Source organism: Manacus candei, unplaced genomic scaffold (genome assembly GCF_025592945.1).
Source record: "Manacus candei isolate 608988 ecotype Guabito, Panama unplaced genomic scaffold, ASM2559294v1 h1tg000031l, whole genome shotgun sequence".
Taxonomy (NCBI): Eukaryota; Metazoa; Chordata; class Aves; order Passeriformes; family Pipridae; genus Manacus; species Manacus candei.
Genome location: NW_026138079.1, coordinates 684,929 through 1,243,341, shown reverse-complemented (window position 1 = coordinate 1,243,341; position 558,413 = coordinate 684,929). Strand labels below are relative to the sequence as shown.

The window sequence follows — 558,413 nt, the reverse complement described above, 5'->3', positions numbered from 1 at the left end:
TTAATGAGGTGCTTAGAGACATGAAAGCATCTGCCAAACACTGATTAAAAATTTAAGGTGGCTGTTTATGGAGAACAGAAGTGCTGGTTTGTGCTCCGTGGGGAAATGTCACCCTGTCACCGCCGGAGCTCCTTCACCGGGGCCTCGTGGAGCAATGAGCTGTGGTAAGTCACAACTCCTGGCTTTAAATGAGGAAAACCTGTTTCCTCTTTCATTCTAAAGCCTATTTATCATGGGTTTTATACCCTGATGACGGGGAGGAGCTAAGTAACCCTGCACAGGCCCATTCCTGCACAGCTGCTCAGCTTCACGTGAGCAGATAAGCTGTGAAGATGACACAGGAGCATCCCCATGACTCAGGCTCCTAATTCCAGAAAGCCACTGCTGTTTCGAGGACTGAAACCAAGATGAGTGTGAAAATTCTTGCCTGGTAAAACCATTTTGCATGTTATGTGTGCTAACCTTTTAGGCAACATTTAGAAATTACTCAGAAATTACTCAGAAATAAGCTAAGCTTAGGATAAAAACTGACTGTATCAGATCAGGATTATCTACAGTTTATGAGGACTTTACAGCCCCCAGCCAAAGCTCAGGACTCCAGGATTTACACACACACATAAACAGAGTTCCTCCACATCTGCTGCATTTAATCCAACTTCCAAAGCTCTCAAGTGCTCCTTGAACATCCCCACAGCATTAAACAAATCCTCTCCTCAGTCTCAGACCACGTGGGCCATCAGTCTTTGCAGCTCCTTGGAAGAGTATTTGATTAAAACCATGCAGAGCTGATCAAAATTATCACTGTCAATGTCTCTCCTCCCTGTGGGTTCTGGGCTGTCACGGCATCCACCCCAATTCCCTGAGATCCTCCTCTCCTGGGCACAGCTGAGGGGCTGCAAGGGGAGGAACAAAGGTGGCTCAAAGCCACTTTGGTGTCTCAAAACCCACCCCAGTCCTGCTTCTGCTGAGCTGACTTGAAGGCAGCCCCCTGGGGCAGATAAAAGTCCTGTTTCCAGGACATAAAACATCACCATCCCTGAACAACAGTTCACAGCATTGCAAAATGGTCTCCAGGGCTAATAAAGTGGAGGAATCACCAGGGTGAGATAAGAGAAGCCCTGTTAGTCCCCATGTCTCAGCCCCTCAGTGGGTCCAGCATCACCTTCAAGGTGCCCAGACAGGTTGTGGACTCCCCATCCTGGAAGGTGTTCAAAAACAGGTTGGATGGGGCTTGGAAAAACCTGGTCTAGTGGAAGGGGGGTGGAATTGGGTGAGCTTTAAGGTCCCTTCCAACCCAGACCATTCTAAGATTTTATGATTCTATAGCTTGGATTAAACTCAGAGCCTTGAACTTGAAACATCAAAAAATGTTGAAACCCAGTTTCATCTCCCTGCCCTTTTCCTACCTGGGTTTATTTGCTTGGTAATTATTATTTGGCCACTTGTGTTGCAAAAAGTCACCTATTTTGCCTTTAAAAAATACATAAAAATCATTGTTTTGTACGAAATCATGGGATCCACCCTCCCTGCTCCATCCTGGGGCTTTGGAGATGTTCCGTTCCCTTTTCTGCCACATCCCCTTGTCCACATCACGTGTGGCCACAGAAGGGAGGTGGTTGAATTTCCTTGGAGCAAATTGAATGTAAACTGATAAAGTGAATCCACCAAAGAACTCCCAATATTCCAGCACCTCAGAGAGACAGAAACACGTGCAGATGCAATGCCAGCATTAATTTTCCAGTGCCTGGATTAGCACTGGGAGCAGGCAGTGATAACGTTGGCACAGCACCCCATTACCTGGGTGAGCAGCACAGCAGGATTACACTAATCCTGAGACCATGATTAGCAAAACTCCTGATTTCTGGAAGCTTTTAAATGTCACTGATAGCCCCAAAGCCCTTCTGGGGTCTGTGGTGACAGTGGGGAGAGGAGGAGCCAGGGAAGGGTTGGGAAGGGAGTGGGGAGGGGGCAAAGCCCGGGTGAGTCTCAGGTTTTGTTGGTCCTCAGCCCGAGCAGAGTTCATTGGAATAAATGGAAAGGCTCCCACTGATTTCAGTGGACTTTGGACACGGCCCCAGAAGCTTCAAAATGTAAACAGGCAGGACTGGGTATGTGCCTGCCAGGGTCATTTCCCCTAAATGAAACCACTCCGGCTTCAGAAGAGCCTCTCAGACACGTCCGTGGGAGGGGAGCCCAGGGAAGGGGAGCACAAAACCTGCCATGGGTTGGTGACAGGGATCAACCAGAGCCTGGGCCCCCCCAGCTCTGAACAGGGACATCAGGGATCATGGAATCGTGGGATCATAGAATGGACTGGGTTTGAAAGGACCTCAAAGCTCAGCTCATCCCACCCCCTGCCATGGGCAGGGACACCTTCCACCAGCCCAGGGTGCTCCAAGTTTATCCAGCCTGGCCTTGGACACTTCCAGGGATCCAGGGGCAGCCACAGCTTCTCTGGGAATTCTATCTCAGGGCCTCCCCACCCTCCCAGCCAGGAATTCCTTCCCAATATCCCATCTCTCCCTGCCCTCTGGCAGTGGGAAGCCATTCCCTGTGTCCTGTCCCTCCATCCCTTGTCCCCAGTCCCTCTCCAGCTCTCCTGGAGCCCCTTCAGGCCCTGGAAGGGTCTCTCAGTTCTCCCTGGAGCCTTCTCTTCTCCAGGCTGAACATTCCCATCTCTCCCAGCCTGGCTCCAGAGGGAGACTGTGCCCATTCTCCCTGTGTCCTTCACAGCCAGAGCAGGGATGACTCAGAGTTTAATTCCATGCCTTGACTACAAAAGCTGTTGTGAAATCAGTGCCAGCACAGCCCATGTTCCATTTGTTGCTCCTCCAACCATTTTGCATCCCTGCCTTTTGAAAAGTGAGGAGCAACAGAGACCCCACAAACACTTTGAGACTTTCCAAGCAACTCTAACTTCCACTGCACGACTTCTTTAGGAATTTTACACGTGTCTCAGTCAGTCAATTAACTCTAAATATTATAATAATGAGCAGAATATTCGCAGCATGAAAATAGTCCTGACCTGGAATCAAAGACATAATGATTAATGGCTGCATTTAGCTGTTCATAGTAAACATTTTTCTCCTACTTTCAGAACAGGGAAGTATTTCAGCACATGCCAGAATTCATTGTAACATCATTAAACATGATGAATTACCCCAGTTTTCATGTGGATGCAAAATGTAATTCCTTGGGAATTTTGCTGTAGCTTAATGTTAAGTTCTATTTATTCTGTTACAAACTCCCATTCCCTTTCAATCCTTATTTTTGCAGTTCCCCCAGGTTCTCTTGTGCAGTCACGAACTGGAACATTTCACTTATTTAAAATTGCTTTCCTTACGTTTGTGTTTGTTTGTTGTTCTTTCACCCTCAGCCATTCATTCATCCCTGTTAGAGATTAACAGGCAAAGGCAGCTTGTCCTCAGTGAGAGCCATAAATGCCCCTTCACTGGGGACACAGGACAACAACACAACACCACAGTCTCCTCCCTCTTTCCCAGCTCCTCTGCTTGGATTTTCAACCCTCAGTCCTGTGAATCTCCCCTGAATTCAGCACCTGAATTCTCAGTCTTGAGCTGGCTCTCAGGGATTCTGCACTTCTGAAATTCCAGCACTGTGAGTTGTTGATCCTGACAAATTATGGATCTTAAAGCGAGGGAACTCCATGATCTGGGACCAAACAACATCTCATCTTCGCTGGGAACAGTCACAACAGCAAAGTCGCTCTTCTGCTTCAGTTTTATGGGGAATCATGGAATGGTTTGGGTCGGGAAGGACCTCAAAGCCTATCCAGTGCCACCCCTGCCATGGGCAGGGACACCTTCCACCAGCCCAGGTTGCTCCAAGCCCCGTCCAGCCTGGCCTTGGACACTTCCAGGGATCCAGGGGCAGCCACAGCTTCTCTGGCCAACCTGGGCCAGGGCCTCCCCACCCTCACAGCCAGGAATTCCTTCCCAATATCCCATCTAACCCTACTCTCTCTCAGTTTGAAGCCATTCCCTGTGTCCTGTCCCTCCAGCCCTTGGAAATAGTCTCTCTCCATCTTTCCTGGAGTCCCTTCAGGCCCTGCAAGGCCACAATCAGGTCATCCCAAAGCTTCTCCTCTCCAGGCTGAACAATCCCAGCTCTCCCAGCCTTTCCTCCCAGCAGAGCTGCTCCAGCCCTGGGATCCTCTTGGTTCCTGCTCTGGCCTCTCTCCAGCAGCTCCATGTCCTTGCTGGGCTGTTCCCCAGGGCTGGAGCAGCTCTGCAGGGGGGTCTCACCCGAGGGGGCAGAGGGGCAGAATTATCTCCTCGACCTTCTGGAAACCAGAAAAAGCCCTTGGAATTAGCAAAACCCATGGAGCCCTACATGAGTTCATGCTTAAACAAGCTTCCTGAGGGCAACTACTGAAGCAATCTGGCCGGAAAAGAGCAAAGTGCAGATTTGTTTGAATTTTCTACGAGGAAAAAGAAGAAGAAAATTTCCACTCCCTGCGAAAAACAAATTTTCCACAGCCCCAGCGATTCGTCCTCCGATGATAATGATTATGTTTAACATGACAAAAAAAACCCCAACAACCCTCTTTATTCATAGCAGACTTAGATAATATCCCCCAAAATACTTCCTTGGTGCATTTTGAGCATCTGCTTGAGGCATCCTGAGCCAGGGGCACTGAGAGTCCCTACGTCACCCTCCTGACGCAGTTGTGCTGCGTAGGACACGTCGGAGGCACGGAATATTTATTTATCTGGGATATTTCTGTGAGGAGATGCTGGCAGAGGCACTGGCTCTGCCATAACAGATGAGGCAGCTTGTCCATCAAGCCCCAACACCCAGCCTGAAAGGAAAACCTTCCCTGTTGGAACTGTGCGAAAATGGGAAAAAATGAGCGTTCCCAGCGAGGTCGGAACCAGAATTCTGGGTCTGAGAACACTCAGATTTTGTAAGAAATTGGAGTCATCTCCAAAGCACACCATTCTCAAAAGGCTCCAGATTCTAGTTACAAGTCCCTCAACTGTACTCCCTTAAATATCAGGAAAGATTGACCATGGATTCAGGGAACAAACGTTAAGTTCAGCTTCTTGAAGGCCTTAATGAAATCACTGTATTAGAAAAATTAAACACAGAGAAGGAAAACATCACAGAGGAAAACTCCCCACTTTATTGTACAACTGTTGTGGGAATAAAGCCAGGTTTTCTGGAAATGTTCAAGGCCAGGTTGGACAACCTGGTCTAGAGGAAGGTGTCCCTGCCCATGGCAGGGGGTGGATTTTCATAGAATCATGGAATGGTTTGGTTGGAAGCCCATCCAGTGCCACCCCCTGCCATGGGCAGGGACACCTTCCACCAGCCCAGGGTGCTCCAAGCCCCGTCCAACCTGGCCTTGGACACTTCCAGGGATCCAGGGGCAGCCACAGCTTTTCTGGCCAACCTTTTCCAGGGCCTCCCCACCCTCCCAGCCAGGAATTCCTTCCCAATATCCCATCTAACCTTATCCTCTGTCACTTTGAAGCCATTCCCCTTGTTCTGTCATTCCAACCCTTGGAAATAGTCTCTCTCCATCTTTCCTGGAGCTCCTTCAGGCCCTGGAAGGCCACAACCAGGTCACCCCAAAGCTTCTCTTCTCCAGGCGAGAAGCTGAGTTGACCTTCACTCACCTGAGGTTCTGATTTTCATGGCATTGGTAGGAATTGAACACGTTTGACAACCCATCCCCTCTGCCTCCCGCAGCTGAAACGAGCCAAAGGGTCCCAAGTGGCTGGAAGGGGAGAGGAGATTGGGAATCACACCACACTCAGCACCTCGGGAAATGATGGTACAGGTGCTGAGGACCAGTGTCACTTCTGACCACACAGGGCTTGGCTTCACCAGGGTGGGACTGGGGGGCTTCACCCTCACCTTCCTCCTCCCAGCACAGTCCTTTGTGTCTCTTGGCCTGTGGCACTTCCATGTGTCTGCACCTTGGGAAGAGCTTCCCTTAGAATCCCAGAATCAGCTGGGTTGGAAGGGACCTCCGAGATCATCCAGTCCAACCCTTGATCCAACCCCGCTGTGGTTCCCAGCCCATGGCACTGATGCCACATCCAGTCTGTCCTTAAACACCTCCAGGGATGGAGAATCCACCCCCTCCCTGGGCAGCCCATTCCAATGGCTGAACACCCTCTCTGCAAAGAAATTCTTCCTAATATCCAACCTAACCCTCCCCTGGCACAGCTGCAGACCCAGCCCTCTTGTCTTGCTGATGGTTGCCTGGGAAAAGAGACCAACCCCCCCCTGGCTCCCCCCTCCTGTCAGGGAGTTGCAGAGAGTGAGGAGGTCTCCCCTGAGCCTCCTCTTCTCCAGGCTGAGCCCCCCCAGCTCCCTCAGCCTCTCCTCACAGCACTTGTGCTCCAGTCCCTTCCCCAGCCTCGTTGCTCTCTTCTGGCCCTGCTCCAGCCCCTCCATGTCCTTCCTGAGCTGAGGGCCCAGAACTGGACACAGCACTCCAGGGGTGGCCTCACCAGCGCTGAGTCCAGGGCAGGAATCACTTCCCTGGACCTGTTGGCCACCCTGTTCCTGAGCCAGGCCAGGATCCATTGGCCCTCTTGTCCCCCTGGGCACACTCTGGCTCCTGTTCCCCAGCTCTGGCACCTGCTGGCGTTGGGTTGCTCCCTGCTGCCCAACAGCAGGTCTTCAGTTATCCATAAATCTTCAGTTGCCACTTTTATGACACCAAACAGTGAGCAACTGCTTCAGTTTACCTTGTGACTCACCCTTCCTCGAGCACCGGCAGGGATGAATTCCCCCACGTTCCACTGTGCCTGCACCCAGCTCCTGCTGCACACGTGTGCTAATATTGATCCATGTGAGATAACCCGTGGCATTTGTCTGCAGGCAATCTGGGAAGGATCAGGTTGTTGTGGGGAACCCTTGTGTGGCTCTGGAATTCACTGGTTACTGGCAAGGGCTGCAACAGTTATTGAAATACAGGCTGGGAAAGAAATCCTGTTTGTCACAGTGTGGCAGAGGGGCTGAGCTGGGGAGGCCCCTCTGTGGAGCACCTTGTCCATCCCCCTGCTCAAACAGGGCCACCCAGAGCTGGTTGCCCAGGTCCAGATGGCTTTGGAATAGCTCCAGGGATAGAGACTCCAACAGCCTCTCTGGGCAAGTTGTGCCAGTGCTCAGGCACCTGGCAGTGGGAAGCCATTCCCCCTCATCCTGTCACTCCAGGCCCTTGGAAATAGTCTCTCCCCATCTTTCCTGAAGCCCCATCAGGCCCTGCAAGGCCACAGTCAGGTCACCCCAAAGCTTCTCCTGTCCAGGCTGAACAATCCCAGCTCTCCCAGCCTTTCCTCCCAGCAGAGCTGCTCCAGCCCTGGGATCCTCTTGGTTCCTGCTCTGGCCTCTCTCCAGCAGCTCCATGTCCTTGCTGGGCTGTTCCCCAGGGCTGGAGCAGCTCTACAGGGGGGTCTCCCCTGAGGGGCAGAGGGGCACAATCCCCCCCTGCCCTGCTGCCCACGCTGGGGGATCAGCCCAGGGCACGGGGGGGCTGGGCTGGGCCATGTCCAGCCTCTCATCCTTAAGGGGACTTAAGCCAAGTTTTAATTGATATCCTGGGACGTGAAGTGGAAACAAGTGAACAGTGCTTTATTCCCTTGACAATTTGTTCTCCCCTCAGTCAGTTGATTAAGGTGAGATTTAAAAGAGGTCCAGCCTCTGAATTCCACCGAAGACTTTGCAAGAAACAGAGCTCAAACTGTTGACTTCCCTTTCCTCGAAGCCAGCAGGGCCAGGGCCCATCTCTGCTGTCACCAGACCCCTGAAAGCCAAGATAAAGGCACATTCCATGTCCCTCTGCTACACTTGGAGCTTCCACATCTCCAAAGCAAGAACAGCCCGAGGTCCCAAGCAGATTCACAATATTGACAGGAGTGGAACCTTCTCACAGGAACAGCTGCCAAAGGGCAAAGCCTTTCTCCTCAGAGATAATATCACCAAAACCTTTTTTAAAGACCTTTTTTAAATTTAAATAGACTAATGAGCCACTGTCTGGGTGGATCACAGGACTATTGTATGAGTCAGATGTGGAGATTTCTGCAATTATTACTCCATTAAGGCAAACTGTCAATGAAGGCAGTGGGAGTTTAATCTGAAAGGGGAAGTGGGGAGTGGAGAAAGGGAAACATTTACCCTCTGGCCACACAGATCTTACTTCAGGCTTATTTTATGCCTCAGAAGCGCTTCAGGTGGGCCATAGGGCTGAAATGTGCTCTTCTTAACAGCAAATTAAAGTTCCCAATTTCTGGGAATACAGAAGATTCCGCCAGATTCTGCACGTGTTTAATTTTACTCAGGAATTGAGTCCAGAATAATCAGAGCTGAGTTTAAGAGACGTACAACGGCCTGGCCAAATGGCAGCATTTTATATCTGGGGCTATTTAGGCACAGCTTGTTTGGCTCCAAACCAGAGTTTAAATCCACCTCACCTTTAGTCTTTGACTTTTTTAAGTCATCTTCTCTTGCAGTTGTTAATTCCATCCTTTAAATGTCCAGCTCTGCTTGCACAAGAGGCTGGCTCTGCTTTGCTCTGAGAGGTAGGACTGACCTTAATGCTCCCCTTGATCCAAAGTGATTGTGTGTTAAAGTGAGTTTTAAAGGTCAGATGAACTAAGGAGCTTCAAATAATGGCACGGGCAGCTGGCATAAGAAATTGTGAGCTCACTATATGTTTTCCCTGTTAAAACTGGCAGGATGCTCCCAAGCTACACCTCTGCAACAACAGTGTCCAAAACAAGCAAACCCTGCTTGCTTTGGTTTGTTTTCTTGTTTAATCTGGAGCAATCTTGTTTAAAAAAAAAAAAAAAAAAAGAATTGGCCAGTGCCTGGCACAATTCTGTGATTAAAACAAAAAAAAAAAAAAAAAAAAATCAAAACATGTTGGGTCAACTTTCCTCCAGGTGTTGTTTTACTCATTTCAACAAAATGATTCTGGGAATGCCTGTGGGTTGTGGTACATAATCAACAACAAGCTCTGATCAGTGGATTAGTAAGATAATACAAATAATAACAAAAAAGCTGAGAGTGAAACTGGCCTCTTTCCTGCTCCCAGTGAAGGCAAAGACCTGTCATTGTCTTGGAACAGCCAACATGAATAATAGGAATATGATTATTAAACCAACCAATTGTTTCCTCTTTCACTTTTGCAGCTCAACGATAAAAATGCCCACTTTGATCTTTGGTGCTTCTCAACAAAACACAAAAAAAACCATTTAAACCCCCCGTTTTTCCACTTGAAAAGCAGAGTGGGCTGGATTGTGCCTTCTCTCACCAGTTTTATGGTGGTTGCAGTGAAATGAGCCTGTGTTTACCCTGGCAGAAATGTCAGGCAGCAGCAAATCCCAGCCTGTAAAGACACACACTGAGTAGTGGATGTGGAAAAGCCACTCAGAGCTGCTCCAGGGCACACACCAGGGTCAGAAACTCCACTTTCAGCCTCCTTGGAAACCCTTCCCTGCATCCCTGCCACCCCTCCCAGTGCAAGGCAGGGGGGAGCAAGGACTGGGACATCACAGGGCTGTTCCTGAGCTCTGCTGCAGACTTGGGGCAAGACCTTCAGCTCAGTTCTCACCTTCTGCAAAACATAAAACCACGGAATGGTTTGGATTGGGAGGGACCTCAAAGCCCACCCAGTGCCACCCCCTGCCATGGGCAGGGACACCTTCCACCAGCCCAGGGTGCTCCAAGCCCCATCCAACCTGGCCTTGGACACTTCCAGGGATCCAGGGGCAGCCACAGCTTCTCTGGCCAACCTTTTCCAGGGCCTTTCCACCCTCACAGCCAGGAATTCCTTCCCAATATCCCATCCCACCCTGCCCTCTGGCACTGGGAAGCCATTCCCTGTGTCCTGTCCCTCCATCCCTTGTCCCCAGTCCCTCTCCAGCTCTCCTGGAGCCCCTTCAGGCCTGGAAGGGACTCTCAGCTCTCCCTGGAGCCTTCTCTTCCCCAGGTGAACCCCCCCAGCTCTCCCAGCCTGTCCCAGAGCAGAGGGGCTCCAGCCCTGGAGCATCTCCGTGGCCTCCTCTGGACTCTCTCCAGCAGCTCCTCTAACAAGTAACTCGAGAGCCACAAAAGCAGGCCTGGGTGTCAGAACTGTGCCGTGGAAGCAGCAACGGGAATAATTCCAACCCTGCTGCTCTCAGGGAGGAGCAGAACCAGACCCTCTGGAGTCACCTGTGACTGGCTGACCTCGGAGGAGGAACTAAAAGCCGTCCTGTTTCTCTTGGCATTTAGAAAAGACAGGTTACAATAGCGGGGAGAGGGAGGGAGGGAGGGAGGCAGAAGTCGTGTCGTGATTAAAGGGTTGACGAGGCTGAAATCGGGGGGTGGATCTCGGTGTGACTCAAAAGGGCTCATCCATTTGGAACCACCAAAGGTCTGTGCCCCGTCGGCTTCCAGGAAAGCAGGGAACAGGGGAGGTGCAAGGCTTTTGAGGGATTAGGGACCAGCTGGGAGGAGCCGATGCCCTGAGGAACAGTGGAAACCCATTAACCCTAATTAGGTTACAGAGCACTCCCTACACAGGGGCTGCCTTGCTGGGATGGGCTGAGAGTGAGGAGAATAAAGAAATAAATAGGTAAGAAGAAGGGCTGGGGGTGGTGTTTCCTGCAACCACTTGATCCCCCTGATTTCTCACCGTTCTCTCTGTGTTTCACACACGGAGTTTGTGGGCAAAAAAACCCAAACACATAAAATATAAATATATAAAATAGTAATTATCATTTGTATAGGATATAAAATAGATGTATAAATAATTGCTTTTATAAAACGTAAATTATTAAGAAATATAATTTTATTCTATAAAAATACTGCCTGTAAATAATTAAGGATATATGTGTATATATGTGTGCATAAATACATGTATTTATATGTATATACAAATAAATATATATTTATACATATATGTGTGTATATATATATGCATATGCAGGTATCAGTGACATATATATATATATATATGTATGTATGTATATGTATGTAATTCTCTTCAAAATCTACAGAAAGCCACATCAAACAACATCAAACTGTGCCAAAATCCAAATTCTAGGAAGAGCCACTGCCAACTCTGCCACCTTGGGTCACTCCAGCACTTTACACTCCAAACAACCTGTATTTCCAAGGTTTTCCAGCTTGTACCCCTTGAAAACCTGCCATGGAGCTGCAAATGCCTCCGTGGTGATTCAGTTCCCATCCCAGCAGACTCACCTTCCTTAAACACCTTCCAGGGGTGGATTTTAACTGTTACGGTTCTGTTGAACAAACAGACTCTCTTAAAATATCTCTGGTTAAATCTTAAGAAATCCAACCTGTATTTCCACATTTTGGCCATTATTTTGACAGCCATTTTTTTCCTGCTTTGTCCCTCTATCAACTTACATCTAATTAGCACCTGAACCATTATCTACACATCTAATTAGCACTTGAACCGTTCCAGTTGTTAACCATCATCCCTCTCCCAGCAGTTTCCACAGTTCTGCAGCTGTAGGATTTGCCCACACAAAGTTCAGAAGGAAACCCAGGGAATATTTTCTCCCTCCCAACAGTTAATTATAACTACAAACCCGAGATTTCTTTCCTCTGTCCAGCCCATCCAACACCAGCACCACAAAATATTTAACGAGATTTGGATCCCGAAGAGGTTTATTTCTAGACTTAACTTTCAGTAAATAATTACTCGTGTTCTTAAACCCGGGCTTAGTTTTGTGTGGAAAGAGGAGTCCCAATGCCAATACATATGGCCAGGGACATTTGAGCTGATTGAGAAATACATGCCCTATTTTTTTTTTTTTTTTTTTTACCCTGGAAACCAGACATGTCCATTCTAGAACGTTCTGTTTCTAAATTAACCCCGTTTAAATTTAAATACTGGAAAGGTTTTCTCCCACAGACGGGGTCTTTATCGTTCTCCTTCGCATTCCAAGCCTCTGGCCAGCAGTTTTACGTGCTCTGTCTTGCTTTTCCTTTGCTGGCACCTTCTCAGGAGGCAGCAAAGGCTCGCTGAGCTCAAGGGGATTCTCAGCATTTATTGCAATATCCACCCCCCCCAACGGGAACCCACATGGGAATGTTTAATCCGGCCAGTTAAACATCAGCTGGAAAAAGCATTTGACAATATCCTGTGGAGAAGCAGCTCAGCACTGACAGGGGCTGAGGAGCAAACAGATTTTCCCAACCCTGTTTCCCGTGACTTGCTCCCCAGAACTGTTCAGTGAATTACGAGACGCAGCTCATAAATATTAATTATTATTATTTTTGTTCCCACCAACCCCGTGGTTTGAAAGATGTTTGAAAGATAAATTAAGTGAGAATCCCCTGAGGAGGTCACTGTTCATCAGGTACAAAGGGAAGCTGTGGGAGAAGGTGAAAACACCTGAGGGGAAGAAACTCTGGAGGAATTTGTTGCTGGAAAGGGTGGTCAGGCCTTGGCAGGGGCTGCCCAGGGAGGTTTGGAGTGCCCAGCCCTGGACGTGTCCCAGGAAGGCCTGGCCGTGGCACTCAGTGCTCTGGGCTGGGGGACAAGGTGGGGATGGGGCACAGGGGGGATCCATGGGCTGGGGGGGCTTTTCCAGCCTCGGTGATTCCAGGATTCTGGGATTCTGTGACCGAATGTCTACGTGGCAATCAGGTGCAATGAACAACTCCCAAAACCTGCAGAGGAACAGGAGTCCTCCAACCTGCAGGCAGGAATTTTAGTGGACTGTCAAGGCAACAAACAGGACCACGAAGGTCCTCAAGGGGGGTCACAGTGACAAGAATTCACCAACAAGTTTTAGGGGTTTTGTGCAACATGGAGTGTGGGCAAGGGGCTGGAAACTCCTGTCCTGCTGTCTGTCCCCCTCATGTCCTCCTAACACCAGCAGTGACTAGAGTTCCAAGAGAGTGACTCCTGTATGAATTAAGCCATGGATTAATTCTCCAAGGTGAGATCAGCACAGATCTGACAGGTCTAAACCACCCGAGATGCTCATGGGGCATCCCACCCCTGTGGGATTGGGATCCAACTCCACCTTCTCCCTGACTAGACCAGGAGGCAAAGCCTTGGCTGTGGAACATCCTGGGGGATGTGGGGTTTGTGGAAGTCACAGTGACACGCTGGCATCGCTCCCCTTTGGGCTCTGTCAGCGCCGGGCTCACGTTACACCTGAGCACAACCCCGGGAGGCAGCAAGGGCTGGCTCGGGTTACTCACCCAGCCTGGAACAACAGATTTATTGAGGGCAAGGAAGCTGCTGGGGCAGCTCTGCCCTGCCCCTGGTCATAGAACAGGAGGGTTTCTGTGCCTGCTTTTGGATAACGGGGGTTCCCAGTGCTCGCAGCGACAACCCGGGTTTGTCCTGTGACACCAACCTGGGTTTGTCCTGTGACACCAGCCCAGGTCTGTCCTGTGTGTCCCTTGCAGGGAACAAACAGAACTGGCCCCAAGGTCTCTAAACCAGCCATCAGGGCTGGAAAAACACCCAGGAGCATGTTACTGTCGCCGATCCAGGGCTTAGATATTTCTGTCATGCATGTTCGATCTTCCAAACCAGATTTTAGGGCTCTGGTATTAAAAAAAAGGGACTGAAGAGAGGAAGGAGTTCTTACTATTTTTGTTTTAATTTTCCCCTCATTTAATAAAAAAAAAAAAAAAAAAAAGGAATGTCTACATCTACCCAAAAAACATCCCAATTTCTTTTTCTCCTTTGCTTAGGAGTGTCTCTTCAGACAAACAAAGCCACAAAGAAAAAAAAAAAAGGAGCCATAATTTTTTGTTCATTTTTCAGTTCACTGCAAATATAGACATAAAAAACAGAATTAGAAGTAAATATAATAATAGTAATTAGGGCCCTGAGCAACCTGATCTAGTGAATGCCCTGCCCATAGGAAGGGGGTTTGGAACAAGGTGATCTTTAAGGTCCCTTCCAACCCAAACCATTCTGTGATTCTAAATATGTTAAATTATTCTAAAAAAATAAATTATTCTAAATAAATTAAATTATTCTAAATATATTAAATTATTCTAAATAAATTAAATTATTCTAAGTATATTAAATAAATATATTAAATATATTAAAGAACCCATTATAAATGTGAGACTGCTTCTAGCAATATTTAAAATACAGCTTTTTGTTGTCCCTTGTCCACCCAGACTGGACAGACACAAAGGGAAGGGAAACATGCAAATAGTTTTTTGGGGGAGAAGAGCCGTGGATTCAGTTCCTGTGGATTTATCTGTGACAAGTTTGTTCTGTTTGAGTCGGTTTTTTTTCAGATTGCATTGACCCTGAGTCACCTGGAGCGAGAGCAGAGGGTGACATCCCCTGTAGCCTGAAGCAAACAAACCTTATTTCTTGCAGATAAACAAATGGGGAAAACGAAGCTGTGATGATCAGCGTAAGGAAGTAGAAACGTTGCCTCTTCTTTTAACAAATAATTAGTTTTCCTGTCACTACAGGAGAGTTTGAGATTTCTCACAGGAGATGCCTACAAAACCGGATTAATGGATCCTCTCCTCAGACCAGGTGGTAATGAAATAATGACACAGTACTTCCAGCTCCGAGCACGAGCTCCAGCTGGGAAAATGCTGGAAAACAGAGCCCAAAGTAGGTGGGGCTACTGCTTGAGAGGAGTCGTAATAATCAGATATTAATGGTGCTGAGAACTCAGTGGTGTTTACCATGAAACTCAGAGAGGAAAAGGCCTCGGGGTATTTTCTTTTCCAGCCTAACATTAATTTCCTTTCTGTTCTGTATCTGGCACGGTTTGGGGAAGGGAAGGTGTGATTTATCCTTTAAACTTCGTTGGGATGAGTCTCAGCCCTCAGGAAAGGCTGAGGTGGGTCGTTGTATTAATCAAAGAATCAGACTGGTTTGGGGTGGGAGGGACCTCAAAGCCCATCCAGTTCCACCCCTGCCATGGGCAGGGACACCTTCCACCAGCCCAGGTTGCTCCAACCTGGCCTTGGACACTTCCAGGGATCCAGGGGCAGCCACAGCTTCTCTGGGCAACCTTTGCCAGGGCCTCCCCACCCTCACAGCTCCATCCATTGTGAAGGGATGGGTGCTGAGAGAAGTTACAGAAAGGTTTGATGAAATTCTGCACCTTTTCCATGCCCCTCCCATCTCACCGTCGCCGCCGTCAACATTCGTCGAAGCCTTTTGTGGGAGAAATATCTTGCTAAAAATCCAACAACAAAGCTGGGCAATCATTCCAAGTAAAATCCTTCGTGGTAAAAAGGAAAAATAACAGATTATACTATTTTATTCTTTTTTTATCTCAGCTGACCAAAATGGCTGCAAAACCAGGGCTCGGGGTGACACTCACGCCCGAAGGACAGGTACAACAAGGAGGATATTTTATGTGTCTTTTATGTGCAGATTTCTCTCCAAAGTGTTTGGCACATACACTGCACTCAGTGCAAATTCTGAACATCTTCTCCCAGGGTTAAACTGGCCCCATGTACAGCCGAAACTGGAGGAGCCTGATGGAGGGGCTGAGCCTCGAGCACCGACCTCGCCTCGAGCTGCCGCAGGTTGGTGACAAATGGGAGTTCTGTCGCTGCCTTTGTTCTGCTCTTGGCCAAGTGCCACCCAAACGCCACGAGAACTGCTCCTGTCTCGAGCTGCAGTGGCTGAGCTCCTCCAGAGCCTGTGGTGTGAAGGCTCTGTTGTGGAAAAGCCTGATCTACCTGGTTCCACCACACGCCCCTGGACACCAATAACAGGGTGGGCTCAGCTACAATTAAATTCCTGCTCCCCAGTGATCAGACAAACCCATTTTGCTGACTCCATCTGCAAGTGCGAGCGAGGGGCAGCACTGTTGATGGCCCAGACCGTTGTGGGTGTTGACAGTGTGGTTTTCCTCTCCTGCTTCCCCCTTTGCTTGGCTCAAACGACGACTCTGTCCACGACGCGCAGCGGAAAAACACAGCGTTCAGATGCCAGAAACTGTCTGCTGCCTTTTGTCAGCTCTTCTGCATCCCCCCTTCTTGCCACCTGCTGACAGCATCAGCAACGATCTGTCCAAAAATCGAACATTTGAGGAGCAGAGATTTCAGAATTATCCAAGCCCTGGTCTGTGCAGAGCCTTTGCAGAGGCCTCTTTTGCCATGGGACAAGACACGTGGAGTGAGGTGCAGGTTCCACCTCCTCTGTTGGCTCTGGGGACCAGGCTCTCTGTTCTCCTTCTATAACAACCCCTCAGCTTCTGCAATAACACTGGTTTTCTCTGTTTTTGCTGTGTGTAACAGCTAGTTATTGAATCATTTTGAGGAGGGGGCTTGGCAGGCGGAATCCACTGAAATCACACTCAGTCCAAAAAGCCACCAGTGGTTTGTGAGAAGAGCTCTCATCCAGCAATCCCCTGGTGTTGAGGGCCCTCAAAGGTATCCCAGAATGTTGAGTGAATGTCCTTTTCTTTGTGTTCCCCTCAGGAGGAATTTCTTGCTGGAAAGGGTGGTCAGGCCTTGTCAGGGGCTGCCCAGGGAGGTTTGGAGTGCCCAGCCCTGGAGGTGTCCCAGGAAGGCCTGGCCGTGGCACTCAGTGCTCTGGGCTGGGGGACAAGGTGGGGATGGGGCACAGGGGGGATCCATGGGCTGGGAGGGCTTTTCCAACCTCTGAGATTCTGGGATAGAGCCAATTGTAGTGGGTCTGTTCTGTTTGTCACATCCCAGCACTGCCTCATTGGTTATTTATGTGCAAGCCAACCTTTATCCCACCTCGGGCACGGCAGGTGTTTGTATCTCGGGAATCACGCCCACACTCTGCATGCCCGGGGCTCGGGCTGCACGTGATTCCCAGCCCAGCCCACGGGAGCTGCACATGCCCACCCGGGAGGCAGCTCCCTCACCCTCCTGGGTGAGCAGGAAAATGAATATTTTCTAGCAGGGAAAAATCCCTGGAAGCGGCGCCGCTGCCCCACCATAGCCGGGCTGTGCCTGATGCAGAGATGCTGCCTGGCGATGTTGCTTAGCAACACAGCACCATCCAAGAAAATCCTGCCTTGTAGTGGCTGGTGGGGTGGGACAGACGTGACTCTGGGCACACAGAGGTGTCTCTGCTCCAGACTATTCCACCCTCTCCCGCCGCCCATACGCGATTCCCCGTCGTTCTCCCCGCACCGACATCGCGATGCTCCGATAATTTTCCACTGGGGAAAAAAAAAAATACCTCCCCCCACCCCCCCCACGCTTCCTGTTTCTTAATGCTCTTCAAACCTGATTTAGAGAGTAGCGAGTAGTGGAATTTTACAGCTCCATCCCATGATGCTCCTGCTCTCGCTCGCAGCCCCATGGCCTGGCTCATACCTCAAACTAACCGTAAAGTCAGATCACAATGGTGTGACTCACGTCACAACTAAAGATAGATCCTGTCAGGGGCAGGCAGGAGCCCTGCACGCAGGAGCTTCTTTGTTCAGGGGTGTTTTGGGGTGGGTTTCCCCCCCACACACTCTCTCCTGACTCCCTAACTTTTGATGTTCAGAGAGGTCTGTCCCGTGTCAGTGGGAATTGGGGTGAGCGGGTGTGGGACACGCTCGGGGGGATCTGTAGGAAACCACGGGTGAGATGCACAGAAGTCTGGCTGCTGTGGGAGTTTGGCCTCACGCAGGTCTCACTCAGCTCAGAACTTCACAGGGGACTCCCAAAAAAACAAAAACACATAGTAGGCAGGACAGCCACAGAAAGGAGGGAGGAACATTTTTCAGAGGGGTTTCTTCTAACCTTACAACCGTTTCTTTAGTGTTTGCCTCACAGCTGTTTTGTACCCACACAAAACAAGGTAGAGCTGGTGCAGGAGGCAAAGAGAACAACCAAGACCCCATCCAAGACAAGAGGGGCTCTCACCCCCAGACCAGCAGCCCCTGATGAGGCCAAAGAGTGTCCCAGCATTTTAGAGGAGCAGGGGAGTGGCAGGACAGGCAAGAGCTGCCCTGTTTGCCACCCTGAGGCAAGAGGGGCACGGGGAACTGGTGAAGCTCCATGGACACAGGAGCTCTGCACACCTGAGGCCTGGGGAGATCCTGAAGGACACAAAGCAATTCCCCAGGGAAAGGAGGATTGACTTTGATCCCACCATAAACACAGACATGGAAAGTGGCAGGTGAGGGGCTTGGAGAGAGCCCTTCCAACGGGTTGGATCCCTTTCAGCCCTGTACAATTCCACTGGTGTCAAAGGCATTACATCAGGGCCCAAACCAAGGCATTATTTTTAACCTGGCCGTTTCCTTTGGTGCCCTTCACGCAGGAAATCCCCGTGCAAGTGCCTGGGTTTGGTCATGTGAACATTCCCACTGGAATATTCAGTGTGACTGCTCATGTCCCCGGAGCTAAACACATGCACACACACGCTGGGGCCTGAAGTGGCATTTGGGGAAAAGGAGAGAGGAAAGGAGAGTGGGAACACCTGAACAACAACGTGCTGAGAGGGCTCTGAAAGGTGCCCTGGGGGACAAAGGCTTCCAGCTCTGTTTCCCCACTTTCAGCTTGGCAATTCCTCTAAAAGCAGCAGCACCTTTAGGACAGCAGTTTAAGGTCTGCCTCCTGCAAAGGGGAGGAGAACAAGATACCCAAAACGTTGCTAAAGTATTTGGAAAAAAATTGGAACGAATCAGCTTGTTACACAAATGTCCTTTGGGGACTGCAATCCACAGCTGTGGCTTTCCCAACCTTGCCCTGATTCCTTGTCTGCACTTCCAGGGAACACCCTCGGGGTCTTCATAGGAAACCTCTGCATAAGTGGGGGTTCTGCATTGCTCCTCACTTCCCATTTCTGCCATTCCTCAAAAATCCCTTCCAAACACCAAGAATTATGACCCCCAACCAGTGTCCTATGTCAGCAATCACAGGGTCAAGGTTGGAAGGGAAATTCAAGTTCATCCAGTGCCACCCTCACCCAGCACCACCACAGTCACCCCCAATCCATGTCCCCAAGGGCCACATCCAGACACCTCTGGAACACTCCCAGACACAGGGACTCCACCACCTCCCTGGGACACTTATTCCAAGGCCTGACCACTCCGGCAGGGGGAAAAAAAAACCCTAATACTCTACAGAAACCTGAATAGTGACTTTCATATCTTTGTGTCTTGCAGCAATCTAGAAAACAGAGCAGGAAAAAGCCCACCAGAGAAACCTGGTGGATGAATCCCATTCAGTTTCTCTGTTACAACCAGATCATTTTAAAAATCACTTCTTTCACCACTTTATCCTGACATTTCTCAAAAGCCCCAGCACATATAATTATAATGTCTGGCTGCAAAATGAAAACATAAGAAATCTCGACCCACCAGGTTTGTGCCTTCAACACATGATGTGAGCAAGGGTGACTTTTCCCAGGTACCTTCCTGCAAGAGAAATGACTCAGAGAAGTTCCCAAACTCGGTGGTTTGCAGCAGAGTGACTGAGATCAGGTTTGCCCTGATCAATAAATCCATAGAGAAAGGACTTCACACACACTGTAAACCAGGCTAAGAGTCAGAAGATCTGCTGAATTAATTTGTCATTACTGTGGGGTAAGAGCCACTAAAAACAGTTGTATCTGTGAGTCCTAGAAAAGTCTTTAATTTCTGCCCCAAAGGAGGGAAAACACCATCTCTGTTTTTTCAAGCACCATGTCCACCAAACTTCCCCTTTCCCTGGACTGTTCAAATCCACTGAGAAAACAACCAGCTTGGTTCTGTCCCGACTTTCTGTTTCAGGTTTATGGATTTGCCATTCAAAGAGGCAAATCCATGGAATTCATTTCACAGGGCATTGAGCAAAGGGAATGTGGAGGAATGTCCTTCAGTCTCTGACACAGGAGCAAATGCCAGTTTGCTGCAGGGAAAGAGAAGAAGACAAACACCCCTGAAATGGATAAACCCTCCACAATAACCATAGTTCATGCACAAATAAAGGTTTTTTATTAGTATTGGCTTCCCTCTTGTGGCAGTGGAGCCCTAATATGTAACCAGACGTGATGCTCCTCCTCTGCTTTATTTCCCCCACAGCCACTTGCTCATTTGACTGACACTTGTGAATTTACAATTATTTTTTTAATGGCAGAAGTGAGAAGGTACCATTGCTATTAATAAACTGTGCTTCATCAACAGAACTTACAGCTATTTATAAAGGATAAATTGCCTTTTTTTTTTTTTTTTTACAGATAGGGGAACTGAGGTGCAGAATAATTAGAAGCCAATCAGCAGGTCCAATGTGGAGCTGAAAATAGATCCCAAATCTCCTGAGTCTCAGTGCCACGTTCTCGCTGCTCCTCTGCCAAGGTGGGAAATGGTAAAACTCAGCTGTTGGTGCCTTCTCCCCATGTCTGTTATTCATGTGTTTTCCCAAACCAGTTCTTTTTACCTCTGATATTTCATGGACAACCTCTTAAGACAGTCAAATAAGTGAAATAAGTTTAATAGGTCAAATAATTCAAAAAACCTCTGAGACAGCCCAGGTGGGCCCAGACCACCTTTTCTAGTATAAACCTTTGCAGGTCTGTGGTTATTTCACCAAACTATAAAAATCATATCAAAGCTCACTCTTAAATTAAAATTATATCATAGCTCACCCTTAAATTAAAATTATATCATACCTCACCCTTAAATTAAAATTATATCATACCTCACCCTTAAATTAATTTTTTCAGGCTTTCTAGGGTATCTTAAAAAGAATTTATATTATTTCTTTTACATTTACAAGCACCTAGCCACGGGTTTGCTCCCCTTTTACAACAGATTTTTGTGGTTGCATGGAAAATTCCCCATTGCATGGAAAATCCACCCAAGCACCACGAGCACCCCACAGGTATCACATGCACAGCCACATCACAACGATTCATCATTTCCCTACGCAACAACACTAGATTGAAACCTCCCCTGAAGGGCAGGAAAATGTAGGCAGAGGTGCTTGATTTGGGAAATAATTCCTACAACGAGCTTCCAGTGGAACTTTGTGGTGCTGAGGGCAGTGAGTTCAGTCGCCCAACTCGATTAAAATCTCTCCAATTCGGAATTCCCCTCCCCGTTTTTGTGGGTTTACAATCATTTTTTCCAGTTTGGAGTAAAAAAAAAAAAAACCCAACACTTGTTTTCTGTCCCCTGCCAGTGAGTGAAAACCCCTTTTCTAGTGGGAAAATGAGTCAGGTGGTGCCTGGGCAGGGAGGTTTCAGTGGGTGGCACAGGCTCAGTCCCCGGGGAGCGCTTGAACCTGCCTGCCCAAGCGGAACCTGTGGAGCACAGGAGTGGAAAACAACCACCTGGATCAGAGTCAGCCAGGGCATCAGCTGTTCCAGTGGGAGATAAAGGGCAACCCCCGGGAGAGAGGGGGAAAAAACCCCACAACAAACAAACAAACCCCTTCCTCGAGCAGCTGCAGGAAGGAAACCCGGGCGCGACGGGGAGGTGGGTTGGGCAGTTGGGGGGCAGCTTTTTGGGGGTTCTCTGGGGTGAACTCGAGCACCAGGAGAGGAAAACTCCTCCACTCGTTGTAAACAACGGACTTCTCGCAGAGGAACTCGTCAGGAACTTGTTTCCAGCTACACCCTGGCTCCTCTGGGACTGCCTCGGGCCGAATTCCGGGCTCGGCCGAAGGGAAAACAGATGGGTGCAATTATGGAATAACAGGTGAGGAGCAACAGCCACAACAGGGCCAAAAGCTCGTGTTTCAGGTGAGTTGCAAGGTGAGGGAGAAAAGCAGTCCCTTCTTAAAAGTCTGGGCTCATTGCTATGATCATTAAAGGGGTTTGAGTGGGGTTTTTGTTTTTCTGTTAAAGGACCTGTTGGAGGGTAAGCCTGGCACGTTCTGTGGCACTGACCTGCCACACTCTCATCGCTGTGGGGGCCCTGAAAAACCTCATCTCCTTTTTGCCTCTCTGCTCTGCAAGTTATCTGTGGAATGGTCTAACCTTGCTGCAAGTTTTAGGACCTCTCACACAGCTGGGCCCCGGCGGAAACACAACCCCAGCAGCACCACGGCTGGAGAATCACCACCTTCTTTCTAGAGACTTCTCAATGAAAGGAAAATAAGATCTACTTTGCCCGCTTTCAGTTGTGGTCTTGTTGCAAAGCAGTTTAAATTTAGTAGTAGAATGGCTAAGGCTTAAGTAAAAGGGTAAGGCCTAGAAAGCAACACATTACAGTAGTGAGTTAAGCAGCAGCCTTGTTCGTGGGAATAGAATGTACTGAAGAAGTAGAAACAATAATCAAAAGATTTAGTCAAGCATGTACGTAACGATTTGTACCTTAGATGTGGTAAGGGTCTGTGAAACAGTTTCTAGGGGGGTAAGGCAACTTAAGCAGATTTATGATTAGAGTAGATGATTGTTAATTGTTATAAACTACTGCACCTGGGTTGCTATAGAAACTGTAATTGTTTTAGCCGTGAGAATACATGTAAACTTGTTTGTGTATAAAAGCTGAACTGAGAACGAGGGTCGTCGGAATCCTGACTTGGGGCGTTAGCCCGCAGGTTCCCGGGGCCCCGAATAAAGCACCCATAAACCGGCACTCTGTTGGTTTGTGTCTTTGTTTACGGGCAACAGTTTTGGCGACACCAGATGGAACTCCGGGGGTAGCTGGGCGGCTCACGAGCTGATCTACTCCATGCCGGCAACCAGGTGATTTCTGGGGAGACATCGACCCGTGCCCGACCCGCGCCCGCCGGACAACCCTCTAGGTAAGCCCGAAGGTGCTTTATTCTTTTAGGTTTGTTGGTTGGGAGCCTGCCTATAAGACGGGATAGTGAGTGTCCCGCTGGGTTGGGCTAAAGGTACCTTGGTTGGGAAGCCTAGGCGCTGGTCGTAAGACGCGGCGAAAGCTGCGCAGTACCAGCACTCGCCTCTCAGAGGGAGAATCGGCGAGTTGGTTTTGGTTTTGGTTTTGTTCTGGTTTATATTGTTGTGTTATCGTGTTGGTCGTTAAAAGTATTGTTTTGTGTTGTTGTGTTATTGTGAATTTGATGAATTTAGATTGTGGTGTGTGTGTGAGCAAGTAGCAAGCATGATGTCATTTAAAACCTTTAGAGCACTATCCTGCACAGAAAAAGATATCCCTAGCAATTCTCCGCTTGGTTGCTTGTTAAAACATTGGAAGGAAGGAAATTTTGGACAAGAGTTAAGCAAGAAACAGTTGATTGATTATTGTAATAATGTATGGCCTCAATATGAAACAGGAGGAATGCTGTGGCCCAGAAATGGATCACTGACTCTGGAAATTATAACCCCTTTGATGCGATATTTACGAGAGAATGAGAAGTGGGATGAAATACCATATCTGGATTTGTTTTATTATTTAGAACAAAACACTGAATGGCAAAAGGAATGTGGTATCTTAGTGTTGAAAGAACTGGAACTGGAGGATGATAAATGTAAGAAATGTCAAGAGCGGAGTATAAAGATATTGAAAGGATTGGATGATAAGCATGGGCGGAAAATACGGTTTTCAGAACCAGAGGAGGATGTGTCTTTGTTAGTCTCCCCCGGAGTAACTCCAAGTGCGCCCCCGAGAAATAGTCTCCCTTCACGTGCAAGGGCACAATCACACACCATGCCCCCGTTAGAATCATCCTCAGATGAGGAAGAAACAGGGGGGTGGGAATGTGACAGAACTCCTCTAGCAGAACGGACTCGGAGAGGGCGAAGGGAGAGGGAAAGAAGACGGGGAGGGGGGAGGGAGACAGACGTTTCGCTCTCACCCCCTAGATTGATGGCTCCCTTGCGAGAAGCGGTTGGAGCAGGCAGGGGAAAAATCATGATAAAAGTTCCTTTTTCGCCTAATGATTTACTAATTTGGAAACAGTCAGCTGGGACATATAGAGAAAATCCTGAGCGGGTGGCTCGTGTTATAAAAATGGTTATAAAAACACAAGACCCGGACTGGAATGATTTACAGGTATTAATAGATACAATTTTAGATTCAACAGAAAAAGAAATGGTATTAAAGGTGATGGTGGAGAGAGCAAAGGAAAGGATTCGTACCCTGCCTCGGGCAGCGCGGGGGACGGTAAATGATTTTGTACCGCGGGAGGATCCCGATTGGGACGCTAATAACCCCGCAGAGTATAAAAAGTTAAAAATTTACCAGGAATTATTGGTAGAGGGAATACGATGTGGCATTCCAAAAACGTTGAATTGGTCTAAGTTATATTCAGTAATGCAAGATAAGACTGAGTCCCCTTCTGCCTTTTTAGAAAGGCTAAAGGAAACAGCTAGGAGGTATACAGACTTAGATGTGGAAGACGAGTCTGGAAAATTACAATTAGCATTGATCTTTATGGGACAATCACAAGAATATATTAGAAAGAAATTTCAAAAACTGGAAGGGAGAGAAACAAGAGATTTAGAGAAATTGTTAGAAGTGGCTTGGAAAGCATATAACAATCGGGAAAAGGAAAGTACTAAGAAACAACAAGCGAGCTTGTTGGCGCTTTTACAAGCTTCAGGAGAGAACAATGGGGCCGGTGGCCATAGAGGAAGAAGTCGTGGTAATAGGGGAAGGGGAGGAATGGGTAGAGGATTTAACAATCAGTCGGGATTTGGAAATCAATATGGGGGAGGACGTGGTAGAGTAGGACCAAATCAGTGTGCTCTTTGTAAAGGACAAGGACATTGGAAAAACGAATGCCCATTAAATGCTGGAAATGGAATGAATCCTTGGAATCCTCAAAGCTTTGTGAAACCACAAAACCCTGTTGGTATGGGCACGCCACAGGGTGTCGCCCAAGCATTTATGTTAGGGAGTTGTGGAAGACAGAGTCGGCTAGATTCAGACTTAAAGGTTGTTTTGGAAGTAGAGGGGGAGCCGACGGAATTTAGAATAGATACTGGAGCTAGTTTTTCGGCAATGAATAAATTGATGGGGCCATTAAGTGATTCAACCGTACAAGTAGTGGGAGTTTCAGGACAGATAGAGGAAAGAACATTTCTGCGACCTCTAGATATCAAATTTAAGGGAAGAGAATTAGATCATCAATTTCTGTACATGCCTAACAGTCCTGAATGTTTATTAGGAAGGGATTTGCTTTCAGCCTTGCAAGCTAAAATTATATTTGAAAAAGGGAGAGTCAAGATAGAAATTCCAGAAGAAAATTTAGCAAAAATTTTTGTTGTGAAAGAAGTGGAAAAGGAAGAAATACCCCAAGAGATTGAACAGGCTGTTGTACCCTGGGTGTGGGAGACCGGGGTTCCTGGGAAATCTAAAGCAGCCACCCCAGTTAGAATAGAATTAAAAGAAGGAGCACAACCTGTCAGAGTTAGGCAATACCCAATTAGTTTAGAAGCAAGAAAGGGAATAGCCCCTATGATTTCACAGTTCCTAACTCTAGGAATATTACAAGAATGTGAATCAGAATTTAACACCCCCATATTTCCGATAAAAAAAAACCAAATGGAAAATATAGATTAGTACAAGATTTGAGAGCAGTAAATCTTATTACAAAAGATATTCACCCGGTTGTAGCAAATCCTTATACCTTGCTAACATCTGTGTCTGAGAAGTTTCAGTGGTTTACTGTGGTTGATTTGAAAGATGCTTTCTTCTGCATACCACTGGCACGAGAAAGTTGGAAAATCTTTGCCTTTGAATGGGAAAGTCCGGAGACAGGACGAAAGAGACAGCTCGCTTGGACTCGATTACCACAAGGATTCAAATGCTCACCCACGATATTTGGTAATCAGTTAGCAAAGGAACTAGAGGAATGGAAGACTACTCAGGTAAAAGAATCTCCTTTTTCATATATAATACTGCAATATGTAGATGACATTTTCTTAGGAGCTACAGAACAGGGACTTTGTCGTCAGTTAACTATTGAACTGTTAAACATGCTGGGCCAAGCAGGCTACCGAGTCTCAAAAGAAAAAGCACAATTAGTAAAACGGAAAGTTATCTATCTGGGATGTGAAATTTCCCAAGGAGTCCGGCGCCTGGGAACAAATAGAATCCAAGCAATATGTGCTATACCTGTGCCTAGAAATAATCAAGAACTGAGATCTTTTCTAGGAATGGTCGGATGGTGCAGGCTGTGGATTCCTAACTTCGGACTGACTGCTCGACCACTGTATGAAGCAGCAAAGGAGTCCAAGCTAACCTGGGGGACAGAGCAAGAAAAAGCATTCCAGGAACTGAAGAAAGCCCTCCAGGAAGCACCTGCCCTGGGACTACCGGACCCAACCAAGGAATTTCAGCTCTATGTTTGTGAGAGACAGCGAATGGCCTTAGGAGTCCTCACTCAGCGTCTAGGATCCTGGAAGAGACCGGTTGGGTACTTCTCCAAACGGCTAGACGCAGTAAGTGGGGGATGGCCAGGGTGTCTCAGAGCTGTGGCAGCGACGGTCATTTTAATACAGGAAGCACGCAAATTGACTCTGGGAAAACACATGATAGTGTACGTGCCCCACATGGTCATAGCAGTTCTAGAGCAAAAAGGGGGGCATTGGCTCTCCTCCAGCCGCATGTTGCAATACCAGGCTTTGTTGAGAGAACAAGATGATGTTGAACTGAAAATTACTAACCATCTCAACCCAGCAGAATTCCTTAGGTCTACACAGGAAGAAGGCACCCTGGAGCATGACTGTGTAGAGACCATTGAACAAGTCTACGCGAGCAGAAGAGACTTGAAGGACGAACCACTGACAGATCCTGACTGGGAGCTGTACACCGACGGATCTAGTTTTGTGGAAAACGGCACCAGGTACGCTGGGTATGCAGTAGTCACTTTACAACAAGTGATAGAAGCGACTGCACTACCCCAGGTACGTCTGCACAAAAAGCCGAAATATGGGCATTGGTGAGAGCTTTAATATTAAGCCAAGGAAGGAGAGTTAACATATGGACTGACTCCAAATATGCTTTTGGGGTAGTTCATGTTCACGGAGCACTCTGGAAGGAGAGAGGACTTCTTACTTCTCAGGGGACAACGATTAAACATCGGGAAGAAATTTTACAATTGCTAGAGGCAATACATAAGCCCTCAGCAGTGGCAATAATGCATGTCAGAGGACACCAGGCTGATCCAGGACGAGAGTTTCAGAGAAATCGATACGCTGACCAAGCAGCCAGGAGGGCTGCGAGAGAGGTATGGACTCAAATGGTTCTTTTACCAACCCGGAATAATCCAGCAATAGCATTCATGGAAGAGAAACCGCATTATTCACCTGAAGATGAGAAATTAGCTGTGATGATGGAAGCGAAGAAAATATCAGGGGGTGGTATATCACTCCTACGAGACAGGTAATTTTACCAGTCAGAATAATGAAAGCAGTGCTTGAAATAGAACACAACAAGTGCCACTGGGGTGCAGAAGCATTAGTGAAATTCTTGAAAAACGAAATTTTCTCAAACCAGATGTTAACACTAGCTAAAAGGGTGAATGCAATGTGTCCTATGTGTATAAAGAATAATCCAGTAGTCAGGAAGCAAGTACAAATGGGAAAACTACAAGTAGGACAGTTACCAGGAGACTATTGGCAAGTAGATTTTTCTGAGTTGCCTAAGGCCCAAACTTTTAAATATCTGCTAGTGTATGTTTGTACCTTCTCAGGGTGGCCAGAAGCTTTTCCATGCAGGACCAATCAGGCAAAAGAAGTAGTGAAAACCCTTCTGAAGGAAATCATCCCAAGATTTGGAGTTCCCCTAGGGTTGTCCTCTGATCGAGGACCGCACTTTACAGCAGGGATAGTCCAAGATGTGTCAGCTGTATTAGGGATAACATGGAATCTCCATACACCATGGAGACCGCAGTCTAGTGGACAAGTAGAAAGAATGAATCAGACATTAAAAGGTCAATTGAAGAAGATCTGTCAGGAAGCCAAAATCCAGTGGCCCCAAGCAGTACCCCTCGCTCTGCTGAGAGTTAGGATTAAACCAAGGGAAAGAATAGGAGTAAGTCCATACGAAATATTGTATGGCAAGCCCTATCATGCGGCTACTTACCAAGGGGATCCTCATGTAGTGGGTGATCAGGCAGTATTTAACTATGTGTTATCTTTGAATAAGACCCTCACAGCCCTCAGAGGAGCGCTGCAGTGGAATCGGCCTCTGCCCCTGGAGAATCCGGTTCATGACATTTCTCCAGGAGACCAAGTCTACGTGAAAAACTGGTCAGTGGAACCATTAAAGGGAACATGGGACGGTCCTCGCCAGGTGATAATGACCACTTATACGGCGGTGAAAGTCGAGGGAATCGACAATTGGATCCATTACACCCGAGTCAAGAAGGTTCCAGTCTCATGGTCGGTAGAACCTCTCTCACCTACAAAGATGGTATTTCGAGCCAACAATTGAAGATTGTGGTATTCCTGGGGTTGATAAGTCTAGCAGAGACCACCGTGAGAATTGAAACCCCAGATCCTTATTTGTTTGTACCAGAACACACTGATGTAAACTTAACTTGTCTGTTTTCAGATGACCAGGGAGCTGAATTAAGAGATGTCCACGTCAAGTGGAGACGGAGGGATCAAGATCGAATCATAACAGAAGGAGTGACAACAGTTTGGGATGCGACACAACAAAAGGGTTATACCGTCCTGCAGGTACCTGAGGTGTCTAAAACCGTAGAAGGGACATACATGTGTGTAGTTTGGATTCAAAGGAGTTTTGATTATGGGTATGTAGAAATACACATGATAAACACAACTCGGGAAATAATGACTAAGGTACAAGTTATACCCCCTAGGAAAACTCGACATGTGAGAGATCTGCAGATTCCGAATAGAGAAATAGAACAGGAAAATTTAATTGTGGGCCTAATTCGAGATTTTGGGAAAGTACAAAACGTTACTAAAATTACTGCATGTCTCCCTATGCCTCATGCAGCAGGAGACCCAATTCCATGGGGAATAATTCCAGTGCCAGAAATACCCAAAATGTTTAAGAATATTACAAGGAATTGCAAATTTGTAACCATCACATGGAGCGAAACGGTAGATGTATGTTTATTAAGTGACAAAATGATGAAGAAGCAATGTGAACAGATGCCGGGATATTTCCGATGGGTAGTAATTGGGACATGGGTAACAAGTGAAACAATTAATGAATTAAAAGGATACTGTTTAGTTACAAATTCAACACACCCATGCTCTAAAGTTCCGGCTTCAGTAAAACGAGAAAAACAAGAAGAGGTCTGTCAAAATATTACCAGTTCTACAACCATGGAAGAATGGCAAACAATTTGGGGACCCAGCCTGCTAGAGACATACAGTTATATTGGAAAGGTACAGTGGTGCATTCACTGGAAGGGGAAAAAGAATCAAACTTATTCTACAGGAAATAGAGGGAATCATAATTGGAGGACAGAAACACATACAAAAGAGGATTGGAATTGTACCCGAATATATACATGTGATACCCCAGACGATGAAATAGGCTTAATGCCAGTCAAAGCCCTCCTGCAGTTAGGATGTGAGTGTCGAGGATATAACCATACTATTAAAGGATATGTGAAAAACATTGATTGTCACACTACCACAGTTAGAAGTCCCGGAAACCTAGTATGGGTCATGGGACATGGTCAATGGACCACCCACATGCCACTAGACGGTCCGGTTGTACCTGTCACACTAGGGATACCTACTCTTTGTCCACTCTGGAGAAAAGAGAAGTTAACACCAGCAGAGATGCGATCACGGGAGAAAAGAGAAGTTAGTAATGACATTAATGATCTGGAACTAACAGATTGGCATGAGCCATCAGCAGGAGTTAAATTCGGATGGGCACTAGAATCTTTGTTTGCCCCAATTTCAACATATCGAAATAGAGAAATATTGTTCAAACTGATGAGCCAGACCGAAAGGTTAGCAGCAGTCACTAAGAAAGGATTTAAAGATCTAAATTTACAATTACAAGCCACCTCTAGAATGACCATACAAAACCGCATGGCATTAGACCTGATATTACTCAAAGAACATGGAGTTTGCGGTTACCTGCATGCAAAGGATGAGCATTGTTGTGTACACATCCCAAATGTCACTCAAGAAGTAGAGAAAGATATTAATCAATTAGAACAAATTGACGAGAATGTTCATAAACTGCAGAGAGAAGCGGAACACAATTGGATAGGACAATTATTCAGCTCCCTAGGTCTCCATGTGTCAGGATGGATATCTTCTGTTATCCAGTACGGAATATTGATTGTAATAATTGTTGTCATAGCCATAACTGTTTACAAGTGTCTTTTAGGAATGATTGTAAAAGAAGGTCAACATACGAGACGCATCATGAAAGCTATAACAAGAAAAGAAGTAATCTCACCGCAAAATGGATCACCTCCTATCCATCAAGAAACTGCAACCTGAAGATTGCTGTATTTGAGCATCCTTGCAAGCAAAGCCTGAAGAATGCTCAAAAGGGGGGACTGTTGCAAAGCAGTTTAAATTTAGTAGTAGAATGGCTAAGGCTTAAGTAAAAGGGTAAGGCCTAGAAAGCAACACATTACAGTAGTGAGTTAAGCAGCAGCCTTGTTCGTGGGAATAGAATGTACTGAAGAAGTAGAAACAATAATCAAAAGATTTAGTCAAGCATGTACGTAACGATTTGTACCTTAGATGTGGTAAGGGTCTGTGAAACAGTTTCTAGGGGGGTAAGGCAACTTAAGCAGATTTATGATTAGAGTAGATGATTGTTAATTGTTATAAACTACTGCACCTGGGTTGCTATAGAAACTGTAATTGTTTTAGCCGTGAGAATACATGTAAACTTGTTTGTGTATAAAAGCTGAACTGAGAACGAGGGTCGTCGGAATCCTGACTTGGGGCGTTAGCCCGCAGGTTCCCGGGGCCCCGAATAAAGCACCCATAAACCGGCACTCTGTTGGTTTGTGTCTTTGTTTACGGGCAACAGTCTGACTCAACAGGAGAAAAAAAGGGATGTTTTTTACATCCTCATGTGACTAAGAATGAGCATTTTAAGGTCACGACCCTCCAAGGGCAGACCCACAAATAAAAGTTCTTCAGGATGTTCCTCCCGGGCTTGTGAATGTTCAGGTGCTCATTCAGTGACCAAACTGAAAGCAGGGACACAGGTAAACGTCTGATGGTGAGTGATGGGCAGTGTGGGGAATTTAATTGCTTTGCAGGGGAAGAAAACCCTCCTAAAAATCCCCATATATAATGGGGGACTCCATTATTGTGACAGGTACTCAAACATGAGGACAGGCTTTATCAGAGTTTACATTTTCCTTCCAGTGTAAGGCATAAAGGTACAAACTCTTTATCACCTGTGGGATTTTACTTGTCTAGAATTGACCTGTGAGAGGTGCTCTGATTGTAATTCTTCAAAAGTTCATCAGGCTTTCACCCAGTCTTCAGTTCATTAAAGTGCCCTCAGGACTCAGCGACTTCGGTGGCATCAAAAAGCCAGATTTTCTGTGTGTTAAAATACGACAAGATCACAGATTGTCCCAGAATTACACTGAAAAAAACCCTGGGATATGGAATCCCACTTCAAATAAATCCATCCCAAAATTTCTGTCCAGGCACATTATCACAAAAAAAATAATAATAAAAAAGTTATTTTTGCTAAAAGTAAACATTTTTTTCTACATGTTAGACGTGCTTTTCTCAGCAGTGTAGTTATTAAAATTAATTAGAAGCACAGTGTTAGAATCATGGAATGGGTTGGGTTGGAAGGGACCTCAAAGCCTGTCCAGTGCCACCCCTGCCATGGGCAGGGACACCTTCCACCAGCCCAGGTTGCTTCAAGCCCCGTCCAACCTGGCCTTGGACACTCCCAGGGATCCAGGGGCAGCCACAGCTTCTCTGGGCAACCTGGGCCAGGGCCTCCCCACCCTCCCAGCCAGGAATTCCTTCCCAATATCCCATCTATCCCTGCCCTCTGGCAGTTTGAAGCCATTCCCTGTGTCCTGTCCCTCCATCCCTTGTCCCCAGTCCCTCTCCAGCTCTCCTGGAGCCCCTTCAGGCCCTGGAAGGGGCTCTAAGTGCTCCCCTTCTCCAGGCTGAACTGATCCCCACCCTCTCAGTCATGTCAGGCTTAAACCTGCCCCGGGCTGTATTTGTGCCTCCGAGTGTCACCCCGGCAAACGCAGACCAGGAGAGAGGAGGGAGGTAAATCCCAATAAAGAGCCCCAATAAAGCCCGTGGGTGACACTGCGGCACTCCTGGTGGGACGGCTAAGCGGGTTCCCTAAAGAGCCTTATTCTAGTCCTGTTTTCACATCATCGCTTCGCTTTCAGTCTGGAGCAAGAGCAGCATCTAGTGCTCGAATCCTGCCCTGCACGCTTCCCGCTGCTTCCCATCCACGCCAGGCTTCCTATTTCCATGGCAACGACCACCTGTTTTCCATGCGGGAAACAACGACCCGAACCGGTACCGGCTCCGCGAAGCCCTTACAAAAAAAAAAGGTGGAAGAATTAAAGAGAGGAGGAGCTGAACCATTCCCGAGAGCTGAGAGAGACAGAGAGAGTGACAGGCGGAGCTGCCCACCTGGGGTTTCACCTGGAATGTCCTTTGCCTCGGGAAGGGTTTGGATCTGGTTTATCCGAGGGACAGAAGTAGCTCGGTGCGTCCCGGGGGTTCCTCCGGGTCAGAGCAGAGCAAAGCCCGGGAGGGGAGAGCAGCTGAGGTTGAGTCCCTTAACTCGTGGGATGCTCCAGTCACTCTCCTGAAGGATGGGATGGGTGTGGGTGAGGCAGGGGCAGCCCCTGGAGATCCACAGGGGTAAAGAGATCCATCTGCAGCCCCTAGAGAGCAGAGATCCACCTGCAGCCCCTGGAGGAGCCCCCTGGATCAGGGGGATGTCCAAAGGAGGCTGTGACTCCGTGGGAAGCCCATCCTGGAGCTGGGCCATGGCAGGACCTGTCGATCCATGGAGAGAATAGCCCAGGCTGGAGCAGGAAGGACTTGTGATCCGATGGAAGGGACTCACACTGGAGCTGTTCATGAAGGACACTGGGTGCACAGAGGCACTGTGGGGACAGGAACACCAAGGGGAGAGGGACACCAGGGGCACAGGGACACTGTGGGCACAGGGACACCGGGCAAAGGGACATTGGGCAATGAGGGATACTGTGGGCACAGGGACACTGACAGGGACACCAAGGAGCATGGGGACACCACAGGGAAAGTGGGCACAGGGACACTGTGGTCACAGTGACAATGAGGGGACAGGAACACTGGGGACACAGGGACACCACAGAGACACTGTGGGCACAGGGACACTGACAGTGTCACCAAGGGGCACAGGGACACCTCAGGAACATCAGGCACAGAGACACTGGTGGCACAGTGACACTGGTGGTGACACTGCAGTGACACCGAGGGCAGTGACATGGGTGGTACAGTGACATTGGTGGTGATACCGCGGTGACACTGAGGGCAGGTGACACTGAGGGCACAGGGACACTGGTGGTGACACTGAGGGCAGGTGACACTGAGGGCACAGGGACACTGGTGGTGACACCGTGATGACACCGAGGGCAGTGACACGGGTGGCACAGTGACACTGGTGGTGACACCGCGGTGACACTAAGGGCAGTGACACGGGTGTCACAGTGACACTGGTGGTGACACTGCAGTGACACCGAGGGCAGTGACACTGAGGGCACAGGGACACTGGTGATGACACCGTGGTGACACCGAGGGCAGTGACACGGGTGGCACAGTGACACTGGTGGTGGCACCGAGGGCAGGTGACACTGAGGGCACAGTGACACTGGTGGTGACACTGCAGTGACACCGAGGGCAGGTGACACTGAGGGCACAGGGACACTGGTGGTGACACTGCAGTGACACCGAGGGCAGGTGACACCGAGGGCACAGGGACACTGGTGGTGACACCGAGGGCAGTGACACACCCAGGCCCCGCCCCGAGGAACTACAGCTCCCAGCGTGCCCCGCGGCAGCAGCGCCATCACGGGGCGGGCCCTCCCCGCGCCTGCGCCGTGCGCGGTGACCCTGAGCGGCGGCGGGGCAACATGGCGGCGGCGGCGGCCCTGAAGGTGAAACGGGGGGGCCCGGGGGCAACAGAGGCATCCCCGCCCCTCGCCCCCGCACGGGGGTCTCCAGCCTCGCCCCAGGCCCCGAGCGCCGCGCTGACCCCGCCGCTGTCCCCCTTTCCCCCTCCAGGTGCGGCAGCTAAGCACGACGGCGGCGAGGCCGGTGTCCAAACTGGTGAAGGTGAGGGGGCGGCGGGGGCGTGAGGGGGCAGTGGAGGTCCGAGCTGGGCAAGGTGAGGGGGCAGGAGGGGTCGTGAGGGGGTAGGGGGAGTCCTCACGCTGATCAAGGTGAGGGACTAGAGGGGAGGTCGTGAGCGGGTCTAGGGGGATGTCCAGGATGGTGAAGATGAAGGGGGGCAAGTGGAGGGTGGGGCGGTTCTCCAGCCTGGTCAGAGCGAGGAGTCGGGGGGGGGTTCCAGGCTGGTCACAGTAACAGGTGACGGGGGAGTCTCCAACGTGGTCAAGGTGAGGAGCCTGGGAGGGTCTCCACGCTGGTCAAGGTGAGGAGTTGGGGGCGTTTCCAGGCTCGTTAGTATGAGAGGGTGGGGGGGTCTCCAAGCTAGTCGACGGGAGGAGTTGGGGAGGTTTCCAGGATGGTCTGTGTGAAGAGGTGGGGGGGTCTCCAGGCTGGACAAGGTGAGGAGTTGGGGGAGTTTCCGGGCTGGTTTGTATGAGAAGGTGAGGGGTCTCCAAGCTGATCCAGCTGAGGAGTTGGGGAGGTTTCCAGGCTGGACAAGGTGAGGAGTAGAGGGGGTCTCCAGGCTGGTCAAAGCGGTGGCTGACAAGGGGTCTCCAAGCTATGTGGTCTATGTGAAGAGTCGGGGGGTCTCCAGGCTGGTCAAAGTGGCAGGTTTGGGGGGTCTCCAGGCTGGTGAAGCCGAGGGGCAGGGGGGTCTGTGCCCCCCAGGTGCCCCCTCTCAGCACCCCCCGCTCTCCCCGCAGCCGCCCATCCAGGTGTACGGGCTGGAGGGACGCTATGCCACCGCCCTGTACTCTGCAGCCAGCAAGCAGAAGAAGCTGGAGCAGGTGGAGAAGGAGCTGACCCGGGTGTGGGTAAGGTGTTCCACAGCCGGAGCTCCCTGGGTGTGGGAGCAGGGGGGGTTTCCTGCTCCTCAGGAGGGGGGTGGGCTTGGCCCCTGCAGCCTCTGAGACTCCCAGTCCCCTGGCACATGTGCTGCCTGCCTTGTGCCCCAGTGTTTCAATGGGATATTGGGAAGGAATTCCTGGCTGGGAGGGTGGGGAGGCCCTGGCCCAGGTTGCCCAGAGAAGCTGTGGCTGCCCCTGGATCCCTGGAAGTGTCCAAGGTCAGGTTGGACGGGGCTTGGAGCAACCTGGGCTGGTGAAAGGTGTCCCTGCCCTTGGCAGGGGGTGGAACTAGGTCCATTTAATCTTTAAGGTCCCTTCCAACCCAAACCATTCCATGATTCTGTAGCAGCAGCTGCCCTTCCACTTCCCCTCAGCTCCAGAGCTCTTTGTTCTCACTCCAGGACTACCCGTGTTTCCTGCTCTGGCCGGTCCAGGTGGGCCTTGGAATGCCTGGAAAACTCCTGGCCTTTGTCCCATAGCTGTGTCTCCCCTCAGACCCTGCTGAAGGACCCCAAACTGTCCAGTGTGGTGATGAACCCTCACACCAAGGGCACAGTGAAACAAAAAGCTGTGAGCGACGCCTTGGCGAGAGAGAAGATGTCCCCCATCACCGTCAACCTGATGAGTGAGTGACCCCTGGGCTCCAGGAGAGCATCCAAGCCGTGCCACCCGTTGCTGTGGCTCTTGGCTGCCCGGATGTGCCCGGGGGGTGCTCTGAGCCCTCGGTGCTTTGGTGTTTTCCAGACCTGCTGGCTGAGAACGGCCGCCTGCGCCACACCCCGGGCATCGTGTCCGCCTTCGCCAAGATCATGAGCGCGGTGCGAGGAGAGGTGGTGTGCACGGTCACCACGGCACAGGTGGGCTGGGAGCAGGCCCTGGGAGAGCAGGCAAACCTCTGCAGGCTCCCCCTGCTCCCTGCAATTGAAGGGCTTGCTGTGTGAGCAGCGAGGAAACGTCTCAGCCCTGCCAAGCTGGACGTCTTTCTGCAGGGAGGGTTTGGATCCCCAGCAGAGACTTGTCAAAAATTAAAGCTGTTCCTCCCATTTCAGCTTCTCAGGTCCCGCTTTTTATTGCTGTGTGTGAAGCCAGGGGGTGATAAAACTCAGCCTGGTGTGCACATAGAGCTGCCCCTGTTCTTGGTTCATGAAATAAGGAGGGCACCAAGGTGGTTGTTGTTCCTCTGCTGCCCTTTGGTTGTCCCCGTTCCAGAACACTGCTTAATCTGCCTTCCCGGTACTCGGGTCTGTCTTCCAAAGGATCTGAGTAGGATATTGGGGTCCTTGTTCTATCATTTGAATATTTTCAAGTCCTTAATTTTCCTTCTCTTCTGTTCCTGTTTTTCAGCCCTTGGATGAGGCCAACCTGACTGAACTGAAAAGTGCTCTGAATGGGTTCCTGGCTAAGGGAGAGGTCTTGAAGCTGGAGACCAAGGTCTGGAGTTTGGGCTTTATAAATCAATTTCATCAAGTTCATGTTAAGGGTTTGAAAAACCCTTTAAAAAATGATCTTAAAGATTTCACTGAATCCTGTTGCTGTTACACAGTTCTTTGCTTTCTCGTAGACATGATGATGCTTTAATTCCTAAAATCCTAACTTTGGAATGCAGTGACCACAAAGTTCTCTCAAAAAAGGCTCTTTGAAGAGCTTTATTCTTTCCTTTGCTAGTGTCAGAGTTGTATCCTAGGCTAAGAAACTTGTGTTCACAGCCTTCCTGTTCAATGTTCCTTGTTTAGACTGACCCCTCGATCCTCGGCGGGATGATTGTCAACATTGGGGAGAAGTACGTGGACATGTCAACAAGGTCCAAGATCCAGAAACTCACCAAGATCATGAGAGAGTCTGTCTAGAGAGCTGTCCTGGTCATTCCCAAGGAAACCTGGCTGATGAAAACAATAAAATTCCTCCTTCTCGAGAGGATGGTGCCACGTGTTTTGATTTGGGAAGCAGCCCTGAGGGGGGAGGATGCTGACGCAGCAGCGGAATTTCGTGTAGATCTCGCTGAACACTCCCCTGACAGGGCTTGAAAAGGTGGCTCACCCTGAGGGCAGGTGAACTTGGCTGGGAAGGACATGGAAAGAACAAAGTGGGAGCTGATAAAGGGGGTCAGTGCTGCAGAGGGTCTGCCAGGCTCCAGAGGAGCCTCAGGGGGTCGGTCTGTTCTGCCATGTCCCAAGGGAAAGGATGACAGGAAATGGCCTGAAGTTCAACCAGGGGATGTTCACCTCATATATTAAAACCAATTTTTCCCTGCAGAGTGGCCAGGCCTTGCAATAAGTGCCCCAGGGAGGTGGTGGAGTCACTGTCTCTGCAAGTGTTCCAGAGGTGTCTGGATGAGGCCCTTGGGGACAGGGATTAGGGGTGAGCGTGGTGGTGCTGGGGGAGGGTGGGACTGGAGGATCCTGGAGGGCTCTTCCCTGATGCCTGTGTGAGTGTTGGGACTGCCCCGAGCCAGGGGCAGCAGCTGGCCCCTGGCCTTGTGGAAGCTGCTGAGGTTGTGGTGGTGCCACTTGTGCAGCCTGTGCAGGGGGCTGTGGATGGCCCCGTCCTTGCGGGGTGTGCCCTGCCCCGCTCAGCTGCCTGTGCCCTGCCCCGTGCTGAGGGTGCGCTGGTGCCACTGCGTGTCCCTGCCCAAGGCCCTGAGGAGCCGCGGGGCCGAGGCAGAGCCCTGAGGGACACCCCTCGTGCCCGGCCCAGCCCGGGCCATGGAGACACTGCCCACGAGTGCCTGGCACGGCCACGGGGCCGATTCCTGCTGTGCTGCCCAGCCCGGCCTGCAAAGCTGTGCCCTGTGGAGAGCGGGGGTCCTGTGGGACCGAGGGCAAAACCCCCCAGGGCTCCGGGCACAGCGGGGGCTGCAAGGCCACAAGTGCCGGGGCTGCCCCGGGCCGGGTCCGGGCGGTGCCGCTGTCCAGGGGTGGCCCTTTGTGACACGGGCACCTTCCAGGGCCCTTTGTGACACGGGACATGGGGGTGCCCGGAGACCCTTGTGACATCACAGAGCCCTGCCCTGCCCGCGGGGGTTTGAGGGGCACAGAGCCCGGGGGTGCCCACTCCCAGGAGAGCCCCTCTCGCAGGAGGAAGCAACTCCAGGGATCTCTCTGCCACAGCGGTCGAGAGAAGTTTTAGAAGATGAAGAAGGCGGAGATGGACAAGCGCAGCTCCCAGCCCAGCCAGGGGCAAACTCCGAGCCTGCCCAGGGTGAGGGACAGGGAGCCAACGCTGCCATCTCAGCCAAGGCAGCGACTGCTGCCACTGCGACCACAAATGTCACCACCGGCACGACAGCCAGGGCAGCCAAGGCAGCCAACAATGTCACTGCTGCCACTGCTGCCACCACTGGAACGACAGCCAAGGCAGCCAACACTGCCATCGCTGCCACCACTGCCAAGACAGGCATCGCTGCCACAGCTGCCACCACTGCCAGGGCAGCCAAGGCAGCCACCACTGGCATCGCTGCCACCACTGGCAGCACTGCCACGGCAGCCAACGCTGCCACCACTGACACCGCTGCCACGGCAGCCACAGGAGACAAGGAAGATGAAGATTTCTGAAGAGGAGAGGAAGATGGAGAGGGACGACAACAGGAAGATGGAGAGGGACGAGAACAGGAAGATGGAGATGGATAAGCCTTGGCTGCCACCACTGCCACGGCAGACAAGGAAGCAACAACTGCCACCACTGCCAGCACTGCCACTAGTTCCACCGCAGCCACAGCCACCACTGCCACCACTGCCCAAGCTGCCACAGCTGCCACCACTGCCACCACTGCCCAAGCTGCCACAGCTGCCAGCACTGGCACAGGTGCCTCAGCTGCCACAGCTGCCACCACTACCCCAGCAGCCACCGCTACCACCAGTGCCACGGCAGCCCCCAGTGCCAGCGCTGCCCTGCCCAGAGAGCCCCAGGGACACCGTGAGCCGGGGCACAGAGCTGGGCAGCGCAGGGCACACGGGGCCACGGGCCCGCAGCCCCTCTCCCCGGCTGCCCCCGCGGCCCGAGAGCCCCGTGCCCAGGCTGCTCTTGCCCCCCAGCACGGGGGCACAGGAGGCCCCAGCCCGGCCCGCGCTCGCTGCCGGCGCCAGCTGGGAGCCTCTTCCTCTGCCGGCAGCTCCCTCGGCCGCTCCTGCCAGCCAGCACAGCCAACCCGGCACGGCACCGCTGCAGCACCAGCCTGGCACAGACCTCAGCCTCGTGTCCGACACGCAGCTGCTGCAGGAGCTGCACAGGAGGGGCCTGCTCCGTGCTGGCACAGACCTCAGCCTCATCTCAGACACGCAGCTGCTGCAGGAGCTGCACAGGAGGCTCCTGCTCCGTGCTGGCACCACAGAGGCCCCACTCCCGGCAGCCGGCCCGCCGCTCCTGGGGGGCATTACAAGCCAAGGACAGTCCCAGCAGGAAGACAACAAAGAGCTGTGCCAAGGGACAGATGGTCTTGGCAAACAAGTGTCCCAAGGGGAAGTGGTCCAGTTGGAAGGGGACTCCGATGTCCAAGAGCTCTCCCCACAGGAAGAGGACATTGGAAAACCACTGTCCCCACAGGAAGAGGACATTTTAAAACCACTGTCCCCACAGGAAGAGGACATTTTAAAACCACTGTCCCCAGCAGAAGAAAACCCTGTCCCGCGCGGCCCCACTGACTCGTCACAGCTGGAGCACCACGGGATTGGGAAGGAGCCGGACATCGAGTCTCAGCTGGAGCACCCACAGAGGCGGCCCAGGAGTGGCGTGTTTGGAGGGATGAAAAGAATAAGGAACTGGTTCCGCGAGCCAAGAGACGAGGCAGCGGAACGGGAACACCAGAGGAGGCAGATGTACGTGGAGAAGTGGCTGGAAGACCATTTGTCCTGCAATTACAACATCAATGAAGAGAGGAGGCAGAAGGGTGAAGAGCTGGCGCGACAGAAAGCCGAGCAAATGGAACGGGAGTACAGGGAGAAGTACGAGGGCAGAGACGACTGGATTGAAGAGTTTTTGCTCCGCAGTCCTTACTGCCCAGTCCCCAGAAAGCCAGAGCAGGAGAGGGACAGGCCCCAAGAGCCGGACCAGGGGGAGGAGTCCAAGAGCCAAGGACTCGCCCAAGAGAAAGCAGACCAAGAGGAACAGCCGTGCCAAGGGCCAGAGGAGAACGACCAGGCCAAGGAGCTTTCTCAAGGGCAAGACAACGGAGTCCAAGGGCTGTCCCAAGGGCACGATGACAAACCCTTGGGCCCGGGCAGCGACGACGACCCCCTGGAGGGGCCCAGCTCTCTCTACATCCCAAGCAAGTCCCAGCGGCCTCTCTCTTCCAAGCAACCAAAGGCAGACACTTCTCCATCCACCAGTGAGGAGCAGACCCCAGCAGGGTCCCGCAGCTCCTCCCAGGGCAGCCAAGTTCTGCAGGACACAGTCCAGCCCCTCATCCACGACATCCTGAGCAAGGCTGTGCTGGAGGTGGACACTTTATCCATCACTGAGTCCTACACCCCAGCAGGGTCCCGGAACCCCTCCCAGGGCAGCCAAGCTCTGTGGGACACAGCTCAGAAATTAATCCAGCACTTCCTGAGCAAGGCTGCGCTGGAGGTGCAGGGGTGCCCCCAGCAGCCAGAGGAGCAGCACAAGCTGGGACAAAGCCCGGCTGCAGACGTGGCACCAGCAGTTGCAGCCCAGGCCGTGTCCCCAGGGGCAGAGGGCAGTGAAGCCCCCAGGGCTGTCCCCGGGAAACGTCCCTCCCTGTTGAGGCGCACGCTCCGCGCTGTGCACAGGCTGTTCCGCTGGCCCCGCAGGCCGGCACAGCCGCACCATTAGGCCCCGCTCCAGCGCCAGGCCCGGCCCAGACAGCGCAGGGCGGGCAGCGCTTTGCCGGGACCGACATCTCCCGCAGACCAGCACAGCACGGAACAGCACAGGCGCCGCAACGAGGCCAAGAAGCGACCACAGACTGGAGGGGGATCGAGAGCCCCAGAGACCACCAGACCTCAGACCTGTTTCCAGAAAGGTCTGAAAGAACAGCCTGTGCATGGGAACTCGTTGGCACAGAAGAGAGAAAGCCGCCTTCTGCAGGGAACCCTGTCCATGCAAAAGTACCCCCAGCAAGCCCAGCAGCCTGGACGTCCCTCCAGCTGCATCCACGCTGGACACCGGACTGACCCCTTGCACAGGATGGCGGCATCACCCATTCTCAGAGGAAGGTAGGAGACTGTGCTGTATGTCACCTCCAGGAGCTGTAGGAACAGTCCCTTGACAAGGTCCCAGTGTGCCTTTCTCTGGCCTCCTGGTGTCTGGCTGGGTGTGCTTGGAGAGCACAAACCCATGCCCTTGTTTGTGGTTTCCTTCAGCTTTGCCCCAGGTTCCCACAGACCGAGGGCACCACTCAGTCACCTCTGGCCCTTCAGTGCACTTGCAGAACTCACAGGTACCTTGGTGGAGCAAGAGCTTGTCATGTTTGCTTCCCTTCCCTTGCCCAGAGAATTCACCCAACCAAAGCCAACAGGAGTTTTCCCTGCAGGGAAGGCCAGAGCTGCCACCAAGGAGGGAAGCAGAGCCCCGTGGCTGTGGGAAGGACTGACCCTTTGCAGGCTGACAACATGGTAAGTGGGTGCAGCTGTTTGAACAGCCCAAACCTTTCCCAACTGTCACCTGGACCTGGAGGCCCTCTTTGGTTGAGGCTGCAATCCCTTGGATGAAGTTGTCCCTGTGGATACAATTGGTACTTCATGTTCCTAGGAAGGACCCTCCCCAGCTGGGCAAGCTTTGTGCAGCCCTGGTTTCTGTTGCACTCGGGGCAGCTCTTTCCCATCCTGTCCAGAGCAAGGGGAGTCTAAAGCACTTTGGAGCTCCCTCGGGGAGAGCCAGCCCGTGGCTGGGAGAAAGTAAATATTGCACCAGCTGCTTTGGGGGCAGCCAAGGAAACCAGAGCCCTGTCTTGGCTGCATTTTCCATTCTCACACCTCAGCCACTCGCCTCCACCTCCAGTGTTTGCCTCTGGGGGGCTGGAAGAACAATCAACCTACAAGAGCTGTGGAACTGGCTGTTGGCTTTGGGGGAGGGTCACCGGGTGGGGATGCAGCTGCTTCATCGTAACATTGGGACTGGACTCAGCGTGGAACACGGACTCTCTGGCAGCTGAAGCACTTCAAACTATGTTCCCACTTCAACTGTTTGGGTTTTGCTTCAAATATCTCAGCCTTTTCCCCTTCTTTTCCTGCAGACAATGCCATGACCCGGATGGGAGTGCAGAGCAGGTCTGGACTGACAGGACAGTCATCCACGACCACATCAGCCTGACATTCCCTGATGATGGCAACGGGATGAACTCGGAGCAGCTGCACAAAATACTAAAGTGGAGAACCCCTCTCTGTAGGAATTCCAGCTCCTCCTTCTGTTAGTGCTCAGCTCATTCCTTTTTGTCTGATGGAATTCCCTCCTTTGGGTCAGGAACTCAACATTTCTGGAGGGCAGGGAGAATTCACGGGAGACTCCAGAGCGTACAAATGCTCTGGAAACTTCCACACAACTTTGTCACGCAACTTTGATCTCCTCATTTCCTTGGATCCTTTCTCTCAGCCTTCCCGTTTAACTTGCCAGGCACTGTGCAACCTCTCTGGAGTGCCCATTAGTGGAGAGACAGACAATTCATATGGTTGTGACTGTCTTTCCTTTCAGTTGGCAACCAAGAGAAGAGACAGACTCGGCTCCAATCCTTTGGAGTATTGATAAGAGAAGGTATTGTGGGAAATGACCCTGTGCCTTTTCTGTTTCTCCTGCCAGAGTCGGTAGGGTTTGGACTGATCTCTCTTTTATTTCTCCAGGTAGCAGAGAGGTTTCTTTCCCCTTTAGTAGAGAAGATAGTGTAGAGACCCCTTATTAGAGAAGATAGTGTAGAGACCCCTTTAGTAGAGAAGATAGTGTACAGAGAAGATAGTAGAGAAGATAGTGTACCCCTTATTAGAGAAGATTGCTCTGCCTGCAGCTGTACCCATGGACAAGCTTGGATTCCAACAGTTCTGTTCACAGCAAGTGAGTCCCCACTTGTGTGTATTTCTCCTGCTGATCTACTCGCCCCCCTGGGATTGTTTCCAGCATCTTCTCGCCTGCACTTGGATGTTGATGCTTTTGCATCTCTTTAAGCAGTGCAGCTGTGGCAGTTCCCTGCTTAGAGAGAAGCTGGAATTCGTTGGCACTGGAGCACGTTGTCCCAGGAAGCGACTACTCCCTGCCAGGACGTAGGAGATGTTTTTCCATTGGCCTTGGGTTTGGGAGCTGGAGGGTTTGTGGGTGTTGTTTTCAAATCAGGTCTGTTTTGTGGGCTTTTGCAGTATTTGGTACCCGAAGCCGAGCACGCAGATCATCCTGGGAGGACAAAGAGCCAAAACACAGCTGGTTTCCAAAGGTCTGGCCTCCACTGAGTGTGACACAGACAGTTGCAAAATCCTGATTTCCAGCACTTGCTGGATCCTGAGCCAGTTGGTGTGACTGGGCAGGTGTGGGTCTGGGTCCTGTCTTTGGGAATGCTAATTGGTCAGGCTTGATGACCCTCTGAGTTTGTCTCCTTCCTTTTTCTTCCCTTCCCAACTGCAAACAGGAACGTTTTTCCCATTCCACAGATCCGTGCCAGTCAGTGGGACTGACCAGGCTGGTTCCTGTCACTTCCTGCCCCAGCAGTCAGCTTTGTCTCTCTGCTCCTTTTGGGGCTGCTTTGACCACGTGCCCGTAGAGGAGGAGACACTCTCTTCCCATGAGCCCTAACACTTGCTTTTCCTGGGGGTTTAGAAATTGAGGATACTGACTTGCAAACTGAAGCTGGAGATAAAATCCTTCAGCACACATGGATTTGGGTTCTTTCCCAATGGGAGAGTGTGATGTGTTGTGTGAGGAATCATCCTGGAATATGTTCCCCGTGTACCGACCACATTCCATGCAGGAAGCAGCAACTGCATTTCCCCCTGTAACTTCAGTTACTGTTCCACCTTCTGTTTCCATGGGAATGTAACTTCCCCCTTTTCTCTGGTTTTCCCCCAGCTGTCTTCCCCCACACTTGTCATGTGGGCACAGGGATACCACACTTGCAAGGGCTTCTGCAAAGGTTTTTCTGCCAGGAGTGCTCCAGGCTTTCAGAAGGTAACTTTCCAGCCCAGAACAGAAACACAGACCCGATGCCGTCGTTTCCTGAGCACTGTAAGGTGTCCTGCACCTCTTGCCTCCCCACAAGAGGGATGGGATCCCATCCCTGCATGGCTGCTCCTTTCTGCCCTTGTGCTGCTTCCTTTGCCCGGCCCAGAAATCCATGGCTTGGCTTCAGAGCTGATCTGGATGCCAGCCCTCTGGGCCAGCCTAGTTCTCTGCACACACTCTGGTGTCAGTGCAGCCCTGGGGGGTGCAGGCGTTGGAAGAAGCCAGGCAGGGAGGGACTGACTCGGTTCCTCAGCCCTTTGTTCCTGGGAGGTGAATTCCACCCCCTGACGAGGGGCAGCCTTGACCTGCCCCTCACCCGTGGGGCTGGTTGTTCTCCCTCCCCTGTCCCTGCTGGCTGTGCCAGCTCTGGTGCTCACTGAGCTGCAGCAGGAGCCCTGAGCAGGAACCAAATGCAGCCCCAAATGGGGTTTTTGCACTGTGGTGCGAGTAGAAATATCGGAGTGTTCCTCCACTTCTTCTGTCCCTGGAGTTTGTAAAGGTGCTTTCTGTGCTAGAACTGTCTTATTTAAGGTGGTCTTTTAAAATCTTGTCCTTTTGGACTCAGCAGAGCAGCCCTGGGAGAGCAGCTGAGTGATGACGGGAAGGAGCTGCAGAGGAAGAAGAAGGAGGAATGTCCCTTGGCTGTGCCAGGTGAGGAGATGCAGGGAGTGGCAAGGCCAGGGAGAGCAAAGGCCTTGCCAGGCTGTGGCTGTGGTTGGTTTCCCCCGAGTGCTGAGCAGGAGCCTTTGATGGGCAAGCTGTGCTGGTTTTCCCTGGCAGAAAGCAGCCAGAGCAGCCGTGGGTGCAGTGCGAGGCGCGTGGGAAGGGTGGGAAGGTGGCGGAGGGAACGGAGCAGTTGTGCAGAAGTGGTTCTGCTCCCCGAGCCCTGAGGCGCAGTCCCGGGAATGCCACATTCCAGGGAACATCTGCAGCCTGCTCTTAGCTCTGAGCTGATCCCCTGCTGATGTTCAGCTCTTTCTATTGTGGCTTTTTCTCTCCCCTTTGCTTAACTCAGAAATTGTAACGTACCTGAGGAAGTGGACAGTGATGATTTGATAAAGGAGAAGGAGAAGAAAAAGGAAAAGAGGAAGTAAAAGAAGAAGGTGGAGGAGGAGCAGGAGTAGGAGAAGAAGAAGAAGGAAGAGAAGATGGATGTGGCACTACCGCAGCGGTAGTGGATCAAGAGTTGGACTTGATGATCTCTCAACCCAGCTGATTCTATGATTCTAAGAAGAAAGAAGAAAGAAGAAGGAAGAGAAGAAGAAAGAAGAAGGAAGAGAAGAAGAAAGAAGAAAGAAGAAAGAAGAAAGAAGAAAGAAGAAAGAAGAAAGAAGAAAGAAGAAAGAAGAAAGAAGAAAGAAGAAAGAAGAAAGAAGAGAAGAAGAAAGAAGAAAGAAGAAAGAAGAAAGAAGAAGAAAGAAGAAAGAAGAAAGAAGAAAGAAGAAAGAAGAAAGAAGAAAGAAGAAGAAAGAAGAAAGAAGAAAGAAGAAAGAAGAAAGAAGAAAGAAGAAAGAAGAAAGAAGAATGAAGAGAAGAAGAAAGAAGAAAGAAGAAAGAAGAAAGAAGAATGAAGAGAAGAAGAAAGAAGAAAGAAGAAAGAAGAAAGAAGAAAGAAGAAAGAAGAAAGAAGAAAGAAGAAAGAAGAAAGAAGAGAAGAAGAAAGAAGAAAGAAGAAAGAAGAAAGAAGAAAGAAAGAAGAAAGAAGAGAAGAAGAAAGAAGAAGAAAGAAGAAAGAAGAAAGAAGAAAGTAGAAAGAAGAAAGAAGAAAGAAGAAAGAAGAAAGAAGAAAGAAGAAAGAAGAAAGAAGAAAGAAGAAAGAAGAAAGAAGAGAAGAAGAAAGAAGAAAGAAGAAAGAAGAAAGAAGAAAGAAGAATGAAGAAGGAAGAGAAGAAGAATCATAGAATCACAGAATCACAGAATCAGTTCCACTGATGCCACATCCAGTTTCTTTTTAAAAACCTCCAGGGACGGAGAATCCACCCCTTCCCTGGGCAGCCCATTCCAATGGCTGAGCACTCTCTCTGCAAAGAAATTCTTTCTAATCTCCAACCTAAACCTCCTCTGGCACAGCTGAAGACCCAGCCCTCTTGTCTTGCTGATGGTTGCCTGGGAAAAGAGACCAACCCCCACCTGGCTACGACCTCCTGTCAGGGAGTTGTAGAGAGTGAGGAGGTCTCCCCTGAGCCTCCTCTTCTCCAGGCTGAGCCCCCCCAGCTCCCTCAGCCTCTCCTCACAGCACTTGTGCTCCACTCCCTCAGCTTTACTTTTTGCTTTAAATAAACTGCCTTCTCCCCACCCACGACTTGTTTTCCACCTTACTCTCTCCCTTGTTGGGCTGGGAAGGGGAGGGATAGAGCGGCTGGGTGGGAACCTGGTGCCCGGATAAGGTCAACCCACCACAGAGAAGGAGAAGGAGAAGAAGGACAAGATGAAGAAGGAGAAATAGGAGAAGAAGAAGAAGGGAAGAAGAAAAGAAGAAGGGAAGGAAGGCATGGCAGAAAGAGAGGGAAGCAGGGAAGAAGAGAGGGAGGCATCTGGACCAAGGGAAGAGGGCCTGGGATAAAGGGCAAACCTCTGCAGGCTCCCCCTGCTCCCTGCAATTGAAGGGCTTGCTGTGTGAGCAGCGAGGAAACGTCTCAGCCCTGCCAAGCTGGACGTCTTTCTGCAGGGAGGGTTTGGATCCCCAGCAGAGACTTGTCAAAAATTAAAGCTGTTCCTCCCATTTCAGCTTCTCAGGTCCCGCTTTTTATTGCTGTGTGTGAAGCCAGGGGGTGATAAAAGTCAGCCTGGTGTGCCCACAGAGATGTGTCCCCTGGGGACAGGGATTAGGGGTGAGCGTGGTGGTGCTGGGGGAGGGTGGGACTGGAGGATCCTGGAGGGCTCTTCCCTGATGACTGTGTGAGTGTTGGGACTGCCCCGAGCCAGGGGCAGCAGCTGGCCCCTGGCCTTGTGGAAGCTGCTGAGGTTGTGGTGGTGCCACTTGTGCAGCCTGTGCAGGGGGCTGTGGATGGCCCCGTCCTTGCGGGGTGTGCCCTGCCCCGCTCAGCTGCCTGTGCCCTGCCCCGTGCTGAGGGTGCGCTGGTGCCACTGCGTGTCCCTGCCCAAGGCCCTGAGGAGCCGCGGGGCCGAGGCAGAGCCCTGAGGGACACCCCTCGTGCCCGGCCCAGCCCGGGCCATGGAGACACTGCCCACGAGTGCCTGGCACGGCCACGGGGCCGATTCCTGCTGTGCTGCCCAGCCCGGCCTGCAAAGCTGTGCCCTGTGGAGAGCGGGGGTCCTGTGGGACCGAGGGCAAAACCCCCCAGGGCTCCGGGCACAGCGGGGGCTGCAAGGCCACAAGTGCCGGGGCTGCCCCGGGCCGGGTCCAAGAAAAGGTGACTTCTGGACACTTTCTGACAAGGGGCTCAACACTATAAACTGCTCAGGACAGCGCTGCAGCAACTTAATAACACTCCATAGGATGTTTTCCCCAAGCTCTGCTGCTTAAGGAATGGGGGTGTGGGGGTGTTCCTGGAAATACTGAGTCTTCTGTTTCAAACCAGTGTGTGAAGGTGGTAACTCAGTGTGGGCATGTCAGGCACTTGTTTTTGCAGGGAAGGGATTTACTGTGGCTGCACATCTTAAAATCCCCGGCAGGGGGACATCCCTTTCTCGTTATGGAGTGGGAGTTTTGAATCGTGCTCAGAGAAACACTAAACGTGGTTTGAAACAAATATTTGTGCAGCGCAACTGCTTTAGAATCCGACAGTGAAGGGCTGAGCAGCACTGAGAGGGACAGACACAAAAGCCAGGTACGTTGTTAAAACAGTTACATCCTTCCAACTAACAGTTCACTTGTTTCTGGGGTTTACTGCCTGTTTGGTAGCAGTTCTAATACACAATGTGTTGTATGGTTTTCACAGCTCTTTTTTATTTCATTGCCAGATTGAACTACGAGAAGTGGAAAACAATCCAATGGCCTGTGTGTGAAGAACTCAAGGCAGAACTCGCCCAGTTAAAGCTTCAATTCCACCAGCAGCTGCACATGCAAATGATTCTACCACCAGTGATTTGCTCACAAGTGAGAAATTTGCACACAAGTGAGAAATCCACCTTCGGGGTGGGGGGAACCCTGGCCATGAAAAGGTCCCCCCAGCAAACCCAGGACCCTGGACAACCCCTCAGCTGGATTGATGCTGGAACAAGGACTGACATCCCATCAGCTGGATCGACACTGGATTCCAGACTGACCTCCCATGAGCTGCACTGACACTGGAACCAGAACGGATGATCTCTTTTTCTCTTTCTCTTTCTCTCTCTCTCTCTCCCTCTTTAACTCATCTCTTCCTTTCTCTCTTCCCTTTCACCCTTCCCCTCTGTCCCAAAGCCACTGACCTGTGCTTTTAGAGTAGGCCCGGAACTAACACAGGAATGTCCACACTTAGTTTGTTTTAAGAATTAAGAAAATATGTCATTATATTAATTATATTAATGATTAAATAACTATAACTATAAATCCCCCCTGTCCCTGAGAACATTTTCCAAACCCTCCTGGAGCTCTGGCAGCCTTGGGGCCGTGCCCACTGCCCTGGGGAGCCTGGTCAGTGCCCACCACCCTCTGGGGGAAGAACCTTGTCCTGAGATCCACCCTGAGCCTGCCCTGTCCCAGCTCCAGCCCTTCCCTGGCTCCTGTCCCTGCTCCCAGCGAGCAGAGATCGGGGCCAGAGGGAAGAGAGACTCATGTCCAGATTTCCTGACCCGTCTCCCTCTTGTCCAGCACCTCTCAGGAATGGGACAGCACGCAGGGAAACGTTAAAACCCCTGGATTCCTTCTTGCCTCATTTCCCTGGCACAACCACGGTCTCCTGTGTGTCCCACACTGCCCAGCCCAAACCCGGCAGGGCCCCCGTGGTGACCGAGGCTGCAACTGCCCAAATCCTTACCCAGGGGACACCTTTGAAGCACTTTGGCCTAACTGGAAAATGTCTGTAAGTAGAATTATTTCACCCGGGGTGACTGAGGAAACAAGACGTTCACAGCAACTGAAATGAGGTGACCTTGTCTTAGGAGAAACAGTGTGGCCTGATGCATAATGATTCATTATTACAAAGGCTTTAAAAACCCCAAAGCAGCCACCTTCCAGTAGGACTATTTTACTGAGGAATAGTTCAAGGTGATGTAAATGGACAGTACATTCATTCTTAAGTCCTTCTCAGCAACTTGAGGACTGGAATAGGGGAATTCTGCACAAGCTGTTCCCAGCGCCAAAGCCTTCCTGGCAAACCTGCCCCAGATTGCGTGGCTGCCCCTGGATCCCTGGCAGTGCCCAAGGCGGGGCTGGCCGGGGCTTGGAGCAAGCTGGGCTGTGGAAGGTGTCCCTGGCCATGGCAGGGGTGGCACCGGCCGAGCTTTGGGGTCCCTCCCGGCCCAGCCCGGCCCTGCTCCCCCAGCCCCAGAACTCTGCCCGGGTCTCTCCCGCTCCCTCCCTGCTGGGGGAGGCGCTGCGGGCACTGGGGAGGACTGGGAGCGACACCTCGGGCTCCGACCCGCGGCCAGCGGCGCTTCTGCCGGAGGGCGACAGGGAAAAGCAGATGCCGATCTGTCAGGATGCAAGTTTGTATTATTGTGACTCCTTGGACGGGAAAGGTTTGCATTTGAAAGAGGGGAGTTTGAGGCCAGGTGGCCCTTTGAGTCGTTTCTGCCTTTAGCCAGGCCAGGCGCAGCAGTGGCCGCGAAATGAAATGCAAGGGATGGTTTTGGGGAGAGGCGAGCGTTGGGCCGGTTGAGTTTTCGGTTTCTTTGTCGTTTTTTGTGGGTCTTTTCCCCTGGGCAGCCCCTGAGGGCGCCTGAGGGGGCGCGCGGGGCGGGGCGGGGCGGGAAACGGCGGGAGCGCGCGGGGGGTGCGGGGGGGGAACCGCCTCGGGGTGTGGGGGTGCTGAGGGTGTGAGGAGAGGGTTTGGGGGTGCTGAGGGTGTGAGGAGAGGGTTTGGGGGTGCTGAGGGTGTGGGGAGAGGGTTTGGGGGTGCTGAGGGTGTGAGGAGAGGGTTTGGGGGTGCTGAGGGTGTGAGGAGAGGGTTTGGGGGTGTTGAGGGTGTGAGGAGAGGGTTTGGGGGTGCTGAGGGTGTGGGGAGCGGGTTTGGGGGTGCTGAGGGTGTGGGGAGAGGGTTTGGGGGTGCTGAGGGTGTGGGGAGCGGGTCTGGGGGTCCCGGGGTGTGAGGAGCGGGTTCTACCAGGGGACGTTCACCTCACATATTAAAACCAATTTTTCCCTGCCGGAGTGGCCAGGCCTTGCAATAAGTGCCCCAGGGAGGTGGTGGAGTCACTGTCTCTGCAAGTGTTCCAGAGGTGTCTGGATGAGGCCCTTGGGGACAGGGATTAGGGGTGAGCGTGGTGGTGCTGGGGGAGGGTGGGACTGGAGGATCCTGGAGGGCTCTTCCCTGATGCCTGTGTGAGTGTTGGGACTGCCCCGAGCCAGGGGCAGCAGCTGGCCCCTGGCCTTGTGGAAGCTGCTGAGGTTGTGGTGGTGCCACTTGTGCAGCCTGTGCAGGGGGCTGTGGATGGCCCCGTCCTTGCGGGGTGTGCCCTGCCCCGCTCAGCTGCCTGTGCCCTGCCCCGTGCTGAGGGTGCGCTGGTGCCACTGCGTGTCCCTGCCCAAGGCCCTGAGGAGCCGCGGGGCCGAGGCAGAGCCCTGAGGGACACCCCTCGTGCCCGGCCCAGCCCGGGCCATGGAGACACTGCCCACGAGTGCCTGGCACGGCCACGGGGCCGATTCCTGCTGTGCTGCCCAGCCCGGCCTGCAAAGCTGTGCCCTGTGGAGAGCGGGGGTCGTGTGGGACCGAGGGCAAAGCCCCCCAGGGCTCCGGGCACAGCGGGGGCTGCAAGGCCACAAGTGCCGGGGCTGCCCCGGGCCGGGTCCGGGCGGTGCCGCTGTCCGGGGGTGGCCCTTTGTGACACGGGCACCTTCCAGGGCCCTTTGTGACACGGGACATGGGGGTGCCCGGAGACCCTTGTGACATCACAGAGCCCTGCCCTGCCCACGGGGGTTTGAGGGGCACAGAGCCCGGGGGTGCCCACTCCCAGGAGAGCCCCTCTCGCAGGAGGAAGCAACTCCAGGGATCTCTCTGCCACAGCGGACGAGAGAAGTTTTAGAAGGAGAAGAAGACGGAGATGGACAAGCGCAGCTCCCAGCCCAGCCAGGGGCAAACTCCGAGCCTGCCCAGGGTGAGGGACAGGGAGCCAACGCTGCCATCTCAGCCAAGGCAGCGACTGCTGCCACTGCGGCCACAAATGTCACCACTGGCACGACAGCCAGGGCAGCCAAGGCAGCCAACAATGTCACTGCTGCCACTGCTGCCACCACTGGAACAACAGCCAAGGCAGCCAACACTGCCATCGCTGCCACCACTGCCAAGACAGGCATCACTGCCACTGCTGCCACCACTGCCAGGGCAGCCAAGGCAGCCACCACTGTCATCGCTGCCACCACTGGCAGCACTGCCACGGCAGCCAACGCTGCCACCACTGACACCGCTGCCACGGCAGCCACAGGAGACCAGGAAGATGAAGATTTCTGAGGAGGAAAGGAAGATGGAGAGGGACGAGAACAGGAATATGGAGAGGGACGAGAACAGGAAGATGAAGATGGATAAGCCTTGGCTGCCACCACTGCCACGGCAGACAAGGAAGCAACAACTGCCACCACTGCCAGCACTGCCACTGGTTCCACCGCAGCCACAGCCACCACTGCCACCACTGCCCAAGCTGCCACAGCTGCCAGCACTGGCACAGGTGCCTCAGCTGCCACGGCTGCCACCACTACCCCAGCAGCCACCGCTACCACCAGTGCCACGGCAGCCCCCAGTGCCAGCGCTGCCCTGCCCAGAGAGCCCCAGGGACACCGTGAGCCGGGGCACAGAGCTGGGCAGCGCAGGGCACACGGGGCCACGGGCCCGCAGCCCCTCTCCCCGGCTGCCCCCACGGCCCGAGAGCCCCGTGCCCAGGCTGCTCTTGCCCCCCAGCACGGGGGCACAGGAGGCCCCAGCCCGGCCCGCGCTCGCTGCCGGCGCCAGCTGGGAGCCTCTTCCTCTGCCGGCAGCTCCCTCGGCCGCTCCTGCCAGCCAGCACAGCCAACCCGGCACGGCACCGCTGCAGCACCAGCCTGCCACAGACCTCAGCCTCGTGTCCGACACGCAGCTGCTGCAGGAGCTGCACAGGAGGGGCCTGCTCCGTGCTGGCACAGACCTCAGCCTCATCTCAGACACGCAGCTGCTGCAGGAGCTGCACAGGAGGCTCCTGCTCCGTGCTGGCACCACAGAGGCCCCACTCCTGGCAGCCGGCCCGCCGCTCCTGGGGGGCATTACAAGCCAAGGACAGTCCCAGCAGGAAGAAGAGAAAGAGCTGTGCCAAGGGACAGATGGTCTTGGCAAACAAGAGTCCCAAGAGGAAGATGTCCAGTTGGAAGAGGACTCCGATGTCCAAGAGCTCTCCCCACAGGAAGAGGACATTGGAAAACCACTGTCCCCACAGGAAGAGGACATTTTAAAACCCCTGTCCCCACAGGAAGAGGACACTGGAAAATCACTGTTCCCAGCAGAAGAAAACCCTGTCCCGCGCGGCCCCACTGACTCGTCACAGTTGGAGCACCACGGGACTGGGAAGGAGCCGGACGTCGAGTCTCAGCTGGAGCACCCACAGAGGCGGCCCAGGAGTGGGGTATTTGGAGGGATGAAAAGAATAAGGAACTGGTTCCGCGAGCCAAGAGACGAGGCAGCGGAACGGGAACACCAGAGGAGGCAGATGTACGTGGACAAGTGGCTGGAAGACCATTTGTCCTGCAATTACAACATCAACGAAGAGAGGAGGCAGAAGGGTGAAGAGCTGGTGCGACAGAAAGCCGAGCAAATGGAACGGGAGTACAGGGAGAAGTACGAGGGCAGAGACGACTGGATTGAAGAGTTTTTGCTCCGCAGTCCTTACTGCCCAGTCCCCAGAAAGCCAGAGCAGGAGAGGGACAGGCCCCAAGAGCCGGACCAGGGGGAGGAGTCCAAGAGCCAAGGACTCGCCCAAGAGAAAGCAGACCAAGAGGAACAGCCGTGCCAAGGGCCAGAGGAGAACGACCAGGCCAAGGAGCTTTCTCAAGGGCAAGACAACGGAGTCCAAGGGCTGTCCCAAGGGCACGATGACAAACCCTTGGGCCCGGGCAGCGACGACGACCCCCTGGAGGGGCCCAGCTCTCTCTACATCCCGAGCAAGTCCCAGCGGCCTCTCTCTTCCAAGCAACCAAAGGCAGACACTTCTCCATCCACCAGTGAGGAGCAGACCCCAGCAGCATCCCGCAGCTCCTCCCAGGGCAGCCAAGTTCTGCAGGACACAGTCCAGCCCCTCATCCACGACATCCTGAGCAAGGCTGTGCTGGAGGTGGACACTTCATCCATCACTGAGTCCTACACCCCAGCAGGGTCCCGGAACCCCTCCCAGGGCAGCCAAGCTCTGTGGGACACAGCTCAGAAATTAATCCAGCACTTCCTGAGCAAGGCTGCGCTGGAGGTGCAGGGGTGCCCCCAGCAGCCAGAGGAGCAGCACAAGCTGGGACAAAGCCCGGCTGCAGACGTGGCACCAGCAGTTGCAGCCCAGGCCGTGTCCCCAGGGGCAGAGGGCAATGAAGCCCCCAGGGCTGTCCCCGGGAAACGTCCCTCCCTGTTGAGGCGCACGCTCCGCGCTGTGCACAGGCTGTTCCGCTGGCCCCGCAGGCCGGCACAGCCGCACCATTAGGCCCCGCTCCAGCGCCAGGCCCGGCCCAGACAGCGCAGGGCGGGCAGCGCTTTGCCGGGACCGACATCTCCCGCAGACCAGCACAGCACGGAACAGCACAGGCGCCGCAACGAGGCCAAGAAGCGACCACAGACTGGAGGGGGATCGAGAGCCCCAGAGACCACCAGACCTCAGACCTGTTTCCAGAAAGGTCTGAAAGAACAGCCTGTGCATGACAACTCATTGGCACAGAAGAGAGAAAGCCGCCTTCTGCAGGGAACCCTGTCCATGCAAAAGTACCCCCAGCAAGCCCAGCAGCCTGGACGTCCCTCCAGCTGCATCCATGCTGGACACCGGACTGACCCCTTGCACAGGATGGCGGCATCACCCATTCTCAGAGGAAGGTAGGAGACTGTGCTGAATGTCACCTCCAGGAGCTGTAGGAACAGTCCCTTGACAAGGTCCCAGTGTGCCTTTCTCTGGCCTCCTGGTGTCTGGCTGGGTGTGCTTGGAGAGCACAAACCCATGCCCTTGTTTGTGGTTTCCTTCAGCTTTGCCCCAGGTTCCCACAGACCGTGGGCACCACTCAGTCACCCCTGGCCCTTCAGTGCAGAACTCACAGGTACCTTGGTGGAGCAAGAGCTTGTCATGTTTGCTTCCCTTCCCTTGCCCAGAGAATTCACCCAACCAAAGCCAACAGGAGTTTTCCCTGCAGGGAAGGCCAGAGCTGCCACCAAGGAGGGAAGCAGAGCCCCGTGGCTGTGGGAAGGACTGACCCTTTGCAGGCTGACAACATGGTAAGTGGGTGCAGCTGTTGGAACAGCCCAAACCTTTCCCAACTGTCACCTGGACCTGGAGGCCCTCTTTGGTTGAGGCTGCAATCCCTTGGATGAAGTTGTCCCTGTGGATACAATTGGTACTTCATTTTCCTAGGAAGGACCCTCCCCAGCTGGGCAAGCTTTGTGCAGCCCTGGTTTCTGTTGCACTCGGGGCAGCTCTTTCCCATCCTGTCCAGAGCAAGGGGAGTCTAAAGCACTTTGGAGCTCCCTCGGGGAGAGCCAGCCCGTGGCTGGGAGAAAGTAAATATTGCACCAGCTGCTTTGGGGGCAGCCAAGGAAACCAGAGCCCTGTCTTGGCTGCATTTTCCATTCTCACGCCTCAGCCACTCGCCTCCACCTCCAGTGTTTGCCTCTGGGGGGCTGGAAGAACAATCAACCTACAAGAGCTGTGGAACTGGCTGTTGGCTTTGGGGGAGGGTCACCGGGTGGGGATGCAGCTGCTTCATCGTAACATTGGGACTGGAGTCAGCGTGGAACACGGACTCTCTGGCAGCTGAAGCACTTCAAACTGTGTTCCCACTTCAACTGTTTGGGTTTTGCTTCAAATATCTCAGCCTTTTCCCCTTCTTTTCCTGCAGACAATGCCATGACCCAGATGGGAGTGCAGAGCAGGTCTGGACTGACAGGACAGTCATCCATGACCACATCAGCCTGACATTCCCTGATGATGGCAACGGGATGAACTCGGAGCAGCTGCACAAAATACTAAGGTGGAGAACCCCTCTCTGTAGGAATTCCAGCTCCTCCTTCTGTTAGTGCTCAGCTCATTCCTTTTTGTCTGATGGAATTCCCTCCTTTGGGTCAGGAACTCAACATTTCTGGAGGGCAGGGAGAATTCACGGGAGACTCCAGAGCGTACAAATGCTCTGGAAACTTCCACACAACTTTGTCACGCAACTTTGATCTCCTCATTTCCTTGGATCCTTTCTCTCAGCCTTCCCGTTTAACTTGCCAGGCACTGTGCAACCTCTCTGGAGTGCCCATTAGTGGAGAGAAAGACAATTCATATGGTTGTGACTGTCTTTCCTTTCAGTTGGCAACCAAGAGAAGAGACAGACTCGGCTCCAATCCTTTGGAGTATTGATAAGAGAAGGTATTGTGGGAAATGACCCTGTGCCTTTTCTGTTTCTCCTGCCAGAGTCGGTAGGGTTTGGACTGATCTCTCTTTTATTTCTCCAGGTAGCAGAGAGGTTTCTTTCCCCTTTAGTAGAGAAGATAGTGTACAGACCCCCTTATTAGAGAAGATAGTGTAGAGACCCCTTTAGTAGAGAAGATAGTGTACAGAGAAGATAGTAGAGAAGATAGTGTACCCCTTATTAGAGAAGATTGCTCTGCCTGCAGCTGTACCCATGGACAAGCTTGGATTCCAACAGTTCTGTTCACAGCAAGTGAGTCCCCACTTGTGTGTATTTCTCCTGCTGATCTACTCGCCCCCCTGGGATTGTTTCCAGCATTTTCTCGCCTGCACTTGGATGTTGATGCTTTTGCATCTCTTTAAGCAGTGCAACTGTGGCAGTTCCCTGCTTAGAGAGAAGCTGGAATTCGTTGGCACTGGAGCACGTTGTCCCAGGAAGCGACTACTCCCTGCCAGGACGTAGGAGATGTTTTTCCATTGGCCTTGGGTTTGGGAGCTGGAGGGTTTGTGGGTGTTGTTTTAAAATCAGGTCTGTTTTGTGGGCTTTTGCAGTATTTGGTACCCGAAGCCAAGCACACAGATCATCCTGGGAGGACAAAGAGCCAAAACACAGCTGGTTTCCAAAGGTCTGGCCTCCACTGAGTGTGACACAGACAGGTGCAAAATCCTGATTTCCAGCACTTGCTGGATCCTGAGCCAGTTGGTGTGACTGGGCAGGTGTGGGTCTGGGTCCTGTCTTTGGGAATGTTAATTGGTCAGGCTTGATGACCCTCTGGGTTTGTCTCCTTCCTTTTTCTTCCCTTCCCAACTGCAAACAGGAACGTTTTTCCCATTCCACAGATCCGTACCAGTCAGTGGGACTGACCAGGCTGGTTCCTGTCACTTCCTGCCCCAGCACTCAGCTTTGTCTCTCTGCTCCTTTTGGGGCTGCTTTGACCAGTGCCCGTAGAGGAGGAGACACTCTCTTCCCATGAGCCCTAACACTTGCTTTTCCTGGGGGTTTAGAAATTGAGGATACTGACTTGCAAACTGAAGCTGGAGATAAAATCCTTCAGCACACATGGATTTGGGTTCTTTCCCAATGGGAGAGTGTGATGTGTTGTGTGAGGAATCATCCTGGAATATGTTCCCTGTGTACCAACCACATTCCATGCAGGAAGCAGCAACTGCATTTCCCCCTGTAACTTCAGTTACTGTTCCACCTTCTGTTTCCATGGGAATGTAACTTCCCCCTTTTCTCTGGTTCCCCCCCAGCTGTCTTCCCCCACACTTGTCATGTGGGCACAGGGATACCACACTTGCAAGGGCTTCTGCAAAGGTTTTTCTGCCAGGAGTGCTCCAGGCTTTCAGAAGGTAACTTTCCAGCCCAGAACAGAAACACAGACCCGATGCCGTCGTTTCCTGAGCACTGTAAGGTGTCCTGCACCTCTTGCCTCCCCACAAGAGGGATGGGATCCCATCCCTGCATGGCTGCTCCTTTCTGCCCTTGTGCTGCTTCCTTTGCCCGGCCCAGAAATCCATGGCTTGGCTTCAGAGCTGATCTGGATGCCAGCCCTCTGGGCCAGCCTAGTTCTCTGCACACACTCTGGTGTCAGTGCAGCCCTGGGTGGTGCAGGCGTTGGAAGAAGCCAGGCAGGGAGGGACTGACTCGGTTCCTCAGCCCTTTGTTCCTGGGAGGTGAATTCCACCCCCTGACGAGGGGCAGCCTTGACCTGCCCCTCACCCGTGGGGCTGGTTGTTCTCCCTCCCCTGTCCCTGCTGGCTGTGCCAGCTCTGGTGCTCACTGAGCTGCAGCAGGAGCCCTGAGCAGGAACCAAATGCAGCCCCAAATGGGGTTTTTGCACTGTGGTGCAAGTAGAAATATCGGAGTGTTCCTCCACTTCTTCTGTCCCTGGAGTTTGTAAAGGTGCTTTCTGTGCTAGAACTGTCTTATTTAAGGTGGTCTTTTAAAATCTTGTCCTTTTGGACTCAGCAGAGCAGCCCTGGGAGAGCAGCTGAGTGATGACGGGAAGGAGCTGCAGAGGAAGAAGAAGGAGGAATGTCCCTTGGCTGTGCCAGGTGAGGAGATGCAGGGAGTGGCAAGGCCAGGGAGAGCAAAGGCCTTGCCAGGCTGTGGCTGTGGTTGGTTTCCCCCGAGTGCTGAGCAGGAGCCTTTGATGGGCAAGCTGTGCTGGTTTTCCCTGGCAGAAAGCAGCCAGAGCAGCCGTGGGTGCAGTGCGAGGCGCGTGGGAAGGGTGGGAAGGTGGCGGAGGGAACGGAGCAGTTGTGCAGAAGTGGTTCTGCTCCCCGAGCCCTGAGGCGCAGTCCCGGGAATGCCACATTCCAGGGAACATCTGCAGCCTGCTCTTAGCTCTGAGCTGATCCCCTGCTGATGTTCAGCTCTTTCTATTGTGGCTTTTTCTCTCCCCTTTGCTTAACTCAGAAATTGTAACGTGCCTGAGGAAGTGGACAGTGATGATTTGATAAAGGAGAAGGAGAAGAAAAAGGAAAAGAGGAAGTAAAAGAAGAAGGTGGAGGAGGAGCAGGAGGAGGAGAAGAAGGAGAAGGAAGAGAAGATGGATGTGGCACTACCGCAGCGGTAGTGGATCAAGAGTTGGACTTGATGATCTCTCAACCCAGCAGATTCTATGATTCTAAGAAGAAAGAAGAGAAGAAGAAGGAAGAGAAGAAGAAAGAGAAGAAGAAGGAAGAAAGAAGAAAGAGGAGAATAAGAAGGAAGAAAGAAGAAAGAAGAAAGAAGAAAGAAGAAAGAAGAAAGAAGAAAGAAGAAAGAAGAAAGAAGAAAGAAGAAAGAAGAAAGAAGAAAGAAGAAAGAAGAAAGAAGAAGAAAGAAGATAGAAGAAAGAAGAAAGAAGAAAAGAAGAAAGAAGAAAGAAGAGAAGAAGAAAAGAAGAAAGAAGAAAGAAGAAAGAAGAAAGAAGAAAGAAGAAAGAAGAAAGAAGAAAGAAGAAAGAAGAAAGAAGAAAAGAAGAAAGAAGAAAGAAGAGAAGAAGAAAAGAAGAAAGAAGAAAGAAGAAAGAAGAAAGAAGAAAGAAGAAAAGAAGAAAGAAGAAAGAAGAGAAGAAGAAAGAAGAAAGAAGAAAGAAGAGAAGAAGAATGAAGAAGAGAAGAAGAATCATAGAATCACAGAATCACAGAATCAGTTCCACTGATGCCACATCCAGTTTCTTTTTAAAAACCTCCAGGGACGGAGAATCCACCCCTTCCCTGGGCAGCCCATTCCAATGGCTGAGCACTCTCTCTGCAAAGGAATTCTTTCTAATCTCCAACCTAAACCTCCCCTGGCACAGCTGAAGACCCAGCCCTCTTGTCTTGCTGATGGTTGCCTGGGAAAAGAGACCAACCCCCGCCTGGCTACGACCTCCTGTCAGGGAGTTGTAGAGAGTGAGGAGGTCTCCCCTGAGCCTCCTCTTCTCCAGGCTGAGCCCCCCCAGCTCCCTCAGCCTCTCCTCACAGCACTTGTGCTCCAGTCCCTCAGCTTTACTTTTTGCTTTAAATAAACTGCCTTCTCCCCACCCACGACTTGTTTTCCACCTTACTCTCTCCCTTGTTGGGCTGGGAAGGGGAGGGATGGACCGGCTGGGTGGGCACCTGGTGCCTGGATAAGGTCAACCCACCACAGAGAAGGAGAAGGAGAAGAAGGACAAGATGAAGAAGGAGAAATAGGAGAAGAAGAAGAAGGGAAGAAGAAAAGAAGAAGGGAAGGAAGGCATGGCAGAAAGAGAGGGAAGCAGGGAAGAAGAGAGGGAGGCATCTGGACCAAGGGAAGCGGGCCTGGGATAAAGGGCAAACCTCTGCAGGCTCCCCCTGCTCCCTGCAATTGAAGGGCTTGCTGTGTGAGCAGCGAGGAAACGTCTCAGCCCTGCCAAGCTGGACGTCTTTCTGCAGGGAGGGTTTGGATCCCCAGCAGAGACTTGTCAAAAATTAAAGCTGTTCCTCCCATTTCAGCTTCTCAGGTCCCGCTTTTTATTGCTGTGTGTGAAGCCAGGGGGTGATAAAAGTCAGCCTGGTGTGCCCACAGAGATGTGTCCCCTGGGGACAGGGATTAGGGGTGAGCGTGGTGGTGCTGGGGGAGGGTGGGACTGGAGGATCCTGGAGGGCTCTTCCCTGATGACTGTGTGAGTGTTGGGACTGCCCCGAGCCAGGGGCAGCAGCTGGCCCCTGGCCTTGTGGAAGCTGCTGAGGGTGTGGTGGTGCCACTTGTGCAGCCTGTGCAGGGGGCTGTGGATGGCCCCGTCCTTGCGGGGTGTGCCCTGCCCCGCTCAGCTGCCTGTGCCCTGCCCCGTGCTGAGGGTGCGCTGGTGCCACTGCGTGTCCCTGCCCAAGGCCCTGAGGAGCCGCGGGGCCGAGGCAGAGCCCTGAGGGACACCCCTCGTGCCCGGCCCAGCCCGGGCCATGGAGACACTGCCCACGAGTGCCTGGCACGGCCACGGGGCCGATTCCTGCTGTGCTGCCCAGCCCGGCCTGCAAAGCTGTGCCCTGTGGAGAGCGGGGGTCGTGTGGGACCGAGGGCAAAGCCCCCCAGGGCTCCGGGCACAGCGGGGGCTGCAAGGCCACAAGTGCCGGGGCTGCCCCGGGCCGGGTCCAAGAAAAGGTGAGTTCTGGACACTTTCTGACAAGAGGCTCAACACTATAAACTGCTCAGGACAGCGCTGCAGCAACTTAATAACACTCCATAGGATGTTTTCCCCAAGCTCTGCTGCTTAAGGAATGGGGGTGTGGGGGTGTTCCTGGAAATACTGAGTCTTCTGTTTCAAACCAGTGTGTGAAGGTGGTAACTCAGTGTGGGCATGTCAGGCACTTGTTTTTGCAGGGAAGGGATTTACTCTGGCTGCACATCTTAAAATCCCCGGCAGGGGGACATCCCTTTCTCGTTATGGAGTGGGAGTTTTGAATCGTGCTCAGAGAAACACTAAACGTGGTTTGAAACAAATATTTGTGCAGCGCAACTGCTTTAGAATCCGACAGTGAACGGCTGAGCAGCACTGAGAGGGACAGACACAAAAGCCAGGTACGTTGTTGAAACAGTTACATCCTTCCAACTAACAGTTCACTTGTTTCTGGGGTTTACTGCCTGTTTTGTTGCAGTTCTAATACACAATGTGTTGTATGGTTTTCACAGCTCTTTTTTATTTCATTGCCAGATTGAACTACGAGAAGTGGAAAACAATCCAATGGCCTGTGTGTGAAGAACTCAAGGCAGAACTCGCCCAGTTAAAGCTTCAATTCCACCAGCAGCTGCACATGCAAATGATTCTACCACCAGTGATTTGCTCACAAGTGAGAAATTTGCACACAAGTGAGAAATCCACCTTCGGGGTGGGGGGAACCCTGGCCATGAAAAGGTCCCCCCAGCAAACCCAGGACCCTGGACAACCCTTCAGCTGGATTGATGCTGGAACAAGGACTGACATCCCATCAGCTGGATTGACACTGGATTCCAGACTGACCTCCCATGAGCTGCACTGACACTGGAACCAGAACGGATGATCTCTTTTTCTCTTTCTCTTTCTCTCTCTCCCTCTTTAACTCATCTCTTCCTTTCTCTCTTCCCTTTCACCCTTCCCCTCTGTCCCAAAGCCACTGACCTGTGCTTTTAGAGTAGGCTCAGAGCTAACACAGGAATGTCCACACTTAGTTTGTTTTAAGAATTAAGAAAATATGTCATTATATTAATTATATTAATGATTAAATAACTATAACTATAAATCCCCCCTGTCCCTGAGAACATTGTCCAAACCCTCCTGGAGCTCTGGCAGCCTTGGGGCCGTGCCCACTGCCCTGGGGAGCCTGGGCAGTGCCCACCACCCTCTGGGGGAAGAACCTTGTCCTGAGATCCACCCTGAGCCTGCCCTGTCCCAGCTCCAGCCCTTCCCTGGCTCCTGTCCCTGCTCCCAGCGAGCAGAGATCGGGGCCAGAGGGAAGAGAGACTCATGTCCAGGTTTCCTGACCCGTCTCCCTCTTGTCCAGCACTTCTCAGGAATGGGACAGCACGCAGGGAAACGTTAAAACCCCTGGATTCCTTCTTGCCTCATTTCCCTGGCACAACCACGGTCTCCTGTGTGTCCCACACTGCCCAGCCCAAACCCGGCAGGGCCCCCGTGGTGACCGAGGCTGCAACTGCCCAAATCCTCACCCAGGGGACACCTTTGAAGCACTTTGGCCTAACTGGAAAATGTCTGTAAGTAGAATTATTTCACCCGGGGTGACTGAGGAAACAAGACGTTCACAGCAACTGAAATAAGGTGACCTTGTCTTAGGAGAAACAGTGTGGCCTGATGCATAATGATTCATTATTACAAAGGCTTTAAAAACCCCAAAGCAGCCACCTTCCAGTAGGAGGGGAAACGGGGCGGGAAACGGCGGGAGCGCGCGGGGGGTGCGGGGGGGGACCCGCCTCGGGGTGTGGGGGTGCTGAGGTTGTGAGGAGAGGGTTTGGGGGTGCTGAGGGTGTGGGGAGAGGGTTTGGGGGTCCTCGGGGTGTGGAGAGTGGATTTTGGGGTCCCGGAGTGTGGGGAGCGGGTTTGGGGCTCCCTGGGGCAGGTTTGGGGGTCCCGGGGTGTGGGGAGCGGATCTAGGGATCCTGAGGGTGTGGGGAGTGGGTCTGGGGGTCCCCGGGGCTCAGAGGAGCAGCCAGCTAAAAAATAAGAAGTAAAAAAACCAGTTTAAAAATGCCTATTCCACAGACATCCTCCTCTCCAACCCAAACCAGTCCGGGAATCTGGGATTCCAGGACGCCCATGTCAGGGGTCCCAGTCTGCAGAGAAGGGTCCCCCCTTCCAGCTCTTTGGGGCTTCTTCCAAGAACCTGCCCAGGGTTTCTGTGTTACAGCCACGGGCTTTTTGTCCCGTTTGTCTAATTAGGTGTTGCTGTCACCGATGCTGGTGAAATGATCCCAGCAAAAAGTGATGCTACTTTTGAAACCCTGAAATAAACGTTTACCACGTTGGCAGCTGAGTAAAATTAGGACAGCGATCAAAGGTTAGACAATGACATTTAATGTTACTCCAGTAATAGATTTTATCACTTTTTTTTTAATCCTACCACAACGATGTGTATTTTCATATACATTATATTTCATAAAATGTCTTGATATGGAATTAGGAAAGCATGGGTTTAGTACTATTTACATATTTTAATTGAAACAATTTTCTTAACAACATTGAAAAATAGAAACTTAAAGTTCTCTAAATCGTGTTTTCAGCCAGTTAGTGGTAAACAAATGCATGCCTAGGAAGTTACACTCCCTCTAAAACGTGGTCAGTTGAAAGTTTCTAACTAAAGTGTGTATCTCTGTTTTGTTTCAAAAAATACATAAGTATGTCTGTCATTTCTGATACAAAATTCTACACTATCTTCAATAAATAAATAATAAAGCGATTCTGAAAAGTATGAAATGTAAACTTTGTTGTCCCTCCAACATACTTTTTTTTTTTTTTCTTCCCATTGCTTGAAACATTACAGTGGTCTTTTAGGAAATTATAATACACAGACACTTCCCAGCACAGTTTACACTTATTACCATACGGATCTACCTACCTGTTATGGATATATCCTAATTTCCTAATGGAAACCAATAAGACTTGTAGTGCTAGAGAACACCACCAACACAGGAGAGGTGGGAACCAGGACTGAAGGACATGCAAGGAACACCAAAACCCAACAACAGGCTCCACGAGAACGTTCACATGCGAATGACACAGGCTGGCACCTCCCATTCGGAATGAAGTCCTTACAAAAATACCAGTGGATGCGTGGCAGGGCATGAACAGAATGAATCCAAGCAGAACAAAGAGGAATTTGACTCTCGGGGCTCTTTTCCCTCTCGAGTCCAGACTCAGCAAAGCCCTTACGCGGGTGCTCCGGGGACGCCAGACGTGAGTGCCCGCCTGGAGCCGGGGCTTTGCCCAACAGGGATGTGGGCCTGGACGTGTGTGTCCATGGAGCCAATGGATAGGGAAGCCCTGGCGCTCCCCAGCGTGACAAGGCTTTGGGGTTCCCCACTCTGCACCGTCCCAAGCTCTGGCTCTGGTCACATCCAGCACAGCCACCAACCTCTGGGAGCTGCTGCCCCGCTCCCATCACACCTTTTCCCACACAGGTGAGCCCAGCACAGGCCAGTACCTGGGCACCACTGATTGCTTTGAAACCACACTCTGCGGGATGGGAATTCCCTTCCTGAGCTGGAGCCGTGATTGTTTTTTCTTCCCCACTGCAGGTGACAGATCACCCACCTGGGCAGCAGCAGTAAAGGAGTATCCAAGTGGTACAGCAGGACACACACAGCAGGGCTCTGTGCTTAACCCTTGGCTTCCTGTGCCAACATTTACAGTCCTGTGGACAACAGCAACTTCCAAAGGTACCGAGGGGGTGCACTCTTCTGGAGTGCAATTCATCTCTGTGCAGGAGGCCTGGACATCATTTATTTTCAGGGGCAATGCAAGTCATGAAGTGGTTTGTTAATAGAATCTTCTCTGTTTATAGATATAGACTATTTATTTTCTAAGTCTTTTCAGTACCATCATGAAGATCTTCAAAGATCTTCTTGCTGCAAAACTGTTCCTTCCATTCACGTCCCATTTACACCCCACTTTGCTGAGCAACAGGCACAGAATTCCTTCATGGGAAAACCCTGCAGAAAGCCTCCCAAACATCCCAGCATTGCCTTCTCCACGGAAATTCAAGAGTAGGGCAACTGGAGCAAGCACAGCCACCTCTGTGGTTTGCCAGCCGTTCCCACTGGAGCTACAAGGAACAACAGGGTTGTTTCATCCACCCAGGAAACCAACTCCAAGTTCCACATTGAGAGATTGAGGGAGATCTCCTCACTAAACCGGGATTCGTGTTTTCACTGAGAATTATCAAGGCACAAAGATGCTCCTGTTTGCTTTGATAACCCTCGGAGGTGTGAAGGGCGAGCAGTGGTTTCCTGCCACACCAGCCAGGACCTTGTGACAGCTCCCGCAGACCCCGGCGGGCCGCGGTGACCTCGACCGAACGCCAACGGCCCCTGCCCTCCTACGGCTCGTCGAAGAGCTGCAGGTCCAGCCGCACCACGATCTCTCCCGTCGGCACTTCGTGCAGGAGGAGACACTTCGTGACCGGCCCCTTTGAACCCTGATCCTTCTTGATGTCTGCCACACGGATCTCTGTTCTGCCCAGGAAGTCTGGAAGGCAAAAAGAGGGAGCGCTCAGGAACGGCACAACCGGGGTTTGCGGAAGGAACTAAACTTCCACCCCCCACGCAACAAAAGGAAGACACGAGTCTTCAGCCTGACTCTGGTTTTGCCCTTGACAAGGGCCAAAGGCTGCCAAGCTGCACAGAGGAGGGTTTAGCCAGACCATGTTACACAGCAGCAGCATTCCAAGTAAATGTGTGGAAACCCCCACTACGGAATTCACAGCTGCCTCACTCCAGTGACTTCTGGATTTTATGATGTGTTAGAAAAAGGCCAAAAGCTGCTGCACAGTTAAACCCGAGTGGGAACCCTCTGGAGATGACAGAGCCAAGAAGTGCCTCACAGCAACAACAAGGTCACCGGGCCAAGTGGTGCTGGCCATGGCAGTGCCAGTCCTATCCAAACACTGCCTGGGAGATTATGGCTCCAAAATACACTTGCTGATGCTCCATGTTTATCCCAGGTTATGAAACTAGAATGAGAGAGGCTGTGGACTCCCCATCCCTGGAAGTGTCCAAGGCCAGCTTGGATGGGGCTTGGAGCAACCTGGTCTAATGGAAGGTGTCCCTGCCCATGGAAGGTGGTGGAACCAGATGATCTTTAAGGTCCCTTCCAACCCAAACCATCCCATGATTCTACTGGGTTTGGAATCCTGGGTTCACCTTTGCCACTGTTCCTGCACATAACAGGAACTTGGAGGCATTTATCTTCCTCCTGCAGGAATCAATCTGTTTGCAAACAGCATCCAGAGTTTTTGGAGACTTAGCAGAGCTACAAATCACACTTTGATTGTTGCCAAGTTGCACAAGAAAAGGAACTCCCAAAAACCAGAGAGAGGTGGATTCTTTTTGCACTGATGCCAGCACAACTCCACCGGGGAGCAAGGGTGAGCCACCTCCCAGTATGCAAAGGGGTTCAAATCTGGGGTATCTTTAAAAACCATCTTTCAACCCAACCCATTCCCTATGACTTCTGTCAGCAGGAATGCACCTCCTCAAAGCAGGAGATTGGAAAATCCCTCTGGCAGCCCCTACGCACCATCCGGGGAGAACTGGTCCCGCTCGAACACCGTGATGCAGAGCACGTCCTGCTCCAGGTCCTTGATGAAGAACTGGCAGTTGGAATTCCACTTGGGGTTCAGGGTGTCCTGTATGGTCTTGGTGATGTGGCACTGGGAGCCCATGGTCACCTCGCAGTAGGGGTTACTCTTTCCTGGGACAAACAGAACAGTGTGATCCTCGTCCTCAATCTCCTTCCACTCCTACAGCCCTTGGGGTGGGAAAGACCTTGGCTTCACTGCCCTTGGGATGAACTCCAGGAACATCACAGTGAACACACTGCTCCGCAGGGGGCTGAGTACCTTCTGCTCCTCCCTGCAGGACTTTGTGCCTTGTGATCCCTTAGGATAGGGCTGATGTGGTGGGAACCAAGTCAGCCTGAAACAAATGCCTGATGCTGGACAACTGCAGGACAACAGCTGAGCTGCACAAAGTCACTGCTGCGTATTTTACCTCTGTTAGACCCACATCATTGAGCAAAGCCGTGTTTGGGACAGAACCTCCTCCAAAGTCAGGCTGACAAGTGGGAATGTCCCTTTGGTGGAGCACATTCTGAAAAAGCCCAGCACTCACCATGGGACCTGCAGGGTTTCAGCTCGATGCCTTCCACCACGTTCACCATCAGCCTCCCGATGCCTGTCGCCCTTTGCGAGCGAACTGCGGTGAAACAGGACAGAGAGAAAAGTCATCAAAGGATTTTCCTGCCCATGGACTCCTCCACAAAAGATGAGACCCCCTCGTCCTATGCTGTACCTAAGTAGGCCTTTTCCCTCTTCTTCTTTTCAGTCTCTATGTAAAGTTCTGAAGCAGCTTTGATCTTCTGAACCCAGGCAGTCCTTCAGAAGGAAAGGAGAAAACAAAGTTGCAAAATGCCATTTCCATTTTTCCCTGCCGGAGCACAGCAGGCAGAACACTAAAGCTGTCCCTCCTTCCCAGCCAAGGCTCTGGCCCCACCCCAGCCTCTGCTGTCCCAGAGCTCTCTGCCTGGAAGAGATCTTCCTGGAATTTGTAGCACCTGCTTAAACGGAACCATCCCAAGCCAGCAGATCCCACCACACAAAGAAAGCTCAAGAGAACCACAAGCAGGAGCTACTTGGTGAGAAACCAAAAGGTAGAAAGAACAGGTTTGCTTTCACCAAGCCCTTTGCTTTATTATAATGAACTTCTGGTAGCCAATATGTACAAGACACCTGGGTTGCAGAGGTGGCCCCTTACCTTGATCCCTGAGGTTTCATCCTAAAATCTTTTGGCCCTTGGGACATTTAAAACATAACTTGGGGGGTACACGGATGGTGAATGAACACAGTGTCTTATGGGCCCTTCTGGGGAATCATTTCATCCTTAAGAATAAGAATTACAGACTATCCTGAGTTGGACAGGACCCACAAGGATCACTGAGTCCAAGCCCTGTTCCCAACAATCACACCATGTGCCCGGAAGAGACTGAGTGGAAAGACTGACAGAGGAAAAGGGTGGCAGAAGAACTCCCAGGGACCCCAAGGATTTAGAGGAATTGCTGTGACACACAAGGGAGCCCGAGACCTGAGCCAAGGAAACGTGGGAAATCTCAAAGCTGTGGATCTGCTTCTGAACCCGGAATGAAGAGTTAAAGCCCATCCAGTCCCACCCCCTGCCATGGGCAGGGACACCTTCCACCAGCTCAGGGTGCTTCAAGCTCTGTCCAACCTGGCCTTGGACACTTCCAGGGATCCAGGGGCAGCCACAGCCTCAAGATGTTTCATACATTTTGTGCCTGAGAATGTTTCAGGACCGGACATTTCCCAGCTGGCACAACCAACACAATGTCTGCACTGTGGGGAGGGCTTTGCTGCACTTCCAGCTTTCAGTTTTTAATAAAAGTTACCTTTCAAGACTTTACATTGGGGAAGAGAAACCTTTTCAGTATAAATCAGTGTAGGCTTCTCTCTGTAAGCTCACCAGAGATAAAACCCATCAGCTCAGGTTTTAAGGTTGCCTTTCCTTTGACTTTTCCAGTCTGAACTGAATGAGATAAACTCACTGGGTTTAGTTTGGTAGGTTTTGCTTCATATTCTAATTCTGACCTGTTCCTTGATCTCCTTCAACAGCCATACAAATGCTGTCACTGCACAGACACACAGCTGGTAACAGCAGAAGGCACAATTGCATCTTTTGGCTTCTTCACATTAACATAAAATGTTGTGAAATACGGCCTAAATATCCACCCTCCCAGATATTTCATTCTTGCTGGAATTCAGGAAACATCACTGTTTCTCCCTGCTTTTCATATACTGACTATCACCATATTCCCAAGAAGAGGGAATTTTCCAGTCTTGTAAAAGAAACTGCTTGGAGACTGCTCTGCAAGTTTCCATCATAACCATTCCCACCATCCACTTGCACCAGACTTCACAAATTCAGCCCCAACACGGCCTTTGGAGACTCTTACCTCTCATTAATGCTTTCAGCCCGCAGGGTGTAGACTCTGTCAATGTGGGAGATGTGGAAGATGGGCTCATCTCCAGAAGGGTCTGTGGGTAATTTTACCAGTACCTCGTTTAGAAAAATGGGCTGTAAAACATCAGGCAAAGCTAGAGTTGTACTGCACAACGTCTGAGCAGGCGCTTTCAACACACAGCAAGTTACAACAGGTTCAGCTGAGGTGCCTCTGCCCTTCTGCCTCCCATCTGTCTTCAGATTAGATAATGGGAGAATTTTAAACATTGGCAAAGACAGAGGTGCCTCCAGAGCCTGGAAACACTTGTCCTGGAGGGAGCCAGCGGGCTCCTGGAGCTCAGCAATCCCTCCTTCCCCACAGAGAGCAGCGAACAGCGCTCTCCCCGTCGCTGCCTGATACAAAAGCGACCCTTTGCTGGAGAGTTCTCTCCAAGTAAAACTTCAAAAGTATGTTTTGTTTTCTCTCTAAAGCACACAAACTTTCTCCCCACCAGTCCCAGGAATGCCCAGCGTATTCCAAAGCTTTCAAAGCTCTTCTCTGGGACGGTCTTGCCCACACCCCCAGCACGGAGCTGCTGCCCTGTGCACACGTGGCCTGTCACCGCCCCCAATCCAGAGAGGTACTTACAGTTTTGTACATTTTGTACTGCAGGTTAGACTTGGGGCTGAACACCTTGTCTGTGCCCGAGGAGCCAAGAGGTTTTATGATCTGAGTGAGGAGGAGGAAGTCGTTGAACAGAAAACCATAGAGCTCCTTGTTACTCTTGGCTTTATAGAGCTTCCCACTGTGCAGGAACTTGCGTGGTCCCAGGCAGTTTGTGACTGAGTTAAATACGAGTTGCTGCGAAAAGTAGAAGAAGAACAACAACGCACTGTATAAAGTGAAACAATCGGGGTCCCCCTGAAAGAGACCAGACACAGTTTTGAGTCCTGGGTTGGTCCTGAGCCGGCTCACAGGATGAGGAGCAGGACGAGCAGTGCAGGTCAGGAAAGGCTGCATGAGAAGTGACTGTAGGGCGGCCCATCATCACACAGGCACGGCCTGGGCACTCGGGGAGAAGCCAAAAGCACCTGTGCCCCCTCCCCACGCACATGCAGCTCTGGGAGTGGAGCTGAGCCCACCAGGACCTGTCCTGGAGGAGCAGCAGCACCTCTGCCAACAGCCTCTCCGGAGCCTGGGCTTCCTTCACAAGGTCTGCACTTCGAATTGTGCTTGAATTTCACCCCCCAAAGCACCCCAAAAGAATTCCAGGTAGCCCCAAACCCCGGGCAGCTGCTGACACTGGAAGGGGCAGAATCACAGCCCCACCCAGGGGTTGTCACCACATGAGCAGGGTGTGGCCCTTCCCTAAAGCGCCGTTTCCAGGTTTATTTTCACCAGGGGATGGCACAGTTCTTACCACCCTCACTGACTGGGCAGCTGGGTCAGGGCTGGCTCCTTTGACAGGTTGGAAACCCCTCAGACAGAAACTGGGGAGGGCTGGATTGCTCCTTCCCCCCAGCTGAGGCTGCTGCTGCTGCAGTTACTGTGGCAGAAGCAGCCAGAGGGTCTTTCAGGTTATAGATTGGGTGCTCTAGGGCCAGACATCACCTACAGAAGAAAAAAGCAGCCACCTTCCTTCAGGCGGTGGTTGTCCCACAGCTGAATGTGTCTTTGACCCTTCTGACCTTGTCACACTCATCTTTCTCCCAAAACAGTCAGATTTCCTGAGGTGAAATACAATTTTTTTCTAGTTTGTAAACCAACCAGTGCTTGTTATTTTTTTACCTTCTAGAACTGACAACTTGGTGCATACTTTGAAAATCAAGTTGTGATCTGTCTGCCTCTGTTATTGTCACCAACACAGGAAGGCCATCAGAACATGCCCCCTCATTTTGCAGGACATACAGGCACAATGTTTTCATTACAGTTTTTAGTGAAACTTAGCATGCTACCTGGAAAAATAACACGAAATGGGAGGCAGGGATTCTCTCTGTAAAGTCTCCAGAGAGACTTGATCAGTATTCTTGGGTTTTCAAACGTACACAAAGCTTTACCACAGAAAATCTGTTCTGTGATCACTTTTAAAGCATTCCAAAATGGTCAGGAACAGCTTTGGGATGGGACACAGCAGTTCCACAATCACTTTGCTATAAAGAACTATGAAAGTGGAAAGTTGTGGTTGAAAACTGCAGCATTGAACCTGGGACTAGTCCAGAGCCAGGCAACAAAGCAGGATCTACCATGGGGAAGGCAAGAACACGAGCAGCAAAAGGGTCACGTGCAGGAGTGAGAGGGAGACAAGGAAGGGGGAAAACAAAGCACTGGGGATGGTGAGACTGGCTCAATCCCACTCTTTGCCCTGGATGCAGTGCCATGAGGGAGCTGTGGGTTATTCCCGGGGTTGCCCACATGTGCAGGTCCCTGGGGAGCCCTGGTTTACCTCGGAGAGGCCCTCACACTGCACGTGGGCCTGGATCCACTCCAGCCTGTCCGAGTTCTCCTTCTCGCGCACGCCCTCGTTGACCTGGGAGCACAGCTCCTCGGCCTTCTCCAGGGCGTGCTTCAGGTGGCTGTGGTCAGGGTGGTTCTCAGGAGTGTTCTCTATTATCTGCAGAGACACAACACACATCACAGGCTCCTCTGTCTCCTGCAGTCCAGCTGTATCTGTGCTGTCAACCCCACGATTCCTTCCTAGGGCTTTATTTCTGTCAGAGCCAGGCAATACCTTCCAAATACTTTCCCTCCTGGACAGATGTGAGAAATAGGAGACAAACACTATTTGGGAAGAGCTGGAATGAATCCCTGCCTGCACAGCCTTTGCATCAGGACACTGCTGACTCCTCTGACACAAGGACACACATTCCAGCCAAACACAGAAATAATGGCCACGACTCTCTAAGGAATCTCTTAAATGCCAACATCCAATTTGTAGCCCTTTCCTTGGAAAGCCCTGGGCCAAGTTCAGTGGCATTATTTGGGATGGTCAGTGTTAGGCAGCAAATAAGAGTTAGGAAAGGGTTGTAAGTTATCCAGCAGTGTCAAAGGATGGGCACCTGCAGGAATTTGGCTTCCAGGCTTCCCCACCGTGGCATTTCCCAGCCTGTGGGGAGGGAATGACACTGTGGGAAAGGGAAATTTGAGCACAAGCTTGACTCCTGTTATCAGAGTCTGAAGTTTTCCTTCAACATTCACTGCCTCGTGGTTCTTTGGGTGCAAGTCTCACCTCTGCTTCAAATGGAAACACCAAGCTGGGCTGAAGGCCAAGGAATTACCCCATTTTCTGCAGCTGGATCAAATATTAAAGGACACCCCCCCATTCCCCAGCACATCAGACGTCCCACAGTGACAAAGCCCGACACCAACAGGGACACTCCCCTGTAATGAAGCCCTAAGCCAAGCAGCAGCCACCCCCCAGGTGTGCACAGGACGTACGTTTTTAATGATTAGTGGGTATCTGGTTACCCGTTGCATAGGCTTTAGCAGAAAACTGGAGAGTGGCATTCCTTTACAGCGAGGATCCATTGCCAACCTCTGAAACACCAGAGAGGTAAAACCTGGTTAGTCACGTGGTTTAAACCCGGGCAGACGAGCTCCTCCAAGAATGGAAAAGGCAAGGAATGAGCACCAATCCTCAGCTGAATCTGGGCTGAGCTTGTAGGACTGCACAGGGGAATTCCTTGTGCTTTTCCAACAGATTGTCACCTGCCTTGTCTGGGTAAGAATCCCAGAATCACCAAGGCTGGCAGAGCCCTTCAGGATCATCCAGTCCCACCCCAGCACCACCAGGATCATCCCTAATCCACGTCCCCAAGGGCCACATCCAGACACCTCAGGAACACTCCCAGAGACAGGGACTCCACCACCTCCCTGGGACTCTTATTCCAAGGCCTGACCACTCCCTGTCAGGGGGTTGCAGAGCCAGAAGGTCCCCCCTGAGCCTCCTTTTCTCCAGGCTGAGCCCCCCCAGCTCCCTCAGCCCCTCCTGCTGCTCCAGCCCCTTCCCCAGCTCTGCTCCCTTCCCTTCACACTCTCCAGCCCCTCCATGTCCCTTCTCAAGCGAGGAGCCCAAAACTGAACCCCCCACTCCAGGCGTGGCCTCGTTCAACCACAGGACAAGCTCCGTGCCCCGAATTCCCGGGGGTCGCCCCCGCTCTTACTTTGACAAACTCCTTGAACTCGGGCACCTCGTCCGTCTTCTGCTGGATGAGGGCGGCCCCGTTGAGCTGGCAGCTGCAGAACCTGATGTAGGGCTGCATGTGGGGCAGCTGGGCCGTCAGGATGTCCCCGATCATCTTCACCGGCATCTTCTCCCCGGACATCTTCTTGCGCACCCGCAGGGCCCTGCAATGCCAGGTCAGACCCCGTATGAAAAGGAGGGTAATTTCCTTTTCTGTCAGTTTAGAAAGAGAGGGACAGACGTGTGGGAGAGGGAGGGATAAAAACCATCGCTCTGAGCTCAAAGCTGCCTCTCCAGGTCTTAGCCTGGTTTCCTGAGGGAAGGAGGTTTATTGTCATTTCTTCTGTCGCTGCCATAACTCTTCAACTCGTGGGCCATTTTCCAAAGGTTTTACGAAAAACAGGAGATATCACAGAAGTATAAAATCCCCACGAGTTCAATGCAGATTAGCAGCTCCGTAGGGAAAAGATGGACTTTATTAATCCTCCCGTTTATCAAGATCCAGGTTTAACTCCACCCTCGCTCAGTGTCTCCAGCAGTGACCAGGTGAGCAGCCTGCAAACCAGCCACAGCATTCCCTGTGTCCTGCTGGAGCAGAGGGATGGCTGAGGGAGGAACTGGATCCATCAGAGGCCACGACGAATGAAGGGAGGGACAAGAGTGGAGTCTCATGGCAGGGAGTTGGGGTTGCAGCAGCTGGAGCCTTTGGGAGGAAGGGTGGAGGGTCCTCTGAACACAAATCCATGGGGAACCAGGCTCTGGTGGTGCTGCTTCTCCCCTGTCAGCACATTCAGGTGCTGTAACCCTACACTCATTAAAGGCCACACTAATTAATGGAATGCATCAGCCAGCTCGGAATAAGAGAGGCAGAGGCTGCTGTGCCTTGGTTTGCATCCATGGATAACAGGACTGGAAGTGGGTGTGGGCTGGGACAGAGGAGGGAAAAGTCTCTGACAGGGCTGGGGGAAGCCTTGGCAAATCCTGCTTTTCAGAGGAGAGCAGGGTCTGCCCTCTGGAGCACGTGGACAAGAAGAAAGTAAGTGCAAATATTTACTCAGCAAAGAACTGCTGTTTTTTTCCCAACGACAAAGTCACAGCAAACACTGTCCATATTTTGCTTTTTCCCACAAGGAGAAACACGTGGCCCTTTTGGTTCTGATCTGTGTGCGTGGCAAATGCTTTCCTGCAGCTGAAAGGAGGAGCAGGGCAGAGGCCCAGGGTCCTGTCATTGCCAAGTATGGGGGGGAAACCCAACTTACTTCAGTAGTTTTATATTGCACATAATCAGCTCCTTCCAATTAACAAAAATCATGGCAACTTCTTTTTCTGTGAGCAGCTCAGATTCCAGGAGTGGCTTCTGGAAGATCTGGAGGGTCAGAAAATGAAGCTGTTTAGAATGTACATGTATGACCCAAGTGACTGAGGCAGATTTAGCCCATTTCCTTAGGAAGAAGGGGAGAAAACTTGCCATCAGGGCAGCACTTGTCCCTCAGTGGGACAGAATTCCACCCTGCTCCATGTCCCAGACATCCACTGTGTTCCCTGAGAACAGCTGGGACTAAGGGGAGACCTCAGAGATGTGAGGGGCACGTGGCTTTAACAGGGAATACTCTGAGTTTGTGCTGCTGGTGGTGTTCATTCAGATCTGGAGAACCTGTTTGAAACTTGGGAATGTTAATTCTGATCTGGATAATCTGTTTAAAACTCGGGAATTTTAGAGAGAGGTCTCCTGCAGAAGATCTCAGGATTTCTTAGATAAAACACCTGAAATATGTTTTCCTTTGGACTCTTTTATGGAAGTTCTCATTTCTCTCAGGGTGTTTCAGGTTTGCATATCTCGACCTCTTCTTCAAAACAGGGCTTTGCTTCTCTGTCAAAAGGATTTTCTGTGCTAATTCCATTTGTTCCTACATCAGGGATGTCCCTTGGAACACGTAAAGCAAACCACAGTAAGTGATAACTCAGGGCCACCGTGGGCGTGGAAAATGGGCTTCCTTTCAGGACATCCATTTCAGTTTAAGGACTTGTACACGACAAATCCACACTGAGAACCAGGAGCTTTGCTAAAATGACACTTCAAACATCAGCACTTTGGTGATGGTCACACCAGGGCTCAACACGAGCTGCACCCGCACACGTGGATCTCTAAATACATAAATACACGTGAATGGCAGTCCAATACAGCTCATCCCAAGGAGGCCAAGCCCAGCAGGGACACACAGTAGTTTGGCACCACGAAATGTTGATTTGGTTCCAAAGGTGAGGGATTCAGGGGCTCTGCCTCACCTCTGTGACCAGCTGCAGGTCGGTGACGTAGTTCTCCTCGGTGACGATGAGCTCGTGGATGTAGCCCTGCCTCTTCCTCTCCGTGGGAGTCAGCATGTCCAGCAGATGCAGGTCTGCACACCCTGGAAAACACAACAGGGTCCTGGGTTTTACTGCTGGTCACTGGCAAACTCCTCAGAGCTGGAGCAGGGGCAGCAGCACTGACCAGGAGCTGTGCCCGTCCCGGTCACTCGTTCCGGGGGAACGGCACAACCTCAGCGGTGCCTCCCCTCCCAGGGACTCACAGCACTGTTTGAACACCTTTCTTTAACAAAGGCCATCTCCAAGTGTCAACTTTTCCCTGGTGGCCAAGCTTTAAAGCCTCCCTCAGTGCCACCTGCCCATTCCCCCTGAGCTGTGTCGTTCCCCCGGAGCCCAAACCAACCCCACAGATGGCTGGGAACAAAAATGGGGGCAAAACCTTCCTGTGGTGGGAAGGAACTGCAGAGACACCCCAAGAGGGGAGAGGATTAGGGAAGAGCTGCAGTGACCACAATGCTCTGAGTCTTTTGGAGTGACACCTGAACCCTCAGCTCATGGACACTCTGAATTCCAGGGTCTCCTTTACCCTTCTAGTCAGGGAAATCCCACTCAAGAAGGTGCTGCAGAGCTTATTTACTTCTTCTCACTTAAAAATTGAATTAAAAAATTAATTAATTAAAAATTGCTTCCAAATATTTGAAGGACTAAATATTTGAAGACCCATGAAGGTCTCTGGAGAGCCCTGAGATTTCCCAAATTTCCAGGCCAAGGCAAAGGGGTCGAGTTTGTTCTCCTTTAGAAGCACAGGAAAAGGTTGTCACTAAGATCTCACTTCCATCAGCTTTGTCCTTTAATTGTTGTAAATCACCTCCTGTCCAGATGGGAGAACTTTTGTACAAATTCCACAGTCTCAAATTTTATTTTCTATTCTGAATTAGACAGAACATTTAATCCTTTTTTTTTCTGGAGGCCGTTACTTTTCAGGTGAGTTTAATGCAATTCTTCTGAGACTGGAACACAGAATGTTGTCTTCCAGTTTTGACTAGTTTTACTACTTTTTGGCATAAAATACAACACATTTCAAAAAAAGCAACGGTGATTTCAAACAGGGGGAAAACATTTTGCTGTATAAATGATTTATTTCAACTATTTTTACACTACCAAAATTCTCCAGTTTAATTCTTTCCCTCACCCCTCATCAAAGTCTGGGAAAATTCAGTATATTCCCCATGGAAACAAACTTTCCTTATGGACACATCAGACCCTGGACAACTCTTCCAGTTCTTTGCATACAAAGTTAATATTTAGGGAGTATTTACTACATTTTTAGCTTCCTGAATTAACTCAGGAGCTCAGACTGTGCCAATAAAAAGGTCCTCATGTATGTCCCTGATTTTCATGGAATGCCATCACCTGCTGCTTTAACTAATCTGTGCCCCTGAAAAGGGAATGAGAGATTTGACTTAAAAATTAACAAAACCACCCCAAAACCAAACCAGACAAACCCAGAAAAGTAGATCCAGACACTCAGGGTTGTTTCCTCCCTGATTCTGAAGCTGGGGAGGGATCACACTGGCAGCAGACACTGATAATGATCCCTTGGGATTCAGGACAATTGAAACTGAATTGAAACTTGGCTTGAAATGAAGAGCAGGTCTGGAACATTTATCATTTTTATGCCAAAAGAAGCAAATTTTGGCCCATTGCAAAAGCCACAAATTTCACTTCTGTTCAGTAAATGCCTGATTTCAGAGCAGTTTCTTTGGCATCAGGTAAATCAGAGGTTTGAGGAGCAGAACCAGTTCTCCCCATGCATGGTTGGCTTCATGAAAAGTGAGCCAAGGGTTTGATTCTTTTTCCCTTCAGAATTTACTGTTCAAAGAATCCCCCGACCTTGGCTTGAAGGGCTGTGTCCAACCAGCAGCACTGCAGAGGAGGCACTGACACCCTGAACAAGGAAATATTTTAGCAGCTCCTTTGACAGCTGGGGTGCAAATGGGCTGCTCTGAACTGCAACAAATGCTCTCCTCTTGAACAACAAACATCTGGGGAAAATGGCCCAAATCTGAGCAGAATGTGCAGGACAGACTTTCCTGATGAAGGACTTTCTTCCTGAGGGGCACAGGTACTGAGATTTTTCTTGTCTTTAAAATAAAAACACTGAGGAAAAACTGGGTTCCTTTCCAAGTGGAAATGTCAGGGCTCATTTTCATGGATGCCAAAGTACTTTCATGAACATCTGGATCCCACTAATCACAGAATCATGGAATACTTTGGGTTGGGAGGGACCTTTAATATCACCCAGTTCCCACCCCTGCCATGGGCAGGGACACCTTCCACCAGCCCAGGTTGCTCCAAGCCCCATCCAACCTGGCCTTGGACACTTCCAGGGATCCAGGGGCAGCCACAGCTTCTCTGGGCAGTTCTTTGCTACAATCAGAGTCAGGAAAGGCTGGGAAATGACAATGGATAACTTGGAATCACCAGTACAACTCCATCTGCACATTCCCCCCAGCCTGGCGGAATCATCCCCTCTGTAAGTGTTCAAAACATGTGGATGTGGCACTTGGGGATGTGGTCTGATGGTGGACATGGTGGGGGGGGGTTGATGGTGGGACTGGATGTTATCCTAAAGGTCTTTTCCAACCTCAGTGATTCCATGATTCAATGTTTCTACTGAGCCCTTTCCAGAGTCTGCTTGGGGAGAATAAAATCCTCCGTGTGAGGGCACAGAAATACAACCCAGCAGAGTTACCCCGGCCCTGGCTTGGTTTCTAACACATCAGGGCACCCCTGAATTATGAGCCCTGAGCACTGATGGACAGAACCAGCAAATGAGCCACGAGCAGAGCCACAGATCCAGGGCCAAGGAACTGCCCAGCCCAGTTCTACGTGGTCTGCCACAACAATCAAGGGGCCATTTTCACTTGGGATGAGGAATGTGGGAGCTAAATCAAGTATTCTACGTGTTCCAACCTTTTATCAAACAATATTTTATTGGTTTTTCCCTTTCCTGGGCAGCCCTCCAGTCATTGCTGGGAGCAGGGACAGGACCCAGGGCAGGGCTGGAGCTGGGACAGGGCAGGCTCAGGGTGGATCTCAGGACAAGGTTCTTCCCCCACAGGGTGGTGGGCACTGACCAGGCTCCCCAGGGCAGTGGGCACGGCCCCAAGGCTGCCAGAGCTCCAGGAGGGTTTGGACAACACTCTCAGGGACAGGGGGGAGTGTTGGGGTGTTCTCAGCACTCCCTGCTCAGCTAAGGAGCAGTTTGTTATTTGCTGTTTGTGTCAATTCATCTGATTCAATAACATTTGAGGAGTATTGTCCCTGAATCTGGTGGAGTTGTCAAAAATAAAGTTTAAAATAAGGCTCTCATTGTCATCAGAGGAGACTGCACAGAAGCTGCTCTTTGCCCAGAAATCAAACAGCCAGAGCCAGCACAGAGCATTGCAGAGGGCTTTGGAACCAGAGACCACAACCAGAATTAGTTATTTTGGGTCTGGTAACACAAAAAGGGTTCAGTGACCTCACGGGGACAGCAAGTGATGCCACTGAAGCTCCAACAGGACCGAGGTTTAAATAAAACTGATCCCAAATATGAAGCAAAATGTTCTTGACAAACCCACGTTTCAGACTCTGAGTTGTTTTGGACACATTTCAAGCATTGAAAGAGATATGAACAAATTCCCTGAAAGAACATCCATGGGAATTTTTTCAGTTGAATACAGAGGGAATACAACAAAAACTGTGAAGAGCAAAATCCCCCAGCACTGGGAGTGGTCTGTAAATCCAGTCTCCTCTTCCCTCCAGGGGCAGCTCCTGTGCCCAGGACATGGCAGTGAATATAAAGAAGGAATTCACAGAATCCCAGGATGGTTTGGGTTGGAAGGGACCTTAAAGATCATCTCTAACCCCCTTCTACTAGCCCAGGTTGCTCCAAGCCCCATCCAACCTGACCTTGGACACTTCCAGGGCTCCAGGGGCAGCCACAGCTTCTCTGGGCAATTACTTTCATACTCCCTTTCTCATAAATATATATATATATATATATATATATAAATGTATATATATATATATATATATATACACAGAGAGAAAGAAAAATCCAGAAAGGGAAAGGAGTCAGTGCAGTCTCTTGTTCCCTAAGGCTCAGGGAATCCCTGACAGTGAGGAGGATGGAACACTCCCCTGCCAAGCTTTAGGAGCACACCTGGAACTGGAATCCTGGAGAAACATTACAGGCATTCCAACAATGTCACTGTAAATCACAGCTGAGGATCTCTGGCTGGGACATGTTCAGTGAGGGGATTTCACACTCCTCTGCCTGAGGGGTCCTGGTACAACACAGCCCAGTGTCTCCTGTGCTTCAGGCTGGACACCAGGAGGAATTTGCTGCTGGAAAGGGTGGTGAGGCCTTGGCAGGGGCTGCCCAGGGAGGTTTGGAGTGCCCAGCCCTGGAGGTGTCCCAGGAAGGCCTGGCCGTGGCACTCAGTGCTCTGGGCTGGGGGACAAGGTGGGGATGGGGCACAGGGGGGATCCATGGGCTGGGAGAAACCTGTTAAAAACATCCTCCTGCAGGAGACTGTAAGAGCTTTATTTTTCTTCTCACTTGAAATAATGAGAAAGAAAAAAGCAGCACCTGAATCCCCCCCAGCTGAAGTATTGCAAATTTTTCCCTACACATTCACTATACATTCACTCCATAGTCAATATATATTCACTAAATTCAATGTACACTCACTGTATATTTCTGGGCTGAAGCCATAAAACCCAAAAAGCCCCTGAGGAGAAATGCTTTTAGTCAAGTGAATTTTTCAACCCCACAGCTCAGTGAGGGAAAACAGAGGCATCCTGTCCTTCCAATGACATTTAATGCACAAAATATTGACAGAGTGGGGTCCAATCTGGCTCCATCCTCCTCAGTGAGCAAAGCAACAGGCCCTGAAAATCCCAGGAATGAGCTGCTGTTCCATTTCTGCAGCATGATGGAGAAGAATTGGGGGTTTTTTATGGTAGAAATGGAAAATTTGTGCCTGTTAAATACTATCCTAAAAAAATTTGTGCCTATTAAACACTATCCTAATGAAAAGTTTGTGTCTATTAAATACTACCCTAAAAAGGAGGAGGATCTGTGCAACTGTGTATGTTTTCAGAGTAAAACACAGAGCCCAAATCCAGGTGAACCCATGGGAAAACAAGGAAGGATATTTCATTTATCTACCTGCATAGTACAAAAAAAAAAATAAAAATCAACGGATTTGTACCACGTAGAGACCCTGGAATAGGGAATCCCAGAATCCCAGGATCTCCTGAGCTGGAAGGACCCCCAGGGATCATCGAGTCCAACCCCTGGCCCTGCCCAGGACACCCCAACAAACCCACCACGAGCAATAATGTTGCAGATAACGACCAGTCTGATTAATTATATTTAACTAATACTCAAAGTGTCCCTGTGAAGTGAAAATGGCTTTCCAGGCTGTTCTGGTGGCAAGTCCATCCACGCTCCAATGCCCCGGGGTGGCCCCGGGGTGAGGCAGCAACGAGACAACAAACACGGGTGGGTCTGTCTTTTATACCAAGGATTTAATTCTCTATACATGGAACTAATTTTAAAGGCTGTATTACAGTTGTTAAAGCTGCAGGTCTTTATATATTTATATAATTTACATTCATAGTGATGAAATACTGAAGTGCAATTGAATGAGGAGCTTCACTTGTCCCTTGCACCGCAGGACGGGTCGGGAGGAGGGAGCTGGGAAGGGCTGGGAATGCTGCCAGCAGGGAGCTCAGGAGTAAATGAAATACATAACCAGGGCATAACTAAATGGGAAATCATTAGTAAAGGGCTACATTGTGCTTGAGGCATTGGGAGGAGAGCACTGACAGCACCAGGAATTCCATCAGGAACTAACACGGCTTAGCTACAGCACATCTACAGCAACTCCACTGTAAGCTCCATTTAATATTAATTTGTATAAATTCCACAGTCTAAGTTTAAAAAAATGTAAACATTGGAAATTAATTGCAGGGAGATAGTTCTATACATTCTTTGTTGTCAGGAAAACGACTCGTTCGAAAGGTGTTGTTCCAGAGCAAAGCAAAACTGGGGAATCCAACGGCAGGGAAACCAAGAGGTTCCTTCTCCACTCCCACATGGACGAGCATCAGATCATTTCTGACACGAAAATGCAACAAACCAAACGGAGACAACACAAACCGGGGTGTTTTCTAACTGTTTGCAGCTACAAGTAATGTGCAAAATAAAATTAACACAACTGGGTAAAACATTTTGCAAGTTCGTCTCTCTTGCACCCGGGGGGAGTTTCCCCCCCTCCACAATGGGTTACACACTCAACAAGGAACACCTGATACAAACAGTACAATAACCACAACAAAATACCTGGCATTGGGCACATTGAACTCATTTTAACTCCTTCTGGTTCTTTTGTCATTAAAAAAAAAAAAAAAAAAGAAAAAAAAAAGAAAGTAACAGGAAAAAAAAAAAGACATATTGACAACACTGGACAAGTGAACAATAAAAAAGAAAGATACATAAAGTCTCCAATTCATGGACATTTGGAACAATTTTAATAGCACATGCAGCATTCCTTGATAGTGGGTCTTTTTGCACAACCAAAATTGCAATGAAGAAATTTAATTTATGCTTTTCCTTCCAAAGGCTAAAATATATCTTTTTAAAAAATAATTGTTTTAAAACTACCCAAAGCACCTGTGCAAAGGTGGAAACATTAGTTTGGTAACTCTGAAAGCCACAAAAGGACCCACTATCCTCTGATTTTTATTATTTTTTTTCTTAAATTTTATTTTTTTTTGTGCGTGTGTGTGGTTTTGTTGGGTTTGTTTGTTTTTTTAATAATTAATTTTGCATCTATCTGCAGGTCATGAACTCAACCATTGCGATTCCATGCAACTAATGGAAAAATGAGGTAAAACTGCTCTGCAGTGTGTTCTTCTACTCAGAAGGCAGTAGATGATCATGCTGGAAGCCACATGATCAAGGCTGCATCTCCCATCATCCCTCTGGGCAGTGTTATGGGATAGTGGGTCTCTTTGAGGACTTTCAAGCCTGAGTGGGGGATGGACAACATATGATTCCTAGAAAAAGGAGGAAAACAACACATAAGCAAAACAAAACAATGAGCAAATTCAAGCAAGGAAAATGAGTCAGGCGTGTCGAGGGCATGGAGCAAAAATGATCGGGGAGGGGAGGGAGGGGAGGGGGGAAAAACATGCCAGGGGTGGGGGGGGGAGGGGATGGGAACTGAAAATAAAACAACACAAAGGTTTGCGCTACTGGAAGGTCTTCAAAGAGACTCGGCCGAGGGCACAGAGGGGCAGTGGGGCCTGCAGACCTGGGAGCCAGCAATGCTGCATGTTTGACCTCAGAGAGCACAGAGACAGGGCACTCACACTGCTGGCTGGGGTCCGTGTCCGTGGTCAGCTTCACGTAGTTGGAGGGGAAGAGCCCCACGTGGCCGTTGACCTCCCCCTTCCACCAGTCGGGGTCGTCCCTGCTGAGCACGGTGATGATCTGCCCCTTGCTGAAGGCCAGCTCGTCGTCGTTCTGCGCCGTGTAGTCGTACATGCCGATCACCTGGCACACTGAACACAGCCCTGTCAGCCACTGCGGCCAGGGGCCACCACCAGGGACACCCCTGACCTGCCCAGGACACCCCAACACTCCCCCCAGTCCCTGAGAACATTTTCCAAACCCTCCTGGAGCTCTGGCAGCCTTGGGGCCGTGCCCACTGCCCTGGGGAGCCTGGGCAGTGCCCACCACCCTCTGGGGGAAGGACCTTTTCCTGACATCCACCCTGAGCCTGCCCAAGGGCACAAAACAGCCACAAACTCTGCTCTTGGCCCAGCACAGCCCCGAGATCCTCCTCTGCCCCAGCCCAGCCTGACCCCTCCTGCCCATCCTGGGGCTCAGCTCAGCCCTCCTCAAACTGGCTCCAGGTCATTTAAAGACCCGAAGTTTCATGGAATGCACAGACTGGTTTGGGTTGGGAGGGACCTTAAAGCTCTGAGCAACCTGGGCCAGGGCCTCCCCACCCTCCCAGCCAGGAATTCCTTCCCAATATCCCATCTAACCCTGCCTTCTGGCAGTGGGAAGCCATTCCCTGTGTCCTGTCCCTCCAGCCCTTGTCCCCAGTCCCTCTCCAGCTCTCCTGGAGCCCCTTTAGGCCCTGCCAGGGGCTCTCAGCTCTCCCTGGAGCCTTCTCTTCTCCAGGGGAACCCCCCCAGCTCTCCCAGCCTGGCTCCAGAGGGGAACTTTGTCTGGAAATGCCCAACAGTGGAAGAAGATTGAAAAAATACGTAGTAAGAAGTCAAACCCTTCAAGGGCATTGGCCTTCTACTGACAGCTCTCCTTTGCTTTATAAATAATAGTTTTTTCCTTCAAAAGCATCCATTTATAAAAAGTGCATTTTGCATCTTCAACAACCTGTTCTGAAAAGCAGAACCCCAGACTGGTTTGGGTTGGGAAGGACCTCAAAGCCCACCCAGTGCCACCCCTGCCATGGGCAGGGACACCTTCCACCAGCCCAGGTTGCTCCAAGCCCTGTCCAACCTGGCCTGGAACATCCCACCAGGAGTGGTGGGTGGACAGGAAAACCTGGGAAACATTTGAAATTCCGGTATCTGAAGCTCCCTAATCCAAGAGAAAGCCAGTGGTGATGTCCCTGCAGTCTCTGGAGGTGTCTGGCACACAAAACTCTTGGAAAAGAGGAGAGGAACAAGGAGCCTCCCAGGCCTTTCCAGCTGCCCTTCAGCTGCTCCTGCTCCATCCTAACTGAGCACCTTCCCTGGCTCTCTGAACACCAGGACTTTTATGGAAATAAACAGTTTCCTCTATTTCTCTCTGTTTTCTCTGGCCAAGCCACAGGACTGCTGGTATTTTCCCACCAGACTTAAGACTTCTATTACTGAGCCCTTCTGGCAGGTTCTCTCCATTAGATTAATCCCAAAATTTGCTTTTATTTTCACTCTTGTACTCAGCCAGGAACTTATTTTAACCTGCCAAAAAGCTTCTCTCTTTTTTATTCAATTATGATTTAATCAAGATTTCGATGCTCTGCAGGCAATGAAAAAAAGGGTTTAAAACTTCACTCTGTAAAATTTACCATGTGGGAAAAGCCCCAGACTGTCAGACCTGAAATAATTTCAAAAATGTATATAAATGTATATAAATTCCCATCGTGTTGCCTTGTAAAAGTTTGTGTCTCAATGCTGACTTACCATTTTAACCCCAAATTTATGACAGTTTTGGGAAGACTGATTTTCTGCATCTTTAGATTTCTATCAGAGGAGCCAGAGAGCACCAGTTAGAGAAACATGGAATCATGGAATATGATCCTTAGGGTCCTTTTCCATTCTGTGATTCCATGAAAAATCTCACAGTCTGTTGCTTTTGTGTCGTTTCCTAAATCTTAAAATACAGAAAAAAGCTCCATCTCCAGGGAGCACTTCCCACTCCCCCTCAGGAAAAAGGGAAGGCTCTGAAGGGGAGGTGCCTCAGTTTAAAAAATCCTCTAAAAACCCTAAAAAACCCTCCTCTAAAGCTCTAAAAACTGCTCTGCTCTACGAGAAATAAACGATGGGTTTTTACAGGTGTATCACAAATTTGTGAGATATCCAAGTTCCAAACTGGACCTGGGTATCAGGGTCTTTTTCAGCCAGATAAGGGAAATATAAAAGTTCCTAAAAATGAAAATCTTTCGGGGCCACGTGGAAATTTTGTACTCAGGGGTTTCTTTTCTCTCTTTGGGCTGAGAACAAGGGAAGGTCCATCGTTTTTGACAGAGGATGCCCAGCAGCCAACTGGAAGGAAGGGAAAGCCCCTTTTTCAGAGGAGAGAAACCTTTTTAGGCAAAAATGAATACATTTAACTTATCTGAAAAGGGGTGGGATTTTGTGAAACTATCAAATGTATGAGATTTAAACCCAAAGGGTCTTTTACCCCAGAAAACTCAGTGAGAGAAAGACCCAGCGTGCTGGATAAATCCTCTGTTTCATGAGTTTATGCTGCCTTCCAAAATTTAAAAGAGGAATTTTAGGCAAAAATGAATATATCAAACTTATCTGAAAAAGGGTGGGATTTTGTGAAACTATAAAATGTATGGAATATAAATCCTAAAGGTCTTTTTCCACGAAAAACTCAGTAAGAGAAAGACCCAGTGCACTGGGTAAATCCTCTGTTTCACGAGGTTATGCCGCCTTCCAAAATTTAAAAGAGGAATTTTAGGCAAAAATGAATATATTAAACTTATCTGAAAAAGGGGTGGGATTTTGTGAAACTATAAAATGCATGGAATTTAAATCCTAAAGGTCTTTTTCCCTGAAAAACTCGGTAAGAGAAAGACCCAGTGCACTGGGTAAATCCTCTGTTTCACGAGGTTATGCTGCCTTCCAAAATTTAAAAGAGGAATTTTTCCCACAGCTCCAATCAGCCCAGAGAAATTGGATCCTTGGAGCACTGGAAGATGTCACCTCAGGAGTGGCTTTGGAGCATCCCACCCTTGGAGCATCCCACCCTTCCCGGGAACACACCGAGCTCTGCCCGCTCTTCTCACTCCAAGGGAAAATCCACCCCCAGGGAGAACTGAGGCCAAGCCTGAGTTCTCTTCGGGATGCACTGCCCAGGGCACACATTCCAGGCGGGAATGCCGCGGGAAGAGGGGGCTCTCACCTGCGGGGGCCGCCTTGGGCAGCTCGGTGGGGGTGGTTTTGCTGGTCCCGGGGCTCAGCAGCTTCACGTAGTTGGCGGGGAACCAACCGATCTGGCGCTTCTTGCCTCGGGCCTGGGGAGAGAACGGGGCTGTCAGGAGGGTTCACACTTCGGGGAGGAGGGTTCAGAGCCTGGGCAAGGGGGGGACCCAACTCTTGAGCTGTTGGCACTCACAGCAGCTTTGTTTTGTAAGGAAAAATCTGCATTTTGTAAGGAAAAACCAGCCGGTTTTGGCAGTAGTTGAACATTACAACACTTCCATTAGCATTTAAATGCTTAAAGAACTGCGTTTAAATCGATACCAGACTGTGACAGTTCAAGCAGAGATTAAGGATCCAAATCACCTCTTTTTCTTTTAAAGAAACGGCCTCTGAGCTTTTCAACACCTTGTGCCACCAGAGCGGGACAGAAACCTCCCCCTGGCACCTCCCCGACTGCCTTGGCCATTGAAACCAAATAAATTAAAAAAATCCTGGCTGCAAGAAAGGTTATTCCACAACTCTGAACCCCATCTCAGCCTCTAAATCTGTGTTAAGAATTTATTTGAACTCTTTATTCCCTGTTTGAGTCGTTAGAACAAAGTTGGCGTTTTGGGCAGGAAGAATTTTGCCTTTAAAAAGGAATTAATGTTAAATTTGAGGGAAAAAAAGGTCATCTAACAGATTTACTATTCTTTAACTAGTTTGTCCCCTCTTTAAATCTTTACTAAAAAAGAAAGCACTTGATCTAAAGAGCATCTAGAGCATTAATTTTAAGCTATTTTTGGATGCTGCATTAAACCAGCTTAAAACATTGGCCTTATTTTCCCTCCACTCTGACCCCCAAGTGTGGAAGAGGAGAATAAATAGAATATTTACAGAATAGTCAGGGGACTGATAATGAAATAAAAAACAATTGTATCCCATTAAAGTATCTAAAGTCACACTGAATATTTACACAACCAAAAATGAATTGCTTTAGAACCTCCCAGCAGCTGCTCAGGGAGAATTGTGGCAGATCTTGCCCCGTGAGGCTTCTTTGCTGCCTTAAAATCCATTTAATGGAGACTTTTCAAAGGTAAAAGTTACCAGCAGCATAAAGGTCAGTGAGAACAAATCCCTAAGGAATCCTGGAAGGTGATTTCTCCACAAGAGATGAAAAAATATCCCCAGAAAAGGCAAAAAGGGCAGGTGGTAACAGGGGAAAATCATTAAATTCCTTTTTGAGCCTCTGCACTGCAGAATAAACCAATGACATTTTTTCCCCTGATATTCCCTGTTAAAAAGCCCAAACCAAACCCCCTCATTTAGTGGGATCAAACTGTCAAGTTCTACTCTTAAAAAAACTCGGGGGGGGGTTCAAAAGCAACCAAAACAACCCCTAAAATCCCCCTTTCTGAGGGAACTCCAGGAAAACACCCCGATGGATCCCCTGCTGTTCTCCCTCCCAGGTTATTCCCAGATCAGGGATGGCCACAGGGGCATATTTCTGTAAATGTATTTTCTCTTTAAATGCTGAATTGCAGAACATTCTCAAAATGGTTTCTCATTGACAACGTTCAGCATTTTGAACAACTAAAAAAAAAAAATCACGATTTTTTTTAACCTGGAATTTTATTACAATTAAAAAAGGCACTAACTTGGAGCTCTCCTTCCCACCAACCACCTGGATTCTTCTTCCTGATGAGGATGAGCTGCCCAGGAGCCAGAGTGAGCTGTTCTGGGCCCGTGGCTGTGTAAGAGGCAATAACTTGGGCAATTTCTGGGGGAGCACAAGGGGAAGAAAAGGTTAATTTGGAAAAACCTGAACACATTCTATCCAACACTGACTGTGCTGCAATCACTGTGGCCTTTCTTTCCAGAAAATCGTGATGTCTTTGTGTATTTCCAGGAGTACACGTGGTAATTATAAAATAAATGAGAAGTTCAGGGCACTGCAGGAGAAAATAAATAATAAACCAAAAGAGATGCAACAGGTCTATGGGTAGGAGATAAAAATATTTGAAATAGAGAATAACAATAACAAAAATAATAACAACCACAGCTATACAGCTCTTAAAATCCAGTTTCCTAATACTGTTTTCCAGCAAATACAACTCCCTGAAATTCCATTTATTCAAGTCCAACCTTTGGACTGAGCTCCCCAAAAAGAGGAGCCACGTTGGTGACAGTCCAATGGAGTTGCACTGAGAGGTGCAAATGAACTGATTTTTCAGCCCCAGACCCCAAATGAACGTTTTCAAAGAGGATTTCTTTGGGAATCTTCATCCCATGGCCGCTGGCACAGAGCAGGTGCTTTGTGGGACCCCCTTGCAGCCCGCAGGGACCCGGAGCCCTGAGCTCACCAACCCCTCTGCAAAGCTCCCCCAGCACAGCCTGGGCTCTGGGCTGGTTCACAGGGGCTGGGGAAAGACAGAGAATTATTGTGGTCCCACAAAGGGAACCCAGTTTTGGAGCCAGTTTGAAGGGACAGGAGGTTTTGGGCAGCTGGGTTTGGATGTCCCACCCACAGCTTGTAACTGAGTTCAGCCCTGGCCCCAAACCATGAGCAGGGTGAGGGAGGACTGTGGTTAATCCACAAAAAGGGGGCTTAATCCACAAAAAGGGAGCTTAATCCACAAAAAGGGGGGCTTAATCCACAAAAAGGGTGCTTAATCCATAAGAAGGGTGCTTAATCCACAAAGAGGGGTGCTTTTCCTGCTGAAAAGCCCATTTCAGGGTGCCAGGGCACAGCAGGTCATCCCTCAGGTGTTCCCTGCAGGGGAAGCAAGAGCAGCAGGGGCAGCACAGCCAGGTCTGGCTGGAGGGAAGGAACAAAGGGAGCTGAGGCCTGACAGGAAAATAAACAACTGCTGAATTGAAATGGAGAAGCAAAGGATGACTGGGAAAATCAGAAGTGGTCAGAGGAACATCTGAGCTGCACAGGGAGGGGGCAGGAGCAGAGGGCTGAGCGATCCCAGCTCACCGGGATGTGGGGCAGGAGACACGACTCTCCTGCTGGAAGTCTGCAGGCTCCTGCATCTGCAGGAATTCCATTTGAATTAATGGAATTCCCACAGAATTCCATTAATCCCTCCATCCTAAAGCCACTCAGGAGGCAGAATGAACACCAGCAAGCAAATCAGTGGTGGGAGTTTCTCAAAATCAGGAAAACCTCTCTTGCTGCCACAGCAGTTCCCATGTTCAGATCACAATGGAAGGGCAAAAATCTGACACTCCTTATCTCTCTCTCAGAACAGGAAATTTCTCGTTTTTACCTACAAAATGTGGTTTACAAGGTATGAGCCACCCCCTGCCACCAACCAGCAGCTTAGAGGGGTTTTACTCGTTCATGTTAAATGAGTTACAATACAAAGCACAGGTGTAACATTCAGCTCTTGCACATCACAGGGAGGCAGAAACTCAGAGAAAAGTGTCCAGAAAAAGAAGTTTAAAAAAACCCCAATGGTTTCTCTTCCATGAAGAACTTTTTCATTTTGTTTGTTTAAGTATTGAATTACCGAGAAGAGACTCCACAGTCCCTTCCAGTGCTTAAAAGGGGTCCAAAAGAGCTGGAAAGGGACTTTGGATAAGGCATGGAGGGACAGGACAAGGGGGAATGGCTTCCACTGTTCTGTTCAGCAACCCATCAGGAAGTTTACATTCATTTTCGAGCAGACTTTTATTCTCTAGCTACCTGCTGTTTATGACTGACATGTCAGAATGATCAGAGATGATGAATTATTTCATTACAGTTACATTATTTATTAACTGCATTTATTACAGTTGTTTTCATCAGTGCAAACTACTACAAAATGACCAAGCCAAACATCCTTTATTTTCATGGGAAAGATTTTGTTGCCATTGAACTTAAACACTTAAGAACAGCCAGAAGGTGCTGTCACAACACAGGACTCACCAGGTTTCTTCCCTAAGCTTCCCGTTTTTCCAGCTGCTCCTGGAGCCTGGAAACAGAAAACAAGATGCAGGTTTAGCACTCAGGTTTATTTCTCTACTTACACATTAAATTTAACACACTAACCAAGCATGGAAGTAAAAAACCCACAGGAAGATTGTGTTTTTACAGAAATCCTAAATATTTCTGATGGCAATAAATACCTGGGAATAAACCCCAGCAGTGTATGGAAGTGGAGGACTCAGTGCAAAAGTGCAGAATTCTCTCTTGAACTTTTACTCCCTTTCATGGACTGCAAATATCAGTGTAAATGCAAATTACATCCCACTGGAATTGTGCATCTGGGAATCCACACAGGGGGAATTCTGTCCAGGTGACTTAAACCAACAATAATTGTTTTCAACTCTACGAACAGTTGGATTGCAAATATTCCTGAGAAACTCACTGCACCCTGACAGGGTAGGATGAGGGATGAACATCATCATCATCATCATCATCCAGGACACAAAAAACCCAGTAAACCCTGAAATTAGTCCAGTTCCTGCTCCGTAAATAATTCCTTCTGTTTCCCCCTGGTCCATTAACCCTCTTATCTCCTGCTATAAGAAGGTCTCAGATGGATAACAGCAACAGAAACCTGAACTGAACTTTGGTCAGAAATGTTGGGTCACCATAAATATCCTCTTGCCTTCAACACTTCCACCCTCCTCAGCTTCACCTTCTTCACCTTCAGGAGCCTCCTCACAAACTCCATCCAAGAGCCTGAAGGTTCTCTCAGAATCTCAATTCCTCTGGGGAAAAGAGCCACTTTCCCCCTCAGGATTCTCCCTATTAACCTGATCCTTTGAGAACTTGGGGATTCTGGCAGAAACTAATACAAGGAGTAACTGAAAAACAGTTCAATGGCTGAGAGAACAGGGCTATTGGGGGAAAAAAGTGTGTTGGGTTTGGATGGCTCTATAAAATAGATTATTAGAGATCCTGAACCCCTGTTGGAGTCTCAGTGCTGCTCTCCTGTCCCTGTCAGACACCGAGTGCAGTCACACTCCACGAGGGCAGCAAACCTGCCCTCCCTCCCTGCAGTCCTCTGATCCTCCTCAGTTCCCCACCCTTCTCTACAACCACAGGGACCTCAGCAAGAAGAGTGAACCAGGAAAGCATCACCCAGAGATCAAAGACTGGGTTTAGGTCTGGGGACAAGGACAAGGTGGGCTTGACACTCCCACGGGGGGAGGATTAAATGGTGAGCAACAACTCAGATTGAAAGGGGAGTGTTGGGCATTAATTCTGCTTTGGAAAGTGTTTCTTGCAGGGAAACACCCTGAGTGAAAACCAAGGATTTGGACTTTCAGAGAACACACTCCTCCAAAACACCCTTGAGTCAACACCCGTGCTGCTGGACTGGAAGCACATCTCTGGGGCTGGGACACTGGGACACTGTCCTGCAGCAGCAGGGACACAGAGGGGTTATTGGTGGGATGGGACACTGTCCTGCAGCAACTGGGACACAGAGGGGTTAGTGGGTGGGATGGGACACTGTCCTGCAGCAACTGGGACACAGAAAGGGGTTGTTGGATGGCAGAAACATCAAAATCACCTGGGCCAGACTGAGTGTGAATTGTGTTTGAGGGCTCTCTGAATCCTTGGTGAAAAAGCAGAATAAACACACAGAGAAGTCCTACAGCACTTCAGTAAATAAATTAACCAACAGTGCACTTGAGATGGACTCAATTTCTGATCCATTCTGGTCCATTCAGGAGATGGAGAAATAGTTTCAATTCCCTCTGCTGAGAGGAAACACAGGGAGAGGACAGACCCTGTTCTGCTTCCCTTCTGCACAGCTGAGACCCTCACTGAGCATTTGAGGGTATTTTGAGAGGTGTGATAAAGTCCCTTGAACCAGAAGAGCAGAACTTGCTCTGTCAGTTCAGTGAGACCCAGCAGCCTTATTAAACTGGGTGGTCCAGCAGGACCCTGCACATTCCCACTGGGATTATCTCCTGAACCTTTAGGCAAAGTTTTGAAAGCAGAGCCATCCCAGTTGCTGGTTTCCAAGCTCCCCTGGGAGCTCCATCCCCTACAGGAATTACCACCCAAGGATAAAACCCTGGTTCAGATCTGCTTCCATCCACCTCAGCCTAATGAAAACTTGGGCATGGACCACGAACTGGTGTCATTGTTCCTCTGGAGAACAAAGACTTTCCCACCCTGTTAATAAGTTGGAACTTGGAGGAGCAGGGAATAGTTTAATTTATCACCTGGGGGTGAATGGGCAGCCTGGGCAGAAGAACAAATTAAAAAATTCTTCTGGTGTAGAAACCACTGAGATTTTGAGGTTTACAGGCATTTCTATAAACTCTGCACTTGCTGCTGAAAGATCACCACTGTTTGTCTTTGGGTCTGAGTCAACAGTGCAGGACACATTAAATTAATTCACTCTTTTAGGACCATTTTCCCCCAGCAGGCAGCTGTCCAAGCACAGCAGAGATCAGAGTTAACACACAGCCAGGACTGTGAAAGCCTCTGTAAAAGCTGGCTCTGTGAACAAGCTGAAGAGCAAAACTCTGCCATGTAATCAAAATTACCCCCCTGGACACAGAACTGTGTCCTGCAGGCACAGGAACCCCTGTAGGGAATATGGACACCAAGGTCTCCACGAGCTCTGAGCTTCTTCCTCCCTCTCTCATTAAGATTTGAGCTGCAGGTGGGATTTTCAGCAGCCAAAAGGGCAGTTGGGGCACTTTGGGATGAGGGGCACTGAGCTGGCTCAGCCCCAGGCAAGCCCAGGGCAGAGAAACATCCCACTGACCCCTCTGAGAAAACCAGTTCCCAGCTCTAAACACCTGAGTTCTCTGCCAAGAGCTGCCAACAACACCCCAACATCCTCTCTCCAAGGACTGCAATAAAAACCAGTTCCCAGCTTTAAACACCTGAGTTCTCTGCCAAGAGCTGCCAACAACACCCCAGCATCCTCTCTCCCAAGGACTGCAATGCTGAGCATCATTAACTCTCAAGGTTTTTTCCCAATCCTGTCCTAGAGGATGTTGCTGGGATTTCTGGACTGCCTCTAAATTTCCCCTACAAAGGTTTCCTACAGCTGCACATTCCACTGCAGGTTTTTATTCCTTGGCTTTTCCACCAGCAGAATGGTTTTAAGGAGTGACTTTGCTCAGGCTCAGAGGTGCAGAGTCTTTCACTGAGTTGTGTCACACACACACACAATATTCCAGAAAACACACTTGTGAAAAAGCCTTTCCATCCAATCCACAAAATCCACTGTTTTTTAATTAATTTACCTTTTAACCCCCCATTATTCCAGAAGTATAAACCAGAGCTCCTTCTCATCAAGTGCATTCAACTCTGACACTAAGCTAATTCCTACTACTAAATAAATTATCCCCTCAAACAATATAAATGAGAAAACACCTTTCTTCAGAATGCCTAAAAAGAAAGAAAAAAACCCATGTGGACATGTTTTATGGCATTATTTCAGGACAAAAATAGGTGGAACAGAACCTCTATTATTCAGTCAAAACCTTTCAAATAAACACAGTAGTTTTGGCTAAAGTTTTGTTGCAATATTTGTTACTCTTGATTGCAAGAAAATGTCAATAGGGAAAAAATACAACAGATTGAAATATTACTCTCTAAATTAGTTTTTTTTTTCAATAATGGCAGCAAGATCCAGCTCAGCCATTAAAAACTTACCTGAGGAACAAAGAAATCGTGGCTGTTCTGCTTTGGCTCTACCCGAGTGCCACGTGAACCATGAACACAGGCAGGGTTTATTTTAACACACCACCCATAAATTATTTGGGATGTTGTGTTTGTAAAACACAGCTGTTACTGTTGTTACTGCTGTTCCTCCTTTCCAAGCTCACACTCAGTAAAACTCCACCATATTTTCCTTTCCCTTCTGACCCACCTCCAGCTACGAGAACCCCAAACGAAACACCCTCAGCTCCAGTTGAGAACATTTCAACGTTTCTCTACCTCAGAATCTTTGAGTCTCACATAATTAGATGGGAAAACTCCTGATTTATCACCCAGCGTGCCCGTCCACCAGTCACCATCTTTCTTTGTCACCAGAATCATGTCACCTTGTTGGAAAGTGAGGTCTCCTTGCTCCGAGCTCTCGTAGGTGTACATGGCAACGTACTCTGGGAGAGGGACACGAGCAGAAAACAGGGAGAAAACACTTCAGAAACTGCTGCATTCCCACGTGCAAAACCCAATTTGTGTAAGTGGTTTATTCACAGGCTCGATGGAAGACCAATTTATAATTTACTTCTCACAGAGACCTCAATATCCCATGCAAAAAATGATACCTAGCACAACTAAATATAGGGGATCAAAAGGCTGCCTCGGGGGGATTTGATATGATTGGCTTGTATAATTAAAATATGCATAGGTCATTTATATCCCTCTGCAAACACGTCTCCCAGTGGTTTCTGGTTTGTGCTGGTGCCTGGAACTCTCAGTGTTTGGGATGGGAAGTCTCAGTATCTGGAATTTTGGATCCAGCTGCTGTTGGCCCAAGGGCACAGGGAATTCTTTCAGTCCCTCTTACCCACAGATGGGTCCGAACCTGCTCTGGGCAAACACACCCAACTCCTCAGTGGTCCAGTGCAAACCCACCAAACTGGGCTGGTGTTGAGATAATTCAACCAGAAGTACAGGCAAAAAATTATTGGAAAGCCCAATTTCTGACAATTCAGCACCATTATCTACAGAACTTGCTGTATCCTATTGACCTGAGCATTCCCACACTTTTCTGGGCACAAAGCAGGCTCCTCAGGCTGATTTTCCCCTGTTCTGGGCCCAAGAGCAGCTCCCAAGATTCCTGAAAGACTTCCCTGCCCATGGAACAGGAATGTTCACGTGTTCCAGTGCAGCTGGAAATTGTTCTTTGTGCTTGAACGCTAAATCTGACCACAAAAACCTCCTCTGGGGGTAGTTCAGCAAGAATTCCAACCAAATTCCTGTTCCCAAGGAAAGCCTGCAGCTGAAGAACTCCCACTTCTGTTTGCACCCACACACACCAAACATCACCATCCACACAGGAGCCTTTCCTAAATCCCCCCAAGGGAACAGAAGATGCTAGATCCATCTTTTTTATGTCTTCAAAAAAGCTCTATTATTTAAAAAGCTCATTACTTAAAAAGCTTTATTATCTCTTAAAAATACAGCTCCTTGCAAATGTTTTCCCAAAAGTTGAGTTCCTTTTTAATACAAACATATAACCTGATATATATCTATAAATATATATAGATATATAACAAGACTTAGCATGTCTGCCATTGCTTTTGCTCAAATATGAGGAAAACCAGAAGGAGAGGATCTTTAAGGTCCTTTCCAGCCCAAAACACTCTATGATTCCAGGAAATGCAGAGTGAGCCAGACCAGCTGTATTTTGAAATAACTGATTATCTCCCCTTCCTCGTAGGTGGATCTTTGCTGTTCCCCCCAGTCAGGAATTCCCCTTTTAAAACCCTCCAGAGGCCTGGAAATGCTCTGATAATTCTCTGTCTGTGCCCCAGGCTCCATCCCTGACCAGAAGGATCCCAACATTCTATAACTCACTGTCACTGCTTTAATTAAGGGTTTAATGAAACATTGGAAATGAGCTTGGGGGGAAGTTGAGACATTTATTCCCAATTCCTGACATCATGGACACGTGTTCCTGACAACATGGACAGATGTGTTTATTTGGCATAACCCCCTCCCAGACCAGAGATTGTTACCAAAATGCTGGCAAAAAAATAAAAACATTGGGAAAAGTTACAAAATACAGAAAATATCTTGTGATCTGTTAAATTATTTCTTCCACATACACAAGACATATAAATTCTTGCCATAATAACTTTAAATCATTCTAGAGGCAAATTGATTTGCACCTCAACTGGAAGCCCCCAATCTGCCCCTGGGGTTGATTTTGGTAACAAGCAGAGTTGTTGTGGTTAATGCCAGAGGAAGATCCTCTCAGTGCCATGGTTTGGAGTCCTTACCTTCCCCTGACATCGTTGCCTTTGCTGCTGGGGATGCTACTCTTTTCAGACTAGCAGGGCTTTCTGAGGATCCAGAATCCATGCTTTAGGAGAAAATAATGGTTATATAAGGAATTCAATCTCTTCAGAAAAATCAGTGTTATATTTCAAACTCAAAAATGCATATGCACCCCCAAGCAATTCCCTGTGTTTTAAAAGAGCCATAAATGTGCAAAATAAAGCTCTGAAGTCCAGTTTCACTGAGGCAGATGCCTTAACAGAGAATTTTTCTGCATCTCCTCTTCTTCCTCAGCAAAAAAAATGATCTAAGATCCTTCTCATTTGTATTGCTGATGTCCATGTTGCCTTCACACTACACAGAATTTAAATTCCTCTGAGAATAATGAGAAGTGATTTAGATTTGAGGAATCTCTTTTAATTTTGGGGAAAGATAAGCTGTGACTTACACTGGTGTAATTCATAAAATCCAACAGACTCATTTTTTTGGTGTAAGTCACCTAAAATTAAGAAGGTCCATTAATGTTTTGTTGGTGAGGCAAGACCCAGGGAGAACTGGGGTCAGTTTAATTGCCCACACGGATTTCCAAGGCTGGAAGTCCAAACTCTCCAGAAGAGTCAGACAAGAAAAGGCACTTTCACAGAGTAGATTCTCAGCTTTAAAATCCGACTGTGCAACTCCTCCTAGTTATTTATCTATTCCAGTATGGGAAAAGCAAACAAAATACCTCGTTGACTTCCTAATGGGGCCTGAAATGAGCTTCACGTAGGATTTGGGGAACCACCCCTTTTGTCCCTGGACCTCTCCAAACCACCACATGTCTTGCTGCTCCAGGACTGTGATGACATCATTCTTGTTGAAATTAAGGTGGTTGTCCTTTTTCGCCCTCCAAGGATACAAAGCCTGTGCTTGAAGCCCCTCCACTTTTTCACCCTTAAAAAAAAGACACAGAAGTCAGTCAGGTCCCCCCCTTTCACCAGGAAAGATGCTGGAGGAATTATATTCTCAGGCTACTTATGGAGCAACAACATACAGCCCCTCCCTCAGCTAAAGCAACACCAGTTAAACTTCCTGAGTAATTCCAGAAATGTTTACAGCCCTCCTACATTTCTGGCTGTTGACACATAATCAATATTAAGTTAAATAGCTTTACAATGAAAAAATACATGTAATAAACCTTCAGGCAGCTGATTTGGCAGAACATAAGTAAATAAGTAAATATGGAAAATGATGCTTTGCTGATATTATTCACTGTACATTCCAGGGTTTTTTTGCTCTCAGACAGTGAGATATTCAGCACTTTCCAGAAGACAGTTCTGTTTGTTGTTCCATTGAGGAAAAGGAAATGCCTGAACAGATGGACAGAGTTCAGCTGCTCTGAAGCTTTGCCATTGCTATCCCACTTAACCACACAATCCATCTGGGAGTGAAGGTGGTCAAGAAAACCCCAAGGAAGTGACCCAAACCTGGACCACCAAAATCCAAACCAGCCAGCCCAGAACAGCAGAACAGCAACTGCTCTGTGTTAAACCTGCCCCAGATGCTGCCAATGGATCACAGAACCATGGAAGGGTTTGGGTTGGGAGGGACCTTAAGGATCATCTTATCCCACCCCCTGCCATGGGCAGGGACACCTTCCACCAGCCCAGGGTGCTCCAAGCCCCGTCCAACCTGGCCTTGGACACTTCCAGGGATCCAGGGGCAGCCACAGCTTCTCTGGGCAACCTGGGCCAGGGCTTCCCCACCCTCCCAGCCAGGAATTCCTTCCCAATATCCCATCTATCCCTGCCCTTTGCCAGTTTGAAGCCATTCCCCCTTGTCCTGTCACTCCAGCCCTTGGAAATAGTCTCTCTCCATCTTTCCTGGAGCTCCTTCAGGCCCTGCAAGGCCACAATCAGGTCACCCCAAAGCTTCTCCTGTCCAGGCTGAACAATCCCAGCTCTCCCAGCCTTTCCTCCCAGCAGAGCTGCTCCAGCCCTGGGATCCTCTTGGTTCCTGCTCTGGCCTCTCTCCAGCAGCTCCATGTCCTTGCTGGGCTGTGCCCCAGGGCTGGAGCAGCTCTGCAGGGGGGGGACACTCCCTGTTCTCCCTCCAGGCTGGAAGAGCTCCCCCACCTCAGGTGACAGGTTCAACACCCGGTCAAGGTTCCCACTTTGCTTTCCAAACCTTTGCCAACAGTTGCAGTGGCCACAGGAGCTCACCTGGCCCAGCACAGGGGAGGGAGAGGAGCCGGTGACGGTGGCGGGGGTGAAGGCCGAGCGCTGCCGCAGCTGCCCCGCGCTGGGCACGGTCAGGGAGGGCTGGGCTGCCCAGGCATCCCAGTTATCACTCTCTGCCTTCTCACTGGGGTTGGTTGGCCACCTGGAAAAAAAGAGAATGATGTAACTCCTGCTGTTTTCAGCTGGAGAAAAACGCTCCTGGGGAACAAAAGTTTCTACGTTCTCTGTTGATTTCTTTGACTTGATTAATCCCTGAGCACCAGGACTGCAGGGCAACCCTGCCATCAAACCTGGGCTAACCAGGAATTTATCTTCAAAGGTAACTCCAAAGTCACTTGCTTGTCCTTGCTACTTAAGGGTGGGTTTTCACTTTCATTTTTTAGCAGTTCCCAACACACCAGGAGTTTGGGCAGTGCAGGCTGTGTTACACACAGTGGGAAGAGAAACTAAAATAATTAAATAATTTAAATTATTCTTTATTCTTTCCAAAACTTTCCCATTAGCCTGGCACTGACCTCTTACACCCCTTTCACTTAGACACAGAATCCCAGAATGGTTTGGGTTGGAAAGGATCTTAAAAGTCATCCCATCCCACCCCCTGCCATGGGCAGGGACACCTCCCACTAGCCCAGGTTGCTCCAACCTGGCCTTGGACACTTCCAGGGATCCAGGGGCAGCCACAGCTTCTCTGGGCAGCCTGGGCCAGGGCCTCATATTTATATTTTAATTTATAAATATGGATACAAGGTCAAAAGGGAAAACAATGACAGTTTGTGATACTGCCCAGAGTGTTGAGTTAAGACATGTAGGGAAGGGCACATGTTCTACTTCCACCAGTCTTGTTAATGCTGTAATCAGGAGTTAATAAATCATCCTTTCATGTTATCAATGTCATTAGTATATTTTGCATAATCCAAGTTGGGAACCTTCAAAAAGGTTTGGTGGCAACTAATTTAGGAGAAGAAGATTTGAGAGGTTCCTTCCAGTGCCTGAAGGGGCCTACAGGGAAGTCAGGGAGGGACTGTTCAACAGGAACTGCAGGGACAGGACAAGGATTAACGGGCTCAAGCTGAAAGAAGAGAAATTTAGGTTGGATATAGGGAAGAAATTGTTCCCTGTGAGGGTGGGGAGGCCCTGGCCCAGGTTGCCCAGAGAAGCTGTGGCTGCCCCTGGATCCCTGGAAGTGTCCAAGGCCAGGTTGGACAGGGTTTGGAGCAACCTGGGCTGGTGGGAGGTGTCCCTGCCCATGGCAGGGGTGGCACTGGATGGGCTTCACAGCCCCTTCCAACCCAACCCAGTGTGTGATTCCAGGATGCTGAGGGAAGTGAACACCTCAGCATTCCCACTGTGCCACATCCTCCCCTGGGACTGTCCCCTGTGTGTGCTGTGCCCTGGGCACTGCTCAGCAGCTCTGGTGGGAGCAGCCTGGAATCCCACAAGGCCGCGACTTTAACAATTTACCACGGAAAAGTTCCTTCCCAGAGGGTATTTTCCCCCTGCAGTCATTGCTCCCCTGCTCAGTGCCAACGCAGCCAAACCCACCCCAAAGGCGGGTCTGGGATGCTCCTCACCCCCCAAACCTACGTGGAGCTGAAGTCTGCCCAGTTGTTGGCGGTGGCAGGAGCCTCGGGGGGGGCAGGAGCTGCCAGGGGGGTGCTGCTCTCGGGCAGGGACACCTTGGGGGCCTCCCCGGCCGGCCTGGCCGAGGCGGGCACTTCGCTGTCGGGGATTCTCTCGGCGTAGTTTGCAGGGAACCAGCCGGTCTTGCCCTTCAGTTCTCCCCCGAGCCACCCCGGCTCTCCAGTCTGGCTCTCGTCCACCTGCAGACACACCAAGGCAGAGAGAGAGTTGAGAAACATCCCCTGCAAACGCAATTTTTGCTTCAAACAACCCGTCTCCTGCCCAGGGACTCACTTCCTCCAGTGCAATACAGATTTACGAGGCTTTTTTTCTTCTATTTTCTTTTCCCCCCAAGCCAAAAGCGCAGAATCCCAGAATGGTTTGGAGGGGAAGGGACCTTAAAGTTAATTCAGTGCCACCCCCTGTCATGGGCACCTTCCACTATCCCATGTTGCTCCAACCTGGCCTTGGACACCTTCAGGTGTTCAAAAGGGTTTCTTGGTGATGAGGCAAAAAAAATTTGTTTCAGTTCTAATGCATAAACCAAGGATGGGTTTTAAACAGTTGCTCAAGGTCTGTCACAGCATAGCAGACTTGGGAGCAGTGAGTTCCAGGGAAATCCCTGAAGTATTGCTATTTCTGACCTAACTAACACAAAATGCAGTTTTCTACAAGTTCTCCTCGATTCCCTTGCAGAAAATAGAACAAAAAAACCCCACAGTATATTGCAATCAACACCCACTGAACAGTTCCAAACAAATCCACAAACGTGGGAATGCATTTATATAGAACAATTCCACAGGAAACCTTCCTGTGGAAATTTTCAGGCCCCTCACTCTGATCCTTTTGCTGTGTCATCAAGGCCTGGATGCAACAAATATGACCATAAAATCATGGAATACCCTGAGCTGGGAGGGACCCCAAGGATCACCCAGTCCAAGCCCTGGCCCTGCCCAGGACACCCCAACACTCCCCCCTGTCCCTCAGAGCGTTGTCCAAACCCTCCTGGAGCTCTGGCAGCCTTGGGGCCGTGCCCACTGCCCTGGGGAGCCTGGGCAGTGCCCACCACCCTCTGGGGGACCAACTCCCCACAGTGGCTGGTTTTTGACCAGAGTTTCTCTCCTCTGTTCAGGTCAGGAGCAACCAGAGTCTCAAAATAGGTAAGAGCTGCAAACCCCAGTGTAACTCCAGGGTTGGCTATGGCAGTAACAGCCCAGTCACAGTATCACCATGGAATCATGGAATTATTTGCGTTGGAAAGGCCCTTACAGATCATCCAGTGCCACCCCCTGTCATGGGCAGGGACACCTTCCACCAGCCCAGGTTGCTCCAAGCCCCGTCCAACCTGGCCTGGGACACTTCCAGGGATCCAGGGGCAGCCACAGCTTCTCTGGCAACCTGGGCCAGGGCCTCCCCACCCTCACAGCCAGGAATTCCTTCCCAATATACCATCTATTCCTGCCCTCTGGCACTGGGAAGCCATTCCCCCTTGTCCTGTCCCTCCATGCCTTGTCCCCAGTCCCTCCCCAGCTCTCTTGAAGCCCCTTTAGGCCCTGGAAGGGGCTCTCAGCTCTCCCTGGAGCCTTCTCTTGTCCAGGTGAACCCCCCCAGCTCTCCCAGCCTTTCCTCCCAGCAGAGCTGCTCCAGCCCTGGCATCCTCTTGGTTCCTGCTCTGGCCTCTCTCCAGCAGCTCCATGTCCTTGCTGGGCTGTTCCCCAGGGCTGGAGCAGCTCTGCAGGGGGGTCTCCCCTGAGGGGCAGAGGGGCCCAATCCCCCCCTGCCCTGCTGCCCACGCTGGGGGATCAGCCCAGCCCATGGATGGATTTCTGTCCCTGGAATACCCCACTGAGCTCCTGACAGATTCCTTTTCCTCAGGTTGGTTGTTGACTTTTTCCCTCCCCCTGTAATATCCCACCCCCTTCTTTTGGTGCAAACCCACCCATTATTTCTCCTTATTTTGGGCCCTCCTTCTGGCTCAGTCCCTGCCAGCTCAAAGCAAACCAGAAATAAAGGCACTTTGTGCTTGACCAGCTCCATGTGCTCTCACTGCAGTGCAGAGCAAAATTTCCACTGCAGCAGCACCTGGGATTGATGGAGCAGCAGGAGGGGGAGGGAAGGTCACACCCTGGGAGAAAGGGACTGTCTGCACCCCAGGCCAGGCTGAATCATCTGCACACTAAGAACAGTCACCCAGGTGGGACTCCCTCAGGGGGACAGGGAGGAACCACAACTACTGACACACAGGAGGAACAGCACCGAAAAGCCACATTCCTGGTGTGGGGATGCTCCAAAAAGAGCATCTTTGACACGAATCACAGTCAGACAGAAACCACTGGGAGTTTTCAGAAATAAGGAGAAAAAACCCAACCAAAAGGTTTTAAACCCAGCTAACTAAATGTCTCTTCTGAGGGGGTTTGAAGCTACAGGAACTCCCAAAGCAGCCTGTGAGGACAGTCAGGTTCCTGCTCATCCAACCCCACTCGGTTCTCCAGGAACACTCAGGAAAAGGCACTCTGAAGGGTAATTTAAACTTCATCATTCATAACAAAACTGGTTTCTTACTCATTCATATAAGATACCAGTCACATCTGGTTTTGCAGCACAGGACTGGAATGTTGAACAAATTCCTCTGAACCTTTTTAAAATTCATTTCTCCCAATTTCCTTATATTTTTACACCCACCATCCCCAAGTCCCTACGACAAACAGTCCCAGAATATTTATTTCCAAAATACAACTAGAGATTAAATGTACACCTGAACAGTGAATTATAGGGGGGGGTTAGTTTTTATTTATTCAACTGTACTTTAGTCACAGTTGAGAACTCTTTGTGTGTCTCAGAGAAGACTCATTCCAACTCCAACAATCAATAAGCAACAAAACTGAGGAGAAACTGCCATTAGGAATTTGTTTTAAATAATATCTGTCCCCACACAGAAGCTTGGCTGAGTCACAGACAGGATTAAAATCAGTCTAAGCTCACAGTGAAAGACATTTAAAGTACATTGAAAGATAAGAAGTAGGGAAAGCCAAAATCCAAGAAAAATACAAAATCCTGTAACTACAAAGTGGGAGGATTAAAAAACAGAGTCCACAAGCCACTGACTCTCCAATCCATGAGGCCAGATCCAGGTCAGTGACACATCCCAGGAGCTGGGAGAGCAGAGCCCTCCTCAGCCTGGCAAACCCTCCTCCTTCCCAACAAACCCTCGTCCTTCTCCCTCATTCCCACCCAGACAGGTCTCAGGGTTCATGCCCAGTGTAAAAGTGCTTTACACTGTTGTCAAGGTGATTTACAAGCTCTACATCCATTAAAGTCCTCCTGCCACAAGGAATTCTGCAGCCCAGCCCGGTCCCAGCCCACGGATCTGGGTCCAGCTCTTTGCTCAGTCCCAGCCTGGGTGGTACCTCCTGTCCAGATGGAAATCAGGACACGGAATTTGTTTAAGATGGGTCGAAATTTGGGTTTCAAATGGGTCCAAACTCAGGTTCCAGTGGTGAAGTGCTCCATTTGCCCGTGCCAGTCCTTGGTTATTCCAAGGAATGGTGATTTTGTGGCACCCAGGACACTCCAGGCTGGAGAGCTGCTCAACTCCAGAGTTGCACTGGTACCACCAGGCAGAGCTACTTTAACATGTGAGCTTGTAAATGGTTGTTTTCCCAGGAAAGTCACCCCCTGGGCCTGGGAGAACCACAGCACACGACAAACACGGAAGGACTGAGGGTCAAGGAGCACAAATGCAGCATCAAAAGTAAGCTCTGGGTTGGTGCAGTTTAATTACTTTTGATAAAGTGAAGGAGTTTGTTAATTGGACCCTTGGGGAGTTCAAGAACTACACGGGGACAAACTGTGTGTCCATGGAAATGGAGCAATTCCAGAGCCTTCCTGGAGTCAGGCAGCACTTACCCATTCCCTTTTAACCTCCAGAGGGAAGCAAAGATTCAAAGCAAGGCACAATTATAACACAGTTCACAATTTGACTTAGATCAGTTTGCCTAAAAGAGCAGCCCAGTTAAGCAATTACTGCAGAGCAGGAGAGAAATCCCCCAAGAATCAGGTTTAACTACTGTCAAAAGTAAGTTAAATAAAGAGAACAGAGAGTAGTTACCCCACTGTGGGAGAGTAAACTAAAATCAAATCCAAAAGGAACATATAAAAAGATCTGCATGACCTCAAAGTCTCTCTTTAAAATGTGTCAAGTGCTCCTTAAAATCACCTATTTTTGGCAAAAATATTATTTTCCCAGCAAATCTCTATTTAAAAATGCGTGCAGTGCTCCTTAGATTCTCACAGTTCTGGGAAAAATGGTATTTCCCTGCAAATCTCTCTTCAAAATGCATGAAAAGCTCCTTAAAATCACATATTCCTGGGAAAAGTGACATTTTCCCTGTAAATCTCTAATTTTAGAGAGACAAAAGCAAATATTGCTTTAGGCTTCGACACAACAGACTGGGAAAAAAATTGGAGGTTGTTCTGTATCAACATCCCTGCCACCAAATTTTTAGGTTTGAAGTTTCCTTTCTTTACACAACTTAAAGTCACACATGGGCAAAACTGGTTTGCTGCAGGAACATCCCAATCCCTCCTTACCATGACGATGTCTCCTGGCTGGATGGTGATCTCGTCGTGGCTTCTGGACTCAAAAGGATACAGAGCTCTATAATACACTATTTTTACATCCTCCTGAGCAGAAATGGTCAGAGGAGCTTTTTCTGAGCAAAGGAAAAAAAAACACACACAAGGAAAAAAAAATAATAATCAAACCCCCTTATTTTTAAACACTTGTAAAATGAGGGGAAAGTGGTGAGAAAAAGGAGCAGAACTGGGAGTGTCTGCAGGAAGTATCTCGTGCCCCATATGTGAAAATGTATGATTTAAAGACAATTTTCTGGCTATTTTCTCCTCTAAACATCAGGGGAAACGTAGAAACACAGAATGGTTTGGGTTAGGAAGGATTTTAAAGCCCATCCAGTGCCACCCCTGCCATGGACAGGGACACCTTCCACCAGCCCAGGTTGCTCCAAGCCCCGTCCAACCTGGCCTTGGACACTCCAGGGATGGGGAATCCACAACCCCTCTGGGCAGGATTTAGTCATAAAAGTGCCCTCTGCTCCCTGCACAAATGGAAACAAAAAGGGACTGTGTGCAGAGCAGAAAGAGGGGGATTAAATCTTAGATTTCGGGTCATTTTATCAGTGAACGACATTCCTGGGGAAGGCAGGAGAGGGACCAGGGGAACCCCGGGACACGGTGGTGCTGCTCTAACAAACCCCACAGCACATTTTGCACAGCAAAATAAGGAAACACAGAAATAATTTCTGACATCTTGCATCAGGATCTTCCAACCCCTTCCAGCTGAGAACCTCTCCTCACTTGGCACTGGGAATCTCATCCTTTACACTTCCAGCTTTACACTCTGCTGAACCCTAGACTTTGAGGGACAATAGTGATGCCTAAAAGGACAATTTTTGGAGTCTAGAGCTCAATCTGCCCATTATTTACTTCACTAAGACTAGCAATCCAGTCTTGAAACATAACATCCTCCTGTATTAAATGGGAAGCCAGAAAAGAGCTGTTCCAGAGGCTCTCCACCAGCATTCCTGGTGTTTGACCCTACCTGCATTGGACCAGGGAGCCTGGCCTGGCTTGGCTGGCTCCTGGTGGGGCTGGAAAAGTTTACTCAGCTTCTCTTGCATTTCCTGCTTCCCCTTCTCCTCACTTTCCTTCTTCTTAGGCATTTCTTCCCTTTTTTGCTTTTCATCTTCCTGAATTTTTTTTTGCCACTGGGGTTCCTCCTCCGGCTGCCCCCGATCCGGCCGCTGTTTGTCCCGTTCCTGGATTCGCCTGTTGGAAAACCAGGGTGGGGTTTTTTTAAGCCACTCAAACCCAAGACCATCCCAGTCAGTTGTCCTTTGGGGTGATCTATGGCACAAAAGGTCCTCTGCAGGGCTTTTCCATTCCCTGGAAGAGCTAATTTGATTTTGATGAGTCACCAACCCCTCCCCAGCATCTCCTTACACAATTATTCGTGGGATCACAGAATCACGGAATGGTTTGGGTTGGAAGGGACCTTAAATATCATCTCACTCCAACCCAAGGCCACAAACATCCCTAAGTAGGACTCAGAATAGCCCAATGAGAAGGGAAAAGCAAGAATCAGAACACGTGACACTCCTCATCTTGCTGTTGAGGGGCAAGGGGGAAACACATTTGGAAGCTTCACACAACACCCCTGCAGAACCATCCAGAGTATTCCACACTCCCAGCTGCCAGAGCTAACAAGTCCTTCCAACAGAGGACAAGTCAACAGAAGGAAAGGGTAAATGTGCTCTGCTAGAAACAATTTGCCCCAGTAAAGGTAACTCTGAAGATATAAAAGATGCCCAGTGTGCTTTGGTTTGTTCCATGACCTTTTTCCACCTCTGGGCTTTCTTCAGACTTATGAAATTAGGGACAAATGCATGAGAAGCTGCTCCTCACAGGAGCTCCTCACAGAATCCCAGGATCCCTGGGGCTGGAAAAGCCCTCCCAGCCCATGGATCCCCCCTGTGCCCCATCCCCACCTTGTCCCCCAGCCCAGAGCACTGAGTGCCACGGCCAGGCCTTCCTGGGACACCTCCAGGGCTGGGCACTCCAAACCTCCCTGGGCAGCCCCTGCCAAGGCCTCACCACCCTTTCCAGCAGGAAATTCCAACCCACTCACCTTCCCAGCATTAGGTTGGTACCAGAGGGCACAAATCTCATCTCAATCCCTGAAGTTTTGAGTTGACAGGAATATTTTCTGAGATGTGTCAAGGTTTAAATTAAGGGCTCAAATTAAAGCCTTTTGTTACCTCTGAGCTTCTTTTTGCTTTTCCAGCTCCACTGTCTTCCTTTCTTGTTCCTTCTGTTTCAACCTCTCAGCTTCCAAGCTCTTCTGCTTCTGGAGCTGCTGTTTGTTATGGATTTCTCTCAGCTCCTGGAGAAAAAGAAGGAAAACGTGAAAATATACACTGTGGGACCCAGAACTAACAGCCCCAAATATTCCCTTGGGAAGGAGCAACACTTGGAAATGTTTGGGGATCTCTGTCCAAACTTATCTGCAGTGGCAGATATTTAAGGTCTACACACCACTTACTGTTTTCCTGTTTTTATCCATCTAACTGAGATATTAAAAGGTTAAGAAACAAGAAGGCCTTTAAATGGGACTCTAAAAAGCTTAATCTGAAAAGTCACTTCTGTTTTATTTTGTTTGCTGGTTTGTTGAATTCACTTAATAATTTCCATATAAAAATCTGCCTTCTGAGCTCTCACAACAGCAACACAGTCAATGGGTTTTATTTTCCAGTGAATGGTGATTTAAATCAGTTTTATTTTCCAGTGAATGGTGAGTTATTAAAGAACCTTCAGGATTGGTTTATACTCAGGAGATTGAGTTCCCTAAGGAATGCCTTTGGGATGAGTTGTGGTACAGAGAGTATTCACTCATATATAAGTCACTTCTTCTTTAATTAACTGGGAGGACATCCCTGAAAAATTTAGAATATAAATAACAATAAAACCATAATATTTTTCTCAAGATTTCTTTTCTCCATTAACACAAATACAAATTTTATCTGGAATAGCCTGGAATTTTGCATTTAAACTCCTCAGCATTCCAAGGAGCAAAAGGATAACTTTACCTGTGACAACTAAGGGTTTTCCCTGAAAATAGTTCACCTTGAAAAACTGATATGTTCTAATGAAAATATAGTACAGGCAGGAATTGAAACAGTTAATCTTGAAAGTATTTGGACAGTTTTTCAGAAATTCCCAATCTACAAACCAGCCACAGGAAGGTTTCCTGTGAAAATCCTCACACACTGACCAAAATGTCAAAAATTGCATAAGAGGAAAAAAAATAAAATCAAATATCAAATGATTCAAACCCACTTGATTAAGGGATGAAAGTTTAAAAAGAAAGTGAAGTTGATCTACAGTACAAACTAAACTAAATATCAAGTGATTCAAACCCACTTGAGAGAGGTTTGAAAGTTTAAACAGTGAAGTTGATCCTCATGTCCCACTCAGACTCATTTCACTAATGATCCTCAATTTTAAATTCAAGGAAAAGGAAATCAACACCATTAAGGAGATAATCAGTTCCAGGTCTGAATTAAAACTCTGCTAAGGACATCACCGCAATCCAGGGATAATGTGGATTTGGGCCATTCCCTATTTTATGCTCATCCAGAGCACGAGGACCTCGGGGGATCTCAGTCCTGCTCTCCTGGTCACCCGAGATCTTATTGCACCAAAGACCTTGTGCAGGTGCAAATCTACCCCCCAGTACATGGGCTGTGGTGCCCAACATCCTCCAGCTGGCAGGATCCCACTGCCTTGGGCTGGCAGGGATGGTCAGGATCACCCAGTGCCACCCCTGCCATGGGCAGGGACACCTTCCACCAGCCCAGGTTGCTCCAGGCCCTGTCCAACCTGGCCCTGGGCACTTCCAGGGATCCAGGGGCAGGCACATAAGTTATCTCACCATTAAATGTAAGATACCCCACTTCCACTGCCCAGTAGAAAACCAGGAATGCTGCAGCTGAGCCGTGCCTGGAGCAGGGAGCTTCCTGTAGGACTACATGGAATGTGATCATTAAGTGCTGCTGCCAACCCTGGCACAGACAATGACACTCCTTGCTTTGCTTGTGCTGGCATTCCATGGCTCTGTTCAGCTAAGGCAGGATCTCCAGGGCCATTTGAGTAATCACTGAAGTTTCCCATAGACATTTGATCCCATTATTCCCTCCCAGCCCAGCCAGGGTGCTGGTTCAGGATTCCTGCTTTCCAGTGACACACCTGGATGGTGAGGAAATCTAACCCAGCTCATAGTCCTTGGGCTGGATGGAGCATTTCTGGAGATTAAAAAATCCAATTTATATCCCTCTTTGGGTCAGCCAGGAGGAAATAAGGCTTTGGTGGGTATCTCCCACAACAGAGGGTTTCCATGGCTTTGCCCAGTACCAGTGGGAGGACAGGGAGGAAGAACCAGCATCTCCCACAGTTCCACAGGAAACCAGCTGAAGAAAATTCTAGGAACACTTCAACAGCCAAGCAATGGAGCTTTTCCAGCTGGATGTTCACAGAGCCCTACACTCATCCTGGACAGACACAGCTTCCAGCTGTACAGGTACAACTGGAACTCCAGAGACACAGCAAGGCTTTGCTGGTTCCTGGGGGGGGCAGGACAAGGAATGTCTTACCTTAAAAACAGAGAGAAACTGTTCTTATTACCTTGGCACTGAACTCACCAACAGACCAACAGGGAGGGTTTGGAGGTGTCACAACAGCCACATTCAGGATATTGGATATGAATTAAAGCAGAGTAATATTCACTATATACAGACAAGGCATTGCTACAAAAACCTCAGTGCAACAAATGTAGTTGTTTGAGCCAAGATTTTGCCTTTTTGACAGAAAGGCAACAGAACTTGGGATACTTCAGGGATTACAATACAAGGATTCCATCAGATCTTCTCCCCTTGAGCCAAGCAGAGCATTTGATCCCAGAGGAAAGGGCCCTGCAGTTGTGTGTTCACTGAAGCTTTTCCACACCAACCCTTTCCTGCCCTTTTCCCAGGACCCAAGGCATCTGCTTTGGCCTTGGCAGACACAATTCCTCCCTTTTCCCCATCCTACAGCTCTGGGGGATTGCAGAAAGGGAAGATGCTGCCACCTCTCTCCTACTGGAATCACCAGTGACAGAGCTGTGCAGGAACACTTCACATCCAGGTGTTTGAACATCGTGACCAAAACAGGCAACAGACTTAAAGTCTTGATGTTCCAGATAAGCAAAAGTACTGAGAGTGTTCTTCCCTCTGCCCATTTATACTGTTTGGGTGATTTATGATCAGATATTGATCAAAATTTTAGCATTAATATCCTTTGGTCATATTGATCTGCAAAACACTTTGGAAGGACTCAGTTAAAAAAACAACACCCAAAAAGCACAACACACTGAGATGTGTCCAAAACCCACATATAAAGGAAAATAAACTGAGGTTTAAACCTCGAGCATTAATTAAGCAAGGTTTAAACCAGTCTATTTTCTTTTGGTATAAATTGAGCCTATTTTGTGTTGTGTCTGACTCTGCAGAACTTCTCCCCTTCCTTACTCCCTCAGATTGTGAATCAGCTTTTAATTTTTTCCACAGTTATTAATAACTTTAATATTAAACAAGCTATTTGTTGCTTAACTTCAAACCCACCTTCCATTCTAAAGCTTCTGATTTAATCCCAAGACAACTCCAGAACCACCAATGTCTCTATTCCAGTGATTTTCCTCCTGAACACTTACGGCACAATTTCTGACACCTTGCAGGAAATTGGGGATTTTTTTGCTCAGCTTTCAGGAGAACCCACCAGGGGAACTGGCAGATCAACTACTTTAACACTGGAATGTTTAATGAAAAAATGAATGTTATTAGAGGTTTGTAACTACAGACTGATTTGTACCTTCCCTCTGAAGAACAGGGACAGTTCTTGTGCAGAAACACCCAAAACCCACACAGGTCTCACAACAGACTGAGCAACAAAGCAGGAAACCACAACCCACAGACATCCACACTCAGGGACAGCAGGGGGGGATGAACAGCAGGTAAAATTCTGGTGGCAGGAGGAAATCAAGTCTTTTTTATTCAGGATTTCAGTTTGAACTCCTGATTCCAGAAGGTTTGACCTACTTGCACTCCTTGGATGCCAAAGTACAGGAAGGGGCAATTTCAGATTTGCAATCAGAACCAGAGCTCAAATTTACCCCTGAAGAGAGTCTGCAGACTGAGGTGATTCAAACCCTGAGTTGGAAAGCTAAGTAGCATTTTGTTAAAAATAAAATAAAATAAAAGTCAAATCAAATCCCCAAAAGACAGACCAGAGAATGTTCCCAAACCCGACCATCTAAATCGACCACTTCAGTTATTTTTTGCCACACTCAAGTTAGAAAATGGTTCACTGAACAGTGAGAAGGAAGGGTCATTAATGAGTCCTGGGTTACCTTCAGCTGATTGTTGAAAATATCAATTTCCTGCAGTTTGGATCGGGTTTCCTTCTCCACCTCATCCAGCTGGTCCCGGAGCTGCTGCCGTGCCAGCTCCTTGGCTTCCAGGGCTCTTTTGATGGTAAGAAGAGAATCTCCTGGTTTTAAACACATTGGCAAATAATTATTTCCTTATATGGAGCCCACTGGGTCACAGAAAGCCCCGTTTTTCAATATGGAGCTTGCAACACACAGAAAGCGATTCCAGGGGACACTGGGAGGAGGGAATGGGTCCCACCCAAAGTGAGACACACCCAAAAATCTACTCACTGTGCAAACTGTTCTGCTGGACTTGCTTGAGCTGATCATTGAGCAGCTGCTTTTCTGGGATCAACCTCCCCAGCATCTGCTGAGACTCCTGGATCCAGGACAGGGAACACAAGCACAGAGAGAGGCACAGGGTGAATGAGGGGTCACTTCAGCCACAACAAACAACTTCGATCGGGAACAGAAAGACAAATATTTACAGTTCATCTGAAGGAGAGAAAATAAAGACTTTCCCTCAAAAGGAATATATTCTGGGCAAAAGCCATGAAACATGAGCTCTGTGAGGTGAGAATCCTCGAGTCCTCAGTCTCTGGACTTGGTGCTTGTGGAAGGGGATTATGATCCTTCTCACACCCAACAGACCGTTGTAAGATTGTGAACTGATATGTTACAGGGGTCCCTGCAGATGAGAAATTCCTCCTTTGGTGGATCATACCTATATATACATTTATATTTATGTTTCATAAAGAATCCTTGCTCTTTCTGGAGGATGAAGAGCCGCTTCACACACCTTTCAGAAGCCTTGACCCCCAACTTCAAGTTGTCAAACACATCACAGCAGCAGGAGGGGAAAGAGCTTCTTTTATCAAAGATCATGAGTATGGACACCCCAACTTCCAGACAAACAGAGCAATTCCTTGGAGCAGCTGTCTGGAATTGCAGGCTTTTGAGGCCTCAGCCAGCTGACAGGTTCAATCTGTCAGGAGGGATTGCAGGTGACATCACCCCACCCTAAGAATAAATGGCACCTGAGTGCTCAATCCCACAGTGAGTCCCACAGAGGTTGTGGAGTCCCCATCCCTGGAAGTGTCCAAGGCCAGGTTGGAGGGGGCTTGGAGCAACCTGGGCTGGTGGAAGGTGTCCCTGCCCATGGCAGGGGGTGGCACTGGATGGGCTTCAAGGTCCCTCTCAACCCAAATCATGAGTTCCACGGAAAGTTGTGGGTTTTGTTCCAAGATCATGGGATTGGCTGCACTGACACAGCTCCAGATTGTCCCACTTTCCTCCTGCCAGGCCTTGACTGGGCTCTGCAGTGCTCAGCTCACATCTGATGATTATGCAACGACTGCAGCCTCCTGTAATCTCCTTATGTTCCAGCAAATATCCCGAGAAGGCACAGCAGAGTCAAGGACTTTATGAATCCCCAAAGTAGCAAAATTCAGCTGGAGCAGAGCTGACTGTCCAGCTGCTCTGCCCAGGGCACCTCTGAGGCCCCTTCCAGCCCAAAGCACCCCGTGGGCCTGGGAGTCTGAGAACCCTGCAGGTCATCAAACAGCAGGATGGGTGTCAAAACAAAACAGGATCTACAGAAAGAGTTCTTCAAGCACAGAAAGTGCCCCAGGACAGCATTTCAGGGTGGAATGAGATCACCACCTCGGCTGTTTTGCTTTCAAAGGCCAGAACACTTCCCAACTCCAGATTACTCAATCCACTGAATAGTTTGGAGAGTGTGTAAGGACAGAGAACGCCAAGGGATCATGAAGGTCAAATTCTGTTTCCTGAAATCACAGACAACCACTGGAATAAGAACCTATCCAAGAACATCCACCAGATGGTTTTCCACATCCTTTCCTTGTACTGGAGAAACAGATGAAAGACATTAATGGCACCACTAACTCTGAAGTTTCATGCAACAAGAAACGTCCAAGAGTTGAGTAACGTCCCACATGGCAGTGAAATCAAATCCCAGTCCCTGCCCCTTGAACAAGGGAAAGTTTTCTTCAAATTCCTTGGGAGCCAAAGGATTCATCAAGGAGAAAAACAGTCCCTGCAGGTAATAAGCAAGTCACAGATCAGGGGTTTGGAAGGGAGGGTCCTTCTGAACATCCCTGGAAATGCCACTCGACCAGACAGATCCAGGTAACCAGCACAAACTCCCATCAGCCAGGATTAAGTGGTGCACAATTTCTGCCACAAGGTTAATGAAGCTCCCTCTTGAAACTAATTAACAGGTTGAAGAATAATTACTCCTTTGAATTGACTCATCTTTCCATAGGGAGTTTCAAGTGTATTAAACTAAACTATTTCCAAGGGAAGGTACATCACCCTTCAGAGATAATGCCAGTGCTGACTTTTTAACCTCTTTGAGAGTTTGGAGGATTAAAATCTCCTTTTTTAAACCTCACTGATTTAGTCTGTCCTCTACAGATGAGACAGAAAAATTGACAGGACATTTGAAAAAATAATGGTTTTTTTTCCAGGAAAAATCTTTTAGGTTCTCCCCAGATAAAATCTGGTTGTTTCTCCTAAGCAGTGACACAGTTTTTGGGACAAAAACACCTCATGTGACACTGCCTGAAATATCAGTGGTGGAGATCAATTAGCACCTGAGGGAAGGTATTACCACAGAGCCACAGCTATTGCTACAAAATCACCCCAAACCCAAAAATCCAACAGGACACCTGCCAGGGAAGGTAAGAGTGGAGCTGGACTGGAGCAGTAGGATTAGGGTTTAAATCAGGTTTTACACCTGAGCCCTCCTAACCTGAGTGTGAGATTCTCTTTGCAGAGGCAGAAACACACTGAGACACCCCCAGGACAAGCCAAGAATTGATTTCAAGCAATATGAAATGTGTAATGAAGAGAAAAGTCCCTAAATTAAATCCTACAACCCCCTGGGAACCTTTACAAACCTCAAAGCACATTCTCTCCCTAAAATCAGGCACCTCCTCAGTTCAACTTCCATTCCACAGAGAACTTCAGGTGGAGCAGCAGGAAAGGACAATGCCAGGGCTAGGCCAGGAACTAACTGGCTTCACTGGGAACTGCAGCTTTGGAAGTTCATTATTTTACACTTAAAAATGGATCATCCACAAGCCATTTCACTGAAGTCGAGTCTTTCTCCCAGCACACAAACTGCAACCACAGCCAGCAAAATCCACGCCATGAAACCCCCTTCTCCTCGCCCTCCCAAACATCTGGGGCCAAACAATTCCTCTGCTGCTCCCCACAGCAGGATTCCAGGAGGATGAAGTGATAAGCACAGACACAGCTTCTAGTGTAGGCACAATTCCTGGATGGGTCTGAAGAACACTAATTTCCAGGAATGACAAATTATCTCCAAGGATTCTTTCGGGGCAAGGAACAGCACACCCCATGCTGGGGCAGCTCTGCTCAGGATATCAATGCCAAAATTCAGGGCTAAGAATAAAACCAGAGAAGGTTTTCTCACCTGTAGCTGCTGCTGCAAATGGGTGATTTCTGCAATTCTGAGCTCTCTGGATTTGTTTGTACTTTCAATTTCTTGTCTTTGGGTCGACAGCCGACACCTGATATCCTGAAGTTTTCCCTCCAGCTGGTTCCTTTTGTCATTCTTGAAAAGGAAGGAAAAAGAGCTCTGGTTTTATTTTCACCAGAACGTTTTGTCAGGCGAGTCAGGATCTAAAAAGTACTTCTACTTCACATTTACACCCGAAATTCCAGCAAATAAACCCGGCCATGGCACAGCCACTGTCACACCGTCGCTGCCACACTGTGCCTGTGTGTTTGACCCAGGATCCATCACTTACCAGAGCTTCCAGCTCGAATTCCAGGGTTTTCTTCTTTGCCTTCAGGACAACAATGTCCTCCTGCTCCTTGTTCCTCTGGTTGAGCAGCTCCTGCCGACGGTTCCGCTCCCACTCCAGCTGCCTCTGCCTCTCCAGCTCCCGCTTGGCAGCCTGGGGCATTCCAGGAGAAGGGGAAAAATAAAGCAGAAAGGGAAATTTATATGATTTATATAATTATATACGATAAAACATATGATATCTAACTTGAAAATACATTTAAATAAATAAATATAATTGCTAAACACAGATAATTGCTATTATAATTCATAATTGCCGTTATAATTAATATTCTAATGAGCAATTAAACCACTAATAAAAACACAGTCCTAGGCTGCTCTGTGCCTCTAAGCACACAAATTGCTCAGTGCTTTAAGTGCTCACTGAGATGGGCCTTCCCTGCACAGCAGAGATGACTAAAGAGAGAATCCCTTCATTTTCACGTTTCCCAAGGTCCAGTTTTCTGATTTACCAACTTGTTTCATATTAAGACTCTGAAAACACTCCAGAAAAGTATCAAATCCCTTTCCAACCCCCACCACTGGACACCCAGCAGCTTTGCAAAGAACAGCCAAGTGCTCTGCACTGGACTCATCATTGTTTGGCAGTGGGAGAAAATGAGAGTTTTTTAAGTTCCCCAGGGTGTGTTTCCTTTGACAAATTAAAGGCCTGGCCCAAATCACAGGCTAGGTTGGATGGAGCAGCCTGGGCTAGTGGAAGGTGTCCCTGCCCACAGCAGGGGTAGGGACTGGATGATATAAAAGGTCCCTTCCAATCCAAACCATTCTGGGAGTCTATAAAATCACCTCATCACTGGAAAATCATGAACGCCATAGGTTTTTCTTCATCCACTCAAGCATCTCTTTATATCAAATAATAATCACTATTATTATTTTTAAGGGAGTCAGAGGTCAGGAGCATGCTGTCCTACACTGAAACGTCTCACCTGTTCACTCCACAGGAAAAATGAAGGGATTGCTGACTCTTCCTTACCCCCAAGCCCCCAGAAGTGTGGGTTCACACTCCCAGTGTTGCTCACTCCCCGTGCCAGCCCAGTCCCGAGTGCCCATCTCCCACCTGGTCCCTCCCCAGCCCCCGCCCCGAGCTCTGCTCCACCGTTACCTCTCTCCTCTCTATCTCCTTCCTCCTCTCCTCCTCCCTCTGCCGCTCCAGCTCCCGCTGCTTCTCCAGCTGCTTCTCCAGCTCCAGCTGCCTCTTGCGCTCCTGCTCCTGCCGCTCGCGCTCCTTCCTCTCCTGCTCGGCCCTCTCCAGCTGTGCCAGCCGCTCCTGCTCCTTGCGCTGCTGCTCCAGGAGCGCCTGGCGCCGCTTCTCCAGCTCCAGGTTCCCCCGCTCGAAGTTCTCCCGCTTCTTGTCCTCGAACGTGACTGGGGGGGGGTGGGACAGGGGCAGAGAGGGGAATGAAGGTGTCACTGACTCACACCAGTCTGTATGATGTGAGTCTGAGTGTTGAATCCAAGTGGAACGAGCTCCCAGCAGGAGCAGGTGCTGCTCCCCCACTGTGGTAATGGAGCTCCATGGGTCATTCTGGGGTTGGGCATTGTGCTGGTCTGAAACCCCCAAAAATCCAATTCCCCCTCCCACAACTCACCCCAGTGTGAGAGGGGTTTTCCAGACACAACACAGGACTCACTATGGGGGGAAGGGAATTACATTACAATAATTACACAAAGAAATATTACAATACATTATATACACAATCCTAACTACTTCTCCTATGATAAAGCAATATATTTACATTGGATCAAATCTCTTTTCCCTCCAATAAAAGTTCGGAAGGGAAGAAGGAAAGATCCCTTCCACTTTCAGGGCAGCAGTCTCTCTCTCCTCCCATGCAGCAGTTGGAGTTGGAGTTGTAGCTGGATCTCTTTCTATTACACACAAGGGGGTCTCCTCTCACCCCTCTCAGCCCTTTGACTCCAAGCAAAGGTCTCTGGACTGCAATAGTTGGGACAAAAGCTCCCCTCACCACGTCATATCACGGGGTGTGAGACATCCCATGAAGGTCCCTTCCTCGAGGGGTCGAGTTCCCTCGAGTCAGAACACTTAGGGCAGCTTTCAGTTCAGTCTCTGCCTTAAGTGTTCTATCAGAGCTCCTGTGCTCTGTCTCAGTCTGCCAGCCTGGCCAGCATTTACACTGTCCAGCCCCTCAAACCCACATCCTCAGGAAACCAAGGGGTGCATTTCCATTCCCATTCCTCAGGCTTCCAGGCCTGGAAGTCCAGCAAGTGGGGGTAATTCAGGCAAAGCATTCTCCAGGTGATCCTGTGTGAGGACACAGGACCACTGGATAACTGCAGCAGTCCCAGAGCCAACACTTCCATCAGAGCAAGGCCAAGGATTCAGCTGGTGACATCATCAAAAAGCCATCATGCCAATGACCAGAATGAACTTACACTTGATATTCTCCCAAGATCACTCCTTACTGCCAGGAAAGAAATGGCTCAAGTTCTGGAGCAGCTGAGCCCAGGGAGTCTGGATTCCTGCACACCCACATCCTCACCACTGGTCTAAAAGTGACCTCAGTTCCAGCAAGGTTCCCTGACATCCCTCTGCAGGATCAGGGATTGTCCTCCCTCCAAATTATTCTTCCCACTCACCTTCTGTTCCTTTTCATACCCTCTGTGTCCCACTCCCACACCCTGCAGTCCAGATTTCTCTCCCTGCATGCCCAACATGGACATTTTTGGGATGCAAGGCAAGAGACAGCACATATTTCCTCCCAAGTGTGCACACACTGCTGGACACATCAGTCCAACAGCTGCTGAACCAGCTGAATTCTTCTCAAGTTTGCCCCCTTCTCCTGTTGCCAATTCCCTTTTCTCTTCCTTTTGTTCTTTTCCCAGAACTGCTGGAAGTTGTATAAAACCCCCCACTGTTACACAGACTGCGAGGAAACGGGGCTCTGTGGGAATACTGGGATCTTTTACAGAGCACCCAGCCCAGAGGAGGAAGGCAGCAGAGAGTTTTCCTTGCAGTCCTGGAACAGGGATGCAAAGTGCTGCCTGTGGGAGTGCAGGAGAGGAGCAGACTGGAGCCTGTTCCCACCTCCAGTGTCACCAACACAAAGGAGCAGGAAGCAGCTGGACCCAGCAGTGTCTTGGTGATGCCTCTGACATGTCCCAAACTGCTCTGCAGAGGCAGCACTTCCCAGTCAGGCTGTGGAACCCCCAGCAGGGGCCTCATGGGAACATCCCTCTGGGAGCACGAAATATCCCTCCTGGAACATGAAATATCCCTCTGGGAGCACGAAATATCCCTCCTGGAACACGAAATATCCCTCCTGGAACACGAAATATCCCTCTGGGAGCACGAAATATCCCTCCTGGCACACGAAATATCCCTCCTGGAACACGAAACATCCCTCTTTTCACCTGCTCACCTGGTAATTTCTTTTCCAGCTGCTGCTGTTCTTCCTCTAATGCTGGTTCTTCTGGTAACCTTTGGTCTACAGACACTGAGCTGGCAGCAGATATCCCACTGCCAGAGCGGACTCTTCTGCCAAGAAAACAGGGATTTCAGGTGCTTAGGACAACCTATGCCTGCCCAAAATTATTCAGGATTAATGAGGAAACCAAATTCAGTGCAATGATGTAACATTTCATGATGTTTAATATTCTTTCAGAGGGTTTTACTCAGGCATTCCCTTAGGATAACATTATTCCCCAGAGTCCCAACAGCTCTCCCTGGGGACCTGAGAAACCCAGTTCCAAGTTCTCCATGAAACTTCCCAATATGTCCAGCCCTGTCCCCAGAATCTCTCACCAGTGCCCAGTCTGGAGCTGGTTTTTAAACTACAGCACAAGCAGCAGAGACAGAGGAAGAGCTCAGTACAGTCAGGCTAAAAGCAAGATCCCAGGTGGAATACACAGAACAATGGGAATCTTCAGGAGGATCCCTGAAGCATGCAGTATGCAAACATTTCTTTCCATTATAATGGACTGTCTTCCCACCCCATTTCTTCACAAAAAAAAAAGTGAAATAGAGAAAGAGAAGTGATGAGTGACCACAGTTTTCACAGATCCAGCTGTACCAAGGGGGTTGAATGTGGTACAGTGTAGATCCATAACGGGTCTGGAATTCCAATACATTCCATTTGCTCCAAGGAAGTGTAAGCTTTAGATTCCTATGGCCAGACTAAGCAAGTTTTGGAAGGTGTGTCAGCATAAAGCACCCACCAAACTGTTCTGACAGGACAAGGACAGGGGTCACTGTGCTTTACACGCCCAGGACAGCTTTCCCAGATGGAATACAAGTTCAGGAGTGAGGTTCCCAAGTGTTACCTAAAGGAAGGTGGGATAAACTCTTGAGGCAGTGCAGGGGGCAGGGGCTGCCCAGCCATAGCTATATCAATGAGGTGCATGGCCAGGATAAACTCCTCAGCTGTCAGCTTCCCATCCTGGTCGATATCAGACAGATTCCTTGGGAAGGGAAGGGGCAAAGTAAGGAAATGAGTAAATATTAAAAATCACCGTTCAAAAGCATCATTTTAACATATTCAGTTCCAAATTAATTCATTTTTTTCCACGCTACTTTTTTCCAAAACAAATGAAAAGCAAAACCCAAATGCTCCCCTTCTTCCCATATTTCTCATGGATGTCTGCCTTGTAGCCATGGTTCTCCTTCTCCTGCCCTGAGTGCTGCCTGCACCACAGGGAGAAGGGACATGAACCAAGGGAGTTCTCCTGAACAGCTTGTGATCATCCACTGCCCAACATCACTCAGAAAAGAACCAGCTCAGGTGTTTGGCAGAACTTTTTGGTTTGGTCTCCCTCTTCCCTGGAGGCTTTCCCCTCACATTCCTGAGCTCCCACTGGCATTGAAATCCAAGCCATTAACCTTCTGGTCCTGACAAGCACAAAACCACTCTGGCATCATGCACATATTAAAAATCATGGAGTAACAACCCAAACCAGAGCTCCAACCCATGCACAGAATGCTTTTGCTCATGTTAGGGTGGTACTGGACAAAATTAACAGCCTAAACTTTGTCCAGGGACAGGAGCCAGGGAAGGGCTGGAGCTGGGACAGGGCAGGCTCAGGGTGGATCTCAGGACAAGGTTCTTCCCCCAGAGGGTGGTGGGCACTGCCCAGGCTCCCCAGGGCAGTGGGCACGGCCCCAAGGCTGCCAGAGCTCCAGGAGGGTTTGAACAACACTCTGAGGGACAGGGGGGAGTGTTGGGGTGTCCTGGGCAGGGCCAGGGCTTGGACTGGATGAGCCTTGGGGGTCCCTTCCAGCTCAGGATTTGTTTCTCTAGCCTGCTGCACTCCAATCAAGCAGGAAAATCTCCCATGGTAATGTGACAATCAAAGGCAAAGAAGGGATATATTATTTTGATGTCCCAAGGCACAGGATTTTGTTGATGGGATTTAAATTTGGAAGACAATTCCAGCCTCATTTGATCCATGGCTTGTGCCACTGAACTCCACAGGCTGGAGACAAGAACGAGCCAGGAGAATGAAAATCTAGGGTGCAAAGAAATAATTGCTCAGCTCCTCCAGCAGCCTGGGTCCACATTTTATCAGGAACTCCCAGGGCAGCTGAGAGGCCACACTTGCCTTTGTGTGTCTGAGTGAGTTCAGTGCCAGCACAGCCTGATAAACCCTCTGCTCTCCCAGAGAACAGCACCTGTGGCTCCACTGCCCAGGAAAGGGACCCACATTTAGGACAACAAGAGCTGTAACATCCATTCCTTATCTCCATGGATAGTTTGGATGTCCAAAAAATGACATTATGGCAGTTTGGATGTCCAAAATTGAATGAGTTCTGTGCAGAACTCCCGGAGTTCACTGGTGGCTGACCCCTGTCCACACAACCCACTTCAAGGCTGGCAACAAGCTGAGTGTTTTTTGGAAAATCATCTGCTGGATGATTGGGCTGATTTATTTTTATCCCTTTGTTATGAAACAGAGAAGGGAAGAGTGGTTTTTAATAATATATAACAAAACCATCAGTGCTTTGCAAAGAGAGCAAGTGCAGTTCAGGTGGGTGAGCTCCAATGGTTTGCAAGCAAAGACTCATAAAGAAGAGAAAGTAATTAGGAACAATTTCCTATATGACAATAAGAATATCATAAAGCTCAGCAAACAACAAGTTGAAAGGAAAAAGAGAGGCTGAGACAAATCCTTTTAAAATCCCTTATTGTAAACATCTGTAACTCCAGTCCCTGGGAAACCAGCCCTTCCAAACTCATGGAAAAGGCAGAGAAAGCCCAAAGGAAGGGTGGCTCGGGTTAAGCTCTCTGTTGTACAACCTGTGCAAAGGTAAAGGTTTCACTGGTGCTGCCTCACACGGGGGCAGGGATGTGGGAGGCACATGGTGCTGGAATCTGCTCTGCCTAAAATCCCCTCCCTGAACCCCAACTGCCTGAACATCACACAGAACATGCTCCTGGTACTTTTGGGAATATTAATAAAGACACGGAAGTGCAGCTTTTGTTTGATAAAGTAACATACGAAAAAGAGAAACATGTGATTTATCAGGGATTGAAAATGGAGAAAACCCCCCAGAACCCAGTGCAGAGGTTTAAGAACAGTTTGTGTTTGGAGGGCAATGAACAGATTTATTTTTACCATATTGTGGCCAGCTGAGCCTGGGGCAAACTGGACTGCATGAGGATTGTTCTGGCTTGGGGACCTGAAAGTGAAACAAATATTAACAAACAAACAAGCAACACTGCAGAGATGTGATCAGCATCTGTTATTTGTTATAACAGGTGTTATTTGGCTCCCCAGATAACAAATACATTGTCTTCCCTTCTGCACAATTACCATGGAATCCCAGACAGCCCATCCAGTGCCACCCCTGCCATGGGCAGGGACACCTTCCACCAGCCCAGGGTGCTCCAAGCCCCATCCAACCTGGCCTTGGACACTTCCAGGGGTAGCCACAGCTTCTCTGGGCAACTAAATAATTTAGATTAAAAACCAAAAAGCTCTGAAACACAAACAGATGCACCAGAACTGGGAAAGCTCAGCCAGGGAACCAGTCTAGGTTCTTGCTGGAACTGGCCAGGTGCTCCCAGCAGAGGGTGAGCTGAACACTGGAAATGGCTGCACAGGTTCTCACAGAACCCACTGTGCCCCTTTCCAGAATGATTTCCCAGGGTCAATTTATTTGGCAGAAAATAAGGGAGAGATGGTGATAAAATGATCCCAGCTATGATGAATATCCACTTCTAAACAAGCCCATTAATCACTTGGGAGAGTGAAACAGGAAAACAGTGATGAGTCCCTTACTATGTGAACAGTGAGACTAAAACTGGCCTTTCCCAGCTGGAAAAAGGGAGACAACAAAAACTGCTGCAGTACCTGTCAGGTGTCCACTCATGGTTTTGTCGTGGCTGTTGAAGAGCTGCCGGTACTTGAGGCGTGAGGACTGAGGGACAGCCCACTCTGCCGCGGGGGGAGCACTGCAACCACAGACAGGGGCTGTCAGGGATCACGGCAACACAGGGGTCAGTCACAGTCTCAGAAGGGTTTGGGTTGGGAGAGGCCTTAAAGATCATCCCATCCCACCCCCTGCCATGGGCAGGGACACCTCCCACCAGCCCAGGGTGCTCCAAGCCCCGTCCAGCCTGGCCTTGGACACTTCCAGGGATCCAGGGGCAGCCACACCTTCTCTGGGCAACCTGGGCCAGGGGCTCAACAGCCTCACGAGGAGGTGAAGTGCTGCACAGAAATCAAGGTTTACACCTGAAAAGGTTCTTTTCCCCAATATTGGGAAGGAATTGCTCCCTGTGAGGGTGGGGAAGCCCTGACCCAGGTTGCCCAGAGAAGCTGTGGCTGCCCCTGGATCCCTGGAAGTGTCCCAGGCCAGGTTGGAGCAACCTGGGCTGGTGGGAGGTGTCCCTGCCCATGGCAGGGGGTGGGATGGGATGAACCCCCACTGCAGGGGGGTCTCCCCTGAGGGGCAGAGGGGCACAATCCCCCCCTGCCCTGCTGCCCACGCTGGGGGATCAGCCCAGGGCACGGGGGGGTCTGGGCTGGGCCATGTCCAGCCTCCCCCTCACCAGCACCCCCAGGGCCTTCTCCCAGGGCTGCTCCATCTGCTCATCCCCAGCCTGGAGTGATCCCAGGGATGCCCCAATCCAGGTGCAGCACTGGCACTTGGCCTTGTTAAACCTCAGGAGATTCCCAAGGGCCACTGCTCCAGCCTGTCCAGGTCCCTCTGGATGGTCCCATCCTTCAGGTGTGTCCCTGCACCCTCAGCTTGGGGTCACCTGAAAGCTGCTGAGGGTGCCCCCGAGCCCTGTGTGTCACTGGGGAAGGGATCAGCTCACACTGGTCCCAGTATGGAGCCCTGGGGACACCACTGATGGCCAGCAGGACTCTGAGCCTTGAAATAATCTAAAAGCCCTAAATATAAAAAAGTGATTTTTCACTCAGAACTTGAAGAATAGAGAAGAAACAAGTGTGTGGAGTGCATTTAAAATACGAGAGCTATTAAACAATTTGCTTTTAAAAACAACCAAGAGTTGTCAATTTGAAATGATACATTACTTGTGTTGTCACACTTCCAGGAGTGTCTGTGCAGTACTGCACAACCCATGTTGTGTTTACAGGAGCAAAGGCTTTTCTAAAAATTAAGTTTTCAAGAGCTTGAGAACAGTGTCAACACTGTTAATAGTTAATTATTGTATTTCCATTGTTTCCTGCTCCTGGAGCATTCCCTGTAAAACCACAGCATCCCATGAAAGGCTGGAGTGGTACCTCAGCAGGGATTGGTTTCTGCAGGAAATATTATTTCAGAAAACAACTTTGTGAAAGAGAAGGGAGTTTTTCCAAGTGTGGGGGACCCAAATGCTCACATTTACCCAGCCCCTGCCCCACGACCCACCTGGGCACATCGAAGGACTGTGCCTTCTGCAGCTTTGCATTGAGCTGAGCTCCTGGCCCGGATCTGCTGAAGGAAGAACTCTTTGGCAATGTGGCTGTGAAGGAGAAAACAGGGATTTATCAGTGCTAACACTTCAAACTGGAGAATGTCCAGGGCATTCAGTCAGCTCCTAACATGGCACAAGCACTCTGGGTCTGATGGGATCTCTTTAACAGTATAAAGGTAAGGGAGTCCAACAAAACAAGGGGAAACACAAGGGCTCTTCCCTCATGTTTTTTTTTTCCTTTTGCAGTTTTCTGCAAACCCTGTTGACATCAAAATACATTGTGGATAAACGATCTGGAGCCCAGTATTTTACAGCCCTCCTAACCAGCAGTACTTAACAGTTATAAAGAGACAGGAGAGGCCCAGTTTCCTGGCACCAGGTGATTTCTCCGAGAGGTATTCCATTTTCTCCCCGTGACAGACTCCTGCAGTGGGACACGTCCACACTCCTCCTTTCACTCTCCTCCCAGTGCCACCCAGTGCCACTGGGCTCGAGCCCAGCCCAGTCCTTACCCAAAGGCATCCTTAGAAAGGCTGCTGCCCTGAGTGCTGCCCTCTGGCTCCGGGGGGAGAGGCAGGGCAGGGTTAATGGCAGAGGAGGGAGCTGAGCGTACCGGGGTGAGCGAAAGCAGGCAGAGGCTGGATGACAGCGGGAGCTCCGTTAGCCAGGGGAGGGACGGCGGGGACGGAGGACACTAGGGGGGGGGACATCCCCACCACCGGCATGGAGGCCATGGGCACCGGGGCCACGGAGCCGAGGGACGGCATGTTGGCAATGCCCCCGAGACCTACGGGCGAGAAAGGAGAGAGTTGTGCTGGGTGAGACACTGGAGACAACGCCTGCAGCCTCCCCACGGTGGGGAGAGGATCCCAGGGGGAACCTGCACCCCCCAGGGCAGAGGGAGCAGCACCCCGCTGAGGTGTGAGCACAGAACACCACGCTGGGTGCTGCACTGCCCCAGGAAGTCCCTGAGGGTTTGCTAAGACAGGAATGGTTTGCCTACACAGAACACCACACTGGGTGCTGCACTGCCCCAGGAAGTCCCTGAGGGTTTGCTAAGAGAGGAATTGTTGGCCTGAGCACAGAACACCACCCTGGGTGCTGCACTGCCCCAGGAAGTCCCTGAGGGTTTGCTAAGAGAGGAATGGTTTGCCTGAGCATAGAACACCACCCTGGGTGCTGCACTGCCCCAGGAAGTCCCTGAGGGTTTGCTAAGACAGGAATGGTTTGCCTACACAGAACACCACCCTGGGTGCTGCACTGCCCCAGGAAGTCCCTGAGGGTTTGCTAAGAGAGGAATGGTTTGCCTGAGCATAGAACACCACCCTGGGTGCTGCACTGCCCCAGGAAGTCCCTGAGGGTTTGCTAAGAGAGGAATGGTTTGCCTGAGCACAGAACACCACACTGGGTGCTGCACTGCCCCAGGAAGTCCCTGAGGGTTTGCTAAGAGAGGAATTGTTTGCCTGGAACTGAAGGAAGAGCAGCACCGTGAGCTCCAGGCAGGAATGAACCCCCAGCCTGCACAAGGAGCTGCAGGATCAGTACTCCCAGCTCCTGCTGGGATGAAACGGGGCAAAGCTAATGGGGACAGCACAGTAATGAGTGTTTTAGGGGTGAGCAGAGTTACAGGGAGAACAGGAAGGTTAAAAAGGGCCAGTCAAGCCAGTGGAAAGAACAAGCAAACGGCTGGGATCAAGTGTACAGGGAATGAGAGAAAGGGAATCCCAGATTTTGCTGATTTTTGTAGGGGGTTAAATTTATTCTGCCTTTTCTCACTTAAACCTGTATTTGCTCTGTCCAGTTTCATTGTTTTCTTAAGGTTTTATTTGTGACTGTAAAACCTGAGTGGCAGCAGATCAAACCCCATTGCTGCAGGCAGCTTATCAGAGGCACTGTTCCCTTTTCTTAGGACATTTAGGTGGGACATTGGGAAGGAATTCCTGGCTGGGAGGATGGGGAGGCCCTGGCCCAGGTTGCCCAGAGAAGCTGTGGCTGCCCCTGGATCCCTGGAAGTGTCCAAGGCCAGGTTGGACGGGGCTTGGAGCACCCTGGGCTGGTGGAAGGTGTCCCTGCCCATGGCAGGGGTGGCACTGGATGGGCTTTATGGTTCCTCCCAACCTAAACCAGTCTGGGATTCTCAAGCATCAATAAACCTGAGTCACAGCAACGACTAACCCAGAAAGGTAAAGACCCTCTCCCTGCAGGACACAGGAGAACATCAGTGTGTCAAGCAGGAGGTTTGCCTTCACTTGGTTATTTTCCTCTCCCCATCCCATTTTCCCTACTCTCCCCTGAAATGATGGTGACTTTGGCAGCACTTAACCCCCAGGACTGAACCAGCAGCTCATGCCAGAGCAGCACCATTCTTAAAACAAAACCAGAAGGTGCTCGTAAAAACTCAAGGAAAACAGAAATAACCTTGCCAAGGCTGGAGATGCCGTAAGGCCAAGCTGGAATCTAAACTCCAGCACTCTGGGATGCACCAGCCCTGCTGCCTGAGCCACCTTTTGTCTGGAGCAGTGTCAGGCCTGAAGCAAACAGGACCTCAGCTCATGGTACTGTGCTCAAAGCCCAGTGCAATTTTTTTGAGGGGGGGCACATGCAGCACCTGGCCTTGAGTTCACATCCCTTTAGAAGCTCTTTTTCCTAAAATTTTCTTTCAGAAACTGCCAAATGTCCCCCCAGTTCAATGCAGTGCAAGCCAGCAAGGAGGACAAGGGAGCTCACCAAATCCTGGGGCGCTGGGCAGGGCGAGGGGCGGCTGCTTCATGACGGGGGGCAGAGCAGAGGGGAGCTGGTACCCCTGGAGCTTCAGCTTGATGAGCTTCATGGCGATGGAGAACTCCAAGGGATCCATCCTGCCATCATTGTTCATGTCAGCTAGAGCCCTGCAGGACACACACAGCCACAGCCTGGGATCAGCAACTGCAACACACCGGGATGGACATTCCAGGCTGAGGAAGGAACAGAGCTGGGAAGGGGCTGGAGCAGCAGGAGGGGCTGAGGGAGCTGGGGGGGCTCAGCCTGGAGAAAAGGAGGCTCAGGGGGGACCTTCTGGCTCTGCAACCCCCTGACAGGAGGGGGGAGCCGGGGGGGGGTCGGGCTCTGCTGCCAGGGAACAAGGGACAGGAGGAGAGGGAACGGCCTCCAGCTGTGCCAGGGGAGGCTCAGGTGGGCCAGGAGGAGGAATTTCCTGCTGGAAAGGGTGGTGAGGCCTTGGCAGGGGCTGCCCAGGGAGGTTTGGAGTGCCCAGCCCTGGAGGTGTCCCAGGAAGGCCTGGCCGTGGCACTCAGTGCTCTGGGCTGGGGACAAGGTGGGGATGGGGCACAGGGGGGATCCATGGGCTGGGAGGGCTTTTCCAGCCCCAATGATTTTGGGATTCTGACTAATTCCCACTCAAAATAATTATGCCAGGCTAAAAATGATCATGAAACAAGACACTATTTAAGCTGAGAGCTCCTTGATTTCTTTCCTGGGGTGAATAAAATTTTTCAAGTGGTTTTTCAACTCCTGAAGGAATTAAAATGAGGCATCGAGAGAAGGACCAGTGGAGTTGTACAAAAACTCTGCAAAATGACACCAGTGAGACCACACAGTCCTCAAACAGCACCACAGAAAGCAAATCCCTGAGTTTGCAAATCTGTACTTGAGCTACACTTAAAATAAAACACTCTTTAAATCCATGAGCTTCACCCCCTGCATCCCATCCACGAGTGTGCAAATGTGTTTTCAATTAAACAATAGCACTCGAGATGAAACATTGAGCCTGGACCTTGAATAGGCTTTCAAGGAAAGGAGTCTGACTTAAACAGTCTGCTTTTTGTTCCTTCCCCTGCTAGTGAAGAAAACCCAGCTCAGCAGGGAGTAGGGGTGGGAGCTTGGGGGGAGAAGCAGGAAGAAGAATGTCAATCCCTGCCATTGCACACCAGAGAAACCCAGAGCAAATGCACATTAAAATGGAATCAGCTGTAAACTCAGTTTTAAACATCATGCTTGTTTCTGTGTTGGAAGAATTAAGCACAGATTTTGGTGTTGGAATAACACAGAATGTAAGTTCATGCACATATTTACATGTCATGGATGGTCTGGTTGGACTGGAGCTTTGTTTCTCATCAAATCCCTCCTAAGAAAGTTTTCATGCAAGTGTGTGAAAAGTTACCCAGAAAGTACCACAGTGACTTGAGAGCTGCTCATCCAAGGACACAGCCAGGGAAATGCAGTGGCAGAATGGAAACCCTCCAACTCCAAAAAAAGTCCAAAAACTTGAAAGAGGCAGATCCCAGCAGGGGTTTGCAAAGGTCAGCCCTGGTTTAGATCACCAGGAGCACGAGAGACACTCCAAAGCTTCCCAGTTCTCCTAAGACAGCATTTTCTGAGCTGTAGCTGTTCTTAATCCACCAGCTCTGATGTCCTGGGACTAAATAACAGCGATGAAAATCTGGGAGCAGCATTTAAAGGAAGTCTGGGGAGGAAACTGTCAACACTGAGGCTCAAATATTTATATCCTTAAAAAGTATGTGCTGCACCAGTGCCTGAAAGATGGTGAATCATGGAATGGGGTTGGAAGGGACCTGAAAGATCATCTTATTCCACCAGCCCAGGTTGCTCCAAGCCCCGTCCAACCTGGCCTTGGACACTCCCAGGGATCCAGGGGCAGCCACAGCTTCTCTGGGCAACCAGGGCCAGGGCCTCCCCACCCTCACAGTCAGGAACTCCTTCCCAATATCCCATCTAACCCTGCCCTCTGGCAGTTTGAAGCCATTCCCTGTGTCCTGTCCCTCCAGCCCTTGTCCCCAGTCCCTCTCCAGCTCTTCTGGAGCCCCTTTAGGCCCTGGAAGGGGCTCTCAGCTCTCCCTGGATCCTTCTCTTCTCCAGGTGAACACTCCCAGCTCTCCCAGCCTGTCACATAATCAGCTTATCTGTTCAACCTCAGTGGCTTCTGCACCTGGCAATTCCTAATTCATCAAATATAAATCTTTCTTGACTGAGCACAGGCAGAGGCCCTCAGTGGGTTCCATCCATGGCCATGACAGTGCAGGAAGAGCAAAGATGCCTCCATGGGAACCCCCATCTCCAGGCCCACTTTCCTGCTGGGACACAGCAAGTCTCTGCATTCTGCACCAGGAACACCAACTGCCCAGGGATCAGACACTTTGATGGGCACCAGGTTCACTGCTTTCACTGAACTCCAATCCACAGAATCACCAGCAGCTTCTCATTCAACATCTGACCTTCTGGGAGCTCATTTACACCAACAGCTTCATTACACAAATTACCAGCACAAATTGCACTGAAAAGGATTCTGTGCAAACCCCAGAATTCACACACAGTCTTACAACATCCCAACAAAAACCACCTTCTGACAAAATCTTCTTGCAAAAGTAGGACCAATTTCCATTTCTAATCACAGAACTCAGTGTGAGACTCAGATTTAGCAGAACAAACATCACAGGGATGCAGCGAGTGGCTGCCAGCAAACAGCCCCTCATTCCACTGCTCTGCTCCCAAGGACATTTGGAATAATGTGGTGCCCTTAAATTGGTTTGGTTTAAGGTCTGGCCGGATCCAGAGCAGGGCAGTAAATGGATTAAACCCTGACTGACTATTCATCAGATCTTAGAGAGGCCAGCCCTGAGTTTATTTCTAATGACAAGGGCTCAGCACCATCCCAGGGCTCAGGGGCTGACAGATCCTTCCCCTACGGATCTTTTCCTGCTCCTTTCTCTCATCTTTCCTGCAGAATGCAAAGACAACTCGATTATTTTTGCATTTCTGAGGCACAGAAACTGAGCACATGCAGTTTTCCCATGAAACATGCTCATAATTACCACACAAACCATCTCTCCACGAAAACAGCCCAGTGTTAGAACAAGGAAATCTCCCTGCAGTTCCAAAATCTGGATTCATTTAGCTTTACATTCCCACATTGGATCACACAATCCCATGTTGGGCCATAAAACTCAGCCCTAAACAGAGAGCAGAAACGAGGCCTTTCCCATCAGCCACGTCATGGATCCGTGTGGAATAAGTTACAGCTCCCAGAATTCCCACCAGTTTTGCCCCCACTTGGACACCAAGCGAGGAAGGGTGGGAGGGAAGCAGGTGTCAGAAGCAGGGAAGTCCCCCAAAGGCTCTGCTCTGTCCTGGACAAGTCAGTAACCCCAAATGCCTGGAAAACACGTGGCATTGTTGCAGTTCTCCTTCCACTCCAGAGGGACGGGACACTCCGAAGGGGCTTTTGGAGGCCCCTGTTCCCAAGGGCTCTAAGGAAAGGCAGATTATTGCTGCTGAGGCCCAGTTACCTCACAGGCCCAGCTCAAAGCCTAATTAGAGGCCTCCTAATTGATCCCCAGCTTGGAGGAGCCCAGAGCTGGTAAAGGGTAGATGAGTGCAGGAGGTGTCACACAGACCATAATTCTGCCACTCCTTTGCTCCACTGAGGGCCCAGAGAGTTATTTTATCTTAAAGGAATGAGCAGAAGGGACACAGGAGTTCTCAGTGCTAAAAACCAGGCACCTTCTGTTTTTAAGGACTGTAAATTCTGGAAAAGCCTTTATTAAGAGCAGAAAGGAGAGATTTATCAGGTATATTCCAGATACATTCCCTGTGTGTCCATCCAGCTCCAACTGATCCTTTAGGAAACAAAGGCCAGGCTTTTATCAGATCATCACAATCAACTATTTAAAATAAATGGAATAACTAAGAACAGGAGAACACTTCCAAAATACAACACACAGACAGACACTTCCATGTGGACTCCCCATCCCTGGAAGTGTCCAAGGCCAGGCTGGACAGAGATTGGAGCAACCTGGGCCGGTGGAAGGTGTCCCTGCCCATGGTAGGGGTGGGACTGGGTGGGCTTTAATGCCCCTTCCACACCCAAACCATCCTGGGATTGGGATTCTGTGATTTCTTGGATCAGAAAATTAATTCAGGAGTTTTACAAGTTGCTCTAACTCAGAATAACAATTTTCTTTCTTTAAAGAAATCCCTCTAACAATCAAATGCCATTTCCAACCCCCAAACCCATCTATTCCAGAAGTAAAGGCTGATGGAAAAGCAGTTTTATGCAGCTCGTATGTCTCAGAGATTTTGGGCTTATTACTCCAGGACTGCCCCTCTGAAGCACTCCTGGATCTGCACACAGATTTTTACTTCAACATTTACTTCTCTTAATTCAGAGTTGATTCAAAAAAATGAGAGAGACAGAGAGAAAGGAATGTTAAAATGCTGCTTTATGATTTACAAAGGCAGCTTGAATAAGTTTTAGTTCAGCTTCATTAACAAAAATGTGCAAGTTCAGGTCTTGTCTCTATGACAACTCCAGAGGGAGTGGAATGATTCCCTTCCTCTCAAGAGCCTGGAAAACTGAATAATTCAGAGAGGAAGAGATCCTCAGTCAGACTATTTACAACTGTTCAGTTCTGTGATCACCTATTTAAAGGCAATGCCTGTGGAAGATTTTTGGAGAAAGGATGTCTTGTTTAAGACAAAACTTCTTTCCTTGTTTAATTCAGAGGCCAGAGAAGCTCCAAAGGGACATTTGAACTTTCACTGAGTCTTCAGCAAATAAGAAAACCAGACCAGCTCTGACATTTGTAAGATGAAGATAATTAGAAAAGAAAATAAGCCTTTGATTTTAAAGCCATGTGAATCTGGGCATGCAGGTTTCCAAAGGGGAAAAATATTTCTCCTTGGACACTTCCAGGGATCCAGGGGCAGCCACAGCTTCTCTGGGCAACCTGGGCCAGGGCCTCCCCACCCTCACAGCCAACAATTCCTTCCAATATCCCATCTATCCCTGCCCTCTGGCAGTGGGAAGCCATTCCCCCTGTCCTGGCACTGCATCAGCAGGTCTGAGTCTGGCAGGTGGAAGGACGTGGAGCAGAAACACCTCCAGTCCTGCAGGAAAAACTGGCACAGTGGAAATCCTTGTGCTGTGCCACACACAGGGATGCACATCCTCATCTGGCTGAGCTCACCAAGGAGCAGGAAAACTTGTGAGCTTTCAGTGACTCCAACTCCAGTGGAGACACTCTCTGCCAGCCTGAGCTGCTGTAACAAATCCCACCCTGCCCAGGCTCTCCCATCACAGCATTTTCAACACTGCTCACTGTGCTCAGCAACTGTGTTAGTCCAGTTCCAACAAAGCTGCAAATATTGTCACTGGAAAGGAGGGTTTGAAACTGCCAAATTTACAAATTTACAAATGCCATTTGCAAAGGCTCCCTGCTGCCAGGGCCTGAGCTGGGCACCACAACACTCAGCCCCAGCACTGCAGCTTTGCCTTTGGAAAGCACGGGGAAGGAGCTCAATGGTACCACAGAACCCCAGAGCCATCAGGGTGGGAAGGGACCTCCAGGATCCTCCAGTCCCACCCCAGCACCACCAGGATCACCCCCAATCCATGTCCCCAGGGGACACATCCAGACACCTCTGGGACACTCCCACACACAGGGACTCCACCACCTCCCTGGGACACTTATTCCAAGGCCTGAACACTCCTGCAGGGAAAAAGTTGTTTCTGATCTCTGATCTGAGCCTGTTCTGGGGCAATTTTAGGCCATTTCCTCTCATCCTTTCCCTTGAACACCGCAGAAGAGCCCAACCCCCCCCGGCTCCCCCCTCCTGTCAGGGGGTTGCAGAGCCAGAAGGTCCCCCCTGAGCCTCCTTTTCTCCAGGCTGAGCCCCCCCAGCTCCCTCAGCCCCTCCTGCTGCTCCAGCCCCTTCCCAGCTCCGTTCCCTTCCCTGCACACGCTCCAGACCCTCCAGGTCTCTCTTCCATGAGGTTCCAGACCTGGACACAGCCCTGGAGGTCCCTCAGCAGTGCCAGCACAGGGGGACAATCCCTGCCCTGGGCTGTGCCCACACTATCCCTGATCCAAACCAGGTTCCATTGGCCTCTTGCCCCCCTGATCACACCCGGGCTCATGTTCATCCCCTGTCACCAGCACCCCCAGGGCCTTCTCCAGCTTCCCTGCCACCCTTTCCCCAGCCTGGACTATTCCAGGGGGTTGGTGTGACCCGAGGGCAGGACCCAGCACTTGGCCTTGTTGTCCATCCCACAGATCCAGCCTGTCCAGATCCCTCTGCAGAGCCTTCCTGCCCTCCAGCACCAACTCTGCCACCCAACTTGTGTCACCCACAAGCTGAGGGTGCCTCTGATCCCCTCATCCAGATCATCAGTAAAGACATTAGACAGGACTGGCCCCAACCCTGAGCCCTGGGGATCCCAGCTGGATTTGGGTCCATTCCCACCCCCCCAGTCCCTGTCCCAGTCTGGCCCAGTAAATGCCACTCAGCTGGAGCTGCCCTTCTCCCACCCCATCCCATACTCACCATATCTGTGCTAACACTGGCTGAGGTAACCCAGATTGAAAAAAAAAGTTCCTGGCTTGATCACCTGGAAAATAAATAGGACATCTATAAATACCTGGCAGAGGGGAGGGGAGATCAGGAGTCAAAAATATCTGTAAGAGAAGCAACAGGAAAACCATAAATAGTTAATGCCACACTTACATAACAGAGTATGAGTCCAAAACATATTTGGGGACTTGTAAACCCACCACATATTTCCAACAGGCACCTGCTGCAACAGGCAGCACCACCCAAAGTCCCCTGGGAATGAACATTTAGGGAAACTCCTGGCTCACAGTCCCCAAGCTGGGTTAAAGGCTCACATGGAATCACATGCCTTGTGAAAACAAGAAAAGTTTTCCTTCCAGGAAAGTCTGTACCAATATAAACTCTACCCTGGATTTTTTGGAAGTGCAGTGCCAGTCAGACAGCACAAACCAAATAAAGTGGTAAGTAAAACTGAATAAAGTGATAGGCCACTATTAAAGTAGAGTAATGCTGTATTTCAAAATCATTTTCCAACTATCAGTGAAAAGTAAGGAAGCAAAACAATGACAGAGGGATTAGGCACTTGGGGATGCTGTGGCCTGTAAATGAAAGTTGTGAACAAATCAGAAACAGGAGTAATTATCAAAGGAGGGCAATCAAAGTGGTAGGATTTTGTACCATATCTGTCATGGACCAGGAACAGAAACCATGGAGCTGGACACTCAGGGGGGTGTGGATGTGAGGAAACTCCACTGAGGAGCTGATCCTGATTTCCCACTCTGGAAATCTTGATGGATCAGAGAGCAGGAAAGCCAAACACTTCTATACCTTTCATTTCAACTGAGCATCACTGGAGAGGGACTGGGGACAAGGGATGGAGGGACAGGACACAGGGAATGGTTCCCAGTGCCAGAGGGCAGGGAGAGATGGGATATTGGGAAGGAATTCCTCCCTGGGAGGGTGGGGAGGCCCTGGCACAGGCACAGAGAAGCTGTGGCTGCCCCTGGATCCCTGGAAGTGTCCAAGGCCAGGTTGGAGCACCCTGGGCTGGTGGAAGGTGTCCCTGCCCTTGGCAGGGGGTGGCACTGGGTGGGCTTTAAGGTCCCTCCCAAGCCCCCCCTCTGTGACTCTGTGATGCTCATTTACACAGCACTGAAGAAAACCAAATGCAGCAAAACAAAGTTCCAAAGAGGAGCCCTCCTGCTGCCTCTGAAACCAAAGTAATTAGTGGTGCCCATGAAAATCCAGCAGGATCAGTGCAATTCCTTGACTTGCTGCAATTCCTTGACTTGCAGCTTTGCTCCCCAGTGCTCCAATCAGTTTTGCATTTTAGATCTTCTGCAGAGCTTGGTTGTGCTCATCTCATTGCTTTACCCAGCAAGCTCCCAAACCAGACTGCAGTTAAATTATCTTTATTTAATCAGACTTTAATCTCTGAGGATGTTGGCCGGGTGGGCTGACCCCAGACAGAGACTAAGAACTCAGTCACTCACTGAATCCCCTCTTCCCAGCAGGACAGGGAAGAGAAAATAGCAGAAAACATCAGAAGGCATATGAAAAGTGGGACATAAAATGAGAAATATCTGTTCAATTTTTTTCATTCTCATGCCCATACATCTCCCAGGAAACTCTGTACATATTTCAGGTCACCAGTTAAGATTTAATTGAATGATACTGGGAGTGAAAACTCCTTATTTACCAGTGATAAATCCAGCTGTGGGTTTCAGACTGTGGAACTGCTGGTCATGCTTGGCTCTCTCCTCCACAGTGATAGCCCAGATATCCAGGTTGCCTGGTGCAAAAGAGAGGGAGAAATGACAGTAAGAAACACCAGCTAAAAAACACCCTAGTTTTATTTCAGTGTAATTATCACTCTGGAGCTCTGAGAACAGCCCAGGGTGAGGATCCTTTGCCTCCCAGAGCACACATGGGTTGAGAACAGGAAAAAGAACAAACTGGAATCAGGGACACCTTCCACCAGCCCAGGTTGCTCCAAGCCCCGTCCAACCTGGCCTTGGACACTTCCAGGGATCCAGGGGCAGCCACAGCTTCTCTGGGCAACCTGGGCCAGGGCCTCCCCACCCTCCCAGCCAGGAATTCCTTCCCAATATCCCATCCAACCCTGCCCAGAGAAAAGCCCCAAAGAGATGCAACCTTGAAGCAGAACCAGACCAGTTACACTGAGATTTACCTTCATAAGCTTTCTGCAGATCAGCTGCAAAACTGAACTAAAAATGTGTCCCCAGTATCCAAGGGGGCCCACAAGGAAGCCAGAGCAGGACTCTGGATTAGGAACTGCAGTGACAGGACAAGGAGTGATGGATCCAAAGTGAAATTTAGGTGAGATATTAGGAAGGAATTCCTGGCTGGGAGGGTGGGGAGGCCCTGGCACAGGTTGCCCAGAGAAGCTGTGGCTGCCCCTGGATCCCTGGAAGTGTCCAAGGCCAGGTTGGACAGGGCTTGGAGCAACCTGGGCTGATGGAAGTTGTCCCTGAGGGGTGGGACTGGGTGGCTTTAAGGTCCCTCCCAACCCAAACTACTCTGTAATTCTTTGGTTTCATGTGAATAGCAAAAATAATGTCCCTATTGCACTGCCAGGGCCCATCCTGGATTTGTCACTGTAATTCCAGATGCTACAACTTCCCTGTTAAAAATGGAAAGCTACAAATGTGTCACTTTTGTTCTCATCTAAGCCTGGGTTATGGGACAACAAGGGCAGAAATGGGAAGGGATCACATCCAAAGGCATCTGCTGGGCTCTTCAGCAGTTAAAAAGTCCAGGAATCCTCACCCAAAGGAAAACCACATGCAGTTTTCAGGCACAACTGGAGCAGAAGGAGGTGCTGCCCTACTGCCAGGGGCTGAGTGGCCTGGCTGGGCCCTGCAGGGACAGACTGATCGATGCAGGGCACAGGGATCCTGCTCTGGGTGTGCTGGGATGGGCCTGAAACCAGCACAGACCACGGGAACCACCAGCTCAGGGAGACAAACTCCCCACAAACACCCCCAGAGAGAAAACACTCACAGAGGGACACATTTGTGCTGAGTTTTTGCACATGGGAATAATTCAAACAGTAGAAACCACTTACCCCCAAAAGGTGTTGGAAACTGAGCCATGGTTCTGTCACTTTTAGCTTGTTAATAGATGCCTGGAAAAGAAAAAAAAAAACACAAACAGATATTCAAACAGTTACAGCATCTTCCATTTTCCATATATTTTTGTATGATTAATTGCTAAGCAAAAAAAAAAAGGCAGTGAAGAAGCAGGATTGTGTCACTCCTGCCCACAGAAACTGTGCCTGGCAGAGCTCAGTGTCTCACTCTTGCACTACCCTGTGCATCCAGGAGGGTATTTCCCTGCATTTCAGTTCTGCTTCAAGAATGTCCTCAAAATCAATCTCTGGAATTTAATTAATTAATTTACTCAATTATTTAATCACCAGTGATGGGGTGAAGGGCAGAGCCCAGTGAGATCCCAGTGACTCTGCTCAGGGCTCCGTGACTTCCCTGATGTTCCAAGCCCTGCTCCTGCTCCAGAGGAGAACTGGCTCCATTTCCAGCTGTTAAACACAACCTCTCCAGTGATCTGCTTTTCATTCCTGCCAGCAAAGGCCCTGCCCTGCTCAGGGTTTGAAACAAAGCACATTCTGCAAACGAAGCTCCATTTCCAGCCTGCTCTGCCCCTGAACTCGGGGAGCCCCGGGAGCCAGAGGTGCCAGGGCAGAGCAACCCCTGGGTGGGAGCTGCTGTGGCTCTGCACACAAAGCAACCTCCACAGCTCCAAATTTAATCTGCACGGGGAGAAGGCAAAACATTTTTCTTGCAGCACACAAAGGCTGACAGGAGCTGCCTGAGCCAGGGGACAATGCCCAGCACCGGGGCCGCTCCACAATGAGGGGCAGCCTCTTGTCCTCCCAGATTCCACTCGTGTTTTCCAGGCAACAGCAGAAAGGCAAAAGGGAACAGGATCAGGAGGAGAATAATTGAGGCTGCTCGAGCAGCAGCACAGATTTATCAATATCACCCAGAAAGGCCATTCACTTGCACCAACAACTTCCTTTTGTCTGAATTCCTGTTTGCTCTCCTCCCCAGCCCCCTCTCACACTTCCCACGTTCTCTTCTGGCTCCCAACTTGGGAACCTCTCCTGGATCCCCTCCCTGTGGCCCTGCAGAAACCTCTGGCCCTCCTGCCAGCCAGGCTCCAGCAGCTGGGATGGGGAGAAGGATGGGCTCAGGACTGACTGTTCTCCCTCCTCATTTGGCCAAACACACGACTCCAAACCTCCTCCCGTGGCCGGGTAACGCAGCTGAGGCTGCTCCAGGCCCAGCAAACGTCCCCTCCAAGGGTTCAAATCCCAGGCACAGGGATCCAGAGTGCTCAGAACGAGCTCCCTGAGCTGGGGGGTTCTTCCAGGAGCTTTTCTGAGGTGCTCAAGGATGAGCACTTTTAGCTTTACCAGTGGTTTTTTATTGCGCTCAGCTGAGGGTAAGAACTGCCCTGCTGCTGCTGGGGTTTGTGACTGCAGGGAAAGCCTGGTGGGAAAAAGGGAGGGAAAAGGAGGAGGAAAAAAGAAGGAGAAAAAATGGAGGAGGAAGAAAGAAAGAGGAGGAAAAAAAGAAGAAGGAAAAAAGAGGAGGAAAAAAGAAGAAGGAAAAAGAGGAGGAAAAAGGGGGAGGAAAAAGGAGAAAAAAAAAGAGGAGGATAAAAGGAGAGGGAGAAGGGGGAAAAGGAGGAAGAAAAAGAAGTAAGAAAAAAAAAGAAAAATAAGAAAAAAAGAAGGAAAGCCAAAAGCAGAACCCTCTGCCCTCCCCCCCTCTCCCAGCTCAGGCAGTTCCCATATAATATTTTCCTGTTCAGGGAAGACACTCCTCCCCAGACTGCCAGTATCCCAAAGGAATGGGCAGTGCATTCCCTTTACCTTGAACACAGGAGACAGAGGAGAGGGGATGGGAGGTCTGAAGCCCAGCCCTGTGCTGGATGCCAAGGAAAGCAGAAACTATTCCAAAGAGCTTCCAGAGGGGGGAAAAAAAAAAGAAGAAAGAGAGAAAAAGCCAAACCCAGATGAAATGAAATGGAGAGAAGGAGCAGAAAAGTGTATTTAAAGCTGAGAGGCTGAAACTAAAATGGACTGTGGGCAGAGACACCACGGGAAGGAAATGGAGAGAGACATAAATCCCTCTGATGGAGTTTTACTGCCCACAGAAAACCCACTTCCACAACCACAGGCTGCATTCCACGTGACTGAGGGGACACCAGCAGCCCTGATTCTTCAGGAATAACTCTGCAGCTGTGGACAACTGATTCCAACAGCTTGGGGGGTGTTACACAGGAAAATGAGGGTGAACAGGGAACAGGAGTTTCACAGCACTCCAACACTGGCTTGGCAGAGGGTTTTTGAGAACCTGCCCAATCCCTACCAGTTCCAGAGCAGCACTAACTCCACTCCTCTGCCTTCCCTGCTCCTCCCAGCACCCCAAAGGAAGTGGGATGAACCAAAAATGAGGGAGAATCCACCGCCCAGAGAACTGAGAGAAATCCAGGGTGGGTAAGCTGAGCTCTGGGCCCTCCCCTCCCTTCAGGAAAGCAGGGATTCCTCCCTAATTACTGACATTGGTATCTGCAGGAACTTGGACATCTCAGCAACGTGTTGGACTCTGACAAACTCAACTGACACGGCCCGAGGAGTTCAGGAATTCAGAAACTGCTCCAACAGGAAGGAGGGCAGACAAGAAGGGGAACCACAACTGCCCCGTGGGCCCCCTGCACGCCCTGTTTCCTTGGGAAGCCAGCCCAGAACTCCTGCCATCAGCAAAACTGGGCCAGGGATGAACTGGGAACAGTCCATCCAATGGGTTCCTTCCCACAGGAACTGGAAGATGCAACAGCTCCTTCCTCCTGCTTTTAGGAAGTACAAGGAGGAGCACTGAGCTCGCCTTTGCTGTCACAGAGGAGTTTAAGCTGCTCCCACCCTGGGATTTGACAAACAGATCCAACATTAAACACAAATCCCTTCATCCCTAAACAAGGGATCCACATCTCATCTGCACACCACAAACCCCTGGACACTGGGGTCAGTCAGGGGGTCTGCACTTCCCAACTCTCCAGGAAAGGAACGGCCCAGCTTTCCCATTCCCAGTGTGGTACCAACACCAGCCACCACACAGGGCCTCTCCCCACCAAGGTTACAGGATCCCTGAGGTTGGAAAAGCCCTCCCAGCCCATGGATCCCCCCTGTGCCCCATCCCCACCTTGTCCCCCAGCCCAGAGCACTGAGTGCCACAGCCAGGCCTTCCTGGGACACCTCCAGGGCTGGGCACTCCAAACCTCCCTGGGCAGCCCCTGCCAAGGCCTCACCACCCTTTCCAGCAGGAAATTCCTCCTCCTGTCCCACCTGAGCCTCCCCTGGCACAGCTGGAGGCCGTTCCCTCTCCTCCTGTCCCTTGTTCCCTGGCAGCAGAGCCCGACCCCCCCTCCTGTCAGGTCCCTGTTGGTGTTCCCAGGTCAGGGAGAGCAGCACAACACACAACTGATGTTCCAGGAGATCCATAGTTTGCCAATGCCCACAGGCCCATCCCCAGCTGCTCTCTGGGATTTCCCCCTGCCTGGGGTCACTGTGCTCTGAGCAGCTGCAGGGACCTGGGGTGTGAGCCCTGTCCCTGTGCCAGCCCCAGACTTGAGTACAGTTTCTATTCCAAGCTGTCTGTGCTCTGCTGAGGCCATGTTTACATACAGCTGCAATAACACCACAGGAGGTATGAATTAAGAATAATTGAGCTATTCCAGTGCCCTGTGTCTTCACACAGACACGTTCCACATGGAAAAGATCATATTTTTGTTCTCCTTGAAATCGTTTCTGTTCCTAAGCAATTCCTCACGAGATAATTCTGCCACTCAAATCAAGAATTCCTGAGGCCACTTATCAGTCACCTTCCTCCTCCTGCAGGAAAAAAAGGAACAAACCCAACCAGATCAAACCCCCACATCCTTCAAGGATCCTAAAGGACACAAACCCCCCCCAGGCAGGATGTCAGGGAGAGTGTCCCTGGCTGAGAGCAGGGTCTGGAGTCTGCACATGTTCCATGGGAAAGCCTTTAGACCAGGATCAACCAAAGGGCTCGGAGAGGTTGAGCAGAGCCTGGTAACTTTAGATCCATGTTGGGAAACAAAAGCAGTCTGAGACATTCCTGGAGGTTTGACTCTTGCTCTTTGGAGATCAGGTCTTTAACACAGTCACCAGTCTGTCAAACTTTCCAGAGCTTCTGCCCTTTGTAGGAACAGCTTGAAACTGCAAAAACCTTCAAAAATGTCAAGTTCTACCATTTCTTGTATTCTTTTGCCAGGCAGCCAATTGAGGTTGACAAAGCAACTCCCACTGCAGAGGCTTCTCAACACCTGTGGCAACAACCAAACTGCTGAGAAGTCACTTCTGGATCACACTTTCATGGAATGGGTTGGGAGGGACTTGGAAAATCATCTCCCAGACAGAAGAGTGGAGGAGTCCCTGCTGCCAGGGAACAAGGGACAGGAGGAGGGGGAACGGCCTCCAGCTGTGCCAGGGGAGGCTCAGGTGGGACAGGAGGAGGAATTTCCTGCTGGAAAGGGTGGTCAGGCCTTGGCAGGGGCTGCCCAGGGAGGTTTGGAGTGCCCAGCCCTGGAGGTGTCCCAGGAAGGCCTGGCCGTGGCACTCAGTGCTCTGGGCTGGGGGACAAGGTGGGGATGGGGCACAGGGGGGATCCATGGGCTGGGAGGGCTTTTCCAGCCTCAGGGATCCTGGGATTCTGTGATATAAACACACATGGATTGGTTTTAATCCTGACAACATTTCACCCCATAATTCCAGTCCCAACTGAACTGTGACTGAATTAGAGCACCTTTTTCAAGACATGACTGACTTTTAAAATAAAAGACGAAAAGCCACAGCACCACTTAACTGCAAAACCCTTAACAAGAAATAAACTGTCTGGTTTATTTTCACTTTAACAGTTGTTGGCTTCATTCTGAACCACCCATAAAGCAGGAATTCCAGGGGTTTCTTAGCATAGCACTCACAGTTTTATTTATTTTTTGAAGTTACTTTTACTCACACAGGTGCAGCAACGAGCCCTTTGCTTTTTTTGTCTCAACTTTAGACCTTTGAAATGGGGACAACATAAAGAAAAAAATAAATCAGACGTTCTTGAGTTGTTTCACTTCACCTTCTCCATCTCTGCCCCTGAGCAACAGCTCTGCTGGGGAAGGGGAAGAGGGAAGGGAAAGCCCGGAGTCAGCACAAGTGGTAAGTCAAGAGAGTTCAGGATGTGCATGTCCAGCCCCTCTCCCCTCCTCCGAGGCCAAACCAGCAGATAAAAAGGTCTGGCAGGGCAGGGAGAGGATGAGGAGGGTGATAAGATGAAGGCACAGATGGCTCTGCCCTTCCATCGTGGTCAGCATGTCCCCCCCTGAACTCACACCCACAGGAACTCGGGGCTTCCGAGGGCACCTTTGGGGAGCTGATTTTCACAGGAATGATTCAAGAGAGGAATTAGTCAGAGTCTCCCAAACCTTATCAGCACCTCAGGGCTGTGTCAGCACACGACTGAACAGCTCCTGCCTCCCACCCAAGGACATCCTGCTCTGGATTTCTCCTGCAGGACACCAGAGGCACTTCAGGCACAAGAACAGGCTTAAACTGGGCCATTCAGACAAGGATTTCTGTTACTGCCCTTCCTTCTGGTCACACTTAACCCTGTTGCTCCAGGACAGGTGGCCAAGAAGACAAGGAAAAGGCAAAACAACACTTAAAACAGCAGTTTTATTGGGATGAAATGGTGGAGGAACAGATGGGGAAACTTCCTGGGTTATTTTTCACAGGGACAGGCCAGGCCCTGGATATTTGTAAAATGAAGGGATTTCCTTGCACCACAAACAGTGCTGAGCAGGCACCAGCTCAGAGGGAGGATCACAGGCTCTCTCACCTGTGAATGCAGAGGTTGCACAAAGCTTAAACAAGGAATTAGACACGTTACAGCTCCACTGCTGAAGCTCCTGCCTCCTATTTCAAACATGCTCCAGCACACACTAAGGAGATGAACCCTGCACGAGGCAGGGTGTATGCCAAAGCCAGGGCTTCCTGCTTCCTGCTGCCAGCCCATCAATTCCTCTCCAAAATGCCTACAAACAGTTTTCACACAAGAGCAAAACCCTTCCAGGTGTGACCACAAAACCAGGCAACTGATACGCACAGTGGGAGAAGGGAAAGGAGAGAATGGTTTGCAAGATAAAATGGTAAATACATAGAGAATATATTTAAAAAGCACAATTCAATTTCTAAATCCTATTTCTGAGTCAAACAGAATTGCTGATTGTCTGCCAGTGCAGTTGATTGGTACAAAACATCCTGGAAGGGCACAGGCCATGTTTCCTTTCCAGATGCCAAGTGTAGTCTCCACCAGTTCCTCAGAAACCCATCTCCTGCATCTCAACCACTGGAAAAGTTCCAATCCTTGGCTGGGGCAAAAAAATCATGGAATGGTTTGAGTGGGAAGGGACCTCAAAGCCCATCCAGTGCCACCCCTGCCATGGGCAGGGACACCTTCCACCAGCCCAGGGTGCTCCAAGCCCCGTCCAACCTGGCCTTGGGCACTTCCAGGGATCCAGGGGCAGCCACAGCTTCTCTGGGCAACCTGGGCCAGGGCCTCCCCACCCTCCCAGCCAGGAATTCCTTCCCAATATCCCATCTAACCCTGCTCTCTCCAACTGTTAAGATACAAGGCCAGGAATAATCCTGCTGGATACACAACCCCTGGTAACAACAGCAAAGAAAGGAGCAAAACAGACACACAAACCCAGGGACAACTTCCCATGTGTTCCACTGGAGTCAAGGTGCCAGGATTTCTGGAACACAGACCCCCCAAGAGCAGAGAGTGAGGGTCAGGTTTGTCTCTACAAAAAGCTCCAGGTCCAATCAGGAGTTTACTGGGAGAGGAGCCAGACTGCAGCTTTAGCCAGGCCAGTTTGGATCCCACAGGAGCACTGCTGAACTGCTGAGGGAGTAACAGGATCGTGGTGCCACCACATTCCAGGTGCATTCCTGCCAAGGGGTGGGAATTATTTCAAGCCCATGCAAGAGACAAGCAGGCCATGCACACAAACCACCCAGCTCCAAGGAGAAGACTGGCTGTGGAAGGCAAGGCTTTAAGATCCATCAAGCAGTGAGGGAAGGGGTTCTCATCCTCAGCATAAAACACCTGGAGCTGCTCTGAAGGACCTTCCAAGGGGAGGCACCACGTGCACAGACATTTTCCAGGCTGGATCTGGAAAACTCTGCTATGGTCCTCCTGTAAACGACCCAGGAAGTCTGTGCAGTCAAAAACACTGCAAAGAGCAGTTCCCCTGCACTGCAATGCTTTAATAGGTCTTTCCAGGATAAAAATTCCTTTCCTGCACGAGGGTGAGAACATTCAGGTTATTGTTAGTGCTAATGGTTTATTTACTGTAAGGCACAAATCTGCAGTGTGGGGAGGTTTGTTTACTGTAGCTGACAAGTGTCTCCCCTGTGGGTACTTCAAAAGCCAACTGGTTTGCAGTTCCCTGTAATCAGGAACATTTGCTACAAGTCCCATCGTGGTTGTGGGGCTGCCTTTGACTGGGAAGAAAATCCAACTGCAAAACTGTAACATAATGCTCTGATTTCCCAACAGAATAGAGCTAAAAAACCTTTCAAGTTTGATTCAAGAAGAGAGCCAAGACAGCTACGAAAACAAACCTACTGAACTCCTTAAAAGCTGCACCCTGGCAAGTCTTGAAGGTGCTGCTGCTCATCAGTGCCCGGGGACACCCACCCACAGCTCTGCTGGGACAGCCCTGGATCTGCACCCACAGCTCAGGGTGGTTACTGTGAGGAGACACCTCAAACCCTGCATCCTCCAGAGGGAAACCCGGGATCCCTGGGGCTGGAAAAGCCCTCCCAGCCCATGGATCCCCCTGTGCCCCATCCCCACCTTGTCCCCCAGCCCAGAGCACTGAGTGCCACGGCCAGGCCTTCCTGGGACACCTCCAGGGCTGGGCACTCCAAACCTCCCTGGGCAGCCCCTGCCAAGGCCTCACCACCCTTTCCAGCAGGAAATTCCTCCTCCTGTCCCACCTGAGCCTCCCCTGGCACAGCTGGAGGCCGTTCCCTCTCCTCCTGTCCCTTGTTCCCTGGCAGCAGAGCCCGACCCCCCCCGGCTCCCCCCTCCTGTCAGGGGGTTGCAGAGCCAGAAGGTCCCCCCTGAGCCTCCTTTTCTCCAGGCTGAGCCCCCCCAGCTCCCTCAGCCCCTCCTGCTGCTCCAGCCCCTTCCCAGCTCCGTTCCCTTCCCTGCACACGCTCCAGCCCCTCCATGTCTCCCTTCCATGAGATTCCAGAACTGGACACAGCCCTGGAGGTCCCTCAGCAGTGCCAGCACAGTGCAAGGTTTTGTAGGACACAGATACCCAGCCATCCTGTTAAACACATGACCTTTAAATTCCTATGGAATCACCAGCTCTACATCTCACCCAGACCATTCTCTCTTGGTCCATTTGTCCCCACAAGCTCTCTCTGGGTCACTGACAGTCAGTGCCTGTCAACACAAAGCCACCATTTGTGGGCAATCACCCAGTCACTGAGGGAAATCCTGGGGCCAAGGCAGGGCACTTACATCATTTTCACCAAAATGAGAATTCTGCACCTCAAAACCTAGTTCTATAAAAAGAGAAAATGACCACAGTGAAGAAAATAACCTGGAGCTGACGACCTCCTCTCCAGTTTTGGTCTCGTATCAGTAACAACGTAAGAGAAATGGCAGGATCTTATTTCCCAGGCTCTGCCAACAGTTCCAGCTCAAACTCCTGAAAAGCTGCTTAAACTTGTGCATCTTCAGCAGAGGATTCTCCCTCATGGCTTCAAGACTGACAGGACCAGAGACACACACTGAGAGTGGCCAGTACTGACACGTGTCCCAAACTAGAACAATTCTGTCTAGTCCTTAAGCTCAACCTCAAGCCAGCTCCTTCTTCTCTCTGCTGATTGTGAGCTCAGGATAAAGCCCAGTGTGAAACAGTCCCCAAATACACGTGCAGGCACATGTAGCAATATTTTAGAACCCATGTGAGCCCATGTAACAGAGGGATGTTGTCTGTGCCACCAAAATGGAGAAGTTTGAGGGAGTTTAGTTCTCCTGGGGCAAAGGGCACTCCTTACAACTGTTTTCATCCTGCTCAAATCCCAAAAAGTGAATTTAAGAAACTCTTCTGCCTTTTTCTAAGGTAGTTTTTCGCACCCTGGTTGACCAGTTCTGAGCTCATCTTAAAACTGGACTTTACCCCCAGGACTCTCACGTTTCCTGCCTGCCCAGGTGACTGTAATCTGCTCAAGAACTGGACTAAGTCCTCCTCCTAAGTCACTGCTTCCCAGCCTGCAGTATCCATGGTACATGTGTCATTCCCAATTCACTCATCCCTTCTGACCAACTGCAAGAGTTCCCTAATCAGATTTCTGCTAAAACACCATATTCACCATCTAACACTAGTTGTTCAAGATTCTCCACTTTTTGGTCACTTAGCACTAATACAGCAGCAAAACAGCATTAATAATAATAAAATAATAATAATAAAACTAATTAATGTTATTGGGTTTTGGATGATGATGAAGGTGACCCCCATTCACCCAGGTGATTTCAGAAGCTGCTGCCACTTTGTAGGTACTTTCACTCCTGAATCAGGTTTCCTTTATTTCTCCATCTGGCTTGTCAAAAATAGGGACAATTTCCCTTGGCAGTGGAGTCTCATGACTCCCCAGGAGATGGCTGGAGGGCCACTTGCTGCAGCACAGTCCCCTGAGCAGAGGCCCAGCTGGGCAGGAAGCAGAGGAGCAGAGGCTCTCCCTCCCCTTGGCAGCAGAGTCAGCAGGAATTTTTCAGCTCCCACTCCTGGCTCCAGCACAGCCCAGCACACCCCAAGAGCTGGCAACTGCCAACAGCTCAGAAATAAACTCTGCCTCCTAAAAATACACTCCTGATTATTTACCTTGGGAGTTCAGAGCTGAAAATGAACCCTGGCATTACGGTGATGCATCCAACCCTCCACCAAACTGCCTTCTGAGGCAGCAGGATTTTATTGCATCACTGGAATGCAGGAGTGGAGCATAAAGGTATTTTACAGGAAAAACTAAGTTGTCAATATTTCAGATATTTAAAACCCCCCATACTGAAGCACTTCCAGTCAAACCTTCAGGAGGGAAAAAAGTCTCTCTCAAACTCAACAGTGTGGTTTTCAATTCTCCTGAAAAACACACAAGGCATTTACTGGCACTTGAAGTGAAAGGCAAAACCCAAAATGAACTCCTTGGGAAGAACAGAGGAAAGAATCTGAACTTTTGCCTCAAAATGAACTTGTGCCACTTTGGGGAAAGGAAGAAGTGGTAAAAAAGCAACCACCACTTGGCACCAGGACAATGAACACATTGAATCATGGAATGGGTTGGAAAGGACCCTAAAGTTTTCATCCAGTGCCACCCCTGCCATGGGCAGGGACACCTTCCACCACACCAGGTTGTTCCAACCTGGCCTTGGACACTTCCAGGGATCCAGGGGCAGCCACAGCTTCTCTGGGCAACCTGGGCCAGGGCCTCCCCACCCTCCCAGCCAGGAATTCCTTCCCAATATCCCATCTATTCCTGCCCTCTGTCAGTTTGAAGCCATTCCCCTTGTCCTGTCCCTCCAGCCCTTGGAAATAGTCTCTCTCCATCTTTCCTGGAGTCCCTTCAGGCCCTGCAAGGCCACAATCAGGTCACCCCAAAGCTTCTCCTCTCCAGGCTGAACAATCCCAGCTCTCCCAGCCTTTCCTCCCAGCAGAGCTGCTCCAGCCCTGGCATCCTCTTGGTTCCTGCTCTGGCCTCTCTCCAGCAGCTCCATGTCCTTGCTGGGCTGTTCCCCAGGGCTGGAGCAGCTCTGCAGGGGGGTCTCCCCTGAGGGGCAGAGGGGCACAATCCCCCCCTGCCCTGCTGCCCACGCTGGGGGATCAGCCCAGGGCACGGGGGGGTCTGGGCTGGGCCATGTCCAGCCTCTCCCCCACCAGCACCCCCAGGGCCTTCTCCCAGGGCTGCTCCATCTGCTCATCCCCAGCCTGGATTGATCCCAGGGATGCCCCAGTCCAGGTGCAGCACCAGCACTTTCCCAGTCCAGAACCAAGAGAGGCACTGGACATGGCCAGGCTGATCCACAGCTCCTCCCATGCCATGTGCTCAGTTCCCAGCTGTGAACAGCCAGGCCAGGCCTGTGGAGCACTGACTATGGAAGTGTGGGACACAGCAGGAGTGGGATTGTTCATTTCCTCTGGAAACCCAGAACTCACCTTCCCAACACTCCAGCAGTGCTTCCCATCACTGTTAAAGCTTCCAGAGCAGCACCAGCTTCAACCTCACCCATCCACACCTCAGATCCACTTCACCTTCTCCCAGGAACGAGCAATAAAGTCCCCACAGAGATAAAATCCCATGGCCATGCCTCAGTTCTCATCTGCTCCAATGCTGCTGCTGCCAGTTGGAGAAGCTGAGCACTGAAATCACTCCTCCAAAAGCTGGGCTGGGCTGGGCTGGTGCAATTTTGAGCAGGAAACCCCAAATTACGCAAGGAAAAAAAAATCCAGTAAAAAAAAAAAAATCCCACTTCATTTTTAAAGGAGAGAAAAAAGCAGCAGCAAATAATCCTCACTGAAGGCCCCCAGCAAACACAGCCACGAGATGCACTGACACTCCACACTGAACAGGTCTTTTACTCAGCACTCCCTCTTTGTTTGTAATTCTCCAGCAAACAACGTCCATGACAACTGTTGGAAGCTACAGGAATTCTACTATATGGCAACAGCTCGTGGCTTCAGGACCTGCTGAAAAATCTCACTAATTATTTTGACTATTGGTTTTTGAATGTGAGGATAAATAACACAAGTATCTGGGATATCCATTTGTCTGTGGCTCTTTTAATCACTGCTTGGACAGCTGGGAATTGGAATGCTTGACAAGTAGGAAGAAAAAAAAAAACAACCAGCACCTCCAGTTCCTTTGGGGTAGGAACAAAGGAGAAGGAATTTTGAATCAGGCCCAGCAGAAAAATCAGCATCTTCCAACCCTGCTGTCACTCCTTGAGGCTTCTGAAAAGTCCCTGTTTGTTTAGGAGCCCCAAAGGAAGGCCTGGGGGGCCTCCCAAATCCTGGCTGGCAGCAGCCAGGACAGTGTCCAAGCACAGAGTTAAAATCCTCCAGGAAGAATCAAGTTGAAACAGAGGCAAAGAAAGTGGGGAGCAGAGCAAGCCCTGCAGGCCCAGGGGAGATACAACACCTCAGGACAACCTGCATGTGACCTGGGAATACTGGGAAGAAACCTACTGCCCAACAGCTGCCAAGGAAGAGGGAGGCAAAGCTTCCTGAGCACGGATGGGCACGGCAGAGCTGCAGCCAGAAACCATGGAATGACAGGTTTGTGCTGGGAGGGACCTCAGAGCCCACCCAGTGCCACCCCTGCCATGGGCAGGGACACCTTCCACCAGCCCAGGTTGCTCCAAGCCCCCTCCAACCTGGCTTTGGGGCAGTCACAACCTCCCTGGACAGCCCATTCCAGCAGCCCACACCAGGCTCCACAGAGGAGGGAGTTTTCTGTCTCACTCACCTGCTCAAAACCTGGAGAGTCTCCCATGGCTCTTCCTGGGCAGTTCATGTCATCCCTGGCAGTTAAGGAAGCTGCCAGGCTGCTTCTGAATGAAACATGTGGAATACTGAGAGAGACCTAAACACATCCATCTGAACAGGCAAACACCACCCGTGGCTCAGCCCAATCCCTGGGGACAACATTCCCAAGAAATCCTGCACGGATCCAAGATGAGGGCAGGAACCACCCTGCCCACAGCCTGTGCTCTGGGCTGATTCCTCTGAGTAACAAAGGAGATCTGATTACATTGGTAAAACCTTTAGATCTGATATTCCAGGGGACTGCCTGTGGGAATCCAGTGGAACTCTGTGTGACAGGAGAACTGATCTGCTCTGGAAAACAGCAGTTGCAGAGGATCAGGCCCCAGTGACACACAGAAATCACGTGGGAATTAAGCACTATGAGGTAAAAACCACCCAGGAAAAAAACCAAAAAGCTTCCTGAGGAATCACAGTTGTTCCAAGTGGGATCTCACAAGAGGGATTTAATTTGGTTTGAGCACAGAGTTTAGTGTTTGGGACCTACGACAAACTCAGACAAGGCTGATTTTTAAATGCTGCTCCCTAGACTGGCATTCCAAGTGCACTGATACACAGAGATGTGAGGGGGGAAAATGAGGCATAACACTGCAGTGGTCAGAATGTGAGGAACCAGAGCCAGGGAGCCAGAGGTCAGAGCACCCCCAGCACTGCTCCCACCACCCTGGGACACCAGAACAAAGGATCCTGCCCAGGGGCACTGAGCCAGGACCGGCTCCAGGGACAGAGACACTCACACTTCTTGTTCAGCCACCTTGCCAAGAGCTTCCCCCCTGGATCCAACACCAACCACCCCAACCTGGAAGGAATACAATGGTTCTGCAGCAACCAGCTGGGGAGGGACTTTTTAAACAGAACAAACTGGATAAACTGCCAAATAGTTTCCCAGCAAATTTAGCCTATTCCTAATGGGAGGAGCAAAGTGTGTTCACTGCTGTGATCCAGAGCACAGTGCAAATCCAAGCTCTTTACAAAACCAGGGATATTTAACCCAGGTGGATAACCAGGAGCAGGTAAATACACACCCAGGTGTGCAACTTGTGTTACCCTGCCAGGACCAACATCACTCCAGCAGCATCTCCAGGAGACTTTTCCACACTGGTTACACTCCCACCACCACCAGGCCAACTTAACTAACATTTCCATGTCCCCTGGAAGAGTTTATCAGGGAATCTTCTGAGGATTTAAAGCAAACAGTCCCATAACATGGCAGCCCCGCAGTGGCAGCTGCACATGGATCACTGCAAGGGACACCTGGAGGGGCTGGAGTGTGTGCAGGGAAGGGAACGGAGCTGGGAAGGGTCTGGAGCAGCAGGAGGGGCTGAGGGAGCTGGGGGGGCTCAGCCTGGAGAAAAGGAGGCTCAGGGGGGACCTTCTGGCTCTGCAACCCCCTGACAGGAGGGGGGAGCCGGGGGGGGTCGGGCTCTGCTGCCAGGGAACAAGGGACAGGAGGAGAGGGAACGGCCTCCAGCTGTGCCAGGGGAGGCTCAGGTGGGACAGGAGGAGGAATTTCCTGCTGGAAAGGGTGGTGAGGCCTTGGCAGGGGCTGCCCAGGGAGGTTTGGAGTGCCCAGCCCTGGAGGTGTCCCAGGAAGGCCTGGCCGTGGCACTCAGTGCTCTGGGCTGGGGGACAAGGTGGGCATGGGGCACAGGGGGGATCCATGGGCTGGGAGGGCTTTTCCAGCCTCAGGGATCCTGGGATTCTGTGTATGTAATTTGGGTCCTGTAAGCTCTCAAAACAAAGCAGTGGTTTGGTTGTCTCCACATTTAGATGAAACCACTCCTGCTCTGAGTCTCCCAACGTGCAGAGCCAGGAGATGTCCAACCTCCCTCCCGTGGGCCAACAACCAGCTCAGCTGCAGCCTTTCCCCAGTAGAACAGGAGTGAGGGGACAGGAGAATTCCAGTGCAGGGTTTCCCTCAGCTCACACACAAATCATTGGAAACCTCCAGGGAACTTGTAAAAATAACCAAGAAAAATCAGCCTAATATTAGGTTTGTATCATCATCCCAAGTGCACATCCTCAGAAGACACATCTCAGAAGTCTACAAATCAAAAGGAAGGTGGAAGCCACCTAAGTAGGTAACACCTCTGCTTCCTTTTATCACAACAAGGCTTTCTTTCTATTTAAATCTTCACAGAATAAAGTCTTTAATCTTTCATGGGAGACAAAGCCAAGTTAATACCAGATGGAATTATTGATAGAATGTATTCATCTGGTTTCATAACACAGTACAGGGATGACAATGAACTCAACAAGTACATGTTCAAAATGATGGAATCCCAGACCCATCCAGGTGGGGAGGGACCTTAAAGCTCTTCCAGTGCCACCCCCTGCCATGGGCAGGGACACCTTCCACCAACCCCATCCCTGGAAGTGTCCAATGCCAGGTTGGACAGGGCTTGGAGCAAGCAGGGATCATGGAAGTGTCCCTGTCCATGGCAGGGGGTGGCACTGGATGAGCTTTAAGGTCCCTTCCCACCCAAATCACCCTGGGATGGCCAGAAAAGCCACAAGCTGCCCCTTGCCCATGGCAGGAGAACCAGCCCCTGCTGCTGCTGCCACACTGGAAATGCTCCGAGCAAACCCAGCCTGGGAAGCTGCATCCCACTGGATCCAGGCTCTCTGCAGCCTCCTGCCCTCTTCTAGTACATATATTTACTGTCTTGCTAAACTTCTCTAGCCAAAATTATCTCAGGTGGAGAGAAACTGCACACATCCCTGTGGAGGATTCAGAAAGTTTTGTTTAACAAATATTTATTTATTTATTTATCCCCTTCCCCCCCTCCTTTTTTTTTTCTTTCTTTCTAAAGCTGGGAAAAGGATGATACAGCACAATGAACCTCCCCACAAAAGGAAATGAAGTGTCACCAGAATTTCAGTGCTCAGGTTTCCTGGGTTTCATTTCAGTGCACCAAGTTGAACTGAGTCAGCATTTTTCATTCAAAAGGCTGGCAGGACTTTGAGGAGGGTGTTTTAAACACAAGGACCGAGTTTCAGTCCCTGGTTTGAGCTCCCCAGGCAGAATGGCTAATTTCAATTTTTAATCTAATTAATGTAATTGAAGAGATTCCACATGATTATATTCCCTGCACACTCTGGAGAGTTATTTTAATGTAGTTGTTGCCCTGCCCTGCCCAGCCTGTGCTCTGCTTTTCCCAACAACCCCCAGGTGGTTTAATCCAGGATTGCATCAAGGTAATCCAGGGAAAGCCAGAACTTGGCACTGCCACAACAAACTGTGGAAACTCTAGGAACTGAGCAACTCCAGCAGGGAATCCTGATTTCCTTGGAGCTACAGAGTAACATTTTCCTGGTTGGAGCCCACAGAGCAGGAAGAAACTGCAACATCATTGCTGAAGCTTCCTGTGATTCCCACTGCAGAGACTCTGTATCCCATCAAACCCCCCACAGGCCGCCCCTCCCTCCCTCTCCCTCACACAAAAGTCCTTAAACTGCCCATGGGGCACAAGGTTTGTTCCTCAGCCACCAGCTGGGCTCCCCAGCGCCCAGAACAGCTCCAGCAGAGCAGAATCCCAGCGAAGGTGCCACCCCTGGAACAGCCCAACCACCAACACGGGCCGAGGCACCCAAAGGTCACAGCTCCAGTCCCCTCATCCCAGCTCCCAGCAAGGGGGGAGCCCAGGGAGGGGAAAACAGTCCTGCAGATCCCTGCCCTTCCCAGTCCTGCAGCTCTGCCACTGCTCCAGCAGCTCTCGTCCGGGGCAATGGGATGATGTGATGCCACAATGGCTCGTCCCACACACACAAGTTCTTTTGTTAATCCCACATTCCCTTAGTTCTTTCTATTCTCCCAGTGTGTCAAACTCCATCACTTGCATCTGGACAACGGGATTCCAAGGCAAATTTAGCTTTTAAACCCCGTTTAACCTCTTGTACCAACCAGTCCACAGTCTCCAGCAGGATCTTCTGCACAACATCACCTGGAAAGTCTCGGGTAACACAGACATTAACATAAAACTCAGCCTGACTCCCTAAAATCGTGGAATCATGAACGTCAGGAATTGGAAGGGACCCCCAAGGATTATCCAGTCCAACTCCTGGCCCTGCACAGGACACCCCAACAATCCCACCCTGTCCCATGACTCTAAAGGAAACATCTTCTTCCCTCCTCCCCAAAAAACCCCACAAAGCAAACTTGTCCTGCTTGCACCACGTACAGATGGAGCCTGAAGCAACGCCCTCAGCCCCAGATGCTGAGCCTGAAGAGCAGCACCAAGCAATCCTTGGCTGCATCTGACACATCCAAGCCAGAACTGCAGCTGGAGAACTTCCCATTCCTGGGCCACCGGAGGTTTCCCGTCATCGCCCCGAGCTCTGGGAGCGACGGGTCACCCACGGCTTCTGCCCTGCACAGGGCATGACTGACCCAGAAAGAGCATGGAACTGCTCAAGTGGGAATGCTGCACGAGCTTCAGCTCCACTGACATTGTTCTGGGATAGGGAATCACCTCCTGAGCACGGATAACCTGAGCAGCCTCCTCTCAGCAGGGTGGGGCAGAGACCAGGGGCTCCAGAGCAGGAGGATCCAGCTGGTCCAGCCCCATGTCAACCAAAGGGCTCTCCTTCACCAGCCCAACATCCCCCTGGAGTCCCACTGCTGCCACCTGAAGGGCTCTTGGCCAACGGGAATTCTCACTGATCCCAAGGGAGCCAGACATTCCAGCTGGACCCGAGCAGTGATGCCAACACTGCCTCCAGTGCCACAGCACCCAAAAAAATAACAGCATTTGCTGCCAGGAAGAGTTGCCAGATTGCGATGACATGGACAGAGGAAGGAGGCAATCTCATCTCTCGGCACACAATACCCACAGAAACCAGATTTAGATCATATCCCTTAAAATTCCCACACTGTTCAAAAGCAGGTTGCTGTTTGTTCTTTGATGAGCAATTACATTCATCAGGGTGGTCTGAAGCAGAGTAAGAAGAGAACAGCAGAACAGGCAGAAGTTTCTAAATTGGATAAGGGTTTTTTCCCAAACTCTGTCATTAAACTTTATCATAAAATTCATTATGACCTCTACTTAAGTATAGATGACCTTATGTGAAAACATGTTTTAACACCTTTATGCTTCGAACTTTTGGTCTGAATTGAAATTTTACAAACCAGAATTAAAAAAAATAAACAAATATTAGACAACTAAAAGGAACAGTTGGAAAAGAACAGGGGAAAATCTTGTTACATGTCTGCTTTCAAATTCAGTACATGCTCCAATACCTACAGCAACTTAATGCCACACTACTTAATTCTAACAACAAAAAAATATCTCTCTTCTGTTTGTTGTTTCGTGTGTTGTTTGCAGTTTGATCCCACAGCAAAGAGCAGAGGTGCTACCATGGAATGCTGCTTTGGGAGAAGATGTTCAAAGCATTTCAGGTCACTCCACAACCCAGCTGCACTCCCAGATCTTTCCTTGCTGGGACTGGCCCTTACAATCATCCCCAGGACAAAACCAAGGAACTCCACAACACAGAGGGAGGGAGGGAACACCTGCCAGCCTGCAGGTAATGCTGCAATTCAGCACACCATGAAAATGAAGAGATACAGACCCAGGAGTGGAAAAAAACAAACAAAAAACCCAGGAAATATGTGGATTGGTGAAGGCAGGGAGCTGGGAAAGCAAACACAGCACAAGCAGCAGCTGCACCGAAGCACCAGGGCAGAGAATTGCCTTCTAAAAATCCAATTACACCAGATGTCCCTGTAAAACCAACCAAGCAAGCAAACCTGAGTGTCACAGGAGTCTGCCTGTCTGCCTGAGAAAGCCAGGGAAGGGAGTTTATCCAGCTGGGACTCACACAGGACTCCGAGGGAAATGTCAGTATTTTGCTCAAGAAATCAAGCAATTACATCATCCCCTTCCTGATCAGATTACTGGCATTTACTCCAGAACACAGCCCGGGGGCTGGCAGCTTTTATGATCCTCTGTGAGAATCAGCCTTCCTGCCCCCAAACACCCTGCAGGTTTATGGAAGTTATCAGACCTGCACTGGGTGCAGAGCTCCTCGGCACAAAGGCAGGAATCCTGTGGGATCTGTCCACACCCAAAGGCCACGTGCAGAGCTGCCTGAAAACCCACTAAATATTGCACCTTGTTCACAGCCCAGCCCATACTCTGGGGCTTGGGAAGCTGAAACTGTGATATAAATTAAAAAATGCGTTTTTACAGTTAGAACAAGAGGTTTTATCACCATAAAGAGATGCTGATTGACACAGGTCTGTGTTTAATTTGAGATTAATTTGTGAAGATCATACCTTCACTTTTCAGATCAATACATTGAAGACCCAAGCAGTGAGTTTCCAAAACACAGCCCCAGGTGTTACATGGTAACACAAGACGAGGATTGCCATCCCCAGAGCCATCCCAGCTCACCTTGACCTTTGGAAGCTGAGTGTGCAGCTGTCTCTGCAGAGCTCCAGCTCCAGGGGCACCCCAGGCTGTCCCAGCCTGCACACACACAGCTGAATTCCCTCCCCAGCAGCCAGGGCTGGATCTCTCCCTGACAGTTCAGCTGGGAGGGCAGCTGACAGAAAGTCCATGTGTGCTTGGCAGGAAAACAAGAGATGCCTTTTTTCCTTCCCCCCACGATGCGTGGTTGCTCTTTTGTAAACAGACAACAGACACCAGTTCAATGTTCTCCTCATGAACTGGTCCTGAGTGCCCAGAGAGACTTGGAAGCACCGTCAGAATCGACTGGAAGTTCTTGTGTCCCCAGTGCAGCTCTGCCAGGGCACCCTTGGGATCTCACAGGGATGAGATCACCCTTGGGATCTCACAGGCACACAGGGATGTTCCAAGGATGTTGGAAAACCTGCACTACACACCCACAGCAGGTGTGATCCAGTGGGAATCATGGAATGACTTGGGTTGGAAGGGATTTTAAGGATCATCCAGTGCCACCCCTGCCATGGGCAGGGACACCTTCCACCAGCCCAGGTTGCTCCAAGCCCCATCCAACCTGGCCTTGGACACTTCCAGGGATCCAGGGGCAGCCACAGCTTCTCTGGGCAACCTGGGCCAGGGGCTCCCCACCCTCCCAGCCAGGAATTCCTTCCCAGTATCCCACCTATCCCTCTGGCAGTCTGGACTGTTTCACAGGTGTACTTAATTGCTGTAATAATATCTCCAGGTCTGTAGGAAGCACAGAAAGTCACGTGCTCCAGAGGAGGTTCATTCTGAGTCCTCCAGAGAGGTTCCAGCCATTCCAGGTGCCTCTCCAGGAACCCTCCTTCAGGAACCACAGCTATTCTGTGTATTTTGAAAGCCTGTTAATAACTATTTCCTACAAATCGTGCATTTACATGGAGCAAGTAAAACTGTACCTTGAGATGATGCAAGGATAAACCCCTGCCCAGTTCTGTAAAGTCACAGAATCCCAGGATCAGTTGGGCTGGAAAAGACCTCTGAGATCATCGAGTCCAACCTTTGACCCAACAGCACCTTGACAGCCAGCCCATGGCAGTCAGTGCTGCCACTAATTCCTGCCATTACCTGAGAAACAACACATGGAAAAGGAAAACATAGCATCCAACACACAGGAGTTTAACACATTTGCTAAGAGAAAGACAGCCCAGGAAGGTCCTGGGTTAGTTAAGTTTTCTGCCCTTTGCCTGATTGCAATGAAGAGAACGTTGGAAAAATGCACCTTTTGCACCAAAAATAGATTTCAGAAAAAACCCCAAACCCTTTCTTCCTGAGGATGACTGAGGAGACCTCTCTTCACTCCTCCCCACACAGAGTTATTTAATTCCTGTTCAATAAAGTTTTCTATTCTGCTCAGGAAGCTGATGCTCTGAAGCAGACAGACCATGCACCGTTTGCACAGGAGGGATTAGTTTCTAATTCCTGCTCTTAAATGCTTTTCTACAACTAAAACTGGAACTCCTCCATCAGGAACCTGCCCACCTCCAGCCCTGCCACACACACAGAGAGATTCATTCCAGGCAGGTGGATTCACTGGACACCTCCAAGTGCCCTCCAAACCCACAGAGTTTGTGTTGGCTGCACGAAGGGCTGGCAAACACTGCTAGAAATACTTCCATCTGCAATTAAAACACCAGGACATGCCTGTAATAACAGTGCCAGCCAAAAATAACCAGGGGAATCTGGTATATTGTTTTTAAACTTTACAAAGTGCTCTTTTAAAAGAGGGTAACTCCTTGTGCCACGGATCAGACAGAGGTTCCAGCACCTCCCAGCGAGGTTTTCTGTGCACGAGCCATTTATCACCAGCTCCCAGCCTGGCCCCCATTTCTGACTGGCCACCACACCCCCCAATTTCATGCTCGGCAAGTAAAAACAAAGCCAAGTTGCTGTGGAGGGGCCATCCCAAGTTCAGCAGCTGTGAAACAACAGCCAGGGGCAGCCAGAGCTCCCAGCACTCAACGGGGGCTCGGGAATCCTGGGCTACTTCTATGGGAAAGAGAAGGTAAAAAAATCCCAGCTCTCTTTGGCTCCAAGCAGGTCAGTGCTGGAACCCCCCAAACCAACCTCCAACAAAGCTGCTGCTGGTTTGTCCTGCTCCCCAAAACCAACCTCCAACAAAGCTGCTGCTGGTTTGTCCTGCCCCACCACTGCACACTTGAGTGTTCTGGTGACTCTCCATCGTCACGGAATCACAGATGGGTTGGGTTGGGTTGGGAGGGACCTCAAAGCCCATCCAGTGCCACCCCTGCCATGGGCAGGGACACCTTCCACCAGCCCAGGTTGCTCCAAGCCCCGTCCAACCTGGCCTGGGACACTTCCAGGGATCCAGGGGCAGCCACAGCTTCTCTGGGCAACCTGGGCCAGGGCCTCCCCACCCTCCCAGGGAAGGATTTCTGACAGAAAACTCCCTTCATGTTGATCTCCTCAACCCATTGCTTGTGTTTTCCTTAACTTTGTTTTTCTTTTTATTCTCCAAACATTTCCATTCCAACTTTCCCTGGTGTTATGCAGTAAAAGCTACAATTACAATCCCTGACTACAGGACAAAGACAGGCCAGAAGAGGCCATTCAACATCATAATTTATGAATTATTTCATTGCTGGATTCACATTCTTTCCTGAATCCAAATCTCTCCTAACTGCATGATTAGAGGGATTAAGGAAAGGGCACCAAACAGCAGCAAGAGCCAGAACAGGCACTGCAGGTCGTGGCTTTGAGACACCAATTCTCACTTCATCTGAGAACCGGGATATAAAGGAAAATTATCAGGCAAGCACAGCTTCTGTGAGAAGGATCTTATCTGGAATGAAAGACAGTGGGATATTATAGAGGGAACACAGGAGCTGAAAGAATTGAGTGTGGTTTGTGGAGCACAAGAGCAGAGGGAGCTGCCCACTCAGCTCCAGGGAATCCTGAGCCTCAGACACTGGGGAAACTGTTCGGAAACAACTCGTCTGCACCGCCCGTGACCCCTGTCAGGCTGCCAGGACCAGGAGCACGAGGGCTGGGATGGCTGGGAATGCCTGGATTCAGACATGGCTGGGTTACAGGGAACAAAACCACGCAGCTCCTCCCTGTCCCTGCGCTCCGGGATGCAACCAGGAACCTGCCCAGACCCACAGGCAGGTCCCACTCCTGCCCCTGGAACAGGAATGCAGGGCCAGGGAATGCTCCTCCTGCCACCCCCAAACCCCAAACAGCGCTCGGGGGGGCACAGGGGGAACTTCAAATGAGAATTTGGTATCAATTCACTGGAATGTTATAAAGCATCACAGAATCATGGAATATCCTGAGCTGGGAGGGACCCCCGAGGATCACTCAGTCCAAGCCCTGCCCTGCCCAGGACACCCCAACACTCCCCCTGTCCCTCAGAGCATTGTCCAAACCCTCCTGGAGCTCTGGCAGCCTTGGGGCCGTGCCCACTGCCCTGGGGAGCCTGGGCAGTGCCCACCACCCTCTGAGGGAAGAACCTTGTCCTGAGATCCACCCTGACCTGGAATGCTGCTGGTTTTACGAGTAGGAACTATTTACAAACAATACTCCCTGATGATCCAGGGAGGTGTTTTCCCTTCACGCCTCAGAGAAAGGCAGAATTCACAGAAAACATTGTTTTCTACACTCAAACCCCACGTTTCTCCCCAGATGGACCAGAACAAAAGATACCCACAGGGAATGTCATCCACAAACCTGTCTGCTCAGCAGAGGGACACAGGGGGGACAGAAACACAACCAGGCACTGGCTCCCTTTTCCCAGCAATGTTCCCTGACAGCATTCCCTCCTTTCCCTGGTGCCCTTTTCCAAGCCACAGCAATCCTCAGGGATGGCATTTCTAAGGAATGGTACTCCTCTGGCATGGCATTCCCAGTGGATGGTACTCCAAGGGGACGGCATTCCCAATGGCACTCCCAAGGGACAGGATTCCCAATGAATGGCACTCCCAATGGATGGCACTCCAAAGGGATGGTATTCCTAAGGAATGGCACTGCTCAGGGGCGGCACTCCCAATGGATGGATGGCACTGCTCAGGGATTGCATTCCCAATGAGTGGCACTCCCAATGGCCAGCAATCCCAATGGATGCCATTGCCAATGGATGGCACTCCAAGGCGATGGCACTCCCAGTGCCCGGCATTCCCAACGGACTGCACTCCCAGTGCCCGGCATTCCCAACGGACTGCACTGCCAGTGCCCGGCATTCCCAACGGACTGCACTGCCAGTGCCCGGCATTCCCAACGGACTGCACTGCCAGTGCCCGGCATTCCCAATGGACTGCACTGCCAGTGCCCGGCATTCCCAACGGACTGCACTCCCAGTGCCCGGCACTGCCGTTCCCAGGCTCGGGGCGCACGGAGCGCAGGGAGCGGCGCCCGGCGGCAGCGGAGTGAAGGTGATCCGGGTCGGCGATCCCACCCCGTGGTGCCGACCCCCGCTGTGACCCCGGGAGCGGCGGCAGGGCCCGGGCCCGGCTCCGCGCGGGGCTGCCCCCCCCCCGGCCCGGGGCGAACCCCGCCGCTCGCGGCCCGTGTCCCGCCGTCCCCCGTCCCGCCGGGCCGTACCTCATGTCTGGACGGCCCCTACTCGCGGGCGCGGCCGCGCCGCGGGGCCCGCGGGGCCGGAGGGGCCGGAGCGGCGGCCGGAGCCGCCCCCGCCGGACGCGCCATCGCCGCCCTCGCCCCGTCTGAGCGGGACGGCCCCGCGCGGCCGCCGTACTGACGCGCGCGCACCGCCCCGCCTGACGGGCAGGGCGCGAGACCAATCACGAGCGGGGCAACGCCGCAGTCCCGCCCCCCGGCCAATCGCGGCGCTCTGTCTCCTGCCCGCCCTCCCGCGTGACGGGCAGGCGCGATGGCCAGTCAGAGAGCCGGAGAGCGGCATGGCCCCGCCCCCTGCGGTCGATCAAGGCTCTGACAGGCGCTCTGCCCGCCCCAAAAGAGTGACGGGCAGGTCGCGCCGCCAATCAGAGCCGGGAAAACCACAGGGCCTCGCCTCCTCCGGCCAATCACGGCTCTGCCAAGCTGAGGGAGCCAGCGCTCGGGGAGCGGAGGGAGCGCCCAGGACCTTCCTCGCCGGCTCCGGACGGCGCCTTTATTTTGCACACGGCAGTAACTCCTGAGGTAATTCCATGTCTCCTCCCTCTCCACGGCGCTGCCCCTCAGGCCGCGCAGGGCGGCACCGCCGGGCGGCTCCCGCCTCCTCCCTTGGGATGAGCGACAGCCGATCTGGCCAATCGCGACAAGGCGTTCTTGCCGAGCGGCGGCCACCGCAGCCAATCGGAATCGCCCGCGGGGCCGCCGGGGGCCGTGATTGGGTGGGGGGCGGTGCCTGGATCGGAGGCGGAAGTGACGGCTTGTCATGGCAACCGCGGGTGCGTTGCGGTTCTCGGGGTCCCGCAGCCCTGAGAGGCTGCCCGGGGACTTTGTCCTTGTGAGCTCGAGTTTGCTGTGGTTTCTTTCCTTTCCAAAAGGTTCCTGTGCGCTGAGCACGCCGTACGCCGGGCTGGCACAGAAGCCCAGGAGCCGGAGCTGTGGTTTGTGGTGCGGTGACACGGAAGGGTCCCCGCGTTCCTGCTCGGGGTGTGTTGGCTTTTGCACCGCCCGCGTCTGATTTGGATGGCAAAGAGACCATCGACTGCCGGGGGGCACCCAGCGGGAATTCTTGTGTGCCACTGACTGCCTTTAGACCTGAAGGAGCCTCCAAGAGAGCTAGAGAGGGGCTGCAGGGACAGCACGAGGAGGAATGGCTTCCCACTGAAAGAGGGGAAATTTAGATGGAGTACTGAGAAAGAATTCTTCCCTGTGAGGGTGGGGAGGCCCTGGCACAGGTTGCCCAGAGAAGCTGTGGCTGCCCCTGGATCCCTGGAAGTGTCCAAGGCCAGGCTGGAGCACCCTGGGCTGGTGGAAGGTGTCCCTGCCCATGGCAGGGGGTGGCACTGGATGGGCTCTAAGGTCCCTTCCAACCCAAATAATTCCATGATTCTGGGATTCTCAGCCCTGAGGATTTGCTGTGTTATTTAACAAAACCTGTTGCAGGTGACAGCACATGTTGCCTCATCTGTTGATATGGTTTAAAACTTCTGAATGGCAAAGACTCAAATTGCCTGCAAACAGTTGCTGTTTTTCTTTTGGAATGATTTGTTTAGTTTAATAAGGCTTTAATGACCTGTTTGCTCTCTGGACATTCAGACATCACAGTTTGGTCTCTGTGTGTTTGTTCAGGTCACTATGAAGGCCTTGTTTGGGCAGCAGAATTCACCTGGAGAGGAAATGACTTTTGTGTTCCAGGAAAGAGTGAGTTCCCATCACAACAGCTCCATTAATCAGGCAGGGGGAGGAGGGAGTTTGGCTGAATGCCACCAGGGAATTGAAGCACTTCAGTCTCCTCTAGGCTTGAAAAAGAACTGGTAGAATCCCTGCACACCCAGACAGGGGACTGAAGGCAGGAGAGGTGTTATTTTATCGTCAGGCAGCACTTGCCAAGTGCTGGATTTCTCTGCAATTTTCTTGTCCAAGCTTTGAAAACAAGCTCTGCAGGCCTGAAAAACTCACCCTGTGTCCACATCTCCTGGTTGGGTTTTCTGGTCACTGGAAAAGTAGAAACAGAGCTTGAGGAAATGATCAGGTTTGGAGTGTTGGCTGCTGGTGTTTCCTGTCCTCCTGGGAGTTCTTGGCTCTCAGTGGAGACTGGGATCACAATTCCAGCACACACCCACCATGGAAGAACAGGACTGTGCTCCAGTGCCTGGGGCAGCTCTTCAGGAGCTCTCTGGAGCCACAGAATTCAACGTGGCTCATTGAAGACTTTAAAGGAGCAGCACTGAACTCCTTCAGATCATTTCTGGTATCAATCCCAAACCCAAAAGGTGAAACAGGAAGGGGAGGCCTCATTAGCTGAACACTTTTGCAAGGGAGGAAGGCACCACTTGTGGGACTGTTTCTTTGGCACCATTTGGACTGTTGGAATATTGACCTCAGTGAGTTTGTCAGGATTTGAGTCTCAGAGAAGGGGGAAAAAACCCAACAGAAAAATAATGTCAGCATCTGCACAGGTTTTGTGAGGTCTGGTGACCAGTTTGCAGTAATAGTAGGAATATAATAGTGGTAATAATGGTAATATCATAGTGAGAATTACAGTAATAGAACAGTAATAATAATAGTGAAACACATGTACTCAAAATGGGGAGGTAAATCCCTTTTCAATGAGGAAACATTCTTGTTCTGCTTGCAGAACAGCCTGAGCAGGGGCTGTGGGAAAGTCTGGAGAGGCTCCTGGGAGCACATTCCTGCTCACTGTGCAATGTAACATCTGTAAATCTGTCCTAGGAAAACCTTCCTCCCCCCGGAGACCACGAGGTGAAGGTGCAAGTGAGGGCCTGTGCCCTGAGCTGGGTGGACACAAAGGTATTTCCCGGGGGTTTGATGAAGGCTGGGGGTGTTTGTGGTCTCCAGAGCCTTGGCTGGGGACTGGCCCAGTCCCATCTCTGCCATCTGAGGCTGTGCAGAGGGACAGCATTGCTGGGGGGCTCCTGCATGGCTTAAATCAAAAGCACCTGTGACTGGGGTGCTCGTTCATGGGGACAGGTCAGCTGTCCTGCAGGAAACCCCTCTTATCTTCCCCTGCACTCCCCAGTCCCACGTTGTCTTGCCTGGTAATAACCCTGTGTTTTTATTTTTTAAATGCTTCTGAATTTAAATACAGAAAATCAGTGCCAAGGTTTAACGTGAATTGAGGAAAGTGTGTCCCTTTTTCCCTGGATAACATTCTGGGAATGGCCCAGCCTCCTTCCTGGGATGATCAAACACTGTAAGATGATGTAAATATGCACATTTAGAGCCTCAGTAAGTGTTGTAACCCCTGTTTTAATTTAGCTTCTGTCAGAAATTAAGCTGAAGAAGGAACTCGTGCCTGTGGGACGAGAGATTTCTGGAGTGGTGCTGGAGGGTGAGTCAGTGGCATTGTCTGGGGAGGGGGAGCAGGAATTAGGAGCAGGAATTGGATCTGGCCATCCAGAACACGTAAATCCTGTTTGTACAGGACACCTTTATGGCAGGAAGTTCTCTCACAGTGCATCTGCTGCCCTGGGGATCCACCTGTGGGTGCAGTCCCAGCCTGGCTCCCTCAGACTCCCCCCTGTGTCCCTGCATGGGACTGTGTGTGGATGAGGTGCCAAAGTTTAGGGAATTCAACGTTTGGGTTGAATTTGGGTGGGGTGTGTGTAATTAATAAATTATTTATTTTCCCTAGCAGCGTGTATTTGTAGTTTTTTGAGCTAGTGAGAAGCAGAGCTTTCAAGTGCACGTTCCATTTCACTATAAACATTTCTCTTCTCTCCTTTCCCCCCTCTCCTGGTGAGTTGGGAGCAAGGTGACCTTTTTCCAGCCGGAGGATGAAGTGGTGGGTAAGTCAATGCCTGTTGGCCTCATCAACTGACACAACCAGAAACCTTCTTACAACGAATGGCTGAGGTGATAAGAATTGTAAAAGCTACATCTGACATGTGTTTTCAAAGATTCAGCTGGTGTCACGTGAACCAACTCTTGCAAATGAGAATTCTGTTCTAGAAGTTTCTCCTAGGGTTTGAAATACGATACTGTGTTAACCACCAAAATGTGAATGGTGCTTCAGGAGAGAGGAGATGTCTCTTAGGGACATTCTTTCAGACCTGTTCATGTTTTGTGTGCTAAATTAAAGGATTAGAGGGTGGCTGAAGTTCTGAAGGTAGGACAGAGTGGACAGCAAGAATGTGTGTTTGGAGATTGTGGCCCTTCCTGCCTCATTCCCTCATTGCACAGGAACTGCTGTTGGCAGCTCCCATAGACTGATAATTCCATGGATAAACCCTGGAGAGAGCTGCAGGTGTGGACAGTTACTGTAAGGTGGCCGTTTTTACTGGGAATTAGGAAAGACTGGAAGTAGCAGCCAAATTTGCTGAGGATTTAAGGTCTCAATGGAGTGTAAGGTTTGGGGAAGAAGAGAATGGTTTTCCTGGGGTGGAGGGAACATTTATTGAGGAGGTTGATTGGATGTCAGAACCTCCTGTTCAGGAACCTCCTGTGGCCAGAGGAGGGAAAAGCTCTGCCATGACCAGGATGGGGATCTTTTTATTTCTGCCTACTCTGGGTGTGCTCTCTCTGCCTTCCCTGAGTGCCTTGTTTGCCCTTCAGTTCTCTGCTCTATTCCAGCTTCTTAACACACTCACACATTCCTGTGTGTTCTTCCTCTGCTTCCTTCTGTCCCTTCTGTGCTGCCTTTGCAGCCCACGAGTGCAGGGATGGGGCTGGGAGGGGAGAGGGGGCTGGGGGGGCTGCTCTGGGCCTGTTTCCTCCTCTGGGAGCCACATCCTGGAGTGGAGCTGGGAACACTCAGTGTGGAATGGGTTCAGACATCACCTGACAATCCCAAAATGCTGTTTGAAGCCCCTCTGGAACTGCCCTGTGCCCATGGACACCGCAGGGTCCAGGTTTTCTTGCCTGTCACAAACGTGCCCAGAGGTGACTGAACCCACCCCAAGGGGGCCCAGGGGTTTCCTCGGGAGCTGGTTTGGTTAGAACTGATGCTGGTGTGAAATTCAAGGTCTGTGTTCCTTTCCTTTCAGGAATTTTACCTCTGGATTCTGAGGAGTCTGGTCTCTGTGAAGTTATCCTGGTTCACGAGCATTATTTGGGTACATAGATCGTATATTTTGCTAATATTTATATTTACTGTCTCTTTAGACTTTGGGTCAGCTTTTCTAACAGGGAGCTCATTCCCCTGGGCCTCTGGGCACCCTCCTTCCATTCCAACATTCCAACATTCCAGCTGCTCCACCTGGTTACAGAGGTTTGAACTCTCAGTGCTCCCAAGGGCTTTCTCTTTGATGTTTAATGGGTTCATGTTGGGCCCAAATCACACAAATTGACTTTGGGTTTTTTTCCTTTTTCTTTTTTTTCTCCTCTCTAACTTCCCTTTTTTATTGCTTCATTATTGTTACACTTTTTCCTCACCTCATCTGTCACAAAATTTGCTGAGGAGAAATTTGCTTTTCCTCACTTTGACTCAGTCCATGAATATCACAGATTAACAGATGAGATGAAGTGAACAGACTAGAGGCTGGAGAAAGGAATTTTTCAGGGAATGAGGATTAGGGAAAGCCTAGTTTGGAAACATTCTCTTTGATTATTGTGAATTTCCAGTTTTCCCTTTCTGGGCATAGTTTGCTTTAATGAGTAGGGTACTAAATTTGAGAGTGTCTGTGCTTCTCCCAACAGTTTGTTACTGAGCAAACTGCTCTTCTGCTCAAATTTTGTTCTGCCCAGAGAAGCTGTGGCTGCCCCTGGATCCCTGCAAGTGTCCCAGGCCAGGTTGGACAGGGCTTGGAGCAACCTGGGCTGGTGGAAGGTGTCCCTGCCCATGGCAGGGGGTGGGATGGATGATCTTTAAGGTCTCTCCCAACCCAAACCACTCTGGGGCTCTGTGACTGTAAATCAGTTTGTATTGTGTTTCTGTGAGTGTCCATGAATTCCAGCTATGTAGTTAGGAGGTGACCCCTTTAAACTTGGTTATACCAAAATTAAATCCCTGCTTTTATTGGGTAAAAGATGGTAAGATATCTTCTCCTTGGTTTTTTTTTTAAATACATGAGAGGGAAACAAGCCTTGTTGACATTGCCCTGTTTGCAGCTGGAGCCCTCCTGAGCAGCTGGGAAAGGGCAGGGGTTTGCTGGGTGGTTTTGCCGTGTTTTGATTGTTTGTTTGTGTGTTTTCCCCCCAGTGCAGAAGCCGGAGAAGGTTTGCTGGGTGGTTTTGCCATGTTTTGATTGTTGGTTTGTGTGTTCTCCCCCCAGTGCAGAAGCCAGAGAAGGTTTGCTGGGCTGCAGCAGCCGGGACGGTGCGGGATGGACTCCGGGCCTACACAGCCCTGCACTACCTGGCCCAGGCCTCTCCTGGGACAACTGTGCTCGTGCTGGATGGAGCCAGTGTAGGTACCAGCTGGGCAGTGACTGCAGGGACACCCATCCCTTTGCTGGGAATAACTGGCTGAGCACCAGAGCCTCGGGATTTCGGACACCTGCACTTCCCAAGGCTTCTGCCTCACTGCTGGCAGTGAATGGATTCATAGGAAAGGCTTTCCCACATCAGATCCTGAGCCAGGAGTTCCATCCTGCCTGCTGTGTGGGGAGGGTTTTCTGCTGTTGTACAGTGACACAGTTTTACCCTGAGCCCTCAGATATAACTTCAGGAAAGTTATACCTGAAGGTATAACTTCAGACTGGAATGAAGTTCCAGTCTGAAGTTATACCTTATTTATTACTCTTTTCCCACCTCTGCTTTTTAACTTTCCTTGGCTATAAATAATTTGATTTGCATCCCTACAGTCCTCGTTGCTAATGGAGACATGGAGCTTCCTCAGCCAAGGTCCTGTAATGGAAACACAGCTGGGGCTTTTCCTTGGAGCATTTCTTCCTCCAGCAGGTCCCAAAGCTCCGAGTTCCGATTGCAGGGAGGGTGGTTGTGGTAATTAAAGTAGGATCTGAGCTATTCTGCTGAAGAGGAGAACCAGTTAATGACTGAAAGTTTGCTCAGAGCTTCCCAGTCACTGAAAAGACCTTTTTTGGCCTCACGTAGGACAGGAGCAGATCTGTGAATGTTCAGTTCTTGGTTCAGCTGTGTTTTGTTGCAGGAGTAAGTTCCTTTCTGGATACTCCCCTGACTTCTCCTGAATGGCCTTTGTGATCTCATTGTTCTTAAAGGGCATCAAATTGTCGCTGTAGGTGAATTAATTAATGAATTAATGAACGAATCTGCTTTTCCCCCCTGCAGCCGTTCGGCACCGTCGCGGTTCAGCTGGCCCAGCACAGAGGGGCCAAAGTCATCTGCACTGCCCACAGCCTGGAGGACAAGCAGTTCCTGGAGAGGCTCAGGCCTCCCGTGGGTAAGTTTGATCCTTGAGTTTATCCTAAAGGATGTCTCAAAATAGTTTTTTTCTGTCTGGCCTAGAGACTTATTTCAGTAGCTGAAAACGGAAACGAAAAGTGGTAAATAGTCTAATTAAATAGTTCTCAAGTTACTTCTGTACTCCATAGGTGTTTAATTTCTGGTTTAGGTGTCTCTTTTGGCATTTTTATTCTCCATTTGAATTGTGTTGACTGTCAGGGCTTTCCAGTAGTGCTCGAGTGCTGTTTTAGGCACAATGCTCAAGAAGGCTTTTCATTTGACACAGTGGTTGCTGTGAGCAGAAGGAAGGGTTCCTAACTCAGCAGGATCCCAGTGTGGGATCCAGGTCCCTGAGCCAGAGGCCAGGTGTGACCACAGGCCTGACATCCAGTGCTCATCAGCCCCACTTTCCTCCCAGGAGTACCTTCCCAGGCTGGGCTGAGCTCAGTCTCAGGTGCTGTCACACCTGGACCTGGACACTCCAGGTTCTACCTTTTCCTCTTTTCTAAACAAGCTTGGCCTTGCACACAATCCTTGTGTTATTCCCTGACTTCTTCTCTTTGATACCTCAGTTTTGGGGTTTTATTCCCTGATAAGTAATGGTACCACTTGGACTATGGGAAAATACTCCATGTAGGAGCTCCTGGAGTCTTTTCTGATCAAACTTGTCCTTATTTCAATGTTGCATTGTGGAGGAAAGTGGAATATCTCTTTGTTCAGGCAGTTTTAAAGGAAAGGATGGCACTGCCAGGTCTGGTGGGATTGCAGGGCAGTGAACAGATGTTAGAACTGGTGCCTGTTTCCTCCCCAAAATCCAGGGTGCTGCAGTTCAGTCACCGTGTTTAGTTGTCAGTGGATGATTTTTGTTGGCATCCAAGGAAGTGTACAGAAAAGCAGCTGTAAAAAGTGCCTTGTGTAGCCAGTTATCAAATGTGCATCAGCCCAAACATGCAGGGGTTGGGGTGAGATGCCATTACCAGGTGGGTTCAGTCCCTGGGCTCTCCCCCCTCTCTATTGCTAATCCTGCCTTCCCAGGAGAGCTGGAGCAGTGTTCCCATCTCCCTGTGGCTCCCAGTGCCTCCCCAGCCCGGGCACTGGTGCTCTGCAGGTGCACAGGGCACTGCCTTGGGGACACTGTGTGAGCACAGGGCTCAAAGGAGCTGGAGCTGCTCCCCAGACACGGAGTTCCTGCCAAATTCCATCCCCTCCCGGCTCCCGGGAGCACAGACAGCCCAGTGTGCCCTCCACACATCTGCAGGGCTGGGGGGAGTTTCCAGGGAGCTCTTCCAGAGGCTCTGGAGGCTCAGAATGCTGCAGGAAGCAGAGCCTGGTGTTACACAAGAGCATTTCTGCTGCCTGACCTGAATGATCCTCCACAGGGAACTGCAAAGCTTTTTTGTTGGGAATGCAGGACCTGGCAGACTCATTTCTCTGGAGTTTTTATTTATATTTTCATTACCTCTATTTTTTTGCAACTTGCCAAAAAAGCCCTATTTTTCCTTGTTCCAGAAGCCTCTTTTACTGTACTCTAGACATGACAGACATCAGAACTGAAGGATTTTTGGGAATGCTGGTGATGTGCAGAGGTTTGGTACACCAGGGTCAAAGACAAAACACCTAAATCTTCCCTTTGCAACATTTTATGGGTATATTTTGCTAATGATATGAAAAATTCATGAGCTAAGGAAGGACTTGGCAATTTTATTCTCCCAGCCCTGCCAGCACATTCCAGTCTGACTCTGGCAGAGCTGCTTTTTGCAGCAGTTTTGAGTTCAGTTGAAGTTCAGCAGTTTTAAGTTTTAATGTTAATATCAAATAAAGGCTCTGAGTAACCCAAGCTCTAAGTGGCTCCTCGTGTCCGTGGGTGGAAATTTTTCAGTTTTGTGCTCGTTCAGTGGGTTTTTTGGGAGTTTTTTAGCAAGAGTCTCTCAGTTTTCAGTGAGCAGCAGTTTGTGTTGGGCATAACAAGCTGCTCCATGGAATGGTTGGGAGGGGGGAATTATAGCTGCAACTTCAAATAAAGAAATAGAACTTGGGTACAGCTTTAAAGAGAGAAACAGTTTGAGTGTGAAAGCAAAAAGCCTCAGGGTTTGTGTTTGGGTTTTTGGGGTTTGTTTTTAATAAATCTGATCCCAGTTCCTGAAGTAGAAGTTCCTGGTAATGTTTAAGGATTTGTATTTAGACCAACAGGATGGGGCTTTTTATGTCTTCAGTAATCTCTGCAGTAAATATAATAATAGGAGGAAGGAGGGGACTGTAACTAATTTTGACATTTTAATGCCCCGTGTTTGAGACTCGAGACAGAATATTCCATTAATAATGTGATGAGTTCCTTTTGGAAACACAAGAAAAAAAAAGAATATATACATACACAGATATTTCTTCTGTTCCCTGGGATACCCCATTCTTTTTTTTTTTTTAGTTTGATTTGTGTGATGATTTTTTTTTTCTGTAACACCAACACTGAGCTTTCAGGGGAGGCCTTTCTGGCTCCCCTGAGCACAGTCAATAAAGCCCCAGCACATCCTTTGGGTGACAGCTTTTAAACTTGGCAGCTGAACTTCCTGGGGGAGAGCAAACCCTGGGAGAAGCCGGGAAATCCTGGGACTTCTGCTTCTCCCAGAGGTGATGGAAGAGAGAAAATGCAGTTTTGCCAGTGAGAATAACGTGACTTTGGAAGTTGTGCAGGTCACAGAAGGAGGAACTGAACTGATTTTCAAATGCTTTGTGAGAAGTGCATGATTTACAGAGGATTAAAAAAAATTATATTAGTTTATTCTCAGCCTTTGCCACAGTGGAGTGAAATTTTTCCAGCATTATTTAGGAAGGAACTTGACCAGGATTCTGATAAGTGGAGTTTGAACCACTGTGCTGAGTTAAGGAACAAAACTAAGCAGAAATCAGAAAACAGTCAAACTGGTGAAGCTCTGGCCTTTCTTTGTCATAGTCAGGCTTTGGGTCCACAAAATCAGAATTGTTCTCACAAAGTGAAAGTATTTGCAGAGGTTTTATACCTTGTCAAATTGCCATGATAAGAACAACCTTTTAAGAAACTGAGAAGGATATTATGGGGTTTTGTTTGCACATGGGGACCGTGACTACCATTAATTAATTAATTAGTATGCCATCTTTATTACACTATGACCACATGTTCTCCTTAATTAATGACCTGGAGAGTCATTTCCAGGTTAAAACCATCAGGCAGCCATGGGATGTAAGGTCACCCCTGCTGTGAGATCAGTTCTGTAGGGTAAGGGAAGCTGTGCTGGGAGAGCTCACCCAAAGCTTTGCTGCTGTGGTTGTTCCAGAGGTAATGGGAAATAAAAAGCCTCCTTATCTTTTGGCCACTCTTTGGCTTCAGTAACACAGCTGGGCACTCCAGGACTTGGTAGTTTTGAAGGGCCAAGAAGAATAGCAAAGAATGAACTTAGAACTTAGAGAAGGATTTCTGATTCCTAGAGCACCACGTGTTGTCCTTTTGGGCCCAACAGATTTGTGAGTCTCACTTCTGCATTCCTGGTTTTGGTGTGGATTTTGCACTGGGTTGTAAAAGGGAAGAGAACGATGGGCAGGGGTTTTGACTTTTTTTCTGACTCAGCTGCAGCCTGGTTTGTGATACTTGGAGAGCCCAGAAGGCTCCTTTTGTACTGGGAATGTAAACTGTGCATTTTCCCTGGAGTTACCCCTGTGTCCTCCTCTTCCAGCCCGGGTGATCGACGTGGCCCACGGCAAGATAGACGTGGCTGAGAGCTGCCTGGAGGAGACAGGAGGGCTGGGAGTGCACATTGTGCTGGATGCTGGAGGTATTGGAATGCACATTGTGCTGGATGCTGGAGGTATTGGAATGCACATTGTGCTGGATGCTGGAGGTATTCCCTGGGGAGGGCTGGGAGTGCACATTGTGCTGGATGCTGGAGGTATTCCCTGTGGGAAGGCTGGGAATGGACATTGTGCTGGATGCTGGAGGTATTGGAGTGGACATTGTGCTGGATGCTGGAGGTATTCCCTGGGGGAGGGCTGGGAGTGCACATTGTGCTGGATGCTGGAGGTATTCCTTGGGGGAAGGCTGAGAATGGACACTGTGCTGGATGCTGGAGGTATTCCCTGGGGGAGGGCTGGGAATGGACACTGTGCTGGATGCTGGAGGTATTCCCTGTGGGAGTTGCTGGGAGTGGACACTGTGCTGGATGCTGGAGGTATTGGAGTGGACACTGTGCTGGATGCTGGAGGTATTCCCAGTGGGAAAGCTGCTCCTCACACCACCACTGCCTTGGGCTTTCCAGCATTATTGGCAAGGAATGTGGCTGGAAGCTGCACCACTTCATAGGCTTTTATTCTTTAGCTAGTTTATTCCATAGCCCTCCTTGTGTCACCCTCTAGTGGAAGCTGCTGAATTCAGCTGAAATCTTCCTCTGTTTGAAAGTGAAAATAAAAACAAATGTGTTCAAAGCATAGGGCTGTGACATCACTGTTTCTGCTGCCTCGTTTTAATACAAAAATTGCCCAAAATTGCCAGCACTGGCAACCTGTTCTCTGAACCAACTCAAATGGTTGGAAACTCTGAAGTTACTATTCAGTCATATAAGATATGATTCTGAATAAAGTATTTAAAATATAAAGTGTATAAAGCATACAAAATATTCAGAGTACAAATAAAAAAGGAAATTCAGAGTTTTCAACTATTTTCAGCTGAAATAACTGAAGAACTTCTTGGAGTTCCACTGAAATGTGTGGAAATAGATTTATACTGGATTTTCTAAATTCTCCTTTGCTGAGCTCAAATGAATTTATTCTTCCTCCCCAGTGAAATTATATAGTGCTGAAGATGAATCAGCTTCAAAATCCCAGCTGCTGCCTCACAAGCACGACATCATCACTCTGCTCGGGGTTGGGGGACACTGGATAACAACAGAAAAAAACCTTCAGGTAAAGATACCTGTGGCAGCAAGTAGCTTGTACACAGAATATGTATATATATATACAGAAAACTATGGCTTAAACCTGTAAATATTACCAGTTTCCTCAGTTTTAAGGATGGGCAAGGGGTGATTTTTTTCTCTGTTTTAACCATCTGTATAAATAACCACTCAACCTTTATTTTTTTAGGGGAAAAAGTAACTAAATAACATTTCTCTTCCGTTTGCTTAAGCTGGATCCTCCAGACAGCCATTCCTTGTTCCTTAAAGGAGCCACGGTGTCCTTCCTGAACGATGAGATCTGGAACTTGTCCAATGTGCAGCAAGGGAAGTATCTCTATATCCTTTTTGGGGGGCACTTGGAATTCTGGCCTTGAAAATGTCTGTACAAGCTCTGCTGCAATAGAAAACACCTTTTCTGGGACAAAAAAAAGGCAATATTTTGGTTCAAATTTGAAGCAGTTAGTTGAAGATTTAATTCTCTACGTTTTTGATATTATGCAAGTGAAACTCTGGAATGATTTGTGTTGTTCTTTTGGGCATTGGATGCATCATCTGTAAACTTCATGCAGTCAAGGTCACTGCAGAAGTGCAAATATTTTGGCTTCTTACCATTCCCTTCTTTGCAATGTACATAAAATGTACTTATTTGTTAATGTTCCCAGAATGCATGGAGGGAAGACATGGGTGTGGGAAAAGGAATGATGGGAAAAGGAATGCCTTCTAAATTTGGGCTGGAGCAGCTGGACTGAGCTCCCTGAGCATCACATTTCCAGTCCTGGAAGGTTTGTGTGGGTTTGGATTTAAGGACCTGTGTACCTTGTGAAATTCTGGAGCACCTGGCATTAGTGTCTGAAGAAATCACAAGCTGATGGCTTTTTAAAGGACTTGAGTTTCAAATAACAACCAGATTGCTCTTAACATGAAGGATGAACCTTATTGTTTGAGTTTCCTGCAAAGCCTAAATACAGCCCCATCTGTTGTGCTGTCCTGGGTGTTACTCATCAACTCACAGATGGCAGCTCTGCTCCAAGAATTCCCAGGCTCTCCTATGTTCCCAGTTGTATTTTGATTTATTTTGGGTGCCTGTATGAATAGTCAGGGCAGTTATCTGGTCCCAAAGTCTGTCCTCTTCATCCTGCACAGAAAATGCCATTGATTAGTTGATTAATAATTGATTAATGTTGTACTAGTGCAGGCTGCACTTGTATTTCATATTGAATATTTTTATATTGAAAGAATTGAAATATTCCATATTTCATTTCTTCATCCTATTGTGGGAAAAGTCTCTCATATAGAAACAAGTGGAAAAATCTGATCTAAAGATTGGAATTGAGATTCATTTTCCTTTTGCCTGGATCCTGCTGGGCTTGTATCAGTCCAGGGCTATGGCCAGCAAACGTGATTATTCAGAGGTTTCTCTCCAGCTCTGTTGTTCCTTGACAGTCCTCTTGGATACCCATCCTAGAAGATATCATGGAGAAATTATCAAGTGGCGTTTTCAGGTGAGAGATCTCAGGGGGTTTGTGGGTTTTTTTACTTCAGCATTAGAAGCAGAAAACTCTTGCCAGCTCTAACACTCCTGAGAAGAGCTTCAGGAGAGAGGAACACTCCCACAATGAGGTGGGATCCCTTCCCTCGAAGCAGGATAACTATTGCTGTTGAGCAAAACCCTCACCACCACCCCTTTTTCCCCCCCTCTAAGGATATACTTTTATTAAATTCTGTTTCCTGTTTGCTTTTAGGGCTTTTCCCTCCTCCTGTGCACTCCAGCAAAGCTATAAAACTTTTATTTTGTTTAAGGAGTGAGGTTTGCCCAGTGAAAGTAAAGTCTGTCCTGTGACATCCCTGTTGATCTGAGTGTGCTCAGCAGACACTTTTACTCTTTCCCTTTAGGCCTCAGCTGGATGAACCAATCCCACTGTACGAGGCCAAAGTTTCTATGGAAATTGTTCAGAAGAATCAAGCCAGAAAAAGACAAGTCATCCAGTTCTGACAGGCAATCTCCTGATTTCTGAGCCTGTGGGAGACAAAGAAACGTAATATATTTGTGGAGTGAATCAGTGTACACTTTCAGACAGTTCTATAACCAGAATTCAAACATCCTTTTATCTCAGCACAAGTGGTCTCGAAGCTCCTGCGACTTCAGGGTTTTTTTTAATCCACATGAGCAGAATGTTCCCATCAGCAACTTCCAAAGAAGCAGCCTTGACTTACAGATCTTGTCTGCCCTGCCCCAGTTACAAACATCAGTCACATCTACAGGCAAACCCAGCTGCTGTTGGGTTTCAACCATAAGAAATTAAAGGGGGAAAAAAAATCATCCAGAACCACAATTTATCTGTCTTCTGTCACTCACTGGATTTGGAGAAGGTTCCTGATAAATGATGCATGGGAAGTGTATGAAAACAGGAGGAAACCTGATTGTACTGCTCATGTGATGGAATGCAGCCCCGAAAAGAAGTGATGCTGTCATGCACGTGTGTACACACGTGTCTAAAGCGTGTGAACACTCCCTTAGTGCCACAGTTATTCTGAAACCTTGTACCCAACTGTTGATTTTTATCTGATGTTGCTCATTTGAGCCTAAGTGTTTGCAAGATAAAGCAGACCACAGGAAACAAGAAATTAAAAAATTAAAAAAAAAAAAAACAAAAAACTGACAAGACTGCCAAAGAAAGATATTTTTTTTTCTTTTATTAAATCTTTTGCCAGTAGATATGTTGATCCTAAGTACCTCTTTATGCCTCTTGAACCACACCTATTTACAATCATTTATTTTTATCATTTATTGTGCATTTTGAACCCCAGGTGCAACAGACTAGTGCAATCAGAACTAGTTTCTATTGCAAATAGACTTAAGAACTAGAGGGTTTTACCCCAAAGAGACTAAACCCCGTGTGTTTAGTGGCATCTCTCACCCAGCTGGTCCCGGTATCCCCACAGGTGATTTTTGCCCTGTGGCAAATTTCATACACCCGACCAGCAACTTAAATTAATCAGCAGTAATTTATTATTTATTTATTTTTATCATGTATTATGCCTTTTGAACCCCATGTACCGCAGACTGCTGTGACCAAAACTAGATCTCGAGCCCAAAGAGACTAGTTTATCTGGGATAAAAACCCCTGGGGTTTTAGTGTATTTGGGATAAAAGACTAAACCCTGTGTGTTTAGTCTCACATATCACACAGCTGGGACCAGGCCGCAGCGTCTCCACAGGTGCTTTTCGCGCTGGTGCAGCCGTGTGGTGACTTTGACACACCGGCCCACAGCACTTGGGGCTGGTTTCCGACCGGAGCTGCACTGCTGTTCCTGAGCAGCAGTTTATTGCCCCTTTCTTAGTCCGTGCCCGGCCGAAGGGCGCTGGCGGGAGCCGCTCTGCCCCGCGAGCCCTGAGGGCGCAGCGATGGCGGCGCCGCTCCCTCAGCGCCGCCCCGGGGCGGAGCGGGCGGCCTTTGGCGCCGGGCCGGGCCCGCGGGTGCTGCGGGCTGCGCTCGGCCATGGCCGCCCCCGCCGAGCCCGGGGACCCGCCCGGCTTCCAGAGGCCGCCGGCGATGCTGCGGCTGAAGCGCAAACGCCGGCAGAGGAGCGAACCCGCCGCTGCCGCCGCCGCCCCGGCCCCGCGGGGCCCCTCCGCGCCCGCCCGCCGCAACCCCTTCTGCAGCCTGAACAACAACAACGCGCCTCAGCGGGCGGCGGCCCCTCAGCCCCCGGCCCCGGCGGGCGGGGATCCATCGGCAGCGCCCTTCTGGCAGGTGGGACCGAGCCCCGGCACCGGGGGCTCTCCGCGTGGCGCCGGAGAGGCGAGGGGAGACGCGGGGAGGGGACTCGGCGCCCTCGCCCTTCAGCGCCGTCGCCATCAGCCCTCGCCCTCAGTCCTCTCTCCCTCAGCACCCTCGGCCTCAGCCCGCGCCCTCAGCCCCGAGCACCCTTTAAAGCCAGCCCGGGACTCGGCCCGGCCTCATACAAGTCAGTGCTGGACTCTTGCTCGGCACCGTGTGGGGATCTCCTGCTCGCCCCAGGGGTGGGTGTTTGCAGCCTGGCCGTGCTTGGGATCAGCCGTGAAATGTCACTGCCGGGGCGTTTTTTAAGATGATCGGCCCGGTGCTTCCTTTGCTCCCTTGGGCCTTACGCTGCTGTTTCGTTCAGTTTTTAGAGCCTGCCTGTGAAGAGAAGCCCCCCGGGAGAGCAGAGCCCGCGGGAGGAGCCGACATCCTCACCCTGACCGAGGTAGGAAACAACACACAGTGCTGGGAAGGTTTTAGCTGTTTTCTCTTTTTTTTTGAATCGTTTGTCCTTTGATCTGTTCCGCTTTATAATTGCTGGAAAGACTCCTGTGGGTGAAAACCATCTTGTGTGGTTTTATAAGCAACAAAATGGGTTATTTCTATTAGAATCTGGTACTGACTGAAATAATCAGCTGAGTCTAAAGTGTGCCTTTGGTTTCACTTGTGAACAGGTTTAATTTTCTGTGACTGAACTGATGCTGTTTCTGTTTGGACAGGACCTTCATTCACCTACTGCTGTACCCAAAGTTCCCTCCTCACCAAGACAGGACTTCCCTGCAGACTGGAGCATTAAAACACGGATTCTATTTATGTCTTCCCAACCTTTCACCTGGACAGAACATCTAAAAGCACAAGAGGAAGCTCAGGGACTTGCTCAGCACTGTAGAGCTACAGAAACCACCTTGCCCCAGAGTGTGCAGGTGAGAGCTGGGAGGGTGGCTGGAGCTCCAGCTTTGTGTCTGGCAGCTTTCCCGTCCTCCTCAAACCCTCTTGGATCTCCAGGAACCCCAGCTGTCCACGGAGCTGCGCTGTGCCTTCCAGCAGAGCCTCGTGTACTGGCTCCACCCTTCGCTGCCGTGGCTGCCGCTGTTCCCTCGGATTGGGGCAGACAGGAAAATAGCTGGAAAGGCTTGTCCTTGGGCACAGGATGAGGCCTTGCAGCAAGTGCTCAGGAGTGACTGGTGAGTGGAACCAAATTATTCGTGTATTTGGTAAGATTAAGACAATGGGATTTTAATTAATCACAGGATGGTTTGGGATGGGAGGAATTTTAAGGATCTTCTCGTTCCACCCCCTGCCATGGGCAGGGACACCTTCCACCAGCCCAGGCTGCTCCAAGGCCTGTCCAGCCTGGCCTTGGACACTTCCAGGGATCCAGGGGCAGCCACAGGGGCAACCCATGCCAGGGCCTCCCCACCCTCCCAGCCAGGAATTCCTTCCCAATATCCCATCTAACCCTGCCCTCTGGCAGTGGGAAGCCATTCCCTGTGTGCTGTCCCTCCATCCCAAGCTCCTGTGCAATGTCGGTAGCCAAGGAATGCCTGCCGTGAGGGCTGTTGCTGCTCGTTCCCAGGTGTGTGAGCTTCTCCTCGCTGTACCGGCTGCTCAAGGCGGGGCTGTGTCCCTATTTCTACGTGTGCTGCCCGCAGTTCACGGTGCTGTTCCGCGCCGCGGGGCTGGGGGGCAGCGCCGTGCCCAGCGCCGCCATCGCCCCCACCACCCGCGGCTTCAGGGAGGCCCTCAGGAGCGAAGGCAAGTGCAGCCGGTCCTGCCGGCACGGGCAGGGCTCACAGAAGGCAGGGGCTGTGCGGCAGAACCGCTCACTGCTCTCTCTCCTCTGCTCCAGGCATAGAGTTCTCCTTACCTTTCGTAGAAGAAAGAGCCAGGAGACAGAAGAACTCCGGGGAGGATTTGGGAACAGAAGTGGCTGACGACCTCAGAGGGGGCAGCAGTGCAGAGGATGCAGAGTAAGTGACAGCCCTGTGCAGTGCTGGAATTCAAGGGCATCTCCAGGCTCCTCCACAAGCTGTTTGGAGAACCCTCCTTGGAGGTGCTGCCCTGCTAACACTGATCCTGTGCTTTCCAGGGAACCAGCTCTGAGCGATGATGATGAGGAAAGTTTCTCTTGGCTAGAGGAGATGGGAGTCCAAGACGAGGTGAAGAAACCAGACACCATTTCTATCCAACTGTATCCTTCCTTTGCACTTCCAGAGGTGCGACACCGGGAAACCCTGCAGCTGTTACAGTGCTGTGGTACAGATTTAAGTTCTCTCAGAGCTTTTGAGAGCTGTTCTCCAAATACAAATCCTCCCGTTCCTGCATGCTGAGAGACTGTGCATGTCTTCTTGAGTTCCTTTACAGGGATTTCTAGGAATCTGAAGCCAGGATTAAGATGCCGCTTAATATTCGAAGAACAAATCAGTGCAGACTTGGTGGGGTTTGGCTTTTGGGCTTGAAGGACTCGATTGGTCAGAGAGGGCAGGGGGGGCTCTGCTGCTCCAGCTCTGCCTTTGCACAGGGGTATTTCCCCCCTGGCCGTGGTTTTCCCGTGACTGCCGTTCCCAGGCGCAAGGAGAAGCAGGAGGTGCAGGTGGACCACAGGCCCGAGTCGCTGGCGCTGGTGAGGGGCTCGGCCACGCTGCCCCTGCTCAACCTGCTCATCAACTGCCGCAGCCTGGTGGCCGTGGCGGGGCCGCAGGCGGGGCTGCCCCCCACGCTGCTGTCCCCCGTGGCCTTCCGGGGGGGCACCATGCACACGCTCAAGGTGAGGGCAGGGGGCAGGGGGGGTTTCCTCACCCCCACCTTGGTGTCCTTTCCCTCAGGCACCACGGAGGGAGTTTGTGGCTGGAGCCCGAGCCAGCCCGGTGTGTGCAGTGCAGCCTGTTCCTAAACCCCCCTGCACCCACACACGGCCCTGTGCTGCACACAGCCCCGGGTGCCCCTCCTGCACCTCAGACAGGCAGGACTGCCCGGGGGGAGAAGGGTGGCTGAAAGGTTCCTCCCGAGCTCTTGTGGGGTCTGAGGCTGTCCCAGCCCTTTGCACCAAGGAGCCCCTGAGCCACAGCTCACCAGCTGTTCCTGTGAGGGGCCATTTGGGCTGGCAGGGACCTTAAGGATCATCCAGTGCCACCCCCTGCCATGGGCAGGGACACCTTCCACCAGCCCAGGGTGCTCCAAGCCCCATCCAGCCTGGCCTTGGACACTTCCAGGGGCAGCCACAGCTTCTCTGGGCAAGCTGTACCAGGGCCTCCCCACTCTCACAGCCAGGAATTTCTGCCCAGTAAGAACGGGATGAGCTGCTTATTCCACCAGAGAAGTTCACCCTGTTCTTTGCACTTCACTTCCTACAATCCCCACTCCAGGTGGTGCATTTTAGGAGTAAAGCCATGGCAGTGCTGGTGCACTGAGCGGGGAGTTGACAATGTTGAGAAGTGTTCCCATTTTCCGTGGCCCCGTGGTGTCGGAGTGGGTGGGAGCTGGCAGGGCCATGCTGAGGGCAGTGCTGATCCCTGCTGTGCCCCCCGATCCCTGCTGTGCCCCCCATCCCTGCTGTGCCCCCCGATCCCTGCTGTGCCCCTGATCCCTGCTGTGCCCTGATCCCTGCTGTGCCCTGATCCCTGCTGTGCCCCTGATCCCTGCTGTGCCCCTGATCCTGCTGTGCCCCTGATCCCTTCTGTGCCCCCAGGCCCGCAGTGCCCGTGCCCGTGTGCCAGGGGGCTCAGAGGACGTGTTCAGCCTGGAGGTGCTGGGGCCCATCCTGCCCCACACCCTGCGGGCGCTCACCCGGCTGCTGGGCCCGGCCCAGCGCGGGGCCTTCCGCGCCCTGCTCAGCACACACCAGCCCAGCGCCGCCTTCAACTGCTGCCCCCAGCCCCAGGTGAGCACAGCCCTGCCTGGAACGGGGCTGGGGGGCAAACGGGGACACCAACACCTTCCCTGGGAACGGGGCTGGGGGGCAAACGGGGACACCAACACCTTCCCTGGGAACAGGGCTGGGGGGCAAACGGGGACACCACCACCTTCCCTGGGAACGGGGCTGGGGGGCAAACGGGGACACCAACACCTTCCCTGGGAACAGGGGCAAACAGGGACACCAACACCTTCCCTGGGAACGGGGCTGGAGTGCAAACCTGGGACACCAACACCCTCCTGGGAACAGGGATGGGGGGCAAACAGGGGACACCAACACCTTCCCTGGGAATGAGGCTGGACAGCAAACCGGGACACCAACACCTTCCCTGGGAACGGGGCTGGAGTGCAAACCTGGGACACCAACACCCTCCTGGGAACAGGGCTGGGGGGCAAACGGGGACACCAACACCTTCCCTGGGAACAGGGCTGGGGGGCAAACCTGGGACACAAACCTCCCCCTGTGCTCACCACTGGCAGCCCCTGTGGCTTGTCATTCCCTCAGAAATGGGATAATGGGAAGAGCAGGAGCTCCCCAGGGGTGTCCAAGGGCACGTTTGGAGGTACAGAAACACCTGTCCCATGTGTGACTCCTTGTTGTGCGTTCCCACAGGAGGCTGTGGGATCCCAGCAGGATCTCCCTGCGTGTGGATTGCCTCCCAAGACCCTGGATGAGCTGAGGCAGTGTCCAACCCTGGGCAAGTCTGCCATCCGCTTCCTGGAGATGAAGGACTATGCCTACACCTGGAAGGCCTAGGAATGCTGGTGCCAGTGCCTGGAGCGGGATGTTCCAGGTGTGCTGTGCTCAGGGGGTGTGGCAGCACCTGGGCAGGTCGGGAGGGACATCCCAGACACCGCCCATGGCATGGAAACACTTGCAAGGACTTTTAACGGAGAGAGAGGCTTTGGGCTTTTCCTTTTGTATTTTAGAAAGTCTTTTTTAAATAAAACTCTTCTTTTTATGGGTGTGGTTTGCAGGCAGGTCTGTGCTCCCCCAGCACAGGCACAGTCTGGTCCAAGTACGGAATTCCTGCTCCAGGCAGGAACTCATAACCAGTTTGGAACTAGAACCCCCCATGGCAGGGGCTTGGAACAAGATGAGGCTTACAGTGCCTTCCAACCCAGACCTTCTGGGATTCTATGGTGGAATTCTTGGCAAAACTCATTCCCAGGCTGCTCCCAGCACCTAGTCAGGAGCTCCACAGAGATGGACGGGGGTCAGGGACCTGCAGCTGGGTCCAGCTAAAAGGTGGATATTCCCCAGAGCTGCTCAGGAGAACTCCCAGTCCCACCCCCTGCCCGGGGTGCCCTTTGTACGAACTACACCTGGATCACAACAAGGGGGAGGAATTAAATGGCTGCAGCACCTGCTCAGGAGGAATTTCCTGCTGGAAAGGGTGGTGAGGCCTTGGCAGGGGCTGCCCAGGGAGGTTTGGAGTGCCCAGCCCTGGAGGTGTCCCAGGAAGGCCTGGCCGTGGCACTCAGTGCTCTAGGCTGGGGGACAAGGTGGGCATGGGGCACAGGGGGGATCCATGGGCTGGGAGGGCTTTTCCAAGAGCAGCCACTGCACCTGAGGCAGGAAAAGCTTCCTCTGCCTCCTGCTGTTCATCCCCAGCACAGGAGGTGTCCTGCCCCAGGAATGCCCAGGGATAGTTACACTGTGGCTTTACAGGGACTGCTGTGACCTGTCATCCTTGGGGTTCACTGACTCCAGCCCAGATCCAGGCCCTCCCTCAGGACACACAGAGGCTCTTGGAGCATTAAATAGAGAGTCTCTCTTCCTGGAGGAGAACAGGGCAGCACAGTCCCCATTTCATTATTTTCTACACTTTTCCATAACAAATCCAGCAATTAATGAACATTGGACAACCCATTGGTGGGGTGTCCTGAGCAGGGCCATGGCTTGGACTGGATGATCCTTCCAGCTCAGGATATTCCATGATTCCATGACTATTCCATCACTATTTTCACCCCTTTGATTGGATTTCTCTGCTGCTGGGAAAGAACTCAGGTCTTTACCTTAACACGGGGAGCAGGGACACCAAAGAAGGAGCAGAACAAGTACAGGAGACTGTACATTCCCAGACTGGATCACATCCCAGTGTGAAGCCGGAGCTGCCACAGGAACAGGACCCTCAGCAGCTCCGAGGCCTCAGCTCTGTCAGAGCCCCAGGTCTGGGCAGGAGCTGCTCCCACCCCGGGATGGATCCTGCACCCAAGGGCTGAGACAGACCCCCCACCCAGCATTCCCAGGCTCCCTCTGGATCTCACACACCTTCCCAGCAGTTCAGCCACAGCCTGGAGAAGCTCCAAACACTCAGGGAGAGACCGAAGGCGAGAAGCCAAAGGGAAAAAAGTTTAATTCAAGACAACAACGTCCATGAAAATGAAGATCAACTGAAGCATTTCCAGAGCGCTTGGACAGACTCGGAGGGGCTCTTTTGTCTGCAAACCAACCCCATTTCTCTGCTGCACACGAGACACCAACCCTTGTCCCCTCAGGGCAAGGACAGACCTTGTTCCTGTCCCCTCAGGGCAAGGACAGACCTTGTTCTGTGACACTGATGGGCTCCAGGCACCAGGAATTCCTCAGGGGAGGCCTGAGTTACTTCCTGCCCCAGACCCAGCTCAGATACAACAGCTCAAAAAAAACTTCTCTGGAATGAGCACCTGAACTGTCCCAGTCCAGAAATCCTGGTACCAGCTGAGAGCTGGCAGGAAGGGTGCAGTGCCCTGTCCAGTTCCAGGGGCACGCAGGCAAAGGACCGATACTTCTTAAATAACAGATAAAGTAACGAGGAGGAAAAGCTTTCTACGTCCTCTCCTGCCCAACTGCCCAAGGCTCTCCCTGGGGGCACAGGATCCTTATGGAAATGTTAAACCCAAAGAGTTATTTTGTAAGAGACCAAAGCAACAAAAATAACCAGACCTGCTCCTCCCACCCCTTGGCGGTTGAGAATCCTTCCAAAGCCACTTCTATACTTCGTGTGGTTCTTCCAGAAGGCATTTTGGCATATTTAAATTCCCGGTTCCTGGCTTGGTATCCACTGGAATTACTGTCTGCTGACCAGGGGTGCAGATTATGAACTTGTGCTGCTTTATTGACCAAGTCGGGTACAACAATTGAAGCGTCATCCTACCCCCTCCCCCCCAGTCCAGTTGTAGATCCGGTAAAGTTCAAAATTCACATGAACCACAAATCCGTACAGTCGGCATCGGGCAGTGAGTTCACTGGTTGGGAACAGCCCCTCTGTCCCGGGGACAGGCAGGAGCCACCTCCGTGTCCCTCTGGAAGCCTCTCGTCGCCTCGTCCGGCTGTCCCGGAGCGCAGGTGGCCACTGGGGCCCCCCGGGGCAGGGCCGGGGGTACAATCCTGTGCTCTCCAGGGACCTCCCAGCGTCAGCGCTCCACAGGGAGAGGAACTGCAGGAGCTTTAGCCGTGGGTTTGGTTACCGATGCCTCCAGAGCCTGTCCTCCGATTTAGTCGTTTAAGAAATAATTACATCACTAATGTAAACAATATAAACATACCAAAAACTAAGTATGATTTAAATACATTTGGATGGTACAAAAGAAAAAAAAACCTGTGGGCGTCTGTACAGTTTTTACAAGGTGGGAACTGCCGACGTATTTACAACCCGAGGGGCGAACACCGAGAGTTGTGCGGCGCAGGAGGCGCGGCCGGCCCGCCCGGCTCAGCGGTGGGAGGCACTCCTGAACATGGTGGTGTTGACCATGCTCTCCTTTGGTACGAGCCCCATCGCCTGCAGCGCCGCCGTGGCCGCCGTGGCCTTCGCGTGCTTCTTGTTAAGGCTGGCAAAGGTGGGCCGGTACTCGTTGCCGTTGACTCTCACCTGGGGACAGCGGAAGGAGGCCTTGGAAAAGCTGCCAGGGCTCCAAGGGAACCCCTCGCCCAGGGCACAGCAATCCAGGGCTGGCAGCACAGCCCCTGCCTGGAATCACAGCCTGGGCTGGGGTGGGAGGGACCTTAAAGCCCATCCACTGCCACCTTCCACCAGCCCAGGTTGCTCCAAGCCCTGGCTTGGACACTTCCAGGGATCCAGGAATAGCCACAGCTTCTCTGGGAATTCTATCTCAGTCCCTGCCCACCCTCACAGGGAGGAATTCCTTCCCAGTATCCCATCTAACCCTGCCCTCTGGCAGTGGGAAGCCATTCCCTGTGTCCTGTCCCTCCATCCCTTGTCCCCAGTCCCTCTCCAGCTCTCCTGGAGCCTCTTTAGGCCCTGCAAGTTCTCAGCTCTCCCTGGAGCCTTCTCTTCTCCAGGGGAACCCCCCCAGCTCTCCCAGCCTGGCTCCAGAGCAGAGGGGCTCCAGCCCTGGGATCAACTCACCATCCTTGGCCACCCCTGAGGTGGCTGAGATGGTTCCATCAAACAGAAACAGGAATTCCCTGCCCTGGGACAGCGACTCAGCAGCAGCTGAGGCAGCTCAGACCCACCTTGAAGATGAAATGCTTGCGGTGATCAGGCCCACTGTCGTCCACCAACACGAACTCGGGGGGTGTCCACCTCCTCTTGTTGCAGATCTCCATCAGCGCAGACACCGGGTGCTTCCCTGGCCACACACACAGCCCAGGCTTCAGTGTCAGAGCAGCCCTTGGCAGCCACAGGGTTTGGGGGAACAAATCTCACCTGAAAGATCCTTCATCACCACGTAATGGCCGGACCTCTTCTGGGCCTTCTCTCCCACAGCAACCAGCCCTGGAAACAACACAGTGCAGTTCACATCCCTGATTCCCACCTGATCCCTGTGTTCTCAGCAGCAAAGCAAGAACAGGATCAGTGGGAACACCTGGAGACTCCACACGAGTCTCAAGCCTCCCTTTCATCCAGCGTTTTTCCCTCTGTTTTTCCCAAAGGCTCCAGGAAGACCCTGAACAAAAAACTCTGAGCAGCCTTGCACAGGCCAGAAACCCCCTGGTTTTCCAGGGAAACACGGTTTTCCATGACCCCTCTGGAGAAACAAGAGAGGAAGTGAAGAACTCTGTTTTGTGCAGCCCAGGAGTCCCTCAGTCTGCCTCCAACACACAGAGCACGGGAAGGATTCCCACGGACTGGGAATGTCCCCGTGTGTCCCCTCATGCCAGGAATGACCCCATGGAGTGGGATCACACACATGTGCCCTGTATTTCCCAGTGTTCAAGTTCCCTCTGTGTGCAGGGTCACAGCCCGGGGACTGTCACCTCCACCCCACTGGGAGATAAGGAAATAGGGGGGCAGAGGAGCAGGAAGAGCCCCAGGTGGGTGCAGGGAGCCCAGGTTCTCATGGAGCCCCTGGAAAACACCAAAGCTCCACATTTTTCTTTGGAAAATCTTCCAAGAGTAAGAAATAAAATGAGGAATTGCCAAAAATGTCTGAAATGCCAGTGACTGGCTGTGAGAGAAACCCAAGTTTCTCCCCATGGATTTTGCCATTCTCAGACTTCATCCCTTCCACATTCCTTTGCTTCTTACCTCCAGTGTTCCTGTTGTTTGGGGACTGAGGACAGGGAGATACTGCAAGTGCTTCCAGTGTCTTCCTGCTCCTTCACTTTTGTTTTTGGGTGGCATCTGGGTTTGCTTTGCTTTACAAGACAGTCCTTCCCTCCTTACCAGACACTCATCCCAACATTCCTGCAGCTCCTGAGCAGGGACTTTCCAAGGGGCACGAACCCATGGGAGACAACAATCCCTGAAGGAAAGGTTGGAGGTTTCCCCCTTACAGAATTTTGCATCCCAACCAGCCAGAGAACTCTCCCCACGTTCAAACTCTCCTGTCACTCCAAGGCACTGACACTCAGCTCCACATCTTGTCTCTGGGACCTCAACAAGGAACTTCCAAGAAGTTGCTGCCTCCTGAGTCACTCCCTGGCACATTCCAGGGACTAGGAATTGTATTTTATTTGAGGAATAAGTTCAAAAATGTGTTAAAAATCCTTACAAAACAAACTTGGCTGGGTTATTTATTAACAGACAGATCTGCTTTCAAAAATTCCTGACTTTTCTTTAAAACTCTGCACAGAAATTTTAAAAAAAGGACTTTTCAGTCATTTAATCATCCAAGAACAGTAATGTCTGAAGAACTGCTTGTCCTAAATGGATAATCCCTATCCTGCTGCCTCCCCACAGTGCAGGAAAGCTGCTGCCTCACCTCCCTGTGTCCCAGAGCTGGTGACTCAAAAGGAGAGAGGATTCTGCATCCAGGCAGAATTTTGTGGGAATGACCAGATAAGGTTGCCCATATGATCACAAACACTCCAAAGGCAGGAAATCCAAAGCAAAGCCCAGCTGGCACTAAGGTTATCCCTCTTTTCACATGACTGTCACAGGCCAGGAAGAGGAATCCTGTCACGAGCCACCTTTTGGTTTTAATTCCTTGGCACAGAAAGATTGTACAGAAGAAAAACATGGGAAGAGTTTGGTCATTCACAGAATCCCAAAATCACTGAGGTTGGTAAAGACCTCCAAGATCACCGAGTCCAACCTGCTTTGTTTTCTTCCAAGTTCTTTCTTTCAGTTCTGAGCAGTGACCAAAGCAAAAACAAGCCCTGAAACCCCAGCCCCCCAGAATGGTTTGGGTGGGAGGGACCTCAAAGCCCACCCAGTGCCACCCCCTGCCATGGGCAGGGACACCTTCCACCAGCCCAGGTGGCTCCAAGCCCCGTCCAACCTGGCCTTGGAATAATTCTCAGTATTTCTGTGCTTTGATATCAGTTGTGACCTATTTCATATATTAAAGGTTTGTGAAGAACAGAACAATTCCAGCAGAAATCCTGACTGCTGCAATTTGGCATCCTGGGTTTAAAATGGTCAGAACTTGGATGGGTGTTTCAGGTGGAAAATTGTCATCCACCTCCAAAGCACCCTGGCCTGGCTGAAGGAGCAGCTCCGTGGCCTGGAATCAGCTGGATGGTTCTGCTGGATCCAGTGGGTTTTCCACCTGTGGCCACGGACAGGAAACCATGGACACAGGGGTGGTTTACACAGAGAGAGAAGAGATGGCTAAAGCTGCCTCTGGAACCAGCCCTGAGCTGAGCAGAGGAGCCTCCAGCAGATCAGAGCAGAGATGGAACAGCAGGGACACGAAGGACAGACCAGGAACCAAATCTCTGTGGAAGCCCCAAGCCCTGACTGAGGGTGACAGGTTGGGGGGGTCTCACCCCAGCCCAGCCTGGGTTCAACTGCTCCCCTGCCATCCTGCCCTGCTCCAGCACTGTCTCCAGACCAGCCACCACAGCTCTTCCACAGCCAGTTCCCTGCCTGTGCCTCCTCTGTGCATCCCCCTGGAGCACATCCCTAACGAAGAATCACTGGGAAGCACTTTGTACCAGGGCAGGGGAAGGGCAGGGAAGGCAAAGGACACCTGGCAGAGCTCACAGGCACAAGGACAAAGCCTAAAACAGAACAGGAGCAGAATCCCAGAACGTGTCCACTCTTGCAGGGCAGGCAGCCAGGCCAGCCTTGCTCCATCAGCAGATCCTGCCCATCCCCAGCCCCGGCAGCTCGGGGAGCCCGGGACACCCCGAGGGCAGGACTCACCTTTGCGGTCTGTCTTGAAGTCCACCATGATGGGCTCCACGCTGCCTTCCTTGTTCTTCCCAAGCCCTTCTCCTTCTCTCCAGCCCATTTTCCTCATCAGCTGAGCTCCCATTCCTCCAGTGACAGGGGCTGCTCTTAAGAACTGATCCTATCCAGAAAAAGAGAAGTAAAACAAGGCCTAAAGTTAGCACTGGGATTTGAAATAGCAAGTGGGAGCTTCCAAAAAATGTTTCTAACAACCTTTCACGGACTGAATTTAAAAAAAAAAATCCACCTGAGCTTTGTGGGTTTTCAGCCCAAACCAGTGTGTGGAACCCGGAATTCACGCGGACACACGAGACACAAATCAATGTTTGGCAAAAAGGAACAACTTAAGGAAACTCTGAGGTGATCCCAAGGTGGCAGTGACCTGTTCCAGACAGATGTGTTTGACCAAGCGACACCCAGCCTGTTCTAAACACTCTCTTTGATCCCAGAGTTCTCCTGGGCTCGGGAAGTGTTCCGTGTGCCCGGCACGGCCGTGCCAGGAGCTCCTCCTCACCCACAGAACACAAGCACATTCAGGCAGGACATTCAGGGCTCTTTAGGTGTATTTAAATCTAAAAAAAAAAACCCTCTCCGAATTGTACTCGTAACACGGCAATTGCACATTCGAGTTCTCCCCTGAAAGTCCACATGGAACAAAGAGCTTCCGCTTTTCCCTCGGGGTTTTTAACGGAAAAAGGCGCTGGGCCCCCCAGTTTAGCAGCAGGGCAGCTGTCCCATTCTTTCAAATGAGCATTAATACAGGTTGTTAAATGGTGAAAGCTTAACAGAAAGTTTAAACATCCGCTTTGATGTAAAGAACTGTAAAAACTCCTTAAAAGTTACGTACCTAGGCCTCGCTGGCACCAGTGTTGGGAATAGTAGGGCTGGCACTGACCGTGGCAAGGAGGCGGCTACAAGGATTTGACCCTGAAACAAGTTTCCATACAGAGGGGTGAAAGTTCACAGGGTATTCTGTGAACCCTCATCTCTCGTGCCCCCCCGCTGGCCCCAGGAAGCAAGTCAAGCATTTCCATCCCACGGAGACTTGCTGCCTCGGACGCAGTTACCCCGGCACGGAGCGGCTCCAGCGCAGCGCGGGCGGGACGCGGGGATGGCGCTGTGGGGATGGCGCTGTGGGGATGGCGCTGTGGGGATGGCGCTGTGGGGATGGCGCTGCGGGCACGGCCAGGGCACGGCCGGGCGGGGCTGCCTCGGGCTGGGCCTGCACGGGAACACGGCCCAGGGCTGGCCCAGGGCTGGCCACGGCGCCGGCAGGGCCCTGCTCTCCCAGGGTCACGGAGCCCTGAGTTCTGAGGAGCACCGGCCCCTGCCTTCCAAACACTCGCCCAGGACTGATGGATCCCTCCTTTCCCAACAACCACAGCTCCTTGGTGTCCTGGCATCGACAGAGCCCTGATTTCTGGAGACTCACAGTGTACTGCTTGTCCAAGACTCACAGATCCCTGGTTTCCCAGGATTGATGGATCCCTGGTTTCCCACCACTCACAGATCCCTGGTTTCCCAGGATTGATGGATCCCTGGTTTCCCAACGCTCACAGATCCCTGGTTTCCCAGGACTGATGGATCCCTGGTTTCCCAACACTCACAGATCCCTGGTTTCCCAGGATTGATGGATTTCTGGTTTCCCAGGACCCACAAGTCTCTGCTTTCCCAGAAGTCACATGTCCCTGCTTTCCCAAAACTCACAGATCCCTGCTTTCCCAAGGCTCACAGATCCCTGCTTTCCCAAGGTTCACAGGTCCCTGCTTTCCCAGGACTCTCAGGTCCCTGGTTCCCATTCGTAGGTAACAAACCCACAAGTGTTCCTGTTGCAGACTCTGTTCTCCAGGGATTCCCAACACACCCCTGTGGGTGGGACAAGGATAACAAGGAGGAGCTGCTGCAGATTGTGGCAGGAATTGCCCAGTCCTTGCCCATCCCCAGGAAACCCTCTGGATCTGCACAGGATCCACATGGGATGGAGGAGCAGAGCTCTGGCTGGGGCACAACAACCAGTCCCTCTGACACAGCACCCAGAGCCCTCCAGAGCCTCTTCCTGACTCCCATTCCCTCCTCCTCTCTTTTCCAGGAATGTCTCATAAGAGAAGGACACCCAGACACAAACCCAGCCCGGGACAGCCCAGCCCCGATCCCGGGTTTGCAGCTCCTTGGCAGTGCCAGAATTTGGGAAATCAGCCCCTGTTCCAGCAGCACCCCTGTGTGTTCAGTTCACAAAGGACATGGAGCAAGTCCTGCTGAGGTCACTGGAATGTCACTGGAATGTCACCAACACACCTGGACAATGCCCTGGGCCAGGGGCTGGGGAAGGAGAGAACACAAGCAAAGTATCCTGTTCCCAGGGAAAAATCCAAGCCCTCAGTTCCTACCAAGGGAAAAGAGCCTGAACAGACTCCAGAAACTGGAAGAAGAGGTTCTGAATTCCAAAGGGCAGTTTATTCCCAACAGCCCTTCACTGGCTGAACTCAGGATCCTGGTGGGAAGTGCAGCAGGAGCTCTGTGCACCCTGCTGACCCCACAGAACAACAGGGAGTCCCACACTGATCACAACCACTATCAGTGATAATTATCAATAATAGTTTCACTCCACAACACACAAATACCTGTGCATCCCACTGACAGGCTAAAGGAAGGAATTCTGATTCCAGTGGGAAAGGAGCCAGGAGAAGCCCACTTGGATTCAGGTCAGTGAGGAAGGAAAGGTTTGCAGCAAGGAAAACTTCCTTCCCTCCTGATTCTGGTTTGGTTTTTTCTTTTAATAATAAAGTGATAATAATTTAATACTAATAAGTGATAATTTAATAACATTGTAATTTTTAATCATTTCATGACAGACCACTTCCCTCAGCCCATGATTTAACTAGTGCTGGGTTTGGAACTCATTTGAAACACAAAAAGGAACAGAAACGGTCACCAAAGCAGGGAAGCAAAATCCACATTTCTTTTCATGTTAAAAACCATCAAAGGCTGAGTGTCCCCAAGCTCCTGAGCTCTGGACCTTTGCAGATTCCAAACTAAGGAGGCTGGGATACAACCAACCCCCAGGTTTCTGAGCACTTGGTGACTGTTGCTAGAATTATCTGATTATTCACAAAGTCAGTTCTCTTTCCCTCACTAAGCTCGATTTGAGGGGGCCTGCAGGACAATTTAATGCCTTTTTCCTCATGTTTTGACCTCTAAATTCCATGAAACCCCACTTCCATTCTGCCAGCACATGGAGACACCAAAGGGTCACATTCCTGTGTCAGCACTTTCTTCAAAGGGAAGGTAAAACCTGATTCCTTCTGAGGGTTTGGAGTGGTTTTAATTCACATTATTCCTGATTTTTCAGGTGATTCTTTGGAGCAAGAATTTAGGAAGCGAAACCAAAGCCCTGAAGGCACAAGGTGGCAGCTCAGGTACAGCCCAGGGACTAAAGGTCACTTGACCTTCAAGACCTTCTTTTGAGTTCCAGGAACAAGCAGCTCTTTGGAAAAACTTGTGCCAAGCTGCTGAATTTTCCGTTAAATCACAGAATATCCTGAGCTGGGAGAGACCCCAAAGGCTCATCCAGTCCAACTCCTGGCCCTGCCCAGGACATCCCAACAATCCCCCCCTGTCCCTGAGAGCGCCGTCCAAATGCTCCCTGAGCTCTGGATCAGGATCTGGAATGTTGCCGGGACCCTGAGGAGGGAATTTGGGGCTGGTCCTGACCTGGAAGATGCTCCAGCCCTTTCAGCACCAGCCACATTCCTTCCCTCACACCAGGGGATGAATCCCTTGCTGGAGAATCCCAGCAAATGCCTCACGAATCCTGTAGTTCCCAAACTCCTGCAGGGTTTGTGCTGCACGACAGCAGGAGAATTCCAGCTGGAATAGCTGGAAAAACCAGCAGTGAGAGGAGTGAGGAGGGAGCCAGTCCAATCCAACTCACAAAGCATGGAATCAGGGAATGGTTTGGATTGGAAGGAGCTTTAAAGCCCCTCCAGTGCCACCCCTTCCATGGGCAGGGACACCTTCCACCAGCCCAGGTTGCTCCAAGCCCCGTCCAACCTGGCCTTGGACACTTCCAGGGATCCAGGGGCAGCCACAGCTTCTCTGGGCAACCTGGGCCAGGGCCTCCCCACCCTCCCAGCCAGGAATTCCTCCAGTATCCAGGATGTGATGAACACAGGGTTGATGTGCTCTGCCCTGTGCCCTCCTTTCCCACGGGAACACCAGGATTCCCTGAGTGTCCTGCCTGGAAGCTCAGCACTCCTGCCAGGGGGAACCACCAGACCAGCTCCACCTCCTCCCTCAGAGGAGTTCTGCTCTGCTGTGACTGGGAAGAATGGAAGGAAGGCTTGGAACTTTCCAGAAGCTGCTGCAGCCCACGGGGGAGCACAAGGGAGTGGCCCAGCAGGTCCCAGGGTCACCCTGTGTGCACAAACTGCCCCTGCGGAGCAAATGCAGGCTCCAGAGGGAAGCTGATGAATCCAGGACCAAGTGTGAGTCTGGGAAAGGGGGAGTGAACAGACCTCAACAGAATTTGCTTGGAAAAAAACAAAAAATATTCCCCCACTTGCTCTGACATTCCTTCAGCAGCTCGGTGTGTTTGGAAGAAAAAAGGGAATAAATAAAGGAAACCTTCAGAGAAACGAGTCATGTTTGTGAACTGATTACACTGATGGTGACCCACAGAAACAGAACCCACTTTTCCAAAGGGAAAGGTGACACTGTTCAGAACTGCTTTAGGATACAGCACATCCAGCAATGTTTTCTCCCTTTATGGATCCTGCTCAGGACCCCCCCCACGAACACCAGGAATTAGGACAGGAGTTAGAAGATGAACCTCACTCCCACTTGGGGTCCCCCACTGGTGCACCACATTAACCACTGCAGGACCCCAGGGCCTCAAACACTGAGATCCAAACTGGAATTCCAGGCAGTCTGAGGACACATCACCTCTCCAGGTAGTTAAATCCACCAAATGCAAACTGAAGTCAGAGTTCAGCAAACAAATTCCCCAAGCCCTTCACTTCCTCCCCCCCCAACACAGCTCTCCTGCTCCACCTCCCTGCTTTGTGGGGATCTCTGTCCCCCCAATGGCTGAGCATCCTCTAATTATGCATTAAATGAGACCCCAATTAACTGGCTGACACGGCTCCACCTCTGCTGAAGGGCCACAGCTCCTCCCCTGGCCACTGGACACAGCAAAGTCCCCAGGAAATGCCTCCAGGAATCAGTTCCAGTCAGAAATGGGCAATAATTTACAGCCACAACTCCACAGCCCTGCCAGTAGATAAAAAAAATTATAGAAACACAGAATATCCTGAGTTGGAAGTGACCCACCAGGATCAGAGTCCAACTCCTGGCCCTAGTGATGAAAACTATCCTTTTTTAATGTTAAAATGCTTTTTCTTAGGACAAAAAGGGAGCCCAAGCCTCAATCCTCAGTGCTACACTGATCAATTAATAACTGTTACACCACTTCAAGTGCCCAAATAACACACAACCTGGACTTTGCATTTCGTGGGTGGTTTGCATTCGTGTCCCTGAGAAAGATAACATGGATTCAGAACCCCTTCCTGTGGAATCATCCTCAACCACAGGATGGGACTCCACCTGAAGGCTCCCACAGGCCCCCCCATTCCTAAGAAACCCTGGGCACAGCCTGAGCACTCCTGGCTCTGCTGGATGTGGAACCTGGAAGAGCAGCAGTGCAGCAGGAGGAGGATTGGATTGGGTCCTGCCTTCTTCACCCACCAGCTCCTCCTGTTCCCAGAGCAGCCTCCTTTGTGCCCAATCCCAGGATGCTGCCTGGGGAGGACCCTGCCCTGCAAACCACAGCAGAGCTGCTGCTGCTCACCCCGAGTTCCAGATCCAACCCCACCTTCCAGCACACTCCTGCTCCTCAGGGAGCCGTGTCCACGAGCACAGAGCACACTCTGCTCCCATCTTCTCCCTAGGAAGTGTTTCACTGGGTTGTTTGGGGGTTTTTGTTGGGTTTTTTTGGGTGGTTGTTTGGGTTTGTTTGGTTGGGTTTTTTTAAAGCAGATCCCAGAGGGAGTTAAAGGCCCAGGAAAACACAGCTGCCCTTTGCATCCTGTCACTGAGGGCACAGAACCCCACAGAACCTCGAGCCAGGGGGAGGTTTGGGAAAGAGCTGATCAGAGCTGCTCCCTTCCCATGGCCCTGGGAGAGCCCCTCCAGGAGATGCAGAGGGAGAACCTCCCTCACACACCTGCTGATCCCTTTCCCAAACCTCTCATTTCCAGCCAGGAAAAGCTCCTTCCTCACCAGCACATCCCTGCTGGGTGTTCACAGTTCCAATTGTCTCCATCAAAGGCAGCGTTTTGTTACAGCCTCAGATCAGCCTTTCTCATGTGCATCCTGCTTTAGCACTGACCAGATCCCCAAAGATTCCCACCTGGCCAGTGACTGGAATCTGAGCTCCCTGGCCCTCTGGACTGCTTGGCCATATGAAGTGGAAAAGCAAGGTAAAAGTGGAAAATCTTGGCAAAAACGCTTCTATTTTTGGATAATTCCAGGTTTTTGTGTTCGGTTTACACCAACTTTTATGGAAAATTCCACTTCAGCCTCCTATGCAAGCTCCCAGCCTGGAAGGTGTCTGCCCACCAGCTGATCCAGCACAGACCCAGCTGCACCACCTGCCAGACTGAGCAGCACAGCTCGTTATTCCTTTGGCCTGAAAGGTGGACACTGCCAGCATTCCTCAGCTCTACTCCTTGTCAGAGCCCCAGCTCAGTGTTCACTGGCAAAGATGAAGCTTGAGGAATTCAATTCCTAAAGCACACGAGTGCAGGATGCACCACACCCCGAGAGCAGCCAGAGAGAACCTGAGCAAGAGGGGACTGTTTCACTGTACACACAAATAGTATCAGGGTGGTATTAACACATAACTGCAACTCCTGGTGTAATCCTCCAAATCTTTGGCTCCCAGAAAACCCTGGTGATCCAGACAGAGGCAGAGGAGCAATCAGAGAGAACCAAGGCAAACACAACGGCAGTTTGGGACTTGGTTCGCTGAAGCTGATGCCAAAACTCACTGACTTCAACGATCAAACCTTGCCTGAGCTGTCCCAATCCCAGTAAAGTAGTGATGGATCTGCCACTGCAGTGCCAGGACTGTGCTGGCAGTGCCAGGACGTGGATCACGGGGTGCCCACTGTCACACCCCTCAGTGACAGCGAAGGCTCTCGGCAGCGCTGAGCTCTGAGCTGACAGACACAGATTGAACCCAACCTGCTGCACTTGGCACATGCACGACCACAGGGCTTTAAGGCACACTTCTGGCACTTTGCAATACTTGCACTGCTTTTCAGACTGTGCAGGTGACACAGGGGTGTCTGGGAACTTCTACCTTTCGGATCCAGGCCTGGGGGCCGCTGTTGGTGAGCTCGTCCGAGGACAGGATCTGTGCCCCAGTGCTGCCCGTGAACTGGCCAGGGATGGAGTTGGACTGGGCCCAGGCATCAATCTGCAAAGGTAAAAGCACAGGAGAGACCAAAATAAATGTCTGCACCTTCTCCTCTGCCACTCTCCATTGTTCCTCAGCACTTTTCATGCTGATTCCTCATTCAGATTCAGTTGTGAGCAGGTGCTCCCAAAAGCTCCCAAAGTCTGAGTGGTCACCCTGAAGCCTGAGCTCCAAGTCTATTGAGTTTATGGTCTCCTTATCCTCAAAATCCAGTGCTAGGAAGTGCATGGTTTCACGAGTTCCTTATCCCAAAATTCAGTGTTGGGAAGCGCAAACCAAGGCAGGACTTTACGAGCCCATCAACTGCTTCCCAAACGTGTTTGCTCAAACAGGCCAGAGCGATGAGCTGGGATGGAAGGCAAGCCCTGATTTCCCCCCAGCTGCTCAGCTGCTGCTGGCAGCCCCTCCATACCTGCTCCTGTGCACGGTTCAACATGCACATGGCCTCCAGGTCGAAGGAGTTCTCGTTGAGCCGTTTCTGGGCCACCGCCCGGTCGTTCATGGCCGTGGTGATGTCCACACACTGGGGAGAAAGAGAGCACTTGTGAAGATACATCAGAGCACAGCAGTGTCCACTGGGGCTGGGAAAAGCTGCTGGAGAATAAGAGCTGCCAATACTGCAAAGTGGTTTTACACAATCAATAGTTTGTCTGATAAAGAAACAGGCAAGGCGGCAAAAATCCTGGGGCTGCTTAAATCCACACAGGGTGGGTTTTCCTAAGCAAATACAGACTCTAAGTGTAACATCACCTGTACACACTAAATATCCAACAAGTTGTTTTCTAAGAACTATTTTGGTCACAAAAAAATCTGCAGAGAAGCATTTTCCTGTTCAGTGGCATCTTCTTCACCAACAGAATCAAACAAGGGACAGGAGGAGAGGGAACGGCCTCCAGCTGTGCCAGGGGAGGCTCAGGTTGGACAGGAGGAGGAATTTCCTGCTGGAAAGGGTGGTGAGGCCTTGGCAGGGGCTGCCCAGGGAGGTTTGGAGTGCCCAGCCCTGGAGGTGTCCCAGGAAGGCCTGGCCGTGGCACTCAGTGCTCTGGGCTGGGGGACAAGGTGGGCATGGGGCACGGGGGGGATCCATGGGCTGGGAGGGCTTTTCCAGCCCCAGGGATCCTGGGATTCTGTAAAACCAGGCTGGGAGCTCATAGAATTCATTGTTCTGGAAAGAGTTCTTTCCATCTGTGCTGCTGAACCACAATAAAATTTAAAGAAAAGTAAATCTGAAACTCTGTTGTGGAGTCCCCTGGGTGAGAACACAAGGTATGAAGGAGCTCACTGGAAACCTCCCCTCTGTGGGGTGAAAACATAACCAATTGTGGCTGGAGTACAGCTCTTGTCTAAAATCCTTGTGCCCTGCTCCTCAGAGGATGTGCATTTTATGGATCTTTCTGTCTGGAAAGGAGAAAGGGAAGGAATGGAATTTCCTTGGAGCTGTGACAGACACTGGTAGGGCTGGGACTGTTTGAGGCACAGGAGAAACCCAACAATCAGAGCAGCAGTTGGCACACACACCTCGAGGGGAAGGGGCATTTTAACTTCATTTTAATTGGCCCTATAAAACCCCTTTCTCTCCTTTGTTAGTCACCATCTCACACACTGTACAAAGCAGGAGGGACTCATTAAGGATTGACTCAGCTGAACCAAACAAACACAGTTAATCCACACCCCCTGGCCCAGGAACCAGGTCAAGAATTAACTAAATACTGAAAAGCAGTCAGAGACAGACATGGGGTTCTACAACTGCATCAAACACAAGGATTGGTTCTGGGCTCTGTTAAATCTGACTGAAGATGTGGGATTTTTTGTTGGAGTTCAGGACAAAGGGGTCTCTGTGGTGAAGGTCATTGCTGGAGCACCTGGCACTGACCAAGACAGGGCTCAAATCCCCCAAGTCCCAATGTCCCTGGACTGACATCAGTGCTTATTTACTGTCACACAGAGCACAACCAAGGCACAAGAGCAATCAAAATATTATCTCAAATCCCCTCACACGTACATTAAAATGCCTGTTTCAAACATACACTGGCTGAGTCAATAAATTTCCCTCACATGCTCAAGTAATTCTTGAATTTTCTGTTTGTGGAATGGGTTCAGGAGATAGATAAGAGTTCTTCTACTCACCAAAAGCTTCAATCCAGCAATACACCCAGGCATGGGAGCAGCCCAGGAAAGCAGCCTGGCACCACTGCCATGCCAAACCTGGGTGTTAGTGCTTTACCAGACTGGGGCTCTCAGCACATCCCCTGGGCACTCAACTCCCAACACTTCCCAAAAGGCCAGGCACCAGCGTGGGGACCAGCAGGGCTTTGTGCTGTGCCAACACACTCCATGGCAGCTTTGGATCTCGAGCAAAAATACAAATCTCTGCTTGAAGTACGAGAAGTTGTTATTATTGAGTCAAGGCAAATGGTGGCAGTGCAGTGTTCCATCGTCCCCCAGAGCTCTGCCTGGCCAAGCCTCATCCTCCTCACCTTCCCCACCAATCACAAACCCTGGAGCAGGAAGGATGTGGCTGGCAGGGGACAGCAGGTTTTTCACCTGCTCTGGAGGTTCCCTGAGTGCATTTCCTGCCTTTTTACATCCCCTGAGCACCTCTGCCCAAGGCACCTGGGATGCTCCACCCTGGAATCCAACACTCAGCTCCACACTTCCCAGCACAGCTCCTTCCTCACAGGTTCCTCTGCCTCCTACAGACATGCTGAGCCTCCACATTACTCCAGACCTTTTCCTCCATCTCCTGCCACCACAAACAACTATGCTAAGAGCCCACAGGGTTATTAACCAAGCTGTGATACACTGGCAGGCTCATTTCAGACTAATGCAGTAACTAAAAGCAGAGCAATGAAACCAGCTGGGTGGTTTGTCACGTCAGTCCAGACTCGTATCACAACTGTCACAATATTTCAGAATTAGGAACAATGAACGGAGGGAAATTACACGTGAAACTTTTTAAGGATCCAAGCACACTCCCCCAGGCAAGGAGCTGATCTGCCTCATGTTGCTCAAAGGGAGCCATTTCCACCTCAGAGTCCCCACAAACATTTTAAAAAATCGGGCAGAGAAGCAACTCTGTTACCTGTCAGACTCCCTGGAGGAACACACAGGAATTCTGCTACTGTTTGCCACTTAAGCCTTGCCAAACCCAAGAGATGGGACACTCTGAGCTAACGCCCCCTGAAATCACCCTTAACACAAACCAAGTTAAGGTAAATGCAAATAAAAATATTTATTTACAAATATAAAAGCAGACAACATAGTTACAGGCATTTATAAACATACACAGGACAGAAAGGAAAGTTGTGGTTCACATATTTACTCCAGTGAAACCGGGAATGACCTTCTGCACAAACATCTCAGGGTTTGCCTCACTAGTGGTGCCTGAGAGCCCAAACTGAGGGAACAAGGAATTGGGTGCCTGACCATCAAATTCCCAGGTATCCCATAAAAATGTTGGGGAAGTTCCACTCTGGGCTTTTGGTGCTGTAAAACACCCAGAAGAAAACTCCTTCCGTGCTTCAATTGTGCAGTACCAGAAAGTTCTTGAAAAACAAAACACACCAAGTGAAGAGATGGTTTTGTCAGAAACGGATGGAAGGGTTTTGGTTTTGGCTTTGGAGGGTGTGAGAACGAGGCTTCAGGTGCATTGAGGTAACAGTAACTTAAAGAAATTAACATCTGTCTTAAATATTTAATTTACTTAATTACAAAACCCCCACAAAATGTTCTCTGGAAGAAATTTCAAGGGGAAAAACATTTGCTCTGTATTTTTTTGTTTATCATCCACACAATTAGATTGTCCTTTGGAAGGTCAAGTGCAAAACAGCCATGTGAGCAAACCTGCCTGGAAAGCTGGAAAATCAATAAACACATCCCGAGGAGATGGTGGTTTTAAAAGCACTTACAATTTTCAATGGATTACATTCCAGTGTGATGTTGTTACTCTAAGATCAGTGGGACAATTTAAGTAGCATTACATACATTACTGTCAAAGTCTCCAGGTGTTAATTAACCTCTGCAGGAAACTCAGCAAGGAACTTTTTTTATCTCTTCCAGCTAAAGTTTCAATTCCCTGGAGCCCAAGGAGTCCCAGCTGACCAAAGCCCAAGGGTGGGACAGGCTGCTCCCAGCTCTGCCCCCGGGAGCATCCCAGATGCAGAGCTCACATCCCCAGCTCACTCAGCTCTTAGGTCCCACCTTTTTAAGTGCCTTTTTCGTTTTCCCAGACTGCAATTTGGTCCCCGAGTGCCCAGGTAATGGTTTTGGCTTTCTGATGTGATAGGCTCTCCTTGCCTTGCTTACCTCAATGGCTGGTTTGGGGAACACATCGTCCTTGCCGTCGTCTTTGCCGCCCTTGTCAACGGGAACCCACTCTCCATAGACACTGTCTGCCTCCTTCTTCCTGTGCTGGGACCCAGAGGACACAGGGAACTCCTTGGACAGGCTGACCTGGTTTTTTGGTTGGGGGGGTGGTGCTGGTTTTATGCTGGGAGTCTGAAAGGCAGAAAATGGCAGAGAGTTCAGACCTGCAAACACGCAGGATTCCCAAAGTGATTCCCTGCAAACACTCGGGGTTCAGCTGCCACAGAACACTCACCCTTCTTATTATGGAACAATGAGCTACAATAATTATAATAAACCAACCCACACGTGAGCAACAAATTGCACTGTAAGAGAAGATGAGAAACGACTAAAACCAACTTCAGTGGTCCCAAACCTCCCAACCCTCCCTCTCCCAGCCGAGCCCAGCACAAAGAGAACAACCCTCATCTTCCACACAGGTATTTGGCAGGGAAAGCTCCAAGGGAAAAGTCCTGGGCAGCCAAAACACTGGCTGTGATCAAAAGCTTTGCAAGACCAGACAGAGCACTTCTCAGCATCTGGCTTTCCCATTTTGGGTTATTTTTCAGAGCAGCAGGAATTTCCAAGCACATTCCATCTACAGCCTTGTTTTCCTCAGACACTGCTGGCAATTCCTGAAGAACCTGCACAGATCTCTGCCAGGTTCCCTCCCAAGAGGCAAACACAGGTGGCAATGTGGGATAATACTGGATAAACTCCTAGGAATATGGATGGGAATAGCTGTCAGACTGGAATGGAGAAAGAACAACACTAAAAGGGTCAAAAATGTGGCCAACAGGCAGAGCAACTCATCACCACCACAGAACATTCCTCTCCAGAGCCCGGAAGAATTCCAAGGTTTCTTGAGTTTCACTGTACCCCTTTCTAACAGTACTATATAAAATCTCTTTCTACCTTACACATGTAAATATGTATTACTGCTTATTTTGTGCACACCACAAAGTACATGTATTTATACACAAGAATGTTATTTCTAATATAATAATAATCTAATGTTATTTCTATTTTCACTGAGCCTACTAAATACTTTTCTAGTGCTTTATACCCTGCAAAACCAGAACAGACTTTCATGGGTACAAAAAAAAAAAAAACAACAACCAAAACTAAAACTGGAAAAAAAACCCCACCACCTAAAAAACCCCAAACATCAACAAACCAAGAGAAGTTAAACAAAGCTAATTGATGCTTCAAAGCATTTCAGTCCCAGATGCACTTCAACAAACACTCCCCATTTCACCAAGATTATCAATTTAACTTTGGTGAATCTGGGAGTGTTTCTTTAAATTGACAGAGAAACACTCCCCATTTCACCAAGATCATCCCCCCCTGCCGTATTTCTGTAAAAGAACTTGCATTATTCAAAAAGAACCATGGTTTAAAGCACTGAAAAGTCAAGCAGTACTCACACTTAAATTGAAGAAGATAGGTTTGGGCTCGCTGAGCTTGAAAGGATGGTTGTAGAAAGGCCGCTCCTCCTCCTCCTCGTCCGACACGTGGGGTTTGTTCACGATCACGTCGTCTGTGCTCTGGGCAATCTTCTTGCATTTCTGAAAAGGGAATGTCAGCTCTGAGCAAACCTGCACTTGGCACCCAAACACACAGAGAACATTTCTAGCAAAAAACATGGTTTTCTTTTCTGAAGACAAGGAAACCTTCCAGCGAGGGCACCAATAGAGGGACTTGGGATGTGCCACACAAATTATCCAACACCAGGCACTCACTGGGTGCTGACTCGGGACCTCGTCAGGAGCCACAGCTTCCACATTCCTTCTGGAATATTGTGGGGTTGGCCAGGGATGCAGGACACCCCCATTTCATTGAATACAGAACACAGAGGTGCTGTGGGGATACCACAGTCAAACTGGGGAAACCTCCATGGGATGAAAAAAAAAAAAAGAGAGGAAAAAAAGGACAAAAGACAAAAAGAGTTTCCAGAAAGGCCATAATTTTGTGATTCTTTCCTGATTTCCCAGCACCTGGACTGTTTCTGTGGCCAGTTTTGACTCAACAGAAGAGAAACATCATCCAGCAGATTCCCAGAGTTGTAAGGTAAAGGAGGGGCAGGTTTGGGGCTTCCAGATCAGCACAAACTACTTTGGATCTTGGTCAGGGGACGTGAAAACCACTCCAGGTGTGAGCACAGGGCACCTGCACCACCCCAGCTTTGGACTGTCCCTCTGCTGCCCCCGGCCCAGGGACAGTCCAAAGTCCAGTTCTCAGCACCTGGACATTGCCTCATCTCAGATGTTATTTCCAGAACTGTCACACTGATGATGCAATTAAAAAAAAAAAACCACATAAAAGCACTTCTGTATTCCAAATTCTCTCCAGTTTCTGGGGGAAGTGTCCAAGGCCAGGTTGGACGGGGCTTGGAGCAACCTGGGCTGGTGGAAGGTGTCCCTGCCCACGGCAGGGGGTGGCACTGGATGGGCTTTAAGGTCCCTTCCAACCCAAATCATCCTACAATTTCAAAACAACACCAGAATCAAAAACTGGAAGTGAAAGCTTTGGGTTTCATGAACAGGAGTGCAGGGACAGACACCAATTTGTACCAAATGAGAACAGAATCAGAACTAAACAAACAAAAAAAAAAAGGCAAAATAATTGGATTTCATGCATTTCCATGGAATTAAAAATGTCAGTTTTAATGACTCAAAACAGACTTGTGTCCAGAATAAGGGCTCAAAAGAGTGGTGAGGCCTTGGCAGGGGCTGCCCAGGGAGGTTTGGAGTGCCCAGCCCTGGAGGTGTCCCAGGAAGGCCTGGCCGTGGCACTCAGTGCTCTGGGCTGGGGGACAAGGTGGGCATGGGGCACAGGGGGATCCATGGGCTGGGAGGGCTTTTCCAGCCTGGACAATTCTGTGATTCCAAACCCAAAGCAGCTCCCACGTGACCCGAGCACACAGTGCCACGGTGCCCACACTCCCCCAAAGCCCAGCTTGGCTACGCTCAGGTTCAGCCAGTGCTGCTGCTCTCCCTCACCTCCGTGAGCTCCTTCAGGGTGTCCCGGGAGGATTTCTGGTTGGCTTTGTCGTCCTTCTTCTGGGACAGCAGAGGCATCAGGCTGGGGGGCAGGGGCACCCCGGACTTCGCACACATGGCGGCCGCGTTGGCTTTGGCGATTTCCAGGAGCTGGGCCTTGTCTGAGGAGAGGCATTTTGGTAAAGGAGAGTGAGTATTTTATACAGGTTCTTCTTTCAATAATAAAGAAGCGTTTCTGGCAAACTGAACGAGATTTTCCCCACACCATGCTTTTATTATGTTCTGTGGAAATCACTGCTTGTGTAGAACACAATTACGTGCAAAACTGTTAATAAAACAGTAATTTGCTCTATTAGGGAGTCCTGTGGCCCTGGCAGGGAAACAGGGCATGGAAATAAATTAAGCCTCCTGCCAGTTTGCAAATAAATGAGTTACCACCTTCTGGTACTGGCAGGCTCCCAAGGCAACTCTGAGTCAGGACTAGGAGGATCAGAAACTCCAGTCTGCAACAGGAGGTTCCTCACACACTGTACAAGAGCTCGGCCCCAAATTCAAACCTTCTTTCTCCTTCTGTAACTCACTATCCAAGGAAACCCCATGGCCTCTCTTCCCCCAAGCACAGAGAAAAGATGCAGCTCATTAGGAATTTTTCTCTGCTGAGTCTGGGATTATTTTCAGAAACAAGTCTCCCTTTCCTAGAAGTTCTTACCATGGGAAAGAGGCAAGACAGAGTCCTGGGAACAGCCAACAACAGAGCTTGGGACTCTCCAGTTGGCACCTAACCGACCCTTCAGGCCCAACCTGTTCTCAGGAAAATGAGAAGTTCCCAAGTTTCTTATGTCCAATTACTTGGCCTTCACCAACTCTTACCCTGCACAGTGCTCCTCAAGGCTGCTGCACACCACCTTTGCACACAAGCTCCAGAGCCCAGGTACAACCTGCTGCAAGGACACTTCCATCCAAATGGAGAGCGGCGATTCCACTCCAACATGGAAGTTCCTACTGGAAGTCACTGCCTAAAACTAACACGCAGAACGACTTCCAAGGAATCCCTTCTGACCACTGCAGGGACATGTTAAAGCCAGGCTGTGCAGACCGACCCACCCTCGCCCGTCCCGGAGCTACCGAAAATGAGCCCTCACTCACCCAGGTCTGTGAGACGTTTCGGGGACCTGCTGGAGAACTCGGAGGACCTGGAGCGGCGGCGATCGGGTGACCTGCTGTACCGCCTTCGCCCTGAAGACCTCGACCGCCGCAGCCGGATCGGGGACCTGCTGGAGCTCCGTCTCCTCCCTCGGGATCTCGATCTCCTCTGCCGAAGAGGCGTCCGACTCCTGCTCCGTAATCGGAGCGATATCCTACGATCTCTGGAATCCGATCTCCTCCTCCTTCTCTCGGTAGATCTGGATCTATTTCTCTGAGACCTCTTGCGCCTGTCCCTGGATAAGGAGCGTCGCCTTCGGGATGCTGACCGCGACCTGCTCCTCCTCCTGTGCCTTGACCGGGACAAGGAGCTGGACCGGGAGCGGCGGTTGGATTTGGATCGCGAGGCTCTTCTCCGTGTCGCTGACCTGGAGCGATTCCGCCTGGAGCGAGAGTCTGTGTCGTATCTCTTGGATCTGCGCTGAGAGGACCTGGAGCGCCTGCTCCTGGACCTCCGAGAAGACTCTTTGTCCGCTGCCTTCTCCACGGATTTGGACTGACTCCTCTGGCGAGCGGTGGACCTGGAGCGCCGGCGCCGGGACCTCCGGGTGGACTCCTTGTCTGCTGTCTTCTCCACGGACGTGGACTGGCTCCTTTGGTGAGCAGTGGACCTGGAGCGTCTCCGTCGGTACCTCCGGGTGGTCTCTTTGTCCGCCGCTTTCTCAACGGACGTGGATCGGCTCTTCTGGAGGGCGGGAGACTGTGAGCGCCTGCTGACAGATCTCTGGGGAGACTCTTTGTCGGATGCTTTATCAACAGATTTGGATCTAGATTTCTCACGTTCAGAAGACTCAGAACGTCTACTTTCAGGGACAAAGGAAGAGTCCTGTTCCTCCGACTGCTCCAGAGGCATGGAATCCTGCTTATCTTCATCTGCCAAAGAGGGCTCCGCATCCTCACCCTCCTCTTCCCCGCTGGAAGACTCCGACTCATGCTCCTCTGATGACGTGGAGTCTCTTTGTTCAGCTGTCAAGGAGGGCTCTGCATCATCTCCTTCTTCTTCCCCAGTGGTAGACCTGGACTCAGCCCCATCGGGGGATGCAGAACGTCTGTGCTCAGCTGTCAAAGAGGGCTCCACATCCTCTGCTTCTTCACCAGCGTCAGACCTTGACTCCTGCTCGTCCGACGACGTGGAATCTCTTCGCTCAGCTGCCGAGGAGGGCTCCACGTCCTCTGCATCCTCTCCAGCAGTAGATCTCGACTCATGATCATCTGAAGATGTGGAGTGCCTACGTTCAGCTGTCAAAGAGAGCTCCTGATCCTCTGCTTCTTCACCTACAGATGACCTCGACTCGCGTCCGTCAGGAGACACAGAACGTCTGTGTTCAGCTGTCAAATCCTCTGTTTCTTCACCAGCTGTGGACTCACGGTCATCAGAAGATGTGGAGTGTCTACGTTCAGCTGTCACAGAGGCCTCCCCATCCTCCCCAGCAGTGGACCTCGACTCGTGCTCGTCAGAGGATATGGAGTCTCTTCGTTCAGCTGTCAAGGAGGGTTCTGCATCCTCTGCCTCTTCCCCAGTGGTTGACCTTGACTCGTGCTCATCAGAAGACACGGAGCATCTACGTTCTGTTGTCAAAGGCTGCTCCAGATCCTCTGCTTCTTCACCCGCGCTTGACTCCTGCTCTTCAGGGGAGGTGGAACGTCTCTCCACATCATCCATTTCTTCATCTATGGCAGATTTCCGGTCGTGGCCCTCGGGGGACACAGACCGCCTGTGTTCAGAAGTCAAAGAGGACTCCAGACCCTCTTCCTCCATGGGAGATTTCAGCTCATGACCCTCCTGATAGGAGGATGTGGAATATCTACGTTCAGATCTCAAAGAGGGCTCCAGATCCCCAGTTTCTTCTCCAGGGCCTGATCTCACACTGTAGCCGTCTGGAGACACAGAGCGCTCACCTTCAGGCAGTAAAGAAGGCATTGCGTGGTCCACTTTCTCAACAGGGATGGATTTCAAATCCCTGTCATCAGGGGACATGGAGGCTCTGTCGTTCAGTGCCAAAGGTTCAAGGTCATCTGCTTTTCCAACACTGGTGAATCTCAACTCTTGCTCATCGGGAGATGCTCCATGTTCATTGTCAGGTGCTGGAGAAAGCTCCTGCCCAGCTGCTTTCTGAAGAGGGGGGAATCTCACCTCCTGGCTCTCGAAAAACAAATGGTCACGTTCAGATGCCAAAGCAGAATCCGCACCCTCTGCTCTCTCAGTGTGAGTTACTCGTGGTTCGTACTCCTCGGAGGACAGAGTGTGTTCGTTTTCAGATGTCACAGAAGGTTCCTTGGCCTCTATTCTTTCAGCTGGGCTGGACTGCAGCTCCTGACCTTCAGGGGACATGGGACACTCACCCTCAGACAAAGACAACTCCTGCACCTCTGTTTTTCCAACAGCTGCAGGCTGCAACTCCCGGCTGTCGGTGGATATTGAACTTTCACTTTCAGATTCCTCCCCTTCTTCTTTCTCAGCGGGACTGGATCTCAAATCTCGCCTTTCAGGGGACACATCGTACTCGTTTTCAGACAGCAGAGAACACTCCTGCACCTCTGGTGTCTCATTGTAAGCGTGGAGCAGCTCCAGTCCCCCGGGAGATGCAGTGTAGCAGCTGTCTGGGATGGGGGAGGGCTCCTGCACTGCCATGTTCCCAGCGAGGCCAGGCTGTAAACCCTGGCCCCGAGGGAAGATGGAATATTCACTGCCAGGTGGCAGAGAAGGCTCCTGCACCTCTTTTTCAGCTGGGCTGGCCATCACCTCCTGGCCCTGAGGAGACACTCCAGGCAGCACAGAGCACTCCTGCCCCTCTGGTTTTGCAGCCAGGGAAGATGGCAACGTGTGATGTTCAGCAGCCACAGCATAGTCACTGTCGGGTACCACGGCAGCCTCCTGCACCTCTGCCCTTTTGGGAGAGCTGGACCTCAACTCCTGGTGCAGCCAGGACACGGTGCATTCGCTGTCAGAGCCCAGGGCAGGCTCTTCCATCTGGGCCTTCTCAGCAGAGGGTGCCTGCAGCTCCTGGCTCTCGGCAGACACCAAACTTCTCTCTTCAGCCATCTGGTAAAGCTTCCGCAGCTCCGTCTTCTCCGCAGGGGTTGATGTCAGCTCTGGGCCATCGAGCCCTATCGTGTGTTCATTGTCGGACACTCCAGAAGGCTCCTCTACCTCAGCTCTTCCAAAAGGGGTGGATGTCACCTCGTGACCATCAGAGGCAACTGAACATCTGCTTTCCTGCACCTGTATTTCATCGTGGGCAGACCCCAGCCTGTAGCTGTCAGGGGAAGCGAGGACTTTCAGTTCAGATGAATTCAGCACCTCCACTTTTTCAGCAGGGACAGGTCTCAGTTCATGGTTATCGGGCAACAGGACAACCCCCTCTTCTGATGGCAGAGCAGTCCCTGGGGGCTGCAGTTTTTCAGGTGTGCTCACTGATTCACCATCAGCAGACACAGAGAACCCACCTTCCAGCGAGAGAGGAGACTTATGGATCTCCACTTTATCAACTGCAGCAGATGCCAGTTTATAGCCTTCGGGGAACACAGAGCACCTGAGCTCAGACGCCACTGACAGTTCTGCACCTTCTGTGCTCTCAAAAGAATTGTACTTTGCTTTGTGGCCATCGTGGCACACGGAAATCCCACTCTTGGAGAGCACCAAAGATCCTGCACCATCTATTTTTCCAGCAGGCAGGTATCTCGACTCGTGCATTTCTGAAGATCTGGAGCAATCAACCTCAAGGACTTGGGGAAGCGTTGGGCCGTCCAAACCTTTGTCAACAGATGATCTGGACTCATGAACTTTAAAAGAGGACACTGAAACAAGGTCATCAGAGATCTCAACAGAACCACACACAGACGTGAGGGAAACATCTGCAGCCTTGACTTTTTCAACAGATAAATATCTTTGTTCATTTCCATCCGGGGACTTGAAGGACTCGCCTACAGACAACGAAGGTTGGTCTACTGGTGTAGCAAAGCAGGATCCTGATCCACGTCCATCAGGAGACATGAAGTATCCACTGTCAGAAGCCAGAGAAGGCTCCTGGCCATCAGGGATTGCAGGGTGGGTCCCTTCAGGTGCCAGGGAAGGCCTCTGAGCTTCCACTGCTCCGGGGCTGGCAGCCAGCTGGGAGGATCCATGTTCAGGTCCTTGCAGAAACTGGGGGAGCTCTGTTTGCTCACCAGGGATATGTCGCGAGTCAGGACCATCAGACGAGTTGGAGAGTGTGCCTTCAGGTGGCACAGAAGAGCCCTGAGCTTCCACACTTCCAGAGGATGAGGAGATAGTCTTGTAGTCACTTAGAAGTGACGGAGGAAGCTCTGGACCTTCTACTTCTCTGAGAGGGGCAGTTCTGGATACATCTCCGTGGGATGTGGAGAGATGGAATTCTGCTGCTGAAGAAGTTTCTGCATCTCTCCTTTTTTCAACAGATGAGGATCTTGACTTGGGTGTGGAATATGGAAGTTCAGGTAGCGGTGAAGACTCCAGAGCCTCTGCTTTTTCAGTTGATCCATTTTCAGATGTCATAGAAAGCTCTGAATCCTGTGTTTTTTCCACAGACATGGATCTCAATTCCTGGTTGTCTGGGGTTTTGGAGGTATCCATTTCAGACATGGCAGAAGACTGCAGATCTGTTTTTTCAACAGATGAGGAACTTTCTTCAAGGTTATCAGACGTTTTGGAAAATCCACTTCCATACGACGGTGGCAGCTCTGGGCCGTTTATTCCTTGCTCGGACAAAGACATTGACATGGGACCATTGGAAGATTTGCCTTCACTTCCAACAGAAGACTCAGGAACATTTTCAAGACTTTTGGTTGACTCCTGCAGTTCAGATGACTCTGCGTGTTTGCTGGACTTTGCTGACAACTTATTCTCTCTTTTTTCTACAGATTTGGACCTTGACTTGACGCTGTCAGAAGACTTGGAACGTTTCCGTTTGGATTTTTTTGAAGACTCTTTGCGCTTTTTTTCAACAGACCTGGACCTGGACTTGTAACGTTCGGAAGATTTTGAGCGGCGACGCTTGGATTTACGTGAGGACTCCTTCTTTTTTTCCACCGATTTGGATCTCGACTTGTACCGGTCCGAGGACTTGGAGCGCTGACGTTTAGACTTCCGCGACGATTGCTTCCGATCTCTCTTTTCTACTGATCTGGATCTAGATTTGTAGCGGTCCGAGGACTTGGAGCGTTGTCGTTTCGACCTCCGCACAGACGCCTTCCGACCTCTTTTCTCTATGGACCGTGACCTGGATTTTGACCGATCAGAGGAACCAGACCGATGCCTGAACCTCCAGGAATATTCTTTGCCGCCTCCCTTTTCTGAAGACCTGGATCTAGATTTTGAACGGTCAGAGGACCTGGAATGTCTGCGGCGGGATCTCCAGGACGACAACCTCTTCTCCACTGACCGGGATTTAGACCTGTAGCGGTCAGAAGACCTGGAGCGTCTGCGCCCAGACCTGCGAGAGGACAGTCTCTTTTCCACTGACCTGGACTTGGATCTGTAGCGGTCGGAGGACCTGGAACGTCTGCGCCCGGACCTTCTGGAAGACAGTCGCTTCTCCACGGACCTGGACTTGGACCTGTAGCGGTCAGAGGACCTGGAACGTCTGCGCCCGGATCTCCGAGAGGACAGTCGCTTCTCCACTGACCTGGACTTGGATCTGTAGCGGTCAGAAGACCTGGAACGTCTGCGCCCGGACCTCCGGGAGGACAATCGCTTCTCCACGGACCTGGACTTGGATCTGTAGCGGTCAGACGACCTGGAACGTCTGCGTCTGGACCTCCGGGAGGACAGTCGCTTCTCCGCGGACCTGGATTTAGACCTATAGTGGTCAGAGGACCTGGAACGCCTCCGCCTGGACCTCCCAGAGGACAATCTCTTTTCTGCTGATCTGGATTTAGACCTGTAACGGTCAGACGACCTGGAACGTCTGCGCCTGGACCTCCGCGACGATACTCTTCTCTCCCTCTTCTCCACAGACCGGGATCTGGATTTGGAATGCTTTTTTCTGGACACCGAGTAGTTTCTGCTCCTGGAACGGGCTCTTTTAGAGGTCAAGCGCCTGGAAGTAGAGCGCGACCTTGACTTCTTCTTCCGCTTCCTAGACCTGGACTGAGACTTGGAGCGGCTCCTTTTCTGCTTCTTTGAATCATGTTTTTTCTCACTGCTTCTATGGCTGCTTTTCTCAACCACGTTCTCCAGTCTCATGAGAGTCTCCTTCATTCGTGCTGCCACATCGGGTTGCACATCAGATGTTTCTGAATCTCTTTTCTCCGAGTCTTCTTCCGGAGTTGCTTCTTTGACATCCTCAGTCTCTGGAATGACTTCTGCCTGGGCTGCCTCTGCTTCAGTCTCAGGTACTGGAGCTGCTTCCAAATCTTTTGTCTCTGCCTCCAACCCCACGGCTGCTGCATCTTTCAGCTCTACATCAGCCTGAGGAGCTGCTTCTGAATCTTGTGTTCCTGCCACAGGAGTCACTGTGGAGTCTTTTTCCTCTGCAGCAGGTGAAGAACTAAGAACTGTTTCTGCAATGGGCTCAGATGGTTGAGTCTGCTCTGCATCTTCCTTCTCAATCAGCATATCCTCCACCTGTTGACCCTGCACTCCTTCTGCATATTGTACCTCTGCTGTCACTGTGTGTTCCTGTGTTGTTTCCAGACCCTTCACATCCCCTGGTTTTGGAACTGCTTCAGAAGACTTCAGTCCAGCAGCACCCAAGATTTCTGGAGCCTCTTCTGAACTCTTCCATTCTGCAGCAGGTTTTACTTCTAGAACTTCCTGCAGCTCTTCTGGCTTTTCCGTGTGCAAAGATTCTGGAACAGCTGCTGAAGCATCATCCACAGCTACCTCAAGCTCTCCACCTGTTCCAGAATCTTTCACCTCTACTGTTGCAGACTCTTTCATGCTCTCCAACCAACCCACTTCTCCAGCTTCTGGTGCTGGCCCCAAATATTTTGCTTTCTCCATTTCTGAGGGCTCATTTCTTTGCATGCTGGTCCTTGTTCCAAGCAGATATTCTACAGCAGGTCCCTGAGTTTGCACATCTGTCAATTCTGTCACATTGTTTTCTTCCACTCTGGGCAAAGACTCCAGTACTGCTGTTGAAAGACCTACTATTTGTTCCTGAACAGGTTTTGAACTGGTTTCTAAAGCTTGCACAGGTTCTAGGGCTGCTTCTCTGCTCCTTGCCTCGGCTTTGCTTGGATCTTCTGGAGCAAGTTCAGAATCCCTTCTCTCCCCATGCACCTCGACTTGTGAGGTTCTGGTGTGTGCCATGACCTGAGTCTGTGAAGTGATGGAACTCTGTGTTTGGTTTGCACTGAGAGGTTCTCTCTCTGCTGTGGTTTGCCAGGGCATCACTCCTGACAATGCCTCTCTAACTGGTTCCACGCTCTCACACGCAACCACAGGTTCAGGAGTCCTTCCTAAGGCAAGTCCTGGACTAGCAACAGCCCCACAATGCACGGTTTGTTCTGAAGCTTTCACACCTTCCCCTTGCAAGGCCAGTGAAGCTGCCGTGAAAGCCACTGGTCTCAGGACTCCTCCCAGACCTTGCACATCTTCCTTCTGCAAAGACGGGGCAGGTGCCAAACCTCTCACGTTGGATTCACCCTCAGGTCTCGGCAATGAAGTACCTTCTGAGCCTCTTGCTTGTGGACTTCTAAGCCCCTCTGCCACGTGGAGCTGTGGAGCTGTTTGCTGGACCAAGGCCTGTCCAAGGGCTGTGGGTTCTGCAGCTGCTCTTCCCCCTTCTGGCTCGGCAGCCACGCTGGCCCCTGTGGGTGCTGCTGGCAGCACGGGCCCCACGGCTCTGTCCACGCCCCTCGCTTCTGGGAAGACTCCACGCTGCAGGAATGCTCCTGCTGCCCCCAGCACTGCTGCAGGAGCTGTGGGACCTTCCACACTTTTGCTTTGCAGACTCTCAGGAGCTGTAACACCCACAGGTTCCAGGGTTGTTTCCGAAGCTTTCACACTTTCCATCGCTGGTTCAATATCCTTCATTTTTGTGGTGGCTCCTGCTCCTAGGGGTGTTTTGGCACTTTGTATATCCACTGGGGCCAAAGGGCTGGCTGCAGATAATTTAAAAGGATGTTGCAAAGGTACATTTGCTCTCAAGACACTTGAACTCCCCATGGGGAGGGTCATGCTCAAATTCCCAGCTATAACGGAGGGCTGCTGGGCTGGCTCCAAAGTTCTGCTCACACCCCCCAGTTCCAAAGATCTCTGCACACTTTGCACATTTCCCATATGCACACATTTTTCCGTTGCTTCTGGAATTTTCTGTACTTGTCCAGCCACAGCCACGTGAGCTACTGTCACAGCACTGGGATCTGCCCAATTTGCAGATGTAGGAATTGCTGTCCCACCACTTGCCAAGGACACAGACTCCGAAGCTGTTCCTAAGTCCTGTGCTCCCCTCTGAGACACTGACTGCAGAGATGCTTCCGAGTAAGGCAACACCTCCATGGCCTCGGGCTCGAGAGCTGCATCCAAAGCTTTTACCTCCCCAGTGCCTGGAGACTTCAGAGTAACTTCTGAACCTCTCAGTGCTTCTACTGAATCTTTCTGAAACTCAGATTTACTGGCAGTTCCAGATGGGATGCTGGACCAAGCATCGTTTCCAGTATCAACAACACTGGCATTAATAGCTACAGGATAAATATTTCCGTGGGACTGCTGAATTTGTTCTTCACTAGTGCAAATCGTGCTGTGAGCTATACTGGTATTTTCTGGGATATTAGACTGGTTGCTTTCTAAATTAAATGGAGGATTTGCTGCACACAAAGTCCCCTCCCCACTTCCAAGGTTTTCTGCAGATTGCTGGGAATCAGTTACTGAATGAGAAACAAGTCCTAAAGCTTGATTATCAAGCCCCTCACTTGCTGTTGGGCACAGCTGTGGCTGCAGGTGCCCAGCCAGGCTGGGCTCTCCCACCCCTCCCTGCTGGACATTCACTTGGGAGCTGGATTTCTCCAGGAGCAGGTGAGGAGCCGGCGGCACGTCCGCGGCTTCTCCGGGACGTGCACCCAGCTTGGCTTCCTTTGGCTGCTTTTTATGCTTTTTCTCTTTCTTCCTTTTCTTCTTCTTTTTCTTCTTCTTCTTGCTTTTGTGCTTCTTGTTCTTCTTTGCTTTTTTCCTAGGAATTTCATCTTCTCCAGTGGAGCTTCTTTTTGTAGACTGAGTACTATTTTTCACAGTATTTTTGTCTACATCTAGAAAAAATGATATTTTCCTTGTAAGCATTTTTAAGACTGCATTTTAAAAATTCCTTTAGACTATCAATGGGCAGAAGGACAAAACAATTACACTTGCAAACCCTGCCTGACCCGCTGAGCCACCACACACCAACAGCACATGCTCTTTTTCTAGGTCTTCTCTCTTCCCCTCAGGAGTCACTTAAACTAAACACAATTAATTCCTCTTTCAAAAGCTACCCAAATCTTCTTGTTCAACAACACAGGTCTAGTGGGAACAGGGCTCTTTCCAAGAAGTATCACAGAATGGTCAGGGTTGGGATGGACCTTAAGGCCCACCCAGTGCCACCCCTGCCACAGGCAGGGACACCTTCCACCAGCCCAGGTTGCTCCAAGCCCCGTCCAACCTGGCCTTGGGCACTTCCAGGGATCCAGGGGCAGCCACAGCTTCTCTGGGCAACCTGGGCCAGGGCCTCCCCACCCTCACAGCAGGAACTCCTTCCCAATATCCCATCTAACCCTGGTCCCCTCTCAGTGGGAGGTCATTCCCTTTAAAAATGGAAGGAAGGACAACCCCGGGAACTACCATCCTGTCAGTCTCCCCTCTGTGACTGGGAAGATCATGGAATAGATCCTCCCAGAAGCTCTGTTGAAGTACATGGAGAACAGGGAGGTGATTTGGGACAGCCACAGTGGTTTCACCCAGAGAAAATCCTGTCTGACCAACCCAGTGGCCTTCTCTGATGGAGAAATTACATCAGAGATAAGGGAAGAGCCACAGCTGTCATTCACCTGGGCTTTTGTAAAGCCTTTGGCACAGTCCCCCAAAACAGCCCTCTCTCCAAAGTGGAGTGATGGATTTGACAGGTGGACTGTTCAATGGATTAGGAATTACGTGGATGGCCCCATCCAGAGGGTCATGGTCAAAGGCTCAGAGCCCTGCTGGCCATCAGTGGTGTCCCCAGGGCTCCATACTGGGACCAGTGTGAGCTGATCCCTTCCCCAGTGACACAGGGGGCTCGGGGGCACCCTCAGCAGCTTTCAGGTGACCCCAAGCTGAGGGTGCAGGGACACACCTGAAGGATGGGACCATCCAGAGGGACCTGGACAGGCTGGAGCAGTGGCCCTTGGGAATCTCTGAGGTTTAACAAGGCCAAGTGCCGGTGCTGCACCTGGATTGGGGCATCCCTGGGATCAATCCAGGCTGGGGATGAGCAGATGGAGCAGCCCTGGGAGAAGGCCCTGGGGGTGCTGGTGGGGGAGAGGCTGGACATGGCCCAGCCCAGACCCCCCCGTGCCCTGGGCTGATCCCCCAGCGTGGGCAGCAGGGCAGGGGGGGATTGTGCCCCTCTGCCTCTCAGGGGAGACCCCCCTGCAGAGCTGCTCCAGCCCTGAGGAACAGCCCAGCAAGGACATGGAGCTGCTGGAGAGAGGCCAGAGCAGGAACCAAGAGGATCCCAGGGCTGGAGCAGCTCTGCTGGGAGGAAAGGCTGGGAGAGCTGGGATTGTTCAGCCTGGAGAGGAGAAGCTTTGGGGGGACCTGATTGTGGCCTTGCAGGGCCTGAAGGGGCTCCAGGAAAGATGGAGAGAGACTATTTCCAAGGGCTGGAGGGACAGGACAAGGGGGAATGGATATAAATTGAAAGAGAATAGGTTTAGATTAGACATTAAGAAGAAATTTTTCCCTGTGAGGGTGGTGGGACACTGGCACAGGTTGCCCAGGGAAGTTGCCCCATCTCTGGAAGTGTTAAAGTCCAGGCTTGATGGGCCTTGGAACAACCTGGGAAAGTGGAAGGTGTCCCTGCCCGTGGCCAGGGGGTTGGAACTGGATGATCTTTAAGGTCCCTTCCAACCCAAACCACTCCATGATTCCCCCTTGTCCTGTCCCTCCAGCCCTTGGAAATAGTCTCTCTCCATCTTTCCTGGAGCCCCTTCAGGTCCTGCAAGGCCACAATCAGGTCACCCCAAAGCTTCTCCTCTCCAGGCTGAACAATCCCAGCTCTCCCAGCCTTTCCTCCCAGCAGAGCTGCTCCAGCCCTGGGATCCTCTTGGTTCCTGCTCTGGCCTCTCTCCAGCAGCTCCATGTCCTTGCTGGGCTGTTCCCCAGGGCTGGAGCAGCTCTGCAGGGGGGTCTCACCTGAGGGGGCAGAGGGTTTGGATGTATCTCCACCTACACTGCAGGGCAGTGCCTTCCTCCAGGAGGCTGCAGATGTGCTTTTAAACTCCCCAAGCTGCACATGGAAGGTAAGCATGAATTCCCATTTTCCAGACAAATGACCTCTGTGGTGCCTCACTGCACAGAACGTGCCTGGCCCACCCTCCCCTGCTGAGCTTTATCCCAGGGCTGAGCCCAGGGCTGCTGCTGGGTTGGGAATTCTGAGTGTGTTCACTGACCAGGCTCCTCGCTCAGGCCTAACAGATTCCAGGAAACAGCATCTGCTTCCCCAATCCCAAAGCTCTAAGGCACAGCAGGCTGGAACAGCTGCTGGCACTGGACTGCAGCTGCCAGAGCTACTGCAAAGCTGCAATCCCTGCTGGAGCATTTGCTTCCAACGGGCAGGAACAAATTCCAGTGCCTGTGGAGACCTGACCATGGCTGCAGCAACCCCTGATGGGGAAGGGACAGAGGCAGACTGAGGTGTCCAGCACCTTTCAGTTCTGTACCTCATTTCCCCCTGGGTTTAAGCTGTGTTGGGTTCTTGCCCCCTCTGGGGACCCAGGGCCTTGTTTTCAGGAGAAAGGCACTTCTTTAAAGGCAACTTGCTGGGATTTCTGTGAAAGATGAGCTGTACATTAGAGCCTGTTTGCATGTTCCCTTCAGTGATTGTATTTATACAGGCCAGGGCAGACACATGGACCCTCCCATTAGAACCTGGGATCCCAAAGCCCGTTATTCCCAGTGAACACTGCAAAATCCTTCAAGAACTGTTGGTAATTGCAATACTGTATATGAAAGTGACTTGTTATTCCAGAAACAGGTACATTTTTATGGAATAAAATGCAGAATAAAGTTCAGCAAACAACAAGTTGAAAGGAAAAAGAGAGGCTGAGACAAATCCTTTTAAAATCCCTTATTGTGAATATCTGTAACTCCAGTCCCTGGGAAACCAGCCCTTCCAAACTCATGGAAAAGGCAGAGAAAGCCCAAAGGAAGGGTGGCTTGGGTTAAGCTCCCTGTTGTACAACCTGTGCAAAGGTAAAGGTTTCACTGGTGCTGCCTCACACGGGGGCAGGGACATGGGAGGCACAGGGTGCTGGAATCTGCTCTGCCTAAAAACCCCTCCCTGAACCCCAACTGCCTGAACATCACACAGAACAGGCTCCTGGTACTTTTGGGAATATTAATAAAGACACAGAAGCGCAGCTTTTGTTTTCACAAAGTGCTGTGAATGCAGTGAGGAAGGACCAGGTGTGCAGCCCACAGCTGGATAACCAGCTCATCCAAGGGGAGAGCAACTGGCTCATGGGTGGGGCACACAGGGTGACACTGACTGGGGTGACACCAGGCTGGCACCATCACTAGTGGGGTCTGCAGGGCTCCATCCTCAGCCCAGTGCTTTTCAACATCTCCATTAACAACCTGGACATGGGACTGGAAGGGTTTGTGGATGACACTGAACTGGGAGGAGCTGGTGACTCCCTGGAAGGCAGGGAGGCCTTGCAGATACACCTGGACAGATCAGAGGGCTGGGAACCACCAACCACGGGAAGTTCAACAAGGGGAAGGGACACTGTGCCCCTGGGATGGGGCAGTGCTGGCTGTGTGTGCGGACTGGGGACTGAGAGCGTGGAGAGGAGCTGTGGGAAGGGCCCTGGGGGTCCTGCTGGGTGCCAGCTGGCCATGAGCCAGCAGTGCCCTGGCAGCCAGGAGGGCCAACCCTGTCCTGGGGGCATCAGGCCCAGCATCACTGGTGGGCCCAGGAGGGGATTGTCCCGCTCTGCTCTGCCCTGGGGCAGCCTCACCTCAACACTGGGGCAGTCTGGGGGGACACAATGGAAGGAAGTTTTAAAGCTCTTAGAGAGTGTCCAAACAAGGGACATGAGGATGGGGAAGGGTCTGGAGGGGCCCTTGAGGAGCAGCTGAGGGCACTTGGCTGGTGCAGCTGGAGCAGAGGAGCCCCAGGGCAGAGCTCAGCGGGGGCTGCAGCTCCTCCCGAGGGGCAGCTCCGACCTCTGGGAGCAGGGACAGGACCCAGGGAAGGGCTGGAGCTGGGACAGGGCAGGCTCAGGGTGGATCTCAGGACAAGGTTCTTCCCCCAGAGGGTGGTGGGCACTGCCCAGGCTCCCCAGGGCAGTGGGCACGGCCCCAAGGCTGCCAGAGCTCCAGGAGGGTTTGGACAACGCTCTGAGGGACAGGGGGGAGTGTTGGGGTGTCCTGGGCAGGGCCAGGGCTTGGACTGGGTGAGCCTTGGGGGTCCTCCCAGCTCAGGATATTCCATGATTCTAAAAATGACCTTTTCTGCAAAGATAATTCATTAGGTTCAGATAATCTCTCTAGATTGAGATAATCTTTCTTGTCCAACTCCCTTTGAGATATGGACATTGGGAACATTTACCACAGAGTGAGTTTATGAACTTCCAAGTTAACAGGTCTCATTTATCACCATGTGACCTCACCTCATTCTTCCACAAAAGAACAAAAAATAAAAAACACTACCAAAACCCCTAATTTCAGCCTAAAGTGCTGCTTGTACAGCAAGAATCAAAACACTAGAAAATGCTCAAGGTGCACAAGTCACTGAGCATAAAAGGAAAATAAAGAGCAATTCCAAACCTCTGCCAACAGAATCTCCGAAATTATCAGTTTTCTGTGCTGCTTCCTAATAAAAAAACCCTCTGGAGCTGTACTCACCCAGCACACTGCACCACCTGGGTGGCAACTCCAAAAAATAGGAAATGCAGTAATTACAGCCTTCAGCACCTCATTGACTCTCCAGAGTAAGAAATTTTACAGCAAGGACCAGTCCCATGAGAGGGGACTCTCAGATGTGACTTTTTGGCTCAATAAATCCACCAATTTATTGAAGTTCTGACACTGAAACATGAAAATTTCTTCAACTTTGAGAGATTGCAGTGTATCCACACTTCAAAAGTTTATTTTAAAACAAGTCGTCTGACAGTTCACCACAGATCTGAATCCTAATAAATGGCTTTTAGAAATAATCCAAAACCAATTCAAACCAGGAACTGCTTCTATCTGCACCAGCTTTGTTACTAAGAACTGCTGAGAGACCCTGAAGTAGGTATAGAGAAAATAAAACAGTTTATGTAAATAAGGATGAAAATCATACTTAAATATAACAACACTTTGTATGTTTCAGCATCGAAAAGAAAAACACCTTTCTCCCACATCGAGTAACGCAACTTTCACGTAACAACCACTTTAATTTTTAAATGATGCATTTCTACGGCTGTAAATCAGAGCAGACACATAAAGCACTTCAGAAACTCGCAACAAACGCCCAACCTGCCAGAGGAGCAGCACCAAGAGGGGCTTTTCCATCTCTATCGCCGGATTCTATCTGAGGCACCACCAGGACGATTTTGCCAGCGGCGGTTCCCTTACCTGGGTTGCTCTGCAGCTCCGTCCCGAGGGCTCCCGAGAGCACTTCCTCGATCTTCTGCACCATCTGATCGCCAGCACAGCTCCCGGCAGCTCCAGAGGCGTCGGAAGGCTGGGCTGGCTCTGCCGGGGCCGTGTCCCCGTTGGGCTGGGCTTCCACATTCCCACTGCCGGGAGAAACGGCAGCTCAGTACGGGCCATTTGGAGCCGCTTTTTGTAACTCACACACGTTTATCACACCCAGCCCCTCAAAGCAGTGCTCCAGCCTCCCGGAGAAGCTCCGCTTTTGGATTAACTCTCCCTGATCCACCCCGGGCACGCTGCGAGTGCACAAGGATGGTGAAAACCACGTCTACAATGTGCCACATCCCCCGAGCTCGTACGACCTTGCAGGGCCTCCCTCCATCACACAAATACCCACATCTCGCTCTCCTCCAGCTTTTCCTCGCTCTTCCCAAGCTTTTCCTTGTTTCACGCGATAAACCCGGCGAGCTCAGCCGCAAGTGGGACAAACCGCACGGGCGGCCGTCCCGCCGTGAGGGTAGCACCGGACCCGTGCGGACCCGGCTGTGCGGGTCCCCTCACAGTCCCTCCTCCTCCCCGGGCCGTGCCTCCCTCACGGCGCCCGCTCGGCCGCGGCCCCCCCGGCCCCGCCATGTTGCCGCCGACACACGGCCCTCAGGCCGCGGCTGGCCCCCCACCGCCCCGCGCCCTTCTCCGGTGCCCCCCGCCGCCCCGTTACCCGCCGTGCTGCTGCTGCTGCTCGCCCTGGATCTCCCGGAATTTGCTGACCACAAAGGACCGAAGGATCTCCTCGATATTGGTCGCCATGACACCCCCCCTTCCTTCCTGCCCGGACGCGAGGCCTCCAGCATCCCACAGTGCACCGGGCCCGCGGGCGCGCGCTGACGTCCCCGCTGTAAGCCGCCTCGCAATTGGCTGCGCTCGCTGTAAGCGCTCTCGCCATTGGGCGATGCGGCGCGGGGCCGCGGGCGGCCGCTCTAGCGCGGCGCGGGGGCCATAGAGCGGCGGCGGGTTGCGGCGGGGGGGGAAGAAGGTCTCGTGTCCCCTCAGCCGCCGCCGCCATGTTGTGGCGCTCCCGCCGCCACCCCCCCCCCGCGCTGCGCGCCCGCCGGCCTCGGCAGAGCCGCGGCAGGGCCGCCCCGAGCGCGTCCTCCCGCCCCGCTTAAACCAGTCTAACGCACTCCCCAGCGCTCCGCGCCCGCCCCGCACAGACCCTTCCCCGCGCACACACACACGGCCCCCCCGCCGCCGCCGCCGCTCGCGGCCCCTCTCGCGCCCCGTACGGCGCGGCCGAGCCCCCGCGGCCCCGCGGCGGGCAACGAAAGGCACCGCGGCGGCCTCCGCTCGCCGGTACCGAGTCCCGCACACCCCCCGCCCGGCCCGGCCCGTCCCCTCGCGGCGGCCGCCACTCACCCGGCCTGTGCCATGGCGGGCTGAGGCGCGGTGGCGGCGGGCGCGGGCGGCAGCGATGCCATCGGTGCCCATGGAGCGGGGCCGAGCCCCGCGTGTGCTCCGGGCGGGCGGCGGCGCTCAGGGGGCCGTGCCCGCACGCGGGCGGTGCTGCCGCCGCTGCTGCTGCATCACCGCGGGGCCCTCAGCCCCGGCTCCATGCGAGAGGCGCCCGCCCGCCCGCTCCCTCCCCCTCGGCCCGGCGGTGACACGCACATGTGCTCCGGGGGCTGGCGCCGGGGCCGCGAAAATTAAAGGAACAAAGGGGGAAAACCGGAGGGAGGGGGGGCGAAGTAAAGTGCGCCTTTTGCCCGCCGGCGAAGACGGGGCTTCTCCAGAGGTGCTGGAACGCGGCGAAATGAGTTTGTCCGGAGAACAACCACCCCGAGGACCCCTCAGTGCTGCCTGGAAATAGTTCTTAGTTATAGCTGTGTATAAAGAGCCTCAGTCCTGTAAAAGTGAATAATCCTACGGGTAGAAGACTCTTCCCACACACGGTTTCTGGAGTAGGAACTTAGGGGGCTTAGTTGACCTGAAATAAATGCAAAATACCACAAAACCTGCTCTGGTGAGTGGCATCCCTGCCCATGGTGATCACTACATGAGCTTTCAGGTCCCTTCTAACTCAAACCATCCTGATATAACTATTTCATTGCTGCTGGGGTCTTTATTTCCAACATCAGCCTCCAATAATTTTTAATAATCACTTTCAAGACCCTTTATTTGCTGCTGGGGTCTCTATTTCCAACGTCAGCCTCCAATATCGTTTGATAATCACTTTCAAGGCCCTTTAAAAGCCGCATAATTCTTCACCGTGTTCTGCTGCTCTGCCTTAATATTGACTTTGGAAAAATAATGGATCAGAGACTTGGATCAATTTGTTTACTTTCATGTCACATGTGGTTTGTTACATTTAAAATAGAAACCAGTTTTGTTAAGAAGTCCTTTTGCCTGTTCATGCCATGCCAACACTGATATACTTTAGATTTACTAGTAGAATATTGTAAGTAATTTTCAGTATTAATGAACTAAAGACTGGATGTGTTTCACTTGAACAATTTCAGACATATTTAGATTCCTCTGATGCAAACGGCCTACACATGCAAATGATCTACACAAGGAAAATCATGAAGATGGCAAAAAAAGGCCAGAGAAGGATCTTAGTGTGTGCTGCATGTTTCCTTCTGACTCCTAAAAATGAACATAAGATGCTAACTCCAAAAAGTTCCTCCTCATGCACATGAGGATCCACAGCCCCACAGGAAAATAACTGTTCTTGCCCTCCTGTATCTGCCTGCTCAATAAACTCCCTTTATTTAAACACTTTTCAGTGTCAGGCGGTTTTCACATTAATTAAATATTTTACTTTCATCTTGTCAGGACCAATTTGTTGCAGTTAATGTTCAATTTGTAGCATTATGGGGCTTCACTAAAAGCAGTCATCAATCCTACTTAGAGCCTTTATTCATGTGACTGTTCCCTTTGAAACAAGAGTCTGAAGTGTGCTTAAATATGCAAAAATATTTATTAAACCTTATTTAATAATATATGAAGGGAGGTTTTCACATTATAGCTCTTGAAGGGAGGAGAACTATGGATCAAATCTGCTTTTATTAACGGTATTGTTGCACAATCGTAACGCTGAATTGGACTAAACATTGCCCAATACTTTTTGGGTTCATTAGGCAGAAAGTTCAGTGTCGGACAGACTAAGGAGTCACTCCTATGCGGTATTTAAAGGGACACAGAGACAAAATCCGAGACAAAATCCGAGACAAAACCCATCTTTGCACAGCCCTCCCAGAGCATCACCCTCTGAGGCGACTCTGCTGATGGGGAAAATAAACCCAGCACCCCGCAGGCCCACGAGTGTCACCGGCCGCGTCCCCGGGCTCGGTGAGCGGTTTTGCGGCACAGGCAGCCGGCTGTCCCGGGGCCGGCCCGCCCTCCCTCGCTCCTCCCCGAGCCGCGGCGCTCGCCGGGTGCTGTAGTTCCCGGCGGGCGGGCCATGGCTCCCCGTTCCTGAGTGCCCTTGGAGCGCAGTAAGTGATGCCGCCGCCGCGCCGGGGCCGCGGCTCCCTCGGGGGCTGTGGGTGCCGCTGCCCTTCGCCCTCCCCGGGCCGCGCTGGGGGCGAGCGGGGCCGGCGGGGCCGGGGGAGCCCGCGCCGGGACAGGGAGGGCGGGACGGCCCGCACGGCGTGGCCATCACGGCATGGCCCTCACGGCATCCCCTCACGGCGTGGCCATCACGGCATCCCCTCACGGCGTGGCCATCACGGCATGGCCCTCACGGCATCCCCTCACAGCATCCCCTCACGGCATCCCCTCACGGCTTGGCCCTCATGGCATCCCCTCACGGCATCCCCTCACGGCATTCCCCTCACGGCATCCCCTCACGGCATCCCCTCACGGCATGGCCATCACGGCATGGCCCTCACGGCATCCCCTCACGGCATGGCCCTCACGGCATCCCCTCACGGCATCCCCTCACGGCATGGCCATCACGGTATCCCCTCACGGCATCCCCTCACAGCATCCCCTCACGGCATCCCCTCACGGCATGGCCCTCACGGCATCCCCTCACGGCATCCCCTCACGGCATCCCCTCACGGCATGGCCCTCACGGCATGGCCCTCACGGCATCCCCTCACGGCATCCCCTCACGGCATCCCCTCACGGCATCCCCTCACGGTATCCCCTCACGGCATCCCCTCACGGCATCCCCTCACGGCATCCCCCTCACGGCATGGCCCTCACGGCATCCCCTCACGGCATCCCCTCACGGCATCCCCTCACGGCATCCCCTCACGGCATTCCCCTCACGGCATGGCCCTCATGGCATCCTCCTCACGGCATCCCCCTCACGGCTTGGCCCTCCCGGCATGGCCCTTATGGCATCCTCGTCATGGCATCCCCTCACGGCATCCCTTCACAGCATCCCCTCATGGCATCCCTGCACCCATGGATCGATCGATCGATCGATCTGTCTGTCTATCTGTCTGTCTATCTATGAATAAGTCATTATATGCAAATATATGCAGTTATATGTGTGTGTACACACATATATATAGCTGTTGTATGTGTGTATACATACGTGGGTCTGCATTAATGGCAGTGGAGGGCTGTGTGGACACGCAGTTCCTTATGCCTTATTAATCCATATATGTGTACATATATACATGAATAAGCCATTGTATGCATATACATGATGTTGTATGTAAATATATATCCATTATATGTATATATGTGTATGTTATATATACACAGAGCATGTGTCTGCACTGATGGCAGTGGAGGGGCATGTTGAGATGTGATCCATAACAGCTTATTCATATATATATATATATATATGTGTGTGTGTGTGTATACACACTTCATACATATGAACGTGTATATATGAATATATATGAATATGTATGTGTCTATATATGTGTATATGTTTATGTGCCATTATATGTGTATATATACACACATATTTAATACACATGCACACACATATATATTTATGTACATAAATTTGTATACATAAATCTATATACACAAACTATGTGTGTCTCCACCCATGATAGTGGAGGGGCATGTGGAGATGTGGTCCCTAGCAGCTTATTCATACAAATGTATATATATATATATGTATATGTATACAAACTCTGTGTCTCCTCAGGATTACTACTGGGAGTTCAACATGCAGCATTTTTAGTTCTACTGCACTTTTAAGTATTTAAAGTGGATGTGGCTTTTTTTTCTCTCTCTGCTCTGTTTGGCTTTGAAAAAGTGGTGAAATATTTGCTTCAAGTAAATACTAAACTTCGAACCCTTCCTTTTGGACTTTGACTCAGTTGGGCTCTTCTTCTGCTGTTTGCAAAGTTGGGGGCTTTACCAACTTGAACATTGGCCCTCTCTTCAGTTAAATTTTTAATTTATGCAGTAGATAATTGGGATTAATGAGCAGAATTAATACTTACTTCACTGTTCTGTGTGTGTAACTGAAACGGTAACTCAGAAAGGGCATTTCAAGGGCATTTCTCCCCCTCACTGTGGTGGAAAACACTGAGCACTTCCAGCATCCTACGTCCTTTGAAGTGTCAAATTTAGTACTTTGGGGGTGGTTGTAAAACTTTATGATCCTATTTATTTTTAGCAGCAAAACTTGAGGGAATGTTTTGCCTCAGAAAATGCCCCATCCAGCTGTTTGGAGGATCACACCTGGAGTGAGATGATCTTTAAGGTCCTTTCCAACCCAAACTGATTCCATGGTTCTGTGTGGCCAGCCGAGGGCCAGGAGTTTGTCCTAAGTAGAACACATGAGCAAAAGGAGCTGATTTAACCCCAAAGCTCTAATTCAGAATCAGAATTGCCACCAGGTTCTGGAGGCCTCTGAGCTACTTCAGCAGCTCCTCATGGCACTGGAGTTCTCAAAGGCCATATTTTCCTTCAGGATGAGCCTAGCCCTGCCTTGGCCTAACCTTGCAGCTCCTTGTGGGATTGTGGCCGTGTTGCAGGTGTGGTTGCCGTGGCTGTTGTTGTCCCCACACACTTGGCACAGGGAATTCCCTCTGGAAACTGAGCCATGAGGGAGAAAACCATGAGAGAGGTGGAGCTCTGACCCTCCCCGGTCCCTGATTCCCAGATTTCTCCCTGTGATCAGGAACAGGCTGGGGTGGGAGTTGGGAATGAGGAGGTAAATCTGCAGCAGTCCTGGCCACAGGATGTGTTGTGCTCCATGAATTCACTCAATCCCAGGGAGCAGGGCATGGCTGGCTTTGCTCTTCTCCCCCTCCCTGGCTGCCCTCTGCTCCTGCTTCCCTTGTCCTGCCTGGGATCCTCCATCCCTCAGGGAGTCAGTTCAGCTCACTAGGGTGGAACAGAAGGATTCCCTTTATATATCCATAGGTATATATTTACTTTGCTGGGTTGGCTGCTGTTGTGGTGTCAGCTTTCCAGCATTACACTGCTGATCCAAGTGACCCCTGGCACACGCAGGAGGGAGAGGGAGGGAGAGCCTGGAGGTGGAGAAGTTGGTGGCACCAATGGGAAGCTGCTCCAGCCAAGGGCAGCACGAGCCACTTGTGAAACCGCAGCGGCTGAACCTTGTGCAGTCCCAAGCCTGAACGGGCTCCAGCCCCTGGCACAGATTCCCTGAGGAGCCTCCCCCATGTGTGCCCAGCTCTGGGGGTGCTGGGAATGTGCAGGGGCTCCAAAGGAGTGACTCAGCCCTTGGATGAATTCAGAGAGCAGGAGATCTGGGAGCAGCCCGTGGGGTTTGGGACCACACGACCCGGCTGTGGGCGAGCTTGGGACCCAAGGAGAGCATGGCAGGATCCTGGGAGGGAGTGGAAGTTGGGAGGAAGAAGTTCTGGTTCTTCTCCAGTCCCTTCTTTTGATTTCTTTTAGCCCATGAGAGGTCTATGAAAAAAAACCACATAAACAGCTCTGGCTTCTTGGGAGTAGAAACACAGCACAGGATGGGGTGGGAATTGCTCAGCCTTCCCAGACTGGGGCTTTTCCTGTCCCCTGTGAGAATTCATTTATTTTCTTTCCCTGCCTGACTCCAAGGGGAGGAGTGAACCTCGTCCTTTAGTCCCAAGCCAGGTGATAAGAGCTCCTCTCCAGGGCTGGGGGTTGTGGGTTTGAACCTTCACGGTGACACTGGGCTTGGGTTCCTGTGTTCAGGTCACTGCTGTCACTGCTGGGCCCTTTTTCACCCTGTGCTCTAAGAAGGGTGGAATTCATAGAATCCCAGACAGGTTTGGGTTGGAAGGGACCTCAAAGCTCATCCCATTCCATGGGCAGGGACACCTTCCACTAGAGCAGTTACCCAGAGCCCTGTCCAGCCTGGCCTTGAATTAAGACACTGGGCAAGAACCGTGTCCTTGGTCTGAAGAAACTTGAATGCTGCATCAGGTTTTCTGATTCCCAGTGTTGGGGAGTGAGGATATCAAGGAGCACAGAGAAAACCAACAGCACTGGAGCTTAATTAAAAAAAATAAATCACTGTCTGAAGCAGCAAGGTGCCACCAGTGGGACCCTTTGCGTTTGTGCTGGAGTGCAGAGATCTAATTGCACCTTTCACTGCTGTAATTAGGGTGAGGTGATAAGGCACTGCCTTATTAAAATACTCCACCCAGTCGAGATAAACTAATTAGGTAACTTGCACCACACTTGTGAAGCTGCCCCTTGGGAATAAGTGCTTCAGGAGTTGGTGTTTCCTTCCAGAGTTCTCTCCATAAATGCAGCCAGGGAGCTGGGTGTAACAGCCTTGGGCACAGGCCACTTTGGGAATGTCAGTGGCTCCTGTCCCTGCTGTTCCCAGGGAAAGGGGCAGCTCCTGAGTGGCCTCATCCCAGTGCTCCCTGTGTTTGAGACCTCTCCGTGGCTCCTGGAGGAGTCAGGCTGGTAAAAAGCCCTCAGGACTGTTGGGATTTCCTTCCTCACTGGGTTTTCTCTGCCCCACAGGCCCTGCTGGAGTGGAAGAGTTACCTGGATTGTCGGTGACTCCGCCTGCCCTGGAGGATAAAGGTCTCTGGGCTGCTGCTCCTCCCTGCAGACTTTCTCCTGGCAACCTCTGGGATAAGCTCTGGGAATCACCTTGTCTTCACTCTGTCCTTGCCTCCTCCCCTCTTGGATCCTTGGAGTGATTAGTTTCTTCTTCCCTGTTCTCCCTTCATAGACGGACCTACTAACAGCCCCTTTCCTGAAATGTCCCTGCTCTTTATTTTGGGACACCTTTTAAACAAACATTCCTTCCTCCTTTACCAAAGCAGACGATGGCTGCCAAAGGTAATTGCACTCCATGGTTTGGAACCTTTAAGGAACTGCTCCCAAAAATCCTGGGGGTGTGATAGTCCTCACGGTAGTAAATATCTACCTTGTCTTTCTACCTGGGCTTTAGGTCTCTTGGTAACAAATTTTTGACTCCTGGATTAGGGACAGAAATAAAAAGAAATGTTGCCTCTTGGAATTTTCACTTTTAAAGCCAGACCCTGCTGGGCAGCAGAGGGGCCTCCACGGAAAAGAAGCTGCCACTGCTAAATCCGAGCCTCCCAAACTGGGATTGCCAGCAGAAGTTCTTCTCAAGCCACACTCCTAAATAAAAGTTGGATACCATAGTGGGATGCACCAATAACATGGAGCCTCAAAACAAACATCTGAAACTTACTTTTCACTCACATTTTATTCTGAAGTGATTAAATATTATTTGGGCATAGGAGGCCTGGCTTGTTCTATCTCCTTGCTCCCATATCAAACTTGGTATGTTATTAATGTGTTTCCAGCTGACAGTGGTATTAGAATATGTCACTTCAGGGCAGGTTGCCCACAGAAGCTGTGGCTGCTCCATTGCCTGAAAGTGTCCAATTCCAGGTTGGAGGGGGCTTGGAGCAACCTGGGCTGGTGGAAGGTGTCCCTGCCCAGGGCAGGGGTGGCACTGGAGGGACTTTAAGGTCCCTCCCCACCCAAACCATTCCGTGATAATTTGCATCATACACCTTATTCTCTCACACTGTTCATGTACACAGGTCATTTTTATTTACAGCAACAATGCAGAGCCTTGTTTTTAGATAAAAAGAGACTGTTCACAAACTGGTTGGTGAATAGTTTTAACTGCAGAAAAATAGCTGGGATGGGACAGAATTTATTTTGTTTCGAGGCAGCAGGATGTGCAGCTCCTGCTCTGCAAAGCTTTTGCTTCTCACTCCTCCACCCCTTGTAGGCAGGTTCCTGTCCCCTGCTCCCAGCTGGAATGGCTGCAGTTCCCTGGCCATTGGCTGCTGGAGTGAGAGCAGTGGGGCGGGAATGTTGGGCCAGGGCAGCACATTTTAACCAGGGGCTGCTGCTCCCTCTTCCCTTTGAGCTCCCGGGTCCTGCTCTGCTCAGCCTGCACGGAGCACACAGTAAGTCTGGGCTGGCCCTACCTTCCAGTCACTCACTTGGAAAGTTTTAAATTTCAATTTTTTTTCGTTTAATTTAAAAGTTTAAGGGTTAAAAGTTCTAATTTTTTTTCCCCACGTAATTATGTTGTGTATAATTCAACTCATTATTGATAAAAATTTGCCATAAATATTACTATTTAATGGCAGCTGTCTCTGGACTCCACTGACTACATGTTTAGTTTAACTTCAGTGGAGGAGACAGCTTATAAATGTTCTTTAATATTCCCATTACTGTCTTTAATTCATCCCTTTGCTGTATCCCTTATTCTTTTATCTTCAATTTTTTCTTGATTTGTAATATAAAAGAGGTTAAGCATAATATCCCAAATATCTACACCATAACTGATCATTTTTAGGCCAGGGTGGTTTTTTTTAATTGCAAGTCATCCTGGAGTTCTGTAGCTAAAACATTTCTCAATGCTGCAACGTGTGTATTTTGTCCAACACTTGATTAGAAACCTGTTGGTCTCCCCCAGCATGAAACTACTGTTGAATTTTATCTCTGGTATGATAGTGATATGTGATACATGATATGATATTATAGTGATATTATATGATAGTGAAGGACTCAGTGTTAATGTTCTGTATCTTACCCTTCTCTTCATGTTTATTTTGGCTTTGTTCTGCCTGGGTATTTTCCCTAATCCAGATATTTTGCCTCATCAGAGCAGCTTTATCCAAGTCAAGCTGTAGCAGCTGACGTGACGTCCCTGTCTTATCTGAAAATCTGCTTTTGATCATTTCTTCTTTTCCCTTAGAAATGTGTTGGGGTTTGTTGGGGTTTTTTTGCCTTTTCTGAGGTGCATTTTGTGTGTCCTGCCCTCCTGTGTCTGAGCTCACCTTGGAGCCCTGGCCAGGAGGGCAGGTCGGTGCCCTGTGTGAGGGGAGGGTCTGGGGTGTGTGACATGCTGGGATTACATCAGGGGCACAACGTGTTCCTGGTGTCCAAACCTCTGCTCTGGGCTCTGCTCCTCCTCCTGGGAATGGCTCCTACAGCCTCTGCTCTGCAGCCAGGCTGGGAGAGCTGGGGGGGTTCACCTGGAGAAGAGAAGGCTCCAGGGAGAGCTGAGAGCCCCTGGCAGGGCCTAAAGGGGCTCCAGGAGAGCTGGAGAGGGACTGGGGACAAGGGAGGGAGGGACAGGACACAGGGAATGGCTTCCACTGCCAGAGGGCAGGGATGGGTGGGATATTGGGAAGGAATTCCTGGCTGGGAGGGTGGGGAGGCCCTGGCCCAGGTTGCCCAGAGAAGCTGTGGCTGCCCCTGGATCCCTGGAAGTGTCCCAGGCCAGGTTGGACGGGGCTTGGAGCACCCTGGGCTGGTGGAAGGTGTCCCTGCCCGTGGCAGGGGTGGCACTGGATGGGCTTTGAGGTCCCTCCCAACCCAAAGCAGTCTGGGATTCTCTAGGCTGCAAATCCCAGCCTGGTCATCCATCAAGGTTTTTCCTTTATCCCAGCCTTCTTTATAACCAGGAGCAGTTTCCACTGTCACTAAACCCCAGGATGGATTTCCTTAGGGGTTCCTGCTGTGCTCTGGGTGGTTCAGTCTCTGATATTCCGTGTGTGTCTCATCTGCTGAAGTTCTCCAGCACTTCCTGGGCTGGGAAGCTCTCCCTTTGCTCCCCTGCCCAGCTAACTCTGGCTCTTTTCCCTGTGTCCTGCTCTCCTGCAGATCCATGGCTGAGCAGGTGCTGGTCATCGGCGGTGGGGGCAGAGAACACGCCCTGGCCTGGAAGTTGGCCCAGTCCCCACATGTCAAACACGTGTTTGTGGCTCCAGGGAATGCAGGAACAGATGACAATGGAAAAATTTCCAGTGCAGGTAAAACCAAGGAAAATACACCATTTTTAAATTCCATAACTCAACCAGTAAGTTCTTGTAGTCCCCGAGCTGATGTCACTGCTGGGAATGTGAAAATGTTGTTATTATTACTATTACTACTATTATTACTACTACTATTTTTGAAGGGTTTGGGCCTGTGAAGTAGATTTTAAATGCAGTTACAAAGACAAAAAATGTCTGAGCCAAGCCTTGTGTAACTTGTGTAATTCATTTTATAAGATCTCAGCTGTGATATGGAATTCTTTAGGTTTGGGGTTGGAGGATTCAGCCAAAGCTGCTCCTCTGGGAATCCAGCCCAGGATAGTTGCTTGGTTCCCACTAAATTCACTCCTGTGTTGTCAGCAGTGTGTTGAAGCCCCGTGATCCCCACAGCCTGTGACAAGAATACTCTGTCACCATGAAAACAAATTAATTCCTGTGTCTTAGGGGCTTTAAGAAATTCAGGTTATTTTCAGGTATTTCTCTCTGTGTACTGACTGCCTGTTTTGAGCCCTTGGCTGAAGACATTAAGCTCTGAGTGGCTGTAATTGAAATCTTTCATAGTTATTAGGTTGGAGAAATCAAGCCTAAGATGTTTCAAATTGAGCATCCGAAATTAGGGGCTGCATTCCAAAAAAAACCTTGGAGGAATTACTCAGATTCCTGTGTCCTTTATATAACAAATCCCGAATCAGAGGCTTTAAACAACCTGAGACTTCAGGTTCCACTTCAGAACATGTGGTGAGGTATGGAATTCAGGTTAAGGCAGGATGCATGGATCACACACATCCACTGCTGCATTCCTGGTTTTATGGGAGCAGCTTTTTGGGCAGTTATCTCCTGTGGAAAATGAGTCCTGTCAGGTTCTTGTCCAGCAGGTGATTGTGGTATGGAATTCCACTGGAATGCTTCATTACAGGCTTTGTAAAGAACTTTGTCCTTAATTTCTCTGACTAATTCCAGTATCACAAGTAGTTCTTTGCTCTGTTTGGCCTTTGAGGGAAGGGCCCAAGGAAGAGCCTGACAGGGCCAGAAAGTCAAACAAAAACCCTTCCCCTGGTGCTAAATGGAGCCAGTGCCAGTCTGCCTGGCCTGGGGAATGGCAATTCCAGCATGTTTTTGCAAGCTGTGTCATTTTAAAAGCTCTGGGCTCTTCTCTCACCTTGTTATTCCATAAAAAACATTGCACCAGCAGTGGAAGATGGTGGAGCTCGAGCCAGGCCCATGTGTAATAAAATCCTTCAATAACTATGGGACCACCTGCACTTTGGAAGAGAAATTCAGCCAGCCAGGAAGAATCTGGAATTTGAGGATTTTAAGGAACCATTTGTCTCACCTGCTCAGGAATTCCAGTGCTGTCACTGGATTTTAGCTCGGGGGAAAATGGATAACAGTTTCCCAGAAGCACATGAGCCCTCTTAGCTGGTGTGGGCAGCAGTGGCTGGGAATCTCCTGCCCTGGGGGACAGGCATTTTTGGGGATAATCAGCACTTTGCTCTGAAAGTTCTTCCTCCCTTTGTGGTTCCTGAAATTGCCTTTAATTAGCATTGCAGCTCTGGGTCTTGGGTGATTAATGAAACATAAAAAAGTGAGCTTAAAATTATAAATAAGTTTAAATCTTTAAAACCCAGCCAGTACCCAAGTCAAAAATAAAAGTTGTTATGGTTAATCTGAGCCTGAAATCATTTCTGACAATAAAGGGATTTAGGCTGACTAAATAGAGGTTTATATTTGATTTTAGATTGAATTATCAGGGCAGTTCTGGTGCCAGAAGCATCTAGAATGGCTTGGTGAATGCAGAGATAGAAATATGTGTCTGAATGGACTTCACCACCCTGACACCTCCTTCTGTCCCATTTTACCTCCCAGTGGCACTTGTGGTCTTATCTCTAAGCTGGAGCTTTGAAAACCTTGGTCCAGGGTCCTTCTGTCTGGTTGTAGAGAAGGTTCAGCTGTTGTTTTAATGCCCCCTTTCACTCAACACCCTGAGGAGAAACACCATGATTTGTCCCTTCCTGGGTGCTGGAAGGACATTCCCACATCGTGGAAATCTTGGGCCACATTCCCTGTTCGTGTCAGGAGTAGATCAGACCTGCAGCAAGATAGTTGGGGGTGAATTCCAGGCTCTTCCTTTCCCTGCTTGGAGAGGGACCTTGGACGAGGGATGGAGGGACAGGAAAATGGGAATGGCTTCCCACTGCCAGAGGGCAGGGTTAGATGGGATATTGGGAAGGAATTCCTGGCTGGGAGGGTGGGGAGGCCCTGGCCCAGGTTGCCCAGAGAAGCTGTGGCTGTCCCTGGATCCCTGGAAGTGTCCAAGGCCAGGTTGGACGGGGCTTGGAGCACCCTGGGGTGGTGGAAGGTGTCCCTGCCCATGGCAGGGGTGGCACTGGATGGGCTTTGGGGTCCTTCCGACCCAGCCCAGTCTGGGATTCCATGTTCTGTGGATTCATCCATCCAGGATGGCAGGAGCACAGTGGGCACTGACTGTCCACTCCTCTCCTTCCTCTCCCATCACCTCCCAGAAACTGGCCAGGGGAACCCATCAGCTCCTGCTGTGTTTGCCAGTCTGCTGCCATGTCCAAGGGAAAGGAGGAGAGGAAATGGCCTCAAACTGCACCAGGGCAGGTTCAGATTGGAGATTACAGACAAACTTTCCCTGCAGGAGTGATCAGGCCTTGGAATAAGTGTCCCAGGGAGGTGGTGGAGTCCCTGTGTGTGGGAGTGTTGAAGAGGCCCTTGGGGCCATGGATTGGGGGTGATGTGGTGGTGCTGGGGTGGGACTGGGTGATCCTGGAGGGCTCTGCCTGGATGACTGTGGGATTCTGTGCCCCCTTTGCCAACGGGGTGCCCTGTTGTGTTGTCTCCTCCCAGCCCAAGCAGCCAATCCACACCAGGCTCACCCTTTGGCTCTGGGGGTCCATCCTCTCAGACCTTGGCTTTATTTATCTGCGATAACTCAGTGGGGCTGCGGGGCCTTTGCGTAACGTTTTTATCAGGAGCCTTGGCGTTGTTGTTGTCTTTGGGGCAGCCTCTCCTTCTGTTTGCACAATCTGGGGCAGTCCAGATGTTGTCACAGGGAATGTTTGTTTGTGGAAGGGTGATGGTTGTAGCCACCTGAGCCCACGTGCCCTTGGCCACAATGGCAGCACTGGTCCTTCTTAATTAACTTCAGCTTAATGTACAGAAAAAATGTTCTGGTTCCCCTTGGTCTCAGTGAGGTGGGTTTAGTGCACCTCTACAAAAAGAAGGAAAAAAAAGAAAATAGATGAGTTGGAATTCCACCACCAGCCACTTGCTTCATTCCCCACACCCTGCTGACACAAATATCCTGAGATCATAGAATCATGGAGTGGTTTGGGATGGAAGGGACCTTAAAGCCCATCCAATGCCACCCCTGCCATGGGCAGGGACACCTTCCACCAGCCCAGGTTGCCCCAAGCCCCATCCAACCTGGTCCTACATCTGTAAAGCTTCATGGTGACTCTACAGAGGGAGGAGACTGGCTGAAAAAAAGATTATATTCTGGTTAAAGTCAGTGCTGACCAACACTCCTGATGGGATCTCACCCCCCTTTGTGTCTCCACCAGCTGTTCCAGTCAGTGACCACGCTGCCCTCGCCCAGTTCTGCAGAGATCAAGACATCAGGCTGGTGGTGGTTGGTCCAGAGGTCCCTCTTGCTGCTGGTAAGAGAAACAAGCTAAAAATCACAGCCTTCAGCTTTTAGGAAGAAAGGGGAATTTTAGTCCTCGTCTGTCATCACTCAGCACTGTCCAAGTGTCTCCAGTGGGAATGGAAACAGATCCTCTGGGACACCTTCCCTGAAACTGGGGGCTGTGCTGAGGTGAAAATGAATTTCTGAAGGATATTGTGTTAGTAATAAAAGCAGTTTTGGTTTTCCTGTGGAGTTTTCATGTTTTGAAATAATTATCGTTTGAGTCTTGGTGAAAAAAGATAAATATAAACATGCTGGTAATTTTTCTGTTTGAACCTTTTACCTGTTCAACCATTGGCACCTTCACAAAAGCCTAACGTTGGCTTTTGAGCTAAAAGGTCCAATAAACCAAAGGGGGATTGTCACCTCTTCCCAAATCCTCGGAGCCTCAGGAGTCCCAGGCTCCTGATTCCAGGGAGGAATGCAGCCAGGGCCCAGCTGGGGAAACAGGCACTGCAGAGATGTGTGTGACTTGTTATTCCTGACATCCTTGTTCCAAGGGGTCAGTGCTCCTGTGTCTTGGCCTGCCTGAGTGCCACAGATCATCTGGAGGTTCCTACCATGTTTGTGTTGGGTTTGCAGGGGTTGTGGATGACCTGACAGCAGCTGGGATCAGGTGTTTTGGCCCCACAGCAAAGGCAGCTCAGCTGGAGTCCAGCAAGAGCTTTTCCAAGGCCTTCTTTGAGCGTCATGGCATCCCAACTGCGAGGTGGAAAGCCTTCACTGAGCCCAAGGCAGCCTGCAGCTTTATTAACAGGTACAGGGCTGGGCATTTGAGGCATGTTTTTATGTGCTGGATATCCAAACCCAGTCAGATGATGGCTGATGTGTCGATGCCTTTGCGATGGAACATCTGGAAAGGTGTTAAAGGATCACCTACCACTGTCAAAGTGCAGCAGGTGATAGAAGTGGTTCTTACCTACTGCTCCAAAGTGAAATTACAGTTCAGTGCTCAGTTTACAGGAGAATGTAGGACAGGTTTTATTTCTTTTCAAACTCCTGCTGTGGAGACCCAGCGAGCAGCCTGAGAACCATCTGTTCTGGTTCTTGGCCTCTTCTCCAGGAGTATATTTGGAGGCTTACTCAGCAACTGATGGTCTGCTCCTCAGGGTACAACCCAGGTGACCCCAGATAATACAGGAGTGAATTATTGCATGGAGAGCAGGAATGAACACTCATGGAATTCAGTGGTGGGGCAAAGAAGCACAAACCCTTCGCAGGCAGAGCAGGAGGAGCCTGGTTTGATCTGTGTGTTACTCAATAAGGTTGCTATGAAAACACAGAAGTGTTCTGACCTTTTGATCTCTCAACTCTTGAAATGCTCAAATTGTCTTTGCAAAGGTTGTTTAGTGTTGAATGTCTGTCCTGTGCCTCTGCAGTGCAAACTTCCCTGCTCTGGTGGTGAAAGCCAGTGGCCTGGCAGCTGGCAAAGGAGTCATCGTGGCCTCAACCAAGGCAGAGGCCTGCAAAGCTGTCACTGAAATGATGCAGGTGAGCAGGGATGTCACACACTCACCTGGGTACACAGGAACCCTCTCAGAGCCTCAGAGATGTTCCTTATTTCTGTGTGACAGGAGCTTGGCTGTAAGACATCAAACCTTCCACCCATTATTTGGACAGCTATGAAGCTCTGTTATATTTATTGCTGGAGGCATATTTCCTGTAGGCTCAAATAAAACCATTCTTCATGGAAACCCACCCTGATTTCACTTGTTTGTACATGCATTTCCTTTTTTTATTATACCATCTGAGACTGCTGCAGCTAAGCAGGAACAGGAGCTCTGGCATTGAGGAGGATCTTTACAAGCACCATTAGCTTTAGGACTCATCACACAGCACTTGAATGTACAGTAAAATTCTAGTGGAATTATTCCAAGTGAAGTGTACAATGAGGTAGGATATTGTACAAACATATTTGGAGCATCAGAATTAGAATTGAGGCAAAATTCAGTGATTTTATCAGACCAGTGAGGAGCACAGAGCTGAGGCTGCCAGGTCAGGCCCTCAGCTGGTGTCAGCAGAGGAGCAGTCTAAAATTCCATGGAGCTCTGCTGATCCCCAGGAGATGGGATCTGACAGACCTGTGTTTCAGTGTGGGTTTCAACAGGGGCTCTGCAGTCCCATTTTGGGGGGTGAATAAGACAATAAATGTCTTAACGTGTGCCCCAATGTTGTGTACAAAAAACTGCGTGTTAGGGAGTCTTATAGACCCCAAAATTACCTTGTCAGCGTGGGCTGGTTGTTCTTAATTTCTTAATTACCCAGAACATGCAGTCAGTATTCACACATTGCCCTGGGATATGAAAATCTCGCTCCCTTCCCATATATTGTATAAAACTGCACTTTCCTGGCAAGCAAAACTTCAGATGGGAGACTCGACAGTCGTTGCTGTTGGTCTCAGTGACATGGGGGCAAAACTCAGCTTGTGGAATTGCTCAGGAATCACAAATAACCCCTGCCATTTGAAAATACTCAGTGAGAAAACCTGCATTTACTTAAGAATAATCAGAAAAGAGGAACAAGGAATTTCCCACTGCTGGCACTGACCCGGGGGGAGAAGGGATTCAGAGTCTCAAACCTGTGCTGTGGGTTTTTTTGCTGTATTAAAAGTATTTATTTCTTGTTCCATTTTCAGTACTTTAAAACCAGTGAAACAGAAGTAAAGAGATTTTGTTTTCCTGTAGGATAAGAGTTTTGGCACAGCTGGGGAAACTGTCGTTGTTGAAGAGCTTCTTGAAGGAGAAGAGATTTCTGTAAGTGCATCTCACTGTAACACCTTGATTCCCCCTGCCCTAAACTACCTGGGACACACTGTAGGACTAACCCCACCTGCAAAGGGGAGAAATTTATTCTTTAGTAAATGAAAAAAAATCATTGTGTCAATTAAAACCAGTTACCTGGTGTAAATAAAGTGGTATTAATTAAAGACAGCTGTGCTAAGAGCCAAACTCCCTGTGGTCTGTTAAAATAAATCACATTAAATAAGAATAACTCAAACAGCTGTTGCCACATGGGAAAAAAAACAATCCTTGTTTTGACAGTGTTGATTTACTCTGCAGAGGTAGAGAGAACTTCTCCTTCATTTTAAGCTGATTCAGCCCCTTCATTTAAAAACTAGAACTTGGAATACCCAGCAGACTTACTTAATACAACACAATAAAACAAAATCCAGTTTATGGTTGGTTTTTTTCTGTGCTGACTGCCAACAGTGAAGAAAATGTACTGCTTTCCTTGCCCAGCAAGATAATTCACCTCCCACAAATCATGTATTTTTTAATATATTAATATTTTAGCTTTTTTTTTCTTTTGATTAGCAGAATCCTTGCTTGGTTTATCAATTTTATAATTAGCATTATAAAATGGGTTTCAGTGCTGTTCACATTAGTCCAGACAGTGAACAACATTACCCAGCTTCAGTGAGCAACATCAGCCAGTTGCAGAAGCTGCCAGCAGGCTTGTAATTATGAAGATACTGAGGATAAAAGCAACTGTTGTATAAATAATTTATAAATAATTCACGAGCAAGCAGCTCTCTCAGCGAGGAAAAGGAAGCCTTGGAAGCGATGGAATGCCTTCCTTCCGGGGCAGGGGGAGGGAGGGGAGGGAAGCAGTCATTTCCACCGGGCTGTGTTTTAATTTTTTAACTTTTTTTTTAAAGTTTTGAGTGTTTCTTTCCAGTGCAGCCACTGGTGGTGTAGTTTTCACCTGTTTTATTCGAGGGGATTTCTGGAGGAAGGTCGTACGAAACGAGGGGAAGGCAGCTCTAAAATCCCCTCGTTTGTTTGGCGAGGGGGGCAGAGTTGTTCCTCCTCAGTGTCCCCGCAGAGCAGCTGCAGTCCCTCTGTTCCCCCTCAGCTGCAGAATCCCACAGGCTGGAATTTTAACTCTTCCCTGTTCCCCAGTGCTTGTGTTTCACCGACGGCGTCACCGTCGCGCCGATGCCGCCCGCCCAGGACCACAAGAGGCTGCTGGATGGGGACGAGGGGCCCAACACGGGAGGGATGGGAGCCTACTGCCCAGCTCCTCAGGTAAAAATGGGGTGGTGGGGAAGGGAAAAAGGGATGGCTGAGGAGATGTTTCACTGCAACTGTGTTGAAAGCATGGGGGAATGTTCAGCTCCACCAGGATGAACGGGAAGGAACGGGCTCCTGTGGATGGGAAGAGCTGCCTAAAAGAGACAAGGCCAAGTCAAATCCATCACTTACTAAATTTCCCTGAAGAGGAGGATATTCCTACTGAGTTCCTTGGAATTTTAAAGGTGGAAGTGGTGTTTCTACAGCCTGGGTTTTGAAGTGTTTTGAAGGGCTGATCGTTAGAACCAAGTGCTCCAAAGCCACATTTTTACCCTGTGCCAGGCAAAGCTGGGGATGAATTTCTGCTGTGCCTTGAGGCAGTTTGGTGTCTGTTTGACAAGGAACTTCTGTCTGCAAAAGTAGAGGGAAAAGAATGATTAGTTTTTCATTGGATGGAATGTCTTGGAGTGAGCAGGGGACCATCCAAGTGTTCTGCTCAGGTCTTAAAAACACAAAATCGTGCCCTCCCTTTTCACCAACCCTGTTTTCTGGTCCTGTTTTATTAGATTTCTAAAGATCTGCTGCAGCAAATCAGAGACACTGTACTTCAGAAGACTGTTGATGGCATGAGGAAAGAAGGTGTCCCCTATTTGGGTAGGTACAGAAGTCTGGGATTTTTAATCATGAGGAGAAAGGCCTTTTATTTCGCTTTTTCCTCTTTGTAGGCCTAACTCAGCCTGGAAGGTAAGGGAGGTAGCTTTGATTTCTTTGGCAGCTGGGTTTGGTGTCACTGGCTTGATTCAGAGTCCCTGGAGATCAATAGATGTCATTTCCTGAGGGGGGGATAATTGTCAAACGAGGAAGAACAGCCAGGAACAGCAAAACTGTGACCACAACTGTTTCTGCCTGATTTATTGTTCCATTTCTCAAGTTCAGTGAGCACAGGGGACATCCTTCTAAACCCTGTTATCAACAGACTCAAAACAAATGAGCTGGGCAGTTGCTGAGGGAGTTTTTCACATCATTTTCTGTCCTAGGTGTGCTTTATGCTGGATTAATGCTCACCAAAGATGGGCCTAAAGTTCTGGAGTTTAACTGCAGATTTGGTGACCCAGAGTGTCAGGTGAGTTATTCTGGGGGTAGATACAGTTTGGCATTAGGGGAGAAAAATCTGTGACCATCTACCACTGTTGTTAACCAGCTTTTGGGTGAATAATTAGCTAATTGCACCGAGACTTAAAATATTTGGGTTATTTATTCAGGACAGAAGATCTCTTTGGAAATCAGTCCATTCCAGAGAAGATTTCAGCAGGCTGGACTCAAATCTGGGCTTCACAGGGGCCAGCTTGACTGGAATTCAGCAATTCCCTATCTTTTCTGGAATGGAGTTGGATTTTTTTTTTTAATTTATTAAAGAAGCCAACACTTCTTTTCCCCACTCCCAGTTCGAAAGTGGAAAAAGCTCTCTTAATTTCTATTCTCCAGGATGAATAGGGTTCTTTGTCCTGTACCTTTTCCCCTCCAGATGTAACAATTCCCTTCTTTTACCCATAGAAATTACCTTCAAGGAAGGGTGTTTTTAAGGGTACCCAGATTACAGGCAGTATGTGTGAAATACTTAATGTTATTTTTACAGCTGCATGAGTGTCTTTTGAAAGGCCAGGGGAGAAAACAGAGCACTGCTTGGTTTGACTGGCTGCTCTTGTGTTTCTGCAGGTAATTCTGCCCCTGCTGCAGAGTGATTTGTACGAGGTCATGCAGGCAGTTGTGGACAAAAGGCTCTCCAGCTCCCTGCCAGTGTGGCTGGAGGGCAGTGCAGCCGTGACCGTGGTCATGGCCAGCCAGGGCTACCCGGGGGCCTATCCCAAGGGCTTGGAAATCACAGGTAAATGCAGCAGGAGAAACCACAGACGGCTCCTTCCTCTCCTGTTCTCTCTCTTGCTGGGTGAAGGTGAATCCCTGGAGCTGAGATCCATGCAGACTGGGGGCGTGGGGCAGCAAGAGCCAGCTGAATTTTCACCCCTCTCAGTTTGTTCTATTTTCACCCCTCTGGGGTTGTTCTGTTGTATTTTCGATTCTCCACGTTCATTTAACGTTGGCACAATGTTACTTAACATTATTTAACATTATTTAACATTGGCACAGTGTTATTTAACATTATTTAACATTGGCACAGCGTTATTTAACATTATTTAACATTGGCACAGCGTTATTTAACATTATTTAACATTGGCACAGCGTTATTTAACATTATTTAACATTGGCACAGTGTTATTTAACATTATTTAACATTGGCACAGCGTTATTTAACATTATTTAACATTGGCACAGCGTTATTTAACATTATTTAACATTGGCACAGTGTTATTTAACACCTGCTGCAGTCCAGGGGTTCTGCTCACTGCTCCCTACCCTGCTGCTGCTGTTTGTGCTCAGTGTGGCACTGGGGCACACAGCCCAGTGGAATCACACGTGGGCTGAGGTGTGTCAGTGAGTTCCCCTGCCCTGACACACGAGCAGACTCGTCCCTCCCAGTGCAGTTTTTCCCAGTGTGTCCCCGTTTCCCAGCGCGCTCACGCGGGCTCTGTGGTTTCTGAGTGTCTGTTCCCTGAGCACGTTCTAACCAACAGCTTTCTCTGCCTTTCTTCTCTCTCTCTCCCCCCCTGGCAGGGCTGGCCCAGGCCCAGCAGCTGGGGCTGGAGGTGTTCCACGCTGGCACGGCCCTGCGGGACGGCCGGGTGGTGACCAGCGGGGGCCGCGTGCTGACCGTCACCGCCCTGGGCCACGACCTGCCCACGGCCCTGCAGCAGGCCAACAGGGGGGTGGCCTCCATCCACTTCCAGGGGGCCATCTACAGGAAGGACATTGGTGCTCGGGCCATAGCCTTCCTCAGGCAATCCAGGTAGATATTCCAATAACAGCCCTGCTTGACATGCAGATAGCACCCCTGGTCCACATTAGTCACTCTTGGCAGGAGTGATTCCCTGTCACTCTTGGCAGGTTTTAACCACTGTCCTTGTACTCAACCTCAGCAAGGCCAGCCAGGGAGGAACAGGCTTTTGGATGACTCTCTTCCATGTTCTTAGTCCCAAATATCGATTAAACCGCAGTGGAATTAAACTAATCAGTTAAACCACCCAGGAATCATTTGTGCTGCTCCTGGCTGTTAGACCTGTTTTGGGGAAGGTGAACTTCTGGTTCTTGGGCCTGAAGTCACAGCTTTTGCTCTGGATTTGTATTGTCCAGAAGTCTGATGTTAATATTAGTATCAGGAAATGTGGTCACAGCCCCAAGAGACAGGGTGGGATTGTTGGGGTGTCCTGTTCAGGGCCAGGGGTTGGACTGGATGATCCTTGTGGGTCCCTTCCCACTCAGGATATTCCAGGATTCTGAATATGAACAAAGTTTGAGCTGATCTATTGGTTCATTTTAGAGTTTTTAGAAAGGGTTAAAGTTATCTTGAAGCCTCCACCTTGTTGGGATACAGATTTTACTGGAATGGCTGGCCAGCAACATGGTAGGATTTATCATTCCTTTTCATCCTTATTCCTTTAATTTTCACAGTGTTCAGTTTGAGCAGTCTGGAGATCACGTGGGTGTGGGGTTTTTGTTTATAGCTGTGAGTCCTGTTGTCCCTCTCATGTCACTGAAAGCTTCTTGCAGGTTTTTAGACTCCTTTTCCCCTGATCTGAAGCAGCTCTGCCTGTCTCCAGTTAGCTCCAAACACTCCTTTTGCTAATGGGTTATTTTGTAGCCTGGGGGCACATCAGTGAGTTCCATTGGTGCTGACAGTGGGTCCTGTTAGGATTCTGTAAAATGGTGATCAATAAACTTCCTGAATGAACCAGGGTGTTGGTATTTAGTCTTCTTTCTCTCCCAAGTGCTCTGCATCCCTTGAGCAATGGAGGTGGCACCGTGGAGTTGGGATCTGTGTTTGTAGGAGTAAATAATGAGGTCAGTGTGTGAGGCAAGAGGCTTTTAATGAGCAGTTCCCTGCAGCACTGGGTTCATGGGCCACAGCCAGCAAGTTTCCTGCCTGGAGTGGCCTGGCTGGGAGGATCCCTGGCCCATCAAGGAGCCTCCTGGGAGCCCTTTGCAGTCCCTGCCTGTCTCAGTGCCCTGGGCTCTGCCCCAGGCTCTGCTCCTGGACTGGCAGAACAGTTGGGAATGTGTCAATCCCACAGTCCCAGACTGGTTTGGCTTGGAAGGGACCTCGGGGACCATCCAGTCCCACCCCCTGCCATGGGCAGGGACTCCCTCCCCCAGCTCAGGTTGCTCCAAGCCCCATCCCCGTTGGATTTGCTGCCCACAGGGAAGGAAGGGGAAAGGTTGGCCTGGAACGTTGGGGACTTACCAGGAGGATTCATCCCAAGGCATTTCCCTTCAGGAAAACAGCCAGAACATTTACTCAGTATTTCAGAAGATCTAAATAATTAGAGATTCATTTAAAGGACCAAAGTAGATTAAAAAAAAAATCTAGAAATTTAAAATACTTTTAAAAACAAGGTGAAAATCTGGTGTTAATCATGAGAGAGCCTGACTTTGCTCTCTAGTTGTTGCAGGCCACTATTTCCTTGAGTCTCACTCACAGCCTGAACAGAATTGTGATAATTGTTTTCCTCTTGCCAGCTCTTGACAGGGATGTGGTGGCAGTGCAGACACCTTGGTATTTTCCTGGTAGCACCACTCTTGGGCCAGTTATTCTGGGATTTTAGTCTGTCCTGGTCAGTGCCAGATATTACAGCAACGATCTTCACAGGAGAAACAGTGTCCTAGACACTAAAAAAAATTCCCACATCTTAAAATTAGATTTAATAGAGTACAAAAACATTTACCCTGTTTTATGCAATTTAAACATTTGTGTCTGTCTCTTACTGGTTTTTAATATTTACTGAATTCTCAGCCTGGTTCCTGTGATGGGTTTTGGGGATTAACTGTATATTTTTTTGTTCAGCTGAGTCGATTTTAAGTGAGTTTCAGTTGTTTGGTTGTATTGTCCTTGTTAATCAAGAGTGTGTTTCACCCTTAGAATTTGAACTTCAGTCTGGATCCCATCAATAAGAGAGAGAAAGTAGGGCTGGACCTAAAATAGGGATGCAGCTGGTTCCTGCCACTGCCAGCATGGGAATAAGAGCTGCTTAACTGGAGTGAGATGTGTTTGGTGGGAGTTAAAGGTCATTAAAATCTCTGGCTCCAGAAATAAAAGGTCCTGCTGGAAATAGGAGGTGGTGCCTCATGTCCCCAGTGAGCTGTGGGGACACAGGGGACACAAACACTTCTTTGTACATAAACCCCACCTGGAGCTTCCTGACATTCCTTTCTAGAGTCCTAAAATCCACCTTAGAACTTGGGTCTTTTTTAACTAAATTTAAAATATATTGTTCAGTAGAAAGTCCTTTTAGGTGAAAAGGGCTGGTTTTGTGGTGGGATCCTCCCAGGTGGGAAGGAGAGGCCACCCTTCAGCTGCAGCTGTAAAACTCTGCAGGTATCGAGGTCACTGATTTATTTCTGCCTCTTTTACCTTCTTGTTGGGGTTTTCTGTCAGTGGTTTTGGCCTGGGGTTTCACTGGATGATCCTGATGCCACTTTGAGCTCTGGAATATTCAAGTCCTGCTTCTGGCAGAGTGTCTGTGGTGCAAACCCCCCGTGCTTTGTTTCTTTGGTGCAGTAACCCCTGTCCCCAGGTCAGGTTCCAAACAGCCTTGAGCTGCTGAGCCTGCCTGAGGTGAGTCCTTGGAGATCAGTTCATGGGAACAGTCACTGGGCAGGGGGGAGAGCAGTGGGGTGGGAGGGCAGGATGGCATTCCAGGCAGGGGATCCCTTAGGGGTGGGAACAAGGGAATCCTGGTGGGAAACAGATGTTTGGGATTCACTGGTCAAATAATGTTTGCAAACAGATGTTTGGGATCCACCAGTCAATTCCATAACCTGTTTTTCCAGAGGCCTGACTTACAAGAACAGTGGGGTGGACATTGCAGCAGGGAACACTCTGGTTCAGAAGATCAAGCCCTTGGCTGCAGCCACATCCAGGTCAGGTAAGACATGGCCCTTCTGCTCCTGTGCCATGGAATGAGGGTTATCTCTGGATCTGGATCTAAACCTCCTGCTGCGTGTTCTGGGTGTTCCCAGGTGACACAACAAATATCAGGGGGAAGCAAATGCCTGTGATTTCCTCCAGGCAGACAGGTTTTCATCCCCAAATGACTCTAAACTACATCTCCTGAATGCCAGGGCTCTTAGAGAGCACAGGACAAATGCAAACAAAAGCCTCACCATTTCCTGCTGGGTTTGATTGCATGGGTTGTTATTTCTTGCAAAGTGAACTATTTAATTTTAGGGGGATGAATGTGTAGAAGGGTTACAGTTCCTGAGACAGATGTGGAAGACACATCTTTTGCTTGGTTAAAACAGCATCAATTTGTGCCTTTTTTTGCTCTAGCAAGTCCTTGTAATTCTTTGGATAGATTTAAATTATAAAAAAGTATATTAAAAAGCCCTTTTACTTCAGATTAGCTGAGAACCTTCTGATAAAATCAGATATACACAGAGAAAAAACCAGAGATACACACACCAGTACAACCAGTAGCAGTCTGTTGCCACAATTCCTCCTCTGCTTTTCAGAAAAACACTCAGTGCAAGGGTGAATTATGTCAGTCACAGTAATTGGTGACTGTTCCATCACCAAGTCTGGGATTTTTAGGCTTAAGTTAATGATGAATTAGAGACAAAGCCAACCCAGGCAGATTAGGAGCTCCTGTGCCTCTGGGAAGAGGCTCTAAATGCCAGAGAAAAGTTTCCTGGTGACAAAGCAAAGTTGTGTTGACAAGTATTGGAGAGAACTTGTGTTGCAGATCCTGGAGAAGCCCCTGGAAGTAAAACTGGGCTCTTTCCTCCCGTTTCCTGACAGGCTGCAATGCAGAACTCGGGGGCTTTGCTGGGCTCTTTGACTTGAAAGCAGCTGGTTACAGAGACCCCATCTTGGTGTCTGGAACTGATGGGGTTGGCACAAAACTCAAGGTAAGGTGGAAATCCACGTAAAGGAAGGAAAAATAGCACAGAAGGGAAAATGCTTTAACGGAAAATATGGGTTGTCTGGTAAAAATACCTATTTGTCTTTCTAAAAAAAAAGGTATGAAAACTGAAATTGCCCTTTTTCAGGCAAAAGAATTGAACACACATCTCACTTCTGGCCTGTAAATAGCCAGAAGTTGATATGATGCCTAAAATAAGTGGGTTTTAAATATTAATTATGAAATCAGGAGCTCTGTTTCACGAAGGCAGAACCTCCACACTCCAAAAAATCACTCGGGGGGGAAAACATTAAATCCCACAGTCGTGTTGTGCTCGGGCCTTTCCAGGAAACCCCTTCCAGCTCTGCCCCCTGCTAAGTGTCTGTGGGACTCGCCAGGGGAGACAGGAATAATTCCTGAGGAGAGCTGGGAGAGCCCCCAGGGATGGTGACAGATGGAGCTGCTCCCCCAGCAGCCCCAGGAGGGTGGGTGGGATCCGGGGCCGGTGGGATCCGGGGCCGTCGGTGCTTTGGGCCTGGCCCAGCCCCCCGCTGGTGTCTGGGGTTCCCAGCCCACCCCAGAGGGTCTGGGTGTGTTTTGCAGATTGCACAGGAGTGTCACAAGCACGACACCATCGGGCAGGACCTGGTGGCCATGTGTGTCAACGACATCCTGGCCCAGGGAGCAGAGCCCCTCTTCTTCCTCGACTACTTCGCCTGCGGCAAACTGGACGTGGACGTGGCTCAGGGGGTCATTGCAGGGGTTGCTGATGCCTGCAAGAAGGCTGGCTGTGCTCTGCTGGGTAGGAACAGCCTCCTTGGGAGGGTGTGGAAAAGCTTCTGCAGGATCTTTATAGTTGATCTTAATGGGGTTGTTTTCCTGCTCTCTTGAAGAATCTTAGAGGGGTAAAAAGAAAGAATCCCAGAAGGTTTGGGTGGGGAGGGACCTTAAAAACCATCCAGTGCCACCCCTGCCATGGGCAGGGACACCTTCCACTATTCCAGGTTGCTCCAAGCTCCGTCCAACCTGGCCTTGGACACTTCCAGGGATGGGGCAGCCACAGCCTTTCTGGGAATTCTATCCCAGCCCCTCCCCACCCTCACAGCCAGGAATTCCTTCCCAATATCCCATCTAACCCTGCCCTCTGGCAGTGAAAGCCATTCCCCCTTGTCCTGTCCCTCCATCCCTTGTCCCCAGTCCCTCTCCAGCTCTCCTGGAGCCCCTTCAGGCCCTGCCAGGGGCTCTCAGCTCTCCCTGGAGCCTTCTCTTGTCCAGGTAACACCCCCAGCCCTCCCAGCCTTTCCTCCCAGCAGAGCTGCTTCATTCCTCTAATCAGCTTCCAACCAAGATGATTTCCCCAAAATGAACATATTCCAAATTGTTAAGACTCAAATTTAGATGTTTTCCTTTTCAGCCCTAGAATACAAGTACATGAAGTATTTTACTGCCAAGTTCTGTGTGTGCTCTGCTGTCCAATGATCTGGTTAGCCACAAACACAAGACAATATTTCCCTTCTGGAATCATTAAAAATACACCCTTACCACTGCTCAACTCAAGGAAAGTATTTCTAGGTCAGCAAAACCCGCATTCTTTTGTATAATTCTTATGAAAGGACTTCAAAACAGGGTTCAGTTTTAAAGCAGTGAAACCCAGGGAGTTCTGTTTCCTCACAAAGTTTTTTGCTTTTCCTTCTTTTTTTGTAAAATCAGACGTGTGGAATGACCATGATGTTTCAAAAAAGACCTTTGAGGCAAAAAAAATGACAGTTCAAATGTCTTTAGGTAATTCTATCTTTTTTTCCAATTCCTTAAGAAGGTTGGGAACAAAGTCCTTTCTCAGTGGGAACGTGTCCTTTTGGGGCCGTTCACCAGCTCTGAACAGGAGGCTCTTTATGCCCTGGTTTATTTTTTTGCTGTGTGAACTCTTGGTCAGCCTTATGTTTGTTTTAAGGTGTTCTCTCCATTTGTCAGACACAACCAGACCATTCATGGGGCAGCACAGGCCCTGCTGTGTGAGCTCCCGGGACGGAGTCGCTGCACTGGCAGGGTTGGATTTCCAGCTGGAGACTTTCAAACTGCAAAGGCGCTTTTGCAGCAGCTGAATATTCAGCTCAACAACCCTGAGCTCATCCCAGCCAGGGGCTGAGGGCTCCTCTCCTGCCTGGATGTGCACAAACTTCATTAAATATGGATTTAAGTGTTGGGCAGGGCTTGGAGCAACCTGTCTAGTGGAAGGTGGGACAAGATGAACCCCAGACCAGGCTGGGATTCTGGGATTCTGCAATTAAAAAAACCAGTCTGTGAACATCTCCTGAGCTTGAAACCTGGGGAAATTGCAATCCTGTGGCTTTTCAACCCCCCCCCCGTGTGTTCTGTGGCTCCCAGGAGGAGAGACGGCCGAGATGCCGGGCATGTACCCGCCCGGGGAGTACGACCTGGCCGGCTTCGCCGTGGGGGCCGTGGAGAGGGGGCAGATGCTGCCCCAGCTGGACAGGATCTCGGATGGGGACGTGCTCATCGGGGTGGCCTCCTCTGGGGTGCACAGCAACGGCTACAGCCTCGTCAGGAAGATCGTGGAAAAGTCCTCCCTGGACTTCTCCTCTCCCGTTGGTGCCTCTGGGGACCAGACTTTAGGTACTGCCTGGAGCCTGAGCTTCCCAACACTTCACACCACTCTTTGGGCTGGGCCTTTGCTTTTGCAGCTTTTCAAAGGCACCAGGAAAAATGTGGTCCATCTTTAAGGTGTTTTCTCTTCCTTTTGTCTCCTGTGGGTCACGTGTGCAGGAAATCAATGGAGGGAGGGGGATAAACAGCTACTTGTGTGCTAAGAAAGGCAGAACACTGGGCTTCTCTCTGTAGCACAGTGGGCACTAATTTCCCCCATTTTATGGTGATTAGCCTTTCCTTCTGTGCTGTAACTGGCCTTTTTTTCCTCCTCTTCCAGGAGAGCTCCTGTTGACCCCAACCAAACTGTACAGCAAGACCCTGCTACCCGTGCTGCGCTCGGGCCACGTGAGGGCCTTTGCCCACATCACTGGGGGGGGACTGCTGGAAAACATTCCCAGGGTGCTCCCTGACTCCTTCGGTGTCGTTTTAGGTGAGGTGACAAGAAAGCTGTGGGCAGGTCCTGCTGTTGCTGTGGGTTGTGTGGGAGCCTGTGCACGTGTAGGGGCTGGACACACCTGTCTGGAAAGGGCTGAGTCTGGCCTTGGACCTGACCCAGGGCCAGGCAGAACACTGCAGTGTAAAGGCTGCTCCCCATTGATGCCCCTTCCCCTGGGGGTGCTTGGGATTGGATTTTTTAGGATACTTGCATAAAGCAAACAACCCTAAAAGCAATCCCAAGTGAGCTGCTGCCATTTGCAATCACCCACGAAGTCATTGCTAATTAAATGATACTCGTGAGGTGTTCAGCTGGCATTCAGGGGTGTTCTGGGCTCAGATACATCTCCTGCTATTCAGCATAATTCACCCTCACCACTACCTGCTCAGGTGTGCTGGAAAGAGGCTTTCCCTGCTGGAGAAGCTGGGGTGTGGAAAGGGAAATGACTCACTGTAGGTTGTGAGAGTTCTGGGGGTTGGAGAGTAAAATAAGGGAGCTGAGATTGAGGTTTGAACTCCAGAACTGCAGGTAAATCATTCTGCCACTTGGAGAGCTGGGGGTGCTCACCTGGAGAACAGAAAGCTTGAGGGAGACCTGAGAGCCCCTTCCAGGGCCTAAAGGGGCTCCAGGAGAGCGGGAGAGGGACCTGGGACAAGGGATGGAGGGACAGGACACAGGGAATGGCTTCAAACTGCCAGAGGGCAGGGTTAGATGGGATAGTGGGAAGGAATTCCTGGCTGGAGGGTGGGGAGGGTGGCAGGTTGGCCAGAGAAGCTGTGGCTGCCCCTGGATCCCTGGAAGTGTCCAAGGCCAGGTTGGACGGGGCTTGGAGCAACCTGGGCTGGTGGAAGGTGTCCCTGCCCATGGCAGGGGTGGCACTGGATGGGCTTTAAGGTCCTTCCAACCCAAACCATTCCATGGTTCTGTAGAAATGAGATAGAACCATTTTCAAGGGAACATGACAAGAAACAAACTTCCTGTCCTTGGAGTTCCTTCCCAGTGCCTCGTGCATTTCTGTGCTGCTGGAGATCACCCTCACCCGGGGGGAACTGAGGGCAGAGGGAGACTCTTGTCACAGATTTTACCTCTTCATACCCCAGTAATTTTACTGTTTGCCCATTGGTAGTGATTTCCACTCTTGGTTTGTATTTCCAATTCCCTGCAGATGCTCTTTCCTGGAAGATCCCTGAAATCTTCAGCTGGCTCCACAAGGAAGGGAACCTGTCTGAGGAGGAGATGGCCCGGACGTTCAACTGCGGGATCGGGGCCGTGCTGGTGGTGCAGAAGGAGATGGCTCAGCAGGTCCTGCAGGATGTCCAGAGACACGAGGCAGCCTGGCTCATTGGGAAGGTTGTCCCCCTGCAAAAAGGTTGTTAAACTTTTTTTCCCTTGGGAAAATAAAAAAAAGAGCAGAGCTGAATTCCCCCTCTGGGAGGGGAGTCTTCTTGGGGATGGGCTGCAAATCTCCTCGTTGGCACCTCCATGACTTTTTTCTTGGGATATTAAATGACATTGCATTCCATTCATCTCTTTCACAGGTACTTTCCTCCTCTTTCTGTTTCTCCCTGTATTTACACATTGTTTTGTTGGGTTTGGGTGTTTCCTTGTCCTTGCTCAGGCTCTGACAGCGTTAAAGTCCACAATCTGCAGCGAGCCTTGCAGGCCAACAGGTCCCTGTCTGTGCAGAGCCACCTCCAGGGCAGGATGCAGGCAGGCAAGGTGAAGGTGGCTGTCCTGATCTCTGGAACAGGTGAGGATCACACTCTTTACCCCCGTGTGAACCAGAATGGTGAGCAGGAATTCAGCTGGGGTTCCAAGCCTGTGGAGCTCTCCCTGGACACTCTGAGAGGCTTCTAACAGGCAGGAGAGGTTTTGCCCTTGGATTAATTTTGGTCACAGACAGGAGGATTTTTAACCTCTGCTGCAAACCATGAGCTGCATGTGTGCTCAGTTCATCCCCAAATCCCTGCCCATGTCCAGACCCAAACACCCCTGGGGTGCCCTGTGGAACAGCACCATCGTTTCACAGATAGAGCAGGATTTCTTCCTGCTTCCTGAGTATTCCCACTTACTCAGACCATCATTCCAGTGCTGTCAATTCCCCTTTCCAAGTGCAGTTGCCAGGAAAGGCCCTGGAGCCTTCAGCTGTCCCAGTCAAGCTCAGTGAGATCAATTAAAGCAGGATTAATGTTACATCAGAGCTGTTTGCTTTGGTCTCCCCCACGTTGCTGCTTATTTAAAACCTCTCCCAGCTGCTCACTGGGTTTGTTCTCTGGGAGAGACTTAACATCCATGAATCCTTTCCCCCCAGGCACAAACCTGGAAGCCCTGATCAACAGCACCAAGAAAAGCACCAGTTTTGCCCAGATTGTCCTGGTGGTGTCCAACAAGCCCGGGGTGGAGGGGCTGAGGAAAGCTGAGAGAGCTGGGATCCCTACAAGGGTGAGCATTTCCCTCTTGGAAAAGCAGCCCCCACTAACTCTGACTCCAGCAGGAAGGTGCTGTGAGTTTTCTGGGATAAGAGGTGGGTTGGACAGAGAGCCTTGGCTTTTCTCCCTTGGTCTGTCAGGAATTTGTGCCCTTGGGCAAGCTAACATGGGGAAACAAAATGCCTCCTTTTCTCCTGCTCTGCCAGCAATCCTGGTGCTTTGGGGAGCACTTTTATATTAAACCAGCACAAAACCTTCACAGCCACAGCTTAAACTTTGCCGTTTATTTAACTTCAGTGCATTGACACTAAAGGAACATCCTGTTTTATCTGAGTTGAGCTTTAAAATGACGTGGTGGTTCAATTGAATAAAATAGAGAGGTCACACTCAGTGGGACCTTCCACTGACTTCAGGCTCCCCAGGATTCATTCCCTTGGTGTCCATGGATCCAGGGCTGCCTTGTCTCTCGAATAACAGATCAGAAATGATCCTGTTCTGACTTAGAAGCATTTTCCAGTCCTTTTCCACTGGGAAATTGGGGCCCAAAGCTTTGCTGTTAACTTTAATAATTTGCTAATAGCTTTAACTTTGCTCTTAACTTTGGGAGCTGGCTCTTGTTTGGGAGGACACAAAAGTCACAAGTGAAATAAGTCCATGGTGTGCAGGGGAGGAGCAAACCTGGAATCAGAGAGTCACAGACTGCTTTGGGTTGGAAGGGAACTTAAAGCTCATCCAGTTCCAACCCTCAGGTTTTTCTGAGGAGCTGATGGTCACCTGAGCAGTTCTGGTGACTCTGGTGGGGGTTCACAGGTACTTTTATTTAAGAGACTGGATGCTTTCAGTTAGTTGGTACTGCCTTCTTCCTGCCTAAATTAGGGGATATATCCTGGATGGAAAACACAGAACTCGGGCTGGGAGAGCTGGGGGTGTTCACCTGGAGAAGGGAAGGCTCCAGGAAGACCTGAGAGTCCTTTGCAGGGCCTAAAGGGGCTCCAGGAGAGCTGGAGAGGGACTGGGGACAAGGGATGGAGGGACAGCACACAGGGAATGGCTTCCCAGTGCCAGAGGGCAGGGATAGATGGGATATTGTGAAGGAATTCCTGGCTGGGAGGGTGGGGAGGCCCTGGCACAGGTTGGCCAGAGAAGTTGTGGCTGCCCCTGGATCCCTGGAAGTGTCCAAGGCCAGGTTGGACGGGGCTTGGAGCACCCTGGGGTGGTGGAAGGTGTCCCTGCCCATGGCAGGGGTGGCACTGGATGGGCTTTGAGGTCCCTCCCAACCCTAACCCAGCTGTACAGTCCCTGCCAGGACTCTGTGATTCCCTGGGTCTGCACTGGGGGCTGCTTTAGGAGTTTGGCATTGGCCTTTTTCTCAAGGTTTTGTGGTACCATTTTTGCCAAGGTTCAAACCCCCAGAGGCCTCGGGTGGGCTGAGCTCTGCGGAGCGCCGGGGCCGCTGCCCTGGGCCTGCCCACGCCCAGCTCCTCTTCCTTCCGAGGGTCCCTCCCGTGGCTGGGAGCAAAGAGGGAACGTTTGTGCCTCCAGGAGCTGCTCCTGCTGCTGGAGCTGCCCGTGCCCAGTTCCTGTGCTTGGTTGCAGGTGATCGAGCACACGGCCTTCCCCAGCCGCGCCGACTTCGACGGCGCCGTCGACGAAGTGCTGCGGGAGTTCTCCGTGCAGCTCGTCTGCCTGGCAGGGTTCATGAGGATCCTGTCGGGGCCCTTCGTCAGGAAGTGGGAAGGTGAGCACAGCTGGGGGCTGGGGGCAGTTAAACAGCAGCACTTTGTCACCAGGGAAAACACAGTGCAAAAAATGTAGAGAAAGGAGCGGGTTAGTTCTGGGTGTGCAGGGAACAGGAGATCTCCGGGGTCCCCTTCCAGCCCAAACCCTGCTGTGATCCCATGAAACGAGACCCTTCCACCCTGTAAGGAAAGGGTGAGAGGAAAGGCAGAGTTTCCCCCCTTCCCTCTCTCATTTGTGCAGGGGTTTAAGGAGGCCAAGGGCGAGGACAGGTCTTGTAGTCCTTGATTTATTAGAAAATATTTAAAAAGAGGCTGTGAAGACTTTAGAGCTCTGCAAACATGAGGTGCAGGGCAGGTGTTGGCTGGGGAGAGGTGATCCTCCAGCCCCTGGGAATTCCTTCCTGACAGAGGAGCTGCTTTGGATCTGTGTAAACCCACCAAATTGGGCAGCACTGCAGTTTGGGATAGCAGAACCTGGCCAGACACCTCAGGAGCTGCCTGAGGCCATGAGTGGTGGCAGATCAACTCTTGTTTAGGTAGAATGTTCACAGTGTCTCCACTCTGCTCCTCTTCTACAGTTTTTCCAGGTCTTTGAGAGGCTGGAGCAGCTCCAGGGGCTGCCCTCCCACCCCTGGTTGTCCCCTTCCTCTCCTCTCTCCCTGTTCCCTCCAGGGAGCCCTGAACACGCAGAGCTGCTGCTCTTTGCTCTGCTTTGGGCTCAGGGTTGGTCAAGCAGCTCCTGCTCAGAGCAGTCCCTGCCTGGGCACCTGGACCTGGCAGCTTTTATTGCTCACATGGTGACTTTTGTGTTCCCCTGGGTGTGTCTGGAACACTTCACACCTGAACTACTTTTCAAACCTCTCTTTGAAAGCAGTGGAGCAAAGCAGGTGTTCCTGAGGCCATCCCTGGGGTTTGGGAGCTGTCAAGGGAACAGGTTTGGTTTGTCCATTCAGAGCCCAGGAGGTGTCAATGCCCATGGGCAGCTGGGATTAGGAGAGAGAACCCCTCACTCAACAGATGTGTCTGGAGTGGAGGGTCTGCATGGGGGATGGAAAAGAACTTCCTCTAGTGCAGAATCTCGTGCAAATAAAGGGTTTAGTCCCTTCTGATTTAGGGACAGAGCTCTGATGGTCGCCCTGCACAGGCAGGGTTTGCTGTACATGTAAAACTGAGAGCAAAAGGAAAGACCTTCTCAGTACAGGGGGGTTAAACTCATTTTTTGAATGTCCAGCACTGAATGGAGCTCTGGTAAAAGCTGCTCCTTTTTTCTTTCTCTCTCAGTCACAAGGACACAGAGCGTGAAGGGAGTTGTGAAACTCTCTCTTAACAGCTTGACAGTGTTACTGATGAATGTTCTCAGACAGGACAAAGTAAAACAAACCCAAACAAACCCAAGCAGATGGGAACATTCCTTTGGAGCAGCTTCTGATGGGAAACTGAGGCAGAAGTGCAGAGTGGGGTTTTCAGCCACTGCCCCTGATGGTTTTTGACTCAAGCAGCAGGTAACCCAGTTTGATTGCTTTTAAGCAGATGGTGCTGCTTCAAAAGGGGTTTGGTCTGGGCTTCACTCTGGGCCAGAACAGGCAGGAGGAGCTGTCACAGACACAGCAGGAGCAGAACAGGGGAAGGCTGCCAGAAGGAAAGGTTTCCTCCCAGTGGTGAGGGCACAGGCTGCCCCTTTCCCTCCCACAATCCCAGAGTCATTAAGGCTGGAAAAGACCTCCAAGATCACCAAGTCCAACCTTGTTCCAGGAAGGCCTGGCCGTGGCACTCAGTGCTCTGGGCTGGGGGACAAGGTGGGCATGGGGCACAGGGGGGATCCATGGACTGGGAGGGCTTTTCCAACCTCAGGGATCCTGGGATCAAAGGAGAACAAGATGCTGAGGGAAGGGACAGCTACATTGATAAATCCATCATTATTAATCCCTGGAGAAATGTCCTTCAGCCCCTGGTATCTGGGAACCAGCGAGACCCCCGAACACTTTGGGTGTTGGATGCCAGTGCCACCAGAACTGGTGAAAAACCCTATTCACGAGTGATTTGATGCCTCTCTTGGTTGTGGGGCCTTGCACACCCTGGGCAGTGCTGAGGGCCAGTAACCTCCCTTGTCCTTTTGCAGGGAAGATCCTGAACATCCACCCGTCCCTGCTGCCGTCCTTCAAGGGGGCCCACGCGCACCGGCTGGTGCTGCAGGCGGGCGTGCGCGTCACCGGCTGCACCGTGCACTTCGTGGCTGTGAGTCCCTCCCTTCCCCTGGGCCCCAGCTCCCTGCAGCCTTCCAGCCCCCACCCAGAGCCTGCTTGGAACACCCCAAACCCTCGAGTCTGACCCCTTCCCTCCTCTGTGCACGCCCAACAGTCTGTCTCTGCATGGCAGGGATTTAGGGCAGTGCTTTAGTTTGCTGTCCCTGCAGAGGGGACTGGAAATGAAGAGTCTGGCCAGGAGTTTAAGCTTTCCCTAAGAGAACTTCTTCCCTGAGCATCCCACTGCTCCCTTCCACCCTTTGGAGTGGGGGGACTAATTCCTGTAAGGCCTTGGCTAAGCCAAAATCTTTATTGAACAGGGCCCCAGCTGCTTGGAGTTTATCCTACAACCTGCCTTGGTTGTTGCTTTCAAAAAAAAAGGAAAAACTACAACAAACAAAACCCTCAAACAAACAAACCCCACAAACAAAAACCAAAACACCACAAAAGAAAACCCCCAAAAATAAAACCCCGAAAAACCCACTGGAAATGTCACGAGAAGCTGGGATTTTTTTTTTTTTTAAGGAGTGATCCCATGTTTGTGGGAACAGGAAAACGTGACACTTTCTGTTGGTCAGAACTTCATCAAACCAACCCCAGAGGGGTCTCAGCTTCAGAGACACGTTTTTATCAGGCCAGGGAGCCTTTGTTCCACTCTGTTCAGCTCAGGGGAACTTGTCTCCCCTCCTCCTGCTCCCCCTTCCACTGCTGCTGGAATCTCTCCTCAGGATTTTTCCTTTCTCTTGGATAAAGAGGCAGAAATTATTTTTCCAGCTAGAAGGGAAAACTGCATCCCTTTCTCTGGGCCCTGCCCTGGGGTTTCTGTGTGTGGCAGTGCCCTGAGGAACAATCCCTGACCCGCAGGGATCTTCCCCAGGGAACGGCTGGATCCGTGTCCCGGCTCTGTGCCAGGGCCTGGCTCATTCCCCCCTCTGGACTGAAATGCCACCATCCTGCCCAGGCCAGCCCCTCGTGTCCCTGGCTAACAGGGCTTTTGGGGTGTTCTGGAGCACAGTGGTTGCTCCCTGGAGTTCTGCTCCCTCCTGCTTTCACTTGAACCCTTCCCGGGCCAAAATCGGCTCCAGCGCCTTCTCCACCCTCCTGCCCCAGCACAGTGACACAGTGACACAGTGACACAGTGACACAGTGACACAGTGACACGGATCCCCGAGGCAGCTGGGCGTGGCCGTGTCCCCCAGCCAGGCCCTTCCCTGCCAATGCCGTGGCTGCTGTTCCCGCAGGAGGAGGTGGATGCCGGAGCCATCATTTTCCAGGAGGCGGTGCCGGTGAAGGTGGGCGACACGGAGCAGACGCTGGCGGAGCGGGTGAAGGAGGCAGAGCACAGGGCCTTCCCTGCTGCCCTGCAGCTCGTGGCCAGCGGTGCTGTGAGCGTGGGGGAGGCTGGGAAGATCTGCTGGAAGTAGGAGCAGCAGCACGTCCATGGATGTCCTTGGAGGGGACAGCTGGGGGGCCCTGGCTGACCCACAGCACGGACAGCGTTCCCTTCACTCCCCTCATGGCCTCACAGGGCTAAAGATTCAAATAAAATCCAGAGAAAGCCACAAACGGGAATGTTGAGGCTGTTCCCAGGAGGTGCAGCAATGGCTCTGGTGCTTCCTAATTTTAATCACTTCCTTGCCAACGTTTTGGGTGTCCGTCGCTTTCCTAACAAAGCAAACCCCCCCCCCGGTGGTTCCAGAGGGGGCTGAGCACCTCTGGGACTGAGTGGGGACAGCAGAGCTGCTCCAGCAGAGCTGCTCCAGCAGAGCCCCAGCCTGGGACAGGGCTGCTCCTGGGCTCTGCTGGGAAGTGGCTGGGGGAAAAGGACAATGGAAGAGAAAGGCAGAAACTTTCACTCATAAAAACCTCGGGCAAACCAAGAGAAAACAGCCTCCCCAAACAGCAGCTGTTGGATTTTTTACCATCTAGTTTCTGGTTTGATGGTGGTAGAACTTGCCTGGCCCAGTTCTTTGATATATCCTGGAATTCCAAGCACTGAACCTGCTGTCAGTCAGATGCCAATGGGATTCAGTGTGTGCTGCCTGTTTTCCCTCAGCATTCCCACATAGCCCAGGAATTCCCCTCAGAGATTTGTCCAGCACCAGAACAGTCAGGTTTCTGGGTTTTTAAAATGAGCAGAAAGACCTGACACAAAACTTGTCCTTGGCTTTTGAGACATTCCTCGGGAATTCTGGAGTGCCTTTATTCTTGGAGCAGTGTTTCCCCCTGGAGTGGCACTGACGGACACCCAGTGACTGTGAACATGGGAAAACAATCCAGGTCTTTGTGCAGCTCAGCACCTGTGGTTTTCTTTTAATATTTTAGTACAGCTGTGGAACCATTTTAATGTACTCACTCAAGGAATCAGACTTCCCTCCCACAGAGGAGAGGGAGCTGAGGATGTGCTTTACAGCTCCCCCTTAATACAGAGAAAGCTGATTTTATTCTGGGCTCTCATGTCCTGATGGTACTTCCATGTTGGCATAATCTCCTTTGGATTTGAAATAAAGTCTAATAAGCTAAAAAAAAAAAAAAATCAATCTAAAACTATTTCCTTGGAATTCCTTTACCAGGAAGCTGGAGGAGTTTGGGAAAGGGGATGTTCTTGGAAGCAGGGCAGGGGAGGTCACACAGCCTCAGTGCTGCTCCAGGCAGGGGAGGCAGGAGAAACAGAGGCTTGGAGGGGTGAAATCACTGCTGTGCAGTGAATAAATACCATGTTAAATAAGCATCACATTATTGATCAGAGCAGTTGGGTCACTGCCAGAAAGGCAGGACACACAGAGGCTCCAAATCCAGCACCCCCCTGCATCACCCCTCAATCTGTCACCCCCAAATCCATCACCCCCAATCCAACACCCCCAAATCCATCACCCCCAGTCCAACACCTGCAAATCCATCACCCCCAAATCCATCACCCCCAAATCCAATACCCCCAATCCAACACCCCACTGCCTCACAGGCACACTGATCCAGACTCAGGTATTTTGCCACCTAAGGCTGCTGGTAAATGGGATTTCATGGAATCCCAGACTGGTTGGGGTTGGGAGGGACCTTAAAAACCATCCAGTGCCACCCCTGCCATGGGCAGGGACACCTTCCACCAGCCCAGGGTGCTCCAAGCCCCGTCCAGCCTGGCCTTGGACACTTCCAGGGATCCAGGGGCAGCCACAGCTTCTCTGGGCAACCTGGGCCAGGGCCTCCCCACCCTCCAGCCAGGAATTCCTTCCTAATATCCCATCTATCCCTGCCCTCTGGCACTGGGAAGCCATTCCCCTTGTCTTGTCACTCCATCCCTTGTCCAAAGCCCCTCTGACCTCTCTGTATTTCTACAAATGCCTAAAAAGGAATTTCCCAGTGAGTTGGACCTTTGTTCACTTTCCCCTCTGGAAAAAGAACAACCTGGTAAGTAAACTCTCCCCAGACCCAACCCCAGAGGGGAGGGAGGAACACAGAGAAATCCGAGCTGTTCCGACCATGGGATCAGCTGGAGACCCAGCAGAGCACACCCAGCACCCTCTTCTCTTTTAACACTTTATTTGTTGCTTGGGAACAGCCATGCAATTCCAATGAAGTACAGCAGGAAGCTACTCCACAGTTACAACAGACCAAACACAAACCAAGCAGTGCTTTGATCACAGAAGTTTTCTATACCAAATATTCCATAACCTTGCCTGGGTGCAGCTCTTCCCCTTTCTCCCAGCTCCTGAAAAATGCACCTTCCTTGCTCCCGTCGTTGCAGTGCAAGGGACAGATCCAGATCTCTGTCCAGGAATGGCAGTTCACAGGAGGGAACTGAACTCCTCCCCTCCCTGAGTATCAAACCCCACGTGCCACAGTAAAGCCCCCACACAGAATAAAAAAAGGGAAAAATTCAGCCTTTGGAACTGGAGCTGATGCTGCTCCCACAGAGCCCAAGAGCACGGACACAGCAGGGCCCTTCCAGGACACACCACAGAACAGGAATAGATTTTTCCCACTGCATCAAATGGCTCTTGTTGATCCCTCCTCTGGAAAATTCATCTCTGGCTACTTCATTTCTGTTTTGGCTTTTCTGGCTTTCTTCCTGATTTGTTGCACGAAGGTCACAATTCTGGCAGACACACCGAGAATCATGGAATGGTTCAGGCTGTGAGCTGAGGGAAAAGGCTGGGAGTGGAAACCTGAGCCACGGGCACATCAGAGAGGAGCAGGGAGGAGGAGGGGGAGGGAAGGTGAGCACAAACGAGCCCCTCGTTACCCGCCTACTCCCCACCGTGTTCCGGAGGCTCCGGAGCCACGAGGGAGGATGTGCAGTCTCCCTTCTCCCCGTGCAGCCCCAGACTTTGGCTCTCCTGCTTCCAGGAGGTTCTTCCATCGGCTCCCAGGCTCACGGCCCCGCTGGCCACGAGCTGCAGGGCCACGGGGAAGGCGCGGCACTCGGCCTCCTTCACCCGCTCCGCCAGCGCCTGCTCCGTGTCCTCCGCCCGCACGGGGATGGGCTCCCGGTGGATCACGGCCCTGGGGCCGGAGTCCTCCTGGAATGGGACAGGTGGGGGCTTAGGGGGGGTGCTGAGCGGGCTCGGGGAGGTTCTGGGTGATGCTGACGGGGCAGAGACCTCGGTGGGCACGCGGGTGGTCGTGGGCAGGAGGCTCCGAGTGCAACTGGAGAGGGACCACCTGCCCAAGGGACACCCCTGTGACCCCGGGGGACATCAGGGAGGGACATCAGGGAGGGATGGAAGGCTGGAGAGGTGCCCCCTGCCCAAGGGGGACATCAGGGATGGCAGGCTCCAGGCCAGTGCTGAGAGTGGGAGAAACTGCAAAAATCACCCCAAAATACAAAGGAAGAAAAGGGGACTTTTAGAACCCCCAAATACAACACAACCCCACGCCTTTTACTGGTAACAACCCCAAGGTTCCCACACCTCCCTGTTCCCTCTGCCTGCCTCTGCCTTCAGAAAGGAAAGAAAAAAGCCAGTTCCTTTTCCTAAAGACACTCACCAGGACAAAATGCACAGTGCAGCCTGTGACCTTGAATCCACTTTGTGGGGGCTCCTGAGGGGCATTTCCATCCTTGATGAGTGGAAAAAGTGAGGGAGAAGCATTCAAAATTTTCCCTGGACATTAGAGAGGAGTTAAAAAAAAAAAAAAAAGAGAAGAAATGATAATTTGAACTGAATTTCCTTAAAAAAATATAAGTGAGATGAGATCAGTGGTTCCAAACAGCTCTGAGCACCTCTGGCCTGGTCTGAGGGAATTCTGCTCTTCCAGGAGAAATCAGTCTCTCTCCCATTTTTTCTAACAGGAAACTGCAGGGAGTGAGTTCAGCAGGACCCCCCAGCAGAGCTCCTTGGCAAAGGGTGGGATCAAAGCCCTTCCCAGGGGAGGCAGCAGAGCCAGTCTGTGCCCTGCCTCTGCCCCCTGTCACTCCTGGTGCAGCACAAGGGGTTTCTGTGCCAATCCACAGCCAGCATCCCACTGGCAGAAGGACTGGAAGCACAGGGCAGCCCCCCTGCTGGAATGCCCTCAGTGCCAGCCAGGCTGAGGATTAACCAAAGGACAGAACTCCAGCAGGGGAGTCCCGGTGAGACCCACCATCCCTGTATGGGTTCCCTTCTACACTTAACATTTCTTACCTTTCCATTTTCGGAGGAAAGGGCTGGACAAAACCCTCATAAACCCTGACAGACAGACCAGCTCCACAGCAAACTCCCCCAGCACTCGGTCGATCGTGCTGTCGAACTCCGAGCGACTCCCGTACAGCTTGTGGTCAATCACCTGGAACATTCCAACAGCAAAACCATTCATGGGAACAGCTGGGGGGGGTTGAGGGCAACCACCTGGGCAGCAAAGAGGAACAAACTGGATTCATTCCAGGGCACTCCATGATTTAAAAGGAGGTTGGAGTGAGGTGGGGGTCAGACTCTTTCATGTCCCAAGGGAAAGGAGGAGAGGAAATGGCCTAAAATTGCCCCAGGGGAGGCTCAGGTTGGAGATTAGAAACAGTTTTTCCCTGCAGGAGTGGTCAGGCCTTGGAATAAGTGTCCCAGGGAGGTGGTGGAGTCCCTGTGTCTGGGAGTGTCCCAGAGGTGTCTGGATGTGGCCCTTGGGGACAGGGATTGGGGGTGATTGTGGTGGTGCTGGGGTGGCACTGGATGATCCTGGAGGGCTCTCCCAGCCTTGATGATTGTGGGATTATTCAGCACAACATGAGACACAGGTTTTCATCCTGGAGAAGGGAAGGCTCCGGGGAGAACGCAGAGCCCCTTCCAGTGTCTGAAGAGACCTGGAGAGGGACTTGGATGGACTTTGAACAAGGGATGGAGGGACAGGACAAGGGGAATGGCTTCAAACTGCCAGAGGGCAGGGTTAGATGGGATATTGGGAAAGAATTCCTGGCTGGGAGGGTGGGGAGGCCCTGGCACAGGTTGGCCAGAGAAGCTGTGGCTGCCCCTGGATCCCTGGAAGTGTCCAAGGCCAGGTTGGATGGGGCTTGGAGCAACCTGGGCTGGTGGAAGGTGTCCCTGCCCATGGCAGGGGTGGCACTGGATGATTTTTAAGGTCCCTCCCAACCCAGACCAGTCTGTGATTTTATGATTCTGAGAAGGGATAAGCCCAGGGGAAACGTGTTCATGTGTTTTGCAGAACCTGAAGTCTCACTGATTTCCGCCAAAGGTTGAAGCTCATGGGCTGCAATCTCAGACCCAAACCAGCAGTTTAAATCCCTTCCTAACTCTGGGCTGTACCCCTCCCTGACGAGCTGGGAAGGACTCCCAGCCCCCTGTGAGGACTCCCAGCCCCCTGTGAGGACTCCCAGGCCCCTGTGAGGACTCCCAGGCCCCTGTGAGGACTCCCAGCCCTGCCTCTCCTTCCAGCTCTGCCAGCTGTGTCTCCATGCTCTGACCCACGGGGAAAGTTCTCCCCAGCAGTGCCCCCTGACTGCTCACAGGCACTCCCTGAACTGCTCCGGGGTCGGGAGTGGGGAGAAAAAGGAAAGGAAACGGGTGTCTTTACCCTGGTGGGAATTCCAGCCCGGGCTGCATTCCGGAGTTCTTCCACACCAGACTTGTTGGAGATGACAAGGACGACCTGGGCACAGCTGCCTGGCTCCCTGGTGTAAGCGATGAGCGCGGGGAGGGTCGTGCCTCAGACACACAGAGCAAACAGGGGGACACACATGAGCCCCCAGGCACTGGGACGAGCTCCCAGCCCTGCTCATCCAACAAAAATCTGGTTTTTCACAACTGTCCAAACAGCACAAAGGAACTGGAGCCCTGACACAGCTCCTTTAAGCAGCACAACACACCTCCTGTGCTCTGGTCAAAGTGCAAGCCTGGCTTCAGAAGGTCTGTAGACTCTCCTGAAGGAAAGTCAAGGTGGATGCACTTGGGTCAGGGCTGAGCCCAAGCTCTCCTGTGCCAGGACATTTCCCTGTGCCAGGACATTTCCCTGTGCCAGGACAGTGGAAGCTCACCTGTTCCAGAGACGAGAACTGCCACCTTCACCTTTCTCCTCCTGGGCTGGTGCCGAGGCTCCATGGTGGGGTCACCCAGCAGGCCCTGGGGGCTGCTCTGCTGCAGGGCCTCCACCAGGTTCTCCACTTGGATGTGGGAACCTCCCCCAAAGACAGGAGGAAAGTGTTAGATGTGACTTTGCCCTCTGAACTGACCCTGTTGAACTTATAAACTTGAATGTGGTTTATTAACAATAAGTTTCAATGACAAGAAGGTGCATCAGCAACGAGTTTCTGCTGGCACTGGTGGGACTACAAAGGCACTCACTGCTTGACCAGCCCAGCTCACAGGGGTTGTGCTGATCCCTTTTGTGTTACTCACTCCCAGAGGTGTTCAAAGGGCCTGGGGATGGCCTGGCCTTCTCAAGGCTTAGCCCCATCTGTTATTCCCATCTTCCTCACTAAAACCCGTGTTGATGGAGCTGAGGTGACATTTTGGTTGCCCAAAGTGTTTGGTTTCCAGAGGGATTTTGGCTGGATGTCAGTCAATGGACACACCTTCAGCCCTACCATCACACAGACCATCCACAGCTCATCAGATGCACAGATCCTCAGCCTTTACATGGACCTGTGTGGGCTGGGAAGGAGGTGAGCTGATTACCAGGATTGTGGTAAAACACCAGCTGATATTTGAGGGATTTACTGGAGCCTCCAGAAGGTACCTGGGTAACAGGTTATCCAGGTACTGTCACTCTGAAGCAACATTCACTCCTCACTGTTTGATAAGGGAATGTGGATGTGGAGGTGTCAAAGAGCCTCCAGGCTGGTGAAACAAGGGGGAAAAGATGTGAACCACACAACTTTTGCAACGGGGAGTCTCAGGGCCTCCAGAGCTGTGGGCACCTGATGGCTCCCAGGACACGCTCAGCACTTCCCAGAATCACCCTCCAAAACAACTCACCCTGTCTCCACTTTAAAACCAAACAACACATCCCTAAGTGCAAACCCCACTGAAGGGAGAGCAAACCACGCTCTGGGTCACTTCTGGGGCTTTGCTTCCCACGAGGAGCCTGCTGACCTGTGTGACACGGGGCAACCACCTTCCCGATGAGCCAGGCTTCCTCCCGCCGCCGGATGGCCCCCAGGACGTGCTGGGCCAGGTCCTGCTGCACCACCAGCACCGCCCCGAGCCCACAGGGAAAGGTCTGGGCCATCTCCTCTGCAGAGAGGTTCCCCTCCTTGTAAAGCCAGCAGAAGATTTCAGGGATCTTCCAGCTGAGAGCGTCTGAAAACGATTGACATTTGTGTGTCATCAGCACAAACATCTGCCAGGAGTTATTATTCATTAGCTGCCAGGACAGTGGGGTGTTGCAAGAGCTGAGAGACTAATTCTTGCTATAACAGAGTCCCAGGATCCCTGAGGCTGGAAAAGCCCTCCCAGCCCATCCTGTGCCCCATCCCCACCTTGTCCCCAGCCCAGGGCACTGAGTGCCACGGCCAGGCCTTCCTGGGACACCTCCAGGGCTGGGCACTCCAAACCTCCCTGGGCAGCCCCTGCCAAGGCCTCACCACCCCTTCCATGGAAAAATTCCTTCTGATGTCCAACCTGAATGGTTTGGGTTGGGAGGGACCTTAAAGCCCATCCATCCCACTCCCTGCCATGGGGAGGGACACCTTCCACTAGCCCAGCTTGCTCCAAGCCCCGTCCAACCTGGCCTTGAAAATTCTCCCTAACTTCATTCTAGAGAAATCCAGTCAGACCCACAGACACCCCCCCTCCCCCTCCCCATCCCCACAGTGGTTTTGGACTCACATGGTTTTCTTTACTATTTTGAACTATTGAATACTTTGCCCAATTTTGGCTTCAACAGAAGAAGTTCTGCCTTACTTAGGGATGTCAGATGCTGCTGTGGGGAAGCTGCTGCCTCCCAAAAAGCTGCACTAAGCGTGTGTGTGCACAGGCACCGTGGAGCAAACAGTGCAAATGACTGCCCCCAACAAGCCTCACTGTTTGGTCACAAGGTTCAGTGTGGAGGTGCCCTGTGGAACACACCATCTTCTCCAACACCCCTTGTCCTAGAGATGTGCTGCCTTCAAACTCCTCTGAAATGTCCCTTCTCCAACAAGGGTGGTGCTCACGAGCTGATGCCACTTGAAACAGGAGTGGATTTGGTGGGACCTTTGGAAAAGCACTGACTTGGGGTCATTCCAGCCCAGCTCTTCAGACAGAGACGTTTCTGAGTGTCTTTACAGCTGAAGCTGAAGAGTCAAGTCCTTGTCCTGCCCAGCAGGCACAGTGAGCTCTGATACTCACCCAGCACGGCGCTGACGTGCTCCGGCAGGACCCTGGAGATGCCCCCCAGCAGCCCCTCCTCAGCGATGGGGGCAAAGGCCTTCACGTGGCCCGAGCGCAGCACGGGCAGCAGGGCTGGGCTGTACAGCCTGCCTGGGCTCAGCAGGGCCTCTCCTGCAGACAACAGGGTCAGCTCAGCCCCCTGGTTTGAAATCTGCAGCTGGTTGGAATCATAAAGTCATAGAATGGTTTGGGTTGGGAGGGACCTCAAAGCCCATCCAGTGCCACCCCCTGCCATGGGCAGGGACACCTTCCACCAGCCCAGGTTGCTCCAAGCCCCGTCCAACCTGGCCTTGGACACTTCCAGGGATCCAGGGGCAGCCACAGCTTCTCTGGGCAACCTGGGCCAGGGCCTCCCCACCCTCCCAGCCAGGAATTCCTTCCCAATGTCCCATCTCACCCTGTCCTCTGGCAGTTTGAAACCATTCCCCCTCATGCTGTCACTCTCTGGCCATACAAATAGTCCCTCTCCCTCCTTTTCATAATCCCCTTTAGGCACTGGAAGGGGCTCTAAGGTCTCCTCAGAGGCTTCTCTTCTCCAGGCTGAACTCAATCAATTTATGCAAAAGGTCACAAGGTTATTTTTGGAAGTGCTCCTCTGAACAGGTTCTCTCCCACTCCTTGAGGCAAAGCTGGGAAGTAGGAGGAAGTGCTGGCCGCTCTTCCAAACCTGGACACAAGCCCCCGTGCCAACCCCAAGCACACATTAGCCCCCCTGCTGTCACCCCCCCTGGCAGCCCCTGGCCATGGCAGTGCCCCAAGCAGTCGTACCCAGCGTGGTGTCCCCGCAGGTGCCAGGGGCGGGGGACGAGCAGCGCAGGGAGGACACGAGCAGAACCTTCCGGACGGCGCCGAAGCCGCGGCCGTGGATGCCGGGGCAGCCCAGTCCCAGGAGCACATCCCCCTCCTCGGCTCTCTGCAGCCCCAGGGGCACCTGCCCTCGCTCCACCGCACCCACCACGAAGCCGGCCAGGTCCGAGTCCCCCGCGGAACACGCGCCCGGGAGCTGGGACAGCGCCTGCCCTGCGGGAGAGAGGGGTCAGCACCGGGAACACGGGGTGTTCGTGTCATGGCCAGAGAACCACGGGAGGGGTTGGGTTGGGAGGGACCTCAAAGTCCACCCAGTGCCACCCCTGCCATGGGCAGGGACACCTTCCACCAGCCCAGGGTGCTCCAAGCCCCGTCCAACCTGGCCTTGGGCACTTCCAGGGATCCAGGGGCAGCCACAGCTTCTCTGGGAATTCCATTCCAGTCCCTTACCACCCTCACAGGAAGAATTCCTTTCTAAAATCCCGTGTAACCCTGCCCTCCTTCAGCTTAAGGCCATTATTTTAAGACCATTTTAAATTCCTGGCATCTCCTAAAGCACCAGGATATCCAGGAGAGCCACAGGACACACAGCCAAAGAAGCACTTTCAGATATATTTTAAAAATCCTTCTTGGTTTCTTACTTCACCTCAAGACTCCAACAAAGCTCCAGGAAGGAAGAAACATTTTTTTTATTATTATTTCGTGTACTTATGTGGCACCTCCTGGTTAGGACTGAGTATCAGAGAGGGAATGAGAACACTAACACTTGAAGAACGTGAAGCCTCCAGTTCTGTTCTGCTTTTTACAAGGATAAAGGAGCAAGAACTGGGGTCCAGATGCACAAATAGTGAAAACCATCCCTCTGTGCTGACCCTTTTACAAATAAGAAAGAATTTAAGCACAAAAGCTCAACTGTTTATGCACCAAACAGAACCCAACAATTCTAGTGCCAGGTGCTACCTCTGCCTCCAGAGTCCGTTTCTCTGGTGATAATTTCAACCTCAGTGTTCAAATCCCAGAGGAGAGGAGTGTTCCTACCCAGGAAAGCACATCCTGCACTCCTGCAGGCTTCAGCCATTCCTTCTTGGATTGTCTCAGTCACTTCAGCATCAAGTTTGCCACAGGCAAAATAACTGAGGAAGAAGAGGGGCTCTGCTCCGTGGGGCAGCAGGGCATTGACACACAGGGCCACCAGGTCCTGCCCGAGGGTGGTGTGTCTCCTGCAGGCTTGTGCCATCTGCAAAACATGGTGGGGAGGAGGAACAGGCAGAACCCACACATCAACCAGGCAAACAGAACCCCTCCTGTCTCTGGCAGGAATCACTGCAGGACACAAGTGCAGGAGAGGCCCTGGTGCATCACCCGGCTCGAACCAAGAGAAAACTGCTCAGCTTCTGGCAGAGAAAAACTGTTTTGGTTTCTTAAACACTGATTCAAATTCTGGCTCCAGCTACCCAGAAATTGCCATTTTGGGTTGGGGTTTTTTTTGTTTGCTTTTTGGAATATTATCATGGAATCATGGAATGGTGTGGGTTGGGAAGGGCCTTAAAGCCCACCCAGTTTCACCCCCTGCCATGGGCAGGGACACCTTCCACCAGCCCAGGTTGCTCCAAGCCCTGTCCAACCTGGCCTTGGACACTTCCAGGGATGGGGCATCCTTTGGGAAATCCATTCTGGGGCCTCCCCACCCTCCCAGCCAACAATTCCTTCCCCATATCCCATCTATCCCTGCCCTCTGGCAGTGGGAAGCCATTCCCCCTTGTCCTGTCCCTGCAGGACAAGGACAAAGTCCCTCTCCAGCCCTCCTGGAGCCCCTTTAGGCCCTGGAAGGTGTTTCCCAAAGCACAAACATTTCCCTCAGGAAAGCTGGTTTTCCCTGTGCAGAAAAGCCCCGGACAGGCAGATGGACAAGGGGCAGACACACAACATCAGTGAGTTCAGAGTGGGGACAGAGCAGAGCCTGAATGAAGGCTGGGCTGGGATTACAGGCCTGGCTGATCTCCCTGGTTGCTGGATTTAGGAGTGCTATGGAAACCACTCACCCTTTGGTGCATTACAGCACCTCCCTCCCACTGCTCCAGGAACAATTCCTAAAGCCATTGGCCAACTTTTTTTTGGCCAAGGAAGAATCTTGGGAACAGCCTGTGGAAACACAGTTGGGAATGTCTCTCTGCCAAGCAGTTGGAACAAAGACTCACAAGAGCCTGTACCAATCCATTTTTCATGCTCAGAGGTGTCCAAGGATGTAAGATTGCAAAAGACCTTCTGGATGATTCTCTGCAGTCTCCTGTTTATCATCCTGTTATTAAAGGTACAAGCACCAGCTTCAAACATGTGATGCTGCTGTGCTTGACCAGTGAAAGGAGCTTCGGGTCTCTCCTTTTCTGGTGGCTGAAAACCTTCTGGTTCAACATATAAAGATATCCCTGGCTCAATTTATCCTGATTCAATATATAAATATATCCCTGGCTCAGTTTATCCTGATCCAATATATAAATATATCCCTGGTTCAACTTATCCTGCGTGTTCTTGGGTAATTAAAACTCTTTATCTCTTGGCTTCTATTCCCCTTTAATGTTTATTTCCTCCATCCTTCCTTTCCCCAGTGCCCTGACAGTTACCAGGGAGAGGTAACTGTGCTCCCTCTGCACACACAGTTTGCTGAGCTGAGTCTGACAGTTCTCATTTCAACCCTCCCCGTCTCTCAAAGCCAAAGGACAGAAATTTTGGTTCTTAGTGCCTCAAGTGCTCACCTAAATTTTTGGTTTATTAGAATTTCATCACAAAATATCCACATTCTCAGTGACAGGCCTTGCTCAAATGATCATCTCCAAAGTTGAGATGCCCACTGCAGTGGGCTCAGGTGTATTTATGGTGCTCAGGAGGGTGCAGATGGTGTGACTGGCAGTGGCACTTAAAAGCCTTGGGAGGTAATACCAGATTTGCCACAGCTCAGTTACAAGTTACCTGCAGTTTAGCTCCAAGGCCTTTAGTTTGACACACCAGGATGGGATCCTCATAACCAGATGTCTTCAAGTCAAAGAAACCAGCAAAGCCTCCCAGTTCTGGGCGACTGCCTGCCAAGTACAAACACACCAAGGGTCATTTCCACGGCAAATAAAAAAACCCAAGACCCTCATCAAGACAAGAACTGCAAAATAGCACAGAATCCCAGAATCACTGGGGCTGAAAAGCCCTCCCAGCCCATGGATCCCCCCTGTGCCTCATCCCCACCTTGTCCCCCAGCCCAGAGCACTGAGTGCCACGGCCAGGCCTTCCTGGGACACCTCCAGGGCTGGGCACTCCAAACCTCCCTGGGCAGCCCCTGCCAAGGCCTCACCACCCTTTCCAGCAGGAAATTCCTCCTCCTGTCCCACCTGAGCCTCCCCTGGCACAGCCTGAGGCCGTTCCCTCTCCTCCTGTCCCTTGTTCCCTGGCAGCAGAGCCCGACCCCCCCCGGCTCCCCCCTCCTGTGAGGGGGTTGCAGAGCCAGAAGGTCCCCCCTGAGCCTCCTTTTCTCCAGGTTTTTTTTTAAACTATTATTTGTTTATTTATTCTGTTATTTCTATTCTATTCTTTTCTGTTCTGCACCTTGACAAAGCACGATCACCTCCAGGGGAAGCCAAGTATTTTTTAATTAATCATCAGAGGAGTGACAAGAAAGAAATGAGAGTTTTGTTTCTTTGTGGTGACCCCAGCCCAGCTTCCCCAGCTCAAGTTCAATGCCACAAATGCACTGCTCACTTCCTGGGGAGAAAAAAAATGCTGTTTCGTCCAATATACTGAGGAAATTCAAATATTCTCCCCAGTCTTACCTGACCTGGTACCACTCACAACTGATGCTTGTGGCAGGTGACACAGAACGTCCCTGGCTGCGGCTTCCACACGTCTCTCTTTGTACATCAGGGCCCTGTGGGGAGGAAGGGACGTGCTGGCAGCAGCAGGGACGTTTTCTGCAAGGGCCATCCCACAGAGGGCCTTTGCTTACATACAGGGGCTGTCGGAGCAGCCGCAGGCCCCGCTGGCCCACGTCCCTCCTGTACGTGGCTCCCTGGAAGTGGATGGTGGCCACGCCCCTGTTGGCTTCTGCCAGGGCTTCCAGCAAGTCCTCCCGGACAGCAGTGATGGAGAGCACTCTGCCACCACTCGTCACCACCCTGCCATCCCTCAGTGCTGTGCCACCATGGAACACCTGCAGCCCCAGGGCCTTGGCCTGCAGCAGCCCTGCAAAAGCAAGAGGAATCCTCTGAGGATTTTAAATCACACACTCTGGTGACAGAATCACAGAATCAAGGCTGGGAGAGCCCTCCAGGATCACCCAGTCCCACCCCAGCACCACCACAATCACCCCCAATCCATGTTCCCAAGGGCCACATCCAGACACCTCTGGGACACTCCCACACACAGGGACTCCACCACCTCCCTGGGACACTTATTCCAAGGCCTGATCACTCCTGCAGGGAGAAAGTGTTTCTGATCTCCAACCTGAACCTGCCCTGGTACAGTTTGAGGCCATTTCCTCTCCTCCTTTCCCTCTGGACATGGCAGCAGAGCCCGACCCCCCTCCCTGCCCCCTCCTGTCAGGGAGTTGGGGAGAGCAATGAGGTCCCCCCTGAGCCTCCTCTTCTCCAGATAAACCCCCCCAGCTCCCTCAGCTGCTCCTCACAGGACATGTTCCTCAGACCCTTCCCCAGCTCTGTTGCCCTTCTTTGGACAAAAGAGTGAAGACTGAAGTCTTTTTTTCAGTCAAGGGAGAACAACAATAACGTTTCCTACCTTTCCTTTCTTTGGAGAAACAGCACTTCCAGTGAAGGGCAGCCATGGGCCCAGGAACCCCTTCTGAGACACCCAATAAGTATCACAATATCCCAGAAGAGTTTGGGTTGGAAGGGACCTCAGAGCCCATCCAGTGCCACCCCTGCCATGGGCAGGGACACCTTCCACCAGCCCAGGTTGCTCCAAGCCCTGTCCAACCTGGCCTTGGACACTTCCAGGGATCCAGAGGCAGCCACAGCTTCTCTGGGCAACCTGGGCCAGGGCCTCCCCACCCTCCCAGCCAGGAATTCCTTCCCAATATCCCACCTAACCCTACTCTCTGTCAGTTTGAAGCCATCCCTTGTGTCCTGTCCCTCCAGCCCTTGGAAATAGTCTCTCTCCATCTTTCCTGGAGCCCCTTCAGGCCCTGCAAGGCCACAATCAGGTCACCCCAAAGCTTCTCCTCTCCAGGTTGAACAATCCCAGCTCTCCCAGCCTTTCCTCCCAGCAGAGCTGCTCCAGCCCTGGGATCCTCCTGGGGTCTGCTCTGGCCTCTCTCCAGCAGCTCCATGTCCTTGCTGGGCTGGGGACTCAAAGTAAGGGAACAGATCTCACAGGAGCAGAAGTGAGGGATCCAGGAGCCACATCAGGACACATCCCTGTCCTGTGCCAGGGAAAGCTGTGCTGTGTGTTGGAATTGTGAGTAATTTGTGCAGGACTTTCCTCGAGGAAATCACAATCCACAGCCATTTATTGCCTGGATTCTCCCCTCTCCCTGGCATTAAACCATCAGTGTCAATGTTACCCACTCCACACAATTCCCTACAACCCCTGGAACCGGTGCTCTACAAACACTCACAGAGCTGAGAGAAAAAAGCAAAACAGGGTTTTTTTTAGATTCCTGTTTTGAGGAGAGGAGAAGGGAAAAGGAGGAACTGCTGCCATCACCTGGAAAAAGCAAAACCAAACACAGTTTTCTCATCACTGCAGCTCGACAGATTCTCCAAGCAATAAAAGGGACCTTAAATACCTGGGGAGGGCACAGTGTGTGACACTGCCACAGCACTGCCCCGGCTGGCCTGGCTGCAATGGAAATCCAACCCCTTCCCTTCGTTTTTTTATGGAATACTCCACAATAAAATGTTTGTCAAGCCACTAAAATCATAGAATCACTGAATATCCTGAGCTGGAAGGGACCCGTAAGGACGATCATCCAGTTCAACTCCCGGCCTTGCACAGGACACCCCAACAATCCCACCCTGTCTAAAAATGTGGGAACCAATGTGAAAAGTAGAAACAAAACCTAATAAACCCCACAAAACTCCAAAGTGGAGTGTAATAAAAGAAGGGATTGGATTTCATTGATTTGAATGTCTTTTTTGTGAGTAACCAGCAGGGGGTCACCATATCCTAAGGGTATGGAAATCAGCTTGGAAACAGTGAAGTTCCTGAGTGTGACCAGCGGGAGGCAGCTCAGGACCAGCAGGATCCACCCGGTCCTGTGCTTTGGGTTTTCCAGTCCCAGAAATGCAGAGTTCCCCAGGATTTCACTGACAAACCAAAGCAAACAGTGAGGGGACTGGGAGGGAAGGAGAGTGAGGGAGGAGAGCATGGCAGCAGGAATCCTGACAGGGAAAAGGGACACAACAACCTTCTCCCAGGCAGATGGAGGGTCACTGCTGTGCTGCCAAAAATCAGATGGCCTTGATAGAAGACCCTTAATCAAGGATTGTGGGACTGGCAAGGCAAGAGCTGAGGGGGAAGGACACAGTTCTGCAACAGTTCCCTCTGTTTTTAAACATTTTAATAATCTTCACGAGATACGGAACTACCAGAATTTTAACAGAGGAAATAAATATTGCATATTAGAGGAATACTGAATAGCTACATTGAATAGCTATATGAATACTGAATATCTACATGAATACTGAATAACTACATGAATATTGAATATCTACACTAACTATTTGTATGGATATTGAATATCTATATGCCCCTGTTTCCAAGACCCGTTGGAGAAGGTGTCCCACAGGAATGATCCTGCCTGGCACAGAGACTGCACTGATGGAGGAGGTTGCACTTCCCCCCCCTCCCCCAGGTGTGGGCCCTCAAATCCAGCACTTTTCACCCCACAACTGCAGCCTTCAACCCCAAATCGGCCTCTGTCACCCCAAATCGGCCTTTTTCACCCAAAATCTCCAATTTTCACCCCCAAAATCTCCCTTCAGACATCAAAATCAACCTTTTCAATCCCAAATCTGACTCCAGACCCAAAAATCTGCCCCTTTCACCCCAAATCTGACTCTTTTTGCCTCAAATTTGCCTATTTCTGTTCCAAGATCTCCCTCCAGGCATCAAAGTCAGCTTTTTTAGTCCCAAATCTTCCGCCAGACCCCCAAATATGCCATTTTCACCCCAAATCTTCCTTTTTTACCACAATATTTGCCTGTTTTGCCTCAAAATCTCCTTCCAGTCACAAAAATATGCCATTTTCACCCCAAGTTTGTCCTTTTTACCTCAAAATTTGCCTCTTTTGTCCCAAATCTCCCTCCAGGCATCAAAACCTGCCCTTCTCACCACAAAATCTCCTCTTTCAACCCAAAACCTCCACCAGACATCAAAACCTGCTATTTTCACCCCCCATCTGCCTTTTCCATCTCAAAATATCCCTCCAGACTCCCCAATCTCCCCCTATTCCACCAAATCTGTCATTTTTACTCCCAAATTCCCCTCCAGACCCCGAAATCTGCCTCTTTCACCCCAATTCTGCCATTTCACCCCAAAATCTGCCTCCAGACCCCAAAAATCCACATTTTTTACTTAAGAATTTCCTCCCTGCCCCCCAAATTTGCCTTTCCTACCTAAAAGCCTGCCCACAGACCCCAAAATTCAATTCTTTTTTAACCTTGGAAATGTTGTCCCACCCCTCAAATTTGCATTTTCACCCCCAAATCTGCATTTTTACCTCAAAATCTGCCCCTTTTACCTCAGAATTTTCTCTCACATGCCAAAATTGGTCTCTTTAACCACAGATACGTTCCCAAAACCCAACTTTTGGCTCTTCACCTCAATAGCTGCCTTTTTTACCTCAGAAGTGTCTCTGACACCCCCAAACTTGCCTTTTATACTCAAAAATCTGCCCCTTTTACCTCCGGATTTCCTCCAACCACAAAAAATCTGCCTCCTTCAGCCCAAAATCGGAATTTTTTACCTCAGAAATGTTTCTGCACACCCTGAAATATGCCCCTTTCAACCCCAAACCCGCCTCAGCACCCCCAAATCTGCCTTTTTTAACCAAAAATCTGCCCCTTTTACCTCAGGATTTCCTCTCAACCCCTGAAATCTGCCTCTTCCACCCCAACATCTGCCACAGACCCCAAAATCTGAAATCTTTACCTCAGAAGTGTCCCCAACATCCCCAAATTTGGTTCTTTCACCCCAAAATCTGCCCCTTTTACCTCAGGATTTCCTCCCACTCTCCAAAATCTTCCTTTTTCCACCCAAAATCTTCTCCAGACCCCAAAATCGGAATTTTTTACCTCGGAAACGTCTCTCCACACAAAACTCTGCCCCTTTCAACCCCAAACCCGCCTCAGTGCCCCAAAATCTGACTTTTTAAACTAAAAATCTGCCCCTTATACATCAGGATTTCCTCTCACCCCCTGAAATCTGCCTCTTCCACCCCAACATCTGCCACAGACCCCAAAATCTGAATTTTTTTACCTCAGAAGTATCCCCCACACCCCCAAATTTGGCTCTTTCACCCCAAAATCTGCCCCTTTTACCTCAGGATTTCCTCCCACCCCACAAAAGCGGCCCTTTCACCACAGAAATGTCCCCACTCCCAATTTTGTCTTTTCACTTAAAAATCTGCCTTTTTTACCTCAGAAGTGTCCCCAACACCCCCAAATTTGCCTTTTTTACCACAAAATCTGCCCCTTTTACCTCCGGATTTCCTCCCACTCTCCAAAAGCTTCCTTTTTCCACCAAAAATCTTCTCCAGACCCCAAAATCGGAATTTTTTACCTCAGAAACGTCTCTCCACACCAAACTCTGCCCCTTTCAACCCCAAACCTGCCTCAGTGCCCCAAAATCTGCCTTTTTTAACCAAAAATCTGCCCCTTTTACCTCAGGATTTTTCCCCACTCCCAAAAATCTGCCTTTTTCCACCCAAAATGTGCCCCAGACCCCAAAATCAGAATTTTTACCTCTGTAATGTCTCTCCACACCCCAAAATCTGCCCCTTTCACCCCCAAACCTGCCTCAGACCCGAAAATCTGCCTTACCTCAGGAATGTGCCCCACACCCTCAAATTTGCCTTTGTTACTTCCAAAATCTGCCCCTTTTACCTCAGAATTTCTTCCCACTCCCCAAAATCTGCCTCTTCTACCCCCAAATCTGCCCCAGACTCCAAAATCTGAATTTTTTACCTCAGGAATGTCACCAAAACCCCCAAATTTGCTTTTTTTTACCCCAAAATCTGCTCCTTTTACCTCAGAATTTCCACTCACCTCCCAAAATCTGCCCTTTCATCACAGAAATGCCCTCATCCCCCAGTTTTGGTCTTTTCACTTAAAAATATTTTTTTACCTCAGAAGTGTCCCCCCACTTCCCCCAAATTTCCCTTTTTTACCCCAAAATCTGCCCCATTTACCTCAGGAATTCCTCCCACTTGCCAGAATCGGCCTCTTCCACCCAAAATCTGCCCCAGACCCCAAAATCGGAATTTTTTACCTCAGAAATGTCTCTCCACACCCCAAAATCTGCCCCTTTCAACCCCAAACCTGCCTCAGCACCCCAAAATCTGTCTTTTTTAACCAAAAATCTGCCCCCTTTACCTCAGGATTTCCTCTCACCCCCTGAAATCTGCCTCTTCCACCCCAACATCTGCCACAGACCCCAAAATCTGAAATCTTTACCTCAGGAATGTCCCCCACACCCCTAAATTTGCCTCTTTTATCCCCAAATCTGTCCCTTTACCTCAGCATTTCCTCCCACTCCACAAAATCTACCTTTTTCCACCCAAAATTTGTCCCAGATCCCAAAATCTGAATTTTTGACCTCAGGAATGTCACCAAAACCCCCAAATTTGCCTTTTTTTACCCCAAAATCTGCTCTTTTTACCTCAGAATTTCCACTGACCTCCCAAAATCTGCAGATTTCACCACAGAAATGCCTTCACTTTTGGTTTTTTCACTTAAAAATTATTTTTTTACCTCAGAAGTGTCCCACACTCCCCCCAAATTTGCCTTTTTTACCCCAAAATAAGCCCTTTTTACCTCAGGATTTCCTCCCACTTCCCAGAATTGGCCTCTTCCACCCAAAATCCGCCGCAGACCCCAAAATCAGAACTTTTTATCTTTGAAATGTCTCTCCACGCCCCATAATCTGCCCCTTTCACCCCCAAATCTGCCTCAGCACCCCAAAATCTGTATTTTTACCTCAGAAATGTCCCCCATGTCCCAAATTTGCCCTTTTTACCCCAAAATCTGCCCCATTTACCTCAGGATTTCCTCACCCTTCAAACCTCCCCTTTTCACCCCCAAATCTGAATTTTTTTACGTCATGAACATCTCTTAACACCCCTAAATCTGCCTCTCTCACCCCCAAATCTACCTCAGACCCCCCAAATAAGCATTTTGCAGTCCAAAATCTGCACCCACGCTCTAAAATCTGCACTGTGTTTTACCTCAGGATTACCCTTCACACCCCAAATCTGCCTTTTTCACCTCCAAATCTGCCTTTTTTACTTCAGGATTTCCCCCCACCCCCAGGTTCTGCCCTTTTCACCCTAAAATCCGCCCCAGACCCCCAAAATCCACACTTCTGACCCCCAAATTCCCCCCCCCCAATCTGCCTTTTCACCCCAAAACCTGCCTCAGCCTCCAAAACCTGCCCTGTCGCCCTCACAACCAGCGCCCACGCCCCCAAATGTGACCTTTTTACCCCAAACAATGACCACCTTCCCACGGTCACCTGTCACCTCCATGCCTCTGTCGCAGTCCCCCGGGTATCCTGCGCTGGCCATGACCATGCACACGGCCGTGCTGCTCTCCGACCAGGCTGGCATGAAGCTGCAGAGTTTGCCATCAATCGTTGCCTGAATCACTTCATAGAAATCATTTTTAAGCAGGGGAAGAATTACCTGCAGAAAATTTTCACAGTAACAGAAGATTTATTTTGCTGACTTGCTGAAGTTCGACTGAGGGGAAATTCAATCAGTAGAATAAAAGTTGTATGTGCTGAGCCAGCAGATTGGGAAACTGTGGGTGAGCATTTAATTTGCAGCGTTTTTTGGCACCATAAGTTTAGACACATGAGATGTGAACTTATGTCGAAGGAACATGCATTTAGGCCCAGCCCATTCTGCTTCTACTCAGAAAAACAAAAATCTGAGGAACAGTTCTTTAACTTAAAGCCTTTAACTAACAATTTGCAGGAGCTGATCAGCCAAAGTTTAAAGTTACCTCATACATTGTCTAAGATGTTTGTATCCAGATCTTTCCCTAGAGATGTTACAGCAGTCAGATATAAAAGTGTGAAGCATCTTTAATTACCCAGTACGTTCCACTTACCTGGCACTGGGGATCCCCAAACTGACACTTAAAGTTTAAAATCTTCACCCCCTCTTTGGTCAGCATTAAACTTGTTTGTAGCACACCTGGACAGAGAGAACACAGCCAAGCAAAGGAATTGAAACATTTATTGTTTTCAAGGACTCCTTTAAATGCAACACATTACTTTGGAGTGTGGGAATAATTTCTGCAAATCATAAGGAATTAGGAGCAAGGCACTGAGTGACATCTGTGGGCATCACCTGCCTTTGCCAAAACAACCTGCACATAAAGATGTGAGGAAAACGTACACTGGAGTGAACACTATGACTGAACTTCAGTATAGGTTATGCCCTGAACTATGAATATGTTTTAATTGCAACTATTCAATAAAATTTAGTGTGTTTCATGGAGAAATGACCAAAGTTCTTCTCTCCAAAGGAAGAGCTATAAACCAAATGAGTGAGGTACGAAAAATGAACAGCTGCTGGTTTGGTTTTTAAACAAATACTATTTGGAATTCAGAAGCAACCTCTGACAATGGAACTTACCTGGATGGGACTGTGCCTTGGTTAGCAGCTGAGTGGTTACTTACCCACATAGGCTGTTCCTTCTTGTCTCATACTGTCAACAACGTGCTGGAGGATTGCACCCCTGATCTGCTCTAGAAGAACTTCTGGAACCTGACAACCAACATCAAACTGGTTGGGATGGTGACGACACTGGCTGGACTTGCTCATAGGACCTGGAAGGACTGGGGTGAGGAAGGGCCTGTTTGCTGCTGTCCCACCCCGACCCGTGAGCCCCTTCCCTTGGGCTGCTGCTGCCTGAAGGATGGACACACCAATCCTCTGCCTCCCAAGGTTTTTTGGTTGGTTTTTAAGGAGGTCTGAGACTGGCAACCTGGGCTGTACACAGGCAGACTTGGAGAAAGCCACACTAATAATGTGTGTGAGCAGTGTATTTACAGCAAGCCTGCAAAGCTTTAAGAACCAACAAGAACCCCAAGGTTATGTTCACAGAGACCCTGGGCACACAAGGGATTTTGCAGGAATTTTTGAAGTGATGCAAATGGGAGCAGAGAAACACCAAGTCTGGGAATACTGGAAGAGGTAGAAGAGAGGCCATTCCACAGAACACTGGTTAAATTAATTAAATCCTAAAGAATGATTATTAATGTTTGAGCCCTGTAATCAATCCCAGAAGAAATCTGGATAGAAACAAGAACTGGAACAGGCTCCCCAGGGCAGTGGGCACGGCCCCAAGGCTGCCAGAGCTCCAGGAGGGTTTGGACAACGCTCTGAGGGACAGGGGGGATTGCTGGGGTGTCCTGGGCAGGGCCAGGGTTTGGACTGGATGAGCCTTGAGGGTCCCCCCCAGCTCAGAACATTCTGTAAGATTGTAAGATTGGACCCTAAAGAAAATCCCTGGAGCACAGGCTGAGCAGGAGCAGGGCCCTACCTGAGGGACTGGACAATAGGCTCCCATCCCTCCAGTGTTGGGGCCCTGGTCCCCATCCAGTAACCGCTTGTGGGCCTGGGCCGGGGGCATGGGAGCGATGGTGACACCGTCCGTGAAACACGAGCACTGTGAGGACAAACACACAACAGGAACGGTGACAACGGCCTGGCCCGAGGGACAGCCACTGCTGGTCACAGCCCGGGGCTCAGTGCTGCTGGGAAATGTGGGAATCACAGCATCCCAGACTGGTTTGGGTTGAGGGGACCTTAGAGGTCATCTTGTTCCACTCCCTGCCATGAGCAGGGACACCTTCCACTAGAGCAGGCTGCTCCACGTTGTTCCAATTACCAAGACAAAGTCCATATAAATATGTTTTAGGTCTCTTTAGGAAAGATCATTTCCCACCAAAAATAATCACCATAATTGCCATTTTATGGCTAATGTAGAAGAAAAACCTAGGACAGCATGCATTGATTACTATGACATCATACTGATATATATAACATGCAATCTAAGCCATGTATGTATACATATATTTCTCAAAGTGCAAATAAAACAAAACACCAACTACTTGAAACAATAAACTCGTGTGTTTATGCAGGAGCAGAGCAATGATGCCAAAGAATAAAAGCACAACATCACCCCATCAATCACATACAGAAAGTTCTTCCCCTTGAAGAAGTTCTTCAATAACAACCATCTCTCCAAACATTCTGTCCTGTAAAAAACAAAACAAGACCAAACAAATCCCCAATTAGCAAACAAGAATCAGCTGGCTAAATTCTCTCTTCAGTTTCTTTTAACAGAAAAAACAATGTATCTTAGAAGTCTCAGCTTTCTTAAATGCTGATGTGTTGGGCACAGCCAATGGCACTTCATTTGGAGACAAGGAAGCCACACTGAAATGCACTTTAGCAGGCCCTGGGAGCCAAGGAAAAATTAAAATTTGGAGGAGCAGGGCAGTGGGACTCAGGACTGGAGCAGGAGTTCAGTCACCAAATCTCCAAGCCCTGTCTGGGGCACACAGGAAGAGTCTGAGGAGGACACCCAGAGAAATTCTCAAATGGGCAAGTTTCTCCCCAAAGTATTCGCCTCCTGTAGCTGGAATGACAAACTCACAGACTACAGAACATCCTGACTTGGATTCCCAGTGGTTAATTAGGGATTTATGCACCTGCATGATCTCCTGGGCAGCTCTGCAGGCCTCCTCCTTGCTGGCTGTGATGGTCACCTCCTTCCTGGCCGCAGGGCCCCTCGCCCGCACCACTCGTGCAGGGAAGTCCGTGCTTCAAGGAGAGCAAAGGGAGGTTCAGGCACCGCTTCTGCATCCAGGGAAATCCTCATTTTTCACCTCAATGCCTCCCATAGTCTTACTTTTTTTCCCCCCGAGTGCTTGAAGAACAACAACGCATCAGAAAAACGTAATTTTTTTTGTCTTTTAAATGGTTTATTAAGCATCCTGTGGGAGCTGATGGAAGGGAAGAAGAGCTGGGATCTGTGAACACAAAACCAACCTACTTCAGTTCACAGAATCATAAAGTCACAGACTCGTTTGGGTTGGGAGAGACCTTAAAGATCATCCAGTGCCACCCCCTGCCATGGGCAGGGACACCTTCCACTAGCCCAGTTTGCTCCAAGCCCATCCAACCTGGACACTTCCAGGGACTTCCACTACCCTGGGTGAAGGCCAGATGCACACAGAACTTGGCAGAGGAGCTTCCAGTGTCCCAATATTCACCTGGTGATAAACCTACAGGCTTCCTGGGCGTTGCTGAAGGCTTTCCATCGTGCTGTTGGGATCCCGTGTCGATCCAGAAAGGCTTTAGTGAGGCTGGTGTTGGATGCCAGCCGGGCTGCCTTGGCAGACGGGCCAAAACACCGAACTCCTGCCGCCCTCAAGTCATCCACAATCCCTGAGCACCAAAAACAGCACAGGAACCAAGGGGACCCCTTGGAAACATGAAGTCATTCGACAAAAGGAAATTCTCATCATTATTCCAGCCCTGGTACACTTTTCCTTGTCTCAAATAATTAATTAATCCTTAAATGAGGTTCTGAACATCCGTGACCTGTTTCATGGGGCAGTTAAGGAGCTCTTTAGCTCTGTACATTACCAAGCACTGTCACAGTTACCCCCCCATTTTAAATCAGAATTTAAGGTGCTGATTTTTTTCTGTCAATTTATTTCAGCCTTACCAGCTACCAACAGAGCTTCCTCTCCAACTAACACAAGTCCAATGTTGTGATCTTTGCAGAACTGGGTAACAATTGTGTGATTGCTCACCAAGACAGCTGAAAAGGAAAACAAAATATAATTAAATGATCACTGTAAAGCCTAAATAAGAGATAGGAGATGAGAATACCTTTGTTCCATCTCCCTATTTCAAATAATGAAACAGCCCATGAAGGGCAAAATAAAACAATGATTTAATAATTAGAGTCCAAAAGGAGCAGTGAACATTACCACTTTGCACTACTGTTTTTAATACACATTGCTAACTTATTACATCTATTTTATTTATTTGTCACATGTAACCAAGATAAACTTTTAAAAGCTGCTTATCATAACAATAACAGCATTGAAAAATAAAACTATAAGTTCAGAAGGAAACTCAATGTCAACATCTGAGCAAAGGTTTACCCAAAGCCAGGGCACGAGCTAAATTTCACTGGGCAGCCTGGGCAAACACTGGGGGAGTTTCTACTCAGAGTTTAGAGCTTTGAGCCCTCTATTCCAGGGTTTTTCAGAAAAAATTACACTGAAAAAAGTAAATATGTGCCTAAAATAAGCTGTGGCACCAGTAAAAGGAAAGAGCAACTGTTACCTCACACCACCTCAGGACTGCTGTGGGTGGCTTTGATTCAGTTCCTGCACCAGCAGCACTGATGGTCTGGCACAAGATTTTATTTTATATCCCCCCTATTACCTGAATTGGAAATTTTTCCATTGTCAGCTGTTCCTGCATTTCCTGGAGCCACAAACACGTGTTTGACATGTGGGGACTGGGCCAACTTCCAGGCCAGGGCGTGTTCTCTGCCCCCACCGCCGATGACCAGCACCCGCTGAGCCATCAACCTGTGGGACACAACCATCAACTGTGGGACACAACCATCAACTGTGGGACACAACCATCAACTGTGGGACACAGCCATCAACTGTGGGACACAACCATCAACTGTGGGACACAACCAGCACCTCCATCACTGTGGGACACAACCATCAACTGTGGGACACAACCATCACCTCCATCACTGTGGGACACAACCAGCACCTCCATCAACTGTGGGACACAACCATCAACTGTGGGACACAACCATCAACTGTGGGACACAACCATCAACTGTGGGACACAACCAGCACCTCCATCACTGTGGGACACAACCAGCACCTCCATCAACTGTGGGACACAACCAGCACCTACATGAACCTGTGGGACACAACCATCACCTACATGAACCTGTGGGACACAACCAGCACCTACATGAACCTGTGGGACACAACCAGCACCTACATCAACTGTGGGACACAACCAGCACCTACATCAACTGTGGGACACAACCAGCACCTACATCAACCTGTGGGACACAACCAGCACCTCCATCACTGTGGGACACAACCAGCACCTCCATCACTGTGGGACTTGAACTGTCACTGACATCACTATTTATTGCACACACTCAGGTAAAAATCCCCAAAATCTCTGGGTTGTGTCCCCCAGTTCTGATTTTTCAGCGATATCAACCCAGTTTGTGTCAGAGAGGCACCTGTTGGCCACCGATCCCAAAAGGGACCGACCAGCAATGCCACTGGGTGGACACATGGGGCACATCTGGTTTAAAAACTGACAACAAAACCACCGGGAATTTTTTCCCTCTTGTTCCAACACAGTCAAGGTTCCATCTCTTAAGTGTCCCCAGGCTGGAAGTTATCTTGCCATGAGTAGGTCTCATCAAGTCCTCTGCACAACTACACAGGACAGGACTAAAAGTGTCCTACAAATGCTCTAACAAATATATTTATTATAAATTTCTATACAAATAAATAATAAATACAGAGAGAATTAATACATATAAGTAAATATATAATAAAGGAATCTAGAATTTTATCATTTTATCATATTAATATTATGATATTAATAAGTCTATTTCAATCTGAACACTAGGATCAGTCTAGGAGCTTTTAAGAGTGCAAACGCTCTCATAAATATATTATTATATATTTTTATACAAATTTATAATAAATAAATATAGAATACATAAATACAGGATCAATAAATATATAATAAATATGTGATAAATATACAATAAAGAAATACACAATAAAGAAATGTACCATTTATAACTCCACTTCATATTTAATAAATCTATTTCAGTCTGACCACCGGGGTCAACCCTGGAGATCTGAAGAGTGCAAATACCCTGGGAATAAATGGCAAAGGGATTTCAGGGCAGATTTTGCACTCTGACAGTTGCTGAGAAGAAATTCCAGCAGAGCAGCAGCTCCATAAAAGCACCACTGTTCATCTCACTGCCACACTGACATTTAAAGCAGCTCCTCAGAATGTTTCTTGGCAAATTAGTTGGGATTTATTTCAGCAATGTTATCACAGGTCACATCTGCAAACTCCATTTTCTGATTGTGGGCAAATGTCAGGGAGAAGCCCCCCCAGAACGTGACCTTTGAGGGAGATGCTGCTGGATACAGCAGTCCTTGCCCAGGACAGGGATCATAAATTAGAGTCCCATAAAGCCCAGCTCTGCAGGCAATGCCAGCTCTGCTCTCCTGAGAAATCAGAGCCACTGGGTAAATTCATTGCACAGCTCCCAAAGGCACACGGAGCTACATGGGGACACTGAGGGATAATATTCCAGCAAAGATGTTCATCCTTGGAGCTCCTGAGACTGTATCACATCATCTTAACCTGACACAAAATCAAATTTCACTCTACATCCTTCATCATTCTTGAATTGCCCAAGTACAATAGCTGGAACTCTCACAGCCTGGCCCTGGGGACTGAAGACTTCTGGGGGTTATTTAATTTCTAATCATTTCCTACTATTTTACTATTATTTTAATTTGGTTTTCTAATATTGTAATATTACCTTAATTTATAATCCTAGTTTTCTAATATATCTAATATACACACTTTGTCTCATGTAACTAGCCACTATTTCAGGCTTTGTCCTTCCTTTTGTCACTGTTTGACAACTAATTGCTGGAAGTTGCTGTGAATTGAAAAGTAAAGGGTTACAACTGCCCTGTCTCTAAGGAAGGCACTGACATTTCTCTGCAAAGCTCCAGTGTGCTACAACTGCTTTTCGTTCGAAGCAAAGTGTTCTAAAAAGCACCTTCCCCCCCTTAATTTCACAAGTCCCTGAAGTTTTCTATAGCAGAACGAATTCAAGTTCCTGACTGGGTAGAGAGTGAAACTCACCTTTCCATCCCACACCAGAGTGAGGACACTGAGGATGCTTTTTGCAAAGCAAAGCAAAAGCTGGAAGAAAAGAAAGCTGGAAAGACAGTTGGTCCAGAGGAAAAGCTGGAGAGAGGGACAGAATGTGCTGGAAGAAAAGAAAGCTGGAGAGACAGTTGGTCCAGAGGAAAGGCTGTGGAGAGGGACGAATCCCTGGATTATTTTCTCTTACCACGTCACACTCTGCTGTTTGTCCACACAAAAGGCTGAGGAGTCCTCCAGAAGGATTAGAGCTTTTCCTTCAGTTCCTGCTTCAGATGCAAGTAATTCCTGATCTCCTAAAGCCAAGGATGAGGGCGAGTGAGTGAAGGAAGCAGCCACACCTGCATCCTGTGCCCCTGGATCCTCCCACCTCCCAGGAGGATGCCCAGCAGGATCCCTCAGTGCCTCCCACCCTTTGAGTCCTCCCCACACCCTCGGCAACGTGGATCCTCCTCCTCTCTCTGCGTTTTCCTTCCTTAACAGCACAAACAGCCCCTCCCAACCACCCCGTAAATAGGATTCAGTGCTAGGGAAAAAAAGGAAAAAGCAGCTCCAGTGTGGTGTCACAAAGCTGAGCTCATCACTCAGATCCCATGGGAGAGCAACTTCATATCCTCTGGCAGGTAGAGGAACTCAGGGATGAAGAGGAATCGCAGCTTTCTGGTGTCCAGCTCAACAGAAACACTCCAGTTAAACCTGCACACACAGACCTGTTCTGCCTCAGAAATCCTCCTGATTTCATGCATTTGTTCTATAACTTGCCCTGGCATTTCCCCCACGACATCAAGGCCATCATTCCCTTGCTGCAGGTCCAGGTCAGGCAGCATCGTGGCCAGAATTTGTGATGTTCACTCACAGAAAACAGAGATTCAGGCCAGTGGATTAGATGGAGATGGAGTTCTGTGTTCCAGTACAGAGCTCTTCATCTGACCAAGCTGGACTGATAGCCCAGACTGCAAAGGCTCCAGATGGGACTCCCATAAACCAACACAACAGTGATGCAGTTCAAACTGCATCAAGATTATTTCAAAACCGACCACTTTTTTCAAAGTTGAGCCTTTCAAGTTTTCACTTTGCAGGTGAACATTCCCTTAGTTTCAAACCAATGCTAAGGGCTAAACTGAATTCAGACCAGAAACATTTCTGAGAGCTTTTATTTCAGGCAGCAAAGAAGCACTGGCACAATCCTTTATCCCACACCACCTCTGGATTTCTCAAACCAGTATTCAGCCTCAGGGCTTTTACAAATTTACCAGCCCAAACTACCACCACCTATGGGAACAAAAGCAGAGAAAAAGAAGAGAGGAGAAGGCAAGAAAGAAGAGTTTGTCCAAAGGCTTGAAAATAGAAAGAGGACTTAAGAGGTCTAGTCCAGGCAAAGTGGTTTGACTCCTCTTTTCCTTTCTTTCCTGGGTGTCCTTGCTCTGTCCCCTCCCTGATCCAATTCCTTTCAAATGAACCATCCCTTCTCTGGAATGTTTCCTTGCACCCCAAACCCGCTCCTCACACCCTCAGCACCCCCAGACCCCTCCTCACACCCTCAGCACCCCCAAACCCGCTCCTCACACCCTCAGCACCCCCAAACCCGCTCCTCACACCCTCAGCACCCCCAAACCCTCTCCCCACACCCTCAGCACCCCCAAACCCTCTCCTCACACCCTCAGCACCCCCAGACCCGCTCCTCACACCCTCAGCACCCCAGACCCGCTCCTCACACCCTCAGCACCCCCAAACCCGCTCCTCACACCCTCAGCACCCCCAAACCCTCTCCTCACACCCTCAGCACCCCAAACCCTCTCCTCACACCCTCAGCACCCCCAAACCCGCTCCTCACACCCTCAGCACCCCCAAACCCTCTCCTCACACCCTCAGCACCCCCAAACCCTCTCCTCACACCCTCAGCACCCCCACACCCCGAGGCAGTTCCCCCCCCCCGCACCCCCCGCGCGCTCCCGCCGTTTCCCGCCCCGCCCCGCCCCGCGCGCCCCCTCAGGCGCCCTCAGGGGCTGCCCAGGGGAAAAGACCCACAAAAACCGACAAAGAAACCGAAAACTCAACCGGCCCAACGCTCGCCTCTCCCCAAAACCATCCCTTGCATTTCATTTCGCGGCCACTGCTGCGCCTGGCCTGGCTAAAGGCAGAAACGACTCAAAGGGCCACCTGGCCTCAAACTCCCCTCTTTCAAATGCAAACCTTTCCCGTCCAAGGAGTCACAATAATACAAACTTGCATCCTGACAGATCGGCATCTGCTTTTCCCTGTCGCCCTCCGGCAGAAGCGCCGCTGGCCGCGGGTCGGAGCCCGAGGGGTCGCTCCCAGTCCTCCCCAGTGCCCGCAGCGCCTCCCCCAGCAGGGAGGGAGCGGGAGAGACCCGGGCAGAGTTCTGGGGCTGGGGGAGCAGGGCCGGGCTGGGCCGGGAGGGACCCCAAAGCTCGGCCGGTGCCACCCCTGCCATGGCCAGGGACACCTTCCACAGCCCAGCTTGCTCCAAGCCCCGGCCAGCCCCGCCTTGGGCACTGCCAGGGATCCAGGGGCAGCCACGCAATCTGGGGCAGGTTTGCCAGGAAGGCTTTGGCGCTGGGAACAGCTTGTGCAGAATTCCCCTATTCCAGTCCTCAAGTTGCTGAGAAGGACTTAAGAATGAATGTACTGTCCATTTACATCACCTTGAACTATTCCTCAGTAAAATAGTCCTACTGGAAGGTGGCTGCTTTGGGGTTTTTAAAGCCTTTGTAATAATGAATCATTATGCATCAGGCCACACTGTTTCTCCTAAGACAAGGTCACCTTATTTCAGTTGCTGTGAACGTCTTGTTTCCTCAGTCACCCCGGGTGAAATAATTCTACTTACAGACATTTTCCAGTTAGGCCAAAGTGCTTCAAAGGTGTCCCCTGGGTGAGGATTTGGGCAGTTGCAGCCTCGGTCACCACGGGGGCCCTGCCGGGTTTGGGCTGGGCAGTGTGGGACACACAGGAGACCGTGGTTGTGCCAGGGAAATGAGGCAAGAAGGAATCCAGGGGTTTTAACGTTTCCCTGCGTGCTGTCCCATTCCTGAGAGGTGCTGGACAAGAGGGAGACGGGTCAGGAAATCTGGACATGAGACTCTCTTCCCTCTGGCCCCGATCTCTGCTCGCTGGGAGCAGGGACAGGACCCAGGGAAGGGCTGGAGCTGGGACAGGGCAGGCTCAGGGTGGATCTCAGGACAAGGTTCTTCCCCCAGAGGGTGGTGGGCACTGCCCAGGCTCCCCAGGGCAGTGGGCACGGCCCCAAGGCTGCCAGAGCTCCAGGAGGGTTTGGAAAATGTTCTCAGGGACGGGGGGGATTTATAGTTATAGTTATTTAATCATTAATATAATTAATATAATGACATATTTTCTTAATTCTTAAAACAAACTAAGTGTGGACATTCCTGTGTTAGTTCTGGGCCTACTCTAAAAGCACAGGTCAGTGGCTTTGGGACAGAGGGGAAGGGTGAAAGGGAAGAGAGAAAGGAAGAGATGAGTTAAAGAGGGAGAGAGAGAGAGAGAAAGAAAAAGAGATCATCCATTCTGGTTCCAGTGTCAGTGCAGCTCACGGGAGGTCAGTCTGGAATCCAGTGTCAATCCAGCTGATGGGATGTCAGTCCTTGTTCCAGCATCAATCCAGCTGAAGGGTTGTCCAGGGTCCTGGATTTGCTGGGGGGACCTTTTCATGGCCAGGGTTCCCCCCACCCCGAAGGTGGATTTCTCACTTGTGTGCAAATTTCTCACTTGTGTGCAAATCACTGGTGGTAGAATCATTTGCATGTGCAGCTGCTGGTGGAATTGAAGCTTTAACTGGGCGAGTTCTGCCCTCCCCCAGCACCACCACGCTCACCCCTAATCCCTGTCCCCAGGGGACACATCTCTGTGGGCACACCAGGCTGACTTTTATCACCCCCTGGCTTCACACACAGCAATAAAAAGCGGGACCTGAGAAGCTGAAATGGGAGGAACAGCTTTAATTTTTGACAAGTCTCTGCTGGGGATCCAAACCCTCCCTGCAGAAAGACGTCCAGCTTGGCAGGGCTGAGACGTTTCCTCGCTGCTCACACAGCAAGCCCTTCAATTGCAGGGAGCAGGGGGAGCCTGCAGAGGTTTGCCCTTTATCCCAGGCCCGCTTCCCTTGGTCCAGATGCCTCCCTCTCTTCTTCCCTGCTTCCCTCTCTTTCTGCCATGCCTTCCTTCCCTTCTTCTTTTCTTCTTCCCTTCTTCTTCTTCTCCTATTTCTCCTTCTTCATCTTGTCCTTCTTCTCCTTCTCCTTCTCTGTGGTGGGTTGACCTTATCCGGGCACCAGGTGCCCACCCAGCCGCTCTATCCCTCCCCTTCCCAGCCCAACAAGGGAGAGAGTAAGGTGGAAAACAAGTCGTGGGTGGGGAGAAGGCAGTTTATTTAAAGCAAAAAGTAAAGCTGAGGGACTGGAGCACAAGTGCTGTGAGGAGAGGCTGAGGGAGCTGGGGGGGCTCAGCCTGGAGAAGAGGAGGCTCAGGGGAGACCTCCTCACTTTCTACAACTCTCTTTTCCCAGGCAACCATCAGCAAGACAAGAGGGCTGGGTCTTCACCTGTGCCAGGGGAGGGTTAGGTTGGAGATTAGAAAGAATTTCTCTGCAGAGAGAGTGCTCAGCCATTGGAATGGGCTGCCCAGGGAAGGGGTGGATTCTCCGTCCCTGGAGGTTTTTAAAAAGAAACTGGATGTGGCATCAGTGGAACTGATTCTGTGATTCTGTGATTCTATGATTCTTCTTCTCTTCCTTCTTCATTCTTCTCTTCATTCTTCTTTCTTCTTTCTTCTTTCTTCTTTCTTCTTTCTTCTTTCTTCTTCTTTCTTCTTTCTTCTTTCTTCTTTCTTCTTTCTTCTTTCTTCTTTCTTCTTTCTTCTTTCTTCTTCTCTTCTTTCTTCTTTCTTCTTCTCTTCTTTCTTCTTTCTTCTTTCTTCTTTCTTCTTTCTTCTTTCTTCTTCTCTTCTTTCTTCTTTCTTCTTTCTTCTTCTCTTCTTTCTTCTTTCTTCTTCTCTTCTTTCTTCTTTCTTCTTCTCTTCTTTCTTCTTTCTTCTTTCTTCTTTCTTCTTTCTTCTTCTCTTCTTTCTTCTTTCTTCTTTCTTCTTTCTTCTTTCTTCTTTCTTCTTTCTTCTTTCTTCTTTCTTCTTCTCTTCTTTCTTCTTTCTTCTTTCTTCTTTATCTTTCTTCTTTCTTCTTTCTTCTTTCTTCTTTCTTCTTTCTTCTTTCTTCTTTCTTCCTTCTTCCTTCTTTTTTCTTCTTTCTTCTTCTCTTCCTTCTTCTTCTCTTCTTTCTTCTTAGAATCATAGAATCAGCTGGGTTGAGAGATCATCAAGTCCAACTCTTGATCCACTACCGCTGCGGTAGTGCCACATCCATCTTCTCTTCCTTCTCCTTCTTCTTCTCCTCCTCCTGCTCCTCCTCCTCCTTCTTCTTTTACTTCCTCTTTTCCTTTTTCTCCTCCTTCTCCTTTATCAAATCATCACTGTCCACTTCCTCAGGCACGTTACAATTTCTGAGTTAAGCAAAGGGGAGAGAAAAAGCCACAATAGAAAGAGCTGAACATCAGCAGGGGATCAGCTCAGAGCTAAGAGCAGGCTGCAGATGTTCCCTGGAATGTGGCATTCCCGGGACTGCGCCTCAGGGCTCGGGGAGCAGAACCACTTCTGCACAACTGCTCCGTTCCCTCCGCCACCTTCCCACCCTTCCCACGCGCCTCGCACTGCACCCACGGCTGCTCTGGCTGCTTTCTGCCAGGGAAAACCAGCACAGCTTGCCCATCAAAGGCTCCTGCTCAGCACTCGGGGGAAACCAACCACAGCCACAGCCTGGCAAGGCCTTTGCTCTCCCTGGCCTTGCCACTCCCTGCATCTCCTCACCTGGCACAGCCAAGGGACATTCCTCCTCCTTCTTCCTCTGCAGCTCCTTCCCGTCATCACTCAGCTGCTCTCCCAGGGCTGCTCTGCTGAGTCAAAAAGGACAAGATTTTAAAAGACCACCTTAAATAAGACAGTTCTAGCACAGAAAGCACCTTTACAAACTCCAGGGACAGAAGAAGTGGAGGAACACTCCGATATTTCTACTCGCACCACAGTGCAAAAACCCCATTTGGGGCTGCATTTGGTTCCTGCTCAGGGCTCCTGCTGCAGCTCAGTGAGCACCAGAGCTGGCACAGCCAGCAGGGACAGGGGAGGGAGAACAACCAGCCCCACGGGTGAGGGGCAGGTCAAGGCTGCCCCTCGTCAGGGGGTGGAATTCACCTCCCAGGAACAAAGGGCTGAGGAACCGAGTCAGTCCCTCCCTGCCTGGCTTCTTCCAACGCCTGCACCCCCCAGGGCTGCACTGACACCAGAGTGTGTGCAGAGAACTAGGCTGGCCCAGAGGGCTGGGATCCAGATCAGCTCTGAAGCCAAGCCATGGATTTCTGGGCCGGGCAAAGGAAGCAGCACAAGGGCAGAAAGGAGCAGCCATGCAGGGATGGGATCCCATCCCTCTTGTGGGGAGGCAAGAGGTGCAGGACACCCTACAGTGCTCAGGAAACGACGGCATCGGGTCTGTGTTTCTGTTCTGGGCTGGAAAGTTACCTTCTGAAAGCCTGGAGCACTCCTGGCAGAAAAACCTTTGGAGAAGCCCTTGCAAGTGTGGTATCCCTGTGCCCACATGACAAGTGTGGGGGAAGACAGCTGGGGGGAAACCAGAGAAAAGGGGGAAGTTACATTCCCATGGAAACAGAAGGTGGAACAGTACTGAAGTTACAGGGGGAAATGCAGTTGCTGCTTCCTGCATGGAATGTGGTCGGTACACGGGGAACATATTCCAGGATGATTCCTCACACAACACATCACACTCTCCCATTGGGAAAGAACCCAAATCCATGTGTGCTGAAGGATTTTATCTCCAGCTTCAGTTTGCAAGTCAGTATCCTCAATTTCTAAACCCCCAGGAAAAGCAAGTGTTAGGGCTCATGGGAAGAGAGTGTCTCCTCCTCTATGGGCACGTGGTCAAAGCAGCCCCAAAAGGAGCAGAGAGACAAAGCTGACTGCTGGGGCAGGAAGTGACAGGAACCAGCCTGGTCAGTCCCACTGACTGGTACGGATCTGTGGAATGGGAAAAACGTTCCTGTTCGCAGTTGGGAAGGGAAGAAAAAGGAAGGAGACAAACCCAGAGGGTCATCAAGCCTGACCAATTAACATTCCCAAAGACAGGACCCAGACCCACACCTGCCCAGTCACACCAACTGGCTCAGGATCCAGCAAGTGCTGGAAATCAGGATTTTGCACCTGTCTGTGTCACACTCAGTGGAGGCCAGACCTTTGGAAACCAGCTGTGTTTTGGCTCTTTGTCCTCCCAGGATGATCTGCGTGCTCGGCTTCGGGTACCAAATACTGCAAAAGTCCACAAAACAGACCTGATTTGAAAACAACACCCACAAACCCTCCAGCTCCCAAACCCAAGGCCAATGGAAAAACATCTCCTACGTCCTGGCAGGGAGTAGTCGCTTCCTGGGACAACGTGCTCCAGTGCCAACGAATTCCAGCTTCTCTCTAAGCAGGGAACTGCCACAGCTGCACTGCTTAAAGAGATGCAAAAGCATCAACATCCAAGTGCAGGCGAGAAGATGCTGGAAACAATCCCAGGGGGGCGAGTAGATCAGCAGGAGAAATACACACAAGTGGGGACTCACTTGCTGTGAACAGAACTGTTGGAATCCAAGCTTGTCCATGGGTACAGCTGCAGGCAGAGCAATCTTCTCTAATAAGGGGTACACTATCTTCTCTACTATCTTCTCTGTACACTATCTTCTCTACTAAAGGGGTCTCTACACTATCTTCTCTAATAAGGGGTCTCTACACTATCTTCTCTACTAAAGGGGAAAGAAACCTCTCTGCTACCTGGAGAAATAAAAGAGAGATCAGTCCAAACCCTACCGACTCTGGCAGGAGAAACAGAAAAGGCACAGGGTCATTTCCCACAATACCTTCTCTTATCAATACTCCAAAGGATTGGAGCCGAGTCTGTCTCTTCTCTTGGTTGCCAACTGAAAGGAAAGACAGTCACAACCATATGAATTGTCTTTCTCTCCACTAATGGGCACTCCAGAGAGGTTGCACAGTGCCTGGCAAGTTAAACGGGAAGGCTGAGAGAAAGGATCCAAGGAAATGAGGAGATCAAAGTTGCGTGACAAAGTTGTGTGGAAGTTTCCAGAGCATTTGTACGCTCTGGAGTCTCCCGTGAATTCTCCCTGCCCTCCAGAAATGTTGAGTTCCTGACCCAGAGGAGGGAATTCCATCAGAGAAAAAGGAATGAGCTGAGCACTAACAGAAGGAGGAGCTGGAATTCCTACAGAGAGGGGTTCTCCACCTTAGTATTTTGTGCAGCTTCTCCGAGTTCATCCCGTTGCCATCATCAGGGAATGTCAGGCTGATGTGGTCGTGGATGACTGTCCTGTCAGTCCAGACCTGCTCTGCACTCCCATCTGGGTCATGGCATTGTCTGCAGGAAAAGAAGGGGAAAAGGCTGAGATATTTGAAGCAAAACCCAAACAGCTGAAGTGGGAACACAGTTTGAAGTGCTTCAGCTGCCAGAGAGTCCGTGTTCCACGCTGACTCCAGTCCCAATGTTACGATGAAGCAGCTGCATCCCCACCCGGTGACCCTCCCCCAAAGCCAACAGCCAGTTCCACAGCTCTTGTAGGTTGACTGTTCTTCCAGCCCCCCAGAGGCAAACACTGGAGGTGGAGGCGAGTGGCTGAGGCGTGAGAATGGAAAATGCAGCCAAGACAGGGCTCTGGTTTCCTTGGCTGCCCCCAAAGCAGCTGGTGCAATATTTACTTTCTCCCAGCCACGGGCTGGCTCTCCCCGAGGGAGCTCCAAAGTGCTTTAGACTCCCCTTGCTCTGGACAGGATGGGAAAGAGCTGCCCCGAGTGCAACAGAAACCAGGGCTGCACAAAGCTTGCCCAGCTGGGGAGGGTCCTTCCTAGGAACATGAAGTACCAGTTGTATCCACAGGGACAACTTCATCCAAGGGATTGCAGCCTCAACCAAAGAGGGCATCCAGGAACCCTAAAGGGAGCTGTTTTTTACAGCACTACAAAAGGCCATAATTTAACTGACTTTTCGATACTGGCACACTGGGACCTTGTCAAGGGACTGTTCCTACAGCTCCTGGAGGTGACATTCAGCACAGTCTCCTACCTTCCTCTGAGAATGGGTGACGCCGCCATCCTGTGCAAGGGGTCAGTCCGGTGTCCAGCGTGGATGCAGCTGGAGGGATGTCCAGGCTGCTGGGCTTGCTGGGGGTACCTTTGCAGGGACAGGGTTCCCCACGGAAGGTGGCTTTCTGTCTTCTGTGCCAATGAGTTCCCATGCACAGGCTGTTCTTTCAGACCTTTCTGGAAACAGGTCTGAGGTCTGGGGGTCTCTGGGGCTCTCGATCCCCCTCCAGTCTGTGGTCGCTTCTTGGCCTCGTTGCGGCGCCTGTGCTGTTCCGTGCTGTGCTGGTCTGCGGGAGATGTCGGTCCCGGCAAAGCGCTGCCCGCCCTGCGCTGTCTGGGCCGGGCCTGGCGCTGGAGCGGGGCCTAATGGTGCGGCTGTGCCGGCCTGCGGGGCCAGCGGAACAGCCTGTGCACAGCGCGGAGCGTGCGCCTCAACAGGGAGGGACGTTTCCCGGGGACAGCCCTGGGGGCTTCACTGCCCTCTGCCCCTGGGGACACGGCCTGGGCTGCAACTGCTGGTGCCACGTCTGCAGCCGGGCTTTGTCCCAGCTTGTGCTGCTCCTCTGGCTGCTGGGGGCACCCCTGCACCTCCAGCGCAGCCTTGCTCAGGAAGTGCTGGATTAATTTCTGAGCTGTGTCCCACAGAGCTTGGCTGCCCTGGGAGGGGTTCCGGGACCCTGCTGGGGTGTAGGACTCAGTGATGGATGAAGTGTCCACCTCCAGCACAGCCTTGCTCAGGATGTCGTGGATGAGGGGCTGGACTGTGTCCTGCAGAACTTGGCTGCCCTGGGAGGAGCTGCGGGATGCTGCTGGGGTCTGCTCCTCACTGGTGGATGGAGAAGTGTCTGCTTTTGGTTGTTTGGAAGAGAGAGGCCGCTGGGACTTGCTCGGGATGTAGAGAGAGCTGGGCCCCTCCAGGGGGTCGTCGTCGCTGCCCGGGCCCAAGGGTTCGTCATCGTGCCCTTGGGACAGCCCTTGGACTCCGTTGTCTTGCCCTTGAGAAAGCTCCTTGGCCTGGTCGTTCTCCTCTGGCCCTTGGCACGGCTGTTCCTCTTGGTCTGCTTTCTCTTGGGCGAGTCCTTGGCTCTTGGACTCCTCCCCCTGGGCCGGCTCTTGGGGCCTGTCCCTCTCCTGCTCTGGCTTTCTGGGGACTGGGCAGTAAGGACTGCGGAGCAAAAACTCTTCAATCCAGTCGTCTCTGCCCTCGTACTTCTCCCTGTACTCCCGTTCCATTTGCTCGGCTTTCTGTCGCGCCAGCTCTTCACCCTTCTGCCTCCTCTCTTCATTGATGTTGTAATTGCAGGACAAATGGTCTTCCAGCCACTTCTCCACGTACATCTGCCTCCTCTGGTGTTCCCGTTCCGCTGCCTCGTCTCTTGGCTCGCGGAACCAGTTCCTTATTCTTTTCATCCCTCCAAACACGCCACTCCTGGGCCGCCTCTGTGGGTGCTCCAGCTGAGACTCGACGTCCGGCTCCTTCCCAGTCCCGTGGTGCTCCAGCTGTGACGAGTCAGTGGGGCCGCACGGGACAGGGTTTTCTTCTGTTGGGGACAGTGGTTTTAAAATGTCCTCTTCCTGTGGGGACAGTGGTTTTAAAATGTCCTCTTCCTGTGGGGACAGTGGTTTGCCATTGTCTTCTTCCTGTGGGGACAAAGGTTTTGCACTGTCCTCTTCCTGTCGGGACACTGGCTCACCAATGTCTTCTTCCAGCTGGGAGAGCTCTTGGACATTGGAGTCCCCTTCCAACTGGACATCTTCCCCTTGGGACACTTGTTTGCCAAGGCCATCTGTCCCTTGGCACAGCTCTTTGTCTTCTTCCTGCTGGGACTGTCCTTGGCTTGTAATGCCCCCCAGGAGCGGCGGGCCGGCTGCCGGGAGTGGGGCCTCTGTGGTGCCAGCACGGAGCAGGAGCCTCCTGTGCAGCTCCTGCAGCAGCTGCGTGTCTGAGATGAGGCTGAGGTCTGTGCCAGCACGGAGCAGGCCCCTCCTGTGCAGCTCCTGCAGCAGCTGCGTGTCGGACACGAGGCTGAGGTCTGTGCCAGGCTGGTGCTGCAGCGGTGCCGTGCCGGGTTGGCTGTGCTGGCTGGCAGGAGCGGCTGAGGGAGCTGCCGGCAGAGGAAGAGGCTCCCAGCTGGCGCCGGCAGCGAGCGCGGGCCGGGCTGGGGCCTCCTGTGCCCCCGTGCTGGGGGGCAAGAGCAGCCTGGGCACGGGGCTCTCGGGCCGTGGGGGCAGCCGGGGAGAGGGGCTGCGGGCCCGTGGCCCCGTGTGCCCTGCGCTGCCCAGCTCTGTGCCCCGGCTCACGGTGTCCCTGGGGCTCTCTGGGCAGGGCAGCGCTGGCACTGGGGGCTGCCGTGGCACTGGTGGTAGCGGTGGCTGCTGGGGTAGTGGTGGCAGCCGTGGCAGCTGAGGCACCTGTGCCAGTGCTGGCAGCTGTGGCAGCTTGGGCAGTGGTGGCAGTGGTGGCTGTGGCTGCGGTGGAACTAGTGGCAGTGCTGGCAGTGGTGGCAGTTGTTGCTTCCTTGTCTGCCGTGGCAGTGGTGGCAGCCAAGGCTTATCCATCTCCATCTTCCTGTTCTCGTCCCTCTCCATCTTCCTGTTCTCGTCCCTCTCCATCTTCCTCTCCTCTTCAGAAATCTGCATCTTCCTTGTCTCCTGTGGCTGCCGTGGCAGCGGTGTCAGTGGTGGCAGCGTTGGCTGCCGTGGCAGTGCTGCCAGTGGTGGCAGCGATGACAGTGGTGGCTGCCTTGGCTGCCCTGGCAGTGGTGGCAGCAGTGGCAGCGATGCCTGTCTTGGCAGTGGTGGCAGCGATGGCAGTGTTGGCTGCCTTGGCTGTTGTTCCAGTGGTGGCAGCAGTGGCAGCAGTGACATTGTTGGCTGCCTTGGCTGCCCTGGCTGTCGTGCCGGTGGTGACATTTGTGGCCGCAGTGGCAGCAGTCGCTGCCTTGGCTGAGATGGCAGTGTTGGCTCCCTGTCCCTCACCCTGGGCAGGCTCGGAGTTTGCCCCTGGCTGGGCTGGGAGCTGCGCTTGTCCATCTCCGTCTTCTTCTCTTCCTAAAACTTCTCTCGTCCGCTGTGGCAGAGAGATCCCTGGAGTTGCTTCCTCCTGCGAGAGGGGCTCTCCTGGGAGTGGGCACCCCCGGGCTCTGTGCCCCTCAAACCCCCGCGGGCAGGGCAGGGCTCTGTGATGTCACAAGGGTCTCCGGGCACCCCCATGTCCCGTGTCACAAAGGGCCCTGGAAGGTGCCCGTGTCACAAAGGGCCACCCCCGGACAGCGGCACCGCCCGGACCCGGCCCGGGGCAGCCCCGGCACTTGTGGCCTTGCAGCCCCCGCTGTGCCCGGAGCCCTGGGGGGCTTTGCCCTCGGTCCCACAGGACCCCCGCTCTCCACAGGGCACAGCTTTGCAGGCCGGGCTGGGCAGCACAGCAGGAATCGGCCCCGTGGCCGTGCCAGGCACTCGTGGGCAGTGTCTCCATGGCCCGGGCTGGGCCGGGCACGAGGGGTGTCCCTCAGGGCTCTGCCTCGGCCCCGCGGCTCCTCAGGGCCTTGGGCAGGGACACGCAGTGGCACCAGCGCACCCTCAGCACGGGGCAGGGCACAGGCAGCTGAGCGGGGCAGGGCACACCCCGCAAGGACGGGGCCATCCACAGCCCCCTGCACAGGCTGCACAAGTGGCACCACCACAACCTCAGCAGCTTCCACAAGGCCAGGGGCCAGCTGCTGCCCCTGGCTCGGGGCAGTCCCAACACTCACACAGTCATCAGGGAAGAGCCCTCCAGGATCCTCCAGTCCCACCCTCCCCCAGCACCACCACGCTCACCCCTAATCCCTGTCCCCAAGGGACACATCTCTGTGGGCACACCAGGCTGACTTTTATCACCCCCCGCCTTCACACACAGCAATAAAAAGCGGGACCGGAGAAGCTGAAATGGGAGGAACAGCTTTAATTTTTGACAAGTCTCTGCTGGGGATCCAAACCCTCCCTGCAGAAAGACGTCCAGCTTGGCAGGGCTGAGACGTTTCCTCGCTGCTCACACAGCAAGCCCTTCAATTGCAGGGAGCAGGGGGAGCCTGCAGAGGTTTGCCCTTTATCCCAGGCCCGCTTCCCTTGGTTCAGAGCTTCCCAGCTTGGTCTTGAACACTTCCAGAGATAGGGCATCCATACCTTCTCCGGGCAACCTCTGCCAGCGGCTCCCCCTCTCACAGGGAAGGATTTCTTCCCAATATTCCATCTAGCCCTGCCTGAGGGACTCTCAGAGCCCCTCGCAGCAGTTGGAAGGCGCCTTATGGGGCAGCGGCGGCAGCGCGAGCCTGCGGGGAACCGTCCCCCGCATTCCGGGGGAAGCTGTTTGACGAGCCCGTGACGAGGCAGCGGATCCTTCCCCCGCTCCGGCGGAACTGCCTCGGGAGGACAACTCCTAAAAAGGGCGCTGGGGTCCGTCTGTGGGAGCGGCCGCGCAGAAATCGCAGCGCAAGGACCCTCAGCCCCTCACGGCCGAGCAGAAATCGCAGCGCAAGGACCCTCAGCCCCTCACGGCCGAGCAGAAATCGCAGCGCAAGGACCCTCAGCCCCTCACGGCCGAGCAGAAATCGCAGCGCAAGGACCCTCAGCCCCTCACGGCCGAGCAGAAATCGCAGCGCAAGGACCCTCAGCCCCTCACGGCCGCCCCAGCCCCTCACAGCGCCCGCCCCTCACGGCCCCGCTTCTCACAGCGCCCGCCCCTCACGGCCCCGCCCCTCACAGCCCCGCCCCTCACGGCCCCGCGCGCGGCTGCCGCGGCTCTCGGGCGGCCCCTGGCGGCGAGCGGGGGCAGGGGGGATCCGCGGCCTGCCCTGCTCTGCCCCGTTCCGTCGCTCTCGGCCCTCCTTCCCTCTCTCGCCCCCTCCTTGTCACTCTCCCCGCCATTCTACCCTCCCTTACTCCCTTCTTCTGCTTCGTCCTTTCCTCCCTCCCTTTTTCCCTCCTTCCACCCCCTTCTTTCCTCCTTCCCTCCTTCTTCCCTCCTTCCCCGTCTCCTCTCCGTCCCCCTCGTTCCCTCCCTCCGTCCCTCCCCGTTCCCGCCCCTCTCTCTGTCTCTCTTTCTCTCCCTCCCTCCCGTCCTTGAGCGCGGGGTCACAGCGGCTGCCCCATCCTCTGCTCTTCCTCCGCGCCCTCCTCTTCCTCCCCGCCGCCGTTACCGGCCTGCTCGGCCCGGGCTCCAGGTGAGCCGGGGGGGCTCGGGGGTCTCAGCTCTGCCCGGGCTCCAGGTGAGCCGGGGGGGCTCGGGGGTCTCAGCTCTGCCCGGGCTCCAGGTGAGCCGGGGGGGCTCGGGGGTCTCAGCTCGGCCCGGGGCTCCAGGTGAGCCGGGGGGGCTCGGGGGTCTCAGCTCTGCCCGGGCTCCAGGTGAGCCGGGGGGGCTCGGGGTCTCAGGTGCGGGGGGCGCTGCGGGGAGACCCCCCCGCGCTGCGGGACAGGGAGGGAGGGAGAGAGGGAGGGAGGGATGGGGGTCCTGGGGATCTCAGCCCGGTTCCCCTTCCCAGTCCCCGCCGGGGATAACCCCCCTTTGGGTGCAGCTGGGGTTCTATTCACTCTTCTTTAAGCACAAATATATTAAATTAATGGCTGCGGAGCTACGAGAAAGTCACTTTCTGAGCAGTGATTGAATTAAAGAGTGTAGTCGTTCTTTCCGTTTAAGTAGTAGTGACGCAGGTTCTTATGGCCATATAAAACTCAATTATTATCTTTGTCTGACACCTAGAACGAAAGAAATCACTACTCTGATAAACAAAGTCTCGAGTTTCTATAAGTTTTTGAATAATAGTTTATTATATGGTAAAAGCAAGCAGCTGGCTGGGTGACAGAAATGGGGACCAATTTCCCATTCCCAAATTTAGTATTTATCTTTGCTACTTCATGCATATTAATTATATCATATACATATACATTCTCATATATCATATACATATACATTCTACATTCTACAGGTTTTTGCTAAGTATTTAATATATGGGTTTTCTTATAGCTAAAGCTAAAAGGGGTTATCTCTACAACCAGTCATAATTCATGCATTCTTGGACGAACAGGTGCCTAAAAAAACCATATTTTATTTTTAGGATAGTAGGGAGGTTTAGGGCCTCTTGACCCTGTAAGGGTCTGTTTTATTTCTTTATGGGGTGTAATTAAGTTTTACAATCTGTTTGTTTTATTTTGATGTAATCACCCATTTGTTTCACGAATCACAGTTATTTATATATCACACTACTCTGTATCATAAATTAAAAAAACCACGTGTTGATGAAGTCCATTATCACAAGCTGAGGACTCAACAAGTGACATAGATCAAAATCAGCTGAAAGCATTTGGGATTGATCCATTCCCAAGAACATCCCCTTTTCCTTTTCTGGGTTGGGGCAGAAGGGCAGTTTTTTGTGTACAGGACAGATAAGTACTATTTAGTCCTTAATTAACCTTTGTTTGACCTAGTTTTTTGTTTGGAAATTGAGTCAGCCAAGGGGATGTTGCCCTCCCTGAGCCTTTAGCACCAGTGATCCAGCATTTCCCTTAGGATTTATTTCCACGAGTAAAGGAGGAGTTAGCTATGTTTATGTGGTGGGTGCAGGTTGTGTTATGTTCTTCTACTTTGAATTTACATAAAGACCTGATTTATAAGCTGTTCCTTTTGCTCTTTTCCCAAATAATCCCGAAGCGCTGGAATTGCTGACGGAGGGAAATACTGACCACTATTGATCTGTTCTCAGTTCCAGGTTTCCAGCCTTACCTGGCACCAGCGAAGGAGTTTGGCCCCTGCTGGGGTACAAGAGCTGGTCTAAATGAATGTATAACCTGAACACTGCTACAGATGTTGCTGGGAAGTACCAAAAACGTGCTGTGATGACATCCTTTGGGAATGTTCCAGGTTGTACATGTTGAGGCACTGGGATCCATGGGAGTGGGAAATTCAGAGAGTGCTGAATGTAGGTACAGAGGGGGAAAGGGAAGGATTCGTTTCAGCAGTTACCCCTCAGCATAAAGGGTATTTCCCGTTTACCCTGCTCTGAGTTTGCTGATGGGCAATAAGGGCAATAAAATAATTAATCAAAAAAATAAAAGAAAGGCAGTAAAAATGCTTTGTGGGAATTCTGCACTGCAAAACAAACCCGTGCTGCCGTTGTAGGAGAAAACTATAGTATGAATTAATTTTCTTTTATATTGTAATATGACTTCAATATTAATTAATTAGAAGTGCAGATTAATGGTGTTAAGCTGAAGGAGGGTAGGATTAGGTGGGATATTGGGAAGGAATTCCTGGCTGGGAGGGTGGGGAGGCCCTGGCAGGGGTTGCCCAGAGCAACTGTGGCTGCCCCTGGATCCCTGGAAGTGTCCAAGGCCAGGTTGGACGGGGCTTGGAGCAACCTGGGCTGGTGGAAGGTGTCCCTGCCCATGGCAGGGGGATGGAATGAGATAATTTTTAAGGTCCTTTCCAACCCAAGTCCTCCTGTGATTCCATGATTCTATGATACCATAAAGATAAGACATAAATCCTGCTTTAAGAAAGCATATTTAACACAGTTCAAACACAAATGTGTTTGTAGGCTGTTTGTAATGTAGCTGCACCTGAAGAAATCCCCAGTGTCTCTGTGCCATGCTGACCAACACCATGGGGCACCGTTTCCTGGGACAGGGAGCCGTGATCCCAAGGAAGCTGAAGCCGTTTCTCTGCAGGATGTTGTCGGGTTACAAACCCAAAGGCGACGTCAAGGACTCTTACAAAATCCTGGAGCTTGAGGAAGGATGTTCCCTCGATGAGGTGAGGAACTCCTACCGAACCCTCGCCAAAAAGTACCACCCCGACAGCAGCTCCAGCGCGGCCGACCCCGCCGCCTTCATCAGGGTGGAGGAGGCCTACAGGGTTGTGCTCAACGACGTGGCAGCCAAGCAGAAACCCGGCGAGGACAGCGAAGAGGAGGAAGACCAGTTCAAATCCAAGTCCCTCCAGCACAGGCACTACTTGAGTTTTGAAGGCGTCGGCATCGGAACGCCGAGCCAGCGGGAGAAGCAGTACATGCAGTTCCGAGTGGACCGCGCCACGGAGCAGGTGCTGGAGTACCGGCAGCACAGGCTCGGGAGCAGCTACCCCGAGACTGACCTGATGAGAGCCAAGGATGTGAGGGAGAGCAAGAAGGTGAAAATAACTCAAGCGGTGGAACGGCTGGTGGAGGACCTCATCCAGGAATCCATGGCCAAAGGAGACTTCGACAACCTCCGGGGCAAAGGAAAACCTCTGCAGAAATTCTCAGACTGTCCCCACATCGACCCCATGACCCACAACCTCAACAGGATCCTGATTGACAACGGGTACCAGCCCGAGTGGATCCTGCTGCAGAAGGAGATCCGGGAGACCATCGAGGGGCTGAGGAAGAGCGTGGTGGCCTCGAGGAGGAAGCTGGGAGAGCCCATGACGCCGCTGGAGCAGAAGCAGTGGAGTCGGATCTGCGAGCAGTTCGTGGAAGACATCAGGAAACTAAACAAGAGAGTTGACAACTTCAACCTGGTCGTGCCCATTCTGAGCAGGCAGATGGTGCATTTCAGCCCAGAGAAGGAAATTGTTCGAGCACAAAAGACTTACGAGGCTCTGGTGGAAAAGGCTTCTCATCCAGACACGAAGGAGAGCCAAGGGGAAGATGGTAAAAGGTTTGGGTGGAAGTATTCTCTGTTTAAGTGGTTAAACTTTACAGTGAAATAATTTAATACTAATTCCTGTCTCTTGTGAAGATTTTGAATGCACTTTATTAATGAAATGTTGCACTCTAGAAATTTTGGGTACACTGAAAATGTCAAATCCACACTGTTACAGCAGTTAAAAGAAATTTGGTTGTCGGATGGGCATTTGCATTACAAATAATGAATTTATTTTTAAATATTATTAAATGAAATGTGCCAGTTTGGGCTGTGGTAGAGTTAATTTTTGTCACTGAGCAGCGGCCTTTTTCTGCCCCTCATACCTCCCCTGTGCTCGGGGTTAAAGCCATTACTCTCTTTCAGGTCATTTTACTTCTGCTTAAATCCAAATTAATGCTTCGCTTTAGCACAGAGTGTAATCACTTTTACAGTCTGTTGTCTCTTGAAAAGGGAAAATTGAAGCATAGGAAAAACACATTAAAAGATAAAGTGGCAGCAGAAGTCTTGCTGTGCTGTGTTAGTTTGACCTTTGTATTTAAATACTTACACCTCATGAATTGTTGGCAGGTTCAATGCACATGTTTTAAAAGTCCATTCATCTGTTTAAGGTTAAATTAAATGGCCCTGAAGGGAGGGTTCTGGGTGTCTTCTGAGGGGCTTGGACTGTACATGTGCAGAAGTCCATTTTTGGATCTTTAACACGGAAACAGGTCTTGGAAATTTATTTGTTGGTGAACACTCTGGGTCTTTCAAGCCTCCCTGTTACAGCAAATTAGTCATGACAAGATTTAGGAAGGAATTCCTGGCTGGGAGGGTGGGGAGGCCCTGGCCCAGGTTGCCCAGAGAAGCTGTGGCTGCCCCTGGATCCCTGGAAGTGTCCAAGGCCAGGTTGGACGGGGCTTGGAGCACCCTGGGCTGGTGGAAGGTGTCCCTGCCCATGGCAGGGGTGGCACTGGATGCCCCGTCCAACCTGGCCTTGGACACTTCCAGGGATCCAGGGGCAGCCACAGCTTCTCTGGGCAACCTGGGCCAGGGCCTCCCCACCCTCACAGGGAAGAATTCTTTCCCAATATCCTGTGGCAGTGGGCAGCCATTCCTGCTTTTCCTGTCCCTCCATCCCTTGTCCCCAGTCCCTCTCCAGCTCTCCTGGAGCCCCTTTAGGCCCTGGAAGGGACTCTGAGGTCTCCCTGGAGCCTTCTCTTTTCCAGGCTGAGCCCCCTCAGCTCTCCCAGCCTGGCTCCAACAGTTGTGTGATTGAATGTCTGTTTATTTGAATACTTTATTTTTGTTTAGAATGAAAACTGTAAATTAAACATACTTTTCTGGAAGTCCTTTGACATAATATTCTTTAAAAGATTGCATTTAGCTTTTCATTATGATCTGCAGGAATTGGATCTGAATTACTGTTTAAACCACTCCAGTGGGAGATTTAAAGAGCAAATCGAATTCATAGCACAAGATAAAACAGAAATGAGTTTGCAGTAAATGCAGCCCTGCTGGAAAACAGTTTGGCTCTTGATGAAGTGAAGCATCAGCAGTTTCAATATTGAAGCTGCTGTAATGGATGAATCAGCAGAGTGTGGGATTTTTATGTTCTTATTCAGACTCCTCAGGTTTAAATGGAGTAGGTGTGACCTGACTCCAGCACTTTAAATCAGCCTGACACTGCTGTCATCAAAACTGCCAGGCACCAAAATCCACTTCTTCGACATTTATGATGATGATGGAAAAATAATTTACATTTCTGTTTTCCCCAGGTGTGTGGAGGAGTACATTTTTGCAGGGCTGGTCTATAATTTTGTTGCTCTGAGCTCACAAAATCTTCAGAGCAGTGTTTAGCAAATCCTGCTAGAACAAGTATTTAGTAAATCCTTCTAGAACAAGGAATACCAACTGCTGTGGAAGAAAAAGCTAGGAGAGAACAGCCTTCAGAAGGAATTTTTCGAGCTTCCACAGACTGAGAATTTGAATTTGATAAATGTTATTTTAGCATTGACCTCAAAAGGGTGAAATCACTGCTATTTCCAGAACCAGACATATTGACTGTTCCCAGAACGTCCACGTGTTGGTTCAGTGACCTTACAGCTTGTGGTCTGAAAGGCTTCACTAGGTGATATCTTAATATGAAGCTGATGATGGTTTGTGTAAGATATATAAGATATATTAATTGAAGTATCCGTTTTTCTCAGGGTGAAGAATTTCTTTCTTGCCCAGCAATCTGATGGCTCTTTCAAGCACTGTTAGTGAGCTAATTATCCATGCCAGTGCTTTCCAAGGAAAAGAAGTGAGAGGACAAGGAGGGATGGTTTAAAACTGAAAGAGAGCTTTAGATTCGATTTTGGGAAGAAGTTCTTCTATTCTGTAGACATTGTAAATGTCAAGGCCTGCTGAGGATCCCTTTGTTTCAGAGTAATTACATCTCAGGATGAACGTGGAGATACAGAGAAGGCTCCAAGGAGAAGGAGTAAAAGGAGAAGCAAGAGAAAAAGACAAGTGGTAAATCTTTATTTTTAGTGTGAGAAACTGCCCCTCTGAGGAAACAGGGGTGTGTGTTGTCTGCAGACTTGATGGAACACAGTCCTTACATATAACTAGAAGGAAAAAAAAGGAGGGGAGCTGGAAGAGGAGGGCTTTGAGTACAACTTATAGTAGGATTTAGTGGGATTTCAGTGGCATTTCATGGGTCCACAGCTTGTCTTGTGATCTCTCTGGGCCTTTCTCACACTGCCCCTTTTCTTACTTTGTGTCCCCTGTGGCGCTGGCACAGGTTGATATTATTTATATTTGCATTCTTTATGATGCCCCATCCCTGGGAGTGCCCAAGGCCAGGTTGGACGGGGCTTGGAGCAACCTGGGCTGGTGGAAGGTGTCCCTGCCCATGGCAGGGGTGGCACTGGAGGGGCTTTAAGGTCCCTCCCAACCCAAACCATTCCATGATTCTTTAAATTCAGTGTCTGTGAGATGTCCCCTCTCATCTTCAATCTGTTGACTTCGATCCAATTGGTTTCCTTTCCTTCTCACAGGGCTTTTATTCAACATCCGTCTTCTGTCACATATTTGTTTCGTGGTTTTAGATGGAATATGTTCCTCGGCTAGTTTATTGATGTTTTTATGACTCCCCTTTTGCTTGTTCCTCCCAACCCAAACCATTCCACGATTCTTTAATCCTACGAACTGCTCATTAATTCCGTTTGCTTTTATTAAACCAGTCACGGGGCTGAGGCGCAACGGCATTTTGGAGGTGAAGTTTTATCTATTCCGACACGGGAACTGCTCGAAAATATTAATGTTGGCGCTTTTTGGGGCGTGGAGGAGGGCGGGGGTTATTTCGGGCCCTGTGGGAGGTCAGTGGGCTCTGAGGGGTTGTGAGGGGGGGCGGCCATGACGGGCAAGGGGGCGGGGCCTGAGGGGAAAGGCGAGACCGCGCCGGGCCCGCCCCTTCCCGCCCCGCCCTCGGGGAGAGGGGCGGGGCTCACCGCCGCATTGGCCAATCGCGGCGCTCCGTTCTCACCCAGCCCCGGCTGACGCGCGGCGCTCGCTTCTGATTGGCGGGCGGGCGCGTCACTCACAGGGCTCAGCGGCCGCGGGCGGAAGAGTCGCGCCCAGGAGCGGGTACGGGGGTCGGGGCGAGGGGGAACGGGAATGGGAGCGGGGTTGGGAGCGGGAATGGGAGCGGGAGCGGGAATGGGAGCGGGAGCGGGAATGGGAGCGGGAGCGGGAGAGAGAGAAGGGGGCGGGCCCGCGAGGGCGCTCCGGGCCGGCCCCGGCGCGTCCAGGTGTGTCACCGCCTGACCTCGCCCGGGGAGGCGCCGCCGGTGCCGCGCGCGGATTTTGGGCTCTGCGGGTGAGATCTGAAGGGGAAAAAAGAGGCTTACTGTGTCTAAATGGCAATTTATTCCGAGCGTTACCGTTCCTGGCAGGGCTTCGGCTGCGGCTCGGGGTCCTGCCTCGTCCCGCCCCGTCGCGGGGATGTCGCTGCCCCAGGTGCGGATTCACAGCCCCAGTTGGCCGCTGGGGAACCGCAGGATTGATCTGGGGTGTTTTTTTTTTCTTCTCCTGCCTCTCTCAAGTCTTCAAACTTTAATAGCGCTCTTAAAGAGCCCTCGCTTTGCTCCGGGGCTGAGCATCACATTCCTGTAAAGGGATAAATCATGGAATGGTTTGGGTGGGGAGGGACCTCAAAGCCCACCCAGTGCCACCCCTGCCCTGGGCAGGGACACCTTCCACCAGCCCAGGGTGCTCCAAGCCCCGTCCAACCTGGCCTTGGGCACTCCCAGGGATGGGGCATCACAAAGAATGTAAATATAAATACCATCACTTTTTAATAATTTTGCCACACACCCTTGTTTTTGTCTAAGTTCCTTTCTTTCCTCCTTCTGTCTTTTTGTAATACTTAAAAATTAGCAGAGCCCAGTGCTGTGGGATGGGGAGAACTGAAAGTGAAACTGCAGGGAATTACTGAAATAAGTGGAAAAAACACAGTGGACTGCATAGAAGTGTTCACAGAAGCTCCTGAATTACTTTTCATCATCTGTGCATTTGGGCTAAAGCATATTCTGATGAGTTGCTTGTGGAAGATGCATCTTCTTCGTGGAAAACTTGAGTTTTCTTCTTGGCTTGTAGTTTCTTCTCTTCCTCCTTTGTATCTGTTTTTCTTTGGGAACAGGAGGGTCTGTTCTTTCCTAACCTGATGATATTCCAGTTTTCTCTGTGCAGACTTTTTGTATTTCCCTGCAGCTGCTTTTAATATTTTATTGAAGTGAAATCAGTTCATTTTGGGAGAGAAAAGCTGATTTTTCAGGTGAAAATGTTGAGCTGCCGTTGTGTTTTCTGCCTGAATAACACACAGGTGGGTTCACCCTGAGTTCTGCCACCTGCCAAGGCTGGTTTTTGCAGCTTCAGTTGTGCTCAGCCTCTTCAGTGTCTGCAGTTTGCTCTTGCAAATGCATTTTTGCTCGTTGGCCATGAGTGAGGAATGTCTCCAGGAGCAGTGGGAGAACCTGTCTGTCCTTGGAAAAGGGGAGGAGGCCGATTGTGGGAAGGGCATTGGAGGGCAGTGGATGCCAAGGGCTTTGCCTGTTTCCTCCTGGGAAGTGTGTGGGTGGAAGCTGAAGGCAGAGAGCAAGTGTTGTACCTTTATCGAGGTAAGAAATTCCAGCTGAAGGATCTGCCTCCACCAGAGGTGTCTGTTTGTGGAGCAGGATGGAACTGGGCTAAAACCTGTCCCTGTGTCCCTGTTAATCTGTGTGGGGACAAACTTCAGCCTGGTCTTGTGGTCCTGGTGGAGCCTCAGCTGGTTTTTCACAGTGAAATACAGATTATTATTATTTTCTTCTTTTGTTTCTGGGGGTGTTGGGAACTACAGATGTGGATCATGGAATGGTTTGGGTTGGGAGGGACCTTAAAGTCCAATTCCACCCCTGCCATGGGCAGGGACACCTTCCACCAGCCCAGGTTGCTCCAAGCCCTGTCCAACCTGGCCTTGGGCACTTCCAGGGATCCAGGGGCAGCCAGAGCTGTGTGGCTGCATAAAGGGGCTCCAGGAGAGCTGGAGAGGGACTGGGGACAAGGGATGGAGGGACAGGACACAGGGAATGGCTTCAAACTGCCAGAGGGCAGGGTTGGATGGGATATTGGGAAGGAATTCCTGGCTGGGAGGGTGGGGAGGCCCTGGCCCAGGTTGCCCAGAGAAGCTGTGGCTGCCCCTGGATCCCTGGAAGTGTCCAAGGCCAGGTTGGACGGGGCTTGGAGCACCCTGGGCTGGTGGAAGGTGTCCCTGCCCATGGCAGGGGTGGCACTGGGTGGACTCTGAGGTCCCTTCCCTGATCCATATGGATCCATATTCCACATCTGTAGTTTTGTCTCATTCTGAAGTGAGCAAAATGCCTCTGGTTTGTCAGGAATGTTTGGGAAGCCCTCAGTGATCAGGGCAGGGGCTGTGCAGAGTGTGGTGTCCCCAGAACATTGCTCAGCACTGACTGTGCACAGTGGGAAGGGCTTTACTGGGGTAAACGTGAGTCACTCTGTGGGTTGGAAGTTGGCTTAATTATTTCAACATTATATCCCTTGTAGCTGCCAAACCAAACAATGTCTCCTTTAAATCACAGAAGGGAAGGGCTGGTTTTTGTGTAGTTCAGTGTCTTTGGAGTTGGAGCCATTCTGTCCCAGTGAGAAGAGTTCTTTCCTAAGTCATCCAGCCTGGGTGAGGGGAAGGGCACAGACACATCCCTGCTCTGAGGAGGGACAAACAGAGCCCAGATGGAGCTATTTGAAAACAGGGAAGGGCCAGATGGTTGAGCCCAGATCCTGCACAGACGAAAAATAACGTTGGAATCGAGTGAGTGACTTTGGTGTTTAAAGTAACATCCCAACTGTGGCTTTCTGGAGCTGGGTACAGGAGGGCAGACGTTTTGATCTTATTCACAGGAGGTGACCTGTGTTTGTAATGTAGTCAGACTCTTTATTTATTCATTTTTATTCCTCTTCTTAGTGTAGAATTTCTGATTGTTGACATTAGCCAGAAACATGGTCGCCATCAGTCTGTGCTGTAACATAATCCTGAAGGACATTTGTTGTTAGTCTTTAACAAGTGGCTGGAAATGAATTATGGAGGTTGGCAATACTAAACCCAAATAGAATGGTGCTGAAGTAGCTGTGAATCAGTTAATTAACTTTGCTTTCCTCTTCCCATAGTTAAAGTTCTCTGTGACCTTCTCTGTCTGCAGCAAGACCTTCCTTACCCTTGGTATCAGTTGATTTGCTGAGTTGGTTTCTTTTTTCCCTGTGTTAGAAAGGCACTGTGTTGTATTATCTGCTAATTTGGAGACTGGAAACGTTGGTGTCTAATCCAGAATCCTTGACATGACTTTAAGTCTTAAAGTTTTTGGGTCGTGTGATGATTTTCTTTTGTAATTCTCTTGGAGGTGGGTTGTTTTTAAAAAATACCTCAGTAAAGCATCCACAGAGTTTATCATGGAATCATGGAATGGTTTGGGTTGGGGGGGACCTTAAAATCATCTCAACCCATGGTCAGGGAACCTTCCACTGGAAGGTTCTGTGTGAAATACTCTGTAAAAGACTGTAAGAACCGCTCAGGAGAGTTGTCCATCTGCAGATGTCACTGATTTGTGTTTGGCTGCCTTGCAGGTACCTGGGCCAGGGCTGTTCATGGCCAGATTGATGTGCAGGTGCCAGGGCAGCAGGGCAGTGTGAGCTGGGAGGCCATGGCAGGATTCCTGGACAACTTCCGCTGGCCGGAGTGCGAGTGCATCGACTGGAGCGAGCGCAGGAACGCCGTGGCCTCCATCGTGGCCGGGGTGCTGGTGAGCTGGGGTGCCACAGGGCTGCCACGGGGCTGCCACGGGGCTGCCACGGGGCTGCCATGGGGCTGGGGGCACCTGGGGCAGCACCACGGGGACCTGCAGTTTGGCTTCACCCTTGGGGAGGGTCCCCCTGAACTGCCCCTCGAGAGCGTCCCTGGAGGTGGGGAAGGGCCCTGGTTTGGAGCTGTGGGAGGGCACTGAGGGCACTTGGTGTGTTCAGCTGGAGCAGAGGGGGCTGAGGGGAGACCTCACTGCAGGTACAACTGCCTGGGCAGGGGCAGAGGAGGGGCAGGGACTGAGCTCTGCTCTGGGGGGACCAGGGACAGGAGCCAGGGAAGGGCTGGAGCTGTGTCAGGGCAGGCTCAGGGTGGATCTCAGGACAAGGTTCTTCCCCCAGAGGCTGGTTGGGCACTGCCCAGGCTCCCCAGGGCAGTGGGCACAGCCCCAAGGCTGCCAGAGCTCCAGGAGGGTTTGGCTGATCCTCTGGGGCACAGGGTGTGACCCTTGGGTATGGGCCTGTGCAGGGCCAGGAGTTGGACTGGATGATCCTGATGGGTCCCTTCCAGCTCAGCATGTTGTGGGATTCTGTGAAGTGCCATTCTGCAATTCCTTAAAGTCTTGTGGGATTGCCAGCAGCGTTTTTATGAGTCCTGTGACGTTGCTGATGATGAACCATTTCTGCCCCCCTTTAAAAAAAAATTCCTGGTGGATTTTCTGCATAATTAGATCAGTTAGAACACCTCTGTTCTGCATCATCTGTACCTCATCTGTGGTTAGAGGTTTCTCCTTCCTAAGGCTGCACAGGGAAGTTCATAGAATCAGGGAAGGTTTGGGTTGGGAGGGACCTCAAAGCCCATCCAGTGCCACCCCTGCCATGGGCAGGGACACCTTCCACCAGCCCAGGGTGCTCCAAGCCCTGTCCAACCTGGCCTGGGACACTCCCAGGGATCCAGGGGCAGCCCCAGCTTCTCTGGGCATAAAGTTATCCATACCCTGATTTTTAATTTGATTAGAAATGTGACCAATTCCCAAACACTCCTCCAAAACTGGGCACATTGAGGTTTGTGCAGGACTTGTCCATCAAGCACTTTTAGAGTCCAACTCAGTGTCTTTCCAGGAGAGTTTGTGCTCGTTAAAACCCAGTCAGTGCTGTCCCTGAAGCCTGGCCCTGGTGTCTCCCTCTGCCCCTGTGCCCTGGCAGGTTGCTCACAGGGCTGTGCTTGCTCCCAGTTTTTCACAGGCTGGTGGATCATGATCGACGCCGCCGTCGTTTATCCCAAGCCAGAGCAGCTCAACCACGCCTTCCACACCTGTGGGGTCTTCTCCACTCTGGCCTTCTTCATGTGAGTGGGGCAGGGGGGTTCTGAGCGACTCAGCTTGAGCTGTCCAGCCCAGGGGTTACAGGACAAGTGTCCAGTATGGACAAATCATAGGATCATGGAGAGGTTTGGGTTGGGAGGGACCTCAAAGCCCATCCAGTGCCACCCCTGCCATGGGCAGGGACACCTTCCACCAGCCCAGGGTGCTCCAGGGTCTGTCCAGCCTGGCCTTGGACACTTCCAGGGATGGGGAGTCCAATACTTAACTCAGTACCTCAATATAAAACATTTGACTGCATTTCCCCCCCTGTTTTGAAACAATTTTTTTGCCTGTTCCTTGCCCAAAACTTCCTCAAATGGGAGAGGTGATGGTCTGGCTCCTGTCATGGAGATGTAAATCTGGAAACTTGAAAGAGAAGTAACAACTCTTATTGAATCACCCAATATTGGCAAGAAAAAAGGAGGAATTTGGGTTTGTGACTGTACAGAATGCCAAGGAACTTTTTTCCAGAATTTGTAGCTTATAACTTTAAATTGATTTTTCTAATAATCTGAATTGTATCTGCTGTTTTTGTTCCTAGGATAAATGCTGTATCCAATGCACAGGTGAGAGGAGACAGCTACAGTGATGGATGCTTAGGGAGAACAGGTAAATTAACTCTGAAAGTCCCACTGAATTGAAGGACTGGTTATTTCTGTGTTGGGGTTTTTTCCAACTTGTGGTGAAAGAAATAATGTGAAGACAAGGAGTAGGAGAGAATTCTGTGAATTAATTTCTTTACAGAATCAACCCTTGGAGATAAGGTCTGTCTTTATTAAAAAGGTGAACTTAGAAAAATTCAACTGCTGGATATCTTGGCTTCTTAAACTTTCCTCTGCAAATCCTGGGTGGCTGCTGGGAGAACTAAATCCCTGCCCTGGGGTGGGCTCTGGAGCAGACATTCCTTAGGAATGTGTCCCAGACTCCCTCTGTGTCACCCCCTGTGTGGTGTCCCTGCTGTCCCCTCTGCTTCCCTTCAGAATTCCTGTCCCATTTCCCATGTGGATCCCAGCAGCCTTTTCCATGGGATTTGTAAATGCCTCAGTGGAAATCTGGTGGGATTTGCTGATGGTTGGACTGGGCTGTGATGCTTTTTTGTGTGTCATTCATGAACCAGCTCAAGAGAAAAAGAGAATATTTTTCCTTTCCCCTGAGTGAGCAGGTGGGTTGTCTTGTCCCTGATCCAGGGTTTAACCACCATCCCAGAGCAACTGGATTGCCTGTCCCCATGGATAACATGGATAACATGGAGAACAGCCCCCATGTTCTCAGAGGTTTTGCTCTTCCCTGCAGGTGCTCGGATCTGGCTCTTCATCGGCTTCATGCTGATGTTTGGATCCCTCATTGCTTCCATGTGGATTCTCTTTGGAGCATATGTCACACAGAGTGAGTTGGGTTCTCTTCACCTCTAGAAAAGTGCTTTTCCTGCCAGCTTTTGGCAGGAGGTCCCAAAGGGTGGAGGTGTGGGTGGTGTCTGACGAGATCCAAGCCACAGCAGCCAGGTTTGGGGCAGAGACCCTGAACTGTGTGCTGGACACCCCTCCCAGTGCTGCAGAACTCAATGTCTTCCCTTTGTTCCTTCCTTTGCAGACACTAATGTGTACCCTGGCTTAGCAGTGTTTTTCCAAAATGCATTAATATTTTTCAGGTAAGTTACCTGGGCAAACTTCCCTCCTTCCAGAGGGACTCACCTGCTTCCATACATTGAGATTCCTGGAAAAAGGGTTCTTTTTCCTACTCCCTTTGCCCCAGAGCTTAAAAACAAGGTTTGATTTGCCCCTTCCCAGCCCATGAGAGGCTCTTGCTTCCCCTCAGGCTCCTGTTAGTGCAGCTCTCTCTGCTCTCCCTGAATTTACAGCTCTGGGATGTGGATCCAGCCAGTGTTCTGGCTGAGATATTGCCAGTGTCTTTGGATCATGGCAATGGTGCTTTTAGCTCTGTGCTACAAATACCTTGGCATCTGTCCCAGCAGAGCCAGGTGGGAGATTCAATTGCCCCTTTCCAGACTATTTCACACCGATGGCTCAATTATCTGATAGTTGATATTACCTGTGTTTCCTTCCAGTGGCTGAGCCTGCAGTTATAAAGAGTGATGATTCCATTTTCTGAGAGCGTGCTGCTGTGTTTTGTAACAGCACACTGGGTTTATTTCAGCTCATATTGTTGGGTTTCTCATATAACACTTTGAACTGAGTTGGTATCTGTAATAACTCTTTAGGTGTAGAATGGATTCTGCAATCCAGGGATCTCATTAATAAAAGACACTGGAAGCATTAAATAGTGTCAGTTCCAAGATCAGTCACTGAAAATTTTCACCTCACCTCCTTTTTTTAAATTCCTGTGCTGACCCTTTTCCTTCCAGTCCCACATCAAATACTTTGCAGGGAATGAGGTCAGTGGGCTCTGGAGCAATGCCCTGGCTGGGAAATTAGGGATGCTCCTGCAGGAAACAGCACTTCTTAAATCTCCTAGAATCCCATAAATACCAGTTTTTCCCTTCAGAAGGGCTGTGAAACTGGTTATTTTTTGTTTGAGCTTCATCTGGCTCCCAAAGCTTCAGCCATGCACGGGAAACAAAATACAGCCACTGGCTGGAATGCAAATCCAGGGCTGTTGATTTACAGGATGAGAGTCAAGAACACTGTTAAAACTACCTTATGTATGGTCTGATTTTTATTCCTTTTGTTTTTTCCCCCTCAGTACTCTGATCTACAAGTTTGGAAGGACAGAAGAGCTGTGGGGCTGAGCTCCCCCTGGGCTGGGCCATAGTTACCACGTGGTTCTCTGTATGTAGATCATTTACAGTTCTTTGTTCTTGGTTTGCTTTCCAAACCCTGGACTGAGACAAATCCCAGGCTCTGTAAGAAACTCCTCTTCTCCCAGGACACACTTGTGAATATGTACATAGGACTGGATCTCTTCCAAAGGGAATGGCAGCCTGCCAGGCTTTCCTGCTGGAATCTTCAGCCTTCTTCCTTCCACCCCAAGGCTTTCCATCATTTCATCCTCCAAACCTGCCCCCGTGTCTGAGGCTTCAGTGAACTGTCAGTGAGCAAACAGGACAAAGCCCATCCCTGGAACAGGACCAGGCCCATCCCTGGAGCAGGGGCTGTGCTGGGATAAGAGCTGATTTTAAGATTTTATATTATTGTTCAGGTGAATATAAAGTAGCTTTCTTTTTTGTTGTTTTTTTTTTTTTTTTTTTAAAAGGTTATGGTTTTTAAGCAAGTCCCTACACTCAGCAGGTTCTGCATGGCAATCAAACTCCTCCTGACCTGTGATGGCTCTGGCACAAAGGACATTTGCTGGCACCACAGTCCTTGGAATTAATTTCATGCTGCTCAGTGTAAGAGATACCAATTGGTATTTAATGTATTTCCTGGTATTAGAATAAAAAACTCCAACAAACTGCTGCCAGTCCTACTTCAGGAATATAAAGAACAACTGAGAGTCAGACCAACAGCTTTCAAATGGTTCTAGGATTCTGTGAAATCCCACAGGTGTTGTTTTCTCCAGGGGAAGCTTTTTGCTCATAACTGAACAGTTTTCCTGCACTTTTCCCCTTCTGCACCTAAAAGGTGAATGTTCAGGTGAATGAATTCACCTAAAAGGTGAATGGGGGCATGGATTTATTTGTTGTTCACGGTCTGACCTTGAAATAATTGCCAGCTTTGGGGCTGTCCTTTGTCCCAGTTAAAATGTGCCAGCTTTGGGGCTGCCCTTTGTCCCAATTCAAATGTGCTTATCTCACGTTTCTTTGATTGAAATCCAGTTTCTTCTGTCTGGAGTGCACAGAAGGGAGGAAGAGGATGTTTTATAGCCTTGGGCTGATCTTGTATATTCATTTGCTGTTGGTGACTCCTTCTCTCACGAGTTCTCTGTGGCTTTTAAGGCATTTGACTCTCCCTTGTGTCTCAAAGCTTTTTGTTTCCCTGTACCAAGTTCTGCCCCAGTGGTACCAAAGTGCTGGGTGTAAGTGCTGTGCTTGGGGTGTGGAACTGCCAGGGGGAATCTCCCCAGCTGCCAGGACCTGCAGCAAACCCTGGAGCTGCCGTTGTGCCACCGGCTGGGGGGACACGAGGGGGTCACTGGGGTCACTCACAGCCTGGGCAGGACGTGGCTGGTGGGTGCAGTGTCAGAAAACTGCAGGAAAGGTGAGCTTGTCTTCTCCCTCCAGTGGGTTCCCAGCTGATGTGCAGGAGCCCGAGGAGGACTGGCCTGTACACAGGGTTTACACCAGGGAGGAACCACAACCAGGCTTTGGGTTGCAGCTTTCTTGGGTTCCTCGTACAGGAGCTTGGGAATGTTTGTTGGGTTTTTACAAGGTGAGAAATGAGTGTGGCCTGAAACTAATCCCAGTGACTGGATCTTGTACCTGAAACTGGAACTTCAACAAGGCAAGACAGGCTGGGAGAGCTGGAGGTGTTCACCTGGGGAAGGGAAGGCAGGGTTAGATGGGATATTGGAAGGAATTCCTGGCTGGGAGGGTGGGGAGGCCCTGGCCCAGGTTGGCCAGAGAAGCTGTGGCTGCCCCTGGATCCCTGGAAGTGTCCAAGGCCAGGTTGGACAGGGCTTGGAGCACCCTGGGCTGGTGGAAGGTGTCCCTGCCCATGGCAGGGGTGGCACTGGATGGGCTTTGAGGTCCCTCCCAACCCCAACCAGTCTGGCATTCTTTGTGTTCTGTACCCCGAGCAAATGGTTTTTAACTTTGGCCTGTTTGTGTCAAATAGGGCCTGTTTGTGTAACAATATTTAATGACTCGGATCCCTGACAGACCCTTCCCTAACAGAGGCTGGTGTAGGGTTTATTCAGGAATATATATATATATATATATATATATTCCCAGGAGATGTTTTAACAGTTGTGCCCTCTGTTGTGCATGAGGTGGTTGCTGCTGTGAGCTGTGGTTCCCCCTCTGTGCCCAGCCCAGCCCAGAGAAGGGGGTGGTTCAAAGCAGATATTCTGCAGCTCAAACAATCCCTCCAGCCATGAAACGTGACTCAGCCCTCACAGAACTCCCCTGTGCCAGCAGGTTGCCTAATCCCAGGGGATGAGATTAGTTCTACAAGGCAAACTAACCTCATTTAGCTTTTGGCCTCTGCTGGCCTGGAGTGTCCCTGGAAAGGCTGGAAGGGCCTCACCTCAGTTACCCCCAGCTCTGACAGGGCCCAGGGCCCTCCCCTGAGTCACCTGCAAACAGACAAGCCCCTTTCTTTCCTTTCTTTTACACAATTTGTATCAAACCCAGGAAAAAGCGTCAATTAAACCCCATCTTTTTAGTGCAGAAGTGGTTCACTTGTTCTTTGTGCTTTATTGGACACCTTCCAGACCCCACAGGAGGCTGAACGTGGGCTCTTCTGCTTTAGGGCACTCAAAACACCTCTCTCAGCCAACTTTCCCTTTGCTGGTGGTGAACAGGAGGTTTTAGTGTCTGATCATGACTGATACGTGGTTTAAATGTTATTTTCAAGTCTGTTTGGCTGTGCAGGGCACTGGTGTGGCTGTGAGGAAGCAGATGGGAGGAGGCCTCTCAGGGAGGAGTTTGTGGCACAGCTTCATCCTGGGGAAAGGACTAACAAATTTCTTTTTAGCTTGCCATGTGCTGAAAATGATTCAGAGAAGCAGAGTGGGGTGGATATAACAAGAGTATTATTGCCAACAAAAGAAAATCAGCTATAAAAGGAATTTACACTGCAGTGATTCACTCCCTGAAAAATCCCACGTTCTCCTACACCCTCCTGTAAAGTGCTGCAATTCCTCAAAGCTTTATTCCAACCTGGGGTGGGAATTTAACTATTTTCTGAGTTTAGTGTTTGTTTCCCTTCCGTGTTCCTCCTTTTCAGTGTCCTTGGCAGAAGGAGGTGCTGGGGGAGCTCAGGAGAAGCCCCTGAGACACATCCCAGGGTCCATGTTTTGCTCAGGATTGTCCCTGCTCAGCCACGCCCTGGGAGCAGCTGCTGGAAGCCCTGGGCCAGGGGACACTCAGTGGGGGGCTCTTCTGTGGTTCCCCTGTCCCTGGGGGTGTTGGATGAAGAGCTGTCACCCTGGGCTGCTGCTCCAGGCTTGGATTCCTTCTCCAGCCACAAGAGCCTGGGGCTCATCCTCCGGGGAATTGTCCAGCTCCTCCAAGCCAGGCATGCCAGGGTCCCTGAGGAACTGCAAAAATCCAGAAAACAACAGTTCAGATCCCTGTCCATGTGTAAGAAATTCCAGAGACAACAAGTTGCTTCGTGCCAGAATCCACAGCTACGGGAATGTTCCATCCTGGAATTCCTTAAACTGCACTGAACGAGTCAAAAATACCTTATTTCTGTGGGGGAGGAAAATAAAACCAACCACCCAAACATCCCTTCGAGTGAGTTAAAGCAGCTGCAGGTCCTGGCTGGGTGTTTTGGGGGCTTTTTTAATAAAATTTGGCCAATCCCTCTGAGTTAAGAACCTCCAGCTGCAGGAACCCAGCGAGTGCCTGATGGAGAAATGAGCTCCAAGGCCCTGCTTTGATCCAGGTCAGGCAGAGCTGCACCTTCTCCTGGCCCCACAAATCCCTGGGCACTTCCCTCTCCTGCTTCCACTCCTCCCTGCTCCCCTTCCCTCCCACATGAGGCTTCCCAAGGCTGATAATCAAATAAAAGATGATAATCCAATAAAAGATAATAATGAAAATGAACATGGATTAGGATGATTCCACCTCCTCTGCACTCCCACCAAGGCTGAGGAACAACGGGATGATTTTTCCAGGTGTGTTAAAAACAAAACCCCCCCAAAACCTCCATTTCAGCCAATTCCAGACAGAAATGAAGCCCAGCTTGGCTTTTGGGCTCCCTGTAACTCGGGCCCTGAGAGCTCAGATCCTGCTGGGAAGGAAGGAATCCCGGGATGTTCCTGGAAACTGCAGGAACTGCCTGGAATTCCCGGGAATTTTGTACCCCTGGGCTTCAGGAGAGGCCTGTTGGAAACACACTTTCTAAAAGTTCAGCCCAGTGCCTTATTTTCCTTAATTTCTTTTTTTCCCCTCGCTATTTTAATACCCTGTACAGGGATATTTTACTATTTAATACACTTACATGGACTTAATTTACTATTTCAATATATTGTGCAAGGATTTGATTTCCTATTTCAATACATTGTACAAGGATTTTATTTCCTATTTCAATACATTGTACAAGGATTTTATTTCCTATTTCAATATATTGTACAAGGATTTGATTTCCTATTTCAATACATTGTACAAGGATTTGATTTCCTATTTCAATACATTGTACAAGGATTTGATTTCCTATTTCAATACATTGTACAAGGATTTGATTTCCTATTTCAATACATTGTACAAGGATTTGATTTACTGTTTGAATACACTTACAAGGATTTTTTTCCTCTATTCATAACGTGTACCAGGAGACCATTTGATAAATATACAGGGATTTTTTTTTTTTACTGTTTTAACATCCTGCACATTTCGGTTTTTACTGTTTTAATATCCTGTACAGTTATTTTTTTACCATTCTAATACACTTACATGGACTTTATTTACTATTTAAATACAAGGATTCTATTTACTATTTTAATATATTGGTCAAGGATTTTTTTTACTATTTAAATACCCTGCACAAGGATATTTGTACTGTTTTATTACACCTACTTTTTACTATTTAAATACACCTACAAGGATTTTTTACTATTTTAATACACTTACAAGGATTTTATTTACTATTCTAATACACTTTGAAGGATTTTTTTACTATTTTGATACCCTGTACAAAGATTTTTTTTCACTCTTTTAATATCCTCTGCAAGGATTTTTTTATTATTTTAATACCTTGCACAAGGACTTTTTTACTATTTTAACACACAAAGATTTTATTTCCTATTTTAACACCCTGCACAAGGGTATTTTTACTATTTTAATACCCTGTACAAGGATTTTTTTAACATTTTAATACACTTACAAGGATTTTATTTACTATTTTAATACACTTACAAGGATTTTTTTTATTACTTTAATACACTTAAAAGGATCTTTTACTATTTTAATACCCTGTACAAGAATTTTTTTACTATTTAATACACAAAGATTTTATTTCCTAGTTTAACACCCTGCACAAGGGTATTTTTACTATTTTAATACACTTACAAGGATTTTTTTACTATTTTATTACCCTCTACAAGGACTTTTCTACAAGGGTTTTAATAGCCCTACAAAGATTTGTTCACTATTTTAATACACTTACAAGGATTTTAATATTATTTTATTAACTTCAAGGATTTTATTTGCTATATTAATACCCTGTACAAGAATATTTTTACTATTTTATTACACTTCCAAGGATTTTATTTGCTATATTAATACCCTGTACAAGGATATTTTTACTATTTTAATACACATATGGATTTATTTACTGTCTTAATACCCTGTACAAGGGATTTTTTCACTATTTGAAATCATTGTGCAAGGATTTTTTAAAAATTAATACAGTGAACAAGGATTTTTTTACTGTTTAAATACCCTGTACAAGGATATTTTTGCTATTTAATATCCTGTACAGGGATATTTTTACTGTTTTATTGCACTTACAAGGCTTTTTTTAGTATTTTAATGCCCTGTACAATTATTTTTTTACTGTTTTAATACACACAGAAGGATTTTTTACTATTTAAATACCCTGCACAAGGATTCATTTACTATTTTAATAAGTGAGTGTATTAAAATAGTAAAAAGATCCTTGTAAATGTATTAAAATAGTATATAGTAATAGTTTTTTATATATATAGCATGCTATAGTAATGGTTATATATTGATATTACTATAGCACCATTACTATAATGTAGTAATATTACCACACTGATACTATATGGTAATAATTAATAACATAGCAATAAAATATTAATATACTATGTAACCATATATAATATAATATATAATTACATATTAATACATACTATATTAACAATAGATTAATATATTAATAATTAATGTAGCAATTATTAATATAGTAATAATACAGTAATATATTTATATTACTATAGTAATAGTTTTTTATATATATTGCATGCTATAGTAACAGTTTCAGATATATTTATATATATATTGCATGCTATAGTAAGTTTTGGATATATTTTTATATATATATTGCATGCTACAGTAACAGTTTTAGATATATTTATATATATATATATTGCATGCTATGGTAACAGTTTTAGATATATATTTATATATATATATATACTGCATGCTATAGTAACAGTTTTAGATAAATATATATATAGCATGCTATGGTAACAGTTTTAGATATATCTTTTTATATATATATATATATATATATATAGCATGCTATGGTAACAGTTTTAGATAAATATATATATAGCATGCTATGGTAACAGTTTTAGATATATCTTTTTATATATATATATATATATATAGCATGCTATGGTAACAGTTTTAGATATATTTTTATATATATTGTATGCTATAGTAACAGTTATATATATATTTATATATATATATTGCATGTTATGGTAACAGTTTTAGATATATTTATATATATATATATTGCATGCTATGGTAACAGTTTTAGATATATTTATATATATATATATTGCATGCTATGGTAACAGTTTTAGATATATTTATATATATATATATTGCATGCTATGGTAACAGTTTTAGATATATTTTTATATATATTGCATGCTGTAGTAACAGTTTTAGATATATTTATATATATATATATTGCATGCAATGGTAACAGTTTTAGATATATTTTTATATATATTGCATGCTGTAGTAACAGTTTTAGATATATTTATATATATATATTGCATGCAATGGTAACAGTTTTAGATATATTTTTATATATATATATTGCATGCTATGGTAACAGTTTTAGATATATGTATATATATATTGCATAGAATCATAGAATCAGATGGGTTGGAAAGGACCTCTGAGATCATCAAGTCCAAACTGCCCTGGAGACACAGGGATGAGACAGGGACCCAAAGTGCCCTGGGGACACAGGATGAGACAGGGACCCAAACTGCCCTGGGGGACACAGGGATGAGACAGGGACCCAAAGTGCAATGGAGGGGACAGGGATGAGACAGGGACCCAAAGTGCCCTGGGGGACACAGGGATGAGACAGGGACCCAAAGTGCCCTGGAGGGGACAGGGATGAGACAGGGACCCAAAGTGCCCTGGAGGGGACAGGGATGAGACAGGGACCCAAAGTGCCCTGGAGGGACCCAAACCACAACTAGTCATTGCCCCAGCAGTGAAAAGGAAGAGATGGATAAGGCAAGGGACAGGGCCATAGCAGGGTTTGGCAAGGCAGGAAGAGGAGGAAGAGGAAGAAGGAGTAGAAGGAGGGGAGGGGACAGATAAGAAAGCTGATCCCTCACCAAAGGCAGTCAGACAAATCCAACAGCAAACCAAGGTTACCCAGGCTCTGACCTCCTCAGAACCCCGGGACTGGCAGGAAGATTCCAGCTGCCAGCCTGGTGAGCAGATTCCTGCCTGGCTGCTTCCATGCTGGGACAATGGGGCTGATGCTCAACTACTGGAAGGTCACAAAGCCCAGCTGGGATCCCTGGCCAGAGACAGTCAAATTGAAAGAGGAATTGGAAAGCAGAGAACAATTTGCAGTCTTTGGAAATGGCTCCTCCCAAGCATGAGGGAGAGATATCCATTCAAGGGAGATCTAAGGAGCTCCCCAGGAAAGTGGGGCCACTGCAGATGAAAGTATCCAGTGCTTGAGAGAATCAGCAGTGCTGGAAATCATCTCTAGTAGCCTAAGAAGGGATGACACCCCCAAAGAGCCAGAGGATGTTCCTTGCACGATGGCCACGTGGAGGAAGGTGGTTCAAAGCGCCCCCGGGTCACATTCTGACAGCCTGGTACCAGTGTATCACCCAAAGATGGATCCAGGAACTGCAGGTGATGTCCTCCTGGCCTCGAGATGCAGGAGAAACTCTGGGCACCTCCTCACTCCCACAGGCCAGCACCTCATCTCCCAGGGGCAGCCCCAGAGATCAGTCCCCTCCTGCCCCGGGCAGAGGGAAAGGAAGCCCCAGGCTCGGGCCATGTGGTGAACTCTGGTTCTTTCTGTGTGACCAGGGGGAAGCCACGAAGAAGTGGGATGGGGAACCCACCTCTGAGCTGGAAGCCCCAGCACAGGAATGAAGAGGGAAGGGAACTGTTAAGAAGGGGTCACCCAGGAAAGCTGCCCAGGGAGTTGCCACAGAGACCCAAGAAAGAAAACAGCGACCTCTCAGATGTAACAGGACTGAAATCAACTGCTCTGATCCTGCTGAGGGGACCTCTGGTCTGGCATGGCAGGGGGCAGACAGTGAATACTCTGAGCAGGAACAGGACTGGAGGCCAGGAGGAGGAAAGGGATGATGGGGTCTGCTGGATTGGATATTCCAGAGCACGTGAGCTCAGCTCAGATGTAAGAGCTGAGGCAGGAGCAGGAGGGGGGCATTCGCTGTCTCCAGTGTCTCCTGCTGAGGATCCATCCATGTCCCCAGGCCCTGCTTCCCAGCAGTGCCAACCACAGCTGCTCATGGGAGCAGAGAACAAACCCTGCTCTCTTTGGCTTCTGTGCATGCAAGCTTGGCTTTACTTTTTGCTTTAAATAAACTGCCTTCTCCCCACCCATGAGTTGTTTTCCACCTTACTCTCTCCCTTGTCGGGCTGGGAAGGGGAGGGACAGAGCAGCTGAGTGGGCACCTGGTGCCCAGCCAAGGTCAACCCCCCACTACAGGAAACAGAGGAAAAGCTCCAAGAGAGCCCCAGTTTGGGGCCTGAGGGCCGAGACGAGCCAAAAAAGGGGAACAGGAACCCGGGGCAGAGTCATCCTCGGGGTTTTACAGGAAAGCCCAGCAGAGTTTGTGTCTCAGCACACAGTAAAATGTCATCCAGCTCAGTAACAGAGGAATGAGGTGGGAGATCAGCATCAGACAAGTCACCCTGAGACAACAGTTGTTTATTCCTGTTGGGCAACAACTGCCCTGGTTCCTCTTCCCTCTTTTGCAGCAGAAACACAAAACCTCTGCACGTACCTCTTCGAAGTGGGAGGGGATTTTCAAAGGTGGCTGAAACGACTGTTTGATTTTCTTGCGGTGTTTCCACAGGAGCAGCAAACCAGCTGTAGCCAGATTTATAAGGACTAACCCCGAGAGACACAGCAGGGTGATGAACCCAGCCCTGGTTGCCTCTGGAAAAGCAGGAAAAAAAATCCATATACCTACAGCAGGTTCATATTCCTGGAATCATGGAATGGTTTGGGATGGGAGGGACCTTAAGGATCGTCTTATCCCACCCCTGCCATGGGCAGGGACACCTCCCACCAGCCCAGGTTGCTCCAAGCCCCGTCCAACCTGGCCTTGGACACTTCCAGGGATCCAGGGGCAGCCACAGCTTCTCTGGGCAACCTGGGCCAGGGCCTCCCCACCCTCCCAGCCAGGAACTCCTTCCCAATATCCCACCTAACCCTGCCCTCTGGCACTGGGAAGCCATTCCCTGTGTCCTGTCCCTCCAGGCCTTGTCCCCAGTCCCTCTCCAGCTCTCCTGGAGCCCCTTTAGGCCCTGCAAGGGGCTCTCAGCTCTGCCTGGATCCTTCTCTTCTCCAGGTGAACCCCCCCAGCTCTCCCAGCCTGGCTCCAGAGCAGAGGGGCTCCAGCCCTGGGATCAACTTCAGATTCCAGAGGGGGCCAAACTCCATTATCCTGTATTCCAGTAGGATTTATGAAGGAAGAGCCCAACACAGACCCTTAATTATTGACTGATGATTCCTGATTATTTTGCCCTCAATGACAGCTGTGAACTCTGTGGTGCCCTCAGCACTCCCAACCAACTGGGTATGGAAGGGACCAGGTGATCCAGGACTCATGTTCTACCTCATCCCACTCTACACAAAATGCCCCAACCCCACATACCACTGATGGCAGTTCTGTGACACTCTGGGGCACTTTGCTGTCCTATCAGTTCACCATAGACTCCCTCGAATTCAACTTGAAGGCTAAAGCAATAAAGTGTTGACTCCTTTAGTTTTCCAATTTGGAATACTGTATTGTGTGTCTCTTGTTCCTGTTTAAAAGACAAAAAAAAAAAAAAGGTGTTACTGTAAAACCAGCCTTGTTCCCAACACAAATATCCCTCCCCCATTTAAGTTTCCCATTCAAAAAACCCAGATTTTTTTTTTTTTCCATCATTCAGCTTTCCCACACAAGAGAGGCAGTGAAATATATTCCAGCTTTCCTGAATGTTTTGATGCAGCAGCTCAGGCAAAGAGCAAAATATAGGGGGGGCAGGGAAAAATTAAACCCTGAGTAGAGCCTTCCCCATTTCTTTCCTGCCTCTCAAATGAAGGTATTGGGTGAGTGTCAGAAAAACACACATTTGGTGCAAGACAGGAAGGAAAGGGAGGTGACTTACCAAGGCCTCTGAAGCAAAAGGGTTTTTTAAATGTTATTATTTTTCTTAAATAAATTAATATTTTTCTGCTTCTGTTTTTTAAATATTTGACTTTAGATTTATGTAATTTGGAAGCTTCTTCCTCCTTTTTTTTTAACTTAATACCTCCCCTGCAACACTGGCCTGTGCACAACACAATTCCCAAGGCCCCAGGCAGCAGCAGGAGCACGGGACAGGACCAACACCAAGTCTCAGGATGAACAGGGCCAGCTCATCCCAGCTCATCCCAGCATGTTTCCAACAACCTTCTGTGCCCTGGGAACAGGCACATCAGGCCCCAGCAGCTGCTCCTGCAGCTCCCAGCACAGGAAAGGAGGAAGGAGACTCCAGTTTTCCACATTCCCTAAGCAAACCCTGGAACCAAAAGTCACCTTTGGCAGAGATTCTCTACCCTGATCTGCAATGGGATTTAGCCTTTGTTCCACATGGAGGAGAGGAAGATGGGTTTTTAAGTTTGGCAATGCAGCAGGACTTGTGTCAAGGCAAAATTAACCTCCCAGGACTCCCCGTGGTGACATTCACCGGTAGAGACAAAACACAGTCGTTTTCTTCTTCCAGTTGTTGTTCTGCCAAGAGCCACTGACTCACATCCCAGCCTCCAAGGCACGAGGAACAAAGGAAATAAGAGAGAATTCTCACCTTTTTCGTGGTCCTTGTTGTGTTCTCCCAGTAGAACACACGATACTGGAAACTGTCCCCGGGTTCAGGCATGAAAGGGGGGGTGACACTGAGGAGCAGCGAGTCAGAGCTGGCACTCACCCTGCTCACCCTGGGGGGGCCCAGAGTGGCTGGAAACAAACACAGAGAGAGCAGTGAAGCCCTGGGATGCACAACAGCTCATGGACTGGCTCCAGCTCCACAGAATCCCTGGGGCTGGAAAAGCCCTCCCAGCCCATGGATCCCCCCTGTGCCCCATCCCCACCTTGTCCCCCAGCCCAGAGCACTGAGTGCCACGGCCAGGCCTTCCTGGGACACCTCCAGGGCTGGGCACTCCAAACCTCCCTGGGCAGCCTCTGCCAAGGCCTGACCACCCTTTCCAGCAGGAAATTCCTCCTCCTGTCCAAGCTGAGCCTCCCCTGGCACAGCTGGAGGCCGTTCCCTCTCCTCCTGTCCCTTGTTCCCTGGCAGCAGAGCCCGACCCCCCCCGGCTCCCCCCTCCTGTCAGGGGGTTGCAGAGCCAGAAGGTCCCCCCTGAGCCTCCTTTTCTCCAGGCTGAGCCCCCCCAGCTCCCTCAGCCCCTCCTGCTGCTCCAGACCCTTCCCTGGACACTCCCAGGAAACATAATAAATTTCAACAGCTTTTTCTCAAGAAAGGGAAAACATTTCCTCATGTACTTAATAAATTTACAATATTTACCTAGCTGGTAATTCAGTAAACATTAACTAGAAAATACCCAAGTTCATCTGCAGTTACTGGCCATTTTTTTTCCTTTGATCAGCCAGCCACAAATTCCAGGTTCCCTAAAAACCACAGTGCTTTGAGTCAATAGACTGGAAGAGAAATAACTGCTTTCCCCCTCCTTGCTTTGATGTCTCCATCTGACCTTCAGGGTAAACATGACGATTTCCTTTTGTGAAATACTCTTGTGGTCTAAATCATAAAAAACACAAATGAAGTACTGCCTGTGGTACTTACTGACAGGAAAATCACCCCTGGCAGGGTCTAGTGGAAGGTGTCCCTGCCCATGGCAGGGGGTGGCACTGGATGGGCTTTAAGGTCCCTCTCAACCAAACCAGTCTGAGATTCTATAATTTAAGAAGTGTCCTTGACACTTCCACACTGCAGTCAGGACAATTTATATCTGTCAGGACTATTCATATTTATGAGGACAATTTACATTTATCAGACCATTGGTATTTATCAGGACAGGGATCTGTTCAGCAGAAGCAGGTGGGTTTGCCTCAGACTGCCACAAATCCAAGGGGTTCACGTGAGCAGTGCTCAGGGGGGAAATGAGAAAGTGGAAAACTCCTCAGCAAAAGAACATTGTGGCTCTGGCAAGGCTCAACCACCCCAGGAAACCCCTGTTTCTCTCGTGACACCTGCTGAGACAGCCCTGACCCCCCACAGCAGAACCAGGGAGTGTCAAATCCCAGCGAGACCTCGTTGTCTTTGTGGGCAAACACCTCCAACCCTCTCACCTTGGCTCTGCACAACAGAGCTGAAAATGCAGAACAGCTTTCTCAAAGAAATCTCCTTGGAGAGAGAGAGCCAGAGGCAGAGCCAGTGACAGCAAAGGCAGCACTTACTGTCCCTCTCAGCCACGAAGGGCCCCGCCTGCACCCAGGCCGAGGGGAGCGGCCCCAGCTCGGCCCTCACGCGCAGGAAGATCGTCCAGCGCCGCTTCTGGATCTCCAGGGGGAACCCGCACTGGGGCCGGGGGATCCGGGTACAGTTCATCTCATTCCACACAGGGAAGGCCCCTCTGCCTCGCCAGAAAAGCACAAATAAACACGGCAGAACAGTGCAAGCACCCAAACACACCCAAACACAACCCCTCCCACCCAGACGGTTCGGGTAAGGAGATAACACATCACAAACCCACGGCTCTCACCCGGGCACAACCCCAGGGCCCCCTCAGCACCTCCATCTCCCCGGGGGAAATCAAACTTAAATGGGAAAATTAAAATTAACCAGAGAGAATCAGACTGAAATTCTGCAGGGAACTGGCCAACATTTCTGGCTGCTCTTCACGTCTCCAATCTTTCCTCAGCTCAGGGGACATATCACAGCCTCTCAGATGCTGCTTTTGGAGATACACAAAAGCATCTGGGATAAAAAACATGCTCTCGTTTCTGTGCTTATTCATATTTACACTTTTCAGGTTTCCAAACCAATTGTGTTACTGAATTCGGACAAAATGAGCTATTTTAGAACTGTTTACTCACGTTTTATAGTGGACTGTGTATAACACCAAGCCTCTCTCCACTGGAACAGGAGACCATCTCAGCAAACTGTGGAAGTTATAGGAATAAATCTCCACATCCTCTGGAGCCGGTAAATGGGGAGAAGGTTCTAAAGCAAGAAGAGGAATAAAAATAATTACTGAAAAGTTCAAGTGCACAGCGACCAAATTTTGGTCTCCAAATTCCCTCACCACGTGTCATAATTTCACTGCTGTCATCACGTATCACATCTGCAGTACTATCACCATACACCACATTTGCACTGCTGCTCAGGCAAAACCATTTCTCCTCCCCCTCCTCCTCCTCACCTCGTTTCCAGCTGCACTGGCACTGATACAATTCAGTGGGCAGGCCCTGGCCCAGGTTGCCCAGAGAAGCTGAGGCTGCCCCTGGATCCCTGGAAGTGTCCAAGGCCAGGTTGGACGGGGCTTGGAGCAACCTGGGCTGGTGGGAGGTGTCCCTGCCCATGGCAGGGGTGGCACTGGATGGGCTTTAAGGTCCCTTCCAAGCCAAACCAGCCTGGGATTCTCTGTTTGTACGACTTGAACTCCCTGTTTTCATTCATTCCATGCAGAACATAATGCTGAAAGTACCAAAGTACCAAGTCCAGCACAAAACAACAAACCCCACCCAGGCCCATGAAGCCATAAATAAAGGTCCCAGAATCAAGGCTGGGAGAGCCCTCCAGGATCTCCCAGTCCCACCCCAGCACCACCACAGTCACCCCCAATCCATGTCCCCAAGGGCCACATCCAGACACCTCTGGGACACTCCCAGACACAGGGACTCCACCACCTCCCTGGGACACTTATTCCAAGGCCTGACCACTCTGACAGGGAAAATTATTTCTAATCTCCAATTTGAACCTGCCCTAGTGTAGTTTGAGGCCATTCCCTTGGACATGGCAGCAGAGCCCGACCCCCCTCCCTGCCTCCTCCTGTCAGGGAGTTGGGGAGAGCAATGAGGTCTCCCCTGAGTCTCCTCTTCTCCAGATAAACCCCCCCAGCTCCCTCAGCTGCTCCTCACAGGACACATTTTCTAAACCCTTCCCCAAGGGCCCCCAACCCCTGGTCATTACAGCAGCTCATCTATTCCAGTTACCTGCATCCCACATCTGACTGTCCTCACAACCCAGAACACATCTTCCCTGACCATCTGCCCCCTGTTAACTGAGGTCACCTCAGTGACACCTCCCAGGGGACAGCTGGAGACAAAACCCCTTCAGTTCCACTCACAAACCTCAAGTTCTGCCAACTCTGTAATGCATTTCACCATGTGGGAGAGGACAGAGGCCTCTGCTCGAGGTGTGGCTGCTGTTGGGGGGGGTGCCCACCCAAACTCTGCCACACCACAAGCTCCTGGGTGTGCACAGACCACAATCACACTGCTGGGTGTGCACAGACCACAGTCACACTGCTGGGTGTGCACAGACCACAGTCACACTGCTGGGTGTGCACAGACCACAGTCACACTGCTGGGTGTGCAGAAACCACAGTCACACTGCTGGGTGTGCACAGACCACAGTCACACTGCTGGGTGTGCACAGACCACAGTCACACTGCTGGGTGTGCAGAAACCACAGTCACACTGCTGGGTGTGCAGAAACCACAGTCACACTGCTGGGTGTGCACAGACCACAGTCACACTGCTGGGTGTGCAGAAACCACAGTCACACTGCTGGGTGTGCACAGACCACAGTCACACTGCTGGGTGTGCAGAAACCACAGTCACACTGCTGGGTGTGCACAGACCACAGTCACACTCCTGGGTGTGCACAGACCACAGTCACAGTCCAGCACCTGCTCAGGAAGCGACAGGGAAGCCAAGAGCGAAGGGTGTTGTGTCTCCACAACAGAGGAGCCACTTCCTGCAGGCCCAGAGGGGAGGAGGGATCTGCCCAGGCTGGAGCAGGGCCAAGGGACAGGCACAGTGCAGAGGAGGGACAGATAAACCCAGGGGAGGGAGGGAGAGCAGCCAAGCAAAGGGGAAAGAGCCAAGGGCTGGGGAATGGGGGGCAGCAGAAGCAAAGAAAGGCAGAGGAGAAGGGGGGAGCAGCTGGAGGGAGAGGGGAGCTGGCAAACAGGGAGAACCAGCAGCCTGGAGAACCTAAACACACAGGAAGACAAGGACAAGGCCAGCTCCAGCATCACTCCTGGCTATTAAGGGCTCTCTCCAGGTGTATCCCAGAACCTCCAAGGACCAGCCTTGCTGGGCAACACTTTCACTGCTGTCTCAGGAGGGAGGAAGATTTTCCTTCTGCACTTGACTTGTTTCTGTCTGTGCAGTGATCCCCTTACACGGTGAGAATCACAGAACCAGGGAATGGTTGGGGTTGGGAGGGACCTCAAAGCCCATCCAGTGCCACCCCTGCCATGGGCAGGGACACCTTCCACCAGCCCAGGGTGCTCCAAGCCCTGTCCAGCCTGGCCTGACAAAGACAACCATGGCATGAAATGATATCCCACAGCAGATTTCATTTTGTGTTCTGGAGACAGTAATCTCCTAAGATACAGTTTATTTATTTTTAGACAAATAAGATCACAAGATCAAGACTTCTTTGGGAATATGGGGATAATGTTAAAAAGTTTGGGTTTTTTTGATTTCTACATTAAGTTGCATTAAACCCTAAGTCCAAAATACAAAAAAATAGTTGAGCCCTTGTTCTCCCAGAAAATTGTGGCTGCCCCGTTTCTGCAAGTATCCAAGGCCAGGTTGGACGGGGCTTGGAGCAACCTGGGCTGGTGGAAGGTGTCCCTGCCACCCATGGCAAGGGGTGGCACTGGATGGGCTTTAAGGTCTCTCCCACCCCAAACCAGTCTGGGATTCTCTCAAAGGTTTAATTAGGTCTGTCACTAACTTCCTCAAGTCTGAGCAGTGCTCTCAGTAAACACAGCCCCAGGCCCCCACTGCCTCATTCAGCACTGCAAACCTGTGTGAGATTCCTTCCAGCTCCCTACACTGTTCAACCCTGGGTACTTTAAAGGCCTCAGGCAACCTTCGTTCATGAGAAGCTTTCACCTCCCAGCCACACAGATTCTCTCTTGCACTCTCACTGCTGGTCTGGCATGTGGTGAGGTATCTCACACCATCAGTCATCTGTGCTCTCAGACATGACACACACCGAGGCTACAAAATCCCAGAGAGCTCTGAGAACGAAACACAAGACGCAGCAATTCCCCCCTTTTGAACAAAGACAGAAAAGACCAGTGAAGGACAAGGGTTAGGTGGGATATTGGGAAGGAATTCCTGGCTGGGAGGGTGGGGAGGCCCTGGAATAGAAATCCTAGAGAACTGTGGCTGCCCCTGGATCCCTGGAAGTGTCCAAGGCCAGGTTGGACGGGGCTTGGAGCAACCTGGGCTGGTGGAAGGTGTCCCTGCCCATGGCAGGGGTGGCACTGGATGGGTTTTAAGGTCCCTTCCCACCCAGCTCAGTCTGGGATCCCATGTCTGCACACGGATTATTTTGCCCTATATCAGTGTCTGGAAACGCATCATTTCCCCCGCCAGCTGAAAAAAAACCACCGACAAAAGTCATCAGACCTCTGGTTCTGCAGCTGAACATGAGGATGCCTCGTGCCAGGGGGCCCTCACTGCTCACCGAGGAGCTGCTTTCACAACACACCCAGGGAACATTTCCGCCAGATCTCGCACCCCGACCAGGGCGGTGACATTACTGCCTGAAATCACACGCTCGGCTCCTTCGCCGCCTGTTTTTTTTCACGACCCAAAGCAACAAACACTTCAAACCCAGCACCTGCATGCCCAGGTAGCCCAGAAACCCCGAACCACCTCAGGCAGGGAAAGGCCGAAACCCTCCAACCCTTCCTTTCTCCTGGGAGTTTCCCACACCTAATTCTTTTCAGAGCGGCCGCCAAAAACAACGCTCAGATTGTGTTTTTTTTTGTTTGGTTGGTTTTTTTCCTTCACACCGCGATTCAAAAAAAGCTTTCGCACGGCGGAGTGTGAAGCCGCAAAGCGGCTCGGCCTGGGCGGGCCGCGCCACAGCTCCCGGCCTGCCCTCAGCGATCCCTGAGGACCGGGGCCCTTAAAAAAAAAAAATCAGTGTTTTTGCTAAACCGCCAAAACAAGAAATCTGTTGGGTTTGGGGAGGGTTTTTTAATGGATTTTTTCAGCGAATCGAGCCCCTCCAGGCCCACGGAAAGCCGGCGGGAGGAACCGCGAGGGGAGGCCCCGGGCACGGCCCCGGCCCCGGACGGGGCCGGGGCCGTGCCCGGGGCCTCCCCTCGCGGTTCCTCCCGCCGGGATTGAGGGGCTCCAGAGCATCCCCCTGCACACCCACCCGCACCCCCCGGACTCACCTGCGCCCGCCGAGCCCAGGAGGAGGACGAGGATGAGGAGGAAGAAGAACAGGAGGCCTCGCAGCAGCGGCGCCCGGCCCGGCATGGCCCGGCTGGCGGGCTCAGCTAGGCCGGGCTTACCTGGGCCGGGCCGGGGCCTCACGCTCCATATCCCGGTGCGGCGGCTCCGTCCGCCTCTTCTTCCTCCTCCTCCTCCTTCTCCTCTTCCTCCGCCCCCCGAGAAGGCAGAGCCAGCCCTGGCCCCGCCTGAGCCGCTCGGGAGGGGCCCCCGGGGGGAATCCGGCGATGGGGAAGGGGATGTGGTACAGCCTCCCCCCGAGGGCTGCCCCTGCTCCGGCACTTGCCCCCTGTCTCTGCCCTGGCCCCTTGTCCTGCTCCTTATCCCTCTCCTGCGTCTGCTCTTGTCCCTCCCCTGTCCCTCCCCCTGTCCTTCGCCTTCTCCTGCTTCTTCTCCCTCTTCTATCCCTCCCCTGTCCTTACCCCTGCCCCTGTCCTTTGCCTTCTCCTGCTTCTTCTCCCTCTCCTGTCCCTCCCCTGTCCCTGTCCCTGCTCCTGTCCCTCCCCCTGCCCTTGTCCTTCGCCTTCTCCTGCCCCTGTCTCTGCTCCCGGTCCCTTCTCCCGCTTCTTCTCCCTCTCCTGTCCCTCCTCTATCTCTATCCCTGCTCCTGTCCCTCCCCTGTCCTTACCCCTGCCCCTGTCCTTTGCCTTCTCCCGCTTCTTCTCCCTCTCCTGTCACTGATCCTGTCTCTGTCCCTACCCCTGCCCCTGTCTCTGCTCCGGTCCCTTCTCCTGCTTCTTCTCCCTCTCCTGTCACTGCTCCTGTCCCTACCCCTGCCCCTGTCCCCGTCTCTCTCCCTGCCCCTACTCCCTCTTCTGCCCCTGTCCCTTGTCCCCAGCCCCTGTCCCGGTCCCTGCCCCTGCGTGCGGTGGATGTGAGAAAATCTCGCCATGAAGTGGTTGAAGTTCCCCACTTTTCTCCGGCTGCATCGAGCCTGACACCAGCCCGTGGTTACCCCCGACCGCACCCCTTCGCTGAGGCTGCTGATAACACAATATTCGGGTTAAAAACGCCCCAGGTGGTGCCGGGAGGCTGCGTTCCTCCCACCATCGCTGCTTTAATAGAGGGGTTGTTTTAAAATAATTCACTAGCAGGGATTTTAATTTTTAGGTTTTAAATTAGGTTTTAATGTAAGAGCTTTGACACGGCTTTAGTTAAAAGCACCATAAAGCAGGGGGGTATTTCATGTGTCTCCTGAACAAAGTCAAAATACTCTTAAACACTTCACAGAGAAAATATGGGGGTTTTTTATTATTATTAGGCAATCAGCAGGATTGCCAGCAGAGGAACCCGTGCAGGGTTAGGGTACTTAAAACATCTTCAGTTAGTACAGATGATGTTTGGCTGCCTGAATTTCCTGAGCAGAGCTGGCACAAGGAAAGAAGAGCTGGCACAAAGAAAGAGTCTCGTGGTCAGAGCACTCAGTAAGGGCTGGGCAGCTTTGATTCCCAACTGAGCTCGGATGAACACCCGGTTCCCGCTGCACTTCAGCCCTTTCCCCACCGAAAGAGAGATTTCTCCCTTTCTCTTAGCCCTCCTCTTATCTCCTGCAGCTCCCAGGGCAGAGATCCTCCGTCTGCAGGGAGGAGCAGCAATAAAACAGGTCAGAAACTGTTAAAAGGTTAAAGCCTTTTAACACTGACAAAAATGATGAATGTTAGAAAAGAGAATTTATTTAAAAAGAAAAGGAAAAAAAAGGAAACGCGGCCAACTGACGGTTGTTGATGATCACCATGAGACGAGCCGAAAGGGGTGATGGAGATTACAGTCAGCCAGCTGCAGACTGAGCCTGTTTTCCCTGCACTCGACAAGCCTGACCCTGCCCTGAACCCTTCTGGGAAGGTGTGACTCACCCCTCGGAACGGTTCTGCTGAAACCCTCTGCTCCAGGCGCTTCTCTTTGGGATTCCCCTGTGCTGACACAGATCCTTTAATCACCCTCGGAGCCAGCGCAGGAATTCCAGCCATGCATCGTCTGGATCCGCTGCAGGGGCAGTTCTGGGACAGGCGCCCAGGCCAAGCTGTGCCAGCCCCACAGCTCCTGAGCAGGGACATTAAACTGCAGAACAGCGTGTCCAGGAGCACATTCACTGGGGTGGCAGCTCACATTCAGGCACTAACAAGAGTTTGATTCACAGGGGAAACGTGGAGCAACTCGAAACTAAAGAAACTCGAGAGGTGACTGAGGCAGAGGGGTTTCCCTCCTCCCTGCTGCTCCCAGACACTGTTTGTCACAGAAATCCCAGCCCTTGCCATGTGTGTTTGCCCTTTCCCAGCCCGGAGAGAAAACTTGGGCAGGCTTTGGGTTTCATCCCAGCTCATCTCTCTCTTACTTTGAGCTTCCTCCTAAGTCAAAGCCCAAGAAATTACTCTCTGAGAGTCTTCTCTGTTAGGAGGGAGGTCAAAATGGTTGTGCCTTCATGGAAAAAATGGAATGGGTGGGTTTTACCCTCAGTGGATGAGGGATGACTTCTTAAAACTGGGAGCTTAAGGAGAACAGAGAGAACAGAGAATAAAGGGATTTAATGGAGAGAAGAGAGAGCTGGAGGAGATGCAACATCTGATCCTGACATCCTGAACCCAGGGAATCTGCAGAACCTACAGATTCAGAGATAATTCTGTATATTGCTTTATTTTCCTCGAGCTTAGGGAGCAGAAAGCAAAGTCAATGTCAAATCAGACGGGAAGGGATAAATAAATGATCCTGTGATTTTTCTGCAGCCAAATTTCTGGCGCAGAACCTTGAAAATACATTTGAATTCACAAAAAATAAGGAAGTTCTCCAAAAATAACACATAGATAGAGTTGAAATGAATCCATTGACAGACTGAGGGACACCTCTTACATCAGGTAGTGATCAGGAGCTGAGCAATTTTAGGACCAGAGTGGTTTGAGAGGCAAATCAACCCCTTCCTTGTGTTCCTCCATCCCCCTCCTCTTCCAGATGTCTCATGCAAAGAACCACATTCTGTTAAGAAACTGAAACAAGGAAGCAAATAAAGAAGAATCTCCCTCCTATTCAAACCACAAAGCCTTAAACAAATTCCAGACTTATTTTGCCAAAAGCTCTTCAAACTCTCACCTCATTAAAAGCAGCTGCTGGTGTTTGCTGCTTGGATTTTCAACCTTCTTCCTGGAAGAGAAGTGGAATTGAGCTGTTTGATATTGGCCTGATGTGAAAAGGAATAAAGGTCTTAGAGAAGCCCCAAATTGGTCTGTTCAGCCTCAAATCCTCCCCCTGCAAACTTTGCTGTGGTGGCTCTGCTGACGTGTGTGAGGAAGCTGGGATGATCTGGACCCTCTTCTGCCAGCTGGGGCCTTCTGGAGGTCATGGAAGGGTATTTAGATGTGTAAAGGGGCATTGCAATTGCAGCAAGACATCTTGGTTCCAAAATCCCATCTAACCCTGCCCTCTGGCACTGGGAAGCCATTCCCTGTGTCCTGTCCCTCCATGCCTTGTCCCCAGGCCCTCTCCAGCTCTCCTGGAGCCCCTTTAGGCCTGGAAGGGGCTCTCAGCTCTCCCTGGAGCCTTCTCTCCTCAAGCACTGGAAGGTGCTAGACCTAAAGGCACAGACAGAGAAGTTATGTCATCCCAGGGAAGAGATTTGAGTTTTCACTGGAAAGTTGGAGCTGTCACAGTTGGTATTTCCATGTGGTAGCACAGGGAAGTGTTTGTAACCCCAAGACACACCAGCCAGCAGTTGATATCCAGGCAAAAGGCAGGAAATACTTGTATTTCTTTAGCAGTTACTGCAAATGTGTCACAGCAGGAGCTTGGCCCCACTGAGCTCCAGGTTCTCCTCTCCCACTCACAGGCACAGCAGCAAACTGGACCCAGAGTGCCAGGACACAGGGAATGGCTTCCCAGTGCCAGAGGGCAGGGATGGGTGGGAGACTGGGAAGGAATTCCTGGCTGGGAGGGTGGGGAGGCCCTGGCCCAGGTTGCCCAGAGAAGCTGTGGCTGCCCCTGGATCCCTAGAAGTGTCCAAGGCTGGGTTGGATGGGGCTTGGAGCAACCTGGGCTGGTGGAAGGTGTGGGTGGCACTGGATGGGCTTTGAGGTCCTTCCAACCCAAACTGTTCCATGACTCCATGATTTCATGTGAGGCTCGGGTGACACTGTTTCTGCCTGTTAAAAGGGGAGATGACAATGGAAAAAAGCAACACCTCCCTCCCTGTGTTTTGTTTGCATGTTCTGAACCAGAGCAGGATTTAGGATATTTACTGGTAAATTGAGAACCAGAACAGGCTTTCCTGGAGGCCCTGAGCCTGTTGCAAAGTCTGCATTTCAGCAGGCTGGGAGGCTTAACATAAAAAAAATACGGTTTTAGTGATTCATTTACAGTAACTCCTGATGAAATCGAGTCTGCTTGAGGCAGGGAGGAAGTACAGGAGTTAGTCATGCAAACAGCCTGCTCAGAGCACTTTATACAACAGCAAACCCAGCTGGACTTATGTGGAGAGATAAACAGCCCATATATCTCCTGGAGATAACCCTGGCCTGCAGATCATCACTTCTAAGAAAAGGTGTGTCTTGGTGGCTGAACTTCACCCTTCATTTGAGATGCCTGGGCATGGTGTTGAGAGCTGTGAATAGTTGTTGTAACGGAAAGACCACAGTGGCTGAAAAAGGCAAGTTCCTCAAATAGTGACATTTAGAGAGAATCAGAATCAGGGAAGCTTTGGGTTGAGAGGGACCTCAAAGCCCATCCAGTGCCACCCCTGCCATGGGCAGGGACACCTTCCACCAGCCCAGGTTGCTCCAAGCCCCATCCAACCTGGCCTTGGACACTTCCAGGGATCCAGGGGCAGCCACAGCTTCTCTGGGCAACCTGGGCCAGGGCCTGCCCACCCTCCCAGCCAGGAATTCCTTCCCAATATCCCATCTATCCCTGCCCTCTGGCAGTGGGAAGCCATTCCCTGTGTCCTGTCCCTCCATCCCTTGTCCCCAGTCCCTCTCCAGCTCTCCTGGAGCCCCTTTAGGCCCTGCAAGGGTCTAAAGCTCTCTCAGCCTGGCTCCAGAGCAGAGGGGCTCCAGCCCTGGTAGCATCTCCATGGTCCCTCTGGACAAGGATCCCACGTTGATGCAGGATTGCACTTTCTGGTGAGGGAGTTTTCAAAGGGATGGAGTAGGAGCTGAAAACAGATTCATTAAAATCAAGTGAGGTAAAGAGAAATGACTTAAAATCAATTTGAAGAGCACACCCTGAAGCACATTCTCTGATCAAATATTGGTTCTGGTGATGAAAGGTTCACATCCCACACCACCAGCATCACCCCTAATCCCTGTCCCCAAGGGCCACATCCAGACACCTCTGGGACACTCCCAGACACAGGGACTCCACCACCTCCCTGGGACACTTATTCCAAGGCCTGACCACTCCTGCAGGGAAAAATTGTTTCTAATCCCTGATCTGAACAAGAAAGTGAGGGATGAGGGAAAATTGGCCACAGCAGCAAAGCCAACGAGCTTTTAGGAGGTCACCAAGGGCCTCCCAATAAAAAAAAAGGCAGTTTGTGAGGAAGGTGTGAAAGGAAATTTGCTGTGACCCGGGCAAGGAACTCGGCAGAACTGAGAGGAGGTGGATGCTCCTCGTTTTATAAACATGGACAGCCAGGAGTGACTGAGACAGGCAGGGGGAAGGAGAGTCCACTCAGCAGCTGCTTCCTGGGGCTGGAAATCCGGACACAATTTAGATTGTGTCCCATTTATACATTAACAGCCTCAATGCCAACACGAGTTTAAAAGGACTATAAATGTTTCATCCCTCCCACAGGGGAAAGACACCAAACCACCACCATCTTCCAGATTTTTCAGCTTTCCAACCATGGAATTTCCTGGGGGTGTTTTACCTCCAGGGAGGTGGTGGGGTCACGGTCCTGGAGGTGTTTTCCAACCTTAATGGTTGTGGGATGTGTCTGACCCAGTTTAAATGTGCAGGACTCAGGGATTCTCTGCTGCAGGGAATGGATTTTGGACATTTATTTCCAAATATCAGAGTCCTCAGGGCAAATCCTCAAAGAAACAACTCTGGAGGAGCCATTAAGGAACCAAAAGTCTTATGAGTCAGGATAAGAACTGGCCACGTGGGCCCAAAGCAGCCATGTGGTCTTCAAATAATTGACAAATATCTGTGGTTGGTATTAGAGAATAATAATAATAATAATAATAATAATAATAATAATAATAATAATAATAATAATAATAATAATGACAACCACCTTGGTGTACTTTGTGGTATTTGTGTGCAGAGCTATACCTGAAGTACAGGTTTCTTTCCAAAGTCAGTAGCTAAAAAGAGGTGTTTTTAAACCAAATGACACATTTATACACCAACCTTGACTCTCATGTGAAATTTTAGAAGGACAAAAAATTTTAAAAAATAATCAGTACTGTGACATACTTTAAATAACAGCTTTGCTTCACTCCACACCCAGTCCTTCATAAATATGTAGGTATGGAATACAGGCAAGAATCTAAGGATTGGGGCACAAAATTCCTGCCTAGTTTGGGTATTTAAATTTGAAATCAGTCTCTTTTTAAGAGACTTTGATGGAGCTGGTTCTTAATTTGCTGTTCCGAGGTCAGCAGAGGGAGCTCAAGGCATCAGGTACCGCCAGAGCTGCTGGGCAGGAGAACCCCCTGCCCTTTCCCGGGGCCGGAGCCCATCCCTGGATGGAAAGGAATCCCTCGGGGAAGGAGAGGGAAGGCAGCTCCGAAGAAAAGCTAAAAAAGCTGCCCCTGACACCATTTTTGTTCAGATTATGCTTTGCTTTTGCTGCCTTAGGGAAAGGGCACCACCCAGACAACGGGGCTGGATTTGGGATAATCCCGAGGCTGTTTCTGGGATGCTGGACACTGCGGGAAAGAGGAAACGAGTTAAAAGGCCAGGACTTTCCAAGAGTGAGCCCAGGAGGAAACCCTGCTCAGGCACGAGTTCCTTGGTTCCCCAGCACCTCGAGCACAGCTGGGCTGCTCTCACTGCGGGTAATTACTAATTACAGTCATTTGGCGCTTCCTGATGGTTCAGCAGCCCTGAGCAAACTCCCCAAACTGCACCTCTTTCTGTCAGATCAGGATTTCCTGATATTCCAGCTGGTTCCGGGGCAAACAATCAAGAGCTGCTGTCCTGTGACTCCAACACCTTTGGGGTTCTGTTGTAAAACCGAGACACAAATTGTACAGGTTTGCCAAAGTATTTTCTGAGAACCTGGATGAAGTAATTTGTCCTGAGAGCCCACAGGGTCAGGAGGGTTTTTTAATGGGATATCAGTTATCAGGGACAGCTTTAAGGGCTGGGGGGTTTTTTTTGCCTCCGTGGAAAATAAGATTGGAAATACCATCTGTGGTGAAACCAAGAATTTACCAAGGCCATCACTGCTCAAAGGGAACTCTGGCTGGAGGAACTGCAGGAAGTCCTGCTCACATTCCTAGAAATTTACCCAAAATGATCCATCACTCCAGCAAGTTTTCAAGAAGTTTGGATTATCTGGCACAGGCAGCAATGACAAATAATCCCATTTGTCAAAGAGTGGCACTTCTGGTGCCCTGGGATTCTTAAAGAATATCCCTGCAGTACTTTGTTGTTATATATAATATATTAATATATATTTTTTATATATTATATAAAATATATATTAATATATATTGATATATTATATAAAATATATATTTATATATTTATATATTTTATCTAAAATATATATTAGTATAACATTTAAAATATACATAACATTATGTAATATATATAATTATATATTGTGATCACATAATATATAACAAATGTTATATATTAATAATACAATAAATATATGAATTTAATAATAAATTACATAATATATAAATATTATCAGTTATAATATTCAATATAGCTATATGCAATTAGAAATATATTTAGAAATATTATATCAATAATATATAAATAGTATAATAAACGAAATTTAAAATATAATTTTAAGATGAGAAGATAAATAAATAGAAATACATCGTGTCAGTGCAAAGCACAGTCACATTCTCTGCACAATTATCCTTCAGCAAAGCATCCCCAGGAACATGATCCAACAGCCCACATGGATTTACCACCCAGGGGGTTCTCTGCTATGCATTTATCTGTATGTTCTTACTCATCAAGTAGATGAGCCTGAAATAATAAAACCTAGTAGAAAATAAATACATAAATAACCTCTAATAAATTATAAACAAACAAACCATAATAGACCATAAATAAACCTTAATGAATTATAAATAGCCTCCCAATAAATTACAAATAAATAAATAAACCCTAATAAAACCCAGTAACAAAACCCATTCCAAAAGCAGGAGTCATGGGAAAGTCACAGAATCTGGGACCAAACGTGGAAAATGATTCCCAGATGCTGTTTCCTTTCAGCTCCCAATCCCAGGATGGGGAATTTCTGCCTCCTCCCCTGCTGAGGCTGCAGCTGGATCCCAGTTATCCCACAGAACCAACAGGGGGAAGGGTTGGCTTTAAAAACATGGACTTTGGTGGCCCTGCTCGTGATTCCACCCCCAGGACAAACCCAACCCCACATTGTCCAGCTGGAAGGGTTCAGTTGGGCAGGGCTGGATCTCACCCCACTGCAGAAATTCAGGAAGAGAATCCCAGAATCATTCAGGCTGGAAAAGACCTCCAAGATCATCCTGTTGGGAATGTTTTGAACGAGGAAGAAGAAAACCCCTCCCAGGGCTGCATCTTCAGGAGGACTTTGGGAACTGAACAAAATCCATTGACACCAAGTTCCTTTTTGCACCACAACAAAGTGCTCTGTGAACTGTAACATTTCAAGTTCTTTCCCAAGTATTCCTGGATTCATCTGAGACAAATCAGAAGGAAGTTGCCTCAGGTGTTCAGGAACAGAATTTTCCAGTTCAAGTGTCAGATGTTTTCTCAATCAGGTGTTGTTTCCATCTTACAGCTTTTGCTTTTGCTTCTTCTGGCAACACTGAAGGAGCTGACACAAGATTTTCTGTAACTCCTCTCATTACCAAACTTCAGAGCATAAATATATATATTCATTAGCACCTCTTTGGTTCTACGTTCCCAAAAAAACTGTGCACTGCCTGGAAATTATTCTGCCTATTTCAGAAACTTTTGGTTGCTTTGCTTTGAAATCTGACAGTGAAACCCTCCACATTCAATAGAATTTGTCCAAATCATGCAACACTCCCAACATTAATTTCTATAATATGATATTCTGTGACATCATGTTCTATTATATCCTATAATATGATATTCTATGATACCCTTCACGTTGGGTTTTTCAGGAAGGACAACTGAGGACTCCTGGGAACTTCCATGGTGCAGCTTCATCAGAAATACACGGAACCAAGAAAGGGATAAAGAAATAAATGTGCAAAATTTATTATGTTCTTCAATGAACACAAGGACATTAAATTTATAAAGTTAGGCAACATCTTCAAAATTAAAAAAAAAAAGATATATAAACACAAAGAATTCCTTGTCAGAATAAACAAAAGTCCATATGATGCTCAAACTCAGTTCAATCCAAAGCAATTTCTTCATAAAAAAAATAAGCTACTTAAAAAAATTAACTCCAGCAGACAGTGGTATGTAAACTGAAATGTTATTGGAGCACATCTCGATCATTTGTACCCAAAAAAGTCTGTTGGGAAGACAAGACAGAGCTGGAAAAGCTCTGAGTGACAAACACCCTCATCACCCTTAAAAGGCATTTTCTAAATTCACCTTGGCTCCTTCCAATCACAGAAATAAGTTACATCCTTTTTAGGAGATTTTTGTTTCTAAATGAAATCCATTTGGCAGTAAATATTTTGCACTTTTGGTTCTGTAGGAATAGGGGGGGGGATACATAAATCAGGCCTGTGCCTCCCCCTGTGCCTCCCCATCTGCAGCCCCACAGTGGGAGCTCCTGCACAGCACGGCCCTGGACCTCTGCTGGGGCTTTTATCCTGAATGCAAAACAACTGGAGCCAGTCCAGGAGATTCTGCCAGGACATTTCCCTTTATAGCCCAGGGAAGCTCCTCTCTGCCTCTTCCCATCCCTGTCCCTGCCCGGGTGACCGTGTGGGGGAGAAGCACACGGGGAATCACGGAATCCCAGACTGGCCTGGGCTGGGAGGGACCTCAAAGCCCATCCATGCCACCTCCTGCCATGGGCTGGGACACCTTCCACCAGCCCAGGCTGCTCAGAGCAACATCCCACCTGGCCCTGGGCACTTCCAGGAATGGGGAGCAGGAGACATGAATGAGGAAGTGGGAATTCCACACGGAGCCTCAGAAGCCCCTCACTGACACGACTCTTGGTCTCTGGGCACTTCGTTCTGGACCTGCTGAACCAACAAGCACTGCCCCTGAGGGGCTAGAAGGGAATGTCCAAGAAGTCCTTAGGATTGTATCCAGCATGGATTTCCTCCTGCCTGTGTAAACATTGGGAGAGCCAACGCCGGGAGCGACGGCGACGGCCCAGCACAACCCTCTGTGAGAGAGAGAGAGAGAGAGAGAAACCCTCCTGTGGGACACGAGGGCTCTGCTGATCATCAGCTTCAAGTACAGAGAGTGTCCAGATCTGCTCCTCCTCAGGCAGAAGGTCGGTGTTTCCCCACGTGGTGACACATCAGTGCAAGGAACGACGACTCCATCCTGTGATCTCCAACCAACCAACCAAGTGCACATCTGGAAACCCAAAGGCAACGAGTCCAGAAGTCACAGTGTCTTCCTCAGGCTGTGACTCCCATCACGAAGAGGTTTTATCAAAGTGCCAGCCCCACAGATTCATTTTATTTTCCTCACAGTTATACTATTTCCTTTCCCAGAGTTTCTGCCGAGCCTTTGCTCCCTGACGTGTTGTCATCGTTGGAGTAATTCCCTGAGTCCCGACTGCTCTGTTTGGAATGTTTGTAGTCTTTGCAATCCATCTGATTTCCTTCATATGTGATCATAGAGTCAATTATAGAATAATTCTCTACTGGTTCTTCTGGAGTTGGCAGATAAGGGCTGGTGCAGAGCTGTCCTCCAAACCCCTGAGAAAAGAGAAGGAAAAAAAAGGGAGGGATGAACATTCATACACAATATTTATGTAATGGTTTAAATAATTGAAATAATGATTCTGTGTAACACCACAGCTGTACAGATCTGGCTTACTGGATTCTCTACTGTGAGGGTGGTGATTAGGAAGGAATTCCTGGCTGGGAGGGTGGGGAGGCCCTGGCCCAGGTTGCCCAGAGAAGCTGTGGCTGCCCCTGGATCCCTGGAAGTGTCCAAGGCCAGGTTGGACGGGGCTTGGAGCACCCTGGGCTGGTGGAAGGTGTCCCTGCCCATGGCAGGGGGTGGGAATTAGATGAGCTTCAAGGTCCCTTCCTACCCAAACCAGTCTGGGATTCTGTGATCATGCTGAGTAGCATCATGAGGTTTTCTGCCTCTAATAGGCCATTTGTTACCCCAAGTTCAACAATTCTAAATTAGGTTGAAGTTTAGTTCACAGAATCCCAGGATCCCTGGGGCTGGAAAAGCCCTCCCAGCCCATGGATCCCCCCTGTGCCCCATCCCCACCTTGTCCCCCAGCCCAGAGCACTGAGTGCCACGGCCAGGCCTTCCTGGGACACCTCCAGGGCTGGGCACTCCAAACCTCCCTGGGCAGCCCCTGCCAAGGCCTCACCACCCTTTCCAGCAGGAAATTCCTCCTCCTGTCCAGCCTGAGCCTCCCCTGGCACAGCTGGAGGCCGTTCCCTCTCCTCCTGTCCCTTGTTCCCCGGGAGCAGAGCCCGACCCCCACCTCACCATCCCATTCATACAATCAAACACTAAACAACTCAAACATTAACCATATCTCATTTGCTATGCTCACAGTTGCCAATCACCTACAGAATTGCAATATTTCATGGATTAGAGCCTCAGGAGGCCACACAAGAACTGAAGGAAAATCTGGAAACTGGAGGTGGAAACTGGAGACAAGCCCTGCCTTTGTGGAGAACCACTGTCAAAACCTCTACAGTCCATCCTGGCGTTCCCATAAGACCCCAGGTGTTCCCATAAGACCAGGATAACAGAGAACCATCTGTCCACAACATTTCTGGTTCATTTTCCCCAGAATAATCTGTTCCCTGAAAGAGGAGTGTCAGCTCACCTCGATGTTCAGAGGAGGTTGGCAGGATGGGAAGAACACGTACTTGATCTTGCTGTAGGCCTGGTAGAGCACAAACACCAGGGGCAGGGCCACGAGCAGGACAGCAAACAGGGCAGCCATGAACGTGGCTAAAATGACCAGAGGGAAAGCTTTTGCTAAAAAGAGGAATAAAAACCATTCAGCCCAGGTATTCGTAAGCACCAGGGGTTAAAGAACAGATCAGCTCCAAACCTGCTGCAGGATTATCACAATAATTCTGCATTTCTGCAGTGCTGCACCAGCCATGGTGATCATGGAAAACTGATGCTATTCCAATGCCTTAGAGAATTTTACTGAAAAAAATTATCAAATACAAGAACACAGAACAATCAAGGTTGGATGGGTTTTAAGGTCCTTCCAACCCAAGCCATTCTGTGATTCTCTGCCTATCTGTAATAAACTGAAGCACATTTGAACATACTAAAATTAACAGATACCAGGAGACACTCCACAAATAACCAGAATTATAGACAATCAGGTCTCTTTTTGTGACCAAAGGCTGAAAGATTTTCATGCTGGGATGTAAGAACATGTGGGAAAGGCAGGGTATGATCTGCCTTGAATGTACTGCTTGGGCTTAAATAAGCTCATTAAAATAGAAGGATATGGGAAGACTAATAACTAGCAAAATAGATTAAAGAATTTATCTAATGAAGGTAAAAAAAGCAACATCTGGGTTGTTTAAGGCTTGATAAAGATAAAGCAGGACCACAATATAAATGAATCCTAAAGGCTTATGATGTGCAGGAGCATCACTCTTATTACATTTTCTTAAAAGTCTGGATATGCAGCAATTTTTCTAGTGTTAACAAAATTTAATTTGGCCAATTATCTTCACCATAAAACTTGCTCTTCTGTTCTGAGGGAGTGTTAATCCATCCAGCCTCACTTGGCACCAAGGTGAGCTCTGGGCTCCAAGGGGCTGGATGATTTGTCTCCTCACACTGCAGCACAGCATTTGTTAAAAACTGAGTTCATTCACAGGAGAACTGTGAACATTCCAAGAACAAAATATTCCTGAAAACAGGGCATTTAGTGATTCCTAAAAACATCTTACAGGCACTGGGAATTCAGGCTCTCTGCCCAGAGTTTTTAACTCGTGAGAGCTGCAAAGGCCCGTGAAGGGTCAGCAATCCCACCTGCAGAGGTGGATCCATTCCCAAGCTTCCCCTACCTCCAGGGGTTTGGATGCACTCCTCCTGGCTGTAAACACTGCTCTTGTTGTAAGCTTCTGAGAAGGCCTGGGCTTTGACACAGTACAAGGTCTGGGGCGCCAGGTCGGGGATCGTCGCTACCGTTTGTTTTGTCTCCTTCACTTTGGCCTCCTCCTGAAAAGCCAAAAATGGGAGAATAAGGTGCACATGAGCAGCACAAGAATCACCCACACAGGTGAGAATTATGGCCTCTGATGCAGAAGTCATTCTGAAAAATGTCTTTGCAACCACAGAACCCCAGAACCATCAAGGTTTGGAGAGACCTTCGGGCTCACCCAGTCCTGCTGTCACCCAGCACCCCTGAACCACCTCCCCAGGGGCCACACCCCAGTGCCTCTGGGACACTGGTGACTCCAGCACCTCCCAGGGCACTGAGATTAAAGCAAATAAAAGGAACCACCCAATTATCTCCCAAGGAAAAATCAGGAAACGCTCGTTGGCAAGAACCAACTGCTTCCACCACTGTGGAACTTCACAGCTCCGAGCTCTGTGCAACAGGAAACTCCTTCCTGCTGCAGTTGGTTTCCTTCTCTTCCTCCACCTTCCAGCCATTACTGTAAAATATTTTACTGTAAGAAGTATTTAAATATGGAAAGACCCATTAAACTGTGAGCTAAAAGCACACAGGACTTCATGGCTTTATGATACACGGAGCTTTTACACCCCAGCTTAGATTAAACATGGCCCCATCCATGGAAAGAGATTAAAATCTGACTCACTGTGTGATAAAATCATCTTGATCAGATCTTTAAAAGAATCTTCCAGAATAAAACCCAACAAGTTGTCTTTTTTTCAGACTGATACATCATATCTGTGCCTCTCTTGAAAAGAAGCTTCTTGAGGAGAACTCAGACTTGGGATTTAAGTCATAAACACTTATGGCTGTGCATAAAATTTGTCAACCAGTTCAAACCTCATCACTTGATGAATTCCTCCAGTACAGAATCCGGTAGGACAGGACATAATTGTTCCTCATGACTTCACCCTCAGGCCCTCCTGGAGGAGAAATCTGGATGTGGAGCAAAGTATCACTGATGTCCACCTTCACCCCAGGAGGGCAAATTTCATCTGAAAAAAACGAAAACAAGATTAAAAATACAACTTTAAAAATACTGCACAAAATACTGCCATGGAAACCTACAATAATTTTTAAGAAACACATATTTAAAAGTCCAACCTCACAGTCCAACCCAGAATCTCCAGTCCTGACAAATATTTCGATTATTTTTCCATCCAGGCTGGATGGCACTTCCAGGGATCCAGGGGCAGCCACAGCTTCTCTGGGCAACCTGGGCCAGGGCCTCCCCACCCTCCCAGCCAGGAATTCCTTCCCAATCTCCCATCCATCCCTGCCCTCTGGCAGTGGGAAGCCATTCCCTGTGTCCTGTCCCCTCATCCCTTGTCCCCAGCCCCTCTCCATCCCCCTGCCAGTCAATAATGGCACTGGGGGCCAGTTGTTGAGAAAGGAAAATTTCAGCAAACACGTTTCCTTACTTGTTCTCAGAGGATCTACTTTGACTTCAGTGGACAGACAGGATCTGTTGAGCCCAGCCCTGGCCTGCACACGCAGGTAGTAGAAGCCGGTGGTGGTGATGGCAGAGGAGACGTTGCACCGTGTGCCAGTGACGTTCCCACAGCCAGGGACACCGACCCACTTCCCAGAGTAATCCTCGTTGAGCCTCTTCAGGTACCCACTGCAAGACAGGATTCAGGGAGTTTTGGGGTGAGGCCCTCGAAGTCTCGGGACCAAACAGCAGATCTGTTTGTGCCCCAGGGGTTGCTCTGGCTCTGGGAGGGGCGGCTCCTGCTGAGGGACAAACCTGCTGAGCAGGAGACACTTCTGACTGAAACAACGGAGGGGAGTGGGGCAGGAGTTACAGACCAGTGCTGCAATCGAGCCTCCAGGGAGATTATCCACTGTTATTGACAGGATATTTACTGTAAATGTTATTTACAAGTTCTTAAAATCCAAATTAAAATCCGCATGTTCCGCGGAGCCGATTGTTCTTCCAGAAGAATTCCAAAGGAATCCTGAGGGATGGCTCCTCTTCACTGAGGCACCAACCACAGTGTTTGGGGGACAGCTGGAGATCAGGACACAGGCTTACAGACCCATGTCTTGACAGGGTGGGTTTGGATGTGACACACTGGTTTTTAATGTGATATTATGGTTTTCATGTGATACCTTTCTTTGATGTGACACAATGTCTTTTGATGTGATATCATGGTTTTTATGTGATACCTTTCTTTGATGTGACACACTGGTTTTTTATGTGATATTATGGTTTTTATGATACCTTTTTTTGATGTGACACAATGTCTTTTGATGTGATATTATGGTTTTCATTATAGTTTTTTTGATGTGATACAGTTTTTTAATGTAATACTATAGTTTTCATGTGATACCTGTTTTTGATGTGATACAATTGTTTTTGATGTGATATTATGGTTTGCATGTGATACCTTTTTTTGAAGTGATACAATTTTTTAATGCAATATTATAGTTTTCATGTGATACCTTTTCTTGATGTGATACAATTTTTTGATGTGCTATCATGGTTTTCATGTGATACCTTTTTCTGACATGACATGTTTTTTTTTGTTATGTGATACAATTTGGGTTTTATGTGACAGGTTTTTTTTTAACGTGATACCAATTATTTTGTGATATGATCTTTTTTAATAGAATACAGTTTTTTATGGGACACAATGTTTTTTTGATGTGATAAGATTTTTTTTTAATGTGACACGACTCTTTCTAATGTGATACCATTTTTTTGCTGTGATAGGATCTTTTTTAAAGTGACACAATATTTTTCAGATATTTATAGGATCTTTTTTAAAGTGATACAATATTTTTCAGGTATTTATAGGATCTTTTCTAAAGTGCTACAATATTTTTCAGGTATTTACAGGATCTTTTTTAAAGTGACACAATATTTTTCAGATATTTACAGGATCTTTTTTAAAGTGATACAACATTTTTCAGATATTTATAGGATCTTTTTTAAAGTGATACAATATTTTTTGGATGTGATACTTTTTTTTTTAACCTGATATGATTTTTTTGATGTGACACAATGTTTTTTTGATGTGCTAGGACAGGTATTTTTCCAGGCTTGGATCTGACCAGAAGAAATCAAATCTGCTGACAACTGAAACCTCAAGCACCTGCATTTTTCTCCCTTCTAGTCATTGAATTTTTTCACACTCAAAAAGCTTCCCAGCTTTTAAAAGTGTCATTTAGCATTTAGAAGTCCCTTCCCTCAGGTATTAAACACTACTAAAACCATCCCAGTGCCCTGAAATTCCAGGATAAGATATTATGGAATCCTTTTAACAGATGAACGTTCCCATTACCTCGTTAATACACTAAATATTTCATTTTCATTTCCAGAAAGCACTGGCAAAATAAAATAAATGGCATTTCAAAGGCCAAAACCTGCCCACTGAGATGGGAATTCTGGACTCACATGAGGTACTGGACGTTGTAGCTCACGGGTTGTTCATATTGATTGTCCCAGTGCAGGTGAAATTCCATATTCAAACCAAGGACTCTCAGATTTGTTGCACAGAGAAGGTCGTTCACTGCTCAGAATGAAAAGGAAACCCAAAATTAGCCAAAAAAAATTGATATTACAGACAGATTTCTCACTGAATGGACATTTCTCATGGTACATTTTCAACAATGAAAATATGGAGATTATCTGTTCATTCTAAAGGCTGCAAATCAAAGTCAGGGTGTTGTACTAAGCCTTTAATAAAAAAAAATCAATTCAGAAAAAATTCAACTACAGAAACCCTGAGATGAGCAGCAATAAACTGTTTTGGCAATAAATCAAGGGGAAAAATGTGTAAAATACACTTGTATTTATTACACATTCCAATATTTTAATTTTAATACTTTATTAAAACATGCACGTGTCAATCATTTAAATATTTATTATAATACACATGTGCTAATTTAATATTTTATTAAAAGGCATGTGCATTAATTATTTTAGTATTTCATTAAAATGCACATGTATTATTTAGTATATTTTTTTATTTATTATATTTGTACAAAGTAATTTCCATGTACCATCTATTAATTACTCCAACTAATTTTGATTTTGATGTACCATCCACCAACTATTTTTGATGTCCCATCCAGGTCTGATCTATATCTGACTTTCCTGAAGTTATTTTTTTCCTGAAAAAAAACATTTAGAAGTACCTAAACTGACACCTGAAGGCACATAAAAGAATTTAAATTTAGACATGCAAACCAAGCAACTGGTGCCCAACTGCCATCGTGCCTTTTTCCAGAACCAGGAGCAATCAATTCCCCAAGGATCACATAAAACCAGGATTTTTTAAGCTCAGTCCAACTTTCTGTGCATTTATTTACTGCCAAGTGCACAAAAGGCTTTTCTTTTGCCTCCAAAACATCCCTTTCCTCCTGATTCAAAGCCACTCATTCAAAACACAGAGAGTTTTCCAAAAATGCAGAAAGTAGCTTTTGCACTCCAAATTAATTAATCAGGCAATAATAAATTGCCTGGTGGCAAAATCCCTTTTTGTACAATTAAAACTCCACTATTGCCATATTTCACGTTGACTGAGAAAAATAAATGTCATGTGTTACACGTATTTTTTTATACCAAAATGAGGAGGAACTTGGCACTTCTGCCTATTTCTGTACTCCAAATTAATGGGCAAAATTTGCTTCGTGGCAAAACCCCTTTTTGTACAATTAAAACTCTGCTGCTGCCATATCTTATGCTGATTGAGAAAACAAATGTAAATAACTGTTCTATGTTATATGTGGTTTTTTAATACCAAAACGAGGAGGAACTTGGCAACTCTGCACATTTTTGTTGCTTCAGACCGACCCACTTTGTGATAAATTCAACCATAATTTGCAGACAAACTGATTTTCCTCTCACCTTTCTGGGTGGTTTTCAGGCAGCGAACGGGGCTGAACAGCCCTTCTTTGCCCTCCGTGGGAAGATTTGCTTGAACCTTAAAACAGTAAGTTGTGTCTGGTGCAAGATCACCAACGGTGTCAACGGGGAAAATGTTTTTACTTCTGGGCTGGAAGAAACAACCACAAAGAGCCTTTGAAGGGACTGTCCTTCCCCAGGAGCTGGGTTTGGAAAGGATCACCTTTCCTCCCAGGGTTTCAGCCCGTTTACAGAAAAGACCCCCAAAAAAAGCTAAAACAGAGGAAAAAAAGGGCAATATTTGAGGTGGATGAGTGTTAAAGGGAAGTTTCCAACTAATGTGACTCAGAGGAAGGAACATTTTGTGCTCCTCTGCCACGTGAAGGTGGGGTGGGATCGTGGCCTCTGCTCGACGTGACCCAGAACTCACCCCACAGATACTGCAAACAAAAGAGAACACTTCATCCCTCACCCCACACACTTCCCCTCTCCCTCTGCCACCTCCCTGCTTTTGCTTTCCCAGACTTTGCGGCGACCGACCTCGGGACAGGACGTGTCAGGACAAGTGACTTCCCCTCTGATGTGCAACCAGAGACACAGCAGGGCTGGAGGAGCCCTTCGGGATCCCCCAAACCCACCACGGTCACCCCTGAGCCACCTTCCCAAGGGCCACATCCAGACACCCCCGGGACACCTCCAGGGCTGGGCACTCCAAACCTCCCTGGGCAGCCCCTGCCAAGGCCTGACCACCCTTTCCAGCAGGAAATTCCTCCTCCTGTCCCACCTGAGCCTCCCCTGGCACAGCTGGAGGCCGTTCCCTCTCCTCCTGTCCCTTGTTCCCTGGCAGCAGAGCCCGACCCCCCCCGGCTCCCCCCTCCTGTCAGGGGGTTGCAGAGCCAGAAGGTCCCCCCTGAGCCTCCTTTTCTCCAGGCTGAGCCCCCCCAGCTCCCTCAGCCCCTCCTGCTGCTCCAGCCCCTTCCCAGCTCCCTTCCCTTCCCTGCACACGCTCCAGCCCCTCTGTGTCCTCACTGTGTAATGATTGTGACCTGAGCTTCCAAAGAACAGACAGCCCTTCAGCTCCTGCCCTCATTTACCTGACACCCACTTCCCTGAAAAGACGAGGGGCTGTTCCCACCCTGATCTTTGCAGAAGGGCCCTGCCTGCTGTGGCTGGAAAACGTTCACAAGGACAAGACCTGAAAAGACTCAGGGAATGGCTTCCCAGTGCCAGAGGGCAGGGAGAGATGGGATATTGGGAAGGAATTCCTGGCTGGGAGGGTGGGCAGGCCCTGGCCCAGGTTGCCCAGAGAAGCTGTGGCTGCCCCTGGATCCCTGGAAGTGCCCAAGGCCAGGTTGGACGGGGCTTGGAGCAACCTGGGCTGGTGGAAGGTGTCCCTGCCCATGGCAGGGGTGGCACTGGATGGGCTTTGAGGTCCCTCCCAACCCAAACCTTCTGTGATTCCATGAACTCCAGCCCATGGCCCAGGGCAGGGCACTGAGGGCTGTCCTGAAGCTCCTCTGTCTCAGCAAGACCAACTCAGACTCTGCCCTCTCCCCTCCCTCACATCTGTCCCTCCCTGTAAAACCTTCTTCCCTCTGCCTGGAATTCCTCCCCCTTCCCATTCCTGCTGCCCAAGGGTGGCCTCTGCCCCAAAACACCTGAGCTGGTTTCACTTTCTTCTTCTAGCACTGGGAAGTGGCTCCAGCGTTTAACAGAAACAAAAACTCTTGGCACAAAATATCCAAACTAATCCCAGAGCAAAAACAAAATCCAAAACACCCCAACAAAACTTTTAAACTGCATATGAACAGGTGCAGACTCAAACAATTGCATTTTAGAGCACGATTAAATTCCATCTCTGACAGTTCTGGTAATGCTAAATTTTTTTTTAAAAAAGTGATCATACCTGAGAATTTGATGAATTTTCCCAGAAAACGAGATTATATTTAAAGCTCAGATCATTTAGCCACATTTTTTTGCCCTGATTTGCTTCTGGAGGAGAAATCTTAATTTTTATGTCTCCATTTGTGGGCTGCAACTCCATTCCTGGTGGACCAATCTGAGCTGGAAATATGGAAAGAAAAACAAAGTTAAGCACAACTACCTAGAGCAAAAACACCCCAAAAGCAGTTGACATCAATAAACCCACAGTACCTGCCTACAGAATCTTATTTTTGATTCTTTTGAGGCAGTAACAAGATCACAGTGATCACCCACAGGGTCTCAGTTTTCATGGCTCTCAGGCAGTTTCTAATAGAAATCCAACCTAAAGACCAACCACCACGACCTGGCTCTAAAAGCAGCTAAAATGCAATGTTAGCAGCAAATGTTTTCCAAAATCTGCTGTAAAGATCAGTATAAATTATTCTAAAGAAAGGCAAGAAATGTAGCTCAGACCCACAAATCCAACACTGAGGGAAGGCTTCAGTACTACACTGTAACTGCTGAAAGGTCACAAAGTCAGGAGAAAATTTCCAGAAGAAAGGAGCTTGGAGCACCCTGGGCTGGTGGGAGGTGTCCCTGCCATGGCAGGGGGGGAACTGGATGGGCTTTAAGTTCCTTCTCAGTCTGGGATTCTATGAAACCAGCACCACTTACAATATTCTCCCTTCCCAGGAAAGACAGAATTGCACCTTCCATGACTTGTGTTATGTCCCTGCTGAGGAAAGCACCACGTCCTGCTGTCACTGGCAGTGGGAATCGTGTTTGTTCCACAGTCCTGGAATCCCAGACTGGTTCGGGCTGGGAGGATCCATAAAGCCCATCCAGTGCCACCCCTGCCATGGGCAGGGACACCTTCCACCAGCCCAGGGTGCTCCAAGCCCCGTCCAACCTGGCCTTGGACACTTCCAGGGATCCAGGGGCAGCCACAGCTTCTCTGGGCAACCTGGGCCAGGGCCTCCCCACCCTCCAGCCAGGAATTCCTTCCCAATATCCCATCTATCCCTGCCCTCTGGCAGTGAGAAGCCATTCCCTGTGTCCTGTCCCTCCAGCCCTTGGAAATAGTCTCTCTCCATCTTTCCTGGAGCCCCTTCAGGCCCTGCAAGGCCACAATCAGGTCACCCCAAAGCTTCTCCTCTCCAGGCTGAACAATCCCAGCTCTCCCAGCCTTTCCTCCCAGCAGAGCTGCTCCAGCCCTGGGATCCTCTTGGTTCCTGCTCTGGCCTCTCTCCAGCAGCTCCATGTCCTTGCTGGGCTGTTCCCCAGGGCTGGAGCAGCTCTGCAGGGGGGTCTCATGGGGGGCAGAGGGGCACAATCCCCCCCTGCCCTGAGGTATAAAGGACATTGAACTGCAGACCCCAACCCCAGCACTGGGCTCGTACCTTCGTGGTCTGGAACCATCTCCAGGACCCTGGACCAGGGGGACACTTGTTCCCCTCTCTGGGCCCTCACCCTGACCCAGTGGGTGTCATAGTACTCGCTCACGGCCGAGGAGAAGTCACACTCTGGGCCAGGGACATTTCGACAGCCAGGCAGCTCCTGCCAGCCTGTTCCACTGCCCTCTGACCTGCAAGAGAGGAAACAGCCCCAGATCAACACCAACCCACAACTTAAACCTTGGCACTATTTCTCTTTTCTTCCTTATCTCTTTTTTATTTCTCTTCTCAACCTCTTTTTTTTCCCTCTTCTTCTTAATCTCTTATTTTTTCTCTTCTTCTAATAACAACACCCCACTAATGCTGTTCTGTCCCCAGTGTAATCAGTGTCACCTCCTCAGGAATTCTCCTGGAATTCATATTACCATTTCATTAATTCATTTAAACTGTTAATTTATTGCCTAACAATCAGCCTGCAAGGTCTGACAGCACTTTGCTTGATGAAGACACAGGGTCAGAAAACACCATCAAAAGAACTGCCAAATTAAAGAATTATATCAGAGTTTTTACAGAATTATTTATCCTTAATTTTATTGTATTATCCTAGTCTGGCAAAGATTTTGTAATTAATTGGAAGAAATTTAAAAGTCTTGATGGAAGTGCTTAAAAGAGCACAAAAGCAGCAAAAAGCCCCCAGTTTTAACACGAGCCAGGAATGGAGATCAGGGGGAAATAAAAACACAAAGGTGACAACTGGAGTTCAATAATCAGCTTTACATAAACTGTTTTTTTCTTGCATTAACAGACATCCACACCTTAGTTAAGAAAGAGACATTTCAGAGAGAGATTAAAAACATCCTGAACTAAAAAAAAAAAGAGGCACAGACTTGAATTAGTTGTGGTTTATCCTCAGCTCCTACCTTGTCTCCTTATTTTTTAAAATAAAACTGTCTTCAAAGTAGCTGTTTCTCCTTTACATATTGAGGAAGAAGAGCTTATATTCATAATTACAGAATCATGGAATGCTTTGGGTTGGAAATGACCTTTAAAACCATCCCATTCCAACCCCCTGCCACGGGCAGGGACACCTTCCACTAGCCCAGGTCGCTCAGAATTTAAGTAATTTTATCTTAGAAATGTTTTGCAATATTTACTTTGCAGGAAAACGCCAAAAAAATCACCAAATGAATGTGTTAATGCAAGCAAAATGTTGGGATATTAAACCCTTCCAGAAAAGCAAGCAAATACTTAAGAACAAAACCAAAATTGTTTCATCTGGGGATTTAAACTTGCAGACGAGAAATGTGGATTAATGAACAAATTAGTCAAAAGCTACACTGAAAACTCCCTCAAATTCTCTGTGTGTGTGGCCACGACTAAAAAAACCCCAGAGAATAAATCACATTGAAAATAAACAACACAAATGATATTTCTAAGAGTGCCAGTCAATCTTCTCAAAGAACCCCTCCAGAATGAAGCACCAGCAGCAGGTGTGCCGTGTGTTTATCACTGTTTTCATCCCAGGTCAGTCCAATTTGGCACATAAACCACAGACCAATTAAGGATCCAGGACTTGGATCCCACTTTGTTCCAGGATTTGACCTTCCTGGCTCGCAGGAGGGCTCTACAAAAGTGGCTGCAATCAAGCAGCAAAGCCATTAATTAAAATGCTCTCCTGCACAAACCAGGGTGGGGATTTCTGGCCCCAACCTCGAGTTTTCACTCACCACTTGTACTCTGCTGAGAAGGTCAGCCCGGGCTCAGCCCCGGGGTGGCTCCACCTCAGGGTGAAATTGGTGTTCACAACACAGACCTGGATGTCCTGGGGGCTCTGCAGGGGGGCCTGGCCTGCAAAACAGCACAGACACACCAAAATTGGGATGGACACACAGACAAACGTGCAGAACCTCACCTCTGAGCTCTGCACAGTCCAAGGCTGCTGTTGTTTTATTATTATTTTTTGTTTTTTTTAATTCAGGTATCAAAGGACGGGTGAGTAACAACACCGTGGGAGAAGGAACTGCTCTGATACTTCAGCAAATGGACATTTCCCTGGTTATTTAAGCCGTATTTTGAATTATTTCTCACCACTGCTCAAAAGCACTGAGGCTAAAAAGGCACAGTCAGGGCTGAAAGTGTGGCCTGGAATGTTTTCCAGGACAGAGGGAAAGTGGGAAGGCACAGGGAACATGTGGGAACTGAGGGAACCTCACAAGGCACTAAAATGATGTCAACTCCCCCCCCAAAATACAGCCCAGTGCAGATTTAGAGAGTTTAAACTTTCTCTAAGTCTTTCTGCCAGAACATGGACAGTTTGGGCCCCTGTCCCCTGAATGCACTGGGAACCTCTGACATGGCAGGGGGAAGAAACAGAATCGGCAAAACAAAATGCAACAATTGAAAAAAACAAAAATAAAACACGGCAAAACACTTCAAACAAAACGAACCACAACAAAATCAGCTACAACAAAAACAAAAGGCACCTTTTGGACTCGACTCTCCCTCCTGCCTGTTCTGTGTCACATCAGCAATCACTTCCCAACAGCTGCAACTCCTGCAAACCTGCCTGGAAACCCTGACCTGCTCTTTGACACCAGCCTAATGTCTGATTATGCCAAGAAGAAATCAGAACAAGTAAATCCTCTTTCCCCTGGGCAGCCAAAGTCTGCTTGGCCACCCAATGGCTTATCCTGAATTTGATTTTAGGGTTCACTGCAAACACTATTCCATAGTCCAATTCCCTTTACCATGTATAAAACACGACCAATTCTCTTTATAGAAAGGAAAACACGTGTGGAAAAGCCAATTATCAAACTCAAGTCTGCAAAGCCCTTTTGGAGAATGAAGTGGCACCAACAGATTGTTGGATTTTTGGAAGCAGCTCCTGAAGGCAGAGAAAACTCAGAAGCAAAATAATTCCATAAAACCTCGTGGGTCCCACTCCAGGATTTATTTCCACAGGGCATGAATTTGTTACTCTTCTGACAGAGTAAGACAAGCCCAGAGGACACCAACGTACATTTGACCAGAAAATAAGAAAGCAAAGGAAATCACTGATTTTTACTCTTTTTTTGGCAGATATTTGTGCAGCAGATGCAGCAGTTCAGCCAAAAAGCTTCTGACAACGAGGGCACCTGCAGGGCTCCAACGCTGACAACAACACAACTGCATTTTAAGACTGTTATTTTTGTTTGCCTTGGGCAGGAAAATCAAATATTCAGAGTATATTTCTCACGTTTTCAAAGCCTTAACTCCCACATAGAAGGAAGCTTTGCAACGATATTTATCAGAGAGGGAAAAGGAAGTCTGGAAAAATGGAAGAAAACAGTGTCAAGATTCGTGTTCTAACCAAAAGTCAGAACTTCATAAGGAATTCAGGGAGTAAAACAGAAAATTTAATGCCATCACATAAATTCATTATGGACTTCATGGAACCCCACCCATGGTTTGGGTGGGAAGGACCTCAAAGCTCATCCAGTTCCACCCCCTGTCCTTTCTGCCTCCTGTTATTAAAGCACATTCATTTTTATGTCAGATATATCTGAAAACTACATTAAATATGACTCACAACGAAGAGAAAACTGAATGGCAGCAACAACACTTTAGGTTTTCCTTCTAAGCCAAGCTTCCAGCTTCCTGAAGGAATTTTATTGCTCTCTTTTCTATTCTTTCCAAATGGCTGAACTTGCTTGAAGAGTGTTAAAAAAAAAAAAGAAATCAGAATAATGCATCTGAAATTAATTTATCAAGTCTAATTTATAAGAGACACAACCTCTCCCTTCTAATTAGCACTGCCCAAATACCTTTGGGGGTTTTCTACAGGAAAACACGAAGAAACCCCAAAAGATGCAACATAACAACGTCTTGGAATTTATGTGTAGAAGTTTTTTGCCAGAAGTGATATTTTGACCATTCTTTACCATCCTCCCACAGCCCTGCCCAGGTCCTGCACTTGTTTCCTGGAGGATTTATCCCGTTTGTCAGGATATTTCTCAACCCCACACCTGCTTTTCAAAGCACTTGAGCTCCTCATGCCCAGTTATACACGGATTTAACACGTTTGCATCGTTCTGTCCCACAGATTATTGGCAGATCCCCCCCTGACACATCCTTCCCTCTTGACAGGGAACTGTGAAAAACTGTGAGGAGCTGCAAAAACCATCCTGGAGCAGCTTAACACAGAATATTTTCTCCACCATGCTTAGGAGATTTTATATATATATATATATATATATATATATATATAAAAAAATCTAAAATACAGATTCAAAAGTAACAGTAAACCAAAATACAGGGAATTGGAACTCCTTTTATCTTAGAATAGCAGAAATTCAGGTTGATTTAACGTGACATTTGTTCTCAATACTAAAGACATGACTATGTGATCCACCCATCCATTCTTTCATACCTTTCCCTATTTCCAGTAAGTTTTGTGTTTGCTTCCCCAAATTAATTTCTCAAATCCCAGTGAATAACTAACCAGGAATTAATTTCTCTGCTTAATTAGCAAGAGATTCAATGATTTAGACAGTAACCAGATATGCAAAGTAATAGCTAAGATCAAGACTCCTTGGGTTTATTTTATTAATGATTAAAAGCCAGATATTTAAAATTAATTCCTGTTTATTCACTTAAAACATGATGACACTTTGTTGCTGAGGAAACCATTTTAAGGGATTAGACTTTTATGGACAGAAGAGATTAAAGAGCAGAAATGCTTTTACACAACTGCCCACCTCCTTTCCCTGCCAAATTATAATAAACTAAAATGAACACACAACTGTTCTAATAAACAAACAGCACTACTTAATTCAAAATATTTAAAGCAATACTGTTCATAAATACGGTTGAAAATAACAATGATTATATAACAAAATGTACTAAAAAAAACATGAAAGAAAGCAAGTGTTGGCAAGACCAAAACACTCCCTGGGGAGATGGCGAGGGGGAAATCCCAGGAAGCAGCACATGATGCTCAACATTCATGACACAGACGTGTGGAGGAAGCAGTGGAAACTTTAAGTCAGAAATTCAGAAGCAGAAGGAAGGGGAGGCCCAGCACATGTGACCCCAGGAAAGGCTCTAGAAAACCATGGAATGCCACAGCTTTCTCCAGGAGCAGCAGAAGGAACTGCTGGGTCTGCCAGAGCAGCAGGGACAGGTCACTGCAGCACAGTGATTGCTTTTCATCCCATCATTAGATCCCAGCCTGGTTGTGGTGCATCATTTCACAGCACTGGGTTGGGTTGGAAGGACCCCAAAGCCCATCCAGTGCCACCCCTGCCATGGGCAGGGACACCTTCCACCAGCCCAGGGTGCTCCAAGCCCCGTCCAACCTGGCCTTGGACACTTCCAGGGATCCAGGGGCAGCCACAGCTTCTCTGGGCAACCTGGGCCAGGGCCTCCCCACCCTCACAGGGAAGAATTCCTTCCCAATATCCCACCTAACCCTGCCCTCCTTCAGTCTAAAACCATTGCCCCTTCTCCTGTCACTCCCTGCCCACACAAAAGTCCCTCTCCCTCCTTTTTGCTCGCTTTGAATTTTATATGACTTCCCCTTTAAACAAAAGGGTTTGTGCAATAGTTGTTTCTTGCTGCTCAAGGACAGAAGAGGCCAAATGTGCTGTCCTGCGAGTCATCCTGTCCCCTCCTGCCCATCCTGTCCCCTCCTGCCCATCCTGTCCCCTCCTGCCCATCCTGCCCATCCTGTCCCCTCCTGCCCATCCTGCCTCTCATTTCCTCATTTCGGGGCTCTGCCACACGGCGGCTTTTGGGCAAAACAACGGGATTCCAAACAGGCTGGCCCCACACCTCACACACAGGTCACCAACCTCACACACAGGTCACCAACCTCACACACGGGTCACCAACCTCACACACCGTTCACGGCAGCGGGTGAGAGGGATGAGGAGGAGAGGGGCTGTTCACGGGGTATGGGGGGACAGGACAGGAGGGGTGGCCTTAAACTGCCAGAGGGCAGGGTCAGATGGGATATTGGGAAGGAATTCCTGGCTGGAGGGTGGGCAGGCCCTGGCCCAGGTTGCCCAGAGAAGCTGTGGCTGCCCCTGGATCCCTGGAAGTGTCCAAGGCCAGGTTGGACAGGGCTTGGAGCACCCTGGGCTGGTGGAAGGTGTCCCTGCCCATGGCAGGGGTGGCACTGGATGGGCTTTGAGGGCCCTCCCAACCAAACCCGTCTGGGATTCTACCAAAACCCCGCAAACTCGACGTTTCCGAGCCGCGCCCGCACACCCGGCCCCGCCCCGGCCCCCCCGGCACGAACTGCTCGGGACAGGGACCCGCACCAGCCCCGGGCCCCTCGAGCCGCTCCCCGGACTCACCCTGGCAGGGCAGCGGCAGCGCGGCCACGACGAGCCACAGCAGCGCCTTCCAGCCCCCGCCCCGCACCGCCGGCCTTCCAGCGCCCCGCACCGCCGGCCGGCCGGCCCGCAGCTCCGGCATCCAGCCCTGTCCGTGTGCCTGTCCCCGCTCCTCCATCCAGCCCTGTCCCTGTCCCCGCTCCTCCATCCCCGCTCCGGTGCCGGAAGGGCCGCCCGGCAGCGCCTGCCCCGGGGCCGCGGGCGGAGGGGGCGGGTCGGGTCCGGACGGGGCGGATCGTGGGGCGGATCGTGGGGCGGGTGGAGGCCGGACTGGGTGGTCTGACCGCGCTCGGGGCCTGCCGAGGCTCCCGCGGGCTCCGCGGTGACAAAGGGAGGTGTCACAGAGTCACCGAGTGTCCCCGGTTCATGGGATCGTCGAGTCCAACTCCTGTCCCTGCCCGGGACAGCTCGTGGCACAAACCCAGCAGGCACGGGGATGCTCCGAGGGCTGGAGCCCCTCTGCTCTGGGACAGGCTGGGAGAGCTGGGGGGGTTCCCCTGGAGAAGAGAAGGCTCCAGAAGGACCTGAGAGCCCCTTGCAGGGCCTAAAGGGGCTCCAGGAGAGCTGGAGAGGGACTGGGGACAAGGCCTGGAGGGACAGGACACAGGGAATGGCTTCCCACTGCCAGAGAGTTACATGGTATATTGGGAAGGAATTCCTGGCTGGGAGGCTGTTGAGCCCCTGGCCCAGGTTGCCCAGAGAAGCTGTGGCTGCCCCTGGATCCCTGGAAGTGTCCAAGGCCAGGTTGGACGGGGCTTGGAGCAACCTGGGCTGGTGGAAGGTGTCCCTGCCCATGGTGGGGGGTGGCACTGGATGATCTCTACAGTCCCCCCAGCCCAAACCAGTCTGGGGTTCCATGATTCTGTTCTAAGAATCACCCCATGTGCCCGAGGGCACTGGGGTGTCAGTTCAGGCAGAGGCAGAGGGAGGGAGGTTGGGCACTGAGCTCTGGAAAGCCCCATAACTCTGAGTGTTTCCAGGTTCCACCACCCCCTGCCCCGGTCTGTGACAGGGCAGCAGCTCAGGACAGTCCCCCAGCACACGGGGCTGTCCCTCCTGCTGTCCCGGGCCAGGCTGAGCCCGGGGGTGGGCAGGAGTCGGGGCTGTGCCGGCTGCCCACACTGCCCACGCTGCCCACCCTGCCCACACTGCCCACGCTGCCCACCCTGTCCACGCTGCCCACGCTGCCCACAGTGCCCATCCTGCCCACGCTGCCCCCTGCCCTCAGCAGCCCGCGGGTGCTGGATGTGCACCAAGGAACACAAACTAATCTCGCTGTCTGTGTGGGCTGGTGGCCCACGGCTGGCAGGGTCGGTGCTCAGTGCCGTGGTTTGTGCAGGGCAGGGGGAGAGGCTGCACAGCTCCCACCTGCTGTCTTACGTAATCCCAAAATTTTTTGGGTTGGAAGGGACCATAAAGCCCACCCAGTGCCACCCTGTGCCATGGGCAAGGGACACCTTCCACCAGCCCAGGTTGCTCCAAGCCCCATGGAATCTGGGACACCTCCAGGGATGGGGAGTCCCCAACCACAGCACTCCCCTTCCTCCCTTTGTGCTGCCTGTGCTGCTGCTGTTCCACCCCAGCCTACAAAGGACAATAGAGCCCATTCTCAAAGCTCACACAAGAAAAGCCCCACTGAGTTTAATGAAAAATACCATTAAAAATCAGGAAGGTGCACTGAGTCATGGAGAGGGAACATAATTCCAGTCTTTCAGCAGCTGGGACACTTGTTACAGGCTGGGAGAGCTGGGGGGTTCACCTGGAGAAGAGAAGGCTCCAGAAGGACCTGAGAGCCCCTTGCAGGGCCTAAAGAGGCTCCAGGAGAGCTGGAGAGGGACTGGGGACAAGGCATGGAGGGACAGGACACAGGGAATGGCTTCAAGCTGCCAGAGGTGGTAAGACCCTGGCCCAGGTTGCCCAGAGAAACTGGGTAACCCAGAGAAACTGGATCCCTGGAAATGTCCAAGGCCAGGTTGGATGGGGCTTGGAGTAACCTGTTCTAGTGGAAGGTGTCCCTGCCCATGGTAGGGGTGGCACTGGATGGGCTTTGAGGTCCCTCCCAACCCAAACCATTCTGGGATTCTCTGACTGTCGGTGTAGGGAAGTTGTGTTTTGCTGCAGTCTGCCCCGTTCCTGGAATGTTTGATTGAATGCTCAGTGAATATTAAATGCAGCAGCAGTGTTACAGCCCCTGAAGCTGGGCTTGGACCCAGCTCCCTTTTGGCAGCCAGAAATTTGATCATAAGATTGAAGAGCTCATCTTCTCCTTTTTTGTTTCGTATTTTTCACGCCCAGCTGCAGGCGTTGGGAAGGTAAAGTCAGGGGTTCACCTTTCACTTCCCACCCCCTCAAAGCACCAAACTCCTCTGTGGTCAGAGCAATGTTCCCAGAGAGCAGGATTTGAAACTCTGGTGGGCGAAGGTCTGTGCCCTCCAGGTCCTGGGGGTGAGACACAAGGCAGCTTCTGCTGCTGCAGGAGAAAACAGATTTATTCCATGAGAAATTGTTACTTGTGCTCAGACAGTTTACAGGGAAACATTTTAAGGGCAGGTTATTTGTGTAACCGCACCTCAGTGTAACCATGTTGGGCCACATCGTGAACTGCAACTCACTCCCCAGTTTGTTACCGGTACGAATATTTACTAACCTAAACGTACCCTAACATTTACAGCTTATCTTCTGGTGGGTTTGAATGCAACTGCCTCAGTGATGTTACAGAAGAAAGAAACAGCAGCTGGTGTTGATCCAAGGCGTGAAGGAGCAGCTCTATCTCCAGCACACAGGCAGGGGGAAGGCCGTGTGTGTTCCGGTGCCCGTGGATATCAACCCCAAACACTGGTGGGATGGAGGAAGCTGAGCCCCCCGGGCTCTGCTGGGTTTATTTCCATTGGCTGGCAGAAAAAGGAGACATCCTTTGGTGGTTTCTTCTCATGTCAACTCTGGAACGGGATAAAAGAAGCAAACACAGCATTTCATCTCGTTTGAAAAGTGTAAAAACACAAGTGCAGGAAGGAAGGTCCTCAGGGAGCCCCCGTGGGTCCCTGTGCAGCCCCAAGGAGGGCCCAGTTGTATCCTCCCCTTCCAATGGACTTTGTTTTATATCCCCCTTCTCAGGCAATGTCTCCTCTATTTTTTTTTCTGATTTCATCATTAGAAACCTTTTCCTTATCTCTGTTTTGTTGCCATCGTGTCACTGCTCTGACATCTCTCTTGGACATGAAGCACAGGTGAACAATTCCCTGGTTTTGGAAGCTTTTCACATCTTTGGAGCCTTTCACGTTATGTTGCCCTCAGACTTCCTTTCCCAGCCCACACAAGCCCACCTTCCTTCACAGAGGGTGTTTCTTGTCCTCCCGAGACTGTTCCCAGCACTGGGCCCTCTCTCCACACGGCCTTGCTTGTGCTGAAAAGCAGGAAGGATTATCTTCCTGGTCTGGCACTGGGATAAGTTGCCCAGGGAGGTGGAAGAGTCCCTGTCTCTGTGTCCCAGAGGTGTCTGGATGTGGCCCTTGGGGACAGGGATTGGGGGTGATCCTGGTGGTGCTCGGTTAGGGTGGGACTGGATGATCCTGAAGGGCTCTGCCAGCCTTGGGGATTCTGGGATGAGGTTTTGAAGGACAGAGGTGCTGGAATTTGCACCAAACAGGCTGGAAGAATGTGGGAAGCCTGTCACCAACCTCCCTTTTTACAGCCCATGGAGACCTTTCTGGTACCTTCAAAAAGCTTAATTGGAATATATCTACAACTTTCATCTTCATAGACAATATTTACAGTCACAGAATCAGAGAATGCTTGGGCTGGGAGGGACCTGAAGCCCATCCAGTGCCACCCCTGCCATGGGCAGGGACACCTTCCACCAGCCCAGGTTGCTCCAAGCCCCATCCAGCCTGGCCTTGGACACTTCCAGGGATCCAGGGGCAGCCACAGCTTCTCTGGGCAACCTGGGCCAGGGGCTCACTACCCTCCCAGCCAGGAATTCCTTCCCAATATTCCCTCTAAATCTGTTCTCTTTCAGCTTAAAGCCCCTTGTCCTGTCCCTCCATCCCTTGTCCCCAGTCCCTCTCCAGCTCTCCTGGAGCCCCTTTAGGCCCTGGAAGGGGCTCTCAGCTCTCCCTGGAGCCTGAAATTCCATTATGATCAGCAAGCTGTGCTCTCTTGGGGCAGTTTCAGAGCCTGGTTTCACCTGTAGGTCAGCAGGGCTGAAAATCCAGCCCCTGTGCAAAGCTCCTGGTGTCATTTAATCCTCTTTGTCACAATGTTCCTCACACTGACTGGAAAAGTCCCTGCTCTGAGGAACTTGCAGTGTAGTTTCAAGAAGTGTCACGTAAACAACAGGAGCAGAGAGAAGGGAATAGAAATTAGAGACGAGATTTGAGCGATGTGATGGCGGAGCTGATGGGAAAAGGGAAGAACTGAGAGTTACTAAACGGATTCTCTGGTCTGGTGCTTTCTCCAGGGTGAAATCCCAGTGTCCCTGCAGCACACCCTGCTGCTGGAGCGAGGTTTGCTCTGCAGGGCTCCCCAGAGGGGTCTCGTTTGTCTTTGCCCCCCCGGCCCCGTGCCAGGCCCGCAGTGTTCTACAGGAGGGGCCTGCAGACATGCTGAGCTCCCCTGGGGGAACCCAGGCTCCAAGGAGGGAATATTCCCAGTGCTCTGCACACGGATGGGCAGCCAAGCCTGGCTGTTCTTCCTGGAAAACAGCTCTTTGCACCTTTCTTTTCACAGCAGCAGTATCAAGGGAAGGAGCCTCTGTGCCACTTATTCAGTAACTGGAGAATCCTACAAAGTGACGTTTTGCCCAGTCATTAATGGCTGTTGCCCAACCCCCCTCAGGAAAAAAGGCACAAATTGCTACCACAAACCCTTATCCTGAATTTCTGGTTAAGAACCTATTTAAAAGCCTTTTGCACAGCTCATGATGGGTATTTCTGAAAGCCTTTCTGGCTCTGCTGCTCAGTGGGACTCGTTCTGCATTTGCACTTGGCAGCCAGACAGCCTTTCCTGGAACCTCCGGGACCTGCTGGGCAGGGAGGTCACCAAAGTCACCAGTATGGAGAGGTAAAGGATGTGGAGCTGGAGGGTGTCCCTGGTCCCTTGGTTGGTCCTGGGCTCTGGTTTCTCCTTGTCCCTGAATTCTCACTCCCCTCCCTTGACTGGAACTGGCTGAACAGTCCCTTCCCTCACTGCCTTCCCTCACCGCCCTCCTCTAGGATCTGTTTTGCTCACCACAAGCCCAGACTCCTCTCCCACAGTTTCCCCTGTCTCCCTATTCCTTAATCACTCTTTTCTGCTGTGCAATCCAGTAAATATATTCAGGAATAGCTTTCCAATAACCCCCAGGTCTCCAGAATGGGCTGTGTCCCTCCTCCCTTGGCCAGGACGCTCCGTGCCAGAGGGAGCAGCCTCCCCCTGTACCTGGCAGTCTAAATCCTGACCCAGCTGAGTGCCCCTGGTTTGTTGGTTCATTGCCATCACAGTTCCCACAAGCTCAGCTCAGGATTAACTCTCCTCTAAATGATTGTTCTCTGAAGAGGCACCAGGTGCCTGGGGGGCCTGTGGGGCCACCCAGCCCATGTGGGCACAGCCAGAGGCCACCTTGTGCCCAGGCCCCTTTTGTGGCTCTCAAGGAAACTGTGGCTGAAGAAGAGGCCTCTCACCTCCAAAGGATTTCCTGGAAGGACTTGGCTTGGGACAGGAAGGCTTCTGAAGCAAATCAAACTGACTCCAGGTCACTCTGAAGAAACACATCTGGACTGCTTTTAGGAGCTCTTAAATCCCTGGAGGTGCTCAAGGCAAGGCTGGATGGGGTTCTGAGCAAACTGGTGGAAGGTGTCCCTGCTCTGGGGAAGGGCTGGAAGGGCTCTAAGGTCTCCTCTTCTCCAGGCTGATTCCAGTTCATTTTGGAATTCACCCTCTAAAGGCTTTCTGGGGATGACACAGACAGGAGGTTAAAGATGAGCTCACCTGAACTCCAACCCTCTTGCTTTACCAGACCCCACGTTCCACATCAATAACCAGTCAAACACACAAAGTGCTTGGGACAAACCCTCCCTGTCCCCATGGGGCTGGATGTGCTGGAAGAGGAAGCAGGATCCTGAGGACCTGCCCTTGGACACTTCCAGGGATCCAGGGGCAGCCACAGCTTCTCTGGGCACCCTGTGCCAGGTGATGTTCTTGCAGACACTTTCACTGCTTTAATCTGAACCCAAAATATCTCTGACCAGCCAAGGTTGGTGTTTCCTCTCTCCCCCAGTTTGGCTTTTGAATGAAGCAGCACAGCCTCATCTCTGCCTCATCTCTGCCTCATCTCTGCCCTCAGCAGGACCTGATTCCAGCCACATCCCACAGATGGGAACTCCTGCCCTTCCTACAAAACCAGCTGCCAGAGGGAGGAAAGCTGCCTGTGCTGGGAGGGAGGAAAGGGCAGGGAATTCTCCCCCTCTCCTCTGCCAGAGCTGCCCAGCTAGCTCACACAGGCAGGGGGTGTTGTGCCAGGAGGGGTTTGTTTATCTGAAAGCAAAAAAAGAAAAAGAACATATATAAGAAACTGTTTGTGTGGGAGAAGGGACAGGGATCACACGGGGAGCTGGACTGGTATCCTTGGAGGGGTGACCCAGACACACTTCACTCGTGGCAGGTTCCTTTTGCTGACAGAATTTAATTTTTCACTCTCATTTTGATGTAATAACACACAAATGCCAGTTAATGGCACTCTCTGCCCCAGTGTTGGGTAAAACCTTTATATAAACCTTTGTAAAGCCCTGGGTAGGACCCTGGGCAGGACTGTGCACAGGGAGTCCCAGCTCCCCAGACTGACATTTTTTAATTAAGAATACACATCAACAGATAAACAAAATGAACCTAATTTAACTCCCACTTTAGCTGCCAAGTTTTCCACAGACTTCACTTCACCCCATCCTAAAAACTTCACGATTTTGCAGCAGGTAGAAAACAATTCAGTAGAAAGATGATGCCTCTGGGGACATCCTTAAAAACACATATAATTTTTCATAAGAAAAAATAAATCAGATCATGTCTTTCTTTACAAAATATGCTTTTCTTTTACAAATATTTTGCTTAGTTTTTGCAATAAATAGTTCATCAGAGTTAACTAGTACTTTTAATATATATATATATATTAAAATTGCTTTTTAATGTCATAATCAGTGCCAGGTATTGCCACACCTCCTTAGGGAGCCACAACCAGCAGTGGCAATGATTGTATATTGTTTAGTTCCTCATTTACAGCCAAGTTTCTTGTACTTTAAAAAAAATGATTCTGTCAAAAGTCTGTGCCCACCCCTTTGTCTATGGATTTCTACTGTCTGAAGAAAGCAGCAATAAGGAGATAAACCCAACAGTGCCTTTGTTTTCCTTTTCCAAGGGAGCATTTAGGTCTCCCCTGAAGCTGTTCCTACTCCTGAGTCGGAATCTCCTTGTTCAGAGCCCTGGGGGTGCTCTGGTGTCTCGCTGGCCTCATCCTCAGCCTCATCCCTGGGATTCTGGGAATCTTCTGGAATGACAGTCAGCTTGTCACAAATAAGATGTTCTTCTTGTGGAAGTGGAGAGAAGGACTGTGGAGCAGTGGGAGGTTTGCTCAAGAACTGTGGGAAAAAAGAGGAAATGAGAATTAGGTTGCACTGGCTGGACCATCCTGTTTGCTCAGAAATACTGTTACTGTTAAACCAGAGATATTGTTTTCCACACATCAGTCGGTTTTCTCAGTCCTCACAAGTCCCAGAGGGGCAACAATGTCACATCCTCTCTAACATCCTGTTCCGGGCTTGGGAGCAAACTGGGAGTGCCTTTATTTGGAAGAATAACCCCAGGGGTGAGCGACTTCTTTGGGATAGAAACTTCCTTGAAAAGAATCAAATACCAGGTTTGATGTGAAACAAACACTGAAAACTGTGATTTGTCTGAGGGGAAGGAGTTCACAGAGAGATCTGTTAAATACCTACGGGAAATGTGACTTGTTTGTGCCACCTCAGAGAGCAGAGACATCAGAGTGATGCTTGAAATGTCTCCTTGAACAATAACCTTTTGGCCAAGGTGAGGGAGGGGGATGTGCAGGGCCATGGGGTTCAGTGAGGAAATGGCTTCACTTTGGTACTGAGAGAGGACACCTTCCTGCCCCTGCCTGCTCTGCTGCCAGGCTGGGACAGCCTCCTCTTCTCCAGGCTGAACAATCCCAACCCTCTCAGCCCTTCCTCAGAGCAGAGGGGCTCCATCCCCCTCATCATCTTGGGGGGCCCTAAGAAGAAATAATTCTGAATTGAATTTTGCACAAGAAACAAACTGCCCTACCAGGAATCCTGCTCAGTGTAATTAAAGAAATAAACACAGGTATTAATACTGCTGGACTATTAGGTTTTTCTAGCAAACTGTGATTTGAAATGTGCTGGCACTAACATGCAGTCACATGCACATCCTTGTTTCTTGGAGGGGATCTGCTGCAGCCCTTTTGTGTCCTCTGTGTGTAACAGGGTCCGTGGCCAGGTGAATGTTCACTGCCTCCTTTGATCTGGAATTTTCAGATTCCAGAGGATCAGAGATTCTCTGCAAGCTCACCCAGTTCCAATCCCTGCCATGGACAGGGACACCTTCCCCCAGCCCAGGTGTCTCTGGGACACTTGGCCTGGTCCAGGTTTACTGCCCTACACTCTTCACTGAAGTTAAAACAGTTATTGCACTGGTGACAGAACTTTGTTGCAGGAGAACAAATGTGCTATTTTAAGCCCCAAATGAGACAGGACAGACAGAGATCTCAGTTGCTCACCAGTTAAATGGGGAACTGAAGTTGACACCTGTTATTCTCTCACTTTAAAACGAAGGAAAACATCCTGTTTCTGAGCCATATAAAGCTGCTTCTTACAAATTACAGTTTGCTGGCAATCAGGTGCAAATGGAATAGGGCAAAATAAAAGAACATCTGAAGGTTTTGGCACCGAGAGCCTTGGAAAAGCAAGTGGTTCTGCTGAAAAGGCTGATTTTGGTGTGCTAGGCAGAAAACAAACCTCTTTCAAGTGTTGTGGGAAAATATAGGAAGGGCAGAAAACATGTTTGGTGAGTCGGATGAGGTAAAAAAGGGAGAAGAAACAGACAGGGACTGCGATGGCCACGGCCAGCATGGAGCCAAGGAGCACTGTCACAACCACCCACACCGGAGTGACACCTGCAAGAGAGGAGGGGAAACGATTACAGCTGCAGTGATCCATTGCTGAGGGATTCCTTCCAAATGAGCACTTTCCCTATGGAATGCCCCATCCCTGGGAGTGTCCCAGGCCAGGCTGGACAGGGCTTGGAGCAACCTGAGCCAGCAGAAGGTGTCCCTGCCCACGGAGAAAGGGATGAGCCTTCAGGTCCCTCCCAGCCCGACCCAGTGTGTGATTCCATGATTTCCCAGTTCCCCCCTGCTGCCCCAGGCTTTACCATTGTGGGTTGTCTTCTCACACAGCTCCCTGCTCAGCTCCCCTATCTTGTTCCAGTCGGGAATCACCGCCTGCACTTGGACACAGTAACATGTCCATGGCTCCAGCTGGGACAGGATTTCAGAGTTGTGTTGGGTATCTACCTGGGAGACCTACAGGCAGAGAAAAACACCACAGATGTGAAGAGCATGACAGCAGTGACTGGAATAGCTAAGGAATTAGCTAAGGAATTAGCTAAGGAATAACAATTACAGTTACAAGAGTACTGTGAAACCACTCCCACCAGTGACCTTCTGGCTGTTTCTAGCAGCATGAATGAAGTTTTAGGCTAATGAGAAGAGATAAATGAGATATGTTTGCAGACAGAAACTGGCCCCCAAGCAAATGAGATCAACTGAGAGCACTGCTACAGACAAACAATCTAACTGGAGAGGCAGCAAGTGGGATGGGTGAACAGGACAAGAGGAAACGGCCTCAAGCTGTGCCAGGGGAGTTTTAGACTGGAAAATAAAGTAGGGAAAATTTCTTCACCAAAAAAGTTGTCAAGCCCTGGCACAGGCTGCCCAGGGAAATGGTTGAATCACCATCCCTGGAAGAGTTCAAAAATGTGTGGATGTGGCACTCAGGGACACAGTTTAGTGGTGAACACAGTGCTGGGTTAAGGGTTGGACTTGGTGATCTGAGGGGGCTTTTCCAACCTTCACAGTTCTGTGACTCTGTGATCCAGACAAAAGGAAAACCAAAAAAAAGAGAGAAAAAGGCTTCTGCAGGCTGTGAGATGAGTGACAGCAGAACTTGCTGTTTAGAGGCACAATCAGTCATGTCCCTGTAAGTGCAGAGTAAAGGGGTCCCTACAGTATGTCCTGTTCTGCAGTAACAGAGCCCTTCTCAGCCTGAGGAGACTCCATAGCCAGGTTTCAATCTCTGAGCAATCACACACTCCAAAAATAAATTGTGAAGTTACACAGTCTCTGCCCTTTGCTTCTTTGATCCCTAGGAAATCACTCAGACCCCCCCAGAAGTGTTACAAGTGCAGATCCTGACTGCAGTTCCTGCTTCCTCTGGCAAATCCCTCTGAGTTTGCACCCCACATGCAGAAGCACCTTCCTTTCTAGGAGGATGGGAACTGCAAACCTGGGAATTGCAAAAAAAAAAGTCTGCTTTTTGGGAGATGATGATTCCTCATTTTCTGGAACTGAATTGTGCAGGGTAACAAACACAAATCAGAATTATACACAGTGCAGCCCCATTCTGTGAAAACTGTGCTGATGTGAAAAGCACTATTTAGACAGTGACTGGTGTCTGCTGGTCTGAGGCTTCCTCTTTTCTTGTAATAGAACACATGATCCTATAATTATTTTATTATTTATCATCTTTCTCCAGGCACTGTGTATGGAGAAGCCTTTGGGGCTGAGTAACACATTTGCCTGTGGAAGAGACTGTTCATGAGAGGGAGAAAGTGAATTACACAGGCAGAAATTGGAGAGGTGAGCACAGTTAATGTAAGGCCTCACCCACTTTGGGGGATTCAAAGCCCAAAGTTTCCTGAAGAGGGAATAAACTCTCAGAATGTAGCAGTTATTTGTAACTATGGAAAGAGACAATTCCATCCATGCTACTGTTTAACTACCCAGCCCCCTGCCCTGTGCTCCCAGTCACTGTTGTAGTGACTGGGCTTGATTACACTGTAATTAGTAGAGATCTATTTGTACTTCAGCCCTGTCAGAATCCCAGAATCCCACACTGGTTTGGGTTGGGAAGGACTTTAAAGCCCACCCAGTGCCACCCCTGTCATGGGCAGGGACACCTTCCACCAGCCCAGGGTACTCCAAGCCCCGTCCAGCCTGGCCTTGGACACTTCCAGGGATCCAGGGGCAGCCACAGCTTCTCTGGGAAACCTGGGCCAGGGCCTCCAGGAGCTTTCAGAGCCTCAGCAGGGTGGTGTTTTCCCAGGAAAAGCAGAGATCAAAGCCCCCCTACCCTGGAAGCAGAGGTGGGGTCTGTAGTGCTGCCTTTCTTCCAGTACAGGATCCTGTAGCCCCACGAGCCGTAGTACTGCCTCAGAGACCACCTGTCCTGCTTGTGCTCAGCAAAGGGGCCCGAGAAGTCCACGTGCAGGGCCCCAGACTCCGACTCCACCTTCACTTCAGGGGGCCCAATCACTGCTGCAGGGGGGGAGAGAAGAAAGAGGGGAATTCAGCTTCACAGTCGTTTCAATCTGACATTTTTATACAACCCACGATGATTCACATCTGAAATAAATTTATCTGTTGGAAGAAAGTGATGTCTTCTCACAGGTCAGGCACAAATAAATCCTTTCCTCGTGGAGAGGTCTGGAAAGGGGGTTATTTTTTCGCAGTTAAACAACAGACACAAGTGCAGACTCCATTCCCCATGCCCTGGATTAGCTCAGTTCCCTTTTGCCAGCTGTGGTGACTCCTGGGAGAGGAAGGACTATTTCCATGGTTATTACTCACTTCTCCTTCTGGGCCAAGCTGTCACAACATCTGTTTTTCCTCAGGAGACCCTCTAGTAAGGTGTTTTAATGTTTTTTTTCTACTGTGATTATTTTGAAAACCAGAAACCTTTGAATTATTGCTGTGTGTGTTACTGATTGTCTTCCTTAAACTGAAGGTTATGCCCTTGCCTCCTGTAAATGGCTTGTCCTTGTTATGGCATTGTGGCACTACCTAAATTATTTCATGAGTAACTCATAATTCCATAAATCCCTTATAATTCCAGCAAACTCTGGTTGCCTCTAGATGCATCACAGGGCTGTACATTCCTACAGTGCTCATGAACATGTTCTTGAACTCAGGAACAATAACGTAAGGACGGTCTTGGTGCCCCTGGTTTTCTCAGGCTGATCCTACAGCACAGTGTGGAATTCCTTACAGAAGCACCAGCAGAAATAAGAACAGAATCCCAGAATTGTCAGGGCTGGAAGAGACCTCTGGAGATGATCCAGTCCCATCCCTGCCCAGGCAGGGTCACCTGGAGCAGGTGACACAGGACCATGTCCGGGTGGGGTTGGGATGTCTCCGGAGAGGAGACTCCACAGCCTCCCCAGCAGCTGTTCCAGGCTCTGCCACCCTCAAGGGAAAGAAGTTTTTCCTCCTGTTGTGTTTTAGTTTCTGGCCATTGCTCCTCCCCCTGGCACTGGCACCACTGAGCAGAGTCTGGGGCCATGCTCTGACCCCCTGGGAGACACTGGTGTGGATTGATGGATCCCCTGGGAGCCTTCCCTTCTCCAGACTGAGCAGGCCCAGCTCCCACAGCCTCTGCTCAGCAGGGAGATGCTCCAGACCCCTCAGCACCCTTGGGGCCCTCCTGGCCCCTCTGCAGTGGCTCCTTGTGTTCCCTGCACTGTGGAGCCCAGAACTGAACACAACACTCAGCTGTGCCTCCCGGGGCCGAGCAGAGGGGCAGGATCCCCTCCCTGACCTGCTCCAATGCTCTTCCTGGTGCATCCCAGGATCCCAATGTCCCCCCGGCCCCCAGGGCACCCTGATGGATCATGGTCACCTTGTCAGGACCCCCAGAGCTCTCTGCAGCAGGTCAGGTGAGCCCAGCACAGAGAGGAGTCACAGACACACAGAACCTCACACACCTTTATGTGACACCCTCTCACCAGCTGTGGCAACCCCACAAACCCTCCTGTCCTCCCTGGGGATTTGCCCACTGCCCAGTGCTCCCAGGCTCTCCTGCCAGTACTTTTAGTCCCTGACTTTCCCATTCAGGATTAAGCTGCCTTCCCAAAGCCAAGCCAGCTCCCAAGGCCACAGGCTCTTTCAAATATATGTCAAACATATACACCTCTGTCAATGATTTACTGGTTTTCTCTCCACTCTGAGAACCCCTCCACACTTTTTATTACATTTTCTTCTGGCTGTAGTTTATACCTTCAGAATTGTAATTTTTTCCACACCATGTTTCAGTGCTTCTGTGCTGGGCAGGTTAAATTGTGTCACAATTATCTGTTTTAAAGAGATAACCAATAAGAGCCCTTGGAAAAACAACGCTGTTAAATGTAAAATTCCACTCTGAAATCCAAGAATGATGAAATTCAAGCGAGTGGAGGTGGGGCAAGAAAAAAATCGTATTTGTAAAGGTTTTTCTCCAAGGTGAGGTGGAACAGAAGCTTCCTGTGTGATTTTGTGTTAATGGCTGTGAGGAGAAAAAAGCACTGGGTAACATGAACTAAATAATCTAAAATATTTTCATTTTTGTTCATGATTAGAGTAAGAATGTACAAACCACGGGATGCTCAGTGGTAAAACCCACTCTCAGTGCCAAGCTCAGCAACACAATTAACGCCTGTGCTGTGCACTCTAATCAAGGCTATGCCTAAATCTTCCCTCCCAGAAGAGTGTAAAGCTTCACTAAGAGAATGGCAATATTGTGTATATATTGTGAATATTGGGCAAGCAAGTTTTCTTGACTGAAAATTAATCTTTCCCTGTGAAACTGGGGTTTTTTTGAATGAAGACAAAAATAAAAAGAAAGCATTTTGTCTGGAAAAGCAATGAGGAAGCAACCTTCCACCAGCCCAGGTTGCTCCAAGCCCCGTCCAACCTGGCCTGGGACACTCCCAGGGATCCAGGGGCAGCCACAGCTTCTCTGGGCAACCTGGGCCAGGGCCTGCCCACCCTCCCAGTCAGGAATTCCTTCCCAATATCCCATCTCTCCCTGCCCTCTGGCACTGGGAAGCCATTCCTCCTTGTCCTGTCCCTCCAGGCCCTTGTCCAAGTGAATTTATTTAGACATATAGGAAGTCTGATTCCTTGAAGACAACCTCTCCCTGGCTGTAAAACTGAAATGATCCTTATTTTAAGGGAAGAAAGCCACTCTCTTAGAAAATCTCCTCAAAAGGGACTGCAGGTTACCAATATATAACAGCAAACCTACTCTGCTTTCTGCCTTCAAGTGTTACAACTACGATTTTCCAGGTGATTCAGTCCAGAACCGACCTGCCCCCTGCAGCTGCCCTCCTGGGTGCCCGGGGGAAGGGCACCCCAGCTGCTGGGGGCACGGGGGAAGGGCGGGGGGCCTTACTGTCGTGCATGGGGCTGAAGCTGAGGGTGACCCATGGCGAGTGGCCCTGCCCCGCCTGGGCCCGCAGCTGCAGGGTGTAGTTGCCGTACTCCCAGAGCCAGGACACGTCGCAGTGTGTGGCCCTCAGCCCGCTCCGCAGCAGCTCGAACGTGTCTCCCGGGAGGACGACGCTGCGGGGAGAGAAACGGGATTATGGGACGGGCAAATGGCAACCGACCCCCCTCTCGGCCCACTGCAGAACAGCAGGGCTCTGGGGCCGGCCGGTCAGGACTCAGGAGCACGAACATACGGATCCAGCGTGTGAGAACCACACGGAGGATTTCATGTGCACCCACAGAGCTGTGAGAGGGGTTAAAATTCTGAGTCAGTGAACAGATGCCCCTTCCCTGACAGTGGTCACAACACTCGATTCACCAGACAGGAGTGATCAGAGCAGCCTGCAAATACTCAGCCAAACCACTGTGCAAGGCACTGCTGTCCAGTGGGGACCTGTTCAGAGCTGTCTCCAAGATATGCATACATGGAGAGGCCAGAGAAAACAGAGCCTGACAAGTGACCAGGAACTGTTTGTAGAATAGAATCACAGAAGGTTTGGGTTGGGAGGGACTTTAAAGCTCATCCAGTGCCACCCCTGCCATGGGCAGGGACACCTCTCACTAGCCCTGGTTGCTCCAAGCCCCGTCCAACCTGGCCTTGATAATATATGATATGATATTTAATATATTATACTCTCTATGGTTTGCATCCAAAGTCCACCTAGAAAGGAAGTGACCAAAAGGTAACAGCTACCAAAACCCAAAAAAGTCTTCTTTAAACTAAGCATGAACAGAAGCCTCCAAGGAGACCTCAGAGCCCCTTCCTGTGCCCAAAGGGGCTCCAGAAGAGCTGGAGAGGGACTTTGGGTAAGGGATGGAGGGACAGGACACAAGGAATGGCTTCTCACTGCCAGAAAGCAGGGTTAGACGGGATATTGGGAAGGAATTCTTCCCTATAAGGGTGGGGAGGCCCTGGCCCAGGTTGCCCAGAGAAGCTGTGGCTACTCCTGGATCCCTGGAAGTGTCCAAGGCCAGGCTGGACAGGGCTTGGAGCAATCTGGGATGTGGAAGGTGTCCCTGCCCATGGCAGGGGTGGCACTGGATGGCTCCATCTGAGAGGTCAGGGAAGGAGCAAATGCTCAGCAGGACCCAGTCTCTTGAATCACAGGTAACAGCTACATGATAAACCACACACAGAGTGAATAACATCCATTGTTAAAAGGTGTTTCCCATTCCAAAAATAAAAGGTACAAAGCTGCCCAGGGTGTGAAGGCACAGAAAATGCCTCTGCCCTGTTCTTAGCCCAGCAGAGAAGCCTCTCACAAGCTAAAAGAAAGGGGCAGCTCCTCTGAAGAGGAAACAAATCACAGACACACACAGAGCTGTACCCTGTGAATCAAAGAAAGCAGAACCCCAGACCCACCTCCTGTAGCGGACGGTGTAGGTGATGTTGCCCCGGGGGAACCTCGGTGCCTCCCACTGCAAAGTGCTCTGCAGGTTGAGGGAGGTGATCCTGGCGTTCCTGGGCCTTGGCACCCTTCCAGCCACTGCGGGAGCAATGCAAACACACACACACACAGCTCAGCTCCCCCGGCCACTCCTCAGCCAGCCCGGCTTCAAACGCAGCTCTGCCTCAGCTGCTCCCTTCAAACCAGGCCTCCTCATCATTAATTCACACCCGGCGCCTCCCGTGCCCTCTGAGCTTGTGCAACACAAACCAGTTACCAGCACCAGTGACTTCCAGTAAGTGTTTATGACACCACCATTTACTGGGCACGGCTGACCTGGCACTGCCCAGCAGCCAGGGCATGAACTCTCCCTGAGACTGCAAACCCAAACGTTTGGAAGCACTGCTCCAGCAGCACTATGGGAATAACAGGGTGTGGGGAATGATAAGCAGAGATAAACCAGAAACACCTGTGAAGGTGAGTTATTCAATATAATAATCATTAATCAGCACTATTCACAAGTGACAAGAACAGTTGTTTTCTTCGCTTGGAACTGAATAAAAGAAACCCTAAAATAGTGTAAAGTATCGATGATCAGTCCATTACTGTCATGATTTAATGATCTTTAAATAATTGCTGGTATTGAAACTGAAACAGAAAAGATTCTGGCTCATTACTGCAACATAAATGAGCAATGCAAACAAACCCTGCCAGATGAGATCAGGGCTTACATGTCACAGGTGTCAAACCTGATGACAGATGTTGTGAGATAAATAACACAGTTAATGTGTCTACAGTTCACAGAATTATCAAGGTTGGAAGAGAACTTCAAGGTCATCCAGTCCCTAAACCACGTCCCTAAGGGCCAGTGGCTGCAGAAATAAATGAAATTAATGTGCCAGTTACCCACCTTTGGCAGACAGGAGCTTGAAATCTAACCCGGGTTTAAATAAAAACTATTTCAGACTCAATCCCTACTTGCACCCAACAAATCAACTCAAACACACCGCACATCACAAACACAGAAATGAGAATCACAGAAGGGTTTGAGTTGGGAGGGACCTTACAGATCATCTCATCCCACTCCCTGCCATGGGCAGAGACAGCTTCCATAGCCCAGGTGGCTCCAACCCCATCCAACCTGGCCTTGGACACTTCCAGGGATCCAGGGGCAGCCACAGCTTCTCTGGGCAACCTGGGCCAGGGCCTCACCACCCTCCCAGCCAGGAATTCCTTCCCAATATCCCATCTAACCCTGCCCTCTGGCAGTGGGAAGCCATTCCCCTTTTTTCAGTCCCCCCAGCTCCTTGTCAAAAGTCCCTCTCCAGCCTTCTTGGAGCGCTGCCCCTACTTTCAGGATGAGGTCTGAGATAGGCATGTAGATTGCCAGGAAAAGGCAAGGCTCCTTTCCCCGCAGCATTTCCTACCTGAACAATCTCCAGGTAAATTGTTTTATTGCGCAATGTGGATGGCGAGATATGAAGAAATACTTCTGAGGGTTTAAGGTTTGTGCACAGAATCCCAGGATCCCTGAGGTTGGAAAAGCCCTCCCAGCCCATGGATCCCCCCTGTGCCCCATCCCCACCTTGTCCCCCAGCCCAGAGCACTGAGTGCCACGGCCAGGCCTTCCTGGGACACCTCCAGGGCTGGGCACTCCAAACCTCCCTGGGCAGCCCCTGCCAAGGCCTCACCACCCTTTCCAGCAGGAAATTCCTCCTCCTGTCCCACCTGAGCCTCCCCTGGCACAGCTGGAGGCCGTTCCCTCTCCTCCTGTCCCTTGTTCCCTGGCAGCAGAGCCCGACCCCCCCCCGGCTCCCCCTCCTGTCAGGGACAGTCGTTGTCACAGTGACACCGAGCCCTGTCCCGCACGGTGACACCGAGCCCTGTCCCGTGCAGTGACACCGAGCCCTGTCCCGTGCAGTGACACCGAGCCCTGTCCCATGCAGTGACACCGAGCCCTGTCCCGCACGGTGACACCGAGCCCCCGGAGCGCGGCTTCGCCCCCACACCCGCCTTTCCCGGCCGGGACTCGCACCGTGTCCCAGCCCGGGCAGGATCGTGCCCGTTTCCCAGCACGGACAGAACCGCGGGGCAATAACGCCGGCGGGTGCCCTGCACGCCCCCCGGGCTGTCCCTGCTGTCCCCACAGGGCACACCCGCCCGCTCCGGGACTCTCGGCTCCTCACGACACCGGCGACCCCGCCGGCTCAGGCGCCCCTCGCTCCCGCCTCCCCGGGGGCACCGCCGCCCCTTCCCCGCGGCGAGGCGGGACCGGGAGGTCGCTCCGTCCCCTCCGTCCCTCCGTCCAGCGCCGGCGGACTCACCGCAGAGCAGGAGCCCGCCGAACAGCGCGCCCCTGAGGGCGGCGGCCATGGCGGCTCCCGGCGCCTCCCTCAGCTGCAGCGGGGCCGCCGCGCCATCGCCGCGGGAGCGGGGCCGCCCCGAAACCCTTCCGGCTTCCCGGCGGGGCGGGGCGGGCACGGCGGCTCCTCGGGCGGGGGTTCACCCGGGGCACCGGGGCTGCTCCTTCAGGCAACGGGGGTTCACCCGGGGCACCGGGGCTGCTCCTTCAGGCAACGGGGGTTCACCCGGGGCACCGGGGCTGCTCCCTCAGGCAACGGGGGTTCACCCGGGGCACCGGGGCTGCTCCCTCTCGGACACCGGGGGTTCACCCGCGGCACCGGGGCTGTTCCCTCTCAGACACCAGGGATTCACCCGGGGCACCGAGGCTGCTCCCTCAGACACCGGGGGTTCACCCGGGACACCGGGGCTGCTCCCTCAGGTAACGGGGGTTCCCCTCAGTCACCGGGGCTGCTCCCTCAGACACCGGGGATTCCCCTCAGACAGCAGGACTGTTCACTCTCAGACACCGGGCGTTCACCCGCAGATACCGGGGCTGCTCCCTCAGACACCGGGGGTTCCCCTCAGACACTGGGACCGTTCCCTCTCAGGCATCGGGGCTGCTCCCTCAGACAGCGGGACCGATCCCTCTCAGACCCCGGGGGTTCCCCTCAGACAGCGGGGCCCTTCCCCCTCAGAGCCCGGGGCTGCCCAGCTCCGCACCCCTCCAGGTCACCTCAGCCCTTCCAAAGCCTCGCCACGGCCCCGTTGCCCTTCCCGAAGGCTCGTCCCCAGCGCCGGGAGCGCCCGGCAGGAGGGGGACAGTGAAGCTGTCGGTCGCTAATACAGCGTGTGAGCTGATGCCCGGCCGGGCGCTCCCGGCTCTGAGGCCTGGCAGCAGGAGGAGAGGGGAGGTCAGCACCGAGCGGGTAAATAAATAACGCATAAACGGATACAGGATCAAACCTGATGTGAACTTCCCACTGCAAATGCTACCTGAGGAAAGCTTTATCTTCCACCTGCAGGGTCCGGCCCCCACCAAAGGTGCCCACGCCGCTACTTAGAGAACTGTGGAACGGTTTGTGTTGGGAGGGACCTTAAAGATCATTTAATTCTACCTCCTGCCATGGTTCTTCCACCAGCCCAGGGTGCTCCAAGCCCCATCCAACCTGGCCTTGGACACTTCCAGGGATCCAGGGGCCACAGCTTCTCTGGGCATCCTGTGCCAGGGCCTCCCCACCCTCACAGGGAAGGGATTCTTCCCAATTTCTCACCTGAATTTCCCTCTTCCAGTTTGAACCCATCACTCCTTGTCCTGTCACTGCAGTGCCTGATGAAGAGAACTTCCACCAGAACATCTCCCCAGCAAAGGGAAGGGAGAGGCAGTTTTATTATTCAGAGTAAAAAGGGTTCTTCCTCAAGCTATTACTGAAAATGCCGGTTTTTTGTTGGGGTTTAATCCATTTGCCGGCCACGGCAGCCAGAAACTGCTCGGGGGCAGAAAAGTAGGACCTAAGATATCAACACAAGGTGAAAAAAGTGGGTTTTTTTTCAGCTATGCAATAGCTAAAACCCTTCACACAAGGAGTAAGGTCTTAGCAGGTTAACTCACACTTTCTAAGGCCAGTAGGAGCCACGGGTAAAATTCAAGCAGGGATATGAAAGAAGTCCTATTTATGAAGTGCAAATGTTAAGTAGAACTGTACAGCACAGGAACTTTAAAATGCCATAAAAATATTTTAATGGTATTCAATAATTGCAAAAAATGATATAAAAATGTATTTAATGCCTCGATTTACTCTTTTGTAAGTATTGTAAGTATTCTCTGTCCTTCATTATTTCACTTCATCCACTTTCTCTAGAAAAATACAGCAAAACATCCAGCAAACCAGGTTTCAGAGAAATCCAGTCACAGGGCTAAAGAAAAAAAATAAGTTGAAGAAGTGGTCTGGTTGAGAGACCACCCTCCCACCAGCCCAGGTTGCTCCAAGCCCCGTCCAACCTGGCCTTGGACACTTCCAGGGATCCAGGGGCAGCCACAGCTTCTCTGGGCAACCTGGGCCAGGGCCTGCCCACCCTCCCAGCCAGGAATTCCTTCCCAATATCCCATCTCTCCCTGCCCTCTGGCACTGGGAAGCCATTCCCTGTGTCCTGTCCCTCCATCCCTTGTCCCCAGTCCCTCTCCAGCTCTCCTGGAGCCCCTTTAGGCCCTGCAAGGGGCTCTCAGATCCTTCTGGAGCCTTCTCTTCTCCAGCTCTGTCTGCAGGGGAGGTCCACCCTCACAGAACGTTAATAAGAAGACAAGATCTGTATGTTTAGTCCAGAAATAAAAGCTGGACAGTATGGACTTGTCTGCTAGAAGGTGACAGTGGCTCTCCCTCGTTCACCTCCTCATGTACCCCGTCACTTGCTCCGTGTCTGACTCCGAGGAGTCGCTTTCCTCCTCGGAAGGAGAGTTCTGCCATTCCTGGAAGCCATCAGCACCCAGTGCTTTGTGCCCAGTGCCCGGGTCATCCCTTGCCTCCAAGGCATGGTCACACTGCCAGAGCCCCTCGTGCTCCCGGGCAGGCAGAGCGGCCGCGGGGCCGTGCCCGCTGCCCTCCAGGGTGCCCAGCAGCACGCTCTGCAGGTCGATGGTGAAGCAGGCACTGCCGCCCTGCCCGGCAGGGCACTGACAGCTGAGCCCGGGGAAAGGGCTCAGCGCCTCCCCGCCCGAGTCCTGCTCTCCCTCCAGGTCCGAGTCCTGCTCCTCAGAGCCCCGGGGCTCGGGGGGTGCGCTGGCACTGCCCGGGGTGCCACTGTCCTCACAGGGCCTGTTCTCCGAGTACTGCCCGGGGGGGGTGCCAGGGGCAGGGGGGGCTCTGCCCAGCACCCCCCTCCTCGTGTAGTCGTGGTCCCACGGGGCACTGCTGTCACTGTCCTCGCTGTCACTGCCACTGCCACTGCACCCACTGGCCTTGGGTTTAACCTCTCTGGGGATGACCTCCACGGAGTCTACTTCTTCTGCTGGAAATATCCAGGACGGGTAGACCCACCTCCTGATGGATTCCTAAAGGAGTAAAGGGAATTAAAAACATCAGCCAGACTTGCACACGTGCACAGGAAAACATGAGCAACAACACCCCCAATCATGAGGTTGTCAAACAAATGATCCCTCCTGTGCCATGTTTTTGGGTTTTTCCACAGAGTTCAGGGCATTTAGGATTGTTCCCTCTTCTCCATTCCTGAAAATCACAGAACCACTGAACGCTTTGGGTTGGGAGGGACCTCAAAGCCCATCCAGTGCCACCCCTGCCATGGGCAGGGACACCTTCCACCAGCCCAGGGTACTCCAAGCCCTGTCCAACCTGGCCTTGGGCACTTCCAGGGATCCAGGGGCAGCCACAGCTTCTCTGGGCAACCTGGGCCAGGGCCTCCCCACCCTCACAGCCAGGAATTCTTTCCCAATATCCCATGTAACCCTATTCTGTTTCAGTTTAAAGCCAAAACACGACAGCCTTCACTACAAATCCAGGCACACTGGGCAGCCACAGAAACAAAATGACAATAGTGCCAAGCAGTGTCAGGTATGTAATGATTTAGTTCTGATTTCTGAGGTCTCTTTCTAAGACTAAAAGCTCATTTTAGAAACACATCTTAAACCTGAGCCAAGTCTTGCAAGTCTGTCTGAGCTCTTGCAGTTACCTGATCAATTTTATTGTCCTTTAGAAATTACTATTTGAAGCAATTTTAACATCCCAAGCCCCATTTTCCCCCTGCACTTTGGAGGATTATTTAATATCCAAAGCATTGAGGGAAAACGGTGACAATAAATAAAGAAATAAGGCTTAGACACTGCTTGGCAAAGTCATGTTCAGCAGGTTCAGGGATGTGAGGTAACGACACAGCAAAGAATAGAAACGAGGCAAAAAGTCTCAGAAAAAGGTGAGACCAATCTGCTCTGGGTATGTTTGCAGAAAATGGAAAATCTTTATGCTGAAAAACCCCACAGAATTAAATATAAAAGAAATTGGAGGCTATAAAAATAAAACAAGCAAGCAAAGATGGATAGGAACATTTTTGCTTGAAATCTAGTGGCAGTTCAGTCTCTCCTATGAAAATAAAAGATTAGCTGGCTCAGGACTGGCTTCCTCAAGTGCCAGAACACTTGGTGACAGAGAAAGAGTGATTATTTCATTCAAAACAGTGGACCAATTCCTCCTGCAGTCTTTCCTCCAGGGCAGGTCCTTCAGCCCTTTGCTCACCCCCAGGGCCCTGCTCTGGACCCTCCCCAGTCTGCCCACATCTTTGCTGTGCTGGGAGGACCAGAACTGGGCAGAATATTCCTGACAAGCACTGAGTAGTGGGGGATGATTCTCTATCTCTGTTGGTAACTTGTCACAGGAGAAAAAAAATGATTTTGAGAAAGACTGAATATTTGCTCTTAAGATCAGACAAGACTTAGCAGCCTGAAGATTATCTTTGACAGAGGTGAATTAAACAATCTGCAAATTAAACATTCTGTGTTCTTACATAACTTGTACATAATGCACAGGACTAGAAAATCCAGGAGGTAAACTTCCTCCTCCCACCCAGAAAGGTTAAGTCTGAGAGTTATTACATACCAAGGCACGTGGCAGTGATTTGCCCAGAAGAAAATAACCTCCTGCATGCAGACTCTTCAAGGCAGCACCTATTACCAGTGAGACACACACAGCACCTGCCACTGCAGCTAAATGATAACCTGGGCAGGAAAAACAATCAATAAACAGAAATGAATGAGGTGCACCACCACCACAGTTCATACCCCACATTCACAACAGCTAGTGAGAATAATTTTGGTTAGAAGGGTAAGTCAAAGTCAAAACAAGACCAGATCTCAAATTAGATTCAGGAATTTAAAAAGAAATGACACCATCTTTGATCCTTCTGCAGTGAGTGGAGGTTTGTGTGGCTCACAGCACTGCCAAGAGATTGGTTGCCCCAGAGTGGATGGGTTTGTCTTTCACTTACAAACCCTCCCAATGTTTCTCTCTTGGAAGGTACTTTCTCTCTGATACAATTCCTCACCTCTGCTCGCTGGGAGCAGGGACAGGAGCCAGGGAAGGGCTGGAGCTGGGACAGGGCAGGCTCAGGGTGGATCTCAGGACAAGGTTCTTCCCCCAGAGGGTGGTGGGCACTGCCCAGGCTCCCCAGGGCAGTGGGCACGGCCCCAAGGCTGCCAGAGCTCCAGGAGGGTTTGGACAACGCTCTGAGGGACAGGGGGGAGTGTTGGGGTGTCCTGGGCAGGGCAGGGCTTGGACTGGGTGAGCCCTGGGAGTCCTTCCAAGCTCAGGATATTCCATGATTCCATATCACCTATCATTTTGCAGGATTGAGTTGTAAATGTCCCCACACCACCCACCCAGACAAAGCCTTCCAGCACAGTTACCTGGGTGAGCCATGGAGCCTGAAAGGACACATTTCCAGGGTGAGGGGATGGAATGTTTGTTCAGGGATGCAGAGACCACAACAGACACACAGTAATTCCTACTTGGATACAATTCCTCAATGACAGTACTGAAAACTTCTTCAGTGGTTTTCTCCTGTGCCCTCTGCCAAAGAAAGTCAATGTTTTAAAGTCAGTTACCGGCCTAAAAAGAGATCCCTGGTCACTCTCCCAGACCTGCTACTCTGTGGTAAAAGATTGTGCTGGCCACTGTCTTTCTTCTAAGAAAACACATTTCTGTGTTTTCTTTTGCTTCCACTCACATATTTGCTCCTGGGGACCTGCTCACCCTTTTATGCTTTCCGTGTTTCTCCCGGAAAGCACAAATAAACCCCAATGTTCTTTACCTTATCCTCTCTATCCTGTGATTTCAGTGTTATTTCATAATCAAGCTCTTCATAGATATCAATTAAAGAGAGCAGCTTTCCCTTTTCTCTGTAGTGAGAGGCTGGCAGCTTCATGGTGACATTTATGCAGTTTAGACAAGGAGTTACATTAACTTCTGGTGGTCCCAGGCGTGCTATTGAAAAACAAGAAAAGGGAAAAATGATGGAAAAAATACACACTATATATTCAGTACCTGCTGTATTTTGGTGATGGATATGGAGCCGATTAAGCAGATTCCACAGTATGCCACTGCTGGAATTCCACAAGGCCTTGGAGCATTTAACTCCCACAGTCAAACCATAATTTCCCACAGGACTACATTTTAAAATCAGAAAGGAGTGGGGGGGAGGGAAGAAGCAGAGAGGGGTCAGAGGTTTTGCTTCAGCTTCACAGAGACCTGAGCTTTGCATCTACCTGAGACAAAAGCTGAGGTAAATGCACAGAATACAATCCCAGACTGGTTTGGGTTGGGAGGGACCTCAAAGCCCATCCAGTGCCACCCCTGCCATGGGCAGGGGCACCTTCCACCAGCCCAGGGTGCTCCAAGCCCCGTCCAACCTGGCCTTGGACACTTCCAGGGATCCAGGGGCAGCCACAGCTTCTCTGGGCAACCTGGGCCAGGGCCTGCCCACCCTCCCAGCCAGGAATTCCTTCCCAATATCCCATCTAACCCTGCCCTCCTTCAGCTTAAGGCCATTCCCCCTTGTCCAATCCTTTCTATCCAACCCAGTGCTGAGGGGCTCCAGGTCTCCTCCTCAGGGATGTTCTCAAACCCCTCAGTTACCCTCGTGCCCATTCTCCCCATCCCCTCCAATCCTCCCTCATTTCAGAGCCTGGAAGTGCCACAGCAGCTGCCTCTGGGCTGAGCTCAGAGGGAACATGACCTGTTTCTCCTCCATGGTCCTCCAACTGCTCCTCAATCTCTGCCTCTGTTACTTCAAAACTCAATTCTAAGCACAACCAAAGTGAAGCCACCTCTGGCATTATAAATGTCCCAGCTGAGAGGCACCTTCAGAAAGGAGAAATGAGGGTGATGGACAAGCAAGTAAACCTCTTTCCCTACACCTACTGCAGACATGGAACTTCTTTAACTCAACATTCACTACTCCAAGACATAAAAACAATGTGTTTTTATTTTTCAGTTACGTATCTTTTGCACTTCAGAGATTTTTACTTTATATTTGTCAATACTTGACACGATGCTATTTCCATTATATTTACATATATATTTTTTATTTCAAAACCAGATTTTTAATTTCAAGTCCATTTATCAGAACTACTATCAGCCACTAATTTTAAAAAAAAATAAGTCTTGTAAGTGACTTAGATACAAATAGCCACTGATCCAGTTAGCTTGGAGTCTCACTGCAAAGGTAGAATATAATTTATACATCAGCTGTTGACACAAACCTCTAAAATGAGAAATGCAGAGAGAGAACTCACTCTGAGTTAGTGGTGCAAAACGCAGCACGGAAGAGTTGAACACCCTGGTTCCTGTGATGCTCTGAACAAATGCATAATACTCAGTGGACGTGTCTTTGAACTCCTCTGTCAGGTCACAGGAGAGCTGTGCAGTGCCTGAGCACTGCCTGGCACTTGTCCAGTCCCAGTTCCTGTAAGAAAAGGCAAAATAATCTGAATTCTCTGACATAAGAAAGCATGAGAGTGTGAGGAAAGCATTTCTCAGTGAAAAAGCAAGAAAACCTCAGCCTTAGTATTTTCACAGAATTCCAGGAAAAGCCCTCCCAGCCCATGGATCCCCCTGTGCCCCATCCCCACCTTGTCCCCCAGCCCAGAGCACTGAGTGCCACGGCCAGGCCTTCCTGGGACACCTCCAGGGCTGGGCACTCCAAACCTCCCTCCCATTTGAGTCAATAAACAGTAAAATTTGTGCCCTGTTTCCCAGCCTTGCCTGCGGGGTCTGTAGAACACCCTGTAGGAGGTTGGCACAGCTGGGTCATTCCTTGCCTGCCAGGACAGAATGTGCTGGAAGTTGTTGGACTCCATTTGCAGGTTGTGAGGAGGCCCTCCCAGAATTCTTTCTAGAAAGGGAAAAATAACACAAACAAACAACAAACACCACATGAAAATGATGGCACACGAGTGTGAGACCAGGACAGTTCTACTAAACAAACCCAGTTAGAGCAACTCAGTATTTGCCCCCAGAGCAATGAAGCAGAGGACAGAGTTCAGCACGACAGACACAGCAGTGCAAGGGATGGTGCTCCTGGGCTACATTTCTGTGAAGTTCCTCCTTCAAAAAGCACAAAGTTTTAAAATGGAGCTTGGTGAGGGTGTGCAAGCTATGAAATGTGTTAGGGAAAGCACGTGAAAGATGATAAAAACTCTTACCAGGCAGGCTGCAAACAGCTGCAGACAGAAAGCCGAGGTACACTGGAAAGTGAAAGTGGGAGTTAATGCCCCGTGTGTCTGCAGGGGGGCAGTTCAGCTGCTGCCAACTCACTGCAATGCTCAGCATTCCCTCAGTGCCACTGGCACCTTCCTTCACACCTTCCTGCTGCTTTCCTCCACACCTCCCACCTGCAGGGTCTGGAGAACTGACCCCTGTCACCAATCCAGGGCTCCAAGGAGCTGGTTCTTGGATGGTTCCACTGTGTTCAGGCTCGTGCTGATCCCTCCAGACGGGGCTCCAAACCCGGTGTGCACCAACACACCCAAGGTGTTCTTGTCAAACACTGTCTCAGAGGGCTCTGACTGTATTCCAGGTCCCTCACTCTGTCTGTTAAACACCATTTCGAGTCATGACAAGAATTTTAGAACTGATCTGGGAACAGATTCTATTGTTGCTGGAATCATTCTCATGGATTGTAGAATCACAGGATGGTTTGGGTTGGAAGGACCTCAAAGCCCATCCAGTGCCACCCCTGCCATGGGTAGGGACACCTTCCACCAGCCCAGGGTGCTCCAAGCCCTGTCCAACCTGGCCTTGGACACTTCCAGGGATCCAGGGGCAGTCACAGCTTCCCTGGGCAATCCTGATATTCCAAAGGTTTCTTCATCCTCCTGTACAACCTTCCAAGAGACTGTTCAACCCCCAGGGTCTCACTGTATCCAGATTCTTTTCCTTGGCCAACCCACTCTTTGATCATTCCTATCTTTTCAGTGGTGCTTCAAAGCACTCTGGAAATTATTGTTCTGTCTGACCTTTCTAAATTCTTTTCCTCAAGCTCCTCCAGCCTCCCTTCTGCTTTCTGGGTGCAGCCAATAGAAACTTCCTGTCTTCATTTTAAGGCATTTTGTGGTCATTCCCCTGACTCATGAGATGCCAACTCCCACACTCAGTTGACCAAAGAAGTCACTACTATAATTTCAAACACGTTTTTTCCCATGCTTTAGATGAATTCCATGGAAAAATCTGCCAAGTTACTTCATTATCTTCCCCAAAACTCTCTTTTGTCTTGACCTGACGTGTCAACAAGACAAGCCCCAGTAAGAATGGCTATGAAAAGAGAACAGAACTCTAGGGTATACATTAAAAAATAAAACCACTTATGGAGACCCACAAATAATGGTTAGGACAGGACTATCACACAGTGCTTGAGTTTGGAAGGGATTCCTGGATTCAGCTCCTGACTTTGTGAAACACAGAACCAGAATACATATCCTGGTAGAGGGGATTGGGAATAGTTGTGTCAGTGGGAACTGATGTGCTGGGAGAATTTCCTCATGGATTAATGCAGTTATTTTCTGATCTTTGCCTACTGCTGCAGAGAGAACTGGAAGAGGAAAGGAAATATTTCCTACATGATTAATTAAAGAGATTTCTGCCCAGAGTCTTTGTGGCCACAGAGAAGTGCCTTAAGAATTGCCCTTTCCCTGGTGGGGGCACACACAGAACACACACAGATCCACCTGGGCCACGAGTTTGCTGAGTTCACTTGGGAAGGACACTCAGCCAGGTGTCTCTCACCAACGTGGCTCTCTGGACACGTGTCTCAAACTCAGCTGTGCCCCCAGCAGCCCTTCAGAAAGGAGGTGCAAAGACACCAAGCAGCAAACTCGAGCTGCACACACAGGAAATTCAGATTCCCACAGGGCAGGAAACTCCTCTCTGCAGCTTCATGTTGCCATTCAAACCACAGACATCTTCTTTCTTGTCCTTGCACTTGGACATTAACACTGAACAATAAACATCCCCTTACAGAACTGCAGTTAGAAGCAGAACAACTGATTTCTTTCCTGGTAGTAACAGATCACCTACATGGGAAAAAGCACCTAGTGGGGATGAACAACAAAGCAATATCTTAACTGTTATTATTCCTTAGCTGCCACGAGCTCAGATCTGTAATTATCTGGGCCAGCTGCCTTGCTGGTGTAGTTCCTGTCGACAAAAATGTTTCTCTGTTCTTTCCATATTTAATTTTTCAATGCCTCTTCCCCATGGAAATCAAATTCCGTCCAGCAGGAGTTCAAACAGCCTCTGAACTTTGTTTCAACAAACATGTTTAGCAAAGAGAGTTGAACAGTTGCAAAACTGTTTATGTTACAGTGTTACGTAAGAGACACAGACCACAAAAAACCTCTCAGACCAAATAACTGGGAAAACTGAGACTGGGGAAATGAAGATGGTTTGTGAACTGAGTGGGGAATCTTCTTTACCATCCTGGAGTTTCTGCTCATCCCTGGAAGTGTCCCAGGCCAGGTTGGACGGGGCTTGGAGCACCCTGGGCTGGTGGAAGGTGTCCCTGCCCATGGCAGGGGTGGCACTGGATGGGTTTTGAGGTCCTTCCAACCCAAACCAGTCTGGGATTCTGGGATGATGATCTTCCTATTTTTACACAATCAAAAGATCCTAAGAAACCACCTTCTCACTACAACTACAGCTCAGCCAAGCTATGTTTGTTTTACCTGCTAATCCAGAAACTAAGGAGTGCTGAAAAAATTAAATAAGGAATGAAAAGCAACATGTCCATCTAAGAGCTCATTGGACATTCAGAGGGGCAGAACCATGGAATGGTTTGGTTGGGAGGGACCTCAAAGCCCACCCAGTGCCACCCCTGCCATGGGCAGGGACACCTTCCACCAGCCCAGGGTGCTCCAAGCCCCGTCCAACCTGGCCTGGGACACTTCCAGGGATCCAGGGGCAGCCACAGCTTCTCTGGGCAACCTGGGCCAGGGCCTCCCCACCCTCCCAGCCAGGAATTCCTTCCCAATATCCCATCTAACCCTGCCCTCTGGCAGTGGGCAGCCATTCCCTGTGTCCTGTCCCTCCATCCCTTGTCCCCAGTCCCTCTCCAGCTCTCCTGGAGTCCTTTAGGCCCTGCAAGGGGCTCTCAGCTCTCCCTGGAGCCTTCTCTTCTCCAGGCTGGACAATCCCAATTCCCCCAGCCTGTCCCCACAGCAGAGGGTTTCTGTCCTGGTTAGAAGAGCTGGGACCAGTTCATCACTGGATGGGTGTAACCAAACCTGTGTATTCCAGAGCCTTCCATGCCATTGCCCAGGAACTGTTCTCAATGAACCATTTACACCCTCTGCACATAAAGCCTGACTCCTCAGGCTGTAAACTGGGTGTTAGGAGGCCTGAGAGATAGGAGGGTGCTCCTGTGCTCACACCCAGTGTGGAACTCCCCACCCTGAGGGAGGCACTGGGCATTCCTGCCTGAACTGGAGGATAGATAATCTTGGAGTCTTGGGACTTTTGGAACCACTCGTGGGATCCAGAGGAAGACTGCAGACCATCGCTCTCAACCAGACTGCAATCACCACCCTCACCCAGACTGCACCACCACTCTCACCAAAGGTTTTCCCCTCTCCCTTTCCTTTGGACTCAGGGGGCCCAAGGAACACCACTCTGTTCATGCCCCAGGGTGCTGGGTTATACATTTGGGTTTGGTGGGTTAAAACCAACTGTTTGTCTGTATAATCTGTATTTATTGTATTATTTTATTAAATTGTTATTCTGACTTATAATCTCTCTTCTGAGTTGAGTTCATTTCCCTGCTGGTTTACCTCTGAACCAGCACAGTTTCCCTCCCTCTGGTCATGGTTTTGCACAGAATGGAGGATGCAGATACAAGACATGAGATCCTTCTCCTGTGAGTGACTCCAGGGCCAGCTCTATAAACACACAACAGCCCCTGACTCTGGTAATTCAGCAGAATTACCAGTGAACAATTCCCTGTAACAGAAAATCCTCTCTAACAGGTTCAGGCACTCACCAAGCTGATAGAAAGGCATTGGCACATCCATCAGGGTCCCGTGGAGATTAACAAACAAACCCCCCTGCTTGGAAAACAAACATTTTGCTTCTGTACCTACAAACACATGGGAAAAAAAATCACATTCAGCAACTCATCCTAGTAAATTATCCCAGTAAAGGACTTGCAGAGAAACCAAGGTCTTATATAAAGTTATTTTAACCTCTCCAATGTTTGGGAGAGGACAGTGGTACTGAAAGAGTTACAGCTTTGGGGCAGGACCACGATCCTTAACATTTTTTTGACAACTTTAGTCAATTTTATGGCAATAGCACTTCGGTTTCTTAACACAGAAAGGGCTATTACCACTTCAAATAAAGACAGAAACCACCGTATGATTATTTGCATTAATTCTGCATTAAGAGAGCAGCTGGAAATTCTATGCCACTCACTCCAACTTTGTAAGCACAATGAAAATAAACTTTGGTTGGCTTTGTTGGAAATAGTACATGAACTCATCACTTGCAAAAAGTGTCTCCAGAAAGAGGGTAGACCAGGAAAGAAAAACTAAATATAAGGAAGTTATGGAATTTATATTATAATTTTTAATGCATAAGATCTGTTAAAATATTCCTTCTCTTCAATGTTATTATTCTACTCTATTTAATATCCTCAGGGTATTAATATTCACAGGATCTGATCTTGAATTAGCTGGGCAAGGGTACAACTATTTCTAAAGAATCCCCTCCTCAAGTTTAATAAAAATAAATAGCTTTTTATTTAGAATTGTTTGAAAATACAGCATTCTTTTCTCTGCAAAACAAACATCTTAAAATTGAAAATCACGACAGAGCATATTATGGTCAAACTTGTGTTTATATATCCATGTATTAACACAGTATATAATCCCCCTGTTCAAATAAACTAACAGAACCCCTTCTCTGAGCAGTCAATCCTCCTGTGCTCACAGTTCTGGCCCAGCTGGAGGAGGTCACTGGTGGGGAACCTGCACCTGTACAGCTGACAGTCTGAATTCCACAGACAAAGAGAACATTCTCTTCCCTCAGACTGGTTCTTCTCATCAATTCATTCAAGCAGCAGAGGCATTTAAACAACAGCTGCCCCTGCAGGGTGGGATTTTCCAGGTGGTTCACAGTTTTCCCATAAGGAGAAAGCCTGGAGGACCCTGAATTCACTTCACAAGTTATTCCCTTTGTGTGTTAATCCCTGCAGTTAATCCCAGCCATGCTCCAAGCACTCCAGGAGGGCTGTTGTGCACATGGATTTACATACCTTGGATCCTCGCTGTCCATGCTGTCAGGAATAACAACTATCCCACTCTTGGAATCTCAAGTGGCTCCTGGAGGGCTCTGGGTGCTGAACAACACCAGTGTCTCACATGATGCATATTCCAAGCAAAGCTGTGTGTTCAGCACCTTCCAACACGTGAGAAAACGTGCTCTGATGTGTTTATCTCCAGGGCTGCACAGCTCTCTAAAGCTGGATGTCCTCTGTCCTGTCAGTCCCAGGGAAACTCCAGGGGAAATTCCAGAGGAAAACCATTTCTGTCAGAACTCTGCTCAGCTTTTGTGACTCCTCTTCAGAGCTCCAGGAATCCCTGCAGAGAAGCCATGGAAACAGCAGTGAGTGCAGCCCCTCCTCAGCCAGCCTGTGTTCACAGCAATTCCCTTGGGAGCTGCCTGGAGCCCCTGGTGCTTCCAAAACTGTCTCACACTTCCACATCATCCACAGCTCGAGTTTGGGTTGGGAGGGACCTTAAAGCCCATCCAGTGCCACCCTCTGCCATGGGCAGGGACACCTTCCACCAGCCCAGGTTGCTCCAAGCCCCGTCCAACCTGGCCTTGGGCACTTCCAGGGATCCAGGGGCAGCCACAGCTTCTCTGGGGCCTGCAGGGGAACGTGTTAAACCCAGAATAGCTGGGGTTGGAAGGGACCTCTGGAGATCCCCCAGTCCAACCCCCTGCCCAGGCAGGGTCACCTGGAGCAGGTGACACAGGGATGTGTCCAGGTGGCATTGGAATGTCTTCCAGAGAACAACTTCCCACCCTCCCTGGGCAGCTGTTCCAGTGTCTGCTACCTCCATGGAAAGAAGTTCTTCCCCATGTAGAGGTGGAACTCGTGTTTTAGTTCATGGCCATTGCTCCTCATCCTGTCACTGGCACCACTGAGCAGAGTCTGGCACCATCCCCTGACACCCCTTGGAGATAAATACAATCACTACTGAAACCACACAAACCAGGCAGCTGCACTGACAGCCGTGGTGTTATTCCCACATTCTGTTGCTGGGGGACTTTGGATAAGTCATTTCTAAGGATAAGAAAATAATTTAACCTTAATAATCCAAGTGCATTAACCAGCAGCCCGTTTTCCATGGGCTGCCACAGTGCTGCTGGTGAGGGCACAGCCCCGAGCTGTGCCAGGGGAGGCTCAGGTGGGACAGGAGGAGGAATTTCCTGCTGGAAAGGGTGGTGAGGCCTTGGCAGGGGCTGCCCGGGGAGGTTTGGAGTGCCCAGCCCTGGAGGTGTCCCAGGAAGGCCTGGCCGTGGCACTCAGTGCTCTGGGGTGGGGGACAAGGTGGGGATGGGGCACAGGGGGGATCCATGGGCTGGGAGGGCTTTTCCAGCCTCTGGGACTCTCTTTTCTATCATCAAGGTCATTAAGGAAAAGATGGAAGTGAAGCAGAAGGAGAACAGAGCCGACAGACCGCGGGGGATCCACATCCAGCACAACCATTTCCTTTTGTCAGCCGTTAATGAGGAGCCCCCGGAGGGACCAGCGTGGGGCCCCTCGGGGTGCCCCGGTGTGAGGGGGGACACAACAGCGGGACAACGTTATTGTCACAGCCCAGCACTGCCTGCTTTTCCTCACAAACATCGGGCCTTGCTGCAATAACCCACACCTCGCACTTACTGGGCTCAGTTTTGCGGGCTGTGACGCCGCCGAAGGTAAACCCCAAGGGGTTTTGGGCCCAATGTGCGGTTCGGGCGGTGTCACCCCGAGAGGGGCCGCAGGGTCACGCATTCGGGCCCCACACGGCGCGCACAGGACACAGAGGCACTTCCAGGAATCCCGGAGCACCGAGCGCAGCTGCAGCAGCCGGGCAGGCGCCCACAGCCCTGCCCTGCCCGGCCCTGGCAGCTCTGTGGAGCCGCTCCGCTGCCACAGCACAGCGTGAGGGAGAGCGGGGGGCACCACGGGGCACACGGCGCTGCTCTCCAGCCGTACCTCGCAGCGGGGAGTCCCCGCGGGCTCCGCTCCGGCTCCTCATCGATCGTCATTGTTCCTCATTGTTCCTCATCGTTCCTCACCGACCCTCCTCAGGCCCCATCACTCCCTCGGTCCCTCCCGGGCCGGAGCCGAGCGGCAAATGGCGCCGGGCACGGGGCGGGGACGGCGCGCGGGGTGGCCACGCCCCCGCCCCAGGCCACGCCCCTCGTCCGCCAATCAGCGCAACTACTCCGTCAGGCCACGCCCTCAAACACTTCAGGTCACGCCCCCGCACAGCAGACCACGCCCCCAGATGACAACGGGCCACGCATCCATCCCTCAGGGCCACGCCCCATCCCGTTAGACCACGCCCCCAGCCCACCAGGCCCCTCCTCCAGCCCACAACACGACGCCCTCACCCGCCAGGCCCCTCCCCCAGTCCACAACGCCACGCCCCCACCCGCCAGGCCCCGCCCCCAGCCCGTCTTTGCGGCGGTTTCCCCAAAATCTGTTGTTTTTTCCTGCCTGTTCTTTCCCGAGGTGAATTCACGGGCTCTGCTCTCCCAGGGTTTCGCGCTGAAGACGCTGACACTGCGCTTTCCTCCCCCTTTAGCATTTCCTTCTCCCTTTATCTGTCCATTCCCCACGTCTCCACGTCTTTAAACTACAAACACAGCAACAAATGAGATGTTCAGTGATTTTAGGGTGAGTTGCAGGCAGTTCCTGCAACTCGGATTAAACTCAGGAATTACTTTTTTGGGATTATAAATATAAATATTGCCTCCACTCGTAGCTGTTCCTGATCCTGGACACTGAGCAAAGGGCTCCCCGTCAGGAAGGGACCCGAGGCAGGCAGGGAGGGCAACGAACAGGAGTGAAACACTGCCTGTGGAATTTGGAGTGCAATGGGGAGCCTGGTCTTGGGCTCTGCTGCAGGAAACACTGACTTTATTTTCCAAAGAAAACTGGGAAGAAGTTGCCCAGTTGAAGTTCACTGGGAGTGAACTTCAGAGAGTTGATGTCCTTGCAGAGAGCTGATGCCCTCGGTTCTGTCGCTGTGTCTGTGTGTGTGCACAGGGGGGAGCACAGGAGGCTCTGGGGAGTCTCCACTGGGGGCTTCCAGGGCCTAAAGGGGCTCCAGGAGAGCTGGAGAGGGACTGGGGACAAGGGATGGAGGGACAGGACACAGGGAATGGCTTCCCAGTGCCAGAGGGCAGGGATAGATGGGAGATTGGGAAGGAATTCCTGGCTGGGAGGGTGGGGAGGCCCTGGCCCAGGTTGCCCAGAGAAGCTGTGGCTGCCCCTGGATCCCTGGAAGTGTCCCAGGCCAGGTTGGACGGGGCTTGGAGCACCCTGGGCTGGTGGAAGGTGTCCCTGCCCATGGCAGGGGTGGCACTGGATGGGCTTTGAGGTCCCTTCCACCCAAACCACTCTTTGTTTCCACATAAATCCCTGTTTCTGTGCTGTCCCTGGCTGAGCTGTTGCTCCCTGAGGGATGTCCCGGGTGCTGCTGGCAGGAGGTCGGGGCTGGGTGAGGAGCATCTGGTGACATGTGGGACACGCTGGGAGGAGCTGAGCCAGGCAGGGAGGGAGGTGTTTTGGGGAAGTAGCTGAGATGCTGAACTTCCTGTTCAGGGAAGGGTCTGCCCTCTGCTTCTCAGCTGCCCTTGTTGCAAAACAGGGGTTCATGAAACAACACGGGGAGTTCACTGTGACCTAATTTAGAACCATTTAATGGTTTGGGTTGGAAGGGACAGTAAAGCTCATCCATTCCACCCCCTGCCGTGGGCAGGGACACCTTCCAGCAGCCCAGGTTGCTCAGTTTGTCTGTTCTGGGCAGAGAGGGGGGGTTTGTGTTCTGGGCAGAGAGGGGGGTTGCTCTCTGGGGCAGTGGCAGAAACATTTCCCTCTGTGGTTTTGGTGCTGTGTGTGTGAATGTGCAGCAGGAATGTGGTTTCTGAGGGACTGAATTTCTGCTGAGAGCTCTGTCTGCTTGCACCCCCCGACACATCCTCTTTGTGCTGCTCACACCCCACGCTGAGCTCCTGCTCTGTGCTCTGGTTGCTGGGGGGGTTCAGGGTGCACAATAATTGTCACAGCAGTTGGCTCCTGGTAGGTGTGCTGGGAAAACTGTTCTGAGCTCAACTGTGTGGACTCTTCTGAAACCTGAGTGCATCCAAAATTAGGACACACTGACCCTTCCCTCTGTTTTATTTTAGATTTGTGTACAACCCTAGAATTTTTCTTTTTTGTATGTTCATGTTTTGCCAACTCGGCTCAGAGAGGAATTAAAAATGTGCAAGGTTTTCAGGGGCATTTTTTTATTTAAGGCTTTCCCCATTCAAGCAATTGGAATGTGTCTTTTTTTGGCCTGAAGGTGATGCTGTTTCTCCAGGAAAAAAGTCCTGGAAAATCCGCTGAAGAGGAGTAATTTGGGAGTCTGGTAGAAAGTGCTTGTGTTAAAATTCAATATACACCTATTAATGCTGTTTGAGTGTGTTGGCAAGTTTTCATCAGCACTTTGGAAGACTGAGGCCTCCCTCAGCAGAGCTCAAAAGTACTTTATGAAATCTTCCAGCATAGCATGGACCACTGAAAAGAGAAGTCAGTTTACTTGTCATTGTTCATGTACATCTTCACTCTGCCTGCTTGTGCTGGTTGTGTTCTCTGCTGTGCTCTCAGATCTGTTGGTGGGAGAGAGGGGTGATTCCTGTGCAGGTCCCCCAGAAATGCCTTTAAGGTTTGTGTTGAGAGATTTCACTGCTCGAGGCGAGAGACAGGAGCGGGTTTGTGGTGTCACTGCAGTCACACCTCCTTTCTGTCAGCTCTGCCCCCCCTGGGCTGTGTTTCTGTCAGCTCTGCCCCCCCGGGCTGTGTTTCTGTCAGCTCTGCCCCCCTGGGCTGTGTTTCTGTCAGCTCTGCCCCCCTGGGCTGTCCCTCACCCCAGCTCTGACACACAGGCACCTTGCTGACCTTCAGCCCAACTTCCTTGTCTCCCTTTCTTGTCTTTGCAACCTGGGGAGAACCTTCTTTTTCATTGAGAACTATTTTGTTTCTTGAAGGGTTGCTTAAAGTGCCATTCCAAGTGGGAGGGCAGGAGGAAGTTTTTGGCTGGGAGGGTGGGGAGGCCCTGGCCCAGGTTGCCCAGAGAAGCTGTGGCTGCCCCTGGATCCCTGGGAGTGCCCAAGGCCAGGTTGGACAGGGCTTGGAGCACCCTGGGCTGGTGGAAGGTGTCCCTGCCCATGGCAGGGGTGGCACTGGATGAGCTTTGAGGTCCCTTCCAACCCAAACCATTAAATGATTCTATTCAATAATTCTATGATTGTATATATATATCTATCTATCCATATCTATATTTCCCAGATGGATTTGCAGGAAACAGAGCTTATCCTTGACACTTCCTTTGTTTGGGAAGACGTGGCCCCTTTTCCAGTGGATAATTATCCTTTCAGGAAATCCTGTATCCCCTTTCCAAAAGATGCTGCTCTCTGAAGTCTTGGAAAAAAATTCCAAGTTGCCACAAAGGACATTTTCACCTGCTGCTGAATGTTTTTACAACTTACTCTGAGTGTGTTGTGTGGAATAAATCCAAACCTACTTCTATTACTCCAAGTAGTACTAATTGCACAGAGACAGTTTTTACACAAACAAGGTAATATGTGAACTCTTTTCCATGGAATATGTAACTCTCTTCCACCTCTGAGCTCTGGACATGGCTGTTTGCAAGCCAGATGCACAGAAAAGTACTTTAGATCCCTTCTTTCTTAATGGTTGAAGCTTTAATTTAAATCATGGGAGTGTTTCATTATTGACTGAACGCAGCATTCCCTTTTCCAGCCTATTAAGGAAATCCTTCTTCCTGCTGGTGAGGTATCATAATACAGAGAAATCTTAAAATGTTCTGGTTTAATAGTTATTAATTGGAGGTTACATTACAGAGCATTAATTTGCCTGGCTAATATTATTAATTTGTCCTCTTTATCAGGATGGTTCTGTTTGCCTGTGCTGCCCTGATGTATCCTCCAAGATCAGCTGAGGTGTGATTTGGTGTCCCACCACCAGTGAATTTGGTAGCTGGCCCGTGGTTTTCACTGCCTGTCACGCAATTTAAAAAATTGTTTAAAAAATATCTGTATAAATAATATAAATATGCCTTCTTAAGTCAAATTCTTCGTGCATTTGTGCTGCCTCAGTGAAGTCAATTAAACCTCGCAGGGTCTGCAGTCAGGGGGTGCAGAATCTGCTCTCTGGTGGTTTCTGTTCATTAAAAGCCAGCACTGAGCTAGCAGACTATCAACTGCTTTCTGGGGCTGTGAAACACTCTGAAAAGGGTTGGGGTTTTTTTGCTCAGAATACTCAGTTTTGGGAGAACTTCACTGGCCCTGTCACTGCTGAGCCCCTGGCAGGGGCAGAGCTGCACAGTGCTGAGTTATGAGTGTTATTGCCAGGGTGGGACCGTGAGTTTCACACTTTTCTCAGACAAATATGAACACAGGAACATGGAATAAGTGTTTCCCAAAGCAGGTCCTGCATCAGCTGAGCTTTCACTGTCTGCAGGCTTTAAATCCGGTGGCATCCCCGAGGGCTAATCAGTATTGTGGCAATTAGTCCACACACCAAGTGAAATAATAACTCACAGTTTCCTTGGTTTGGTTTGCTTTGTCTCTTCACTGGGGTGTAACACAGAAGTGCCCAGCTGATGGGAAGGCTGTGTGGATTCAGAGCTGGGTTCACTCTGTGCCAGGTGCTGTTCCTTTGGGAGGAGGACGATGTGCAGCAGCCAAGAGCCCAATTCCCTTGGGTTGAGGGATGTGGGAGGGCCTCAGGGGGCTTTATTTCTGTATTCCCTTTGGTAAACTCCAGCCTCTGGAAAGCTGCTGCTCTCCAGTCCTGGCAGGTTTTCCCTCAGGGTGTGACAGGCACCATGCCCGCCCTGGAACTCACACAAACCACCCCGTGGCTGCTGAAGAAAGGGGAGGAAATTGTGGTGTTCCTGGAGCCCTGCAGAAATTTACAGTGGGTCTGAGGTTTGGGGGGATTCCTGCAGCTTGTTAGTCCTTTATTTCACAAAATGTGGGGTCTTTGCCAAAGTTTTTAAGGCTTGTAGCCTCCCAAGATTGTGGAGAGCAGCAGAACTACCCCCACAGCAAGATTTGGGGGTTCCCTTCCCCTGGGGGGGGTTTATTTTGCTGGTGTGGGAGGGAGCATTTTACCCTACCAAGAGCACACACAGCTCTGGCCACTGGCCCTCAGTGGCTGCAATAACCTGGAGGATTATCCAGGAATTTAGGAATTTCAGCTTTCTTCTGTTTTTTGCAGATGGCAGGACACAGTGCTTACAGGGATCATGTGCAATATCATTCTTTAGTCTGGCTCCCCTCCTTTATTTTGGGGAAATACTGCATAGCTTTGCCAGGAGATGGCAATTGGAAACACTTATTGTAAAGCTCTGTTCATTTAATTTTACAATTTGAAGCACCTTCTAATAAAGGGATTTGGTTTGTAGTGGGGATGTGTTGTTAATTATCATTAGACCTCTGCTTTTGATGAATGCTGCTAATTAGTTTCTGCCCTTGACTTTTTCCAATTAAGGAGTGGATACCTTGGTGCTAAACATGTGGGCATATTATCTAATTAGATGGAAGAAACATGGGCTCTCTTTCCAGGTAATTATTTTAACTTCCAGGAGTTGCTTTGCTCTGCCCGGAGCTGGGGCTGGCTCTGGGTGAGGGCACAGGGAGTGCTGAGGCTCCAGCCAGAGGGGATCAGGGATTACAAACAATTTCTCCCTGCAGGAGTGGTCAGGCCTTGGAATAAGTGTCCCAGGGAGGTGGTGGAGTCCCTGTCTCTGGGAGTGTCCCAGAGGTGTCTGGATGTGGCCCTTGGGGACGTGGATTGGGGGTGATCCTGGGGGTGCTGGGGTGGGACTGGAGGATCCTGGAGGTCCCTTCCAACCCCGATGATTGTGGGATTCTGGGATTTAGACCTTCAGCAAGGCAACCCTTAATCCTGATCTCTCTTTACACAACCCACCTGGGAGCATCTGTAGAGTTGCAACACAACAGGAACTCCCGTGAAGTTAAATATTGATTTACGTTGAGTGTTTATCCGAAAGCAACAGGGTTTTTTTAGGACCAGTTGGATTTATAAAAACATTCACATCATGTTGAATACAGTTTATTTAAGACTGCAGGGATGTGGTCTTAACATTGTCCATTTGACAATGTAAATTTGAGTGGCCAAAGTGGCCATTCCTTCAGAGAACTCTGAATTCCTTGTATGGGAGCTACTGTAAAAGTGCAAATATTCCCATGGCAATGGTGCATTCTAGTGGAATTTCATGATTCTGCATATAGAATCAGAAAACTATCATTCTCCTTGTTTGCATAAACCACTACTTTACACTTCTAAGTAGTGGATGGAAATCCAGAGAGGATTAAACTAAATGAAGGAACAGATCATTTTCAAAGGCTAAAGCCTGACAGATCCTGGAGCTCCAAAGCACGAACTAACCACATTTCTCCAACTTTACTTTAGAGAAACCTTAGCATCTCTTTGCTTTGAAAATGAATTTTACCCAAATCCATATGCTTGCAAATAATGGTGCTGGATACCACAGAGTCAGCTCTGATACTCCCTTTGTAAATTTGTCCAAACTATTCATTTTTTTAATATATATAATCTATTTTTGTTCTATATATTTACATATTTTTACATGATGTCCTGATTTTGCAGGTCTGCTCTTGAGCAAGGTCTCTCCTCAGTGATTAGGTTGCATGTCTTGAATCCATCACACAAGCAGGGCACAAATAATCATAGAATCATAGAATGGTTTGGGTTGGGAGGGACCTTAAAGGTTGGATGGACCCAGTGCCACCCCTGCCATGGGCAGGGACACCTTCCACCAGCCCAGGGTGCTCCAAGCCCCGTCCAACCTGGCCTTGGACACTTCCAGGGATCCAGGGGCAGCCACAGCTTCTCTGGGCAACCTGGGCCAGGGCCTCCCCACCCTCCCAGCCAGGAATTCCTTCCCAATATCCCACCTAACCCTGCCCTCCTCCGGTTCCAAACCCTTGTCCCTTGCCCTGTCACTCCCTGCCCTGGTCCTGGGAGCTCCTCTCTGCTGCCAGACCCGGGGCTGCTGCTGGAGCTGCACATCCCTGCTCGTTTGCAGAGCCTTGGTCTGCAGCTGGATTACATCTCATCCAGCACCTCTCCTGATCAGGAATTCTTCAGCTGCAGATAGGCTTTCACCTTTGTCCTGTCAGCCAAAGCCAGCCCTCGGCCCCAGCAGTGAGTGACAATGACATAAAAAGTATATTCTGTGGAGCTGTTTGGGTTACCAGCCACGGCAGTGTCAGTGCACTGCTCCCTCATTACCATACACATGGCATTAAATGCAGATTTCCAGGGAGGGTAAGCAGAAGTTGGTGCTCAAATCCCCGGGAACAATGGGGTGGGATTTGTGCAGCCCCCTGAACCTGTCCCCCTTAGTGGATGTGAGAGCATTAACTCCTCGTGGGTGAATGTGTTATTGACTCTGAGTAAACAGCCCTTTCTAAAGCCCCTGCAAAGTGTTATTGGCCAGTAATACACAGTAAACAGACAAAGAACGACACTGTGACAGTTGGAACAAAGGGGAGAGAGAGAGGGGTACAGATAATGAATCATTAATGCTCGGGAGTTGTGTGCTGCCTGCCGACAGTTGCCTGAGGGAGGTGAGTGGGAGGGCTGAGACTCTCCGTGTGCTGTGCTCCACCAGCTCCTGGGCAGCCCCCTCCAGTGCCTGACCACCCTTTCCGTGGAGAAATCCTTCCTGGAAAACACCCCCTGTAACTCCCAACACGTCCCATGCACAGATTTCATCACCTACATTTTCACTCCGTAACATTTTAGTTTTGCAAATTTAAAATTTCGAAGCCCCCAGTGTGAGTTGTGTGCAGAAAAGGAGTTATGGGCCATTATGCTGAAGGTAAAAATATGCTGGTTTCCTCGTTCAGGTGTTTAAGGGATTTTATTTTATTTGTTTTCTTTAAGCTGAGAAAAAGGTGAAGGACAAGAGTGAGACAGTGACTGCGTGAGTTTGAAAGCCAGAAGATGCAGAGTCTGAAACAGAGGCACTGTCTCAGCCAGGGCTGATAACCAGCAACAATTATTGTCATTTTGGCAGGGGCTGCCCAGGGAGGTTTGGAGTGCCCAGCCCTGGAGGTGTCCCAGGAAGGCCTGGCCGTGGCACTCAGTGCTCTGGGCTGGGGGACAAGGTGGGGATGGGGCACAGGGGGGATCCATGGGCTGGGAGGGCTTTTCCAGCCCCAGGGATCCTGGGATTCTGTGAAAGAGGCAGGTGGGGACTCACTGATGGTTCTTGAGTCTGGTGGGAAGAGCCATGTGCGGGCTGGAAGATGAAGGGAAGGCTGTTCCCTGGTGAGGTGAGGAGGGTTCCTCCAGCCCCAGGAGAGAAATCCCTTCATGCTCCTTGCCCTTCTCCCTGCCCACCTGCCTTGGAGCACTGCAGGGTTAACTCTGCAGCTCTTCCCTTCTGATCACACTGAGGGCACAGCACAGCACAGCACAGTTATAGCACAGTTATAGCACACACAGCACAGTTACAGCACAGCACAGTTATAGCACACACAGCACAGTTATAGCACAGCACAGTTATAGCACACACAGCACAGTTATAGCACACACAGCACAGTTATAGCACAGTTATAGCACAGTTATAGCACAGTTACAGCACAGCACAGTTACAGCACAGCACACACAGCACAGTTACAGCACACACAGCACAGTTATAGCACAGTTATAGCACACACAGCACAGTTACAGCACACACAGCACAGTTATAGCACACACAGCACAGTTATAGCACACACAGCACAGTTACAGCACACACAGCACAGTTATAGCACAGTTAAAGCACACAGAGCACAGTTACGGCAGAGCACACCCAGCACCTCTGCTGAGCAGCCTGGAAGGGACATTGTCCTGGCAGCTCTCAGTCCTGTCCTGGGAGGGAAACGTCCTTGGCCTCTGGGTTGCCCCTCTCGTGCCCGGCCCCGGGCCAGGCTGTGGTGCCAGGCTGTGGTGCCAGGCTGTGGTGCCAGGCTGTGATGTGGGGCAGGCAGGGAGAGCAGAGAGCCAGGGGCACCTTTGGCTGGCTGGCTGTGCTGAGTCCAGGGCTTTTCCTGGCCGGGCAGTGCCCTGTGCTGCTCCAGCGGGGCCCGGGGCTGGGCACTCGTCTGGGTGGTTAATTAAGCCTGGCTGCCCGGGAAGGCCCATCTGTTCCAGGTAAATGCTGCTCTATTTTCTCCCCTTGGCAGGCAGACAAAAAGCTCCCGTCAGTTCTTGCAGAGGATGGACAGAGGGGCGGCCTCGTGTGCCAGGGTTTGCATTCCTTCCCTGCCTTCCTGGAGGCTCAGCAGCCAACATGGAGTCACACTGAGTGCCATGTGTTGGGATAAAATCAGGGTACCTCCCTCCCCATGGCTGAACACGGAATGTTTGCAAAGCATCCGCTCCTCCTGCTCTGCTTCCAGGGGCTCCTTCGCTTTCTCCAACATCTCCTCTGGCTGCAGCTTCACAGAATCCCAGAATCCCAGAGTCACTGGGGCTGGAAAAGCCCTCCCAGCCCATGGATCCCCCCTGTGCCCCATGCCCACCTTGTCCCCCAGCCCAGAGCACTGAGTGCCACGGCCAGGCCTTCCTGGGACACCTCCAGGGCTGGGCACTCCAAACCTCCCTGGGCAGCCCCTGCCAAGGCCTGACCACCCTTTCCAGCAGGAAATTCCTCCTCCTGTCCCACCTGAGCCTCCCCTGGCACAGCCTGAGGCCGTTCCCTCTCCTCCTGTCCCTTGTTCCCTGGCAGCAGAGCCCGACACCCCCCCCGGCTCCCCCCTCCTGTCAGGGGGGCTCTGTGTTATAACCCTGGTCCTCCCCTGCTCCCAGCCTTGTTTGGTGCTCCAGGGAGGGCCACGGGGAAGGAGCTGGTGCCTGCTGTGACAGTGTGACAGTGTGACTGTGACAGTGTGACAGTGTGACAGTGACAGTGTGACATTGTGACTGTGACAGTGTGACAGTGACAGTGTGACAGTGAGCTCGCCGTGCCCCTCATGCTCACACAGGGGCTGCTGTTGCCACAAGAACTGCAGGGTTATCCTGGCACCACCTGCCCTGGCACGTGCAGAACTGCCCCGTGCCACATTTCAGGGGCTGGCAACTGAGGCACTGTAAGGGCAGAGAAGCAAGTCACCCCAAATCTACGAGGTGTGATCCCAGCCTTCCCAAATCCTAGAGGATGCCTGGGTTCCAACCCACCTTTGCTGTTGCTCTGCTCAAAAAATCATTAAGGTTGGAAGAGACTTTTGAGATCCCCCAGTCCCACTGTCACCCAGCAGCACCATCCCCACCCCTGAGCCGTGTCCCCAGGGGCCAGAACCATATCCCCAGGTGCCCAAGTGCTTGGTGAGGGCGTTGGAGGAGATCCCAGCCATCGTGGACAACTGAGCACTTGTCAGCTGCCCTTTCAGAGACCCTTGTCAAGGCCACAGCGGGTCTGTGTGTCCTCTCTGAGCTCCTCTCTCCCTCCCTGCTGTGCCTGCTGTGAGCAGCACTCACCAGTGAAGAAGGAGCAGCTGGGATATTCCATGATTCTATGATTAAACCAAAATAATGAGGGGGAGCTGAGAAGTGCAATCTAAATCCTACAGACATTGGATAGGAATGTGGGGACTGATTGCCCTGATCCTGTCCAGTGCAAACTGGGAGTGCTGGGATGGGGCCAGTTGCAGTGGGGTTCCCCTGTGCCAGGGGAATGTGGCCACCCCTGGAGATGGGGAGTTAAAATAAAAGGAGTTTGAAGAGCTTTACTTCATCCCATTTGAAAGTCTTGCCAGGGACTTGTCAGCCTTCTGTTGGCAACACAGCTCCTGCCCAGGATGCTTAAGAATATCCCGGGATGGAAGAGCTTTTAGTTGGTTTTCATTTTTAAAATTGATTTTCACTCTGAGTCAAAGGTAGAATAATATGTGAGGGCACTGGTGATGGTCCCCAGATTGAGCTGGAGATGAGAAGTTCCTCACATAACCCAAGTACATTGGAGGAACAAATTTGGAAGGACTTTCGAATTATGGAGCCTCCTGAGTTGGGAGGAACCCACAGGGATCACCAAAGTCTGACTGACTTTACTGACACTCCTGAGCAGGGGGTGCTGTGAACAGAAGAAAATGCAACACAAATATTGCCTGGAAGGAAAAATACAGAGGTTAGCACTTCTAACAGGAAAAAACATCTCAGTTCTAAACTTCTAAGTAGCCTGGAGAAGACACTGGCACTGTGTGGGTAACGCTTCCCAAAACTCCTGAACTGTGCTCTGAGCAGGGCAGGTCTTGTGGCAGCTGCACTTGGAGCCACCAGCCCCAGTCAGGTGTCCCAGTGACTCTGGTTTCAGGCCCAGCTCTGCCCACAAAGTGCCCCCAAAGCTGCCTTCCCACCCCGTGGGGAGCAGGGTCTGGGGGAAGGAGCTCCACCAGCCTGGGCTGGCTCTGTGTGCTCAGGAGTGAGGGGCTGGGGAGGTTCTTGGGCTCTGCCTCCCTGGGCTGGGCTTCAGCACGGCTGAGAAACATAAACCCCTATTTCTGCAGCCACACAGCAGCTTTCTCCAAGGCCTGGGCATGCCCAGCAGTACCTGGGCTGTTATTTGTGTGCAGCCCCTGCTTGCTGCTCGGGGAAGAGGCTCTTCCTTCGCTGGGGCTTGTGCAGCAGCTGGTGCTGCTCTGGGCCTGTGCTTGGAGGTGCTCCTTGGGTCCCCACAAAGCCTCTGCAGTGGGGAGTCATGGAATCATAGAAGGGCTTGGGGTGGAAGGGGCCCTAAAGACCATCCTGTTCCCTTTAGGGAAGTCCACGGAAGCGACGTGAGGTCGAGAGCTTTTGCTGGTGGGGAGAACGGAGAGCTGCTGAGAAGAGATCCGAACAATAAAGCAGTTGTGAAACACAAAATAGCCCAAACCTCAAGCCCTGAGTCATCCTGAGGTGCTGGGCTGCACAGACTCTCACTGCAGGCTCAGTGGTATCAGCTTTGGGGTCTTGGTTAGTGAAAGACTCGGTGGTTTACGCTCAGGAAGAGAGGCTGAGGTTGTGTGTGGCTGGAAGTGTCGTGTTCTTGGTAAAACATGTTTTGCTTTTGCAAGCTACACCCACAGTCTCATAGACTCACAGAATTATAGAATTGTTTAGGTTGGAAAAGCCCTCCCAGCCCATGGATCCCCCCTGTGCCCCATGCCCACCTTGTCCCCCAGCCCAGAGCACTGAGTGCCACGGCCAGGCCTTCCTGGGACACCTCCAGGGCTGGGCACTCCAAACCTCCCTGGGCAGCCCCTGCCAAGGCCTCACCACCCTTTCCAGCAGCAAATTCCTCCTCCTGTCCAGCCTGAGCCTCCTCTGGCTCCCTCCTCCTGTCAGGGGTTGCAGAGCCAGAAAGTCCCCCCTGAGCCTCCTTTGCTCCAGTCTCAGCATCCTCACCTTTCTCTGGAGAAGCAGCCACAAGTTTAGGTTTTGCTGTTTCCTGGTCCTTCCTCTGCCACAAAAGAGAAATGGAAACCTCCCCTGGGTGTTCTCAGCATGTCAGAGAGTAATGAGCAAACCAGGTATTGCACTGAGCCACAGGGCCATGCTGCAAAACATCCCCAGTCTGCTTAGGAAAAGGTATGAGTCTAAAATTCATTTGCCTAAAAATAGAGCAGTTGATTTTTTGGGGTCTGACACCGTTGCCCGTTTTCTGCCATCGGTTTCCCTGTCCCTGGGAAGGGTTTGGGAAGGAAACAATTCCACGGGAGGTGTTCAGATCACACTGGCAGCAATCAGCACACGTCTTGAATGAATAAAATAAGGACATTCTTGCCAAGTAGTTCCACAAATGCTCAAAAAACAAAGACTTAATCTGGGCTCAAAGACACGTATCTCAGCAGATGTGTGTAAACCAACTCCAATCCCCCGGGAGCAGTACTTAGGAGTTATTCTTAGGCGTCGGAAGGACAAGGATGGTCCATCTGTGAATTTATTACGCGAGATGAGAAGCATCGTATGAAAGTCATTGCTGGCCTGGAGGACGGCGGGGCTGAATTTTCAGGAAGTTTAGAGGTCATGCCTAAAATCTCTGTTTAATTAAAACACAATCCCTCAGAGTCTGAGCAGAAAATGCCGTGTGGAGCCTCTGTTTTACTGAGGTGTGGCTGGTGAGTAGAGCACAGGTAATTTTGCTGCTGGGTTCAGGGGAACCAGGATCTTGTGGACTGATTGGATCAATACAGGAGTTTTTACTGACTTTTTTGATATTTCCTCCTCTGTCAGAATAAATCTCTTGAAATGGCAGGAACAGAAATGCTTTAATAATTGATGATTTAAAATATTATGCGAAGATTCTGGTGCAAAGATACCATTCTGTGGTGCAGAAATGTCCAATGTTATGAGTGATTTCTTAATTTTTCCATGCAAGGTGTCAGATAGGAAAGTGAATTAAGAAAATACCCAGAACTGTAGCAGTTAAAAATCCTCTTAGACCTGAAATTTTTTTGAACACTTGAAAAGAACTAGTTTGAAATACTGCTTCCTTCTCTACCTGCAAACCTACGTGGGAAAACTCAAGACTTGTGGAATTTGATTCCTATTTTAATTTGATTCCAAAGAGGGCATTGCCTTTGGAGACTAAATCAGTGCTGAGAGTCCAGGTGGATGTTTGGTCAAAGAAGTGAAAACAGAATTACAGAATCCCAGGATCCCTGAGGCTGGAAAAGCCCTCCCAGCCCATGGATCCCCCTGTGCCCCATCCCCACCTTGTCCCCCAGCCCAGAGCACTGAGTGCCACGGCCAGGCCTTCCTGGGACACCTCCAGGGCTGGGCACTCCAAACCTCCCTGGGCACCTGGGCTCATGTCCAGCACTGTCACCAGCACCTCCAGGGCCTTTCCCAGCTTTCCAGCTGCTCTGCCCCAAGCCCAGAGCATTCCATGGGGTTGTTGGGACCCGAGGGCAGGACCCAGCACTGGGCCTTGTTGACCCTCACACCACTGGCCTCAGTCCATCAATCCAGCTTGTCCAGATCCCTCTGGAGAGACTTTCCTCCTTGCAGCAGATCATTACTCCCATCCAGCTCAGTACCCAGAGGAATTTGAACGTGGGTCTTTCACCATGTTGATGAACACACTTAGGGCTATTCTGTAAGGCCTTCCAAGACAGGGGTTAGACATGTTAAAGAAGAAGTGGGTGTTAATATATTTTGGTAAAGAGAAAGCTGCCAGCATTTTAAATGTGTGTTTTGGTAGAAACAGATATTTGAATCTCTGTTTCACGTTGTAATAAGTGCTCAGTGCCTGAGCATCATGACTGTGGCACTCTCAAAATAACAGGAACCCAGGGACTGGAAATCCAGGGTGAGCAGCAACCTCTGCCCCTTCTAGAAGACCAGACTTACCCACCATGAGACAGGATATCCCCTGCCATGCTGAGCAGTGCAGGGAAACACAGCACTCAGTGACTAGAAGTGTCCTCATCCCTTTCCCCTGCAAAGGGAGTTGTCTCCAGGTGTCCTGGCTGGGAGGGAATGTTCCAGGGAAGGGACCATCACTGCTGTCCATGGCTTTGCCTGTGGATGGGCAGTAACGTGGGTGGCTTTAATTCTGGGAGCTGGATTTGTCCTCCCTCCAAACTGGCAGAGAGTCAGGGGGCTAATGGCCCAGGAGCAGGATTTCTAGTGACAACTCTTTCCATAATGTGTTTAAAACTGTTTAGGTTTAAACCTGCAATGAGCAGGTTGTCAGTAGGAATGCAAAGAGCATTTCCAGCATAGGGGTGGAAGAATCCACCTGTTCTGCTCATGAATTAGGATCAAGCTTCCTTTTCAGGAAGAACTTTTTCACTCAGGAATTTTTCACTGAAAGGGTGGTGAGGCCTTGGCAGGGGCTGCCCAGGGAGGTTTGGAGTGCCCAGCCCTGGAGGTGTCCCAGGAAGGCCTGGCCGTGGCACTCAGTGCTCTGGGCTGGGGACAAGGTGGGGATGGGGCACAGGGGGGATCCATGGGCTTCCAACCTTAATGATTCATTGATTCCTTTTCTTTCCACACTTTGCCTGGCTAGGAGAACAGGAGTTTAGCTCATGGTTCCTTAATGATTCTTACATCCTCAATAATCTGGCAGGAGAAAGAAGCAAAATCAGCAGCACACTTGATTCTGCTGCGGTTCTTCAGCATCAGAATAACTCTTAAACTGAGAAATGGGAAGGAGCAGGAGAAGCCAAGATTGTGGTAGTGGTTACTTTATATTGAAAGAGGTATTATTATTTTGAAAAAATATTTTCAGATCACCATCAAAGAAAGAACCTTCAAATTGCCCACAGAGTTTTACCCAGAGAGATACTCATGACCGGGGCAGACTTGAAGGAGGCTCTGATCTGTGGGTTTTTTGTTTCCATTTAGGTAAAAGCAGTAATCAAGACTAATTACACCTTTCTCAAAGGCAGAGGCTCAGGAGTCAGCCCTGGCTGCAGCCAAGTTCATCCCTGGTCCCCTCCCAGGAGATCTGGACCAGTTGCATATCGACTGATGCTCTTGGCCGAGCCTGGAGGCACTTGGAGCACCCGGAGCTGGGCAGTGCCAGACCTGCCCCTGGGAGGCTTCTGTGCCTTTAGCTCTCACACTCTCTTATTACAGTTTATTGCCAATTTTAGTACTGCTTTGAAACTCTGGTTGTTGAAGAAAATATTGTTTTCTGTCCAAGGGATTCCTGCCTGTCCCAGGGCCATCCTTGAGGGATGAGCAGGGAGTGACGTTGGCAGCAGCCAGGGGGAGTTGACGGAGTGCGATCGCTGCCTCACCACCCCACAAATCCTTCTTGTGACACCGAAACTGCAGGATCAGGCTCTTCCCCTTCTTCTCCAGGGAGATGGGAAGGAGGTGTTGGTCTCCAGGGATTTCTGTGTCACCCTGTGCACACACCTGCTGGGAGGGGAGCTGGCCCCAGACTGGGGAGTTTGTGATCTCTGCGTGTCAGATCACAGTCACAGGATATGCTCAGCTGGAAGGGACCCACCAGGATCATCCAGTCCAACCCCTGGCCCTGTGCAGGACTATCCCCAAGAGTCACACCCTGTGCCCCAGAAGATCAGCCAAACCCTTCTGGAGCTCTGGCAGCCTTGGGGCTGTGCCCACTGCCCTGGGGAGCCTGGGCAGTGCCCAACCAGCCTCTGGGGGAAGAACCTTGTCCTGAGATCCAACCTGAGCCTGCCCTGACACAGCTCCAGTCATTCCCTGGCTGCTGTCCCTGGTCCCCTCAGAGCAGAGCTCAGTCCCTGCCCCTCCTCTGCCCCTGCCCAGGCAGTTGGAACTGCACTGAGGTCTCCCCTCAGCCTCCTCTGCTCCAGCTGAACACACCAAGTGCCCTCAGTGTCCTCTCACAGCTTCCCCTCAGGGCCCTTCCCCATCTCTTTGCCCTCCTTTGGACACTCTCCAATGGCTCCATATCTCCCCTATATTGCGGTGCCCCAAACTGCCCCAATATTCCACGGGATGTGCTGGATGCCATCGGCCTGACCAACGCTGCTTTGCTGCCGCAGAGCAGCACAGATGAGTTATTTTTAATAAAGGAGAGGTTTCAGGGTGGTCAACTCGAGCTCCCCTGTGCACGGCGGCCGCTCGCCGTGGTGCTTCCCTGGGCCCGTGGGGCCGGTGGAGCCATGCCCAGCCCTGGTGCCAGGATGGAGCCCCTCATGGCAGAGGGCCTGGGCAGAGCATGGTGCCAGGATGGAGCCTGTCGCAGCGTAGGCCTGGTCGGAGCGCGGTGCCAGGACAGAGCCCCTCACAGAGGAGAGCCCGGGCATCCCACGGTACCAGGATGGAGCCCCTCACAGGGTAGGGCCTGGGCATCCTGCAGTGCCAGGATGGATCCCCTCACAGAGGAGAGCCCGAGCATCCCGCAGTGCCAGGATGGATCCCCTCACAGCGTAGGGCCCGGGTGGAGCGTGGTGCCAGGCCGGATCCCCTCACAGTGTAGGCCCGGGCAGAGCATGGTGCCAGGCCAGATCCCCTCACAGCGTAGGCCCGGGCAGAGCATGGTGCCAGGATGGAGCCCCTCACAAGTGTAGGCCCGGGCAGAGCATGGTGCCAGGCCGGATCCCCTCACAGCGTAGGCCCGGGCAGAGCATGGTGCCAGGCCGGATCCCCTCACAGCGTAGGCCCGCTCGGAGCGCGGGGCCGGGCCTGGCTGCGGCGCGGGCAGGAGGCCGCGAGGCCTCTCCGCGCGTAAACAGCGGCAGCTGGTGACACAGCATGGAGCGCCGGGCCCAGCACCGCGGCAGATGCAGCTTCAGCTGTTATTGGGGACGGAGCGGCGGCCCCCGAGCCCGGGTCACACCAAGGACCCGCTTCCAGCGTGACAGGCCCGTGTCAAACTGCCAGTCTCGCTGCTGAAGCGCTGCCACATCTCCGGGGCGGCGCAGCCCCAGCCCGGGGTTCACAGGCCAGGGGACAAAGAGATCACGGCTGGCAAGGATTCTGCGTGTGCGCTGAGCTCTGCAGCTCGACTTTCGGAGTTTAAGACTTCGCTCAAAGCTCTTTTTCTTTTTTTTTTTTAAAAAAAAGGACGATTCCGCTGCGGTTGCTGCGTGGCTTCGTGTCGCCGCTCCGAGCTCTGAAACGGCAGCAAAGGAACCGGAGGGAACCAGCTCTCCACATCTCTCAGGACATCAGTTTATTAACAGCTTTTAAAAAATTGTAGTCTGCAGGGTGATCAAAATGTTTTAGAGAGGACTTTTAGTGGAAAAGGCCTTTTTTCTGGAAAACCTGCGAGAATTTCAGGCAGCGAAGTGATGCCAATAATCAGTGACCCCCCCCTCAGTTCTGGGCTGCCTCTTACAGAGACACTTCACGGTGTTAAATTCCCTTCTCTCATCACCTTCGGAAGCCAAACTGAGCTAGAACTCTGTGTTGTTTTCAGTGTAACACAGCAAAATTCAGATTTATGACATAGTATTTATCATTTTGTGACGTGCAGTATATACAGATTAACCACACTGATTTTTCAGTTGCTCACACCGCAAAATTAAACATTTTAGGAAAGTCTTAGAATTTTAAAAGCAGTTTTTGACTTCATTGTGACACTTTCTCTTGTAGAAGTTAATCAAGAGGCTTTAAAACATCCCAGGAGAGGGGTTTTGACACTGCCCCACAGGATAGTACATGGTGAGCACAGTCCTCAGGCACAAAAGGATACACCCACTCAATCCTAAAAAATTAAAATGTTTCTAAAAAATAAAGTATCTTTCTTCTCCTTTGTCAGGATAATCTTTAACTGAGTAAACAAACCCACAAAAGGAAAATAAAGAGAAATCCCAGGCAAGGCAACAAGAGAAAGGATTGTGATGGGCCAGCTTTAGGTCTGCAACTTAAAAGGCAATTTCTTTAGATCTCTTGCATTCAAGGGGCTGTGGTTGTATTTACTGAGGGATCAGTGGTGGGAATTGGGGATCAGCAGGAATTGAAGCCTGAAGCAGCATTGCTACCCTGCTGCTGCGGGTGTCTATAGAAACAGATGGAAAAAGAAAAAGGATAATAAAAGGGCAATATAGAAAGATGTTCAAAGAGCATCCAGTGCGAGATGTTCCTGTCCTGACCTTGGCTGAAAACACGGGATGGGGGAAGCCAGGGAAGCTTGTGCTGGGGCTGGCACAGGGATTGCTCCCTAATCCTGGGTGCACCAAGTGAAGCCCTGGAATCGCTTGTATTTTGATGCCTAAAGGAAAGCTGTCGGATTTTCCAAGGTTTTAAATCCCCATTCCATTTTACCTCAGCACACCTGGAAATCAGGTCAGTGTTTGAGATCACCAGCACGGTTCACTCCTATTTAACTCCTGTGTTTTAGGCCAACACATCCACTGGAGTTGGGTTTAAGAGGATTACCCTCCTCTGTGGATCATATCCCTGACCACTGCTGTTTCCCTCCCCGATTGTCATCCAAGAAATGTGAGGGGTTTATTCATAAAATGACCCAGCGGGATTGATTTTTAGAATTTGTGGGCATCCAGCCCTGGGGGCCCAACACAGCAAAGACATGGAGCTGCTGGAGAGAGTCCAGAGCAGGCACCAAGAGGATCCCAGGGCTGGAGCAGCTCTGCTGGGAGGAAAGGCTGGGAGAGCTGGGATTGTTCAGCCTGGAGAGGAGAAGCTTTGGGGTGACCTGATTGTGGCCTTACAGGACCTGAAGGAGCTCCAGGAACGATGGAGAGAGACTATTTCCAAGGGCTGGAGGGACAGGACAAGGGAGAATGGCTTCAAACTGCCAGAGGGCAGGGTTAGATGGGATATTGGGAAGGAATTCCTGGCTGGGAGGGTGGGGAGGCCCTGGCCCAGGTTGCCCAGAGAAGCTGTGGCTGCCCCTGGATCCCTGGAGGTGTCCAAGGCCAGGTTGGATGGGGCTTGGAGCAACCTGGGCTGGTGGAAGGTGTCCCTGCCCATGGCAGGGGTGGCACTGGATGGGCTTTAAGGCCCCTCCCAACTCGAACCAGTCTGGGATTCCATGAGTTTTTCACTGCAGAAAGAGACAAGTAAAACCGGTGAGAGCTCCCAAGCACCGTTTCTAAACCCCTTCCAATCTCACCTTGCTGCACTTCCACCCCGGGCTGGTGGCAGGGAGGGCTTGAGGAAGCCTTGGGAAAAGCCCTGCTCTGCCAGAGAGGATTTTCACTGCTTTGGGGCAGGGGCTGGAGACATGTAGGGCTTGAGACAGAGGGTTTAATTTGGATTGGAAGCGTTCCAGAAGGTTTCTGGTCCAACCCCTGCCCTAAGCAGGGCCGGCTCTGGGATCAGACCAGGCTGCTCAGGGCTTTGCTCAGGAAGGTCTTGAAAACCAAGGATGGACCCTGCACAACCTCACTGGCCAGAGGCTTAACCCAGGAAAAGATGCCCAAGGGCAGGAGGGGAGGAGTGATGGGGGGTCTGGAGTGTCCTGAAGTCTGTGGCAGCACCTGGAAGCTGTAGGGAGCAGGAACTCTGGAAAAGGAGTCTGAAGGAGCAAATTGTATTGCAGCCCATGGGAAGTCGATTCCTGAGAGAGCAATTGTCTCACCATTGCTGTAATATCTGGTTTGGGGGAGAATTCACTTGTTTTCCAAACTGCAGAGTCTCCATGGAGAATCCTGGACCAGGAAAACCCGGAGCCCAGATATGGGGAAGGAGGTGTTGGTGGAAAGAAATCGATCCCGGCGGGTGGAGGGGCATTGTGGGATGATAATGAGGGAAATGCAGATTAGAAATCACCCATTTTTCACAATATCTGTGTGTTCTTTAAAAATATAAATCTCAGAACACACTCAACACACAGTGTTTCTGGAAATATCTTAGATATCTTACAAGGGATACAGGAACACTCCTCTATAAGTGGTGACACTGATATGCCATCACAGAAAAAACCTGTGAATTTTGCCCTTATTTTCTTTTTTACATTATTGCTTGTTGTACTTGATCTGGTTTTTTGAGGACTATTGTAATTGAATTTTTCTTGGTGTGTTTTTTTTTTTTGTTTGTTTTTAACGACCACTGTAATTTACTTCGTGCTCTTTTAAGACCACCACTCCTCGGGGCAGGGAACTGGTTTGCAACGCGTGGACAAGCTGCGTGTTTATGAGATCCGTGCAAACTGGGAATGCTGCTGGATGCTCCGAGATTAAAGGCTGGTATTTGCTGAGAACAAAACGCCCGACAGCAGCAGTTTATGTACAAACATCGCTGTCAAAACCACAGCGGGTCGATTTGTCCGCTCGCTCTCTCCGCCGGGTCCCCCCGGAGCACCTTCTCCTCCCGGCCCGTCTCCCCTCGCAGGTGACGGGGCTCCTGCCGTGGGATTTGCGCGCTGTTTAATGAGCCGCGCAGCTCCCCAGATGTTGGAATGATGGGCCCGCTGCCCCCTCGCTGTGGGCAGTGAGGCACCGGGCGGGTCCTGCTCCGCCGACACGCGGCTGACGGGGAGCCCGCGGGGGTGGGAGCAGAGCCGGCAGCCCACGGGAGCGCGGGGGCTGCCAAAAAACACCCTCGGGCTGCCATCAAACATCTTCGGACTGCCAACAAACATCTTCGGGCTGCCAACAAACATCTTCGGGCTGGAACATCCTCGGGCTGCGAACAAACACCTTCGGGCTGGACCATCTTAGGGCTGCGAACAAACATCTTCGGGCTGCCAACAAACATCTTCGGGCTGCGAACAAACACCTTCGAGCTGCCAACACACACCTGCGGCCCTGCCGGGTGCTCTGGCGGGCCCTGCCCGGCGCTGCTGGCGGGGCTGTCCCCGCGCTGTCCCCGCGCCCGGGCCGTATGATGGCAATTAGGAGCAGTTAGTGCCCAGATGAGGCTCGGCAGTGGCAGGTGGTGGGCACGAGGCTCAATTAACCGGCACGCGGCGAATCCCCCGCTAATGAGGCCGAGCCGCCCCCCCGGGCGGGGGGTTGGTGGGGCTGGAACGGGGCGGGGGGCACTGGGAGGGGCAGGAGCGCTCAACAGGTACCGGAGAGGAGAGCCGGGGGTGCAGGGATGGCTTTCAGCAGGGAAAAGGGGGAGCAGCCTCTGCAGCTCAGCGCTGCTGGGATGGAGGGATGGCTTTCAGCAGGGAGAAGGGGGAGCCCAGTGCTGGAGAGCTGGAGGGATACACCAGGAATCATTTCCGAGCTTACTGTTTGAAGGTGTTGGGGGTTTTCTGCTGTTTGTATCTTCCTAGGGATAAACAAACACTATTCCTTGAATAAGTCAGGGGGAGGGAAAAGAGGGGAAATCTAGGTGGGATATACAGGAGGAATCCTTACCTCCAGGGTCTGGAGGGACAGGACAAGGGGAATGGCTTCCCACTGCCAGAGGGCAGGGTGAGATGGGATGCTGAGAAGAAATCCTTCCCTGGGAGGGTGGGGAGGCCCTGGCCCAGGTTGCCCAGAGAAGCTGTGGCTGCCCCTGGATCCCTGGAAGTGTCCAAGGCCAGGTTGGATGGGGCTTGGAGCACCCTGGGCTGGTGGGAGGTGTCCCTGCCCATGGCAGGGGTGGCACTGGATGGGCTTTGAGGTCCCTCCCAACCCAACCCAGTCTGGGGTTCCATGAGTAATTCCACGGAACAACTTCAGGACATTTCATGTGGAGGCTTCTAAAAATCCTTGTACCCAGCATTAGGGTTGGACTCCATGACCTTAAAGGCCTTTCCCAACCCAAATAATTCTATTATTCCATGAAGAATTTAATTCCCCCTTCCTGTGAACTGGCTGACACCTTTTCCCTTCCCTGTGTTCCCCTTGCTAAGCTGGGAGAGCTGCAGCAACAATTACAGTGCAATGTAAACTTAGAGATCATCTCTCTGTGGAGCCAAAATACTGATATGAAAGGCAGTGGAGCTCAAAAATCATTAATTTGCTTGGCTTTCAAATTAGATCATTTTAGATGGGTGTAAAACAGGTGTTACATAACCCCCTGGCTGTTTTATAAGTTAAATTCTATTATTTTTTGCCTTTTTCTGTTCCACAGCAGTTTGTAGTTAGAGAAGAGTCCCAGATAACCCCATGAAAGACTTCTGGTTTTAGCAGGACATAAATCATCATATTTTTTTCAACTGAACCTAATTGTGGAAGCTGCCACTTCTAATCCAAGTCTCCAAATGCTGCCTCCTTTATTATTTAATTTTATTTCCTTTCTTTAATTTACTTTATTTGTTTTTTTATTTTTATTCCACTGTTCCTTTTAAAATGTTTTGCAGCCGTGGGTGTTTTTGCCCGTGTTGGGTACAGTGTCTAAAATTCTGCAATACAGAATTTTCTGCCAGAATTTGGGTTTCCCCAGAATATTTTTTTTCAAAATACAGGGTATTTTTTTGTTGTTTGAATGCCATGGGCATTTTTTACTGAGAGATAACAGTCAAAGCCTGAATGTGCCCGTGTCAAAGGCAGTTATTCTTTGCATGGGATGCCTTTAAATTATCTCAGCACAAACCCGATATTTCCTCAGCACTTCGGAGGACTCTGCACTCTGGAGTATTTTTGGCTCAAAAAGCCCTTGAGCCCTTTTGTTTGTGTGAGGGTTTCACAGGGATGGGACAAAGAAAAGGGGATGTGCTAATTTTCCAACCCACCTGTAGGACCTGCTGCAAAAAAGATCATCAGAGGCTTTGCTTTTTTTTTTTTTCTGGAAAATGAAATTATATAGAATAGTTTTGAAATAAAAACGCTGGTTCAAGATTCCCTGGAGTTTAGACAATCTCAGTACTAAGAAAAGACTTTGGCCCTAATTTGGGGAGAAAATGGTGCTCCTTTGTTGCCATGTCCTGTCTTACCTTTCACCCAAGACCGAGGAGAGTATTTTGGTTCAGTGTGAGATTAAAATAATGAAATAACTGTGGGGGAATACAGGAGGATGGACATTGCTGGCCACTGCTTTGAGAAGGAGAGGGAGAGGCTCTGAAAGGAAAACTCCCCCATGGAAACTTTGTCCGGCGTTGTACTTGGGAGGGGGAAAAGCTGGAGGGAGACGAGCATGAAACGACAGCCTTTGGCAGCACCGAGTGCTGCAGGAATAAAGAACCTCCTGGGGCAGCGCTGGGAGGGAGCCTGTTCAGGGGCAACGAGTCACATCCTAACACACAGAACGGGCTCTGAAGGGTCCACGCGAGGGTTTGACCCATCCCAGGCAGGGCAGAGCTCCCAGTGCCCTCCCGGGAGGGTCTCACTGCTCCCTTTGAAGGGTCCACGAGAGGGTTTGACCCATCCCAGGCAGGGCAGAGTTCCCAGTCCCCTCCCGGGAGGGTCTCACTGCTCCCTTTGAAGGGTCCACGCGAGGGTTTGACCCATCCCAGGCAGGGCAGAGTTCCCAGTGCCCTCCCGGGAGGGTTTCACTGCTCCCCTTTAAGGGTCCTCACGAGGGTTTGACCCCATCCAGGCAGGGCAGAGTTCCCAGTGCCCCCCCGGGAGGGTCTCACTGCTCCCCGTCCCTTCGCGTGGCCAGGCTGGGCTCTGCATCCCAAAGGTTGCTCTGCCATTCCCAGCCCGGGGATGTTCCCAGTACAACCCACTGGGAGGAGGCAGGAATGGTCCCAGGTCACAGCCCGGCCCCTGTGGGGTGGGATCCGTTCCTGCCTTGACATCCTCGAGCTGTGGAGCCTCTTCTGAAGGTCAACACCTTCTTCACAGCAGGGATTCCGTGTCCTTGGGGGATGGCACAAGTGCAATGGGCCATGAGAAATGTTCACAGTGTCGAGATCAACAGCGCCTCCCAGGCTACAGGAAATGTAATTAATTCAAATTAATGATTACAAATATGCATTATAAATTATTATATAAATTATAGAAACACATAAATATAAAAATAATATCATTTATACGAATCATTATGTAAAATATAAAATTTGTGAATATAAATTATTTTAGGGATGTTATAAAACATATAAAATATATTATCATATCACATATATAAATTATACTTGTAAATTATTTTAGAATTTCCATAAAACATTCTATAAATCATTATATAAATTATGTAAACCATAAATATAGATTACTATATAAATTATTATAACTTAACTGGAGATTACGAATGCATTCCTCCCTCCACTTGCATAGTTTTGATTTCTGTTCTTCCTCCAGCACGTCCCGTTAGAGCAGGTGTTAAACTGAACAAAACCACATCCTGTTGGGTCAAGTATTAAACAGAGCAAAACCACGTCCTGTTAGAAGTGTTAAACTAAGCAAGGCCACGCAGAATTTAAGGAGAAAAGTGGGCATTTGGTAAAATCCCCCTTCGGAGGGGAAGTTGGACAGTTTTTACTGCGGGGTGATAACACTCGGATGGGTCACAGCACGGGAGAGGGAAGGAGAGGGAGAGAAAAGGGAAGGGAGAAATTTGTACCCCCGGTACAGTGGGGTAAGAGGCCAGTGGTGGAAATCAGTGTTAAATCTCCTACTGGATAATAATCCCATAGATTTTAAGGGTGATAAACTCGCAGGTACTGGGAAGTGTTTTAAGAACCGGGTGCTCCTCGTGCACAAGCAATTGGGGATTTCGTGGCTGTGCTGGTTCCCACCCGGTCCGAGCAAGAAGTCAGAAAGCTCGGAAGTTATTTGGCAGAAAAGAGAAAAGCGGGAAGGGGGGGGCACAAATCATAGGGAAGAATTTGGATAAACAGCCGCGTGAAATAACCTCAGCAGGGGAGAATCCAGAAGCTCTTGAGGGGTGTTGCATTTAAGAGGAAGGGGATTCTGAGGGCTTGGTGTTATTTTTTATCTCGTCAGGTTTCCATTTTGCAGTATAAAAGTATTAAATATCTTCAGGGTGATGCACTGTGAACCCGGGCTTTTCGTCCTCGGTGGCATCCCCTCATAAACACCCTGGAAAAGGTGAAAACCGTGCCCACAGCCCCAGATTTCACCCGTAAAACACGAGGGTTTACCCAGCCCTTCCTTTCCTTTGAAGGGCTGAACACCACCCTGTGACAACTTCCATGGAAAAGCCTCTGCTTTTGGAGACCTTGGTTGGAGGTGAGCGAAGGAAGAGCCGTGTCAGGGGGGTTTGCACATCCCACGCTCTGGGAAGGGAATGAAAAAAAAAAAGAAAAGCAGAATTTCTGGTCGCTTCTGCGCGCTGGAAACCCAATTCACGGAAAGTTTCGGCTCAACTGCACTTCTTGCCTGTGAACAAGCTGTCAAATTATCCTGGTAGGGAGCTGCACCGGGGTATTGTCCTTAATTGCTCCGATAATGCTCCGTTTTGACAGCTCCAATACCTGGCTCAACACGGCTGCTCACAAAAAAGTCCCCCATTAAGGATGTTTTGTTAAACAGTGACTGATAAGTTGTTATCTTTCAGCATCTCCGGCTAATTAGACACCACGAGTCAAAGTTAATTTGGTGGAAAACATTTCTCGACTTAATGACATTTATGGGCAATTAGGCATGTGGCAGAAAGAACACACATTTACATTCCAGCCTATTTCCAGAGCTTAACAAGAACCCACCTCGTTCTCCACTGGAGATTTCGTGCTCCCTGGGGGATCCTCCCGGTGCAGACACCACAGGTCCTCTTGTTTTTCTGGAAACCAGCTTGTGTGAAACGAGCTGCCACACAGTAATGAGGCCCAGACAGAGGGAAAATGAGGCGCAATAAAAGCATTTTTACGCTGTTTAGGCTCCTGTCGTGTCACGGGGAGAATTGGGTTTTGCTCCACAGCAGCAGGACATCGACTCTCTGAGAAATGTTATAGAATCAGGGAATTATTTATGCTGGAAAAGACCTCTGAGATCATCGAATCCGACCCGTGACCAATCACCACCCCGTCAATTAGAGCAGAGCACCGTGTTCCCAAAGTTTTAGCACGAAGTTTGACAGAGGATTTGGAAAAGCAGCTCGAGAACTTTCAGCCCGTCCCCGGTTACTGGGGGTGACAGAGGGTAACTGGTTCCTTCCAGTTGCTGGGGGCTGAGGAGGAAGGAAGGAAAGCCAGGAAGGGCAGTGGTCCTTGCCAGTTATGGAATCATGGAATTATCAGGGTTGGAAGAGACCTTCAGGATCCTCCAGTCCCACCACAATCACCCCCAATCCCTGTCCCCAAGGGCCACATCCAGACACCTCTGGGACACTCCCACACACAGGGACTCCACCACCTCCCTGGGACACTTATTCCAAGGCCTGGCCACTCCTGCAGGGAAAATTCCCAGTGTCCCAGTAAAGCTGAGGTGGGTCAATGGCTCCGGAGGGCCACGTGAGCCAAACAATCCTGGTTGTGCCGTGCCTGTTCCTCAGGAGCTCGGGCTGAGCTGTGACAGGGCAGGCTGGGGGGCAGGGTGCCCTGGGGTCTGCTCTGGCTCTGTCCCTGACGGGCCAAGGCCGAGGCCACAACTGCAGAGATGGAGAGGCAAAGTCTTACATCTTCCTGCTGGAGCAAGAAGCATCTTCCTCGTGCCCAGGGAAGGGCAATGAGGCTGGGGGAGGTCTGGAAAACATGTCCTGGGAGGAGCAGCTGATGGAGCTGGGGGGGCTCAGCCTGGAGAAAAGGAGGCTCAGGGGGGACCTTCTGGCTCTGCAACCCCCTGACAGGAGGGGGGAGCCGGGGGGGGTCGGGCTCTGCTGCCAGGGAACAAGGGACAGGAGGAGAGGAAATGGCCTCAAACTGCACCAGGGCAGGCTCAGATTGGAGATTAGAAACAATTTTTCCTGCAGGAGTGGTCAGGCCTTGGAATAAGTGTCCCAGGGAGGTGGTGGAGTCCCTGTGTCTGGGAGTGTCCCAGAGGTGTCTGGATGTGGCCCTTGGGGACGTGGATTGGGGGTGATTGTGGTGGTGCTGGGGTGGGACTGGGAGATCCTGGAGGGCTCTTCCAACCCTGACGATCCCGTGCCTCTGTGATCTCCAGGAGGAGCTGGAGGGTCTCCAAAACAAAGCCTTTGGCAAAACTGTTCGATGGACACAGCGTGGGCAGATTGGGGTGGAAGCACCGTCCTTTAAGTGCTCCCTGTGATTTTGGACAGGTGACACCTGCCAGGAACACACGGGGCGTTTCTGGGCTCTCCCACATCGGGATTTTGCTCTAAACCCGTGTTGTTTTTAGAATGTGCACTGACTGAACAAGAATTGTAGTCTGTGGTACCTACAGCTGAACGCTGCCATTGTATAACTTGCTGTTACTACCCGAAAAATCAACTTATTTTAAACCAGATCCCCGCAAGAAATTGTCAGCGCGGGGTTTTGCCTCTGCTGTGTTTAGGCAGGACGTGTCTGCCCTTGTCCTTTCCTTTGTAAGTCCCTTTTTCCCGCACGGATGGGAAGCGGAGAACACCGGGAAAGGCGCGGCTGGAGCCGAGGAGGGGGCAGAGGAGGGCGGAGGGGGCAGAGGAGGGCGGAGGGGAGCGGAGGGGAGGGGAAGGGAGCGGAGGGGAGCGGAGGGGAGCGGAGGGGAGCGGAGGGGAGGGGAAGGGGCCCCGTCGGTCCCGTCCCGTCCCGGCGGGAGCGGCCGCAGCTCCCCGGGCAGTGGCGGCGAGGGGCCCGCAGAGGGCGCCGGGGGCTCCGGGACCGGGGGGACACCGAGAGCCCCCCAAAACACCGGGACATGGGGCATCCCCCGAGATACCGGGACATGGGGTATCCCCCCCAAAACACCGGGACATGGGGCATCCCCCGAGATACCGGGACATGGGGCATCCCCCACAAATCCCGGGACATGGGGCATCCCCCCCAAAACACCGGGTCATGGGGCATCCCCCGAAATCCCGGGACATGGGGCATCCCCCCGGAAATACCAGGACATGGGGTATCCCCCCCAAAACACCGGGTCATAGAGCACCCCCCGAAATCCCGGGACATGGAGCACCCCCCCGTAATATGGGGACATAGAGTAGCCCCCCCCAAAATCCCGAGACATAGGGCATCTCCCTAAAATCCCAGGACATAGGGCATCGCTCCCAAAATATGGGGACATAGAGCAGCCCCCCCCAAAATCCCGGACATGGGGCATCCCCCCCAAAATACAGGGTCATAGAGCGCCCCCAAAATCCTGGGACATAGGGCATCCCCCTCAAAATCCGGGATAGAGAGCACACCCCCCCTCCCAACACTGGGATACAGAGCACCCTCCTCCAGCATCCTGGTACCCAGAAGATCCTCCTGCAGCATCCCGGGACACAGCACACACTGGGTGGGCTGGGAGAGCTGGGGGGGTCACCTGGAGAGGAGAAGGGTCCAGGGAAACCTGAGAGCCCCTTCCAGAGCCTAAAGGGGCTCCAGGAGAGCTGGAGAGGGACTGGGGACAAGGGATGGAGAGACAGGACACAGGGAATGGCTTCCCACTGCCAGAGGGCAGGGTTAGATGGGATATTGGGAAGGAATTCCTGGCTGGGAGGGTGGGGAGGCCCTGGCCCAGGTTGACCAGAGAAGCTGTGGCTGCCCCTGGATCCCTGGAAGTGTCCAAGGCCAGGTTGGACGGGGCTTGGAGCAACCTGGGCTGGTGGAAGGTGTGGGTGGCACTGGATGGGCTTTGAGGTCCCTCCCAACCCAAACCATTCTGTGATTTCATGAGTCAAAGAGAATAAACACAACACTTGATAACTTGAGAACAAAACCCAGAACTTGTTTCTCAATGCTCTGTTTCCAATGCTCTGCTCAGGAGAGAGAAGGGGATGAAGCCCTTTGCTAACAGGGACATTTTAACACATCCAGCAGAAGCAAGAAAAATAGTTCTGCAGGCAAAGCACAACCAAGGAATTGGTGAAACATCCAAAAATGGAGAAAGCATCCAAAAATGGGGAAAGCATCCAGGAATGGGGAAAGTGTCCAGTAACAGATGCACAAACAGACACCAGATTTTGGCTTGTGGTGTGGTCCTGGGTGAAGCACTGAATCCTCCCCTCCTGCCCCCTCTGTTTTCCATCTGCAAAATGGACACCAGAATTCCCACAGCTGGTGTAAGGATAAATCCTGCTGGGTTTGGGCAGTGCCCATACACCCCTGGAGCAGGGCTTGGATAACTCCATGGATATATCACTGGGTAGCTCCATAGATATATTATTTAGTTTCCAGCCCTGGGCTGCTGATAAAGACCCTGAATTCCAGCCACAGGAGCTGCTTCCTCAGCTTTCTGTCAGGAGGGCAGGGAAGGTGCTGCAGGAAAGCTCCAGCCACTGCAGCTGGGAAAGCAAACTGGACAAAGGGAAGGTGGGATTTCCTCCCAGGGGTGGCTCAGACTCGTCCCTGGCAGTGAAAAAGTTAAAACTCATAGGGTTATTCATGAATTCCGCTTTTTAAAAACATGTCCCATTAAAATGCAGATTTAGTCTTCCATTTGCAAAGAACATCGTTATTTCAAATTCTGTATGGGAATCCTTTTTGTATTTGTATCTTTTGGGTGGAAAGTCCAGCTGCCTCTTGTGAGATTGCACATATCTCTTCAGATGTCAACAAATCATTGAAAAGTGTCAGAAAGGGGGAAATGAAAGATAATTATTCAAACCATGGAGAGCTACTTTGAAAGTGAATAGAATCTGTCAGATAGTCTTTTGAGAACAGCAGTTGGCTGCTTGTATTGGATATATTAAATGGACATATCTAGAGGCAAGTGATGCTGTTTTAGATTCAGATCAGTGGAAGTCAGAGGATTTTTCTGGTTGGAGGGAGCTGAAACCAGCAGAAATTATCGAGGGGAAATCAGTTGGGAAGGTGTTTTAGAGAGTTGTGGTGACAAGTGAAAAGAAAGGGAGAGGTCTGTAAATAAAGCCGAAGAAATGGAAGGTTTAATATTTGTCTGTTCTATTTTGAAGCTGTATTGGGATCAAGGGCAGGGAGCATTTGACTAAAATGGAAATAAACAGGTTGGTGGAAGTGTAAAGGGGCACGTTCCTGCCAGAAACAGGGAAATGGGGCAATCAGCAGCAGAGCTGACCAGCACAGTGGTGCTGAGAGTCTGCTCAGGCCAACACTCCTCGTCCTCAGGAGCAGCCACTGACCCCTGAAGCTGCAAAACCTGTCCCTGTGAGCAGCTTTCTGGAGCTCCAGTGGATCTCCCACAGCTGAAGGCTGCAGGGAGACACAAACTGGTCTCTTTTTGTTGCCTCAGGAACAGGAATAGATGGTATTTCCCAAGGAGCAGAGTCCAGCTCAGCTCCCCACCCTGCTCTCAGCACTTGCTGCTGTTCCTCCCGGGAAAGGGGCCCACGTTTTTCCTGCAGGGCTCCATCCCAAGGGATCCTGGGCCACCCCCCAGTACAGGGGGCAGGGGAGGAGTGAGAGCCCAGCAGTGAGTTCAGTGCTTTGGCCACACTGAGCCACCCTGGGCACTGCAGCTGAGGGGGCACAGGGAATCCGAGGCTGGAGAGACCCTGGGGCTCATCCAGCACCCCCAGAGTCACCCCCAGAGCCACCCCCAGAGCCACCCCCAAACCCTCTGGCCTGGGACTTGGTGCTGTGCCCAGGCTAAAGCTGCAGCCCAGATCTCAGAAGCCAGGAGAGCCCAGTGGTGGGGACTGGGTGCCCAGGGCAGCCCCTGGAGAACCCACCCAACCAGCAGATCAATAATTCTCTCCTTTGACACTTCTCTTTCTGTGATCCACGTGGGTAACAGAGAAATTTGGCTTCAGTGCCCATCACCAGGAGCACTCAGAGCCCCTGTGGGCTCTGCAGGGGGAATTTGGGGGCTGAGTTACAGTCACACTGCTGGGGGGGGTTGGAGCTCCTTCCAATGAGCAGAAATGGCCTCTGGAGTCCCCACTATTATCTCTGCTTTCACCCTCCCCTTACCTGCAGAAATGGGACATTAGAGGGTCAGGCTGATGTTTCCTTGCCCTGCAGGGAAAACCCAACAGTTCCTGTCCAAGGGAGCAGCTCTGTTCAGGTGCTGACCCACCAAACACCCACAGGGTGCAGGATTTCTCTGTTTTCCTGCATTTCTCTGTCTCTGTCTCTTCTGAGACCCTGCTAAAGACCCTCCACGTTATCCCCTGCCCACTCCAGGCCCTGCAGAGCCAACTCCAGCCCCTTTCCAGTGGAGAATTGCTTGCACAAAAACAGGACCCACTTAGGTGTGGGTTTGCTTTGAAAATGCAAATTTAATGCTTTGAAATTTCTGAATTGAAATTTCGAATTAGAGTTTCGAATATTTAGAAGTTTCATTTCTGTTGTGCTGACAAAATCACTTTCCCAAAGCTGAAGGCAACAAAAATAACTTCTTAAAATACCTTTTTTAAGGAAGGGGGGAAGTTGGAGGCGGCCTGACTTGTTTTTGAGCAGCTGAATCCCTGTCCTTGCCCTCTCCAGGAGCTCTGCAGTGGCTCCACCAGCCACTGGTCCCTTCCCAGGTGGGCACAGGGAGCAGGGACACTCCTGGAGAGCTTTGGGAATGTTCACAAGGGGTTCCTCTCCCCCTGGGGAACCTGTTGTGGTGTGAGATGCATCTCCCACCCCTGGAAGTGTTCCAGGCCAGGTTGGGCAGGGCTTGGAGCATCCTGGGATCCTGGAAGGTGTCCAGGGTTGGTTGGAACTGGTTGGTCTTTAAGGTCCCTTCCAACCCAAACCATTCCAGGACTCCAGGATTCCCTCCTTGGTGGCCCAGGGGTGATGAATCCCCAACATTGACTGGCTGGAGCTGCAGTTTGGGAGGGAATTCATTCCATCCCAGCTGTTCATCATCTTACAGGAATCAAATTTCCCCTTTTCCCTTCCCTGCTTTCTTAGTTTGTATGCAAATGTTGTGCTAATTCCAAGGTGATGGGAGCTCCTGCAGGTTTTGGGTAACACACAGGAGATGCAGGGCTCAAATCAGTTCAGGTTACAGCTCAGAGGGATTAAAACAAGCGACAGAAACAGAAAGGGAAGAGCTGAAACAAAACAAACTTGAAGAAACAACAAAAAAAAAAGTTACCTTTGGGGAGCTCTGTCCTTTCTCCAGGGACTTTTCCTGCTAGATAATCTTTGAGATGGTGGAACAAGGCATTTAAATCTCTGTTTCAATACAGGAAAAGGAAGAAGAAAGCACAGAGACAGCAAAAGGTGCCTTTTTTCTGTCAAAACAATCTACCTCTTATTTATTTAAAAAAAAAAGAAAAAAAAAGAACTTGCTCTATCCTATGGGATTTTAAACTCCAATGTATTTTTCTGCTGAGAAGCAAACACTTGGCATGGAATAGTCTTCTTCCAACCTGATAATCATTTTATGTGTGTGTATATATATATATATATATATATATGTATGAAGTGGTTGAGTTTGGGATGTGTTTGAATGTTTGCTTTCTGGTGGGAACTGTGTCCTTGCCTGGAGAGGTCAATCCACCCAACCCCCAAAGAGCAGCAGTGAGAGCTCCCTGCAGGTCCCAGAGCACTGTCACTGTCCCTGCACCCCAGCACCACCTCCTGCAGTATTTTTCCGGGTACTTTTCCGGGATTCAAGGAATCTTGTGGGATTTTTAATGCCAGGTGTGGTGTGGTTGAGAGGCCTGGAAACCCACGTGGGGAACAGAAGTTCCACACCAAAACTGCAGCTCCGTTTAATGGTCTGTGTAAGGAGAAGTTTAATCCCTGGTGTGCAAGGTCTGTAATTCCACAGAGGATTAGGAGCCTTTGCCATTGAAAACTCAGTGTTGGGGAACTGATTTTTTTTATCTTTTGGGCTTGCAAACTGTATTTTCATATGAAAAGATGGAGTTTGGGTATTCAGGTGTTTGAGCTATGAATGCTCATACAAAGGCACTTTATGCCTGGGGAGGAAAAAAGGTGGGTAAAAAGTGGTCAAAAGAATTTCTGCTAAATTGAAAAGAGAGTTTGGAATTGGCCCCGAATTCGGTTCCAAAGAGCCAAGATAAAACTGGGCAAGACAGTTTGGTCCTGGGTTTATTTTCATTTCCCTGTCACTGCAGCTCTGCTGCTCTGAATTGGCTGCAGGGGCTGTGCCAGGAGGAGCTGCTGCTGCAGGCAGGTGCTCTCAGTGCTCAGGAACAAGAGCCTTTTCCTGCCTTGCTTTCCATCCTGGGAACCCAGATTTATCCAAGTGGTGTCAATGGAATAACTCACTGGCAAAGTGCAATTACTCCCCATTTCCATCCCCTCCAACCACCCTTTGCTGGCAGGGACTGTGAGCCCCTGGGTGTGACCCTGTCCCAGGGATGGGCACTGCAGGGACACCCCAGGGCCTGTCAGAGCCCCTCCCAGCCACCCTTAAATCAGCTCCACTAAAGGGGCACCGGGTTCTTGGGGTTCTGTGCAGAGTTCCCACCAATCTGTCCATGCCCACCTGTGGGGAGCATTGTCCTGGGAAGGGATTGGCCTCTTTGGCTGGATGAATCCCCCTTTAGGGCCGTTTCTCTGGATGTATCCCCCCTTTAGGGCCATTTCTCTGGATGTATCCCCTTTAGGACCATTTCTCTGGATGTATCCCCCTTTAGGGCTGTTTCTCTGGATGTATCCCCCTTAGGGCTGTTTCTCTGGATGTATCCCCCTTTAGGGCTGTTTCTCTGGATGTATCCCCCTTTAGGGCTGTTTCTCTGGATGTATCCCCCTTAGGGCTGTTTCTCTGGATGTATCCCCCTTTAGGGCCATTTCTCTGGATGTATCCCCCTTTAGGGCTGTTTCTCTGGATGTATCCCCCTTTAGGGCCGTTTCTCTGGATGTATCCCCCCCTTTAGGGCCATTTCTCTGGATGTATCCCCTTTAGGGCTGTTTCTCTGGATGTATCCCCCCTTTAGGGCCATTTCTCTGGATGTATCCCCTTTAGGGCCGTTTCTCTGGATGTATCCCCCTTTAGGGCCGTTTCTCTGAGGGCTGCAGTGACAGAGCATCACAGGGGGGACCATAAATCGCCTCCTTTGAGGACACGACGTCCCTGCCCTTGACTGGGGCCCTTTTTCGTGCCCTTGGGGTGCCCCACTCAGGTCCAGCCGCGCCGAGGGCGCCTCGCTGGAGCTCAGCAGTGGTTTGTGAGGCCGTGGCACACTTGGACTTCCCCTGGCAGGGAGCAGAAAGAGGCGCTTGTTCGGCCGCTCTCGGAGGGGGAGGAAAGGAGAAGGGGGCCAGTGCAGGTGGTGCCCCGTCAGTAAAACCCTGTTGGAAGAAAAGCTTGCAGGTGCTGGCTCTGAAAATGGCCGGGTGCTTCCTGGGCCCGGGGCGAGCCGAGGAAGGGCTGCCAAGGCCAGACAGAACCGCTCTGTTGCCTTAAGAGTGCATAAAAAAAGATGTTTCAATGCTGTCGTCGGCTCTGGGTGGTTTGCCACCGAGGACAAAAAGTCTCCTGTAAAATTGGATTTAAATAGTCCTATCTCACTTGTGCTCTGGGCGAGCAGATTCCATTGTGCCGGTGTCCCCTCCGCAGTATGATATCATAGCTTCAGAGGAAGGCTTTATTTAGAGGTCACATTAGTTTGTCCTGGGGATGTAATCATTTTTTGTGTCACGGACAATGTTTTACTGTGAAGATATGGGCCAGATGGCTCAGCCACTTGCAGTCCAGAGTTAAACAGGCTCTTTATTGTGGGGGAATAAACAGAACCTATTGTCCCCCGCTCGTGAAACTCTAGTGTCCACCGCCGGGGAAAGATGAAGTATGAAATTTTCACGGCTGAGGGAAGAATATGTAAAACAACAAGTGAAAGGGGGTGTGAGCTTCCAAAACATTTCCTCATTGTCCCTTCTGGTTTTTTCCTTTGGTAAATATGAGGTATTTCCATGCCTTGCCATTGTCTGGGGTTGCTAAGCACTCGGGTCCCCCTCGTTCTCTGCCCCCAGCCCAGGGAGCATCTTCCACCCCGACTGCCCCCGTGGCTGGGGAGCACCACCCCAGGAATTCCTGGGCCCAGGGCCCTGGGCAGGTGTGGTGCCTGGGCAGGTAGATCACTGCCAAGTCCATGTCTCATTATTTATTGTTTCATATCCCTGGGAGCTCCCCCTTGGCTGTGGCTCTCCCGTGAGCTGGAAGCACACAGAGCGATGGCTGGCAGGTGGAGTAAAAGATATTTTCCTCTACACCAAAGAGGAAGGTTCTTTTTTCTCCCCATTTTTTTTCCCTCCAGGCCTGGCATAAAACCCCACAGAGGTTTATTTTTCCCCTAAAGGAAATGTGCATTTCAGTTTAAACTCACCCCATCCACAGCTTCCTACGTGGCAATGTCAGAAGCATTTCTTTCCTCTCTCTAATTGCAACCAAAGCCAACCTTGACTGGCAAGGAGAAAGTCCCTGACAGGTTTGGGCTCAGTCCAGACCTTCTCAGAGAGTCTGTCAGGCAACTGTTTGACAGTATGCAAATGTATGCAAATGGGGGGACACTGGCCGAACACCTGCAGGACGTGTCCATCCCCACTCCCGCCCTGCTCTGCCTCCTCGGGCTCAGGGTTTGAGCCGCGCTCCCTCTCGCCGTGTCAGAGGTTCGTGTCCGTCAGCAGCTCGCGGGGCCGCTCCGCGCTCTCTGTGCTGCCGGGACGGGCCGTGGCTCCCGTCCAGCCCCTGCGCATCCTCCGCGCTGCCTTCCAGGGCCTTCCCTGCAGCATCCCAGCCCTGCCGGGCTTGCCCGTGTCAAGGCGGCCCTTCTGTTGCCCTGCGAGTGAAGGCATCGCGCCGGTGCAGGCTGAGCCGAACAAAAAGGCTCTTTCTGGGCAGCAGCTGGAGCGGGGCTGGGCTGGGAACCTGCGCGGGGACGGAGGGAGGCAGGGAGGGAGGGAGGGAGGGAGGAGAGGCACCTTGAACGAGGCACAATTGGCAGCCGCGTTCTGCCTGCGGGAGACAAACAGCGGCTGCCGCAGGCACGAACCGGGCCGTGGGTGTGCTGAGAGCCCCGGGAGCAGCCCCTGCAGAGCCGGGCTGTGCTGGCTCCGTGAGCACGGGGAACACCGGGCTGGGCTCCCCTGAGAGCCCCGGGAGCAGCCCCTGCAGAGCCGGGCTGGGCTGGCTCCGGGAGCACGGGGAACACCGGGCTGGGCTCCCCTGAGACCCCCGGGAGCAGCCCCTGCAGAGCCAGGGCTCCGGGAGCATGGGGAACACCGGGCTGGGGTCCCCTGAGACCCTGCGGGGGGAAGGAGGAGGAGGAGAGGATTTCAGAGGACTCTTTGAATAGAGAAGGGCTGCAAATTCAGGGAAGTTTGGGACCCAGACCCTGCATGGGAAAATCAGCTGGGTTTTGGGAAGGTGCTGCTTGGATCAGGGACACACATCCCACACCAGCTTCTGGTCGAAGTTGGGGGTGAGCCCTTCCAACCCCCCTGGGGCAGCTCCAGTTTTATAAAGCTCAGCCTCCTCACCGGTGGTGACTGGGTGATGGGTCTGAGGGCTGCACAGGGACAGGGCACAGCTTCCACAGAGCTCCTGCTGGCACTGGACCCCAACCTGAACCAACTCTGGCTCTGCCAGGGCAGCAAAAACCTTCCCCTGAGTCACAAGCTCACTTAGAATCACAGAATCATGGAATGTCCTGAGCTGAAGGGACCCCCAAGGATCATCCAGTCCAAACCCTGGCCCTGCCCAGGACACCCCAACACTCCCCCCTGTCCCTCAGAGCGTTGTCCAAACCCTCCTGGAGCTCTGGCAGCCTTGGGGCTGTGCCCACTGCCCTGGGGAGCCTGGTCAGTGCCCACCACCCTCTGGGGGAAGAACCATTTCCTAACAGACCAGCTGTGCTGCTGGTGGCAGGATCTTCACTCTGGTCTGTGGCTCACCATGGGAGAAGCCAGGTCACGCTGCACTTGAAACCCAACTTGAAACCCTCACAGTAAAACATCAGTAAAGATGTCAGGACATGAGGCACCACATAGACATCACAGCCCAGCATAGTGCAGAGCTTTGAGGGCCAAAGACCTGCCTTTGGACTGCTAAAATATGAGAATCATCCCTGAGTCCTGGGATACCAGCGGTCTTGGAAACACAGGCAGGGTCCTGCTCCAAGCCAGGTGGACTGAAAGCTGCTGGTGGTTGTTCCTGGGGCTTTTTCTTTGGCTGGGGATGAGCAAGAACAGGCTGCAGTGCAGGGCTGGGGACGGACAGTTCACAGGGGTGTCCACCAGAGCTCCCCTGGCACCAGCTTCATCATCTGCCCTCCTGGAATGGGACACACAGAAGGACCTGCCCTAATTCCCCCTGCTCCGTATGGAAATCAGCTCCCCCTTTCTCTGGAGAGAGAACATAAGCTCTCCTGCGCCCTGCCTTTTTTGTTTTGTTTTTCTCTTCTTACACTTTGGAACCCAAGGTAGCTGCATTTAGCAGCTTTAGTGTCCTTTCATTGCTGCTGCTTGCAGGGTTGTGGTCACTCAGGCAGCAGTAACTTTGAAAAAATGACCCGTCTACACCCAAACAATAACAGAATCCCCCTTTTTATGTTGGCGACGCCCACCGCTTTCTCTGCCCTTCAGGACTCCCCACGTAGACGCAACTGTTTGACCAGCCTTCTTCTGAACAACTTAATTAAGCAAAAGAAAAAGTGTCAGTTCCTGCCAGCCCCACAAAAACAGAGCTGTGGGGGGAAGAAGGGGCCGCGGCACCGGCCCACATTCCTCGAGGGCCGAGGAGGGGAGACCCTGTGCCGGGCACAGCCGGGACGTGGGGACACTCGGGCACCGGTGACAGGAGGGGGGGACCCGTCCCACGGGCTCCCAGGTGGCACTGGTGGCACTGGTGGCACTGGTGGCACTGGTGTGCCCGTTCCTGTCTCAGCCAGGCCTGGGACTGAGCAGTTTTCTGAACTGTGACATAAAGGGAGCCCATTTTTCCTTCCTGGGGACCAAACCTCTCCTACTCCGTGGGTCTGGAGGCTCCCGAGTTTCCCCGAGAGCCTGGTGGGAACACGCTGCACAGACGGATCTGTGGCCCTTGCAAAGCCTCCCTTCCCTGAGCAAAAATGCCAGAAGAGGATAATGTTTGTCTCCCTTCCTTCAGGGGCTGGATCTGCTCTGGCTGCTCCCCTTCCCGTGCCCAGCCAGCTGCTCCCTGTCCGAGGAAAGGGATGAGGCTCTTACCACAAGTGCTTCAAGGGCCTGGGCTTTCAGGGCTTTTTTTTTCTTCTGAGGGAAAAAAGTTTGCTCTTAACCAAGCAGGGGAGGATGGAGCAGAACTGTCTCGCTGAGTTATGTTCTCCCCTTCTGTCCTGATCTCCATTAAAAGAGCATAAATTCATTTTAGGCTCCAGCTCTGCAAAGGTCAGGGGCTGCTCTGGCTCTGGCGTCAATGGGCCGGCTGTTCACCCCACACATGGGGGCTTTGAAGGACCATGGCTTTATCTGGAGGAGAGGGAGGCTTGGGGTGCTCCTTTTCAGACAAACACCGGGCTTTGCCCTGTTCTCTCCCATCCCAGCCACCCCTTTCCTTCCCTCTCCTCATCACTGGCAGGCAGCAGCCTGGGTGTTTCTCAGCCCTCCTCTAGTCCTCAAACCAGACCGAGACACTTGTAAATGATGACAATTAACAGAACAATATGTGTCTCCAAGCCCTTAAATGCTTTGCTGTATGTTCTTAGGCCCTCCCAGTCCTCATAAACCCTCTCACTTCAGGATGAAGGAAGCCAGCCATGGGAAGGTGCATTCCCAAGCAGTGCCATCTCTTGGGATGAAGGGGTTGTGTTTCCTTTTCAATTCCCAGAGGGGAACAAACCCAGTAAACAGTGAGGGGGGACTGCAGGGGCAAAGCCCCTCTCTGGATGTGGGGCAGCACCAGCACAAAAATCCAGTGCCATCCTGGGCTGAGGCATCTTCAGCCTTGCAAAACTGCTCCAACCTGGCAGGGGCACAAAACACAGACGTGCAAATACCCCCACAAACACAGAGAACACGTATTTCAGACAGGACTTCTGCACAGAAAGGGTGGGTAATCATTGCAAGGGGCTGCCCAGGGAGGTTTGGAGTGCCCAGCCCTGGAGGTGTCCCAGGAAGGCCTGGCCGTGGCACTCAGTGCTCTGGGCTGGGGGACAAGGTGGGGATGGGGCACAGGGGGGATCCATGGGCTGGGAGAGCTTTTCCAGCCCCAGGGATCCTGGGATTCTGATATAAACACCCCCACAAACACATCCAAACACACACCCAAACACACATAAACACATATAAACACCCACACAAAGACATATAAACACACACCCAAACACTCAAACATATATAAACACCCAAACACATATAAACACCCACCCAAACACATATGAACACCCAAACACATCCAAACACACACCCAAACACATATAAACACCCACACAAACACATATGAACACCCAAACACATACAAACACCCACACAAACACACCCAAACACCCAAACACACACAAACACCCACACAAACACATATAAACACCCACACAAACACACATAAACACCCAAACACATCCAAACACACACCCAAACACATACAAACACCCACACAAACACACATAAACACCCAAACACACACAAACACCCCCAAACCCCCTCGGGGCAGGCGGGTGCCGCTGGCCTGGGATGCAGCAGCGGGTGCTGGGAGCCCCTGGACACCAGCCCTGGCTTTGGGGTGCTCTCCCAGGCTGGTTTTACCCCCTCCCACAGCCAGGAGAGGCAGAGGGGACTGTTCCCCCGGGGCTGCTGTCCTGGGGAAGGCAGCAGAGCCCGTCGGTGGGAGCTGTGCCGGCTTTTCCCGGCGTTGGGAGCTGAGGGGGCGTTTGCTCTCCACCCAAGTGACAACGGCTCCAATATTAAAGGGTAAAGGAGGGGGAAACCTTTCTCTGCAGCCTCCGACCGTTTCATTCTCTGCACACAAGGGTACAGGAGCGGCGGCCTTTCCTTTCTTGTGATTAATATCTGGGAAGCTTCTTAACAAGGCTTAGCTTGATAGGTGGCTCTTGTTGGAGGAAATTTATGGCCTGGTACTTCCTCAGTGAGACTTCCCACGTCGAATTGTTGAACATTACTGACCCTGATGCCCAACACGAGGGGGTGGGGATTTACACAGATGTCTGGTAACTGTGGAAGGTGCAAAAATCCAGAAGAACAACCTGCATTACATCCATTGGAAGCGGCTGGTTAACAGAGGTCAGGGGGAGGCCCGAGCCAGTGTGTGTGAGCCGCAGTGTTTTGGTGCAGTTTGTTTTTTGATTAGTGCAGTTCATGACCGGGCCATCCCACCTGAATAACAATCAGTGTGATTCACAGCGGGCCAGGAGAGGGCAGGGCCGCCCGCGGTGCCGCCCATATGGAGCCCGGCCCTGGGAAGTGCAGAACCTTCCCAAACCCAGATGGTTCGGCTTGACGGCTCTGGCACGGCCCCAGCAATAACCTCCGACGATATGAAATCATCAAGATCCTGACCCCCCCTCCTCCCCCCGCTCCTCCTTCTCCCCTGCTCGCCCCCCCCCCGCCTCCCCCGGCTGTAGGTACAGACACGAAGCCATATGGGATCGGAGCGGGCTCTGCATTAATGAACGTGCCGGGAACGGCTCGGCCCTCACCCAGCACCGGGGGCTGCTCCTGCTCCTCTCCTGCCCTTCGGTTTTTTATTGTGCTGGGTTGGGTTTTTTTTCCCCTTTTATCTGACACGATATTTGCCTTCCCGAAGAAAAGGGTGAGCAGATGGGAGGGCAAGGCTGTGCTGCCGGGGCGGGAGGTTGTGAGCAGGAGGAGCTGGAGCGGTCTGGGTTGGGCACAGGGAGCTGCTCCTGGGCCTCCACTGCTGCTTCACTGAAATCTCCACCTGCACTGGCTGGTTCCTGTTACATCCATGGACAGGCTGGATTTCTCAGGGTAAATCACAGAATCATTTAGGCTGGAAAAGACAGTCCAACCTGTGACTGTCACCTTGTCCCCCGGCCCAGGGCACTGAGTGCCATGTCCAGTCATTCCTTGGGCACCTCCAGGGATGGGGACTCCACCAGCATGAGGTAGTTACAGCAGCTGGAAGAGCCAGAGTGACACCTTAGGAATAGGTAAAGTGAAGTCCTGGCCACTGGTGGTCACTGAGCATCCCACTGGATGGGGAATGGGATGTGTTTGGGAGGTGTTGGATGCTCAGGGTGGGCAGGGCAGAGCAGTGCTGGGCTGGCCAAGGGTCCTGAGGGTCTCCACAGGAGCCTGTGGACAGGATTTGGTTTGCTGCCAGCAGCCAGGAGACCCTGCAGTGGGGGGGACAGAGAGGAGGCTTCTGACCAGCTGCTGTTAGAAAGACACTGGTCAAAGGTTGGACTTGATGATCTTGGAGGTCTTTTCCAACCTTGATGGTTCTGTTTTGTGATTTTAGACCTCAGAGCAGGAGGCCTGGTGTTGAATGAATCAAGTGGCTCTAATAAGGGGTAAGTTTTACTCAAGGAGTGCTTGTTTAGCAAGGGAGGGGAGGAAGCACTGCTGAGAAACCACCAGCCTAAAGATCCCCTGCTCTGCCTCCCTCATTCTTCCCACCCCCTCCCAAAGGTGGGCACCACTTTCTTCCCCCCTGCTCCCTCATGCTCGAAAATTCAATATTATTATCAGTGAAACTGAGGCCTGGGCAGTGCCTGTGACCCTCACTGTTCTTCAAGTTAAAAAATAACATATAAGTGGTGTCGTGCATTATTATTTTTGAAATAATTCCTCCCCTCCAGACAACTGAATCCATGATCCCAAGTTTCCAAACACACAGGATGAGAGATGCTCGTCCGACGGACCAGAAGAAATCATTTACACAAATAGCTTGTACAGTGTCCTTTGAACACTGTGCTCTAAATCTTTTTAGTCTCATGAGTATTCATAGTGTTTCTCAAATAATTTGAAAGCGATTTCTTAATGAAGGCTAAAATATCCCTTTTAAACTTCCAAGTGATGTTGTTTTCCTTTGATCACCTCCATACATTCCATATTCCCGTGCCCTTCTCTCTGCTGCATATTCATGTCCCTGGGATAATTTAAAGGCACACTTGCATGTGTGACAGTGATAAATAAAACTCATCCATCATATAGCAGAACCTCTGGGGAAAATGCAACATCCCCATTGCAGTGCTGTTACTGTCTGCATGATTATGAACCTGATCTGGAGCTGCTGGAACCACTGGCAATATTCACTGAGCTGGCAGAATATTTTTTCTTGGGTAAAAAGAAAGAAAACCCTTCAGAACTTATTTTTGGCAGTCACAAAACCCCACTACTGCCCACCTTGCAAAGCAGGCACTGGGGTTCCTCCCGGGTGTGACCTCGGTGCATCCACAGAGGAGGATGGGTGGAGGATCAGGGCTGTGCTCTGACTCAGCACAGAGCCCACCTGGGAAAGCTGGGAGTTTTAATTCCTTATTATGGGATATAAACATTTTTGAGTGCCTTTCCAGTGGTGTGAAGCCATCCCAGTCCATGACACTGTGGCTGGAAAAGCATCTGCCTCGAGGAGACCCGTGTGCTCATCCTGGAGGTGCTGCTGCTCCTCAAAAATGGAAGTATCACATCATTTACCACCAGCCCTCCATGGCCCAGTGGTGACACTGGTCCCAGTCCTCACAGGAGCTCTCTGGCACGGCAAAGCCACATTAGATCTGGACTACAGTGGGAGAAGGAAAGGAGAAGGAAACCTGCACCAGGCACCCACCAGGATAACCAGGGTGGGCACAGTGACTGCCCCAGCTCTGCTTCTCCCTCACAGGCTGCTCTAGCAGGAATTTGGGGGGTGTAGGGAGGGAATGCCATGCTGGCCTTGGCACAGGCTGTGTGGGGAGGCACTGAGCCCTGCCTGGCTGCTCAGCCCCAAACCCAGGGGGATGTTTGCAGTCAGGGTGTACTGGGGGTGAAGGGAGGCTCCACTTTGGGATGGAGGAAGTTTTATGGGCCTGGTTTCTCCTCCACCAAAACTGCCCCCGCAGAGGTGGCAGCCTCAGAATCAAGTCAGTGACTCAATGGTGGGATGCTGAGATGCTTTTTTGTTGGATCGTGCCCATCCTCACACCCCAGCTTGGATGGACCAAAGAAAAGGGAAGGTTTTCTGGGGCAGGAGCTGGAGCAAAGCCACAGCATGAGCTGGGGTGGGAGAAAAACAGAGGGCAGGATTTATCTCACCTCCTTCAGGGCTCCCGTGTCCCTCTGTCCATCCTAAGGCTGCTGTGGGGAAGGGTGGCTGTGGCTGCACCTCCTGTAAGTGCCCAAATGAGACGGGATGGCTGGTTTGGACCCGTTTTTGGGTGGTTTAAATGCAGGTGTGATGATCACAAACCTTCACGATGGTCTGGGGGGAAGATGCTGTGTGGGAGGGAGAGCTCATGGGGGCCCGAGGGAGCAAGGGAGGGCTGGAGGAGCCGAGGTGGGACACGGGGAGGGCACAGCACGGCCCCTTTTGGCCGTGCTGGCCAAGCCAGAGGGCAGGTGGAGGCACAGCCACGTAAATCATGGCCGGTGCTCCCTGGAAACTTCCAGCGGGCCGGTGAAAAATGAAGCGTCCTGACCTTTCTCCGGGGGCTCCAAAGGCCGCGCTGCCGCCTGCCCTGCTGCCCCGGCCCCGCTCAGCCCCCCTGCTCCCCCGGGACATTCCCCCCTGCTCCCCCGGGACATTCCCCCCTGCTCCCCGGGGACATTCCCCCCTGCTCCCCGGGCACATTCCCCCCCTGCTCCCCGGGGACATTCCCCTCTGCTCCCCGGGGACATTCCCCCCCTGCTCCCCCGGGACATTCCCCTCTGCTCCCCGGCACATTCCCCCCTGCTCCCCGGGGACATTCCCCCCTGTTCCCCGGGGACATTCCCCCCCTGCTCCCCGGGACATTCCCTCCTGCTCCCCCGGGACATTCCCCCCTGCTCCCCGGGGACATTCCCCCCTGCTCCCCGGGGACATTCCCCTCTGCTCCCCGGCACATTCCCCCCTGCTCCCCGGGGACATTCCCCCCTGCTCCCCGGGGACATTCCCCCCTGCTCCCCCGGGGACATTCCCCCCCTGCTCCCCGGGGACATTCCCCCCTGTTCCCCGGGGACATTCCCCCCCTGCTCCCTGGGGACATTCCCCTCCTACTCCCCGGGGACATCCCTCCCTGCTCCCCGGGGACATCCCTCCCTGCTCCCCGGGGACATTCCCCCCTGCTCCCCGGGGACATCCCCCCCTGCTCCCCGGGGACATTCCCCCCCTGCTCCCCGGGGACATTCCCCCCCTGATCCCGGGGACATTCCCCCCCTGCTCCCCGGGGACATTCCCCCCCTGCTCCCCGGGGACATTCCCCGCAGCTGCCCCAGGAACTGCGGCAGCAGCGCTGCCTCCTCCGCTCGCTGCCCCGGCACTCGAGAGCTCTCGGAGCCATCCCGGGGGCACTGGAGGGGCTCTCGGAGCCATCCCGGGGGCACTGGAGGGGCTCTCTGAGCCATCCCGGGGCCACTCGAGAGCTCTGGGAGCCATCCCGGGGCCACTGGAGAGGCTCTGGGAGCCATCCCGGGGCCGGAGGCGCGGGCGGGGGTTAAGACCTTGTCCCGTATTCTGTCCCTACTTAGCGGGATCCCTCTTCAATGCTCTCCCCGGAGCGGGAGATGATCCTGTCTAGTGACCTGTCACGCTGGTACTTCAGGCTTTTGTTGGGGGAAATTGGCCTTCCTCTCAGCGCGGGAGAGGCTTTGGGTGTCCTTGGAGCCGCCGGCCCGCCGAGGTTAAGGGAGCAAGGACAGAAAGCTGCTTCCCCGAGAGCAGCGGCGGGGCTGAAGTTTCACCTCCTTTGAAGCAGAGATTCCCGTCGAAGGGGTGTCGAAGCGGCCCCGGGGTGGGAGCCAGAGGGCTCTGCTGGGTGGGGGGTGCCCGGGCAGAAAAGGAGCTGCTCCCCAAACTTCATGGGCAGTTTGCAAACTCCAAGAGTTGCTGCCTTGGTGCATCGGTGGCTGACAAAGAAAAGGAAAAAAAGTAAGGCTTCATCTCCCAGCCAGAGCTGTAGACTCTGTTCCTGCCTTACTTAGATGTCCCTCAGCAAATTTCTTCAGGAAGGCTGATGGGAGCAGGACCAGGGATTTTAGGACTCCCCTCCTAGACAGTTTATTTATTTGAAAGGCAGTGGTGCTTTCCCTGCTGTTTCAGGAGGAACATCAAAACAGCCCCTGCAAGAACCTGCTGAGTGAACTGTGGCACCTCGAGGAACCTGAGGGTGAGCTTCTCCCCAGCCATCCTGTGCCAGGGAGGGGCTGGACACCCCCTTCCTCCAAAAAACCCAGTGCCTGCAGAGGGACCATGCAGGGTGGGAAGGGGGGTCTTCTCTGCCAGTGCTGGAGAGAGGCAGCTGCCCTTTGCATGGCTTTGCCTTCCCCTGCCTCGGCCTGGAACTCCCCAGTGATGGGTACTTTTGGGGTAGAGCCAGGGTGGGTTGTGCTCAGTGGGGTGGTGAGAGGAGAGGACAGTGACTGTGGCAGTGCCAGTGTCCTTTTCCCAGCACTGTTGTGCCAGCCCTGCCCACAGCTGGCTGGGGGAAAAGTGTGTGTTCCTGAAATTCCTTCTCCCTCCTGGTCCGTTCTGTGCCCTTTCCCTTCCAGCCCGGCCTTGGGGTGTCAGGCTGGGATTGTGTTGGCTGCATGGCCAGTTCTGCCTCAGCAGCTCCCCTGGACTTTGTGCAGGGGCCCTGTGGGTGGGAGCACCGAGGACAAGGGATCTGGATGGTCTGAGACAAGGGATGTGGCCAAGGATGCCCAGCAGGGCTTGGGCAGGGTCTGCAAGGGAATGGAAGGAGGATGAGACTCCAGAGGAACCACCCTGGGGGTGCTGGTCGTGGCCAACAACCATGTCACTGGGTGTGATGGAAGAGTTTCTCCATTACTTTTTCAATTCACAAGATCCAAGGATCCCTGAGGCTGGAAAAGCCCTCCCAGCCCATGGATCCCCCCTGTGCCCCATGCCCACCTTGTCCCCCAGCCCAGAGCACTGAGTGCCACGGCCAGGCCTTCCTGGGACACCTCCAGGGCTGGGCACTCCAAACCTCCCTGGGCAGCCCCTGACAAGGCCTCACCACCCTTTCCAGCAGGAAATTCCTCCTGAGAGGAAATCTGTCCAATTCCCATCCTCAGGGAAGGGCAGGGCAGTGAGCCCAGCACAGTGATGTCTCTCCATTTTTGGGATGGAGTTGAACTCTGGGCTCTGTGCTGTGGGACTGGCCTTGGGTGCCTTGAGCTGAAGGAACAACCTGCCTGAGGGGACCTTTGAGACTTCAGATTGCCTTGCTGAAGATTCACCCCCTGTGAGGGGGGTTGGAGCCTCACGAGCTGCTGCTCTGCCCTCGTGGGATGAGCTGGGTTGTCACAGGGATGTCACAGATGTCTCAGGTTTGGGAGCTGTTTTGTTGATCTCAGTTTGGTTGAACATGACTCCATGGCTCCTAATCCTTTTTCTCCAAAGTCTTTCTACTGGGGGTGCTGTTGGCCCTCTGTGCCAATGCAACCCAACTCCAGAGAGCTGTTGCCATTCCAGTCCCTTATTCCCAAGTCCAAAACCTGTTTGTGCCCCGTGCCAGGCAGTGTTACAGCACTGCTGCTGTGCCAGCTGCTTTTAGGGGAGTTTGTGTGTGTAGGAAGGCTCATACCCAGGTTTAAGGTTCAGACCAAAGGCTGAGTGTGCTTTCACATCGAATCATGGAATGGGTTGGGTTGGGAGAAACCTTAAAGCCCATCCAGTGCCACCCCCTGCCATGGGCAGGGACACCTTCCACCAGCCCAGGTTGCTCCAAGCCCTGTCCAACCTGGCCTTGGACACTTCCAGGGATCCAGGGGCAGCCACAGCTTCTCTGGGCAACCTGGGCCAGGGCTTCACCTGACTCCCAGGGAGCAATTCCTTCCCAATATCCCATCTATCCCTGCCCTCTGCCAGTTTGAAGCCATTCCCCTTGTCCTGTCCCTCCAGCCCTTGGAAATAGTCTCTCTCCATCTTTCCTGGAGCCCCTTCAGGCCCTGCAAGGCCACATTCAGGTCACCCCAAAGCTTCTCCTCTCCAGGCTGAACAATCCCAGCTCTCCCAGCCTTTCCTCCCAGCAGAGCTGCTCCAGCCCTGGCATCCTCTTGGTTCCTGCTCTGGCCTCTCTCCAAACACAGCAACTGTGAAATCAGCCCAGGCTGGAATATCAGCTCCCTCCTGATCCCCAGCCCAGCCAAACTGGGGCTGTCCTGGGCTGTCCCCCCCCAGACCCCTGTCCAGCAGGGTTTGCTGCTCTCCCAGCCCCACGTGGAGCCCCCACAGCTGGGGCAGCTCCAGCCAGAGCTTTGTGACTCCACGAGCAAAGCCAGTCACGGGCTGTGAACCCTTCAGTGCCCCAGTCCTGGGGGAGAAGGAAACTCAGGGCTGGGAGCAGTGATCCCACACAGCCTCTGCTTGTGAGAGAGCCTGGACAGTGTGATCCTGGCGTGGCACCCCGGGAGGAGGGGACAGGGAGAGTCCCACAACACTGAGTGTCACACCCAGACCTGGGACACCTCCCTGGGATGGGAAAAACGGGGCAGTTTGGGACAGCAGCTTTTGTTGCCATCTGATCACAGCCTGGCTGTTCTCACTGACCCTTTGCCGTGGGCTTGGGGTGTTGTTTTGGTTTGGATTTTTTTTTTTTTTTGGTTGGTTGTTTTTTTCGTAGATTTTTTTTTTTTTTTAATACTTGAAAGAATTAAAAAGTACGGCTTCCATGAATAAATATAACTCTTAGCTCCATCTTATTAACTAAAAGCAATTTAGGGCTAAATACAGTGAATGTTAACAAAAAGCCAAGAATAGAAAATTGTTTAAGTGGCCAAAGAAACTTTCTCCCATTGTGATGCAAGCCAAGCTATGCCAGCTATATGTAAATGTATGCAGTGGGCTCTGTGCATGTGTCCACTTTGAAGTTGCCATCTGAATTTAATTCTGCCTTTGTGATTAAATCAGGCCATTACGTTTAATCTCACTTAATAGTAAGAAACGCTCTTTGTTGTTTTCTATAGGCAACATATTCTGCCCCTAACATATACAGCTTGGCATTCACACTTTACTATTAATCCCCGATGGCTGATAATTGCTTCATCTCCAAGTTCTCTGTCCAATTCACAAGGGAACTGATTGCAACTATTCTTCCCCTATACATTAATGCACTGTTTTGGTCTTACTCCTTTGGCTCAGTGAACCCTATCAAGCTGTCCACATTTTCTGGGCATGTGGGCGTATTGTAAGTTGTTAAATTAAATTCTGTGCTGACCCCCTAAACACCAGAATCTATTAGCACTGCAAGGTAGCTGATTGACAAGTGGGGCTACTTTGCCACTCCAAAAAAAAAGAAAAAAAAAACAACAAAAAAAAACCCCACCCTGACATAAAAATAATAAAAAAAAAAGTAAAAATAAAAAAAAAGCCAACCCGGGCTAACTGAGGCTGAATATTTTGTTCCCAGTGAAACTCTGAGCTCCTCTGCCTGCTGTGTCTCCACTTACAACTTCATTACTGCCGTGGGATCAGTCGTGTCACTGCCGTGGGATCGAGCCATTGATCTTACACATGTCAGGCAGGAAATTTCTGTGGGATAAAAAGACCAAGGATCTGGGACATGGCTTTGGTTTGCTTCACTCTGGAAGCCCGTGCAGGGGTTTTTTTTCCCCCAAGTACACTCAATTCAGGAGGCTGGTTTTTATGGGGTTCCTTTTTTCCTGTTTCTTTCTCCTTCCCAGGAGATGGGCCTAATTCCTTATGGCTGAGCTATGCCCAAGGAGCCTCTGACTGTCAGTATTTTATTTTGCCAGAAATGTAAAAAAAATAAACAACTCAGTGCAGATTCCAGCAGGGAGACAACTGGAGGAGACACTCGGACTCCCCAGGAACAAACATCAGCAGTTTGGGGTCCCTTTCCTTTACCAAAATCCTGCATTTAACAGATCCATAGGATTTAATCACAGAAGGATTAGACTGATACAGCAAAAAGCACAAGGAAACGGGGTTTTAGTTGGTTCCACCACAATTTGTGTTGTAACACCTTCCACGGCTGCTGCAACAACCTGTTATTACAGGAGTGACAAGTTCACAGAATCCCAGGATCCCTGGGGCTGGAAAAGCCCTCCCAGCCCATGGATCCCCCCTGTGCCCCATCCCCACCTTGTCCCCCAGCCCAGAGCACTGAGTGCCACGGCCAGGCCTTCCTGGGACACCTCCAGGGCTGGGCACTCCAAACCTCCCTGGGCAGCCCCTTGTTCCTGTTCCAGAGGGTTCTGGTGGTGTCTGGAATTCCTTCACTTGGATTTGTTTTCCCTGCACTGGTGAATTAAAACAGATCTCAAGTCGTCACACAAAGTTTTTGAGGTGCTGGTTTGGGCCACGTGGACAGTGAGGAAATCTGACATTTCACAGCAGTGACTTTTTTTAATTCTAGGGTTTTTTTTCATTTCACAGGTGTGGGAAGGCTGAAATCCATCATGGATCCACACAGACATCAATGCTATCCAATATGAACTTAAAATCACAGAATCCCAGAAGGGTTTGGGATGGAAGGGACCTCAAAGCCCATCCAGTGCCACCCCTGCCATGGGCAGGGACACCTTCCACCAGCCCAGGGTGCTCCAAGCCCCGTCCAACCTGGCCTGGGACACTTCCAGGGATCCAGGGGCAGCCACAGCTTCTCTGGGCAACCTGGGCCAGGGGCTGACCACCCTCCCAGGGAGAAATTCCTTCCCAATATCCCATCCAACTCCACCCAACTTGGCCTTGAATGGATCAAAGGAATGTTCTACCACTGCATGTGAGGCCCTGCTCCCCTGATCTGACATTCTCTAGAATCAGTTCCTAAGTTAAGTGCTATAAAAAAACCCTAATAAATGCTACCTTGACATCAGGGTTTTTTTTAATCTTCTTCCATAAGTCTAAAAATCTGGGGAGCAGAAGATAATCTCATCTTTTCATTTCCTTCCTCCTTTTCTCTTTCCTTGCAGTCCTTCAGTTCAGACCCAAATGCTTTGTTTGCTTCCTGTACATTTTTCTCCCATTTTGTTTGTTCAGGGAGGCTCCACACACGGGTGTCAATTGATCAGAGCAGGTCCTTTGTGATTTATCAGCCACTTCTGGGAAGGACAAAGCCAGTGGCACCCAGAGGGCCATAAATTCCTGCCTACATCAAGCACCAGCACAAGAGGGGCTTTTATTTTTTAATGTAGACGCAGCCCTAAAAGTTGTGGCTTGTATTTGTCCCAGAATGTCAGTGATTCCTCAAGTGTAGAGCCAGCTGTGTTTCCACACAGACTGCCTGTACAGTCTGTACACACTATTCCCATAACCAGGAATATGCTCTGGAGTTGAAGGATTTATTCAGAGAAATCAGATTTATTCAGCATTTATTTATTATTTTTATTTATTATTTATTAATAAATATTATTCATTATTATAAATATTATTTTTATTTATTTATTATTCAATATTTATTTATTATTAACTAATCACCTCCACTAGCTGTGTCTCTAAAACACTGATGCTTTTCACTTTCATCCTGTTTCAGCCCCTCTTTTGTGGGGGATTCCCTGGCTCCCTTGAGGTGTTTTGGTTCATTCATTCCCATTGCTGTGTCTCCTCTCACTGACAAAAGTCACTTTACTTTGCAAGATGCTGCCCACCCTGATCTTGCCCTGGGCAGGGGAATGGCCTCGTGGGGGCTGCAAACTCAGCTCAGAGCAGGAATCTGCCTCCCTGGGAGCAAAGGATTTTGTCCTGGTGGTTTCCAAGGGCTACTGTAGGGAAAACTGGTAGGGAATGAGATTAATGCTTTAATTAAATGAACAGGAAATCTGCTTTTTTTTTTTTCTATTTTTGTATTGCAACAAAGCCTTCAGAACTCCCACAGCCCCCCCAAAGTTGAATGCTGATTATTAAATCAATAATCTTATTAAGTCATCCATCCATCCAGGTAATTATCTAACTTTATTGAGATTTTTTCTGAACTGTGCCACGGCACTAAACTTCTTTACAGTACTTTGGCCCAGACAAAGCATCAGAGTGAGCCTTGGGAAGTCTGGCTTAGGTTTGGAGTTGCTTTTTCACTTTTCCTTGGAAGAGTCTCAGGTTAAATGTCATTAGGAAGCAATTTGGATGCTGGTAATTTGGGAAACACCCACGGAAAATTGATGTTTCTTTTGAAAACAATGGTAAAAAGTTGCTTCAAAGCTGCTGGCCAAAGAGATCTCAGAGTGAAGTGCGACCCCAGGAGCAGAACTGGCAGCAGTAGAGTCACAGATGAATTAAAAATTAATCATATTTATCCCCCCCTGTGCTTGAAGAGTAGTTCAGGTTCTGAAGTTCTCTCAGCCTGCCCTGCAGTTGCTTTGGGTTTGTTCTTAGAGAGAAGCAGGGGGATGATGACAGTCAGTCAAGACCCGACCCAAGACCCAGGAAATTTCAGAGGTCTCCTTGAAGTGCTGTTTCTCACCTTTGCAGGAGTTACAGAAACAAAATTATGCCAATTTTGAAAGGACTTTGAAATCCTTGCGTGCAAAATATGCAACAATTTTATCTTGTTAATAATAATAATAACAATAATAATAATAATAATAATAATAATAATAATAATAATAATAATAATAAATATTTGCAATGTTTTCATAATAAAACTCAGGGGTGATTTTGCTGTTGAAGTGGAGAACTGTGACAAAGAGCACCTGCTGGTGCAGGAGGGGCTGTGAGACCTGAGCAGGGACTCGATGGCAGGGGAGAGGCTCCCTCTGAGCTGGGCTTTGAAGAGCTGCCTTTCATTTCAAATTCACAGCCCGTGTCCCCGAGCCTTTTCCTCCCATTGCAGCAAAAGCCTCCCGATCAGCTCGCAGGCCCTTTATTGCTGGGAGTGCTGCAATGTGTGCACAGCTCTGAAAGCCCCCGGAGCTCCCCGGCCCGCCGATGTCCTGCCCATATCAAGTGTGCCCAGGCAGGCCCTGAATGCCTGGCAAGGCTCTCCCCGGGCTTGTTCAAGCTGCCCAACCTGCATCTCGCATCCTGCCACCACCCAAGTCGTACAATAACCATCTGGACTGGCCCTGGAGCTCCATTCAGGGCACGGGACAAAGTCACCGGTTCCTTTCCACAATCGCTGGCCCGGTGTGCGGAGCTGGTTGGGCTCCAGGCTGTTCCTGGAGGATCCCTCCTTCCCCTCCGGGCCTCCAGCACTACCTTTATTTATCCTCACGGATTCAAATGCAGAGCAACACCCCTCTCGTCCTGCTGCCATCCCCTGGCAGGTCCCAGCTGAGTTATCCCCCTGCTCTCCCTGCAAGTGCAGGAGCCGATGGTGGGACATCCCCCTGCCAGCTGACAGCGAGGGGCACTGCACCTTCAGCAGCTAAAGGTTAATGTTTATTATAGAATATGAAATATTACAGGGTTAGGACTGCAGAGCCACTGAGAGAAAAAGGAGGAGGAGCAGCTGAGGGCACTTGGCTGGTGCAGCTGGAGCAGAGGAGCCCCAGGGCAGAGCTCAGCGGGGGCTGCAGCTCCTCCCGAGGGGCAGCTCCGACCTCTGGGAGCAGGGACAGGAGCCAGGGAAGGGCTGGAGCTGGGACAGGGCAGGCTCAGGGTGGATCTCAGGACAAGGTTCTTCCCCCAGAGGGTGGTGGGCACTGCCCAGGCTCCCCAGGGCAGTGGGCACGGCCCCAAGGCTGCCAGAGCTCCAGGAGGGTTTGGACAACGCTCTGAGGGACAGGGGGGAGTGTTGGGGTTTCCAGAGGGAGATGCACATGGGTGGGTTTGAAGGACTCTCCCAAGTGCTCCTGCCTGGCAGTTTAAACCAAAGGGAGATCATTTCACCTGCAGCCTCATAACACACAAAATCCTTCTGAGAAGCAAATGCAGTGCCAGTGCTGCTGAGAGCAGAGCCGTTCATGGATCCTGAAAAACACACAGGTGAGGGACTGTCAGGGGCAGCCCTCAGCATCCCCTCCCCTCTTCCAAAAATCCCTCTTGCTCTGGTAAACAGTAAATTGGGGACTCCTCCCTCAGAAGCACTTTTACTGGTGGTTGAAGTGACAAAACCCATGAAGAGAAACTTCCCTGCCACTCCAGGAGGCAGAGGCAGAGCAAGGCTCGGGCTCCAGGGAGTTGTGCTTCCACTGTTCAGCACTTGTTTTGCAAACAGGAACATACTGCACATTCTCCTGGGGCTCCTCACCAAAACCTGTGCAGAAATTTAATGCAGAGGAAAAACTAATAAACATCCTGCAGGTGAGAGAAAACACGAGGGGAATCTCCCCTGGAAGCTGCTGGGCTTGAAGTTCCCAGGGATGCTCTTTTTCACAGAATCACGGGATGTTTGTGTTGGGAAGGACCTTAAAGACCATCCAGTTCCAACCCCCTGCCATGGGCAGGGACACCTCCCACCAGCCCAGGAACACACTGTCCATCTGGACAAACTGTCCACCTCGGGGGCAAACCTCCCTCTGACAGGAAAAGGAGGGCACTGGCACGAGGGAGAGCCTTGCACGGAACAAACTCTTCCCTTTTTGGGGTTCCTGGGCAGAGGAAGTGGCACCAGGACCTGTGGAGAAATGGGAGCTTTTTCCTTCTTGTCCCAGGTGAAGCCAGAGAGAGGGTGAAGATTTTAGGTCTTTCCTCATCCTCTTTTCATATTTCTCTGTTTCACACCCTGTTCACATCCACTTGTCCCTCAGCAGCACCCTGGGAGTCCCAGGCAGGGATTGGGGTCTCCTGCTCTGGGAGAAGAGCTCTGGGCATGCACACACCAATTTTCCTTCTCCCAGGGAATTAGAGGAGCACATGTACTGTGGTATTTTACAGTGGAAGTGCTGGGCTGACAGTTGGACTCGATGATCCTAAAAGGTCTCTTCCAGCTGAAGATTCTATGATTCTACAGCTCAATATAATGCTCAAAGCTGAAAAATTACTGCTTAGACTTCACAGAATCACAGAATATCCTGAGTTGGAAGGCACCCCAAGGATCATTGAAGTCCAACTCATGCTGCATTGCAGGCTTTTGATTGTTTTGGTGGGTCTTTTTTTCCCTCCTAGAAGGGTATTTTTCATCCCTGGTAAAAAAGAAAAAGAAGTACATTAAAACCCAAAAGTTTGAGTTATTGTTGCAAGAGTTCAATCCTGGTCGCCACCATCCCTTCCCTTTCTTTGCACCATTTCCCAGCTCCCCGAGAGGAAAGGAAACAATGAATGAAAGAAAGGCAGAAAAACCCTCCAAAAGAGAGCAGGGGTCCCCTCTGAGCCTCTCTGCCTGGCAGCTCCTGGCACGGGGTGGCCGTGGGCACGCAGCCGCTCCGCCGGCACAGACTTGGCACCGCCGGGCCGGGCCTGGCCCCTCTTTGTGTGCCAGTCACCTCCCGATTACTGCAGAGAAAGCCGTTTGTGGTGGGTGAAGGAATTGGCCACCCCATCAGACAGAAGGCAGAAGGGGGGAAAATAGGCAAGAAACAGGCAAATGAGTGCGGGGGGGGGGGGGAACGACCCCCGGAGGAAGCGGCACCGGCTGCTCCCATTCCTGGCTCAGCTCCTGCCTGGTGGGTTCTGGCTGCTCAGGAGCTGTGAGCCAGCCAGATCACAGCTCCAGCTCCAGCCCCCAGGGTCCTGCCAGCAGGGACACCCCCCGAGGGGGCCCTCTGCTTTTGGGGGGCCACTCACAGCTGCTGCTGAAGGGACTCTGCTCCCCCCTCGCTGTGCCGGGACCACGGTGGGTCTGTGGCACCCACACACACCCACAGAGCCACACACCCCACAGAGCCACACACCCACAGAGCCACACACCCCACAGAGCCACACACCCCTGACTCAATGCCTGGGCTCAGATCTGCTCTGCTGTGCTGGGGAACAGCTGGGAATGCAGCAGGACGGGCACAGCCCTGAGCTGACACGCTCTGGGGGGTTTAAGAGGGTGATGTACGTGGGAGTTGAGGTGATTTCCTGGTTTTTCTCCTGTTGTCAGACTAATAATCCATTTTCCACGTGCAGGCAGACGAGCACAGGGGCTGTGCAAAGGATGGACAGAGCAATTTCTAATTCAAACACAGATATTGCTTCAATGCAGCCACTGAAAAGCAAACTCAAATCTCAGTTTCAAAAAGTTCTGTTCAGCGAATATTTATTTTTTATTGGAGGCATCAGTAGTTTCTTGGGACGCTTCAGTAAAAAACACACATGAATAGCAGAAGCACAAATATCTCCCCTTGTATCAGCTGGCTGCACTCTGCTCCCCAAAGCACCCTAATGCAAAATGTATAGTTAGCCACAGTTTTAACTCACCGAAAATAAACGAGGACAACAAAGCTGGGGGGGGGGGGTTTCTTTGTCAAACAGCTTGAAATGAGCAATCAAACGCTCATTTTAACAACGTTACATGACAGAAAATGAGCGCAAAATAATATCTGGCCTTTCCCGCGGCGAAGTCCCGCCGGGGAGTGTGAAATCAGAGCCCCTTTCAGAGCCTTGGCTTCCTCACGAGAGCCAGGGACGCTCTCGGAGGTTTCTGGAGTCAGCAGCCGGAGCCAGGCGCTGTAGAGGGCTTACACCGGCCCGGTGCAAAGGGCCAATTTGCTCGGAGGGCTGTGCCCAGTGCCGAGCACAAAGCGCGATGTCCCGGCCGGCGGGGTTGGCAGCGGGAGCAGCCCCAGCCCGGCCCGGGACACGGACGGGGAGCGCTCCCGCCGGGGCTCCGGCGCTCCTTGGGTGTCCCGGCGGCTCCAAAGGGGCCCTTTCACAGCGACACACGGCCAAGAGCGGGCACGGAGAGCGGGGGGGAACAAAGGGGGCTCTGAAGTCATTTCCCCGCGCTCGGTCCAGCCATCCGGTTTCGCTCCCTGCCCATTGAGGGGGCAGAAAGCGGCAGGAAGAGCGGGGCTGAAAGGGAACAAACCGGCCCAATGGGCTGCGGGGAGGCAGCCAGGGCTCGGCTCCCATTCTCCCTGCCCAGAAAGGGATGAATGATTAATTAGAGGCGTCCAAAAGGTAATGGATGTGGCGGGCGGGCTCCTGGGCCAAGTTCCTCGAGCACCTGCGAAAACAGGAGGCGACGGGACACAAAGGCCCTCTGCCCCTTTATGGGAGCACAGAGGGGCTCTGTTCCCCCTTCACCTGGTCTGCTTTCTGCTGGCACAGCCTCCTTGCTGCCTGGAGGGAGCAGAGCCCTCCTTTCTGCAGAGAAGGGACTCAGAGCCATCCCAGATGCCAAAAGGTGATGGGGGGGTCTGGGATCCGGCCCTCAGTCCAGAGGATGCAGAGCTACCATGCCAGTTCTTTTCATCTCTGCAGAGCCTGGCAGCCAGGGCACAAGGGCACTGCATGCAGAGGTACCAGAGATGGGATTGCCAGAGGAACCTGGAGAGGATTAGACACTCGGATCCCACTGCAATTAAACACAGCCTGGCTGTTTGCCTCCCTCAGACACCTTGGAAAATCCCAGCCTGCCCTGTGGATCTGGCACAGCGCAGAGGAACCTGTTAAAGTGAAACACAAGTTGCATGTGGTGCAGAGTAAGGGCTTGGTTACTCCTGAATTAGGGTAAAAACATCTTTGTCTGTCTGGTTTTGTCAGTTTGAAAAATGTGCTGCCCAGGGGGCACTTCCCCAGGGGCAGACTGTGGGTAGCTCAGGTGGAGAGCAAGAAAAGGTGTTTTGTGTCCAGTTCTGGGCTCTCACAGTGATGCTGGGTAAGGAATTCACGTGGCAGGTTGGTGTGGTCACTGTGGAACTGCACCCTGCAGCTCTGACTGGTTCAGGGAGAGCCTCCCAGCAATGACAGGGCCTGCAAATCAGCAAGGAAGAACCTCAAGTGCTCAAGGCACTTTGTTAAATAGGATTTAGCTCCCTAGGTTGCTTAGGTTTTGCTGCTGAGTGGAATGACACCCAAATTCCCCTGTACATCCATCCCACACGTAGTCATTTGGGGGTGTGAGGAAGTGAAGGCCCTTTGGGAATCCCACTGGAGGAATAACAAGGAGATGCAATGAAGGCAGCAAAGCCCTTGCTGTGGAAAAGAGTCAGTGAAATGATTCCTGTGCCTTTTGGTGAAGAAGATTTGGCTGAACAGGGAAAGTGGACACACCAAACAGTGGGAATGACCAGCCTTGTGTTGCTGCAAGTGACACTGGGGTAGGCTCCTTTTAATAATTTCCCTCCTTCCCTTTCCATTAACCAGCCTGTTAATGCTCACAGAGGATCAACAGCAAGGCCAGGGTGTGTTTGGATACAGAGGTGCTGTTGTGGTGGAAAAGTTGCCCATCCATCCTGGTCTGGACACACCTTCCTTCACCAAACACCTCCTGCCACAGGAGCCTCTGGAGAACACAAGTGGAGGCATCAGCACAGCCAGTCTGACTTATTTCTGTGCAGGCAAAGCTGTGCAAAGCACACCTCACCCACAACCAACCAACCAATCATCTCAGAAATGAGATGAAAGCCACTCCGAATTTTTAGGCCCGCTCTGAATTTTTCAGCTCCCTGCAGGCCTGGAGTGGGGTGTGCAGTGAGAGTGGGTCACTGCACCCTCACAGTGAGGGGGCACCGCGGCACAGGAGCAGGGAAGGGCACTGTGGGCTCTGTGCCCGTGCCGTGTGGCTGTGAGAGCCACGGGTGTGTGCCGAGCATCGCCCTGCCTGTGCTGTGTGACTGTGAGAGCCCCCCGTGTGTGTGCCCAGCATTGCCCTGCCCGTGCCGTGTGGCTGTGAGAGCCACGGGTGTGTGCCCAGCATCGCCCTGCCTGTGCTGTGTGACTGTGAGAGCCTCCTGTGTGTGTGCCCAGCATTGCCCTGCCCGTGCTGTGTGACTGTGAGAGCCACGGGTGTGTGCCCAGCATCGCCCTGCCTGTGCTGTGTGACTGTGAGAGCCCTGCCCGTGCCGTGTGGCTGTGAGAGCCCCCCGTGTGTGTGCCCAGCATTGCCCTGCCCGTGCCGTGTGGCTGTGAGAGCCCCCCGTGTGTGTGCCCAGCATTGCCCTGCCCGTGCTGTGTGGCTGTGAGAGCCCCCCATGTGTGTGCCCAGCATTGCCCTGCCCGTGCCGTGTGGCTGTGAGAGCCCCCCGTGTGTCCCGAGCCCTGCCGATCCCGCCCGGCCCCGCCGAGCCGCGGCAGATGCTGGATGTTGGTGCTGGATGTTGGTGCTGGATGTTGGTGCTGTCTGTTGATGCTGGATGTTGGTGCTGGATGTTGGTGCTGGATGTTGCTGCTGGATGTTGGTGCTGGATGTTGGTGCTGTCTGTTGATGCTGGATGTTGGTGCTGGATGTTGATGTTGGTGCTGGATGTTGGTGCTGTCTGTTGATGCTGGATGTTGGTGCTGGATGTTGATGTTGGTGCTGGATGTTGCTGCTGGATGTTGGTGCTGTCTGTTGGTGCTGGATGTTGGTGCTGGATGTTGCTGCTGGATGTTGGTGCTGGATGTTGATGTTGGTGCTGGATGTTGGTGCTGGATGTTGCTGCTGGATGTTGGTGCTGGATGTTGATGTTGGTGCTGGATGTTGGTGCTGGATGTTGATGTTGGTGCTGGATGTTGGTGCTGTCTGTTGGTGCTGGATGTTGCTGCTGGATGTTGGTGCTGGATGTTGATGTTGCTGCTGGCTGTTGCTGCTGGCTGTTGGTGCCGTCTGTCAGTGCCGGGGCGCTGGCCCGGGGCGGGGGGCTGCCGGGGGGCTGCCGGGGGGCCCCTCGGTGGCCCGCTGGGCAGGAGCCGTCCCCGTCCCTGTGCGCGGCAGCAGCGGCGTGTCCGGGGCCTCCTCCCGGGCCGCCGGTGGATTCCCTGCCGCAGGGAGCGTGCGGCTGGAGCGGGGATGCTCCCCCGGCTCGCTTTCTCCAGATGGTTGCCGTGCCCGGCGAACAAAAGCCAGGACGGCGTGGCAGGAGCCCCACGGGAGCTCCCCCTGCATACAGAGCAGCCGGGGGCCGCGATCCGCCCCGGCACCGCTCCCGACGGGAGGAATCCCCTCCCTGGTGCTCCGGGGGGATGCTCAGCCGAGGGTGGGCCGGAGGCTCCCGGGCCGGGGGCGGTGGGGATTAACTCGCCGTCTGACCCGCCTCGCACGTTCCTTTGTCGGGACAAACACAACAGTTTTGTTTCCCGGGCCAGCAAACCTGGAAGAAGCCGGTTCGGCCTCTCCGCAGAGGTGTCTGGAGTGGGAGGGGTTCTGAGAGCGGGAGCAGGGGACCAAAACACAGACAGACAGCCTGTCCCTTTGCCTCTGCTCACAGCACCCAGAGCAGGGATTCCCTTGGGCACCTCCTGATCTGCTCTGCTCAGCTGCTCCTGCTGGAGCACTTCCAAAGTGCTAAAATGGCATTAAAACCATCAGTGTCCAAACCTTCACCTGGCTACGTGAATGCTCAGCTTCCCAGAGCTCCTGGAGCTGAGAAGGCTCAGGGGTGACCTGGTTATGGCCTTCTGGGGCCTGAAGGGACCCTGCAAGGAAGATGAAGAGAGACTTTGGACAAGGGCCTGGAGGGACAGGACAAGGGGGAATGGCTTCCCACTGCCAGAGGGCAGAGTTAGATGGGATATAGGTGAGAAATCCTTCCCTGTGAGCGTGGTGATGCCTTGGCCCAGGTTGCCCAGAGAAGCTGTGGCTGCCTCATCCCTGGAAGTGTCCAAGGCCAGGTTGGACGGGGCTTGGAGCAACCTGGGCTGGTGGAAGGTGTCCCTGCCCATGGCAGGGGGTGGGACACTGGATGGGCTTTAATGTCCCTTCCAACCCAAACCATTCTGTGATTCCATGATTCTTCACCTCCTGTGGCCCTTGCCCAGGGAGCTGAGTTGGGCAAGGAGAGCAAGGCCTGATTTTCACCAGTAACTTTGGAGCCAGGATGTTGTTTGGACCCTGCCTTTGCCACGGCCTCGAGCAGACCCCAGCTCTGAGGTCACTGCTGAAAACCTCAGAGCTGGAGGAAGATGAGAAAAGCTTTAGCCTGGTCCAAGGACACCAAGTAAATCCTTACCCTGGTCCTTCTGGCTGTGCCACAGACCAAAGGCAGAAAACCCCAGTGACAAAACCCAGGCACTGGAGTGGAGTTTGTCCCAGTGCAGAACTGCCCCTGGTTTCTGTGAGACAGGGATCCCTGGGGCCTCAGAGCTGCTCTGGACTTTGGGGTTGCTGCACTCCCGTGTGTGTGTGCAGGTCTGGGGGTCACAAAAGACATTCAAAATGCTGGAGCTCTTTAAAATAATGCAGAAGTATTGTTTTAGTGACAAAACTATTATTTAAATCCTGCCACAAGCTCAGTTGAATAACACCCACCTTGGAAAGGGTTTTCCAAGGCAGTATTCCCAGGATGGTCGCTGCCAGCAGGGTTTTCTCTGTCTCTCACTGCCCAGCACTGCTGGGATGGCAGAAATCCAAGCTGCTGCCAGCAGCCAGGCTGGGAACTGTCCCTTAGCTGGGAACTGTCCCTTAGCTGGGAACTGTCCCTTAGCTGGCCTGTGGTGGTTCCTGCGTGGCTTGGCTGTGCCTGGGGGGTGGGCAAAGGTGCCCAAATGGTGGGCAGGGGTGCCCATGATGTGGGCAGAGCTGCCTGTGGGGTGGGTAGAGCTGCCCAAATGCTGCCAGGGGCCCTGTCCCTCCGTGCCAGCCAAGGGCAGCCAAGTGCTGGGCAGCAGCACCGGGAACCTGCCAGGAAAAACACACCCCTGGGGTTTGTTTCTACCTGCTCTGAGCTGCTGGATCCAGACTCTGAGTCTGCTGCAGGAAAGCAGGTCCTTAATCCCACTAATTATCCCACCCAATTTTCCCAGGCAGGCCCCTGGTGCGGGGTGGGGCTGATATCCCTCCCCACCCACCTTCCAGGGGATGAGGTCTCCTTCTGGGCCCAAGTGAAGGCGTGGCTGGGGAGGTTTGGCATGACCTGCTTTGGGATGAAGCTCCCAGCATAAGGTACCACGGAAAATGAAGCTGCTGAGGTGCTGGAAGGGGAAGGCGGGGCTGGATTTGTGGATGTGCCTCCTGGGTGTTTTGGTGGGGCTGTGCTGCCCGTGTGGGACACACAGTGAAGGCTAAGACTGATTTTCCCTGAAGTATTTAGTGGTATCTGCAGATGTTCAGATGCTTGGACAGAATGTGGAGAAACACCATTTCCATGGAATCACACAAGGGTTTGGGTTAAAAGGGACCTTAAGGATCATCTTGTTCCATCCCTTGCCACGGGCACAGACACTTCCCACCAGCCCAGGTTGCTCCAAGCCCCATCCAGCCCGGCCTTGGACACTTCCAGGGATGGTCAGCATGTTCCATTTTCACCCTGCTCTGTCCTCAAACCCCACCTCTGAAGCTCCATCACTGCCTCCAGTCGGGAATCCTGCACTGGCTGATCTGACTCACCCTCTCAAACCCCTGCATTTTGCCCGAATCAGGCTTTGGCAAGAGGTGGGGGCTGAGCACAGGGACCTGGTGATGCCAGCGGAGCTCGGGCTGGGATTTAGGAACCTGGGCACCTCGGGGTGTCACTGGGGGCTCGTGAGCTGCAGGGACGAGGCAGCCCCAGCTCCCAGCACCCGGCTCCTGCTCCTCAGTTTTGGGTCTCCTCCACCCAGCCTCGCCCCGTGTAACCCGGGCACTGCCGGGCCGGGGCAGAGCGGGCCCGGAGCCTTCCCACGGCTGCCGAGCCCCTCTCGCAGTTGCAGGTGACGAGCCCCGAGCCGGAGCAGATGAGGAGTTTATGGGCTGTTAATAAACTGTAACCAATCGCTGAATGGCCGCGCCTTGTGTTCAAGCTGTTTGGGGCCACAGGTCCTTGGGAGAGCTTGCACTTGCTCTGCCTTTATTTCGACGTAGCAGGGACATGAAAGCGTGTGGCAGACTCTCGATGTTTGTTACAGTGAATAGACATATGTCCCTCACACTAGCACGGCGAATATCTAATTAAGTCGCACAATGCTGGCTTATACCCAGGGGCAGTCGCAAACAAGACGCTGTCACACTCTTAAGAACACAAACAAAATGAAAATTGCCTCTTTATACATTATAATGAATATGTTTTCAATGCATTAAAAGTTCATTTACTCCCAGGCTCTGTAGGACCGGGTGGATTTCAGCTAATATCATTTTTTTTTTTTCCAGAAGGGTGGGTTTGGGCAGGGTTAGGGACAGGTTTGGTGATGAAGCTCCGGAGCATTTTGCCAACAGACCTGAAAGAAGAAACGAATTCTTATTGTGTGTTTATGGTTTTGTCTCAGGCAAATCCTGCTCTTCAGACCCCCAGCTCAGGAGTGACTTCTCCCTTCTGCAGTACACGTGGATTTGTGTCTCCCTGCCTCCCATCTCCTCTCTTCCACACCAGGTTTTTCCGTTTTTGCAGGCAGGAGATGGTGGCCCTGATGCTGGATGGCTTTGGGGGTTGTCTCCTGCTCCTGCCAAGGTCTGTAAGCTCGTCTGGTGCTCCAGCAGCACCCAGGGGTGAGTCCTGATCTGGTGCAGCTTCTCCTGGGAACACCTTTAGGTGGCTGCTTCTTCCTTCTTCCTGCCCCAGCACTTCCAAGCCCTTGGAGCAGTGTAAAGGCTGCCTGGGGCACTGCAGCCTGCTCCTCTTCCCACCAGAGCTCCATTCCCATTTAAGGCACTTTGACACTTTTTCTGCATTTCTACAATTTACTTTCTAATGAAATTTGCAACAGTGACATGAGCAGAGTGTGCAGTGGGGAGAGCTGTGTGATCTGGGGTGATTCCCACAGGCCAGGTTAGGGAGCAATAAACCATTCACAGAATCGTGGAATCAGAGAATATCCTGTGCTGGGATAACCCTAACCCCATCCTGTGCTGGAAGGGACCCACAGGGATCATCCAGCCCAGCTCCTGGCCCTGCACAGACACCCCAGCAATCCCCCCATCCCTGAGAGCATTGTCCTGTTCCTGGCACTCTGGGATGTGTGATGGATGTGCCTGGGGAAAGTCCATCCCTTCCAGCTCTACCTCCACCAGAGCCAAGAGCCAGGACAGAGTCAGTCCCTGGGGGGCTGATTCCATATTTTAACCCACTTTTCCCCTACTTTAACCCCTCAGAGAGCCCTGGGGGCTGCTGCTAACAGGGGAGACTGACCAGAGACATGTTGGAGCTCCCTGCTTGTGGTCCCCAGGTCACACCAGACCGTCCCTCCACCACACAGACCAGCTTGGCACGGAGCACCTTGCCCTGCAGTATTCCCAGGGTGCTTTATAGGGAACAGCAGATTCCCTGAGCCACTTTCACACACTGAAACAGGAGCTGGATTTGAGGGAATTCTGGCTTAGGGCTCATGCAAGCTCAGCCTTGGGTGGCTTGAACTGCTCATCCTGGACAGTGAGGAGCAGGCAGGGAGGGTCCTGAGGGGGTAAATTCCTCCTCACAGCACCTCTGCTGGGGCCTGGCAGAGATACAGACCCTGCAGGGAAACCAAAACCATCCCAGTGAGCACAGGGAAGGGGCTGTGGCTACTCAGCCTCAGCTCTGACATCTCATGTAAAATCATGGAATGGTTTGGGTTGGGAGGGACCTTAAAGCTCATCCAGTCCCACCCCCTGCCGTGGGCAGGGACACCTTCCACCAGCCCAGGGTGCTCCAAGCCCCATCCAAGCTGGCCTGGGACACTTCCAGGGGTGGGGCAGCCACACTCTGGGCAGGTTAGAGAAGATCTCTCAAGAGCCCATCCATTTTTTTCCTCAGTGCAGCTCCTCTCCCTCTCCACCCCCTGCATTCTGTGCCTACTGTGTCTGAAGTTCTGACCAGGAAAAGGATTCCCCCCCTCCCTTTTGGGATGCTGGCCCTGGGCAAGGTCCCTCACCCTGCTCTTTGTGTGCCCTTTGTGCTGGATGCACCAGGGAGAGCTGGGAGCTGCTGAGAAACTGGGAGTATTCTGGCCTCTGCTTGGATCTTGGCACTGCCAGGCCTCCCCAGGTGTGGGCTGGGCAATGGCTGTGGCCAGAGGGGTGCTCTGTACAGAGGAAAGAAATCCTTCCATGTCCCTTGGCTGTGGCCAGAGGTGTGCTCTGTACAGAGGAAATCCTTCCATGTCCCTTGGCTGTGGCCAGAGGTGTGCTCTGTACAGAGGAAATCCTTCCATGTCCCTTGGCTGTGGCCAGAGGTGTGCTCAGCTCCCTGCACTGCCCAGGACAGAGGAAATCCTTCCATGTCCCTTGAGTGGCACTGAAGAGTGGAATTGTTGCTGCTGGGGAAGGAGCAGAGGGTGTGGGGAGGGAAACTTTGTGTGCTGCTCAGCACAGCCCCAGACGAGGGCTGAGCACTGGGGGGGCTGAACTCCCCCCTTGGAGGAGTTTCTCTCCCCCAGAACACACTGAGGGCTTTTGCCGCCCCAGCTCCGCTCTTTGGGAAGGGTCTGGAGCCTTCCCATCCCCCTGGGACACACAAATCCAGACTCCTTCCCTCAGGCACAGGCAGCCAAACCTTGCTGGGGTCCCTCAGGAGGAACAAAACAAGATCCCCCCCTCCCAAAACTCTGCTAATTTTCTACTCAAAAGGATTTTTCTTATAAAAGTGTCAAACACTGGGACTGCTTTTGCAGCACAACCAGATCCACACCCCAAAAAAAAAGGAATCGTGTGTTTTTCTGTTTTTTTTTCTTTTTTCAAGCAGACAAAGAGGTGTATAAATGTGTCTTATACATATATGTATATGTCTTTCTGAAAATAGCATTTAACAAATGCCTTCTGCATCTGCAGGATCCTCCAACAATCCTGACACTGTGATCAATCTGCAGGCTGGGGATGTTTGCTGACAGTGATTGATTGATTTTTCCCGCTAATAGGATCAACATTGGGAATATATTAAAGTAAAAGGCACGCTCCTGCCTCGCAGGGAACCCCCCGTGCCTGGGCCTGGCCCGACTGTGTGGGCTTTGGCAGCGGGATGGATGATTGATGACAGGCAGGGGATGAGCAGAGGACTCGTCCCCCCGGTGCTCTCCCCATGTGCATGACACTGGTGCCCTGCTGGGCCAGGGCCAGGCAGGACAGGGGACAATGGATCGGGGTGGCCCAGCCAGATAACCCCTTCTAATGCATATGGGGAGATCTGACCTGCCAGTTCAAGGAGAGCAGGCAAAAAGCTGATGGGAAATTAATTCTCAGGAGTTTGTCAAGACATCTCCAACAAGTGAAGATAAATGGCAGAACAAAACTTCTAAAGCTAATCCCAAGAATGGGGATGAATGGAAAGGGGAAACACTCTTTAGCATTTACATCCATCTTTTGGGGGAAGAGCCACGGGGTGAGTTTGGGCTTTGGGAGGCTGAACCAGCCAGTGGAGTCACAGAACCTTGGAATGTCCTGGGCTGGGAGGGACCCACAGGGACCATGGAATCCACCTCCCAGCCCTGCACGGGACACCCCACAAATCCCCCTGTGTCTGGCACTTTGGAGAGGGTTTTGAAAAACGGGAGTATTTTCCTGGGGCTGGTTAAAGCTCAGCCTGAGCTCCCGGATTTCAAGATGAATAAAACATTACTGCCATCAATTAATGATCCATATTTGTAACCAGTTTATCTCTGATGTGTTGACTGGGACTGGCATTCATGTGCTTATTTTCTTGTCAAGAAATAGGTCTTGAATGAATGATTTGCTAAAGGTTCTCCTTATTCTAATAAATTTTACAAGACAATGCTTTTCCAGGCAGAAGTGCCAAGATATTTTTATATACTTTTTCTTAATGAGCCCCCTTTTTTCCTCATCATAACTTAGGATAATAACTTACCATAATTATAACTTAGTCTTATGAAGACTTCATGAAATTTCGTGGAAGATTCTCCTCACTTCTGGTACTGAAGAGAGTTTGTCTTTATATTCTGGTGTGGAAGGTATTTACACTTTGGATTGCCTGATAATGTAAAGCCCACGTCTTTACAGGTTTAAAAATTGGGCAATTACAATACTTCTTTTTTTTTTAAGTATTCAGACCTCACTCCCTTGAGAGAGGTTTTTAGATGTGTTCCATTTGTCCACTAAAAAAAGTTTTCAATGTAATACTGCAGTTTCCTTGTCCATCCATTATTTAAGGCTGGATTCTTTCTAATGGAGCAAACTTTGGGTGTTCTAACAACAAACCAGGATGGACTTAAATACTTCATGGCCTTTTGCAGAGGTGGAGCTGACACAGGCTCATGTCCCTGCTGCCATCATTAGAGTTACTGTCTCCCCTTAATTTTTAGGAGAAATATTTAAATATTATTACCTTGAAAATTCAGTTTGGGGGATGCTATGAAGCCCAGAGAGGTGGCAGCCTGTGCCCAGGGATTACTTTGAACCCCCACCTGCCTGCCTGGAAGTTTGGGAAGGGACTGGAGCCAGGCTTTGGGAAAATCTCCCTTCCCATCTCAACCCCTACGTGGGCAACGAGGTTTTCAGGGCTGGGGTTTGGATGCTGAGTGTTTGCAGAGATCCTGCTGGGAAAAGGATGGTGCTCAGTGGTGCCAGTGACAGGATGAGGAGCAATGGCCAGAAACTAAAACACAACAAGATCCACCTCAACATGAGGAAGAACTTCTTTCCATGGAGGGGGCAGAGCACTGGAACAGCTGCCCAGGGAGGGTGGGAAGTTCTTCTCTGGACACATCCCTGTGTCACCTGCTCCAGGTGACCCTGCCTGGGCAGGGGGTTGGACTGGGGGATCTCCAGAGGTCCCTTCCAGCCCCAGCTATTCTGGGATTCTGCAGTAACTGTTCTGTAAATCTGGCTCTCAGCTGTGCCTGAGCGTTCAGGAACAACCTGGGTGATGCTGAGTCACAGGCTGGGAGGTGCCTGTCCCACCCAGAGGGGAACCACCACTCCAGCACAGAAGAACCAGAGCTCTGCTGCAAGAACTGGTTTGCAACACCGAGTGAGAGCTGCTGGCACCACCAGAGGCTGTTTGGCTCCTGTCACACTGGTGCCCTGTGGGCCATCCTCCAGGGGATGGCTCACACAGGATGTGGGACTTCAGTCTTTCACCCCTGGAAGTGTAAAAACCAGCCCTGTTTTCCAACCAGGGTAGAACAGCATTCCCAGGGCTGTGCCACAGCTCTTGTCTCTGGAATGACACCCCAGTTCCCACATCCAGCCCCTGAGTCTGGCATGGGGACATTGCAGGGATGTCCAGGGGGAGCTTGGCCCAGAATATCAGTGGGATGAGGCTTTTAAGGGGGAAAAATGAGTATTTTCTGTCTTCAGCTCATGTAGATGTGTGTAAGCTGTGCTCGTGAACCTCCCCCTGCCAGGGGGTCGTGCCCACCCAGGTTTGTATTTCTGGGGACAGGTTTGTAGCTAAAGGAGAACCAAGTTTTTCTGTGGAAGGCTGATTTTAGAAAGCTCTTGAGGGGGATTTGGATGCTCACTCTCAACATTCACTCCCGTGAAGAGGAAGGGAACCTGCGATCCCACACAGGGGCTCTCACAGATCCCATCCCACAGCACTGAACTGGCAGCAAGAAGAGCTGGTGCCCTGGTACCTCCCTGAGCAAGAGAAATGCCTCAGTCAGGGGTTTGCAGCAGATTTTGGGCTACTTGGTTTACATTGGCTGGGCAGAGGCTGAAGAAATTCCCTGCTGAAAGGAGGCAAGAACAGCAGGGGATAAAGGTGGAGGAGCTGCTTATGTGCCCTGCCATGGCCAACCTTTCCTCCCCTTGAGGAGGAAAAGCCCCCTGGGCTTCCTTGATGCTTTCCAGTTTCTGCCTGAAATGTGCTGAGAGAATCATGGAATGGTTTGGGTTGGGAGGGACCTCAAAGCCCATCCAGTGCCACCCCTGCCATGGGCAGGGACACCTTCCACCAGCCCAGGGTGCTCCAAGCCCCGTCCAACCTGGCCTTGGACACTTCCAGGGATCCAGGGGCAGCCACAGCTTCTCTGGGCAACCTGGGCCAGGGCCTCCCCACCCTCCCAGGTGTTCCAGATATCGAACCTGAATTTCCCGGGTTTCAGTCTGAACCCATCAGTCCTTGTCCTGCCGTTCCTGGTTGCCCCTCTCTGCACATTCTGTGCCTGGAGGGGCTGGTGGGGAAGATGAGGAGGAAAATAGAAGAGAGAAAGGGGAAGTGGGAAGGAGGTTAGGGAAGGAGAAAGGGAAGGAGTGAGGGGGTGAGTGGGGCCGTAGGAAGGAGCCGGCTCAGACGCCGGGACGAGCTTCCTCCTCCTGTCGGGACAGGTAGAGATAGACCCCGAGACAGCCTGAAAGAAAGCAGGAGGAGGGTGAAGAGAAGGGTCCGTGTGGCTCGCATGAAAAAGAAGTTTAAATTCAGAGGAAGAGGGATCAACTGGGCACTAAGAATTGGGGTGGCTGCTCGGGCTGCAGGAAGGGCTGGGGGCTGCCTGCGGGTTCCTCCTGGCCCGGCAGAGCCGCAGGTGACCCCCGGCCGAGCCCCCCGTGTGCGCTGAGCAGATGTGCCGCCCCCCTGCCCGTAACCCGACCCGGCCGGAGCCGCGGGTTCACTGCGGGCTCTCCGGGGAGTGGGGCAGCATAGGGGGGGCAGAGGGGCAGCATGGGGGGGCAGAGGGGCAGCATAGGGGGAGCATATGGGGAGCAGGGCGGGAGGGAGGGCCCCGCGGGACGGATAATCCCATTTGCAGGTAGCCCCTGGGGAGGGCCCGGGGGGCACAGCTGGTGGCCCGGCCCGGCCCGGCCGAGGGACCGGCACAGCCCCGGGGCTCCGGGGGAGGATGCGGAGCCCCAACCCGCCGGGCAGCGGGGCGGGGGGTGATGCCCTCTCTGCTTTTGCCACCGGCGGGGCCGAAACGCCCCCCCAGAAAAGCGGGATCCCCACGATTGCCCCCGGCCCTCCGCCTCCCGGGGCGGTGCTGCCCGTCGAGGATCCCCGGGACCACCTGTTAGCGCAGGGAAAGGCCCTCCGGGGGGAGCCGGGCGGGCAGACGAGCAGGATTTACCAGCTTCTGGCCGCTGCCGACTTTTGCATCTGTCAGGGTGCTAATTATTGCCTTTAATAGAGACAAAGAACAGCTCCTAATGATGCTCCCTCTAATTCTCACCTGCTCCTGCCCTTCTTCCGCAGCAGCGCTCCCTCGCCGAGCCCCGCTAATTGGGAAAGCTGCTCTGCTTATTGCGGCCTCCCCGCGCCTGGGGGGGCTCCGGGAGCCCAACCGGGGCCGGGCGGCTCCATCCCCTCGGCTCCGGCCTGACGGGAGCTCCCATCCCGGTCCCAGGGCGTTCGGCACCCCCGGGCTCCGCGGGCTCGGCGAGGAGCGGGGGGGATGTCGGGGTGGTCTTTGCCCCCCGCCCGGCCCTTGGCTGGCAGCAGAGCCTGGCAGAAGGGCTCCTCCCGCGGCGGGGACCGTCCCAAGGCGCTGGCGGACACCTGGCTGCCAGCCCTCTCCCCCCGCCCGCCTTCCTCCCCTCCCCACCGCGGGAGAAGTCGGGGGCGGGGGGGCTGGTGCTGCGAGGATCGCCTTCAAAGCCGCAAACCGGCACAGAGCTGGCACCCCGAGGGGCAGCGCCGGCGCCCTCCGGCCACCCGGGGCGGGGGAAGGCTCCCGGGCCATCGGCGATGCTCGTCCTTGGTCCCCGGGGCTTCGTCCCCGCGGCTTCGTCCCCGCCGTCGCCAAAGGGGTTTTGCTGGGGAGGGGGGATTCTCTCCGGGGGTCGGGCGAGGTCGGGCCGGGTGTCCCAGGAGAAAAACGGATGGTTCTTTCCTATAGTCGCTGGGGTGGGGGGACACTGTCCGAGCCCGCTTCCCTTTCCTGAGGAGTCGCAGGAGGACGGAGCGAACCCCCCAAGGCAGAGCCTGGAGGGGCGGTGGGGCCGGGACCGCCTCGCTCCCCGCGGGGACCCCAAACCCGCCCCGGCCGCCGGGACCGCTCCGGTTCACACACCAAACACAAAATCCCCCGGGAGCGGACTCGCTCTCGTTCCCCCGCGGTGTCTGTGCGCTCAAAACTCCCCCCCGGCCCGTGGTAACGCAGTAATAATTCTGTATTTATGCGTAGGTAGCCAGCTGGTTATTTTAAATAGCTGTCTCGGTCTAGAGAGAGAGAGAGGGGAAAGGATTTGCTGGGGCAGGGACGCGGGTTTTGGGATCTCCTGCCCACCCGCAGCCCCGAGAGCGAAGCGGGACCGGCCCCCCGGGGGCTGCCGGCCTCCTTTTCCTCAAAAACACGGGATTCCTTGCGCTGTTCCCCTTCTCCTCCCTGCAGGAAAGGGGAACCCACAGGCTGCTCCACATCCTCCACGCGTGGAGCCCTTTCCTTGGGGTGTGCGAAATATTCCCTGCCCAAATACCTGCCCAGCACTGCTAAAATACACCGGGGCGAGAGACACGATCGACTTCGGGAGGGGGGTAAAAAAAAAGGGGCCGTCCCCAAATAATTTTCTTTTCCCTTTCCGTGGATTCTCGTTTGGAGGGTGTTTGGTTGAAGGTCAAGTGCGCAGGAGCCATTACAGGCAGCAAACTCCCCACCGCCAAGTTTAATGTTTCCTCTCCCCGAATCAATGTTTAATTCATATTTAATTACTATTTAGCCTCTTCCAAGCGCTGGATTCGATGGACAAAAAATTTCACACTCCGAACGCGGTACCAGCCGCTTTTTTTCCTTGCCGCTCTGAATCTGCGGCGAACAAATGAGAAAGATAAAAAAAACCCAAAAAACAAAAAACCAAAAAACAACAAAAACCCCAAACCCAACCCTCAAACGATTTCCATTAGCCGGCGTAGCAAACTAACAAAAAACTTGGGGAAAAGGCAAGGATGCGCCTGAGATTTTCCCATCCCTTTCCCACCTGCCTCCGCCTCCCCAGAACAGCGAGGAAGAGGAAAAGGACATTTATTTAAAATGCTTTTTGTTTGTTGGTTTTTGTTCGTTTGTTTTTTATTTAAAATCTCAACAGTGGATCACTTTTTTTTTTTTTTTTTGCAACCAAACAAGTAATAAATATTATTTAGCAACTTTTTTTTCTTTTTCTTTTTTTTTTTTTTTTACAAAAATAAACAGATGATAAAATCTCTGCGAGGGGCAGCGATAAGAAAAGTTGTTATTTCAGAAACAAGCCCAAGTTCTCAGTATTGCAACACGGACAGGGTGACAGTTCCTACACAGAAAGAGCATTAAAGAGTTGAAACTTTGTTAAAGGTGGCAGGAACGGAAAAAAACCGAAACCAAACGTGTTATACGCTTAAAAGAAAAACAACCCAACGAACCCCAAGAACCCAAACCAACGAAATCAAGGTAGAACGACCCCTTTTTCACTCATGAGGCTGACACAGGACAAGTGCACGGACGGAAAGCTCAGGCAGAGCGGACTCGCGTCGTTATCGGTATATTTACAAATCCCGGACCGGAAAGAAAACCGACAAGAGAAAAAAAAGAAACGGCGGGAGGGGGAGCGGGGAAAGCGGGAATAAACTGACTTTCCCTGCGACACTTCCAGCCGGAGCCCCGCTGCCTCCGGCCGGCGCCGGGTGCCCCGGAGATGGGCTTTGCGGGGAGGAATGTGACTCAGGAACGGTTCCAAAGGCTCTACGTGTAGAAACGAACCCGGGAGAGGGGAGGGAACGAACGAGCGAACAAACGAACGAGCGAAAGCCCCTCTGCAGTTTTGGTTCCTCGGTTCGCGGCGAGCCCGGGGACCGCCCTCCCCTCCCGGCGAAGTCATCGCGGCGTCGGGGAATTAAAGAGCGAGAAGAGGCGCGGGGCTTCGCTCGTGCCGGGCTGGTTTTCCCCCCGGTCGGGGAGCGGGGCAGACCCGGGCCGGGCTCCGTCCCCTCCCGCCGCCCCTCCGCCGGCCCCGGGAGCGGAGCGGGGGGGACCCGCAGCCTCCGGGGGGAGCGTTTGTAGGTCCTGGGGGTGCCGGGGGGCGCGGGCGCGGCGGGGCGGCCCCGCCGAGGGGCTCATTTGGTGTCGGTGGCTAATCTGGGCAGGCTGGCCGTGCCCATGCCGGAGACGTGGTGGTGCGGCGGGGCCGACACCTGGCACATGCTGCAGGGGCACGGCATCCCCCCCCAGTGCTGGAAGCCGCTGCCCAGCGGGGCGGCGGCGGCGGCCGAGGGCGACTTGAGGAGCCCGTGCGGGGGCCGGATGGAGCTGACGGCCGAGAGCCCGGAGCCGGGCAGGGAGGCGCTGGAGACGGCGGCGGGGGGCAGGATGGGGTGGTGCACGGGGTGCGAGGCCGGGTGGGCCGGGTGGCCGGGCAGAGGGGCGGAGTGGGCGCCCATTCCGCCGGGGCAGGCGGCGGGGTGGAAGCCGGCGTGGTGCCCGCCGTAGATCTCGCTGACCAGGCGCTTCATCTCCTCCAGGGAGTTGGTGAGCATGAGGATGTAGTTGCGCGCCAGCAGGAGCGTGGCGATCTTGGAGAGCTTGCGCACCGACGGGCCGTGGGCGTAGGGCATCACCTCCCGCAGCCCGTCCATGGCGATGTTCAGGTCGTGCATCCGCTTGCGCTCCCGGCTGTTGATCTTCAGCCGCAGCTGCTGCAGCTCCGGCTCCGTCATCTGCTTCTTGTCCTTCTTGGAGGAGGAAGAGGAGGACGAGGAGGAGGACGACGACGAGGACTTGAAGCCCAGCTTGTCCACCACCACCACGCCCGCAGCGCTCATGGCGCTGCGCAGCTCCGCGCTCAGCTCCGGCGGGGAGTCGCTCTGCGTGGAGCTGGACACGGTGCCGCCCGTGAAGCCCCCGCCGCTGCCTTTATTCCTGGCCGTGAGGAAGAGGTCATCGGGCTCCGGGGAGGACGGGCGGCTGGAGACCAGGCTGGCGTCCGAGTCCATGGCCCGGCGGGCGGGGCGGCGGCGCGCACCGGGCTCTGCCTGCGGGGAGGGGAGAGAGCCCGCGGGCGGCCCCGCGTCAGCGCCCGCCCAGACTCGCCGCGGCCCCGCCGCCCGCCCGCCCCGTCGGGGAGCCCGGTCCGCGGGGCCGGAGAGCGGCTCCAGCGGCGGCACGGGCCGCGCTGCCCGCCCTCCCCTCGCCGGGGGGGCACTTCTCCTCCCGTCCCGTCCCATCCCGTCCCATCCCGTCCCATCCCATCCCGTCCTGCCCCGTCCCTCCCTCGGCGCCTCTCCGCCGGGCCGGGGGTGCCGCGCCGGGGGTCGCGGGCGCGGGGGGCACTCACCGTGCGCGGGGCGGCCGCGGGGAGGGCGCGCCGGGACGGGCGAGCTCGGCAGCAGCGCGCACCTTGCGGCGGCCAACGCGGCCGCTTTATAGCCGCGCCGGGGAGGAACGATGTCACCGGGCGGGAGGGGGGCTGCGCCAATCCGCGGCGGCGGCGGGGGGGGCGGCTGATGTCACCGGGGCCGCTCCGGCTCGGCGGGGCGGGCGGGCGGGGGGGGACGGCCGGCAGCGGCGCGGGGAGCCCGGCGGGGGGGAGGGACTTTTGTCAAATCCATAATAAAATGCAACAATGACAGCGCCGGGAACAGCTGTTGGGGGGGCGGGACGGGACGGGGACGGGAGCAAACAGCCCCCGGCTGCCGCCGGCACGTCGGTGTTTCCCCGCGCCCCGTCCCGCCCCGCCGGGGAGGCTCAGCCGCACGCACCGGGCGGCCGGCGCTGCCCCCGGAGGGTGTCCCCTCCCGCCCCCGGCCCGGGCGTTATAATCCCGTTAAGTGCAGCAAAGGGAGACGGAGAACAGAGTGATTTCGACCACTCCGTTCCCCACGAGCGAATTTCCCGGCGGAGCCCCCGACTCCGGCCACGCAGCAACCTGGAGAAGCGCTGGGAGCGGCCACCTAAAGCTCCCCCCAAACGAGCCTTCAGCGAGCCCGGAAGGGGAGAGGAGAGAGCAGGAAAGAGTAAAGGACATTAACAACAAAAAATAAATAAATGACCTTCGGAAATGCCTCCCGCCTTCCTCCGCTGCTCGCCCGGCTCCCGGCGAGTCCCCTCGCCCCGGCAGCTCCGTGCAACAGGGTCGGGGCTTCCTCCCACCAGGGTAAATCCCCCGGCCGCCCCCTCCCCGCCGTTTCCCCCCGGCCCCTTTGCTTTTGTTGTATTATTTTTACACCCGTGTGTTTCCCAGCTGGCCCGGCAAGCCTCAACCATCCGTTAAATATGTATTTAAAACGTTAAGAAGTGAAGCGTGGAAATGTGTTTCCCAACGGTTGCGGGGATGATCCGTAACAGGTCAATTAGGAAAATCTGTCCCAGCGACAGCCGGGCCCGCCGCCCGCAGCCCGGCGTGTGTCCCTCCCGGCCCCGGCCTGGCCACCGGGACCTGCCCGGGGCTCCCCCCGGCCCTGCGGGGAGCGAGGAGACCCCCCGGGACTGGGGGGAGCTGGGGCCGAGCCCCGGAGCGAGCAGCGGGCCGGGGAGGGGGGACACGGGGCCGTGCAAACTCTGCGCGTGTCGGGCGGTGCGGGAGCGTCGCGGGGAGCCCGCTCTGCCTTTTGGCTGAGGGCTCTCCTCGGAGCCTTGTTGGGGCCGCAGAAAACACGGCAACGACGAGCACAACTCATTAAGCCCCGGCTCCTTCCCCCTGGCCGGCGGCTCCCGGCGGGGCCCGGCCTGCGGAGGGGGAACGGGGCGGCGGGGAGGGGGCGATCGCCCCCGGGGCTGCGGTGCCGCGGCGAGAAGGAGGAAAACGCCGGCATCGCTCGTCTCCTGCTTCCCAGGGCTTGGTAATTTTCCTTCTTAAAGGCTGGGACCCTTCCTTCTTAAAAGGTCGGATCCGCCGCCCCTCCGCCTCCCAAAGGGGGGGGTCCCATCCTCCCCGTCGGGGCTGCGGCTCAGCCTCGGGGCAGAGCGGCCTTCCCGCCGCTCCACGAGCCCGCGGCTGGGATGGGACGGCTCGGGGGCAGTGGAGAGGGGGCGGGAGCAGAGCTGGGGGTCACCTGCCCGAAGGGACGGCGGGGAAAAGGGGCCTCCGGCCCCGGCCCTGGGCAAACGGGCATGGGCAGCGGGCAGGGGCTGCGGGGCCGCTGCTCCCGGCGGGAACCTTCGGGCAGCGCCCTGGGGGGCCCGGGAAGAACCGGGCAGAGGAGTCGTTCCTTTTCCTTTTCCTTTTCCTTTTCCTTTTCCTTTTCCTTTTCCTTTTCCTTTTCCTTTTCCTTTTCCTTTTCCTTTTCCTTTTCCTTTTCCTTTTCCTTTTTTCTTTTTTTTCTTTCCTATACCTTTTTTCCTTTTTCTTTCGCTTTTCTTCCTTCTCCTTCTTCACCTCGTTCTGGTTTCCTCATTTTCCTTTTCCTTTTCCTTTTCCTTTTCCTTTTCCTTTTCCTTTTCCTTTTCCTTTTCCTTTTCCTTTTCCTTTTCCTTTTCCTTTTTCCTTTTCCTTTTCATTTCCCTTCTCTTTCTCCTTTTCTCCTTTCCATTATCTAATTTTCCTTTTAATTTTCTTTTTTTGTTTGTTTGTGTTTTTTTTGTTTGGTTGGTTTGGTTTTTGTTTGTTTTTCCTGTTTTGGTTTGTTGTGTTTGGGGTTTTTTTTCCCGTTTTCTTTTTTTTTTTTCCCTTTTTTCCCCTCCGCCCTCCAGAGAGAAGATCTGTGTCCCTAACGGAACGAGCGATGGCCCTGGTGCTCCACGTCCGTCAGTCTGGACACGGGTCTGTCAGTCCTGCAGCCCGCGGCCGAGCTGCTCTGCCGGGGGTGCAAGGAAGGAGGGGGGTGATCTCTGCTGTGAGATGACAAATGAAATGTCGCACATCCCCCCCCTCCCCGGACTCGGGAAGGCTCCGTTTCCAAACTGCCGCTCGCTGGCGCATCCCGGGAAGCGGCCCCGGAGAGGTCCCAGAGGAGCCCTTCACCCGAACTTGATTTTGACACTAAAATGTGGAGCAGAGCCCATTTTCTCAGCTATGAATATGTATTATTTTTTTTTAATAGCGCCTGTAGACAACTAAGGCATGAATGAAGGCACTCAGGGAACATGATGAAGTGATAACTTAATAAAAACCAGACTATTGCTTTCATGTTGAGAATCACTCGGAATGTCATTAGGTTATTGTTCGGGGGGTTTATTGCCCGTATTCCCTCCAAGTCCAAGGCGTACACGGAGCCACACTGAAGCCGGCCCGGGCTCCGTGAGGAATCCGAGGCATCCCGAGCCCAAAGCCGGTGTGTGCCTGCAGCTCCCGGCAGCTCGAACCGGTTCTGGCGCTGCCTCGGGAAGCGGCGGGCCCGATCCCGGCGCTGTCTGCAGCCCATCTGTTGGCAGGGCTGCGAGCTCCGACCCGGCTCTGCGGCTCCAGAGCCTTCCAAGCTGCTCGGTTAAGAGGGGGATCTTCGGGGAGCCCTTGGGGGTCACCGCCGCCCCCCCAACACCTCTGGACCACAAAGCTCAGCCCCTGACAGAGGACACGAGGGCTGGGCGTTGCCTGCAAGCTCTTTGCCCGCTGCTTAAAGGTGTGAGAGGGGTCTCAGGGCAGAGAACAACTTCTGGAAGGTTCAGGTTGGGCCCGTTTTCCTTGGTTTTTTCTTTGTATTAATTTCTTTCTGGTTGTATCTCAATCGGATACAAATCTATTTTGTTGTTGTCTGGCCTCCCGAGTGAAGCCCAGCCTGTGGGTTTTGGTGTCATTGCACCTGCCCAATTAACACATTTGACACCCGTGATCTCCAAGTAAAGGGACTCGAGTTCATTGAGCAGTGCACTCGTTGTTATTCCCTTGGGGTTCTCCTCTTTTCCAGGGCTGGGTTTGGTTTTGTTCACACTTGTTCCATGGAAATGTTGGAGACACATGCTCTTTGCCAAAAACTCAGCATGTCTTCCCATTCAATCAGAGACTGGAAAAGCTTCTCATCTTCACAGGAGTCACCCAGAGGGAAGTCTCAGAAACACCAGAGCTGATGTTTGTGATATTTGCAGGATTAAAAATACGCAGGAAATAGCCCATCTCCTGTTCTCATCTAGCAGGGAAAAAAACTCTTTATTTATAAACTTTGGACACTTGTGATCCTGCTGTCATCAACAACAAAATAATTAGATTGCTGTTCAAAACCCCGGCTGGGTTCTGTGTCTCACAGCTCTGAGGCTCAGCTGTCCCTCCTCCCCAGCACAGAGTCACTCAAATAATCACTCCCAGAGATCAACGGGGACTCACTTGGGCTTCTTCACCCTGGAGAAGGACCCAGGGAGACCCTTCCAGGGCCCAAAGGGGCTCCAGGAGAGCTGGAGAGGGACTGGGGACAAGGGATGGAGGGACAGGACACAGGGAATGGCTTCCCAGTGCCTGAGGAGAGGGTTAGATGGGATATTGGGGAGGAATTCCTGGCTGTGAGGGTGGGGAGCCCCTGGCCCAGGTTGCCCAGAGAAGCTGTGGCTGCCCCTGGATCCCTGGGAGTGTCCAAGGCCAGGTTGGATGAGGCTTGGAGCACCCTGGGCTGGTGGAAGGTGTCCCTGCCCATGGCAGGGGTGGCACTGGATGGGCTTTGAGGTCCCTTCCAACCCGAACCATTCCATGATTCTGTAATCAAAACCACCTCACTGAGACTCCTTTTAACAACTCTCCAATGGAGGTGTCAGACACACAAACTTTCTGACTGTAATTTGTTATGTTTGATGCAAGATGGATTTTTTACAAAGTATGCTGTGATTTCATTTAATACATTCCTGGAAGAAATTAAGATAACTCCATACCACCCTTTTATTGCTTTAGCAAAAACCAATTCCTAAAGCTTATAAAGCAGCCTGACAGCTGTTTCATTGAACAGCTGCTCTGTGTTACCAACAATCTCACTCCTCAAGGGCAACACCATCTTGACAGGACAAGAGGAAACAGCCTCAAGCTGTGCCAGGGGAGGCTCAGGTGGGACAGGAGGAGGAATTTCCTGCTGGAAAGGGTGGTGAGGCCTTGGCAGGGGCTGCCCAGGGAGGTTTGGAGTGCCCAGCCCTGGAGGTGTCCCAGGAAGGCCTGGCCGTGGCACTCAGTGCTCTGGGCTGGGGGACAAGGTGGGGATGGGGCACAGGGGGATCCATGGGCTGGGAGGGCTTTTCCAGCCCCAGTGATTTTGGGATTCTATGATGTCCTCTGGACAATGAGGAGAAAGAAGCTGAAAGGAAGGAAGGAGCAGTGCTGACTCCTGTCCTGGACACCTGTTGACCTTCACATCCCCAAGTGCTCAAACCCAGGATCCGTTTTCACAGTGAGTTTCTTTCTCAGTGCTGAGCAGAGAAATATGTTTGTAAATACCCAGCCTAGCACTGCCCTCTGGCAGTTTGAAGCCATTCCCTGTGTCCTGTCCCTCCATCCCTTGTTCCCAGTCCCTCTCCAGCTCTCCTGGAGCCCCTTTAGGCCCTGCCAGGGGCTCTCAGCTCTCCCTGGAGCCTTCTCTTCTCCAGGGGAACTCCCCCAGCTCTCCCAGCCTGGCTCCAGAGCAGAGGGGCTCCAGCCCTTGGAGCATCTCTGGGGCCTCCTCTGGACCTGCTCCACACCTTCCCTGGGTGGATGCCCCCAGGCCTGGCTGCAGGATGGGTCTGTGCTGGGATTTGCCCAGGCACACACACTTTTCTCTCCCTCAGGAGACAGAACTGGGCACCTCCTCCAGCTGGGGTTTGCTTTGCTCTGACCAGGCTGGACACAAACAGGATTAGGGAATCCCTGCCATGTTCACTCTTCCACTGCTCTGAGCTGCTCTCAGCCCTGGGCTCAGCAGCAGGGCCTGAGGGGGGAAGAAATGTGTGTTTTATAGATGGAGGGGCAAAGGAAACCCTGGCAAAACTGGGAATGTCTCCTCTGCAAAAAAACTAAGCGTCCTTGTCAGGGCTGAATTTAGCCCAAAAATCATACTTTAGTCTCTAATATTTTCAGGAAATTTCCATATAATACAGCATGTATTATATATTAAATGTTGTGTAAAACATGTCAGTTTTCATTTTAGGTTTCCTGGGCAGGATTTTCATAACTTTTTTTCAGATTTGTCTGTATGTGTCACTCTTATACTGCACTCTTATACACTTCTTCTCTTTTCCACGTCTTTAGTTTAGCTGGGAGATCCTTAGAAACGAGAATCCTGGCAAAGTTTTAGTGAGGAGCAGAACATGAACACATGGATAAGTTTTGCTGTCCCTACCTTGTGCTCAGAAGGAAAACTCTTTAAAATTCCTGATGCCAAAAGGTGACTGTCTGACTGAGCCCCAGGGATTCTGTTGCTGTGGAAATGATCCCCCATCCCCAGGTGTTGGTGCCCTTCATGTGGTGGCAACAAGGGGCTCATGGAAACACCTGCTGCTCGTGGGCATTTCACTGACTGTGTCATGGGAGGCCCTTGGGATGCAGGAGTCACAATCATGGAATATCCTGAGCTGGAAGGACCCCCAAGGATCACCCAGTCCAAGCCCTGGCCCTGCCCAGGACACCCCAACACCCCCCCCGTCCCTCAGAGCGTTGTCCAAACCCTCCTGGAGCTCTGGCAGCCTTGGGGCCATGCCCACTGCCCTGGGGAGCCTGGGCAGTGCCCACCACCCTCTGGGGGAAGAACCTTGTCCTGAGATCCCCCCTGAGCCTGCCCTGTCCCAGCTCCAGCCCTTCCCTGGCTCCTGTCCCTGCTCCCAGAGGTCGGAGCTGCCCCTCGGGAGGAGCTGCAGCCCCCGCTGAGCTCTGCCCTGGGGCTCCTCTGCTCCAGCTGCACCAGCCAAGTGCCCTCAGCTGCTCCTCCAGGGCCCCTCCAGACCCTTCCCCATCCCCCTGTCCCTCCTGTGGGTGCTCTCTGGGAGCTTTAGAACTCTCTCATATTTTGGTGCCCAAACTGCCCCCGGCCCTCGAGGCGAGGCCGCCCCGGCAGGAGCAGAGCAGGACGGTCCCTCCCTGCAGGTTCTCAGCTGATCTGTTCTTCAGCGTGGAGAAAAGAAAAGACTGAAGAAGCGGCGTTGCAGCAGCCTGTACCGGCGGCGTGCCGGGATTCCCCCCCGGTCTGGCGGAGTTGGGGGCCGGTGCCCCCCGGGCGCTGAGCGCAGCTGAGCCGGGCACGGGGCAGGAGCTCATCAAAGGGCGGCCCCGCCCGGCCCCGCCCGGCCCCGGGTGTCAAAGGTTGGGCCGAGCGTCCCCCGCTCTCGGGGTGCCTTTGTTCGGCACGGGGGCCCCAGCAGATGGCCCAGAACCTGCGCTCGGCCACGCAAAGAGGGACCACATGTGACGAACCAGAGATGTCTCATTAGCAAACGGGGGGGCGGGGGGGGGCAAAGCAAGGATGAGAAAAAAAAGATAAAAAAGAATACACAAAGACATTTACATATTTACATTGTTTCTCCCTCATTTCCAATTCTCCTTTCGCTGGAGTGTCAGTGGGCTCGCTTTTCTCCTTCTGTTTGTATGTTTACTTGTGCTAAATAGATTATGATAATCAGGCACATAAATGCATGCAACTGTTATTATGGCATTTTAATCACAGAGTTTTTCACTGGAAGCCTTCATTAGAATTCTCATAATCTCACTTGTTAGTGTAACAAACAGTAATAAATGCCAAGGAACTGGGATTAAGTCAGAGACATTCAGACATTAAAGGAGGAATATGGAAATGTTGTCAAATCTCCGCATTATTTATTGAAATGTCACATAAACAGTTCAGGTCTTTAAATATCTTACTCATTAGAAGGAGAGGATGTGTGGCCACCTGAAGATAGCAATTATATTTTTAGGGAGTGCTGGAACCATATGTCTCTCATCCACTCGTCCCAGCTTTGCTGGGCTTCCCAGGCAATCATTGCTTTTGAGCTCCTGGTTCAGATTTGTCACCTCCATCCCTGAGATGTTTGGCTGGGAGAGGGTCAGGGGGTTGCTCCCAAACGGCCAAACATGACATGGGAAAGTGCCCAGAGAATCATGGAGTCACAGCTTCTCTGGGCAACCCGTGCCAGGGCCCTCACAGTAAAAATAAAGAATTTCTTCCGGACATAAGAGAAGAGCCACAGAGAAGCTGTGGCTGCCCCTGGAGCCCTGGAAGTGTCCAAGGCCAGGTTGGACGGGGCTTGGAGCACCCTGGGCTGGTGGAAGGTGTCCCTGCCCATGGCAGGGGTGGCACTGGATGGGCTTTTAAGTCCCTCCAACCCAACCCAGTCTGGGATTCTGTGACAGTGGCTGTTCTGGATCCCTGCAGGGTGATGCCCACTGTACCCACTCACCCTGGGGGTCCCATCTCCAGCAGCTGACCACGGAACCAAAGGTCTCCTGGCACGTCCTGCCAACCCCTTGGCAAAAGGAGGGAAGCCTGTGGCGATGCCAGAGTTCCTCCCGGTGCTGATCCCAAGGACTTGCCTCGGGGTGCAGCTGAAGGAGCAGAGTTGGGATTTGCCGCTGGTTTTCCGGACCGTAAAATATGCGGCACATCCCTCCAAGTGCCGGGGGAAGGTGGGATGCTCCGGCCGGGAGCTCTGCACGCACAGGCAGCCCGCGGGAAGGGGTGGCAGGGGTGGCAGGGATGGCAGGGGTGGCAGGGGTGGCAGGGATGGCAGGGATGGCAGGGGTGGCAGAGGTGGCAGGGATGGCAGGGGTGGCAGGGGTGGCAGGGGTGGCAGGGGTGGCGGGGATGGCAGGGGTGGCAGGGGTGGCAGGGGTGGCAGGGGTGGCAGGGATGGCAGGAGTGGCAGGGGTGGCAGAGGTGGCAGGGATGGCAGGGATGGCAGGGATGGCAGGGATGGCAGGGGTGGCAGGGATGGCAGGAGTGGCAGGGGTGGTAGGGGTGGCAGTGGAGCTGCCGCAGCAGAGCTCACACAGAATCGCTGCTCTTTTCCCGCAGCTCGGCCGAACCCGTTTTATACGGCGCGGGCCGGGCCTCCTCCCACTCATGAATATTCCCCCGAGCTCTCCCAGCCCCTGCCCGGGCGGTGGGGAGGGGGCTCCGGGCCGGCCCCCCCCGCGGGAAGCCCCGGAGCCGTGCAGTTATTCCCGGTGCTTTGGTTCCCCCCGGCCCCGCCTTTCCCCCTTTAAAACAAGAAGGAAAGCCGGATGACAGAGCCCCGCTCGGGTCGCGTTTCCCACCGCCCGGCTCGGGGCGGGCTGTCCCTCGCGGCCCCCCAGGTGCGGCAGAGGGGCTGGAGCAGGTGAGTTCGGCTGTTTTCCTCCTTCAACCAGGCAGTGGCAGAAAATGTCACAGGAAGGGAGAAAAATCTTGCTCCGGCAAAACTCTTGTTAATCCCAAAGGAGGGAGAACCTCCGGGGGGGTCAGTCAAGTCTCCACTGGAAGGGAAGTTTGATTCCCTTTTCCAGAAAAAAGACCCATGTTACAGGAGGCACCACATTGCACTTTATCAGATAAACCCCAAACCAGCTCCCTCTGGAAGCACGAGCTGTCCTTGCCCTGCCTGAGGAAGGCAAAGTCTGCACGGCACGAGGAAACGACAAAACCCAAGGCATTATCCAAAGTTAAATGCTGTGCAAATGTTGCATCCACCAGGATTTCTGACTCTGACTCAAACCCAAGAGGCAGAGGAGGGTTGTCTGAAAGCACAAGTTGTGAGGCTTCGAATCTGACGTTTCTGTGGTCTCTCCCTCCCTCCCCTCCTCAAATACAGAGCAGCCAGAAGGGGTTCATGTTCCCAGGAGCTGCTCTCGCACCAGTGACACCACTTCATCCCAAACTGCCCCCGGCAGCCCGGAGGGAATGTTCCTGCAGGCTCCTGTGACAGTGCAGGGATGCTCTGATCCACTGATGCCATCAGCCCTCTCGCTTGGCTGCCACACTTCTTGGGCAAGGGGAGGGTTTCTGTGCTGTGGTGCCCCCCCCCCCTTTCCCATGGAATTCCTTCAAAGATCCTCCCCGAGCTGTTGAGCTGCAGAAAGATGTTCTTGGCTTGGCAGGGGGTTCGTGGATTTGCTGTGAGGAAAAAAAAGAGGAGATTCCTCTCTTTTAGTAACACTCTGGCAGAGTTTTGATCTTCTGCACAACATGCTGGATTTATTACTGGGGTTCTTTGCTCTGTTCTCCCTCTGATGGGTTGGGTGGGAGCTGTGCTGACCTGGCTGGAGCAGCATCCCTGATCTGCTCCCATCCCTGATCTGCTCCCATCCCTGATCTGCTCCCATCCCTGACCTGCTCCTGTCCCAGACCCACTCCCATTCCTGACCCACTTCCATCATCTCTGACTCACTCCCATCCCTGTCCCATTCCCATCCCTGTCCCATTCCAATCCCTGTCCCATTCCCATCCCTGTCCCTCTCCCATCCCTGTCCCATTCCCACCCCTGTCCCATTCCCATCCCTGACCCTCTCCCATCCCTGTCCCATTCCAATCCCTGTCCCATTCCCATCCCTGTCCCTCTCCCATCCCTGTCCCATCCCCTGTGCTCCCAGGCTCCTGGGGTCGAGGCACAGCGATTCAAAGCACGTGTTGCTCTGGAAGCACTTGAAGAAAACATTCACGAGTGACAACAGAAATGCCTTAAATAGCGTGGGTTGTTCAGCAGCCCCCACGGAGCCTCCCCTGGGAATCCCTCTGGGATGTGAGCGAGGCCCTGGAGTGCTGTGCCTGAGCCAGGCACCCTCCAGAGCCCCTCAGAGGGTGAAGCTCCCCGAGGAGCCGGGAGGGTTTGTGGCTCAGGCTCTGACAGTCGTGGCCACCTCTGGTGTGAGCTGCCAGGCCCTGGCACGGAGCTGGGGGCTGGAAGGGAAACCAGGAGGGCTCTGGAAGGAGCCTGAACTACAGGGAGGAACAGGAGGCACAGGCTGAGTGACTTGTGAGGGAAAAGCTTGGGAAGGAATCACAGAGTCATCCCAGAATCCCAGACTGGTTTGGGCTGGGAGGGACCTCAAAGCCCATCCAGTGCCCCCCCTGCCACGGGCAGGGACACCTCCCACCAGCCCAGGTTGCTCCAAGCCCCGTCCAGCCTGGCCTTGGACACTTCCAGGGATCCAGGGGCAGCCACAGCTTCTCTGGGCAACCTGGGCCAGGATCATTTAGTGGGAGAGTTCTTGGGAGAGGGAAGGGGCGGAGGGAGGGAGCAGCAGGCAGGGTGTGTTCCCAGGGATAAGGAGTGGAGGAGAGCAGTGATGCTGCATCAGGAACAAGCAGCTCATGGGACAAGGAGGAGGTGTGAGGGTGTTGGTGAGAAAGAAGGGGCAGAGTAAGAGAAAAAGTGTCAAGGATAACTTGGTTTGTTTTTTTTAAATCCAAAACGAGGAGAAAAGTTGCTGCCTGAAAAGGGAGAAAATTCACAATGACCACATCAACTGTTCTCCAGGCCTCAGAAAATTCCCCATGTTCAGAGCATGGGTTACATGGATTTCAGCCTTGCTTAGCTGTTTATAACACAGACAAAAATTAACCTGAGGCAAGATCCCCATGTGATTTCACTGGACAGGTGTTGACCTGTACGAATAGATTTGAATCCATAAAAATCGCATTTTCTCAGAAGATGCAAAGTGTGGGAGTATCATTTTGGGGTCTGACAGCCGGGACATGGCTCACTGCTGGTTGCCTCGATGACTTTCTTCCCCCCCATTTCCAGCCTCCTTTCCTCCACCTCAGCCCTGCAGAAATCCAGCCCTGTTTCCCTGCAGGGGAGGGATTTCTGGGCAGCCCCGGGGCCGGCTCTGACTCGCCTCTTTTCCTTGCTGGAGAGCTCTTGGCTCTCTCCGGCCAGGAGGCCTCTTTCTTTCTGCCTCTCTGCCTCTGCTCTCGGTTTTCTTGGGCTTCCTGGGTGGTGCCGAAGTTGTGATGTCTTGAATACCAATAGTGAAGCTGAACATATGTGAACCTTTCCTAATCCTGCTAATCTTCCTTCAAAAACCTTTCTGAAAGTGTAGGCAACATCCAGATTTAAAAAAAAAAAAAAAAAAAAAAAAAAGAAAAAAAAAAAAAAAAGAAGAAAAAAAGCTACTGAGCATTTTAATGACAAATAATCTTTGTAAAGGGGGAGGGGGTTTCTGCCTCAGCTGGAGATGGAGCTTATGAACTACAGCAGGTAGAAATAACTGCTGTATTACCTCATGTAATCTCTGTATTCAGGGTCAGATTAGGCGTGAATGCGAGACGAAATAGACTTCTCTTTTAGAGCCGGGACTTTGTCCCCACAACGGCTATTAGGCGGTAATTAGTTGTGACACAGAATTACCGGCGGCACAATGGCAACCGGAGCCTTGCAAGTCCTTTGAAACGGCTCGGAGGGACTGAATAGATGCTACTTTCAATTTTCAAATTCTGCTCGGAGGTGGGAATCGCCGCCGCCCCTCCCGCCCGGCCCGGTCCGTCAGTCGGACGGTCTGTCACTCGGACGGTCTGTCACTCGGACGGTCTGTCACTCGGACGGTCTGTCAGTCGGACGGTCTGTCAGTCGGACGGTCTGTCACTCGGACGGTCTGTCAGTCGGACGGTCCGTCAGTCGGACGGTCCGTCAGTCGGACGGTCTGTCAGTCGGACGGTCTGTCAGTCGGACGGTCCGTCAGTCGGACGGTCTGTCAGTCGGACGGTCTGTCAGTCGGACGGTCTGTCAGTCGGACGGTCTGTCACTCGGACGGTCTGTCAGTCGGACGGTCCGTCAGTCGGACGGTCTGTCAGTCGGACGGTCTGTCAGTCGGACGGTCTGTCACTCGGACGGTCTGTCACTCGGACGGTCTGTCAGTCGGACGGGGAGCTGGCACCGGCCAAAATTGGGGTGTTCCCCGTCAGCCAAGCCACGAGCTGCCCCCGCAGCTTTTGGCAGGAGGGGCGAGACAACGACTCCTCTGACCTCTGCGGTGACTCCAGACCCGCGTCCACACTTTGGGTGCTCTGAGACTTCCCAGAGCTTTGGAGGGGAAAATGAGACCTGATGAAACGAGCCAAGGAAGAGGTGGGACAGGGCTGGGTGTGCCCGTGAGGTGGGCAGTGCCAGGCTGTCCCCTGTGCCACCAGACAGCCCTTCCCGGCCTTCCCACGGATCCCTGGCAGCTCCTGCACTGGAGCAGCCCCTGGGATACTGGGAGTGGGGATCTGAACTGGGCATCTGCAGCAGAGATTGCAGCCAGATGTGAACCTGAGGCTTTCAGGAACTGGGAAAGGAATACTGAGAGTTAATGTCTGTTGTGCTGCCAGTGTGGGGATGAAGGATCAGGTTCTGAGCCTTCAATCCAATCAGCAGCCCTGGGATGTTGTGCCTTCCCCTCGGGAGCTGTGTTCAGCTACAACCCCATAAATGGTTCCATTCCCAGTTCCAGAGAGTCCTGGGGGGCATCGTGGAGGCTGAATCCTAAAGCAAAAGGAAACCTCTGGCCTACCTGGCCAGTCCAGCTTCACTCAGCTACTCAAGGCCTCGAGGAGAGGAGGGTCTGGGGTGCCTTGGGTGGTACCAAGTGAGCTGGGGCAGCTGCTGGACCCGTCTGGCTGTGCCAGGGTGGTCCCTGTTCCCATGGGAAGCAGCTCTGGACACACCTCAAATGCTGTGTCCAGTTCTGGGCCCTCAGAGAAAGAGAGACAAGGAGGGACTGGAGCGTGTGCAGGGAAGGGAAGGGAGCTGGGAAGGGGCTGGAGCAGCAGGAGGGGCTGAGGGAGCTGGGGGGGCTCAGCCTGGAGCAAAGGAGGCTCAGGGGGGACCTTCTGGCTCTGCAACCCCCTGACAGGAGGGGGGAGCCGGGGGGGGTCGGGCTCTGCTGCCAGGGAACAAGGGACAGGAGGAGAGGGAACGGCCTCCAGCTGTGCCAGGGGAGGGTCAGGTGGGACAGGAGGAGGAATTTGCTGCTGGAAAGGGTGGTCAGGCCTTGGCAGGGGCTGCCCAGGGAGGTTTGGAGTGCCCAGCCCTGGAGGTGTCCCAGGAAGGCCTGGCCGTGGCACTCAGTGCTCTGGGCTGGGGGACAAGGTGGGGATGGGGCACAGGGGGATCCATGGGCTGGGAGGGCTTTTCCAACCTCAGGGATTCTGGGATCTGGGATTCTGTGATCCTGTGAATGTCCCATCCTGCCTGCTGGAGGGCACAGCAGCTTCCAGGATGGGGGTGGTCCCCAAGCATTCCCTCAGGGATCACCACTGGGTTGGTATTTTCACCACTGGGTTGGTATTTATGGACTTCCTACAACAGAAATCCATTAATTTAATTTCCTGTGCCCTTCCCTGATGTTCTGTGGGAGCCTTTGCCACTGTCACTGGCCAACCACCCCTAGGCTGGGGAGGCCCTGGCCCAGGGTGCCCAGAGAAGCTGTGGCTGCCCCTGGATCCCTGGAAGTGTCCAAGGCCAGGTTGGACGGGGCTTGGAGCACCCTGGGCTGGTGGAAGGTGTGGCACTGGATGATTTTTAATGTCCCACCTTCCCTGCCCCAAGCACAGTGTCCTGGTTAAGTGGGATCACAGCACTTCCCAGCAGGGAAGGAGGGCACTCACCTGGCAGCTGCTCAGGGACACCTTTCAAGGTTCCCTCAGAGCACAGAGCAACAGGGACACCAATTAGACCAGGCAGAGAAATTAAAAATGAAAGACCAGGTTTTATTACCCTTCCCCACACTGAAAACACCTCCTTCCTGAAGCAGTGCTGGTGATTTCAAAGCCAAACTAGATCTCTTGAAAGGGAGAGGAACAAAACCAGCAATATGTTCCAGCACTCAGGGCTGTAATTTGGTGATTTTTCTGCAGTAGATTAAGTGAAATGAGGACTTTTGATGTAAACATGTGATACTGTGAGATTTTCTTCTTCCTTAGGTGTCACTTTCACAAAATACCTGAAATTCAGCATTAATGAAGAGAAAAGCTTTTAATGTTTCTGGAAGGAAGGAAAGAAGGAAGAAGGGAAAGGAAGGTTTGGAAGGGAAGGTTTGGAAGGGAAGGTTTGGGAAGGGAAGGTTTGGGAAGGTTTGGGAAGGTTTGGGAAGAGAAGGTTTGGAAAGGGAAGGTTTGGGAAGGGAAGGGAAGGTTTGGGAAGGGAAGGTTTGGGAAGGGAAGGTTTGGGAAGGGAAGGTTTGGGAAGGTTTGGGAAGGTTTGGGAAGGTTTGGGAAGGGAAGGGAAGGGAAGGGAAGGGAAGGGAAGGGAAGGTTTGGGAAGGGAAGGTTTGGGAAGGGAAGGGAAGGGAAGGGAACCTACTCCTGATTTGAGCAGGAATTTGCCCTCAGCCTCCAGGGAGGGGATCAGGCCCTCTCTGCTTGGCCAAAAACCCTGTTTTGTTCCCATTTAACGTACCCAAATCACCCTGAGCATCTGTGGGGACTGGGTTGTGCCTCTGGGTGCCGTTGGCTCCTCTGGCTGCAGGTTGAGGAGGTTTATTTATGACTGGGTTGTTCTTTCCCTCTGGGAAATGCTGTGTAACCCCCAAACAACTGCAGCTTAAAGGCTCTGTAGCTCTGCTCGTGCTGCAAACCAAACTGCAGGGTGTACATGGGGCTCTCCAAGCTCTTGTTGGCCATGTGGGGAATAAACCATCCCTGGGGTGACCAGGGGATTCAGGCTGCCTTGGCCTCTATCAACAGGTACTAAACATGTCGAGGGCCGCAGTAAGAATTCATGGATGTCCCCTCAAAGGTTTCCCTGATTTATCTTCACCATAAATCCACTTCTTCTGAGTGATCTGCAAGTGATTTCAGGCTCATCTCTGCGCTCCCCCATTTGGTTGTAATTTGGGATGTCAGGGAAATGGTGTTGAAAGAGGAAGATGAGCCCATCTGGGAAGGGCTGATGTGTCCCAGCTGGGGGGAAGATGCTGCTGCGGGGGAGAGGGGCAAGGAGAAGGTTTTCCTTGCATGTTTGCACATGTGCAGTGCTGGGCAGGAGGGGGTTCCAGGGGGAAAGGGAAAATCAAAGGGAAATCCTTTGCCCCCCAGAACTGTCCCATGACAAGTTTGCAGCTCTGTCAGGAGCTGCAGGGAAGGATGTGCAGGGAAGTGTCTGCACAGAGCCAGTTTGAGGATCTGCTGGGCAGGAGCTGAGTATCAAACGAGGCCTTTTGCTCTCTGGGGACAAGGCACAACTGCAAGGACAAACCAGATCCCTTCTGCAGGTCTGTCAGATAATTCAGTATGAATCAGGGAAAGACTTTCTGACTTCTCAGTCTTTTTCCTCTGGATTCACTCTGGATGAGAGGACTCTGCTCAGTGGTGCCAGTGACAGGATGAGGAGCAATGGCCAGAAACTAAAACACAAGTTCCACCTCTACACGAGGAAGAACCTATTCCCATGGAGGTGGCAGAGCACTGGAACAGCTGCTCAGGGAGGGTGGGAAGTCTCTCTCTCTGGAGACATTCCAGCATCATCTGGACACATCCCTGTGTCACCTGCTCCAGGTGACCCTGCCTGGGCAGGGGGTTGGACTGGGGGATCTCCAGAGGTCCCTTCCAGCCCCAGCTATTCTGGGATTCTGTGACCACTGGAATTGGGACAAACATTTTCTGTCACCTTTTGCAGTTACCTCTCCCTCAGATAAAAAAAGAGCCAGCCCAGAGCACTGAGTCCCTTCCTGGGACACCTCCAGGGCTGGGCACTCCAAACCTCCCTGGGCAGCCCCTGCCAAGGCCTCACCACCCTTTCCAGCAGGAAATTCCTCCTCCTGTCCAACCTGAACATTGAGGCTGTTTCCCCTTGTCCTGTCACTTGTCTGGAGAAGAAACCAAGTCCCACCTCAGCACAACCTCCTGTCAGGGAGCTGTAGAGAGCACAGGGCACCTCCTCACCTGGCCACTAAAGGCACCTGAGAGACAGCAAATGTCCCTCTGGTATTAATGTTTACTCCTGGAAGGCACATCCACCACTCTGCTCCATATCTTCTTGCCAGCAGTGGAGCAGATCAAGGTGCTAAAACCTGTGCACGTGTTGCAAGTTTGACCACAAGAAGAGGAAAACTTAGGGAAGTGATAATATTTGCCTAGAGCAGCTTGAGGAGCAAATCTGTGAGTGTCAGGCAGAGCTCACCTGGCTGTTCCCATGCCCAGCAGCTCCAGGTCCTGCCTGGACAGGACAGGGGCAGCTTGCAGGAGGTGCCCACACTGCTCTGACGTGCAAGTGAGAGGCTTGTTGTGATGCAGGGGTTTTAACCTCCCCCCCTGCCCCATCTTCCCAGGGCAGTGTCTCAGGGTTGAGTCCTGTTGTCCTCTGGTGAGACTGAAGACCTTGCTCTGCTCTCCACTCCCACGTCCTCTGCCTTGGCCTGGGTGGTGTTTGGTGCCAGACCTTTGGGGGGGATGTGATGAGGTGTAGGGAGGGCTGAAGGCTTCCCCCTTTCTGGGGGTTGTTGTTTCCCTTGTCCCCAGGAGGCCACACAGCTCCAGGCACAGGGTCCCTGGCAGTGGCCGTGGGCAGGACTGCAGCCCTGCACTGCTGGAATTCCCTCTGTAGGGCAGCAGGGGTAACAGAGGAGAGGAGGACTGGCAGGCAGGTGAGCTGCAGAGCTGCTGTGTTGTGTGCCTGGACACCACATCACAGCCCCGTGTTCCAGGCTGGGAAGGGCTCCCCAGCCCAGCAGCTTTGATGGACATGCACAGTCTCTCAGCTGCAATTGCTCAGGCCCATCTGTTGTGGTGGCAGAGTGCCCGCTCCAGGTTGGAGGGATGTTGGCCAGGGGCACAAACACCAGCTCACTGTGGGTTAGCGGGAGCAGCCGGTGCAATCATCAAACCCCTCTGCCTCCGAGGGCTCTGTGTCTCCAGCCCCTCCTGTCACAGCCCTGTCATCTCCTTCCCATCCCTGGAGTGTCCCAGGCCAGGCTGGACGAGCCTTGGAGCACCCTGGGCTGGTGGAAGGTGTCCCTGCCCATGGCAGGGGTGGCACTGGATGGGCTTTGAGGTCCCTCCCAACCCAAACCATTCCAGGATTCTCTGAATATCATCTGTGGGCAACTGGCAAGAGTTCAGGCAAATCCAGCCCTGAATGGAACACATCCCTTTTCTGAAAGCTGCTCGTGTGTCACCATCACACTACAAAGGATAAAATTGCTCTGTTGACTTCACTGGACGTTGGCCAAATTTCATCTGCAGGGCAGGACGATGGCACTGTCACAGTTACATATTTGGGCTGCAGTAGGCAGTGTTTTATTGGAAATACCAGGAGCTTCCTCAGTGCATCGAGTGCCAGCAGTGCTGGTGCTGCCACCACGAATTCCTTTGGCTTCCCTCTCTGCCCCGTGCCTGCCAACCTTAAGGAATAAAAGCTGGACTGCTTTTCTGCTGAGGCTCCAAGCAGAAAAAACATGTTCTTCACTATCCCCTCCAGAGATGGCTCTTCCCTGGAGGAAGATCTGCTTTAGAGGGGAAATCTGAGACCCCCTGGGTGGGTGTTTATTCCTGAGAAGGAACTCAAACCATCAGCCACCATTTTGGCAAACAGTTGGTTTGAAAGAGGGATTTTCTGGGCTGCAGAGCAGGAGGAGGGATAGTCTTCTCAAAAAGTTGCTCTGGCTTGGGCAACCCAACCAGGTGAAGATCGAGCAAAACCCCTCCAGAAGCTCTGCTAAACTGTTGGAGCCTTTCCAAGTAAACACATATATGAGTGATAACAAAAAAAAAAGTGGTGGCTGTTAGGAGGGGGTACCCTTGTCTTGCCCTTGTATTTATATTGTGTGCATTGTGGCTATTATGTGTTCATCAACTGGGATTTGTACCAGAGATGCTCAACTTAAAATCCAGACAATGACCTGCCCATGAAAAGAGGAGTTTTCTTTAGTTTGGCTTTTTTTTTTGTCCTTGGGGAAGAGTGAAAGTCAACGGCCTGGCTATGATTTCTCTGGAAATGCTTAACTTCTTGCTCGCCTTTTTACTGCTCTCTGCATAGCAAAACATGAAACTCTTTTTAGAAAAACCCTTCTAGTAGCTCTTAGCATTTAACACATGAGGGCATCACCTTTTTGCTGTTGTCAGCAGCCCGTGTAATGCATCTGGCTGGGCTGTTGCACCATATTGCCAGTGCATGGAACCTAAAACTGGTCCAGCTTTTTTAAGAAAACAGTCATTTTTTTGCAAGCAATAAAAGGGTTGGGGAAAAAAAGCGATCAAGCCGCATCAGTTTCTGCATAAAATTGTCCCTCCTCAAGCCCCAAAGTGCCTTTCCCAACGCCGTGACCCAACGGGAGCAAAGACTCCTAATTTATTGGAGGGGCGCTCTTTCAGGGCGTGTTTTATTGGTAATTTACAATGCCCGATGCCCTCATATTCACCTTTCCCTCTTCTCAAGTAGGTGAACACAATGGGATTGTCCTGCCCGCAGAAAAGGGGATGCTTTCCCCGGGCCCGGCCCATTCAGCGGGGAGCGGCGGACAACTGCCAGGAGAGCGGTGGGTGTGCTTGTCAGCGCGGGGTGAGAGCCATTAACGGCGTGGAGAGTGTCATCTTCAGAGCACAAATATTTTCCCTGGCCATAATACCCTCTCGAGGGGACCTGAAGTGGGTCCGTATTGTCCCGACCCCACCGCCAATCGTCCTTCCCGGGGGTTCCGGGCGAGCGCGGGGCGGCCCCGGAGATGCCGCCACTTACGGCCCATTGTCCTTCCCCCGGGACAAAGCATCCCCCGGCCCTTCCCCGGCAACCCCCGGGGCCGCCCCGGCACCCGAAAGCCGGGGGGATAATATCCCAAAAGCTTCCCCCTGGCACCTCTTGGGGATCGGGAAGGTTTTCCTCCGACGGAGCGGTTTGGGTTTAATTCCTTCCCTGCCCGCTCTCCCCTTCTTTTTGTTCCCCTCCCGCGGAACAGAGGATGGGTTTGTCGCCCTGAATCGGGAGGATTGTTTCACATCATCGGGCCATTCATCCTCTCCCCTCCCCTGTTGTAAAACACCAGCACCGGCCCGGGGAACAGTGGGGGCTTTGTGAGCGGCACGATACCACCCAGATTTTACCTCGGCCCTCGCCGATCCCGGGTTTTGTTCCCCCTCAAAAGAAAGCATTTGCTCGGGGGAGGGGAGGGGGTGTTCCTATTGCTTCCACTAACACGGAGGTTAAAGGAAAGATTGATGGGAGAAAGTTCACCTAGAAAACCAGGATAAATTTCTGGCTGGCCAAGGCCAGTTGTTTCATTGTCCGGGGGCCATGTTTTTTGTTAATTATCTCTCACTCTCGCCTTTTATCGAGGAAACTGGCAGCAAAGCGCGGAGAAAGGAACAGGATATAGAGGTCAGCGGGTCCTGCTTGGCCACCTAGGTATTCCATTTTGAGTGTGGAGGGCCAGCGAGGCACAGGGAGAGCTTTTTGGGTGGGGGGAAGTGGGCACCGGCACAGGAATGACTGGGGGTAGCCCCAGAATCCACACCCCAAACTCTCACTCCTGCCTGCAAGCTGGAAAAAAGATAGAAGAAAAAAGGGGGGGGAAAAAAAAGGGAGGGAAATAGGAAAAAAATAAAAAGAAACACTGGAAAAGGCCTTTTTCTTTCTTTCTTCTTAAAGGGAGGAAAGTTGCTTCAAACAAGCCCATGTTGTCAAGGAAATAAACCTTAGTGAGGGGAGGCATTAAACACACAGCTGCTGGACTTGGCCGGCCCTGAGACACTGGTGGCAATGACAATGATTCTTGGTGGCAGCAAACCAGATCTAAACATAAATAGGGCTGCATGAAAGGAGAGGAAATGGAACAAAACAGTTCCTCGGGTACCACTGGCAGAGGAATAACATCAATTTCGATTAAAAAGCAAAAGAATTCTCCTGTTTCCACACATTAGTAAAGGCATGCAAATTCATAACTCCCCAACAATGTACCTTTGAAATGCAGCTGCGCCCCACAAACGGGGCCTTTCTCCCCGCAGAGAAGCAGGGCTGTCTTAAGCAGAAAGAAAACAACTATTGAAAAAAGCCACCGGGGTCCCTACCAGTGGGGAGGGGAGCTGGGGAGAGGTGGAGGAAACGTGGTGGGTTTGGCAGATGCAGGAGATCAGTGTCTGCCACAGAATGGGGCCTTCATATCTGCTCGTTCCCGAAAGCGGCGGCGCTTCCCGGGATCCGCCAGGTTGGCCTTGGGTGGCTGTTGGCAGTGCCAGGAGTGTCCAGGGGGTTCCACGGCCTGGGGCTGTGGCCAGTGGGGGCAGAGGGATGGGTGGGGCAGCCCCTGGGGTGAGCAGCACAAAGCCTGCAGCCTCGTCTGCTCTCCCATCCTCCTTTGGGGGGCTGCTCCTCCCAGGGATGTCTCGGTGGGGTCGGAATTCTGGATGGTCCCAACAGCCTCCCTTCCCTTCCTGCTGCTGGAAACATCCCTCCACCCCCCAGGGCTGTCCTACCTGCCACACAATCACCCACTGCTGGGTGGACTGGCATTGCCCAGAATTTATTATGGAAACTCATGTACATAAACTGCCCTGCACCCAGAACACGTTTGATGTGAAATCAGCAGAAATGGAGCCTGGCTCAGCAGGCTTCTTGCTCTGTCCCTTAAATCCTTCATTCTGGACGTGGTGGGGCTCCTTGCAGAGGTGTCAGCCAACTTCCCAAAGAGCAGCACCGACCACTTGCTCCTCCAAAACCCCTGCCAGAGCTGCTGGGACCAGCTGGAGGTTGCTCAGCCCCACGTGCCCACAAAGGCAAGGCCCTTTCTGAGTGCAGAGGTGTTGGAGAATCCATGGAAGTGTGGTTGGGGCTCCTTGCTTGGTGTGTGAGGATGAATCCTTCTCCTATCTTGTTTTACAGGTTTGGGAGACCATTCCTGTGAATTCAATTCCATCCTGGCTGCGCCAGCTCAGCGGACATGCAGAGGGTGCCAGTTTTTATGCTCACAGGTGTTTAGAAAAGCCAGGTGTGCCTCAAGTTAAACTTGTGGGGACTCTGAGAAGGGAAGGGCCCAGAATTTGGCTCATCTTCCATTAAGCAGGAGCTTCTGGGGCTGCCTCACGCTTTGCAAACCCCAGAAACACTCGCTGTGGGATTCATCTTCTTCATTTGATAGGAATCATTTGTGAAGGGGACAAGGCCACTGTCACGGAACACTGTGGCATTTGTGCCCCGGGAACAATACCGGAATTATCGGCCAACGATAAAAATAAATGGTGGTCTGTTGGTGAGTCACTGCTTTTAAGGCCCCAAACTGATTGAGAGCCCTTGCCTTGTCTCACTGTCCACCGTGGGGACAGTTGGGTGGCCGCCTGGGCCCGTGAGCCCTGGCAGCATCTCAGAGCTCTCCATTAATGGGCAGTTCTGTCGCCCTCGCACGAGCTGCCCGTGCGGGGCCGGGGCTCTGAGGGAGCTTTGTGTGAGCAGGGCAGAGGGAGGCAGGGCTGTGCAGGGAGGCACAGGGACTCTGCTCTGCTCTGCTCCCCGTGCAGGGAGGCACAGGGACTCTGCTCTGCTCTGATGGGGCAGGGCCGTGCAGGGAGGCACAGGGACTCTGCTCTGCTCTCATGGGGCAGGGCCGTGCAGGGAGGCACAGGGACTCTGCTCTGGGGGCAGGTTTGGGCACTGCAGGGTGAGGGAGGTGCTGAGCCACCAGAGAGTGTCCAAAGGAGGGACACGGAGATGGGGAAGGGCCTTGATTTGAAGCCATATGAGGACACTGAGGGCACTTGGTGTGTTCAGCTGGAGCAGAGGAGACTGAGGGGAGAGCTCATGGCAGTTCCAACTGCCTGGGCAGGGGCAGAGGAGGGGCAGGGACTGAGCTCTGCTCTGGGGGGACCAGGGACAGCACCCAGGGAATGGCTGGAGCTGTGTCAGGGCAGGCTCAGGGTGGATCTCAGGACAAGGTTCTTCCCCCAGAGGCTGGTTGGGCACTGCCCAGGCTCCCCAGGGCAGTGGGCACAGCCCCAAGGCTGCCAGAGCTCCAGGAGGGTTTGGCTGATCCTCTGGGGCACAGGGGGTGACTCTTGGGGATGGGCCTGTGCAGGGCCAGGAGTTGGACTGGATGATCCTTGTGGGTCCCTTCCAACTGAGCACATTCTGTGATCCTGTGATTTCGTGGTGCAGGGACTTCTGCCGTGGGGCTGGACGGGGTGGTGGGACCAGCAAAGGCACGTCCTGCCCTGGTGCTGACCAGAGACCTGAGCTCAGAGGTGACCAGAGCTGTCACTGGGGACCAGAGCTGTCACTGGGGACCATCCTGGGCCAGTCAGAGGAAAGGTGGCCTTCAACCCCAGCCTGGCCATGGAAAACTCTGAGAGCTGCTCTTGAGGACCTTTGAGGAATGAAATGCTGGGTTGGCTCACCTTCATTTCCCTGCAGCTGCCAAAAAACCCTCCTTATGTGATCGAGTGGGAAGCTGGAGCACAGGGCCCCACACAGAGCCAAGGGGCAGGGTCTGGTGGTGGGGCTGCAGTGGGGGCACACCCCGTGCTGGTACCGATGGACCTGCCCCAGATGTACCCCCGGACCTGTGTCCACCCCAGGGCTGAGGTACCCCCACAGATCTGTGTCCACCCCAGGGCTGAGGTACCCCCACAGATCTGTGTCCACCCCAGGGCTGAGGTACCCCCTGGACCTGTGTCCACCCCAGGCTGAGGTACCCCCACAGATCCATGTCCACCCCAGGGCTGAGGTACCCCCACAGATCCATGTCCACCCCAGGGCTGAGGTACCCCCCCGGCCTTCCCTCCAACCGACCCTGCGAGTGGTGAGAGCAGGTGAGGGAGCCCTTCCCTCGCCAGGGACAGGGGCAGGGGCAGGGACAGGGGCAGGGACAGGGACAGGGACAGGGACAGGGACAGGGACAGGGGCAGGGACAGGGGCAGGGGCAGGGACAGGGACAGGGACAGGGACAGGGGCAGGGGCAGGGGCAGGGACAGGGACAGGGACAGGGGCAGGGACAGGGACAGGGACAGGGGCAGGGGCAGGGACAGGGACAGGGACAGGGACAGGGACAGGGACAGGGGGTAGGGGCAGGGGCAGGGGCAGGGGCAGGGACAGGGTAGGGACAGGGTAGGGACAGGGGCAGGGGCAGGGGCAGGGACAGGGACAGGGACAGGGACAGGGACAGGGGCAGGGGCAGGGGCAGGGACAGGGGCAGGGACAGGGGCAGGGGCAGGGACAGGGACAGGGACAGGGACAGCGCAGCAGACTGGCTGCTCCGGCCACACCCGGCCGGCCGAGGAGCCGCGGTTCTCCCGGAGGAACTCTGTGCGGGCTGAGCCCCGCCGTGTCCCGCCGCAGGGGGAGCGCGGGGGCCATAAACCGCGGGGGGACCGGCAGGGACAGTTGGTCACCGTGTGAGACAGGGGAGGGACCCCGCGTGTCCCCCGGGCCCCTCTGCCCCCCCGGGGGGGTGTGAGTGAGGGGTGGGAATGGGATGGGATGGGATGGGATGGGATGGGATGGGGATGGGATGGGATGGGATGGGATGGGATGGGATGGGATGGGATGGGATGGGATGGGATGGGATGGGATGGGATGGGGATGGGATGGGATGGGATGGGGATGGGATGGGGTGGGATGGGGATAGGGATGGGATGGGATGGGATGGGATGGGATGGGATGGGATGGGATGGGATGGGATGGGATGGGGATGGGGATGGGATGGGGATGGGATGGGGATGGGATGGGGATGGGATGGGATGGGATGGGATGGGGATGGGATGGGGTGGGATGGGATGGGGTGGGATGGGATGGGATGGGATGGGATGGGGTGGGATGGGATGGGATGGGATGGGGTGGGATGGGATGGGATGGGGATGGGATGGGATGGGGATGGGATGGGATGGGGATGTGTGATGAGATGGAGATGGGGATGGGATGGGATGGGATGGGGATGGGATGGGGATGGGGATGGGATGGGATGGGATGGGATGGGGATGGGATGGGATGGGGATGTGTGATGAGATGGAGATGGGGATGGGATGGGATGGGATGGGGATGGGATGAGATGGCAATGGGGACCCTCGGAAGAGCCCCTCCGGCCCCAGGGCTGTGCTCTCCGGGGGGACAGTCCCCTCTCCTGGCCAGGGGCAGGACTCGGCTCCCCAGGGACAGGAGATGAGCCCTGTCATGGTGTGGAAGTTTCCTCTGCCCCACGAGACAGGAGAGCTCAGTGTGAGGGGACAGCAGGGAGGGGACAGCGGAGTCCCCTTCCAGCAGGGCTGTGGCAGCAGGCACTGAGCACAGGGATGTCCCCAGCTGGCCTGGGGTGCAGAGGGCTGGCCGTGAGGAGGGAGGGCTTTAACGGCCCCAGGAACGCGAGTTCTTAAAGACTCTCACGGCAAACAATGTGCAGCTCCCGCCTCTGCCCGTGTCACCCTCTGGCACCGCCCTCTCGCAGCTCTGCCTTTATTCACGCTCTTTAAGAACTGTGCATATGTTTGTCCCCGTCTTCCAGACAGAGCATTTGAATTTCCTTTGCTCTTGTTCCTCACAAAGTCCCTCTGCTCTGTCGCAGGGTGTTCTTTGTCCATCATCCTGTCACTGTTTGTGGTGGCACCTGAGTGTGCTGGGTGGTTTCCGTGGGGAGAAGGAGCCTCTCTGGAGTCCCCAAAGATCTCCAGGTGGAAGGTGTTTGCCAGAGCTCCGTGAGCTGATCCATGGCTAAGCCTCGGAATGGAGGGAAATTTGGGGAAAGTGCTGGGATTCTGGAAACCCCCTGACAGGAGGGGGGAGCCGGGGGGGGTCGGGCTCTGCTGCCAGGGAACAAGGGACAGGAGGAGAGGGAACGGCCTCAGGCTGTGCCAGGGGAGGCTCAGGTGGGACAGGAGGAGGAATTTCCTGCTGGAAAGGGTGGTGAGGCCTTGGCAGGGGCTGCCCAGGGAGGTTTGGAGTGCCCAGCCCTGGAGGTGTCCCAGGAAGGCCTGGCCGTGGCACTCAGTGCTCTGGGCTGGGGGACAAGGTGGGGATGGGCACAGGGGGATCCATGGGCTGGGGGGGCTTTTCCAGCCCCAGGGATCCTGGGATTCTGAGCTGCAGTTATTTACCTCGTGGCAGGTGTGGTAAATGAGCCATGAGGAGCTCTCACCTCCCTGCCCAGCCAACAGGGATCCCTTGGGATTGTGAGGATATTCCACATTGCTCTGCTCTTCCTGAGTGCTCTGATTCTTTCAGTGGGCAGAGACAGCACATTCTGCAGAGCACAAACCTCTGAACAAGCCTTTGCTTGGCATTTCTCTTCACCAAGTCCATGTATTTCATTATTTCTGTTCCTTAAGAAACATTTGAATTCTTTCCCTTTGGTAAGAAAACTGCTTTGTGTCAAGAGGAGGAAACTGTAAGTTCAGAAACAAACAAATGAAAAAATAATCTTTTATTATCTTTGACTTTTTTTTTTCTAAATTATTTTCTATATTATTTTTGTTATGTCTTCAACCATCTTTAGTGTCTTTCTGGAAGACAACCCTCAGCATCTCCAATATTGTCTGCATGAGCAGGTGCCTTTCCCAACCCCAGAAAATGCTGGTTGCACATCATATAGCCATGGTTTTGATTTCCATTTACACAGGATGGGAGCACTTTGAGTGCTCCCATGAGTTTCTTTGCGAGTCTGAGGCTTAAATTTCACGAGGTGGGAAGTTTTTCTTCAATAAATAAATAAATAAATAAATAAATAAATAAATAAATAAATACTTTGTATTGGTGCTTCCAGAAAGGTTTCAAAGAAATTGGACGTGGTCTTTCCCCAAAGTTAAAATGAGCGAAACAAACTGACGTGGAAGAATGGAGAGCAGAAAGCAGAATAGTTCACATTAATAGTTAATATTAAAAACCTAACTGAAGGCTCCATGCACCACATAGGCTGAAACCTCTGACCGTATTTACACAGGGGATAAAATGTGTGGAGAGGAGAAACCCTTCCTGAGAGCTCAGGGGGGAAAAGCATCATTGTCAAAATTTACCAGTCCCTCCCTCCCTCCCTCCCTTCCTTCCTTCTTTCTGACTCTTTATTCTTTTACCTCCTCTCCTTCTCTTCCTCTTCCTCATCTCTTCCTCTTCCTCTCTTTCCCTCCCTCTCTTTCTCGATCTCTTTCTCTGTTTTTTCCTTAAACTTACCCAAACAATCAATGTAGCTGCACCTCAGCAGTCTGGAAAGTGATTTCTCTTTATTTCACACCATACTGTACCATTTTACCTGTCGTTTTCTGGAAGGTTTGGGAAACTTGCCGTGTTTCTCTTTTCCTGGTGACACCGGGAGGGTCTGGTGTCAATGCAAAGAGTAAAGAAACCCATTTGAGTGTCACGAATTCCCTTCTTTTCCTGTTTTTATCACTTCATTGTGCAGCTCTTAAACCAGAGAGAGACCTGAGTGGTGTCCAGCACAACCTGATTATATCCTTGAACACTTGTCTGGACCCGAGGAAGTGCTGTGCAAATACTTCAGTGGAATTTCCATTCTCCCCCTAAACGCTCCTGTGCGGAGGAGACTCAGCATATTTGCCTTGGCACTTCAATTAGTTTTATGCAGCTCTGAGGCTCGAGGAGGAGGTTTGCAGCTGCACTGACTCCCTGCCTTTAGCAGCCCCCCAAAGGCCCCGCAGCAGATACATTTATCTGGGGTTAAACCAGGCCTTTTGTGCAGCAAAAGCACAGCAGAGAGTCAGAACGACAAAGTGCAGCCGTAAATCTCCCCCCGAGTTCCTCCGGGAGTGAACAAACCTACACCCCGTCACAGAGAGAAAAATCATCTTCCCTTAAGAACAGGGAGATACTGAGAAGTCTTAAAGTATATTAGAGCAGCTTAGAGCTCTCAATGTGGGGGAGAAACCTCGTACATTATCCACAGTGCTAAGGAGATTATCAATGGATTTCACTCCCCAATCCTTTTTACAACACCCATCTCATTAGAATAAGTAATAAAGATGACATCACAGAAAGGTCTAATTGATCAAAAAGAGCTCCCTTTAACTGTGTCCAGATTCACTCCTGCATTCAATACCATTTTTTTCCCCCCAGAAATTCAGCTTCGCCTTTGATTGAACAGTTGAAAAGTTTTAGTATCAAATCAAACTAACGTTGTTATTATGCAAAGCTTCCCCCAGTATTCTGCTTTGGTAAATGACCTCTATTAGCATGCAGATTGACTGGGGATTACCAGAAGGTTTCCCAAAATAATCATCAGAAAATGTCTTTCTAAGGGCTCCTTCCCCCGTGCCCGGTCCCTCGGCGGCGCCGGCCCCTCGCTCCTTCTGCTGCGGAGGGGCTGCGGCGGCACCCCCAGCACGGCCGGCCGGGTTTGCTGTCCCCAGATGGTCGAAGCGCTGTTGTTCTCTGCAGCCCCGCTCTGAATGGGGCCGAGATTCCCGGCGGGAGCGGCGGCGCGGGGGTTTTGTGCGAGCCAGCGGGAATTTCCCCACAGATGCCCCCAGAGCCGGGATCTCACTCCCTACCTGACTGGGGGGGTGAGGAGCTGGGGTGGGGCAGAGCCGGGCAGTAAAGGGATGGCATTTTCTGCACGTGCATCTTTAATTGCTCTATTTCTGCTGTAATCAGGCCCCCCCCCCCGAGCCAAGAAGAGAGAACTGGCTGAGGGAGCTGGGGGGGCTCAGCCTGGAGAAAAGGAGGCTCAGGGGGGATCTTCTGGCTCTGCAACCCCCTGACAGGAGGGGGGAGCTGGGGGGGGTCGGGCTCTGCTGCCAGGGAACAAGGGACAGGAGGAGAGGGAACGGCCTCCAGCTGTGCCAGGGGAGGCTCAGGTGGGACAGGAGGAGGAATTTCCTGCTGGAAAGGGTGGTGAGGCCTTGGCAGGGGCTGCCCAGGGAGGTTTGGAGTGCCCAGCCCTGGAGGTGTCCCAGGAAGGCCTGGCCGTGGCACTCAGTGCTCTGGGCTGGGGGACAAGGTGGGGATGGGGCACAGGGGGGATCCATGGGCTGGGAGGGCTTTTCCAGCCCCAGTGATTTTGGGATTCAGTGAAATTTTGCTAATAACCTCCTTTTACTCCACTGTTCCACCTGAGTGATTTCAGCCCATGAGCATCTCCATGAGATGTACCTGGGCCTACCCACAGGCCCCCCCACGCAGAATCCCCAAATCCCATAGTTTGGAAAAGCCCTCCCAGCCCATGGATCCCCCCTGTGCCCCATCCCCACCTTGTCCCCCAACCCAGAGCACTGAGTGCCACGGCCAGGCCTTCCTGGGACACCTCCAGGGCTGGGCACTCCAAACCTCTCTGACTCCACGTGACCCCCCGAGGTGGCTGCAGAAGGCAGAGGGGGTGGAATTGCACAGACAAGCTCTTGGTGATTAGAAGGAAGAATGTAACCGATAATTAATGCCACTAGAGAAGTGGCCAGCTGTGGTCAGTGATGCAGAAAGTCTTACTGTGGGCTGGGGAGAAGCTCTGCCCTGTTGTTCTGGGCGAGTGGCACAGCCTCAAACCTCAGACCTGCCCCTCACGAGCTGAGGCCTGACCTGGCACCTGAGCTCAGCCTGTGCTGCTGCTGCTGGCACAGGGGTGGCTTCACACAACTGACCCCAGGGGCTTCAAACTCCTGTTCTCCCAGTGCCACACAGCCCTGGCTGATGTCCTGGGCTCCGGGGCTGGCCAGGGCTGTTTGAGAGGATTAACTCCTGGTCCCCTCTCGGGGAGCCAGTGATGGCAACAACAGAGGGGCCAAAAATCCCCTCTGGAGAAATGTGGATCTGAGAAACAGCCCAGCTTCCCATCTTTTCCTTGCTCTCTGCCCTGTGGTGGGCACAGCTCTGCTGCTGGGTCACGGGGTGAGTGTTAAAATACCCTGCAGGTGTGGGGTAGGTTCTGTTCAGTTCTGGTTTCCACTCATCTCCTTCCCCAGAGGGGTTGGCACGAGCACAGCTCACACCGTTCCTGCAGCAGTGCCTGTGCCATAGAATCACAGAATCATGGAATATCCTGAGCTGGAGGGACCCCCAAGGCTCACCCAGTCCAAACCCTGCCCTGCTCAGGACACCCCAACACTCCCCCTGTCCCTCAGAGCATTGTCCAAACCCTCCTGGAGCTCTGGCAGCCTTGGGGCCGTGCCCACTGCCCTGGGGAGCCTGGGCAGTGCCCACCACCCTCTGGGGGAAGGACCTTTTATGCCCAGAAATCTCAGTGTTGAACCTTCCCTGGCAGAAGGAGATCCCTGCAGGCAGAGTGGGAAATGGGATGTGGTCAGTGGCACGATGTGCTGCAGACACAATGAACAAGCAAATCTTGCTGATTTATTCTGTCTGTTCCTAAAATAGTGGGAAAATCAAATCCCACCCCAGGACAAACAGGTAAAACTGTTGCATCTCTTTGTCATATAATCTGGGAATGGTTTGGGTTGGAATGCAGTCCCACCCCCTGCCATGGGCAGGGACACCTTCCACCAGCCCAGGTTGCTCCAAGCCCCGTCCAACCTGGCCTTGGGCACTTCCAGGGATCCAGGGGCAGCCACAGCTTCTCTGGGCAACCTGGGCCAGGGCCTCCCCACCCTCCCAGGAAGAATTTCTCCCCAGTATCCCACCCCCCTGGCAGTTTAAAATCATTGCCCCTTGTCCAGTCACTATCTGTCCATGTAAAAAGTCCCTCTCCCTCCTTTTTATAAGCCCCTTTAAAGTAGCAGAAGGTAGTAATTATATATTTTAGACTAGTTATTTATATAACTCCCATAAAGCTATGAGAATTCTATATAATTTTCCTCCTGCAAAGGTTTTTTAAATATGACTGTTTTCCCCTCCTTGGGCACTCAGCTCTCCTGGTACCCTGTTCTTTCCCTTGATCTTGATTTTGGGGCACTTTTCATGGTGGATCTTGAGCCAGCCCTGTGTATTTTACAGCAGGTCAGTAAAACAACAGACAATTACACGAGCTCAAAGTCTCCACAGCAGAAACATTTCTGCAGATCCTGAGCTACTCAGGGACTTCCAAAGCCAAAGGAAGTTGCCCCTTTTTCCACAATCCCTATTTTAACCTTGGTAAAGTGTAACAGCCAGGTAATACCCCTCCAGCTGCACAGTCAGTGAGTCCTTTGGAGTGCAGCTTCCAGGGTCGTGGGAAACATCTGTTACCTGGGGGCCAGTGGTTCTCCTCCTCAGAAAGGTGGTGGGTGCAGCTTTGTCACCTTGGTCATCACGTGTTTACTGATTGATTGGTTAAATTAAATTTATTGTTTATTTTTTAAATTATTTTTTATATTATTCCACCCTACATCCGTGGATTAACGGGATTATTTCCAAGGCCTGGGGGTCCTGGTGGATGACAAGGTGACCATGATCCATCAGGGTGCCCTGGGGGCCGGGGGGACATTGGGATCCTGGGATGCACCAGGAAGAGCATTGGAGCAGGTCAGGGAGGGGATCCTGCCCCTCTGCTCGGCCCGGGAGGCACAGCTGGAGTGTTGTGTTCAGTTCTGGGCTCCACAGTGCAGGGAACACAAGGAGCCACTGCAGAGGGGCCAGGAGGGCCCCAAGGGTGCTGAGGGGTCTGGAGCATCTCCCTGCTGAGCAGAGGCTGTGGGAGCTGGGCCTGCTCAGTCTGGAGAAGGGAAGGCTCCCAGGGGATCCAGCACTCCACACCAGGGTCTCCCAGGGGGTCAGAGCACGGTCCCAGACTCTGCTCAGTGGTACCAGTGCCAGGGGGAGGAGCAATGGCCAGAAACTAAAACACAACAGGAGGAAAAACTTCTTTCCCTTGAGGGTGGCAGAGCCTGGAACAGCTGCTGGGGAGGCTGTGGAGTCTCCTCTCCGGAGACATCCCAACCCACCCGGACATGGTCCTGTGTCACCTGCTCCAGGTGACCCTGCCTGGGCAGGGATGGGACTGGATCATCTCCAGAGGTCTCTTCCAGCCCCAAGTGTCCTGGGATTCTGGAGTTCCGTGAATTCTGCCGCTCCTGAACATAAAAGTCGGTGATATTTTCATAACTGCTGTTTATTTCTTTACCACTCCACCCCCAGCCCGCGTTCGCCGCCGCTCTCAGCCCAACGTGGCACCGCAATCTGTTCGTCCCGCTCCGTTAATGGGCCATCACGCCATCCTAGAGATGGGAGTTTGTAATGTAAAGAGCCTGTATTGTTTGCTTAACAGTCAAGTGACAAATTATTTAATTAGCACATATGCCATTTGTCTCCACAGCTGTGTTCATCATTCTAATTGCAAAGCAGTCTTAATTTATTGCGGCTATATTGCTCCCTAATACTAACACGGTAATTATATGCTTCCATTAGCCCACTACACCCTATGTAAGGGAAAAAACCGGGAAAGAAAGAAGATTAATTCCTGCACACAATGTATCTCTCCACCAGCAAAGGTGCGGATGCCTCGCCGTGGAAGGGAGGGTCGGGTAGCGGCTGGAAAAATAACACCTTCTCCGGGTGTTTTGCTCGGAGCCACTTCCCTTAAACTTTTTACTGCCGGAATTGCCAGAATCGGCCGGTTTGGCTTTGTTTTGGGACGCGTTCTCCTCCGGCACAACCCTGCTTTGAGATCTCCACCTGCTGGAGAAATCCCAGCACGCACAAAGGAGCCTCCGGGTCCGGGGAAGCGCCGACCCCTCCGCAGCCAAACCCGCTTTTCCTCCTCCCCCGCTCCCGGCAGAGCTGCCCCGGGGTGGGAAGGAGGAGATGCCCCCCTGCCCCTCCTGGGGGCATTTGCACCCTCAGGTGTCGGGGGGGAGCCGGTGGTTGCCGCTTCTGGGCGCTCTGCTCCGGGAGATGTTCCAGCTCTCCCCACGTCAAGCCGCGGAATTCGGGGACAGGTTCCTGTCCTGGTTTCTTCTCGGAAACCATCCCAGTCTTCTTGTTTGTGAGCAACCTAGGCTGGTGGAAGGTGTCCCTGCCCACGGCAGGGGTGGCACTGGGTGGGCTTTGAGGTCCTTCCAACCCGACCCAGTCTGAGGTTCTGTGATTCTCAAACGATGGATCTTTCCCAGGAGACAAGGCTGGGTGCCCGACTCCTCTCCCCCAGCACCCTCCCGCAGGGCTGGGGCTCCCCGAGGGGTGTCTGGCACCAGAGTGGGCACGGGGGGGCCAGGAGGTGAAGCTGTCCCTGAGCAGAGCCGGAGCTGGGCCGGTCAGAGAAGCCTGGGACGCTCCGGGAATCCCCTCCCGGATACCCCGGTGAGGGCTTGTTCGTTTTGACCCCACAGAAGTGAAAGAAAGATCCTAAATGGTGACTGCCGTTAACTCGAGGAAGGGGAGAAGCCGCCTCAGATCCTAATTCAGCCAAGCAGTTCAGCAGCTGCTTAATTCCCCCTTCGTTAGGCAGAGCATTTGAGTGCATCCCCAAGTTTGGAGCGCGCAGCTAAGCCTGTCTGAAGTTGAGAGGATTTAAACAGATGCCCCTCTCTAAGCCCAGGCTTAAGCCCCTGCAAGGGCTGCGGGACCCGCCGGCAGCTGGAGGAGCCGCTTCCCTCCCCTCGCCGGGCGATCCCTCTCCTCCTTCCCCCGCACGGTCTGTCCTGCGGGATCTCCCCGCCCTCAGGAACGAACCCCTTGGCCTCTGAACGACAGGTCGGGCTCAGTTATCGCATCACAGGGGTTCGGGTTGGCACCGGCGGTGCCCCTTTGCCGGGCGGTGAGTCCTCCCCCGGGCCGGGCTCCCCCCAGAGCTGCTCCCTCTCCGCAGCAAACGCCTCCATGAGGAGGTTTTGGCGGCCTGGGGTGAAATTCGAGGCCGCCTCTCGCAGGTTATTCCCCCCGGTGACTGACAGGAGGGCGAAAATCGCCCCGAGGTGAGGCAGAGCTGGGGGAAGGGGGCACGGGCGGAGGGGACGGGTCCTGCCCCGCTCTCAGGTGGCAAAGGGGACTCCCCCGGCCCTCCCTCCCCGCCAGACGCCAAACCCAACACGGCAAAAGCAGCTCCATTCTTTTCCCCCCCTATTTTTTTTTTTGTCAATGCGGACTACAAGGCTACTGCCAAAAACATATCCAGCACAATCAAACATCAGATGGTGACTCCTTTCCCACAGCTTGTGTGAGTGAAAACAGTGAAATTATACCCATGTTTTAGCGGCGAATCCCCTGGTGTTCGAGCGAGGCAAGCCCAGCACAGGGCTCTTGTTCTCCTGCTTTTTGTTCCTGGACTTGCACTGTTTTTAGCACTGGACACCATTCAGCCTCCATTCAGTATTGTATGTCACTTCACATATGGTTCATCCGCTCCAAATGTGTGCATGTACCCAGAAAATGCAGCTTTTCATTATGTATTCTCTATGTAACAGAAAAGATTAAGATGTAAGCCCAGTGAATGCAGCAGGAATTAGTTGGACAGATGAATAAGGGAAAAATGAATCTGGAATGACGGCGGATTTAGTCTAATGATGGTGGGAGGGCGTTAAGAACTTGGTGGTAGGTTTCAGCCCTTTTAATCCCAGACTGTGTGTGTATTTTGGCAGGAGAAATGTTTCTTCAGAACTACATCTAGAGGGATACAGTAAAAACACTTTTAACCTGATACAGATGAAAGGCATCAAAATTGTCAGGCGCCACATCGCCCGCCTCGCCCGAAACTCTTACAAAATTCGGTCGCCGTCGTTGAAGACCCTGAAGTATTCAGACAATATATATAAAAACCCCCACCAGTAATGAAAGCCTGGAATATCGGCCCTGAATTTATGCATTTCATTCAGTTATTCTTTCTCTCGAGATATAATTTACATGGATATCCCCTAATGAGGAAGCCTTTGATAAAACTCTGAGAGGGGATTTCGGTTTTAAAAGGAGAATAAAGCAGATGCACGTTAAAGTTTTCTTACACCCTCTGCCCACAAATACTCTGCCGAAAATGCTCCTGATGATGAGTTAAAGATATTTTAAAAATTCAGGCGTTTGCGAGTAAAGGGTGGAAGCTGGGAAGTGTCAGGACTTGAATAATAGAAAAGCAGCTCATTTGATATCAGCCGTTTTCAGTGTTTTACAGAAAACAAGGGGGGAGAGAAATCCCACCCTTCAATAGGAACATTTGGAGTTAAGCTCACTTCCTACAACACTTTTCACGGGGAGAAAGAGATAATTTTTTTTTTTTATTGAAAATCAGCATTTGCATCACAATGGAGATATTTCAAAAGTATAAACACAAAAGGCTGCAACTTCAGAGAGTCCTTGGTCAGCTGTGTTCCTTGGTTTCTAGTACATCCTCTCCTAACGGCCCCGGCAAAGAGAGATTTGTTAATTCAGACCATCAGTGGGGAATTCTCTGAGCTGCTCAGGGCACAAATACTCGTCCCGTTTCCTTTGGTGACTTCTGTTCCCTCGTTCCCAGCTGTGTGAAATCCAAAGCAAACCCTTAAAATTTGAAAGGCGACATTTGTATTTTCTGGTTTTGTTTTGTGGTTTTTTGTTTGTTTGTTTGTTGGTTGGTTGGGGTTTAAAAATATTTAATTCATTAAGATTTTATTTAATAAATTGTCTCCATCTGAAAAATAAAAACAAATAAGTCTGACCAGGAAATCATCCGGGCAAATAACGATTCTTTCTGCGCTGAGCACATTCTGACACATCTTGTGCACGTGGGGCCCTGGTGGCTCTCAGGTGGCCTTGCTATTAAACACCCTAAAAAATAAGGAAAAAATTCTCCTCCTGTGTCCATCCAGCACATTTTAATTGAAAAGGATAAAAAAAAGTGGTTTTAAAAATCCCGGTAGTTATTTTAAAAATGTCTCCCTGCCCTACCTCCCCACACAAGGATTTTAAGGATTAACCCCCCTAAGAAGCTGAATAAAAACCTTTCTAGTTACTGAGCAGAAAAATAAAAAATTATATTGCCCTTTGAAGAAAGTCTCTCCTGTTAAAACAAAACACACATTTCATTTTTAACTGCAGTTCCTCAACGCTGGAAAGTCAAAAATGTTCAGATTTATATTGAGATATATCACCTCCCAGAACTCTACCCCAGCCAGGGGGGTTCTCCTCGGGGGGGGACTCGCGATGCTGAAGTCGCTGCATTTTATTTTTACCCCTAAATTTCACCATTCTGTCCAAATTTGAGACGTGACCCCAAGCAGACAAGCCAGTTAATTTTACACCGTCTGCTCGTCCGCAGAGCCACATCGTGCTTTGCAACCGCTTTAAACATCCTTCAAATCGGGCTCCGGTTTTATTCTCTTTCCGCCCGGGTTCGGATTTAACGGCGAGTTCAGAACCCGGGCAGAAATTCCGATTCTGCCCCAGCCCCAGGGAATTCCGGGGGGTGTGGATGCGGGTCTGTCCCCAGGGAATTCCATGGGGTGTGGATGCGGGTTTGTCCCCAGGGAATTCCATGGGGTGTGGATGCGGGTTTGTCCCCAGGGAATTCCGGGGGGTGTGGATGCGAGTCTGTCCCGAGGGAAGGAATTCCAGGGGGTGTGGATGTGGGTTTGTCCCGAGGGAATTCCGGGGGTGTGGATGCGGGTCTATCCCCAGGGAATTCCGGGGGGTGTGGATGAGAGTTTGTCCCCAGGGAATTCCGGGGGTGTGGATGTGGGTCTGTCCCGAGGGAAGGAATTCCATGGGGTGTGGATGCGGTTTGTCCCGAGGGAATTCCATGGGGTGTGGATGCGGGTCTGTCCCGAGGGAAGGAATTCCGCGGTGTGGATGCGGGTCTGTCCCGAGGGAAGGAATTCCATGGGGTGTGGATGCGGGTCTATCCCCAGGGAATTCCGGGGTGTGGATGCGGGTCTGTCCCGAGGGAAGGAATTCCGGGGTGTGGATGCGGGTCTATCCCGAGGGAAGGAATTCCATGGGGTGTGGATGCGGTTTGTCCCGAGGGAATTCCATGGGGTGTGGATGCGGGTCTGTCCCCAGGGAATTCCGGGGGTGTGGATGCGGGTCTGTCCCTCGGGACACACCGCCCGTGCCCCGGGCTTTGTACCCGCGGGCTCGGGGGCCGATTATCGCTGTCAGGGCTCCCGCAGCTCTTTCTGTGCTAAACTCGGGGCCGGACCGTGGAGAATCAGAAAACAAACTCACATGGGGGGCGCGGTCACTCCTCCCGGGGAGGGGAGGGGAGGGCTCCGGGGCCCATTATCCCACACTTACTTCTGCTCCTCTTCCTCCTCCAAGGGAACGGGGAAGCAGCAGAGCCCGCGGGGCAGGTGCCCTCCAGCCCGGGGACACCCCGAGGGGGAAAAGGGGTGTCCGGGTTCCTCCTGCACCTCCCGGTTCTGCCAGCTCATTGCCGGGCAAATCCCAACATTTGACTGAGCTCATTTTGATCCCGGAGTTAATTTTCAAGCTTCCACAAGTTTATTTGTGTTTCTCCTGCTGCTGCCTCTGGAGCTGTGTGGGAGGTTTGGTCACTGTGGCAGTTCTGACCTGTCTGAGGGACGTTTCAGGTCGTGGTTCTGCCTTAAAGCCAAGGCACAACCTGCACGGTGCAGGTACCACCCCAGAGCCCTGGGCCTGCCCCCAGCCTGCCCCTCCTGGGCTCTGCCCTGAGCCCCCTCCAGGGACTGGGGGAACCCCCCGGGCTCTTGGAACCAGGTCCTGAGGGAAAACTCCGTGTCCATGACACAGAACTGAGGAGGGCACCAAAGTGAGGAGCACTGGGGGGGCAGTGGTAGGAATGTTGGTCACATCCATCCTCCACACTCAGGATGGGTCTTGGCATCACAAAATGCTACTTGGCCTCAGCCCAGGAAGGCCCGGGGTACAGCAGAACCCCAGAGTGGGTTGGGTTGGGTTGGGTTGGGTTCTGAAGTGCTGTACACAGGCATTCCCAAGGAGGCAGCTGGGCCTTTGGGAAAGGGCCCATCCACAAACACCTCTGAGGCCTGGGGGATTCTGCAGCTTTGCAGCTCCTCCAAAAACCTGTGTGGTTTATTAAGAGCAGGGATATTGGTGTCAAAGCCCAGCATAAAGCACAAAGTGTGTTTTTCACTTCCATCAGAACATTCTCAACCCCCCCAAGGCCCCAAACTCACTGTTCTTGGTGAGGCTGAGACCCTGAAGTTGCATCTGACCAGACCACAGCTGTGTCGGGGTCTTTAAAACCAGGGAAAACATGGAATCATGGAATATTCTGAGTGGGAAGGGACCCACAAGGGTCATGGAGTCCAACTCCTGGCCCTGCCCAGGACACCCCAGCAATCCCACCCTGTCCATCAGAGGGTTGTCCAAACACTCCAAAAGCTCATCTGAGTCCAGTCCTTCCTGGGACACCTCCAGGGCTGGGCACTCCAAACCTCCCTGGGCAGCCCCTGCCAAGGCCTGACCACCCTTTCCAGCAGGAAATTCCTCCTCCTGTCCCACCTGAGCCTCCCCTGGCACAGCTGGAGGCCGTTCCCTCTCCTCCTGTCCCTTGTTCCCTGGCAGCAGAGCCCGACCCCCCCGGCTCCCCCCTCCTGTCAGGGGGTTGCAGAGCCAGAAGGTCCCCCCTGAGCCTCCTTTTCTCCAGGCTGAGCCCCCCCAGCTCCCTCAGCCCCTCCTGCTGCTCCAGCCCCTTCCCAGCTCTGTTCCCTTCCCTGCACAAGCTCCAGCCCCTCCAGGTCTCTCTTCCATGAGGTTCCAGACCTGGACACAGCCCTGGAGGTCCCTCAGCAGTGCCAGCACAGGGGGACAGTCCCTGCCCTGGGCTGTGCCCACACTGGGGCTGGCACAGCCCAGGGGCCATTGGCCACCCAGGCACAGCCAGGCTTATGTCCAACCTCTGTCACCAGCACCCCCAGGGCCTTTTCCAGCTTTCCAACCACTCTTCTCCCAGTCTGGAGCATTCCAGGGGGTTGCTGTGACCAAGTATTTAAGAGAAGATATGTTTGGTAGCTTGGTACTGCCTGGGAACTGCAAACCCACTGCAGGAGCTTCTCTTTTCCTGTGCACAGTGACCAAGAACACTTGGCAGGGTCGGCAGGTGGGGGTGAGCCCCGTCCTGCAGCACTCAGGGCCTTGCTGGAGTCAGAAATAGAGGTTGGGTGCTCCTGCTCCTGTGTCCACCTGTCCTGGCTGCCAACCATTTGGTGGCTGGTGGCTTAACTGAACACAGGGGACCCTCTGGAGTGCTGCACCAGCAAAGCTGGTGCCCGGGTGGGGTGGTGGGGTTGGACACCCAGCGGTTCCTCCAGTGTGGGACACGGGCAGCACCACGGGGCAGGGGCAGGGCTGAGGGCAGGAGGGTCCTCACTGGGCAGAAGGAAGGGATGAGGCTCCCTGTGAGCTTGGAGAGCACCTTGGGAGCACCCACACTGCAGGTGGAGTGGGCAGTGGCAGCAGTGACCTCTCTGGGGACAGCAGGACAGTCCCCTGCCCACCCTGGATGCTATTCCAGGGATCATCTCACGTAGGAAAAATGGTCTGGTGCCCAGGTGTCCAGGGAGCTCACCCAGCACTGACTGCACCACCACCTCTTAATAATGCTGCAAAGATTGCATTGATTTTCCAGGCTTTAATCACATGGAATATTTTATCCATTATGGAGCAGCAAGTTGGAAAGACTTGCCTTGCTTATTTAATTTTAGCAGGCAGACAATTCCCAGCAGAGCTGGAAAAACTTGATATGTGTCATCCTTTGAGCCGACACAGAATACCCCAAAATGGGCTTGTTTCACTCCTGCATTAATGGCTCTGTCTCAGGCTGACACTGCCTGGGACAGCAAAGCTCAGCTCCCACAGCCAGTCTGGGCTCCAAATCCCAGGGCTGCACTTCAAACCTGGTTTATTTTTCTCACAGAATGGTTTGGGTTGGGAGGGACCTTAAACCTCACCCAGTGCCACCCCTGCCATGGGCAGGAACACCTCCCACCAGCCCAGGCTGCTCCAAGCCCTGTCCAACCTGGCCCTGGACACTTGGGGGTGTGATGATGCCCAGAGCACCTCGGCTGCAGCTGGCACCACTGGGGGATGATTTGGGCACAAGTAATGCCCAAACACTATAAAAAGCACAGCCCCTGCCCTGGGGAGCCTGGGCAGTGCCCACCACCCTCTGGGGGAAGAACCTTGTCCTGAGATCCCCCCTGAGCCTGCCCTGTCCCAGCTCCAGCCCTTCCCTGGCTCCTGTCCCTGCTCCCAGAGGTCGGAGCTGCCCCTCGGGAGGAGCTGCAGCCCCCGCTGAGCTCTGCCCTGGGGCTCCTCTGCTCCAGCTGCACCAGCCAAGTGCCCTCAGCTGCTCCTCAAGGGCCCCTCCAGACCCTTCTCCAGCCCCCTGTCCCTCCTCTGGACACTCTCCAGCAGCTTTAGAACTCTCTGATATTGTGGTGCCCAAATCTTCCCCCAGGACTGAAGCACCCACAGAAACCTCAGTTGCCTCATCCAGGGAAAAACTGGTTGTTTTTGTTTTTTTTTTTCAGTCCTAAATCAAGACAGAGCTGCAGAGAAGAGCTGGGAGACCCAAACCAGCACTCCAGGGTCAGTGACACGAGTGATGACAACCAAGAGGCACCTCTGCATGTCAGTGGTCATGTCAGACAACCTGCACCAGTCTGAGCAGCACTTTGTGTGTGCAGATTAATGTGAGACACTGGGAGGGGGATGACCATTCCCTGGAGGAAGGAAGCCCTGAAGTGCTCTGCTCTTCCCTGGAGCAGCTCCCTTGCCCTCGCTGGAGCTGCAGGTTTCATGATGTGTGGAAGAAGGGGGTGGTTTATCCCACATTTCCCATTCCCTCCTTCTCTGGCACCGTGGAGCCGGAGCTGTGTGCCCTGAATTCAGCCCCTGGCCATTGACAGCTGCTCTGTACCCAGGTTTTGATACCAGTTTAGCAGCCCCAGGTCGGGATGAGAGCAGCTCAAGGGCTCCAGAGCAGGGGGAGGGCTCTGTGGCCCTGCCCCAGGCGGTGCCAGCCCCGTTGTGCCGCCCGAGCTCCCCTCGGCTGTGCTCATTTTTTGTCACCATATTGGGGCAAGCCGGGCTGTTTTGTCCCTGCACACTAATCTGACATCTGATGTCTGCCTCCCAGCATTGTCTGTGGCACAGCTGGATCCAGCCCAGCAACACCCACCGCACTCGCACCCTTCAGTCCTCCCTTCCCGGCTCGGTGCCTGATCTGTGGGAGGCCAAAAGGGCTGGAAAAAATCAATTATTGATGCAACAGCCCTTTGCAACCACTTTGCATGGGCAGGTACAGAGGGAGGGGCGGTGGGAAGTCACTCTGCTGCCTGTTGGCTCTCGTGTGGCCGCGTTTGACCAGTTAAACCGCCCAGTTAAACCGGGGCACTGGCTGAGGGGGCTCCCCCAAATCCACAGCAGCCCCACCTCTGCAGGCCCTCTCACTGCTGCAGCTGCTCCCACACCTGCCTATTCACAGCCTCCAAAGGGCCTTCTTTTTATTTCCCCCCCCCCAAAAGTTGCTGCTGCAAATTCACCCAACTTCCCACAACTCCCCATCCCAGTTATTAGCGGGAATCTCGAGTCAGACCTTTCAGGAAGCCCAGCGAGGTATCAGTTGTTAACTTAACACAGCTCTGCAGGAGGATGAGAGCTGAGGTCGTGACCTTATAATGGTCAACCAGCCTATTAGTTTAGCAACGAGGGACTCAAATGTCATTTCAGCACCCGTCGGATGCTTGAATTTATTACCCAGAAAGCTCCTCACTTGAAAAGAGTAGGATTATTTTTTTTTTTTACTACCAGCTGCTGGAAGTCCCCTTTTTAAAAATAATAGCTACAAATCTGCACTTTAAAAGTTCTCTTAAATGGTGGGGTGACCTATGGAGAACGAGGAGGCAGAGCAGGTACAGCAAATCACTGGAACCTGTAGCCTTCAGGGAAAGGGGGGAAAAGGCAAGATAAAGGCAAAAAATGCCAATCAAATCGAAATGATGAGCCCATTAAATAATGATTTTCATTCAGACCTCACCTTTCACAGTTTTCACGTTTTTATGGTTAAATTTACAGGAAGCAAATCCTGCCCCTTCATCCCCCTCCCTCTCGCCCATTATTAATTCCTGATATTTTGCCATAATTTTAGTTAAGGGGGAGAAAAAAAAAAAAAAGAGAGAGAGAGGAAAAAACCTGACCAAAAAAATCTTGCTGCATTGAGTCCCCTGAGAATGTTGGGTCGAGTTTTTTGATCCCTGTTGCTCATTGATTTGAGGGCTGATGTAGTGCAAGGGGTCCCTATTAGTGGCGTCTGTCACTGCTGTAATGTTTTTGTTATTTTTCCTCATTTGTTCGCTCTGACATCATGTCATTACAGAATGGTGCTGTTCAGGCCCTGCCTTGGCTGTTCGTTAGCGTGTGTTTAATGAGCAGCTTAATTGAGCTGTCTACTAGGCCACCTGTCACCCTCCGGACTTATTAACATACTAATGGCCTGACATTGTATTCTCTGACAGGCAACAGGGTTTACTGATTTGATGTCTGGACATGGGGATTTTATGCAGGAATGAGAGAGGATATTGGGAAGGAGGTTTAAAAAACGCAAATTAACTCTTTGGGATCTCTGTATTTATGGCTCTGCTCGGAAAAGTTCAACACAAAGTGGTGGGGGAACGGCCCCGCTCGGGGAGAGCGACTTTGTCGTCGCCATCGCGGCGGCTCCTGCAGCAGAAAATCTGCTGGGGTAAGGGGAGCAGCCTTTACTTCCATTACAGTATTATTGTTGGTGCTGCTTCAAAGGAGAAATCTCCTTAAGCCCAGAGGAAAGTTTTGTGACTGGTCTTTTCTCTACTGTGGCTAAACAAATGAAAGGCACGAAATTTCCAGTTAAGGGATTTAAGTGCACGACATTGTTCCCACCTTTTAAAGCCAGATGAAGACATTCATCGCCAGTGAACACTGTGCTGAGCTGTAAAGGTTCAAAGCAGTGGCTTAAGTGCATGCAAGTTTAATAAAAACACTTGTTTGGCTTTGCTTGTTTTTGGTTGTTGCTGTCGGTTGGGTTTTTCCGCGGCGGAGGAGAAGCAGAACCTTCTGTCACGGCAGAACTCGGGTTACAGGGCAGATAAAGACCCAGATGGGGTGGCTCTGAGTGCTGAAAACCCACCCCCTGTGCCCACTGGGGCCGTGGGTTTGGGTGGGGAGGTTTTTATTCTTCCCTGGAGGAAGGGCTGGGGCTGGGTGAGGTCACCAGAGCTTTCACTGTCCAGAGGAAAGAGAAACCCCCCCGTCAGCAGAGCCAGGGGAGGGCGAGCCCAGGGAATGGGTTTGCTGGTGGGCAACAGGAGCTGGCACAGGACCCAGCCAAGGGCCTGAGGAGCCATCGAGAGCCACCCCAGGGAAAACACAGGGGAGGTTTTTGGGGTCCCAGCACCTCCCTGGGGGCTCCTGCAAAGGAATCAGGACGTGGGGCAGGGACAAATCATGTGGGGCAGGAGGGGTCCCCACTGACACTGCAGAAGGGCTTGGGAACCACCTGAGCCCCCCAGAGCAGTTTGCTGACAGCAGCCAGCTGGGTTTGAACATAAACTTGGGTTTGAACTGGTGTGGGCAGCAGGGGGAGGGAGGGGATTGCCCCTCTGTGCTCTACCCTCCTGAGACCCCACAGCAGAGCTGCTTCCAGGGCTGGGGCCTCAGCACAGGAGACGTGGAGCTGCTGGAGGGAGTCCAGAGAGACCACGGAGCTGCTCCCGGGGCTGGAGCCCCTCTGCTCTGGAGTCAGGCTGGGAGAGCTGGGGGGGTTCCCCTGGAGAAGAGAAGGCTCCAGGGAGAGCTGAGAGCCCCTTGCAGGGCCTAAAGGGGCTCCAGGAGAGCTGGAGAGGGACTGGAAACAAAGGATGGAGGGACAGGACATAGGGAATGGCTTCCCAGTGCCAGAGGGCAGGGTTAGATGGGATATAGGGAAGGAATCATTCCCTAGGAGGGTGGGGGGGCCCTGGCCCAGGTTGCCCAGAGAAGCTGTGGCTGCCCCTGGATCCCTGGAAGTGTCCAAGGCCAGGTTGGACGGGGCTTGGAGCACCCTGGGCTGGTGGAAGGTGTCCCTGCCTGTGGCAGGGGTGGCACTGGATGGGCTTTGAGGTTCCTCCCAACTCAAACCACTCTGTGATTCTGTGATTTGTTTTATCTACCCCTGGTGGGTATCTGGATTATGCCTTGCTGGATCTACATGTTATTTAACACCTCAGGACCAGCTCATTTTTGTAATCTTCCTTTCCTAAGATCTAAATCACACCTTCTGAAGTTCTGTGAGTCAAATAAGCTCATCAGAGACTGCATGAGACAGCAAGTGAAATAATTTAGGTGTTGGACAAAGTCTCTGTGCCCTTCTTTTGCATTGGTAAAAAGTAGAATTGGTCCCTCTCAGGATGACACAACCAAGAGTGAAAAAATCTCCCCTCAGGAATTGCCTCAGTGGCTGCTGGAGGAGCAGCAGAGCCAGCCTGTGCCAGCAACACGGGAGCTTTGGGGCAGATGAATTTCCTTATTGGTTTCCATTTAGTCAGAAAAGAGCTTCAGGCCTCACCTCTGCAGCCCCAAATGGTTTATTTCCAGTTTCAGGTAAAGCTGCTCGTTGTCCAGATGCAGCAGTGCAGCCCTCCCCCTCTGATCTCAGTTCCCAGCAGGATGCAGTTCCCTCCTGCCCCCTCCTCTCTTCCAGGACCCCCTGCACCCTCCCTGGGTGCTGAGCTTTGCAGTGCTCAGCTGAGTGACCTGAGCAAACAGCTTTTCCTTCTGCTTCTCTGGGATCCTGCTGGGAGAGCTCAGGTCAGGGCTGGGCTGGGGTCACCCGGGGATGGACACGGACACGGATCCTGCCCTTGGCTGGGCCTGTCCACGATCCTGAGCACACACTCGGGGCCTCAGCTGGGAAACTGCTGCCTGGGGCTCATTCCTGGATAAACAGAGGGTAAAATATCAAGGGGTGAGTGCACTCAGAAGGTGCCAGGTGAGGCAGTGAGGAGCTGGCTGGTCACAGCTGTGGGGAGCACACAACAGACACAGGCAGAGTTCATGGGATCACAGAACATCCTGAGCTGGAAGGATCCAGAACACCCCAAGAATCCCACCCTGTGCCTGAGAGCCTTGTCCAAATCAAACAGAAACACAACCTGGCCCTTTATATGAGTTCAGCTTCCTTCATTTCTGGGTTTAAATGGTTTTGAAGCCAGAGACACCCCGTCCCCCAACCCCTCACAGCCCCAGGCAGGCTGAGGGGCTCTGTGGCCAAACCAACACCCCCCAGGCACCCTGACAGGGGGCAGGGGTCTGACAGCCCAAGTTTTCCCTCCCTCTGCACCCAAGTGTCCCTGACTCAGAGGGTCAGAGCTCCTGGTGCCCCAAACCCGGGGAACCCTCACGTTTCCCTTGCTCCATGTCCTGGGGAGGGGAGGCCACAGGCACTGGAACCACCACGGGGCCTCAAGAAACTGGCACCCAGGGCTTGCTGGTCCCATGTTGATGAGAAATTTTTAGGATAAAACACTCAAATGGTTTCACAATTCCCAGAGTTCCCCCTGGGAAAGAAGTACCTGTTTCCCTTGGATCCAAAGGCGAGGGAATCTGAGGAGTCACCCTCTCCTGGCTGAAGTCAAACCACTCCTGGGGCACATTTCTCTGCTTCACAGGGTGCCTCAGTTTAGGAAATGGTGGGTCCTACTCCAACAGCCTCTTTTTCACTGGAAAAGCAGGGATTTGGGTTCAGCTGTCCCCCTGTATCCCCTGGGGCAGAGGGAACCAACACAGAGGAGCTCTTGGAGCGCTACAGTGACCACAAACACCCCAGAACAGCTCCTGACACAAACAGTGGGATGGCAGAAGCCTTGATTTCCTCACCCTTCAGGATATATCCAGGTGGGATCTAGCCAGGGATATGTGAAAGCAAGAAAAGTCTGGGAATAAGAGGTGAAAGAGGAATCTCGTGCATGCCTCAACTCTTCCATAAAGTGAGACTTTCCCACTCCAAAGGGCTTCCCAGCCTGACGTGGGCATCCAGCTCCTTCAAAAGCAGTCGGGAGCAGGAATCCCTGTCCCTGCTTTGGCAGAGGCTGGGGTTTGCAGGATTGCTGGGCTGATGCCTCTGGGGAAGGATCTGCCACAGAATTCCAGTACCCCAGGGTGCTCCAAGCCCCCTCCAACCTGGCCTTGGACACTCCCAGGATCCAGGGGCAGCCACAGCTTCTCTGGGCAGCCTGGGCCAGGGCCTCCCCACCCTCCCAGGGAACAGTTTGTTCTGTTTCTGTCTTTTCCTCACCGACATTGGTGCCCATAAATAGACAGCCTGGACCCTACAAACACCCAGAGCCTGGTCTGACCAAGAGCCCAGCCCTGCCCGGGACAGGAGGCAGGTCACAGACCTGGAGTCAAACTCATCTGGCTCATGGGCAGCAAAATAAACAACATTTTTGTTCCTTTTAAACGTCAAATCCTGCAGGACTTGGAGGAAATGGGAATGTGGCACCTCTTCTTTCCTGCCCGTGGAGAAGGAAGGAAGGAGGGAGGGTCACAGGTTGCAGGTGTAGCAGGAGATGGTGAAGTTAATAAAAGAGGGAGATCAGTGCCAACCAGAGTTTCCATAGGCCAGGTATCTGTTGTGCAGACAACGGAAATTCTCTTAAGATTTGGAATTTAAAATTGGAAACTCTCTTAAAAGGAAGGATCAAAAAAAACCCCATTGGTTTTGAGGCCACTTGCAAACAAACAAACACACAAACAAATAATAAAGCAAAATAAAAGTTAAAATCTGGCACTACCTGTTGGGTTGATCAAGCTGTTCCACTCTGTCTCACCTTTTTTAGCTGCTTTGTATTATAATGTTTCCAAAAACACAAACCCAAGGGAATCTGACACACAGAACCCTGCTGAGAACCCAATAAAAATTGAGAATGTTTAGTTTCAAAAAGACCAAAATGACCATCCAACACTACTGGACTTTTCCCTCCTGAAGCAAAACTGCAGCAAAATCAACTTGATTGATTATTTTTTTTGTCCCCAGAGTGGTGTTTGTCAGTCCAGCCACTTTATCCCATCAGATAAAGTTCAGGATGTCAATCCCAGAACAATCAAGGATGGAAGAGACCTTAAAGATCATCCAGTCCCACCAGCACCACCAGAAGCAGAAATATGACAGAAGTCATAACTTGCAAAGTGCTGATTATGCCAAAGCAGCAACTCGACTGTCATTTCCAAAAGAATAATAAGAATAATACTTGAAACCCCCCGAAGTTGTCCTGGTGAAAGGGCTTCGTTCACAGGTGGAGGAGCACGAAGAGCAAGGAAATCCCGGGGAAATAATGACTTTTTGCCTCAAGGTTATGACACAAAACCAGACTCTCCTCTTGTCTCTTCATTAATTGTTTCTTTTGCCCAGGATCTGATGCTCACCCTGATCCACGAGGCACTTCCCTGCCCCCTTCCCAAGCAGGCTCCCATTGTTTTGGGTAATTTTCCACATCTTCCCTACACTGTGAAATCACAGAATATCCTGAGTTGGAAGGGACCCCCAAGGATCATCAAACTCCAGCTCCCGAAAGGTTTGGTGGGTTTATTTTGCTTGTTGAAACAAGATGCCAGATAGCAGTGCCCTAGAGAGGAAGATCTGAAAATAGATTTATCCATCCCTTAAAAATGGACTTCAGTGCCATCCCCCTTTCCAGTGGTGGTCCTGGTTTCAAACAGCCACATCCACCCTCCTGCAGGAATGAGAAACATGGCCAAATGTTTGCAGATGAATCACACATCCTCTGTGCCACCCTCTGCAGAAACCTCCCAACAAAGCAGTCAGGAAGTCTTTGTCCCACCTCAGGGGGAGTTCTGCTCCCAGCATTCCTCCCCCAGCCCCTTTCCACCTTCCCTGGATGTGGAGCTCCATATCCCACCTTCCCTGGATGTGGAGCTCCATATCCCACCTTCCCTGGATGTGGAGCTCCATATCCCACCTTCCCTGGATGTGGAGCTCCATATCCCACCTTCCCTGGATGTGGAGCTGACATCCCAGACGAGGCCACTCTGCCTCCAGCCTTTGAACTGCTGCTTCTTGCAGGTGAAAAGCTCAGTTGGCCCCAAAACTCTGCATATTTGGGTGCTGCTGTGGCTCTCCCTCAGAAACCCTCCCGTTCTGCAGGGCAGCAGTTGCTGCTCTCTGGGCACACCCAGCCCGAGGTGGGAACTTTATTCCAGTGGGTAACTCTGGTAACTTTATTCCAGTAGGTAACTCTGGTAACTTTATTCCAGTAGGTAACTCTGGTAACTTTATTCCAGTGGGTAATTCTGGTAACTTTATTCCAGTAGGTAACTCTGGTAACTTTATTCCAACAGGTAATTCTGGTAACTTTATTCCAGTAAGTAACTCCGGTAACTTTATTCCAGTAGGTAATTCTGGTAACTTTATTCCAACAGGTAACTCTGGTAACTTTATTCCAGGAGGTAATTCTGGTAACTTTATTCCAGTAGGTAACTCTGGTAACTTTATTTCAATAGGTAATTCTGGTAACTTTATTCCAGTGGGTAACTCTGGTAACTTTATTCCAACAGGTAATTCTGGTAACTTTATTCCAGTAAGTAACTCCGGTAACTTTATTCCAGTAGGTAATTCTGGTGACTTTATTCCAACAGGTAACTCTGGTAACTTTATTCCAGGAGGTAATTCTGGTAACTTTATTCCAGTAGGTAACTCTGGTAACTTTATTTCAATAGGTAATTCTGGTAACTTTATTCCAGTGGGTAATTCTGGTAATTTTATTCCAGTAGGTAACTCTGGTAACTTTATTCCAGTAGGTAACTCTGGTAACTTTATTCCAGTGGGTAACTCTGGTAACTTTATTCCAGGAGGTAATTCTGGTAACTTTATTCCAACAGGTAACTCTGGTAACTTTATTCTAGTAGGTAACTCTGATAACTTTATTCCAGGAGGTAATTCTGGTAACTTTATTCTAGTAGGTAACTCTGGTAGCTTTATTTCAATAGGTAGCTCTGGTAACTTTATTCCAGTGGGTAACTCTGGTAACTTTATTCCAGTGGGTAACTCGATGCCTCCCTGTCCCCACAGAACAGGCTGAGCTGCTCCTGGGGTCGTGGCCCAGAGCTGTGTCTGTGCCATGAACTCTGGCTGGGGTCATGCATTTAGTGCTCAGTGTGCTGGGGCTGAATGGACACTGCACTGACCCCTGCTCGGGAGCCAGGCCTGCAAACGCTGCCCCCAGTCATTAGCAGCCCCTCGTGCTGCTCCTCACAGTGGCCAGGCAGGGCAGCAGATGTCAGGACAGCCAGGGCAGATGGCCCTGAGCCCTGTCCTCTCACCACTTGGGTGTCACCAGCACTCCTCTTCAAACGTGCTTTCGGGTTCTCTTCTCTGCACAGAATAAAACCATCCAGCTGATAATTATTCTTCCCGTTCCTGCCCCGAGGGAGAAGGAAGAGACAGACTCCACTGGGTTTGGATCAGAGCTCTGTGGAGCCCAGGAGCTGAAATGTGGGTCATGGTAACACCGTGACACAAAGAAGGGACAAACCTCCCCAAATTCAACAGGATAGAGAAGCAAACTGGAATTCTTGGCTCATCCTACCTGGAGAAGGGAAGAAAAAGGAAGCACCTCCAATTAGTACCACTCCCCAAGGTGTTTTATCCTTCAGTCTTCTTTGCAGCTGTGGATTTAAAAGATCATGAAAACCTTGGGGGTTATTTTTCCTTCACAATTTCTTTTCCATCAGAACGGTCCCTGGAAATGAGGAGAGAAGAAAAGATGATGTTTTCCTCCCATCTAAAAACAAAACCTGCCTTTTCTACAAAAAATATGTATGTTTAGAGAAGCCCAGAAAAGCTGTGGTTGCCCCTGGATCCCTGGAAGTTGGTTGGCCAGGTTGGATGGGACTTGGAGCATCCTGGGCTAGTGGAAGGGTCAGGGTGTGGAATGAGATGGGATTTGAGGTCCCTCCCAACCCAAATCACTCTGTGATGCCATGACCATTCCCTTTTTGGGAGGGGAACAGTGTATCTTAAACCTTAGCAGCTGCTGAGTGAGAATCCACCCTCCTGGTGCAGTGTGAGCCCTCCAGGAGAGAACAGCTTGTTTGTCTGAACCCCCTTGGGAGGCTCCAACCTTCAGGGTTATCCCTAAAGAAATGAGGATGGGCTGCAACACCAAAGCCTGAGTCCTTCTGAAACAAGAGGGAACGGCCTCAGGCTGTGCCAGGGGAGGCTCAGGTGGGACAGGAGGAGGAATTTCCTGCTGGAAAGGGTGGTGAGGCCTTGGCAGGGGCTGCCCGGGGAGGTTTGGAGTGCCCAGCCCTGGAGGTGTCCCAGGAAGGCCTGGCCGTGGCACTCAGTGCTCTGGGCTGGGGGACAAGGTGGGCATGGGGCACAGGGGGGATCCATGGGCTGGGAGGGCTTTTCCATCCCCAGTGAGTCTGGGATTTTGGGATTCTGGGGTTATCTAAATGCCTTTGCTGTTGAGATAACAAGAGCTGTGTAAAGTGGTTCCTGCTCCTCTCCACTGGAGTGTCCCTGCCCTGGCCTGGGGTGGAGTTGTCCTGCTGCTCCCCTGGCTCTCTCCCACTGGTTGTATCCAGCTGGGAGGATTCCAGCTCTCCACAGTGCTGTTACAGAATCTGGGAAGATGAAACATGACTTCTTTTTCCTTTTTCTGGAGTTACCAAGAAGTCTGTGCACAGCCACGCACCCCTTGTTAAACTCCATGGAAATGAAGATTAACCAGCAAGAGAAGGTACAGCTGGGAAAATAATGGGAATGAATATCATTACAAGCATCTGGATTGAGGGAAAATGAAGATAAGGCCATAAGCCCTTAATAAGGCTGGACATCATAAACATACAGAGGAGATTAGGAGCACAGCAAACCCAGTGTGCACAAAGTGATTTATTGTGGGCACGGCACAAGGTGCTGCCACGGCTCTGGGATGGTTCAGGGGCTGACAAACGAAGGAGGAGCTTCCTGGACGTGGAAAAGAAAAGCATCAAGATTTACTGCACCCATTCAGCCCCACAAAGGAGCTGGTTCTCGCTGTTTTCAAGGGGGGCTTGGGGGCTAAATAAGTCAAGGCTCCCTCCTTCACTTCTGAGTGCTGCCATTGTTGCTTTTGAAAGCCCCCAGAGCAGTGTCAGCCTCACCCCGTGGCTCCAGCCCTCCTTGCTGCTGCAGATGGCAGCTGGCAGCACCCCGTGGGCAGCAGAGTTATGGGGTGGCCACTCCACCTGATTGATGCTCCCCCTGCGCTGGGGGTGGGAGCCCAGCCCTGTGCCCGTTCTGGTGCTCAGCAGTGCTGGGAGAGGCTCTGCTCCCCCACCCTGCCCCTTGGCTTCCCTTCCCCTGCTCTGGGGCCAGGTCCTGGCCCCTGTTTCCAGCAGGAGGGACAGAGCAGGGCACTGGGGACACAGAGCCCTCCCCTCCGGGACAGTGACACAAACCTTTGCATACTGTGCATTTTGGGATCACAGAATCATTTCAGTTGGAAAACACCTCTGAGATCAAGGAGTCAAACAGGTCCCAGCACAGCCACACCTGCCACTGGCCCGTGTCCCCAGGGGCCACTTCCCACATTTTTTGAACATTCCAAGGATGGTGATTCCACCGTTTCCCCGGGCAGCCTGTGCCAGGGCTTGGCAACTCTTTTCTGTACAGGATTTTTTCCTGATGTCCAATTTAAACTTCCCCTGGCACAGCCTGAGGCCGTTCCCTCTCCTCCTGTCCCTTGTTCCCTGGCAGCAGAGCCCGACCCCCCCCCGGCTCCCCCCTCCTGGCAGGGGGTTGCAGAGCCACAAGGTCCCCCCTGAGCCTCCTTTTCTCCAGGCTGAGCCCCCCCAGCTCCCTCAGCCCCTCCTGCTGCTCCAGCCCCTTCCCAGCTCCCAGACAAGCTCATCCCACTCCAACCCCTCCCATCCTCAGGATGCCACCCTCTAGATCCAGCTGCTCAGGGCCCATTCCAGGCTGGATTTGGGTCCAGCTTTCTTGTCTGTGTCTCCAGGGAGGTCTCAAAGGGTCACCCCCTGCCCCCTGCCCTGGCACTGGAGGGGTGGGGACCCCTGACTGCAGGGCAGGTCCTGGGGCAGCCCCAGCCTGTGAAACCCTGGGGCTGCTCCTCTCCCTCATCCCAGTGGGCTCTGATGGGTGTGACCTGGGATTGTCTTCACAGATCCTTCCAGGGGACATAACACTCCAAGGAAAAAGGTGCAATTCAACCCATCAACAGGATGGGTTTGGTATCAGAACTGTTCATCCACAGCAGCTTGTGTGGGGGGCACGTTGGTCACCTCTGAAGATCTTCCCTTTGGGAGGACATTTTGGGTTAATGTCACTGATTCAGCCTCTGCTTTTTGCAAGAACAATTAATTTCTGCTGAGCTGTGCTGGGGTATTGCCAAGAAAAGCCTCAATCTGAGGGCTTTCAGAATTTCTCTGTACCAGCTCAGTGCTTTGTTGCTGCAACCACCCCTGGACGTGCCTGAGGCCACACCCAGAGCACATATTTTAAATTTAAGGATTCAGGACCCAAAAGAAGCCAAATTCCCATTATTTTGTTTTCAGAGGACTGGGTTGGCACTGCCAGAGTTTGGTCACACGGGAAGCCAGGCCTCTCCAAAATCCCTTTTCCTTTTTGAAGCCCCCAGGCAGCAGCAAAGCCCCTGCCCTGGGAGTGCTGGGGAGTTCCACCAGCCCTGCTGGGCTCTGCTGGGCTCCAGGAAGGAGGGGGAGCAGGACAGGGCTTCACCTGCTGCCCCTCGGCCACATTCCCCTCCCCAGAGCCAGACAGGCATCCCCAAACCCTTCCCACCGGTCCCACAAGGTATCCCATTCCTGCCACAGGACCATCATCTCACCACTCTCCCTCTCTGACAATTAGTTCCTATCATTCACACTGTGCAATCAGCTGTTAAATCCTCATTTATGCTAATTTGAATGTGAATGTGCTGCTCAGCAAAATGTTAGATTGCCATGTTTACAAATATACTCCAGGTATTTGGAAATTTAGATGATACAAAACATACTGCTTAAGCTACTTGGGATGCCAGTTTAAATAACTTAAGCCTATTTATCAGTTATTTAGTGATTCTTTGCACATACTGCTGGTTTCTTCGTGCAGCCCCTTGTCACAATTGCTGGTTTAAAAATACATATATAATCTAATAATTGGTAATCTCAGTGATGGAATTTAATTACACACAGCCTCGACGTGGGTAGCACGATTTAACCAAAACATGTTTTTCTAATCCCTGAAAGTGTCCTTTAAAGTTGGTGCATTTGGAAATGAAGAGGAAAATAACCTCTTTGGCTTAGCTGTACCTCCGAGAACGCAATATGTCCATGCAAAGTGATTTTCCCAAAGCTATTACAGCATAATAAGCTCAAGAATTAGTTTCAAGTGAAAGTTTATCTCATTATGTGCTGTGACCTGTGTGCAGCTCACACTCCCCATCAAAGGCTGAGCTCTTCTAATGGCTTTGCCTCGATGCAGTCGCCAAGGTCAGGCCACTGGGAGCCACCAAACCTGCTCTGCTGCTGAACCTCCTCCCCGGGTCTGCTGGGACTGAGCTCGGAGGAGCCTCCACAGCCCTGCTCGGGGAAGCTCCTGCTGAGCCCCTGCCCTGGCACGTGGGGCACAGGGGCCACCCTGCCAGGGGGGTTTGGTGGCTCCAGAGCACCCCTGTGCTTGTGTCACACCAGAACAGGAATCCCAGGATCCCTGGGGCTGGAAAAGCCCCCCCAGCCCATGGATCCCCCTGTGCCCCATCCCCACCTTGTCCCCCAGCCCAGAGCACTGAGTGCCACGGCCAGGCCTTCCTGGGACACCTCCAGGGCTGGGCACTCCAAACCTCCCTGGGCAGCCCCTGCCAAGGCCTGACCACCCTTTCCAGCAGCAAATTCCTCCTCCTGTCCCACCTGAGCCTCCCCTGGCACAGCTGGAGGCCGTTCCCTCTCCTCCTGTCCCTTGTTCCCTGGCAGCAGAGCCCGACCCCCCCCGGCTCCCCCCTCCTGTCAGGGGGTTGCAGAGCCAGAAGGTCCCCCCTGAGCCTCCTTTTCTCCAGGCTGAGCCCCCCCAGCTCCCTCAGCCCCTCCTGCTGCTCCAGCCCCTTCCCAGCTCCCTCAGCTGCTCCTCACAGGACTTGTAAGATGAGGAATCAGAGTCAGACCGACTCGCTCATCATTTTCTCTTTGGGAAAACAAGTTGTACTGAATAAATGAGGAGATGAAGCTGCATTTCAGTCTAGAAACCCTGTGAATTTTCCCTAAAGCTGTAGGTCACTTCCCAGCTCCTGTGTAACCACTGCACACCCTCTGCTCCTGCTTCCCTTTGTCCCTGGATCCATGGAAAACAGCAAGTCCTGGCCTTACCATTCCCTGTGACTGCTGCATGGCCCAGCACAGCAGCAGTGCCAGCCTGGCCCTGGCACCCTGGCTGCTCCTGCCACCACTGATTCTACAGCCCCAAAGCCTCCAGCCCCGTCCAACCTGGCCTTGGACACTTCCAGGGATCCAGGGGCAGCCACAGCTTCTCTGGGCAACCTGGGCCAGGGCCTCCCCACCCTCCCAGCCAGGAATTCCTTCCCAATATCCCATCTAACCTTACCCATGTATGGCTGCAGACCATTGCATGAAGCACAAGTGCTCTTGGAGCCCAGGGCAGCAGTTTTGGGGGTGGCTGGCACTGCTCCTGTCAATAACCACAGGGGTGGCAGGACCTGCAGACAGCACAGGAGGTTTAACTGCCAAACACAGGGTTTGTGCCACCTCCCTTCGACCCAAAGTGCATCTCCTGTGGGAGAAGAGGAAAGGAAACATCCCTGTGGACACACAGGCTGAGAAAGCTGGGGCTGTCCAGCCTGGAGAAGGGAAGGCTCCAGGGAGACCTCTCAGCACCTTCCAGTGTCTGAAGGGGCTCCAGAGGAATGGGAGAGGGACTGTTCCTCAGGAGCTGGAGTGGCAGGACAGGGGGAATGGCTGCACCCTGACAGAGGGGAGAGTTGCCATGAGCAGCAGTGGGGAGGGTGAGGACAAGAAGAACCTCAGGACTGGAGGCTGGAGCCCCCTGGGAGCTCTGCTCATGCATCAGGACTTTTCCCCCCCTTGCCTTTGCCAGCTGGCCCCCGGTGTGACTGTCACCTAGGACTGAATGAGCCCCCCTGGCTCCCGGGAGCCGGGATCATCCCATGCCAGGATCATCCCATACCAGGATCATCCCATGCCAGGATCATCCCACACCAGGATCATCCCATGCCAGGATCATCCCATGCCAGGATCATCCCACACCAGGATCATCCCACGCCAGGATCATCCCACGCCAGGATCATCCCATGCCAGGATCATCCCACACCAGGATCATCCCATGCCGGGATCATCCCATGCCAGGATCATCCCATACCAGGATCATCCCATGCCAGGATCATCCCATACCAGGATCATCCCATGCCGGGATCATCCCACGCCAGGATCATCCCACACCAGGATCATCCCACACCAGGATCATCCCACGCCAGGATCATCCCACACCAGGATCATCCCACACCGGGATCATCCCACACCAGGATCATCCCGCGATGGAGCCTCCGGGAGGGCAGAGGCAGCAGGAAGGGCTGAGGGACGAGCAGGGGGAGCAGTGACACAGCTCAAAGGCTGCTGTCACCTGCTGTCCCCACCCTCCCCGGCCCCATCCCCAGGGTAAATAACCGTGGAATCACGGAATCATGGAATGGCCTGGGTTGGAAGGGACCTCAGGGACCGTCGTGGTCCAGCCACTCTCCAGCTCAGGCTCTCCAGTGCCCCACGGAGCAGGACACCTGCGGGTTCCTGCTGTCTGTGCCACCCTCCAGAGCCCCTGGGTCACATCTACAGCACGAGGTGGCTCAGATTTTCAATATTTCAGATTCCTTTCACGCCCTCCTGGCAGAGCCCCCTCCCTTTGGTCCCCAGTGGGAGCTGTGACAGGTGACCCTGACAAAGCTACGAGGATTCTGTAAGAGAATCCCCTGCCAGACTCTCACCCCGACAATTGGCATTTTGGTGAAAATACTGGGGGAAAAAAATATGTTTATTATGTTTATTTGAAAGTAGAACCGTCTCCAAGGAAAAAAAAAACAACCCCACACAACTTTTTTTTTTTTTAAAAGATGAAAAGTCAGTCATTCAGACGATCTTCAAAGTGCTCGACTTAATCCGCAGAGGGGACTCGATCTGGCTTTTCTCAGCGCAGATTTCGTCCCCCTTGTTCACACACCTTGAGACAAAGGCGGTGGTTAAGACGGCGAGGGGGGAGGGCCGAGGGGTTTTTTTTTTTGTGCGGGATGCACAGCAAATTTATTCCGGAGCCCGCCTGAAACGGGCTTCAGAAAATGGATAGAGTGTCTTCGGGAAGAAAAGGCCCCTAAGTAAACTCCGCCGCCATTCAGCAGATTTGCTCTGGCACTTAACAAGTGGGGCAGGAAGAAAGGAAAATCTGTTGTCAGGTTTGGGGTGTTTATCAGCTCCCCTCGAGACACTTGACCTGGTGCCGGGGACCCCCTAATCCGCTGATCTGCATTCGGGGCCGGGCCGGGGGCTCTTGTCCCCCCGCCCATTGTGTGCCACTCACCTTCCCCCGTCCCCCCACTTAATTCCGCTCACAAATTGTGAAATAAGTTGTTTGGGCTGGATTCGGCGGGGGAATTGTCCTCCCTAATGAAACAGTCTGGTCATTATACAGCGGGGGCAGGAAGGTTTAGCTCTCCCAGAGCCCCCGGCCCGGGTTACGGTTCGGGCCGGCCCCGGACAAAGGACTGAGTGGCCGGCGCTGGCCGGGGCTGACAACCAGCCCGGCACACAAACAGTTACTGCGGGGGCATGTGGGTTTAGGGGCTCCTCAATGGCCCGCGCTCGTAAGGACAAACCCACCGCGCTTCGGACTGTTTGCCAAGGGAAGAAAACCACCAAAAATTAGTTTGTTTTAGGAGTTGTTTCCTTCCTAAAAAAAAAAAAAAAGGAAAAAGGGAAAAAAAAAAAAAAAAGAAAGCAGAAGGTGGATTGGGAAGCACCTACATTTGGCAAAGGCTCCTGCTCTGGCCAGGAGCTCCCGAGCTGCTTCTCCCCTTTCTCTTTCCAAAGCGCTAAAATAGCCTGATTGAGTTAATTCTCAGATCTCGGGGATTTGCAGCATTCATTTCGACGACTTTTAATACCTGCTGACTAAAACTGTTTCCAATATTTTTTACATTTTTAATTGCATTAATCATTAACTGTAATTATTTAGATTTATGAACTCCTTTGTTCAGAAGCTATGCCTGAACTAGATGGAAACAGCTTGATTTCCAGAGGGCAGGGGGACTTATTTCTCCCGGTGAATGGAACTAAGCAGAAACCCCGGAGCAGGAGTAGACTGGACAATTTTTACCAGGTGATTTATCACCAGAGGGACACTTTAAATCTGGATCAGTTTTATTAAACCTACCAGGCATTTATTAAAGCCGGAGCAGCAATAATAGCTGTCTGCGATATCACATAATGACCGTCATTCCACAAAGCCCCCAAATAGCCCCATGAATATGGTTCGCCGGGAACAAACACGGATAATCTGGGACGTGTCTGAAATAATTTGAGCGCAGCGGCCCCACCCGGGCCGGGCGGGAACCCCTTCCCTGCGGAGGGGCAGGAGAGGGGCAGGAGAGGGGCAGGAATGGGGCAGGAATGGGGCAGGATGGCTTGGCCTCCACACCCCGGCTGGACACTCAGGCTGGACACTCCAGGGACAGCCAGGCTGCTGCTCCAGCCCCTTCCCGGATCCCTCAGCCCCTCCTGCTGCTCCAGCCCCATCCCAGCTCCTGTTCCAGCCCCATCCCAGCTCCTCCTGTTCCAGCCCCATCCCAGCTCCTGTTCCAGCCCCATCCCAGCTCCTGCTGCTCCAGCCCCATCCCAGCTCCTGCTGCTCCAGCCCCATCCCAGCTCCTGCTGCTCCAGCCCCATCCCAGCTCCTGCTGATCCAGCCCCATCCCAGCTCCTCCTGTTCCTGCCCCATCCCAGCTCCTGCTTCCCCATCCCAGCTCCTGCTACTCCAGCCCCATCCCAGCTCCCTCAGTCCCTCCTGCTGCTCCAGCCCCTTCCCGGATCCCTCAGCCTCTCCTGCTGTTCCAGCCCCATCCCAGCTCCTGTTCCAGCCCCATCCCAGCTCCTCCTGTTCCTGCCCCATCCCAGCTCCTGTTCCAGCCCCATCCCAGCTCCTGCTGCTCCAGCCCCCCCAGCTCCCTCAGCCCCTCCTGCTGCTCCAGCCCCTTCCCAGCTCCCTTCCCTTCCCTGCACACGCTCCAGCCCCTCCAGGTCTCCCTTCCATGAGGTTCCAGACCCGGACACAGCCCTGGAGGTCCCTCAGCAGTGCCAGCACAGGGGACAGTCCCTGCCCTGGTCACCACAATTCCCTTGGAACACTTTCCCACGCCGGTGTGGAGCTTTTCACCTTTTAATTGAAAGCACCCACACCCTCTTGGTGCAGATTTCCCTTCTCATTTGTCACTCCCTGAGCCCACCAGGCAGCTCCACCAGCACAGGGACTGTTTCTGTGCTGCCAGGCCAGGGGGGAACCCTGTTGCCACTGAAAATGGAAATACAGCAGAGCCCAGGGTGGCCGTGTTATGTTTGTTAGTGCGAGGAAGAGGGGAAAACAGGGATTTTTGTTCAGCTGCAGCGAAAGGTCCACGCACAGGAGTTCAACAGTAAGATTTTTAAAATTCAAAACATAAGAATAAGCGGCACTTCATTGCAGAGTTGAAAGATAATTGTGCAATTAACTGTATGAGGTCAATAATGCCAGAGCTGGATGCTTCTGACAGATAGGGATAATCAATTCAGCCTCTGTATGAAAGGCTCAGAGGTAGCAATGGAAAAATAACCCAGTGCAAACGTTTCAGTGTTCTAATGAACACCAGACAAATCATTATTGACTTTTTTTTTTCACTTATTTTAAGTGCCAGCACACAAGTATGTTCTTTGATTAAATGTAACTTTAGAATTTTGCTTTAAGTTCCGTTTCTGCCCTGATCTGAGCGAGGACATTAATTTAGAAATGGAGCAAAGTCTTCTCCTGGCAGGTGCAGGGTCTGGTCAGGAAAGTGCCCTGAACATCCCCCACAGTGACATCCCGTCCTGGAGGTTAGGGGGGAAAGGAGATCACCTGAGCTCTCCTCGTGGTGCTTGGAATCCAGATTTGGGGGCACCAAAATTCCTGGAAAACTCCAAAATTCCTGTAGAACTCCAAAACTCCTGTAGAACTCCATCCCTGTGTGTGCAAACAGCCATGGCAGCAGAGGCAGAACAAACTCGGAGGATCAGTAAAATCTAGGGGGGGGCAGAAATGTGGAGCTGGACACGGACAGGGACATCTCTGTCCTGCTTTGCTTCTCCTGCGTAATCAGGACAAGCTGGAGAGTCCAGCCTGGAGAAGAGAAGGCTCCAGGGAGAGCTGAGAGCCCCTTGCAGGGCCTGAAGGGGCTCCAGAAGAGCTGGAGAGGGACTGGACAAGGGCCTGGAGGGACAGGACAAGGGGGAATGGCTGCCCACTGCCAGAGGGCAGGGATAGATGGGATATTGGGAAGGAATTCCTGGCTGGGAGGGTGGGGAGGCCCTGGCCCAGGTTGCCCAGAGAAGCTGTGGCTGCCCCTGGATCCCTGGAAGTGTCCATGGCCAGGTTGGACGGGGCTTGGAGCAACCTGGGCTGGTGGAAGGTGTCCCTGCCCATGGCAGGGGTGGCACTGGATGGGCTTTGAGGTCCCTCCCAACCCAAACCATTCCAGGATTCCATGAGGAGCCGGGACAGCGACCCTGGTGGTGACACCGGAGGGCAAAGCTGAGCCCTTCCTCCCCTCCCTGTCAAAGGCCAGTCCCGCGGGTCCCGCTGGAGCTCTCCCTGTGCTCTCCGTGCCAGGAAAAGCGGGAGAGGAGCAGCCCCTCAGCCCCCCAGCCCCTCCTCAGCCCCTCAGCCCCTCAGCCCCTCCACCTGCAGGGCCATGAACGAACCTCGGCCCCGCCACCGGCCCGTGCGCTGATTAACAGCATTAATTCGGTGATGCTGCAATCAGGGGGAGCACGTGACTCATTATTCATCAATTAGGGGGCTCATCCGCGCGGCTGATTAGGGGCCATCACTGCCTCAAATTAAGCACGAAAAAAGATGTTTTAACGCAACCATATGGTTGTACTTCAGAAGCAGTTAGTGCCCAAATTGAGCACATTGACGGCTCATAACTGTCCATGAATGAGGGGACAGGGCCCCAAATTTGTTTAGAGAGTTCCCCCTCCACTTTTGCCGGGGTTTCTAATGTGATCTAATGAATGAGCAGAGTCAGCTTTAATTGCCGACTCACTCTCAGATGAAAAAGAGCCTCCAAAAGACCCTTTTCCTCCTCCCTCCCTGCACCATTGGCTGGAAAAAAAAGGCCAGGGGAGATGATTTTTCCCCCTGGACTGAAGGCAAGACCTTGGCTTTCCCTGTTCTTCACTCTGGTGCAGGGTTGAATTTCCCCACCCTGCTGTGGCCAAGCAGGAGGGAGGCCTGACACACTTGTCAGGGAAAGAACTGGGGTTTGGCTCTGGTGGGGATGTTTTAGGCTCAGAGGCAGTTCTGGAATTATAAATTCTAATCCTTGACTTCTTATTGCAGTAATTTTCTGTTTTCAGTGAAATCCCAGACTGGGTTGGGTGGGAGGGGATCTCAAAGCCCACCCAGTGCCACCCCTGCCATGGGCAGGGACACCTTCCACCAGCCCAGGGTGCTCCAAGCCCCGTCCAACCTGGCCCTGGACACTTCCAGGGATCCAGGGGCAGCCACAGCTTCTCTGGGCAACCTGGGCCAGGGCCTCCCCACCCTCAGAGAGAAGGATTTCTTCCTAATATCTGATCCAAACTTACTCTCTGCCAGTTTGAAGCCATTCCCTGTGTCCTGTCCCTCCATCCCTTGTCCCCAGTCTCTCTCCATCTTTCCTGGAGCCTCTTCAGGCCCTGCAAGGCCACAATCAGGTCACCCCAAAGCTTCTCCTCTCCAGGCTGAACAATCCCAGCTCTCCCAGCCTTTCCTCCCAGCAGAGCTGCTCCAGCCCTGGGATCATCCTGGTGCCTCCTGTGCTTTATTCAGTCAGCCTTTACCCCATCTCTGCTGGACCTCAGCAAATCCTCTTTATCCAAACAACTTCCAAGGCTTTGATCAGACCCCCCTGGCAAGGCCACCACAGCTGCCCCTTCATCCCCAGGACCTGCTGGAAAGAGCTGCAGGAAAAGGTGGGATCCTCCCTCCCACACCAGCAGCCCCCAAGGCCCTGATTCCAGGGGGGATGTGCAGCAACAGCAGTTACCTGTGGATAGGATGGATCTCAGGACAAGGTTCTTCCCCCAGAGGGTGGTGGGCACTGCCCAGGCTCCCCAGGGCAGTGGGCACGGCCCCAAGGCTGCCAGAGCTCCAGGAGGGTTTGGACAAGGCTCTGAGGGACAGGGGGGAGTGTTGGGGTGTCCTGGGCAGGGCCAGGGCTTGGACTGGGTGATCCTTGGGGGTCCCTCCAGCTCAAGATATTCTATAATTCCACAGTCCTTCAGCAGCTGCACCACAAAAAGGACTGGCTCTGTAAACAGTGGCATTATCAGAAAAGTTTGGGGCTGCTGATTCAGTGCTCAATTCCCTGCAAAGATCAAAAAAGGAGCTTTCTACAGAAATAACAATCATTATAAACTGGTAGGGAAAAAGAAATGGGACCTCAAAGGCAAACCTTTTCTGTTGGCATTGACAGCAGTGTTTTGTTCTGGGTTTAGGTACTTTGGTTTACAGAGATAAATTTAATAAGGAAAACAAGCTTAATAGAGCAAACAGCATCCTGGGCTGACCCCCAGCATGGGCAGCAGGGCAGGGGGGTTCTGCCCCTCTGCCCCCTCAGGTGAGACCCCCCTGCAGAGCTGCCCCAGCCCTGGGAACAGCCCAGCAAGGACATGGACCTCAAAGCCCACCCAGTGCCACCCCTGCCATGGGCAGGGACACCTCCCACCAGCCCAGGGTGCTCCAAGCCCCGTCCAACCTGGCCTGGGACGCTTCCAGGGATGGGGACATTTTGTATCCTGAGTGAGGAGTGAGATTCCCACGAGATCCTGGGGGGAACCATCTGGGATTCTCTGGGGCTGGTGGGGGCTGATCCCTGTTGCTGATCCCTCGGGGGCTGGTTGGGGAACAGTCCTGCTCACCATTCTTGGCAGGAGAAAGGGAAGCAACTGCCAGTGTTCAGCTTCACCCTAAAACCAGCCCAGTGCCAGCCCAGCCCCGTGCCACCCTGGTGGCAGTGGGGACGTGTCTCCTGCCCCGTGCCCCTGCTCCTGCCCTGGATCCACGGTGGCATCTGGGAAGTGTCAGCTCTCCATTCTTCCCATTACCTGGCTTTAATTAACCCCCTGAAGCCCCTTTGTGTGGGGGGTGATATCAGCTGGGGCTCTCAATAGAAGCCACCCTTGTCACAAAATTTGGGAACAAGCCCCTCTTGAATGGGCCCAATGAGCCGGGGGGCTGTTTCCTCCCTAATCCCACATTTAATAGCACGAGCAGGGGACAATGGGCAGCTCCTCCAGCTTTCTGTGGCCTCATTCCCTTTGACACATCCAGCCCTGCTTTGTCCCCCCGGGGGACACTCCAGCCCCTCGTGCTCCCGGAGTGTCACTGAGCCAAACCAGCCCCGGGGCCACCGAGCAGCAGGAGGGACCTGGGGCAGCAGGGGGACAAACCTGGGTGCTGCTGCCTCTGCTTGGTCTTTTTTCCCCCTCCTTATATTCCTATAAGGATGTGTTTTCATCCAAGAAGTCAAGGATTATAAGATTTTTGCCATGGCAACATGTTATTATAAATGCAAATGTGAGACTGGAAAAGGGGGGAGCCTTTGGTTCTCATAATTAGATGACAAAAGGGGATAACACTCAAATATTCCATATACTTTGAAACTGGGAAAATCATCCTCTCCTCTGCCATCTCTTTTGCTGGAGAGCTACTCAAGAGCTTTTTTGGCTGGAGCCTGTGGAAGAAATAAAATGTTTTAATTTCATTTTTATTGTGTGAGTGGTGACATTGACACTTCACCTGCACAGCTGGGAGATCTGAGTGGCTGCTGCTGTTTGGGGCAGGAATTTGCTCCCCAGAAGGATGAGGAAAAGATCAGTGTGACCATCATTCATTTTAAACAGTGATTTCATTTCTGCACACGACCTCCCATTTGTATTTGCAGCACCAGAGCCCACTGCATGTTCATTAGATGGTTTTTTTGCCTGTAGAATAAGTGAACTAATTAGATTTAATTTCAAAAAAGAGAAGCCCCAGCATGTGTAGAGTTGGTTAGGAGTAAAATGCTCTGCAGGACACTGCACAGAGAACACCTGTAGCACCTTTTTTCAAATTACCCATCACTGTTTATCTTCTTCATTCATGCAAAAAAGCTCTAAAGAGTGCCATGAAAACAAGCAGGGAACAGCCCCCGTGCCAGGTCACTCCTACCTCGGCAGGAGCAGCTGGAATTATTGCACATACTAATGGAACCTACTTTTCATGTAAAAGAGAGGAAAACACCCCAAACCCAGCAGAGCTGTCACCAGTTTCCTCGTATAAACAGCAGTGTGGGGACTACACTTTGGGATGGTGCACTTGGGACCCTCAGACAGCTCCTGCTTTCACAGTAACAAGTCTTTCCAGGAAATCTCAGTGGTTTAGGGCTGGGTACCAAAGCTAAAAACAAGAACTCGTCATGACTGCCCCGAGTTCTCTGCAAACTGCCCGGTCGGGCGCCATTCACAGGACCCTCTTTCAAGGTCCCTTTAAAAATACATTTCTTTAACTCTCCCCCTGCCCTCCGAGGATTTTTTTTTTTTGCTAATTTGATGAAGACCACACACATAAGATCAAATGCTTTTGTCGTTTGCTCTCATTGTCCCCACGGGCTGAAAGGAGGCGTCGCCTGCGAGTCTGATGGGGAACATCGGGGTCCTCGTCTGGCACCTCTCCAACCTCCCCCTGCCAGGGCAGCACTTTAGATAATTGTGGGGCTTCCTGGTAACTGTCAATTATGGCACTGGCTGGGAGCACCAGCACAGATCTGCTGTGCTGGGAGAGTGCAGGGAAGGGAGCGGAGCTGGGAAGGGGCTGGAGCAGCAGGAGGGGCTGAGGGAGCTGGGGGGGCTCAGCCTGGAGAAAAGGAGGCTCAGGGGGGACCTTCTGGCTCTGCAACCCCCTGACAGGAGGGGGGAGCCGGGGGGGGTCGGGCTCTGCTGCCAGGGAACAAGGGACAGGAGGAGAGGGAACGGCCTCCAGCTGTGCCAGGGGAGGCTCAGGTGGGCCAGGAGGAGGAATTTCCTGCTGGAAAGGGTGGTCAGGCCTTGGCAGGGGCTGCCCAGGGAGGTTTGGAGTGCCCAGCCCTGGAGGTGTCCCAGGAAGGCCTGGCCGTGGCACTCAGTGCTCTGGGCTGGGGGACAAGGTGGGGATGGGGCACAGGGGGATCCATGGGCTGGGAGGGCTTTTCCAGCCTCAGTGAGTCCAAATTCCATGATCATCAGGAGATATCAAGTTTATTGCAATAAATGGAATATGACACGGGACATCCCCCTGTTGATCTCAGGGCTCAGCTCGGAGCTTTCTCTGTTTCTCTGTTTCCAGCACCAGAGGATGCAGAAGCATCACCCCCCCAAGTGCCAGAGGCCAAATCCTTCAGGGCCACATATCCATTAACTGCAGAGCCTGAAGGGAGACTCCAGGGAAGGTGGAGAGGGATTTGGAGTGACAGGACAAGGGCAAATGGCCTCAAACTGAGATAGAGCAGGTTTAGATTAGACTAAACAATACAGTTCTGTATGAACTTCCTAGGAAATAATTTTAAAAAATTAACAAATTTAAACATCATTCCAACTAAAATCTCCCACATTTCTTCCCAAATTCTCACAATTCATTGCTTTTGCCACAATCCCTACTATTGTGTTGTTATTTACCCCTGACAAGTAAATAGGGAAAAGATGAGATTTCATCTTAGAAGGGAGAAAAGGCTTCAAAACCCCATTAAATTAATCTGATGGAATGAAATGGAAAAGTTGTTTTCACATGAGGAGCTGAGCTGATGAAGGCTGTGTGAAGTGCAAGGAATTGATACGACACTGGAGTAGGAACAGCATCAGCAGCCGTGTGTGTCCCCAGCCCTGACTGCAGGGATTGTGACAAAGTCAGGATCACAACAGGTCTTGACACTTTTTTCCCAGGGTTTTTTAGTGATTTTACTCCTGACAGACTCTGTGAATGGAACCCAAAGCGTGTACAAGATTTATATTCATTTACTGTGGCTTATTAATACTGAAAAATTCCAGAAATTCCTCCTCCAGCACAGAGGTGAGGCCCTTGCAGCTGGGAACCTTCCTTCTCTCTGGAGCTCCCCCTGCTCCATCAGACGTGGTGCTTTGCTCACCCTCAGTCTGTGTTTCAGCTCCTCATTTCCTTCTCCGGTGGGTTTGTACCTGGGGCCTGGGGTGGGTTTGTGTTTGGTTGGGAATCAACGCTGGAAGGACGTGTGGGGTCCTATAAACTGTTCCTCTGAGTGTGTAAAAATGGTCACACCCAGGGGGGAAAAAAAAAAAAAGACGTTTGAACTTCAAGCCTTTCCCTCCAGCGTTCTCTGCTGGAGATGTTGTGGGAGGAGAGATCACAGAGTCCCAGCATCCCTGGGGTTGGAAAAGCCCTCCCAATCCATGGAGTCCCCCCTGTGCCCGAGCTGAGCCTGGCACAGCCTGAGGCCGTTCCCTCTCCTCCTGTCCCTTGTTCCCTGGCAGCAGAGAACCGACCCCCCCCGGCTCCCCCCTCCTGTCAGGGGGTTGCAGAGCCAGAAGGTCCCCCCTGAGCCTCCTTTTCTCCAGGCTGAGCCCCCCCAGCTCCCTCAGCCCCTCCTGCTGCTCCAACCCCTTCCCAGCTCCCTTCCCTTCCCTGCACACGCTCCAGCCCCTCCGTGTCTCCCCTGAAGACACTGAAGTCTTCACTAAATCCTCCTTTTATTTTCATTCCCTGTTACTTCCGAGCGAGTAATTCCAAAGGCTCATCCAGGGATATCAGGATTCCCTCCCTCCACACCCCCCGCTAAAACTCCCCCTTGCCCTGTGTGAGCTCTTCCCAACCCTCCGTTACCTGGGCGAGGGGCAGGCGAGGGGCCGGGGGAGGATCCGTGGGCAGCAGTGCAGCCCAGTGGCCACCTCGGGCTCAGCCCAGGAGGCTCCAGAGCCCGAGTCCCTCAGAGCACCGAGGTCCTGCCGGTGCTCCCGGCCCCGGGAATGGCCACTGGGCACCTGGAGAGAGATTCCTGGGGGAAACCAGCAGAGTCCCTGGCTCAGGACCTCCTCAGCATTTAGCCCAAAATAGGCACAGGTGACCCCCCCCAGGGCCGGGTCAGCCCCCAGCGGCTCTGGAGCCTGAGCACAGAGCTCCCGGGAATGCACCAGCAACGATCCCAACGCCCCTGTTTGTTCCTCCCATCCTGTCCCCCCTGTGCCCACCTCCAAATGTCTCACTTCCCAGGAAGGTTCTGTTCAGGACCTGCCGTGGGAGCCCGGTGGCCACCCCAGGCTCCCCGAGCACCCACCCTCGTTTAAACAGGGCCCTCCAGTGCCTCCCATTCGTGATGAAGAATTTCCTGCTGGAAAGGGTGGTGAGGCCTCGGCAGGGGCTGCCCAGGGAGGTTTGGAGTGCCCAGCCCGGAGGTGTCCCAGGAAGGACTGGGCTGTGAAACCCACGCCAGGACCTGCCCGATCCCCCCCGCGAGCTCTGCCCCGTGGTGGGGATTTGGGGAGTTTTGGGGAGGTTTGGGACAGAGCCCCGGGGGCACACGGGGGGTTCGGGTCGGGGTCCCCCCGTCAGCCGGTCCCGCTGTGCCCCCCGGCGGCCCCGCGCGGTCCTGCAGGGCCCGAGTCACACACCTGGCACAGGTACCGTGTCACACACCTGGCACAGGTACCCTGTCACACACACTGTGTCACACACCTGGCACAGGTACCCTGTCACACACTGTGTCACACACCTGGCACAGGTACCGTGTCACACACCTGGCACAGGTACCCTGTCACACACACCGTGTCACACACCTGGCACAGGTACCGTGTCACACACCTGGCACAGGTACCCTGTCACACACACCGTGTCACACACCTGGCACAGGTACCGTGTCACACACCTGGCACAGGTACCGTGTCACACACCTGCTACACACACCGTGTCACACACACCGTGTCACACACACCTGGCACAGGTACCATGTCACACACCTGGCACAGGTACCGTGTCACACACCTGGCACAGGTACCATGTCACACACCTGGCACACACACCGTGTCACACACCTGGCACAGGTACTGGGGTGGGGCCCTGCCCAGGGGGGAGTCCAGCACCGGGCAGGTTCAGGGTCTGTTCCCTGTTGTCCCCCAGTCCCGGGGCTCTGGAGCTGCCCTGGGGGTTCTGCCCAGCACAGCTTGTGGTGGCTCCTCCCCCTCTGCTCTTGCATCTCCATTTACTTCAGATAAAAGACAAACACCTCTGCTGATGCCAACTCTTCATTTGCTGCTCAGTCCTTGCTGTGTCTGCAGAGACAGTTTATAGAATCCCAGGATCCCTGGGGCTGAAAAGCCCTCCCAGCCCATGGATCCCCCCTGTGCCCCATGCCCACCTTGTCCCCCAGCCCAGAGCACTGAGTGCCACGGCCAGGCCTTCCTGGGACACCTCCAGGGTGGGCACTCCAAACCTCCCTGGGCAGCCCCTGCCAAGGCCTGACCACCCTTTCCAGCAGGAAATTCCTCCTCCTGTCCAACCTGAGCCTCCCCTGGCACAGCTGGAGGCCGTTCCCTCTCCTCCTGTCCCTTGTTCCCCGGCAGCAGAGCCCGACATCCCCCCCACCACTGCACCCTCCTGTCAGGGAGCTGGAGAGAGCAAGGTCTCCATTTCCCTGTGGGAACCAGCACAGGAGCAACAGGACACTCATTCTTAATCTAAAAAAAAAGTGTTCCCAAGATACCACCACTCATTCCTTCGACATTCCATGTTTTATTGAGTTTGGCTGGATCAAGGGTTGGTCGTGTGGTTTGTGAATCCAACAAATGCTGCAGAACTGCCTGGGAAGCCCCTCGTGTTGGAGCAGGGAGAGAGAACAGGAGCAGTGATGGGACATGAGCTTTAAGAGACCTAACAACTAGCTGGGTGGAGAAATGCAGCTCTGTGAGAAAGATGGCAAGTGACCTTCAGAAATGGCAAGTGACCCTCAGAAATGGCAAGTGACCCTCAGAAATGCATGTGACCCTCAAAAGATGGCACGTGACCTGTGGCCAAGGACAGCACGGACCCCACTGCCAGGAAACTGCCTGAGACATTGGACTAAATGAGTGAATTTAACCCAGAATAAAACCCAGGGCAGCAGCTCTGCCACCCCTGGCCAGACTGCAGAGGCACCTTCAGCCAGTGCCACACTCTGGCCTGTCGGGCTGAGGGAGAAGAGCAACTCTCTGGGTACCAACACACCCACCACCCCTCTGCTCCTTCCAAAAGCTCTTTGGAAAGGGCAGAGGAGGGGACCAGGAGAGGAAGCAGCAGTGGGAGGTCTGGCAGGAGGTGGGCACACTCCAGGTGCCTCAGCAGCTGCTCCTGTGCCCTGGCAGACACTGAACACACCCACACGAGGGTGTCCCCTTGCTGTGCCTTCCCCAGCCAGGGAACAGGGATCAGCCAGGTGTGCTCCTTCCTCTGGGACACGAGTGCAATGTAAGTCCCTGTTTGGATTGCCCAGGACAGACCTGGATGTGGCCCCAGCACCCGCCCTGCCCTCGGTCCTGCCCCCAGGGACCCATGTGAGGCCACGCCAAGGCACTGAAGTTCCTGGGACAGCCAGCTACTAAAGCAATACCTACAGCCCTTGCCCCTATCCATGCCTGTGCCCAAGCCCACGGATGGGGAAGCTACACTACCCCTCCCTGCCCCTGCCCCAGCCCCCTCCCGTTCCATGGGACGCTCCCATCCCAGCAGGCTCCAGCCGTGTGGAACGGGGAGATCCCTTAGGAGCCACACATGAGACACTCCTCCCTGTTCTCCAGGGAGCACACCATGGCTGCCTTGTTCCTCTCCTTCTCCTCCTCCTCCCGGGAGCTCTTCTCGCGCTCCCGCAGCTTCTCCTTGTTCAGGGTGAACTGGATGGGGTTGGCAGCCGGCTTTGTCCGCAGGTAGTACATGCCTGTCTTCAGGCCCTGGGCACAGCACAAGGACACAGCCCGAGCTGGAGCCTCCCAGGCAGGCTGGCAGCCCCCAGGATCCACGGGAGCAGCAGTGCAGGCACCCCAGAGCCACTGCCCTGGGGCTGCTCCGTGGGGACACCGGGGCCTTGGCCGGGAACAGCCCTTTGCCCTTCCCACAACTGGGGAGACCAGTTTGTCAGGCCAGAACTCACCAGCCCCCAGGGGCTGCACTTATCCCACCCCCTCTGGCTGGAACAAGCCCCTCCAGCCTCAGGTACCACCCCCAGTTTTTGGGAACAAGCCACCCCAACCCCAGGTACTGCCCCTGTTTGTCAGGAAGGAGCCCCGCCAATCCCAGTTACCGACCACATTTATTGGGAACAAGTCACCCCAATCCCAGGTACTGCCCCTGTTTGTTGTGAACAAGACCCCCAATCCCAAGTACTGCCTATTTACCAGGTACAATCCCCCCAGTCCCAGGTATCACCCCCATTTGTCAGGAACAAGCCCTCCCAGTCCCAGGTATCACCCCTGTTTGTATGGAACAAGCCCCCCCATTCCCAGTCCCTAAGGCCCCATTCCCAGTCCCTGAGCCCCCATTCCCAGTCCCTAAGCCCCCATTCCCAGTCCCTGAGCCCTCATTCCCAGTGCCTGAGCCCCCCCCATTCCCAGTCTGAGCCCCCCATTCCTAGTCCCTAAGCCCCCATTCCCACTCTGAGCCTTCATTCCCAGTCCCTAAGACCCCATTCCCAGTCTCTAAGCCCCCATTCCCAGTCCCTGACCCCCCATTCCCAGTCCCTAAGCCCCCATTCCCAGTCCCTGAGCCCCCCATTCCCAGTCTCTGCCCCCCCATTCCCAGTCCTTGAGCCCCATTCCCAGTGCCTGAGCCCCATTCCCAGTCCTTGAGTCCCATTCCCAGTGCCTGAGCCCCGCATTCCCAGTCCCTGAGCCCCATTCCCAGTCCCTGAGACCCATTCCCAGTCCCTGAGCCTTCCCATTCCCAGTCCCTGAGCCTTCCCATTCCCAGTCCCTGAGCCCTCCCATTCCCATTCTCTGAGCCCTCCCATTCCCAGTCCCTGAGCCCCATTCCCAGTCCCTGACCCCCCACTCCCAGTCCCTGAGCCCCCCATTCCCAGTCCCTGAGCCCTCCCATTCCCAGTCCCTAAGCCCCCCCCATTCCCAGTCCCTGACCCCTCCCCATTCCCAGTCCCTGAGCCCCCCCATTCCCAGTCCCTGACCCCTCCCCATTCCCAGTCCCTGAGCCCCCCCATTCCCAGTCCCCGAGCCCCCCATTCCCAGTCCCTGAGCCCCATTCCCAGTCCCTGACCCCCCACTCCCAGTGCCCCTGCCCCACTCCCAGTGCTGCCCCTCCCCAGTCCCCCCGTACCTGTTTCCAGCCGTAGAAGTGCATGCTGGTCAGCTTCCCGTAGTTGGGCTCGGCGATGTGGATGTTGAGGGACTGGCTCTGGTCGATGAAGGCCCCTCTGTCCGCAGCCATCTTCAGGATGGTTTTCTGGGAGATCTCCCACACCGTCTTGTAGAGCTGCTTCAGGTCATCTGGGATCTCAGGGATGTTCTGAAAGGAACAGGAAGGGTTTTCCAAGAGGGTGTAACCACCAACGGCCCCGGTGTGGGACAGGATGATCCGGGTGGGTCCGTCCAACTCGGATATTCCAGGATCCTACGGCACTCCCTGCTGTGAAATCACCTCTCTATGACCTTTGTAAGGGGGCTCCAGACTGAGCAGCCCTGCCAGGCAGGGACCCTGCCCTGCTCCCTCCTACCTGGATGGAGCCGTTGTGGGCAATGATCTGGTTTTTCATCTCCTCGTTCCACAGGCCCCTCTCCGTGAGGTCCTTCAGCAAGTGGGGATTCACCACCTGGGAGGGGCAAAGAAGGTTTTGAAATGGTCCAACAAGACCCTGCACAGCCCTGACAGAGTCTCACTCCTGGGTCAGCGCTGAGGGATGTGTGTGGCCAGGCAGACCCGGCACAGGGATAACATTTCCACCCCTGGAAGTGTCCAAGGCCAGGTTGGACAGGGCTTGGAGCAACCTGGGCTGGTGGAAGGTGTCCCTGTCCACAGCAGAGGGTTGGAACCACAGGATCTTTGAGGTCCCTCCCAATCCAAACCATTCTGGGATTCTGCTGGACATGCCAAATGAGAAGGGGGTGCATGGAACTGCCCTGCATGAGGAATGCCAAAAGATGGGACAGGGAGGCATCTTGCTCTTCCAGGACCACTGGCCACAGCCTGAGTCACTAAACAATCACCAGGACAGGTCAGGAGGGGGAGGAACAGAAGCAGTGCAGGCTGAGTAGCTGGGAGGAAAGCACAGCCAAGCTTTCCCTGCTGGGACAGGGTCCCCATCCCACAGCCCTCACCTGCCCTGCACAGGGAGGCAGGTTCATAACCCACTGCTCTGGCCTCACCACTCGTGTGTGGTGGGATCCTGCAGCCAGGAGGGATGGAGAGCACCCCAAAACAGCTCTGAGGAGACACCTCTGGGGGATGGACACACCTCCCACACAGGCAGAGACTCCCCTTGTCTCCAGAGAGGTCTTTGCTGTCTCCAGCCTCCAGAACTCAAGTGTTCCACACCCTTTCCTGACAGGCCCCTCTGCATCTGTGGAGCTCTTCCATGGCCCCTCACTCCTCAGGACCATGGTCTCAGTTGCTCTTCCCACAGCACCCGTGTCCTTTCCACCGTGTCACTGTCCCTCCTTCAGCAGTCACTCCTGCAGGCCACCCTGAGGCCCCATAAAGGCCTTTCCCAGTCAAAACCAGCACTTCTTTATCGTTTCCCATGTTCCAGGATGGCTCGTGGAACACACAAAGCTCCACGTTCCCTCGGTGCTTGGACACAAACGTTCAGCTGAACTGAGCCACCGAGGTGAGGGCTCCCCTCGTCTCTGCTCTCAGTGCCAGTGATGCCAGACAAGGGCTCAGCTCCTGCCCACAGTGCCTGAGCTCACCTGGAACTCCCCCGAGAGGACCCTGCGGGTGTAGATGTTGCTGGTGTAGGGCTCGATGGACTCGTTGTTGCCCAGGATCTGGGCAGTGGAGGCAGTGGGCATGGGGGACAGGAGGAGGCTGTTCCTCACACCGTACCTGGGGACAGCAGGCAGAGTCACAGAGCTGCAGCCAAGGGAGACAGGACAGCAAAGAGCCAAGAACAGCACAGGGACCCGGAAATCTGGGGGAACCTGCAAACCCCACACCAGGAAAAGGGAAGGGACACCAAAGTGGCATTGTGGGTCAAGTGAGAGCAGAACTAAAGGCTTTGCTATTTCCATCTAAATCAGAGGCTTTCCCAAATGATTTGGTCATGACACAGGCTGCACAGAACACAATCTGTCAGGCCCTGCACAACCCCAGAATGCCCAGTCAGAACCAAACCAGCAGCCCATGGAGAGCACGAGACCTCCCCACACCCAGGACAGGAGACAGATCACCACATTTAAAAATTAGAGCCAAAACCCCTGAATTAATTCATTACAGGCACTTCATGCCTCAACAGTTCCTGCCTCCAGGATGTTCAAGGCTCAGCTCTTCCCTGGCAGCAGGCAAAGAGTCCCCAAGCCTGGCTGACAGTGCCTCACTCATCACTACAGGTGTTTAATGGGAATATAAATCCTTCTGCTGATGCATCCAAGATGAAATGAGAGCTCAGCTAAAGCAGGGTAGTGGGGGTGAGCTCCTCTGCCTTGGATGAATAAAAGTGCAAGGAAACCACCCAAAAACCAGTCTGAAGAAAGACCTGCTGGGGTGGAGGGGAACACAGGGGGCTGTTTTTACACTTGGACCCTGCCTGTAGTTTTCAGTAGACAGAACATACCAAATTCCTGTCCAAGGCCAGGCTGGACGGGGCTTGGAGCAATCTGGGCTGGTGGAAGGTGTCCCTGCCCATGGCAGGGGGTGGGATGGATGAGCTTTAAGGTCCCTCCCAACCCAAACCAGACTGGAATTCCATGAAGGTACTTCACACCTACTCCAAACTCTGCAGGGCTACTCACTTGGCAATCTTCTCCTTCAAAGCCTTCCAGTCCCAAAGGTCAGAGGGGGTGACGTTCCACATGTCATACTGAAGGATCTGAAGAACACAGTTTAGTCCAAAATAGAGAGGGCATTCTTTTCTCCACATTTCATAATTCCCATTGGAAACAGACCTCTTATTCCCATTAACTCTTTACAATTCAGCCTTAGGGAAGTTCCTGCATGGTGACCTTACACTCAGTGTTCTGACTGTGCTCCAGGGCACAGCCACCACTGGCCAAGTCTTGCTTTTCTTTTCAAACCATAGAATCAGAATATCCTGAGCTTGGAGGGACCTCCAAGGCTCACCCAGTCCAAGCCCTGCCCAGGACACCCCAACAATCCCCCCTGTCCCTCAGAGCATTGTCCAAACCCTCTTGGAGCTCTGGCAGCCTTGGGGCCGTGCCCACTGCCCTGGGGAGCCTGGGCAGTGCCCACCACCCTCTGGGGGAAGAACCTTGTCCTGAGATCCACCCTGAGCCTGCCCTGTCCCAGCTCCAGCCCTTCCCTGGCTCCTGTCCCTGCTCCCAGAGGTCGGAGCTGCCCCTCGGGAGGAGCTGCAGCCCCTGCTGAGCTCTGCCCTGGGGCTCCTCTGCTCCAGCTGCACCAGCCAAGTGCCCTCAGCTGCTCCTCAAGGGCCCCTCCAGACCCTTCCCCATCCCCCTGTCCCTCCTGTGGGTGCTCTCTAATGGTTGCAGATCTTTCTTGTATCGTGGTGCCCTAAACACCCCCAGGACTGAGGTGAGTGCAGAGAAGAGCAGGACAATCCCCCCCCTCAGTGCTGTGCCTGATAACCTTGGGACAGGGAGGTCCCTCCTGGCTGCCAGGGCACCCCGGGACTCAGATCCAACTTGCCACCAACCAGAACTGCCCGGTCCCTTCCCGCCCCAGCCCAGCCCAGCCCAGGACGAGCATTCCCAGGTTTTCCTGGCACTCACCCCCTTGCTGACCGGGGAGCCCTGGTAGGTGTCGTAGGGGCCCTGCTCCTGGGCCAGCTCACAGCTGGCCTCCAGGGCCCCGTAGTAGATGGTCTCGAAGATGTGCTGGTTCAGGCGCTGGGCCTCGGGGCTCTCGAAGGGGAACCTCATGAGGATGAAGGCGTCGGCCAGGCCCTGCACGCCGATGCCGATGGGCCGGTGCCGCCGGTTGGAGCGCTCGGCCTGCGGGGACAGCGGGGACAGTGTCACCTCAGGGACAGTGGGGACAGTGTCACCTCAGGGACAGCGGGGACAGTGGGGACAGTGTCACCTCAGGGACAGAGGGGACAGCGGGGACAGTGTCACCTCAGGGACAGTGGGGACAGCAGGGACAGCGGGGACAGTGTCACCTCAGGGACAGTGGGGACAGCGGGGACAGTGTCACCTCGGGGACAGCAGGGACAGTGGTCACCTCGGGGACAGCAGGGACAGCAGTCACCTCGGGCACAGCCATGGGGAACACACCGGGCTGGGAAGGGCCTCTGGGAGGAAACCCTGCTGCTGCTGCCTGCCTTCCGTTCTGCTGCACCAACCCACCCCTCAGGCCTGCCCAGGGCCCCACTGCTGCTGTTTGCTGGGGCAGAACTGGAGGCCCAGACTGGGTTTGTTTGAACTGGTCACAGGCTGCAATTGTTTAACCTGGCACGGGGAGCCAGGGTTTAGAAGTGAACACTCGGCCCGTGCCTGGAAACAGGTCCATTTAATAGAGCAGAATCATAGAATCACAGAGGTTGGAAAAGTCCTCAGAGACCATCAAGTCCAACTGTTCCCCCAGCATGGCCAAGGCCACCACTGACCCCTGTCCCCTAGTGCCACATCCACAGGGCTGTTAAATCCCTTCAGGGATGTGACTCCACATCCCTGGGCAGCTGTGCCAGGGCTGGACAGCCCCTTCCAGGAAGGAATTATTCCTGATGTCCAACCTGAGCCTCCCCTGGCACAGCTGGAGGCCGTTCCCTCTCCTCCTATCCTTTGTTCCCTGGGAGAAGAGCCCGACCCCCCCCAGCTCCACCATCCTCTCAGAGAGCTGTAAAACCAACAGGACTGAGTTACACCTTCTTGGGATCTTCCCAGGATCCCTCTCTCTGCTGCACTTCCCACTCTGTTCCTAGGGCTGTTCTGTGCTTTATGGAAATCCCCACACATGAAACAATCCCTAGAACCACCTCAAGGGGAGGCTTTTCCTACAACTGCTTCCCTACGGAACAGCTCTGGGTTGAAGCTCCAGCTGCACTAACAGGGCCCACTGGGAACAGATTTATAAAGTCCCTCAGTGACTCCTTGTGTCCCAGCCTGCTCTGGGATTGCTCCAGCCCGGGCTCTGGCAGGATTTGCCCCCAGCCCAGCCCTCACCTCTGGCACAGGGTAGTAGTTGATGTCGATGATCTTGTTGAGGTTCCGGACGATGACCTTGGTGACCTCTGCCAGCTTCTTGAAGTCGTAGGTGTGCTCGGGGGTCACGTACATGTTGAGGGCGATGGAGGCCAGGTTACACACGGCCACCTGTGGGCACAGCACGGGATGGGGCACGGCAGCAACACCCGGGCCAGGGGCACACAGCTCAGCCCACAGCGGGCCCGGGATCCCAACGGCACGGGAACGACGACCAGGGAACCCACAGCGCTGGGAACAGGCAGTCCTTGCTCCTGTGGTGCCTCAGGAGATGGGAGAAGGGCAATGAGGGCTCAAAAAGGTTTAGGAGAAAGTGGTATGACCTGAAAAATTCTGGCCTGGTCAGTCCTACTGCCTGCAAGGCATCCTTACACAGAATGCCACAAGGGTTTGGGTTGGGAGGGACCTCAAAGCTCATCTTGGTCCAAAACTCTGCCATGGGCAGGGACTTAAACACCAGATCTCCTCGTGCTGTTTCAGGCCCACAAATGTCACAGCTGCTGCTTTCTGAGACATTCAGAGCAGGATCAGAGAGGAACTGGGGGTGTGTGAGGTTGGATTTTCACACAAACCTCAGCACTGTCCCTGAGCCCCCATGGGACTTGTGGAATCATGGAATGGTTTGGGCTGGGAAGGGACCTTAAAGCCCATCCAGTGCCACCCACACCTTCCACCAGCCCAGGTTGCTCCAAGCCCCGTCCAACCTGGCCTTGGACACTTCCAGGGATCCAGGGGCAGCCACAGCTTCTCTGGGCAACCTGGGCCAGGGCCTCCCCACCCTCACAGGGAAGAATTCCTTCCCAATATCCCATCTATCCCTGCCCTCTGGCAGTGGGAAGCCATTCCCCCTTGTCCCAGGTCCCTCCAGGCCCTTGTCCCCAGTCCCTCTCCAGCTCTCCTGGAGCCCCTTTAGGCCCTGGAAGAGGCTTCAAGGTCCACATAAACTGAGCCCAACTATTTCTTGTGTTCCCAGAGCAGCAGCTGATCCCAATGAGATCCAGATACACCAGGGCATTTTCTTAGGTCATTTTTTTAACACCAGCTTTACTTTCAGCCCTGGGAGAACTGAAAGAAGTCAGTTAAGGTTTCCTGTGCAGTGCAGGCAGGAGAGCTGGCTCCATCTCTTCCAGACCACTCTGGATTTGATGACTATTCCGAAGCACGTGAATTAAACCACCAGTAGCACAGGCAGCACAAACTGATCCTTTCAGTCACAGCAGCCTCAGAGCTTGGCTGCTCTGGAACTCCCTGCCCTGTCTCAGCACTGACCCATCTCTACATCCTCTTTCACCTTTGTTAGCTGTGCTGCAGCCCAGCCACAGCACATCCATGGAGCTCTGAGACCAGAGAAGCACACAGGGAACTCAGGGAATTGCTACTGGGGGTCAGAGAGGCAGGGTTTTCCTAAAGCAGGAGCTGAAGAGCTGCTTACAGCAGCTCCCAGGCAGGCAAAGAGCCCCCTCAGCTCTCGGAGGTTCCCTTCATGGCCATCCTGCGTTATCCCAAACCTTCCATAGCAGTGGGAAAGGAGGGGAACCCACACAGGCAGTGGAAGAGCTGAGTACTCGAGTTAGAAGCTTCTCAGCTGCCTGCTCCCCTGCCCAGGCCCCCGTTGGACACCATTCCCAAGGGCTGCCACATGAACAGTCCCAGCTCCCCCGAGGCCGCGCGTTCCTGCTCCCCACCCACCTCCTCGTTGCTGGTGTACTCCACGATCTCGGTGCACAGGTTGCTGCACTTGATGGTGCCCAGGTTCTGCTGGTTGCTCTTCCTGTTGCAGGAGTCCTTGTAGAGCATGTAGGGGGTGCCAGTCTCTGTCTGGGACTCGATGATGGCGTACCAGAGCTGCTGGGCCTTCACCACCCTGCGCACGCGGCCCTGCCGCTCGTAGCTGCAACGGGCACGCGGTGCCGTCAGCCCCGGGCTCCCACGGGCAGGGACAGAGCCCTGCCCCACACAGCAGGTTCTCAGGCAGCCAGGAGCCCCCTCACTGCTGAGCTCTGAGCTCTGAACGAGCACAGCAGGGCAGCAACACTGCTCTCGTTTAAGGGAAGCAAATCTTTCGCTGCAACACCCACACAGAAAGTTCCAAGCAAAGCCATGGAGAGCTCCAGGTGGGGATCACTGCAGGACTTCCCTCTCACCAGCTGAAGTGACCATTCACACACAGCCCCACCTTGAGCAGGTCACAGTGTGAAGGAAACACCCCCCTTCTTCACCCTTTTATCAGCATGATAATGACCCCCCTGCCCACAATGCTGTGCCTTGCCCAAGATCCCACGGGCAGCTCTGTGAGAGATGACACAACTTACAGGTCTGTTCACTCTCTTACCTCTCATACAGTTTCTCAAATTCCTCTCCCCAGACATCATCCAGGCCAGGACACTCATTTGGGCACATCAAGGACCAGTCCTGTAAGAAGGAAAAATATTCAGAGGAAATCTTCATGGACCCTTTTAATTAAAGCTGCAGCTGCCCCATCCCTGGAAGTGTCCAAGGCCAGGCTGGACGGGGCTTGGAGCAACCTGGGCTGGTGGAAGGTGTCCCTGCCCATGGCAGGTGGGACTGGGTGAGTTTTAAGGTCCCTCCCAACCCAAACCAGTCTGGGATTCTGTGTGAAACACAAGCAGACACAGAACAATTTACTGAGGAAGTGTTGATGCTTTAAGGAAACTCCACAGTAAAAATTTAGTCAACAGTCTCAGTATGTAAGTCAGGGGCTGAAAGATTAAGCCCTGAAGTGAAGTATCCCACTGGAGCTGTCCAGCTCCATCCTCTACCTGCACAGCCAACTTCTCAAATGAGGGGCAGCAGCTCTCTCAGGAAATTCCTGAGCTCCCCCCAGGGCTGCTCTGTGTCCCTCCATCAACAGACCTACGCTGTGCCAATCAGGCTTCTCACCTGGTTGGTTTCCACCCGTTTCATGAAGAGATCAGGGATCCAGAGGGCAAAGAAAAGATCTCTGGCTCTCTGCTCTTCTTTCCCAGTGTTCTTCTTCAGGTCCAGAAACTCAAAGATGTCCAGGTGCCACGGCTCCAGGTAGATGGCAAAAGCCCCAGGTCTCTGGTACATGGAACACAGCCAAGATCAGAACAAACTGTCCTAGGAAAGAAAACCTCCTGCTCTGCTCCCGAGTGCACACAACACCCCAAGCTATCTGGGAACTGAGGGGGAACACCAGAGTAAAAACACAAGGGGGGAAATGCCCTTTTTTAATTGTGTGTCACCCACGACCACTCCATCAACTCCCTGACGTTACTGGGACAGCCCTTCCCAGGCGTGGAGCCTCTCCCTGTGAGCCCAGGTTCCCTCTGGACTGGAACTAAAGCCAGGCCAGTACCTTGTTTCCCCCCTGGTCCACGTAACGGGCGGTGTTGTTGTAGACCCTCAGCATCGGAACGAGCCCGTTGGAGTTTCCATTTGTCTGCAGAGGCACAGGAGAAACATCAGTGCTGAAAAGAAACTCCCTGGAGAGACAGGCCTGCCTTTCCTGCGTGCCTTCCAGCAGTCTGGAAAGCTCTGGCACTGAGAGCCAAGAACCGATCACCCCCAGTTATTTGTAGTCCCTTCACCAAATCTTTTCTTTTAATATATATAAGCTACTGGTCCCAGAGTTAATAAAATGTCTCTCCTAACTTCTTTCCTCTATTATGTCACTTAAAGGTTTGCAGGGGTTACAAAAAGTGTGACAAAAATCCCCAAACACACATCCACAGATGTTCTGGGGCAGTCAGAGATAGAGAAAGGCAAAGGGCCAATGCACCAGGGAATATTCCTAGGCTGCTAACACTAAGTAAGCTGGAATTCTCTGCTCAAACAGTGGAATAAGATCCTCTTTTTGGAAGGACTTCTATTAGGAAGCCAAAACACCAAGGGAAACCAACCTTTCTGCCTCAGGGCAAGGGAAGGACCACTGAGTGAGACTGGGCTGGGCTGAACTGGGTCAGCAGAAGCAGCACCAATTTGGCAACCCAGAAAAAGCCATTTCCTGAGAGCAAACCCAGCCCAGCCCTGTGGCAGGCCCCTGCAGACTCACCCCAGCTATGTAGCTGCCCGTGGCTCGGATGCAGCTGACGGCCAGGCCGATGCCCCCGGCAGACTTGGAGATGAGGGCACACTGCTTCAGGGTGTCGTAGATGCCCTCGATGCTGTCGTCCTTCATGCACAGCAGGAAGCAGCTGGTGGGAACAGAGGGCTTTAGTGCACAAAGGGGGAAAGGGAAAGTCACAAGAGTTTCACCAGGCTGCAAAAACCAGGGTGAACACGGAACCTTTAACGTGCTCCTCAAGGGAAACCCACAGGGGTGAAGGTGGAGTAAAGGATGGCCTCAGGAGTTGTAGCTGCTGATATCTCTGTTATCAAACATTTTTAATCACAGAATCATGGAATATCCTGAGCTGGAGGGACCCCCAAGGCTCACCCAGTCCAAGCCCTGGCCCTGCCCAGGACACCCCAACACTCCCCCCTGTCCCTCAGAGCGTTGTCCAAACCCTCCTGGAGCTCTGGCAGCCTTGGGGCCGTGCCCACTGCCCTGGGGAGCCTGGGCAGTGCCCACCACCCTGTGGGGGAAGAACCTTGTCCTAACACATTGATATAAAGCATTATATATAAACCTGTATGTTATATCTATATACTAAAATCCTATTTGTTATGCTTGCTGCCTCTGGCACGTTGCAGCAAACAACTACCAGGATTCATTTCGTAACCTGCAGCAGACCATGCACATCAGGAACTTCTCAATACAACAGAGACATGCAAGGATTTCCCAAAAGTTCACAGAAACCCGTGTATTTTTACCCAAAGACGGGTTAAATTTGACAGCAGCTGCTCAACACTCCCTCAAACACTCACAGACACCCAGCTGGTGATTTCAGGGGCCGTGGAAGCAGTGCCCTTGCCCCCCCTGCTCCCTGCCCCTCCCTGTGTGCCAGCCCGGGTACCTGGAGAGCTGGGGGCGGTTGGTGCCGGCGTTGAAGAGCGTGGGGGAGGCGTGTGTGAACCAGCGCTCCGACAGCAGGTTGTAGGTCTCGATGGCAGCGTCGATGTCGTCCTTGTGGATGCCCACGGACACCCTCATCAGCATGTGCTGAGGGCGCTCGGCGACTGCAGGACACACAGTCACACAACGGGCTGGCTGGGCTGGCAGGGACACCAAGGACCATCTCCCTCTACCCCCTGCCACGGGCAGGGACACCTCCCACCAGCGCAGGGTGCTCCAAGCCCCGTCCAGCCTGGCCTTGGACACTTCCAGGGATCCAGGGGCAGCCACAGCTTCTCTGGGCAACCTGGGCCAGGGCATTACGACCCCCCCAGAAGGGCATGGTAACCCAGGTTGTTATTAATAGATCCCTTGGGGTGGATTAGAGTGAAACAACACTGAACGGTGTTTGTAAATATATATATACATGTAGAGATTATTTTAGAACAGTTTGGTTGCAAAGGAAAACAGGTATGGAGCTGCCAGGGGAAAGGTTTTCAGAAGAGTTGCTCGAGGATGGAAAAAACCAGTGTTGGCTCAAGGAAACTTTGCTGCCTTGGAAGCCCAGCCTGGGAAAAGGTTCTTTCCCGGGAATAGCTTTACATGTCTCTCTCTCCCTGCCTGCCAAGGAGGCTGACTCCCTGGGACAAAAGAGAAGGTTTCACAGACATGCCTGGGGCCACTGCTGGGAACAGAGAGACGATGAAATGCAGGGCAGAAAGGCACCTTGATGTCATGTGCATGAGGAAGAGGCTGATAGAAAAACCACCAGAGAACAGGGGAGAACAGGCTCTCCCTTTGTCATCAGATGGCCCAGCAAGGAGTGCTGGGTCTCCTGGGCCCCCGTGGCCACTCTCCTGGTGACAGTGACCCCCTGGAAGCCTGGCTGGAGATGGGGTCTGTGCCAGGCCCCGGCCCACAGGCCATGGAGTCAGCTGAGCACGAGCTGCCCTGCAGGGCAGCAGGTCGGTCTGCAGTGGAGCTGTTGGCCAAAGGGCAGCCTGGGGGCCTGCCCACACCATGGCTGGAGCTCCTCACCCAGCCCCTGCCCAGCTGCACCGCCCCTCGCTCCAGCCAGAGGCACTGAGAGGTCAGTGAGCACAAAGTCCTGCCCAGGAGGAGTGGCCAGAGATGTCCAGCAGCAAACGGTGTCCACCCTTCCTCTCCTCTCAGGACCTGCCTCGTGGAGATGGTCTGCCATAGCACTCTTCGGTGGCAGGTATGTGATAATCTATTTTTCTCTTATTCTCCTCCCTTCTTCTTTAATCTTTTTCCTCATCCTCATCTTTTTTCTCTCTTCTTCTTTACTCCTTTTTCTTCTCTTAGTCTCTTTATTTCTCTCTTTCGGTCTCTTTTCTTACTTTGTATTTAGGGCAACTCAAAGCCAGTGGGTTGGACCCTGCTCAGCTGTGTGTGTGGGTTTGTGCTGGGTCAGCACTTGTGGAATGCTCTACCTTGGCTGTACGTTAGGGTGAACTTTTGGAGCCTGGAATGTATTTTTAAAAGCAACGCACCCGGGTGAGCGCGCGGCTCTGGACCAGGGGTCTGACAGGTTGAAGTCACGAGAGACTGGATGATTTGATTACTGGGTGGAATCAACCAACTCCATGTCTGGGAGGGCCCAGGTGGGAGGCCCCACCCCTCACTCTGGCCCTAAGTCCCACCCTGGAGGCGTGGCCACAGCACCCCGAGCACATAAATACAGGAGCGCGCGGTCCTCTCTCTCCCCTCTCCGGAGCCCGTTGCCGCCGCATGGAGCCAGACTTCCAGAGCATTCCTTGGTGGTGAGTCACGTGGGGTTGGTGTTCGCTGGGTGCTTTAGTGGAACGCTTCTCCTTGGTTGTATGTTACCCCCATGAACCTTTGGCCAAGACACAAAACTTCCCCCCGAGTTTTGGGAAAGCGTGTCGGCACTTCCTCTTCGTAACTTCAAGGTATTCAACACTCGCAGTAAAGCCCGAGGCTTGGGGATTGGGGTGTTGGAGAAGTTAGGTGGGAACTCTGCGTACGTGGGAGTTCTCCCGCTCGGGCTGCCGAGATTCCGCCTCGTGTCTCCGAACGGCGCGCGCGGTTCCCGCCAGACGCCGTGTCCTTCCTGGTGCCACACCAAAGGGACTTTGGCCCGGCACGGCTCCAGGGGTGACTGAGCCGCCCTGCCCTGGGGCGGTGCCCCGCTGGCTGGGGGTGTGTGATGTCTCCAGAGGACAAGGACATTCCCCTCCTCACGGCGTTACATCTCCACTCCTTTCCCTGTGTGCCTTGCCCAGTGCCCCTGCACGTTATTACGCCCTGCATTTCCATTCCCGGTGGGAATGCTTCCTTGAGCGCAATGTCAGGGGCAAAGGGCATCGGGAGAGTTGCTGAGGAGAGAAAAAATAGCCTTTGCTCAAGGAAATGTGCTGCCCTGGAAGCCCAGCCTGGGAGAAGGTTCTTCTCCATGACCAGTTCCTGTGTGTCTCTGAAGTGAGACAACGTGCAGGGACCTGTAGGGTGAGAGACCAGTTTAAGGCCATGGTGACCATCCTGATTGGTTACAGGAAACACCTCAGCACCCAGAGGGGGCATTCCCAGGAATCCATTGTCAGATGATCGTGGGTTACACAGAAAGGGACAAAGAGACCCCAATGGCTTCCCAAAAGTCCTCAACAAAATGGGGAGACTTCCCAGCAAGAGACTGATAGGAAGCACGAAAATAACACTTAAGGAAATGTGTAAGGACAAGCAAGAGGAAGAAAGGACAAAAGCAGAAAGATACAGTCAGTACCCATTGGATCCAGCGAGGAGACGGGGCAGTTGCAGCTTCAATGCCTGCTGGTTGAAGTGGTGGTCGTGGTCCTGTCACAGTGATGGTCTTGATCCATGGGGGAGTCCAGCCAACTCAGAGCTTTCATGAGTTATATCACCCAGGTTCAGGTGGGAACACCTGGTACCTCCTCTGGGGTGGGGAGTTTTACAACGGGTGATGTCAGGGACATGTCAGGAGCCTTTGACTGAAGGTGCTCCTCAGAGGGGTTCTCACAGCTGAGCCATCAGGACATTGGCCTGATAAGGACCATCCCACCTTCCAGGATTTGCCTCTTACCAGCCTCTTCCCTCACCCTGAAATCCAGTTTGTAGCTTCAGGTGTGCACAGCCTTTTGCACTGGGATAGCTGGACAACAGCACCCTCATCTCATCTCCAGGTCCTTTCCCAACCCGAATTAGGAGCCATGTTCAGTGAGGAGTGGCCTGGGTAGATGAGCAGCTGTTTCTTTGCAGTTTGCTACAGTGGACAAGCCTTTTGGTGATGTTAACAATGTTTAAGCCATTAACCATTTCAGTCTCTGACACAGGGCCTCTGTCAGGATCCAGTTATTAAAAGATGCCTCTGTTTAAATATAAGTGCAAATGAGACCCCAAAGTCAATAGTGCAGTTTTATTTAACTGTAAATATGAGAGAGAAAGAGAGAGAAGGTCTTCTCAGTGCTGAGGGTCCCAAAGTCATGCTCCTGGGGCACCACTTGTATGCAGTTCAAGTCCTGGATATTCACAGGGAGTCTCAGATGTTCCCACAGCTTGGGATGGCATGGGTGAGAGCAGTTGTTTTCCTTCCCCACAGCTTGCACAGTGGAACTTTGTTGGTGTGCTGATTTCAAACCTTCACCTTCGTTTAGGTCTGTAATTAACACTTTCCTTTCTCAGTTTTCCACAGTGGGAATTTTAATTTGAGTAGGTTACCCATGTTTGTCTTACCAGGCCTGGTTCCTGTTGTTGCCAGTCTGTGCTTATCACAAATTCCAGTGCTGTGAGGAGAGGCTGAGGGAGCTGGGGGGGCTCAGCCTGGAGAAGAGGAGGCTCAGGGGGGACCTTCTGGCTCTCTGCAACTCCCTGACAGGAGGGGGGAGCCGGGGGGGGTTGGTCTCTTTTCCCAGGCAACGATCAGTAAGACAAGAGGGCTGGGTCTGCAGCTGTGCCAGGGGAGGGGTAGGTTGGATATCAGGAAGAAATTCTTTCCAGAGAAAGTAATCAGCCATTGGAATGGGCTGCCCAGGGAAGTGGTGGATTCTCCATCCCTGGAGGTGTTTAAGGACAGACTGGATGTGGCATCAGTGCCATGGGCTGGGAACCACGGCGGGGTTGGATCAAGGGTTGGACTTGATGATCTCGGAGGTCCCTTCCAACCCAGCTGATTCTGGGATTCTCTGATCTTGGTGCCTCCTCGGGACTCTTTCCAGCAGCTCCACATCCTTCTGATGTTGGGGACCCCAGAGCTGGAGGCAGCTCTGCAGGGGGGTCTCACCTGAGGGGGCAGAGGGGCAGAATCCCCCCTCCCACGCTGTGGGATCAGCCCAGCACACTGGAATTTTGGGGTCCCAGCACACGTGGCTGGGTCCTGTCCAGCCTCTCACGCCCCAACTACAGCCAGGAAGCCGGGGAGGAAGAAGGCTCAGTGTGACAGTCACTGCCAGCACAGACACACAGAGCATGGCAACAAGGTACAAACAACAGCAGCCACACTTCTCATGGAATCACAGAGTAATTCCAGTTGGAAGGAACTTGAGATCTCCAGCCCAACTCCTGGCCAAAGAAGAGCCAGCTAAGAGCACCAGGTCTGTTTATTCAGGACTTTACCCACTCAGGCTCTGAAAAACCCAAGAACAACCTGCTCCAATGCCCAGCTGCTCTCACAGAGGAGGAAAAAACTCACTCGGATTAACAATTACAATCCAATCAAGTATCCAATCCAGAATCCAATTATCTTTCATCTCTATGATATTACAGTTAACTTCTGACCCTTCTGGTGTCCAAGGACTTCCAAGCCAAAGGCCTGCAATAACCATCCCTGACAGCACATAATTTAATTAAGTTGACTCAAATGAAGAAGTGCTTAGCACGAGGAACAGCTCTTACCTTTGGAGTTGATTTTCAGCAAGTAGGAGCGTTCGAGAGTCTTTAAAAAGAGAGGATGGATTTTAGCAGGCAGGCAGATTGGAATATTTAAATAAAATCCTGTTAAATCCCAACTTCAGCAACTCCACACTCCTCATCCCAGGCCTCACTAGCCCTGCACTCTGCCCCTCCTCTCCTTAATAGCTTAATCAGGCAATTAATGACTGAAATCCCACAAGCCCACTGGAAGATTGCAACACAGAGGGCTCTGCTTTGGATTATGGAGTGTGGAGCATGGCCACGAAGTTCCACACTGCCCCTCCAGCCACAGGACCTCTCTGCAGTACCCAGAGCTATGGAGGAGTGGAACACTCCAGCCAACCCTCCAGAGAGCCAAACCCACCATCATTCCCCAAAACAATCCAAAACAGCAGGGTGTGAGGGGAGCAGGAGGGGGGCTCAGCACACTGGGCTGGTGTGGGGGAGATGTTCCAGCAGCACAGGAGAGGATAAACGTGTGGGATGACACACTCAAAGCAACTGCTCCACAAAACAACAGGGAAAGCAAAAATCCCTGTTTTGGTTTATTAAGGATCAGATTATTTCCCTGAGGAATGGCATTCAACAACATTCAGTGTGATTGCTGTGAAACAGAGCCCAACAGCTACAAGGCCTTCCAGCAGCAAGGAAAACTCCACAGTTTATCCCACTGGGAGCTGCTTCGTCTGGGTTTTCACTCTTTGTCCTTCATAACCCCAGTGATGTCCCACCTCCTCCAGTGCCCCCCTTGCCCCATCCCAGACAAATCCATGAGCATTCCCAACAGAGTCTGAGCAATGTGCTCTTTACCTTAAAGCCAAAGTAGTTGTAGGAGAAGTCTCTGTCATAGATGATGGCGGAGTTGAGGCGCTGCCAGGGAACAACAGACAGAACTGACAGTCACAATCAGCCCTTGGGGCCTCACTGAGGTGGAACAATGCTGTCCCAAAACCTGAACCCAAACCTCTGTCCCCTCTGTGCTGCCTCACTTTGCTCCAGCAGAGGGTACTTCATGTCTAATCACTTGTGCTGATCGTGGCACTGGGGACATCCAAGGAAATAGATTCTAGTACAGAAACATCCTTATGGGAATGACCCTCCAGTCATTCCCTGCACTGGTTTCTGCATGGCCTTTTTGCCCTAGAACAAACATGGCTTGCTTAAAAAATTGAATTCTGAAAACTTATAAGTGGAGAAAAACAGCTGCTTACATCTTTGTTGGCCAGAACTATGTCCAGAGTTTCTTTGGAGATCATTGGGGAGTGCTTCCCATTGTGAGGGTTGATGTAGTTGTAGAGATCCTCCATCACATCTGCAAAGAAAAGGGAAGTGAAAAGGACATCCCCAGGCCTGCACCTGCACCACCTGGCACTGGGACTAGGGATGGAAGATGCAGGAATGTCCACCCTCTAAAACAACTCCCTCCGGCCCCACAGCCACACCACTGCTGTACCTGCTCAGCACGAGGCTGTTCCCCTGAACAGGGCACTCGTCCTGAGCTCTGTGTCCGTCCCCCAGAGCCCCCAGACCCCTCAGTCACTGCCCCCGAGCAGCTGGACATTGGACCCACCGCTGAAGACCTTCTTGGTCTCCTTGTGCAGGTTGGACACGGCGATGCGGGCGGCCAGGATGGCGTAGTCGGGGTGCTTGGTGGTCAGCGTGGCCGCCGTCTCGGCCGCCAGCGTGTCCAGCTCCACCGTGGTGACGCCGCTGTACAGCCCCTGGATCACCTTCATGGTGATCTGAGCCTGCAAGAGCAACGGTCCAGGGGTCAGGAACCCCACACCCTGACAGTTCAAACCATGGATGATGGGCCCCACGACCGGCAGCACCACACCCTGACGGTTCAAACCATGGATGATGGGCCCCACGACTGGCAGCACCACACCCTGACGGTTCAATCCCATGGATGATGGGCCCCATGACTGGCAGCACCACACCCTGACGGTTCAAACCATGGATGATGGGCCCCACGACTGGCAGCACCACACCCTGACAGCTCAAACCATGGATGATGGGCCCCATGACTGGCAGCACCACACCCTGACGGTTCAAACCATAGGACTGACCAGGCCAGGACTGTCCTGGTCACAGCAGTTGCTACTGAAGCTTTTTGCACTGTTACCTTTTGCACAGCTCGTGACAACTACAAGCTCACAGGAATGTTAGTGCCAGAGGCTGGGAGGGTTAGTATTGGCTTGGGAAGTGTCTGGCACAAGCAGATCCAAGTCCCAGCAGACTCACTCTCAAAGGAGAAATTCATCTTCACACATGACTGCAGAATAAATAAGAATTTGGGGTATTAGGAGTCAGGTGGACTTGGAACCTCACTCCTGCCCTCAGCACAGACCCTGAGATGAGCTCAGCTGGTCAGAGCATGGCCAATAACACCAAGGTTGTGGCTTTGATCCCTGCGTGGGCCACTCACTTAATGGCTGGACTCAACCTTATGGGTCCCTCCCAACTCAGAATATCCTGTGAAATCTACTGCCAGGTCACGGAGGGCAAGTCAGGACCCCTCCTGCTCCAGTGACCAAGGCACCAGTGTCCTCCCCCTGCTCTCCATCCCAAAGGCTTCTGGGTGCAGAACCAATGGCAACTCTCGGACAGGTGCAATTTCAGACAGGAAAACAGCTCGTGAGAACTTGGGAGATGGGAAGAGCCTCAACTGGCAACTCCAGATGACCAGACTGGGTCTGAGATCTGCACAAAAATCTCACAGACATCAGTGGATCCACTGGGAAATCCTTCTGTGCACAGCCTTTGGAAGGAGAAGCTTCCAACATGCATCCTGGATCCTGCACAGCTTGGAGAATGAAGCAGGGATGTTGCAGTGACAGGGGTTCTGTTCTGTTGTCTGACCAGGAGGGGATCCAGAGCTACTTCCACGTGGCATCACTCCAGCTTTGCAGGGTGACACTGAGAGCCACCCACCAAATCCAAAATATGGGAATTGGAGCAACAAATCTCTTTTTTTTAAGCACAAGAAGCTGCTGCATCTCGTGGGCTGCTGGAGAAGAGGAGGCTCAGGGGAGACCTCCTCACTCTCTGCAACTCCCTGACAGGAGGGGGGAGCCGGGGGGGGTTGGTCTCTTTTCCCAGGCAATGATCAGCAAGACAAGAGGGCTGGGTCTGCAGCTGTGCCAGGGGAGGGTTAGGTTGGATATCAGGAAGAAATTTTTTCCAGAGAAAGTAATCAGCCATTGGAATGGGCTGCCCAGGGAGGGGGTGGATTCTCCATCCCTGGAGGTGTTTAAGGACAGACTGGATGTGGCATCAGTGCCATGGGCTGGGAACCACAGCGGGGTTGGATCAAGGGTTGGACTGGATGATCTCAGAGGGCTTTTCCAACCCGTCTGATTCTGGGATTCTATGATTCTGTGACGTTAATGAACGTGACGTTTATGGTGATCTACAACAGCAAAAGGGATTTTTCCCCTCCACAGTCTCTGCACCTGGGAAGCAAAAACCCTCAGATCACAAAGAACCAAAGAAAAACCCATTATGGATGTGTTTGCCGAGAGTTCATGGAATCACAGAACATCCTGAGCAGGAAGGGACCCCCAAGGATCACTGAATCCAACTCCTGGCCTGGCACAGGACACTCCAAAAGTTCTGGTGCAGCTTTTCCCAGGAGAAATCGGGGTCAGGGCAGCTCCAAGCCAGGATGAGGAGCTGGGAACAGGCCAGAGTGGGATTTATTGGATGAGGGGCAGGGAACAGGGCAGAGTGTGACTCATTGGATGAGGGGCAGGGAACAGGGCAGAGTGGGATTCATTGGATGAGGGGCAGGGAACAGGGCAGAGTGGGATTCATTGGATGAGGGGCAGGGAACAGGGCAGAGTGTGACTCATTGGATGAGGGGCAGGGAACAGGGCAGCAGGGCAGGCAGGGACTCACAGGGTCCACGAAGTCGGCGTTGAGGCCGTAGCAGAGCTTCTGGATGCGCGACGTGATCTTGTCAAACATGACCCGCTCCTGGCGCCCATCTGGGGACAACAGGCCGTGTCACACTAGTCTGGCACCAGCCAGAGCCAGGTAAGCACAGTGCCCCCCTCCCAGCCCCCCTCCTGCAGGGGGATTCGGGTGAGAACGGACAGCCTGCTCAGGTGGGGGCCCAGGAGAGGGGAGGCTCCCCTTCCACCCCAGGAAATTCCCACTTTAAACTGCACTAACCCAAATCCAGCGGTGGGGACCCAGTTGAGGGTCACCCACTGCCCCCCAGGCTGGGGACCCCTCCCCTGGGCCAGCAGCCCTTGGACCAAAGGGTGGGGACCAAGGCCGAAGCTCCTGGATGGGAGCGTGGAGGGGATTGGGGGGGTGTGGAGGGTGTGTGTGTGTGTGTGTTGGGGTCTCCCAGAACACAGGGGTCTCATCTCTCACTCTGGTGTCACGGGGAAGCTCCCACACCCTGATGGGGTGCAGATGGGGTCCCATCCCCTCACACCACGTGCCATGGGGGACCCCCAAAGCTGAGGGAATCCCATCCTTCCACGTGCCATGAACCTCCCAAAAGGGGGCCGGGGACCCCATCTGGTCACATCGGGTGCCATGAGCTACTCCCAGAACAGAATGGGGTTCATCCTTCAACATGTCACGAGGGAACCTCCCAAAACCGGGGGATACCCTCCCCTCTCACCAGCTGCCCCTGGTGGGACCCCCAAAGGGAGGAGGTCCCATCCCTCCACGTGCCACGAGGGAACCTCCCAAAACAGGAGTGGGGGTTCCCCTTCAGGTGCCATGAGGGACCCCCAAAGCAGAGGGAATCTCATCCTTCCATGGGCCATGAGGGAACCTCCCAAAACATCGCGGCGACCCCATCTGATCACTTCGAGTGCCATGAGAGGGACCCCCAGAGCCGAGGGGTCCCATCCCCTCACGGCGGGTGCCCTGAGCAGGGCCGTGCCCCCTCCCCTGCACTCGGTCCCGAGAGGGCCCCCCGAGGGGCGGACGGAGCCCTCACCCCGCTTCACGACGTGCATGGCGGCGGCGGCGGCCGCGTCCCGGCTCCCTCACGGCGGGTCCCTCACAGCACTCGCGGCCCCTCTCGGCCCCTGACAGCCCCCACCGCTCCTCACGGCCCCTCTCGGCCCTCAACACCCCCTCTGTCCCCCCTCACGGGCCCCCCACAGTCCCCCCGCAGCCCTCACGGCTCCGCCGCTCCGCCGTTCCCGCTCTCGCCGCTCTCGCCCCACCCCGCGCTGAGGCCGCCGCTGCCCTCTTCACTGCGGGCACCACCTCCTGCTCTGCCCCCTGCCCGCCCCGCCGAGCCCCCGGCGCCGCCGGTCACGGCCGGCGGACACTGATCGCGGCCCCCATCCCGGTATTCCCGCCGCTGTCCCCCGGGAATCGCCGCCCCGCCGGGGACCACCGGGAATCCCGCCCGGTTTAAAGATGGCGCCCCGCGCCCCCCTCCGCGGCGTGAGGGGCCGCGCCGAGGGCACCGCGACGGAGAGCGCGGGGGGACAAAAGGCATGGCCTCGTCCCGCGCCAGAGCGACAAAACGGTGGAAATACCGGTTATAACCCACAAATAGAATGTGGGATTTAACATCCCCAGTGTGGGGAGGTGGAGCTGCTGCAGCCAGTCCAGAGAGACCACGGAGCTGGTCCCAGGGCTGGAGCCCCTCTGCTCTGGAGCCAGGCTGGGAGAGCTGGGGGGGTTCCCCTGGAGAAGAGAAGGATCCAGGGTGACCTGAGAGCCCCTTCCAGGGCCTAAAGGGGCTCTAGGAGAGCTGGAGAGGGACTGGGGACAAGGGATGGAGGGACAGGACACAGGGAATGGCTTCCCACTGCCAGAGGGCAGGGATAGATGGGATACTGGGAAGGAATTCCTGGCTGGAGGGTGGAGAGGCCCTGGCCCAGGTTGCCCAGAGAAGCTGTGGCTGCCCCTGGATCCCTGGAAGTGTCCAAGGCCAGGCTGGATGGAGCTTGGAGCAACCTGGGCTGGTGGAAGGTGTGGGTGGCACTGGATGGGCTTTCAGATCCCTTCCCACCCAAACCATTCCATGATTCCACAAGTCCCATGGGGGCTCAGGGGCAGCGCTGAGGTTTGTGTGAAAATCCAACCCCACACACCCCCAGTTCCTCTCTGATCCTGCTCCGAATGTCTCAGAAAGCAGCAGCTGTGACATTTGTGGGCCTGAAAGGGCATGAGGAGATCTGGTGTTTATGGTTTGCAGCCCCTTCCTGTTCCCCAGGCGGGCCCTGAGGTGGCTCCTGCCCCCGCAGGGAGGGGCTCAGAGGGGCAAGGGGAGCAGAGCCCAGCACGGCCCCACAGCGGAAACGTGGGGTTTGCACCGTGAGGGAACTGAACCACCAACCTGCACGTCAGTGAGGGAACTGTGAACCACCAACCTGCATGTCAGTGAGGGAACTGTGAACCACCAACCTGCATGTCAGTGAGGGAGCTGTGAACCACCAACCTGCATGTCAGTGAGGGAGCTGTGAACCACCGACCTGCACGTCACCCTTCGGCTGGGGCTGATCCCGAGAGGCTCACAGAGACAGGGCACGGAGGGGCTGCAAATTCAGTTGTTTATTTCTTCTGGATGGGCCCCTGTCCCTTCCCCCATGAGGGGGTTGATTCCCTTCGTATTCCAGTCAAAATAACAGTTGTGGGCTCCTCAGCACCAAGGCTGGCTGGGAAGGTGCCCTGTGCACCAAGTCAGCCAGGGCCCAGAGAGCTCTCCCCTCAAAGATGGGACACAGGGAATGTTTGGTACTCATCAGAAAATGGGAGTAATTTTGGGGGTGTTTCTCTGTTTTATTGGAAAAAGGCCCACAGAAGGAAAGATAATCTAAAATGGCATTTTGTTCTGGTCGAAGCCTGGGCTGTGCTCAGAGCCTTTGCCCTCGAGTTCTGCTCTGTGTTGCAGTGGCTGTTTTCTGACACCCAGGAGCAGGTGGAGCAGTTGTTTCATTTGTGGGTTCAGCTGCTGCAGAGGAACAGCAGCTCCAGCCCTCTGTGGTGAGATGGGACCGACCACGACCAACCCAGCGCTCAGGAGGTGAGTCTGGGGAGGAAATGAGGCGATTTCACAAACTTCCCGAGGCCCTGCAGCCTTCACCTCCACCCAGCTCTGAGCAACAGGGGCCTGTGCTGGTTCCCACGGGGAAACTGAGACATCATCCCTCTCTCCAGCTCCCTGACAGAATCCCAGGATCCCTGAGGCTGGAAAAGCCCTCCCAGCCCATGGATCCCCCCTGTGCCCCATCCCCACCTTGTCCCCCAGCCCAGAGCACTGAGTGCCACGGCCAGGCCTTCCTGGGACACCTCCAGGGCTGGGCACTCCAAACCTCCCTGGGCAGCCCCTGCCAAGGCCTCACCACCCTTTCCAGCAACAAATTCCCCCTAAAAAGAAGCAGAGGAGGATCAGGGATCTGCTGCAGCCTCCCCTGGAAGATGCAGAGGAAAGGAGGAGGACACGCTCACGGGAGCAGAAGATGAGTCAGTGCCTGGAACAGGGGAACTGTGGGAGCAATCCTGGCTCCTCCATGCAGAAATCGGGGCTCTGAGCTCTCGGAGCTGCTCCAACTGCTGAGCTGAGCCTGTGCGAGGGCGGTGCCAGTCTGGCTCCCAGGACACCCACACCACTGCTCCTGCTGTTCCCAGGAAAGGGGCCAGGAGAGCACAGACACTGCCCGGGAAAACAGGGTGACAGGGACAGGTGTTTGGGGGGTGAGGCCATGGAAAATAACCTGGAATTCTGAGGATGCCTCTGGCTGCAACAGGCAGTGGAATGAGCCGTTTCCAGGGGGTTGTGCAGACTGGGATTCTGGGGGAGCTCATGGGGATCCCACCACAGCAGATCCCTTGGTCCAGGGCCGGGGATCTGGAGAGATTTAACAGCCCTGTTGTCTCAGTCTGAGGAGACTGGAATGTTTGCTAAAGAGGATGAGTTATGAGATAGACCAAACTCCTCTCTCTCAGCAATTGTAAATTCGAAATTAAGGGGGCTTTAATCAAGGAAGTGTGGAAAAAGAAAAACACAGAAGAAATAACAACCCTTTATTAAAAGATACACGTATGTTGGCAAAACCAGTAACAGAACACAAAGAAACTAGACAGCAATCCTAGAAAGCCAAGTGTGGATGAATACTTCTCTGTCCTTTAGCGCAGTCCCAGCCGTGGCCTGCAGGGGCGCTGCTGGGCCCGGCCGGAAGTCAGCTGGGAGAAACCGGAAGTTCTCCATCAACTTCCTGTGGGAAGTCCCCCATCACCCCCACACCACCACGGGCCAGTCAGAGCTCAGTCCAGCCCAGCAGTTTAATCACCTGGGCAGCCTCATCTCCTCGGGTGGTGAGATTGACAGAGAGATGGACAACAGGTTAGCAAAGGCACAGAGAGCTTTGGAAAACTCCATCAAAGAGTTTGGCGTAATAAACACCTGAAGAAAAGCACAAAGATCAGTGTTTACAGAGCCATAGTGCTGTCTACTCTCTTATATGGATCTGAATCATGGGTCATCCACCGCCACCACCTGCGACTCCTCGAACACTTCCATCAACGCTGCCTCCGAACAATCCTAAACATCCACTGGTCAGATGATGTGACCAATCCATCTGTTCTAGAACAGGCAGCAGTCACAAGTATTGAGGCCATGTTGCTGAGAACACAGCTGTGCTGGGCAGGGCACGTCTCCAGGGTGAAGGACCAACCACCCCCTCCCTAAGATCCTGCTTTATGGTGAACTTGCCACCGGCTGCTGCAAGAGAGGAGCCCCAAAGAGGAGATACAAGGACTGCCTGAAACAACATCTCAGCCTTGGCCATATTGATCACCAAAACTGGTCTACTCTGGGCTCCAATCAGGAGGCCTGGAGACACCCCATCTCTAACGCTGCTGATGCCTTTGAGAACGCAGCAGGATCACCCTTGAGGAGTGTTGTAGTTTGAAATTGGCCCCCGTTGAGAGCTTGAGGGGCTCAGAGGTGTTTGGGTGCCAGGGCAGTGTTCCCTGGAGAGCCAATCACTGTCCATGTTGTTTGCTTCTGCTCAAAATCACATATCACAGCCCCAGAAGCTGTTGGCAGTGCAGTCTTGGTTGTTTTGCTGGTGGTGTCTGCTGAGTGTAGGTGTAGGAGGCCAGGGGGTGGCTGGGCTCACTCTCTCTCCCTCCGGGGGGAAGAGGGGAGCCCTGCGGCCCCCCTAACTCTGCCTATGCCAGAGCTGGAGACAGCACTGGAATGAGAGCATGTTTGTGAGGGATGAGACTCACAAACAATGGTAAGTGGGAGACAGAGAGGCAGGCCCTGTGGCCAGGCCCTCTTCTCCTCCCCCCCTTTGCAGCCAGGCCGCAGAGCAGGGCTGGTTTTCCCTCTCGCTCTTTAGTGAGAGTGGATGTGAGGGCTCAGCACTGCAGCAGAGCCAGGTGGACAGGCTGGAGGAGGCTCGATTGCTGGGGAGACAATCCCAGGCAAGAGTTGGAGACGGACCCCAGAGAGAGAGAGGGGGGCCCAGAGGATGTCTCTGCCGTGATCTAAAACACAGGACAGCCGAAAACCCGAGGAGAAATCAACATTCCAGGACGTGGACG

At 51.6% G+C, this 558,413-nt stretch overlaps 18 protein-coding genes and 8 long non-coding RNA genes across 68 annotated transcripts; 10 read left to right on the top strand and 16 right to left on the bottom strand.

Annotated features, from left to right (window-relative positions):
• Positions 1–21,155: 21,155 nt before the first annotated feature.
• On the top strand, positions 21,156–22,029 carry LOC127472703 (uncharacterized). The gene is made up of 3 exons (XR_007905112.1): positions 21,156–21,380; positions 21,488–21,646; positions 21,752–22,029. It is a non-coding gene; the product is annotated as an uncharacterized LOC127472703 (long non-coding RNA).
• Positions 22,030–27,224: 5,195 nt separating this feature from the next.
• Positions 27,225–28,256, top strand: LOC127472673 (protein NYNRIN-like). Its single transcript, XM_051791253.1, has one exon. It carries the CDS (start codon positions 27,225–27,227, stop codon positions 28,254–28,256), a length of 1,032 nt encoding a protein of 343 aa, XP_051647213.1.
• Positions 28,257–33,834: 5,578 nt separating this feature from the next.
• Positions 33,835–36,919, top strand: ATP5PO (ATP synthase peripheral stalk subunit OSCP). The gene is made up of 7 exons (XM_051791272.1): positions 33,835–33,924; positions 34,052–34,102; positions 34,864–34,974; positions 35,503–35,632; positions 35,752–35,864; positions 36,352–36,438; positions 36,741–36,919. The coding sequence occupies exons 1-7, from the start codon at positions 33,901–33,903 to the stop codon at positions 36,852–36,854; spliced, it is 630 nt and encodes a 209-aa protein (XP_051647232.1). The 5' UTR covers positions 33,835–33,900; the 3' UTR covers positions 36,855–36,919.
• Positions 36,920–38,151: 1,232 nt separating this feature from the next.
• On the top strand, positions 38,152–58,719 carry LOC127472721 (mediator of RNA polymerase II transcription subunit 1.1-like). Its single transcript, XM_051791303.1, has 13 exons — positions 38,152–38,205; positions 38,827–41,174; positions 41,322–41,398; positions 41,492–41,573; positions 55,304–55,435; positions 55,759–55,818; positions 55,905–55,974; positions 56,027–56,113; positions 56,228–56,319; positions 56,413–56,486; positions 57,115–57,213; positions 57,836–57,918; positions 58,283–58,719. The coding sequence occupies exons 1-2, from the start codon at positions 38,152–38,154 to the stop codon at positions 40,789–40,791; spliced, it is 2,019 nt and encodes a 672-aa protein (XP_051647263.1). The 3' UTR covers positions 40,792–41,174; positions 41,322–41,398; positions 41,492–41,573; positions 55,304–55,435; positions 55,759–55,818; positions 55,905–55,974; positions 56,027–56,113; positions 56,228–56,319; positions 56,413–56,486; positions 57,115–57,213; positions 57,836–57,918; positions 58,283–58,719.
• Positions 58,720–62,837: 4,118 nt separating this feature from the next.
• ITSN1 (intersectin 1) lies at positions 62,838–159,462 on the bottom strand. 10 transcript variants are annotated; one of them, XM_051791171.1, is made up of 39 exons: positions 159,322–159,462; positions 135,669–135,728; positions 134,280–134,372; positions 132,575–132,638; positions 125,963–126,123; positions 123,849–124,022; positions 123,190–123,283; positions 121,662–121,762; positions 120,924–120,987; positions 118,635–118,772; positions 117,734–117,849; positions 115,456–115,718; positions 114,298–114,447; positions 113,961–114,101; positions 110,792–110,879; positions 110,480–110,619; positions 106,299–106,423; positions 105,083–105,309; positions 104,056–104,177; positions 99,430–99,665; positions 97,828–97,987; positions 96,354–96,559; positions 95,629–95,711; positions 93,614–93,780; positions 89,624–89,669; positions 87,366–87,487; positions 85,709–85,820; positions 82,432–82,623; positions 74,980–75,101; positions 73,953–74,059; positions 72,674–72,857; positions 71,949–72,047; positions 70,957–71,124; positions 69,162–69,434; positions 68,526–68,647; positions 66,851–66,933; positions 66,671–66,754; positions 66,078–66,251; positions 62,838–65,027 (listed from the first exon to the last, which is right to left on the bottom strand). In XM_051791171.1, exons 2-39 carry the CDS (start codon positions 135,694–135,696, stop codon positions 64,879–64,881), a joined length of 5,178 nt encoding a protein of 1,725 aa, XP_051647131.1. In that variant the 5' UTR covers positions 135,697–135,728; positions 159,322–159,462; the 3' UTR covers positions 62,838–64,878. The 10 variants fall into 10 exon arrangements, 7 of the variants coding, with proteins under 7 accessions (XP_051647131.1, XP_051647132.1, XP_051647133.1 ...); XM_051791172.1 differs by having other exon boundaries at positions 69,162–69,374; XM_051791173.1 differs by lacking the exon at positions 123,849–124,022.
• Positions 159,463–159,748: 286 nt separating this feature from the next.
• Positions 159,749–174,268, top strand: CRYZL1 (crystallin zeta like 1). Of its 5 annotated transcripts, none has more exons than XM_051791248.1 (14): positions 159,749–159,879; positions 160,230–160,299; positions 160,981–161,052; positions 162,085–162,162; positions 162,631–162,703; positions 163,116–163,160; positions 164,358–164,426; positions 165,585–165,718; positions 166,561–166,672; positions 170,379–170,510; positions 171,479–171,600; positions 171,824–171,929; positions 173,050–173,095; positions 173,487–174,268. In XM_051791248.1, the coding sequence occupies exons 3-14, from the start codon at positions 160,987–160,989 to the stop codon at positions 173,584–173,586; spliced, it is 1,083 nt and encodes a 360-aa protein (XP_051647208.1). In that variant the 5' UTR covers positions 159,749–159,879; positions 160,230–160,299; positions 160,981–160,986; the 3' UTR covers positions 173,587–174,268. The 5 variants fall into 5 exon arrangements, with proteins under 5 accessions (XP_051647208.1, XP_051647206.1, XP_051647211.1 ...); XM_051791246.1 differs by having other exon boundaries at positions 160,230–160,338; positions 173,487–174,267; XM_051791251.1 differs by having other exon boundaries at positions 160,230–160,338; positions 170,379–170,477; positions 173,487–174,264.
• On the bottom strand, positions 171,936–173,042 carry LOC127472714 (uncharacterized). Its single transcript, XR_007905124.1, has 2 exons — positions 172,604–173,042; positions 171,936–172,008 (listed from the first exon to the last, which is right to left on the bottom strand). It is a non-coding gene; the product is annotated as an uncharacterized LOC127472714 (long non-coding RNA).
• Positions 174,269–174,880: 612 nt separating the features above from the next.
• On the top strand, positions 174,881–180,252 carry DONSON (DNA replication fork stabilization factor DONSON). Of its 3 annotated transcripts, none has more exons than XM_051791217.1 (10): positions 174,881–175,617; positions 175,743–175,823; positions 176,098–176,301; positions 176,384–176,562; positions 176,955–177,133; positions 177,228–177,348; positions 177,468–177,569; positions 177,947–178,145; positions 179,067–179,258; positions 179,904–180,252. In XM_051791217.1, exons 1-10 carry the CDS (start codon positions 175,000–175,002, stop codon positions 180,045–180,047), a joined length of 2,019 nt encoding a protein of 672 aa, XP_051647177.1. In that variant the 5' UTR covers positions 174,881–174,999; the 3' UTR covers positions 180,048–180,252. The 3 variants fall into 3 exon arrangements, with proteins under 3 accessions (XP_051647177.1, XP_051647178.1, XP_051647179.1); XM_051791219.1 differs by having other exon boundaries at positions 175,044–175,348; XM_051791218.1 differs by lacking the exon at positions 177,947–178,145 and having other exon boundaries at positions 177,468–177,594.
• LOC127472711 (uncharacterized) lies at positions 179,298–179,887 on the bottom strand. The gene is made up of 3 exons (XR_007905121.1): positions 179,733–179,887; positions 179,401–179,511; positions 179,298–179,356 (listed from the first exon to the last, which is right to left on the bottom strand). It is a non-coding gene; the product is annotated as an uncharacterized LOC127472711 (long non-coding RNA).
• Positions 180,253–181,631: 1,379 nt separating the features above from the next.
• On the bottom strand, positions 181,632–219,316 carry SON (SON DNA and RNA binding protein). Of its 10 annotated transcripts, none has more exons than XR_007905097.1 (13): positions 218,376–218,573; positions 217,637–217,800; positions 202,825–212,088; positions 201,679–201,839; positions 200,104–200,244; positions 198,638–198,829; positions 194,745–194,855; positions 194,216–194,332; positions 186,829–186,976; positions 183,943–184,011; positions 183,750–183,865; positions 181,851–183,144; positions 181,632–181,805 (listed from the first exon to the last, which is right to left on the bottom strand). XR_007905097.1 is itself a non-coding variant. In XM_051791162.1 (13 exons), the coding sequence occupies exons 1-13, from the start codon at positions 218,462–218,464 to the stop codon at positions 182,986–182,988; spliced, it is 10,650 nt and encodes a 3,549-aa protein (XP_051647122.1). In that variant the 5' UTR covers positions 218,465–218,573; the 3' UTR covers positions 181,632–182,985. The 10 variants fall into 10 exon arrangements, 9 of the variants coding, with proteins under 9 accessions (XP_051647122.1, XP_051647125.1, XP_051647121.1 ...); XM_051791162.1 differs by having other exon boundaries at positions 181,632–183,144; positions 202,825–208,523; positions 208,605–212,088; XM_051791165.1 differs by having other exon boundaries at positions 181,632–183,144; positions 202,825–208,442; positions 208,605–212,088.
• Positions 219,317–228,313: 8,997 nt separating this feature from the next.
• Positions 228,314–255,638, top strand: GART (phosphoribosylglycinamide formyltransferase, phosphoribosylglycinamide synthetase, phosphoribosylaminoimidazole synthetase). The gene is made up of 22 exons (XM_051791192.1): positions 228,314–228,593; positions 228,707–228,855; positions 232,446–232,541; positions 233,153–233,327; positions 233,950–234,061; positions 235,255–235,323; positions 236,473–236,598; positions 237,150–237,237; positions 237,621–237,706; positions 238,300–238,468; positions 239,254–239,485; positions 242,524–242,618; positions 243,491–243,600; positions 244,197–244,395; positions 245,979–246,227; positions 246,538–246,690; positions 247,862–248,065; positions 248,315–248,446; positions 249,008–249,138; positions 250,722–250,863; positions 252,984–253,099; positions 254,349–255,638. The coding sequence occupies exons 1-22, from the start codon at positions 228,538–228,540 to the stop codon at positions 254,529–254,531; spliced, it is 3,072 nt and encodes a 1,023-aa protein (XP_051647152.1). The 5' UTR covers positions 228,314–228,537; the 3' UTR covers positions 254,532–255,638.
• Positions 255,639–256,653: 1,015 nt separating this feature from the next.
• Positions 256,654–285,465, bottom strand: LOC127472648 (trifunctional purine biosynthetic protein adenosine-3-like). Its single transcript, XM_051791191.1, has 24 exons — positions 284,158–285,465; positions 282,122–282,227; positions 279,403–279,551; positions 278,672–278,767; positions 278,214–278,388; positions 277,650–277,761; positions 277,134–277,193; positions 276,476–276,601; positions 275,610–275,697; positions 275,036–275,121; positions 274,437–274,605; positions 267,698–267,929; positions 267,521–267,615; positions 266,673–266,782; positions 264,744–264,942; positions 263,667–263,918; positions 262,857–263,009; positions 261,621–261,827; positions 260,564–260,704; positions 260,396–260,449; positions 260,104–260,234; positions 258,726–258,867; positions 258,091–258,206; positions 256,654–257,624 (listed from the first exon to the last, which is right to left on the bottom strand). The coding sequence occupies exons 1-24, from the start codon at positions 284,384–284,386 to the stop codon at positions 257,352–257,354; spliced, it is 3,501 nt and encodes a 1,166-aa protein (XP_051647151.1). The 5' UTR covers positions 284,387–285,465; the 3' UTR covers positions 256,654–257,351.
• Positions 271,458–273,432, bottom strand: LOC127472702 (uncharacterized). 3 transcript variants are annotated; one of them, XR_007905111.1, is made up of 3 exons: positions 273,299–273,430; positions 272,344–272,588; positions 271,458–271,547 (listed from the first exon to the last, which is right to left on the bottom strand). It is a non-coding gene; the product is annotated as an uncharacterized LOC127472702 (long non-coding RNA). The 3 variants fall into 3 exon arrangements; XR_007905109.1 differs by lacking the exon at positions 271,458–271,547 and adding an exon at positions 271,657–271,856 and having other exon boundaries at positions 272,184–272,588; positions 273,299–273,432; XR_007905110.1 differs by lacking the exons at positions 271,458–271,547; positions 273,299–273,430 and adding exons at positions 271,657–271,856; positions 273,195–273,295 and having other exon boundaries at positions 272,184–272,668.
• A 5,487-nt stretch (positions 285,466–290,952) lies between the features above and the next one.
• On the bottom strand, positions 290,953–295,808 carry LOC127472652 (bromodomain-containing protein 4-like). Its single transcript, XM_051791202.1, has one exon. The coding sequence runs from the start codon at positions 294,193–294,195 to the stop codon at positions 291,526–291,528; it is 2,670 nt and encodes an 889-aa protein (XP_051647162.1). The 5' UTR covers positions 294,196–295,808; the 3' UTR covers positions 290,953–291,525.
• A 157-nt stretch (positions 295,809–295,965) lies between these two features.
• Positions 295,966–300,084, top strand: DNAJC28 (DnaJ heat shock protein family (Hsp40) member C28). 6 transcript variants are annotated; one of them, XM_051791245.1, is made up of 3 exons: positions 295,966–296,363; positions 297,900–298,115; positions 298,734–300,084. In XM_051791245.1, exon 3 carries the CDS (start codon positions 298,784–298,786, stop codon positions 299,882–299,884), a length of 1,101 nt encoding a protein of 366 aa, XP_051647205.1. In that variant the 5' UTR covers positions 295,966–296,363; positions 297,900–298,115; positions 298,734–298,783; the 3' UTR covers positions 299,885–300,084. The 6 variants fall into 6 exon arrangements, with proteins under 6 accessions (XP_051647205.1, XP_051647200.1, XP_051647202.1 ...); XM_051791240.1 differs by having other exon boundaries at positions 295,968–296,363; positions 297,900–298,057; XM_051791242.1 differs by having other exon boundaries at positions 295,968–296,408; positions 297,900–298,057.
• Positions 300,085–303,381: 3,297 nt separating this feature from the next.
• TMEM50B (transmembrane protein 50B) lies at positions 303,382–312,407 on the top strand. Of its 3 annotated transcripts, none has more exons than XM_051791275.1 (7): positions 303,382–303,432; positions 306,967–307,142; positions 308,373–308,485; positions 309,043–309,110; positions 309,795–309,887; positions 310,092–310,149; positions 311,712–312,407. In XM_051791275.1, exons 2-7 carry the CDS (start codon positions 307,044–307,046, stop codon positions 311,773–311,775), a joined length of 495 nt encoding a protein of 164 aa, XP_051647235.1. In that variant the 5' UTR covers positions 303,382–303,432; positions 306,967–307,043; the 3' UTR covers positions 311,776–312,407. The 3 variants fall into 3 exon arrangements, with proteins under 3 accessions (XP_051647235.1, XP_051647234.1, XP_051647236.1); XM_051791274.1 differs by lacking the exon at positions 303,382–303,432 and adding an exon at positions 303,562–304,669; XM_051791276.1 differs by lacking the exon at positions 303,382–303,432 and adding an exon at positions 303,571–304,669 and having other exon boundaries at positions 311,202–312,407.
• LOC127472701 (uncharacterized) lies at positions 305,297–555,747 on the top strand. 2 transcript variants are annotated; one of them, XR_007905107.1, is made up of 3 exons: positions 305,297–305,553; positions 419,765–419,829; positions 554,860–555,747. It is a non-coding gene; the product is annotated as an uncharacterized LOC127472701 (long non-coding RNA). The 2 variants fall into 2 exon arrangements; XR_007905108.1 differs by lacking the exon at positions 305,297–305,553 and adding an exon at positions 340,285–340,523.
• IFNGR2 (interferon gamma receptor 2) lies at positions 314,133–329,658 on the bottom strand. Its single transcript, XM_051791256.1, has 7 exons — positions 329,198–329,658; positions 324,861–324,987; positions 324,222–324,397; positions 322,612–322,760; positions 321,435–321,585; positions 320,559–320,713; positions 314,133–314,657 (listed from the first exon to the last, which is right to left on the bottom strand). Exons 1-7 carry the CDS (start codon positions 329,280–329,282, stop codon positions 314,541–314,543), a joined length of 960 nt encoding a protein of 319 aa, XP_051647216.1. The 5' UTR covers positions 329,283–329,658; the 3' UTR covers positions 314,133–314,540.
• LOC127472709 (uncharacterized) lies at positions 315,247–317,263 on the bottom strand. Its single transcript, XR_007905119.1, has 2 exons — positions 316,629–317,263; positions 315,247–316,136 (listed from the first exon to the last, which is right to left on the bottom strand). It is a non-coding gene; the product is annotated as an uncharacterized LOC127472709 (long non-coding RNA).
• Positions 338,621–357,433, bottom strand: IFNAR1 (interferon alpha and beta receptor subunit 1). 2 transcript variants are annotated; one of them, XM_051791224.1, is made up of 11 exons: positions 357,213–357,433; positions 352,602–352,722; positions 350,881–351,065; positions 349,464–349,621; positions 347,561–347,708; positions 346,106–346,223; positions 344,127–344,326; positions 343,546–343,700; positions 342,593–342,746; positions 341,380–341,534; positions 338,621–340,276 (listed from the first exon to the last, which is right to left on the bottom strand). In XM_051791224.1, exons 1-11 carry the CDS (start codon positions 357,397–357,399, stop codon positions 340,049–340,051), a joined length of 1,809 nt encoding a protein of 602 aa, XP_051647184.1. In that variant the 5' UTR covers positions 357,400–357,433; the 3' UTR covers positions 338,621–340,048. The 2 variants fall into 2 exon arrangements, with proteins under 2 accessions (XP_051647184.1, XP_051647185.1); XM_051791225.1 differs by having other exon boundaries at positions 346,106–346,220; positions 357,213–357,430.
• IL10RB (interleukin 10 receptor subunit beta) lies at positions 363,890–375,706 on the bottom strand. Its single transcript, XM_051791252.1, has 7 exons — positions 375,545–375,706; positions 373,196–373,319; positions 371,738–371,907; positions 368,663–368,847; positions 366,684–366,834; positions 366,269–366,426; positions 363,890–364,855 (listed from the first exon to the last, which is right to left on the bottom strand). The coding sequence occupies exons 1-7, from the start codon at positions 375,591–375,593 to the stop codon at positions 364,643–364,645; spliced, it is 1,050 nt and encodes a 349-aa protein (XP_051647212.1). The 5' UTR covers positions 375,594–375,706; the 3' UTR covers positions 363,890–364,642.
• LOC127472700 (uncharacterized) lies at positions 377,327–517,934 on the bottom strand. 2 transcript variants are annotated; one of them, XR_007905105.1, is made up of 3 exons: positions 517,883–517,934; positions 437,858–437,948; positions 377,327–377,525 (listed from the first exon to the last, which is right to left on the bottom strand). It is a non-coding gene; the product is annotated as an uncharacterized LOC127472700 (long non-coding RNA). The 2 variants fall into 2 exon arrangements; XR_007905106.1 differs by lacking the exon at positions 517,883–517,934 and adding an exon at positions 458,936–458,962.
• Positions 377,539–458,917, bottom strand: IFNAR2 (interferon alpha and beta receptor subunit 2). Of its 6 annotated transcripts, XM_051791226.1 has the most exons (10): positions 390,819–390,977; positions 388,866–389,190; positions 387,594–387,689; positions 383,767–383,808; positions 383,327–383,456; positions 382,858–383,027; positions 381,375–381,547; positions 380,971–381,133; positions 380,165–380,283; positions 377,539–378,609 (listed from the first exon to the last, which is right to left on the bottom strand). In XM_051791226.1, exons 3-10 carry the CDS (start codon positions 387,622–387,624, stop codon positions 377,944–377,946), a joined length of 1,494 nt encoding a protein of 497 aa, XP_051647186.1. In that variant the 5' UTR covers positions 387,625–387,689; positions 388,866–389,190; positions 390,819–390,977; the 3' UTR covers positions 377,539–377,943. The 6 variants fall into 6 exon arrangements, with proteins under 6 accessions (XP_051647186.1, XP_051647190.1, XP_051647191.1 ...); XM_051791227.1 differs by lacking the exon at positions 383,767–383,808 and having other exon boundaries at positions 377,545–378,609; XM_051791230.1 differs by lacking the exons at positions 382,858–383,027; positions 383,327–383,456; positions 383,767–383,808; ... (1 more) ...; positions 388,866–389,190; positions 390,819–390,977 and adding an exon at positions 458,802–458,917 and having other exon boundaries at positions 377,544–378,609; positions 381,375–381,892.
• On the bottom strand, positions 462,857–464,159 carry OLIG2 (oligodendrocyte transcription factor 2). The gene is made up of 2 exons (XM_051791259.1): positions 464,133–464,159; positions 462,857–463,830 (listed from the first exon to the last, which is right to left on the bottom strand). The coding sequence occupies exon 2, from the start codon at positions 463,789–463,791 to the stop codon at positions 462,916–462,918; it is 876 nt and encodes a 291-aa protein (XP_051647219.1). The 5' UTR covers positions 463,792–463,830; positions 464,133–464,159; the 3' UTR covers positions 462,857–462,915.
• Positions 509,204–510,155, bottom strand: LOC127472712 (uncharacterized). Its single transcript, XR_007905122.1, has 3 exons — positions 510,121–510,155; positions 509,829–509,955; positions 509,204–509,259 (listed from the first exon to the last, which is right to left on the bottom strand). It is a non-coding gene; the product is annotated as an uncharacterized LOC127472712 (long non-coding RNA).
• RRM1 (ribonucleotide reductase catalytic subunit M1) lies at positions 531,388–554,532 on the bottom strand. 2 transcript variants are annotated; one of them, XM_051791206.1, is made up of 19 exons: positions 553,840–554,532; positions 552,777–552,865; positions 550,447–550,624; positions 550,088–550,188; positions 549,687–549,746; positions 548,859–548,898; positions 543,931–544,093; positions 543,027–543,168; positions 542,331–542,414; positions 541,892–542,053; positions 541,323–541,402; positions 540,680–540,881; positions 538,952–539,101; positions 537,560–537,781; positions 536,603–536,679; positions 535,562–535,697; positions 534,370–534,465; positions 533,973–534,161; positions 531,388–532,597 (listed from the first exon to the last, which is right to left on the bottom strand). In XM_051791206.1, exons 1-19 carry the CDS (start codon positions 553,856–553,858, stop codon positions 532,409–532,411), a joined length of 2,379 nt encoding a protein of 792 aa, XP_051647166.1. In that variant the 5' UTR covers positions 553,859–554,532; the 3' UTR covers positions 531,388–532,408. The 2 variants fall into 2 exon arrangements, with proteins under 2 accessions (XP_051647166.1, XP_051647165.1); XM_051791205.1 differs by lacking the exons at positions 552,777–552,865; positions 553,840–554,532 and having other exon boundaries at positions 550,447–551,930.
• Positions 555,748–558,413: the final 2,666 nt, after the last annotated feature.

What these genes read in the sequence shown, in the direction of transcription:
- LOC127472673 (XM_051791253.1), top strand. Translation starts at nt 27,225, where the DNA reads ATGAAAGCAGTGCTTGAAATAGAACACAACAAGTGCCACTGGGGTGCA.
- ATP5PO (XM_051791272.1), top strand. Translation starts at nt 33,901, where the DNA reads ATGGCGGCGGCGGCGGCCCTGAAG. An exon ending in AGGAGCTGACCCGGGTGTGG is followed by an intron (nt 34,975 to 35,502) that starts GTAAGGTGTTCC and finishes GTCTCCCCTCAG; the next exon opens with ACCCTGCTGAAGGACCCCAA. An exon ending in TCTTGAAGCTGGAGACCAAG is followed by an intron (nt 36,439 to 36,740) that starts GTCTGGAGTTTG and finishes TTCCTTGTTTAG; the next exon opens with ACTGACCCCTCGATCCTCGG.
- LOC127472721 (XM_051791303.1), top strand. Translation starts at nt 38,152, where the DNA reads ATGGACAAGCGCAGCTCCCAGCCCAGCCAGGGGCAAACTCCGAGCCTG. An exon ending in AAACTCCGAGCCTGCCCAGG is followed by an intron (nt 38,206 to 38,826) that starts GTGAGGGACAGG and finishes CAGCTGCCACAG; the next exon opens with CTGCCACCACTACCCCAGCA.
- ITSN1 (XM_051791171.1), bottom strand. Translation starts at nt 135,696, where the DNA reads ATGGCTCAGTTTCCAACACCTTTTGGGG. An exon ending in GGCTCCCTGGTCCAATGCAG is followed by an intron (nt 104,178 to 105,082) that starts GTAGGGTCAAAC and finishes TCCTTTGCTCAG; the next exon opens with AAAAAGCTCCTCTGACCATT. An exon ending in CACGGACCCCAGCCAGCAGT is followed by an intron (nt 75,102 to 82,431) that starts GTGAGTGCCCTG and finishes TGTGTTTTCCAG; the next exon opens with GGTGTGCAGACCTGCATCTG.
- CRYZL1 (XM_051791248.1), top strand. Translation starts at nt 160,987, where the DNA reads ATGAAGGCCTTGTTTGGGCAGCAGAATTCACCTGGAGAGGAAATGACT. An exon ending in CTTTTGTGTTCCAGGAAAGA is followed by an intron (nt 161,053 to 162,084) that starts GTGAGTTCCCAT and finishes AATCTGTCCTAG; the next exon opens with GAAAACCTTCCTCCCCCCGG. An exon ending in TTATCAAGTGGCGTTTTCAG is followed by an intron (nt 173,096 to 173,486) that starts GTGAGAGATCTC and finishes CTTTCCCTTTAG; the next exon opens with GCCTCAGCTGGATGAACCAA.
- DONSON (XM_051791217.1), top strand. Translation starts at nt 175,000, where the DNA reads ATGGCGGCGCCGCTCCCTCAGCGCCGCCCCGGGGCGGAGCGGGCGGCC. An exon ending in ACATCCTCACCCTGACCGAG is followed by an intron (nt 175,824 to 176,097) that starts GTAGGAAACAAC and finishes CTGTTTGGACAG; the next exon opens with GACCTTCATTCACCTACTGC. An exon ending in ACTGCTGCCCCCAGCCCCAG is followed by an intron (nt 179,259 to 179,903) that starts GTGAGCACAGCC and finishes GCGTTCCCACAG; the next exon opens with GAGGCTGTGGGATCCCAGCA.
- SON (XM_051791159.1), bottom strand. Translation starts at nt 218,464, where the DNA reads ATGGCGACCAATATCGAGGAGATCCTTCGGTCCTTTGTGGTCAGCAAA. An exon ending in CCCTGAAGGAGCTCACGGAG is followed by an intron (nt 200,245 to 201,678) that starts GTGAGGGAGAGC and finishes TTCCCTTTTCAG; the next exon opens with AAATGCAAGAAGATTGCCCA. An exon ending in TCCCCAAACCAGCCATTGAG is followed by an intron (nt 194,856 to 198,637) that starts GTAAGCAAGGCA and finishes CTTTCTCCCCAG; the next exon opens with TGTGTGGACATCACCACGGC.
- GART (XM_051791192.1), top strand. Translation starts at nt 228,538, where the DNA reads ATGGATTTCCTTAGGGGTTCCTGCTGTGCTCTGGGTGGTTCAGTCTCT. An exon ending in GGCTGGCTGTGCTCTGCTGG is followed by an intron (nt 244,396 to 245,978) that starts GTAGGAACAGCC and finishes TGTGGCTCCCAG; the next exon opens with GAGGAGAGACGGCCGAGATG. An exon ending in GAGCTGGGATCCCTACAAGG is followed by an intron (nt 249,139 to 250,721) that starts GTGAGCATTTCC and finishes GCTTGGTTGCAG; the next exon opens with GTGATCGAGCACACGGCCTT.
- LOC127472648 (XM_051791191.1), bottom strand. Translation starts at nt 284,386, where the DNA reads ATGGCAGGGGTGGCACCGGCCGAGCTTTGGGGTCCCTCCCGGCCCAGC. An exon ending in GCCGATCTGTCAGGATGCAA is followed by an intron (nt 282,228 to 284,157) that starts GTTTGTATTATT and finishes CCTTGGCTTTAG; the next exon opens with GAGATCAGGAATTACTTGCA. An exon ending in AGTTCTCGTCTCTGGAACAG is followed by an intron (nt 260,450 to 260,563) that starts GTGAGCTTCCAC and finishes ACTTTCCTTCAG; the next exon opens with GAGAGTCTACAGACCTTCTG.
- LOC127472652 (XM_051791202.1), bottom strand. Translation starts at nt 294,195, where the DNA reads ATGGACAAGCGCAGCTCCCAGCCCAGCCAGGGGCAAACTCCGAGCCTG.
- DNAJC28 (XM_051791245.1), top strand. Translation starts at nt 298,784, where the DNA reads ATGCTGACCAACACCATGGGGCACCGTTTCCTGGGACAGGGAGCCGTG.
- TMEM50B (XM_051791275.1), top strand. Translation starts at nt 307,044, where the DNA reads ATGGCAGGATTCCTGGACAACTTCCGCTGGCCGGAGTGCGAGTGCATC. An exon ending in TGGATGCTTAGGGAGAACAG is followed by an intron (nt 309,111 to 309,794) that starts GTAAATTAACTC and finishes TCTTCCCTGCAG; the next exon opens with GTGCTCGGATCTGGCTCTTC. An exon ending in TGGAGCATATGTCACACAGA is followed by an intron (nt 309,888 to 310,091) that starts GTGAGTTGGGTT and finishes CTTCCTTTGCAG; the next exon opens with ACACTAATGTGTACCCTGGC.
- IFNGR2 (XM_051791256.1), bottom strand. Translation starts at nt 329,282, where the DNA reads ATGCCGGGCCGGGCGCCGCTGCTGCGAGGCCTCCTGTTCTTCTTCCTC. An exon ending in CAACAAGGACCACGAAAAAG is followed by an intron (nt 321,586 to 322,611) that starts GTGAGAATTCTC and finishes TCTTTTAAACAG; the next exon opens with GAACAAGAGACACACAATAC. An exon ending in TCACAGAACTGCCATCAGTG is followed by an intron (nt 320,714 to 321,434) that starts GTATGTGGGGTT and finishes CTGCTTTTCCAG; the next exon opens with AGGCAACCAGGGCTGGGTTC.
- IFNAR1 (XM_051791224.1), bottom strand. Translation starts at nt 357,399, where the DNA reads ATGGAGGAGCGGGGACAGGGACAGGGCTGGATGGAGGAGCGGGGACAG. An exon ending in TTCTCAGCAGAGTACAAGTG is followed by an intron (nt 351,066 to 352,601) that starts GTGAGTGAAAAC and finishes CCTCTCTTGCAG; the next exon opens with GTCAGAGGGCAGTGGAACAG. An exon ending in AGTAGATCCTCTGAGAACAA is followed by an intron (nt 343,701 to 344,126) that starts GTAAGGAAACGT and finishes CGTTTTTTTCAG; the next exon opens with ATGAAATTTGCCCTCCTGGG.
- IL10RB (XM_051791252.1), bottom strand. Translation starts at nt 375,593, where the DNA reads ATGGCCGCCGCCCTCAGGGGCGCGCTGTTCGGCGGGCTCCTGCTCTGC. An exon ending in ACCCCACCTCTGCTTCCAGG is followed by an intron (nt 366,835 to 368,662) that starts GTAGGGGGGCTT and finishes CTCTGCCTGTAG; the next exon opens with GTCTCCCAGGTAGATACCCA. An exon ending in TGAGAAGACAACCCACAATG is followed by an intron (nt 366,427 to 366,683) that starts GTAAAGCCTGGG and finishes CCTCTCTTGCAG; the next exon opens with GTGTCACTCCGGTGTGGGTG.
- IFNAR2 (XM_051791226.1), bottom strand. Translation starts at nt 387,624, where the DNA reads ATGGATGTGCCAATGCCTTTCTATCAGCTTG. An exon ending in AGCTGTTTGCAGCCTGCCTG is followed by an intron (nt 383,457 to 383,766) that starts GTAAGAGTTTTT and finishes TTCCCTTTCTAG; the next exon opens with AAAGAATTCTGGGAGGGCCT. An exon ending in CACAGGATAGAGAGGATAAG is followed by an intron (nt 381,134 to 381,374) that starts GTAAAGAACATT and finishes TTTCTTTGGCAG; the next exon opens with AGGGCACAGGAGAAAACCAC.
- OLIG2 (XM_051791259.1), bottom strand. Translation starts at nt 463,791, where the DNA reads ATGGACTCGGACGCCAGCCTGGTCTCCAGCCGCCCGTCCTCCCCGGAG.
- RRM1 (XM_051791205.1), bottom strand. Translation starts at nt 550,783, where the DNA reads ATGGGATTGAACCGTCAGGGTGTGGTGCTGCCAGTCGTGGGGCCCATC. An exon ending in GACCAAGAAGGTCTTCAGCG is followed by an intron (nt 550,189 to 550,446) that starts GTGGGTCCAATG and finishes TTTTCTTTGCAG; the next exon opens with ATGTGATGGAGGATCTCTAC. An exon ending in ACAACTACTTTGGCTTTAAG is followed by an intron (nt 548,899 to 549,686) that starts GTAAAGAGCACA and finishes CTCTTTTTAAAG; the next exon opens with ACTCTCGAACGCTCCTACTT.